The 490000-nt window shown below is 41.0% G+C and overlaps 14 protein-coding genes and 2 long non-coding RNA genes across 84 annotated transcripts in view; 7 read left to right on the plus strand and 9 right to left on the minus strand.

Annotated features, from left to right (window-relative positions):
* The window catches only part of zcchc4 (zinc finger, CCHC domain containing 4), an 8770-nt gene extending 1490 nt beyond the window's left edge, over nucleotides 1-7280 (plus strand). Inside the window, exons 4-13 of the mRNA XM_074623391.1 lie at nucleotides 283-555; nucleotides 1485-1565; nucleotides 4612-4684; nucleotides 4764-4914; nucleotides 5446-5546; nucleotides 5762-5883; nucleotides 6423-6498; nucleotides 6583-6634; nucleotides 6791-6935; nucleotides 7038-7280. Of these exons, the coding sequence (XP_074479492.1) occupies nucleotides 283-555; nucleotides 1485-1565; nucleotides 4612-4684; nucleotides 4764-4914; nucleotides 5446-5546; nucleotides 5762-5883; nucleotides 6423-6498; nucleotides 6583-6634; nucleotides 6791-6935; nucleotides 7038-7161 (1198 nt within the window). The 3' untranslated portion in view covers nucleotides 7162-7280. The remainder of the gene's footprint in view (nucleotides 1-282; nucleotides 556-1484; nucleotides 1566-4611; nucleotides 4685-4763; nucleotides 4915-5445; nucleotides 5547-5761; nucleotides 5884-6422; nucleotides 6499-6582; nucleotides 6635-6790; nucleotides 6936-7037) is intronic.
* On the minus strand, nucleotides 1311-4384 carry LOC141760527 (E3 ubiquitin-protein ligase TRIM62). The gene is made up of 7 exons (XM_074623392.1): nucleotides 4327-4384; nucleotides 3666-3878; nucleotides 3063-3158; nucleotides 2725-2958; nucleotides 2612-2631; nucleotides 2397-2527; nucleotides 1311-2304 (listed from the first exon to the last, which is right to left on the minus strand). Exons 2-7 carry the CDS (start codon nucleotides 3867-3869, stop codon nucleotides 1706-1708), a joined length of 1284 nt encoding a protein of 427 aa, XP_074479493.1. The 5' UTR covers nucleotides 3870-3878; nucleotides 4327-4384; the 3' UTR covers nucleotides 1311-1705.
* Nucleotides 7281-13164: 5884 nt separating the features above from the next.
* Nucleotides 13165-67646, plus strand: pde5ab (phosphodiesterase 5A, cGMP-specific, b). 6 transcript variants are annotated; one of them, XM_074622974.1, is made up of 22 exons: nucleotides 13165-13432; nucleotides 33943-34459; nucleotides 34771-34944; nucleotides 38648-38737; nucleotides 39681-39752; nucleotides 40170-40259; nucleotides 40375-40512; nucleotides 46408-46475; nucleotides 50842-50950; nucleotides 51032-51116; nucleotides 51891-52066; nucleotides 54558-54617; nucleotides 57471-57617; nucleotides 59136-59261; nucleotides 60137-60231; nucleotides 60346-60433; nucleotides 62036-62136; nucleotides 62743-62820; nucleotides 63154-63217; nucleotides 64222-64296; nucleotides 65623-65706; nucleotides 65931-67646. In XM_074622974.1, the coding sequence occupies exons 1-22, from the start codon at nucleotides 13428-13430 to the stop codon at nucleotides 66048-66050; spliced, it is 2562 nt and encodes an 853-aa protein (XP_074479075.1). In that variant the 5' UTR covers nucleotides 13165-13427; the 3' UTR covers nucleotides 66051-67646. The 6 variants fall into 6 exon arrangements, with proteins under 6 accessions (XP_074479075.1, XP_074479078.1, XP_074479077.1 ...); XM_074622977.1 differs by having other exon boundaries at nucleotides 54558-54608; XM_074622976.1 differs by lacking the exon at nucleotides 13165-13432 and adding an exon at nucleotides 27030-27109.
* A 1528-nt stretch (nucleotides 67647-69174) lies between these two features.
* On the minus strand, nucleotides 69175-72671 carry mad2l1 (MAD2 mitotic arrest deficient-like 1 (yeast)). The gene is made up of 5 exons (XM_074622978.1): nucleotides 72506-72671; nucleotides 71281-71427; nucleotides 71003-71123; nucleotides 69850-69953; nucleotides 69175-69726 (listed from the first exon to the last, which is right to left on the minus strand). Exons 1-5 carry the CDS (start codon nucleotides 72567-72569, stop codon nucleotides 69554-69556), a joined length of 609 nt encoding a protein of 202 aa, XP_074479079.1. The 5' UTR covers nucleotides 72570-72671; the 3' UTR covers nucleotides 69175-69553.
* Nucleotides 72672-92821: 20150 nt separating this feature from the next.
* arsj (arylsulfatase family, member J) lies at nucleotides 92822-106494 on the plus strand. Its single transcript, XM_074623805.1, has 2 exons — nucleotides 92822-93357; nucleotides 104305-106494. Exons 1-2 carry the CDS (start codon nucleotides 93047-93049, stop codon nucleotides 105701-105703), a joined length of 1710 nt encoding a protein of 569 aa, XP_074479906.1. The 5' UTR covers nucleotides 92822-93046; the 3' UTR covers nucleotides 105704-106494.
* A 5369-nt stretch (nucleotides 106495-111863) lies between these two features.
* On the minus strand, nucleotides 111864-116286 carry LOC141760740 (uncharacterized). The gene is made up of 3 exons (XR_012592437.1): nucleotides 116150-116286; nucleotides 113767-113855; nucleotides 111864-112856 (listed from the first exon to the last, which is right to left on the minus strand). It is a non-coding gene; the product is annotated as an uncharacterized LOC141760740 (long non-coding RNA).
* Nucleotides 116287-120376: 4090 nt separating this feature from the next.
* camk2d1 (calcium/calmodulin-dependent protein kinase (CaM kinase) II delta 1) lies at nucleotides 120377-198346 on the plus strand. 24 transcript variants are annotated; one of them, XM_074623572.1, is made up of 21 exons: nucleotides 120377-120699; nucleotides 122598-122692; nucleotides 159016-159075; nucleotides 161643-161697; nucleotides 164288-164353; nucleotides 167349-167421; nucleotides 173841-173943; nucleotides 175069-175152; nucleotides 177164-177258; nucleotides 177764-177886; nucleotides 178032-178115; nucleotides 178243-178285; nucleotides 180340-180380; nucleotides 185007-185066; nucleotides 186833-186877; nucleotides 187829-187877; nucleotides 193872-193892; nucleotides 194148-194223; nucleotides 194339-194433; nucleotides 194834-195062; nucleotides 196705-198346. In XM_074623572.1, exons 1-21 carry the CDS (start codon nucleotides 120638-120640, stop codon nucleotides 196706-196708), a joined length of 1563 nt encoding a protein of 520 aa, XP_074479673.1. In that variant the 5' UTR covers nucleotides 120377-120637; the 3' UTR covers nucleotides 196709-198346. The 24 variants fall into 24 exon arrangements, with proteins under 24 accessions (XP_074479673.1, XP_074479676.1, XP_074479672.1 ...); XM_074623575.1 differs by having other exon boundaries at nucleotides 180343-180380; XM_074623571.1 differs by lacking the exon at nucleotides 167349-167421 and adding an exon at nucleotides 169188-169260.
* Nucleotides 198347-199776: 1430 nt separating this feature from the next.
* Nucleotides 199777-376096, minus strand: ank2b (ankyrin 2b, neuronal). 36 transcript variants are annotated; one of them, XM_074623615.1, is made up of 53 exons: nucleotides 278608-278933; nucleotides 272088-272189; nucleotides 265850-265948; nucleotides 264779-264877; nucleotides 264582-264680; nucleotides 263639-263824; nucleotides 260138-260161; nucleotides 257752-257850; nucleotides 255672-255770; nucleotides 254512-254610; nucleotides 254147-254344; nucleotides 253896-253994; nucleotides 253194-253292; nucleotides 252948-253046; nucleotides 252642-252839; nucleotides 250470-250568; nucleotides 249855-249953; nucleotides 248285-248482; nucleotides 248025-248123; nucleotides 247750-247848; nucleotides 246771-246869; nucleotides 246588-246686; nucleotides 245061-245133; nucleotides 243852-243896; nucleotides 242396-242537; nucleotides 241058-241145; nucleotides 239983-240086; nucleotides 237605-237643; nucleotides 234512-234736; nucleotides 232656-232754; nucleotides 231481-231635; nucleotides 231164-231375; nucleotides 230778-230982; nucleotides 230578-230674; nucleotides 230238-230466; nucleotides 229886-230011; nucleotides 229618-229740; nucleotides 228628-228660; nucleotides 228281-228302; nucleotides 227836-227874; nucleotides 223384-225837; nucleotides 221257-223269; nucleotides 220638-220715; nucleotides 220362-220493; nucleotides 220104-220253; nucleotides 219737-219971; nucleotides 219395-219455; nucleotides 206336-206428; nucleotides 205672-205755; nucleotides 205374-205538; nucleotides 204793-204981; nucleotides 204442-204533; nucleotides 199777-203119 (listed from the first exon to the last, which is right to left on the minus strand). In XM_074623615.1, the coding sequence occupies exons 1-53, from the start codon at nucleotides 278746-278748 to the stop codon at nucleotides 202876-202878; spliced, it is 10578 nt and encodes a 3525-aa protein (XP_074479716.1). In that variant the 5' UTR covers nucleotides 278749-278933; the 3' UTR covers nucleotides 199777-202875. The 36 variants fall into 36 exon arrangements, with proteins under 36 accessions (XP_074479716.1, XP_074479715.1, XP_074479721.1 ...); XM_074623614.1 differs by having other exon boundaries at nucleotides 221257-223272; XM_074623620.1 differs by having other exon boundaries at nucleotides 221257-223272; nucleotides 223711-225837; nucleotides 278608-278932.
* A 9089-nt stretch (nucleotides 376097-385185) lies between these two features.
* aco1 (aconitase 1, soluble) lies at nucleotides 385186-398247 on the plus strand. Its single transcript, XM_074624509.1, has 21 exons — nucleotides 385186-385249; nucleotides 387050-387182; nucleotides 387308-387476; nucleotides 388682-388819; nucleotides 389437-389506; nucleotides 389605-389788; nucleotides 389994-390133; nucleotides 390307-390478; nucleotides 390722-390822; nucleotides 391164-391280; nucleotides 391412-391571; nucleotides 391709-391844; nucleotides 392815-392899; nucleotides 393236-393392; nucleotides 395123-395247; nucleotides 395345-395449; nucleotides 395741-395883; nucleotides 396332-396479; nucleotides 396696-396818; nucleotides 397008-397193; nucleotides 397286-398247. The coding sequence occupies exons 2-21, from the start codon at nucleotides 387074-387076 to the stop codon at nucleotides 397400-397402; spliced, it is 2685 nt and encodes an 894-aa protein (XP_074480610.1). The 5' UTR covers nucleotides 385186-385249; nucleotides 387050-387073; the 3' UTR covers nucleotides 397403-398247.
* Nucleotides 398248-404327: 6080 nt separating this feature from the next.
* Nucleotides 404328-406953, minus strand: paqr9 (progestin and adipoQ receptor family member 9). Its single transcript, XM_074624510.1, has one exon. The coding sequence runs from the start codon at nucleotides 406168-406170 to the stop codon at nucleotides 404926-404928; it is 1245 nt and encodes a 414-aa protein (XP_074480611.1). The 5' UTR covers nucleotides 406171-406953; the 3' UTR covers nucleotides 404328-404925.
* Nucleotides 406954-409084: 2131 nt separating this feature from the next.
* On the minus strand, nucleotides 409085-412130 carry LOC141761050 (uncharacterized). Its single transcript, XR_012592516.1, has 3 exons — nucleotides 411777-412130; nucleotides 410928-411084; nucleotides 409085-409427 (listed from the first exon to the last, which is right to left on the minus strand). It is a non-coding gene; the product is annotated as an uncharacterized LOC141761050 (long non-coding RNA).
* A 2614-nt stretch (nucleotides 412131-414744) lies between these two features.
* Nucleotides 414745-417026, minus strand: LOC141760742 (leucine-rich melanocyte differentiation-associated protein). The gene is made up of 5 exons (XM_074623804.1): nucleotides 416896-417026; nucleotides 415955-416121; nucleotides 415528-415709; nucleotides 415361-415438; nucleotides 414745-415114 (listed from the first exon to the last, which is right to left on the minus strand). Exons 2-5 carry the CDS (start codon nucleotides 416108-416110, stop codon nucleotides 414922-414924), a joined length of 609 nt encoding a protein of 202 aa, XP_074479905.1. The 5' UTR covers nucleotides 416111-416121; nucleotides 416896-417026; the 3' UTR covers nucleotides 414745-414921.
* A 4576-nt stretch (nucleotides 417027-421602) lies between these two features.
* On the minus strand, nucleotides 421603-440928 carry frem1a (Fras1 related extracellular matrix 1a). 2 transcript variants are annotated; one of them, XM_074623364.1, is made up of 37 exons: nucleotides 440835-440928; nucleotides 440488-440775; nucleotides 439179-439273; nucleotides 438764-439074; nucleotides 437388-437584; nucleotides 436889-437212; nucleotides 436683-436791; nucleotides 435587-435718; nucleotides 434537-434881; nucleotides 434298-434440; nucleotides 433663-433859; nucleotides 433480-433570; nucleotides 433227-433394; nucleotides 432934-433142; nucleotides 431901-431994; nucleotides 431540-431792; nucleotides 430291-430494; nucleotides 429995-430180; nucleotides 429716-429912; nucleotides 429409-429619; nucleotides 429094-429238; nucleotides 428871-429012; nucleotides 427251-427446; nucleotides 426816-427080; nucleotides 426274-426691; nucleotides 425916-426117; nucleotides 425692-425836; nucleotides 425485-425614; nucleotides 425284-425356; nucleotides 424865-425014; nucleotides 424469-424677; nucleotides 424327-424374; nucleotides 424058-424243; nucleotides 423793-423924; nucleotides 422437-422552; nucleotides 422208-422293; nucleotides 421603-422094 (listed from the first exon to the last, which is right to left on the minus strand). In XM_074623364.1, exons 2-37 carry the CDS (start codon nucleotides 440728-440730, stop codon nucleotides 421892-421894), a joined length of 6555 nt encoding a protein of 2184 aa, XP_074479465.1. In that variant the 5' UTR covers nucleotides 440731-440775; nucleotides 440835-440928; the 3' UTR covers nucleotides 421603-421891. The 2 variants fall into 2 exon arrangements, 1 of the variants encoding a protein (XP_074479465.1); XR_012592384.1 differs by lacking the exons at nucleotides 421603-422094; nucleotides 422208-422293; nucleotides 422437-422552; ... (16 more) ...; nucleotides 429995-430180; nucleotides 430291-430494 and having other exon boundaries at nucleotides 431761-431792; nucleotides 432939-433142.
* Nucleotides 440929-450096: 9168 nt separating this feature from the next.
* On the plus strand, nucleotides 450097-451834 carry LOC141760509 (uncharacterized). The gene is made up of 2 exons (XM_074623365.1): nucleotides 450097-450518; nucleotides 451237-451834. Exons 1-2 carry the CDS (start codon nucleotides 450233-450235, stop codon nucleotides 451650-451652), a joined length of 702 nt encoding a protein of 233 aa, XP_074479466.1. The 5' UTR covers nucleotides 450097-450232; the 3' UTR covers nucleotides 451653-451834.
* Nucleotides 451835-453042: 1208 nt separating this feature from the next.
* On the plus strand, nucleotides 453043-461370 carry tspan5a (tetraspanin 5a). Of its 4 annotated transcripts, XR_012592385.1 has the most exons (11): nucleotides 453043-453419; nucleotides 455153-455203; nucleotides 455852-455998; nucleotides 456097-456267; nucleotides 456396-456521; nucleotides 456812-456859; nucleotides 457068-457184; nucleotides 457286-457347; nucleotides 457868-457985; nucleotides 458570-458610; nucleotides 458708-461370. XR_012592385.1 is itself a non-coding variant. In XM_074623370.1 (10 exons), exons 1-9 carry the CDS (start codon nucleotides 453339-453341, stop codon nucleotides 457938-457940), a joined length of 876 nt encoding a protein of 291 aa, XP_074479471.1. In that variant the 5' UTR covers nucleotides 453043-453338; the 3' UTR covers nucleotides 457941-457985; nucleotides 458708-461370. The 4 variants fall into 4 exon arrangements, 3 of the variants coding, with proteins under 3 accessions (XP_074479471.1, XP_074479473.1, XP_074479474.1); XM_074623370.1 differs by lacking the exon at nucleotides 458570-458610; XM_074623373.1 differs by lacking the exon at nucleotides 457868-457985 and having other exon boundaries at nucleotides 453044-453419.
* Nucleotides 461371-463317: 1947 nt separating this feature from the next.
* Nucleotides 463318-490000, minus strand: part of rap1gds1 (RAP1, GTP-GDP dissociation stimulator 1) — a 27807-nt gene continuing 1124 nt past the window's right edge. The window contains exons 2-15 of one of the 2 annotated variants that reach the window (XM_074623636.1): nucleotides 485753-485860; nucleotides 484273-484395; nucleotides 481763-481888; nucleotides 476141-476287; nucleotides 472057-472185; nucleotides 471727-471852; nucleotides 470163-470306; nucleotides 468555-468686; nucleotides 468042-468176; nucleotides 467355-467480; nucleotides 466814-466953; nucleotides 466214-466340; nucleotides 465817-465945; nucleotides 463318-465625 (exon numbers count right to left, since the gene is read on the minus strand). In XM_074623636.1, the coding sequence (XP_074479737.1) occupies nucleotides 465498-465625; nucleotides 465817-465945; nucleotides 466214-466340; nucleotides 466814-466953; nucleotides 467355-467480; nucleotides 468042-468176; nucleotides 468555-468686; nucleotides 470163-470306; nucleotides 471727-471852; nucleotides 472057-472185; nucleotides 476141-476287; nucleotides 481763-481888; nucleotides 484273-484395; nucleotides 485753-485860 (1820 nt within the window). In that variant the 3' untranslated portion in view covers nucleotides 463318-465497. The remainder of the gene's footprint in view (nucleotides 465626-465816; nucleotides 465946-466213; nucleotides 466341-466813; nucleotides 466954-467354; nucleotides 467481-468041; nucleotides 468177-468554; nucleotides 468687-470162; nucleotides 470307-471726; nucleotides 471853-472056; nucleotides 472186-476140; nucleotides 476288-481762; nucleotides 481889-484272; nucleotides 484396-485752; nucleotides 485861-490000) is intronic. The other variant, XM_074623637.1, reaches the window with a different exon arrangement.

A 490000-nucleotide genomic window follows, 5' to 3' on the forward strand; every position in this document is an offset into this window, starting at 1 on the left:
GTGTCAGTGTGCTGACTTGACTATGATTTAATATTTACGCTTTATTATCGCGTTAACAGCTAATATATTTACCTGTTATAAACAAGTAAACACAGATTATTTACATGGTTTGCTGTTATTGTCTCTGTTCACAACATCACAAGCTTTATTTACTGTAGGCTGACTTTTTAAGTGATTGTAATGTCAAATAGACATGACCAAATTCAGAACCCCCAGTACAAAAAGTGAGCATATTAATTATTAAATGACATTTTCTGAAAAGGTTTTTAATTTGTCCCTCAGGTCTAGAAAGTTTGCCGCCCTCCCGATGCATGAGAAGAAGTTCTGTCAGAATTGTCAGCTTTTGCTGCTGCCGGCGGAGTACGACGCCCACTCCTCCCACAGATGCACGGCCGTGTCCGCGGCTCATCTGAAGAGGCCCAGCGTGCTGCTGCGTCCTCTGGACAACAAGAAGAGCAACGCCCAGTACCTGTTCACCGACCGCAGCTCCCACTTCCTGCTGGACTCCCTGGCCGCTCTGGGATACACCAAGGTGCTGTGTGTGGGCACACCCAGGTGAGGGAGTTACTGAGTTTATTTATTTAAATTTTATGTCTTGAAATTCTCATTTTGCTTTTACTTTTGTGATTTTCCTTTTTTTAATTTACATATTTAATAAGCATTTGTTTAAGGGAACCTGAGACCTGAGATTTCTTTACTGCAAACCACTGCTTTGTTGTAATTGTTGTGCACCTGATAAGTAAAGAGTCATAATATTACGAGAATAAAGTCATAACTTTATGAAAAAAAAGTCTTAATATTACAAGAGTAAAGTCATAATATTACGAGAAAAAAGTCGTAATATTACGAGAATAAAGTCATAATATTACGAGAAAAAAGTCGTAATATTACGAGAATAAAGTCATAATATTACGAGAAAAAAGTCGTAATATTACGAGAATAAAGTCATAACTTTACGAGAAAAAAAGTCGTAATATTACGAGAATAAAGTTGTAATATTACGAGAATAAAGTCATAACTTTACGAGAAAAAAAGTCGTAATATTACGAGAATAAAGTCATAACTTTATGAAAAAAAAGAAAACACGTAAAAATTACTACTTCATAATATTATGACTTTATCAAATATATTATGACTTTTTATCTCGTAAACCTATGACTTTATTCGCGTAATATTATGACTTTATTCTATTCTATATCTCAGATTATTTATTGATTTTTTCCTCAATGTGGCCCTAATACTCCGTCGTACCGTAGATCTACAACAATGATAAATAAAAATGAAAATCTAAACAAAAAAAAGGTTATTCATTTCCATTTTTAAAAAGCCACAGGGAGCCAACTTTATGCATTATATACAGCGGAAATACACAGAAGTTTGGCCAATAGTAACAAAATGGTCAAATGACTGAGTTATAAAACATTGTTAGAAATCATTTTTTTATGAAGTTTTTAGTCAATACTGTTTGTTGTTGTTTGTGCCAGACTTCAGGAGCTGATCAAGCTGCGAAACCTGGAGCAGATTCATAAGCCGATGCAGAGTCTGCTGCTGGACATTGACTTCAGGTCAGTTTGTCTCATTTGTCATCACGTATCATGATGTGTTCTACTGTAACGGTGTATACGCAAGGACTGAAAAAGACTGCACACATCATCAATAGCAAGACATTCAGATGGAGTCTGATCTGTGGAGTGACACTGCAGTATCACGGAGTGTTGAGGTGACAGAGCTCCAGGTGATTTGGACACATCAGGTTCTCTGTTGGTTTCAGGAAGCGTACGGCCGGGTACAGCGGCTCGGTGAACTGGTGATGAGCCCTGTCGAACACCGGCGTCACGGCCGCCGAGAACCTCTGCAGTACCACCATGGTGTCCGCGTCGTAAAACATCAGCTGGCCCTTGTCGTAGCTCACCCACACTCCCACCTTACCCAGCGGCGCTTGCCCGACGCCCTGGCACGCCACGTGCCGGTCGTTGTGCCAAGCGGAGAGGCGGCCGTCCCGGAGCTCCACGCACCAGGAGTTCCTGTTCCGGCCCAGTTTGGCGCCCTTGTCCCGGCCCTTCCTGTCCAGGCGGGCGTAGGCCGCGCCCACGGCCCAGGAAGAGCAGCAGCGGACGTCCACCTCCCAGTAACTCTCGCCGGCCGTGACCGGAGACGAGCCCAGAGCGCAGGACACTTTGTCAAACTGGAGGGGATGCTCCGGAGCGGAACGGGCGGAGCCTGAGAAGAACATGCCCCGCCCCTCTGAGGTCACCGTGATCTGGCTATGGCAGGTCTGCCTGTCAATCACCACGGGGGACGAATCTGAAGTTAGACAGAGAATTCGGAGATTAAGAATGCTCCCTAAAACCTATATGAGTTAGCTATATATAATAAGAAATCAATGTCGTCAGTACCTAACAGTAGAGTCTTCCTCTGCAGCTGAGCTCTCAGGTGTCTGGAGACGGAGGATAATGTTTTTAGGAGCTTCTCAAATCTCTCTTCGTTCAGTCGGATTTCCTCCTCCGAGGCGTTCGGCTTCTTCGCGCTGCGGGAGCGATCACTGAGATTAGTAATGAGACAGAGAGGTGTGAAGTAGTAAACTCTTCATCTAACGGTGTAGTGTTTTTACCTCAGACTCTCAGACTGACCCTTGAGATGAGACAAAACAGAAACACCGATTTAAAACCAGCATGAAAAAACAGCTTCAGTTATTCTGAAACGGTGTTAGTTAGCAGCACAGACCTTCTCCTCTTCCGCGGCGCCGCTGCTGCTCAGCGCTCTCTGGATGCTGCCGATGCTCTTAGCGACCCGGTCCTGGTGGTGTTTCCAGTCCTTCAGAACCTGGTCCAGCCTGGTCCTGGTCTGTCTCAGGTCCACCTCCAGAGTGTCCTGGACGGCCTGCTCGTCCTGCTCCAAGACACGCCGCATGTTCTCGAAGCGCTCTCTGACCTGCTGCTTCATCACCTCTGTGCTCTTCTTCAGGGAGGAACATGGAGAGAGCATCAGGGCCGGATGACGAACACACACCAAAGGATTGTATATACGTCAGCTGTATATGTGAGCTTGTGGTTCATACTTACAGAGAGATCTGCCTTGCGTTTCTTCAGAGACTGGATGTGAGCCTCAGTCCTGGTCCTCTCTGCCTGCAGCTCCTCCAGATGTCTGGACAGCTGCTCCTGCACAGTTACAGACACTAGTATTGGCATAATTCAACTTAGGCAGCGACGTACACGAAAACCTGCCCTTGGCGGAGGTCTGCGCTCTCCGAGTGCACTTCTAGTTTTCTTATTTTATTCCCGTTTTACTTCCAGTGTTTTTTTTTCTAAATGCCATGCGTGTGTTGTCAAAGGGCTTTCTTCATTTGCTCGTGTTTTGTACATTTTTATGTGCAGTTTTGTTTGTTTTTGGCGCCATTTCATTGAGCAGCACTCAAAAAAAGAAGTCACACGGCTTTGATTTCAATTACTGTTAACACGGACACAGTCATTAAGAAGGCTCACTGTACATATTTGGACTTAGACCATCTTGCATGCACACCCAGCCTGTCAGAGTGCAGTGCACATATGGGTAAAGTACATGTCTGACTTCGAGTCCATGCAGGTGATACTGTATGTGAAATGATTCCCATCACTAAGCTATGCGTGTGTGAGTACTTCCATGCTTGCGTCATCACACATGTGTACCTGAGAGGGCCGTGCAGCGTTGGCGATCTTCCTCTGTAGTTTCGGAGAGCGGGGGAAAGGCTGGACAGCCCCGTCGTCTTTATAGTCCAGTGGAGTGAAGCTCAGTCCGTCCTGCAGCACGCTGTGGCTGCCTGCAGAGGGCGCCGCGAGTCCACTCTGTGCTGACCGACTGTTACCACCAGATGACGCCTCTTTTTCTGCCATTTCTGAAAACTGAAACGTATATTAAACCTCTACCTGACAGATGTTCTCCTTCGGCACTGTCCAAAGCATTTTCTGTATATTTGCTTTAGCTGTGTTTGCAGAGTAGACCAGTTCTTCAGGTTTCTGAAGAATCTGTTATAACCTGATCTGAGTCATGCAAAGCTTTTTGCAAAAACCCTGTCTAGGACATGGGCTCATTTTAATCTGCAGATTTATTAAAAACCAAAAAAGCAAAGTCATTCTCACATCTGTCTGTATGTTTAGCATTCAGTTTTGCTCATGTATATACAGTATATATACATACAGCTGCAAAACACCAAGTGTTCCCCTACTTACTAGGGAGTCAACCTTTAGACCTCTACATGCGGTAACAGGAATATGTCCATAATGCATATTCACAGACAGTCTAAATCGTGTTCTGTTTGCATTATTAAATCATATTTTTAGCGTTTCTTACCTGAGGTGTCTTTGCGCTGCGTCTCTGCTGATTGTCTCTGTAAAGAATGTGCAGGGTAGAAGCGCAGGCAGGGTGTGTTCATGCGAGCTTCAGCCTGCAACACGCGCTCACCGACACCTCGCTGTTACCTGGATACACACCTGGAGTGTGTTTGCTAACTTTGTGTGTGTACGTACGGTAGAGAAGTTCCCACTTTGCTCTGGTTTTTCAGACAAAGGAAACAGAACATGTGAAAGATGTCTAAATGCTGAATACACATTATGTCTTTTTCTCATAATGTTTCAGATACGCTCAGTTCTACAGCCAGGATGAATTCTGTCACTACAACATGTTCAACCATCACTTCTTTGATGGAGAGGTAAGAGTTTAAAACACTTGTGTGTTTCATAATCTTTTGATTTGCAGTTCAGTGTAATAAGAGCTTCTTCTCTTCTTAGACGTCCAGTGGCGTCCTGCAGGCCTTCCTCACAGAGAGCGACGGCCAGAAGGTGGTGATGGTGGCCGACCCTCCGTTCGGCGGCCTGGTGAAGCCTCTGGCCAACACGTTCTCTCTGATCTCACAGACGTGGAGGAAGCTGCAGAGTTCTGGTCAGTGTCACTGTGGAGCTCTTATCCGTTTACATTTCTCATTATATTTCTCAACAGACAGTTCAGCTCCGTGCTATATTTAGTTCTGATCTTTGTGGTTCCACAAGAGGATGTTTAGGCCGCTTAAAAACAGTAAAACACAGAGGACATTATAGTGAATACCACACACAAAATACAGACAGACCTGCTAAATGTTCACCAGCTCGTTTCCAGCTGTGTCTTTCTGCTGTTTGCTGCTGAGCAGGTAGTGAACAGTGGCTTCATCAGCTGCCTGCTGGAAACCAGACAGCAAACTGTCCGTAAAACCAAATCAATGAGCTAAAAGGGGCTAAAAGGTTCTGTAGTGATGAGGAAAAACTGCACAGTCGGGTAATAATACTCGGCTTTAACCTCTCGTACCAACAAATTGCATTAAAAAAAATGAAATCTTTGAATGGTTCTGCTACTTTTAGTCTGTTTTTAAATGAAGAGCTCGTGTTCCAGTGTTTGAAGCTAACATCCACGTGTTGTTGTTGTTGTTGTTGTGTGCAGACTGCAGTAACACCGACGTGCCCATGATGTGGATCTTCCCGTATTTCTTTGAGCCTCGCATCCTGGAGTGTCTCCCCTCACTCACCATGCTGGACTACCAGGTATACAGGCAGCGCGTCACTTGTAGCTGTTGATTAATACAGACGTCATTAATTATTCCTATATAGAGAGTTAGCTGTATAACTGTTAGGTGTAAATGTTATTAGACTCTTAAAGTAACTAACAGGCTGCTTCTTTAAAGCATACACTATCACTGGACTACCATGTTTCCTAGTGGACTCTAAACAGTGTAGTCAATATGTGGTTTGTTTTCCAGGTGGACTATGACAACCATCCTCTGTACAAACACGGGAAGACGGGCAGGAAGCAGTCTCCTGTCAGACTCTTCACTAATATTCCACCCAGCGATGTCGTCCTGCCCAAAGAGGAGGGCTACAGGTATCAACACGCCGACTGGGCGTTTTTTTTTTGTAAATACATCTGAGAACTAGATTTTAGAAAGTCGAATTTTCACTTGCATTTACTGATTTTCCAAGAGTGCATGAATGTAATTTTAGTAGCATATCCTTTTAATATTAAAATGATGTATCGTTGGTACTTTTTTTATTGCTGTGTTAGTTCAATACCAGTAGATTCAATCGCAATTCACCTTTTCCATTCCTTACTTTGAGGAATATAAACACTTTTTTTCGAGCTCTTCTTTTTTGTTTATGAAACAAAAGAGGAGTAAACCGTGTTAAAGGTTGTTATAACAAACTACAAGAACTTAAATGAAATAAGTAAGTTATGATGATTTACTGTAATTCAGGAGGTACGTCATCAAATAATCTATAAATAATCCTGACGGAGCATTCGATGCCAACTTTCACTACTCCATATTAGGAACACATTTCAGATGGAGCTACGTCCAGCTGTAAGAAGCATATCAGTCATTTTGAAGTTGTGTTAAAAGGTCTTTTTCTCTCTCCTCCTTTTAGATTTTGCTCCGTGTGTCAGCGATTCGTCGTGTCCCTCAACAAGCACTGTGCTAAATGCAACGTCTGCCCATCCAAGGTGTGAAACCACAACTACATCCATTCCATTTACTCTAATAAAGGCACGTGTTTCAACTTGTGCTTTCTCTCTCTGTGTCTCCAGGACGGCCGAGAATGGAGGCATTGTTCTACGTGTGAGAAATGTGTGAAACCATGTAAGTAAACGTCTGCACGATCACATCAGATACAGTAATAACATGTAAATGGGATATTGTTGCTACTTGTCGAGACTAGCAGAAGTCTTCACCTCACTACTTTACCTTTTGTCTCGTATTAATGTGCGTATTTATTGAATTGTCTTCCCTCTAAAGCTTGGAAACACTGCCAGCCCTGTGGTCGCTGTGCCCTCCCAGACCACCCGTGTGGACGTGGCGAAGGGAAAGAGGGCTGCTTCAACTGTGGCAGCGTGGAGCACAAACGCAAAGGGTGCCCTCTCAAAGACGCACACAGGATCAAGTGAGTTGACACAAAGTGTCCCCCTACATCACTGAGCCAATGAGATTCAATATTTGCACGTATTAACTTGTTCTTCTGCATCTGTGTTTCGCCCCCCTCCAGTCGTCGGTTCAATGCAAAGAGTGGAAGCAAAAATGTATCCCGTCGTCCCCTGTGGAAGCCTAAAGCTAAGAGGAAGTCTGGAGCAGCTCGCAGAGCCAAGAAGCTGACTGCCACGTCTAAGTGACTCAGCATTCATGCAGTCTCTTGTCAGCTATGCAAACACAAGCACAAAGAGTCATTTGATTTCAACTCACATGCTGTTAATAGTGTTTTAGTACAATAAAAAGTAACATAAAAAGAGAATTTGCCTTTTTTTTTTTTTTTATTGAAATGCATAAACACCCAAAATTGGTATTTATTCTGTAAATGGCAGCCTTTTTCATCTTAAATGTTCTAAATTAGATATCCAACGCATTAATATATCATCATCAACTATTGTCTATGTAAAGATGTAGAGGAGTAATGTCTACCTGAGTCTGATATCACAGCATTAATCTACATTGCTCAAAAAAACTAAGGGAACACTTCATCATCACAGTGTAACACCAAGTCAGTGAAACTTCAGGGATATCAATCTGTCCATTTAGGAAGCACAAGTGATTGTGAATCACTTTCACCTGCTTCGGTACAAATGCAAGTGATAACAGGTGCGATGGAGAGGCAACTGCAAGATAACCCCCAATCAGGTTGCACAGGTAATCCAGCTCCTCCAGGATGGCACATCCATATACGTGCGGTCGCAAGAAGGTTTGCTGTGTCTTCCAGCACAGTGTCAAGAGCACGGAGGAGATACCAGGAGACCGGCCGTTACACGAGGAGGGCTGGACGGAGCCGTAGAAGGGCATCAACCCAGCAGCAGGACCGGTATCTGCTCCTTTGTGTGAGGAGGAACAGGAGTAAGTTCTGTAATTTCCCAAATACAGTTTAAATGTTTGAGAGTGCTATATTAAAGGGAATATATCATGCTCATTTCCAGGTTTATATTTGTATTTTGGGTTTATACTAGAACATGTTTTGCTTTAATGTACTAAAAAAAACACTTTATTTTTCTCATGCTGTCTGTCTGAATATACCTGTATTCACCCTCTGTCTGAAACGCTCCGTTTTAGCGCCTGTCTCTTTAAGACCCCATCCTGAAAAAGCTTAGTCTGCTCTGATTGGCTTGAGAGAAAAATATGGTGCACCTTTGCAAAGGTAGTTCTTAAGCTGTGGATGGTATATTCTAACGAGCCAAATCTGAATGGCTTGTTGAATCACGTGTTCTGATATAGAAAGCCCACAAAACACCAACTGGGTCGTCTAATTTCACATTTTGTAGGCTGGTAGACACTCCAAATAACTAAATGTATGAGCACAAGCTCTGAAAAAGTGAGTTTTTCATGATATGTCCTCTTTAAGCAGTTGCCCTGGACAGATACTGTAGACTGGTTATTAATCAGCAGGCCGGTTTTATAGCCTTTTCCTTTCCTTGTCTCGTACGCTGTATTCCAGACGGCACTCAAAATGTCCTCAAGATTCATGTTTTTGAACTGAAACGTGACCCGACCACAAGACATGAGGCCAAAACCAGCATCCAGGGAGTTCAGCTTTGGCCACATGATGGCGGTATTACTCAGCTCTATACTCTGCTGGCTCATTATCTTGCCATATTGTTGTTTACAGGAGTCTGACAGATAACCTGTTTTACTGGGAGCCATGGGTACATGTTCAACAAATATGTCTCCGTGTACTATAGACATTCATTTCCTCCAAGTGTGACAGTCCCACGGTGTGTGACCACGCATACAAGCACACACTGTGTGTATGACAGCTTCCAGTGGAACAGGGGGTGTCTTATAAACTAGACAGATAGGTATACAGTACATCCTGCCAGAATCATGTTCTGTGTATGTTTATGGTGATGATGGTGAAAAAGACAGATTGATCCTGAGTCACACAGTCTGAGCGCTGAAGGCAACCAGACACAGGAACACTTCCCCCCCCTCACTATGGATGTATACACTGACTGATTTCGGAAGGTGACATGAGCTCTTGCTGGTACAGTATGTTGATGTCCAGCACTGCACAGTTTTCTCTGGTCTTTTTGTTTGGAGATTTCAACACACTTCTGGGTATGGAGGCTTACATATCGCAAGCCTCTTGGCCAAAACAGTGTACTTTTACATGTCAAGTTATTGTGTTTTAACAGGTTCAAATCTTGAATCTTAAGACTTTACAAGCAGGTTATTTTCAATGTCTAATGTGCTCAAAACTGGAAGCAACAATTTGTCCGAGATAATACTGCCCTTCTATCTGTATCCAAACTATTATCTGAATAACCCCTTTTTTAATTCAAATTTCTACTATTACTATTACTCATACTTATTGATACATTTGACAAGCTTTTAGTCAAATCTTGTGGACTTTGATGCAGCAGAAAGCTCTGGAAGAAATCTAGTAGGCTAGTATGTGGACATTGAGTTAAAGGGGACCTATTGTGCTTTTTTCCCTTTCTTTTAGTGTGTTTATATAGTTTTTGTACATATTAAAAATCTGCAAAGTTACCAAGTACACGCCAAAGGGGAGTCACTCTCCTCCACAGAAACACTGCTCCTGAACTGCCTGAAAAGCCTTGATTGAAGTCCTGCCTTTCGGTAACGTGATGATGTCACCAAGTAACACATTTGCTTAACAGCAAGGTTGGCACGTCCTCAAACAAAGCTAGTTAGAGCAGAGCTGAAACGGAGTTTGAACCAGCTGACCAGGACCAGAGGGTGAAAAAAGGGTGCTGCAGCACAGCTGGTATGAGAAAAGTAAAGCCTTTTTTGAACATTAAAGCATGGAAATATGTACGTAATAAGTATGCACCTGAGCATAATAGGTCCTCTTTAAGAACTTTTCCATATGGCCAACAAAGAACTCAGGCTCAGGGAAAAATAGATAATATAAAGGCTATAGTCAGGATGGAAATGAAAGAATTATTCATCTCTGAAGTGCGTAATGTTTTACTATATACCAAGGTTTTAACAGGCTACAGATTCATCAGCCCTCAGCGGTGAACCTGGCATGAACCGTCCACAGCAACAAATCAGTTTCCTCAATGTAGACTGACAACTGAACAGGTACAACTGTCATGGAAGAGGCCACATGACCACATGTGTTAACAACGCAGCTGTTAACATACAGATTGGCAGCTGCAGGGAACTACAGTATCAAGCTGCACACCGCCCTCATACCAATGATACACAGTGCATACAGAAAATATAAGGACGGTGGTATGTTTTCCATTGTTTTTGTTACTAAGGAAGTGAAGTTACCGAAGTCACTGGAGCAGCTTTACGTTTTTGGGAAATCACCAAATCAGAAATTCAGCAAATAACCAAGAGAAAAATAAGAAAGAACAAGTGAGAGAAAGAATAAGAAAAAGGAAGGAAACCAAAGCAGGATATTCAGGCAGAAAGGGGCGAGAGGCCAGCAGAGCTGAAAGAAGCTGAGCTCTGATGTGAGATGCAAATGCTGAGCAGGCAGAGAAAAGCTCCGGATGTGTCAGCCTTCCTCTCTCTATGAAATGGAAATGAGCACAGAGAGATGGAGAACAGGGAACAGTCTAATTAGATATAAGATCAAATGTGGAAGAATGGAGCTTTTTCTCTCTGTTCCAATGAATGTGATATTCACACATCAAAACACTAGACCACAGTGGGAAGGGTATGATGCAGGTGTATGGAAAGGGAAGAGAAAGGGCAGGTGGTGGTGTTTATAGAGATGAAAAGAGACCAACACACACTAAAAATGCAGCACAAGTGCCCTCTTGGATGCCCCTAGAGTAGATAACATTTAAACATGTCCTTTACGGTGGCCCATTGTGTCCTCTAGGGTGCCCTTCCAGTGGAGAAAACACAATGCACTGTCATATACAGTATGATGGTGATATATGCAGATGATGCCCTTTTATTTTTTCGCCGTTCACATGTATTTGTCGCTACAAAAATGTGCAGCAAGGGTTCCAAAGGTCATGTGACAAGAATTAACCAATCACCTCTACAGGTCTTGCTTGGAATGTTAAAGAACATTAACGTTGAACGTAATCCAGTTTTGCAGAATTGGCCGTTCTTGTCTGTCAAGAGATGTGACGGGGACACTTCAAATAGCACATCACACCTTCGGTGTTTGAAATGTGTCAATACAGGTTATTAAAGAGGATGGGTCAAAGAGACCAGCTGTTTTATCCCTGCTCAACTATAGCGGTGTTTTTGTAAAGGAGCTGAATGGAGCCGAGCTGAAAGAGATGGTTGTTGGTTCTATTCCCATCCTGTCTGAGCCTTCACTGACCTTTGAAGCAGCTTGTTTTCATCTGCTTTACTCTGCTGAGAACAAAGACAGAGTGTACCCACCCACCGCAGCAGGTGGCCACACACACACACACACACACAGACACACCTGCGGACACTTACGCACTTGAAAGCAGGAGTACATGGATGCACATCAGTAACACACATGCGTATAGCCCTGCCACTCCATTACACACGGAGAAAAAATGCAGATCCAAACACACACACACACGGTTGCTCTAAAGAGACAGAGACCTGAGCATGCTTTGTCCTGTTGGACTGTTTGGTGTCTGTCACAGGACCTATTCAGTCGGTAGGACGCTGCCAGCTGTTCTGTCGTCTCTGCAGCACTGTACAGAGAAGCTATAAAAGACATTTAGTCCAAAGCCCTTGTAACTCAATTGCAGTTTGACTCTACTTATAGTATTTATGGAGTGGAGTTAAAGGTCACATATTATAAAAAAGTGAGATTTTCATGTTTTTTTTATTATAAAGCAGTCTTAAGTCCTATATAAATACTGTGAAAGTATCGAAACGCTCAATCCACAGGGAAATCCACACAGCCCGTATTCAGAAACTGCATTTGAAACAAGCTGTCAGGATTTCTGTCCATTTGTGATGTCACAAATATACAATATTTAGACCCATTACACGGTTTTAAACATAAACATTCTAAATGTGTCCCAGTTTATTCCTGGTTGCAGTGTATGTGAATGTCATCAGCTGACAGGAAGTAAACATGGACCCAAGAAGTTGCCTAGCAACGCAATTCTGCAGCAATTTCATCGTAATTCCGTCGAAGTGCGCTAAAACGGGGCGTTTCAAACAGAGGGTAATTAATGGTATATTCAGGCAGACAGTATGGGGAAAATAAAGTTTTTTTTGGACATTAAAGCATGTAAACATGTTCTAGTAGAAACACAAAATACAAGTATGAACCTGAAAATGAGCATAATATGGGACCTTTAAGCTAACCTACAGCTCTGCCTTGGTTTCTCTCAATTCCTGAGAAAAATCTCTCGCTCTAGCTGCTAAATGCTCCACTGTGTTCACCAGGTAGTCTCTACAGTCTTGGTCATACTTGCGCGGAGAATGATGGTGCGGGCCTTGGTTCCTGTGAACTATACGAGCACACAGAGAGGCGTTTATGCTCAACATATTCTCTGAAACGCCAGAGGGCGTACAAACAAAACATTCTGCGAAGAAGCAAGAAGTCCTCGAGTGTTTCGCCGTGGATCAAACATACAACTCCTTAATGCCGAGGAGGAGTTGCAATTAACTGTAAGCTCATATTTCATATCAAATATTCATGGACATGCTTGTGAAGGACATGCAAATGTAGATTGAAAAGTTGAATATCCTGAAAACAATTTGATTTGGCTGCAAAATAAATGCAGATTTCTAAAATCTCCTGTATTAAAAGCGAATTGGCTGTCTTTCTGAAAAAGCTGTCAGTGTGCTGACTTGACTATGACTTGCCCCAAACTGCATGTGATTATCATAAAGTGGGCATGTCTGTAAAGGGGAGACTCGTGGGTACCCATAGAACCCATTTTCATTCACACATCTTGAGGTCAGAGGTCAAGGGACCCCTTTGAAAATGCTCATGACAGTTTTTCCTCACCAAAATTTCATCATCATTCTTGGAAAAATAAAGCAGTCAAAAGCTGATCTGCCAAAGTCATGCAAGTATCCAAAATCCTGTCATGTGAAATGAGGGAGAATGAAAGACAGTGAGGGGGAACAGGGGTTTCCCAGTCCAGACTGCCTCCCTTCAGGCCTGCACAGTCTGCTAGAGAAGAGGAGGAGGAAAAGGAGGGAGGGGAAAAAGGGGGATGATTGGAGAGAGAGTGGTGTATCACTCAAGGTCCCCAGTGTGGCACACAGGGAGCAATTACTATGAGCCCGTCTCTGCTTCCCGTACTCACTTTCTAACACTCACTTTTATTTTCTCTTTCCCCTCCAGTTCCAAAAAAGGATACGGCTAAATCCAGCAACAAGGGGGGGTAGGGAGGGTAAAAACAAGAGGGGAGAAGAAACCAGAAGAGGAAACCCCCTTGTTGGACTCCCATGTGCATGAGAGCGTATGTTGAAGCTCCAGAGGTTTGTCAGCTGAGCCAGAGGACTTCTTTCTAATGCAATGGGGTGAGTATGATACTAGAGGATGGGGTCTACCAAATAGACAGACCGCAACCACAACTATGCCTGATTGAGTTTCCCGTGTGTGTGTGAGAGAGAAAGTGATGAAGCCTGGAAAGTTTTTTTTTTGAAGGAGGAGGACGAGTTTGTGTGATGCTGGACAGTAACGAAGCTCAGACTGAGTGTGTGTGTGTTTTATTTGAGCAGACCTGTTACTATAATTGACTACATAATGGAAGAATTTGGATGTAATTCCTTCTGAGTGAGACTGTTACACTGCACTGAGAGAAAAGTGGTGCTGGCATGTGAAAAACAAACACACAACTTAAGAGGACTGCTGCCTCAAAGGAGGGGATTTGAAGTCCTGGCAGAAAAGTTCCAAGTCAGCCTTGTTTTTTCCCTCCATTTGTGTCCGAACTGTTTATCCTCCAGCTTCGTTAAAATAAATGTGAGACTGAGCGTGTCAACTCTCACACAACCTCAGAGGATTTTTTTTTTTTTTTTACAGTGTCATTGTTGCCGCCCACGGAGACATAAATAAACACATGCCGTCACTTTACAAAAAAAAAAAAAAAGTCGGCATAGATCCCACAGTCCGGCGTCGTGCGGCACCAGACCCACAGAGGTCATGGGACTTGTGGGCTGAATCTGAACCGGGGACGGAGTTTGAAAGCAGCCAGGAAATCTCACCTTTGACCCCCTTTTTGAGCGTGTATTTATTGTGATTGGGAAGCGGAGAACTTGGCTTGTCGACTGGTCAGTTTTTCATTTGGATTATGTGTGTTTTCTGTCTTCTGTCCCCTGTTTCCTTTTCACCTTTTCAAGATCAAATTCTCTCTCTCTTACACAACTACTCTCTCAAAAAAACAGCAGTTTTTCCCCACTGAGCTCGGGATTCTTGACATTTCTTTCCTCTTATCTTCTAAAACAGCTCATCAGTTCTCGTGGCTTATCAGCGAGAGGGTCAGCATCAGCTGTTTGGCTACCTGAGCCGAGGATGAGTTTGTTCTGACTATATAAGGCCTCATGTCTTCTCTCCTCTCTCTCTTTGGGCTCGCTCCTCGTTCTGCATTCTGGCCCTCCTTGACAGTGGAAATATCTCAAGGGGTCTTTCTGCTTTGTTTTTCACCACACAGCATCAGCGATGTTTATCCGCAGACTTTTTTAAATGATGTGGGAAGTGGATGGGGATGAAGCACGTACAGTAGGGGTGGTTTATCTCCGAGCATTGATGTGTGCACGGTGGAGGAATTAAAGGTTTGGTGGGAAATGAAGCAAAGTGGAAACTGTCTTAGCTGCTAAACCCTGTGGAACGTGTTATTAGTACATACTTCATTAGGACATCAAGAGGTCAACAGCTTAGTTGGAATTTTTGCTTTTTAAGGTTGACTGAAAGCTCTGCAATTAGTGACAAAACCACACCTTAACTCCATGCTTATGGCTTAAAACTGCAAACCCACAGAGAATTATCGCCCAACTCTTTAGGATCTTTCAGCTCATTATTTTGGGAACTGCAGAGTTTGTGATAATTCTCTGTGGGTTCATCACACAAACACACACGATTGTGATTTTTAGGTTGTAGCGGGCTCAGTTTTAAAGCTAGAGTGAAGATACTGGTATCATATGAAACTAGAAAACCATGTCATACTAGTGACACTCTAGTAATAACGCTCCAAACTTACGCTAAATATTGGCGAGGAAAAACTGGCTATTTTCAAAGGGGTCCCTTGACCTCTGACCTCAAGATATGTGAATGTAAATGTGTTCTATGGGTACCCACGAGTCTCCCCTTTACAGACATGCCTACTTTATGATAATCACATGCAGTTTGGCGGAAGTCATAGTCAAGTCAGCACACTGACACACTGACAGTTGTTGTTGCCTGTTGGGCTGCCATGTTATGATTTGAGCATTGTTTTTTATGCTAAATGCAGTACCTGTGAGGGTTTCTGGACAATATTTGTCATTGTTTTGTGTTGTTAATTGTTTTTCAGTAATAAATATATACATGCATTTGCATAAAACAGCATATTTGCCCACTCCCATGTCGATAACAGTATTAAATACTTGACAAATCTCCCTTTAATGTACATTTTGAACAGATAAAAAATGTTATTAATTTGCGATTAATCACGATTAAATATTTGAATCAATTGACAACCCTAATATATATATATATATATATACACTATATACTTCTTGCCTAAAAGTAGTCAACTTCCCTTATGTTGCTAGACGCACCAAATACCTGTATTAAATACAGAGGAACCGGCTTCATTGTTCCAAATGGTAGCTATGGCCCTGGTTTTGTATTGTGTTTGATGTGAAATAAATCTGTTTGCCACAACGTCAGCCATAACAACTTTATAAGCTGATAAAGTCGGACAAATCAATGAATGCAGCTTTAAACTAGTAGCAAGTTTTTTGATAAAACGATACCTTTGGCATTTCAAACATTCGTCCATTCCAAACACACTGGTCTGTTGTTGCAGCGACTGAGCTACATTTCTAACCCTGATTGGATATAAACACTGTGGACGGTCATGTCTGTTTATAGTGAGATATATTTGCTCTAGCTGAGAGAGAGAAAACCCTTTTGGGTGTAACGGTTTGATTAATGGCCCTGCTCTTCGGCTGGATTTGGATTAGGGCCCGCGAGTCCCGCTTGGAAGTTATTACTTTATAATGAGAACATGTAAGCAAAGGCCATGTGCTTTTCATCACTCCAGGAACGACAATTGCATAACGAAAAAAAGTAAGATCAAAGATGAACATACGCTGTGTGATGTTTGGAAGATGAGCAAGTGTCGGTGTAAATCAGAGTTTTTTGTTGTTTGGTCCACATCCCTCTCACCCCCACATGCTCTTCTTTTGGTGTGGCTGCAGTCATTTCTGTTGACGTTACGTGAGTCACTTATTCCCTCTGGGGTTGACAGTGATGGAGCCAAGTTCCCATTGTGTTCATCCCAAATTTCCATTTGAGGATGTGAGCTATTCCAAGCCATACTTGGTTAAAAATAAACCTCAAAAAATGAGATGAGACGTAGGAGAAAAACAGCGATCCAGGGGGAGAGGGCGGAATGAGGTGAACAGATGTGGACAAGCTGTTCTACGCTTCGTTTAAACTCATTTAGATATCTGCCCGACGTGGCAGGCTGGACTAGAAACCACACAGAAAGTACTGATTTTGTGTCGTGAGATCAATACTCAGATGGACAAAGATTCCCGTTTTCATGCCTCTGTTTTCACACCTTAACACCTCTGGCAAGTTCTGACATTGAGTCTCACACGTTCTTACACTGAACAGACCGTGGTACCTATCAGGAGCTAGAATAGCAGGACAGATCCTGACCAGCTGGCGATGTTGTAGAATCTAGGACACGTTTCCGCCGCAGAGGTGAAGTGTCAGTGTACGTGAAATGTTTTCAACAAAACTGTGAATGGAGTGAGAATAAACAGAATCAGGTCCACAAGAGGAAGGTGAATCATGTCATTGCTTATTAAGGCCGTGACCAGAGCTGTCTCTTAAATGTTGGAAGATTTACAGTCACACCTGCTGTATACCGTTGATAATAAGGGAGCTCCAGACATGTGCTCAGAAATTCAAAAAGATAATGCAGGGCTTATATAGCAACACAGTCTCACAGCAGTTTGTGAAATAGTCACAACATTTATTTTTTTTATTTGATTCGTGCACATAAGTTCTTTTCTCTTTTTTTTTCGTGGCGCTCAGCATGACTTTCAACAACGTATTTTTCATGCTTTTTCCTACGAATGTCCAACAACACGTGACACATATGTCAATTTCCGCTCCAGTCTTTTCAAAATAAAACTAGTCATTTAGGTTTAGGGAAAGATTTACTTGGTTAGGGTGAGGCAACAAACTACTTTTGCAGTTTGGTACGTAAATACGGTTTGGTAAGTACGGAAGTTACGTGACAAATAAATCAACTTTGACTTGTAGTTTCACACGAGACATGAACAGCGCTCTTCTGGGCGAAAGTTCAATTTGTTTTTTGACCCACCCATCCACCCCGACATCCTCCTTGTGTGGTGTTCGTTATACTTCTCGATTCACAATTACGTGGATTACATACGAATTGATTTCGTGCTGACCATCACGAAAAAGATGTGACATGAGACATTCTCATTTATGACTATTTCACGAACTGCTGCATCTCTTGGTATGTTCTTACATTGTCATGTTTATGCCCAGCAGAGATTCGGTCCGCTTCGTGTGTGCATAGTTTGATTTGTAGAGTAACCTACCCTTTATCTTATTCATTCTTATTCATAAATTCTTCAATACAAATTGCCCAAATAGTTACATGATACCAAAACAGCCAAGTGTTTGAGAGCCCTTGAGACTCAAAATTCTCAAAATTACCATTTTGAACAGAATATTATTAATGAAAACAGAATTTCCCCAGAAATCTGGACACCCCTTTGGAAAGGTATAGAGCCGCAGCAGGCGATGAGTGTAGCAGCGGAGTGTCAGCATCCAGAGCAGACCTCCCCGGCAGGTGATGATTATGACGGATACCCAGGACCAGCTCTCCCCCGACACGTTACCCAACACCTACTGCTGGCTATTCATCAGCAGGCTGTTGCATTGCGGCTAACCCAGTTAGCAGAGCAGACCTGGAGCACAGGAGCCCGCCGAGGGAATAGAGCGCACGGGTGTATATTTTCATCTAATAGAATGCTACAGAAATGTGGCTCATAGTGATTTATTCTCTTTCTCATGGAAAGCAACATCTTTTCACTTGTTTATGGAGGCGAGAGTGTGCCACTGAAATAATTACAGGCTTCTACAGAGTTTAATTATAGTCAGTTAATAAATGTGTCAACTAAAAAGGCTTTTATGAATTGATTAATTACAGAACAAGCAGCAATGAGACATCTTTTAAAGTTGTCATAATGAATATGCTACCAAACAGTTTCCTATTTATTGCTTGGATCGTTGTACCATACCACATCTATCAGGGAGGACGACATATGAAAATTACCTGAAATGATCTAACTATCACCAAATCGGTGGTTCTTGATTTAATTTGCTATTATTATTATTATTATTATTATTATTATTTAATACACCATGGTTAAACATGCAGTGCAGACCTGTACCTACGCCTTCTAGCGGTGAGAGTCATTACAAAAACACTGTTGACGTGCTTTTTTTACGCCACACATGGCCAGCAGCTCCTCACAGCTCCAAAAAACGTGGGTGTAACTTTCCAAATAGACGTATTTGGATAAACTGATCACATATTGGGAATCTAAATGGTTACTGTCTCACCTGTTTTTTTTGGCTAGTAAAGGATGATAAATTCGACGATGCTAAGCAAAGTAACTTCCACTCTAAGGTGAATAACACTTAATGCTTAAATTCATAGCAAACTAACAGACTCACATCTAACAAACTAATTACAAGTTCTTACTATACATCCGTGCTCCTACTCAACATCTTCCTGTGATTGGCACTCTTCAGCCTCCATACAACAACAAGTAGAAAATCAGCCGACTGATAGAGCATATTAGTGTGACTCCTGCGCTGATTAGTAATCAGCGGCTCTGTCAGAGGTGTGTTCTCGCTCTCTGCTTCGCAGACTGAAGTTCAGTTCAGTTCCTCTCACAGTGAACTGACACATCATCTGCTTCTTTCAGCATTTATTAGTAGATGGAATTTATAATTGCTATATAAGCAAGATAGACGGTTTAATTTAGGCCATCCCTTTTAGGCATCTAGACTTTTAGTCGGCACTGGGTGTACACGCAGTGATTGTGTCACCGTTTACACACACTGCGAGTGATCAATATTAGTTAATGAGTAATGTAATGACATGGAGATAATCCAGGTATGTGTGGAGATGATGGACTTGAACTGAACACTTATTTCACATTTTTGAGTTAGTAAATTATATCAGGCCTACAGTTAATTTATTATTATATAACTGGTTCTCAACTGATCCTTCACTAACTTTGATCTATTAGCAACTTTTGATGCCTCCGCACCTGCGACAGCATTCTGTTTTCAGGTTGTCCGTACGTACGCATGTCTGTCCGGTCCATTCTCGTGAACGCGATATCTAAACTGATTAGATTTTGGAGGTCAAAGGTCAAGGGGACCTTATGTCCGTCCCATTCTCTTGATATCTCGGAGCGAATTTCTTCAAATCTGGTACAAATGTCCACTCGGACTCAAGGATGAACTGATTAGATTTTGGAGGTCAAAGATCAAGGTCACTGTGACCATAACTCAAGAATTCATGTGCTTGATTAATTATGATAATTTCACATAATGGATAAAATGATGAAGTGATGACATTTACAAACATGGATGTAAACTGTAGCTTGACTGGTTGGAAGAGGCATACAACCGAAAGGTGGTAATTGTAGTTTGGTTGTTTTGTATATGAAGTAGTATTTTAAAGTAGAATATTTAGTTAGTTTGTTGTAGGATGGGTGAAGGCCATTCACAGTATGATAGGCAAGTGCTAGTGTATTGAATCAGATTCAAGCAGCCACTAGTAGCAATAGCAGGGTGTGGAGGAGCCAGGTATAGAGAACTTGGGTATATAGATGTAGCACTGTATAGGGCCAGTTTATATCTCCCTGTATATTCCCTAGAGGTTCCTTTAGCAGTCCTCAGATTATCATTCCATCAGGGTCTACTTGAAACACTGATGAAGAGGGGTTATGCTCTCCAGTCAACACTTCTCCCCTGTTTCTAAGCAACTAATGATCCTCTGATGGTTTTTAATCCAGCTTGTGCTGGGGGGGAATTCAGCTTCCACGGAGAGTATTGATCATTCAAAGTTTATGTGAGGACTGACACATTTTTCTGTTGGCTGTGAATATGTCTCATCATTTTGGTTATAACAATTGCGCAGTGCTCGAAGTGGGCCGTACCGGCACATCTACGTTTTACTCCTTGGCGTACCGTGACTTTTTCTTGCGTACCGGCACTCCTCACAAGCTGACGGTACTCCTCTCTGCCCTCTCCATATCAGGTTCTCTGGGAGATTCATAATCATACGTATTGGAGTATTATTGACTTATAATGCTTAGAGAATTATATAATACATAAATTAATAGGAGCAAGAGATTGCTGTTACGTTCTCATTTTACAGATAAACAGTACACTACAAGATGTTTCTGAAAACATTTGAGTAGATAAAAGGTTAAGGTTCTAGGACGAAAACACAGACAACTCCCAGACCGGACAACGCCGTGGTAGCCTCCTGTCAATCACAAGGTAGCCACGCCCTAAAGCATCCCCTGCTTTATGGTCTATTTGACTCTTAAGGGGACCATAATTTACTAAATGAACATCATGCTGTATTGAAGAAGACTTGAAACTAGCGATTGAGACCATAAACTCATGTTTACAATGTTTACTGAGGTAATAAATCAGGTGAGAAGTAGGCTCATTTTCTCATAGACTTCTATACAATCAGAGTCGCCCCCTGTTGGCCATTAGAAAGAATGCAGGTTTATGGCACTTCAGCATTGGCTTCACTTTTCAGACCCCGGAGGTAGCCGACTGATCATGCCTGTGTTGACACAAGTGCATCATGGGATGGACACAGTGTGTGTGCAGTATGTGTGTGTAGATTAGTAACCAAACACCATCTGAGCACAACCCTGGGGCATCACACTCTCTCTCTCACACACACGCACACACACACACACACACATACACACATACATACACACGCACACACAGATTTAATGAGTGTGTTTCCACTTGGCACAAATTTTTTTCCCCATAGTGTTTCCGCAGGGTGATTTTTCCATATACATGCACACACACACATACACACAAACACCTGAGATCGCCAGGTCGAAGGAATAGAGAAGGTACAAAACAAATCTTATGTTTTTTACAGTACTATACTACAATAATCACATACAATTCTGCACATATAGTAACTTCAATTGAATGGTTATATAAAATAAATATACAAATAGCTACAGTCTGTGTTCAGTGCCAACAATACCTATAGGGTTGGGGTTTCCGTCGTATTTTTATCAAATCCGAATCCAGTACTGAATCCGCTTATGGAATCCAGTTCCTTTCACATCCTTTATTGGTATTATCTAAGGTTTAGAAACATTTGCATAAAGGAAATGTTGATTGACACATTGAAATAACAGATGTAGACTATTTACCATGTTGATAAGTTTAACGTATTGATATGATATGACGTTCAGTTTCTTTTCCATCATCTCTGGCTGAGGCTGGCTAACATTACACTGTAAAAAAACAAACATTTTTTTACAGTTTTTTTCAAGAAATTTTACATTTTTTGTCTGTATTTCAAAATGACAGAAAGAAAATGTAAAAATGACATGTTTCATTTGTGATTTATATGTAAATGGTTTTAGATTTACAGTATTTTTTTGTAATCACAATCGTAATTATCTGTATTTAAGCTTTTCTTGATCATTTTTAAAGATAATTATTCTGTTTTTTAGAGGTTTATGACTCTATTTTAACAATTAATGTATGTTAGAAGAAAAGGATTTCATGGAACTCTACAAATATTTCTTGTAAAAATACAGATTTTTTTTGCAAAACTTCTCAGAGTTAATGTAAAATTTGGGCTTTTGCAACGTAAAATTACATGTTTCATTTGTGATTTATATGTAAATGGTCTTAGATTTATGGTGTATGACTATTCTAACAATAAATATATGTTAAAAGTAAAATATTTCTTGTAAAATCACAGTAATAAAGGCTAATTATATAAAGATAATTACTGATTTTTTTTTTTACAGTTTATTTATGTTAATTAACGGACAGTATTTTTCAGTTTTTTAACAGACATGTTCTGGCACCCCTACCTAGATGTTTTCTACACGCCACATGTTTTTAATATTATCACTTTAACTTTGCCTGCCAGTAGTAAATGCTGTTTCAGCTTTATTTTGGGTGGAAGTCTGTCATTGTGTGTGTACGTTTCTAAGGACTACAGCCATAGCACACACGTCAACCTCTTAAAGGTACCTCCAGTACATGCTCGCTCTAATAACCACAGCTGCCAAGATGAATCATGGATCTTGGTTCCCTCCCTGGTTTTTCTCCCAGGACGTTTACACCACCGCTTTGCTACATTATCCACCGAAAACAAGCCATCATACGAGTATCCTCCGGCCAAATTAGGAGAGGAGTCGAGTGTGACAGTTCCTTCTCCACGATTACCTAACTAAATGCAACGTTCAGAATGAGCTCACTGACAAACAATCTGGTAAAATATGAGGGAAAATCTACACACATTACCTTGCAAATTGATAGATGCGTTCCAGATGGGAACATATATACTGTAAGGCTATCTTTGCTGAGTTATGGAGCCCATTATGACTATGGAAACTGCCATAAATCTGGAAGGTAATCGAAGTATCTTTCATACGAGATATAGATGAACGGGGAAGCATTCCCAGGCGTGAAGCAAAAAGTCTTCTGGGAGACAAACAATACAGAAGGAGGGCATTGTTGCTCCATGGTGAAAACTCAAATATGTATACTTTGAGGTTCAAACTGTATATTAGGCTCAAAGCCCAGGAATCCAAAGGAGAAAATTACTGCTTTTTTGGCAAACAATGCTTTTCATCAACTTCAAAATTGAATGGTTCAAGCCAAAATGTATCTCAAAAGAAACCAACACATGTTTATGTGACAAAAAGCATTAAGGTTTTAAAATTGGAGAAAGAAAAACTGCTGGTCAGAAAAAAAGTGAAACCCAGCTGCCTGAGCGATCCTGACCAGATTCCACCCGAGATGACCAAAATGTTTGTTCTCTCTTTCGCTCCAGGAACACTCTGACCCTTTTACCTGATTTCAAAGTAATGAAAAGTGCTGTGTGTGTTTCTCCGCGCTGGGATCTCACATCATTACCATTTCAAGTTTTCAAGGTGACGCAAACTTTCTTTTCCAGCTGGAGCACAGAATGTATTTTTATTTTTTTTGTTTTCATTGCCTTGTCTGATTTTTCCAGAGAGGACGTTGGCAATGTACTGGTTCTCAAACAATATGCTTGAAACGCAGGCTGCGGCTTGCTTTTTCTCTTTGGTTACTGAGAGTTAGAAATGCGTCTGAATGCGAGACTGAATGCTTATAGCAAAGGTGTCACTTTGGATCAGACTGATGATAAATCAGCTCTCTTAGCAATCACTCCTCTCTCCTCGATAACGAAAGTCTACGAAAGACTTGTATAAATGTATCTTCGGTAACACATCCCACTGCTGAGACACGTGTCAGTCTTACAATATGGAGCAGCTGAGATGGCAATCATTCAATTCAACCCCCATCACTAACACTCTTCAAGAAGCTAAGAGGCCACGTAAATGGATAATAACTCAGCCGGGTGCCATCGTGCACCGTTTATCTTCTGTGGGGGTGGAGAGACAATCAATTATGGCATCATTGAAGAACTCTGTTGACTGATGGATAACCAGTTGATTCCTGAATCTATCTTATTGGAGGCTCAACATCGATATAAGGGTTCCCTTTCCTTTTTGGTAGAAGCTAGAGGCTGCCTCCACCGCCAAGTCTTTCTCCACTGAATACACAAAGACAAAACTGATATTATACCTCTCGTCCAACTCCTGGTAACACAAACAAGCCGACCCGCCAAATGTCTTGTTTATATTTTCACTGTCTGATATTCCCCCATAGAGGGGATAAAAATATGCCTCTATGAAAAAGAGCCACTACAGACAACAAAATAACTGATATATAAACACATTAAATCCAACACATAAGGGATTAAATCAAATATATATTATAAACTACAAATCATCCAGAGAAAACATTAAACTATTATATAGAAAAACACATAAAAAATGGGCCAAAATCATATTACTTGCCCAAATTTGTTGGTAATATAGGCATGTTCAGACTAGCAGTATAGGCCAGAAATGAATTCATATTGATTGACATATGAGAGGAAAACATTTGATCCAGTCCAGCATGTCTTCAAACCAGTTTATTATTCTAATTGTAATATAAAAGCACCCCCCATAACATCATTTATAAATGTATTTTTTGGCACACATAAAGCAGCTGGGACGTCTCTGTAAGGACAACTTCTCTAAACTGAAATTGCTTTAGAAATAAGGGTTCTCCGTCATCTTGATCTCCATCTATTTTCGCTCCACTCTGTCACACTTTGAGCTGCCAAAGCAGAGTCACAGTGGGAGAATGATTTATATATTTCCATACAAACAGATTTACTTTCTCTTGTCTTCATTCAGCCTCTCAGGAAATTATATTTTTGTTAAGGCCTTGGAGCATCAGCGCTGACCCGTATACATTCATCTTTGGTGCTCAAACTCTCCCAGGCTGGTGTGTGTGTGTGTGTGTTTGGGAAAGTAAGTCATTGTAATTCAAGTCAAGTCGGTTGGTGCAAATTATACTTCCACCACAGATTGAAGGCTTAAGGATGGATTACGGCAGTCACTTTGCTGCTATCGAAGGCATTCCAGCGATTTCCTCAATTCAATTTATTTTTATATCTCAGACTTCCATTTGAGAGCTGGAAGGGAGCGGCTCCGTGTCGCTCTCGCTCTCCTCTCGGAGAGATTTATTCCCGTTGTCCCCCTGCTCTGTGCTGACACTGTGCAGAACCCACATCTGTGTTTTCTCAAACATTTGCTGGATGGAGGGAAGCCATTAAACATAAGCTCTGCTCACAAACAGCACCGGTTTCAGGACAGGAATCGCCAGTTGATGCTGAAAAGAAGGCTTTTATCTCCTCAGCTGAATGTTTTTGTGGCATAATGTCTCTGGCAGGAACCCGCTTATTACTGTTTCGTGCTGCAGAACAGACAGACGTTTAGGTCTTGGCTGCAGCTTGAATGTAAAAAGTGCAACAAAGATGTGCGTCGACTAAAGGTGTTGGTTTTATAAAGGTTTCATCAGCACGGAGGAATCCTTCAGTCAGATGTTGAAACAGAAGTAATGGGTTTCCTCTGACAACATCATTATCCGAGCTGATGTGTGAGCTGATGTGTGAGCAGAGTCTTGTTCAGGTGTGTCCGATGGCCACTCAGGTCTTCGTTTCCTTCCTTCGTGTTTCAGACTTGTTTACTGAGCGGCTCCATATGGAAAAGCCTCAGAGCAAAGTCCACCGACACACAGCGAAGAATGACAAGAAATATGCCCCCCCTTTATTTCTGTTCACTGTGTGTGTGTGTGTGTGTGTGTGTGTAGGGTACTTGTGAGTACTCCTGATTTATACATGTGTGCATTCCTATTTGCATTTCATACAGCACCTTAGGCACATTATTGTGTTACATAATGCATGAATTACGTGTGAGCACTTACTGTACACTGTCTGCACTTGTGTGTGTGCGTGTGTGTGTTAATGTTTGTGTCTATTGTGTGCATTTGGTATATTTTATGCTGAATTTTGTGGATTTAAATAACATGTTTATGAAGTATGATATTTTTGTTGCTGCAATATAACAGTACAAAAAGACAAGACAAGTACAAAACAGTTTGTATTGAACTGGGAGGTTGAGTTTGAGCCTGTGTTTGTGACGAGACATGTAAGATTAGGTAAGGTGTGTTTGTATCGAGGATGGCTATTGGCTGATTAGTAAATATAAAGAAAAGAGGGAAAGAGACAAGGTAGGGAGGATAATGATTATGATAATTAATTATAGTAATAATGATGAAATGCTGGACAGCAGGGTCCTCCAGTTCAGAAAACAAAGTTCACCAAAGAAGTTGAAGATGTTGAACTATGAGGAAGCACCACACAGACTTCCTTCACCACCACGAGCAAATCTGCTGATCCCCGTAGTTCCATTGAATAGAAGTGATGCAAACATGCATCTAGACTGGACTCACTCTTTCTCATACACACCCTGACCATTCACGCTGACCAGTCTGCTGGCCTTTCCATTATGTCAGCTCTGATCTGACCACAGAGGACGGACAAAGAGAAGTGCAAAGGAGTGTGGGAGAGTTTCCTTTTAGATGTTGCATTCTGGTTTTTGTGCAGCACCTGTGGGCGCTATGTCTGTTGCAATTCCAGTTCTGTATATTCCACACATTTACAGGTTTACTATGATAGTACTGTTGTACTTTATCTTTGTGGTCAGTGTTTGGACAGAGGTGGAAGTGCACAGCTACAGAGGGGAAAATCTGAGTGGTACAGACAAGTTGTGACCAGCTCAGCTCAGAAACACATTAAAAAGGAACCTCAGGAGTCAAAGAGCCTCAGGGACTTTAGTGTCTGTTACAGGAGTACAGACACTTTTTTATTCATAGAAGATAATGTTTCCCATCCTAAATCTATGTTAGGGACCAAGCAGTGAGGCAACGAGGAAACAGGAGTTGTTGAAGTAACATTATAAACCAAGAATTTAATAACTAGGTCTATAAAAGAGGTTAAAGCAACATAACTATATTTATTACAGTACTACAACTAAACAAGGTGTTGACTGAACAAAAGACTGACCTCCACGGTGACACATGAGGGCACAAAGGGGTAACCAAGAGGGACACTAACTATTACTAAATACAAAGCAGAACTAACTAAACCCAAATCTCCCCCCATGACATGGCAGCAAATGGTTTGGCCCAACGAATTGGCTCCAGGATTTAACAGTCCTCAGCCTTCAGCCACGCCTTTTTCTCCACCTGGAAGACAGCTCCTCCCAACAGCCAAGGTAACGCAAAACAAAGAAACAAATGATTAATATAACGAATAATAGTACGTGTGACCATACAGCGTTAATGTGTGCATCTAAACAACGTAAGGTTAAACGCAAATAAACAAATCGAAAACAACTATGTGATGTTAATTGTTCAGGTGTGGTTGATTGCAAATTAAATGCACCTGTGTAGGTAGCAAACTAACGAGGTGAGAGAGTGTGAACTGGAAGGATGTCACCCTGTGTGGCTGACTGTGACCATCACAATCTGTAAATATAAAATATGTAAGATGTGAATTCAGAATTTACAGTACGTCACTCCAGCTCAGTCTAAACTGATAATCTGGAGGTTATTGGAAATAAATCCAGAGAAATATTGAATGGCTTGCCATGGAATTTGGTACACACGTTCATGGGCTTCAGAGGATGACTCTTGGTGATCCCCTGACTAGGTTTTCACCTATCCAGTGAAATCTACTAGATCAGGGTCAAGTCAAGTACATTTTATTTATATAACCCAATAACACAAATCACAAATTTTGCCTTAGGGGCTTTAAAATCTGTACATGGCCTCGTGACCATGGATGTATAACGCTTGTGCCTCGGTATCGGAGGCCGATGGGCGTGACAAAGTGACGGTATTTGATGACCTGAACGGCCTGCACACCCTGTTACACCCCGAAAGGCTGTTTGCTGACGCCCAGAAACTTCCTTAGTAAAGCAAAATAAGAAGAAAAGAGCAAATCCAGGCAGAGGGCTGCAGGGTCAAACTGCTATTGGGGCTTAAGTGATGATTGAGAGAGGTTATTTTTGTCTGAGTGTAAACATTGTTTGTTTTTTTCTTAGAAAATTCCAACATATTACTCCTTTAAACACCAGCCTGTTAACATTTTCATTGTAAGCACTTTCACATGCCGATGTTAGTGTTTAACTCAAAGCAACACGTGCCTATAAGTCCAGCCTCACAGAGCTGCTACAGTAGCATGGCTGTAAACGCTTTTCTTGTTATTGAATTGTTTGGTCATTGAAAAAGTGAAAGTTGCCTTTGACGACTTTAGTGAGTCTGCTAAACCTAAATTAGTGCATATCTTGTTGGCTGTGCTTGACATCTTTCTTCTTCCATTTGTGCAGACTTTGCATGAGAACATTTGCAAGAGATGTAGGAGGGTATTAGGGGCTGGACAGCATACGTACCAGGAAAGTAGAGTAGAAGACAAACATGCACAAGAGATGAATGATCTAAAAAGTGACACAATGGTCGGGGTGTCATCCCTCATAAGTGTCAAAGAGGAGTTTCATCAGAAAGGCTGGTATAGACAGGTCATAAGCAGCATTGGCTCTCTGTTCTGTGGGGGTGATGGGAGGCTCGGAGGGGGTTGGGATGCTACTGGTGGGTATCCCCCGCCCCCCGGGACAACCAGCCACCATCTGCCGGTAAGGTAACACCACCGACGGGGGCCGAGTGTCCAGCTGGGGGGGGACACTGGAGACCAAGGACAGACTCAGAGGCTGAAAGCCATTACACTTCATCAATAACAGCCTGCACTCCATGGGATTCATAGGATCATTGAAAAGTGAATCACTGCTAGGGTTTATTATATATTTTGTTTATTTTGAATCAGCAGCTTAATCACAGTGTAGAAGCTAAATAAGGTCAACAGAGATGATTAATGAATGTTTTGGGGTGGATTTGCTCTCGCACAGGAATTCTTTCACTTTACTTTGTTTATTTCACCTCTAAATTTCAACCACTGTCAGCTGCTGAATACTGATATTTAAGTAAGAAAGGTATTCAGTGTTTCTCCAATTAGTCGTCTCTAAAACCACTGTGACACTTTTCTCACAGTTAATATTTGCTTTGTTTGTGTGAGTTTGAGAAAAACGGAGCCATCGGCATCTTACTGGGGAATTCATTAGTGCAGACGAAGGTCTTCTTTTGAGCCGCTATAAATCAGCATTGTTTAAACCAAGTATCTGAACAGAAATGAATGAAAAACCTCCGTGCGGCTTATTCGCTGGAGATGATAAATGTGCATCATGGTGTAAAAGCCAAGGTAAATCAGTATATACTGTATACAAACTCTGTCTGTGGTGCTCAGCAGTGAGTTTATCATTCCTTAGGGCTGGTATGTTCCTATCAGAATCTTTTCTGCTACATACTGTATAGTATATTTGTAAAGAGACTTCAGTGTATGTGTGGTACTCTGACTTTAATTTCCTGTAATACCACGCCAGGGTTCAGGTGTTTGTGGTTGCTTGGTAGAAAGATTATAGTGATTTTACTCTATATCTTGAGCTCATTTTGAACCCCTTCACATCCTGTTTTCCCTTTTTTTGGGAAAATGAATTATTTGCTTTCAATCAGGTTCAGGTTGCAGCCAACTAGCTAACAGTAGTAGTTAAAAAAAATGTGCAACTACTATGCAATTATCTTATTAAATGCATATTATATTATTATCGCGATTATATATGGACAATTTTGAGAATAATCGCGATTAAATATTTTAATCGATTGACAGCCCTCATAATTAAATATCATTACAGTAAAGTACATTGAATTATAAAAAATAAATTACATTTTTTTTTTAAATTTTATTTGTCATCAGTGCATTCCCATATGGACCACACCATGCGTCTTTAATTTTAAATAGTATGTGTATAATGCCCAATAATGTCAGATATTTCAATAACATTCGTAGGAACATAGGTGTTTAGTGTCCTTTATGATAAAGGTGAGAGACACTGGGTAGCCTCTCTCTCTCTCTCTCTCTCTCTCTCTCTCTCTCTCTCTCTCTCTCTCTCTCTCTCTCTCTCTCTCTCTCTCTGTCTACATTTTTTTCAATTCAATTCAATATGCTTTATTGGCATGACCAATATTGCCAAAGCATCAATTCAATAATAAAACAAAATAAAAAATAAAACATACATATACATACTGTATATCGTCTGATTAAGCAAATTACAATATATAGATATTTAAAAAAACAACATGAAAATGTTTGAAAACAATACAGAAATAATTTGTATTATTTATTTATTTATGAATGCTATTATTATATTATTATTATATATATATACATATATATATATATATATGTATATATATATACATATATACAATTCATTAAGCAAATTACAATATATAAATATTTAAAAAAAAACATGAAAATGGTAGAAAACAATACAGAAATAATTTGTATTATTTATTTATTATTATTATTATTATTATTATTAATAATAATAATAATAATAATAATAATAATAATAATAATTGTGTTGTGTCAATAAAAAAAAACAAAAAACAAAAAAAAACGATTAGGTGTCTCCCAACTCTCTCTCTCTCTCTCTCTCTCTCTCTCTCTCTCTCTCTCTCTCTCTCTCTCTCTCTCTCTCTCTCTCTCTCTCTCTCCACCAACACTAGGAAGCGCACAGTCACCGCTTTTATGTCCGGTGCCCTGGAGCAGCTCTCTCTCTCCCTCTCTCTCTCTCCCTCTCTCTCTCTCTCTCTCTCTGTTCCTCCTCTGTTTCTACATTATTCGGTAGTGTACCGGCTCGTCGGTGTGTACAGTAGATGTAGTCGGTAACACAGTTGGGAGCTGCACAGTTGGGAGTCTTCTTTTTGCGCCATGGAGGACTGCTACTCCCCAGAAAGCGAGAGGATGGAAGCGTGGCTGGACGACCACCTGGAGTTCACCCACTGCTACTTTATCAGGAAGGCTTCAAGGTAACAGAGGAGAGGAGTAGATCTGGTTTACTTTAGTTTCTGTGCAGTTTGCAGAATAGGACTCTAGAATAAAACTCTATGCTTTTGTGTGTTCAGCCTGCCAGTTATTTGCAATAGAGTTTATTATAAGGAATCACTTTACCTCATATATAATCATCACATCTAACAGTAAACATCTTCTCCAGCAGCAGTGAGTGATTGTGGGTCATTGTGACCCTGCTCAGGTGCTGGTGTTGGGTCTATACCTGCAGAAGCTGCTGTAATTAATGCTCTCTGATTCACAGCTCAGCAGCTTTTTTCATTTCACCATCCAAGCTCACAATCAGTAACAGCTCTGAAGGGTTGCACAGGGCTCTTAAATCATTAACTTTTACTGCTGCCAATGATCCTGTTTAATTCTCAGCCCTGTACTGTTGAATAGGTCAGGTCCATTGGTGATAACTATATACAACCCTTCCACATGTATTGCCTGTGCCATTTAAACCTGCAGTAGGCAGAATATTTTTGGCATCATTGGGCAAAAATTCCATAATAACCTTTCAGCATATTGTAATTCAAGTGTTCTTAGAGAAAACTAGACTTCTGCACCTCCTCACGGCTCTGTTTTCAGGCTTTAAAAGATCCAACCCGTGACGGGAGACTTTGGCCAATCACAGGTCATTTCAGAGAGAGAGAGCGTTCCTATTGGCTGTTTATTCAACGGACGCAGCTGTCAATCACTCACAAACTCCGATCAAACGGTCAAACTAGGCAGCGCTGATCAAATATGAATCAATATTCTGTTACTGTAATGCCTATTTCTCTCCTCAAATGTTTTCAGAAACATCTTGTAGTGTACCGTTTAGCTGTAAAATGAGAAAGTTTGTTCCGGCTGTTGGGTGGTGCTTGGTATTTCCTCAACTGATCTCAACATGGACAATGAGACAAACCGTCTCATATTACAGCTAAACAGTACACTACAAGATGTTTCTAACAGAATATTGATTCATATTTGATCAGCGCTGCCTAGTTTGATTGGAGTTCGAGAATGATTGACAGCTGCTCAGAGACGTCAGGCTCCAGCTCGGCTCTGATTGGTTGTTTTCCTCCAGTCTGAAATCTTGCAGATGCCATTAGGAGCACTGAAGGACACAGAAGAACTTGCTTTTTTTACCTGTGTCATGCACTACTGTCAGAATATAGTGACCGTTTTGTAAAAATAACTTTTTTAAAATCCCATTTCCTCCAATCTGCCTACTGCTGCTTTAATTTCTAACGCAAACACAGATTCCAAATCAGTCTTTCTCCGGCAGTAGCAGCTATATAAGGCATTTTTTTTGCAGCAGCGGTCATATCTGGGCAGTACTCATCAGGTCATTAGGGTCTGTTTGTTTTAGTGACAAACCCCCTTCAGACCCACTTATCCACTTAAAACACTATGGCAACTTCACTTTAGTTTTCTTTTCATCCAGTAAATGCAACACACACATTATCTCAAAGCCAAAACACAAAAAAGTGTGTGTGCACATCAGCCGTTGAGATGCTTTTCTTCAAGAAGTATTGATTGAGCCACACCTCCCGTGGATACATTAGGGTCGGCTCTGTGGGGAGGCAGTCGGCTCAGTGGAGGAGTCATCACTGCAAGTCAGATAACAGCTCCTTCTCTGTGGCTCCTCAACTTTTATTTGCCTGGCTCGAGGGCCCGAGATGGCTAATTTCATGGGCAGCCCCTGTTACCTTCTTCTCTTACGCTCAGCGTGTTTGAAAATTAGAGCCAAAGCAGAGAGTGTGTGTGTGTGTGTGTGAGAGAGAGTGTGTTGTAGAAGTTGATTAAACAATGGTTGGTTGATTAGAGAGCTTCCCTGTAATCACATCCAATTAACTGTTCATACACAAACATGGACTACTCCCTGTCTGACACACACACGCACACTCACACACACACACACACACACACGCTTGTGCACATTAGATTTGTTCCAGCAAATATCCACATTAGTCACTTCAGCGTTCACAGGCTAAATGAAAACACTTCATCAACTGTGCCTGCATTCACTTTTATTATCCACGCTCACTTATAATTTATCTACTCAATGTGTTATCATCAGCGGCCACATTCACTGTATTATTACTGAACTTCACCTCACTCTTATGCAGGGGATTTGCCTCCTGCTCTCTCTTACAGTGGTTACTGAGCTTGTTACCCACGTCTCTCCATCCACCATCTCACCCAAATTTGGCATTTTCCTCTGTTTGGTGCAAATTGCCACCCGATTCAACTGTTATCAGGCCATTAAATAGGCGTTATCAGTCGCTTTAAGCACCATAGATGTGGTTCATTAGGGGCCTACTACGCCCACTACGTTGTAAAAGTGAAAGTGAAACTTAAAGGCAACACGTTCTAACATGTAAAACTGAATGAAACGTCTCGTTTTGAACACAAACAAAAAGGCTTCATTAGGTTTAGGCAACAAAACTACAACTTTTTAGGTTTAGGCAATAAAACTACAACTTTTTAGGTTTAGGCAATAAAACTACAACTTTTTAGGTTTAGGCAATAAAACTACAACTTTTTAGGTTTAGGCAATAAAACTACAGCTTCTTTAGGTTTAGGTAACAAAACTATAACGTCTTTAGGTTTAGGTAATAAAACTACAACTTCTTTAGGTTTAGGTAACAAAACTATAACGTCTTTAGGTTTAGGTAATAAAACTACAACGTCTTAAGGTTTAGGTAATAAAACTACAACATCTTTAGGTTTAGGCAATAAAACTACAACTTCTTTAGGTTTAGGTAACAAAATTACAACTTCTTTAGGTTTAGGTAACAAAACTATAACGTCTTAAGGTTTAGGCAACAAAACTACAACTTCTTAAGATTTAGGCAACAAAACTACAACTAAGTTTTGGGAAAAACATAGTGTTTTCATTTAAAATAACTATTATAAAAGGTCTGCGTATGCTGGTGTGAATAGTCATTATCTAAGTTGTCTTAAATAATATGGTCTGTTAGTCATGAACTACATGTATTTATATTCCAGGTGGTATCATCATGTTAGTCATGGTAGTAACTGTAACAGCTGTACAGATAGTACAGTACCTTCTGTTACAAAGAGTCTAATATAGTTTGTTCTCTCTTTCGACAGGGAGATGGTGAATGCCTGGTTCGCTGAGCGCGTCCACCCCATCCAGCCATCTGCCTCCAAAGACAATCCTCCACAGCAGCGGGCCCACCAGTCCTCCACAGACTCCGCCCCCACCTCTGCCTCCACCATCCTTCCACCCACCCTCAGCCTCCTGGACAACCGCTGCCCGTCCCCGGCAACGGTCCCCAGCCCGGCCCCCGGCACCCCGACTCGCAAAATCTCAGCATCTGAGTTCGACCGCCCACTCAGACCCATCGTGGTCAAAGACTCTGAGGGTTCTCTGACATTTCTGAGCGACGCCGACCGCGAAACGGTCCCTTTCCGGGGCTCGGTGATGGGCGAAGGTGGCGTCGGTGGAAGCGGCGGGGCAGGTCGTGGCATCGGGGGGGACCGCTGCGCCAGGCTGCTGGAGCTGGTGAAGGACGTGTCGAGTCATCTGGATGTGACAGCACTCTGCCACAAGATCTTTCTCCACATCAATGAGCTGATCGCTGCGGACCGCTACTCACTGTTCCTGGTAGGAACGGAAGGGCTGTGGGTCAAACTGTCATTCTAACTGCTTTACCTGGAGCACTGGGATCAGCCAGAGCAACAGGAAGGGAGACATAGGCCACTCACACCTTTCTAGTTTACTTTGTACAACACAAATCCTCTAGTTATACATTCATTAGATTTGTTGGTGTGAATATTACTATTCTTACAAGAGATGAGATTCTTTTGTTTTGCTTTCTTTGCTGTGTTTGTGGTGTAAGCCAACAGAAAGATGCACTATCATCTATTTTCTTGTTTTAAATCAGTATGACCACATCCTGCTATGCTTGGTCCCAGGTTTGCGAGGACAGCTCCAACAAGAAGTTCTTGGTCAGCCGCTTGTTCGACGTCGCCGAGGGATCCACGCTGGAGGAGTCATCCAGTAACTGCATCCGTCTGGAGTGGAACAAGGGCATTGTGGGACACGTCGCCGCCACGGGACAGCCGCTCAATATCAAGAACGCTTACGAGGTGAGGATTCAGGCTGCGTTTGTCTCCTTTTTGATAACACGCCGGGGTCGGCGTGGACGCTTGGGAAGCCTGCGGCGACGTGCTTTTTGTGTGTGTGTGTTGAACCAGGTTTTATGTTTGCTTCGTGGGTATCTGATGGCCGGTGCTGACGGAGCACTTGACTTGAGGGGGGAGAGGGCGGACACAGAAGGGCAAGTAGGTCCTCTGGAGGATTGGTCTTCACCACACAAACACACATGCGCATTTGACCCCTGACTGTCAGTGTACTGACCTTTGTGATGTGATCAGGTTTCAACACAATATCACTTTCCCACTTTAATCAATGATCAAACCAACCTGCCTGTCAATCTGTCACCAACGACTGCTTTATCCTCCTCTTTTACGTGGGACTTGTGTGCCAGAACTGTTTCTGGCAAATTCTTGTTCATCAAGAATTAGTTCCAGCACATAAGTTCCCCCTAAAACCACAAATTGTGCATTTTTACAAATTTGTTTTATGCATATTTTAAACAAACGAGAGCTTTGCTGTGGTGCGGTGTTGCTAGGTATATATTTTTTTAGTGGTGATGGGAATCTGATAGTGAGAGACGTGTGTATTTGTAAGGATGGCGTAGATGGGACAGGAATGTCTGTAGTGCATGCAGTGTACACGTACACGTGTGTTTCTGGCTGCACACTGAGTACGATCTTCCCTCTGGAAGAGTTATGAGTGTCTTCAAAAAGAAGCAGATGTGTGCGTAATGTTGTGTGTGTGTGTGTGAAGGAGAAAGAGAGAGAGGGAGGTTGAGAGAGGTACGGGGATGTGATTAAATTCATGTGTTTAGTGTGTGGTCATGTGTCTGACTTCAGTGTGTGTGTGTGCTTGCCTGAGTGACTTCATCTGAACTGTCAAATATGTCTTTCTCTACACTCCCTCTACACGCTCTACACTACAGCTGGTGATAAATGATGGATTTAACCTGTTGGTGTATCGGCTTATCGTTGCAGCATGGGCAGCTTGTTAATCGTTTAATCTTTGCCAGTTAACGGTTAATAATCGGTGAACAATGGTCGGTTATCGGTTAAAAAAAAATTCAAAATTAACATCCCTAGCTCTTGTTATTACTAAATACTAATTAATACATTTTAACACAATGTTTTCTTGTTGTTAAAACAGTAATTTAATCTCTAAGTAACTTTATCATATTACACAATGCATTTCGGTAAAATAAAATTATTGTTATAATATGATAACTTGGTATGTTGTAACAAAAAACTACTGTTATAGAGAGAGAGAGAAAGGAACAGTGAGTAGTCCCCCCCCCACACACACACACACACAGCAAACTGGTGTTATTATTTTCATATTGTTGCTGATATCCATCAGTTGTGTTCAGCTTCCTGTTCTTGCTATTTGCATCACATAATATGGTTGACATGGTTTTTGCATCATAATGTTATAATGTTTTATTGTTTGCATAATCTTTACCCCGTTCATACCACCCTGTACAATGAGCTTTGGCAATACGGTGTTTCAGTATGGTCATGATAATATATGAGAGAGAGAGAGAGAGAGAGAGAGAGAGATTTCCTGCTGTGTGCCTTCCTCTTTTGATAGCTCTTTATCTGGTTGCCTGCCAACCACGAGAGGATGATGATGATGATGATGAGAGAGATGCGTGAGAGGAGACACGCTGAGAAAATGACAAATAAAGAACAAGAGTGGCTGATGGGATGGTCCACCTGCATCCAATTAGCTTGCTGTGTTTGTGCGTGTGTGCGTGTGTGTGTGTGTGTGTGTGTGTGTGTGTGTGTGGGCGCTCGTCCTCTGAGTGAGTGCCCTTGAGGGTAAGTGTGGTTTTCAGAGTGTGTGTCTTTGTGCATGAATGTGTGCAATTAATGCCTGTAAGCACATATGCAAATAATATGAAATAAAAGTGTGTGTGTGTGCGTGTGTGCATATAAAAATGTGTGTGTGTAATACAATATTAGTGTGTGTATAAGTGCGTTTTGATGTGCACTAACCAACTCAGTCCATGCACTCTGTTCCTCTCGATCAGGGGTCGGCAACCTTTTTGTTATGAAGTGCCATTTTTTAATTTTCTCGTTAATCAGTGTGTCATATCAACATTAAAGTCAACATTACGTTTAATTATGACACCACATCAAAATGCAAATCTCCGACAGACCTGTAATTTTATCACATACATATAGGCAACGTGCAGAGCAACATAAAAAAAAAATAATTCTCCCATAAACAGGACATTGAAATTATACATGAGAACACTAAACAAGAAGGCTGCCATCCTTTTGAAGACATCTTCATCTGAGCTGTAAACATGAACCCTATACCAACCTTCCACTAATCTTGTTCATCAGCAATACACTTGAATTATGCAAAGAATGCAACGAGCACCAGCTAATCAGATGCAGAGTAGGTCTGAAAGAGGCAATTTGGCACATGGATGAGAGGCACTTCATCATTTCCAAAAAGTCTCTTGCACACTTATTGCTAGTGTGCCATCGGTTAATCTGCCACCACCTGCCAAGGTTGCCTATACCCCTGCTCTAGATAATCTGAGTGTACACTGCAGGCTGTATTTATGCAAGAGTGTATACACTGTATGTGTGTGAGTGTGTATGCAGAACCTGATACTGCTTCCTGGAAGTTCATCTGCATCATCTTTGGGTCTCCCCATGGCTCTCTGATTGGATCTTTAACTTCCCATTAGTCTGCTCAGGATTACATTGATTTCAGCAGCGTGATGAGAATCCTCTGTCTGTTTACATTAGTTCAGCCGTCCTTGGGCTGGACTAATTATGAGTATGGCAACAGCTTGGGCCAAACCAAACTACAATGTCCTTATCAATGCCTGCACTGTGCTCGATCCAAAATGTAAAATATATTGCAGGACTTATCTCTCATTTGCTGAGTTTTGTTTTGATTTCAGTTGATCCTTCCACGTATTACTTGGATTTTAAAAGGTAATTATGTTGTAAACTTTGTGGGCAGATAGCTTTCTTGCTCTGGAGAGGAGCTCTGCTGTAGTGAAAGGCTGTTATATGTGAGTTATGAGTGTTGAAAAAGGCAGTGGTTTGGTCACTAGGTGTATGTTGGAGTTTTGATGGGGCATTTTGCTATAGTTAAAAACTGACTCCAGGAAGAATTTGGTGTTCCTCCTCTGTTCATGGTTCTATACAGACATCCATACGTCCCCTTGAGTTTAGAGGCTCATGGTTTGGACAAAGAGAAGCTGAGTATTTAAAGATCAGCCGGTGAGCGGGAGAGTATAATAGTCCCCTAAATAAAACATGTCTCCATCCCCCTGGTCCTTAACATGCCTTCAGAAGCCACTTCTCTCTCTCTCTCTCTTGAACTCCACATCTACACACCAAAGAAGGTTTCTTCTTCCTCCTTGTGATTGATACCAAGCACTAACAACACTACGTATGTGAGGCTTTTGTTTTCGGAGAAGAGTGGAATTTTTGTGTTGCATAATGCTGACGGCTGCATGCGTGCAACTTCTACAGAATACTTTATGCAAATTGTTACTGTAGTTCTCGTAAGTGTAGGTGGTTGAGCTGCGTGTTTGGATTCATGAGGCTTTTGAATGCAGATATGACGTATTGAAGCTGCTGATGGATAATACTTTTGTCCGATGTCCACCCTACTGTTTTATTGCTTTAAAGAAGGGGTTGAATTCTACGTGCTTTGTCTCCTCAGGACCCCCGGTTCAATGCTGAGGTGGACCTGATCACAGGTTACAAAACCCAGAGTATCCTTTGCCTTCCCATCAAGAACCACAGAGACGAGGTAAGACAGGACACACTGGAGCCGTATACTGCACGGCCTACAGTACAGCTGCTGTTGTTTGACTGCTGTTATAGAAGATAACCATGAACCAGAAAGTCTCAAGGGATACCTGTGGCTTTTTGTTTGTCAAGCCCAATTTGATATCAACAGTCAAAGAAGACTGATGTTTATAAAGCCATCTTTAGAAAAATTATGGGACTCTGTATGACTAGTTTTGACCAAAGACAAACCCATCTCATGGTTGTCTTTAGCAGATGGAGTTTGCTTGGTTGTGATGGAGATGGCTCAGTTGTCATTATGTACATATAGTATGTAAATACCGAACTTCATGTGGTGACAACTCCGCCATCTCCATGACAACTGAGAAAACTCCATCCGCGGGGGAAGACCATAAGATGCAGCTGAAAGTTCTGGTAAAAGCTACTAAGTAGACCTTGAGTTATGATTTTTGTTTTGGTCAAACTAAATGCTCAATTATATTTTTAAATTTTTATATTTTGTTTTTTTCAGTTTGTGGAAAGCCAGCTATACAGGTTGTTTATGCTGTATGGTGTTTACATTTGAAATTATTTAAAAAATGTGCCTAAGTGCCCGTTGAGCCATTTAGACATGTAGCTGACATTCTTGCAGTAGCTGTTTGAACCTGAATCTCTCTGGCCAATTAGGTCTTTAAATCAATTTCACTAAGGAATTGCATCCTTTTTTCCAATAAACAGCTTTAGCAACTCAAGCCTTGAAACCTTATCAACACTTGTGTGCATTATTTCAAAGAAAATGTTTTATTTTCCATATTTCCATTCACATTGTGTACATAATACAAATCAAGACATGATATTTACCATTCAGTTATAACCAGAGCTGTGTACCAAGATCTGTGTACAGGAGCTAATTCTCATTTTGATCAACTTGTTCTGTTGTGTTTTCTCCCTCCTGTCCATCACAGGTCGTCGGAGTGGCTCAGGCTATTAATAAAAAATGTGGGGAGGACAGTGCCTTCAGTGAACAGGATGAAAAGGTTAGTAAAGGTCACCGGTTCACAGTGGTGGGGAGAGTAGACAAAAACTGCAACAAAAAAAAAGGTACTCAAGTAGAAGTAAAAGTAGGCATCAAAATATCTACTTGAGTTAGAGTACAAAAGTATTTACTAGGGCTGTGAGGGTTTCTGGACAATATTTGTCATTTTTTTTGTGTTATTAATTGATTTCCAATAATAAATATATACATACATTTGCATAAAGCAGCGTATTTGCTCACTCCCATGTTGATAAGTGTATTAAATACTTGACAAATCTCCCTTTAAGGTACATTTTGAACAGTCATTTCTTCTTTTATTTAGCTTTTTTCCATACAACGGTCTGTCTTGTTTCCTGTAATTCCTTCCTCACTGTTCTTTGTGCGTGGTGCTCAGATGTGTTGTGTTCCTCTCCAACAGGACTTCTCAGCCTATTTGGCCTTTTCAGGCATCGTCCTGCACAACGCTCAGCTCTACGAGACATCGCAGCTGGAAAACAGACGCAATCAGGTGGGTCGGTGTGAACGTTTGTCTCTGTAGGTGTGTGTACGGCGCATATACACACAACTCTGAAACATGATGTGTGTTCTTCTGTGTGTGAATACGTGTGTGTATTTGTGTGCAGGTGCTGTTGGACCTGGCCAGTCTGATCTTTGAGGAGCAGCAGTGTCTGGAGGTTTTACTGAGGAAGATCGCAGGAACCATCCTGTCCTTTATGCAGGCCCAGGCTTGTACCGTCTTCACCGCTGACGACGACTCCATGGTCAGCACACACACACACACACACACACATGCTCACAACATGTTCATGCAAGTGTCGTGAATCCGTGTGCAATTATCTTGTGCGCACAGTAAGAACATTTCTACGCACGTATTAGTGAATGAGGCCCAATGAATACATCAGAATTCCACAGGAAAATGACATGAAGCAGTTGATACCAAAGGGAACCATCATCATGTCATCTGCTCAAAGTACCTTCAGAGCAAAAATGGATACAAGGCTTTTTTGTTTCCCTTGAAATGAAATGGAGTTTAATGAACTTTTAAAATGAATAGCCGCTTTCATGAGCATAATGAGTTATGTGACCTCCGACACTTCTGACAGCGAGTGGTTTCTGTTCTGCAAATCAAGAAGCAGAGGCAGACAGAAACAGTAGCTGGCCGTGTTTTTTACTTTAAAGACGGTCTCTTTCACTTTACTGACTCACACACACACACACACACACGCATACGGAGACTGTTAGAGTCCTCTGTGGGCATTAACATTTGTTTTGGCTGCGTCCTCCTCAGGGGCGTCTCGTGCCTGAAACACACACACACCGACACACTTCAGAAACCAAGCACACAAGAAAAGGAAGCAAATGAAGTGTCATACGTCGAGGGAGATCGATAGACGAGCTTGGTTGCAGTATTCCCGCAGCTTCATAGGTGCAAGGCTTCTAAAAATCTACTTATGCCTGCAGTTCCAATTTTACAATTCATATTGAACCAGTATTTTGATTCAGACAGGAGGGCTGTTGCCTCACAGCAAGAGGGTCGCAGGTTCAAATCCAGCCCTGTGATAGTCTGGTGACCTGTCCAGAGAGTGCCCTGCAGGAAACATTGAAATACCGCTGCAAATGTACATGCTTTTATCAATAAGCATTCCAAGACTTCGGTATATTGCAACAGTGTGTCTCAGGGAGCTCTCTAGCTTCTGCTTCTGGCCTGTGTTGGTTGTGGTCAGTGATACAGCTCCTTCTGGTTTTCAGAGCTCTCGGTTTTTCCATGCCTGGACAGGCCACATGAGCAAAACATCACATAACGCTTTTGGTAGCAGCAGATTTTTAACTTTCTCCATTTTCTGCAATTTATAATCTGTCTTTAAGTACTAGAGCGAGTGTAGCCCACATTGCAGTTATTTAGGGGAAGCTTGAGCTCATTTTTGAGCAATAGGTCTTTTTTGTGTGTGTGTTTTTGGCCCATCCCATTGCCGAATATTGTAGGTGGTAGCACATAGGAACCTGATCTGGAGGATTTATACTTCTGCGGTAAAGCTTCCTTTTTCCGCCTTTTTATGTATTAGTGCAGTGCCCGTTCGACGCGTGTGGCCGTTCGAAGCGGGCCAAATGCTGCTTGCAGCGTTCTCATGAACAGCTCATCACGCGTTGTAACACACCCAGGATGCAGTTACTCAGGGTCAGAAACATCGGTGAAATTCGTTCGCACACACATCCGGTCATTTGGGGTCAGCGCCATTGTTGTTTGAGGTGCAAACACTGGAGGCGGAGGTGCATGATATGCAGTGTAACGGGTGGCGGCGTTGGTAGAGCTTGACGTCATTGTGTGTAAGAGAATACACTTAGCAGAGGTATAAATTTCCAAATAGGCATGATATTAGTCGCTTGCGTTGACATAACCACCGCGGTTATAAAGTAGAGCATGGGCTTAATTAGTGGAGGTATTTTGCCGGTGGCAAAGTTACAAGTTAGAATTCCAAAAATGTGAAGTTGGAATGGCAGAGTGGCGCTGTTCCTCTAAGCTATCCGCTCATGCTCGTTGACTCAAGGGATGTGAAGAAAGGTTAGCGGGCTGTATCTAGGATCCAGCAGTGAACTGAGTCTGCAGTCAACATGCTTGTCTCAGTCTGCAGAACCCTGAAGCCCCGCCCCTCACTGCTGCATAGAGCGTTGTGTGCTTGTTTATTGAACATTTATTCATATTGAACGTGTCCAAATTGCACCAAATTTGACGAAGCACTCCGCGGGGTCCCAGCAATACACCCGCCAAGTGTGAAGTTGATCGGAACAACGGTTCTCGAGATATTACAAAGGACAACCGGAAAGACAGAGATTCCTCACTTTACATTTAGATAATTTTCGATATAATATGACAGTTTTAAATAAACTTTTCCTCCACTAAATGTCTAAAAGTCCCACTTTATCATAGTGAAAGTCACAGAAGAGAAACAGTCTGGTTGTCTGTCTCTGCTTGCTATATTTAGCCTTATGGAGCGAGTGGAGTGGAAGTGCAGGGCGGTCAAGATGACGACAGCAATTAAAGAGCTTTGCCATAGTTTCGGACCACAAACAGCAGCGCTTTAGAGGGAAGGTGGAGATTCAGGGTGATTTCGAGAGGAGAAAATGACGGTAGCTAATGCAGCAAGACTATCCACCCCGAAAATGGAGGGTTCCACAAGGCTTCGTTGGTTAGAGGTAATCACCTCTGGTTGGGCATTTAGCATCTTTGGGCTAAGTTGGTGCTTCATACAATAGCAGCATTTATCCTCTCAGACCTTTCTTGGTCATGCCGCCCATCGATGGGTCCTTGAGACAAACAGCAAAAGACCCACCGCTCGGTCAAAGTACATGCTTGAACATGACAATAAGCCACTCTTAATGATTGTTTCAACACGTTTATTACCCATAACCATGAGCCTTTCAACAAAACACGATGCATGTGACAGGCCTGATGTTCTGACGGTCAAGTTACTGCAAATACATTTAGTGAATGGTATGTTAATGTATGTACTGATGCTACAAAATATCAACTTCAATGCACATCATTGCCCATTTAGCCGCTGATATGGGTGTTGGGTGGACATGCTATGTTGTTGAATGAAGTATTTTTTTTCAACTTTATCAATCTTTTCCTCGGTAAAGATCCAAACATGCAGGATGTCTTACTTCTCTGGCATCAGTACTATTTTCCAATAAACATTTCAAGTCAACCACCACCACCAATTTTCAGTTTTTATAAAGCATTCCGCTGGGCTGATGCCTGACTGTACTGAATGTCAAGTTATTCTAAATACTGGTTTCACAAAGTACCAACTACATGGCCAATTCACCATTCAATATTTGTGTTTAGGTCCGGGGTTAACTGGATGGGCAATGAAAAGCCACTGAAGTGGTTTGTATTAGGTTACAAAACATCGGTGTTTAACTTTCTCTGGGTTTTTATTATAACCAGGTTAGACCCGCTGAGATGAAGGGTTCTGGTTTTAAACATTGCGTAACAAACTGGCATACAGAAAATAGAAATACTGGTTGGTTCTGAGGCACATTGGACAAACTCAGTAGGGGCCCACAGCTTGTTTTCACCCCTTGGCTCCCTAGCGGGCTAATCGGGCCTTACTGTTGATTGTGTCCTCTGTGGATCATCCAGTGTACAACCCACTATATTATACATTGTGTGTGTGTGTGTGTTTGTCCCTCTCGTGACCTCAGCATTGCCAGACCAGCTGTCTCCCTTTCTTTTATATCCCCTCCCCTACTTCTCTCTCTCTTGTCTCTTTCCTTACTAAACATTTACTCTGAGATTAGGGACTTTTTACTGGCCTTATCTGCCAGACGGCCCTCTGTATACAGGTGTCAGCGTTAAATGTCTGCAGTTTCTCAAGCGGGACCCACGGGTCTTTGGATTTTAAACGTAACTTTTCCTCTAGGAAAGGAGCTTTTCCTGTAGGAAGTCTAATAAATGACAGTGCTGGTCTTTTAACACTCGACCGTACCAACAATAACACAGGAGTTTTCGACATGTTTGGCCTGCGTTGGCTCACTTCATTTTACTGCGGCGTGTGGCATCTGTTTAGAAACAGTCGTGTGTGTGTGTGTGTGTGATATTTGTATTGTACTCTATGGGCATATCTATAAGTGTGTGTACATGAAATGATAATGCGTTTTGCTCGTGCATCCATACACATGGATGCACGATGTTAATAGCCCGATTGCATGCCAATGTGCTGTGTGTTTTGTTAGTATGTGTTTGCATATGTGCATAATGCATTATGTCTGAGCGTGCTAATATGGTGTGCGAGGGTGAATGTGTGGTGTTTTGACATGTGACAGGGTTTGGCATCTGGCTCATCACTGCATGAGAGCGTTTTGTTCTTCTCAGATGCTTAACTGTCCCCAATAGAAACCGGAATTACAGGTACAGGTGTCCTGAACATATTAGGGAGTGTGTTTTAAGTGTGGGTACATGTTGTACCAATCTCTCTACAGTTGTTAAATCTATTGTTTTCTGTTCTCGCTGTATTTCTTCCTGTCTGTCTTTCCTTTCCTCCTACCTAAACGATAAATTAAACCAAAGCATGATGATTCCTATTCGGTTTTCTGATCTGAAACTTCTCTGAATAAGGTTTGCTACAACTTTTACTACAAATATATCGTGAGACCAACACAATAATCGACCTTGGAGCACACACCTTGGAACTGTGAATGTCTGGACCAAATTTGTACCAAATCATCTTGTAGATGATTTCACTGGATAAGTGAAAAATTTGACCTGCTGGTGCCACTAGATGAAAAGTCTGTGAATAACAAACTTCATTAGGATTCATCCCCTGTGGACCATGAATGGCTGTACCAAATTTCATGGCAATCCATCCAATAGTTCTCAAGATATTTCTTTTTTTCTGCTTATCTGGGGCTGAGTCGTGGGGCAGCAGGCTTAGCAGGGAATTCCAGCTTTGTTGACCCGCACTTGTGCCTCAACTTCTCCTTTTAAATGATCTTTTAATGGTCTAACAATGTCATGCTACTTCCACTTTTACTTGGAGAAGACCATACTTATATGTATATCTGCAAGAGGTCACTTGCTAGAAAAGCATTTGAACAACCAATGCGGTCAGTTTTCTACTTAGGATGGTCTCAGATTTCTTTCCTTTTCCTTTCTCGAGTGCTCGGCTCCACTATTAAACACGTAAATCACACAGCGTGTTGTGTTGTGTTAGGGATTGAGAAAATGTCTGGAGGTCCATGATATAACATGAGCAGACTGCATGAGATTTATCCATCTACCACTCATGCTGATAACTGCGTGTGAAAACCCCTCAAAGACGTGACCATGGAACCATTCCTTGACATGTAAAACATTGACTGATGCTTCCGAGGAATATGAGAAGACCAGCCTGATTTATTTCAATATTCCTACATGCAGGGGGAAAAAAAATCCATTATCCTGTGTCATCCTGTTATAAACTTTCCCGCTCGCCAGAGACCCCAATAAATGTCATAACATCGCCAGGTCCTTTTTCTGTTTAAAACAGTTTTATTACTCTCACCTAGATAGATGGAGGTGAACTAATGCCATAGAGTGAAGGTGTGTGTGTGTGTGTGTGTGCGCGCAAGGGTAGGGGGGGCACATTTTTCCAAAAGCAAGAAGCCTTGTCCATCATTAACATCCTGTCTCCACCTCTTAAAAATGGAAAAAAAGGATCCTTTGCGAGGGTTTGGGAGTGCAGGTTGAGAGAAAACAAGTCCCTATAAGGTGGGGGAAAGGCAAAAGGAGTGCTGGAATGTCGAAATAAACTCTCCTTCTGGCAAGGCTTGATGGGTATTAGATCAACGTCCCTTTTTTTTTCATCCCTGGAGATGTTATTTAGGCAGTGTGCTGCAGCACCACGGCTTAACCTACGGTATTTAGTTGTTGGGTTTAGCCCGTAATGGCTTAATTGGAGGAAATGAGGAAGTCGATATGGCCAGAAAACACACACAGGGTGGACCTGCAGAAAAGCACGCAAGATCTTTGTTTTGAGGTTGGAATCTAGACTAAACCAAGACCCTGTATGTATTCATATGTTGACACCTGATTCTAATGACATTACGCCGAGCATCCGTCGCCCCCAGCAAGTCCTATAACCACATCACTCAACGTATTTTTCTTCTTTTTGCAGACCTCCTTCTCCAGTGTCTTTCACATGGAATACGAGGAGTTGGGTGAAGTCCTAGATGCCCCCAAAAGGTAAGGTGATCGCCCGTTATTTAATTAAAAAGTCCCGCAGATTGGCCTTGAGGCGTACTCACAGCTGTTTCCACCAGTTATGAGCGCTAATGTTTCCTTGAATTTGCAAACTACCCATTTCCTCATCCTCAGAGACCCCTCAGGTGATGTTTGTGTAACAGGCACTTGGATTCAATATCATCATATATACATTCACAGAAGGAAAAGTAGAAAAAAGAGGGATGCAAAGGCAGTAGTGAAAGTCTCTTAATTTGCCCCAATCAGTCCCTTTTGAATTGAAAAGAGAAAAGACAAGCCAGAGAAGCTCAGTCCAATACTCATAAGTTTTGCAGAGCTGATTTTACAGCCCCGTGGGATCGTCTGGAGGTAATCCGCCTTCTACACCTTGCCAAATAAGCAGACATTTGATCGCCAGCTTTCGGCCTCAAAGCTCTTGTACTCATTAGCCGGGGCTCTTTTGGCTCGATGCGCCATCTTCAGGTTTGATTTGACAGCTCCTCAATCACAACCTGTTTCATCATGATGAAGTGGGCCCTTTTTTACTGTCTTGGAGGCGGTCCGAGACCGAGAGGGTTCGAACAATCGTCCGTCACGCGTACAGACGCGGCGGTTATGAGGAAAACGTGCATTCTTATTACACGTGACAGCTATATTAGTAGCATATGTGGAGCGGTTCTACTACAGTGGATGGAGATGTGATGCCAAAAGAAATGGTACCTGTGTGTGTGTTTGTAAGATACACACAGGTAACATGTTGCTATCTTTGTGCAGCACTTACTACAATCAGAGGCCCATCGGAGAACCAAAGGGTTGAACAGTTTGCAGGCAGGATGAGTAGAGGGGGTCAGGATGAGGAGACAATGATTGCAGGAGGCTACAGCTGCACAGCTTCCTGACATCAACATGGTGCTCCAGCCAGGAGGAGCGAATGAGCCGTAATCTGATTTAAGATGCAATGAGATAGAAATCCCCGCCCCCTGTCTCCAGGGTGGCCAGTCCTCCCCAGTTGTTGCTACGCAGCATCGAAAATTCAATCTTAATCTCCCGTCCAAGCAATACAATTGGACCGTGTGTGTACACATGTGTGTACAGTTGGGTTTGCTGTACTGTAACTCACCAATATACAGGGCCCATGTTAGTCTCTTATGAGGTTTTGGCCATCAGTAGGGTCTACCTGAAATAACAGATATGCTACAGTTTGATGGATTACATAACTATTGTAGATTTTATGAATAATACGCCAGGTATGTGAGAACCCCTCAACCTGATTGGATGAGACCAGATCACATGTCACTTAAGTATGCATGTGTTTATGTTATGTAGTTATGTTATGTAGTTTCCCCATAATGAATAAGAAGCTTCTCCATCCTGACGAGAATAACAAATCTTGGGGGATACACTGAAACTTGGAATTTTCTCAAATTAATATTTGTATATATGTCAAATATTGGGACAAAATCTCAGCTCACTGCAGCATCAGTCCAGTCCTTCCTGTGTTCGCCTGTGATTCTATTAATGAGGATATTTAAAGAAGCAAGTGAGGATTATTATGAGAGAACAAAACAAGATACAGGAACTTGACTTGGGTCTTGAGGAGTTGTATAATTTTTTCACCGACAAATAAACTGTACGCACACACTGCACTGCTACGTTCACAGCTATAATAAGGTTGCTGATAACTTCACACTCACCATCACACACGGTCTGTCGGACATTCGCTAACATTAAGCCGGGCTGACAGAGTTAAGCCAGGCAGATACAGTGCTGACAACCTCGCAGCTAAACGAAAATGATGCGGTGGAGACTTTTACTGGGAAAGTGTCTGCATGTGTCCACGACAATACACGCAGCATCGTTTGCTGCTACAGTAACTGTCCCGGACGGGTGAACTGGGGACGCAATTGTCTGTTATGCTCACACACTGCAGCTGGTGATAAATGATGAGTTTAACCTTTTTGTGCATATAGGCTTATCGTTGCAGCTGTGCGGCTTGTTAGGCACTAAAACCACAGCATATATATATATATATATATACATATATGTGTGTGTGTGCAAACACAGCTCAGTATGACCAAGCAAAAGAAAGGGAAAATGGTCAGTCGAGAAAATCCCAACACAGTCAGGGATGACGCAAACCAGATGTCTTATCTTGTCTCGTCCGCCATAACGTCTCTGTTTTTTTCTACCGCTTGCTCTCATGGCCGTCTCTCTCCTCTAGTTTACATCTAATAACTGTCTTTAAATACGGCTGTGTGTTTGTGCTTTGCGATTTCCTCCGGGAGGACTGCGATATGGCAAAAAACGTGCAGCTCCAACTGGGCCAAACGCGGGACGGGACGGGAGGGGCCTCTTGCAGGATGTTAGCTTTGACCGGGCTGGAACCACAGGATGCCTTTTTATAGTGACATTAACCCGTAAAGCTGCAGCTTTACAGTGTCACGGCGTCTTGTTTCGCCGAAGCAGGAAGTTCAGTCGAGCTGAACCGATGTTGATCCGGCTTGCATTAAAATGACAAGCAGAGCATTTCAAGTTGACAAAGTAGGGCAATTTAGGAGTTTTTTTCTGGATCTAAAGTTTGATTGTGGCCCTGAATTGAAAGCCAACGTAGCGCTGTCATGGTTTTCAGTGATGCCGGTATATAGCTACTCTGTGGCCTCATTTGAGTCAATCACAGAGAGAGGGAAAGGAAATGTGGAGTTTAGTCTGTTTGGGTAATTAAACTCGAGCACAGACGCGTGTACTGTGCTGCATGTCCATTTGAAGGGTGTGTGTGTGTGACAGAGAGAGAGAGAGAGAGAGAGTTGAGGCCAGTCTGGATAGAACGCATTGTTATTATTAGCCTGAAGCCGTAAAGTCAGCCAAAGTAGTGAAGTAGAAGTAGCAGCATTGAATAAAAATACTAAAGTAAAGTCAAAGTACTTTAAAATTGTACTTACAATACTTGAGGAAATGTACATTATTCATTCCACCACTGCTTTTCTGTTTCTCCCCTTTCTTTTACCTAACACACACCAAGCGAAACACACGTTTTCGTTCTTTCTCTCATCCACTAACACACTCTCATATTCCCTCCAGCCAAAATCCACTGGCTTTCGCCTCAAACCTCATGTTATGTTTACATATCCATTTTCCATCATTTATCCTGCAGTATTATAGCCGACTCTGCGGTTGAACTTGGAGCGACTAAAGACAACAAACAGGCTTATTAAGCGCTGACAGGCGTGACTGACGGCTGCAGCTCTCTAGACCTGAAGCCGGGGCGGTGTGGTGGGGCTGGACTCAGGTGCAGCTTCACAGCTGCAGTTCTCTCATTAACCAGCAGATGTGTATTCATTATTCAGTGCTGTTAGCCTGGAGGTTAAAACTAGAGTTTGTAAGCTTCTTCAAAAAGATAATTTGTAGGGCTTTCAAAGTTAACAAACGCGATAATAACGCGTTAACACAAATTCGCTTTAATGCCATTCTTTTCTTAAACACATTAACGCAACGATTTTTAGGTTCTAGCTGGCTCAGTTTTAAAGCTCATCATCATATGAAACTACAAAACCTAAGGAATCCATTGGTACTGACATACTAGCACAAGAAGGAAGCTAAATAACGCTCCAAACTTACACCAAATTTTGTCGAGGAAAAACTGTCATGGCCATTTTCAAAGGGGTTTCTTGACCTCTGACCTCCAGATATGTGAATGAAAATGGGTTTTATGGGTACCCACGAGTCTCCCCTTTACAGACATGCCCATTTTATGATAATCACATGTAGTTTGGGGCAAGTCATAGTCAAGTCAGCACACTGACACACTGACAGCTGTTGTTGCCTGTTGGGCTGCAGTTTGCCATGTTATGATTTGAGCATATTTGTTATGCTAAATGCAGTACCTGTGAGGGTTTCTGGACATTTTTTGTCATTGTTTTGTGTTATTAATTGACCTCCAATCATAAATATATACATACATTTGCATGAAGCAGCATATTTTCCCACTCCCATGTTGATAAGAGTATTAAATACTTGACAAATCTCCCTTTAAGGTACATTTTGAACAGATAAAAAAGTGCGATTAATTTGCGATTAATTGCAATTAAATATTTTGAATGGATCGACAGCCCTATTTTTTTGTTTTATTTGTTGAAATTCTCATTACATTCAGACAGCAATCAATAAATAAAAAGTAAAGAATACAGTATCTGTGGAGGTGTATGATGCATCCCTCCAAACGACAACAACTAACAGTGTGCTCTAGTAGCCTAAAGTCCAAACCCCCACTGGTCCCGCAGGGTTAAAGAGGTTAATCCAGGCAGATTGGGTGTTCCATCTCATTATGCATGGTTAGTTATGAAGTTGTTATTGTTGTTGTGTGTCTCCTCAGGGGCTGTGACGTCAGTCAGATTAACTACATGTACGGCCAGTATGTTAAAAACACCATGCAGCCTCTCAACATCGCAGACGTCACCAAGGACCAACGCTTCCCTTGGACAGTCAGTATATGTTTACTTTGCTTTTCTTACTTTCTTTTCTTTTCCCAAATTGAGTAATTAACCCCTCTTGTCTTCTGACAGAGGGAAAACCCAGATCACACCAGCAACCAGATAAAGAGTTTGCTCTGCACTCCCATCAGGAATGGCAAGAAGGACAAAGTCATAGGTGGGATCTCTCTCTTTCTCTCTTTATCTTTCTCTCTCTCACAGACAAGACGTATGTGCAGTTAGTGCTGACACGTTCCTTTAAGTGTATTTTTATTACATGACAAGGCCGGTGTCAACCTCACATATCAGCAGAAGCCAGAGAGAGATGATCGCTGTGAACATTACTCCCAGATTGCTTCAGTACTTAAACTGTCTCTGTGGTTTTTCCTGATGTAACATCACCACTAGATGCTTTAACAACCTTAAATCCTAGGTCTGAGAACACATTAAGCCAGCGTATAGCATTACCACTTTTATGATCCATCCATGAATAGTCCCGCCACTCCACCCATCATTGTGATTATCATCAGCATAATTAGCTGATAGCAGCTCCATTAGTCGGCCATGAAGATGATTAATGACCGTGGATGTCCCTCGGTGATCAAACGGGTCCTCGGAAGCCTCTCCTCCGACCTTTAAGAGTCCTGATCAAAACAACTCAGTGTATTACAACGAAATACGTCCGTCCCCCATGAATACATTAGAGATGCAATATTCTGTTCTGTGTCCTTATAAGGTGCAAGTTTGTGTCCAGGTGTCAACAAAAACTGGTAATTGTATCTCACTCTAAGTTGTATGTTACGTTACTGCAGCGCTGGCTTGCGGCGCTGAAAGAGCCCTCCGACAGGCTCTGAGTCCAGCTGCAACATTGAACTGGAAGCATAATGTGTACTGAACTTCCCATGTCAAAAATAGGACCTATATATTTGTGTTTCTGTGTGTGTCTGTGCAGGTGTGTGTCAGTTGGTGAACAAGATGGACGAAGCATCAGGCAGCGTGAAGGCCTTCAACAGGAACGACGAGCAGTTCCTGGAGGCATTTGCCATCTTCTGCGGTCTCGGCATCCAGAACACACAGATGTACGAAACAGTGGAGAGAGCCATGGCCAAACAAGAGGTCACTCTGGAGGTCAGCCTCACACACACAGACTGGATACTGAGACCCAGGTCATAGTTTCAAATAATGCTTGGAGCTTGAGGAGTGGCATTTATTGCATTATGGGCGGGAGTGGTGAAGAGGTAGAGCCCACTAATCGGAAGGTTCGGCGGTTTGATCCCCAGCTCCTTTAGTCTGCATGTCGAAATGTCCTTGAGCAAGACACTTAACCCTAAATAGCTCCTGAAGGCTGAACCATCGGTGTGTGAATGAGTATTTATATTAGATCCTGATGGGCAGGTTGACACCTTGCATGACAGTCATCAGCGTATGAATGTGCATGTGAATGGGTGAGTGCTGACATGTAGTGTAAAGCGCTTTGAGCGGTCGGAAGACTAGAAAAGCACTATATAAATGCAAGTCCATTTATCACATATTTCTTTATTCAGATAAGTGGGATGTCAGAAAAATTCTCAAATTGACTTTTATTTGCCTCAAATGAAAAGAGAGACCTTTGTTTTATAAGTAGGTTTTGTCATATTTTAGGCCGCTGACATTTCCGATCTAATAAACATCATGCCCAGTCGAGGGAATTCTTAAGCACAACATGTAACAAACTTATTTTTAGAGATATGCGAAACTGATTATTTATTCTTTTTATAGGGCAAAGCCATCATAACTAACACAGAAAATGTACAGTATGACCTAAAAAGATCCAGCATGATAAAATTAAACCTGAAAACCTAATTACAGTGACTGAGCTCCCTAACTAAAAATAATTTCCAATGATTCCAAAAATACATATATATATATATAAATTTGCATAAAGCAGCATATTTGTCCACTCCCATGTTGATAAGAGTATTAAATACTTGACAAACCTCCCTTTAAGGTACATTTTGAACAGATAAAAAATGTGTGATTAATTTGAGATTAATTAAATATTCTAGTCGATTGACAGTAATGTAATTTCTCCTTAGAATTTGTTACGTTGTATGATTTAATGTTGACAGTAAATTACTGTTCAATAATAAATATGTAACAAATACTGATTATATGTAATAAATCACTATACCAGAGGTAATACCCAGTAACAAAGAGGTAAAGATTAAAACCAAAAATATATAATTTCAGAACTCAGTGTGTTTATGGCGTTAAGTTGTGATGGTTAAGATTAGATACAAGGGATTGAATTATGGTAGTGAGGGTCCTCATGAATATAAAAGCATTGAAAAGTACAATGTGTGTGTGTGTGCATCGCTAATAGAGCTATCTGTGGGTGTGTGAGTGACAGTGATGAGACTATGTAGGCGGATTCTTCAAGCTGACACTTTCCTGCCTTCAGCCTTTGTTCACAGCTGGCACAAAAGCACAAAGTCATTAAAACCAAGCCCACACACACACACACACACACACACACACACAATTGACTCAGTCTCGTGTACTTCTCCTCTCCAACGTTCGGTCACACATGGTGCATGCACACCGTCCACACTTTCTGTTGTCAGTAGTGGAGCTGTCAGCTTCAGGGTTTCAGAGGTGACGTCTCCTTTCGGTTGCAGCTGACGCCCGCCTCCTCTGCCACCCAGCAGCCTCTACTTTACCCAGTTCAACCAGGCCTTACTCCAACTGGTCTGGACCATTCTTCTTCTCTTCTCTTCTCTTCTCTCTGCCACTGTGTCTAACTACAGCTTTATGTCGCTGATGTAACCTAAAAACTAGACAGGATTCATGAAGATAGCGGAAGGTGTTGTATGGGGTAAAACTAATAATGCGGCCGAAGCCAACCGAGCGAGAGCGTGGTGCCGAATAGAAGGAGAGAGAGAGACTGCAACACCCAGATTTTAAGCACCCTTGGGAGCCTGGCCAGGTGCTCCTAGTTGCACTAATGGGCTCTGCTCACCAGGGACCTGCAAGGCAACACAGACACTTGAGATTTGTGAAAAGGTCTTTCGTGAAAAGGACCTGTTGATGCCAAATTTAGGTGGTAGTAAGAAAAAATACTGCGGAAAGTAGTGACAAAAAGAGGATGTAATTATTATTATTATATTATGATTAATAGTTATTATCAAGAACATGATCTGTGTTTCTTTTCACTCATTATTTTCTCTTTTCTTATTACTTGCTGTTCCGAAAATGAAACTCCCATAATGCCACTGCCTTGTTCTCTATAGCTCTCTTGCTGTATTGACAATGAACTGAAGAGCATGATGGCTTCTTCATATTTTTCTCTCAACTGACATGTTTGATTGTTTTATTTCTTTTCTTTCCTGTCAAAAGCTTGTTTATGTTGAGCTTTGCATGTCATTTTGACAGCATCACAGCATCAGAGCGCTCTTGTTTCTTTACTGTTCCCAAATGAGTCAGATTCATACTGTAGATCTTTTTCAGCCTATAACTCTGTGTTTGGTGCAGCAGCTACCGCGATGCCATGCCGCATATAATAATGTTCTTAGTTGCACCTGTCTTTGATAAGTCAACATATGTGTTTTTATATGTGTGTGTGTGTTTCTGTGTGTTCCAGGTCTTGTCGTATCACGCCTCCGCCGCAGAGGAAGAATCGCGGGAACTCCAGGTAACCGCGGTAAATAAAAATTTATTAATTTCACAATATACACTTACATGCTCTACATGAACAATAGTTCCCACTTTTGCATGGATTATTCAGCCATAAACGCACATAGTGACACATTGCGGACACACAGGGTCAGAGGCAGCAGAGTTTGTGCAGATGAGAAGCAGTCATGTAACACAACACCGCACTGCTGAATTAGCAAGCAAGCGCCAGTATAGCAACTCTAAATGGCTGAATGGACTGGCTGAAATGAGATTAGGTGTTCAGGCACTTATTATTTAGAGCAAATAAAGATATATTGAAGCCTTTAGAAAAATCAGTGTTTCCTAGTCATAGTTATGACTCAGATATGATCGGTATTTACAAGTGGAAAATGAAAATGACGTAAGTGAGGCATTACCAGTGTGCATCTAATGAGCTCCAAGTTTTGAGAGAAGCAAATTTATCCCATTCCTAAAAGACAAACGGTGGCTTGAGGTGCAAAACACAACATTTCAGGAAACGTATTTAGCAAAGTTGACATCTCAGAAAACAAATTAACAAAAAAAAGAAATTCAGAAAAGATGTTTTAGGTTTTTTTTTAAGATGAAGAAAAAGAAAACTAAGTTACAAATTGATAAAACAATATTTCAGAAAACACAATTTTTCAGAAAATATCTTTCAGAAAACTTAAATAAGAAAACTTGACATTTCAGGAAAAAAAACACATTTTAGTTTTTTCAGTTTTCTGAAATGTACTTCAGGACCTCCAAAGCTCACAACATTTTTCAGAGATAAAGAAGAGTACTTTAAAAATCACTGAGGCACATTCTGCGAGTTTGCAGTGGCAGAATGTGGATAAAATTACACACGTCACATCTTTCACTGATGTTTGCAAAGTTTCAAAGAGAGACCAAGCTGTGTTGCATTTTATCTCTGGGTTTGGAGGCCACTTGTAGGTGTGTTCTTTTCAAAGTGTTTCAAAGCCGTCCTCGTGCACAAACACTTTCCTGTGAATAGAACACAGCTGGGTGGAGGCATGGCAGCGTTTGTAATATGCAGAAAACCAGACTAACAAGGTCATAGGATCTTTGTAGCCAGCAGCTCAGTGATGCTGTGCTGTTGAGCAGACGGTCTTGTAGAGAAGTGGTTGATAACAAAGTGGTTATTTTAGATTTTATCTCGCCATATTTCAATCAAAGCTTTTTGATGTATTCATCATCTAGTTGTCCCTCAAGTCTCTACAAGGTTGTCTCCTCCACAGTTCAGACCTCTCTGCAGCTGTGACTCTATTGAGGCAAAAGCACTGTCTCCTTAGTTTCATTTAACCCCCGGGTTCTTTCTAATAACGTAGTCTTGCAAAACAGACTCTTTTTTCCATTTAAGAGCAACTTAACATTCTGATTTAGTATATTAAATAAAAAAAAAAATAGGTCCAATGGTACAAGAAAAAACTAGCGATCAGATGATTATACCAGTTGTAAACAAGCAAACAACAGTTGTAGTTTATCCAGATTAGCCATCGCTTTATTCAGAGGTTACAAAGTCTAAGACCAAACAGGTAGAGCCAGAGCAACACAACCTCCTCTCCATGCCAGATAGATAGAGCCAGAGCAACACAACCTCCTCTCTACGTCAGATAGATAGGGCCAGAGCAACACAACCTCCTCTCTATGCCAGATAGATAGAGCCAGAGCAACACGACCCCCTTTCCACGCCAAACATATAGAGCCAGAGTAACACGACCTCCTCTCCACGCCAGATAGATAGAGCCAGAGCAACACGACCTCCTCTCCATGCCAGATAGATAGAGCCAGAGCAACACGACCTCCTCTCCATGCCAGATAGATAGAGCCAGAGCAACACAACCTCCTCTCCACGCCAGATAGATAGAGCCAGAGCAACATGACCTCCTCTCCATGCCAGATAGATAGAGCCAGAGCAACACAACCTCCTCTCCACCATGGAACCTTGAGAGAGGACCAGATTTTTTTTTATTTTTTTTTTTTTTTCCAGTTAAGGTTGATCCACCTGTTGGTTTGTTTATAAGCTGTCTGATCATCTGACCACTCATGTTTCTGGTCTCATTGGATCTATTTTTAGATCTATTTTTAGTGAATATCTAGAATAACATCTCGTTGATGCATGTTAATAGACTAGATATAATAGAAGGTAATAGAAGTTAAAATGATCATCACATTATATTATCAGCCTACAAGCAGTAATTAGAGGGAACTCACTCTCTCGAACTCTCTCGCATGATTAGCCCTCCGGCTTTATGCACAAATTACACTAAACATTATATCCCCGCAGCCAGACTGTCTTATCATGTGTTAATTACAAAATCATCCCATACTGGTTTTCAGCACTCCGGGGCTTCAGTTCTCCAAATATCAACCAATCAGTGCAGCCCATCTTTTCACAGCTATAACCTTAACAGTGACAGCAACATGAGCGCACATCTCACAAGGTGCTGTTCTGTCCTCCTCTCCTTGTGGTGGTGAAGTGGCTCAACTAACAGCCTCGACCTGATTAAGTGGCCTCCCTCAGGTGCCAGAGAGACCATGTGTCACTCGGTATCTAGGACACGGGCTCAAATTTTTCGGGTACATTCTACCCAAGAGACTGCCACGTACTGTACAGTATGTGTTACACATCATGGGATGAAAGCTCCTCATACTTGCGCAAGTTAAAGCTGCTACTGTAACTGCAGCAGCTCTTTTTATGTCAGTTTTGCCGTATAAATCTAAATAAGAATTAAATTAAGAATCTGGGAAATGATTACCAGTGATAAGTCCAACTAAATAATACAGACACTTTTATATTCATGCTTGTATATCATTGAAGCCTCCTTGAATTCTGTGTGTGTGTGTGTGTTTGAAGGTAGCCACAGTGCCGTCAGCCCAGTCGTTGCGTCTCCTGGACTTCAGCTTCAGTGACTTTGACCTGTCGGACACGGAAACCACGCTGGCTACTGTTCGTATGTTTGTCGACCTCAACCTGGTCCAAAACTTCCAGATGAAGTACACGGTAAGAACTCACCCGGGATGATATTAAAGTAGATTATTACACGGCTGTGTTGAAGGTGATCTACCCGGGTTAAAAGTGAGCCGTGATAAGCCCATATAGCTGGAAAACACACTATTGTGGTTTTGCAGTACGCGCCCCTGGACTCCTTATGTTTGCAACAACAAGAATAAAAGCTGAACTACATACACACATCATAAATATAAATGAACCAAATGGTCGTGCCTGCATTACATTACAATAATATACAAAGGCTTTATTATTATTATTATGAAGGGGTATCATGAGAACCACAAAACCACGTTGTCCTGACATGACTTTTGTTGTTGTTGTTGTTCTCAGTACATGTCATGGAAAAAAGACAAGAGCAGCTTCCTGTTTTATTCATTGCAGAAAACAATGTGCTTCTCATTATCAGCAGCATTAGACCATTAGAACATGAGTGTGTGTGTGTGTGTGTGTGTGTGTGTGTGTGTGTGTGTGTGTGTGTGTGTGTGTTGGATGATGAGTGAGTGCATTTAGTGAGTGAGTTGATATTTGTGTATTTGCTGCATCCTTAACTCAGAGACCACACAGACACAACGCCATCACACACCTAAAAACACTTTTCCCTCCAAAAATCACTCACACATTCGGCCTCCGTTGCCGCCGTCCGTCAGACTCACCGCTCTCCTCGTCCGGTGCCAGCACCGCCCGGTTCGCTGGCGGGGTTTGGCTTATGTCCTCAGCACGCTCTCCTACGTGAAGAGGTCCTTGTCTGTTTGGTGGCTGACCTCCGGAGTGCCTGCGGAAAGAGAGGCCTCATAAAGAGAGCCTTTGATTGGAGGAGATTATGGCTCTCCAGCAAGCGCCCAGCTGTCAGTTTGACGTTCACACCGGGAGCCGACACACTGACCACCCCAGAGCATTACACAGCCTGGGGGGTTAAACTATACAACATGTTTTATTACTATCCTAACATATTTAATGTTGAGAGTCATTCATTATAATCTAAGATCAACATGTAAAGAAAATGAAACATCATTTTGGTGTGTTCGGGAAGAACATGTAGTGTAGCAAAGACTAACAAAGCACAGAGCATTGATTTGCTGGCAGCGTGCTGCGTCTTCAATTTCAGAAACGGCAAACATCCTTGACAGTAAAATCCCTTTGCTCATCACTTTTTCTTTCTACTGCTGTTATTTTGCGCACCGCTTATAATGTAGGTTTTGTAGTTTTTTCTTTAGTCATACAGTTCATCTCGCAGCTAAATGAGTCTGACTGATTAAAAAAAAACATTGACTTCCAGACGAGGGAACAGGAAGTGCTAACTCATTTCCAGGTTTTAGGACTCATTCCAATAGCACTCTATAATAAAGCTCTTAGAACTAGATTCTGTGACAGGGGCCATACCTGTCTTACTCAATATTGTACTTTAGTGGTGAAAAATTACTGATGAATTAGTCAAATTACCAAAACCAGTTGACATGCAGTGAAGCTTGGGGATAAATCTTTTTTTCCTGGTCTTTCTCTTTTCTTCAGAATTTATGCCACTGGGTTCTGAGCGTGAAGAAGAACTACAGGAAGAATGTGGCTTATCACAACTGGAGACACGCCTTCAACACCGCTCAGAGCATGTTCACCCTCCTCAAGTCAGGACGCTTACAGGTCGGTGTCGCCAATCACTGCTTTCAGACGAGATGATTTGTTAAAGGCAATATGTTTTACTATTATGTTCGCTTTAAAGGACCACTTACTTTGCATCATTAAGTTTATTATCTACAAATGTCACACGCTTCACTGCAACTCATTTTCAAAGCATATCAATGATTCCCTACCTTCAAGACAGCCAGAGGTTTCAGTTGGAGAACTGAACTTGCTGATAATAATAATAATAAAAAAATGCATTGCATTGAACAATTTATCGCCTTTTTGATAATGCATCCAAGAATTAATAGTTTGCTATTGAAAAGCATTGAATTCAACATAGATAAACAAGACAGTATCACATCCCAAATGGCTTCCCTGAATGCATCACAATTCTCGCTTACATCTGCATTACCATGCAATGTAGAAAATCAACCTAAAAGCCTATAGTGTGTTTTAGTTGGCAGTAATGTTAATTTACATGATTTGTACCTATAATGGATGGTTAAAAATCTCCTACATCACTAAGAATACCCTAAGAACCCTGAATACTAGTGGTTCCTGTGACACAAAAACATAATTTTTTGCATAAAATATTGGCAGCTATCAGCAGCTGCAGTCTGGAAATATCAGTGTCGACTACGCTCCGGTGTAAAAGCTGTTGTGCCATATGCAGAAACGTCTGTGTTGTCCATTCCAGGCGCCGTGCTGAGCGCCCACACTGCCAGCAATGTGTGGAGAGTTACAACAGCACTAAGTGTACACAGCTATGAGGCTTTTGTTTGGTTTGATTGTCATCTGTTAACCAGCTGCCATTATGTGGATGTAATGTGTGTGTGTGTGTTTTCACTCCCACCCTTTCCTTTCACTTAATCCATTCGTTTGTCTCCTGACAGAATAACCTGAGTGATCTGGAGGTCCTCGCTCTGATGATTGCAACTCTGTGCCACGATCTGGACCACAGAGGAGTCAACAACTCCTACATACAGAGGTACAATAGGAGAGCAAAAGCAATATGTATGATTGTATATGCATGTGTGGGAGCACACTGTATCTACTCATAGTGTGTTTCATACATCTTGTTTGTGTGTGTGTGTGTGTCCAGGAGCGACCACCCACTGGCCCAGCTCTACTGCCACTCCACCATGGAGCATCACCACTTCGACCAGTGCCTCATGATCCTCAACAGCTCTGTAGGTGCACTCACTCACAGATATACATAGGAAGCTTTCCAGTCAACCCATCATTCCCGAATTACGAAATACTTACTATAGCTGATAATAGAAATAACATCGTGCTGCTGCTTCAAAGGACCAGCTGTCTGAGTTACAGTTACATGTGAGTGTAGCAAAAGGAAGAGCTGTCACTATCATCATGGATATGAGTGTAGTAGCAGGAAGACAGAGGGAACAAAAGCATCAGGCAAATGTCTTTTCACATCCGGATTTCATCCTCATCACAGCTATGCAAAACGTGACATTAGTTGACCTTTCACCGCTTGCAGCTGATTCTGTATACAGACGCTTTCAAGACGCTTCATCTCCCTCTCCTCTCCTGGTGTCCCTACACGGCTCCCTGCCAGCCTTTAGAAATTATTTCAACATCTGCACAGTGTTGTTTTTCACAGATCTGCCGTGATCCTACAACAGCAACTACTAGACGTTCTGTTTATGTTCCGGTTTCCAGTTAAAAGTTGGTCACGCCTTTTCTATTGCAGAAGCCAGAATCCATTGCCAATACCTAAATGTACGAGACGTATTGATATTTTTGTATCGATCCGCCCGACCCCACACGCTGTCAACTGTTTTAATAGGCTTTTATTCTCGTAGAAGGTAGTTCCAAAGACAAGTGTTCACTCTTTAAATGGAAAATTGCAATTCTGTTAGCACCACAAACATACAACTGCATTGGTGGAGGCAGAAATCTCTAAACCCAGTTAGATAAAAGCAATTTTATTGCATTTTTGTAATTTATAATCTCGTAAAAAGCCTCATAACAGAGGCTTTACAGGGTAAGCCTTTATATAAACAATGTTATCTGTGATGTGTATGTCACATAAAACTGTAATCAGGCTGAAAGCACTTCAGCACATCTCAAACTGGGTTGCAGTTCAAATCATTTCAACCTGAAGTTGCTAGTGGGTTCTGCACGGGGAAAACGATGGTCGTGGTAGCGGATGTTCACTGCAGGCCTTAATATTGTTGCCGTCTTGCTGCAGGATACCGGATCTCTCCGTCTTATTTATTAAGCCTCTTCTGCTCATTTTCCAGCTGCGAGCCTACCAGAGAACACTCTGATGGCCCAATAAAATGTATTGCTCTCATCTTTATGGCCTCAAAACAAACTCTAAATACACTCCCAACTCCACAGCACCACTTAACCCCACCGCTGCTGGACGCATTCAGACATATTCACATGCAAACACACACACACACACTGTTGCAAACCATGTCACACGCAGGCTGAAAGGCATTCATGCATGCACACACTCTTAAAAGCACTTGAAATGGAAGGGATATGGAATAACGTGTCTAACTAATATGCTTATAAACACTCAACACTGGATTTAATTGTTTGACTGTGTGTGTGTGTGTTGTCATGGCAACCCCTCGGTGGTCTATCGCAGAACAAACTGCGGTCAACACTATCAGTACATAGTATCTATTCCTTAGAGGGCTGCTATCTCACTCTGTGTACACACACAGTCAAACTTCCATGTATGAACTCTACTGTATGTGTGTGTAAATCATTAAATAACATACAGAGCTGTTTCCTGCTGTTTCTCTAATCTCCAGGGAAACCAGATCCTGAGCGGTCTCTCTCTGGACGAGTACAAGGCCACTCTGAAGATGATCGAGAGGGCTATTCTGGCCACTGACCTGGCGCTGTACATGAAGTAGGTACCAAACGTCAAGCCCAGATGGAAATCTGACGGGGAGAGGGGTAGAGAGCGGGAAGACAGAGGACGAAAAGTACATTTGGGCAAAGGGAAGAGAAGGGAGGATACTTAGGAGTATTTTGAGGGGTGGGTTATGTGTTCAAACTGTATTTTTTGTAAGTCTTTCAGTTTGGTGCATTGGACTAGAAAGTTGAATAACATGCAACATCCACAGTTATGTTTTGGTGGACTTTGGAAAAGAAAAATGTTGGTGTAAGGTAAGGTGGCAGGAAAAAGTACCAAGCAATAATAGATTTTAACAGGTCAAAGATAAGCACAGTTCATAGTATATTTGTGTAGGTATATAGAGCCTATATTGGATACCCTTTTCCTGCCTTTTAGTAAGAGATGTTGTGAATGAGGAAATGGAGTGATTTAATATGACATTTGTGCAGATGTCTACACGCTTACCTCTTCCTTCTTTCACTCTTTTTTTTCACATGCATCTACCTCAGTGATTGCAGCTCTTATCTAATCCCTCTGTCAGTCTAGACAGTGGGTGGTAGAGGAGATAAGTAGTTTACATACGGTATGAGGATAATTATCTGCTGTGTGTGTTGTCAGGAGGCGTGGCGAGTTCTTTGAGCTCACCAAGAACAGCCAGTTCGTTTGGGAGGACGAACAGCACAAAGAATTACTGAGGTGAGTACAGCACCAGTCCTCCAAAACTCGAAACATGTGCCTCTAAACTAAGTGACTTTCTGGTCAAATCTAGCAGAAAAGTCACTAAGAGATTTAGATTGAGATTGATATCAATCTTCTCATTCTTGGAAAGAAAGCAAATAAGTGTATTTCCCAAAATGTAAAACATATTAATTTAAGAATATACTCCTGTTTGACTTCCAGCACCATGAAGTCACTGACAATGATTAGATGTGCCCTCATGCTATGAGGAGCTACTGTTGACTGTTATCTATAGCCTATATGGTGTGGAGGAGTGAATATCAATGTGTGTCAATGTATCTCCCCCTTCAGGTCAATGCTGATGACTGCATGTGACATCTCAGCCATCACAAAGCCCTGGCCAGTGCAAAAAAGGGTAAACCATCCCACACGTCCCTCTTGTGTGTTATATTGTATGTGTTGGTTGAACTTCCGTTTTTGGTCTTCACTAGTGTACAGTTTCCCCTGTTCTCTTCTTCTTTCATTGGCTAAGTCTCTATTGAATGACAGATGATAGAAAGCTGCTGATCTGATGTCTGTTGGCTGAGAATTGCCAGCATGTTGCACTTCAGGTTCCACCCTATTCAGTGATTTCACAGCAGATGTTTTGCCCTTTGGAAAACTAATGAGGAACACCTGCTGTGACATCACTGATTGGGGCGCGGCCTGAAGTGCAACATGCTTAAAGGTTTCTACTGTGCAGCACTTCATATCTTTGTCTCTCTTTCGTGTTTCATATTACCATTTCTCACTCGATTTACTTATTAGCACTCTCCCTCTGTCTTTCACTCACAAACATCTTCGTCCTCCTTGCTCATCTCAGAGCTGTTGCTTCATCTCCCCGCTGACCTCCATTAGTCTGCACCTCGTTAGGAACCACACACACACACACACACACTCTATGTATGTGTGTGTATGTGGTTGTGTGTGTTGACAAGTGAGTGCTCATTAATAAAAACAGCTGTGTCCCTGTCCTCAGGTGACACCTTAAAAAAAACATTCAGGGAAGTAAACATGCAAATATGTTCTCTCATTAAACACGCACTCTCATCTGCCAAAACGAAAGGGGAGATTATTTCCTCTTTAGTTGAACGTAGGAGTTCCCGTTTAGTTGTCAGATGCAATTTGAACCATTAGTTTAAGAATGGTTTAACTCAACCATAATCAGTCATGACACTTCATGTTCTTTTTAAATTTAGTGTATTGGATACCGTACCTTAAAATTGTTAATATTGTTAAGTGTATATAAGTCCTTGATGTGTTCTCTTTTTGTCATGTTCTTTGTATTTTCATCACCTGAGTGTCCATTGAATTTTCTAATCGACATGCTTTAGGTTAAAGATTTGATTTGAACTCATCAGTGTCTTCTCTCTGACGCAGATTGCGGAGCTGGTAGCCACGGAGTTCTTCGAACAGGGGGATAAGGAGAGACGAGAGCTAAACATCGAGCCCAGTGTAAGTGCAGTGTGTCTCTTCAGGGGTTATTCTGTGTGACAAAAACCTCTCTAAGGGTGCTTTCACACCTGTAGTTCAGTTCATTTGGTTCAGCCCTGCCTCCTAAAAATTACATTCCCATACAATGAAACTGCAGGGAGGGAGGGAAACATATTTTTGTTGCTGATTATGTATGTTTTTGACGTGGTGGATGACGGAGACAGCCGTTTTGTGTCCCGTGTGAACTTATTTTAATTTACGTCGGTAACTTAATAACGTAACAAACGTAGTGATTTTAAGCCAAACCATGATGTTTTGGACTAAACCTAACCAAGTAGTTTTGTTGCCCAAACAAAACAAAATAGTTTGGTTGCGTTTTTTGTTTTGTTTCAATTTACAATGTTAACTATGTGTTAACAACGGTATAAAACTGCGACCGTAATCCGGGAGAAAATACGTTTTCCTTGAAACATAATTGAGAATGCAGTTTAGTTATATGGACACTAGGATTGTTTGGTCCGGACCAAGGAAAAACATTTTACATTGCTGCATTTTAGTTCTGGTCCAGTTCTTGTTCACGCTGACTTTTTACAAACGAACCAGAGGACAGGTAACTCACTGATTGGACAGTTTTTGGGAAATGAGATTCTGGTGACTGACAGAAGTTTAAGCAGGACTTTAATGCTTCTGTGTATATTTACAGTATGTTCTTTGATTAATAACGGATTATTGCTAAAATCACATCTGCCATCAGAAAATCCTGTGGTTGGTTCGTTTGCTTTCACACCACAAATGAACCGCACCAGAATCCAATTTGCACCCAGACTCAACTTTTCAGTTGCTCTCTACCTTATATCATTCTCAAAATCAGTCTCCTGCCAATTTGTCTGTGCCTCTCCCACAAATTACCTAGCGGGAGAGGCACTATGTAATTGGTGTGAATTGCTTGCGCGCTGATTGGTGTGATGATTGCGTTACTGCTGGCTGTGCAACAAATTGCCCCTCTGGGATGATAAACATGACCTTACCTTACCCTTGTCCATGCAGAGAAACTAACCAGTTATCAGTTATCATGATTAATAGATGATGAAACCAGACCTATCTCCAATCTGGTTTAAAATCATGAGATGTCTGGAATCATGTGGGAGCGTCCTATTCGTTTAGAAACTTGGAAAAGCTGCTGTCAGTAGCTGTGGCTCCTTGAAATAGCTTACCAGAGGAACTTCATCAAGAGACTGAATGAAATGGAAAATTGTTGTCATTTCAAACAATTGAAAGCAAACCTTTTTTGCAGTCTTCATTTGGTTTACATTTATTTTATTTTTATTTTTTATCCTTTCACTTTAGGACCTGATGAATCGTGAGAAAAGAGATAAGATTCCCAGCATGCAGGTGTCCTTCATTGATGCCATCTGCACTCAGTTATATGAGGTAAATTAACTAATTTAACTTGCTGTGACTACTGTTTTTGTCTCTGGAAAACCACTGCACCCAATGAATAGCTGGAAAGGGCATTCTGCCACGGTCAATGGTGGACATTCATCCTATTATTTCCCGCTTGCTGGAAAGATTCATTCATTCCCTTGAATGATCCATTCATGATTCATTCAGTCCCATAACATGCCCTTGTTAAAATGTCTTTGTCACCGCCACAGACCTTGGCTGGCATGTCGGAGTGCTGCTCCCCGTTGTTGGAAGGATGTCAGAAAAACCGGCAGAATTGGAAGCGTTTGGCCGAGGAGTGTGAGAAGGGGCTGGTTAACGGCTTGGTGTGATTCCAACAACCGTTTGGTTTTTTCAACCAACACACATTTTCAGGGTTCGCCCTGTCTGACATGGTCTCTCAAAATGTTTTGAAATTAGCATGATAACTAAAAGGAGAAATAAGATGCTTCGTGAATGGAAGGTGGCCAAGAAAAGATTATCTGGTGGAAAAAAAGCACTAGATTTGGTTTACATTTGGATACACTTGCCTTCAACTTTACCAACCTTTGAGCAGGTTCAGGTCCCAACTTATGTCAAGAGTTTTTCTAACACAATCAGAATAATTACAGTTTCCTACAACTTTGGTCTTATTTGTATAGGTTTGTCCATCCTTCCTATCTCTAATAATAACTCACCAAGTTAATTACTCAGATCTGGGAATGTGGCAGCATCACTGAACAAGACCAAAAGACTATGAAAATAAGACCCAAGTTATCATATCCCTTAACATAAAACCTTAAAGGGATTGTTACGTTATCTTAAAGCAACAGTGTGCAACATTTCGGGGGATCTATTTGCAGAAATTGACAATAATATCCATAACTGTGTTTTCATTAGTTCACATGAAACTAAGAATCGTTGTGTTTTTGTGAGCCAGGAATGAGCCATTTATATCTACGTAGGGAGCGGGTCCTTTTCACGATGTCTGCCATGTTCCTAAAGTAGCCCAGAACAAACAAACCAATCACTGGCTCTAGTGAGAGCCTTTCACGTTTTTACGTTACCCGAAGGCCACCGTGGTTCTCCAACACACTTGTGAAACTTTGGTAACGTGAGTCGCAGAGTGCAAAACCGTGCTACCGCCAGCCGCCAGCTGACTTCCATTGCTCCTAAAGTAGTAGTAGTAGTTGGTTGCAATCTGCAACCACACCACTAGATACCACCAAATCCTACACACTGCACCTTTAAGTTAACTGTTAGCTAAAACTCCCCACTGTCCCCTCATGACACATAATCCTTGTTTCAGAGGTCATGCTCATTTCGCTAAACTTTATGAGACCTGTCTCCCTATCGTCACCATTCTTTCATGGCTGTCGCTCACCAGAGAGAATCAGTCAGAGTCAGCACTAAGCTATATTTATTACAATAGCCATTTTTTATTTTTGCACAGAGTGACTTCTTGAAGTCTCACTTAACATTATCTCTCACAGGTAGTGAACTTTAGGGCAACACTGAATGGTGAGACGTAGATCCCTGGGGATCAGCACCAGTACAGTGGGGATACAGATAATGTACTTACTATATATACTGTCACAATAATCTTAATAAGCTTGTCAAATGTCTTCGTTCACAGAACACACACTATAAGGGTTTAAGTCTTTTGTAAGATTTTTTCTCACTCATTGTCTTAACTATTGTATATTTATTTTTGTTTTATATATTTATTAGAGTTTCTATATTGTACGGTCATCCTTTTTGTCAAGAGCACACAATTCTTTATATAGGAAATGTAGTTTTCATACTTTGAAAAAATGCTATCTCTGCTTTTTTGAAGGACCTTTCTTAGGAACAACTTTCAGATGACATTTGGAAATGTATTGTTTTGTGTTGTTTGAAACTTTTTTTTTGGGTCTACATGTTTCCACTGCCTTGTGATAAAATAGGACCAATTCACAATTAAAAGAAAGAAAAAAAAGTTTGTATTTGTCCACATCTCTCTGCACCCATTAATGCTTCCCCACTATAAGAGGGTGTTAGTTTTACTTTTTTTTTTTTTTTTTTTTTATAAATGGAAATCTGATTATGGAATGAAATTTGGTGAGAAGTTATTTCCATTTAAAATGATTCAGAATATATCAGGGCTGTCTTAGTTTAAAGTCACACTCAATCACATGGAGCAAAAAAAACACTGCTGAAACAGTTAAAACTTTCTAATACAGTGCATTCAGAGCCACTTTTTCACATTTTATTATGTTATGCTAAAATCGTTTACATTAATTTTTCCCTCATCAATCTACACCCAATACCCCAAAATGACAAAGCAATACAATTTTCGAATTTTTGCTAACTTAAAAGAAAAAACTGAGATATCACTGACACTTTGAATTCAGCTCAGGTGCCTCCAATTTCTCTTGATCATCCTTGAGATGTTTCTACACCTTTGATTGGAGTCCACCTGTGGTAAATACAACTGATTGGACTTGATTACGAAAGGCACACACCTGGCTGTCTGTCTATATAAGGTCTCACAGCTTAGACAGGGCATATCAGAGCCAAGAGGTGGAAGGAACTGCCTGCCTGAGACAGCATTGTGTCGAGATCTGGAGAAAGCTACAGAAACATATATGCTGCATTGAAGGTTCCCCGAGAGCACAGTGTTCTCCATGATTCTTACATGGGAGAAGAGGCATAAATATGCTTCTAGGGACGGTCAAAGCTCCACCAGACTCCGTGTTGCGTTGCACACTACAGCCTATGTTTAAATGTCCTGGGAGGGAGTTGACATGTAGTTACCCTTTAAGCTCACTTTGGACAAAGTTGCCTTACTGAAGCTCAGATGAACAGCAACATTTCAAGTTTCATTACAAGGTCAAGCCGGGTCCTGCCTTAAGTGCAACAAGTTTGCCCACGCGGTTATACGATGTAAACTGTATAACAGTTTAGAAATCAGTACACACACACACAGGTGCATTTTAGTAACAGCAACAAACAGGCTTGACAGCCCTGTCTTAACTTTGTAGACGCACATGCTCAGAAGGCTCATTTTTGTAATCGCTGGTTGTGTTTTGTACCTTGAAGTCTCTGGACTGTAATACATGTGCCTGTTGCCTAACCTCTGTGCTTCTTAAAAAAAAACTAAATATCTTATTTCCTTATTGTTTTGTTGCATGTACATGAAGGCATTACACCAGTATAAGTTTTTTTTATTTTTTAGATAAGAGACTTGCAATGTAATATATATGATGATATGGTACCATTATGAGGGAGGTGTTCCACATCTGCAACTGTCGACACCACTGAACACTGTGAGCCAAGTAAATGTTTTGTTTTCTCATTAAAGAATAATACTTATTGTCTATGTGTTCGGTGTATTGTTCTATAACTTCTTGATGCTGTGCAGAATCACCTGGAAGCAACCAATGTGGTGCGCTGCCACCTTCTGGTCAAAAGCAGTAAAACCACACAAAAAAAAACTTTGTGAAAGACATTTATTTATGATATTTTATAAAAGTTTAACATATAAACCACTAGCTTCTAAAAGAGGGTGACAACTAGAAGACAAAAGGGGGGAAATTATAGTAAAGAAAAGAGACAGTTGTTTTCTAATAGACAGATAACTGCTTATGAGAAATATTTACATCAGCGTAGACAGAGCAGGTAGCTGTCACGTCCTTCTCAAACAGACCAGCGAGACAGAGTGAAGACGACAGCAGGAGAACAACTGGGTTCTCTGTGTACAGGGTACTGGACAGTGAGGTAGGACAGGGCACTGTAACGTCTACTGCTTTCTATCAGAGGGCAGTGGTTGCAGCTCATAGGGTGGAGGGGGCGGGGGGGACCACGGTTCAGAGGTCTAAGCTGAGTCGGTCCTCTTGTACGCCACCATGCTGTTCACCTTGTGGATGGAGGTGGTGAAGGAGCGTAAACGCACCTCCTCCGATTGGTCGATGATCTGCGGCCCGGACTCTTCCCACTTCTCGGGAACTATCAGGTCTTTGTCTGTGTAGACCAGGAGGTCAAATGCACCTGGAGGAGGAGGGGGGCAAAGGATTAGTCCACTGACAATTTTAGTCAACTGCCCATAATCCAGAACTGAAACCGAGACAAACGTGAGTTTGTTGGTAGAAAGCCAGGGTTCTGATTACTCACATGGCGTCTCCAGCAGCGGCAGGAACGTAACCGTGGCGGTTACCTGCCTGATAACTGAGCGGATCTCCTCCTGAATGGTCTTAATGGACATCTCTCTGGGAGCACTGGGTGACACATGAGACGTGAGTTAACATGCGTGGTCTAAGTACTGTGTACACACTGAAGGGAGGCGGTGTGCCAGTGAGAACGGTCAGGCCATGAACATGTGTACAATGGTATCAATGTTACTAGTCAGCTGAGCATGAATGGAAACATCTCATCAACCAGATACCAGGGGGACTTTAGTGCTCCGTCTGAACTAAGGCAACAGGATTCTGCCTAAGTACAGTGTACAAGCTCGTATTGTTATGATCAGCTGCCTGCATCCCACAGTCAACTTTAGTACTGCTTAACTCACAACAGGCTTTATTACAACCACTGCTTTTAACTTTTCATTATGAATACCCCTAACAAATGCAAACGGCTGCTTATGATAAGGCTGGCAATATTCCTTGTGTGTGTGTAACTAACAATGTGTTAATCCATCCCTCACAACTTTCTGACTTCCTACACTGTCAGTGTCACTCAGACCAAAGCCCATTGGTTCCTACTTAAGAAATACATCTTTAAAAACCAGGTCACAAATATATGGTTTCATTTTCAAAAACCGCCAAATAATTCCCCTACAACAGCTGGCCACTGTGAGGAAACAGTGCATTTGTCGGGGACTATTTTCAGCGGCGGATGAATACACGTTTGGTGCTGTAGTGAGTATCTGTGGCAGCAGTATCGTGTATGTGCGATTGAGTCAGAATGAACTACAGTGTGTGTGTGTGTTCATGGTAATGAAGGATCATGTGACACAGTGTGGCTCATTGATGTGTTTTTAACAACAATGGAGCTCTATGAGGAGGAAGAAGAGATATCAGGCTTTGATACACACACTGTAACACTCATATGGGGAAATTCACCAGACTTAAACTGAGAAAGTGTGTGTGGCCCTGGCAGATGAGTCATGACTGCCATCTGCTGGTATCTGATTGGATCTTTATTTCTTTCATCACCTAAACTCAAGAGTAATCTGAAAATACTATTAAACTATGTGAAAGAATGCTGCTTATTTAATAATAACTAATAACGTATTGTAACTCAAGTAGACCGTAGAGGAGCTGACCTGTTCTCCTTGGCTGATTTGTCACACTCGATGTCAAACTGCCATCTCTCCAGCACCTCGTTGGTTTCCAGACATGTGATCACCAACACCAACTTCTGCACCGTGCACTCAAACAGCCAATCTGCAACACAGAGAATAAACACATTCACTGACTTGTACACCGAGCACTTTCCCCATTGTTATGACGCCACCTATAGTGAAAATCCCCTGGGGGGACTATGGAAAAAGCCCTAATGTGAGTCATTCAAGGTATAAAGAAGCAACCTGCTGAGGGCTACCTTTGAGCTGAGCCACCACGTTGGTCAGGTAGGTCTTCAGTTTGGTATCAGTGGTCAGTTGAAGGCTCATGTTGTAGTTTGTGACTCTGGTGAATGTCTCTGGAGGATATATGCCCCGCTGGTACAGGATGCTGTTGATGCCAAATGCTGTCGTGGAAAAGAAGGAATCAAATGGATCAGGCAAAGATGAAAACTCAGAGTGAGACTCACACTTAAACAGGATTCAAAGTGGAGGTATAGGAAAAGAACACAATCAAATTAGATAATTCACCAAAACATACCACATCTGGTAAAACTAACGCACATTAAAGTGTCAATCTCAAAGATTCTTATTTAAACAAATGTCTGTTAAGTCACTATCTATAGCCTAATGAGGTAAAACAACGCTGACTGAGCCTATGGTCCACTGATGAAAGCAATATATATATATTTGCAGTATTGTGAATGGGTGTCTGTGATGACATTCCTGGTAAAGGAATGTCACCGAGGAATATGACCAAGACAATTCCAATATCAATAGTCTGCACTTGCCAATGCATACCCAAATATGTTTTTAAGTAGGCATCTGTGTTTCATGTTACACCCATTTAGCTACCAGTCTACACACCAAGCACCCAGACACATCACATAAATGACAAAACTTGAAGATCATGTACATAGAAATATTAAAAAAGGTATGTAGGAGCATTGGTTGAAAAAAAACAAATATAGATAGATAGTAACTTTATTAATCCAGAGGGGAATTTAAGTTTCCAGCATCACAGTTCCATAGTGCAAAACATGGTAGTAAAAAAGTTAGTAGTGCAAAGTACATATACCAGATATAAAAATACAATATAGTGCAGGGTAGCTTAGTCTATGAAAGTGCACTGTTTGCATGATCATCTGTCCTGCAGACCGTGCATATGCACTGTGAAAACATGTAATAGCATTGGAAACACAGTGATCTAACAGTATAGTGGTAGTAGTTTCTACTTTCACTTCTACATTTTCACCAAGATGATCATGTGAATGTGTGAACATGTTTCTAGCCTCATATTAAAACACATAATAACTAAACTAGTGGAGTTTAGTTGTCTGTATGATCAGATAAAGAGTGGATGACTGCCATGTGGAGTGTTAAACCAACGTTACACTAACAGGCCCAGTAGCATAGCAGCATGTTTGCGTGTCAAAACGTGCTCAAAACGAGCTGAAAAATTAATATTAATACATCAATACTTACAGAAGAACTCGGCCACCAGCTCGGCGCTTCCTTTCAGAGTAATCCCCTTCAACGTGCTGGTCATTTTCTCTCTCTTTAAGGTTAAACTCTTCAGAGTGAATCTTTGTTGTGTTTGTTTTACCCGCCGTCCAGTTTGAAATCTGTCAGCTCCGCTATAGTGCGCATGCTTGAACGTGATTACGTAATTACGTCGTTGGTGACGTGTCAATTTTACGCTGACGGTCTTTTGACACTAGAGGGCAGCAGTGCATAATTCAAGATTCAAGATTCAAGATTCAAGATGTTTATTGTCATGCTGGTTATTATACAGGTACAATCGTGTTAAATGCTTTTTTGCTGGGAAGCTCTATTAAAATAATAAGTTATATTACAATTATAAAAGCAAATACTTTGTAGAAGGGCTTATTAAGAACATATACATTAAGAACATATGCAGTATATATAGTATAAGATATATTTTTGTGTGAGAAGGTGTCGTATGAATTATATTTAAATGTCCAGATAAGAAAAAAGAAAAGAAAACAACAATACATTACATATAATGCATTACAATACAGGAAGCACTATAAAAAGTCATGATTAAAAGATATTAAAAACATGTAATTATTAAAAGATATTAAAAACATGTAATTATTGAAAGATATTAAAAACATGTCATAATTAAAAGATATTAAAAACATGTCATTATTAAAAGATATTAAAAACATGTCATAATTAAAAGATATTAAAAACATGTCATTATTAAAAGATATTAAAAACATGTCATAATTAAAAGATATTAAAAACATGTAATTATTAAAAGATATTAAAAACATGTAAGTATTAAAAGATATTAAAAACATGTCATAATTAAAAGATATTAAAAACATGTAATTATTAAAAGATATTAAAAACATGTCATAATTAAAAGATATTAAAAACATGTAATTATTAAAAGATATTAAAAACATGTCATAATTAAAAGATATTAAAAACATGTAATTATTAAAAGATATTAAAAACATGTCATGATTGAAAGATATTAAAAACACAACAAGCATGATAACTCAACAAGGTTTATGTCACCAAGAAATTCAGATTTTATTCTTTTTTCATTATTACTTTCCTTTTTGTAATTTTGTTGGGTGTAAACTCACTGTGAAATCTCACTGTACAATTCAAACAGTTTATTTCCCTGGGCCTTACGGACACTGAACAAACTGTGATTTATTGATTACTGTCGGGATGTAATGAGAATTTCCACTAATATAACACAAATGTTTCAAAAATCTTCACCAACCCTGCCTTCAAGTTGAATAATTAAGATACGTGGAAATTGCCAGTCGTCAAAGATGCATTAAGTTTGTGTGAAATTTCACCCACTGCTTACTACTGAAAGTTTCTTTATCGTTTTTGCTTATATGCTCTGTGTATTTCTTGTTAATTACATTACTAATGAGGATTACTCTCTCATTGGATTCTGGGGTCTGATATTCGTAGAACTGTTCTACTCCAATATCCTAAATGCGTGCAGACTTGTCAGCTGGTCCAGCAATTTCTCAAACTCACATTTGCTTCATGTGCATATTTGGCTTAACTCTCTCACACTATAACGTGCAAACCAATCTTCCAGTCCTCACTCATACTGTAGCCTGAGGAGGTGTGTCTGAAGCATTGCTAATTACATATCGACAGCACAGAATATGATTAAGTTCCGTCTCTATACGGTGTAATGAGGTGTTTGCCGCACATTCCTGTCCTATATAGGTGCTATGTTTGTCCTACTTGGAGCTGATGATAGTGATGGGCGTGCGGCGCTCAGCTGGTTGGACCCGTGCCTCGTGTTCCCTGGCGCTCCGTATATGCAACAGCTGGAGCTCTGCAAATGACTTTTCATCTCATTCACACGCAAGCACATAGACATTCCTGCATTCTTGTAGATACACAAACCAAATGTGAGCATATTATATACACACACACACACACACAGTATACAGGATGTTATTGTTGAGGATATGACCTTTTACTTTGAGTGCAAGTGTGTTTCTGTCCATCCACAGCCTATAGCGCTTACATCAGTTTGTATCATCTTGTTAAACAAATGATGTTGTCTTTCAATTAAAACCTCTCTGCCACGTGTAGCCATGGCATGTGTATTTATTGTAACCACCTCAAGTTCATCAGTTTGGACCTATAAAACGAATCCCCTTGTAAAGACCCAGAGTTCCTTCCTTTTACTAGTGAGTTTATATGACAGCCTACAGCCACATTACAGCCTATCTAAACATGCAGGCCCCAACCTCGGACAGATAGCCGTCCAGAGTAAACAAGGTCTAACTGATGGTGGGTGGGATGAGAGCATTATACAGTTACTCCGTCATTGTCAAGCCACCTGCACTATATCCAAACGTTATAACTCCTCCCTGCACATGTAGAGATCTCTACAAGGATTGTTGTTGGAGACTTAAAGCTGCACTATGCATCTTTTCAATAGTCAGTTAAAGCTGAAGTAGGGAAGACTGGAGCAAATATGATTTAAAAAAGTTATTTTTTTATAAAACAGTCGTTGTATCGTGACAGTAGTACATGAAACAGGTAACCTGGAAAAAAAACATGTGCCTCTGTGTCCTCCAGTGCTCCTAACGGCATCTGCAAGATTTCACAGGCCGGAGGAAAACAAGCAGTAAGAGCCGATCCGAGGTCTGCTGTTCAGCTGCCGTCTATGAGAGCCGGCTGTCAATCACTCGCAAACTCCGATCAAACAGTCAAACTAGGCAGCGCTGATCAAATATGAATCAATATTCTGTTACGTTAATGCCTATTTCTCTCCTCAATGTTTTCAGAATCATCTTGTAGTGCACGGTTTAAATGTAAAATGAGAAAGTTTGTTGTGAGCACAGCCAATAGGAACACTCTCTCTCTCTGAAATCACCTGTGATTGGTCAAAGTCTTCCATCACAGATTTTTTAAAGCCTGAAAACAGAGCCATGAGGAGGTGAAGAAGTCTAGTTATCACTCAGAACACTTGAAATACAATATGTTGAAAGCTTATTATGGAATTTTTTATGGGAAAAAATTGTTGCCTATTGAAGCTTTAAAGGTAGGCCTAGATCAAAATATCAGAAAAACCACGTACCGGGAAACTGCACAGTGTGCTTATATTTATGATGCTTCAGGTAGACTCATTTGTGACCTTAATACTCTATTTAGTGCTCTGCCTATGATAAAACATGTTTGCCTAGAGTGAAACCAACATTTAACTTCCACATTTTATCATTCTGGGCAGACAGTAGACATTTATGGGATCACAAAATGCTTTTGATGCAACCTGCTGCTTGCTGCTTGAAGCCTACCCAAACCCACCGGGCGTAAAGTCATTTCCAGAAAAGGAAGGCTCGTTGAAGCCACAAGAGTTTCAAACCGTGTCCTAACTGGTCGTGAACAACGCGGCGCGACGTGGCACGACGCAGCGCAGCTTTTTGAGCTTTTAGAGCTTTTAGTCGGGCGCCCTGTGCCTATTTTTTCCTGTTGCTCGTGTTGAGAGCGCTGCAGCGTGGACGAGGAACAAATGAGCCATTAGAGCCGCCGACAGCGGGAGAAAACCGGGTCAATCGTCCACAAAACACTTTTAAGAGAATGTAACCAGTGAAGCAAATATTGTAGACTTTACAATTGACCAATCCAGTCAGTCTTTAGTCCAACTTAGGCTGATATGAAAGGTGCATTTTTACAGCCTATAAATCTAAATCCTAATGTAGCAAGTATTGTTTTCAACCATGCATATTTATACAGGAAGTCAGCTGGGCATCATTTGCGCCTACAGACTTGATTGGAAATAGGACTTTCATGATGTAGAGAGTGTCTATTCAATATTTGCACTAAGACTTCTCTATTCCCCATCGGCACCTTCCCCCCACCTTAGCCCCACACCGTCTCCATCTCTCCCTGCAACATGATCCCTCCACTGCAAGGTTCCAGGTCGACTCGTCCTCAGCCACGTAGTGTCTTGACCTCGCCTTTCCTGTCCGCCTGCACTGCTCTCTTTTGGCAATTGGTAGCCGATACCTTGCAGATTCATCCGACAGCTGTCCTGTGTGTGTGCTCCGTTCTTCCATACAAGGACCAAATGTACAAAACGATTGAAGGTTCCTCCAAAATGAAGACAATTCTGCTAATTAAAACTAAAAATAGTTTTGGAATCCAACTGAACATTTTACAGCGTGTTTTACACCCAAACAAGGACTGAAGTATGATACTAGATGGCAGGAAATATTTAGTTCTTTAGGTTAAGTTTAGGAACAGCATCCGATTTAGATTAGGTCAAAGGTTAAGGGCTAGCGTTAGGGTTAGGGGTTAAGGGTTTAGTATGCTTGAAACAAACTACTTCGTACGACGTGTCACCCGATCACATCTAAAAGTGATAGGCAAAAAGTGTTTATAAATGGCCAAACTCAAAGGCGGCATGAAAAGCCATACGCTACCATCATTAAGTCTTTTCCTTCCACCTTTATGTGTATTTTCAATTGTGGAAATGCTGTAAATAAAAAAATATTTGCAGCTGCTATTTGTCTTTGATTTTATGCTTTTTCGAAGAGTTTGCTAGGTATATTACTACACAGTCTCACGACAGTTCGTGAAATAGTCACGAAATTTAATGATTTGTGTACATGGACACAAATTTCCCCTTTTTTTCGTGGCGTTCAGCACGACTTTCAACAACGTATTTTTCTTGCTTTTTCCTACGAATGTCTAGCAGCACTTGACGCATGTGTTAATTTCCGTTCCAATCTTTTCAAAATAAAACTACTTTGTTAGGTTTAGGCAACAAATGCGCTTAGTTACGTTTAGGAAAAGATTGCGTTTTGGGTTAAAATAACACCGGAAGTGTCGTAACTTAAGTACAGAAGTTACGTTACAAAAACTACTTGGACAGCTTTAGGAAAAGATTGTGGTTTGAGTTAAAATAACTCCGAAAGTGGCGTGACTTAAGTACGGAAGTTACGTGACAAGTAAATCAACTTTGACTTCTGCTTTCACACGGGACATGAACACCGGTCTCCTGGTTGAAATTCATGTGTTTTTTTTATTCACCTCGATCTCCTCCCTACATGGCATTCACCACTCTTTATACTTTTTGGGTTCACAATTACGTGGATTACATACAAATTAATTTCGTGCTGACCATCATGAAAAAAATTTGGAATTCGTGCACGAATCAATACATTAAATTTCGTGACTATTCCACGATCTGCTGTGCGACTGGGCTGTATATTATCAAGGGCCCTGTAGGCTACTGCTGCAAGAGGGTGATCCTTATACTTTTTCTTTACTCACTCATCTCTCTTACTGTGTTATTATATCTTTTTCGTAGTTTGTCTTAATGTGCAAGAGAATCCGCTTCGATACATATTGTGTTTTTTTGTAGGAATATTTTCCCTCTTCCTCTCCTCCTTCAGAATGGTGCTATTCATTTGTACATCTTGGCTTTAGAGGACTTTTCCACCAGCCCTGGTAGTCATATTTCCCATGCATGGTCATACTTTTATATGTGCAGCTTCCTGGGGCTAACAAAACTGATTTATACATGCAGACCTCGTTTCTGTTGACGACCCCGATAAATGTTTCATGACAAACACATCTGCCGAGCTCTGAAGGTATGGATCGACGGACAGAGACGGATTAATGGATGGGCTAAAGCAGGACGGACGGAGGGGGGGGGAGGAACATGAGGAAAGGAGGCGGGACTTGGGACTTTGGAGACCGGAGTTTCTCAGCTCCTCTGGCACATCTGTCCTTCTTCCGTCCCTGCAGCGCTGACGCAATCACAAGGGCACACAAACACGCACTCACTAAAACACATTCAGCTGGCTCTGTTTAGCCACGCTGCCTACATGTGGATTACTGGATCTCCCATTGTGCTGCCTTTATTTAATAGCAGCTTTGGTGCAATAGAGTGATGTTTATGTGGCCAAGCTTCACACAGCCAAAAGTGGCCCTTAACAGCAGTCGGTGAAATATTGCATTGAAAAATCCAAAGCTTGCTCTAACTCATACAGGATCTACTCTACTGTGGGTAATACTCTCCTCCAATCACGCGATGAAGGGATCGCTGCGTAGTGATGCTCTGCTGTAATGATAGTGACCCCGCTCCAGCCACCAAAGTTCAGTTGGCGAATGAGTGCACATGATTGGAGGAGAGTATCACCCACAGAGTCCAGTAGAAGGCTCCGCCTGTGTTTCTAGAACTAGGGTTACAATATCGTAACCTTCCTTATAGTATGAAGTATGAAGTATGAAAGTACCAATATAAGTCAAACTAATCAACTGTCATATTAATTGTTATTTTCACATTCTTTGATGTTTTGATGTGATGATGACTCAATAGTCATATTTAAGTCAGTCCCCAGTTTTTAGCACTACATCACTGGACATAATGCGCAACATCTGGTTCCACACACATTTTAAGGATTAGCTGCCCGAAGAGGAATTAAACCGCTAACTCTCGTAGACCATTAAGGCCATCTGAGCTACGACTATGAGTTTGTCTTGGTATTAATAAAGTCATATGAGGCATTTTAACATCGCTAAACCACCACAATCAGAGGCATGAGTATAATTACCCAACATCACTGGAAGCCTGGCCTGCATCCTGCAATGTGTACTGTATGACATTGGTTTAGATTTGGTGGCTGATTTGCATTTTCTGGTACAATATGACATGTTTTAGCACATATTCTGTGGCAAAGTATCAAAAGTTTTCTCATAATACTGCTGATATATATATATATATACACACACACACACACACACACACCAAATGCAGTGCAGTTCACACATGACAAGCAGTTTGTAAATGCAGGTTCAACAGTTTGTATATAAATGTAACAACATCCAAATATGTTTTGATGAAAGTTGCAAATACTTTTAAATACATATATTTATTATATATATAACATTTATTTAAAACAATACATTTTTTGTGTGCATCAGATATATATTTATGAACCTTATTTTTTAAATATTTATATACAATGTTAACTATTTTTGTGTGCATTGAAAGTCAATTATATATAAATCACTAAACATTTGTGAATCCTTCTGAGTGCATTCATTAATACTCAGACTGATCTGACTTCATAGGAATTGGTCCAAAAGCAATATCCTCAGCAACGTGGAGAATTTGTTGGACTGTTAAGATCTGGACCAAATTAATGTTGAAATATCTGAATACATGTGGCAAATAAACCACAAGAAACAACATTTAGGGGATTCTCTTCACAGAAACACACGACATATTATTATTACTGATATGAAGCAAACTGACTTCCGGTCTACAGAATAAGTTTTCCATGTGTGTGTTTGTTCACATCTAGTGCTCTGTGTGTTTTCAGTGATATGTCACACTAATGTCCATAGATCCATCATAGGTGCACACACAGAGCCATGTTATCATTGCAGTGTTGTGTATCCAATGTGAGCGAGTGTGCGGCGGTGAAAAAGACCTTTTAACACAGTTCATGTATGGTGAAAGAAAGTCAGTGTGCCTCACAGACACACACACACATTTATATATATGTATATACACTGACTGCAGCCTGAAGCCCACCTCACACACCTCCAACCTGGACCAGCATGCACTGGGGTGGCTAAAAATAGCTCAGCAAGGGCCACTGTGGGCTTCCTTTGTGTGAGGTTGGTTGGGACGTTATTAAAAAGAGGGGAGGTGTAATTACAACCCCAACCCCGCACCCCCCTACACCAAGACTGTCAGTCAGCTGCACCAGTATGGCTTTAGTGACCCACTTTTATTCATATCACACAGAAAAATCACATCTATGGAAACATAAAAATTGCAGAGGTCGACTGTAATTTAAATTTTTTTAACCCGCTGTTTTTTTTCATTCTGTATTCTTTCATTTGTATTGTATTATACGGCTAAAATTAAAATATATTAACTTATTATGCACCGAAAAAATAACTTCCATAACTTCCACCATTTCTGTCAACATAAAAAAAACACGTCACAAGTCGTGAACTTGGAAATTTCAAAAACGTTCCACTTCCGAGGGGGCGTTCACATGGGCCCAGCTCGTAAACCCGGTAAACACGACCCCATTTGAAGGCATCACGAGTCAGACTGCAGCAGCAAAACACCTGAGTGTGTTTGAAATAATCAAGAGTGAGTGTTTTATTGCTTATGTATTTCACTTTTCATTTATAAGAGGAAGAGTGCAATATTTCTTCTCTCAAAAGTTACACAGTCCATCTTTAGATGATGTAAACAGCAGACGTTATACTCTCCTCTCTTTACCCAAATTCAGCTTTCTATGTATTTCTGTCCTCTCACCTCTCTCCACTGTTGGAGCTGCTGGCTTGTTTTGGTGTGATACAACAGAGTCTCTGTGCTGCTCTGGCAGGAGTGGAGGAGGAGGAGGAGGAGGAGGAGGAGGAGGAGGAGGAGGAGGAGGAGGAGGAGGTGAAATGGATGCTTCCCGGGGGAACAAGCCGCTGCTCTGGACACCATGATCTCTAATGTCCAGAGGAGAGATTCACCAGGCTGATCGGCACTGAGGCAGTTCAACAGTTTATGGCAACAGATAATGTGAAGTATGAGTGATGAGCGTTAACCTCTCTAATCTGTTTTCAGAGTGGTACAGTTGCAATTACTGATTTGCATGGTTGCAAAACATAAACTGCAGCACAAAGGTAGATATTTGTATTAAAGGTATCCAGGTATTAATGATAGTAGCAGGCATTGCAAAGAAATAACCATGGAAAACTCTAATTCTGATGTTTCAGCATTTAGAAAATGCATAAAGGTACAGCGTTGAGAGGCTAGAAGCAAACACATGCAAATTTGCTCTTTGCTCACAAATTGAGGCAAAGAGGCATCTGCTTGGATTAAATAATGCTCAGCTTTGGCAATAAATATCAAGCTGTGTGTCGCGTGTTGCAGTTATTCTGAGTCACTGCACTTCGCTTAGCTTTATTTGATGTAGGCTGCCAACACAGGAGCGGATTGGACGGGGTTCTGGTGGTGAGCTGTTTTATACACACAGGCAAACTCCATAGAGAGATGTAAACATCTGCAGTCGGGGAACTGGTACACTGACTGTGGCTAATTAACATGGTCTACAAAAAGAATCCTGCACTCAGTGTTGCACGAATAAAATCAAATGTAAGTTGACTTTTCACTGCGTCTGTAGTGGACCATAAAACGTCAACCTTAAAGGGAGGGTCGGCAGAAATGAGGGTTCATCTCTGAACATCTGTACTACTGAGGAATGTTTGTATAAGGGATGTCAATCAATTAAAATATTTAATCGCAATTAAACGCATGATTGTTCGTGATTTATCGTGATTAATGACAAATTAATCACACATTTTTTATCAAAAATGTACCTTAAAGGGAGAATAGTCAAGTATTTAATACTCTTATCAATATGGCAGTGGGCAAATATACTGCTTTATGCAAATGTATGTATATATTTATTACTGGAAATCAATTCAACCAACACAAAACAATGACAAATGCATTATTATCGGGTTAACTTCGACAGCCCTGTTTCAAATGTGTTGTTGTTTTTCAGTCTTTTACTCATTTGTTCTTACAACTTGTTCTAATTAAAAACATTTAACTGTCACTTCATGTTTGGTGTTAAAACAGTCTCCTAAGTATTAACAAACAAATGTCAAATTACACAACTCGTAAAACATTATGCATAATTAAATGCAGAGTGATTTGTACAGTGTCTGTAAATCTGTATCTGTGCCTCTAATTTACAATTTATAGGCTAAATCATCATTTGTGAATGAACACAAACAGTTGTGCAAATACATTGTCATATTTTTGGGTGCCTTCTCCTTGATATTGTTAACTGAATAATGAAATAAACATGTGTAATGACGACTACACAAGCACAAGATGGTTTATCAACTCACGTCATGCCTCCTGGTTCTTGCTCGCCCATGTGGTGGCCATTGTTTTGCAACGGTGTAAACTAATCTATGAGCAAATGTCATACGCGTGACAGAAAGCACCCTTACGGTATTTATACTGCAATTTGTGGTCCTCACTGTGGTCGACAAAATATATTTTCACCGGTAAATATTTTAGTTACAACAAGATTGTGCAAGCAAATCAGTTTGGTCCCAACAACAACGGAGTCTGAGAAGTTTATTCAACATTTCGGTCGACAAAATATACTAAAAGGCATCTGAGCTACTGGAGCACAGCTGTATGGTCGAGCTTCTCATGCAGTCCTAAATAATCTCATAGGGTTTTGATGTAAACTGTGGTTTTCTTCCTCCCTCGTTTTCCATCTGCAGCATGATTTCGTCCCCCGCTGTGAGACCAAGAGAAGGTTTATGTTTAGGCTCACTGACAGCTCGGAGGACGAGATGAATTGTATAAGAAAGTGCGGAAGGAATTTGTGTGTGTGATCAACATCTGTCCAAGGGCGTGACCTTTAACCTGCAGAGGGCACTGTGGGTCACTGACAGGAAGTGTGTGGAGGTCAGCAGTGTGCAACACATCTGTAGCTACCTGGGATGAGAGACAGAGAGACTTGTGTTATCCAGTGCAAAAGTAGATTTAAAATCCTAAAACCACAAAAAGGACAAGTAAGAAATCATGGAATGAAATTTCAAAAGAAACAGAGAGGAAAGGAGGGAAAATGAGGAGCTGTAAAAAAAAAAAAAAAGTATCCCCCACAGCTCATACATCTCAATGCCGTCAACAAGAGTGACATCTGATGACAGCCTCGAAGTACCATTTGCAGCCATGCATTACAGTAGAGCTGCACAGCTTAGCGACTTCTCGCTGGGCCACAGGAATGATCCAAATTTATAATGTGGTTACACCGTTTACACAAGCAAACACCAACGGGCCTATATTTTTGCAAGGTTGGATACGTGGGCCCCCCTGGAAGATTGGAGTTTTCGGTCAGACAAACTTTTCTCGGAAGCAGAGCAGAAATAATCTCACTGGTCGAGTAAAACCTCAGTGGGCGAAGCTCTTAGAAGCTAATATTATTAGCTTTATTTATTTATTTATTATTGTTTCTTTTATTATTATTATTATTATTATTATTATTATTATTATTATTATTATTATTATTATTATTTATTTATTTTTTAAATTGTATACTTGTTTTCTGTATGTGGGGTTGGTATGTTTGTGAGTCTGTCTGTAGATGTTACTTTTTTTGTTTGTGATGAAAATTTAAAAAATAAATATGAAAAAAGGAGCTAATATTATCTTGTTTTCTACGGATACAATCAGCATGACAATAAATGATATGACGTTAAGTTTAGATTATTCAAATATGATAAATTTGACAAGTCACCTGCTCAACAGGATGCAACTTGAGAGAGACCAAAGGCCTCAGTATGCTTCACACTAACTAATGTGTTACTGAATTGTAACACATAACAATCTTCTATACTAAACCGCAAAAGCTTTAAATGCCCCGAAAACTTAGTTTCTCACATCTATATAAGAGATGCGGTGAGAATGTGTGTTTGTGTTTTTCTCACTGGTTTGAGGGTGGGCAGGGGATCAGTGGGGAAAAGGTGATGTCACCAATCACAGTTAACCAACATATGAATCCACACATGATGACAGCGGAGGGGTTGTTTGCTTGTGTTGCCAGTAGTGTCAATCAAATCTGATCACACCACACCCACACAGTGCTTATTAAATTACATTACATTACATTACATGCATTCAGCTGACGCTTTTATTCAAACAAACTTACAATAACTGCATTCAGGAATAACTTTTGTACGATATCATACGACCCATTGAATGAGGATACGTTAAATTGTTACGCTTGTTACGTAACGTTACATAAGAAAGTCCGCTAAGGGCGTTGTTATGTATTTACGTTGTTGCGTTACATTGTTGCATTACGTTGTTGCCATAGGTTGTTGCGTTACGTTGTTGTTGTTGCGTAACATTGTCGCGTTACGTCGGCGCGTCACATTGGCGCGTCACGTCGACGCGTTGCGTTATGTTGTTGCGTTGCGTTGTTGCGTATTAAGTAATCTCTGTGCAACTTCCAAACCTGGAGCTGCAGCAGGTGTCCCAACCCCAGAACGAATCCAGCGCCCTGCTCCTGTTTTGTCCTTTAGCGTTCACTTTCTCTCAGGTTTATTGTTCGTCAGGATCAAAAGAAAGACATAAAGCTTTCAGGTCTGCTGAAGAGGCCACCAGAATGTGGCTTTAAAACCAAAGGAAAACACTGACCTGATGCCAGAATCATCACTCAAGCCTCCAGTGAACATTTTAGCCTGACAATTCATGTCATGCTTTTATTCTGCTGGTGGACGTTAAAATTATATAATGCCGTACGGACATCAACTATCCACCGAGGTACACTTCAGCTCCCGGCTCGGGGACTCTCTCCGATGGCTTTCCCGTGTGCTGGAGGGACCTGTTTTGGTGAAAGGATGGGGGGGGGGGGTTACGCCAACTGAAAGTGCGCCGAGCAAAAACAGGTCTTGTTGATACAGTCATCGGAGCCAACTGGATAACACATTAAGCAGCGGCTACGCTAACTGGGGCTGCGCTGGGGACCAGCTGTGCACGTGGCCAACAGAAACCACAGTGGAACAACAGAAGCTAACACTAATAGATATTACTTTGCCTCGGTGGAAGTGATTTACCTGACCGAGCCACTAACTTATTCATTATCCAGTCATCTTAGATTAAAATGATCAGCGCTGCGCAACAGGTCAGCGGTTCAGGCCGGTGTTGAGTTGCAGCTGCTTCGGTTATGACATAATGTAGCCATGAAAAGTTGTTTGCTGTGAATGTTAGCTCACCTGTGTTTTTCTTTTTGACACAAGAGGACTATTCTCTGTGAATGTCTGGGCAGACATATTGGGGTCAAAGGTTAGATTTAGGCTGGTCCCTGAATCGGAACCCTGTTGACTTCTGGTGTTGGTGTCTGTGCCTCGTTCCACATGTTGGATCTGGATCTCCGTCGTCCATGAGATTCAGCCTCCCCTCTTGGAATGATGTGCGTCAGTTTTTCCTCTTATGTCTTTGTGTATAGGTCCTCTTTCTAGGTTACATGGTGGTACCTCCAATCCTCAGAACCCCACATGCTAACCTTGTGATCTTGTAACCTCCCATGTTTAGATGAACGTCAGCGATGCTCCATCTTCCATCTCCATCTGTTTTGTCTGCCTTTGCCTTTGGCCTCGTTGCCCTCTGTTGCAGGCTCTCTCGCGCCAGCTGTGTTGTGTATTGGAAAGTCGAGGATGAAGCGAGAGTGTCCACTTAGCACGCATACCTTTGCTTCAACACTTGCTTACTAGTTTATCTGGATACTGCTTTTTTTCCTCAACACTTTGTCCTTATCTTCCTCTCATCTGCACTCAGGCAGGGTGTCATCTTCATGTTCATCTCTGTGGCTGCTTTAGTGGCTTGGAGTTTCTCTTTATTGTTAGGTTTTTCGAGGGATGTGGGTGCAGGTAGTCGAGGCCACAGATCTTCATCCTGCTTGTGATGGCACTGATTGGACTTAGGGACCGTATGAAAGTTATCGGCATGAGGAGGAGCCCTTCACTTCAGGTCATTAAAAAAAAAAAAAGACTTTCTCCAGAGTTATTAATAACCAAAATTTTGCGTACATTTGTAGCGTAATTTAGTTTCCTTCGTGCGAAGCTAGTATGACACGGTCGGTACCAATGGATTCCTTAGGTTATCTCGTTTCATATGATACTAGTATCTGGTAAAACTGTGCCCACTACAACCTCTGAAAGATTGATTACATACATTTTTTAAAGAAATTAGTGGCGTTAAAACAAATTTGCGTTAACTTTGGCAGCCCTAGTATTTATATTAAAACAATAAAACCGTGCTCTCCAAAAACATTTCGACTACTCTCCCTTCAGTATTTGATTAAATGCACAACCTTTCCTCTATTCTGACCCCTTAATAATTTTCACACAGTCCCTTCTACTTCCAGTTTGCTCCGTGAAAGCCGTTAAACTGTGTCTGTACATATTGAAGCTGTCCCAAAACCCTTGCTTTTTGTTAAAAGCATCAACTCTGTGGTGACAGGTGAGAATGCTTGTTCTTGTTCACCTCAGCAGCATAACCGAAGCCAAACAGACAGTGATTCTATCTGGAGAGAATAGCATGCTTGAACTCAGCCCAACAGGAACAAACAGGGTCTATTCTGTCAGCCGGTGAGGTCTCTGTGCCGGGGCATGTCTGACATGTAGACAAAGCAGTCGGTTTGGATTGCGGGCCAGAGATGGAGATGATAAAGCGTATATAATTTGAAGATTGTGTTACAACCATCCACACCAAGCATCAGCCTCTGAATTGCTGATGTTACTCTATCAAGTTAATAAAAATATCATATTCAAGACCTGCTCAGAAGAGGTAACTCTCTGCACAATGCCATGCTTTGTCTAAAAGTGTGCAAGTTATTGTTGAACTGAAATGACTGCTAGACATGAAATGCTGGCAAAACAGCTTGTTTCTGCCCCGTCAGGCCTATAAAACCCAGGAGCCGGCTGCTAATTTGTTGTGAAGCGCTCTGCTGTTGTTTTTCCTAATCGCTCTTCATTGGTAGTGCCTGCTGCTCACTATTACCTTTAATTAACACCCACCAGACATTTTATTTGGAGCGGATTTGCTGAAAGGTCAAAAGATCACATAGCCTTCGGTTAGGGGAGATCAGCTGACTCATTAGATTGGAGGAAGTTGTTTCCACATGGTTCCGCTTGACTGGACGTGTTTCTGGATGAGATGGTGTTTTGGAGAAAAGACACAGTGAAGGTAGACTAACAGTGTTAGAGCTGAATCTGTCTTTCCTGAATGATGAGAATGATGTATTAACAATAAAAAACAATAACTATGTCTAATGTGAAAGGAAGGAATGTGAAAACCTGACTGACTGACTCCCCTCAGCAGAGCTTTTTAGCGTCCTTTGACCTGATGATTTGTCCTAAAGACCTGCATATTGTCTAAGGAGTTGGTGCAGACCAAAACAGAGCTAAAAGGAGAGTGAATATTGGACATCCATTCGTCTGGTGGCCAGAGACGCCCCCCAAAATGAATGTAAATGTTGCTTCAGTCTGCTGGATGTGTAAATAGGCTACTGTGCTGTGTAAAATTTATTGTTGGATCATCTAACAGCATCCAAAACCCTCTGCCAACAACAGCATCAGGTTGCTGCTTCCAACAATCACGCCCTCCTTACGCTGGCATTGGCAGTTGCACATTGGCACAAGCTCTCTTTTTTCATTCTTAACACGATGACTTCAATCACTTTTCACATGTGCAACTGAGTAGAACACCATGAATGCACGTAAGGAGACTGTCAGAAAGTCTCTCCTGCATTGTGCGAAGTAGTTTGTTTCAAGCATACGGAATCCCGTAGTGCTTCCTGCCATGCCATGTAGAGTACTAGATGGCATGGCAGGAAGTAGCAACCAGCAAACTCCATATATCAAGCTGTTAGTTTTAAGTATTAGATTCAGAGTCTTGATTAATCTAAAAATCATGGAATGGAGGAGCTTGATCCAAGCGATAAACAGCAGGGCAATCGCCGACTTAGAAGACAAGTTCAAGGAACACAAAATAGTCTAAGAAATGTTTAAGATCTCAAATATAGCAGCGTTTCTTGTGGTCTCAAAAATCGCAAATTCCTGGAGAGACTGATAAGGATAAAAGTGGGTGTTTTCTGACCAACCTCTTTGGATCTTTTTGTTGAGACTAATAAATCTCAACATAGCTGACATTCCCTTTCTATCCGCTGATCAAAGTTATCTGCACTGACTGACTGACTGCAGCTATGTAGGCTCCACCTGCCCCACGGTCAACTCCCTCTGGAATGTCTGACACAATAATAGAGGCCGGGGTGAGTGCCACAGATCATGTGGGCAATCTGTAATCTCCACGTCAACACTCTTCTTACACTCGAGGGTCATTCAACTGTATTGGTTTAAACTTTAGGAGTGTATGGAAATGTTGACATACTCGAGTATAATGCCGCCAAAAGGGTTACAACATTTTCACACTGGCAGGAAGTTCTTTGTATGAGTGGAAATGTTGTTGCTGTTCACACTGAACAGAACGTTCTACAGTAGCTCATAAAAGGAAGGATGACTGCTGCTGTTGATGAAACACAAATAACAAACAAAGTCAAACTAAAATTTGAATTCTCAGGACATATAATCTATAATGATAGTGCAACTGTTTTGCATTTTTTGGCTGGACCGCAGAGAGTCAGCCCTACCAACGTAAAAGTCTGTCACTGACTGACTGAGTGAGTGATGAAGTTACACGATTGGTCGACCGAGTGTTGGAGTTTCCTCATTGGCCATTGCTCTTTCAAAATGAAAAGGCAGGAACAGTCTGTTCCGCAAATGAGCCTGTCCAGAATGAAGCGTCCGGCTCACGAAACTTGGACCAACATGTCAAACTAGGCGATCTAGTTCTAAAATGAAACCAGATTGGCATCGCCTATTTCTCTCTTAAAATGTTTCCAGAAGTAGATTTTGGTGGATTGTTTAGACGGAATAACAGAAAGTTTACAAGCAGGCCGCCGTGTTGTTTCCTGTTCGGAACGGCGAGCAGAAAACCAATCAGGTGCATTCTACGATAGGGTACGTCATCGCTAGAACTGCCAGGTGAGTGGAGCAACGCGTCCACTAGTGTCCTCGCCGGAACTTTTGGACATGTACCGCTAGATTTAACATTATAGACATGACCGCTGACTATTTGTATAACAATTTAGCCACAAATTCACAGACAATAATCAGTTTTGACCAAGTTTACAGAGTCCCTTCACGGCTACCTAGTAGTACGGAGTATCATACAGAGTTAAAGTATAAGTAACATTGGTAGCGCTCAATGTCAGCCCCACAGTTAATCATCTGCTTGTGGAATTAAAGTAATATTGCAAACTATTTTAGTGCATCACTGCAGACTAGAGACTAGAAACCCTGTAGAACTGAAGAAGTCTTTGTAGTCTTTGTTCTACCACTGCAGTAACCTAAGCCAGTGCAACATAGCATTAAAGACATTCCTAGACTATCCATAACTATGCAATAAGCTATCAGGTACAGTATGTACCAAGAGGCCAGATCATTACCTCTTAAGAGTGTCTTGGAGCATGGGTGGAGGGTGGGGACTTGGCAGCAGTCTGTGTGGGCACGTTCCCGCTGAGCAAATCTTAGAAACAAGGGGGCCTGGTATCTGTTGGGTCCGAGCGCCTCAGGGATTTTAATGCTTAATGGCACACACTCACATAAAACCAGCTCAGCCCAGCTCTTCATATCCTGTGCCACTGCATCGTAATAGAGGCGATGAGTGGTGACTTAGGATGAGGTCATGCTGCTGCTCAGAGGATGTCAGAGAGCCTGAGGTCACGTTTTGGATTGTTTCTGAGTAATATCCTCCCCTCTGTAATAGCATGACTAAGGAATTACCTCTCCTACGATGCTGAGAACTCATTTTGTGAATTGCTTTTGACTCAATTACTCTCCCACAGAACTAGGAAGAACTGAATACATTTCATTCCAACATGCACTGTAATGATTCATAAATGTATTCTCATTCTGGTAAACATGTGTAGACATGCTGGAGACACACTCCCGCTTGCTGTTTGCTCTGGACGCTCCAGTCTGTCAACTTTGTTTTTCGACAAGAAAATGTATTCATGTCTGAATACCACTGGGTGTGTTTGCGCATGTGTGTTCTGCATGCATGCATTTCCAGAACCCTTCAGAGTTATTGCATGTGAGAGGTACACTGTAGGCCCCCCGGACACCTCCTGGCCAATTCAGTGGCTCACAGCAGGCCTCTTTATAGCAGCCCAGGGTCATACTAATACGGCCAGTTAGAGAGCAGCACCAGGTAGAGGCTGCTACTGCATCACCTGAGTCAACAACAAACAAACTCGTTGAATGACATAAATAAGGATATATTAACCAATAGGGTTAATAGTTAAAGTGCTTTTCTGTACAATTTGTAGCCTGTAGTAGGGTATCATTCAGGTTTTAGGAGCAGTGAACCAGTCAGGATGCTCCTACAGTACATATTATACAGAGACCCATTCTGAACTTCTACAGTGAATAAAAGACACTAGGAGATATTGGGTTTGGTTGGGTTTGAAAATTTGAGGGATTTTGACTTAAAGCTATGCAATTTTACATCATTTTGGACCATTATTGATACTATTTAAATGGTTATTATATTATTTAACGCAGCCTTCGTCCGAACATTTAATTCTGTTTGCCCTGTAAAATCATATTCTGTAAATCAAAAGAGCAGATTCAGGAAACTTTTTTAAAATAATGTTACATTAATTATATTTGTTCACATATCAAAAAAAAAAAGTTCACTAATTATTTTACAAAAAGGACGTGTTTTCTTTATTTGCTTGTGTTTTACCATTTGCATGTGTTTGCTTAATTTGCAGTGTGTTGAATGTCGTGTCTAGAAGGTAACATGCAAATTGTGAAACTTTAATTAAGGTTTGGCATTGACCTTGATTGGATAAGTTTAGAACAGGTTGTCAGGCAACGTTTTCAAATTTTTGCAAGTTTTCACAATTTGAGGGTTACCCTCTAGACACAACCTGCGTTCAGCTCTTGAGCTTGTACGTCAGCAGCCAGGCTGGCTTGGTTACTGACCGTTGGAATAGAGTTGCAACCAAGGTATTTCAGATGATGGGATATAAATGATTTTAAAAACCATTAATTGATGCTTGCTTGTGCAGCACATTCACATCTGTCACGTGATGCCATTGGGCCCAAAATTACTTTTTCCCATAGACTTACATTGGGAACAATTTCTTGTTCACTACAGCTTTTACTTCAAAAGCCTGAGAGTAATGTCTCAAAGGCTACATTATGTTGGCATAATGGTTGTCCTTGCAACCTTACCTCTACACGTCACTCATCCCCTGTGTAGCCTATACCTTTATTTCAACAAGGAGGATGTGAAATATATCTCTCCTGCTCTGTTTTTCTAATTTATGTGCCTTTTCTCCAGGGCCAACACATAAATCAAATGCCCTGTTCCATGAGTGTAAATCCAGAAAAGAAAAACAAACTGCTCTACTCACCCAGGAGCTACAATGAAAACAGGTCAACTCTGTGGAGATGAGATTTGAGTGATGTGGTCGTGCACACCTGATCTGTTTGCTCCCCTCCAGTCAAGTTGTAAAAATGACTTATATTAAAAAACTAACAACATGGTAAAAATTAAAAACTAAATAATAGATATTCTAAGGGCTGATTACAATATTTTAGACTCATTTTTATTTGAATTCTTACTCGTAAATGCAGCTTAGAGGGGAGTGTTTTGGTGGGCTTGGACTCATGACCTATATATAAAATCCTGGCTACTGCCCTGTGACTTTTCACCCAATATGCTGTCATACGACTCCATGTCCTCCATGTATTCCCATTTCGGGAATACATATTTCAGTCGACAACGATAAAGTAAAAGACGGCTATTGTGTTAAATGCATTCAAACGGCCTCGATGGAGCTGACCATGGATGTATAAAGAGAACGGAGCTATAAAACATTACATGTCCCTTATACATTTTAAAGAAAATACCATTAATTTGTGAGGGAAATGTCTTTATTCTTTGATTTTTGGGTTGCTGCAAAAAATGCAATAAATAATTCTATATATATATTTGACTTCAGGACATCTCTGACTGAAAATCAAACATTCTTACTGAATTAATTTAGATATTTTCCAAAGTAAAAGTCCCTACAAGTGTATGATTCAACTTTTTCCCATGGTCTAGTGTTAAAAAACGTAACAAAAATCGCAATAAATCACAATATAAAATCGCAATACTTAAAAATCACAATATATATTGACTTGGGTATATCAAACATCAAACATTAAACATTCTTACTGTATTAATTTAGATATTTTCCAAAGTAAAAGTCCCTACAAGTATATGATTCAACTTTTTCCCATGGTCTAGTGTTAAAAAAGTTAACAAAAATATATAACAATATCAAATCGCAATACTTGTTGAATCTCAATACTTAAAAATCACAATACATATTGAATCGGCACCCAAGTATCGTGATCGTACCGAATCGGGAGATAGGTGAATCGTTCCATCCCTAGTAGATATTTTGCATTTAGCTCCTTTAATGTAGAATAGTTGTATTTTATAAATCAATATGACTTTTACTGTAAATATAAAAGGGAAAAACATCTGCTGAACAACAGCAACCAGCTGTGTGCAGCCTTACCTCCAACTAAACCCCTGGAACTAGAGCTTTTCGAGCTGCTCCTGAACGCACCATAGTGTAGTGCTGCTGTGGCTGCAGAGAGAGAGAGAGAGAGAGAGGACGTCCACATGGACCTGCCTCCTCCTCCTCTAAACACATCCAGACTTTCCTTCACTCCTCTCAGCTCAGTGTGCTCTCCTTCTCCTGTAGGAAGGAGCTCTGCAAATGTGACACACCAGGATGGAGGAGATCAGCTGTGAGCCCTCTGCAGCAGCAGCTGGTTGGAGTGTGGTTGGAGAAAAGGACTGAACACACTTGAACAACCAACATGTTCATCTTGTGGGTCCCGGTGACTTTATCTCTGTTCCTCAGCCTCATCATCTCTCAGACGTGGAGCGTTCAGATGTCGTGGGAGAACCGAGGAGGCAACGACTTCTTTGATAACAAACCGATCAGCAGCTCTCAGCCGCACATCGTGTTCATCCTGGTGGACGATCAAGGTTTCCGGGATGTCGGGTATCACGGATCCGAGATCAAAACCCCGACTCTGGACCGGCTGGCTGCTCAGGGAGTCAAACTGGAGAACTACTATGTGCAGCCTCTCTGCAGCCCGTCCAGGAGCCAGCTCATGACCGGCAGGTTAGTAGTGTGCACTGCTAGAGATCACTAAAACTCTGCTTCATGGAGTTTACTGCAGAAAATATGTGAGGCAGTGTGCCATGCATCTGTCAGAGCAGAGAGGGAAGAAAAAGCTTGGAAAGCCTTTTAGTCAGCTGGCAGCAGAGTCTACAGGTGATCATCCACCTGACTGAGCCAGTTGAAGTGAAGTCTTCTTATGTGATAATCAGACTTAAAGGGACTGTTTGTAACTTTCAGAAATACTTGTTAACAGCGACACCTGTGGCCATTAAGTCAACGAAAGTCAGCGTCGTGCTCGCGCTACGTAGACATGAACGAGCATCGCTCAAAACAGCGAGGCGACACACGTCAGCTAAAACCACAATATCACTCTATATTTCACCTGCGTGGCAGTAATGTTAGCTGACCAGACGGAGGTCTCTCCATGAATCAATGCTGATCCTAGTGTTGGCTTTTCCTGCTTCAGCCCCGCTGCTTCAGCCTCCGGGGCTGAAGCAGGAAGAGAAACGTTATCGTCTCCGATAGGGAGGGAGACATCGGCAACCGGTTGGAGACGATAAGGCAGAGGAGCAGAGGCTCCGGCCACACGCGAGCGCGCATATGCGAGCGCGACCCGGTAGATTTATACCTGTAAAAACTTACAAACAGTCCCTTTAAACTCTGCTTCAAACTAACAATAACCTGATATTTTCAGGTGGAATTTCATTCATTCATTCATTCATTCTCATTGTGCAATATAATTTTCCACTTGTGCAATTTTGTTAATAGTCTGTTTATTGTCAATACTGTACATACTGCTCCTATTTTTATACTTCCTTCTATTTAAATGGTTCATATTTTGTTACACTTTGTTTAGCTCTTTTTTACTGTGTTAGCTGATGCATCTTGTTTTTTTGCACTATCCCCTTTGCTGCTGGACACTGCAAATGTCCCCACTGCAGGACTAGTAAATGAATATCTTATCTTATCTTATCTTCATGGAGTTTACTGCATAAAATATGTGATCAGTCCAGGCAGGGTGCCATGCATGCATCTGTCAGAGCAGAAAGGGAAGAAAAAACTTGGAAAGCCCGTCAGTCAGCTGGCAGCAGAGTCTGCAGGTTATCATCCACCTGACTGAGCCAGTTGAAGTGAAGTCTTTATATGGTAATCAGGATGAAATCATGCATTCCAGATGTCTTATTATTAATTGTCAAAAGAGACAGTTCTGGCATGGTTTGATTAGATCTCTGTGGTGGTGCATCAGTAAACATGTGCATGGTGCATGAGGTGACCACATGGATGAGGTTGAGCATAAAATCTTCATTCTCATTTTTAAAGGTCCCATATTGTGGAAAGTGAAATTGTGATATCTGTTATATTATAAAGCAGGTTTAAGCGCTATATAAATACTGTGAAAGTATTGAAACGTTCAATATACGGAGAAATACGCACAGCCCGTACTCAGAAATTGTGTATTTGAAACAAGCCGTTAGGATTTCTGTCCATTTGTGATGTCACAAATATACAATATTTAGACCATTACACGGTTTTAAACGTAAACATTCTAAATGTGTCCCAGTTTATATCCGGTTGCAGTGTATGTGAATAACATCAGCTGACAGGAAAACATGAACCCAAAATGTTGCCTAGCAACATAATTCCATTGAAATGAGCTTAAATAGAGCGTTTCAGAAAGAGGATAAGTACAGGCGTATTCAGGCAGACAGTATGAGGAAAATAAAGTTTTTTTTAAAACATTACAGCATGTAAACATGTTCTAGTAGAAACACAAAATACAAGTATGAACCTGACAATGAGCATAATATGGGACCTTTAAAGCTTTCCCCTTTATAACAAGACAAACATTTAAGATGCACGTCAGTGTCAGGAAGGTGAGGTCAACAACTGGATGCGTTTCATTCAGTATTTTTGTTTTTGTAGTAAAACAAATTAGAAATAAGATAGGCCTATATGATAATGCCATAATTAAATAACGCCTCACACAATGTTAGCTGGGATAAGCAGCTACAGATTAAGAATGGATGGATGGATGTTTCCTGAGAGTTGTATCTCAGTTCATCCAGTATTTTGTCTGTCTGCAGTCAAAGGTTATAAGACATCATTACTATTGGGCGTAGTTCAAAGAAAATTATGCTTTATTAGAACCTGGATTTATAGCTCAGGCGATCAATTCCATTGGTTATGATGACATTGGGTTTCCCCTGGGAAACTGGTCTTAACTTCTCCCAACTTTGAACTCTGAAGGTTTCTTTTTTTCCCAACATTGCAATGTGCTACTCATGATGAATTAGTACAAACTAACATACATAACATGTGGTCGATTAATCAATCAGCTGCTGAGATGCATCAGACACATCCTGATGCATCTCTTATTATAGAAGCCTTGTATTATATTTCATAAGAAGTGTAGCCACTCTGTTTTGACCAATGTTCGCTCGTGTCTACGTAGTGCGATCACAAGCGCGAGCAACAGGACGCTGACTGTCGTTGACTCAACGGCCACAGGTGTCACTGTTAACAAGGAATTTCTGATTTCTTCAGAAAGAGTCCCTTTCAGATTTTTTTTTGTCAAACACATTTTTAAGTGTTTCCAAATGAAGGAGCAGCAGCGTTGCCTTAGTGATTGCCTCAGTGGGGGCAGAATGAAGCTGTAAAGAGATATTAGAAGGCGGCTGGTTAAGGTATACAGTATCATGGGGTGAATTGTGGTCTGGCTTTGTAGTTTGCTTACAGTATGTTTCGCATCAGCAGTTTTTCCTCTTTGTACATGAAGCTCTGCTGGGCTTCTCCTCCACCGCCTCCACCAGCTGTTCCAAAAAAGGAGGAGGCCTGCTGGGCATCGGGGGTTTTTTTGGCAGGTGTCCGAGAAAATAATGAGAAAAGTGTAGCCAGTTCCACGTTCCTCTGCTCCCTGTAAGACTCAGCTAACATCCATGTGGACTGTACATACAGTATAGCTGCAGATACAGTTATGATTCCGGGCTTGTGTGTGTGTGTGTGTGTGTGTGTGTGTGTGTGTGTGTGTGTGTGTGTGTGTGTGTGTGTGTGTGCGTGTGCGTGTGCTTTCTGTGTCAGCTGGACACTAAAACTAAAGCTCTGAGAACAAAGTTACTGAAAGTCTTTCTGGCACACTTGTGTAGACTTGTCAAGACAAATATCAGACTGAGTAAAGGATTGGATCCAAAAACATGAGCTCTTCATGAGAACCTGATTAAGTTTTCACAGGCTGTGTCAACAGGTTACCACGGCAACCGCCTGTTTCTGAACCCCAGCTGCATGCTCACCGAATACATTCATGTTTTATTATGGACTTTATCTCTTTTTCTATTCTTGCTGAAGATCTTTGCTATAGACCATTCAGTCACCATTTTTCTCAACTGTCACCCAAATGGACAGTCAATCTGACACTGCCCAGCCCTAGTACTGTATGACACAGTGAACGCAGGATAGTGGCTATACAGTGTTTACAAAAGGTTAAATAGAAACCTATAGTCTAGGGGTGGAACAGTACGTGTATTCGTCCCGAAGAGTTCGGTACAGGACGTTCGGTTCGGTCGGCAACATCCTTTCGGTACGTCCTGTAACAGCTGTTTATTCTACTACTCAAACAGAAATTCTGGAGTGCAACTTTTACCTGTAAAATTTTAGGCAGCGCACCCATTGTTGTCAGCTCCAAGTGAAGAGCGCCGGGCTTTGGAGCAAATTTTCGTAGCGGCCAAACGATGGAATTACAACTTCTGTGTCCGTCACGTGATCCCATTGGACCCAAAAAGACTTTTTCCCATAGACTTACATTGGGAAAGAGACGTCTGTAACTCAGCGGATAATTTTTTTGAGGTATACCAACTTCCCAGTATGAGCACTCTAATAGCCCTTATTTAAAACATTAGGTCCTAAAAGTTGTAAAATGCATAATAACAGTCGAATCCAGAGTTATTTCCCTTCCTCCGTTCATGTGAATGAAGGCGGAGTTAAAGGAAAACGCTACTGCACCTGCTCTATGGGCCCAATGGATGCGGAATATCGCAGGATGATCCAAGGACTTTATCGCTCGGCAGTCGAGCCATTTTGGCTTCATGAGGCTGCATCAGAGCCAGAGTAGTGAATTTAAAATTCAATAACTTGTCAGCAATTGGATAAAAAAAATGTACGATTTGGAAAATTATATAAATGCTGGATATCGGAGCCGATAATTGGCCAGGTCACTACATCCTTTTTTTCAGAGACGGAGGCCATGTCTGCCAGTCCTCTTAACTATAAATGGCAGTCTTCTGGATCGCTATATTTGAAAGGGATTGTAGAGCAAAAGTTGTAGCACAAAGGAGACCAAATGAAAGAATCTTTAACCACGAATCCTCAATATACAATAGCATTACAGCAATCTCTTACACCGGTGTGTTATGTTAAACTAATGCATAAATACACCTTTTACACCTGTTTTCCCATTCAGAGTGGAAGCAATCCCATAATGCAGAGAGGCAGGTCACCAGTCTGTCACGAGAGATAGTTATACTAGGTCTTGTAAGCCTTAATTGAGTGGTTTTGCAGTGATTAGTATGGATATGCAGTTATGGAACCATGACTAATAGTCTCTGTAAGGGTTTGGTGAAAAGAAGTCTCAAGGTTCTGAATCTAAATTTGGTTGAAACGTGAAACTTAGTATATGTCTAGTACAGTAGTTCCCAACCCTTCTGCCTTATGACACTTAAAAGCAAGGCCGTTCATCACCCTTTGGCCTTGTCACAGGTTGCATATGTCTGTGAGTTGTGAACAGCTCAACCAAAGAGTGATGTTCCCTTCACAGATTTTTGATTTTAATAGTTTTTAGAAGCATGAAGAGAGAAGAAGCAACATTTTTGCTATACAGAATATGTTTATTTTCTCATTTTCTGTCTTCTTTTTATTACACCTGGTTGGGAACTACTGGTTTAGGACATGTATAACCATTGTTTATTTCAATGTCTAGTTAGGACCTGTTTCCCCTTGGAATATAGTTATTTAAATGCTTTGGAAAACCACAGTAACAGTATAACCCAGAAGTATATACCATATGAGAAAATAGGGGTCCATGTTAAAAAGGGCTAGAGCTCCTTTGGGACTTGGCAGATTTAATAGAAGCAGTTGTGTACAGCTGCTGTTGGAACCGTAGCAAAGCACTTTAACCTCCCAGTAACAGGAGCTTGAGAAAAGAATTCCACGTTGTCAGCCCCCTGGGAAACTCACAGCATCAGGAAAAATTCAACCTGTCTGTTTTTTCTTTAAGCTGCACTGATGAGATTAGAGGCTTAAAGTCAGTCCTTCAAGTCCTGAATCGTTGTGCTCTTCAACCACATCATGCTCCCGCTGATCTTAACTGATCTAGAGAGGCGGATTGCCAAAGGCGAGGGCAGAGGTTGCTCCTTCGGGGCAGCCCCTAAAATTGAAAAATTATGAGGAATGTGAACATGAGATGGCGAACCAGTATTTCTAAAAACCTTTCTACTTATTTTGGGTCCTTTGTAATTAAGCTGGAGTGCCAAAGACGAATGTTCCAAAGCTTGAGAGCCATTTCAACGTACCTGTCCAGACAAATCCAGCATGTGGACTTTCTGGTGCGTTCCATACATGATAAACACACCTTTTCAGCTCTTGTATGAGTCGCTGAATATCTAACCCTTTGCACTTCTTTTCTCGACTCTTGGTCAGTTACACACCTGCAGGTAAGATTGCAGTAAATACCAGCAAATTATAGCTGGTTTAACATTTCCATTTCCATTCCAGACAAGGCAAACTGTACCGTACAGATTTTCTTAATCTTGTCTGCATAGTCACCCCCGCCCACCTTCTCCATTGGCCACAGGTGTTTAAGCTGCTGTCAGGAAAAAATATATTTAAAACAAAATTAAATTTCATTACCAGTCTCCTCCATCACTAAATGAGCTACCGTCCATCAACAAACAAAGATGAAGAATGCGCTCCGAGGTCTCGGGGAAATAAAGAGCAGACCTCAAGCAAGGGATTTCAGAAAGCTCTTCTGTCATCCTTGAACACTGTACTCTTATATTATAGCCCTCTGGACGCGAATCTGGTCTAAACCACAAGGAGAGTGGGATCATTTATTTGCTCAAAGCAGCTCTTTTTCACTCTGCTCACCCTGCTACAACTCAATCTCCTACTTATTCACACACTTCCCATCTGTCCACACTTATCTCAAACTCGTCTTAGCCTCTCGCTCACCCTTTTCTTGTTGTTTCAGTGATCTGTCACTCTTTCGCTTCCCTTCCTCAACCCCGCACCAGTCTGTCCTAGAACTCTGAGTCGAGTTGTGCAAAGATCACACGAGCAGTTTGGGGTGGAGATTTCTGAAGAACTTTGGATTTGTTGAAAAGGAAGTCCTGAAAAGAAAGAACCCTCATTACCTATAAGAGTCTGTAAAATAAAGGCCAAGGCAGGAGCAAAACGGAAAGGAAGATATTCAGAGATAGAAAGAAAGCAAATGAAGAGTACGCTGAAAGGAAGAGCAGAGCAAGACAAACTACTCTGGGGCTGACTGTGATTAAATGCAGAGAGCGCAGAGTTGAGGCCGCTTATTTGAACCATATGTGAGGAGGACGTGGAGCAGGAATACAAGAGAAGGCCCCAAGCCTGGGCAGCAGGTCAGCTCGGGAACCTCCACAACCTCAGTGGCTGGAGTGGTGGCCAATGCACTTGTCTTGTGGGACTTGAGCGATCGCTTGCGTTCAGTGATTTCGTGGTTAATGGCGTGTGTGATTTGTTGGCCTTGTGGCTCAGCGCTTGTGTAAATAAACCAGTGAGATAGCGTGATTGTAGCAGCGTTTGAGAACATAACTCAGCTTTTTTACTCAAGGAATGCAACAGCACGATAAGATGGGGAATGGAGCCGCTGTCTGCTAATAATGTTTCCGTGGCTTGAAGCCATGCTGGGTAAAGGATGCAGAGATGCTGCCTATTCGTGCCCTGCTTTGTTTCAAAAAGAACCCATAAATCAGTCGCATTGGACACATGGAAGGACTGCTGGGCAGCAGGGAAGATCCCCAGAGGGCAGTAGGTACTGCAGTCATTATTTTAAGGCCTCATAAATACTAACCTGCAAACCTGCAAAGTCAAGACCTCGTACGTCAAAGAGAAACAACACAGGTACCTTGAAAACCTTTGCGCTCCACCTTCTACCGTTCTCGGTCAAGACCTCAGGCTGGTTTGACTGATTTGTGGAGGAATCACAGGCTGCACTTAGCATGACATTCTCATTACACGGCTGTAACCTTTCGGTATGTGAACACCACCAAACCTGCAGGAGCTGCAAAAGCAGGGGTTGGGGCTCGTAAGGGGTCGAATGCGTACACGTCTTAATACATTTGCACACGTATGCGCTCTCCATTCTTTTTCACTTCAAGTTCTGCAAGGGCTTTTTTTTTCTCAGTCCTATTGCTCTCTCGGCATTGATGCAAAAGTGCTTGACAAAGAAAAATAAATGAAGTGAAGGGCAGAAGTAGGGAAAATAATCCTTGTATAAACGGAATGAAAACAAAAAGCGATTGAATATAATGAGCATGCTACATCCAAAAATCCTTTTATAGACATTTACGGGCTATAGTACAAGACTAAATTTGCCTACTATGCTTGTGGAAAGTTTGGAAAAAGTAGGAGAACAAGGTTTTACAAGTACTCACTCTTAATCAAGTTAATTATATAGTATGTGGATTTTTTCAACACAATAGTGGAGTAAACAAGTATTTTTCTTTTAAAGAAACACATTCTCATGCCAGGCCTGGTTGACTTGTTGATGATGTCATCTTACCCACAAACCCATGTTGCCTTCACTGCTTCCCCTTCATTCCCATCCCTTTCTTAGTTCATTGCATTCAAATGCCGTCGCCTAATGACAGAGCAACAATGCCTCCTCTATCCCCCAGCGTGCATGTCTGTCGTTGGGTTTCAAATCTCCCACTGCCTAGACCACCAAGTGACGAGGAAATTCTTCTCATCGCCATATGAAACCAAGACTCTCTCTTGGCTCCCACCAGGGACATTGTGGTCTCATTTTGAATTCACCAACCTGACCTCAAAGACAAGGCAATGAATAGAGGTATCGGATTCGAAATTGGGTCGGATTATTATCCTGAAGAGTTAATGCTTTAAAGATCCTGGGAACCCGCTTTGAAATCTGTGGGAATTATTGTTTCCAAGTTGTAAACATTACTGTTTCCTAACTTGATTTCCAAAAGATTTGGAGGCATCAAACCCAGATGGCATTTTGGGTTGGTAAAACACAGTACAGAACAGACCAGTGTCATTCTCCCAAGAGAACAAACAGCTCTGCCACCAGGTTCGTCCAGAATGTCTCAGCCAACTGCAGCTGGAATTGAAACACAGTGGTGATGTCAGTGGTCAGGGTTTCGCAAAATAAATTGGTTAGTGGAGGTGTTAAGGGCCAAGCTTTGACACGATTGCATACATAATCACTCAACACAGTGCATTGCTGCCTAGCTACAGCTAACATCTGTACAGTCGGTACGTTGGCTGCTTAATAACTTACTGTGCCAGATGCGGAGGTGGCCTACCATCGTTACCTGTGTCGTTAAAGGAGCAGTGTGTAGGATTTGGTGGAATCTAGTGTAGGGATGTTAATAATTAATTGGTTAAAAGAAATATTAATAATGAATTAAAAAGCTGAGCTAAACTCAGAGGAGCGGCTCGTCACTTTAAGGAGAAAAGCTGGTCCACCTTAAGAGCCCACTTTAAGAGAGTCTGAGCCGGCGTTGCAGATACAGGAAGTTAGCTCCGGTCTTGAGGAGTTGTAGCCTTATAGCATTTATTCACCGACAAATAAACTGTGCACACACACTGTCTGCTGCACCTACGTTCACAGCTATAACGCCACCAACAACCCCATATTCATCGCCGCTAAACACATGGTCTGTTGGAAACTCGCAAAAGTTACATTCTCCCTCAATACTGGACCAGTTTCAAAAAGTTTTGTCCCCATTAGTCACAAAAAAACCCATGAGAGAATAGGATCCAGGTTGAAAAATACCAAAGTTATCCTTTTAAGGTTAATTGGTCTGGAGAGAAACCAATTAAGGCAGTGTTCCAGACATTCATTGGTCAAAAATTTAGATTTCAATGTTTAGATGGTGACACCAAAACCAGGCTGTTGCTGCGAATCTTTTCTGCAGTGAGAAATGTATGAATAACAACATTTTTATTGCTGATGATTTATGATGACAGATCACAGATCTCCCCACCTGAGGTTGAGTAAACAGAAGCATCTATAAGCTTGCAGGCCTAGCCTGCTGTGCTACATGTAGGGTAGTGTTCACTGTATTGTTTTGGTTGAGTAGGATCTGAGTTGTAAATCATATGTTTATAGCTATGTTTGGAACGGTGCACATACCACACGGCGGTGTAACCATTGAAACTTTTGCATTCTCAAGGGGCAGCGGCGGTTTGCTCGGCCTGACCACCTTCTAAATCCTCCTCTCTGGAAACCTAAACTAGACACTTCTTTTCACGCCCTTTCCCTGGTGACAGCTTGACTGTACACCGCAAAACCTCAGGGGGAGAGCAAGGGAGGGTCAACGGAGTGAAGAAGGTAAAGAGAGCCATCTAGCTACATCAGCATCCTGGGTGTTTTACTCAAAGCAGACGTGGGGAGACAAGACAGAAATGAAGTCAGAGTTCACCGTCCTCGTCTTAATAGAGAGCTGCTTCCAAAGCCAGCTGGGTTGCCTCACTGTGGGCCATGAACACAGTCTCAATCAGAGTCAGTCACAGTCTCTGATGATGATGAAGTTGACTTGGCTTCTTTCTAAAGTCAGACCACTAATCCCACAGCTTGTAGTTTTAAGTGATTTCACTTGCAGCATGTAGTCAACTCAGTGCTAGGACTGGATGTCCTTTGAAAAAAAAAAAAAAAGGATTTCAGGGCTAATTAGAAGTCTTCACGTCTCTGTCTTTGTCTCAAACCTCAGCGCTGACAATTGTGTCACTATAATGCATGAAGTTGGCGGTTTGTGGTTCGGGTTTGGGTGGTGCAGATATATATATTTCTGTAGTGTCTTTAAGCTTTTCCTGTGGTCCTCCTCCCAGTTGAAATCTAGCAGACATATCTACTTCAGAGGTAGTATTTTACAGTATAGAACACCGTAAGAAGAGTTTTCATTTGCTTTCGCCCAGCTTATCAAGGGAGCTCTCACGTCACTTTGGAAACTTCTTTTCCGAAGCTGGTCATCGGTGACGTTCACAATCATTGGGTAATTGATGATTTGGTGGTGTGGGAATGGGAGAGTCTTGAAACTCCAATGGGTGGAAAGTGTTTGTTCTGGGTTAGATTTCCTTTAAACAAATCTTTGTACACTGATTATACGCTTGCAGATTTACTGTAATGTAGTCATTTTGTGCTAAGTGGTAATAAAAAGTTGAATAAATGACCCCATATTTTGGCAATTGTGCACAAACACACTTGAGAGTTGCAGTGAAGGAGTTAGAAAAGACTTGATATCAACATTTCTCAATATATAGTGTGTGTCCTTCACTCCTCAATACTGCTGTGTTAGCTGGATGGCTGCCACAGCATCATTAACTCCAGGTCACAACTCTGTTTCCTGTCTGGTCTTGAGTGACAGGTGTCGTGTTTTTTTGCTCTGCCCCCTAACTACCAATACCCATCCACCTCCTTTCACTGCACTGTTAGACGTCGGTTGGACATTACCTTGCTCTTGGCTTGCCAGCATATAAGCACTCTTCTGTTTGGACTGGCTCCATTGATGGATTGAATAACATATCAGTGTGTAATTTCAAAAACAAAGATTCTCTCTGTGACTAGACAACATATTGCCTTCAAATGGTCTGTGAGAGGACTGATGACCAGCTTTCATCAAAGTTGCATATTTCATTGAAGCTGTTAATGTCTCTGATGGGCTGATGTGTGTTTTTATTTTGTAGGTATCAGATCCACACTGGCCTTCAACACTCCATCATCCGAGCTACCCAGCCCAACTGCCTGCCCCTGGAAAATGTCACCCTGCCCCAGAAGCTCAAGCAAGCGGGCTACTCCACCCACATGGTGGGCAAGTGGCACCTGGGCTTCTACAAGCGCGGCTGCATGCCCACCCAGCGTGGCTTCGACACTTTCTTCGGCTCCTTGCTGGGAAGCGGGGACTACTACAGCCACTACAAATGTGAAGGGCCCGGTATGTGTGGCTATGATCTGTATGAAGGTGAAGAGGCGGCTTGGGAACAGGACCGCGGCATGTACTCGACCGTGATGTTCACTCGAAAGGCCATCAGCATCTTGGCCAACCACGACCCTCGCAGACAACCCTTGTTTCTCTACTTAGCCTATCAGGCGGTTCATTCCCCGCTGCAGGTTCCCGCCCGCTACCTCGAGCGCTACAAGGGCATTCCGAACTTGCATCGTCGCAAATATGCCGCCATGGTGTCCTGCCTTGATGAAGCCATCCACAACCTCACGGTAGCGCTGAAACGCTACGGTTATTATGACAACACAGTTATAGTGTACTCCTCAGATAACGGAGGCCAGCCGTTAGCAGGTGGAAGCAACTGGCCCTTGAGGGGGAGTAAAGCCACCTACTGGGAAGGGGGGATCCGGGCGGTGGGCTTTGTTCACAGTCCCCTGTTGCTAAACAAAGGGACAAAATGTCGATCTTTGGTCCACATCACTGACTGGTTCCCTACACTGGTGACCCTGGGTGAAGGGACTTTAGATGAAGATCTAAATCTGGACGGGTATGATGTCTGGGAGGCGATCAGTGAAGGTCGCCGATCTCCTCGCCAGGACATTCTTCACAACATTGACCCAATCTACGTTAAAGCCAAGAATGGTTCGTGGAAGGCCGGGTATGGCTTATGGAACACGGCCATCCGTGCTGCGCTCCGGGTGGGCCACTGGAAGCTCCTTACCGGTGTCCCTGGCTACAGTGACTGGGTGCCCCCGCAGACCTTCTCCAACCAGCGGCTAACCAATCGCTGGCACAATGAGCGTGTCCGTTGGGACCGGGGCAAGTCCATCTGGCTGTTCAACATCACAGCCGACCCTTACGAGAGAGTGGACTTGTCCCAGCGCTACCCTCACATAGTGAAGAAGATGCTGATACGGCTTGCGCAGTACAACAGGACCGCTGTGCCGGTGCGCTACCCGGCTAAAGACCTGCGCTCTAACCCTCAGTACAATGGGGGCGTATGGGGACCTTGGTACAAAGACACGAGGGAGGAGCAAGAGGAGGATGAGAGCTACAATAACTTGTTCACCAACCATCTTGGGAAAAAAAGGTGGAATAAGAAATCAAAGAACAGAAAGTTGAAAAGGAAGGTAGAAGAGTAGCATAACCCATTTGTGAAAGACTTCAGTTGCCTTTTCTCAGGGATGGACACTTCCTGTTTCAGGATTGTCCTCTTTAGACGTTCTGACTCCAGTTAGTTTTTGACTTGACTCCACTCGATACTGTATGAAAAAACAATGTGGATGAACCTTTTGAAATGCCTCAAGAGAATAAGAAAAAAAGATCCTCTCATTCAAACACTGTTGTCGTGCCCAGACACAACTTAAGACCTCATTGTTAATGTTAGGGGGCATTTAAAGAATGTTATCTAGATTGTGTTGCATGCTTGAACTGTTGTCACCTTTTGGATTGTTCTGTGGATTCATGTTTCACTTAGAGTAGAAAATAAATCTTTCCTAGACAGTTGCCATAAATTTTGGTGACAGAAATAAAGTAAGACATAGTTCTATTATGTTGTTGATTGCAACGACACAGTATGGTGGATGTAGGATTTATGTCAATGTGTGAGTTGATGTACGTTGGTTTTATAAGCACAGTCTGTCTTTTAGAATAATAGATTTTGTTCCCTCTTTTTTAGATGATGTCTGGTCTGGCACCAGGCCAACCCGAATGTAAGACAAGCTAACAAAATAAAAGCCCCCAGACACAAACCTCTTTGTTTCCAGCAATCTTTCAACTTCTGTCTGGTTTGCATTTCGTTACAGCCATATATCCTTTATTCTGATGACAATAATACTCTTGTAACTGGAAAGTTTTAACATTTCAAACTGGCCACTAAGTACATTTATTCATGGAAACTACAGTAAAGTAGGATGTGACCGGTTGATAAAGACCTAATTGCTTTCTTTCAGTCCTCAAAAAATGGAACATGGAGTGAACACAACTTACAATCTGTAAAACTATATTTCTCATATGCCTATGTTGCTCAGCAGTCCCCAAACTCCCAAGCTCAAAATGTTGATGGCTGTTCATGAGTCATGCAAGTAGATGCTTTGGGGTACTTTGCAGGCCAATTAGCCATTTTAATGACACCGAATGACTCCTAAATGTACCGTATAGCTATAAGATTTATAGTCGCCTGAAACGGAACATGTTCTGTTCTGTTTTTATTAGCTTCCCCCAGCTTGTGTATTTGTCTTTTTAATTAGCAAACCAAGTACCAGTCTGTGGCTCTGGTACAATCGGAGAGCTTTAAATTATTTTGAACACATGAAACAACAGGAGCTCCAGAGAGAGGGGCTTTCCTGTGGCTGCGCTGCACATCCCCTCCCGTTCACGCTAACTTGGATCCCCCTGCATCTGCACTGTACTTAGAGCCAAGTTATGACCTCAGCCCATTCAGGCACCGACTCAACTTTCACAGCGGCATTTGTGTTAACAGTCTATGCTGATATGAAGATGGGTCTTTCGATCCTTAACCTCTTTAAATCCGAAGCAGGTGAAGTGAATTTGGGTTAATCCGACTGGTTCTCCTCAACTCCTTTACATTGATTCGTGTCTACAGGCCAGATTGTACCCATGGGAACCAGAATTTTCACCTGGCTAAGCTTGTATTCGCTCTTGACCATAAAACCCCAAGGGATGCCCTCCATATTATGAGCTACAGCTGAGACTTATAGAAGATCAGATTCTTATTTCGTTGCGTCGTGCTGTATTTCCTCTCCCATGGGCCATAGGAACAGTTAAACCCTGGATTCTGTGGGAATTCACATTTGCTTTCAGTTATGGGCATTAGCATCCCTCTTGTGGGAAAAGGCGAGGGTACTTTTTTCCCTGTAACTGAGCTGTAAGGCAATACATCAACCTCCCTCACCCTGCCGCCTCACATTAAGAATGCTCATTAGCGCTCATTGGGTATGATATGAGAAAATAAACCTGACGGATGGCAGAGTAAGAAGGCTTTGATCAAAGTGAAGTGTACTTATTTTGCCGGATTGTGTTGGGTTTTCCTTCAGCTGTGGCACCGTGTGAAACATATAGTTTAAGTTCTCGCATGATCAAGGTGCAAATTAGCCGAATTATGTGCAGCCAACTGGAAAGAGCCGACCACCTCGCTGCCAAGAGCTACATGGCGAAACACCCGTGACTCAGCCACAGGCTTGGGATCTAAAGTATCTCTCCCAAAGTCAAAGTGATGAAAAACGAGAGGAATATCAAGCAGCTGTTGCCCAAGAGAATCAGAATTAATACAGAGCCTATGAAATATCTTGTGAACACCACCCCAAAATGCCAAAACACATTTAACGCTTGCGGTGTAGAGCATAACACACTGCGAGGGCTGTGCTTTCCAGCGACTTGGCAAAAAGTGTGACATTCCAATCGTAAGAGGTAGTTTTTCAAGTGGTTGTACGAGTGTAAGAAGCCGCTCTCATGTTTGACGGTGACGTCATAGGATGTCTTGCCTGGGAAGTGGTCTAAAAAGTATGTGTCAAAATGATAAAGATGATACTTCCTTTTTTTTCTGCAGGAGTTCACATGCACAGCAAATACAAAACATACTGTACTATTGTAATTACAGACCCACCTACATGAGTTAGAGCGACTCTGACATTTATTGAAGCCCATGAGAAGAGTCTGTGAGAGAAGACAGAACAGTGAATTAGCTTGACGGACACTCTGTTGGCTGGTAGTCTCTCTCCAGACATGGGGATTTCCTGTAATGAGCAATTTCACCCATGCACAACTGTAACTTATGTTGGCCTTCGTCAGAGGTTCAGCACTCCCACTTCATCTACTTGATGGCATACTGTATGGCCCCATTTTCTGTTTCCTGGGACCACTCCCTTTATATTTTAATATTTCCTCTTCCTTTCATTAATCTTGTTAGGTAATTGCCCGTCTTCTCTTCTCCTTTCCATTTCAGCCATTTCAGACTGTTTCCTTTTCTTTTTATCCTTGTCATCATTCTTGTGATGCTGTTTCCATGCTCTCTTCATCCTCTTGTCTGTCTTCCCTCGCTCCCTGCTTTGCTAAGCGGAGGTTTTGCTCAAGTTCAGACCTGTGTGGGTTGGTTTTTTTTGTCGGTGAGCCAGCTGTCTCGCAAGGAAAGACTGGATCTTACACACGAACACAGTGTCGTCCATCTCTCAGCAGCAGTTAGCCTCCAGGCCTGTTGTCCACTTGCCTCCACCTCCGAAAACTCAAAAAATCTTCTGTCTTCCGCCACTCTTCCTCCTGATTTCTCCTGTAAAGCACAACACATTTTCCCCTTCACTCTCACTCCGAGTCAATCAGCTGTAGAGGATAATCTGTGCGGTACAACAGCCAAAACGTGTCACTTGTCGACACTTCCAAATCCAACCAGTTCGAAACAGGAGTGTGACTTTTCTCCATGTTGCACGCAACACTTCAATGTATCACTGTCAAAGTCATTTTAACACGTAAGTATAATTATAAACTAAAGGCTGCTGGAGACAATTGGCAGGCTTTTTTCTCTACACCTGTGATAATATTTCTCAAAATTAAAACCATGTTAGCCATATTTAACATACAGTAGATGTTAAAATACTGTGTCATAGTTTGAATGAAGTGTTTTACGATGCTCCGCCACTATACAGCTGATCTCAACAGAAACAAATACACGTGGATGATGACGCAAGTGTTCTCTGGTACGGAACAACTTTACCAATTCGGGGGGCAATCGTATTCGGGCACGGTACGGATCAATCGTACTTAATATGAAAATGCCCTTAATGTGTCTGGGTAGCGTTTATCGGGACTTTTTTGCTGCAAACTTAAACTGTAAATTTGCGGGCCAGAAAATTGAAACAATAAGCTAAAAAAAACTGCTAATTCTCTATGGGCTCATCACTATGATTGACCCCTCTCATAATACACATAGTTGTTACTCCATAAAAAAAAATCTTAGTGGTGCTTTAAATAAAAAGTTCCATTTTGTCTGTTATTTGCTGTTTCAATAATATTTTTTTGACGATGAATCAAAATTAGTTGTGTTTTGATTAATTGAATTTAACATAACCACTGGGAAATAACACATTTTTACGACTTAAGACCAAGACGCCCTCACAATGAGTAGTGCTCTGACTCAGGATTATGGCCACATCTGTGACAACCAACAACACACACAGTTTCCCACATTGCGTGAACAGCGAGAGAACATTGTTTTCTCCACTAATTGAGCTCTGATGTAATCTTGCTCATCTCATCATCATTATTCAAATACACACAGTCACATCCTTGTTTGATTAATGCTTATACAATAAGCATGAGAGCGGAAACATGAGGTCACACACCACCACCTGCTGAGTGGACTGTGTTGTATTGAATTTCCAAACTTGCTGTTTCGCTCGATTACTTTGATTTAGTTCATCAATGACGTGATCCAAATGAGGTGTTGGATACCAATGGGGTTAATAAGAAGCTGATGTCATTAGCTGTGTGCAATGACATCCAGAATAACAGTCTTTTTTCTTCTTACTTTCTGAATATGCTGTTGTTGTATTTACAATTTGTACAATCAATCTTCAAACTCTCTGCTTTGTCATTTCCAGATTATTCCCGTGCCCAACACTCGTCCTCAACAAGCGTTTGGCCAACAGTGTGTGGCCTTCACCTACCTGTCTGTTGCTGGTTGTGCCTTTCAAACCTTCTCTGTCTGTCGTCTGCTATGCTTTTGCTGATTTAGGACCTACACTTTGTCAACCTGAACAGTGACTATATAATTTTTATTACAAAAGCAACTCTGACTTCCTTTTATACAGTGAGCTTTAGTCTCGGATATCACTTAAAGGAACAGTGTGCAGCATTTAGGGTTATCTATTGGCAGAAATGGAATATGATGTTTTCTTTAGTGTATAATCTCCTCCGTTACGTTAGAATGAGCCGTTTATATCTACAGAGAGGGCGGGTCCTCTTCACGGAGCCGGATGCCATGTTTCTACGGTAGCCCAGAACGGACAAACCAAACTCTGGATCTAGATAGAGCCATTTATATTTTCGCGTCGGCCATCGTAGTTCTCCTATACGCACTTAGCATATGGGAGAAGTTTCAGTCGGTTGCAATCTGCAACCTTACTGCTAGATGCTGCCAGATCCACACTGCACCTTTAAATCATGTCTTCTCATGTTTGTTAGTTGTTTTGTTTTGTTGAACCTCACTTTCTTGTTCATTTTTGTGGGATAATTCTGGTTTATTATAACTTACTGTCATTGTTTCTATCAGTTTTAATAACGTGCTCATAAAAGTACATGATGAAATTGCTACAACAAAGTCAGATGGAGAAAGAAGCAAACAAAAAAACACAGACATGGACAGGTTGTACACAGCCGGGTGCAGTTATTGTCATCACAGTGAGGTTGCCAGGTTTGATACCATCGTCCCTGTACAGAGACAAAAACCTGTGGTCACTGACTGTATCTGGCTCTAGCTGAAATTTATACTGATCTTTTCATCTCACTTTGGGAAAGAATGTGTATTAGGCGTATTAGGTGGGTTGAATTATTCCTACAGGGGGTTTGTTCGCAACCTGTCTGATCATCTGACTGCTCGTTTCTTCATCTTTTTAGTGATGTCCAGAACCATATAGATAAGACCCAACGTACCATACCAGTCATATTGGATTGAATTTGGCTTCATAGCATCAGCTGCCAGGTCAGCAGAGCAGCAGGGTAAGTAAGAGTTGAAGCCCATCCTCCCTCCTTCCCTCTCTCAGTGTGTCTGCCCCGGGGGGACGTGCATGTCAGATCCAGTTGGAGTTGATGTACCACAGCTGGACCTTCACCTCCTCTTCAGCGTGGTTTAAACTGTGTGGGTCGCGTCACCAGAGCGTGATTGATCGATGCGTAAACTCTAGTGCTTTTGCAATACCCAAGAAACACACGGAGAAGAACCCACATAGCTCGAGGCAGACATGTGCAGGAAAAAGAACAATATACAGTACGCTCAGACGTGCATTTTAATGGCTGTTATAATCCGGTTTATTTATACAGTGGTTATCTAAAATCTCTCATGAAGTGCTGCACTAAAGGTTTAAGAATGAAGCTGTAGAAAATGTAAGAGAAATATTACAAAGGATGAAACATTAAAGATCCCCACATGTTTCAAATGTGCAAAATACGGGATTGGGAGCATTTCTATTGCCTCTCAACGGCTCTCAACATGGTGAAGGCAGGTCGGCGGCTCACAGCTAACAGTTCAGAAAACAGTGAAAGTGCTGACAGAGATAAAAGTGTTCAGTCAGGACGGCGTTATCAGCTGTAACCGCCGTATGTGAGCAGTACAGAGCAGCAGCCCTGAGCTAGCCAGTGGGGCACGCTCAAATGCACAAAAAGCATGTAATGGCCGGCCCGGCTATGTCAACAAAGCACAGAGAAGCTCTGATTCCAACACACACAGAGGGAGAGAGACTTCATTCTCTGCTCAGGTAGACATTACTCCTCTATATCTTTACATAGACAATAGTTGTTGATGATATGTTAATGCTGATATCATAGACTCAGGTAGACATTACTCCTCTTTATTACACGGCTGGGTTGAATACTTGATTCTGATTGGTTAATCATGGCGTTCTGCGGTCTGTAATTTCTTTATAGCAGACCGTTGCTATGGGCGCAGCTCTGATGTCGGACTCTGGCAGATCATTTTCGTGTTGAATTTTTGAGGAAAATGGGACCCTGATTTCAATAAACTTCTTCTCAGGCTGCATCTCAAGTCTCTTAAACTGCATCCACGTTTCCCTCACTGCAACTTTTCCTTGCGTCTCATCCCTGGTGGGAGGGATGCGAGGGAAACATGGATGCAATTAAGAACTTTGGATGCACCCGTAAAGAGTAGGGCCGCCTGTATGTAGCCTGAAAGGCAAAACCCAGGGCCAAAAAGGCTGGCAAATACTCAATGCAGCAATTCCATCATCTGAGACTTTAAATGTGTTATAACTGATAGAAGTTATTCTTTAAGTCTCTACAACAAAATAATACTCTACATTTCAGATCAGACTGAGGAGCGGGTGAAATGGGGAATGCGAAAAAAAGGCAGAAGAAGACAGTAGAAGAAAAAAAAGTGAAATGCAGTAAGAGGAAGAGGAGGAGACTGACATGGCCACCATCCAACGATCCTCAGTGTAAGTGCACGGAGGTCCTCCTCCCGATCCTCCCATATGGCATCACAGCAGACCTCTCAGCTGTTCACTGTATACTGGCACAATCCCAGTCCTCCACATCTCCTCCTTTCTTCTTCTCTGCCAGTAATGGAGAAAAAACACTGGATAGATTTCAGCTGCAAGGACTCTAAAGCTCTCCACCTGCCACATGCCAGGGTGCGTGAGGGGGAATCAGAGGCAATGGAAGGTTGGACAATACTGGACTACAGTTTAATGATGTCATGACTTCAGGATCACCTTTCCATTTATTTCCTCCTGGAGGAATGTGGAAGGTGTGTGTGTGTATAGCCAGAGCTGCATTGTGTGGTTCACCTGCAGATATGATGCCATTTGATTGATTCTACAGTATTTTACAGATGTTGTTTTTTTTATTTTAGTGCAATATTTTTATCAGCCGACACATTCTCACTCCCAACTCCAAGACCGACGCACGGGGCACCCGTCTTGCGTTACTTTTGGACGGACTAGGGACGTTACATGCATAGTGTCCTTTCAAAATAAGCTTCCGTTTTCACAGGAAGTTAGGTTTAGGCAACACAACCACTTAGGTAGGGTTAGGAAACATCATATAACGGACCTGTAACCGCTTATCCAGGATCGCCCTGAACAGGTCGCCAGACTACCACATGGCTATTGTTCTTTAATATCATTTTAAATGATTGCTCATTTGTATATTGGATCCAAAAATATTGGTAACCAGTAAAACTTTTCCTTCTACCTTTCTTTTACCTGCATTTTGGGGAAGAAATGTATAGAAATAAAGCATATAAATCACAGAGATGAGCGGCAGCTTCAGTCTTTAAATACTAATATCAGCTTCCTGAGTGTGGAACCAAAACATTGAGTTTAAACATCATCGTTATTGGCCTTCAAAAAACCCATATGTGTCAACCTCTAGCTGTGTGTTATATAACTGCAGCATATGGACCAGTGAGCAGAGTTTTACCACAGCAGTAAAGGCTCCCTGTCCTCCCGGGTCTTCACACTGACCTTCTCTCTCCGTGCCTCTCCCCTCCACCAGACGGGAAGGTTGGACCGTCTCAACTCCGCATGCTGTCTGCAGCTCACGCCAACACTAAGTGAGGAAAAAATGTAACGCTGTACTGGATGTTGCAATATATAAATCTCTGTCTTTAAAAATATGATTCCACAGTGTATTTAATGACACTGAGTAATATGAGACCACCTGCAAGCTGGAGGGAGAGCTGACGGAGGGAAGTTTATGTTGCCAAAGTGTCACTCAACCTACTGCGTGAACTGTTGTTTCTTTGTGTTGGAGGGATATCATGCAGTAAATATAGAACGGTGTCATTTTTGTCAAAAACATGGAAGGGATGTTCCCAAAGAATGTAAATCAAGATGGTAGGGTTTATACTCAAACCGGCAATACATCATCCAGAGTAGGCTCTTATAACCATCCCCCCTTTTGGGGGAAACCAATCCGTCATTGACGGTAACAGAGTAAACAGAAGAAGTTGAAACATGTCTCCAAACTTCTACTTTAAACAAACCGGTAATAGTAATAACGCTATGCCATGCCCCTGCCATGTCCTAAAAAAGATCTAATAGAGGGGCTTCATGGCTCCAAGCTATAGACCAGACCAGCATGCCGTCATCGCCGAGGCTGCGCTTCTTTTTGGGGGAAAGAAACTCGCTGTCACATGAGCGAAAATTTTATAAAGTTGTTGTGTAGCGGGTTAACCAAGGCTTTCACATTGATATTTGAGGCACACAACAAATAGCCTAACGGGATTCAATCAAATCTGTAGAGATGTTTGGATAAGCAATATCCAGCCACTGTGTTGGACAGGGGAAGACTGAAGGGACGTGGCGGCGATCAACCTTCATTTATTAAGTAGTCGCCAACGCTCAGGTTCAGGCAAAGTCGCAAAATAATTATTAGACATGTGTATAGAACAAACGTTTGTCTAACAAGAGATGAATGAATACGAATTTGTCAAAATTACAATCCAAACATGCGTCAAATTGCATTGAAGTCAATGAGATCATCTGTTTTCTTTCCCCCAAAAGGGGGCGCGGCCTTGACTTTTTGTGAAGTACCCGTATATGCCGGTCTGATGTATACACTATTTTACATTTTTCTACACTGCAAAAAATCACAATTTTATCAAGATGTTTTGTTTAAAGTGAGTCTTAACATTATTTTCTTAAGAAAAGTCTTTCAAGCTGTTTCCAGTGAAAATCAAGTGAATGAGTCAGAGAAACAACAAAGGTTGCTGCTCTTTCAGATTTTATTGACTCCATGAAAAACATAAATGACTTAAGAATTTAGATTTTGTTAATCGTGTTTTATCTATATTGTTTATATCCTTTCCTGCAGTGGTTTTGCATGTTTTAGCCCATTAACTACTTACATGTAAACTTCACTGCATTTACCAATACTTGTTGAACCTCCCAACAACAAGGTCAAGAATGTACAGTCCTTAGAGACTGAGTCATAACGGGTCAACAAGGCTTGGTCCATTCCAAAGCCTCCTACTAATACAGCTGAGGACTGCAGCATTTCATTGTCTGCAGGATGCAGCCAACATAGATAAGACCAGGATTTAAGGCCTTCTCTGGCATCTTTGTCTTTACTCAAGAAGGAAATGACATATTGTGTTTTTATTTCCTTCCTCCCTCCAGCTTTTCTCTCTTTTCATCATCTGCCATGGCCACAACTACAGAGCTTTAGTTTAGTTCACCTGAACTGGAACAACAGCGCTCTCTGGCTGTTGTGTACCATAAAGCATACCAGCAGCTTTCTTGATAAAGACTTCTTCTACTCGCATTCATTTCATTTATTTACAATTAATCATATAATATCTCATAATTCTGATGGTTTTAATGTACAAACCATCATCATTATGAGGTAACAATGAGTAAAATGACGACATTAAATTATTGTCATTGCAGTTGCTGGACCCATGGCCAGATGTGCTATCGATGTACATACAGCAAAGAACACTCCCTCTGGTACAACATTTAAAAATGAAGGCAGATGATATTGGCCTTATGAAGAGCAGATGGCCATTTGGATCGTTTTACACAAAAATAAAGTAAATCAAAAAAGATTTCCTGGGAGAAAAATGAGCTGTGGTGACTCAGTTTGCGGTAATTTAGTAATATGCATCATTTGACACAGTAGATAAGACGGTTAATGACGCATGTGAATGCATATTTCTAAACCAATTTGCAATGAATTAATCAAAGCCAACCGACCATGTGAACATGGGTCCTTCGGCGGATGCTTGCTTTGCATGGTATGTTCTTGGTCTATAGGACCTGAGGAACTCTATGGATGTCTATAACAATGTCTTGTCAGTGGAGGGCAGCAGAGGGCAGGAGAATCCATTGCTTTGGACTCACCTTCACTCCGCCCTATAAATAGCTCATCGTCATGGTGATGGTGTGAATGCACACAGATTTTACATCCAGTCATTCCTCCTTGAGATGCTATAATGAGCAGCTGCTGAGGTGATCGTCTCTCTAATGGTGGAGTTGATGGTCAGCACACACACACAGTCCATGACACACAATGGACGGGAAGCGGTAACACCACTTCCTCATTGCTGGATTACATCAGATTATAGGATAAATGGGGATTAATGCAGATTAACAGTAGGTGTACAAGGTGAATCTGATCGGGCTCTAATGACATTTTTTTAACTGCTTCTGTAATGGAACATTTTGGATTTCTTGAGGGTTTCTTTTTTAAATTGTATTTTTTATTTGCTCAGTTAAATTAGTGTATTTGCCAAAGGACATAAAAAATGACAGCAGTTATAGAAACGCCTCGATCTAATTACTTTGATTAGCCATTAGCTTCCTGGTTATATCTGACCTGATATATTACAATAAGTGTGTCCCCAAGAGCTACTGTGGTGCCTTTAATGTCTCCAGTAAATGTGTCATTAGCTGAGCTCATTCTTGACCCTGGAAACAATAGTTTGACAAGTGGTTGGAGAAGTTGTGCTCGTGTCTGGTCAGTTGGAACATGTAAAGCCGATATCTATAAAAGCAGACCAAAACCACTCACAGAATCGAATGGTAAGAGTGAAAGTTACAAATTGCATTTCAAACTAAGATTTTACATAAAAACAACACATGATAATCGTACAATAAAAAAAGCAGTGTCTACTTGAGGCCCCTGTCACAAGTTCCACATGTCTATGAGTTGTTAACAGTTCTACCGGTCCGGTGTTGTCCTCTGGTGTCCTCTGGTGCTTCAGGCAATATTCTGCCTACTGCAGGTTTAAGTAAACTTTTGAATGCAATACTTTTACTTGTATCTGAATACCTCTTCAACAAAACTGATGGGTCCTAAAGCCATACTACTGTACTACCCATACTACTGTACATACTAATTATTGCAGTACTGCATACTATTTGGTATAGTATACTGTTTTAGCAGTTAGTATATTGGTGTATATTTACTGTTTTATATTAACAGGAACTAATACACTTCATGCAATGTCAGGTGTTAAACAAACTGCTACTCTGTCAATTCAATTTCACAAGATTTAATACTTATTTTTGTTTGTTTTCCAAGATCTTTCTGGAGCTGTCTTGCAATTTATTTATTCTTTCACACCTGTGAGCAGCTCCAAAAACAGACTCAAAACTGTTTTAGCATTAGTATGGAGTTATCTCCATAACAACTCAGCCTCCTGATGAAGAATGTAGGGAAGACGACATTTAACTCAGATCACACTATATGCTAAATGTTAAATTTCATCACATGCATGTTAAAACTCTATACAGGTTATAGCAAATAAACAAATGTTTGTTCTGTGATCTAACAAGGTGATCGCTGCATGCATGCATGCACACAACAGCAGCAGGCGAGCAGAGTGTTAATGTACCCAGACCATGATCTAACATGAGAAGATATTGCAATACAGTGGTGCTCAAACTGTAGGTCAGGCCCCTCTTGGGGGGAGCATATAGCCAGTTGTGTCATGGTTGTTGATGAGGTGGGTGTATAGGGAGCGTGCATGACCAGAGAGGGAAATGTTTATTGAAAATAAAGCTGAATGAATATGAATAATGTTGGAATAACAATAACAAACAAGGGAGCTCTGATACCAACAACATTCACATACCAGAACACCATGCAAAGCACAAGATGGGATGGGAGATTGGGTCAATGTCAGTGGGTGAAAAGGAAAAATACAGGTCATGAGAAGATTCAAGATTCAAGATTCAAGATGTTTATTGTCACACCGGTTATACAAGTACAGTCGTGTGATTGCTGGGAAGCTCCGTTAAGAAAACAGTAAGTTAAGAATAAGTTAAAAATTAAAACAACAGTGTATTTAATAATAATATACAGTATAATAATAAAGGAAGTACTTGGTATATGGTCACTAGAGAAGCTAAATATATAAATATATATGGGAGCAGTAGAGGTTGCATACTATAAAAATATTGCACAGGCATTTTTATTTTATTTTTTATTTTTTTATATTGCACATATTGCATTGATTGAAGATAGAAGAGAAGGATCAGAGGAGAGTGCAGTTTGATACCTCATATTGCAATGGTTTCTGGGTAATTAAGTTATACAAACAGAATAGTTTTAATTTACCAATGGTTGTTTGTGATGGTTGAAAAATGGTTGAACATTTCCATGATAGTTTTTGCAGGAAAAAAAAATAAGACTAGAGTTTCTGTGTCATTTAGATATGTCTAACTGTATTATGTGGATCACATCAACAAAACCAAAAATAGCATCAGTGTGGAGGAGGGACCTTGTTTTTGTGGGTTTTTAGGTGACTTTGCATTTGCAGTTCCAGTTCCTCTCAGCCGATGTGTGGTAGTAGCATGGATGTATTAGGGTAGTAGGTCAAACCTGCTGCCTCCAGATGGAGCCCCTGTGTCGCCTCTTCAACAAGGAAGCGTTGAGACGAAATTCAGCTTCATCAAGGTAGACACTGCAGACCAAGAACAAAACGGATGTTAAGTTATTTTACCTCCAAAATAAAGTAAAAGATTAAAATTTGCCAGATTGAAAAAATAAATAAAATAAATAAAATAAATAAAATAAATAAAATAAATAAAATAAATAAAATAAATAAAATAAATAAAATAAATAAAATAAATAAAATAAATAAAATAAATAAAATAAATAAAATAAATAAAATAAATAAACATTGTGGTGTGCAAGTTCAAGGTGCACTTACACAATATAAAACTAAATAAAAAAGGGAGTTTAAACAATTTTACTTAACTTTGTCGTCCTCTTGATCATACCCCTTCGATGAAGTCATATTTTTCTTCTGCCTTTTTTAATGCTTTTAAAAAAAAAATTCCACCTTGAAAACTGTAAGAAAAAATAATAAATATGGAACACATGCATTTTCTTAAATATTTACATAAGAGCAAGACAATTTTTTTAATATTTGAATTTGTTTTATTATACATACATGTATACCTGATTGTTTGCACACTGGCAATATTTGCACTATCTGTTTATATATATCTGTTTATTTTTGCTTATATTGTATATTGTTAGAATTTTTTTTTTTTATTATTCTTACTTTATTCTAACATTTTTATTTATTCTTTGTTATTATACTGCTTATTTGCACCAACAAAACCAAAGCAAATTCCTAATGTATACCTCTTACACCTGGCAATAAACTCGATTCTGATTCTGATTCTGATACCAAGAAGGAAAGGAAAAATAAATAACTAAAGAAAAAGAAAAGAAAAGAAAAAATAGAGCAAGACAATTAAAGGGACTGTTTGTAACTTTTTAAGTGTATAAATGTACCGGGTCGGGATCCCATGCGCGCTCGCGTGTGGCCGGAGTCTCTGCTCCTCTGCCTGCTTGCCTTCACTCACACAACGCGCATTCTCGCTGTCTCGCTGTGTCGCTCCACCTCTAGGCGTGCATGCGCGCTCACTACACACTGCAGAAGAGTTAGTAGCTCTGAGAATATCTAGTAAACGTTTGTTCAGAAATAAATGCTGCAGCTCCTCCAGACCAACAGAGGTTTCCCGTGTCTTGTGAAGTGACGGGGCTCCGCAGCGAGAAAGGTTATCGTCTCCGACCGGGTGCCGTTGTCTTCACTGTCTCCCACTGGCCGCGGTCAGGAGGCTGAAGCAGGAAAAGCCAACACTAGGATCAGCATTGATTCATGGAGAGACCTTCGTCTGGTCAGCTAACATTACTGCCAAGCAGCTGAAATACAGAGTGATATTGTGCTTTTAGCTGACGTGTGTCGCCTCACTGTTTTGAGCGATGCTCGTTCATGTCTATGTAGAGCGAGCACAAGCGCGAGCAACAGAACGCTGACTTTCGTTGACTTAAAGGCCACAGTTGTCGCTGTTAACAAGCATTTCTGATTCTTACAAACAGTCCCTTTAAATCCAAAATCTAACCCAAATCTAAATTGGGTTTAGAATGACTGGAAAACAGGACTAAACAATGTGTTGAAAATATATTCAACAAATAATCTCTTAAAATACAGGCTATCCCCAAATATTTACAAAAGAACAAGACAATTAAAATGTGTGTTAATTGGTGGTTTTATTTTGAAAGTCCACCACCGGATACCAGGTGTTCTATATGGTCTCTCTTGACTGCAGGTCAACTAATCAGTGCTGAGACACAACAGCAGGTAGCGACGTCCTGTCAACTCCAGGAGAAGAACTGGGATATCTGTTCAGCAGGAGAAACACCGAGCTTTTACTGCTTTCACCTCTCACTTCTGTCAACTATATTCCTCCTTTTTACTCTTTATTTTCTACCTCCTAAAGGGCGACAAGTGGCCCTGTTGGAAACGGAGGAGGAGCGGATCTGTGGAGTGAATTAAAGCGACTCAGTTTCTCAACTTAACTCACCTGAACATGGCTTCAACGACCTGCACCAGGTTCACCGACGAGTACCAGCTGTACGAGGAGCTGGGCAAGTAAGTCCTCCTCTTTTTTATTCATGTTTTTAATACCAAAAGTTAAAATAAAGCTTATCTGAGCTGGATGCATTGAAACTTTCCGCCTTTTACCTGTTCCTACCTTGATGTTCAGTTAGTACGTGTGTGCAGCGCGTCACGCCAAACTCCATTCACATTTCTCTCGATTTTACTTAAACCTTGATTATCAACTAAAATCACCAGTGTTAACATTATTAATGATTCCGTATTGAATCATGACCTCTTAATGTTTAATTCGGCCTCCTCTCTCTCATGTTTATCTCAACTTTTTGAGTCGTTTTGTCGCTTGCTCGTTAACGCCCATCAGCGTGTTTTTATGTATGTCTTATAATAATGCCTGGCGCACCAAATGGAAAAAGTTATATTTAAAAAAAACAAAAAACACCACCGAGTGCTTTGCAACGCATGCCGAATATAAAAGTGGCACATCATGATTAGTTAGTAAACTTTAAAAGTGCTCAAACAGGCATGTGCATCTGGTGACATGCCAGGCAAGTTAAAACAAGCAGAAATGTGGATGGAATTTGGTGTTGGTGTCATTATAGCAGCTCAGGTCACCTGTGACGCTCTCAGCACGCCTTAATGACACTCTGATGGCAACCTCGTGTACTGTATACAATAACCTCAATGTGTTTCTCAGTAATTTGTGCACGTTTCCTCCCTTTTGCAAAATGTGAAGTGTTGAAATTCCTCAGTGGTGCCACACATACACACACACACACACACACAACAGGGTGTTCAAACTTAGAGCAATTTTGTTTCTCCTCCAATATCAATATGTTTTCTGCAAAATCAAAAAAAAAAGTCTTTAATGATGGAAAGGTGTGGCTCTCCTTTTAGACCTGGCTTCAGGTTAGATCATGTAGGCTGGTTTGTTTTTATAATGAAGTTGTTAGAGGACCAGTTAAAGCTGCGGTGGGTAGAAATGGAGAAAATATGATTTAAAAAAAAAAAAAAAAAAATTATTTTTATTAAACAGTCAGGTAATCTGAAAAAAATCATGTGTCCTCCGGTGCTCCTAATGGCATCTGCAAGATTTCACAGACCGGAGGAAAACAACCAATCAGAGCCGAGCTGGAGCCTTTCCGTCTCTGAGCAGCTGTCAATCACTCGCAAACTCTGATCAAACGGTCAAACTAAGCAGCGCTGATCAAATATGAATCAATATTCTGTTACTGTAATGCCTATTTCTCCACTCAAATGTTTTCAGAAACATCTTGTAGTGTACTGTTTAGCTGTAAAATAAGAACATTTGTGACCCGGCAGCTATGTTGAGATCAGTTGAGGAAATACCAAGCACCGCCCACCAGAGTGAGCAAACTGTCTCATTTTACAGCTACAAGATGTTTCTGAGAACCTTTCAGGAGAGAAATAGGCATTACAGTAACAGAATATTGATTCATATTTGATCAGCCCTGCCTAGTTTGACCGTTTGATCGGAGTTCGCGAGTGATCGACAGCTGCTTCCGTTGAATGAACAGCCAATAGGAACTCTGAAATGACCTGTGATTGGCCGAAGTCTGCCGTCACGGTCTGAAACCAGAGCCATGATGAGGGGCAGAAGTCTAGTTATCTCTCAGAACACTTGAATTAAAATATGCTGAAAGATTATTATGGAATTTCTTTGCCCAATGATGCCAAAAACATTCCTCCTACTGCAGGTTGAAGTGCAACAGATACATAAAAAAACTGTCATAAAATGTAAGGAGCCAGAGGAGCGATGATGATGATGATCTGTACATTAAAACAATGATTACGAGAGTCTTTGAGTAGTGTCTTGTTGTAATCCAAGAGTTAATGTATGGCTCGCTCTACCTGCATGTTTTTTGAAACTCTGTCCATATAGTGACTGACTTGTGACCTTAACTCTTGCCTAGGGGTGCTTTCTCTGTGGTGAGACGGTGCATGAAGATTTCCACGGGACAGGAATACGCCGCCAAAATAATCAATACCAAGAAGTTGTCTGCCAGGGGTGAGTACAGGATGCCCTGTAAAGTGGCTGTCGACATACGACAAGGTTGCTGTGGTAACTGTTGGCGAGACACATGAGGCTGTTGCAGCAGCTTATACTCTGGGACTGTAGATTCCTTTTTTAGCCCCCTCAAAACCAACTTCCTCTTATTTTTGACTGTACGTGTTTTCTCACCGACTGTCGTTGTCTACTTCTGTCTGTGGGAGCGGACGGCGGTCAGGTTTCACATGGTACTAGCTTTTAAATTCACTTTCACGCTTTCCATCGCTGTCCATCAAAGAGACTCCCTACATGAATGAGGCCAGCAGCTCCTATTGTAACTCATTCTCTGATATCAACCACAGCATCCGATTTGTGACGAGCGCTATATGACTCACAGCGCTAGTCTTTCACATGAAAGCACATGCCAGCGAAGGCAACGTGGTGGCAGAATTGATAAAAAAAAAACCTCTTCTTTTGTTCTCTCCTCCCGTTGACCTTTTTGTCACAGGAAGTGGAGGCATGGATTCTTTTTATTTTTATTCTCTCCATCATTATTTTGTGCGGCGTGGGCCTCGGCCCCCGCCGACTGGGTGTTGCATCGCTGATTGATCCCCGCGGAAGACAGTGATGCACAAACAAGAGGAGATGGGCTTGAAAAGGCACACAGATGTAGCGTGTCTCATGGGAAAGCAAGGGGGGTTTCCTCACAGCTGCATGGAGAAAAAAGCAAAATGGGGGAGTACAAAACAGTTAAAAGGAGAATATCCATTCCTCTTCTCTCGATGGCTCAGTCATACAGCAAGATGAGTCGAGATTTGATTCATAGCAGGTCGTCCAGTGTGGTGAGAAATTGTAAGCTTGAATGAGAAAGCTTGTGGTTTCCAGAGGTGAGGGGGAGAACATGAGCGATGAAAGAGACGAGGGCAGATGTTTATAGAAAAGGAGATTGATTCCATGCTCGGATTGCTTTGGCCGAGTGCCTTCGCTGAGCCTGAGCCTCTCTCACCTGAAGGGGAAAAGGAGAGTGAAAAGGAAAGACGAGAGGAGGTGGTGTGTGTATGTGTGTGTAAGACGCCATGAGAGTGGTCGTCGACATCGTTGCTCCGCCGTTTGTACGAGGTGAAACCTTTTTCAGGAAGCAAGAAAAAGGAGATCTAATTAGCACTTTGTTATTTTTGCGTCTATCCAGTGGGACTTTTAATCCACAGGTACATTCAAAGATATTCCTGGTTTATTATAATTCAGGTGTTCCTTTCATAGTTTTGCCCATCGTTCGTTCCAATTGGTGAGATTATCATTGTCCATTTAAACAAAAAGCCTCAGTTTGGACGAACCTATTTGAAAAAGAAAACAAAGGCAGAGCCGCACTGTCCGTTGTAAACATTCATCACAGTTTACAGACCAACTTCATGGTTCTACTCTGACCTGCAGTACTTAATGTAGTTCTGACACATCCAAAGTGCAAAGAGGGATTATTAGCTGCATTTCAGGTGTGCTCACTTTGTTTCGATCATCTCGCTAAACTGTCGGCTTGTTTATGACTTGTCCGATTGTGATTCTTTCCCTGTCTTGACTTTGTTCTAGCGATGTCGCTGTGTTCTCAGGTCTCAGTAGTGAACCTGGTGAGTCAAGGCTGTTGTTGTGAACACAATTTTAGTCAAGTCTGAGATGAGTACAAATTGAGATTGAGTCCAAGTCTTTGGGTTTTGTGAAAGTGTCACCTTGGGCTCTGGGAAACTGTCATTAGTTGCAGCCATAATCATCTTTGGTATATGTTCAATCTGTCATTACAGACCTGTGGGTTTAGAAAATGTTGAAATGTGAAACAGGAAACAACGTAAATCTGCCTTAAGTTGCATTATTTGATCGAGTTGTTCCGAATCCAATACAGATACCAGTATTGGAAATGCTTCCGATACTGCCCAAAATTCGTTATCGGCGAGTACGCCAGTCGATGCACCGATCCGATACCATAACGTAACTACCATAACTTTCGTTTCGGGGGGTGGCAGTACCCTAGTAGGGTGTGTGTGTGTGAATATTGCATCCTGCTGGACAAATTAGCACACAGCCTGTCCACTGTGGAGACAGCTAAGAGAATACATTCAAGCATTCCTTCTCTATATTTGTTCATGTTTTACAAAGGGGTTAACCTGAGCCAGGCCATACAACAAAGATAGTAATCCTATCACATCCATACATGGTCAGTAGTAAACAGCATCGGAACATCTCTAATCGTAACTACAACTCTGATAACACAGTATAAATATATTCACACATGTTTTTTCCAATATCTTTTAAACTATGAAAGTATAACATCATTCCACACATTTGTCCATCACTATTAGAAACGATGGTCAAAACTATGAAAATGAGGCCGGATCATTGTTGAAGTCAGCGCTTGTATATTCTAACTACTTTGCATTATTGGTGTCAGTATCATGACTTCCCTGCTCTGTGGCCGCTATACTTTCCATTTGATAACCACATGGCCACAACCCAGCTCACCATTGGTTACGATGACAAACCACTATATGGTCAAAAGCATCGTGACATCACCGTCACCGAAAGACAAAATTCAGGGGAACAGATGGGTCACAGACTGAGCACATACAAGATTTATAGCTATATCTGTTGGTTGGAAAACAAAAGCACATTTTAGCCTCAAATCATGAAAACCACCATAATCTGGTTTACGGGGGCAGCAGTGGAGTTCAGAAGAGGAAACACAGCACTGAACAGATACAGTAGTGTACTCTAGTGACTACAGGCAGGCTGAACTGAGGGTCACGTTCAATGAGGGGAAACCCCAGACTTGTTGCCAACGCTGCCGCTGCTGTTGCTTTTGCTGCTGCTGTTGCTGCTGCTGTGTGATGAGAAATCTCAAACAGGAAGCTCCATCTATTTGGAGAGGCTTTATGTGGCTGTAAACTCTGGCTTCACACCAAAACGCACTGCTTTCTGGTGCAGTGAACTTCCAAGGAATACCGACGCGGCTGTGCAACAGCTGGACTTTTTAAGCAGCAACATCAGGCAGACTTTTGGACAGTCCTTATCACACCCTCATCTGTTTGTGGGTTCATCTGCTTCGACAGTGAGAAATGAGAATACATATTTGCCGTACATCTTTTCAATTTCTTCAATATTTATGAAAGACATTTAGCATTGAATAGTTGCATCCTGTGAGAAAGTGTGTGTGCCATCACTTGAAGTCAGAATATTTGATAGGAAAAGCAGAGAGCAAGGTCAGCCCTCCCCTACCGGGGGAATCAGGAAGTGGGCCGTTGATACGTAGGTAGGACACAGCTTGGATTGAGAGCAGCATTGGTGTGACTCCTTAAGGTGCAGCCTCCACTCTGATTGGATCCTTCCTGAGTGTAAAACATGTCAGATTCTCTCAGGAAACGAGCACGATTCAATAGTTGTTGCTCGCGTGTCATTTTGTTAACGATTGAAGTCATTGATTCTTTTTTTTTTTTAAGTTGAAGTGGCCTTGTTTGCACACTGTGTTACTTTTGTTAAATCTTTTTGTGGTATCAGCTAGGCAAGCTAATGGTAAAGGTCTTGGCTTTCAATATCAGGGCTGCGCATATCACTTGTTGGTCTTGTTTTACCTATTTAGCCTGGCGAGCTAATGACCATTAAGGAATGAAATACAGCAAAACTATAGCATTGGTCTCAGGTTGAGTTGGGTTGGTCTTGTTCACTTACTTTTTGATGAAATATGTTCTGATCTTGAATCATAACTTGATGAATGTTGAATTTAGATTGCATTTAAATTTTAAACACGGATGCACTGAGAGGTGTGATATGTTTTATGTAGGGCTTCCGATCAATTACAATATTTCATCGCGATTAATCACATGATTGTCCACAGTTAATGGACATTAATCACACATTTTTCATCTGTTCAAAATGTACCTTAAAGGGACATTTGTCCAGTATTTAATACTCTTATCAACATGGGAGTGGGCAAATATGCTGCTTTATGCAAATGTATGTATATATTTATTATTGGAAATCAATTACCAACACAAAACAATGACAAATATTGTCCAGAAACCCTCACAGGTACTTAATTTAGCATACAAAATATGCTCAAATCATAACATGGTAATCTGCAGCCCAACAGGCAACAACAGCTGTCAGTGTGTCAGTGTGCTGACTTGACTATGACTTGCCCCAAACTGCATGTGATTATCATAAAGTGTGCATGTCTGTAAAGGGGAGACTCGTGGGTACCCATAGAACTCATTTTCATTCACATATCTTGAGGTCAGAGGTCAAGGGACCCCTTTTGAAAATTTGGCCTAAGTGTAAGACAGCCCTAGTTTTAAGTATCCAACATTTTGAAACATCACTCTCACATTCTTTATATCTCCTCATTGTACTTGCTGTAAACCGATGTGGCAGTGGATGACATTAATAGTTCTGTAGTGTCACTATAAAAAGACTACATTTGACAGAAACCCTTTTTTTCTTGGCTGTTTTGGAAGAGTATGAACATGTTGGCAATGATTTCTTTCCTATTCGCCTTTTGCTTTTTCCACCGCTGGCCACTGACGAATAATATGATAGCATATCTTCTGTTTGTACTCCAGGCTCTCCTCTTGTCCTGTGCCGTAAAGTGCAGGCCAGGTTTTCTTACTCTTTTGAGTGTTCTTTGACAAGGTCTTATCTACCTGCTTTTTTATTGTTTACCTTAAAAAAAATTAAGTTAAACAATACAAATCTGTACAAACTTCATGTGTATCACTTATCCTAAAACCCCCTCCCTTCAAAATAAAAGCCCTATTACTGAGACAAGCACAGAATGTGTAACTAAAACATAATCCAGATGTACTGAACTGGAAGCCTGTCTTCAACTGACAGCACAGGCTTGTTGTATGAGGGGGGAAAACTAGGGCAGTGGTTAAACACAGACCTAGTGATGCTTGGACCCAGCGGAGTGGAAATGATCACTTGACAAACCCACCAGGCTGTGGAAAAGCTAGCTATGGTTCAGGAGCGAAAGCCTTTTCTGTCCTTTTTGCTTCTGGAAAATACCCGAGGCCCCCCAGCCGCTCGCCGTGAACTCTTCATTCCCATGGAAACAAAAGAGATGGGGAGCTAAAAATAGTCCGTGGGGTAATATAGGCGTTGAAGTATATTACAGTCTTTGTGCTGTTAATTATGCAAGTGCGTGATGCTGTCAGCGGTCTATGAATCACTCGACTCAGGCACATTTAGCTAAACAATGAACAATAATGCAATTTTTTTTTTGTCTTGCCTCATTTAACAGCAATGAGCCCTGTAAGTTGTTCCTAAATCACACACACACACACACACACACACACACGCATACATACACACACACACACACACACACACGCATACATACAAAGTGTAGTTTAAAGGTCACCTATTATGCAAAATGCACTTTTCCATGTCTTTTAAACATCAATATCTGTCCCCAGTGTGTCTACAGGCCACCATAGTATCATAAAAGACCATCCTCTCTCTTTTTCTCCTCCTCCGTTTGTGGGTGCAGAAAAAAAATTCGCTTTTTTCCTTCTCTTCTGACGTCATTAGGCAGAAATGCAAGCCATGTAAGGGTTTCCTGGTCGAACCAGAGAGAACCTTCAGTAGCTGACCCCGCCCCACAGCGCGTCACTGTCTCTCCTCCTCAACCTAACTTGAGCAAAGTCTGCAAGAACCAGCAGAACAGGCTTCATGTACTCCCATCATCTAAATATAACATGTTCTTTCACAAAGGCTTTATGTAATTACACTGTTTAAACAGATGATATTTATATATTATATATATTTGATGTCATGCATGTAGCAGAGTACAGGTAGTAAATAGTGACTTGTAAGCAACACAACACATTTCTGTTTCACAGTCAAACTTTATTTGAGTTGACAGATGACAATATTAATTATTCACAGCATTTGTAATCATCTCACCTGTTAGTTAGTTATGTTAACATGGTACAGGAGAAAGTCTTTCAGCTCTGGTAAACTATGGTAAGCTAAGCTCCGGTGGTCTGTAGTCATGGTAACACAGAGACAGCTACTACTGTAAATAATATACCATTACTCTGATCTTCCATACATTTATCTTTTAGCAGAAATAATGAACTGACTACTGTTTCACATCTTCTATTTTCCACCCTGATGGTCGCTGTGTTTACACACCGTGTCATAGCGGTAGCATGTAGCTAACCCGTTAGCATGTAGCTACATGCTAACGGGTTAGCTCTGTATCTCCCATCTGCTTTCAGCTGTCTGCTCTCCTCTGGGATGATTCTGTCGGTCATTTCTCACAGATGGATCTGTAAAGACAGACGTAAAACAGAGTGTATGTTCACGGTTTACAGAGTTGATGCATGAGGTAAACACTGAGTTAACTAACAGAGATATAAATAGTATTATTTACCTGAGAGAAACCGTCAGGAAAACCTGGAATCTGGACCGCAGATGTTCATCATGTGTCGCCGATTTCTGATCAGATTCCTCCGGTAACGTGCGTTGGGTGAAGTTTCTGGTTTATAAACTTTAAAGTGGTTTATAAGCTCTATTCTAGCTGCTATCTCTCCACTCCTCTCTCCAGAGCTTCTCCGGGAGGGAGGGGGAGGGTGACGCTGTTGTTGTTGAGGAAGTTTGCTCTGATTGGTCAGCGTTTTCTGTCAATCAGAGTGGGAGGAGACAGGCTGTGAATCAGTGGTTTTCAGACAGAGGCTGAATTAGGCTCTGAGGCAGGCAGACTCAGGCTGCAGTATGAGAAGAATAAAGGGTTTTTTGAACATTGCAGCATGTAAACATGTTCTAGTGCAACATTAAAATACATCTATGAACCTGGAAATGAGCATAATATGTGACCTTTAACATGCGGGAGCAAACTCATTTTTTACGTCGGCTTCAAGCCCAGCACCAGAGGTGATGACCCGATCCCTCTGTGGTTTATATTGAGACTGGGTCAGCGGTGCCTAAATCCTTCCTGCCACACTCCCTTGTACACACACGTGTGTAGAGAGTGTCTAAATAAAGTGCTCCATTAGAGCGCACACCACTGGTCGGTGTATGTGCAGTGCCAGCGGTTGGCTTAGCAGCTAATGTCAGGGGCTCAGCATGCCATTTACACTGCACCCTGCTAAGACCAGACATGAAAGAGATGGATCAAGGGAGATATATTGTGTGTGTGTGTGTCATAAAGGGAAAAAAGAGACCTAACACAAAGCTACAGTCTAAATGGTATTTGAGTGTGTCGTGTCATTGTATCCGCAGCTCATCCCTCAGGTTCTGGCTGACCCACATGGCCTATGACTTAGATGACCAGCGAGCTGTTTCATGCAGCCCTGTCGACACAAGCATAAAGTGATGACTCAGAAAACCCCCTCCAGAGAATGTCCTTGTGTCTCCATCGCCATTTAAATAGCCTGTCTCTCAAGCCTAAAGTGTGTCCTCCGACCCTAATTGCTTCCATCGAAACACTGAAAGCTGACTGCACTTAATGTTTTACACCATTTCAGCATCATTCATCCATTAAGAAAATCCCGCCATGACATTTTCTGCTGAGCGTTCCTCCTCCTTGGGTGAAATAGTGCAAAAAATGGAGGTGTCCATCCAAACAGATTCAAGTTAAAAAGAACAAGATGACATTAATTAAAAGTTTACAAATGGAACTTCTACATTTGTGGGTCATGCCACATCTAGTGTACTCGTGTTGTTTCTGCCGGTGTTTCTGAAGGATATTAGCACCCACCACCCGCCAAAATGCGGGTAAATTGTTGCCAGGCCGCCTGCCACTTTGGCAGGAAAGGAAAACGCTAGGGATGGGAATACAGAACCGGTTCATAGTTGTACGATTCCTTGGCATCTCATGCATCCGTGACTGTCGATTCCTCTGTATCGATGCTTCCCGACAGTCACACATGCACAATAACGCAACGGCATATACATGCTGTATCATGTTTCAGTTTGTTTGGGACCGGAGTCAAGACCCTGTCCCCATTGACTTGTCTTTTATTGTGAATATTTGTAGAGCGTTCCTCTACAACGTAGAGTAGAAGCTACAAACAGAAGTACACATTTACTGCTTTAACTCAGCCTATCCAATAGGGCTGGGCAATATATCGATATAATATCGATATCGTGATATGAGACTAGATGTCATCCTAGATTTTGGATATCGAAATATGGTGAAATGGCGTGTATAAGTGTTGTCTTTTCCTGGTTTTAAAGGATGCATTACAGTAACGTGATGTTATTTTCTGAACTTACCAGACCGTTCTAGCTGTTCTAGTACTTGTCCTTACCCACTTAGTCATTATAATCCACATTACTGATGATTATTTATCAAAAAATTTTATTGTGCAAATATTCTGTAAAAGCTCCAATGGTCAACCCCACAATATCGTTGCAATATCGATCGTGATATTTGATCTTCTCCATACCGCCCAGCCTTACTATCCAACAGCATTACTTTTTTGGGTACAGACCAAGTACTGTAACTGTCAAATACCAAAATCATAATTTTGACAATTTTAGGAAGTAATTTATTCAGGCAAAGTTCTTGTACGTCAGCTTGTGTCAGGACAACATTTAACATTTGACAACTTTGGTGTTAGTACTAAAAAAAGTTGTTTTGGTATCAATATCGAAACTCTGATATCGTATTGACTCTAGTACTGAACAATTTGAAACCCAGACTTACTACTATTCTGTTGTTGATGTCAACATTCATGTTCACTGAAAATTCCGACACTGCTAAGAGCCTCTTGTTTTGAGTCTGCTCTGAGAGCGTTTCACCGGGGGGAAAACAGATGGAGTTTCGTCTCATCTTCTTGCATTTAGTTTTTTCCATGAGCATAAATCCTCGCTGTGTTTAACCTCCAATTATTGAACCAACTGAGACAGAAGGCTCTTTACTTTCTTTTACTGTTTGAACTGGGTTTTGTGTCCATATATCAATCCATCCAACGAGGGGACCAACCGTGAAGCGTAACGGTAGTGCAATAACAGAAGTGTGTATAGACCTATTTGTAATAATTCACCCCAGACTCCCTCTTCTCTTAAGTGATGCACAGCTGCTCGCGGCAGGCTAAAAATATCTCATTAGAACGACGCGAGGGAGCATGAAAAACAGAAATCAGGCTGCCATGTTATAGAGCAACTGTCAGTGGGAGTGGAGGACTCCCCGGTCCTTGGCAAAAAGGTATTTTCATCTCAACCTCCCTAATTTCCCCATCAATCAACTGGCAAGAGAAGGACTTCTCATTCCAGCCTCGCTGTTTTTTTTTTTTTTAAATAGTAATTCATGTTATTTCCACTTCAGCTCTGGCTCTAGTGTTCAAGCCGAAGAGGAGATGAATAAGTGAAAGAAAGGGGTGGGGGATCAACATCATGAAATATGTATGATAAGATAAACACCTGCTGTAGAATGGCTTCCATCATAAAAAGTGACTCAAGGAAACGGGATCTTATTATTTAGATCGTAACGTTAGTATTTATTATCACGCTGCATCCCCTCTCTGCTCAGTGTCGGGGCTGTGAAGGAGTTCTCCACTCACACAGACATTCAAAGCCAATACTTTATACACCTGTTCAACAAGCATAAATATGATGTAAACATATAGAAAAGCAGATATTTGAATCTGCTCTTCATCCACCGAATCACAAAAGGAGTGAAGCGGTGATGCGCTGTTGTTGACAAGGTCTTGCCGTCTTGGTTTAGACTACGGAGCCTCCATGTTATTATCATAAAGCATAGGACCAACGTAACCCTCGGCTACACAAGCTAATTCATTGTCTATGTAAGCAGCCGTGCAATGCATTCTGGTAGCGTGGCAGCGGGGCGAGACGGTGCGTTCTGGTAGCCGCTCCTCATTTGCATAAAGTTGAGGTCTAGGCTACTTTATGCAAGTCAGGGGCGCCGACGTGTCTCGCAGCCTCTGGAAACTCCCTAGAAACTTTAAAACTAACCGTTGTCGATGCAAAATAAAGACAGATTCAGCAACCGCATGGCTGATTTCTCATCAAATGTTTTCAGGAACACATTTCAGTGAACTATTTCGAGAGAAAAGTTTCCGAACGAGCCACAATTTTGGTTCCGGTTTGAAAGCTGCAGGAGCAGCAGCCCACGAGGAAAAGCGTTCGTCCAATCAGGTGTCTAGTGGCAGCCCATCAAGCGTCCAATGCTGGGAAGCGAGGCGATCCCTCGCGATAAAAACACCCCTGTGGACATGACTGTTTAGCTTAGTTTGCCACGTATCTTAAAATTCATGTAAACGTAACATTATGTGGTAGAAAATCTATGTTAAATTACCTCAGCTTACCAGATATTAATTTTAATGTAGTAAGAATGATCAACCTCATATGAACCAGGGCTTGTTATTTCCGATGATGACTGTGAGTAAATACAGACATGGGACTGTCTAACCACCCTGAGCTCATTGAGTAAATACAGGCTTGGGAGATGTGGCACTGGAGGATCAGGAGGTGTACGCTCAGGGTCTGCTATAATTGGTGCGTGGCATTCAAGTCCCCTATGAAACTGTGTATAAATCTGCTGTATACATGAGTGAGATCAGTTGCTCTGATAGACTAACTCCTGGTCTTTGTTAGTTTAATAAAGACTTACATTCCTCTGAAGACTTCGCTTTGAGGAAGGACTGATACTGACTGATGTCTGTGTTCTTCATTTTTTTTTAAGCATCACTCAGTATTTCGATGTCGGGAATATTATGAATTGTATTATCATGTTTCCTGTGAGATGTTATTATCGCAAGTCATATTGTCATTGCAATATTGAACAATGTTATCCCACATCACAGATTTTCTTTATTCGACATCGTGCAGGCCTTTATTGAATTCTTCAAAGTCCTTTTGTAATGCTGAGTTGGCAGCAGCAGATGGCAGGTATTGACTGATGATAAGATGCATCGGGGGGAGTGCTAAGCTGATTTGTCTGCTATCAGCCAATCAATCAAAGGCCGCAGGAGGCTTCTCATCAGTTCTGATGAGCTGCATTGTCTCTTCTCTTGTGGAATAATAACACCGAATGGATTTCTGCGGATTACAATCTCAGTCTCTCTGAAGCCGAGCTTTGTTTGATGAACCGACCTCGAAGAAGAAAAGGGGGCCACTTTTTGTTTCTGTTGGCTAAAATCAGCTTGAGAGCAAGTAGATGTTTGAAAGCTGATGGCGATATTGTAGAATTGAAAAGTAGTGTGCTATTATTGTTCAAATATGCCAGAAATGATGGTGAGGTGATAGACAGAAAATTTATGTCAACAACTTTAATAATTTATTGTCATTTATTTAAAAAAAAAAAGCCACATATTCTGGCCTCTCAAATGTGAGGATTTACTACTTTTCTCCGCTTTATAGTTTTGTAATTTGAATATGTTTAGGCTGTGTACTGTTAGTTGAACATAATTGAGTCAAATTGGGTAATTGTGCTGGGCATTTTTCCCTAATAATGGCCATTTTATAAATTAAACTTTTAATTGATTGTTGGGCGTCTACTACTGTGTGTGAAGCCGCTGAAACAGCATTTATACGTTTACTTATACTTGGGGATTTATTATTGATCCCTGATGATCCGCCTCAGGTTTCTCACCAAAAACAAAATTTTACAAAATAACATTTGAACACATCATAACGTTATAATTAACCTTCGCCCAATACTATTTTTACTGAATAGAGCTTGAAGGCATCATAATGTAATTCTGCCATGCTTCACCGTCGGGGAGGTGAAGCATGAGTGCGTGCGATAGGACCCGAAAGATGGTGACGAGAGGTTAACGTCACGCTGCCGTAAAGTGGTATCGGTGCCATTTTGCGAGTAGGAGTACATGAGCACAGTACTCGGACCCGATACCCGATACTGGTATCGGTGCATCCCTAGTTTATGCGTTTCTTGTCCTGCTTAGTCTATTTGCCTTTTTGTATCATCTGTCATAGTCACAGTAGGTAAGCCTGAGGCCCCACCCAACTTCATTGGTGTCATCAGTCACTCAGGTGCTGCCTCTCCCCGTCTCTCCTTGAAACATAGGGATAAACTGGAGTATTCCCTCTGGGCTTTATTCTAAATCCTCATTTAGCCAAGTAGGGCAGCCACTTGAGGGACAGGCTGCCTGCTTTAATTAGGGCTTCTTTGTCCGTCAGACAGAGACCGGGTGCTCTCCTCCGCCTTAATAAACCACTCCACTGACTCTGTGAGAGCACAAGGTCTGTCCCTCTGAAGCTTTGTGGCTCTTTGGAAACGCAAGCCTTTCCTTCTTATCTCTGTCCTCTGCCCCGCTGCTGTGAATGGAAGAGGGCACGCCATTATTCTTCATGGCATTGATCTCTGAACTTTGGATCTTTGTGTTCATCCCTTGTTCCCTGTAGAGATTATTAGGATAGGTGTGAGTGTGTTGATGACCTGTGGGAGATGAGCTCCCAGAACTAGAGCGACAGTCGCCACAGTCCAGGTAACAAATGGGAAACACAGGGTCTTCTTCATAGGATTGGTTGATAATAACAATGTAGAATATGACCTTTTACAAGTCGTAGCTGTGTTAGTTAAACTGGCCTTCGTGGATCGTATTGCATCATCTTTGTGGAACCTTAAAAAACACATCCCCACCAGTGCAATAAATGTGATAATTGCACTGTGCAACACTAACAACATGATTTATGTAGACCATTAACAGTCACTGTGTTAATAATGTTAAACTTCTTGAGGCAGACAGTAAAAAATGGCCACGGAGCTTTTTCTTCTTTATGAGAACCCAGCACCGCCCTGGGGTTTCCCCTGTAGTAATTAATGATTACTATATCACTAATGCAGTTTGCTGGAGTTGACTCATAACTCAGAGGGACACTCTCGGGACTGTGTATGTAACACGGCTTTCCTAATGTTTGGACAACCCACATATTGTGCACCAACAGCAGAGGTTGAAAAGCTGCCAGAACCATGCCAAGGGTGGTGATCCCTCCAGGGACACTCTTGTCAAAGCTCTTGTTCTGTCTCTCGGCTCTGTATGTTTTCTCTCTGTCGTACTCAATAGATGAAATCAGGGATTGCATCATTCACTAGAGATGATCTGAGTCATGTTTTTAAGGGCAGCAAGAGCAAGAGCTTTTTTTTTTTTTTACTGGCTTGGAAAGAGGCTTAGGTGGTGCATCGGGGCAGACAGTGGATTTGTCATCCCAGAAAAAGTGGAACCTAAAACCCTGTCGGCATTCCTCCGCTGTTTATATCCGGGGGAAGATCAGCGAGTGATGCTGTCATGACGGTGTTCTGGTTTCCTCATCAAAACCTGGAAGTCCAGCGCAACACCAGAGCTCGAATCTAACGAAAAGAAATTGTCAAAATCATTTTTTTTTAATGTCATTTTATGGTTAACATTCAGGTTGATAATTGGCAAAGTGTTGTCTAAACCTGAAGAAGTTGTAGTTTTACTACCTAAACCTAAAGAAGCCTTTTTCTTATGTTCAAAAAGTGACGTTTCATTCAGTTTTACAACGTTAGAACGTGTTACTTTTTAGTTTCACTTTCACTTTTACAACATAGTAGGCCTCTAATGACCCACATCTCTGGTGCTTATAGCGACTGATAACACCTATGTAATGGCCTGATAACAGTTGAATTGGTTGACATCTAGCCTAGTCTTACTGAGTTCCCTTTTTTAAGTGCACGTCGGTCTCTTAACATGAATATTTACAGAAGTCGAATGTGTCAGTCTTATCTAATTCCTGTCTTTAGAATTGATTGAAAATGATCTGGGCTGGTCACTCATTAACTTTGGTAGATTTAGAAATAGCCACCTAACAATGGAGGTGCATTTTTGACATATCTGTAACTTCGACAGCTGATAGCGTAAGAATGACATTGAATGTTTTCCTTTTTCACAACACAGATGTTAATGTTATGTTTGGTTGTGAGGTGAACATGTTGCTGTGGGAACACTCTCGAGGGTAGAAGTCTGTGTAAACCCTTATAATAGAGCTGGTGTTCTGCCAATTTGAGCCAGATAAAACATGAAGTCAACATTTCTAATCGTGAGTTTAGAGTTTTCTAAACACTATACCTCGTAACTTTGTCTTCAATTGCTCTTGTGTAGTTCATATTTTAACTTCTCTATTTATATGTACTTACTTCCCCTCTGAGGCTCAATAAAGGATTATCTTATTGTATCTTATTTTACGTGCCTCGGCTTGTTCTGCATGACCAGATCGAGAACTCTTAAATTATTGACTGACTCGATTTTATATTCGCTGCCAAAACAGCTATTAACTTGATGTCAGTTACATTCCAACCATCTCTCTCATTCACACATCACTCACCAATCACTTTCACCTCATTTACAGAGGCATGGTTTAAACAACCTACTCCCTCTTTCATCCAACCTTATTTCTCTCTCTCTCTCTTTTCTCTTTCGGGCTGCACCTCTGACGTTTGCTTCCAGTCTTTGGCTCCAGAACATTCTTGGCTTTCTTTTTTATTTCCGTCTAAAACATATTGTGGCTGGACTGGGCTTGGAGACCAGTGGAAATCTCCCCCAAACGGATGGTCGCTTTGCTCGGTGGTGCCGAAAAAGCAGCCTCACGCAGCAGTTCCAGTGAAATTCAGGGATTCAACTGACATTTCTGCTTTTAGTGCATCGATTTTTCTTCCAGGAAAATGTTTGGCAATCTCGTCTCTTAATCAGTTCAGTTCATAGACAACAGCCGAAACTATTGACTTTATGTATTTTACTGTGTGAAATAGATCTTTTCTTGTCTTGTTGCCACAAATCAACAAGTCGGTCCTACATTTCTGAGCTCCGTCTTACTGCTACTTTATGCTTTGCATTTTGCATTAGCTCATGCATCACCCGCGGTGGTTGTCCATCTGCTTCAGTCAGCTTGGTTCCCTATTGGCTATCGTTCTTTCCCAGCATCATCGGCTGTCCTCTGGGTTCCCCACACACAACAGGATATCCCATCGTAAATATTGAGCATGTTTAATATTAACGATTTGAAATCGGTGCATCCAGGATGGACTTCAGAGCCGATCGGGGGATGTAAAAAACACTCTTAACATACCTCCCACCACAGGATTATCTGGAAAGGTAATCTTCAGAACCATCAAAAGCAACAGGAGCATCAGGAGCATAATGAAAAGTTACACAAAGCTGTGAAATAACATCTCTGCTATAAACAGTGTCAATGCTTGGGATGCTTGGCCTCAATAGCTGTTGCTTTTTATATACTAAGCCTTTTAGGATCGCAGTAAACGCCGCTTGACTATCGTTTCATTCACCATTAATTTCATACCAATAACAGTTGGCGCATTACTCCAGGAAACATCAACAGCAAAAGCTTTATCATTCAAAGATAAGCCACCGTCGGTGGTCGTTTTCTCGAGTGAAACCCAGCCTGATTAGATCTCCGTCAGATGTGAGGCCGGGAATGATCACAGCAGCTGCAGGGAAAGATAATTGAGGTTGTGGTGGCACACCGCTGTCGACATTAAACGCCTCCACTTGAGGGTGACTCACTTCTATAAATTGACTCAATGAGCTGCAGGAGAGGGACAAATATGCATGTGTGTCCGTGTTCTCTGGTGTGACGGGTTTCTCGGTGCATGACAACAGGTCAGAACATTTGTTTGACAGCTTTAATTGTCTCCTTTTTTCTACGTTTTGCAGTCAAATGCAAATTGGTGCCACAGGTGACACTATGTTAAACAAATGAGATCAGAGAAGAGCTTCAGAGACACGGCAGACAGCGGTGAATACGAGCTTATTAAGACCTACTTGTCACTTGACAGTACTCGAGCATGACAAGTTTAGTACTGAAATTAAACTTTAAAAGTAGTCTGGTAGAACCAAATTAAAGCAAAAGGCTTGTTTAACTTAACATCATATGTACTAGTCAAACGTATCTCTGTGTGATTTCCATTATTCGATGTCTTTCCAAGTTGCTGGCTAATGATGAACTACTGATAAAGTAGCCTGAACAGGCCATAGTATGGTCTCACACTCTCCCTTTCTTTTCTAATAGTGTGAGATGTGTTTGAGTGGGAGTGAAGGCCTCTCATTATTTCAACATGGGGACTATTGGTTGATCCTGCAGCTCGTAAATGGAGTAATGTGTGTTTGGTTACACCTCAATACCAATTAATGGCAATTTGATCAAATATTTTCTTTCAAACACAAAGGATGTGATGTTAAAATCCGAAGTGCCACCCAACCATTTGTTTTTTTTTAACGGCTAATATGGCCTCTGTAATTGTCTCAGTCCAAAAGTCAAACTTTATTGAAGAAACAATGATGGAATCATTATTTTATATCATCATTGTAGTGGCTTGATCCGAGCCACTTTGTTTGTTTCACATTTACACAGTCTGCTGGTTGTGTATGAACACTGGCTCTTTTTTTTTTTTCAGCGCACACACACACAGAACAGAGAGCCAGCGGACTGTGAGGAGATATTCACTGAATTTGACAAAGAGTGTGTTATTGGATTAGAAGCACAGCGGAGCGGAGGCATTTAAACTGTTGTACTAGTTTATATTGAAGTTGTCTTGGCAACATATCTTACAATATCAGGCTATTTAATGCTATTAATTAATTTATTTGGCATATTTCCCGACAGAAAAATTTGGTCGTTGATAATTTAATCTGCCGGACAACCACGCGTGATAAAATAAAAACAAAATAATAATCTGGAGGTGTGGAGTTAGAAAGAAGTGATGTTACCAGACCTCTGTAGAAGCTCATTTCTGCTGCAGGCCAGAGGCTCCAGGCTACGTCAGCTGCTTCTAGCATAACACACCTGTAGTCGAGTTGCATTGTGGTGTAATATAATAGATAATGTAGGTGTCGGATTTTGACAAGGAAAAAGAATGCATGCAATAAAAACAATAGATCTGCAGCATCAATTTAGTTTGATCCTTTTTTATTTTTTTTAAATCTGCCCACTGAGTTCTGTTGAAAGTATTATATGAGTGCAATGCCAAGCACTGCTCCTTAAGTGTATCTTACGTTAATACCTTTGCAGAGCCCAACAAAGCTGTAATATATGGTTCATTGTGTGTGAGATGTCTGAAATGCAGCTCCTATGGCAGAAGTGTCCTTCAGTATACTGCTTAAATACAACAAATTGCTTGTTGACTTAAAAAATATATATATATTTCCAACATTCTATTATTGAACAAATTGAACTGATACTCTCTTTCAACTATCTCAAAATCCCTGAGTGCAATATCGCAGTCTTTCGCGTTGTTTTTCGCGCAAGTTGACATAGCGATAATGACCTTACCAGATAGCTGTATAATATTCTATTCTATCGCCCAGCCCTAGCTGTCGTCATGTATGACACAGCAATGACATGAGATGATGATGAGCCTCTGCATGCCGGAGGTTTCATCAGGACAAGATGAGTGAAAGCAGGTCTCGGGGCCAAATCCCAACAGTGGATTTGTGTTTTGGTGCGCTTGCATGTGTAATTCATAGTTTATAATCCCAGTCTCGTGCTGCTGCTGCTGCTGCATCGCAGCCACAGACTCACACACCTCCTCCGCGCTCTCAGCCACTCTGGATTATATCCTCTCCTGCCTTTGTTTCCTCTCACAGTCATACATCTGTCAAAAAGCCCTCCAGGGCAAGAGTGGCTTTAGACGGATGACAGCTGGGGAGTTTGGAGGAGGAAGCGGGAGCTCTCGGTGAGTGTTTAGATCACATTTCAAACTCCGTGCCATCACTAAAGGTCCTCTACGCGGCTTCGCATTTTTCCATTCGGTTTGTAGCAGATAAGACGGATGGGCATCGTCACTACTTTGGTAAGGTCCCAGGTATATTCTTCACATGAGGGATGGAGTTTCAGCTGTATATGAATGTAAGTCTTGAGTTCCAAATTCAGTGTGCTGAGCTCAGGGCGCGCTGAGTAAACAGAACAGCATGGTCCTGGTTCAGCCAGCGCCACCTCCCTGCACATATGTTGCTGACTAATCATTTTACAGAAAATAAAAGACACTTCCAGGATTTTTTTTCCTTTTCCACATATGTCTGTGACACATATACACCCCTTTTCCCTCAGTGTGATCACATTCCACTTTAATCCCATAGACTGAATCAGATTCGAGTGCTCCTGTAAAATTTGGCATCAGAGCACGTTTCCTGCTGTGTGTTCTGCAGCCTGCATCAAACATGAACCCTCACTGAGAGGACAGAGCCTTCAGTTAATCTCTATATGTCTAAACTCAACTTGAATTTGTTTAGAGGAAGTGCAAACATTTTAAACCCCACAAAACAAGTGATTTCTTTGCATCATTTGTGAGAAATTTGTATAACACACACACAGCTCGAGTATTTAAAGACGGCGTAATGACTCGTAAAGCCTTGAACAATTAGGGCAGGTTAGACGGGGGTTAAATTTAATGGAAATCTGTGACAGAGTCCCCATTCTGTGCGGCAGAGCGTGTGAGCCAACAAGTTGACTCATTAAACAAACTGTTTTCCCTGCTGTCAGTGACTCATGCAAAAACCTCTGGAGCTGATGAGAGAGATGGTGGAAAAAAAATGTGGCAGATCATACCCAGTTAAGGACGCTCAATTTGTTGTACGAGATTCAATCTGACCCTCTGATCCTGCTGCTTTCAAGCCTCATTTATTAAAATTTGCGTATCAAAAGTTCTCTATTTGCATACGTAATGAGCAGCTTGTGTACTATCCTGGCCCATGCATTCACAGGCTCATTTACATAAAGAAACACCACCAAATCGCTACTTACAGTATGGTAAATATTCCTTTTTAAAGGCTAAGTAGCCTACGCTTTATGCATTGAACAAATGGGGAAATAAAAAGAAGATAAAGGTTCTGCTAAAACCAAAATGTTTTTGGAGCAGGTGACAAATGCTGAAGACATAACGGTTTGACCTCGGGAAGAAAGGGAGCGCTCACAAAAGCGAGACCAGAGGAAAGGGGCAGACATGACGTGACGAAATAGCCCGCAATTAGTAGTGAAACATCTGTAAAAGACATCATCGCTGGTGGTGACTAAGAGCTACCAGCCACAGAGGAAGCGGTGAGCAATTTGCTTTTAATTGTAGCATTATGTTATTTTAACAGTTGCACTGTTGAAAATGTCCATGAAAGGGGTCAGTTTGATAAGCAATCATGGTTTGATAAAAACAGACCAGCTCTGTATGGAGCTGCCAGGAGCTCAGTGATGTAGGACTGGAGAAAAAAATGATAAAATAGAGGCAGAGCAAATGTTGAAATATTGAATTCCATTCTTTCTCAGAGGTGGATCGATCAATATTTTAATACTATGAAACGACTGTGTAATATGGAAAGAATAATTTGGTGCGAGACAGACAGAGAGTGCGTGTGACAGAGTGACGGTGAGATGTAGTCAGCTGTAACTAGCTGTGAGCGTAGCAGTGCAGTGTGTGTACAGTTTAGGCTGTTGGTGAAGAAATGCTACAACTCCTCAAGACACAAGCCAAGTTCCTGTGTTTTGTAGGGTTTTTCCAATACATGACTCGGCTTGTCAGTCCAGCGGATTCACGTCTCCATTACAACAGAGCCACCTGCTTGAGGGTGTGTAACCACGGCTGTGACTAGTGGTCAAAGAAGCGGTTGTAAAATGACGATAAACACATTTCATTTCCTAAATTCTTCACAATAAAAGCCCGCCCTGTTATTTTGTTGCAGCAACTTAACACGACCCCCTTTACAGCTGAAAGTGAAACAGTAAAATAAAGCAGATATGGGAAAGTAGAAACAGGGAAGCAGGAGATTCAGTTAGAAGCTACAAAAGTACTGAGATGAACACACAGCGTCTTTATCTCTGGTCTACTGCACGCTTGTTTGAACAACCCCCCTCTCACCCCTCAAATAACCCCCCCGCCGCCAGCCCTGACAACTTTCTCTTTGTGTACGCTTTGATAGTTTGTTTACTGGATTAAATCTAATGTGGCAGATACAAGAAAACGACTCACAATGCCGGCATTGATAAAAGGAATTGATAAACTCCGAGGCATACAATTCCGATGGATCGGACAATTTGTAACCAGTTCTCAAATGGAACCTGTTCTCGACTCCTGTCTTTAGTTCTGTTGTGGTTCTGTTGTACTTTTTCATAAAGACTTGGACATAAATGAACCCATGGCGCAAGACAGGAACGATAAATGACGATACAAAATGCCATACATTCACATTCAGCAGATGCTCCCATCTTATGTTGCGTTCTGCTTACCTGTTGGATGTTTTGGAGGAGATGTTATATGCTGTCAGATGTTATTAGTGAGGTGATAGATACAGGGAGGGACTGAGATGAAATAGAAAAAGGTGACGAAAGCTTGAAAATTATGAAAGCAGAAAAAGAAAAGGATAAAGATGGAGCAAAACGATGAAAGTGAGAGATGTGAGAGTGCGTAGGTGGCGGTAAATAAAGGTCGCCGGCGGGGGTTGTTGACAGACCCGGTCATGTGTTTGCCCTGCATACCCAGTATACTCAACAGGCAGAATCAGTGCAAACCTTACCTAACTGACCAGCTTTCATAGGACAACACAGGTGGTATCTGCCTCCATGATGTTGAATAGGTGCATTTATTATACATGCCATTGCAAAAATGAGTTTAAAAGCTTATAAAGCTCTATTAGGAGGGTGAATTCTTGTTCTTTCCTTTTGGTGGCAACCTGAATTTCTTAAAGCCTGAATGAGTGCATGAGTTTTTTTTTCTGTTTTGTAAGAGTTCCTGAAGGAATACACTGGAATGTGGTGTCACACCCAGTTGTTTGCATTTTTGAGGTTAATTATCCCGCCTGCTGTTGTTAAAGCAGGTACTGGACAGACCTGCAGAGACTCGGATAACATCCAGGAATGTGTCATTCTCTGATGGGTTGGCAGCACAGATTTTGGTACAGATTTGCTGCCATCGTGTGAAACATCTTTCAGTTACTGTACTCCAAATAAATCAAAAAACGCTTTCAGTGGGGATTGGCTGTTGGTTCTAATGGGCATATAATGGACAGGCCTAATCATAGGATTTAGTCTCTATTAAGACATGATAATTATGAATAGTATTTTTATGTAATGAACATCTCTGTTGAATAAATTAGAAGCCATACAAACGGTTTGAAAATACAGGCCTACATGTACAGAAGCCTATTCACATGCTGATAGTTGTTATATTTATTTACCATGCGGGGCATTTTAGTGGCTCAGCTTTCATCAGTTTCTGTGATTGCTTGCCAGTCTATAACAAATAGTGTGGTTGGTTGGTATGTAAATCTATAAACGAATAAACAAATATTTCTGTGGTGTGATCACGTTCATCTGTGGCGTTAGTACGTCGGTTTGGGGATGTGTGAGCGCATTTCTAATGAGATCGACCACAAACATCATCCCTGCTCGATCTAATCCATAGCGCTTCATTGACTCATGTCAATCAGCGTTTGGAGAATATTTCTCCTTCCTCTTTGTCTTTCTGCCAATTTCTCCTCTGCTTAAGAAACTCTTTTAAGTCACCCTCCCTACTCCTAACAGTTTTTCACCTTAGGAGCTGTCTTAAGGGCTAAGACGCTTTGTAAAAAAATATATTTTTACCAGAATCTAGTTTAACTGTAAAGGACATTTTTGGGAATGTCATAATTATAAGAATTTTCTCAGAACTTCATCACTTGGAACAAGTGTTTGTACTAGAAAGCATTATGATAATGGAGTTTCGCCCACATTTTTTTTAATGTTAAATAAATCAAATCAAAGTATGACGGAGAAGAGCAGAAAATTCTCACATTTGAGTAGGTGGAACCAGAGGATATTTGGCATTGTGCTTGACAAATTAACTTCAAAGATTGCTTATTGCTTAATAGGTGCAGATTTTTTTAATAGTTTCGCTGTCACGATGATGATTACATCGAGTTAATTGATGCACCTCACCGCTTCACCGTGGCATTCTCAGCCTCGCGTTGATTTTCTGCTGTTGGAATGTTCACACTGAAAATAGCCCTGCTTTAAAAAACACACTCAAGGGCTGTGTTGATGTGGGCAAGTGGTAGGATGAAATATGAAGCAGGGAGTCCCGTTTGAGTAACGCATCCATGAATTACAAATTACAAAACACTGCACAGGATGTTACTGTGGAAAATGATCACGTCAGTAGCCCTTTTTTTCCCCTCAGTCACAAACAATAGAATTAACATGATGTACACTACTCTGGGAATTGCTCTCTGATACTGGGAATTGAGATCCTGGTATTTTCCCAGTTCAATGTCAATGCTTTAAACAAATAAACCAGAGATTTTGAATAAATCCCATGTTATGATTTATTTCCTGCAGTTTTAAATTTAAAATCATCGATGACAAGAAAACCCAGGAATCATGATATATTCTTAAATATAATGATAATATTCCTTGTTTGGTTGTGATATTTGTGTAGTAATTATACCCCCGCGACAACAACGTTGTCGGGGGTATATAGCGTCCGTGTGTCCCTCCTTCCATCCTTCTGTCCATCCTTCTATCCGTTCGCATATCACACTTTCGTTTCCGGAGATGTACTCGGAAACTATTTAACTTAGGAACTTCAAATAGAAGTCCAGGGTGCCCAACATTTTTGAGATTTTTCCAAAAGGGCAAAACTTTTGGCCCTACTTAAGCAGGAGTCAGGCAGTAACGGGGTATGTGAGCCATGCTCACTTTTGCCTTGTTGTTTTTGTTAGACCTTCACCATTGATGGTGCCATTGCTTGCTTGACTCATTGTCAGGCTTAGTTCTGAACTTTGGTGTCAGGAGATGAATTCTCCTCAGATATATTTTATTTCTTGCTCTTTTCCAGCTCCAGCTAAGAGGAAGGTCAGGGGATTTAAGGGTTGGTCCTCTTCAGTGGGCACTCAGCCTGAGGGGAAGGAGCGAGGGATTTTCCGAGCCCCCTCCATTTTTATGCTCCACTGTCAACACAGCAAACTGCAGACAGGCTGTCAATGAAGTGACTTTTTCGTGCAGATATGTTACTGTTCAACACAGCAAATGTTTATTTGATACAAGAGATGCAATGTGAAACATATCTTTTATATTTTTGTGATTTATATTCTTTTGTTTTTGAGGCAAACAAGCTGACAATTTCACCCCCGAGGGCCTCTGCAGAAACAGATGTGATGATGTAACACAATTTAATCTTCAGCCACTTAACATGCTTTAAATGTCTTCCATATTTTCTTTTAGCCTTCCCAATATACTTCGCTGGCTGTCAATACCTTTCTTGGGACGTGATGCCCAATAGGAATCTGTATGTTGGATTGTGCATCATACAGTGTGCATTATTATTCATACTATCTGTAAAGGTTGCATTGGCCGTCAAACCTCAGCACTTTTCTGTTAACAACCAGAATGTTTGTGAGTCTCTGTTTTTTTAAAGCTGTGAAATACATAAAGTTAGCATCAAATCAAATGTGTAAACTTGTTCATTTATTCATTAATCCTAATCGAAGTTAATGTGTTGCTAATTTTAGACTATTTTTATTGAGACAAAATTATTATAAAGTGGTAAAACAAGGGTTTTGTAGAATTTTTTTTTATTGAAAATTAAGTGTCATATTTGCCCACCTGAACCTGAACCCTGGCTCCTATTTGAATTAGCCTGCTAATGAGCATATGAGGGGGCCAAAAATAGATGTACGTATAAACCAAAGTCCTATGGTTTGTGGTAAAGGCGTAAAGCTGATGATCTTGTCCAGAATAACTTATGGTATTTTCAAAACTCTGTTTTATCTTAACTGGTGCATGTCTTTTTACAGCTTGTAAATTACCATTTGAACATCAATAGCTATGCAGATGACATCCCGCTATTAATCCCCTCATCTCCAGATGGCTTTAGCTCCATTAATATGGTAGTAAAACCCAATTATGTTAAATCCAGGATCATAAAACTTATCATAGCTAAATCAAGGTGATACTCATATTCTAGTTTGATCAGAGAGAAAAAAAAATCTCCACATTTCCATTTAATACTTCATGCCAAGTTAAAAAGTAATTTGACGTCAACTTTAAGGGCCACATTAAACATGTGGAAATACAAATGGTAAGTCACAAATGCCAAAAATAATTGGGTTGAAAAAGATCACAGGACTCACATTTCGTGCTGAACCATTTGGGTGTATTTGTCCTTCATTCTTGGCACTTCCGACGCGGCCGGATCCGACCGAAAGAAATTCAACATCCACCGCTTCTTCTTATTTACACTGTGTGAAATTTTCCAAGCACACAATTACAGCCAGAATCCTATGTTTTCCGATCTAAAAGATTATGTCATATTTGTGTGACGAAGGTTCGGCCACATAGCGGTGCTGTTGTTTGGCTTTTCAACTAGACCTAGTTGCTCATTTCAATGTCGGCTCATTTTAATGATGTGATTATTGGAAAAGGAGCGTCAATCTTCAAATAGTTTGTCGAAAAATATTGTACCTCTGGTCTTTGCAAAGAGAAATGATGTACTTGTTTGCATGCATATAGAGCGGGGAAGTGAGATTGAATCACAAGTAGTCACTTGTGACGCATTTTAAGACGCATTTTAATGCCGGGTGTGAACTGACGTACTCAGAGCTGCCAACTAGTGATCGGATCACCCTGTTAGTGCCAGGTCTGAGCAGGACCAGAGATGAGCTGTAAGCCACCCGGAGGTGAAAGTCATTTTGAAGAGCTGTTAAAACAGTTTGACACCTCATCTCAATCAGCCTGAGGCTCAGCCAAAGGCAGTACCCTCTAAATATACTGTGGGCAGCAGGCCTGCACATCTGCACTGAACACTGTGAAAAAGCTGTTGAGAAAGAAAACGGCATCAGGCCTTAAAAGTGTCTTTGCTGGTCCACACTACAGAGCGTAAAATCAACTCAGAACACAAGCAATGAATGACAGGATGTTAAGTTGGCATTCTCGCTTAACTAGCTATTTGCTCACATGCTGTCTATAAAGCTTTTCCTGGATTTTCAACTATATATCCACACAGTTGACATGAAGGAACGTTGGAAATATGTGAAGAGACTGTTGGTCAGATTATCATTGTGAAGGAGTTTTTGAGCCTCTTTTGTTCAGGTCAAACCGCGAGAGGTAAATAGTTTTTATAGACTGATATATGAGAAGACTGATCCTCTCATCGCCTTAAAATAGTGTTTCCTAATTTATTCAACTGATTTTGTACATAAGAGCTCTCTCAGCTCTCTCCATCCCTCCCTCCCTCTCTGAGCTGTGACCAACTGCACTTGCTGTAGATCGGCTCCAACATCTACGTTGGCAAAAACAAGTCTACGATAGCACACCTTAGATGAGATACAGCAGATAACGGTGTTACATCACATCAAGCAAGATAAAGATCATTTTCTGCAACGTTAATTCCCAGAGGACACTTTCTTTCTATGGCTTTTTCATAGACCCATTTTAGTCTTTTTTTAGGGGGGTACAGGAGGTCTTTAGTGGGAGATAGCAGGTCAGCAAGAGATGTCACATAGAAGTGGTGCAACATCATCTGAAAGCTGGGAACCTGAAGATTAATTTGAGATGCAGCTCAGCATTATGTGACGAGTTGTTCTAGTCATTAATCAGAAATAAAAGAAATAATTGATTAATTAATTAAAATAAATTGTGAAAGTGTATAAGGGCTTAGAACATTATGATAGAAGTATATGAATGCCATCCATCCTCTGAATGCTCTAGGTCTCTAGTTTGTGGCTGTAAAGTTTCATGAGGCTGTGATTATCCTAGAGGTCACCACAGGTCATTTTATACAGTGAGGTCAAGTTTAAAAAATAATGGTCTCGCCATAATGTAATGGTTGCTATGGGGACTAACATCATCACACATGAAAACAGTTTGGCTCATTGGATCCACAAGAGTCTCAGCTTTACAGTCATACCCAAGGGACCCCTTTTGAAAATCGACATGCAAGTTTTACCTCTCAAAGATTTAGTGTAACTTCGTAGTGTTATTTAGTGTTCTTCGTGACATGGTTACCATATGGTTTCATATGATCCCAGTATCTCTCACTCTAGCTCTAAAACTGAACCTGCTACAGCCTCTGAGAGACAGTAAAGTCGGCCCCTCAAGGAGTGGAAGAGGTTAACTTCTCTCTCTGGGTCTAACAGCTGGTCCTGTCCTCTTCCTGTTTACGCTACATCAGCTTCATCACATGAGCAGTCTAAGCCATTAGCACAAATGTTGTAACTGAAATCTGGCTATTAAAACCTGCAAGCTTCAAGGCACACAGAAAACCATTGGCTTATATGAATTTTAAGAAATCCTAATAATAATGACGGTCTCTGCACTTAATCATTCACTCAGTCATTACTTAACCTTAAGCGCCTTTTCATCTGACGCATATCTGCTATACACTTCAGTTCATCCAAACTGAGCGATGGATGTGAGGAGTGTGTAACGTACGTCAGAAGGCTGGATGTGTCAGATGTGGATTATGATGGATGTCACACTTACTGCTCATGACGGCGTCTGGATGTCTGGCTGGCGGTGATAGCAGGCCGCACGCTGACAGCAGTTTCCCCTTGGCAGTACCACCTGCCTGCCCCACACGCTGACTTGTCATATCGCCTCCTTCCACAGCTTGAACGGGTCGGATGGAAAGTGTGCCTGAGGTGCCATACAGTGAAAGTGGCTTGGATGTGGAACATGGAGCTTAGCGTTCTGTAGTCTAACACTGGTCTGACAGGGTGTTTCTGCTAACGGGGCTTTATGTCCGCTGACGGGGGCTCCTTTCTGCGTGACAGCGCTGTAATCACAAACTGGATTGTCATAACTGTCAAAATGAGTAATACTGTACTTACTTTCATATAAATTCAGTGTTAACAGGCAGACATGGCAGGGGAATGTGAAAGATGAGGCTTAAATAGATGATGTCTCCCACACTAACCTACAGCACAGGGTTGCCATTCACAGAACGCTTCCTTCTGCTTTTGAATGTGTGTTTTTTTATTAGATTTTGAGTCATTTTTTAGTGTTTTATTGAATTACTTCTCCGGCTCCGTTTACCCCCGTGTTACCATAAAGCTGTGTCAGAGTTTAGTGTGTGGGTTGGACTTCTTTGTGTGGTCTCTGAGCTGATGCAGCGGCTCAGTCCAAGGCTCTGGATGGAATATCCTCTGTGGCTTAAAGTGGGCCGGAGAGATTGGTGCTACAAACTGAGCCATAGACATACAGTAGTTGATATATGCTCGAGGAAGTATGTGTGTGTGTGTAAGTGTTTATTACTGTACAGCTGGATTTGGCTGGGGGAAGCCCAGGACTGAGACGTGGAGCAGAATGTGATCTGAATTCTAAGCAGGACAGATGACACACTGGGGATAGACGAGAGCTCTGGGTGGTTAGAGTCCTAGACAGTAGTTGGGGCGGATAGACAGGTGACTACAGCACATATCAATAACATCTTTCATATATTCCTTTGGTGCAAAGTTAAGGGGTGGACGGGTGAAGCTGGCACGCATCATTTTAACATATTTAGCATGAAATCTGCTAGCAGGAAAAGACCTTTGAAAAGCAAAACAAAAAGAGCGTTTTGTGTTTTACCAAGAGAATGCATCCTCCGTCGTTAGAGAAGATGACCGGTGAGAACATCTAAAGGCAAAAGTTTAACGTGGGGTGAAAAGCCCATCACGGCATCCTCCTGTTTGCATCCCCAATGCTTCTCCGACCTTTCTCCCAAGAACTCGAGTCTTTTGTGTGCCTTGTTATAGTCTCAACATGTAGTCTAGACATTGAGACTCAAAGGCATTCTTGGCATTTCACTTTTTTTTGTACACACAGAAAAGTAGTGAAGAATGAGTTCAAACCCTTTCCTTCTGTCCCCCTTGAAGTTTTTGAAAATGATTTTCACCCAAAGGCTTCTTCTGCTATATTCCAGTTACTGAGTCAGATTCATGTTGAAATATATCGTATATCATGACCAGAGATGCCAGCGGCATATGCTTGGGTTTCCTTAATGCTATACTGAACAGCTGGCACCAGGATTAATGAAAAGAAATGGATGAGGTGAATGAACAAGTTAGACATTAGACAAAGCTAATCGCTGACTCAAAGCCTTTCAATGAGGATCAACGTAGCAGTGACTCAATGTGCTTCCAGCTAAATATACGATACAGCTCTTTCTCCGTGTTATGAACATACAGTTGAAGCGTCTGGTAAGTGTTCTCTCTCTTTGACCTCCGCTTGACTCCTCTCCCACTCTCCATCGGCGTATATACACACATGAAGATGCATGCACACTAAGAATCCTACAGCTAATTGCATTTGGACAGAGGGGCCCTCTTATTACAGTGCCTCCAATTACACCCACAGCCGCAGAGTCTCTCTCTCTCCAGCAGCAACCGCAGCTCCACCAGTGAATAAAAGCCGCGATGATTATGATTGCTAATGATCATTGTCCGTTCAAGCATCAGAATAGAACTGTGAAAAGAGACCCACTAGCCCTCAGCGGGGCTGCACAATGAGGATTGGCACACCGTCGGTGAAAAAAAGCTTGTTTACATCCCTCAAGTTGTTATGGTATTCATGAGCCGGTGTGCTCAGGTTTGTCTAAGGATGTTGCGTTTTGGGCTCCCTGCCAGTCTCAAGAGGAAATGAGAATCGGCGCATAAAGGCCACGTTAATGCACGAGGCGTTTAGCCTGCAATAAGTCCGCCTTTCTTGATTTCCGCGTGTCATTTGTACACCGTGTATCCTGTACTGACTGCAATGTAAATACATCCGTGTCTAAATGCTACAGAGTTAGTGACGTAGTGTAAAAAGCGAGAAAGACCGTTATTTTTTTGTTGACCAGTGTTTTGTTTTGAAAGTGATGTTTGATTTCCGTAGTTGTTTCCGTACGCGTTTTACTTAAACTTACTTATTTTAAGCCAAACCATGACGTTTTCCCTTACCCTTACTACGTGGTTTTCTTGCCTGAACCTAACTGCGGACGTTTGCGTAAAAAAGCGGTGTACAAATGACACGCGAAAATGTGTACTTGTGACATGCAGAATGTCCGTGTAATGAGGTGTTTGTGGTACTTCCGGTGAGATCAGGTTGGGTTGCCCCTAAACCCTGTGCCGTGTAGTCCAGATAACTTGTTAACATGTAGGCTATCTATGCAAAACTATAATTCCAGCATCATCTTTATTTATATAGTACTTTCCAGTGTTTCAGAGTTTAGAGGCCACATTTGTAAAAAGCACTGTCGCCTTTAGATTTGAGTTTCCTGAGTTGAAAGGATGGATCTAATCTTGCAGCTCTTCTGAGCTTAACTAAACCAGTTTTGTGATTTGGCTGTTAAAACATAAATCAAAATTGAATCCTAATAGAGCCCGAACGATACAGGATTATTTGGGCCGATGCCGTGTTTGTTTCTCGGAGTATAGGACCAAGTATGGCGCCTTGGGGGTACCCCGACAAATCAGTGCGTGGACCGAAGAGGAATGTATTTGCCAGAAAATGTCTTGTTAGAGATGTTCTGGTCCACAGTGTCAACAACAGCACTTTACTTTTCATGCGTTTTCTTCATTCCTCTTGACTCGATGCTGTGCTTGCTGGCGTCACCTGAGAAATACTGGCTCGGTCTGCTGGAGTGAGCATTTATAGGTGAGAGCCAGGAAATGAGAAGAGAGATGTTGCCAGGGGGAATAAGCAAAGAAAAAGCATTAGGATGTGTGTGTGTGTGTGTGTGTGTGTAGGCAGTGTGGTGGTGCGCCGGGGGGTGCTTTCTGTTCTTTCTTTTTTTGTATCGCAGTCACTCTCTCGGTCTCCTGGCACCAAACTCCATTACTCACCTATTACTTTAATAACATCAGGTGAAAATGGTGAGGAATGACGGATCTTTTCTTCTACTTACTTAGTGCTCAAAGGTCAGCAGCTTGAAAGAAGGCTTCTTTACTCTTCCTCTAAATGAGGTAATGTTAGGATAGCCCGATAATGTGTCTACTCTGAGATGAGTAATGTATGTGTGGGCACATTGGGGGATTGTTTGTTGAGTAACTGAACCTGCAGGAGTTGGATATGGACCCAGATGTGCTGCCTTACAGTACCGCGGAGGCACCTCGTTTGATCAGTCGGGCTGCATTGGAAATAGCCGCTGTCCTCGTTTTCGTCGTCCTGATGGCGATGTTCTGGAGCTCATCTGGGTTTTATAAATGGGCCAGCTCTAGTGTGAATCACACCGAGGACTTGTGTTTACGACTGAGGAACATCAGGGGGTTGAAAGGTGCATCAAGCTCCATCTTTGCTTTCAGTGCTGTGGTGAATTGGAGTGGTCAGTGGGAAGACACCGTGGTCTTGACTAGAAGCTTGGTTTTTGCCTGATGTTTGAGGGCTTAGACTGAATATTGACAATAAAATGTAAATGTAATGCTTTAATGACTTTCTTCAGAATGTAATATGGTCCGTCTACAACCTTAAACAGGTGACCACTGAAGGCAGCAGATTTTTAATTATCAATTCATAAAATCTGAGTGCCATTACATATAATACATAGCTGATTTAGTTTGCAGTACTAGAGGAACTACAGATAGAGAAGTCTGAGTTATTTAAGTACTAAGAAACTGAAACAAATCCAAGTTTCGGTCTCGAACCTATTTTTAGTCAACTTGCTACTTGACTTTTTTTTTTTTTGGTTAAGTTTTTCCTTATCCAAATCGAGGATCGTATGACCGAGGGTGTCGTGTACTGTACAGATTGTAAAACCTCTTGAGGCAAATTTGTGATTTGTTTTTTGGCTATATAAATAAAACTGACTTGACTTATAGTACGATAATTCTAAACAAAACTTAATTATTTTTGGACTCAAAAAGCATTTATACTGAACACCATCAATGGAAAAACATGTACCAAATGCGTGAACCCTGAATATTAAGCACATTTATCAGGGGTGGGGAAAAAAAGCCATTCACCTATGTATCATAATTTCCTTTTTTACGATTTTGAAATAGATTTTTTTTAATGCCAGAATCAATATTTGCTTCATTTGAGTCTATGCAGAGGTAGAAGGAAGTTACCGCTTTTATTGTTGTAGTCTGAGTAATGTGACGCAATTTGTTTTGGCAGGAAAAGCAAAGCTAGTCATCATGACTAAAGCTGCATGGTAACTCCGTCATGGACAGGAAACGTTCGTGTGATGGAATTTTCTATTAATTCCTCTCTCCTTGGTCGGGACGTCAAAGTGTTTCTCAGTGTCCCTCTGTTGACATTATTGGTTTGGAGTCCTGTCTAGGGGAGCCGCCGTTATCTGTACAGCTGTGTCTGTAGTGGGAACCATAGAGCCAGTCGCCGGGGCAACCAGGGTCAGAGATGCCAGAGGAACCGAGCAAGTCAAAACATGATAAGGGTAAAACACTGAGCACCATGGGGGAAGGGCAGAGTTGTGAGGCCTTCATGCAGAGAGCACCTCAATGGTGGAGACCTGCAATTGCTCCTTGATCAAGCTTCCATAAACCTTCTTTATAAGACATCAACAGCTCCGGGGCCTCTTCCTTCCTATTGAGTAGGAAAATTCCACAACAGTTCGTGTTGTATTGCGATAAACGTGCGGTCAAGCCGGCCGTCACTCTCATCTCCGTGGTCGAATGGGCCGACACTACAACTGTAGAGCACCCATATACTGACATTTATGTTAAATGCATTCAAACGGCCCCGATGGAGCTGACCATGGATGTATAAAGAGAACGGAGCTGACGGGAGAGCTAGAGACGCACTTGGCGAAGCTAGAGGCTCATGTGACTACGTCCGGTTTTCAAAATAAGGTGTTAATAAAGGGAATTGTATATACAAAATACATATATGGAAATAAGATTGATTGGATAATATTCACCAGAAGTATAAAACATTACATGTCCCTTATAAATTAAAAAGAAAATACCATTAATTTGTGAGTGAAATGTCTTTATTCTTTGATTTTTGGGTTGCTGGAAAGAAATTTAATAAATAATTCCTGACAATGACTGACATATTTGACTTCAGGACATCTCTGACTACATACATGCTGAATATTAAACATTTTTACTGTTTTAATTTTGATATTTTCCAAAGTAAAAGTCCCTAGAAGTGTATGATTCAACTTTTTAGTGTCAAAAAAGTTCACAAAAACCACAATAAATGGCAATACATATCGAATCAGCACCCAAGTATTGTGATAGCATTGAACCAGGAGAGAGGTGTATCATCCCAGCCCTAACATTTATGCTGCTCGCATCTCATCATATTTGCTTCAACACCCAGTCACCCACTGTGGAAGCAAATTGTGAAAAAAACATTTTGCTCCTGTGGCACCGTTGATTGGAGTGATGCCTGGATTGGCTTCATAAATAAAAATGAAGCTTGTTATGTTCACGCTGCTGGAATGAAACTCATCGAGGCTCAATCGGATTTATATTTAATTCCCCTGTATAGAAAAGAGATTAACTTTTTATTGCATATATAATTATTAATAAACTTAAGGTATTGAGTTTTGACACCCAGCTCTGTGTAAATCTGTTCACTTTCAACTCATATTTATATACATATCATAGATGTAACTCTGCTTATAATAGTAGAGGACACATTTAATTCTCTGTCAAGTAGCTCTAAATCTTCCATGAACATAATATACAGCAGCCTGACGGTGATGGACAGTGAAGCAAAGGAAGGAAATGAAAGGAGCAGGGCAGGAAAAGACCAGTGATCTGTGGTTTGCAGTGAGGCTGGAGATGGTGAGTGAGCACCGCTCATGCTGTAAATCCTGTTATGTCACAGATTAGCAGCGTGCCATGCGACGGAAGGAGAGGAAGCTGTGGAGAAAGAGAGCGGAGTCAATGTTCACCTAGTGACCAGGAGGATTACAGCTCCTGTAAAAAAGCACATCCCATTGGTCGGAGTAGGATTAGAGACTTGTAAACCGAGGTGCTATTGGAGACGGTGTGATCACATCTGGTTGGAACTATAAATGAGATTACAAGTGAGCGGAAGTCCCATTGGTGCTAGTTTGAGATTACACTCATTGCTAATTGGAGAACCAAACATTTATATAGCATTTAATTCCATTCACAGTTTACAGACAAGGATAATCTCAATGTAGTTTAGAAATAGCCTACATTATATTTGACTGTGGACAACTTTGCATAGACAACAGGAGCTACACCCATTTGAACAGTTTCAAACCTAGAGGAAATAAAACCAGTGAAGTGATGTGTGTCTGCCGCCCCACCCGGTCCCTCCAGTTCCACATGTACACATAAACACACTCCGTCTTCCTCCCCTCTTCCTTCCCTCCCTTCTCTTCTCTCTCTCAGTCTGTCTGCACCCGTCATCTGCACAGCTCCCCCTGGTTGATGCACTGCAGCACTACAGACCTCAATGAACTCTCTGGTCTCTGAAAGCACTTTGTTAAAGTTACAAAGTGCTTAACAGGGGAAAGAACATAGAAAGCAAACAAGTAGAAGCAAATGCAAAACAAACAGAAACACACAATGTGCACCATTCAGCAAACAAAATACAAGCAAACAGGATAAACCACAAATACAATTTAAATTTCAACCACCAGCTCTGCGTCTGTGGCAGCTGCTAATCTGGTGGGATTATTGGACAGAACACAACAGCTGCTGATGTATTAAAGTACATTTATTTGCTAATTTATTTAATTACCAAGTAGAGTCCTACAAGAAATTGAATGGAGTTTGAGTTATTGACATTAAAACTAATTCCTTTAGTTACCACATCTGATGTTTTGATTAATGCAGTGCACTTTGAGGACCATTCCAGTAGCAATAAAACAGTTGACTGTGGTGTAGGGGTGTGCTTAATCATATCATTCACAATATGTCATGTTTAATATGATAACACTTAAAGTATGCAGTCATGCTTGTAGTTCCCTTCGGCTGTACTAATCCACCGCTCCACAGTTCATGTTTACCATCCTTACCACAGGCTAGCAATTTAGCACAAAACCCCCCCCCAAAAAAAACAAGAGTCTGGTTTAATACCAAATACTTGCAGAACTCTAGTGGGATTGGATTTGAAAATAATTTGGACAAATTTTGACTTGATGATGGCACTAGATGAAAAGTTAAGGGATCATTACCTCCGCCAAGGCTTGAAGGCCTAGGAAGGAGGTTATGTTTTCACCCGCGTTGGTTTGTTTGTCCGTTAGCAGGGTTACTCCAAAAGTCTGCGATGGATTTGAATGACATTTTTTGGAGGGCTGGCGGGTGGTACAATGAACAATCCATCAGATTTTGGTGGTGATCCGGATTCAGGAATATGTTTAAGGATTCCGATCAGCCTAAGCATTAAAACCACAGGGTATAACACAACAACACGCAGTGTAACTGATGATGCGTTGATGATGCGTGACCCCGCCTTCTTCCTCCTTCTGAGAGCAGAGAGATACGTGTGTACAGAAGCTGCTGGCCGTTCGCGGTGAGAGAGAACAAAGCTGTAGATGACGGGATGAGAGACAACGTAGTGTAACGTTATACAGACATAACAAGGCTGCTGAATGAGAGAGGCATCCGCCGATACGTTACACGGAAACACACCGTGTTAATAATAAGCCGACGACCTCACGTAACCGCCAGCTGTGAGCTGTGATCTGTTTTTAGAGTCACGCGTAGGCGGAGGTCTGCGCTCCAAGTGCAATTCTAGTTACAATTTGTCCTGATGGCAGGGACGTGAATATTTCTAGGGAATTTCATGTTGCGATTTTTCACTTGAACTGATAATGTTCAACCTCATGGTGGTGCAAGAGGAAAAGTCAGTGCATCATGAAAATCATTGAAGTTCATCCTCTGGGGACCATGAATGTCAAAAATATTTCATGGCAATCTTTTCAGCAGTGGTTGCGTTAGACTTTCTCGTTGTCTGACTAAAAATGCCATCATAATCTATTATTACCCAATTTTCCTATTCAATTCCTTCAACAATTCATAGCCATACTCTTACTCATACTCATACTCATACTCATAGTCATTCACAGTCCGCTATCTGTTCTGCATGTGGCATATTGTACTCTGTTGGACACAAGGCGGCGGCGGCGGCGTTCGCTGTGTGTCACTGCATGTGTGTGTTTTTGTTCTTTTAAATAATTGATATACAGAACAAGCTCATAGATTATGTATTTAAGGGCATGGAGAGAAAAGATGAACAGAGACACGACACCGACCGTGCGGTCTCACAAACGAGCAGATAAAAAGATTTGTTTTCCCGTAGTCTTTTCCTCGGACAGACAACTTCTCACGGCCGTCGTCATTTTGTCCTGAAGGCTGAACCCACGCTCTGCTGCCACACTGGAGACTGAATCACCATCAAAATGACGGACGGTCTTCAAATTGTTCCGTCATAGTTAGAAAATTTTTTTAAACTTTCTCAATAAACAAACTGATAAAAAAAAAAGCTTTCTGGGTCAACATAGCACACACTCAGGAATTTAGTGCTTCAGTTGACGACATTCACCGTCAACACTGAATGAACATTCATGGCCATGTCAAGCCCACTTATGACCCACAATGGTGAATAATACAATACTTTTAACATGAGCAGTATTAAATATTCAACAGTCTTTTGGGTAACGTAGTCTCCATAAATGCAGCATCCTCCAAGCCTCTTTGTTTGAATAGCAAATCAGCTGAATTGAGGATGACCCCAGTGGTGTTATTATTGCCATATAGTGTCTAAGTGATTTTTGTTAAACCGACCTGTCTGCTGCATTCATTTGTCAATACTTTTACCAACCTTTTAACTGAGAGATGCCGCTGTAACCTTGATGCTTCTAAGGGTTTTATCAAATGTGGGAAAAGTGAAAAGTTTTAATATGAAAGTGCCAGTGAAAAGCATTGGATTAGATTTAGTCTCAAGCATGCATAGGGACATGTTGTCCTCCTTGTTGATTTAGTTCTTCCACATGTTAAATCGCTTTTGCCTCGATGGAGAATTGGCAAAGATCAGTTCCTTTTACCAGCCATGTTTTGGAGTTACGGTGTTAATGTTTAGAGCTACTAAATTCATAATGATGAGCTTTGAGTTGCTGTTCTTCTTTGTCAGAACTTTGTCATTGTTTAATTGAATATACGCTGCATTGTAGATATGTTAAAAGCTTAAAAAGAACAGTTAATTGGCTTATATTGCAACCTCGCCATACAGGTTTGACCAGCTTACACATACTTGTATTAAGCAGTAATACTCAAGATGTGCCAGGGTTGTCCTCAAATTCATCTCTTGGCTACGGTACCGCAGTAATGAATTATGACTGTTAGTTTTACCGCGCACTTGTTCCCAGGGACACGGTGGAGTGTGTTTAATATGAGGAATCTCTGTAGAGAGGATTGGAGAATCTTAAAGGAGGGCTCAGATGTGACAGATATCTTGTCTTTTTGTCTCCACAGATCACCAGAAGTTGGAGCGAGAGGCCAGGATCTGCCGCCTGCTCAAGCACGCCAACATCGGTAACTAGTTCTCCTGTTATATTGACTGTATCTCTTCATCTCCTGATGTCATGAGCAGAGTTATGTTTGTATCCATTTGTTCCAAAAACATACAAAGGTTAGCCCTTGAGATGGTTTCATAGATGTATAGAACATCTATTAAATATTTATGCACCTACGCTGGAGTCACATATTCTTCCTGAGTGCTTTTGACAACATACTATATCTGCAAGGAAGCTACAGTGTATGAAAAATATGGCATGATGCTGCGTTGGCCAGTTAAATACTTTGATAATGTGAACCCTATATTTTCTACTGTTTACCTGGCGACGAAAGATGAAAATCAATATTGTTGCCATGATCATTTTAGTAGTTGTAGAGATGTAAAATCTGTCACTGGAGATCCTCATTACTCGCCCGCTCAGACACGAGCATGAGACGGACCTGTCTCCCCGTCAGATAGTCATTACTATTCCATTCACACTCTGGGATAGCCCCTCATCACTTTAAAGGTCGTCATGGTGATAGAGCTCTCAGATGTCAATCAGGAGAATCTCTCTACAGGCGGATCTTTTCAGCCATCATCTCATGCTCTGGCCTGTTTGTCTCAAACGTTTCTCGAGCACTAAAACTGGAATGAGCTTTCTCGAGAAGCAAACTACTTCACATTCTCACACATTCACAGTGCAATCAGTCTCTCGCTCTTGGTTGAATTACCAACGGAGTCTGTAGATGCTGACGTGATAAGAGGCCAAACACAAATCAGTCACTGTGTGTTATTGAAGCTTAGAGCCAAAATCGATCGTAGCCGAGCTTTCCATTGTGCCTGTTAAAGCTGCATTATGGTGGCTTTAAATGGAAACTGATCATGTTTACTAACCTGACTGGTCTACGATCGTGTTTCAATAACATTTTACTAAGGATTTAACCAGTATCAAATCCAGGCACCAAATCTAAATCCTTTCGAGTCCCTTATCAAATCCTGTTTCAATATGCTAAATCAGCCAAACAACCTCCGTCACAGGCAGACTAGAGCCGACAAAAACTCAGAAATACTGACATTTGTATAGATATTGAAAATATCAGACTGGTGTAACCTCAATCTAATCAAGATTTCACTTTAAAACAGATATATTGAAAGACATAACTGATACCTGAGTTTTGATCAAAGACCAGTATTGGTCATGCATATTGGCAAATCAGTATGTTTTAAGAGTCCACAGAAATAGACACTAGTGCTTTTATTGATGAGCGTTTGTGTTGCTGCACTGACTATATCCATTGAAACACCTTGGTTTGGTTGGAGGAACTGCATTCGTCTATGACGTGGTTGGATCTCCGGCTGCTCCAGTCACGTGTCGATGTGTCCTTGAGCAAGACACTTAACCCCAAATTGCTCCCGAAGGCATAGCCATCGGTGTGTGAACGAGTATTTAGATTAGATCCTGATAGGCAAAGTTGGCACCTTGCATGGCAGCCTCTGCCATCAGTGTATGAATGTGTGACTGCTGACATGTAGCGTAAAGCACTTTGAGTGGTCGGAAGACTAGAAAAGTGCTATATAAATGCAAGTCAGTTTACCGTTACCATTTAAAATAAAACGTGTATTTTAAAGCTTTTCTCTGTGATAATGTTGCAACAACAAAAATCAAAACACAGACACCTCTGGGCTAAAAGAAATTGGTGGAATAAGTAGAGACTCAGTCAATAAGTCGGTTGGTATTCCCGAGTTGTCGTTCACATTTTTGTAAGTTGTGACAATACACTGTAATAATGCAGGAACAGGCTGGAGTGCGGAGGAATTTCATGAGGTGGATGACTTTTATCCATTCAGAAAATCCTCCAACACAGAAATGCAGACAAATCCTGTGATCTTTGGCTCGGCGCCCAGGTTGAGGACCTCTGGGCTACACTATTAGTATTATACTATTTGTAGAATTAGATTCCAGTAAGATTGTTTCAGACTTGTGTGTCCATATATTTCCAATAACTCCAGAGCGCTGCAAAGTCAAAATTTAATTGAAAAAAGATAGATGTAATCATTTCCAAAATTGACATAATGTTTTTATCTAATGAAATATTCTGCTTCAATCCATTTTTATTGGCGTTTAGCCTTTCAAAAACATAATTTTCACTGAAGCAAACTGCTCATTTTAAATTATAATGCGCCAGGCTTTTAAAGGGAATGGGAGATGGCACTTTTATTGGTTTAATTGGTACCTCTTTGCCCATTGCGCCCATATTATGTGCCGTTTAACTAGCAAATGTGGAGTTGGACTCGCCCTAAATGCATTTGCGCCATGCACTTTAGACCATGCGCTATAGATTGTTTCAAACTGATTGAATTGTTTTACAACTGTACATGAAAAACATGGACCACCAAAAATGTGTCTGAAACGTCAACAGGCACTTTAATCCAGAGAAAATTACATGACGTCTAAAGCTCTTCATCACACTTCACACTGAGACAACAGTTCACTGTGTTCATCATTCACACGGTTACCTACTGCTGCTAACGTGGCAGGTCGCCCGGTGCAGTGGAGTAGTATGTAACATAATTGAATAACTGTCTCTTCTCTCCCTCACAGTGCGACTCCATGAAAGCATATCAGAGGAAGGATTCCACTATCTGGTCTTTGACTTGTAAGTGCAGGATTTTTTTATTTTGCATATCACATTTATGCACATTTTTAGACGCTTAACGGGACACTCCACATGGTTAAATGCATTCACATCTCACTCAGGAGAGGTAGAACCTGACAGCTGCCAATCAGATGTCCCGTCACTGAGGCACCACGGGAGATTTAGACGTGACGCGTTCGCCTCCTGCGTTCGTTCGCCTCCTGCGTTCGTTCGCCTCCTCTTTGCTCCATCTGTTTGAGCAGCGCTGTGTGCTCAGTCATCACACATCCTCACCATGTTCACACGCTGCACACAGACATCGCAAGAGACACTTGAGCACATGATAATCTGACAGTATTGTATCATGTCTCACACACACACAGACTGAGACAATACAAGCTGGCATCACGTATGATCATACAGTATACTTCAGCTTCAAGAAACATGCTTTTCGTACTGTGACATGTCAACATGTCTGCTATTTAAAGAGCTTTAAACAACAAATAAAAAGACATTAAAGTCCAACGGAAATGAATTCCAGGTTTTTTTAGATCATAGTTCATTTTGGCCAGATGGCTTCTACAGGAATGTGATCATTCTCAGTGGACTTTAAAGGGGACACATTTTACTCATTTTCAGATTCATGCTTGTTGTTTTGAGTTTCTACTAGAACATGTTTATGTGCTTTAATGTTCAAAAAAACCTTATTCACATTATTTTTTCTCATCCTGTCTGTCTGAATGTACCTCTACTGATCCTCTGTCTGCAAAGGCTCCGTTTTAGCGCCTTCGTTATATGAAATTAATGTGAAATATACGTCGCCCGACCCGACATTTCAGTGACAAAGTCAAGCTAGTTAGTCAACATGACCAGGGCTGCGACTAACGACTATTTTGATAATCAATTAATCTGTTGATTTATTATTAATGTGTTATTAGGAAGCAGAAAATGTGAGCTCCGGCATGAAACATTACACTGGATAAAACTTAAATATGAAATAGACTACTGGTATTTTATTTTGTCTTCAGGTCCTTATCTGTTTTTATGCATGCATATCTGCGTGTGAATGTGCTTTTTATTTAATTCATCAACCAATTTATTAATGAAGCAATCACTATGGTTTTCTCATTGTAACCTCTAACATCCTGGGCTTTCTCTGTCACTTCCTTCTTTCCTTCACATCTCTCCCTCCTCCCATTCACCCTCCATAACTTACCATCTCCTCCATTCCTCCGTTCTCCTGTATATTGTCAGCTGTTGTTTGCAGTCTAACCTGGCAGTCAGAAAGGAATTTGCATCAAATGTATATTAAACGCTGTGTTTAATTTGATTAAGGGTAATAAAAAAGAACAGCGGGTTTTCCTTTCTTGGCTAAAGACCAACACACAGATAGAAATCATTCCTCTGTTTTTCCTAAAGAGGAAACCTGCCACGAGGGATAACAACACTGCCGCGTGGTAATGCAAATTGACCATGAATATATTATATCTCTATTGGCAGCTTTAAACCCTGATTTTTAACCTTATTTATTGAGAAAGTGAAAGAATTGTAACAGATTTTGAACATGCTGGATGAGAGAAAATCATAATACACCACATGTTTGAGTCACATGGCTCCCGAATGAAGGCCTGTTGTCCTAACAGTAAAAGTTACATGGAACTTTAATATGAAAATCACTGAAGACTCGTCAGAGTTGTAATGTTTTCCACAGGTCCTGGAAAGGGAAAAGGCTTTGCCTTTTAAATATCCTTCAAGTCATTCTCCAAGTTTTGAGCACATTGACCCACTGGCCCACTTTTTAAAAGTGTTTAAACTAGGGCTGTCAATTGATTCAAATATTTAATCGCGATTAATCGCAAATGAATCGCACATTTGTCAAGTATTTAATACTCTTATCAACATGGGAGTGGGCAAATATGCTTGCTTTATGCAAATGTATGTATATATTTATTATTGGAAATCAATTAACAACACAAAACAATGACTAATATTGTCCAGAAACCCTCACAGGTACTGCATTTAGCATAAAAATATGCTGAAATCATAACATGGCGAACTCTTTAGGTCAGAAGTCAAGGGTAAGTTTGGAGCGTTATTTAGCCTCCTTCGCAACAAGCTAGTATGACATGGTTGGTACCGATGGATTCCTTTAGGTTTTCAAGTTTCATATGATGTACATTAACTTCTTTGAGGTGTAATGTGCTCTATTATTACTGCACCTCCATTCTAATATAGATATTCCAATTGGCATTGCTTACTAGGAAAAGCTCCCTGGCTTAAGCCGTAACCTCACGGAAAGACATGGAAACTTCGTCCAGCTGAATAAACAATGTCCACATACCGTATGACCATATCTGCTGAAATATATTATTGTAGTGATTTCACCATCCAGGCACCAAAACACAACATCCTTCTTTTGACCCAGTTGGTCTGGATGAGATTTGCTAGTGTGCAACTTTATCAAACCATTTTTTCTCCCCCTCTCCAGAGGCATAAATTAACATCTGTGATTTGACACTTCACTTCTTTTCCAGATATACAGTTATTTTCTTTCCAACTTTCTCTTTCTCATTCTGTTTTTTGTCTGTCACTTCATTTCTCTCTCCTCCAGAGTTACCGGCGGTGAGTTGTTTGAGGACATTGTTGCCAGGGAGTACTACAGCGAAGCCGACGCCAGGTCAGTGTATTTTGCTCTGCTGTATTGATATTTCTGAATTTACTGTATAAATGTGATGTGAAACCCATTTAGTCGACTTTGGCATCAAAGGCATATTCAAGCAGATACGCACTATAGAACAAAATGATATCCATGCTTTGCATATTACCAGTGTGTATGTATATTTTAACATACACAACTCCAGAAAACTGAAAACAAAACTCCTGGAGAGGGGCTAGACTCTCGTCTTTTCCAGAGTTGCCAAGGGTGAGAGGCGCCATGCGGGTGTGGGGATACTCACGAGCCCTTGGCTGAGCGCCGCTGTGTTGGAGTTCTCTCCAGAGAACGAGAGGGTCACCTCTATACGACAGCAAGTCGCTAAGAGAAATTCTTTTACTGTTGCTTTTGGTTATGCCCCAAACAGCAGCTCAGAGTGCCCGGCCCTCTTGGAGTCGCTGATCGGGGACTCTATAGTTCCACTGGGGGACTTCAACAATCACGACGATGAAGAACCCTGGTTTGGGAGAAACAGCCTGCCCGATCTGAACCCGAGTGATGCTCTGTAATTGGACTTATGTGCCAGTTATGGATTGGCCTTAACAAACACTATGTTCGAGCAAAGGGCGGTTCATAAGTGTATTTGGTACCAGGACACCCTAAGCCAAAGATCAATTATTGACTTTGTGGTCGTATCATCAGATCTGCACCTGGTGGTGAAGTGGATTGGATCAGATGGCGGGGGAGGCTGCTGGACAGAACTGGAAAACCCATACGTGTGGTGAGGGTGAACAGGGGACGTCTGGCTGAGGCCCCTGTCTGCGAGTTCTTCAACTCCCAACTCCGGAAGAATTTTTTTCGCACATCCCAGGGGAGGGTGGGGACATGGATCCAGAAGGTCGTTGGTGACTGTCGTGGCGGCAACCTAAGAACCCGTTGATGGATACCAACGTTGAAGGAGGCCGCCAAGCTAAAGAAGGAGGGCTTTCAGGCTTGGTTGGCCCAGGGGCCTCCAGAAACAGCAGATAGGTACCGGTTGGGAATAAGGGCTGAAGCTGCGGTGGTTATTAAGGGGAAAAAAAAGGTTTCGGGAGGAGTTCGGGGAGACCATGGAGAAGGATGGGGGTGTCCGGTTTGGGGACCTCAGAATCCCCTCTCTGCTCTTTGCAGATGATATGGTTCTTTGGTGGAGTGAGTCACTGCCCCAAGTGAGGGAGTTCAAGTTTGGGTAAAATGGAGTGGGAGATGGACAGGTAGTTCAGTGCGACATCAGCAGATATGCAGGCGTTTTACCGGACCGTTGTGATGAAGAAGGAGCTGAGCCGGAAGGCAAAGCTCTCGGTTTACCGGTCCATCTACATTCCAACCCTCACCTATATGGTCATGAGCTTTGGGTAGTGACCGAAAGAATGAGATCGCGGATTCAAGCGACCAAAATGAGCTTCCTTCGTAGGGTGTCTGGGCTCAGCCTTAGAGAGATAGGGTGAGGAGCTCAGACATCCGTAGGGAGCTCGGAGTAGAGACGCTGCTCCTTCACGTTGAAAGGGGCCAGCTGAGGTGGTTCGGGCATCTGATCAGGATGCCTCCTGGACGCCTCCTTTTTAGGGGTTTTCCGGGCACGTCCAACTGGTAAGAGGCCTCGGGGTAGACCCTGAACACGCTGGAGAGATTAAATATCTCGTGTGGCCTGAGAACTCCTCTGGGTGCCCCAGGAAGACCTGGAAAACGCTGCTAAGCTTGCTGTCATGCAACCCGGCCCCGGATAAGCGGAAGTAAATGGATTGATGGACAAAAATACAACCCATCCTCATTAGGCACTGCAGTGCATACGTGTTTCCTGTTGTGCTGCCTTTGATATGCCTTTGATTGCCAAAATCGCTCTTTCTGCATTTCTTGTTCTACCTTTGTCCCTTTGATTATGGATCTACTTTTTCCAATTTAACCTTCTGAACGAACAGCTTTTAAAAAATCCATTCAAAAAAGAACCAGTAAAGCAGCTTTATCCCAGAGCATTTCCATTAAAGGTTCATTTAAGATTTAGTTTTATATAATTTTGAAGATTTTCAACTTTTTAGTCAGCTGGATTAAAGTTGAACTTTCACTTGACGGAGCGGCGGCAAGATTTGTCATCAAGACAGCTTTAGATGTAAAAAGGTCTGGATTCTGTTTTGTAGTGGATTTTATTGATTTGTACAAGATGACATCTGAAAGAGTTTTATAGATGAAAAAAAAACATCAGCATGTGTCCTTTGTATTTTTCTCTACTTGTTTACTTAAATTGCTTAAAGAAACAGTTCGACAATGCGCTTTCTTTCCAAGAACGACGGGAAGATCAATATCAATCTCATGTCTGTGTGATAAGCACTGATGTGGTTTGCTTAGCATAAAGACAGGAAGCAGGGGGAAACAGCTAGCCTGGCTCTGTCAAAAATACATATACTAACACCTCTAAAGATCACTGATTATGTCATTTTACATTTGTGTTTTTGTACAAATTAAATATATGGTTTTAGGGTGAGTTATGTGTAGGACGTATTTCTTCTTCTTCTAACAGCTGGGTGCAGTGACTGTGTGCAGAATCTCAAAATCTTGTCGCTGCAAGGTTGCCAGGTTTGGTACGATTGTGCCCGCACAGAGACCTCTACCAAAACGTATCGACTGTATTTAGCAACCTGTGTTATAGCTGGAGATGCAGCACCTAAATCGACAGACTGGCTGTTGCCCCCTACTTCTAGTCTTAATGCTAAGCCAGGCTAACTGCATCCGACTCCGAGACATGAGATTGATATCGACCTTCTCGCTATTGAAAAGAAAAAAAGAAAGAAAAGCAAATAATCGTATTTCCCCGAATGTTGAACTATTCCTTTAAAACGTTCCCTTTGTCAATCAGGTGTTGTTATTTCATGTGTTTGGTGTGTTCTGTCATCCTGTTCTTGTTACTTTGTTTTCCTGACGTTTACCTGTTCTCCCTCTTCCTCTCCTCTTTGCTTCTGGCCTGGTTCTCTCTCTCCCTCCACAGTCACTGCATACAGCAGATTCTAGAAAGTGTAAATCATTGCCACGTAAATGGCATAGTGCACAGGGACCTTAAGGTTAGTAAGTGATGACAGTAACACAGCTAAAAAAGACAAAAGGCCTGCCCACCTGCGGCACCTTGCCTCGCTCCTCCGCTGCCTGATCAATCGACCAATTAACCTTTCACTTGAGTGCCGCCTCCTCCAAAAAACCACACCCCCTCCTCCGCCAGTCACCCTCACACACCGCCACTTGACAGGAGTGTGTTTTAGACCCCACCTGCTGCAGGGCATCATGGGAAGGGTTGACTGGAGAGGAGGCGGTAGGGCGTGTAGTGTCGAGGGGGGGGCGGTAGATCTCATCATGGCCTGCCCCTCCTGTATGCCAGGGCACAAAGTGCATGTAGCATCTGTCCAAAACCATGCTCTGACACAGCCACTGAGAGGTTGTCAATCTGAGAGACGAGGAAGAGGAGGAGGAAGAACTTGTGGCTTTAGATACCTGTAGAAATTGATGTTTTAGTGTTCCAAATTATGACACTAAAGTTTTCCTAGTACCACATTTTTATTCTCAAAACACTGATCTGTACTGTGTTTCAATCTACAGAACCTCCACTGTCAGTAAGCACCAGTACGTCCACATAATGTACCCCAGTTATTAAAATAAATCAAATGCATACTGTAAGAAGATGTGGCTCCATCTACCTTAGGGCTATTTAAGGGAAATATTAAATATCAATGTCTTCAACCAATATTGCAATTGTGATTTTAAATTAGATTCTTTCATTTATGATGGTCTATATAGGACTACTTTAAAACAAGATGCTTATGTCAAGCATAATCACAAACCTACAGACCAACAGCAGGTTTCATGGAGATTAAAATTGATTTTTTAAATTGTGCGCACAACTTTACAAGTCATGTTCTTGATATATTAAATTGTGCACAAATTGTTAATTTGTATTAATTTTAATATTATAAATATTGTATTATGTATTATAAATTAATCTTGAAATTTGGGGAGGTGAAAAAATACAATCACAACTTGACATTGCACACAAAAATGGAGCGATTCATGGAATAATTTGAGAGTATTTAAATGCGCATGGGTAACAAACTAAAGAAAGCAAAATGCAAAAGGTCAAATTCATTGTATGGGCTTGGGATCTTGCGATTGGTGCACTTTTCTACACTGTAGCGACAACATAAACCAATGTTGTGTAAATGATGATGAAGATGATTGTACTCAGGTACTGAACAAGATACTAGTGTGAAAGCTGAGGTCAGAGGGGGTGACATTCATTGATAACATCAAAATAGTTTCAAAATTTCAGTTTCAGTAATTTTGACAGTATAAAGGAGGAACAAAACGTGCAAACTCTTCAACACTGTTGGGTTATTCCAGTAACAGAGCCACAGAACACCTTCCTCCAGCTCCTGTGTCTCCCTCCTCAGTCTCTCAGGGTCCGGCCTCCAGTCGGCCAGGGGCTAACACCACTTCTGTTTTGAGACTCGGGAAGAGAACTGGCCGTGTTGACACAGTAGCAGACGATTACAACATTATGGCTAAGTTTTTCTTTTCTGGGCCTGTGACAGCAAAAACATCAGTTGGTGACCGTGGCAACACACACAAAAAAAAAACATTTTGAAAATTGAGTAAATGGTCCATTTAGCCAAAGTGCCCCTCATTATGGCTGTCGGGTGGGTCCAGTTGCCACATTGCTGCACAGTTTCCCCGCTAACACATGGCCAGCGGCTCTCCCGAGTGTCAAAGCGAGCTCACAGCCACAGACAGTGAGTGGTAGCTTGTCACTAACCCATGGCCCCCTGGTGTTTGCATGCAGTCATTGCATTCAGCAGATCCTAGAGGCTGTGCTCCACTGCCACCAGATGGGCGTGGTCCACCGCGACCTCAAGGTAAGTGGACTCGCCATGAAGATGTTTTCCTTCTTGTCCTGTGGCCTCACCCTCCCAACACGGCTTAACCTGTCCTCCGTCTTCGTCTTATTCTTTTCCACACCTACGCCGATCTAACTCTACTCTTGTCAGTTCATGTTTAAAAAAACATATTACACCATTACTTTCACACTTGGAAATGTTGGCTTATATCTTCCAGGGTTCATGTATTGATAAAATATCGGCTTCACACTTCCACTGAGCAGGCGGTCCACTTGTCCTCACAGTGGCTGTAGAAAAGTGTTAATGAGCCTGAAAATGACTGGCAGACCTCCAGTTACTCCGCAGCTAGAAACAGCAGTGGCCTTGTTAAAAAGGTGCATGTGTCTGGAGAACATGTACCATGGTCTGTAAAGTTTAGAGCTCAATCTTTTATGATTTTATGTTAAAGGAACATTTTTGAAATTCAGCTTTATTATTTGTGTATCTGGTTTTTAATGTTCAGTGTTTTCTATAGATAAAACAATGTTGAAAATGCATTAATGCACCAAAAAAGATAATAATAGTCAGTCCTCTAATGGGCATTTATAATTTTTACACATAGATATGACATTTATCATCAGATTATTTTGAGAGAATCCCAACAATATTCAACAAACAGATTTTACAAAGATCATCAGTTCATATATAGAGGGAACACGGCAAATAAACCACCCGATTTTACTGTTATCAGGACATTAAATAGGCGTTATCAGTCGGTATATACACCATAGATGTGGGTCATTGGGGGCCTACTATGCCTACTATGTTGTAAAAGTGAAAATACAGCTTCAACTGTTTCCCATAGTGGTTTTGGGTGGTTTTGAGTGATGTACCTCCATAAAAACTGCCCACCTTCTAGTCATAAAAGAGTCGGTTGATGTACTCAAACACCATCTTTTAACTGGGTCATAAAACTGTTTGCTATTTAAGGATATAGATGTAATATAGGGCCATTGTCACTTACTGACATGGACTATTTGAATGTGTTTAAGTGAGGTCAGATGTTTCATCGTGATGGAATGTTATGTGGACATTAGTGATCATTCAAGTCCACAGTTGTCTCCATCTCTCATGCTGCCCTTTTCTCACTGTGGGTTTGCTCCCAGAGCTCTGGTTTGCTAATCAAATGAAGCAGGTGTGTCTGAGGTTTCGGTTTATACGCAGCAATAATAAGCCCCGATTTTTGCATTCGTCGACTGCCACTCTCCGCGCGCTCTGATTGGCTGTTGCCAGGCAGCAGCCACGGTTCACTGCAGAAACACAAAGACAAAACCAAATACAACCAAAACAAATAAGCAGGGCTGCAGAGCAGAGCCACTATGGAAAACACTGTTTGCCACATTGTGTGTGTTCGTGTGATTTTCATTTCTCAAGATAATGATTTTGGGGGGAAACACACACACACACACATAAACAAACATCCGCCCAGGAAAGTAATACACAGCGGTCTTAATAAAAGTTCTTTTAAAGCGTTTATGGGAACAGTCTAGACGCATGGATTTATTGCATGCTGTCGTCAAGTGTCACTTTTTGTGGAGCAGTAATGGCACATTAACGCCTGCTTTTGAACTGCTACAGTAAAACTGCTTTTCCTATGGCACCACCAGGAAATGCCTCCCCTGTAGCTCTTCTTTCTTGAGCGTGGCAGTTTGTTTTTAATCAGTATGTGTGACACTAGTCTCAATTTAAGAGTTATCCACCAATTTAGCAATGCGGTGCTATGACATATCACAAAATAAAAGCATAAAAGCAGCAGGAGAACATACAATATGAAGGTGTGTTAAGCGAGTTGCGGCCAATGTAGCCTTGATCTGCTAGCCTTAAGCTGAGATGAGGAGATACAGAAGTCTGGTAAGACCACTTCTTCCAAACTCCACACACACATTTTTTTTTATTATTTTCAAACACTTCAGCCCCGGCGCTTGAGGCAATTTATTAGACCTCGCACAGCTCCCTCTGGAGCCACAAAAGGATTTACACAAGAGCTCTAAAACACACTTTGATGTGTAAATTCTGTGGAGTCAGAGCGTTTAACCAGAGGAAACCCCCTCATACAGACTCTGACCATCACTTGAACATGAAAGAATGAAGTGAACTGAACTGTACTTTTCTTATTTCCTTATCTATCTATCTATCGTCTGGAAGAAATCCCCCGTAATGTGCCGAGTAACTTCTCAGATATTCTCCTTTTGAGATGGAGAAGTTAAAACCCTGGGGGGAAGATGTTTGTTTGCAACATTTTGCCAGCGAGAGCAGCGTGTGGCTTTTGTCAGTAATGGTAGTAGTCCTCCAGGCTAAAGCAGAACCCCAGCCTGGTTTAGTAATTCTATGATGACTCTCAGTATTAGACAGAATCCAATTACAGCTATTACACACCAGCAGCAAGGAGGGGAGCATAAATCCTGATCAATCTGATATGAACTGCACGTTGCAGAAAGCCAGTCGTGTATTCGTGTGTACCCAGCAAACATTTTCAAGGTGAATACACAGTGCAGTACACTGATATGAAAGCCTCAGTAATGTATTTTCACTTAACTCCATTATGTATGTAGGAATACATTATATGTATGTAAAAGAAGGACAAGAAACACACGTACACGTGCTTTTTGTCTGGTCATTTTATAAAGGCCTCCAATGTATTGGAGACAAAATAGCAGCGAGCACGTCTCCAAATCTTGAACAGTATCGGGTGTATATATATAGTCTATATATTCATTTATTCATTGGTGCATCCCTAGAATGAATATATGTGAGAGGCTCAGAATGAATTACAGCTTGAGTCATAATGTATAGCCAGGGTGACCAGTGTTTTTAAGATAACTGGGTATAATTGTTGCAAAAGCAGCTTCCCCTTTTGTTATTATATTATAGCTTAGTCATTTTAAATCATTTCCCATTTTGGCTCCATTAAAAGAAACCGCTTTGAAAATGTCAGCAAATCCATTATTCATCCTCTCCGAAACCTTTTCCTGAAGCTCCTCCTGCTGGAGTTTGAGTCACTGTCCGCCTCTCTCACCCGGCCCGTCTCCGCCAGCCGGGCTCTCGCACGCCCAATTTGACAGCAGCCCGCCAGCATCTTGTTGAATGACATCCAGCCGTGCTGCTGGGCTGAGGTCAGCCTTGGCTGCAGACTGACTCGTGTTGAGCCTGATAACGTTGAGGTTCAGTCGTGACTTTGTGTGTGTGTGTGTGTGTGTGTGTGTGTGTGTGTGTGTGTGTGGGTTGAGGCTGAGGCTGGACTCCAGCAGGCAGACTGGACAGCTGCTACAGTTGGCCTCTAGCTCAGCTACTAGTGCTAACTGCTGAACGCTCAAACTCGCTGTATGACATCAGTCCTTAATGTTATTACTCTGTGAACTAATAGCCCTTCCCGCTGCTTACAAGCCTGTGAGCTGCCCGTAACAAAAACACAATAAAATCTTTAAAGGGGACATATCGTGCTCATTTTCAGGTTCATACTTGTATTTTGGGTTTCTACTAGAACATGTTTACACGATTTAAGAAAACACATTCTCACTTTCAACTCGTCAAAACCACCGCTTGGTCAGTGCCCCTTGGCATCAGAGACCGATGCACGTGGTACCTCTCTAGCGTAACTTTTGGACGGACCAGGGACGGCGTGTCAATATACACTCGTTACATGCATAGTGTCCTTTCAAAATAAACTTCTGTTTTCACAGGAAGTTAGATTTAGGCAACACCACTTAGGTACGGTTAGGAAACGTTCGTGGTTGACGTTAACTTCACTGACTGGCGACTCACCTGACCCACAGGACTGACGTGACAAAACAAGTCAACGTTACTTTTAGTTTCTCCTGGTTTAAAGTCTTGTGTTTGTTTGACCTGCCCACCCTAAGCGGACTCTCACTCTATTAACACTACGTCACTTGCTCTGACCGTCGAATAACGCCGCGGGTGGGTTTACATTGGAGTTAGTTGAAAGCCCGGTTCGTCACATACTGTTGTTAAAGGGTGCCTCCGTACGGCGGTTGCCGATGCAGAGGGGCACTTGCCAAACGGCTAGTATTTAACGAGTTGGGAGTGAGAACGGGTTGGTATTAATTTTCAAAAAACACATTATATTTCTCATCCTGTCTGTCTGAATATCCCTGCATTCACCTTCTGTCTGAAACGCTCCGTTTTAGCGCCTGTCTCTTTAAGACCCCCTCTTGAAAAAGCCCAGTCTGCTCTTATTGGCTAGAGAGAAAAAATATGGTGCACCTTTACAAAGGTAGTTCTCAAGCTGTGGGTGGTATATTCTAATGAGCCTGCATGTGACATAGGAAGGGGAGCCAAATCTGATTGGCTTGTTGAATCACATGTTTTCTGATCCAGACAGCCCAGAAAACAACTGACTGGGTTGTCTTATTTCACAGTTTGTGGGCTGGTAGACGCTCCAGATAACTAAATGTATGAGCACAAACACTGAAAAAGTGAGTTTTTCACGATATGTCCCCTTTAAGGCTTTACCTCAGTCATGTTTTGTTTCATTTTACAATGATATCACTGTATTTATTGCAAGGTACTGACAGTTTGTATCTGTGTCTCTTCCCTCCAAGCCAGAGAATTTACTGTTAGCCAGCAAGTTGAAGGGGGCAGCGGTTAAACTGGCAGATTTTGGCCTGGCTATTGAAGTGCAGGGAGAGCAGCAGGCATGGTTCGGTGAGTACACACACCACTTTCTGAATGAGCTTTTCATAAATGTTATTAACCCCTTGGTTGTGTTTGCTCAGTTTTCACTGCTTTTATCAGCTAGAGTTTTGTCAAAAAGCATATGATGTAAAACAACAAAGCTCATTTGAATGGATCCTATTGTTTTTCTTTTTCTTCAGGCGTAATTATTATTATTACGATTTAAGATTTCCCCAACTGGTTTTCCATCATATAGACGGGCTTAAGGGGTTTAATGAACTCTAAACAGGCTGTTTTTTGTTAGTGAGTGCGGAAAATGTCATCAGTGTGCTTCATATTCATACAGTAGTTGTACAAATAGGAAACACAACACCTGTAAACATATTTATTCATAAATACATATGTACATACTGAATAAAAAAAATTCTGATTCTCCAGGATTTTGCCGATGCACGAATCCAATTTCAGACATCTCTAAATGTTTAATCTTCTCTCAGACGACAACATTTGTGTACTTTTTCTCAAGAAAGGTCTTAATGAGCTTATTGAAGAAAACGGATCAATGGAGACTTTTGTCCTAGTTCTGTATTTCATTTTAATGGCACAATCCAAATGAACATTTTCAACTATGCCATTTTACCATCAAAGCGTCACGTACCTATCTAGAGGGACTAGGTGTGCCACTGCTCTCGGCTCTTATATCAACTTTGAATTGGATATATTTCAGGCCTATTTCTTCTCCCTATTCCCTGCAGAGCAGAGACATAATTGGTCTATTCCCCCAGCGCCAGCCTCCATCTGGAACCAGTTCACTGTGTGTTCTGACTTTAGTGTTAGTCGTTCTACGTCTCTGCTGCCACTTTAAGGCTTTTTTTTAAAAGTAGGCTGCATGTTGCTGGTAAAGAGTCAAACTACACATCCACAAATGTTTTCCTTGGAGCTTGTTAACCTCGGCTCATAAACTGTACTTTATGGTACCAATGATCCTTAGCTACTGTGTGAAATGTTTTGTTTTTAGGAGATGGTCCTAACAAGCTTTTGATAGACTTTCGACATACAGCACCTGGTGAATTCTGTGTCGGGCTAAACAAATTAGAATTAATGAGGCGTTGTTCAAGCTTTTCTTAAAATAGAGGTGTGGTTCGTGTGTTCCAGGTTTTGCCGGTACACCGGGGTACCTGTCTCCAGAGGTGCTGAGGAAAGATCCGTACGGCAAGCCAGTGGACATGTGGGCCTGTGGTAAGACTCTGGGTTAACTGTTGGTTTGTTTAGTTGGGGGAAGCCTTGTGGAGCTACAACTTCTGTGTCCGTCACGTGACGCCATTGGGCCCAAAAATACTTTTTCCCATAGACTTATATTGGGAAAGAGACGTCTGTAACTCGGAAGATAATTTTTTTTTTAGGTAAATCAACTTCCGAGTACGAACATTCTAATAGCCCTTATTTAAATCATTAGGTCCTAAAAGTTGTAAAATGCACTAAAGAAGAAGATCGCTGGATGATCCGGGTACTTTACATTTACGCTTCAAGCGCCACTGAGCAACTCCCATAGGAATGAACGGGATCCCGCCTCCCAACGCTGTATCCGGTTCTCTTTATACATCCATGGGAGCAGCTATACTTATCATGTATACAAACGCCCTGGCTCGAAACCACCAATCAGAGGCCTTCCCTGGGGATTATCAAAGGCACCGCCTCTACTTCAAAAGAACACACTACACCAAAAGACAGAGCCGCTGGCACCGGTGCTATCAGGTTTTTCTTTTTAAGTTTATTTTAGATAAGATAAAACTGTATTTATCCCCGAGGGAAATTGTTGTGCAGCAGTTGCAGGAAAAAAGTAGGAAGAGTGCAAATATAAAGTATACACAATGCCAAAATGATAACTCTGTTTAACGAGAAGGATCATAGAATTATGAGAAGTGGCATATATATATATATATATATAGTGTGTATACAATATCAAATCTGAAGTACAGCTAAGTGTATATGGTTAACTCTGAATGCTCATCATTATCCACTATATCGCACACAATGTCTCATTATGGCTCATTGTGTTCCATAAATCAGAGAGTTGTAATTAAGGAGAGACAGAGAGAGATCCTGAATACCTGCTGATACTGAGTCAGATTTATTCTAAATAATACAACTGCTCAGTGCACCGTTACTATAGTGACCTAAAGTAAAATGAATAAACCACTGAAACCAACTGAAAAGCTCTGCTTTAAGAAAACAATACCAGTTTTTCTTTTGTTATCTTGTTTTGTCATTGTAGATCTGTTGTGGCAGCAAGGCTTAGATATGATTTAGATTTAATTTGGCACCATAACCGGAGACACTGAAGTACTGGGCGGATGGATAAGCTTTAATTTGTCAAGTAATATTTCCACACATACAGTAACTCACGCTAAAATCACAAATTGGTGTTTTGTCATATTATACACATACCACAGAGGAGTACATAGAGCTCCAACCTCTAATCATTGCAGATGCTCATTACACGCACCTGAGATGGACCTGAGATGTCAAACAAACACACACACACACATATAAATGCTCCTTTCAACACACCTGTGCTGACTCACCGAGTCCACAGGAACAATCGCTGGTGTTGTGTTTGTGGTCAGCCTGTCTCGTCGTTATATAGAGGCCCTTTCATCTGTTCCTGGCAACTGGCGAGCCAATCAGAAACCACCTTTTCTGGTAACACCAGCAAACACAAGCAGTCAGTGTGCGTCTCTCACCACACCGTTCTTTATTTAGACATCATATTTGTTCTTCGATTCTCACCTTATTACGGGCGACCCTTAGAGCTCAACGCACTGCAAAGTCAGAAAACATCTTCACGTATTTGACACCACTTGCGCAGCATTTAGAAAAAAAGAAAAATAACGCTTTAACTAGAGAAAACACAACCAAATACAGAAACACACTGCAGATACTAATCGTAATTAGTAACTAATATTAATCACAAATTAATTGCACATTTTTTATCTGTTCTGAATGTACCTTAAAGGGAGATTTGTCAAGTATTTAATACTCGTATCAACATGGAAGTGGGCAAATATGCTTGCTTTATGCAAATGTTTGTATATATTTATTATTGGAAGTCAATTAACAACACAAAGTATGCTCAAATCATAGACTATTTGATGTGATAAGTGACTCATTAACATTGCTGTTATGTTCCTAGACAGTCGGCCTTGACATGTATTTATGGATGACAATGATTGTGTGTGTGTGTGTGTAGGCGTGATCCTCTACATCCTCCTGGTGGGATATCCTCCATTCTGGGACGAGGACCAGCACAGACTCTACCAGCAGATTAAAGCAGGGGCTTATGATGTGAGTTCCACACACACACACACACACACACACACACACACACACACACTTTCGCTCGCAGTCAGTCTTAAGGGACTCTGGTGGTCGGAAACACTGCCGTTTTGTCCACAGGGTCCGCTGAAAATAACACAAAATGAAAGCTCCCTGTAGTAGCTTTAAGTACCTGACACTTGAAAACTCAATGACGCATTTGGTTGGTCTCTAAAGTTATGGAGGTTCAATACCCGGCCCCCGCCCCCAAAGCACCTCCAACATGGATTGTTGCAGATTGGTTGATACTTCCACTGACCTTTTATAAGGGGACAGACCACACCTCAACTTACTTGTTTCTGTACAAGTGAATGAAGGGCATGGCAGTTTCAACAAAAAGCATTTTATAACTTCTGAACCACTAGTCTTGCTAAATCATATGTAGACATAATCCAGGTATTAGATTAATATTAACACTGGAAGTGGTTGTTTTGGACATTATAATTGTTTTTTTGTGATGTCATTCTTGGAACAGTTTCCTTCTCCTGAGTGGGACACAGTGACTCCAGAAGCCAAAGACCTGATCAACAAGATGCTGACCATAAATCCAGCCAAGAGAGTGACCGCCACAGATGCACTCAAACACCCCTGGATCTGCGTAGGTGTCACACAAACACACACACTCGCACTTTCACATCTGCTTTTTCAGTCATCACTAAATGCAATCAACTCAGGTCTTCTTCTAACAAACAAAAACACCTGCCTGTGAACACACCTTATACTGTCTCTCTCTCTGTTTACAGCAACGCTCCACTGTGGCGTCCATGATGCACAGACAGGAGACTGTGGAGTGCCTGAAGAAGTTCAACGCTAGGAGGAAACTGAAGGTGAGCGACGAACAGGAGCTACTAAACGAGATGGGGCAAATCCACTCAGAAGATCTGATGTTCAGATGATGTATTCAACTTTGATGTGACAGTTAATAGATCTCAGTGTCCATATGTCTCTCCTTAGGGTGCTATCCTGACTACTATGCTGGCCACTCGCAACTTCTCAGGTAGGACTGAACCAATGAGGATTGATGATCTTACCACTTACAGTACAGTGCTACATGCTGTCCTTCTAGGCACTGATGATGACACCTCCTTAACTCTGTCTTTATCATGTATTTAGGTATCGTTTTAAATGCTGCTTTTGAGTGCAGCTTTTTTTTTTTTCAATTTCCCTGGCCTTTGAGCCCATTAAGCTTTTTCAGTTGTTACCATCAGAGACAGAATGACCAGACAGATCAATGCAGTCCAATCTTCAGCTCCCCCTTTAAAGGGCAAGATGAACGTTATTGATGTTTCTCTTGATGACAAACGACCGTCAAGATTACATTTGTTTTGTTCACATTTTATTTGTGTAAATTCTAAAATGTCAGTTGGCCGTATTGTGTCAGTAAACCTTAGTGTTGACTTTTGTTTTCCTTCCTTTTCCCTCTTGTGTGGTTACTCATGCGTAAGGTAAGAGTTCTTCGTCACAGTGTCAAACTAAACTGCAGCTTTTTAGTACTGAGGCATGTCATGTCTACTACAGCATCAGTCAGGGCTCTCTGCCTACACAATGCATCCATTGGTGGCCATATTGGAGGAAAAGAAAACATTTTATATTTAAAAATGACTAAATCGCTTACAGAACATGTAAATGATCAGAAAGTGGTGGTGCTATAAAAGCATACTCAGCATGGCGTATAGTAGTTTGTGCCATTAGCCTCTATTGGCACAGTACCTTGGCTGTTAATTTCTTTTATATGGGATATGAATACTACATATTTCAATTGATACAATATTAGAAATTACAATGTAATACTTTGTATAATTATTATCATTATTATTTGTATTTTTTTTGTTAGTGTTATATTTATAGCCGTGTATAACAATTAATTATGAGTTAGTTTAATAAGATCCTAAGCTATTCTTCCTGTGTGTATATAACCATGACAATACATTGATGAATATACGCCCAAGATTTATATTATAAATTATATAATTATATTATATATATATATAGTGAAAACCCGTCTCATCTCGTCACGCCAAAAAACACATGAACTTCCTAGTAAACAAACATAACATGCGCCGCACGCCTCTACTGAAATGTGATCTCCATGTTGGCGGCCTCGCCTCGGCAGTAAATTGGGCGTGGAGATGATATGCGGGTGGTGGTGGCGGCAGACTGGCAGTTGAATAAAAACATGTGGCTATAAACTGCTTTTATAATCGGAGGAAGACTAAACCCAACACACTGACTGTTACAACATTGACTCCGACTTCTGGTGGCGTGCTGTGCACTACAATACATCACATCAATGCAGCATCACAGAAAGCGCGCGTCTGTATTATGACGGAATACCTTGGCATACCATAATACCGCCCAAGCCGAATGGCTATGGCTTAACACAAAACAACTCCACCTGTTGGGATTATTTAGTTTGAGCTGGATATTACAGTTTATTGCCTTTTTTTAATTTTCCTCCAAAACTATTCCTCCAGTATGGTTGCAAAAAAGACATTTGATTTTTATTACAAATCACTCCTGCCAAATAAAAAAACCCAGACTGTCTCAGAGGATGCACAGAGCCCCCGTGCTGCTCTCCCTGCCGCTACCTATCACCTGTTTGTGTCTCAGACTGTCTTTGCATGTTAGCTGAAAAGCAGGTGGTCTTCATTTGCCACCAAAACTCCAAATAACACTCGCATGATTTTAGCTCAGTCCTTACAAATCATGAGTGTTTCTGTAGCATGTTTGAGATGAAACAAGCAAATCCTTGAGAAAAGACAAGCTGAACAGCTCAGACCTCTGCTCACCGCTGCTCAGTGTCTCCTACAGCCTGTCTGATGGATCTAATTGCACGTTCCAGGCTAATGATTCACTAAGTTTGATTTCATCTCCTGACTTCATTTGCATTTTTTCTCGTCTTCCAGTCGTAGCAGGGCCTTCTTTGAGGTTGCTAGTAATTTGGCCAGCCTTGAATAGACATAGTGCACGTGTGTGGCTGTGTGTGTGGGTGTTACGTGTTAATTCCAGCTGGCCACTGACTTCCTTTCATTGTTATCTTTTTCTCAACAGCAGCCAAGAGCCTGCTGAACAAAAAAGCGGATGGCGTCAAAGTAAGTTCAGCTCCCCTCTCGCTCTTCACACGTCTCTGTTGTCATTCACACTGCACCTCGGCAGGCTGTTCTTTGAATACTGTAACATTGTAGTCAATGAATGAAGTCAAGCAACGCTACTGCTTCTGGTAAAAATAGGACCCCCAAGTTGCCTCAGTGAATTCTTCTTCCCCAAGTGGGTGTGACACATATTTTCCAGTCATTATCCCCCCCGCTGTATTGTCAATCTGTGGGAGAGAAGGAGGAACATCTGTTGTCAGAGCTGAGGAAATCATTGGAAACTAATAACTGATGATTACATTATGATTGGAGGGTGGGGAGATAGGCTCCATCTCTCTGCTATTCTCCTCTCAGCTGTCATATGATGACAATAGTCCATTGACACCAGCAAGGAAAGCACCCTCTGCCTCTAAATCTGTCACTCAATTTCACCCTTGTTTAGGATGTTGATGAGCCAGACTCTGTCTATCTTTTCTGTCTATCCCCAACACTATCATCTCTTGAGTTTTTTTTTTTTTTCCCTTTTAAAGGGTTGCTTCACCCAAATCACAGAAAAGGCAATTCCCCATGGTCTCTACAGATGTGGAGAGTTTCAGTTTTGTGGCAAAAGTATTTGTGCTGTAGAAAGACTTTACTTAATGTGACTTAAGGACACATTGTCTGCACAGTTGTTGAACTACTTTTATTTTGGGGTCGAGCCATCGCGCCCTGAAACGACGGCGTATTTGAGCGCGCAAGACGCAGCATGTCTACGGACCATTACACATCTAGCCCCCATGAAGCAACATTACAACAACACCTGATGAGTCCAATATTCACCCCTTTTAGCTCTGTTTTGGTCTCCACCCACCCCATGAGAAACATATGTCTTCTTTAGTTGCTAAATGCTCCACTATGTTCACCAGCTGGTCTCTAACTGTGTCTGTCTGCTGTCTGCTGCTGAGCAGGTTATCAGAGCGTTTTCACTGACAGCAGTTGCTGCTGCTGGAGACCCGGTTGATGAGAGCAGTGAGACTGAACTATTCAGTCAATATGCTGTAAAACTAAAATAATGAGCCCAGCAGAGCTGCAGATTTGTGGGTTATACCAGGTCCTAATCATTCTATTGGACATTTTTAGTCCTCTGAATCCCGCTGCCTCATCTTGAAGTGCTTCTTTTTTCGAAGGCTGATGCTCATTTTAGAGATATTTCCCTTTTAATCAAGCCTGCCTGAATGATTAATGTGTTTCTTTTTCTGTGGCTGAAGCTCGCATTGGTGGTCGTCTTTTATTTGTCTTTTCAGTCACTATAATGAATTGCTCTCATGCGGATTCCTATCATCATGTTTCTTAATCCAAACAAACTACTGAGAAGTTTTCCATCCCACACCAGCTCTTAAAGGGAAAATCCGCCACGTTTTATGTGGAAGTCCAATCAGTGTTGATGGTAAATGTAGTCGATTTAAAGCAATACATTCCTCAGTGCTGCTGTATTGACCCGGAAAGCTGAGTTCTCAGCTGCAAAATCTGTTGTTCTTCCTGCATCCAGGGCCGCCGTTGTTGCGCCAGCTGTGGCTCAGGGGTTAGAGCGGGTCATCCTTTAATCAGAAGTTCCATTGTGTAAATAAAGTTTCTTTGTTCTCTTCACTTGTATTGCAAACTGTGAAAATGGCATCCCAAAATATGAGAGCTGAGAATGCACTGAGGAATTTACTGCTTGAGTCACTACATTTACTATCAACACTGATTGGACATCCACAAATGTACATTGAAATGTGTGTGAGAGTTTGGGTCGCACAGTCAGGCACAGGTTAATTGTTCTCTCTTGTTGTGTTGTGACTGCTCAACGCAGAAAAGGAAGACGGACGGTGTCGAACACTTGATGGTAGGCCTGAGCTTGCTGCTGATTGTTATCCAGACTGACTCCTGCAGTGGCTAGATAGTCAGTTAGCAGTAGAAAACCCCCTCATGTTTACATTCCACCTCAGTGCTGCATCAGGCTGCTGGAGGCTGGGGAGGCACTGCATGACTGAACAGACAGTGCAGGGAGCGGGTGTAGCACTACTTCCAGGTTACCCGCTGTTTAACAATGGACGTGGACACATGACCGTAGTATTTTCTAAAATCCTGGCGACAGCCCTGCATCTGATATTGTAAATGAGCATGTCAGTTGACCAGCTTGTTTCCCTGCTAGTGAACTCAACAGCCATTGGAGCACATGTAAGCATACAGTAAGAGGTCGATTATTAATCCAACCATATTATTCCAACCACAAGACCAACAGTATGTCACTGTGCACACATTGATGTTGAGCAGATCACTGAAAAGTCTTTGATTCAATCTTCCATCAGTGCACATAGAGGAGATGGGACAGTAATAACTGTTCTTTCAGTGCCAGAGTCAGTTAAAAGATGAAACTCTTACCAAAGTCCAGTAGGAATAACACCAGTCTGTCCCTTTGATAACGCCACTGAATGGGATCTATTGGCAGAAATGGAATATAATATTAATAAGTATCTTTTCTTTAGTGTATAATCACCTGAAACCAAGAATCATTGCGTTTTAGTTTTCTTAGAATGAGCCGTTTATATCTACATAGGGAGCAGGTCCTCTCCAGAGTCCACCATGTTGCACTGCCATGTTTCTACAGTACCCTAGAACGGACAAACCAAACTCTGCTAACTTTTTCTGCTTGTGTCGGAGACGATAACGTTACTCGCTGCCTCCGTCGCCGCAGCTCTCTCTCTCTTGCTTCACCACTCACTTCACTCTGGCTCTGCTATAATCCAAATGACCTACGCTACTCTTACAACAACTGGCCCTAGATAAGGCCATTCATGTTTTCACATCGGCCACCGTAGCTCTCCAACAAGGCTTAAGTTGGTTGCAATCGGCTCACCTCACTGCTAGGTATCGTCAGATCCTACACACTGGATCTTTTAAAACAAGTTCCAGTGCAGCATCTGTATCATCCTCAGAGTCCCTTTATGGTTTTCAGATAAGGAGATATTTGTGTATTTAATCTTGATTGAGACATACCAGTGGCAATGCCTATACTTAGTAAGTGTACGGCACCATATTATTAGAACCAGTGCAGGAGGCCAATTCAGACCATGACTCGCTGACTAATTCCTGTTCCTTCTGAGGCCATGAAGTCACACTACGCTACGCTGTATGCACAGGAAAAACAACTGACATTAAAAATTGTGTCTCCAGTAAGAGTCATGTTGTGTGTCCCCAGCATAAAAAAATCTGTCTGTAGCTGTAGTTTTTCAGGACTATTTCCACATCTCTAGAATCCAATCTACTGGCAACAGTCCAACGTTTGTTTTTACAAGACACTGATTCATTTCCTTTTTCCTGCTTTGTTGAGTCTGTGGCCACGTCTTACCCCTGATGCCGGTTCATCACAGGATGTGATGTTTACATGGAACAAAGAGTAACCTGATAATTCAGATTCCTGTGTAAATGATTTTGTCATTGACAAGGTTCTCTGTACATAGCGTACTCCGTGACTACACAGTGTTCTAGGTACTATCTCACACCTCTGTGTGGAAGGGCCTTCTCCAAATACCCAACAATACATGTACCCACTCAATAAAACCAATGTGAATGTATCTTTAGTTGGTGGAGTCAACTCTAAAAGGGTACCCACGAGTCTCCCCTTTACAGACATGCCCACTTTATGATAATCACATGCAGTTTGGAGACAAGTCATAGTCAAGTCAGCACACTGACACACTGACAGCTGTTGTTGCCTGTTGGACTTCAGTTTGCCATGTTATGATTTGAGCATATTTTTTATGCTAAATGCAGTACCTGTGAGGGTTTCTGGACAATATTTGTCATTGTTTTGTGTTAATTGATTTCCAGTAATAAATATATACATAAATTTGCATAAAGTAGCATATTTGCCCACTCCCATGTTGATAAGAGTATTAAATACTTGACAAATCTCCCTTTAAGGTACATTTTGAACAGATAAAAAATGTGCGATTAACTATTTTAAACGATTGACAGCCCTAAAAAAACATATAATAACATTTTTGGCCATATCATCCTATAAAATATGACATAATATACATTTGTGGTAGACAGGTGTACAGAATTAAATGAGTCAATTGAGCATATTATAATGCTGAAATAAGCAGCTCAAATCCCCATCGTGATAATAGTATAGCCTCACAAAGCTGCTATAGGCTAACATATCCATTTAATATTGTATATTATCCCCTCAATTTTCTGCCATGATTCTTTGTTATATATACACTGAAACCCATCCAATCCAATGAGACATTTGGTGTGATTTTCTTGTGCGAAGATAGAAGCATCGTTATGCCGGAGAATACTGTATCATCTCAGGTGTCCTATCCAGGTCTCAGACACGAGGACAGCTTATCAGAGATATGGCAGTCAGTTCTGACGTTTTACGGTATACTGTTGGGGTTTTAATGACCTGTTCGAAGCTGGAGTCATCCCTGCTGGATGAGTCACAGTGACGGGCTGACGCTCCCAACCCTTGAACACAACGTTCCACTTTTCCCTCCACAGCAGCAGCAGCGTGAAGAGCGATTGTTTGAACACTAAGGCTTGTCACTTCTGCCCTGTCTCGTCTGTCTACCTGTCTGTCCACTTCTGTCACTCCAGATCAACAACAAGGCCAATGTGGTCACCAGTCCCAAAGAGCCTGCCCTCACTCCTTCTCTGGTACACTGTCTCCCCTGCCTTGCTGCCTGCATGTTTGCATGACTTGTCTGTCTTCAGTGGCATCTGTCCCGACTACACTAGCTCTGTCGAACTCCGTGTCTTTCTCACTTTATTGTCCATGGTGATTGTTTTGTTTTTCCATGAAGCTTAAGAAGCACAGATGTCTTTTAGTGGTTGTGTGACAACCATGAGCTGTCCACACGCACTTCTGGATTTGCTTTATTGCATCGCCACATTGCTGTACATGGGCTACATTTTCCTTTTGTTGTTGATGCTGGCTGTAATGGCAACCCTGGAGCCATTGTGTGTCAACTGTGTATAATGTGCTGTTGCCACAGGTTTCAAGCCAAACTGGAGACAGCAGCGGTTTACTATTGCTGTTGGGTTGATTTTTAGATGTGCGTAGTTGGAGGAGTCACTTTCTCCTCAAGTATCTCTTACCATTGTAAATAACCTTAATATTCTTTTAAAATGGAAATGCTGAGTCTCCTGGATATTATAGGTTTATGTTATGCTTCATTTCTGAGAAGTCTGTTGGTTTGGTATCCCAAATAGTTCTGAAAACTATAGTACCAATGAGCCAGACAGAGACTTGAATCAGAGCATCGTTGCTAATGGGAACAAAGAAAACACCACACTGTACTTTCTTCATCCAAAATTGACCCAGAACCCCAAATTGAATAGTTTATCAGGTTTCTAAAGAGTGTAATCTTAAGTTTCTGCTCATTGTTCGTGTTGCACAGAACAGAATTTGATGGTCACCTCCAGAGACTGTGTTGGATAATACTACTACTACTACTACTGTTAATACTGATAGTTCAACCGGGAGAGTTCCACAGCCATCGCAAACTTAGCGATGCCCCTCACCTAACACTGTCTATGCAAAAAAACTATTAGATTTTTAACCCAAATAAATCCTTCACTTGTATATAGAATAATACATGTACTGTAGCCATGCACACCTACAGCACAGATAACAAATCTCTCTCTCCTGAGGTGGACTAGGGACCATGTAGTTCTGTCAGGAAACATGATCCTCACTGTCACAGAGTTCACCTACAGACAGCCCAGCCTCTTTAGGGATTTTACTCAACGTGAATCATGTTACACATGTCAGCTGGGACACACAGTACTACAGCACCAGTGTACAGCAAACCTTTTTTTGCAATAGCATGTACAGTACTGTAGGTGTGTGAGTGGGGAAATCCATCCTGACAATTGGCTTGTGTTACCTCCGTCGTCTCCGGTGTCGATGGTTTCTTTCGTCTTTTTAGAGTCATTCAGGTAGATGTTTGATGTATCTGTTAAGTTGTGTGTAAGTGGTCAAATGCCTGCCTTTTTTACACATTCATGTAAACCTTTTCATGGATATTTTAGCAGTAGTAAAAGAGAAGTTTGTATTTTACGGCTGTTTGCCAGGAAGCCACATAGACGTCTCATCTCCATGGTGTCTGTGTTTATCATCACATATTGTCATGTTGTCATCAGTGTTGGTAACACTTGATCATCTGTGGTGAAAGACTTGATATACTTGATGTTCCGGGAATATAGTCACAACTTCCATTGCCATAACATCCCATGTATCTATAGTATGCTGTAGAGATTCTGTTTCTAGTACCGACTTTCTCTCCCCTTAATAGCAGTTATGTCAATCTGCCCTTCTTCCTTCACCTTTTCTCTTTTCCTTTCTTGCAAAATACGTTTCTTCCTAACTCACTTTGGTTCTGCACCGACCTCTCTTCCTACTGTTGGTCCTCTCAAATCAGGAGCCCCAAACCACTGTTATCCACAACCCTGCTGATGGAAACAAGGTATACGGCTGATCAGATGCTGGTCTGAAGCTGTAGTCTGCTGCTGATGTGTAGAGTAGAGTCTTAATGTTGCTGCTGGTGATGTTTGTGTGCCATTGGATGTTATTGACACTAAAACATAAAAGCAAGGATCTATGGTATTTCTGTGGAATATTGCATGCCGTTAAACTGTTGCATGTAATTCTTTAACATTCGTCATCTATGTGTACAATTGTGTTTATTTCTTACTTTGTTATCATGTCAGATCTGAACATGGGAAATGAGTTTGTCATCTTCCATGCCGTGTTTTAAACCTTTTTATAAAACGAAAGCATGTACTGTCATTGTGAAATGATGGTGGGTTTTGTAGTTGCGCGACAAAGGGGGATTATGCATGCGGTTGGAGCAAAGTAAAGACCATGCAATACCATGGATACCAAAGCTGTTCCAAGCCTAAACAGAATACCCTGGAGTCCATCTACCATGTCTGTGCAGGTCTACGTTATCATGTTTAGTCCATCAGATAAACCGTGTGGGAACACGTGCATGCTCGTATCTTTTTGCTTTGTGCAGTGACATGATGGTGTAGCTCATAGTGTAGCGTACAGTATGTGTCCTTGTGCATAGTAAGTGTTGTGTAGTATCATACATGAAGAGAGTTTAATTAGAGAGTTTTTTATTCACTTGTACCAATGCAATATTGTACTTTTTTTTTTTTTTAAATGAAACAATAATCCAGGGATGTTGATACTCTCAAAAGTTACTGTCAGTACCTCTATTATCTCAGCATAGTGTCTGCATTGTTTCCTCTCACCATCTATTGGGTAACAGTGAGACTGTGATTAGTGAAGTAGATGATGATAAAATGAGTTGTTGTGATCTCAGTTGAACTCAAACGTCTGTCCTCAGTTTGTTTGTGCTTTTATGTCAGTCTGGTTGTACTCATGTGTCTCTTATTTGTCATTTCCACAGGAGTCCAGCGAGAGCGCCAACACGACCATCGAGGACGAGGACGTGAGAGGTAGGCAGGTTCACACTAACCGAACACAAACCAGCCTTCTTCTGTTAGCAGGACGACTCCCAGGCACCTCATTAAAACTCTCTCCTCTAAACTCTTTAACAAAGTGCTGCGTCTTGACGTTTTTTAACCTCACAGTTTAAGGTCACCTCTCGTTTCCCCTCTTTGGGTGCACCGGCTCACTTTATCATTAGGTTTGGACAGCACCCTGTTACTGGTCGTGTCTATTGCATGAATTTGTTGCATGTTATTTATTGTCTTTATGTTTCAACTTGTCCATAGTGCTTCATTTTGCATGTCATTGCTGGCCCAGTACCATGTACTTGAACCATGAAGGATTGACCTTCTATTTACCCCCCAGTTCAAATGCAATAACCAGAGTTCTGGTAGTCTGTGGCCACTTGAATAATATCCATCAACTATGGGACAGGTGTTCTGTTCTGTATGAGCAGACAGACACTTGATACCTGCCACTTCAAAGGCTGTAGTATAACAAACAAGTATAGGGGGAAGGACTGGATATTTGAGATATTTGCTCTAGTGGAATTGATTTGTAATTGTGTGACATTCTGTCTGTGTTTTCTCATTGTTAGTGACCTTTGCTAGAACGGAGAATCTGTCAGACGAATGAGATTTTAATCTCTCCACAGCTTTTACATTTAGTAAACCTGTTTATCTTTTGTCATATGAGCATTTTCTGATTTCCTGAGGCTCCTCACATTCACATTTTACCCTGCAGTATGTGTGCGTGTGAATGCATAGGTGCTTCCATACTTTCAGTACATGCACAGGCCTACTTAAGGGGCTATATGTAAGAATCACCTGTGGCCGTTAAGTCAACGACAGTCAGCGTCCTGTTGCTCGCGCTTCTGCTTGCACTACGTAGACGCGAGCGAGCATCGGCCAAACAGTGAGACGACACACACACGAGACTGAAAGTGATTGACAGTTAAAACCACAATATCACTGTACATTTCACATACTAATGTTGACTTACCTGTCCAGTAGGAATTTTGAAATCTCTGGGTCCGTTTTGATTCCCAAAACCAAACGAAGGTCCCTCCATGAATCGAAGGCCCGGCCAATGATCCTAGTTTCCCCCCCCGACGTCGGTCATTTAACTGTTTTGCAAGACCGGCCTCACTAGAAATAACTTTCCGTTTGTTGGCTTTAGTGGACATTAGCTATGGTTGCACATTGTTAGCCCTGAAGCGGAGCTGAAGAGAGTAAAGGCACTTGTGAGCGCGCAGGATGTCACATACCGTGGATTTTCCCGTACAAAAACGTCCCACATTCTTCACATTAAAAGCAGTCTACAGGCTGATATAGGATGCCCAGAAAGTCACGGAAGGTGTTATGTTTTAGGTTAGGATACAACCAAATTAAAACACGTTTATACGTGTAAAAACTTACATACAGTCCCTTTAAGGGACATGGCATTGTCCTTTATATTGTCCTCCACTGTTATTCATGGCTGATTGGATTGAAACTGCTTTACTCTGCTCTACTTATGATAATGTTCAGTAGCATGTCTTCAGTTTCTTTCCAAGGAAGACATTATCCCCTCATCAGGTCTTTCTGCTATTATTCTTTTACATCAGCCATTTCTCTGTCTGGTATTCATGTATTCAAAGACGCTTAGAAATCTAGAAATTAGCAGAGGATTTTTAATCTTGACATCTTTTGTGATTTCGGCAGTAAGCCCTTTGTGGAGAGCTGTCTGCGACAGAGAGAGGGAAGATACAAGTTCAGTCCAGGAATTTCAATGAGGGCAACTAGTAGTTTCTTATTTCTTGGAAGGGACTCATTTGCACCGATGTGAATGATGGATGGTCGATGGCTTCCTGTTAGAGTGTCTAATGTCCTCTGCATTAAATGGATTTAATAAAGTGGCCAGTATTTGTTTTGTTTGGTGGCTTGGTTGAAAAATGGCGGGAAAAAATGTACTTAGGAGGTATTTTAATGGGAAAAGGTACGTTAAATCTTTATTAATTGTTTTCTTTGAGGGGCTTCTTGGGGGCGAATGAACTCCACAGCAAGCTGAAAATACAACATCTGTCGTATTGTTGGAGTTGTTAAAGCGAACGTGTCTATTTACTCATCCACAGACCATTAGCATTTAACTGGTTCAACTGGTTACATAGATGAAACTGATCTTGATCTTTTCATCTGACTGACCAAAACTGTTTCTTTAGTTGTTACTGCGATGCTCCTGCATCACCTCCAACATTTTCCATATTCACATCCCTGGACATTTCATTTGTTTACAGCTGGTGGGAGAGTTGGGGGGGCTTTGAACAAACTGTCATTTCCTGCATGCTTTTCATTCATTCTCCATTTCATGTCTTCCTGTCATTCCTGCTTCGTCCACATTTCTTTCCATCCATCCATCCATTGTCCCTGTGTTTCATCTCAGCACACTCTCCATCCTCCAGTCCCCAGATCTATCACCTTAAGCACTTAGACCACTCCACCTCTCACAGGGGTTCCTTCTCCTCATTGTCTTCCTCATCCTCCTCCTCCTCCTCATCCTCCTCCTCCTCCGCCTCCTCCTCCTCCTGCTCCTGCTGGTACTCTCCTAGTGTTTGGCCCAGTGGCGAGGAGTGCTGCCAGTACATCCCATTGGCTCTGGTGGCTGTCTACCTGCTTCTCTTCTTCACATCTTCCTTTCTGGTCTTTACCTCTTACCATCCCACCACATGCCACTGCGGCCCCCATCACACCCTCACGCAGGGGCCCGGCCCCCAGCACAGTGTGCCCCTGCCCGGCCAGGGCCCCACCGACTCCCAATGTAAGTCCATTTCCCAGTGTGTAGACAGTGCTGGTGTCAACAGTAAGACAGATATACATCATGTTGTCTGTTACAGGTAGAGAGCAGTTTTTAATTAGATTAGGTCATTTACAAAAAAACCTAAGCCACAGCCTATTTGTAGTTCTTCAACTGTAGGGTTTAGGTTTTGTAGTACTGTACCTAGGATATAATCAAAAAGGCAGAATTGTATGGTGTTCAGGACAGTCATCGCTCAGTAATCATCATAGTTCTAATACATTTCTTTTTAGTTATTACAGCATCAAAGGAACATGACAGGCTTTTACAATTTGGATTTATCTCCAGACTCAGATCAGGGTCACCTTAACTCAGCTCCTAACTTTAAGTGCTTCAGCTCATCATGTTCCATTTTAAAATGTCCCGTGCTCTGAAAAAAAATGTGGCTCTTAGATAAAACAAATAAATGCATTAAAAAGACCTCTGTGGGACTAATGAACATGAAACGGAACCACACCTCGTCCACTGAGTCTTAGTGCAGAGCTGCTGTGTCATAGCACCCCTCACAGGTCAGAAGCTGTCACAGCACCCTACCTTCTCTGGAGAGAGTTGGTGGTTTCTGACCTGACCCCTCCGCACAGGTTGTGGCCTTAGTTTGGGAATGAGAATGATTTTTCCATCTTAGAGTGTTTCATTATTTTCACTAAAAAGCATGGCTTTAACACAGGCTTTGTAAAAACTGAGAAACCTTCTATAGACAAGTATTTGCAATTATCTTACTGGTGGGGTTGTGACACAGACTCTCAGGTATTTTGTCCTTTTAGTTCATTATACTGTACTAGCACTTTTTTATTTTTTTTCAACATACTATACTATGACTTTTTTAATTTTTTCATCATACTTTACTGTGACTTATTTGATTTTTCGACATGCTATACTATGAGTTTTTTTCGACATACTATACTATGACCTTTTTTTTTCCCGACATATAGTTCATTATTGCTGGTGAGGATCGTAACGGCTGTGTGTGTGCATTCTGTGCTTTAATTGAGCAGCTTATCGAGGCTTGTACTTGTTGAGGAACTTTTATCTAGAATCAAAGATTTTATTTTCATGGCAGGATGTGTAGACTGAACTGTAACACTTTGCTTCATGTGATATGGCATATATAGACTCCTGGTAGTCAAGTCAAACATGGCCTTGGGCTGTTACGAGTTACAGTTTTGGTAAAGCTGATGTAGAAGAAATGTGCTCAGGTTCCTAATTGAATAAAAGATTACTCAAGCTTCATTTGTTATGTAAAAGAAGTGATGTGTAGGAGAACTAAGTAAGGAATCGAAAAAAAAATTACTGGCAATAGTATCAGTGTGGTCTGCACAGAAACCAACATTAATGCATTCTAAGATTCAGACCGTGTCTAGTATTTTATAGTCCGTATTGTGTGTTTGTGTCCTCATGTGAACATCAGCTCTTCCTACAGTTACAGTAAAAGACTCTGTACTTTATTGCTTTTGGCTGAACAGTCCTGCTCCTGCCAAGGATCACTTTATCTGCTCCATTTCTTTGTGTTTATCACCATCTGCTACATGTGTGTGTGTTTCTATCCATTAGAGTGTATGCGTGCCAACCATCTTTCTGTCCTTGCTCTAATAAGAGATCCCAGAGGAAAAGACTATTTATCATACAGCTGACAGAAGCTCAAAGGACATTATTTCCACTCCACAGATACTGTGGAGCCTGACGGTATTCTACTGACAGAGGCTAAGCTCTTCATACTGCTAGTACTACAACTCCGATTTCATACTGAGTGACTCTGATGAATACCATCAAAAACCTGTTTTAGATTGTGTTTCTTTTCTTCTCACTGAGTGTTTTCAGAGAGACAGGAGGAGTGAAGCACTCTGACAAAAAAAGGATTTGCCACGTCTTCCTCTGCTTTGTTAACATTATGTGGGTTTCTGCAGTACAATACACACGTTTTGGGTTTAAGTTGATATTTGATATACTGCTGCTGCTGCGTACAGTAGTGGAACAATTACTCAAACTAAACTATTTGATTTGACTAATGAGCTGCTCTTTCCAAGTTAAAGAATGAACTGTCGAGCTAAGTCTTATATTATATAAGAAATATAATTATTCCTTATAGTCCAAAGTTGATTAATATGTTAATGTGTTTTACGATGCATATTCTTGGTGCGTTATACCTCATATTCACTACATACTTTGGTGCCCCGTGTGAGGCGTACTAATTATCGTTACATATGTTGGTACCCTTTAATTCATTCATGCTACAGCATCAACAACAAATTAAAACAAGCAAATCAGGGAACAATATGATTTTATATATATATATATATATATTATTTTTTTTTTAAAGTTGAGAATATTTTTACTTTTGTGTGCATCTAAAAAAAAAAATGCTAGAAAAACGTGGCACCAGAGAGGAGCGCACGGCAGTCGCGCCTTATCATAGGCGTTTCCTCTATCTCGCCAAACAAACAGGCTGGATTCAGGTTAAAGCTTCTTATAATATACAGTACTAGCAATTCAAAGTCAAGCAGCTGTAGTGGTGGTAGAGCAGTAGTCCATTAAACACAAGCTTGGTCTACACGGCATCTACACATCAAGATGCATAAACACTAATTGTTCCTGATGTGTGTGAATGTGTGAATAATATAAATTACAATTCGGACAAATCATCTGCCAAATTATTGTGCAGTTTCGTAAAAAGTAAAAAGCCGTGGGGCCCCTTTAGAAAACTGATAGTGTCTCTGCAAATAGAAACTTAGTACTGACTGGTGTTTACAAAGTAAAGTCCACAACATTATTTCTGCTGTGTCAGGATTTCAATGAAAACAGCCAATCAGAGGAGGGTATTCTGGATGTATCCAGCCTGTCTGAGGCTGCAGCTGCTAGTTTTAGTCTCGAACCAACAAAGCAAAGTGTACTAGAGAACATGTCTCACCTTTCTGCAGTTAGTTCTTTTTTGCTTTTATTGTCACTTGAGGGAATCAGTGCACAGCTCAGTCTGAAGACTGTAAGTGTTCAGTTAGCTGGGAACAACAGTGGACTTCAAGCTGTTGAAGGTAAAAATGGATTTACAGTATTGGTCTGTGTGTGTGTGTGTGTTTGACTCCATTATGTCATCTCCATAGTGTAATGTCAGTGGTGGGTGTACTTTTAGCAAGCCGCAACAAAAGCACTTATTCTCTCCATTCATTGTTTCCTAGCTTACCTACTTAGCATGAAAGGTAATTTTGATGTTGTTCTATGTCGAACCATGCTGACTAACTTCCTACCAGTCTTTTCCTTTATTCATTTCTATGTGACTGTGTTTCTGCGTGAACCTCAGTCCCTGGATGTTGTGATTTTGGGTCGATGTTGTCCTGATGTTACACATTGGTCCATTCTTAACCTTAATTTGTGCTTCTTTTCATATTGATCAGGGGTTTGTGTATTCCATCTAATCTAACATGCCTTTGTTTCTCTTTGTCTCTGTGTCTCAGCTCGTAAGCAGGAGATCATTAAAGTCACTGAGCAGCTCATTGAGGCCATCAACAACGGCGACTTTGAAGCCTACACGTTAGTTCAACTAGTTTAATTTACTTACGACTCAAAATATCTGACAGACTTCTACCTGTTAAACCAAATATTTCCCTGACTCTAATATAGCTGTCTGTCTATTATTATATTTCAGGAAGATATGTGACCCTGGCCTCACGTCCTTTGAGCCGGAGGCTTTGGGCAACTTGGTGGAGGGCACCGACTTCCACCGCTTCTACTTTGAGAATGGTAAAGAATGAGTGTTTGAAACACAGCGTTTATGTTTGGGGATTGTAACAATGATAAAAGCATTACTTCTTAGGTTGAGCACGATAGTACAAGCACAAAGTGTACGATTTAACTCTAGTGGTATCCATCCATGCAGATTGTTTTGCATTTATTTGTCCAGCTTTTGAGAAATCTGAGATTTTTGCTTCCCCCTCGATATATTGAGGGCGTGGAATTTCATTTTGAGGAGCTCACAGTGTTGAAAAATTACATTAAAGGACTCAAAGTAGAGAAGGAAACTGGTAAATGTAGAGTTGATTCGCGCAGTGTTCAGTTGCACCTCAGACGTAGTCGTCTAAAGAGCTGTCATATTAAGTCTTATCCTCCTCGTCTCCTTCATCCGTGCTCTTCTCCTCTGCAGCTCTATCCAAGGTGAAGCAGCCCATCCACACCATCCTGCTCAACCCCCACGTCCACCTGATTGGGGACGAGGCTGCCTGCATCGCCTACATCCGCCTCACCCAGTACATCGACAGCAACGGCATGCCTCGCACCATGCAGTCAGAGGAGACCCGCATCTGGCACCGCCGCGACAGCAAGTGGCAGAACATCCACTTCCACCGCTCCGGCTCGCCCACCGTGCCCACCAAGTAAGGCCAACACCTCCTCCCTTGTCATCCTCTCTGTCTTTCACCTCCGATGCTTTCTTGTCTTGCTGCAGATTTTTCTACAAAACAATCTAATATTTTTTTATGGATATTTTATCATATTTATATTTTTTATTCAAATCGTTCTCTGATCTGCTTGTTTTGATTTGCTGTTGATGCTGTAGCATGAATGCCTTAAAGGGTACCAACATATTTAACGATAATTAATAAGCCTCACACGGGACACCAAAAGTATGTAGTGAATATGAGGTATAACGCATCAAGAATATGCACCGTAAACACATTAACAAAATAATGAACTTTGGACTTTAAGAAAAAAGTATTTATAAATGTTGAAAAAAGTCATAATATAGTATGTCAAAAAAAAAGTCATAGTATAGTATGTCCAAAATTTCATGGAAAGAAATGTCAGACTAGTATGTCAAAAATTTTATGAAAAAAAGGTCATAGTATAGTATGTTGAAAAAAAGTCATAGTATAGCATGTTGTAAATTTCATGAAAAAAAGTAATATTATAGTATGTCGTAAATTTCATGAAAAGAAGTCATAGTATAGCATGTTGAAAATTTCATGTTAAGTCATAGTATAGAATGTCGAAAATGTTATGAAAAATAAGTCTTTGTATATCCATCCATCCATCCATCTGCAACCGCTTATCCCATTAGAGGTCGCGGGGGGGCTGGAGCCGATCCCAGCCGACATTGGGCGAAGGCAGGGTACACCCTGGACAGGTCGCCAGTCCATCGCAGGGCTGACACATAGAGACAGACAACCATTCACGCTCACATTCACACCTACGGGCAATTTTAGAGTCCACAATTAAATTTCTTAAAAAAAAAGTCAAAGTGTAGTATGTCGAAAAAAAGTCGTAGTATTGCATGTTGAAAATTTCATGAAGAAAAGTCATAGTATAGTGTCGAAAAAATAAAAAATCATAATATAGTCTGTCGAAAAAATAACACTCATATTATAGTATGTCAAAAAAAGTCATAGTATAGTATGTCAGAAAAATTGAGGTCATAGTTTAGTATTATGGAAAAAAAAGTCATAGCATAGTATGTTGAAAAAAAGTCAGTGATATATGTAAAAAAAAAGTCCTAGTATAGTAAATGAAGAAAATTTAAAAAAGTCTTTGTATAGTTTGTCAAAAAATAAAAAGAAGTCATAGTAAAGTATGTCGAAAAAAAGTCATAGTATAATATGTCGAAAAAATCTCATAGTGCAGTATGTCGAAAAAATATCAAGAAGTCATAGTATCGTATGTCAAAAAAGTCATAATACATAAGTCGAAAAAATAAAAAGTCAAAGTTTTTTCAAAAAAAGTCATAGTATAGTATGTTGAAAAAATAAAAGTCAATGTATAGTATGTCGAAATTGTTTTAACAAGTCGTAGTATAGTATGTTAAAAAAAAATTCATAGTAGAGTTTAATTCCAACTCAATGGTTCCCATTGGGGAAAAATTAGATATTCTATTTTCAAAAAAAGAATATCAAGCAAAAGGAAAAGTAAAGAAAATATTTGACATTGAAAACAAACTACAGGACAAAATGAAGTGAGATGTCATGATTGAAATGTATAGGGCTTTTTATCTCGTAATTAATCCACATGTGATTTGTGTTTCAGTTGAGAGGACCATCTTTGACCACAAACACCCTCCAGCCTACAACAGTCAGCTAAACAGACCCCGCCTACCAAGTGTCTATCAGATTCCTCAGCCAATCCCTGCCCACGATAGCTAGAGCTCTGCCCTCTCAGTGTGTTGTTTACATATTGTCGCTGCTGGACTGAAGATTATTGAACATGTTAAAAAAAAAAAACTAAACGAGGGTAAAACTTCAAGTCTTGACAATATCATTTTGTAGTGAGAGTGTGTGGTGTTCCTTATGGGAGTGTTTTTTAGATCAATAGAAGAGGTTTTCAGAGGAACAAGTTGTTCCAGTTGATTCATTTTTAATGGGCTGGTTGAAATATGTGAAACTTCCAGTCATGTAGTGACAGTTTATCATTTAAATATTGCACATATTGAAGATTCATGAGCTGTTGTGATGTTTTCGCCTTTTGGGCACGACGACCAATATATCACATATCTGCTTTTTACTCATGTATCTTTTCAGAATTTGCCGAGGTCAGGCACGAGCTTGCTTTTGTTTTGGTGATGTATAAGTTTTGGTAATTGATGTAAATCGCTCTCTCTTTGCTTCATTTTTAGCAGTATCCAATATGGCTAATTTTACAAAATGTGTTTTCTGGTTTGCCACTGGCACCAAGTATGTTTACTAGGAATTTTAACTACATGTTTAAAAGGGAAAGTCAATTGAAACATATGTTTTATTTTGTCTGTTCGGACTTCCATCATCGCGGTCTCTTATGATAGAATGCATAGACATGCATAGAATTCTTAAAGGCCATTCTGTGACTCTTTCCGCTCAATTTTCCACACAATAAGGAGCTAATTATGTGAATTTTATCAGCTATTTTGTTGTGTTTACTTTTGGTATTGTGATGTTGAAGCCTGTTCCTCCAACCCGTCATTATTAGTGCTTTCCTTTAAGCCCTTTCAACCTTGATCGAGTCCCACCTTTATTCTGTGCTACTCTACGTCCAACTGGTGTATGCCAATGTTTTTACAGCACCAATGTTTTTACAGCACCAATGTTTTTACACTGGACAAGAATAAAGTAGAATCATGATGTTGATACTGACAGGGAAAGACAAATTCAGCTCAAACTTTTGGTTCTGGAAGTAAGTTAGCCATTAGTTAGTTCATTTTTGTCACGAGGGAATTGGATTTTTTTTAGCCAGAATTACGGAGCAGTAAATCACCATTATAGTTCTTGTTGTGTTACTCTATTGTTATTTTCATATCACTGTAAAATGAAAGGGATTTTTTGGCATCACTTGCAGATTCATATCTAAAGGTTCATAATTTAAAACACTGAAGATTAGGATGGAGGAAAAAAACAACGAATGGGAATTTAAATTCCAGAATCAAAAGCACAGGGAACAGTTTGAAGATAAAGTCACAGGGTGTCCACTGATGATTACGTTGGTGTTAAGGGTATTGAGATTTTTTTTTTTTGCTTGGAAAACAGTTTGCATTCTTTTTGTTGAATCACATTTGTCCCTCACACACCACACTTTGTTTTTATCTTTTTAAGATGCATTGAAATTCCTGACGGGACACTGGTATATAATGTTACCATGATGGGACAAGCCTGATCTATGTTTTAGTAATATCGAATAAAATGTGAGATTTATGCCAAATGACTTGGTTTGTACTTGTTTAATTTTGTCTTCTTTTCCCACACACACACATACACACACATACATACCGTATATGTGTACATATATATGGATCATACCTAGATCATGGTTGTGTCTGCTGTCGTGGCCCTGCTTGACAATCAATGCTACTATTATTATTACGTGCTGAAGACCCTGTGGAACCTCAAGAGAACAGCGTGGAAGAACAAGTGCATCCCTTCGGAGTGGCTGTCTTCATCCCAAAGGAGCAGAATTCCAGCCAACTAAGCCAGTTCAGGAGCTTTGCAATGCTTAACGTAGAGGGAAAGATCTTCTTCTCAGTGGTAGCCAAGAGGATGACCAACTACCTCATTGGCAATGGAAACATTGACACCAGCGTTCAGAAGGCACTACACAATGATATGGGAACAGATCCAGAGAGCCAAGCGAGAGAAAGGCGACCCGCATGTCGTGTTGGCTAGATCTCGCCAACGCCTATGGATCCGTTCCCCACCAGCTCATTGAGTTTGCCATGGAGTTTATCTACATTCCTGAACCAAGCTGCCAACACATACATCCGGAAATGGCTAGGGCTGCCTCGATGCCTCTCCGACACTGGCCTCTTTGGGAGGAATGCACTGCAGCTCCCGCTCCAGTCCATCAGTCTGGGTTACAAACAGGAAAAGGCAAGATTGGTCCTGGAGCTAAGGGAGTCTACTGACCCGCTGGTGAGAAGTGCGAATGCCGGCGTCCAGGGCGGAAAGGGCGGTGCAACATACGACACCCTGGCCTGCCCTCGAAAACCTCCACCAGTGGTTCAGCAAAGAGGAGAGCTGCTCCCTGTGCAGTACCATCAATGCAAGCCTACAACACATCCTGTCAGGATGCAAGACTGCACTGACCCAAAGGCGCTACAGATGGCGGCACAACCAGGTCCTGAGGAAGCTGGCCGAGATTCTGGAAACCTGCAGGCAAATATCACCAAATATGGTCACTTCTGGCTCCAAAAAAACAAAGTAGCGTCATCCAAATGACAACTTGAGGCTTCAGAATGGTATTCCACAAACCAATGGTGACTACGTCCACTTCAGTTTATGGTTATAACAAACAATAATGCCTCTTAATATAACTGCGCAGCCTACTAATTCATTTTAATATAGCCTAAAAACCTGTATTAAGCCATTGTTGTGTCTTCAGTCTATTGGCCCAGGATCACCTTACTGCCATCAGATGATGAGTTTCCTCAGAGTAGAGTCAATGTTGTTTTGTATCCAGTTCTGCTGAAATTCAGGCTGCACACACAACTTGGAATAACTGTGGAAAAATGAAACAAATGTTGAAGTCTCTCCATTATTAGTTATGCACTGTCCAAAAGTCTGGCCGTCACCCGTCAACACCAGTTAGCTTGAACTCCTTCCAGGCTGCCGTTAGAAAGAACGACATCACTTCACATTTGACACATGTACAGTTTTATTGTTCTGCCATGTACACACTGCAGCTGCTATGCCTTGTTAGCGTTTCAGGTTTATTTTTTAGTAATAATTTGATAGTCATACATGCCCGCATAGATATTTGCACTGTTAATATGTATATATTCTCATCACCATGGAAACAAGATGCTCATTTATCAAATCAGTGGTCTCTTTTTTTGGACATTTCTTTTATTCTTCCATTGGATCACGCACAAAAGTAAACGGCAACGTGAGGATCGTATTGTTACACAGATAAAGTCTCAACTGTAGATGAACACCAAACATACTTTATCAGCCTGTACACAATTCAACCAGCTTTCAAATCCAATCCTGTTTTTTCCTATGATGGCAAATTTGTCTTGACTTTTAGCTTCAGAACACATTCAAACACACACAGCCAAACACACACACACACACACACACACATCACTCTCAGCTTCAACTGCTGGAGTATACAGGGATCACAAAAAGGACGGCAATAAATAAATAAGGAAGTATGTGTCTGATGACGGAAGTCACATTTTAAGTTGATGTGTCGATCCTTTGATAGCAGTGATAAGAACAAGTCAAATCAACAATTAAAGCATGTGTAGTGTCTAAAACATAAAAGGATAAGTCTGGTGTTATTCCATATTTCATTATCGTCAACAAACCCCATGAAAAGACCAAAACCAACAATGTGTTAGACCGTCTCTTAATGCGTTCTGACTTCCTACCCTGTCAGTGCCTCTCAGCTCCAAACCCATTGGTTTCTACTGAAGATGTAAATCTTTAAAAATGACTCACAAATATTAAAGTTTCATAATTTAAAAAGACTCAGTAATTTCCTAAAACAGCTGGTCACCGTGGTTACTCAAACAGGAGGAAATAGGACATTTGTTGGGGACTATTTTCAGTAATAAATGACATTGTCAATTCCCTTAATTGCATTAATTACTGAGGATGTGAGGAACCAACGAAATGCAATTTTGTGATTTCGGATGTCCTCCCTCTCTAGCATCAGCTAAAGCAATATCACTTTCTGATGACAGCGGTTGTTTGTTTCATTATAGAATAACACGATTAGGATGACAAAGCTTTGTAATTTGCAGTAATAATTAAGTAGCCTAAATGCTTCAGGGAAAAAATTATGGAAATTATGTAAATCAAAGCTCACATCAAAACATAGTTTCTGCCTGACGAAGCGATTTTCAGCATCACACACGATTGAATAGAAACTAAGCTGACAGACAATTAAAATGTGTTAATTGGCAAAAGACAACATTCAGCACTGACGAGCTGAATCTAAATACAGACTCAGGGAAACTGTAAATTATGAAAACTGATGATGAGACGCAAGAAGGGAACGTTTTACGACCTTAAAGGATGGACATTAAAAAGTGATTTTAGACTGCACTTTCATAAAGTTCATAAAGCAGAGGCAGAGATATCCTGACTGTTAGGCCCTAGTATGAGCTCCTACATTTCCCATAATGCATTTTTTCCATTAGACCCTTCCTGCCTGATAAAGCACCTACATTTTTCAAACACATCTCCAGCTTGTAACGCAGGTTTTTCAGTTAACAATGTGTAGGCTACAAGCCCAAACTGAGGTTACCCTGATGACATCACTATGACATCGTCAGGGTTATAATGTCAGTTAAAGACATTATACAACCGGCTGAGTAAACATGTTAAAACACGTCCACTAATTTTAATTAGAGCTGTCAAAGTTAACACGATGATAACACGTTAACGCAAATTTGTTTTAACGCCACTCATTTTTTTAACGCAACTTTGGAACTTTAACGCTCCAAACTTGCGCTAAATTTTGGCCATTTTCAAAGGGGTCCCTTGACCTCTGACGTCAAGATATGTGGTTTCTGGACAATATTTGTCATTGTTTTGTGTTGTTAATTGATCTCCAATAATAAATATATACCGTACATTTGCATAAAGCAGCATATTTATCCACTCCCGTGTTGATAAGAGTATTAAATACTTGTCAAATCTCCCTTTAAGGTACATTTTCATACATTGACGTGTTTTAATTGGACAACAATGGAGCTCTATGGCACGGAGGAAGAAGATCTATCAGGTACACACACACAATACTTATTAGTAGGTCAGTTCATTGTTGGTCTGGCTCTGCACATGAAACTTGTTGACAAGAAGAAAAAATAAAGCCAGCCTGTTCCTTTAAAAGGCTTGATAGAGGACAGTCATATGAGCACGGCTGCGGCATGAGGTGAGGAGAAGCAGCGTGTGAAGGTGGACGGTGAAACACAGACGACGGGAGCTATACGAGAACAGCGGGGTAAGTGCTCAATCTGCATCGAAAACATTCCTCATCACTACTTTCTTTCTCAATAGACACACTGTATATATATATATATACACACACAGAAGAAGTGGCAGCTCTGTGACAGATAAAATGTGAATGCACAACACACATTAGAAAGACACATGAACAAAAAAAGGTCATCATGGGAAGACAAAAGGTGTGATCACACAGCCTTTGTAAACAGATCAGCAGGGTGATGTTTGGCTGTATATAGAGTCCATGGTGATACACACATTCACTCCTCCCAATGTATTCTCTACCAGACATTAATCTCATCTGTACGGTGGCCATTCTCCAGCTGAATCGGTGCATGTACAGCAGGTTTACGTGGGCTAATGTATTAAATGCTTTCAATTTTTTTTGAATTTTTCCCCAGTCCAAGCATGATTTTTTTTCATCTCCTCTATATATACAAATGTTTACAAGAGTTTTCAAGAAGAGGCCTGTGCGTGAGGCGAAACATCCAAGATGCCCACTTTTTGACTTCGCTCCACCTTTGGTGCGTCGTACCGAAAACCGCACCACAGCAGCCCGAAAGGTAAAAGCAAAAAAATCAGGGTCAAGGGTGCCATCTTTGGTCACAAAAAGAGCAAAGGAAACACAACGTGAAGGAAGGAAGAGTGTTAAAGCGTGGAAATACTGTCCCAGTATTCGACAAAAAAGAAGACGAAGAAGAAAGAAAAAGTAGAATCCCGTGATCGGCGAGGACAACAAGAGGGGGGGGGACCTGACCTGAAGATCAGTGGAAGCAGCTGCTCAGTCAAAGAATTCCTCCTCCTCCTCCTCCTCCTCCTCCTCTTCCTTCTCTTCCTTCTCCTCCTCCTCCTCCCTCTCCTGGTCGTCCTCACAGTAGCGTTGGAGCAGTCGGTGCAGGTGCTGCTGCAGTGCGTCGGGCTGCAGGGCGTCCGGGTTGTCGTCCAGACGCTCCAGGTGCACGTGCTTCCCCTGGCCATCCCTCACCACAGTCCTCTTCTGGGTTCGCGACTTACGCATCTGGCTTCTGCAGGAACAGAAAAGAAGAGTTACACCACATCCAAGCTGACTCTGATGGAGCAGCAGTCACTGGACATAGGCTACTGGTCATCAACCAAATACACTCTATAGGGGTTAAACGGGCCACAGCGCAGTAGTCACTATCTCTGAATATGGAAATCCAGGGCTGCCAATATTAATGTTAAATAATTTAATCAAATAGAGATTTCATTCCATTCATGTTAATGAAATTTAAATTCAAAATTAAAATAGAAAAATCCCATTATTATTTCCATGTATGAAATTTCATGGTTCAATAATTACACAACAAATTACAGTGCATAATTACTGCTGGAGTGAAATAAAAACTCCACTGACAAATAATTTGACAAAATAATACTGTTAAAATCTTTAACTGTGAAATTGTTAAATGCATTTTAAAACTAAGCATATTGTTGTGAAATGTTCATTTAGCTTGGTCATTTTCACAATAAAAAAATATTTTAGATAATTTGCATTTTATTCCAGCATTGTGTTTCTGTTTTTATTTTGCAATTCAATTTTCCCAAAATACCTGTTTTATTTCATGACACCACTTTCATTAATCAAGACAGACAGGGAAGAGAGAGAAAGACACTGTAATGAAAAGTACAATTATGATTGTGATGATTGTCTTATTGGAAAAAATGGATTTATAAAATAAAAGCTGACTGGATTGATCATAATTCAACATAATTCCTTATGGAATTTAACTGAAAATCACCTTTTTTAATTTTAAACATTAAAATGCAAATGGAATTTTTGATTTTCCAAATTTAAATTTCGTAGATCATGTGCATTCAAATACATAATGAATTTTCAGTTTGATTAAATAATTACATTTTAATATTGGCATCTGTAGATTCCCATATTTGCCCTCTTCTCTTTGAAAATGTAACTCCTCACCCACTGGTATGTTTCCATGCCACAGTAACCTAAAAAGCGGTTAGGTTTTCTAGTTTCGCATGATGCCAGTATCTTCACTCTAGCTTTAAAGCCGGCTACAACCTAAAAATCAATGCGTTAATGCATTAAAGTAATTAGTGGCGTTAAAACGAATTTGCGTTATTATCACGTTAACTTTGACAACCCTAGTCTAAAAGTGTTGCTGCATTCCAGATCTCAGCAAAAAGGCTGGTGAGTAAAACTTAATCTGCAAAGTCAAAAACAAAGTTGGGACTGTAACATTACAGGTGAGAAGATAAGAGTGCAATCACACCATGCTTCCATGTTAACCTCTGCCAACTGCCCTCTTAGTAAACACCAGTTTCTTTGCGGTCAGTTCTACACATTCCCATGCGGCTGTCCAACCTTTTAACCACAGAACCGTCGTCCTGCACAATCTCTTTCTCTACTACATGAGGCACGAGCACTTTCCCAAAGCCTCCAGCATAACTCAATGCCTGGAGGGGAAAGAACGAGGGAGGAGAGAGGGATCAGAAGGAGGGTAGAGGAATCTGACATAAAGATCTGCTTAAGTTATATTTAAAAAAAACACATATCAGCATTACACTGTGATTTTGGTATCAAAACCAACAGCAACTCCACACTTTTTTTTATTTCTTCTCATGACCAAGAGCTAATCTCAATAGAATACCTGGTAAATGTGTGAAATCAGCTCTTCATAGAATCATTTTTTTAGTAATCTCTGGACACACTGACCTTCTCAAAGTCCTGTCTGGCTGAGGGGAGATCTGCAGCCAGCGAGGGGTCTCCCGTCTGCTTCTCCATCCTCTCACCTCTCACCACCGTTGTCTTGACAACCTTGCTGACCTTTCGACCTTTCACTGGCTCCACCTCAAACTCTGATGATCTGGCGGCGCCCAGGGCCAGGGGCTCCGAGAAGGTCAACTGTGAGAGAAGACGACGAGATGTTATGTACTATGTAGAATATACTATGTATATGTATGTCTTCCATTCATTCATTGCTTATGGAGCAGCTCCACACATCCTATGACCTCACAAGTTTAAGTTTTAGCACTCTGGTTTTTGGATTTGGGAGAGTTGTTCATATTTACTAATATTTTTTGGACTGTCTTAGACCATAGGAATAACATGTATGAATTTATAAAATGGGCGTAGTTCCCCTTTAAACACCTGAATAAAGATGAGGTACTGATTTGCACACATTATAAATAGCAAAGTTTACTGTTTGATGAATGCCAAGTAGGCTAATGTACAGTAGTTATGATTAAAGTAACGCTGCCATGAAATCACGAGAGTAGCTGGTAGATGACACTGACCTCTTTCTGATCTCCCTCACTGTGAAGCACAGTCCTCTTCACCACTCTGGAGACGGTGTCTCCCTCCTCGATCTGCACTGTCTCCTGGTGAGAGCCCTCAATGGTCACTTCCTGTGTCTCCATGCCGTCTGCCGACACGTATTTACGAATCACCTTCCGTGTGATCTGGTGGACAAAACAAGAAGTGAATAACTTTGCTGTAAAACATTTAAGCTGGTTAACATGTTTTTCATCATACAGGCCAAGGAGTAGTGCTGTGGTTTTAAGTACAAATTCTGGATATTTTGATGATACTTACTTTCTTAACTACCATGTTGCCATGCTCATCTGTGTACTTCTCCTCTGTGACAGTGTGTGGTGGGATGTCTGGTAGGTTATCGGCCTGTAAAAAGACAAAACATAATATCAGTTCACAGGTAACTGCACAGAGGACAATAACAAACAGCAAGCTATTAGCATCAGAGAAAGTATTTCAAGCAACATATGATATAAATTACCCGTACATGACCAACACCACCAAATCTACAGTCTATTTTAAAGCCCATATGTGTAGAATTTTAATGCAAGTATAGAATCTTTCAAATCATCTTGATGATATTTGATGCATTTTTTTTGTAAAAACTAAAAAATTGGGGGCGCCAAAGTCAGTTTAAGTTTCTACACATTGTGGCTTCAATTTCTATAACAGAAAAAAGAAAATGATGTAGACATGAACAAATTAAAAGCAAGTGAGCGTGCAGAAACAAATTAACAATTACAAAAAAATAACAGAAAATGAATGTTTAAAAGTCCTTTTCCACCGTTAGAAATTTTCCTTTTTGTGCAAAGCAAGTAAGGGACGTTCTGTATATTATGATTAATCCGGTAAGTCAAGTCCAGCGAAAATAAAAAAACACCAAGGAGCACTAAACCGCTGCTACCCACAAAAGCTGCACCACTCCACAGATGATGCTGCTGTTTACCTGAATGATAACTCTGCGTCGAACCACCCTGGTGGTCAGCACCTCCTCCTCTGAGCTATCAGAGGACAGCGACCCTAGCTCCTCTGCTATCTCCTGGGAGAGACCAGCATGGGTCAATGTATCAGGTCAGTGTTACAGCGTGTTACTACAGCACACTCGTGCAGACAGCAGCTGTTCCTTCTTTTCTCTGAACCTCACTTTTATGTTCGCTTGCCAAAAAGGTTTGTGTACAGACAAATGGAATAAGGGACTACAATGAATAAAAAAATGCATGGCTGTACACAATAGTGATGTGAGATGAAGAGAAGGCACAGTTATACAAAAACTTTCAACTGAAATAAACGTGCAAGGATGGGAACCAGTGTGCGAAAAACAAGTACACATACATACAGATAAACAATTCCACATGCAAAATAGGTTTGGAGATTTGCTAGTCGGCCACTATCTAAAAATAATCTGGAAAGCTGTAGGAGGCTTGCTCATACGTTGTTTTGTTTGAGTTCTCGTTTCCCCAAATCTCTACAATGGAGTTGGCAAGTGCAAAATTAGCACGACCCATAGAGTCACAATGATCACATTTATGGGAAATACGCCAGGTTGAAATAAACCGTGATATTACTTTAATGTGTGGCTGAAGTACGCCTACTCTATTTTTCAAATAGTATGGGACAGTCCGATTGTCAAATAATATTTCGCACACTGATGGGAACAACAGCAATCAAAGGATGCAAACAGGTGCGAACAAAGAGTTACATGTTATAGTTTTTTACAGCAGCTTGTAAATCAATCTTCAAAAGTGAAACTGCAAACACATCACACCACCAATGGCAATGCCTTTTTCAGCCACTGCTGACACAGCAAATCATCATAGCTGTTACATTTTTATAAATTCCTTGAAAGTTTAGGCACCCATGCACACCAAAGCAGTCATCAGCCCCATTTAGGTAAAGTGCAAACTTAGTGTGTTTATCTTCTGGGTTTGAGTCTTAAATACAGCACCACATCAACCAGTCTGGCCAGGCAGGAAAAAAGCCAGTGCAGCACTGTGCTCATGCTCAACCCCTTACCCTTCCCAGGAAGTCATCATCATCGCAATACCCTGCCTGATCTCTGGAAGGCAGCTCCTCACACAACGGGAGGTCGCCCTCTGTTCGACCCTCCCGTGATCCTTCTGAATCATACGCTAATTCACTGAAACATTCACTGCCAGAAGAGAAGCGCTTGTAGTCGTCCACTTGGAGGAAAGGGTGAGCAGTGTACTGCGGGCTCCCTTTCAGGAAGCCAACATCAGGGCTACTACCAGGCATTGGGGACGGGGGTTCAGAGATATGATAGGTAATCTCATGCTCCAGTTTCACTTCTTCTGGTTCAGAGAAATCCGAGAGGGTTTGACTGCAGTCGAAGAATTCCACATCTGAATCAGAGAGCTGTGGAGATTCCGATCCCTTACTGACTTCCTTTGGTATGACCTTTAGATCTTCTGATTCAAATTCAGAGACTGTTTTCTCAAAGTCTGAGAGGACTCTGTTAAAGTCTGGGGAAAACTCAAAGTTTTCAGCATTTTCAGAGTCTCCCTTGTTGGCGGCCTCAGCCATAACCTGAGCTGAAATTGAATCACTGAACACTGGAGACACTGGACTCAAATCATTCAAAGAGGCTTGGCTGCATTCAGAAACTCTCAGGGTTTGATGTCCTGAAAATACTGCTTCATAATCTGGTGGTACCAAAAACTGAGTTGACATGGGTGAAAAAAGCTCACTGGACTGTAATTCCTCAGGGGACAACTCCCACTCTGAGTGCCCTTGCGATGTGTCCAACTTTAAACATGATGTCTTCTCAGTTCTGTGGGTTGTGTATGAGTTCTGGTCATACACATCATCGTCTGTTTGAAACTGTGTTTCCTCTGGTGTCTGAGGAGGAGCCTGTAAGTGAATATCAATATGATCTAAATAAGTTTACAAAAATAAAAAATTCAACATACAGATTGGTATGCACCATTAAACTCACCTCAACATTTCACCAGGTTAGCATCACTGTGCAATGATTATTTTCCATTCAGCCAATATCTCATTTAGGTTTAGAACAATATATGTGAAGCCACAACATGCAACTTCAAAGGGAGCTTAGCGTCAGAAAAATAAAAAGGAACTGCACTCCATTTTGTTATTAGTTCATCAAGGCAGTTATTTCCTCCAAGTGACATGTTAATGAATCCATCCAAAACAAAAGTGAGTCTTTGCTTGATTGTCATGCTCTCAGTCTTACCCTTTGTGAGGCTGTCTTGTTCTTTAATTCTCCAGCACTGATGGGTAAGATCTTCTTTTCATTTCTTTTTGCATCTTGAACTGGTGATGGTCTCACAGGAACGTCTTTTTGGAAGTCTTCCTCACAAACAGTGGTTTGTAATGTTGAGATACGTTCAGCTTCTGGTCCATGCTGGATCCATTCGTATGACAAATCTTCTGATTGCAGTCCTGTCATTTTTATGTCAGGATTGACAAGTCCTTTCTCAGACTTTGTCTCACTAGTTTGAATTAGTAATGATGACACAGCCAATGGCCTTTTGTTAGGTGATGATGAAGACTGGCCAGGTAATAAAGGAGATGTCACATGACTCAAAAGTTCAGTACCCTCACAACAAAAGTCTAATTCCTCCTCTGACTCCGCAGTTTGAGGGCTCAGTGGCCTTGGGCTATCATCAATCCAACAATCAATAGGTAAAGCAACAAACTCAGAGTCTGATGAAATAGACACTGGTGAAGATGATCTATCAATGTGGATACCATCCATAAAATAAGAAGACAATATTCTCATAAAATCAGGTACTGGTGAATCAGGCAATAGTTTTCTGAACTCATTGACTGATGATATGGATTCACATGAGGATGGTCTGTCGGTCTCAGCGTCTCTTGATGATGTGACCATAAGCTCGCACTCTGAATCTGAACCCATTGATTCAGGTGATGATGACCTATATGTAGGGGTGTACTCCAGTGATACTGTAAACTGAGGGATGGGAGAGTCTGGAGACAGTGACCTGTTCTCATTGAACTCAGGCATCGATTCTGGAGACGATGCTCTTTTGTCAACCATTTGCATGGCTGATTCAAGGGACATGGGTCTGTATTCAGGCAGTGAGTCAGGTGACAATGACCTTTCTCTCTCATTCTGATCCTCTGACAGTGCAGATTCTGGAGATGATGGCCTGCTTTCCGCAAACTGAGATTCCAAATTTCCAAATAGCACATAATCTATATCTGATGCTATAGATTCAGGTGAAGATGATGCTGATCTCAGGAACGTTACATACTCTGGCATTGCCATTGCAAATTCAGGTAAAGGGGAATCTGGTGAGAGTGGTCTAAACTCATTGATTGATGTGACAGATTCTGGTGATGATGCTCTTGCTTCTATCACCATGACAGAATTAGGGGATATGGGTCTATAGTCTATCAAGGATTCTGGTGAATAGCATAGATCATCATCCTCTATGTCAGATACTGATACAACCACCCAATCATCATCAGACTCTGTTTGTGCCTCAAGGGCAGGTATTTCAAATATGTATTTAGCCTGTCTGTATGGAACTGCTCCTGAGGACAAAACGTGTTCAACCACTGGTGGAGGTGACTCTGAAACAGGTATGTCAGATATAACTTGTGCACTTGTCGTGCAGAAAAAGCCATCATCAGTGTCTGCTGAAGTAAATGGATGTGTCCCCTCTGAAGGTGGTACTGTGGCAATGGCATCATGCTCATTTTTATCTTGTTCATCATCGGGAACACCCCTTTCATATTCTATTGTGCTGCCTACAAATTGCATAAACCCTGTTTTACTGCTGAAAGTTTCTCCCACATACTGAGGATCATGTACTTGAGAAATCAGCTTCCACAGCTCTGCATCATAAATTAGATTATACTCAGCTTCTTTGATGGCTGATTCCTCAGGTGAGTTAGGTGCCATTGTTGTTGATAAAACAGTGCTATCGATGGTTGCTCCATTGGCAGTTGGGTCTTTTAATTCGGGTGTTGATGATTTGGGTGGCAAAAGTAATTCTTCCTTATCTGATTCAAAAGACTCTGGTGATGTTGACCTCTCTTCTGTACAAAACAGGTCTAAAGTTTGTGACAAATCATCTGAACCAGAAAATTCAGTGGGTGATATGTCTCTCGCAGTCATGATATTTTCTACAAATGTCTTTGTAAAATCAGGTATTGGTGACTCAGATGGCAAGGGTTTACATTCATAATCAGATCCCTCTGACTGAGGTGATCGTGGTCTCATGTCAGTGACTTCTGAGTCGTATGAAGTCAAAGCATATTCCATATCTGACAATATTGATTCTGGGGACGAACACCGGTAGTGTGCTTCTGCTGCTGTAATCTCAAGGACATTTTGAGTAAACCAAGGAAGAGGTGAGTCTGGTGACAACCTCTTGTGTTCATCAAGTGATTGAGTAGATTCTGAAGATACTGATCGGATGTCTCCAAGTAACATCAATTCCACATGTGACAAGGGTTTGTATTCTGGTATGGATTCAACTGATAGTGGTCTCTCTTCCACTTCGGATCCTACTGATTCAGGGGAATCTGGTCTATCCTCTACTTCATAATTCATGGACATCAAAAACTCACTCAAAGCATACTCAATATCTGATTCAGTGGATTCGGGGGAGGTTGATCTAAATCCAATATTCACAATAACACGTTCAGGCATTGCTGGTCTATATTCAGGTATGGGTGAGTCTGGTGACAGAGCCTGGTATTCATCTCCAGATGCCCCTGAGCCAGGTGAAGAGGGTCTATTGTCATAAACTAGCGATCCTACGCTTAGAACATTGTATTCTATATCTGAACAGATTGACTCAGGGGATGCTGACCCACTTCCACAGATAGTTTCAGGTAATCCAAACCATGGTTGCATAAAATCAGGTAAAGGTGAATCAGGTGAAAGTCTGAACTCATCTTTGGATGTGGCTGAACCAGGAGATGCTGCTCTGCCCTCAAAAAGCCATGGGATACACAAATCAGTCTCCAAATCCTCATCTGAATATACTGACTCAGGTGATGTGGATCTGTATCTTACTCCTAACATAGTGGGTTCACTCATGGCATACTGTGGTAGTGGGGAGTCAGGAGACAAACATCTAAGATCAGGGTCAGACACCCCTGATTGACGGGATTCTGCTCTGTCCTCCAAGTCAAACATCTGTGAAATCAAAGGAGCATATTCTATTTCTGAAGCCTCTGATTCTGGTGACAATGACCTGTAAGCATTAAACTCAGGATATGTCTCTAGCAAAGCCTGTCTGAAGTCAGGTACAGGGGAATCAGGAGAAAGTCTTCTGTATTTACTCAGAGATGCTAAGGACTCAGGAGAAGATCGGTCTTCTATGGCCATTGGGAAAGATAACTCAATGTCCTCATCAAAATCGGACAACACTGATTCAGGTGAAGAAGACCTCCAGTCCATATGTGATATGGAGGACTCTTGTAGTGCCTGTGTAAATTCAGGAATGGGTGAGTCTGGCGAAAGAGCTCTAAATTCATTCAGAGAGCCAATTGATTCAGGAGAGGATGATCTCAAATTTGACATCAACATCAGTGATGCAGGTGAGAAAGGCCTATACTCTGAATCAGAATCAGGTGACAGAGGTCTCTCGTCAACTTCTAGTTCTATTGACTCTGGAGAATCTGGTCTATCTTCAGCATCAGGTGGGAAATCAATCAAAGCTGAATACTCAACATCTGATGTATCTGATTCAGGTGACGATGACCTGTAAGCATTAAACTCAGGATATGTCTCTAGCAAAGCCTGTCTGAAGTCAGGTACAGGGGAATCAGGAGAAAGTCTTCTGTATTTACTCAGAGATGCTAGGGACTCAGGAGAAGATCGGTCTTCTATGACCATTGGGAAAGATAACTCAATATCCTCATCAAAATCGGACAACACTGATTCAGGTGAAGAAGACCTCAAGTCTCTATGTGCTATAGAGGACTCTAGTAGTGCCTGTGTAAATTCAGGAATGGGTGAGTCTGGCGAAAGAGGCCTAAATTCATCTTTGGATGCAGCTGAGCCAGGAGATGCTGCTCTGTCCTCAAAAAGCCAAGGAAAACACAAATCAATCTCCAAATCCTCATCTGAATATACTGACTCAGGTGATGTGGATTTGTATCTTACTCCTAACATAGTGGGTGCACTCATGGCATACTGTGGTAGTGGGGAGTCAGGAGACAAACATCTAAGATCAGAGTCAGACACCCCTGATTGACGGGATTCTGCTCTGTCCTCCAAGTCAAACATCTGTGAAATCAAAGGAGCATATTCTATTTCTGAAGCGTCTGATTCAGGTGACGATGATCTGTAAGCATTAAACTCATGATATGTCTCTAGCAAAGCCTGTCTGAAGTCAGGTACAGGGGAATCAGGAGAAAGTCTTCTGTATTTACTCAGAGATGTTAAGGACTCAGGAGAAGATCGGTCTTCTATGAGCATTGGGAAAGATAACTCAATGTCCTCATCAAAATCGGACAACACTGATTCAGGTGAAGAAGACCTCGAGTCCATAAGTGATATTGAGGACTCTTGTAGTGCCTGTGTAAATTCAGGAATGGGCGAGTCTGGTGAAAGAGCTCTAAATTCATTCAGAGAGCCAATTGATTCAGGAGAGGATGATCTCAAATTTGACATCAACATCAGTGATGCAGGTGAGAAAGGCCTATACTCTGAATCAGAATCAGGTGACAGAGGTCTCTCGTCAACCTCTGGTTCTATTGACTCTGGAGAATCTGGTCTATCGTCAGCATCAGGTGGGGAATCAAACAAAGCTGAATACTCAACATCTGATGCATCTGATTCAGGTGACGATGACCTGTAGGCATTAAACTCAGGATATGTCTCTAGCAAAGCCTGTCTGAAGTCAGGTACAGGGGAATCAGGAGAAAGTCTTCTGTATTTACTCAGAGATGCTAAGGACTCAGGAGAAGATCTGTCTTCTATGAGCATTGGGAAAGATAACTCAATGTCCTCATCAAAATCGGACAACACTGATTCAGGTGAAGAAGACCTCAAGTCTCTATGTGATATGGAGGACTCTAGTAGTGCCTGTGTAAATTCAGGAATGGGTGAGTCTGGTGAAAGAGGCCTAAATTCATCTTTGGATGCAGCTGAGCCAGGAGATGCTGCTCTGTCCTCAAAAAGCCAAGGGATACACAAATCAATCTCCAAGTCCTCATCTGAATATACTGACTCAGGTGATGTGGATCTGTATCTTACTCCTAACATAGTAGGTGCACTCATGGCATACTGTGGTAGCGGGGAGTCAGGAGACAAACATCTAAGATCAGAGTCAGACACCCCTGATTGACGGGATTCTGCTCTGTCCTCCAAGTCAAACATCTGTGAAATCAAAGGAGCATATTCTATTTCTGAAGCTTCTGATTCAGGTGACGATGACCTATAAGCATTAAACTCATGATATGTCTCTTGCAAAGCCAGTCTGAAGTCAGGTACAGGGGAATCAGGAGAAAGTCTTCTGTATTTACTCAGAGATGTTAAGGACTCAGGAGAAGATCGGTCCTCAATGGCCATTGGGAAAGATAACTCAATGTCCTCATCAAAATCGGACAACACTGATTCAGGTGAAGAAGACCTCAAGTCCATATGTGATATGGAGGACTCTTGTAGTGCCTGTGTAAATTCAGGAATGGGTGAGTCTGGTGAAAGAGCTCTAAATTCATTCAGAGAGCCAATTGATTCAGGAGAGGATGATCTCAAATTTGACATCAACATCAGTGATGCAGGTGAGAAAGGCCTATACTCTGAATCAGAATCAGGTGACAGAGGTCTCTCGTCAACCTCTAGTTCTATTGACTCTGGAGAATCTGGTCTATCTTCAGCATCAGGTGGGGAATCAATCAAAGCTGAATACTCAACATCTGATGTATCTGATTCAGGTGATGATGACCTAAACCCAATAAACAAGGGAAAACATTTCACCACGTTTGCTATGAATTGAGGTACAGGTGAATCCGGTGACAGGGCCCGGTGCTCATCTCCGGATGCCACTGAATCAGGTGATGGCGGTCGATGATCATCAGATATTGATAAAAATAACCCATCTTCATTCTCTATGTCTGAATTACAAACAGAGCCAGGTGATGTAGATCTGTATCCAGCAGTTGAAATAGTTGGATGAAGTATAGCCTGTCTGAATTCAGGTATAGGTGAATCAGGTGAAAGTGCCCTGAACTCATTTTCAGAATCTGATGTGAAGGATCTCCCTTCCACCTCAATAAATGGCATGTCCAGAACATCCGTTTCAGTGTCCGACATTACAGATAAAGATGATGATGACCTGCTCCCTGAAACTAACATGGCTGATTCTATATGTTGCCTAAACTGTGGTAGAGGAGAATCTGGCGATAAAGTCCTAAACTCATTAACTGATGTTGTTGAATCAGGAGATGATCTTAATTCAGTTGTTATCATCAGTGACTGAGGTGACATAGGCCTATATTCTGTCAGTGATTCTGGTGAGAGAGGCCTCGTGTTCATTTCTGATGTCACTGAATCAAGGGAATCTGGTTTGTCTTGAGTGCAAAATTCGGAAAGAAAGAACTCTGATGAATCCTCGAGATCTGATGCACCTGATTCAGGTGAGGAGCTCTGTAACACTTCTCCCACATAATGGGGGTCATACAGTTGACATATTAGCTGGTTTGCTCTAAATGTTGCACCAGCCTCAGCTGATGCCCCAGGTGATAATGGCCTGTATTCTGACACTGGGCTCTCTTCCCTCTCAATCTTTGTTTGCGTTGCTTGTAGACTATCTGCATTAGATGAATCTGCAATGTCCAACTTCACACCACCCTCTAACTCTCCCTCTTCCACACCTGAATCCTCCTGAACATACTCAATTCTTGTTCCAGCATACTCAAAAACACCTGTTTTACTGCAAAAAGTCTCCCCAACATAGTGAGGATCGTGTATTTGAGAAATTAGCTTCCAGAGTTCAGCATCATAAACAAGTCTATATACTGGTACCCTTATTGCCTTTAGAGGTAAAGTTTGACTACTACCACCCAATGGTCTCTCTGTGGTTTCCAATACTAGTGATTCTGGTGAGTCAGGTCTCTGCTCGCAAATATTTATGTCTACACTTGATTGTGTATATTCGACATCAGAAACCACTGACTCAGGAGAAGATGATCTATGACCAATAACTGAAACTGATTCAGTCAGCCCTATTTTGAATTCTGGTATTGGTGAGTCACATCTGTAGTCATCTCCAGAAACTACTGAATCAGGTGATGTTGGTCTAATTTCAGAAGACAGTTGTGACAGAGACATAGCCCCATACTCTGAACCCGAACAAACTGAAACCGTTGACAGGGATCTTGCCAGTGTAGTCCAAGCAGCAAATTCTGGTAAAGCAGGTCTAAAGTCAGGAATAGGTGAGTCAGGCGATAGTGCCCTGTATATGTCTATAGACGCTACTGAATCAGGAGATGATGGTCTGGCATCAAAAATGAATGCAATGTTTAAATCTGTCTCCAGATCCAGATCTGACAATACTGACTCTGTTGACACCGATCTGTGATACACTTGAGAGGGTTCAGAGAAAGAGGCAAAGTACTGAGGAATAGGGGAATCTAGCATTAAAGCTTGTTGACTATCTACAGATCTCCATGAGTGGGAGGAATCTGGTCTAAGTGCATCCAGCTCCAACAGCGACTGTGGTGACATGGGTCTATATTCTGCTTCAGAATCAGGCGAAAGTGATCTTTGGTAGATTTCGGATTGCAAAGCAGCAGCCTCTTCATCAACTGTTACATCTGACTTTGTCTGATAAGACTTCTCAAACCGAAACACTGCTGTTTTACTCATGAAGGTTTCTCCTACATACTGTGGGTCACGAATTTGAGAGATGAGCTTCCAAAGTTCTGCATCATATGCTAGACTGTAAACAGGCACTGAATATTCTGTTAAGGATAAAGGTATATGATGCTGAGGTACAGAAACTGAAGATTCTCCAGGTAATTGCTGATCTTCAGGGACATTTGTAGTAAATGCCAATGGGAATGGTAGATCATCAGATGCAGTTTCTGGAGACAAAGGAGGTGACAGAGCTTTAACAGATCCTTGTGTATCTCCATATGTAGCTATAGACTCAGATGATTCTTTTTGATGTTTTGTAACATTCTGCACAGGTGCATTATCAGTTTTGATTGATTTCTTCGATTTTTTCTTTCTAGAAGATTTTGTCTTCCTAGTTACGGGATTGCACATTTCCTCCTTTGAGTTTTCTTCATCGAACAACTCATGAGATAATTCTTCTGTAATTATAGTTGACAAGACCTCAACTCCTGCTGGTGGTTTGACAATGTTTTGGTCAGTCTGACTGCCATCAGGTACAACTGATTGTATCTTGGGAGCTTCAGTTTTATTATGTTTTTTAAGATTTTTTGGAGATTCTGACAAAATAAAGGTTGAGTATCTTTCCTGAGTTTTTGATTTTTCTAGATCAACAATTATGTTTGTTTTTGTTTCAAACTGCTTTTCAGCACATGCTTCTACAACAATTGCAGCGTGTGTTGGTTCAAGTGTCATGTCTTCCTCAAGCGGTAGGTCAGTTACAGGATTGGGCCCATAATCATTTAGAGAGCCACTTGAATCAGGAGACAAAGGCCTATTCTCAAAACATGATAGCAGTGGCATGGCCTCACACTCTGTATCTGACAACACAGATTCTGGTGATGATGAATGGTCATTTATAGTAACAGCATGATGCACAGATGTCATATATTGTGGTATGGGAGAATCCGGGGACAGGCACTTATTGGATGTTTCTGATTCAGGTGAGGATGCTCTAATGTCTAACATTGCTGACTGTGGAGACATTGGTCTGTACTCAGGCACTGACTCTGGTGAAAGTGGTCTTTCCTCAACATCAGACACAAATATAACTACCCAATCATCATCATCATCCTCAGATACTGATTCCACTGGTGTTGGTGGTTTGTTCTCTGTATCAGATACTAATGGTTCAGGTGATTTTTTTCTATAATCAGCATGTATGGGATCACACATAACCTCTACAGATTCAATTGATTCAGGGGAGGGTGATCTATGTCCAGCGGCAGGTAAAATGGATTCAGATTCATCTCCAGAGACAGCTGCATCAGGTGATGACGCTCTATCTTCAGTATTAACTAATGCTGGAGACATGGAGCCATATTCTACATCTGAGCATACTGATTCAGGTGAAGTTGATCTCTCCCCAATCAGTACAATAGCTGAGTCAGGCCAGTTGTGACTGAAGTCAGGTATAGGTGAATCAGGTGACAGTGCTTTATGTTCATTTACAGATGTTACAGATTCTGGGGATGATAGTCTGTTTTCAAGAGGCTTTGATAACAAAATTGCTGTTTCAAATTCCAAATTTGATGACACTGACTCTGGTGATGATGATCTACAATGACCAGTTTCATGGAAATCAGGAGACAAAGTCACATGCTTAGAGGATGTAAAAGAATATTGCATCGTGTCCAAAATGGGAGACTCAGGTGACCATGCTCTGTCTTCTATGTCAAAAGTTAATGATTGAGGGGAAATGGATCTCTCACCACTATAATCACTGCTTAGTGATAGTGGCCTTCCAAATGGTCTTTTGTTTGAAACCATTGGTGTTAATGGCCTTTCCTCTGCTTCTGATGTTAACATCATAGAAGTGTTTCCTGGCGCACTCAGTAATGATTGCCCCTGGGCACAAGCCCCAACATCACCAGTTTCCCATGGAAAAACAGTAGGTGGAAGGGGAGACAAGGGCCTAAACTGAGGTATTGGAGAATCGGGTGCAAGAAAATTCAGCTCATTTACTGACGACGCTGATTCAGGTGATGAGGTCCTACTTTCTGTCAGTAATATTGCTGGATCAGTCACACATTCAAGTGAAGATGATCTATCATGAACTAAGCTATGAAGTTCACAAATGGTTTCATATGTGAATTCTGGTAAACTTGATCTAAATCTGGATTCTTCAATCTCAGGTGTAAACTCTACAGGGACCACAACCTCATTTTCATTCTGCCTGAATGACAGTGTTTCCTCAAAGCTGTACTCAGCTCCTGGCATAACTGACAAAGCATTATCTACTGAATGAACATCTATCTGCTCAGAAGTTGAGTCATGTGACACTTGAATGAAACCAGTTGAGCTTAAGAGTTCTGGTTTTTGAGACATTAAACCTGGAATGGTACCACTTACATCAGAGGGACCTGCTAATGCCTGAGTGGCAGTGTCTGTTTCATTCATGTCATGAAGGGATTTGACATCAAGGTCACCTGAAATTAAGACTCGGTGAACATCAATGTCAAGCACAGAGTTTGAAACATCTTCATCAATGTTTGTGTGTCTAGCCGCTCCTTCAACCTCATCTTTTCTGACTCCAGCTTGAATTGAGTCTTCAGTGGATGCATCCAAAGACACATCCTCTCTATCAGAATCCATCAACTCGAAATCATGTCCATACAAGACTTGATAGAGTCGATGTGAAACTTCATCCAAGTGTGTTCTGGCCATTTGTTTGGTCAGCGTGGATTCTGTCATTGCAACAGCAGAACCAGAAGGAGGAACAGAAGTAGGTTGAGTTTGTTCACTTGTAGGTTGTTGTGTAAAGCACATCTTTTCATCGGTTTCCGTAAGCTCCATAGATAGTTTCCTAAAGTCTTGCTCAGCTTGATCACACTCAATCAAGCTATCTCCAAAATCGGTCAGAGACAACGGTCGACTCTCGCACACACCTGTTCGTGAACTATTTGCTGACTCTCGCCATGGTGACAAATACTGGCTGGTTTGTAGACACTCCAAGCTCCACTCCTCTCCCCCCTCTGCCCCCTCATATCCAGCAGCCCCCTCATCATCACATGGTTCAACAGTGGGGTAAGGAGGTGGGCTACTCTGGGTGCCTAACTTGGGTCCCCCTTTGTACACAGGGTCTATCACATTGGATCGAAGGTTGTAGGGAGAGGTGCGGTACAATGTGAAGAAAGGACTTACTTGTTTAAAACTGCCTGTGTGTACCGTGTCTGTCAATTCCTCATATACTCTTTGTGATGAGCTGTGAAAAAAAATGTAATATTCAGTCACGGGATAGCTGATCAATTAAAAAATAAATAAAATAGAAGCTGATAAGTCTTTCATTTAATCTGTATTCCTTCATATCGTCATAATGTATATATATTAAACTTAAGCAGTAATGATTACACAGTAAGTATAAGTCCAACTAGAATCTCATCATTCCTTTTTGAGGTCCGAAATCTATGTCAAAATGAATTTTAAAAAAAGCTAGAAAGCTAATGTGGGTGTGGTCACATGCATTAAACTTTCTAGACAACTTACTATGTTGTCTCCATCTCTTTTTGTAGTTTCTCCTTCTGGGAATTTCTAAGAAAGCCTGTTGCTGTGGAATCTGTCTCTGGTCGTCCACTTGTGTCGTGAAGCGATGACAAACTGGAGGATAGGTCCTCTGCTGACACCAAGGGTACTTCTTGTCCCGAGCCTGGACTCCTACGTGAGGCCTCTGTACGCCTTCCCGGCCTGGGGCTGTCAATGTCTTCATGAAGGGCAGAGAAACCTGACAAAGCATACAGTGCAGGCATACAGAAAGAGTTGATATAACTGTTTGGTACATAACTCTGATTGTTTAGTATAGACCAAAATACAACCTAATCATCAGTGTGCTTCAAGTAAAAATTGGCTTGTGTACCTTCACTATGATCCAATGCTATGGTCCGCTCTATTTCTGCATAGGTATGTGATGATGTCTCCTCCTGAGTGGACTTGATTATCTTGGTTTCAATGAGGTGAACGATATCCATTCGGTTGATCTTAGTCAGTCTTCCGATCAGTGTTGTTTCTGTTGAAACAGAAAACAGACTTAAAAGTTGAATAACAGCTTTTACTTTTTTCTTGTTTTAAAAGCAATAATTATGAAAATACAGTATGTACCCTACTTATCACTAACCTGCTGATTGCTTTCCCTCCCTCTCTGCCCAGAGTCTCAAAAGGGCATGGCTTTGGTCTTGCAGTGAGTTAGGGTTTTCAATCCTTATCAGGTTGATCCTCTCCTCACTGAAGTCCAGTTCTCGTGCCAACTCTGTGGAGAAAAAGAAGATATAATTATGATTATGATGATTGAAAGATATATTTGAAATGTCTGAAATTGTGTTTCTTGAAGGCCTACCAAAAATGAACAAATAATGTATATTTGATCGATCACTGCTACTAAGGTGTGACTCACCCGTCCAGCTGAAGCCCAGGTGGTCGGCTATAATGGCCAACCGTTGCTCTTTTCTTTCTGCTTCATCCTGTGGATCTACTGCAAATACCACCAGACAGCCATGAGCGGCCAGAGCCATAAGGTATACCAAATCAAGTCACATTCACAAATGGTATCCGAAAATATCTTCACTGGCTTTCTTGTTCTTGTAGTACTGATAGTTTGTTTGGATAATTCATGATATCAAATAATTAAGTACATAATAGTCCTGTAAATAATGGTTGTGATAGATCTTGTAGTGGCACTATAACTAAGAAACTTAAATTTCAATAATTACAAAATAAATGACATTTAATAGTTTAAATAATTATTTCCTCTTTAATATTTAAAAAGATTTAGTCACTAAGTTGTTTTCACAAGTTCCATAAAGCCTTTAAGTCAATCTTGAGATTTGCAGCACACATAGAGGGAAAGAGAGACGTCATTACACACACAAACACAGCTCAAACCACACAGCCACATAGATTCTTCAACTACAATGGGACTTAACTACAAGAGACAGAGAGGCAGCATCTTTACAGCTACAGTGTAGTAATGAGGCACAAGAGATAGAGAATAGCCCCTTAAACTGGGGGGATACCTTGACTTTGGACTTTATCATCTGGGATTCGCTGCATCTGTGTCTCAACAGGGTCGTCCCACATTGGTCTAATGGGAAAGACGTCTCCTGAGGGAGGGAACTGCATCTCAGGGAAACTTTCTCTTTCTATGATTGATGGATCAATGAGACTGCTCTCATCGTCTGAGTTGGCGTCTGCAGCCTCTTGTTCTTTCTCGGTCTCTGCCTGTGCCAACCTTGCCACAAGTTTTGCTGCTTCATCGCTTATCTCTTCAAAGAACTCAATGGATGTTATGTGTGACTCACTTTTCTCTTTAGTGGGCGTTGATGAATGAGATGACTGACTACTTTTGCCTCGGACTGGCAATCTGGACTGGAAACCTTTAGATTTTGCTGTCTCGGCACTCAATGGGCGACGTGTTTGTTTTTTTGGAGATGGCGTGGTAGACTCCTCCTCACAGAAGCTCTTGGCTTTGAAAGATGGTTTCTTGGTTTTGATATCCATAGAGGGACCTGCGTCTGTCTCAGATTTTCTCCTTGAATCCTTTTTTACAGGGACCTTAAGCTTTTTGTCTTGGGTAGATTCAGCACGTTTGACAGTAGAATCAGACTTGGGAGTGCTAGCCTTGATGGGAATTCTAGATTTAGATTCAGAAATGAAGGAGGCCTCTTTTTTAACAGTGGTTGAAGAGGAGGTTGCATGAGATGGAGAGGGAATGGTGGATTTACCCCGACCTTGTGGAGAAGACTTAGCTTGTGTTTTCACTGGAGTCTTTTTAACACTACTGGAAGCACTTTGTTTGGACTTGCCTGTTGGTTTGGGTGCTTCGATCACTGACTGTGGTTCTTCTGGAGATGAATCAGAGGACTCTTGGTCCTGCTCAGAGTAAACTGATCTAGTGACTGTAGTTTCTGCTGTCTGGACAGTTGTTATCATTTGGTCAGGGGAGTTTTTGTCTAAATCTATGCATCCTTCATTCACATTTTTGTCTAGACCTTCAGGGGACTTCTGATCTTTCTTTGTAGGTTTGGCTGAAGCGGAAACGCCCATTTTAGGGATTTTAGATTTGGAGGCATCAGCTTTAGAGGCTGGCTGACCACCTTCAGGTGGGGACTGAAGCTGAGAATCAGTTGCTTCTTCTGATTTCTCGGTCTCCTCAGTCTTGACCTCTAGTGTTAGATTGAGGCCAACTTCAGCTTCTGCTGCTGATCTCATACCTTCTTGCCTGGCTTCTTCTAAGAGAGGCTCGTCCAAAGGCTGTTCACCTATCTGGAAAAAGGCAAAGCCACCCCCCTCTTCCTCATAGCTCCTCTTAGTCATGTCAATTGCACCACTTCGGGTCATCTCAAAGAGCTTCCCTTCTTGGAATAGAAAAGGGTTGGGTTCACTGGTAGGAGTGCTCTCTTCTGTTGGGGTTCTACCAGGTGTTGTGTCCGGAGTTGCTTGCAGAGACTGACGGTCCACCACCAGATTCAGTATCTTCTGTTCCTCCTCTTTGACACGAGCTGCAAAAGTGGCATCATCCTCCCGCATGGCAGACCATGAGTCAGTGTCTACCCTTGCAGTGACACCTTTTGACTCAGTTCTGGGAGGTTCCAGTGCCTCATCATCATCCTCCTCTGTGTCATCATATATACAGACCTCCGGTTGGAATGTTTCCTTCGTTTGACCCGTGGAAACAGATGCACTGTATCCAGCCTCTGGTGCACTTGTATGCTCCTTATGATCTCCTTTCACTTCATCTGTTATATTGCTAACTTGTTTTAGTGTTCCAGTCTGTAGCGTGCTCACACCTAACTCTTGACCATCCTTAGCATCTGCCTCCTTTTGCTCATCAGTCCTGTTTTCAGTGAATGATTCAGCCTTGTTGGCAGTACTATCTTTAACAGATGGGACTCTTTGTTGCTGGGAAGTTTCCAGGTTGGATTTTGAATGATGCTGGTCTGAGACAGAGTGAGGTCCCTCTGAAGTGACAGTGGCTGTTGTTCTTGCTGTGTTCTTGACCTCTTTGCTGTGGGATCCGTCATGCAAACCTGCTGAAAAAGGAGAGGGAGGTTGTACTTTAATATGGGGATCAACAAAATGAGCTAACTTTGAATCTTCAGCGGGTCTATCAAGCCCACATTCACTTTGTGAAAGCTTCTCACTTGTGGGCTCTATTGTTTCATAGCTGTCATCCCCTATTTTGGCACCTGCAGAGGGAAACAAATCTTTTCTAGAGTTCTTTTTGCTCCTCTCGTCTTGTTCCATTTCATCAAATGTTTTTATTTTGGCTGCCATCTTAAACATCTCCTCCTCTGGAGTGATTTTTCTCTTAGCTTCATAGCTTTCTGATGTATCCTCTTCTTCTGGGTTTTCAGGGATTAGAGCCGGTTTGGATGGAACAGAGAGGAATGTATGGTCAGGGGGTTTGGGGTTCACCTCATAACTTACCTCTTCAGAACTAGGAGTATCAGGAGAGAGGGGACTCTTACCGGAACTTGTCATCTGAGATGTCTGCTCGCAACTGTCATCATCAGCACTAGCCTCACGGTCTCGAAGCAGCCTACCACGCAAAGCATCTTGGGGGAATTCTGTAGCTTTGGAGGGCTCTGGATGGCTAGAGGATTTACTAGGTGGACCAAGAGATGATGGGAAGGATAGGTGGCTTTTTTCCTCTACAGGACTGCTCTCTAAGGAGTCATGAGGGGGTGATTCCTTGGTTGGGCTAGGTTCAATGGAATCTGGGGACTTATGGGAGGAGTTTTCTTCCATGAGAGGACTATCGTCTAGAGAGTCTCTGTGGCTTATTGTCAAAGAGTCATCAGCTAATGGACTGAGAGCATCTGAGTCAAGCTTTAAAGGCAGCTCTAAGCTTTCATGACGCTGGGAAGAGGATCTAGAAGCCGGAGAACCAACTAAAGACAATTCTAGCTGACGATCAGGGCTCTCGTCATCGCTAAGAAAAGTTTCTACAGTCTCTGAAATTCTCTTTGTAAGCTTTTGCGGTTTAGAAGGCTTACACTCGATCCTCCTAACCGATATGGACTCACTTTTAGTGTGATCCTCTGCAGCCTCGCTGGAAGAAACAGGGAGAGTCAATTCTGTAGACAGTTGGTCACCAGTGGTCCCTACACCAGAGTCTCCAGACTTCTCTGTGTCTTTAGTTTCTTTTTTGACTGTAGTGTCAGTTGCTGCCAAAGTTGTAGAGGTCTGCTGTCCATTTTTGGGAGAAAGACACGGACTCTCTGGACTTGTGGATGGAGTGGCAAGACCCTCGTGTTTGTAACTGTCCTCAGAGCTCAGATGAGGGGTTCCATCTCCAGAACTGGCACTTAGTGAGTCTGCCACACCTTCATGTTTTAAACTGTCAGAGCTATCATCAAGGCCACCATTTCCAAAGTCAACAGTTTCAGTTAGCTCTGAATGAGTGGCAGCAACTGACTTGGTTTCTATCTCTTTTTGTTGCTGAATGGTCTCTTTCTTGCGAGGTTTGGAATCCAAAGATACTTCTCGTTCTTGAGAGACGCGTGAGGTTATTGCTTTGGTCATGGATTTTGACTGGATGGTCTCGGATTTTGTGGTTTTCTCCAATCTTGACGTAGAGGATGTTTTGACCTCAAATAGCCCAGACTTTCTCTTTGAGGGGTCCTGCCCTGTTTGGAATGCTTGCATTATCTCTTTAACTGACATTGTCTCCTCGAGTTTTTCAGATTCAGCTTTGGGGGATTTAGGGGGACCCTGTTTTGATTTTGGGCTTTCTTTGGCTTTCGGAGAGGGTTTGCTCACAGGCAATTGTGAAGGCTTGCTTCCAGTGACCTTTTTGCTCTTTTGCTCTGCCTCTACTTTCTGTTGTAAGGCTTTGACTTTGTCCTTTATTGACCCAATGGGAGTTTCTTCAACCACTGGGGATACAGGTGATGCTGGGGAAGGGGCTGTAGGCACACGTAGAAGAGCTGCTGCCTCTGTTGATTCCTCTGCCTGCCGTTGGTCTTTCCCCTTCCTTCTGACTGGCTTAGCAGCTGTTTTGTCATGCACTTTGGTTGGAGTAGTTGGCTTTGCACTTTTGCGTAGTACAACGTCAGTGAATTTCTCTTGGACGACTGGCTCTTTTTTAACTTTTGTTTTGGAGCTTACTGGTGCGTCCAGGAGGTATTCTTTAAGGTCACCACTGTTCTTTATTCCTTTAGGTCTGGGAGCCCCCCTGTTAGCTCTAGTTTCGCGCAAGACAGGCTCTTGAGATTCTAAGGCTGCCATCTGTTTGGCCTCCTCTACCTCACTGTCTGAGAGGAGAACCCACTCCTCGGCCATTCTAGCTGCTGTTGCTGCCTCCTCTGCTGCCTCACCCTCATATGTTCCACTCCTCAGTATCTCACTGACTTTCTCTAGGTCCTCTTTGACTTTCTCTAAGTCCTTCTCCATTATTTCTAATGGCTCTCCAGAAACATCCTCAGTCCCTTTCTCTAGACCACACCTTCCTAAGGAAGGGGATTTCTCTGTGGAGTCTGCAGTCAAGATGGCAGTCATTTTGATCAAATCTTGTTTCATCTCTGACACGTCGGATAGGAGGTCTGGTTCTCGAATCAGCTCTGATTTCAGGACTGATGTCGCCGTCTCTTCATCTTCCATATGGAAGAAGAACAAGTAAGGAGTAAAGAAAATCAAAAATTCAAATGAAAGGAGACAGACATTGGAGAATGTGGTCAGGACAAGATTGGAGCACATTGCAGGGATCATAGGACAACAAATTCACAAAGGGTTCTACATCAGGGCATCAGAGGAATTGGGCTTATACTTTCATATGTCTCTGGGAAACTGTGGTAAATCAAAGGCTAAATAATACCAATGGAAAAGGATATGAGCAGGAAATAACTTGCTTATACACTCAGCGCACCCACACTCACACAAGACAAAACTATAGAACAAAAGTACATAAAAAACAGGTAACCAAGAAACCAACAAGTACAATGGAAAAAGGGAAAACAAAGGAAACAAAGAAACATCAAGACATCTCAAGATTGCTCGGATGTATGACAAATGTCAATGTGATAAAAGGCAAACATGGCTTGAAAACAACTCAGACTGCTAGTTGCATCTATCAAAGAAAGCCAGTGATACAAAACATGATGATTTGCCATGCTTTTCATTCTCGACAAAACAGATAATTTATAAGGAGGAAGGAGGATCTTTGGAATACTAGTAAAAAAAACATCCTTTCAGGGCGGGAAAATATTTGAATACCATTTTCCCTCCATTCAGTTATGTTTAACTTTCCTTATGTTTAACTAAACATTAAAACATTGACATGAAAACTGAAATAAACAAAACTGCACAAAACCATAAGCAAATGGTGTTGTGAGGGAACATTCCAAAATCAGCACACCAGCAAAGGAAGAAGTTAACTCTCATAAACAAGACATTACGTCGAATCATACAGACATACAAGCACACGCATACACATTTATGTAAGGCAAGTTATTTCCATGCAAAGCAAAGGGAAGTGCTGATGGAAAGGTCTTGATGAAGAGTGAATGGAGTGAGTGGAGAGTTCAGTGTACTGATTAAATCTGCAATTAGTGGATAAGAGGTGCTCACGATCAACAGCTGCTTGTTAATATGCCTTCATTCAGTTATGCGGTGAGTTCTTGATCCATTTGCACAACTACTCCTGTGGCGTACAGTATCATCTATATTAATCAGTAACATGTCATCCATGTATGTTTCAATTATAACATGGGTTGTTTTATTATGAGGTCAATTCAATTTTTGCTCAAGTATATTGTTTCTATTTTAGTAATTTTCTCATTACTACATGGACTACACAAGGAGGGTTAAAAGGGGAAGGACTCAGAGTTGGTGAGGAGGTTGACTACTTTTTGCTTTACCATTAGAGGACTAAAACTGTGAGGAATACTAATGTTCTGGCCTCTAATCTCCTGGAAGTGGGGGCTTGTGCAATCACTAGCGTGCAGTTTCAGGAACTCGAATTTGGATGGCCAGGTGCTAGGTGCTAGCACAACCCTGTCACAGCATGGCACACGAGAGGCTGCAACAGGAAGGCATTTAAAAAGCTGCTCTCATCCCCTCCTTGCAGCCATATGATGGTTTAACTAACTGCAAGGGATTGGAAGTCATACATCCCACAAGCAGTAGTGAACTGCATTATTGGTAAGTGTCTCTTATTGATCAAACCAGTACAGAGTATGCCTTAATGCCATTAAAAGTTGCATTTTGATGTGCATTTAAATTTGTACTTTGATATATATCAAAGTGAAAGATGCAGAAATCAATACACCTAAAAGTTGTTTTTTTTGTGATTTTGCAGAGGTCTGATTGCGTACTAAACCACGAAATTTTAACTGATTTTTGTTGTCTGTGCAGGTAAAATGCAGTAGCCAAATTACAATGCGCTGCATAAACAAAACCACAGTTGTGTCTCTCCACCCACCTCAACACAAGCAGGTTTGTTTGGAGTCACTAAATGACCAAACAGGCGCAAGCACAAAGAAAACGGCACAATGAATATGGCACCGTGACTGCGTTAGCCAGCACAAAATTAGAGGCCATTGTCAAAATAAACATCACTACAATATGATTGCGTTTGATTTTCATGTACATACGTAGATGGCAGTGTTTAACTCTTTCTCCAAATGTCCGATCTCAAATTGTGAAGGGGAAAGAGTTAAATTGAAGACATTCAGGCAAGTGTGAAATCAGAAAGAAAAAAAAAAAAAAAAAAAGGAAAGTTAAAAGTGAAGTTAAGCCTCAGGAGGAACATAACATTGACATGGGGAGTTTGAGTGACAGGACAAAAATACATGGAGCTTAAAAGGCTTTGAAAAGATGTATGTGGTCTACGATTAAGCTAAGGGCTAGGCTGGGGGTGTCAATCTATTAGTCTGGTTATTCCTCTGCACACTGTTTAACTACATTAGACTATACACCCATACAATATCAGTGTTATTGTCATATTAGTTTGATTAATAAAGACATGCAGTATTATTATAGATAGCAACTATTTTAGTACAGGTTATAGAGGAAAATGAAATGGATAAAATGTCTTACCTTTCTCTATCGTTCTGTTGGTCTGGGAAAAAACATGGAGAATTGATCACAGTTAGTTTCGTTTCATTCACTGTATGTGCCGAATATAAACTAAAACTACTACTGCTACCATTACAACTGCTACTAGGAAAAGAACGCAAAGGACACACATAACATAAGAGCAAAAATGAGCTATACCGCTGACAAATCACAATCTACAACAATAAACTAAATACATCTAAAATATAACATTTGACTACTTGTGAACATGTCCTTTATTTAGTCCTGATGACAAGACAGTGGACAGGATAGATGAGCAGAGCTAGTTAGTAGAAGGAGGGGGGGGGGGGAGCGGTGGCTGCTTTTACCTCTTCCTCTTGCTCTTGGTCTGAATCGGACTCCTTTTGGGAGCAAGAAGCAGCGAGAAGCAGAAAGATGTACAGATAGAAACAACAGCAACATTAAAGGGAGGAAAAGACAGGGGGCAATGTATGGTTACCATAGCAACGAAGACAACCAGTCAGTGTGATTTTTAGGGAAAGCTAGAGAGGTCTTCAAAAACTGCGTTACACAAAGGATGTAAAATCTGTTTTTAACTTGATAGCCTCAATGATACATTGATCTTTTTTTTGGCGCTTCAGCATGAAGCATCAAAGAGTCGCCATCACTTTGCATGACTTCTGGGCCTTTAGGCCGATTATATTTAGTTATCTTCTGATCTGATTAAAGGCCACCAGCTTGTACTGTTGCCTATTACAGGCTTGAAGATGGCTTACTGGGTGGAAACTGGCAGTTTTTACGAACATTATAAAGCAATAATGTTGGCTGTAGGGCTGGCTTAAGGCATAGGCCATATAGGCAGTTGCCTAGGGCACAACCTTCTAGGGGTGCTGGTCGCCCTCTAAAAAAAATAAATTAATTAATATAACAAAATGTTTTTAAAAAATGACAGTGGGTGTCATTCCTCATTTTCTGCATTGAGGTAACAAATGAACAAATAAATGAACAAACAAACAAACGAACAAACAAATAAACAAATAAATAAATAAATACACTTTTCACCTGCTCCATGTCCGAATTCTGCCTTTACTACTTGGGATGTCAAAACACTGATATATGCAATAAGAACTTGTACTTCGGAATATCAAATAAGAAAATAATTGGGGTTATGTTTTGGAATAGCGTAGTAATTGATGAAGGGGGAGATTAGCATGTATTACAGCGGTTACAGGGGAAATAGGCTCAAGATTGCAGTGTGGTCCAGCTTGCAAACAACTTGAGTATTTAATTAAAGTGTTTTTCAGAAACGCAACTTAAAGCATCCTCTGTTGAGTCAAACAACAGTGTAGTGCCCTTACCTTGCAGTATGATGGGAGGGTGATGTTGAGGTTGCATATGGCATTTTGGGTGAGTGACCTGTAGTTCCTGGGCTCTTTCATAAAGGACAGGCGGCCACACGGCTCCTGAGTGTTATCTCTGATCTGCAAGCAGTTCAGCATTACTCAGTCAGCAGTTATATGGGATATTATATGCACTTAGAACAATTCCATACGGTGAATTATTGTTGACACTTGCTTAAAAACCTCTGTGGTTGTTTCTTTGTTTCGAATAACGAATAGTGCTCACCTTGATGAAGAGTGCTAGTCTGTTCTCCTTAAAGGCAAAGAAGCTGAAGAGATGGTGCTGGCCACTTTTGGTGAGTGGAACAAGATTTCCAAAGCAGTCTGCATAGATAGGTTTGCCTTCCAGGACCTGATAAATAAAACAATAGGCAGATGAATAGCAGGATTGAATAACAACATACAACCTACAAAAACACTCAACCGTCAATTCCTTTTTTGGTTTAAACGATGGTGTTCCACAAACTCAATCTTATGCCTGGTAGGCGTAGACAGCTGGTAGGCTTTTAAAAATGAAGTGAGCTACACCTTCCATCAGCTGCGGTTGGTGAGACATTCCTTCCACTCTACTTCCTCACCTCGACGTCTCGGCTGCGGGCCACCTCGCAGAAGTTCTCCTGCTGCTCCAGGGTTTTGTCGATCTTGTCGTCCGTCATGCAGAAGCACCGCAGTCGGGCCTCAATGGGATCGTGGGTCTTGGCAAAGATGACAAACTTGGCCATGTAAGGGACGCAGATGATCTCTCGGTACACCTGAGTGGAGAAATTGACGGATTCCTGGACTTGTCGACAATCTATCAGCCAGAATCTAGAAAGCAGAAGGGGATTGGAAACAACCAGTGAAGTTAAAGGTCTTTGTTGGCTGCAGCACTTTAAATCAGTGACATTTAGTTGTGCAACAAATAATGTTTGGTGTTACCTCGCAGACACATTGGTGGTGAAGGAGACACAGTCATTGATGAATGTTAACGGAGTGGTTCCTGTTATATCCTCCCACTGAGCAGGTGTTGTTCCACCTGCACGAGCACAAAACACAACATTGACTTATTCGAATATTAGAGTGTGTGTTTGGTTGGTCTATTCACAGCTTTGTGTTTATATTTGAATGTGTTCTCTAACCGGTGATACTACAGAGTAGTCGTAAGGTTGGGGTGTCCCCTCCGAAGCCGTTGAGGACCAGGTCGGAGTTGCTCTTGGGGACAGGGATGGTCATGGTGATGGGTTTATGGAACTTCCTCCTGCGGGGCTCCAGGGTGACGATGGGGCTGAAGGTGGCCTTGTTCCCCAGGATCTTCCTCACTACATCCAGAATGACTGGCTGGGACTGAGAGAGTAGACAGAGTATACGGCGACCTTACTTTGTGTTGTCGATAAATCCTACACGGGGGTACTGCCTGAGCTAAGGCCGTGCACTGAGGATGAAATCTGACCTTGTATGCTATGATAAGACAAATACAACACAACAGGTAAATGTACAGTATATATATCAAAGAGTACCACACTACCTGCAGTCCGACCCTGATCCTCTTGGTGAGGGCCCCCTCGGGAAAAACTGCCTGTACTTGAGGCACAACAGTGCTGCTAAGGATGCCTCCTTCAGGACCAATCAGATTACTGTCTTGCTTGGTGCGCGACACCACCGCAAAGTATTGCGGGAAATCTCTAGTGATGATACGGCAAATGCGCTTCCTCTCCAGCTCCTCTGGCGTGTCCAGCTCTGGAGGAGGGGGGGGGGGCAGAAAGGAACATGTGTCAGGGATAATCAAGTCTTTAGGTCTGCTTTCCTGATGTCATGGTGCAGTCTACTGCATCAGAGACTGACCCTCGTCCATGCCGTTGAGTATCTGGTTGAGTTCCTCTTGGGTGTGTTCACAGTGATGCTCCTTCCAGCTCTCTCCAGTCTCACTCCTCAGAATCACCAGCTCCCTCTCTTTCCCCCGCAGGGCGGCAAAGTGGGGGATCTCCACAATCACAGGACTGGAGGGGTAGAGGTCAGGTAGCGTGAGTAAGTACAGAATGTCATGGATGATAACAGTGTGTGTGTAAGTACCTCTGGGTATGTGTGTGTGTGTGTGTGTGTGTGTGTGTGTGTGTGTGTGTTGGCAGGGCTGCATACATGCTACTCTTGGTCGAGACCATTATTCGGTGTCCACTTTAGATTTTTCTGTCTTTCAAATTTTGTATATAAGTTGTTCTTTACAACGTTCAGCTTTGTTTCTATTCCCTTCAGTACTACACACAATAGAGACAAAAAGACACTATAGTAACTATGGTAACCACTATCATTGTCAGATTACCCAGAGGGGATGAGAGCAGTGTTCTTGTAGATTGACTTTGTTTAATATTTAAGTATTGCACTTCAATACTTACCTGATATATTATGCATAATCACAACAAGCTAGCTACAACACAACATATCTATAAGAGGCATGCTACAGGTACAATCAAATATGAGACAAACACAGCTATGAAGCACAACTGCTGATATTTTCATGTGATATTTTAGGGTTCTTTGGCCTGACAGTAGATGATGATATTTATTTCTTTTGTTGCCATTTTTGATAATAAACACAGCATTTTCAAATGTGCTATTATAAATATATAGTTTGTCAAGTTTCACCTGGTTCCCTAGCTACTCACAGGCCACACAACCATTTAAAATTCACACAAAAATATAAAAAATAAATATTCTAACACACATGTATCAATAAAACAGGAAGCAAGAAAACATGGACACCAAAATGGAAAAGGCTAAGCAAGCAGAAGAACGGGATTAAGGGAAATTAGAAACAGCAAAGTAATGCCACAGCGATGTGATGTCTGGAGGGTAATAAGTACGAGATGAGTGGGGGTACAAGAAACCAGCGAAAGCACAACAATACAGTAATCTACGGACAAAATAACATTAAATGGAAGGGATGGTAAAATAAAACACTGAGACATCAGTGGCATCCATGGATTGTTTCATATGCAAAATCGTTTTTTTTTTCAGCCTACCCGAGGAATTTGGTGCCCGGCGGGCCGAGCTGGAGGATTCTGCTAACCAAACTCTCTCCCTCATTAAGAGGTGGAGGGGCAGTGGGGAGGTGGAGTTTACTATGTGATAGACCAAGCATCCATACGCAGCAGGGAGGAAGAAAGAGCACACACAATGTTTTGGTTGGGTGCAAAATAGAAACCTTTGGAACTGATTTACAACAGTTGTGAATGAGATTATTAACACGGTGGTCATTTTTAGCTGCGTGTCTATGGAGACCAAAAGTGTTCGAAATTAACAATATGAATAAATACAAAATGAAATTGTGAAATAATTCAATGTTTTTAAAACTTTTTTTCATCCTACTTCATTTCATTATTACTGTTAGTTTAATTTTTTTCCCAGCAGTTTTTATTTGTTTTATTTAATATAACTTTTCCAAAATCTGTTTTTAATCCACAATTTATTTATTTTTCATCGCAAAGTGTTTGTCTGTCAATCAAGACAAACAGGGCAGTGCCTGGAATGTGATTGGTTGTTTCTTTGGTCGGAATGAGCGACAAGGCAATGGTGTTGTGAAAAAAAATTAAATCAAAGATGTTGTTTTAAATAAAACAGCTGGAATTAAAAAAAAAATGCTGCAATAAACTCTGTTATTGTGTTGGATTATTTCACAATTGCATGGTTATATATTTATTTTTCTGCATTTTATTATTTAATAAATAAGTATATAGTACATTACTAAAACATAATATTTCATATCTATTTAAAATATAATAACAATAGTATTTAAATAACTTTGAACGCTTTGGGTCTCCGTATATGTCTACATTTGTATAGGCCAATAAAGACATTTTTGCAGTTTCAAATATGCTGTAAAAAATGTTTCAAATGTTACCACTTTCATGCCAAAAAAAATGTATAATTTACATTCATAATGGGACCAATTTTATGGTAAGGTGAGGCAGGTTTCACTGCAGAGTTAAATACTCACATACTATTATATTCATTTCAACATAATAATAAGAACAACATATTTCAGTAGTTTTGATCAGGGAGAAGCTCTGTCATGTCAGCAGTGGATAGCTTATGGAGTTACATATTGTACCATATATATTATTATATTGGGAAATCATAGACGTAGTATGAATGCTTTTATACTAGACTATCTCAAACATTCCCAGCAGAGGGCAGAATTTGAGGCCACATATCAAACCAATCATGGTGCAATATACTGGAGGCGGGGTTAATAAGAAAAGCTTTTTCATTAAGGGTTAGGGAGAAGGTTAGAAAGAGCTGGACTGCAGCTGTTATGAAAGAAAACAGGGCATGCTGAAGAGCAAAGATTAACACATCCCTGGTGCTGGGAGGAAAGCGAGAGCAGATACAGAAACAGTTTTAGTAATGCAGAGGCAGAGGTTAAATTAAGCTGAAAGAAAAAGGGCAGCACGTCGTGAGATTCTCATTAAAAAGGGATACACATCAGAGAGACATAGTGGACTTATGATTTCAACGTCCCACTTCTCTTCCTTCTTACACTACAGATGCATCTTTAAGAGATATTAAACTCTTTTTAAATTCAATTTTTAAAATTAATTTCAAAGGTTATTGGCGTGGAATATCCAAACCTGCATAAAAAATTGTAAAAAGTGAAAAAGTACTGGTACCAGCACACTCATTTTTCTGAACTTCCACTAACTAACAATGAAATTATCTTCATGTAGTCAACTAATTTGCCTGCTGGTTTCTGCATTTTTTGATATTTGCCCTTTTCTGCTGCCTCTCCATTGTCCTTCTCTCTTAGTCCTGTACACCTACTAACTTCCAAGACATTCATTCCATCATCATCCATCATCATCCATCCCCGCAGCCTTACCCGAGGAACTGGGCTCCAGAGGGCCCCACCTCGATGATCCTGCTGGCCAGGCCCTCGCCCTCAACCATCGGGGGCATGGTGGCCAGACGGTGCCTCTTCACCAGCCGGCACGTCACCCGTGTGGGCGCGCTGCACTTCCTGGGCGGGATGATGATGCGTAGGCCGTTGTGCCGGCAACCGCGCATGGCTCCGCCTCTGGCATCCACCATGAAGCTGACCAGGAAGCTGAGATGGAACAAGGACATATTTCCACAAATGAAAAACAATTTCTCATTGATCCCCATTAAGTGAGGAGAATATAGACACCAAGCTACCTGGTAGATTGTTTGCCCCAAGTGTGCTAATACTAGCAGTACCTCAAAAGTAGAAAATTAATAACTATAGTAGCTGCCTGAATCCAAAATGATATACACATACTGCTAATGTGGATGTTTTGATTTGTCAAATTATAAGATTTACACGTTTTAAACTATTAAGGACTTAAAAAAGTGACAAAACAGTTTTCACACATGGTCCATTTACTTACTTTTTCTGGAGCTTTTGACCAAATAAAACAGTCTTCATCAGCAAACAGCAGTGGAATAGAGATTGTTTGCTGATGAAGACTGTATTATTATAGGCTATTTTTTCATTCAAAAGATTTATTTTTATGTCAATTTTAGTTTAAAATGACCATAAATTAACAGGTTATACAGTGATAAACAAAAGTCAGTCTTCTTACTGTCATGCAGACACTGACTGGGGCCATTTAGCTGACTTTGGTGTCTCTCTTCTCAACACTGAATGGTCACCATGATCAAGGGCTCCTCTCTAAGTTGCATCAAACGTTTTGACTTCATAGCTTGAGACTCTTTGACCTCACTCCTCATGCAAAGTGGATGCACATGGATCACACATCTGAATGAGCGGGAGTATGTATGACTGTGATGATGTATGTGACAGTTCTAATGGGATCTCGCCCTGGCTTCAGTATAAAAGCAGACAACACAGTTTTTAAACAAACACACAGAGACATAAAAACATGAGTTATTGAGTTCACAAGCTGTAAAACTGTTAGAAGACAACGATTTCTTTCCCCCATTGCTGAAACTTACCTGGTCAGTGTATCTCTTGGTCATTTGATTTTCCTTTCACAAAAGGAAACGGGGCGTTTTTTTCATTTCTGTCTCCTAGTGATTTTATTTTTTGTTTTTTTAAATAGAAAATGAAAATCAACCTGTTTTTTTAAGTTTAGTTCATCCCCTTTTTGACCCCGATAAAGAAAAACATCTTGTATATTTCAATATTAATCTTTGTATTTTAAAATGAAAATCAAATAACCACTCATTTTTTGTTTTTTTAGTATCCATTTGTGTAAGGAAAATCAAATGACCAAAAGATACACTGACCCTTACCTCAGTGGTTTAGTTCAATATGGTCAGAAAATAAAGCTTTTTCTGATTGACAGACAGTATAACTGCTGTAGTAGGAGAGATTGGAGCAAATATGATTAAAAAAAAGTTATTTTTATAAATTGGTCGCTATATTGTGACAGTAGTACATGAAACAGGTAACCTCAGAAAAAACCATGTGCCTCTGTGTGCAAGATTTCACAGACCGGAAGTAAACAACCAGCTGATCTGAGGTCCGCTGCCTAGCAACCGTCTATGAGAGCCGGCTGTCAATCACTCGCAAACTTCGACCAAAACGGGTCAAACTAGGCAGCGCTGATCAAATATTAATCAATATTATGTTACGTTAACGCCTATCTCTCACCTCAAATGTTGTCAGAATCATCTTGTAGTGCACGGTTTAGCTGTAAAATGAGAAAGTTTGTGACGCCGCTGCCGTTATGAAAATCTGTTGAAGGGAACGCCAAGTTCTGGTCACATGACCAGAGCTCAGCCAATAGGAACGCTCTGAAAATGAACTGACCTGTGATTGGTCAAAAGTCTCCCCGTCACGGGCTAGATGTTTTTAAAGCCTGCAAGCAGAGTAGTGATGGGAATTCAGGCTCTTTTTGGTGATCCAGATCATTTGGCTCAGCTCTCCAAGAAGAAGAGCCGGCTCTTTCGGCTCACAAACGGCTCTTTATTTTTACCACTTCTGCCTTTTTATAATTCAGCCAAATTTAGCTTTCGCTGTTTTGACCTATGATTAGTATGTATGCACATATATCACTTAAATTATTCAATATAATTATACTAAACCTTATAATTTCCAGAATACCATAATTTTACATGCTGCTTCGTTTCCGATTGTCACTCATCTTGTCTGCTATTTGTGCAACGCACCTAAGTGCACCGCACCGCACTGCAACGCACCATAACGCACCGTAACGCACCTCAACTTACCGCAACGCACCGCACCGCAACGCAACGCACCGCAGTCAGTCACAGTCAGTGCATGGAGTGCCCGTGGCGCGGAGAAGATCGTTCTATCATTCTGCCTTGAATTAATACAAAATTTGTTTTTAAAAACGGCTCTCGGACGGGAGCCGGCTCTTATCGTTCACTTAAAAGAGCCGGCTCTTAGAGCCGACTCGTTTGTGACCGACACATCACTAATGAGGAGGTGCAGAAGTCTAGTTTTCTCTCAGAACACTTGAATTACAATATGCTGAAAGGTTATGATGGAATTTTATGCCCAATGATGCCTAAAATATACTGCCTACTGCCACTGGAGATCCTAGGTCATTTTTTCCTGTATATGGCATAGAATAATACTTATTTTAAATAATAATACTTATCTTATGCCAACATATTTCCGTATGTTAGTGGAAATGCACAATTCACAAGACATTGTATGAAATCCACAAATATGTCCTCAACTTACACCGCCTCCTTTTGACCATAATTGAAGGTTTGTTTTCCCTTAACGTCTGTATCACATGACCTGTCCATGTGGAGACATCAACTGGGAATAGTGGACCAAGGTGTCACATTTTGATTAAAATGATTCGACACATTGTAAAAACCACAGAAAAAAGTCTATGAGGCAATGTCTGTTGAGGACAGTGACACATACACCTCTCCACCAGGAGAGCACACTGTGAGGGGAGGAAGAGACTGATGAAGATGAGGAGGTGATTTAACCAAAGGTGCAGAAGGTCACCTGCTGTGGTCTCCATGATCAGGGCACGGAGAGGAATGGCTAAAAATAACAACCACATCAGACAGAAAGGAATCAAAAGTCAAGCAGGAACAACTTAGAGAGAGATATAAACCAGATCAGACACAAGGCGGTCAGAGTAAGGAGAATAGACACAGAGCAGATACACAGATCTAACACATTCAACAAGCACTGACAGGATAACGTCAAGTATTTACAGTACTTTCACCACATATGGTTAGCAAGAACCACAAAAACATAATTGCAAAATTGTGGATTCATTACTCAGAAGTGTCATCGATGTTGCTTCTGGGTAACACTTTATAATAATCATCATTTATAAATGGTGAATTAATAGTTAATTAAACTTAGTTAATAGTTATTTTACCGTTAAAAAACAATGAAATGATAATTAATAATGTTTACTAATTACTAGTAATGCTAAAATAAGTTATTTTAACAGTTTATTGTTGCACACATTTAAACCTTTTATATACTGTATTATGAGTATTTGTTCATGATTACAATGTTTTTTTGTAAACCTTTAAGAAATTGTTTGTAAAACATATATAAACATTGTATAGACAGATATTTGTAACACTTTGTTAATGGTTGATAATCCGTCTATAAACATTATTTGAATGGTAATTATGAAGTTGCAACTGATGATTATAATATCTTGTTAAATGGTTAATAAATAATTTGTAAAGGATATATTCATTTGTAAAGGATATATAAACATTATTGACAAAGATAGGTAATGGTTAATAATTGCTTTCTGGTCCATCTATCTATGTAATGTTTATAGAATTTTTTTTTTTTAAAGGTTTACAAATCATTTAGTAATAACTAACAAATACTTAATATAGTATATAAAATGGTAAAATGTGTGCAACAATAAACTGATAATAAATAGTTTACTAATGTAATCAGAATGTAATTGTTATTGTCTCTTATCAGCTATGATACAATATAGAATTTATAATAATTAATTAATTAATTAATTAATTATTTCATATTACACACACTAATGAAAACATAACATAAAGTATTTATTTACTAATACATATACATAGTAAACTTTATTAATGATCATTTCATTGTTTTTTAACAGTAAAATAACTATTAGCATTATAATAACATTCACCATAAATGATGGTCATTATTAAGGGTAAATTACAGAGCTGTAGTCAGGACACTGTTAACTGAGCTTAGCATAAAGACTGGAAGCAGGGGAAAACAGCTAGCCTGGCTCTGTCCAGAGTTACAATAACACACCTAGCACCACCTCAAAAAGCTCACTGATTAACATGTTGTATCTCATTAGTTTAATCTGTTCACAAACACACAAACAAACATGTAAAAATAATATTAATTTGTGGTTTTAGGGGGACGTACATGCTGTAAATGTTTCTTGACAGTGTGTTTTGTTTGTGTAGAGATTAAACAAAATGCATTGTTAATCAGTGAGTTTTAGATGTGTTGGTAGTTGTATATTTGAACTTTAGATGAAGCCAGAATATGTTTTCCCCCTGTCTTTATGCTAAGCCAGACTAACCTCATCCTGACTTCTGTTTCCTACTTAACACACAGACATGAGATTGATATGAATTTTCACATCTCAATGTCAGAAAGAAAGCAAATGAGTGCATTTCCCCAAAATATTTAACTATTGTCTATTTTTTTTACTCCAGATATCAAGAAGATACATTTGTATAAACACCAGGTGACCCGGACTGATGCTCCAAAATTAACCCAAGCATGCTTTTCTTGAGCCTGGCCACATTTCACACTTCTTCCAGGGATGAACTTCTCAATTGACCCAATTGTGTAGAATTTATAACTAAATTGATATTTTTGTGGTAATGGAAATCAAATGGAAAGAAAAACACATATGCATTCATACACAAGCCATAAAACTTTCACCAAATAAAAGCCAAAATAAATTACATCACGCTTTTTTCATTTTGAGATGAGCCTGGCAAACCCCTCGATAAATTCTATTTCAAAAAACATTTCTTGAGAATCATTGTGCTAATTATTTAATTGTTTTGCTGCCTATAATATATTACATTTCATCATGTTCCTACTGATATAATTATATTTTATCATATACAATATATTCCCAGTAACAGCTGCCAAGTGCCAAGTGAGAGAAAGCACTCCACTTCGAGCACTCGGGATAACTTTGAAACGAAAGTTAATTCACTAATTAAGAAATGCTAAGAGGTACTTGAAAGTACTTGAAACATAATAGCAGCCATCAGGACCTTGATGAGATTGTTAATGCATATTCATGAATTTACCACATGTTTCACTACTCCAAGCTATTTATAAATCCTGTGCCAACATCAGTGTTCGTACAATGTGACGGTACCTACCCAGAGTGAATGGGGCTGGAGGATAAAGCCACATTGTCCAGGTTCTCCGTGCCCCAACTCAGACGATAGGAATCCCTCTCATTCTCTCTGCCAAGTGACGAAACCTGCAATCGAACAAAGAACCTCTTATTAGACATATACCAGCAATTATTGAAAGTAGCAATACCAACAGAGCATAATACATATTAATATCATTTCCCTACCAAAAGAATTCTCATGTGATCTCACTCATGTGATAGTATATCTAAGTACTAAGTCATGGGCAGCCGGACTTGTTCGTTGTTGTTAAATTATAGAGTACAGTCTAGACCGGCTCTATATGAAAAGCGTCTTGAGATGACTACTGTTATGATTTGATGCTATATATAAATAAATTGAATTAAAGGAACATCCCAACTTATCCAAAATTAGTTTTATTGATTGGTGGTGAAATCGTCCAAGCATGTCTAAATCTATAGTGAACTGGCTCATTGGGCAAGAGAGGGTCTATTCAAACATGTTTCATTATGCAAAAGTAAAGTATCCAGTGTCTGTCATAGTCTTTATTATGGAGCTTCAGCTACTGTATACTAGGGAGTAAAAGTCAGGATATCTTGAACTCTGCTGCTTCGATTTCTGTCTCTCACAAATCCCCCAAATTTATGGAAGTTCAATACTAAATCCCTGAAGTTCCCCTTTAACTACAATCAATATAGAGTAGTTAACAAGTCATGCATAATGAAAATGTCTAACAGAATTAAAAGACCTTCCCATTGACAACAAGTGCAGGTCTTTTTAAAGATATAATACATTCATTTAATCTTTAACTGTTGATTGTATTTGATTTGTATAAATGTAAAATCTATTGCAGCCAGGTAAATGTAGTATATGATGTAATATATATTTCCCTCTGAAATGTAGAGAAGTATAAGTAACAGTAATTTGAAATATTCCAGTAAAGTACAAGTACATCAAAGTGGTGCTTAAGTACAGCACTTAGTTAAATGCACTTTCCCTCACTGATACAAATGACATCATATCAGAGATGACTGTTAAAGCTTAGAGGTCCAGTGACTACATCTCCCATGAACCTTACCTGCTGAGCGGTGATCATGTCATCTATAATGCCTTCATGTTTAGGGGAGTAGTAGCTGTGGTGGGTCGGTGTGAAGGACCGGTCTGAACTATAGCAGAGAAGAAGAAAAGCACCGAAGTCAGTGAAGCTCAGAGATCACAGCGGGTGGGAGATTAATGAGGACTACAGGGGATACAGGGATAAACGTTCAGAGGAAAAACTGTCAGAATCAGTTCATGTGTGCAAGAGTTAGTTCATTTTCCTGCCCTGGAACTCAGGACTTGTATCAATGTCAATTAGGGAAAATTATACTATATTTATACTCATAATACTTATTAAATGAATGGTCTCATTACACACACATTGAGTTTAAATGTGGATGGTAAAACAACACCTATGTTTCACATTAGTGTTGTCTGAACACCAACAGGAACATAAAAGATTAACAGCATCTAGGCTCACACCCTTTTCACATTTTACTAGCTTAACAGAGAAATATAACACATTTACAAAGACTAAGAGTCTACAGTCACACTAGCAGGTGTGTACTACTAGGGCTGGGCAATATTTATTAGACGTGTATAAAACAAACATTTGTATAACAAGAGATGAATGCATATGATCAAAATTGGCCTTGACTTTTTGTGAAGTACGCGTACTGTATGTGCCGGTCTGATGTATCACCAAAGTCATTTGTATTCATCCTCTGGGGACCATGAATGTCTGTACAAAATGTCATGTCTGGGCTAAAGTGGTGGACAGAGTACAAACCAACACTGCCAAAAAAAATCAGGAACTAACTAATTTCTAAAAGACAGTTCACTACCCAGTCCCCAGCTAGACTGTTAAACTGGTTATTTCAGCACATACCTTTGCATTCGACTATGAAGGCATGACAAGGAAGACCGACGATGAAGTATGAGCAGGAGAGTTTGCAAAACACACACACAAATACACACACATATACAAATACAGGCAGTTAGTTGCTGAGTTTATTGTCCTTGACAGGAAAGGTGATGATAAAGTTAGAACAACCACACACAGCAAATATCACTAATTAGACTGGAACAGATCATCGTAGAAGAAGTGGGTTACAGATTTTATAAAAATGTTAAAATGGGAACAACAGCTTCAATTACTCCACGCTTTAAAATGTGTTTACAGAGCACAAGGAACAATTGTTTGCTCCATTGAGCAGATGAGCTTTTTTGTTAGTGCAGGAAACAGCTGAGTCAGATACAACCCATGCAAAGAAAAGGAGTTTTAGTGAGTTGGTTTACCAAAGTCACACTGACCCCTGATCAAACTGCTGTAGTTGCTTTGTTCGCTAAGTCAAACATGTGACAGAGTTTGGTGTACCTGTCAGTTCGTCCCCCCTCCAGGCTGAAGCGGAGGTAGTTCATTCCATCTAGATACTGTCCTGGCAGGGAGTCATCTCCCAGCTCCCTGAGGTCCTCAGCCCTCAGATACTCCCCTCCGTCACCGGTCATCGTGTCATCACCTTGAGAGAGAGAAAAGAGAACGGTGGAGGTGAATTCACAAATAAAAACAAAACACGGTGGTGCAGTGGTTAGCACAGCAAGAGGGTCGCAGGTTCAAACCCGGCTTGTGGCCCTTCTGTGTGGAGTTTGCATGTTCTCCCCGTGTTAGCGTGAGGTTTCTCCGGGTTCTCAGGTTTTCACAGTCCAAAGACATGCAGGTTAGGTTAATTGTTGACTCTAAATTGCCCGTATGTGTGAATGTGCGCGTGAATGGTTGTCTGTCTCTATGTGTCAGCACTGTGATAGTCTGGCGACCTGTCCAGGGTGTACTCCGCCTTCACCCAATGTCAGCTGGGATCAGCTACCAATGATAATATAATAATGCTACTGCATTATTATATTATATTCACACATTTAGATTCTAGTCTGTGCAGTTATTTAACAACAGTGATGAATGCCATGGCCACACGTGTTATAAAGCTCTACTGCTGTTCCACTAACTGTTTCTGTCCAGCAGGGGGAAGCATCACTACTGGCTGCTGAAGGTTCACCTGGGCCAAAATGTTCTGCCGCATATTCAGAGGACTATGTATTGGCCTATAGCACATTAACACTTCCACTCTCAGGCCTGTGTGTGTTATTTTGATGACCTTAAGTTACCATTCAAGAATCTGTTTTGCAAATGTTTTGGAAAGATGTAACTTCAACTGTAATGTTGATGATGTGAGGAAAATGTGTTATGACAGTACCACTTTTTAATACCAGAGCAACAGACAGACCGATCCATGAACCGGAAGCAGTAACGTTACTGAACCGTTTTTCAGCAAACGTTTTTTTTTGTGGGGAGAAATGATCTTACAGTGCTCCATGTAGATTAGAAACGCTTGAATATAAAAACGACTCATTGAAATCGGTTGAGAAATGTAAACGTTATAGTGCTTTTTATCCAGAAACACTGCAGCTCCCTCATTCACTTGTAGGCCTATGTATTTACAGGCCAGTCCTGACCTCCCCAATGTGGCGGCGACGTTGGACGTACGATCCAAAGGCCAATGCAACATCTCTGTATCTATGGTCACAGTGTCATGACTTACTGGGACACTTGAACTATGACCACTATGATAAGTCTGTAGACACTATGACAAAAAACTACTGCTAATTGTGTTTGTACATTGCATAAGCAGCAGAGCAGCAGATGGTGGGGCCTGAGAGTGCAGTGTGTGTGACGCTTCATCCATGTGATATTGAGCTAAATGCAGCAGCTCTAGTTGACTTTGGCCCAGGTATGAACAGAAAGCATTATGCTTCGCCAGCATAACAAGTGAAAGACATACTGTAGTTAGACAGAGATGTCCTGGTGCCATTAGTATACTGGCTACCTGGAGAAGGGAGAAGAGTGTAAGGAGGAGATAAAGCACATTTTAAAATAAAAAAATATCATCCAGTGAGCTTCTTCTTCTTCAACTACTTTCTCCGGCATCTAAATATCATCCTACAGTTAGTACGGTAGCAGCTGGTACAGGCTCATTCCTCATGCTTAACACACTAGCCCACTCCTCACACACACACAAAGCACCGTGCTGAGTACCTTCCTCATCCATGGGGTCGTCTGACATTACATCATCATCATCAATGGGTTTCAATGCTGTGGGTTGACAGCACAGTCACTCTCTACTCCCTAAAATCTACTAGCGGCACAAAAGACACCTGAACTCTTCTCAACAGGGAGACAGATGTGTGCAACACAATATGGGCTTTAAATAGAATTGGGCTGAATGTTATGTAGATTGAAGTCTGATACCAATAGCAGATATTCAGTATTGACATTTTTCCTGCTAAAAAATGACATGAAATTAACGTTTCAGGGTGGAAAATAATGTATAACAGTATTTAAATGTCTTGTTACTCAGTCTGCATTATGAGCCAATGAAAGTTACAGTACTAGTTAGGTTAGCAATCTCCTTTTTCCCGCTTTGGGTCAGCTGTGAACACAATATCTGCTTGCTTCCATCAACTACTGGGGGTAAATGTCTGGCTCTTTAGCTGCTACATGTTCCACTTTCTCCTACAGCTACTAACTAAATGTCTGTTTGGTGCTGGCAGGTAGTGTACGGCGGGTTTATCAGAGCGTTATGGCTGTCAACAGCTGCCTGCTGCTGCTGTCAACAGAGCTGGGTAGTAGTAGAAGGAAATGTGCAGGGCATTAAACCAAACTGCAGAGTCTGGTTCTCTATTTGTCACTATGTGTATTTCATATTTCACATAGTCATTGTTAATCTAAAATGATTGATTAGTGCAGCTTTAAAGCAGGGTGACGCAGATTTTATTGTGATGTGTAAACGTTCCCCACTAGCAGTAATGGATGACCAGAATCAATGACACTAACCAGTAAGCTCATTTGGGCTCAACCACTGAGTCAAACACACAAACAGAGCTTCGTTGATGTACTTCATCTAACTCGTCCACATGGTTCGAATACCAGTGAGAGATCTCGTTCCATTCGAGGGGGTCTACTGTGGGCTAATGTTGACAGGCTGACTCACCCTCTTCATCCGACACATCCAGCACTTCAGTCATGGTCTCTGGCACGTTCAGCTTGTGTTTCTCTGTCACCGTCTGTCAGCAGGGGAGGAAAGGGATCCCATTAACCGTGCACTTCACACCATAAACTCCGTTCCCTGTTTGTTAGGTACACTGAAACCAATGTAGTGTGACACAACAGTCCTGCAATAAATCCTCTGGAAGGTTACAATGTTCAGTGTTTGTTGCAGTTATTTTAGAGAGGTGTTGATTCAACTGTATCGTCAATTTGGAGGCTGTGTTTTGTGCTGGTGTTGAATTATACTGCGTTATGCTGAGAGCTGTTTCTAACATTTACCCTCAGTGATATACATAGGGTGGACTAAATATTTAAAACAGCAAATCATAAAAAAGGGGGAGAACATATATACATACATAAAAGGTCAAAAGACAGCTACATTTCTACATTAAAATTGGACTAACAATTGAAGTTGAAGCACTTTAAATGTCTGGATTTATTAGGACTATGCCAGTCTTGCTACTGTTCATTTTCTGAAAGCTTTTAAAAATCAGTTACAGTTGAAATGGAGGCTATAAATTCTGTCAAGTTGAGTCCAAATTCAATTTGAATAAAATCTCCTTCTGTTTAAAATTATATAAGTGATATTAAAGTAATATCTCATCTTATCTTAACATGAATCAAATTGAAATGTGTTTCTGTTTATCACTATCAAACAGGTCTGAAGTTTGAAAAAGTTTAACAATAAAAATAGTTCTAATGGCATCTAAGAGTACAAAGGTTAGTAAGCATGTTTAATCTGTGTCACGGTAAGGAGGGGGTCTTGTTTATGAATTATATACATATGATCATTGCTTAAATTGTATTTCAGTGACAGTAATGTTTCTGTTTCTCATAAAATGTAGTCTTTTAAATACTGTTACAATACAGAAACAATGATTATAGACGTACATACGAAACTAGACGTCTAAAAAACGTTGGATTTTGTGTCAGTTGCTTTAAAGACATCCTGATAAGATGACCTGATTGAGGTTTAGTGAAATGGGACCACTAGCAGGAAACAAACATGTCTCTTGGTGAGGTAACAGTGTGTTTACTTTGTAACCTTTGTGAAGTTTGCCAGCATCAGCTAACATCAGCTACTATAATGGTCACACCACAACAAGTAAAGCTGTAGCAACAACATTTCAGAGATTATTTAATTAAGAAAGGGTGTGTTTTATTACTTATGAATTACATTTGTAAGAGGAAGAATGTGTTGTTTTTCTTTCACAGCATACATAGTGTTGCTTTAAAATTGATTGACATATCTGGGCTCACTGGGCTCTATTTCTATGTTTTGTAACCTACGAGCAATAATCAATCACATAATATCTTGTCAGTCATTTGATGGTTCATTATGTTAACTTACTTTGTCATATCTTAGGGTTTGTTGTCCACCAGTGCATATTTCCATTCCGGTACATATTATTGCTGTCTATAATATAACCTTGACCTAGATTATAATGTTGTATGATGTGGTGAGACGTACCGTTGTCGTGGTGATGATCTCCTCAGTGACGACCCTCAGCGTATCCACCACAGAGATGTAGCCCAGCCTCCGAGCAATACCCAGGGCAGTGTTACCGTTCTGGACAAGAGAGCACAGTGGATGACATGTGTGTCTATGGACTGTAAAGTGTGTGTGTGTGTGTGTGTGTGTTTGTTTACGTACCACAGTGATAGCGTTGGGCTTGGCACCGTTCTGCAGCAGGACATTAATGACGTGTGTGTTTCCCTGCTGAGCTGCCTGGTGAAGGGGAGTATATCCATTCTGGAAAGGAAAGAATACAGAAGATAAAACTGTAAATACATTGATTATTCGTTTTGATTCTAATAGATCTTTAACATTCAGGCAGCTGATGTAAAATGAGTCGTGTGTTAAATAAAATGAACCTGGCTAAATTTGGGATACTGGTCTCTGATATGTGCAGCGTAATGCTTCCATCATTATAACAAGAACAAGTTGTCTCTCTATGTACCAACTCCAAACTAGAATAACAAATATAGTTCAACGGAAAAAGTTGGTACAATGTTAAAATCAAAAGTTACCCATTAGGGCTGCACAGTTAATCCACATTTGATTGAAATCGCAATGTGGCCTACTGCAATTTTCAAATAGCAGGAAAGGCAATATTTGTTAAAGGTGAAATGTGTCAAAACACCATTTTAAATTAAATATTGTTGTGCAGCAGAGATGTCCTGGCCTACACATCATATTTTACAGACTTAAGAAAATATCTTTGATTGGTACGGATCCCTGCAAAAATCACACAATAATCATTTTGATATGTTTTTCCAATGAAAATGAGAATAATGATGTAAAAATCATCATTCCCTCTAATATCACAAATCATATTGCTATTGCAATATCAGTCAAAATGATCGCAATTATATATTTTACTAAATTGCTCAGCCCTATTTCCCATTTTCACAAGATACATTGGTGTTGTGTAATAATAATACGATATCTTATTTTAACAAAATAAAATAAAATGTTGTCACAATAAGAAATATAGCAATATATAACATGAAATATCTTGTTATAATGAGAACACTTTACAATACAATACAATGATAGCATAAATGTTAAATAATGAATGTTAAGCTGAGATAATGATGACTAAATGAGAGCTTTAGTTTAGTTTCAGTACCTTGGTCTTGGCGTTGACACTGGCTCCATTCTGCAGCAGGAAGGTGACCATCTTGGCGTTACCGTAGTGACATGCCACAATTAGCGGGGTGTATCCCAACTGCAAAACAACAGCAAATCTGTTCTACTTCTCCAATCAACAATAACACACTTTACATTTATGGAGAATACTGTTATTGAAGATGATGATTTCAGCAGAACGGGAGCTGACTCTGACTCGTTTAACCAGACAGAAGGTGTGAAGACGAATGCAGAGAATGAAAAGATTGTTCATACTTTAGTCTGCTGGTCGAGGTTGGCTTCGTTTCTGGCCAGAATCTCGCCAACAGCCACTTTATCCTCCTGGGCTGCCAGATGGAGGGCAGTCAGGCCGCTCTGCATGAGGAACACACACACAGAACAGTTACTGTGTTCCAACAGACACATCCACAACACATTCTGTCCAATAAGCTAATGGAGCTAAACTGACACTGTAAAGAAGATATACTTTGTCCTTTGTTCTACTTGTGATGTGGTTGGATTGGTTTCTACAGTACCTTAGTTTGGATATTAAGCTGGGCTCCCTTGCTGATGAGCAGGGCAGCCAAGTCTGCGTGGCCCTCCTGGGAGGCCAGATGGAGCGGAGTGACGCCCTGCTTGGTCAGGATGTTGGTCTCGGCTCCGTACTGCAGCAGCACTGTGGCGATTTCCATCTGGTTCTTCTTCGCCGCGATGTGGAGAGGAGTGTAGCCGTTCTGATTCATGAGAGAAACGGGTGTCACTGCTGAGTGCTAACGGAGGACGGCTTGTTGCTAAAAACCTCATATGCCAAAACGCTTTTTGGGAACTAACATGGAACAGCCTTGGTGTCACTTTAGGTTATCCAATAGTGTTGGAAAATAATCTTATGAGCACCAAATGTTGAGTATAGTCTTATTTATGAAAGCCTGATATCTCCTCTTCCTCTGTGCCATAATGCTACATTAAAACCACATCAATGAGCCACACTGTTGCACTGGGTGACATGTTCCTTCATCACCACGAACACACACTCAGTGGTGCAGTGGTTGTTGATGAGGTGGGTGTACTACTAGGTAGAGATGGGTAGGTTACAGAGGAGGAAGTGGGTATACTCTCCTGTATATTCCAATGGCTTTCCGGCTGATAGGTGGTTAAACTGCCAGAAAAAGAGGAGGGCATACCCATATACCTACGTATACCCTCTACTACACCACTACATACTGTTTATTTGGACTCAACCCCACATACACCGCCCTGCTGCCACAAATACTCACTACAGCACCAAATGTGTGTTAATCCTTAGCTCAAAATAGTCCCCCAAAAATGCATTTTTTCCTCCCGTTTGAGTAACGTTTGGTAAAAACTACAGTAACCAGCTGTTTAAGGATATAAACCTTATTAAAAAAATGGAACTACAGTATATTTGAAGATCAAAAAAGTTCATTCTTGAACTTGGAACCAGTAGTTTCACACACACAAAAAAAAATACTATCTTTTTCCAGATCTTTCTGTCTACTGTCAAGTCGCACAAAACTCAAAGCTTCAGTATCATGAGGTAAAAAAAAAAATCAATGCAATGTCAGTCAAGCTTTTTTAAAGCAGTGGTGGAGGCCTAAAGGTTAGAGACCTTTCTTATTGGATTCCATCTTTTCCACTGCTGCCACTGGAGAGAGTTTTTTGTGTTGTGTCTATTTTCAGCCATTTGACTCTTCGTCTCCAATGTGAAACCTAAACTGAGATGTGGAAATAGCACACCGCTAACGTTATATATATCGCATTGCTTACAGTATCTCAATATATTGAACCCCTGTATCATGATACGTATCGTATCACCGGATTCTTGCCAATACACAGCACTAGATTTTCCCTTGTGAGTCTGTGTGTGAGTCATCCTAGCAAAATGTGATCCTCGAGACACCTACTGTAGCAGTAACTACCACAGAGGAGGTTCTGAGTAGCATTGTCAGTGCAAGATGTTCTCTAGAAAGAACTATAATGTGTTCCTTCTGGCTAAACTGTCCACCACTTGTAACATCTTACACTTGACAACTAACTTTCCTGTCAGCCTCCATTATCTCCAGCACAGTGTCTACAGTGGACTCTCACCTTGGCCATGGTGTGGGGGGACGCTCCTTTGTCCAAAAGCAGGAGCGCCACCTTCTGGTTATCGTAATGTGCTGCGACATGGAGCGGGGTGAGGCCGTTCTGTGAGGGATGGATGGTGAGCGCACATGGATTAAACAGCAGTTAGTGCAGGACCAAGCCATTAATACCACACACACAAAGAAACACACAGTTAATACAAGGTGTTAAAGGGCATGAGACTGCAGGTTGACATGAATTAGAGTTATATTAGACAGCAAAAGCTGGAAGGATCACTGACTGGCTCCTTGTTATGATGCAAAGAAGAAAATATTCAAAGAAAAAAAGGAATCTGGATGTAAAAAGGCGTCTGTTATATGTTTTTTTTTAATAAATCATAGTTAATCCAGATGAAGGAATGGCTTTATTGAAACTAGGCTTACCGCTGCTCTTGCAGTCAACTTAACCTCAACACAGAACAATAACAACACGTTTCACATTAAAATTACATTTACATGCAAGAAAAAGGGTTCACCGAAACATTTAGAGTGATTTTAATCATTCGCAACATCTCACAGATTCTACAGTAAAATCTATACAGCTATACAGTTAGAAGGTTTTTTATTTTTGGATGCATACCTTCCCAGCATAATCAGGTGGAGCGTGACGCTGCAGCAGAAGTTTGGCTACATCCAGGCTTCCGTACTTGGAGGCCACATGCAGGGGAGTGAAACCTTTCTGTGGAGACAAAGAGCCGGAGAGGGGAGATTAAGAAATGGGTTTGAAGTCAGTAAATACAGGATACTAACTCAGAATGTTTTTGGCATCATTGGGCAAAAAATCCATAATAACCTTTCAGCATATTGTAATTCAAGTGTTCTGAGAGAAAACTAGACTTCCGCACCTCATATGGCTCTGTTTTCAGGCTTTAAAACATCTAAATCTAATCATGATAGGAGACTTTGACCAATCACAGGTCATTTCAGAGAGAGAGAGATAGGATTCCCTGATGTCTGATGGGTGTCTGTTGTGTTAGTGACATAAAGAACTCCCAGCCGGCTGACATGCTGATGCAATTCTATGTAACCTTAAACCACAACTATTTAATAGAGTCCATTAACTTCCACAATAAAACCAGCAGAGGGAGCACTTTAACTGTCTTTTGACATACAGCACTAGACTGGAGCTGACAGAAACCACATGACCAGCGTGTTTATGACCCAGCCCTTCCACGGATGGAGCAATCCTTTGTTTGTTAAACCAGGATTATATCTGATGTAATAGGTGATCGGACACAACAGAAAACAGAGAATGGAGAGGAGAGGGATGGAGGAGAGGGGAGAGGGTTTCCTTAGACTTGAGATGTGGAGCAAATCAAGGATAAGGACTATTATGATGCTGGGATGGAGCGCTACCCTTGCATGACAACAACTTTTCCTGATTTTGGTTTCCGTAGCGACAGCCACACCCTTCCTCCCCGGGGAGAAACCAAGGAGAGAGACATCAAGGGTGGGAGAGAGGAGAACCACTGAACCCTGACGGACACACTGCCTCACAATGTGCCTTAACAGTGTATGAATACATTAATCTGTCTCAGACTGGATGCACAGCGCTTGTATAAACACCTCCACAGTGATGATGATGATGAATCACTTGACTGCGTTCAGGCTTCATACACATTTCAGATTCACAGCTTCATCAATCTTTCATCAAAAGTGGGTCAAACAGAGACAGACCTGCACATGCAGTACAGTAATGCTGTAACCTCTTCATCTGAGGGCACCATGGGATCAACACTTAAGAGCGCCATGTTTGTTCCAACCCGCTAAGACATTAGGATGTGCATTAGTGGTGTTATTTTCCACAGATTTGGATGTTTTGCTGAAGAAATTATTTGTTTTTATAATATCCATCATTTCCCCTACTCTTATCTGCTATGATATATAATGTATATCCCATTTATTACTGCTGTGGGAACCAGATTTTTCATATTTCAACTTTGGTTGGCATTAAATCATCACACTAAGAAGCAGTACAGATGTTTTTTTGGGGGAGGATTAGCAGATGTTGACATGCATGTAACTCTCCCTAAACCTACAAATTGTTATTTGTACATTTCTGTGTGTTTGTGTGCAGATTAAACAAATGAAATACAACATGAATCAGTGAGCTTTAGAGGTGTGAGAAGGTGTATTTTTGAGCCAGGCTAGCTGTTTCCCCCTGCTCCCAGTCTTTATGCTGAGCTATGCTAACAATGTCCTGACTCCAGCTAGATTGATATTGATTTTCTCATCATAAATGCATTCCCCGCATGGCTGGGAGGCATTACTGCACTTGATCCTTGACGTCATTCAATGAAACAATGAAATCCTGAATGCTGCATATTCAGCCCGTTCTTGAGGCAACCTTTAGCGCTGGCATGAAACACAACGGGCGTTCCATTAACAGTAATGGGTTTACATTATGTACATTATGTTAACCCATCCGTAGCAACAGTAAACGCTCCGAGAAAGTGCAACGAGGGAGCGTTTTGTGTTCATTCGTGTCTCATTTTATAACGTTCGGTGTCATTTTCACTGTACAAACATAGTAGTTTTAAGCCAGTTTTTTCCTAAACCTAACTAGAGTGGTTTTATTGCCTAATCGTAAAGTTATGCCAAGTGTAACCATAGTGGTTTTGATGCCAAAAATAAAGTGACGCCAAGGGGCGTGACAAAGCCGCAGTACATGACGAGTTGGGATGAGAATGTGTTGGAGTCCTATATAGAGTAGTAGTGAAATTTAAAGTCAAAACATGTCTCCTCAACCCACCTTGGTGGCCAGCGAGTGTGACGCCCCGGCCTCCAGCAGCACAGAGGCTGTCTCCACCTGTCCCTCCCTGGCCGAGATGTGGAGGGGGGTGTAGCCGTTGGTTGTGGCGGCATCGGGGTGGGCCATGTGTTGCAGCAGCAACTGAACAATCTCTGTTTTTCCCAGACGGGACGCAATGTGGAGGGGAGTCTGGTCCTCCTGAAGACAGCACAGAGGAATAACAATGAACTCTTATTCTGCAATGTGGCGAAACACTAAAGTACAAAGTGTTCTTTGGTGTGACACTATAGATAACAGCTGTCTCACCCGTGCCCTGGCGTCCACCATCGCTCCGTTCCTCAGCAGACATCTGACCACCTCCACCTGCCCTGCCCTGGCTGCCATGTGCAACGCTGTCTCACCACGCTGTACACACAACATACATACAGCAGAGTCAATACACACAGATTTAAATACATTTAAAGCAGCCTGACTGCTCACTGTAATATTTTCGAACACTTTTCTCAAATGACTTTCCCCTCTCTGTGATTGGCTTGTTTTCCCATCACTCACAATATTGCTGACGTCAGGTGAGGCTCCGTTCTGCAGCAGCAGCAGCACGATGTTCAGGTGACCCATGAAGGCTGCTACGTGGATGGGAGTCAAACCAGACTGGAGACAGGAAGGGCAGCAAGAGAGGAACAATAGGATAACATGTCAGTCAGGTTGAACATTAATTTGTTACTCAAGGACTTATTAATATGCAAATAGTACATGATGTCATCTGGTAAATTCTAGCGATTTCTGACCAGCCAATAGCTACTTTCCCCTGAGCAGAGCTGGTAGGAAACACTATTCAAAAACCAACATAGAAAATAAAGGAACTGACTAACATTTTAGATATGTACCTAAACAATTGAGTTCTCAAGGTAATTTCCAGTTGCTTACACTGTGCTTTTTCTTTCATTCTTGCAATATTATACATGTTTTTGCAATAAAAAAGGAAGAACAAAAAAAGAATACATACAAAAAGGTTTGAAAAAAAAAGATATTAAGCATGCTCAATTTGATATTTAATTTGTAGGTCTGTCAATCAATTAAAATATTTTATATTACATTTTTTTATCTGTTCAAAATGTACCTTAAAGGGAGATTTGTCAAATATTTAATACTCTTATCAACATGGGTGGGGACAAATGTGCTGCTTTATGCAAAATGTATGTATATATGTATCATTGGAAATCAATTAACAACACAAAACAATGACAAATATACCTCTGTGATGGCCTGGATCGAGGCTCCATATTTGACCAGCAGCTCCATCACTTTCACTCGGTTCTTCTTACAGGCTATGTGCAGCGGAGTGAAGCCGTTCTGTCAGACACACACACAGCAAAGGATGAACCCACACAATATTTAACATAGCTGAATGTTCATCAGAGCCCCCTCAGTCTATATTTATAGCTTGACTAAATCAACCTTTTGACCTGTATTGTACCACAAGAGGACTGTTAAAGTGATCATACCAGTGCCCTGGCATTGGGGTTGGCCCTCTTGTCCAGCAGCAGTTTGGTGACTCTGTAGTGACCGCAGTGAGCTGCCACGTGTAACGCCGTCAGGTAGTCCAACGTGACGTCGTCAACAGGAGCCTTGTGCTGCAGAAGGTGTTTGACACAATCGACGTGGTCGCCTTGTGCCGCCATGTGAAGAGGAGACAGCCCGTTCTAAGACGTGAAAGAGAGCTCATTTAGTTACATGGTAGGAGGGGATCCTGAGGAATAACTGTGTCTGTGTACTGGAAATAAAACACTGCTTCAGAGATCATTGTTACACATCAAAAAGGAACTGTCTGTTCCTTTAACTGTAAAAGGTGAATGGTCATGTGACACACCTTGGTCCTGGCCAGTAAAGGTGCTCCTCTCTCCAGCAGCAGCTCCACAGCTGTGTCATGTCCACTACGGGCCGCACAGTGTAGGGGAGTCAGACCATCCTACACAACACATAAACACATAAATAGTCATTCAATACATACTGACACTGACTTGGCTGAAGGCTAAAGAACATTTTTTTCTTTCTTATTTTAACCAAGTTAGTCTCATCAGTTGAGGTCAATAGCTTAACCTGAGAAAAACCTCCGTGGTTGCTAATATAACACGGCCAAGTTAGTCCCGACATGCAAGTGTAGCCACTAACCCAGGCTGGTATTGGTTACAATCAAATATAGGTATTAACTAGGGATGTCAAAGTTAACATGATAATAATATTGTTAGTAATGCTATAATTTCTGTTATTTTATCATCAGTTTGTGTAATGAAATAATAATAATGTATGAAATAATTAGTTTATAAATTCTATATTATATCATAGCTGATAGGAGACAATAACAATTACATTCTGATTAAATTAGTAAACTATTTATTATCAGGTTATTGCTGTACACATACCATTATATAGTATATTAAGTATTTGTTAATGATTACCAATGATTTGTAAAGACATTGTTTGTAAAACATCTATAAACATAACATAGATAGATGGACCAGAAACCAATTATTAACCATTGACAAACTATTAACTATCTATCTAAATAATGTTTACTAATGCTTTACAAAGTATTTATTAACCATTTAACAAGGTATTATAATCATCAGTTGCAACTTTATAATAGTCATCCAAATAATGTTTATAGACGTTTACAAACCAATTATTAACCATTAACAAAGTGTTACAAATATTTGGTACAGAAGATGTTTTACAAACGATACAATTCATTTTACAAATACAAATAATATTGTAATCATTAAATACTTATATGTGTAAAATGTTATAATGTGTGCAACAATAAACTGTTAAAATAATATAGATTATATCATTACTTCTATTATTAACATTTAAATAACTATTAACTACGTTTAATTAATTATCAATTTACCATTTATAAATGACGGCTATTATAAAGTGTTGCCAAATTCCCTTTTAATCAGGATGGTCAGTCTACACATCACAACTAGGAGAACATTACCATATAGTCCAGCTTCTCATAGTACTCACCCTTGTTTTAGCATCGATCTGAGAGCCCCGGTCCAGCAACAGGCCGACCATGTTAGTGTTGCCACGCTTGGACGCCACATGTAGAGGAGTAATCCCATTCTACAGGGAGAGGAAAATGACTTTTAGAGAAATGCATTTTGTCTTAGTTAGACACATTAAAAATATTCATTAAAAGGTTACTGATAGTGAAATTAAATCCACACTCTGCTAAAGTGAGTACTCCTTCTTGGAACGATTAACTAATCAACTAACTCTCTTAAATATTTAATTTCAAAATATAATATATTTGCATTTGAATGTTATCTTGTGCTTTTCAATTCAATGTTGAGGGCTCTTTTTTTATGCCTTTAATTGAGAGAGACAGAGATGGTTGTGAAAAGGAGAGAGAGAGGGGATGACATGCAGTAAAGAGCCACGAATCGGATTCAAACCTCCACCAGATGAGCTACCGGGGCGCCCACGATGAGGCTCTTAAGTTAAAAGTAGGTTTGGTTGTTTCCTTAAAAAGCTGTTCAACACTAAAATATGTTTTGTTACGCAACACTTGAACCAGTCATGTGAAAAAGTGTCTCAGACTGGAGGATGTATGCCTCATACAGAGGGAGGATGAGTGCATTCGCTCAAATCTCTGCAACCTCCCTGTCAGCCACACAAGCAATCCCTCGAGGCTTAGGGGAGAGCAAGGTGATAAAAAAAAAAAGCTATTTTTATCCACACTGCTCGCACGGCTAAAAATAGGACATCTGAATTTGTTTTCTGGATGATTTAACGGGACACATCTGAAAGGCCAGAAATTAACACTGTACTGCTGAGGGATTTGGGGGCTGCTTGCACTACACCTCCTCACAGGAGGTGTAGTGCAAGCAGCATTGCTTTAGGTCACTGTTACGTGGCCTGTGTAGGCAGGAGAGACTTTAGACTTTAGACTCGACTTGACAAATTCCAACAATACTTGGACTTTAACACCAATGACTTGTGACTTCACTTGGACTTGAGTCTTTTGACCTGAAAATACTCGATACCTTCCCCTAAGCCCAAAGATTAAAAAGTATGTTCCATGAATCAATTCATTTCCTAACGTTAACAGCACTATTCATTCCCAGCAAATCGACACTTAATTCCCCAGATCTTTTTTTATCATTAAGTTCAGTCGCACTTGTTTTAACAAACTTGTTTTTAATGAATAAATACAAATTTAAAAAAGCATTCATGATTTTTCTAAGTTTAATATATTGTTACTCTGTTGTTAAAATAGCATTACATTTGGTGAAGAGCTCATTATGACTTTTTTATGACTCGAAACTCAAAGTTTAGGACTCAGGCAGTCTTGACTTGGGACTTGAGTGCAAAGACTGGAGACTCAGCCTACATGTGACTTGCAAAACAATGGCTTGGTCCAAATTCTGGGAGACAGATGACTGATTGAAAATAGAAGCGTATCTGGAAATTGAAAATGTGTCTGAAACGTCTCCTGTGTAGACACGCCATTCAACACATTCTCATTTCCAACTCGTCAAATACTGCCGCTTGGTCAGTGCCCCTCGGCGTCAGAGACCGATGCACGGGGTAACCCTCTTGCGTTACTTTTGGACGAACCAGGGTCGGTGTGTCAGTACACGCTCGTTACTTACATAGTGTCCTCTCAAAAAAAACTTCCGTTCTCACAGGAAGTTAGGTTTAGACAACACAACCACTTAGTTAGGGTTAGGAAACGGCCATGGTTGACGTTAACTTTACTGACTAACGACTCATATGACTCACAGGACTGACGATACCGACGAGTCACGTGACTAAAGACTGATGTGACAAAATAAGTCAACGGGACACGAACAGCGGTCTCCTGGTTGAAAGTCTGGTGTTTGTTTGATCGCCGCTGGTGGGTTTACATTGGAGTTAGTTGAAAGCCCGGTTCATCACACACTGTCGCTAAAGGTTGCCTCCGTGTGTCTGTTTCCGATGCCGAGGGGCACTTACCAAACGGCGGAATTTGACGAGTTGGGAGTGCGATCGGGTTGATTATAGTGTCTTTCAATGCCCTCATCAGACCCAAATAACAGTGCTTATTAGCGTGGAATCTTACCCTTGCCGTGAAGTCAACTGCTGCCCCTCGGTTCAGCAGGAGTGTGGCCACATTGACGTTGCCATAGTGGGCAGCGATATGCAGGGGGGTGAATCCACTCTGGAAGACAGACGAGGAAAGAGACGGGACACACAGAGAGGAGGACAGAGGTTAGACATTAGCCTTTACTTCATGTCCTTTAACTCTGAATCGTGTCTCTTGATCTTTAGTCTTCCCAGCATGCATCATCAAGCATCACAGGTGAACAAAAACTTAACTGAAAGCAAAGAAAATGAAAAACAAAGTCCCAGAAAAAAATCAATTCTTTTGAAAATATTAGACAGAATATTTATCTTATAAAAGCACCCATACACACAACCCCCAAAACACACTCAGAAACGTCACTTCCATGCAGTTTATCAACCACAGAACCAAAAGTAAAAGAAGGCCTCCCAAACCAATTAGAAATGAAAACTGAAGCAGAACAAATAGATGTACAGTATACACAGATAGTCATCAAGATTAACATGAAGATGGACAAACAATATTAGCTTCCCAAACAACACCAAATGATAGTAAACTCATAAAGAGGAAGTAACATTTGTGATCAACACCAAAGTGCACTATGTTAACTGTACGTCATAGAAGTATTAGAGTTAGCAATGAGTACTATATGAGAAAAGTTAGAGATTGCAGAGCAGGTTGGAGTAGTTGTGAGATTCTTGCCTTACCTTGCCATTCTGTAAGTGTGGTCCGATTTAATGTGAAAAAGTTGTTTACAAAAGTGTGAAGAATACAGTGACTAACGTGATGGTTTAAAAACTTTATACAGTCAAAAGCTTAGAATGGTGCAAATTAAGGTATAGCGTGGATGCAACATGCTATTCAATGCCAAGTGTTTGGCCAAGCAAGTAATACCTTTAAAGCATGTCATTATTATTTATTAGCATTGTTGTAGTAGTAAAAGAGTAAAAGTCAAATACCAGTTATTTGAAAATCTATATAAAAACGTGCATTTGAAATACTTGATAAGGAAGTTTCATGTATAGAAGACCAGGATTGCCAATATTAAAAGAAAATAATTTAATCTCAAATTTCAATTTATGTGTGCATATTTACATAACATGTTTAAAATGCATAATTACTGCCAAAATTAAAATTCTATTTACAAATAAGTTTCACTTTACTACAAAGCAAACGCTGCCATATTGACCTAACATGAAATGGAACATTAATTTTCAATTTGGCAGACAATGTCCAATCTACATGTAAAGCGTCTTGAGATAACTTCTGTTGTGATTTGACGCAATACAAAAATAAATTGAATTGAATTGAATTGAATGTAAAGTTTAAGTTGAATTATGTCCTAATTTTAGCTAATATCCTCTGAAAATGTAATGACAATTTCTGTTTTTATGGACACTGTTATTATGGAAGGATCCTTCCAGGTGTCCTTTGTGAAATTTGTCAAAGTAAACGAAATGGAACCATTTCATTTTCTACGGTTTCTGGACAGATTTTTAACAAAATGTCCAGTTTGCATTTTCTAGACTTATGTAGGTTGCACATTGTGTGCCGATTTGAAAATGAAAAACAAAAGTTAATTTTGAATTTCAATATCATCGTGGCAGTACTATGCTTTAGAGTACAAATTGGAAATTATTGGTCAATAAAGTTTTTGCTTTGACAATATTTATGCATTTTGAACATGAAAATACAAATCAGATTTTTCATAAAATAACATTTCAATTTGATTAAATTATTTCGTTTTTATGTCGGCAGCACTGGACTTCCATACTTAAGGTAAGTATATTGTATGTTTTAATTTAACCTTAACTGTTATAAACTAAGCAGTTCATAGTGCATCTCTAGAAATCATGCAACACGACATAAACAGACAAAATTACACGACAGACTAGTGGACAATATACATTCATAACTGTTCCAAAAAAATGCATCAGCACAGTATTCATCACATCAAAATAAATCAATAAAGCTTACAGCTCAATAATGATGTTGTTTAGAGAGATTTCTAAATGTATTGAGGTTAAATATGACAGAAACAAAAAGGGGCTTCCTGAGCTGGTGACAAAATTAGTATAAAAACAATGAAAATGCATACAAACACAGTATGAATAAACCAAATCTAAAGCCAAAAACTACAGATAAGTGTGCAGTGCCTGAGCGCAGGACACGCGGCAGCAGCTTGGCCATTCGTGTCAGCCGTGCATGTTGACCTCTTATTATACCAAACCAAATAGAAACTGTGAAATGAACCAAATGAATCTTCATTTACACCATGCAGTGCTGTGGACGTGACATAAATAAATGGTGGGAAAGAAAAGTGAAGTAACGGAATGGGACTGTATAGTGAATCTGTGGAGAATCAAAAGGAGCGTGTGTATACCTCAGTAGTCCTATTGACCATCATCTGAAGCGGGAGGAAATGAGGGAGGGAAACATCAATTCAGTTAAAACTTGTTTAACACATTACTGCACTGCAGTCAGATGCACAGCAGCTCAGCTGTGCTGTCAGACGCTAAACTGGCAGCGACGTGGCTGGTGTGGCTCACTTCCCTTTAATCGGTGCAGCTGATGTCCAGCTCACACTGAGGTGCCGGATGTCAAAGCTTAAGGTCTTGTGGAAATGCAACTAATGATTGTTTTTTATTATCAATTAAACTGTCATTTGTGATTAATTCTTTGGTCCAAAATTGTAAGGAATAGTGGGAAATGCTTGTTGCAATCTCCCAGAGTCCAAAGTAACATCTTTAAATTATTATTTTTTGTTTCAGCCAACAATCCAAAATCCACAGATATTGAAGTTACAGAGATATAATGTCGTAAATCATCACACCTAAGAAGCTGGAACATTTTAGATGTATAATCTGAAGTTTGAAGTCTCTCTCTTGCAATAGACAATGAGAATGTGTATATTACATCAGGAAAGTGGGTATTTGGTGCTTTGTATTTGTCAAACTAGCTCCCACAGAACTTCATTATAATGAACCCATAATAAATAATAAAACCACAGCCTGGTCTGATATGACCAGTAGCTAATTGTGGCTAATGTTATCTGTAACTTTAGACAGGAGAGGGTGTAACCGAGCCATTGAGGTAGTTTCTACTTGTGCTACTGTTATGTCACAGATACACATTTTAATTGTTTTATTACCAAAGTAAAACAAGTAGTAAAGGGAAAGTCAATGTGCCACTGTCCTGTAGTTGCCACTTTAGTTTAGCAAAACTTGCATATCTTTAAAGGATTTCTCTTTGGCTTACAACCTGTGTGAATATGCGTCTGCCTGTGTCTTCCATTCCATTGGTAACACTAACAGTGTTGCAAAGATCTCAGTAATTAACATGGTGAGTAAAGTGTTGTTATTACCGATAGGATAGGTAGCCAACACTAAGATAAGACCTGAGTAGTTATAAGTTATTGTTATCCCTTAAAGGGTTTCATTTTATTTACCAGTGTCTTAGGACACCTTCACAAGCCAACATTTTTAATTTATTCGTACTCTGGTGCGGACCAAAACAATCACCTCTCCAAAGTGGTCCTCCAAGTGAACTCTAGTGCAATTTGATTGCAGTGAGAACATAATTGGACTCAATCGCAGGAAGTGAAACAAAATGCAGGGGATTACAGGCTGCCTGCGAGGGCATTTGTTGGGACGCACACAGGTAAACAATAGCAGATTGGTGCCGAGTGGAAAAGTGAAAAAACTTTGGCCGTGCTCCTTCGTACAAGCAACTCAGCAAATTATTATTTTTTTTTATTTGGTCCACTTTAATTTGTACACTGTGAAACCAAACCAGACTAAACAGAAAACGAACCAAAAGTATAATTTTAACTCTGATTTGGACGAGCCAAATGGCTTGTGAAAGCACCCAGCTTTTCTATTAAGCAGACCATTTCAGATAGCGACTAGTGGACTGTTTTTCCCAGGTATTTTAACATAACCATGCCCTATAGGTGTGACAGCAATATGTGTTCTATGTGTACATGTGTGTGTTTGATTTGTGACTGTTCATGCTGCTGTTTATAGCCCTTCTTCTCTGGGCTTTTCTTATGAGTCACATTGAGCAGGGCTGCATCACAACAGCTGGACCCCATATGGCATTATACTAAAAGCATGCATATATTCTGAGCTGCCTCCACAAGGACTTGCAATCAACATTATTGGTGCCTTGTTGAAATATACTGTAGTTTACTGTAGAAGGAAGATGGATAGTGCAGTAAATCATCTTTACAAGCCACGTCACTTAAAACCACTATCCGGTATCAGAGGAACAGTAAAATAAATCATCAGGTAACAGTGAATTCCCGCCAATACCGGATTGACTCTCCCATCCCTTACTGATGGTCAAGAAGCAATCAAAACCTCCACCCCTCCCCCCTTTGGTTGCATGCAGCCTTGTATATAACCACCATACAACCTGCAGACAGTGGCACACTCCATGCAGCGGACACTTAAGACACCGGTGCAGCGAGGAAGGAGGGGGTGATGGAGGGGGTAGTATGTGAGAGGAAGCATTTAAAGAGAGGAAGGAAAAAAAGAGGGAGAGACCCAGTTAGTGGCAGGATCAGGAGTGACGTGGCAGGCACAGAGGCACTGAATGAGAGAGAAATAGAGAGATGCATAGACACACAGATGGAAACACAGACACACTGTACATACACGGGTTAACAGCAAGTACATCACGACAAGTTAGTGCTCTTCTCTCATACACAAAATCATAGTCGTCGTAAATCTGGGCGACATTGTTTACACCTGCTGTGATTGTTATCTGGATATTTTATCCCTAGTTTGAACATGACATGCAATGTACTTTGTGTCCAAATTGTGAAAAAAAAGACAATGTTGAGTATTGCTGTACTGATCTAGTGCTAAATTGTCAACAATGACATGTCAAATGTTGACAGGTGTAAATTCGGACTTCTAAGTCTTGGTTTTCCTGTTCCATCTCAATCCTGATGACACATTGGGACCCATAGGATTTCCATTCAGACGTCTAGTGCCAACTGGGTATAACAGTATGATGCACAGTCACTGTGAGTAGAAATAATGTCTATGGGGACAGAAACATCATGCCACCAAGTAGAAACTTTAACATTTCAGATAGAAACATCTTTGTAATGAGCGTAAATATCACCAGTGGACAGAAAAATCATCCCTGTGGGCCAGAACAGCTTTGCCTTACATAGAAACATCCTCACTGTGGTTAGAACGATCACAACCATAGGTAGAAACACACAGTACATTTGTGTATAGAAATGCTAGTGTAGGTAGGAATGTCATCGCTATGGGCTGAGAGATCACCACTGTGGGTAGAATCCTCATCGCTGAGGCTTCTAACATCATCATCATAAGCAGCAATATCATTACAACAACTACAGCTCAGCCCACACACGAGAAGTCCACACTACTGGACTGTAACATCACCTTCCTTCTAATTACATGTTGCCAGCTTTCCACCTACTCGACTACTTTATATAATGAACAGGAAAAAATGAGATCCTGCTATTATGAAGACAGGATGCAATGAGAACGGTGTGATCAGATTGTTGATAACCTATCCAGATTACATTTTAATAGCAGATGTAAACAAGGTCTTTCCATCTAAAGACTCTATAGTAGGACCCATGGGGTGAACCCCAGTGTTAGTATGCTAAAACCACTGACATTTAACAGAGGCTTTCAATGCTTTACCTTCTACATTCTGTACCTCCAATATCACCAGATCCTATTTAGCCAAATCCACTACAGCCTCATACAATTCATATGCTTCATTAAAGTCCTCTTGACCACAGTACGGACACATTGGCACAAACAAATAGCACCACATTAGCTTGACTTCTGCACATGCCAAACCCCCCCCACCTCAAAGCGTGCTATGGGCGTACCTTCGACTGGACATCAGCATTGTGGTCGTTCTGGAGGAGCAGGGCGGCTGACTTGGTGTCGTCCTTGCGGGCAGCAATGTGCAAGGCAGGCAGGCGGACCTTGCCTTTAGTATCATTCTCCAGTAGGACAGAAACCACCTGGTTGTGGCCCTGCTGGAGGGCGATGGCCAGAGGGGTGAAGCCATCCTGGGAGAACGAAGACAAGTTAAGATAATTGGCTAAATCGTTTTCAAGAATCCTTCATTTGGGAAGTCTTTAAAGTATCGTTTCCAAACGTCTGACTTGTTTGGATGAAAGACCTGCACTAAAACTATTGATATGGTAAATTCAGAATAATGTTCCGCAGCATTGATTCCATCAGTACAGCATGTCATATTCACCACTCTGCAGCTCTAGCTTTAAAACTCAACACTTCCTGCATATGCTTCAAACTGAAAGCCTACCAGGACAGGAAGGGACTATGCTGTTTGAGCTCAATATGAAACCCCAATGCAGGAAGTCTCACTTATGGTAGGAGCAGCGAGGCTCGAGGAATGTCAACGTTCGTCAGACGTTGACTCAAATTGACTTAAATGTCTCGACGAATAGTGGATGGATCACCATGACATTTTGTACAGATGTTCATGATCCCCAGATGATGAATTCTAATGACTTCGGTGATCCCCTGATGATGGTGGTGATTCGACCTACCACTGTGTGGTCATGTGCCATGAAATTTTGTCATTTGTCATCATGACTCCCAGATGATGTCCTATAATGACTTGGTGGTCCCATAAGTTTTCCCCTAGCTCTACTAGCATGTTGACATTTTTCAGAGTGGAATGTCTCAACATCTCTAGGATTGATTGCCATGAAATTTAAAATTGTCAAATACTTTGATTTATGGCCAAATATCTGCAAAATGAGGGCATTTACACAATGGCGTTGTAGCTGCTCCTCTCACCTCAGTAGCAGTGCTCTGGTTGCCTCCATTCTCCAGCAGGTATCGCACCACATCCATGTGATTCTCCTGGGCGGCCATGTACAGAGGAGTGAATCCATTCTACAGCACACAGGCAAATACAAGAGGTTACCAATAAACTACAGGTCATAAACATGTACTGCCAAATAAAATCACATAGCATTAAAATAAAGGCTCACCTGAGACTGTGAATTGATGTCAGCTCCTCGTTTGACCAGGATCTTCACTACTTCAGCCTGACCAGCTAGAGAGGCTATGTGAAGGGCTGTGTTTCCTTTCTGGATTCATAGAAAGCAAAAAGGACAATGAGAATTAGCATTTCCTCATAAAAAAATAACGATTACCAACACAAGGTGCAATACTTCATATCAGTATTTTTCTTCATGACCTAACCTTATTGAAAGATGGTATCAGTGAATTTGAAACAGTCCAGCTGTCTGTCAGGGTAGTATTAGAGCTACACAGACTGTGCCTGTCTTAAATCATTGGTCTTTGCAATAACTGTCATTGGATGTTTTGGTATGGACTAGGGAAGCAAAACTGAACGGTAAAAAATCGGTCCGACCGTGGGCTTGTTGAACCATTGCACCTAGTGGGCAACTCCTGGGTCTGAGAAGTGAAGCTAATGCAGAAGTGCCTTAAACTTGCATTTTTTTTCCAATAGCCATCAGAAGTCTATGAGAAAACTTTTTGAAAAAATTGGAAAAATGACCTCAGTAAACATTGTAAACATGAGTTTATGGTCTCAATCGCTAGTTTCAAGTCTTCTTCAATACAGCATGATGTTCATTTAGTAAATTATGGTCCCATTTAGAGTCAAATAGACCATAAAGCAGGGGATGCTTTAGGGAGTGGCTACCTTTAAGTAGCCTGCCTTATTCTTGTATAAAATGGTTGAGTGGAATTGTAAAGTGTTATGGTTTCATATAATATAGAAATATCATTAATTACTACCAATCAATCTACAGTAGGCTATCTATTTATATGTTTTGGAGTTCAAACCCATTGGAAATGATTATGTTTTTTGCAGTCATTATTTGCTTTCTTAATAAACTAGTCTGATATATGATGAACTTTAAAAATGAAATATTGGGTCATGTTCAGCACTTGGGAATGACAGTAATACAGATACACTGTAAGCTAGCTGCCCTGCAACTCGACTACATCACCAAACTTCTGGCAGCACCTATTTTATATGATGAATCCTGCTTTTCAGGAAGTCCGCTCAGTTTGAAGCAGAGATAACTTACCTTTGTGGCTGAATCCACCGACGCACCCCTCTCCAACAGCTCCTGGACCAGATCCACATGGCCCTCCTTGGCTGCCAGGTGCAAAGCATTAAGACCATTCTAGGAAAAGACAAGGGACGAAAGGTCAGGCCCAAAGTCCAACAACCCAACGTCAACAAAGAATAAAGACGGGTCCAAATGGAAAGAGAAGGGATTACCTCCTCAACCACGTCCATAACTAACTAAGCCTGCCATACTTTCTCAGTTTCCATCTTTTGAACACTCTTCCATGTGGAGGGACAGACTGAAATATCAAAGCTATAGCTATCAAAGTTGGGTCTGATGTTGTGCCATGCTATGCTGGCGTTGAGCAGAGCCAGTCCTGGGTATGAAGATATAAATAGTTGTGTGTGAGTGTGTCTGTGTTGTTCAAGCAAAACATCCTCTTATTTTTCATGTTGATCCCTTCTACTAAAATATCATTGGTATTGATTGGTGATGGCAGAGACAATAAACAAATATGGGAGGTTAATTATAAAATACCAAATGAACCAGAAACACATCTCGATAAAAGTTTAAAAGAGCTTGTCATCTCATTAAAGAGTTGGTTTATTTCAAATGACAGATGATACTGACGAATGAAAGTTGACGCACGGTAGTTCAGAGCAGTGATGTTTAAAGTTTCAACTTATAAATTGTCACTCATGACCTTTATTAATATCTGTATTGGGCTCTTCGGAGTCATGTGCTGCTTGGTTGGCAGGGAGGAGGTGGGACGGGCTAACCTTCTCGCGATGTCACGAGATCATGTGAGAGACGTGGATCAAATGTCACACGAAAATCCATCTTGTCAGGCCTCAAGTAATGTGTTTGTGTCCGGATCACCAGACAACGGACCAATCAGCGTCCTGTGGGGAGCTACTGGAGCTACGAGCGTGGTTTAGGTGTGTGAGACCCAGTGAGACCCGATGAGACTATAGTATGAGGCGACAGTATTTCTTCGTTGAAAGAAGAGCAAAGAACGGCACTGAACATGGACTGAACATTAGCAGACTCATCCAGCAACACTGTTTTTAATTGGGATGGTTTCCAATTTCATCCCTAGCTAGTTTTTGTCTGCCTGGCGTTTGGTTCTGGACAGGTAATGAACAGCTTTTTTTTGCCTCTAACAGCTCCCTGCATCTGCTATAACCAGTTTATTTTATTGAGAGTGGCGTTTAAAAGCGGTAAAAATGATGAGCAATGAGCTAAACGAGGCTAAAGAGCTCTGTAGAGCTTGGAGGAATCATTTCCTGTAAGGTTTTCACTATGAGCAACACATTTTTCCATTACAGTCCTTTGATCCATTGTTAATAAAATAATATTAAGTGCAGCTTTAAATGAAAATGAAGACATTTCAAGCCAGTTAAACAGCCAAACCAACCGTCGCACCATTAACAGCCTTCCGTTTTCTTTCACGTTTTTAGGCAAAGAAATGGAGATGAATGCAAGGTTGTTCCCTAGTTTATCCCTCTGCTCATATAAGTGACCCATTCAATAACCCTTTCAGCAGCACGAGCATCAGGCTGCAGCATAAAAAGAGCCGCTGAGTCGATAAGTCATTTCCTCCGTGACTGCAAAACAAATCCTCATCACACAGGCCCCTGAGGCTGATGGTCCCACTGGACTCCTCTAGAGTCCCCGCAGAGGCTCCCTGTGGGATACCGGGAGAGGGAATGCATCTCACTATGCTTCGGTGTTGTTTGCCCTAGAGGTATTCCACAGCTGGCAGGAGGCATCTGTTCAGTAACAGAGCAGAATATGTATTTCAGCCAAGTCCTGCTGTTTTTGGATCAGTTGACATGTCCATGCCTTCTGCTGGCCTCACATCACCCTGCATTTAGCCAGTTTGTTGCTACAACTGTTGTATCTGAAATACTAGTTCAGAGTACAGAGAACTCTATATCGTGCTTATTGATGGTGCTCTGTGTTTGGGATTTTTTTATTTATAATGGAACTGTTTCCAGGCTTTACAGCATGTCTATACCACTGTGTTCTGGCCTTGTTGTGTTTTAATTATGTTTTCGCAGCCACGTATGAATTATGTTGAAATTGGACAATTGCACCTCACAATTTATGTCCAATGCCAACGCTCAGTGCAAACGCAGGAAGTAGTGTGCCCTTTGTGTAGCGAGGCAGGGTGTGAAGATCTGGGTGATGGATGGGCATGCACTGTGCCTGACTATAACCCCATGTTTCAATGGTCGTGCTTGGCCTTGGACACTTGATAGCCCTGTTCCACACCTACCAATCACCGCCAACATCTCCAATTCGTTAAGTGATTTATTATCTGATGTTGTCTCCAATTGCTGTGTTCCCCTGTGTTGGAAAAACAGTTGTCCAGGCAGAGCTTTGTAGGCTGGACTCAAAATGGGGACGTCATCTTCCTAGGGATGAACCAATCCGACTTTTTCAGTCCAGATACCGATAGCGATACCTGGGCTTTGGGTATCGACCAATACCGAGTGCCGATCCGATACCAGTGTTTAATTAATAAGCTTAATGCCTCACTGTGTGGAAGTGACTGGTATCATTCTGTTATGTGTAAGGCAGCATCAGGCTGGACTTTAACAATGCTTTCTTAACTTTGTAAAATAAAATAATATATCATACACCAGCAACTTGGCAAAAAATCTTCAAAAGTAACAGGAATTACAATTCAAGTGTAAACCTTTTTAATGCAGCAACAAATTGGTCAAAACTTAAACAGGAAATTCAAATTCCAGTATATCATTTATATAGTTTATAAACATAGAATTGAGTTGAATGGATCGGCCCCGTTGTCACCGATACCCGATCCAGCTATTTGAGTCATTATATATCCGATATATATCCGATCCGGTATCAGTGCATCCCTAGTCCCAACCCCCACTCCGTGGTTTCTGTTCAGTCCTTCATCTGAGAACAAGCATCCAACATCTGTTTGAAGTAACACCTGTCACTGTTCTCCTATAAAAGACCAGATTTACAGCTGTGACTACTGCAGAGATGAACTAGCTCCTGTGTCTTTTGTCCCACAGGACAACAACAGTCAGAGGGAGCTGGATAATACAGTGAACTACTTTTTAATCACCCTCATATAGAATATCTATCTATAAGTATATCCCATATTAGATGAACTGCATGTTGATTACTCACAATTTCTAATTAATGGATTCTCTGTATGTAAAACCATGATGCCTTTTCTGTTTTTCTGTCTTTAATAAGGAACACTCCAGTTCTGCCATTACTTTCAAAGGGCCCTATTAATCTTAGTACATCTTCCCCCCACCCCCATGCCCTCCATTCACCTCCAGGAAGCCACTAACCCCTTTATCATCCTCCATGCCCTGTACGCCCACTCCTCCATCCATAAAACCTCATTCTGTCAGCCCACATGAACACAATCACTTAGGAGACCATTCCCAATCATCCGTTCCATCTATTCCACCAGCGATTTTAAAGCAATGCAAATGTGATGTGGTGAAAATCTAATTTAGCCGCGCTGGAGTCGTCTCGGGGGAGGGAGGCGCTTATAATCAGAGTAAATACCACCTCATCAGTGCAGTATGTTACTGAGCTATAAACAGCGTCAGAGAACAGTAGAACACTGATGCCCATTACTCACTCAGGGGGAAGATCTCTCACAAGACTTTTCAGGGAAATGGTAAAGATTATCAACTATTAACGTGGTGCTAAACATTTTCTGCTCAAAACGCACAGCCGAGCTAATTAAAAAAATAAAATAATGAACTGCTCCTTTGTAACTTAATGTGGTCTATACTCTAACTGATCAGCTTCCTTCTTTTCTGGCATGCTTTTATGTGAGAACAGTCTGTGCATACAGTCCGCAAGGTCATACATTTAGAGTGGTGCGCAGTTCCTAAATGATCTGTGAACCCCTGCAGATATGAGCAGCCCTTGTTGACGCAGAAAGTATATATTTCAAACTTCAGATCTGCTGATGAAGATGTCTAAAGTCGGTTACGAAAAGATGCATCTTAACCCTCAGCACCAAACTTTTGAGAGAGGATTTGTCACTGATGTGCGTTATTAATAAATGTCCATTATTAATATATAAATACAAACACACATATACAAATATATAATATAAACAACCAAGTATCTGTCTGGACCGTGCACGGTCAGTCGGTTGATTTGTGGCTAAATTGTTACACTAATAGTCAGTTGTCATATTGTTAATATTGTTAATTTGTCTATAATGTTAAATCCAGCGGTACATGTCCACCAGGTCCGGCGAGGACACTAGAGGACGTGCTGCTCCGCTCAACTGGCCATTCAAGCGGTGACTTATCCTATCTTGGAATGTACCTGATTGGTTTTCTGCTCGCCGTTTCAAACATCATGGTGGCCTGCTCGTAAACTTTCTGTGATTCCGTCTAAACAATCCACCAAAATCTACTTCTGAACAGACAGAAATAGGCGATGCCACTGCTGAATCTGGTTTCATTTTAGAACTAGATCGCCTAGTTTGGTCCAAGTTTCATGAGCCGGATGTGCTCGCTTGACGGGCTAATTTGCATAAAGGAGTGTCCCCACCTTTTCATTTTGAAAGAGAAATGACCAATAAGGAAACTCCAACACTCGGCCAACCAATCGTGTAGTCAGTCAGTGACAGAGTTTTGCGTTTGTAGGGCTGGCCCTCTGCAGTCCAGCCAAAAAGGCCTCAATAACTAACTAAAAGGTTTGTATTTTCTTTTGACATGATACTTTAATATGTGACCTTTACTATGATTCATTTTTAAAGCCGTTCACTCAGCTGAGATACAGTGGGACAGAAACAGGGCTTGAAGAGAAACACATGCAAACACAGACAGGAGCTCAACATATCTGGGTGGTGCCAACATCAGTTGATAACAACAAAGGCTGAGCCTGACACACCACTGAGCCTCCACGAAATCTTAAATTTCCACTCCATGTGACTTTAGTTTACTGGGCTGGTCATTACGGCTGTTGCCAGGACAGGACTGTTTACCTCCTATCAGGTTTCATTACCCCCGTCCAAGCCTCCATGGCTGGAATGCTAATGGGCTTAGAGGAGACTAGATAACTAGGCCTAAATAAAGAACCTCTCTCTGATCAAACACAGCCCTCTCCCCTACTGGAATCTAAAGCCATTTTTATGTAATGCAAAGATTAGTGGAGGACAACAGGAGCACATTACCACTTAGAGAAATATATTTTTTCGATTGTATGCTAAATAGGTAGCAAGCACCTTTGGACTCACTTAACAGGCAAAACTATATCAAATGACGTGTAAGTGTAATGTGAAACCCAGAAAGAATTATCATCAACTCTGCAGTTCCCCTTCAGCTCTGCAGAGCATTTTAACCTCTTTCAGCTCACTGTTTTGGTGCATCGGCCTGTAAACGCTCTCATCAACCAGCAGCAGACAGATGTTTTCAGTTATAAAGCTCTGATAAACCCACTGTACACTACCTGCTCACCAGCAGACAGAGACACAGTTAGAGACTAGCTGGTGAACATAGTGGAGCATTTAGCAGCTAAAGAGATGTTTATCTCAGGAGTTGGTGGAGACCAAAACGGAGCTAAAGCAGAGTGAATATTGGACACAAACACAACTCCAAATGAATGATGATGTTGCTCTGTGTCTGCTGGATGTGTAAATAGGCAACTGTTAGCTAACATGCTCGCTATAACAACTTTATAAGTGGCCAAAAATCACTTAATGCAGCTTCAAGGAAATAACAACCTAACTGCCAAAAACTGTTTAAATTTCAGAAACTGAAGTTGGCAGCTTTAGCTGTTATACTGTCTTTCTGAACCTGTTATGTTGTTTATCCACGTGACATTTTGTAATTCCGACATAGAACTAAATGAAATGCAGCCATTATGAATCATAATAATAATACCTGTGCTTCTTCTGCTATAATTCAGAATTATTCAGTAGACTAAACTTTTTAATGTTAGAGTTTGACCAATGTATCTATACATTATTAGTCGGATTAAATCAAGCTGGCGGTTCTTCTTGTTCTAGTAGTAGTAGTTTGTATGACTTTATATTGTAGCATCCTGAGATAGGCTTGTAGGGGAGCCTCCCAGCAGATGTTAATGTGTTTTATATATGTATTCCCACACTTCCATCAAAATATACCATGTATCAGAAAATGTTTTGTGTATACTCTGCTGCTGTAGGGAGTGTGTAGGTGTGTGCGTGTGAATGGATGTTGTGAATGATGTCATGTGATCTGTCTCCTACCTGATTGCAGGTGCCGATGTCCACTCCCCCTTTCAGATATTCCAAAACCTTGTCGATGTTCCCTGCTCTCGCTGCTCGCAGGAAACTGGTGTTACTGTCCGACTGGAAGAGACACAGGAGAAATACATTTTAAAAAAAATAATCTACTAATGTCCCAACCACATTTACATTTCGTCATTGGCTGTCAACGATGATTGATAATCACATAATTAAGCCTCTCCGGCTGAATGAGTCACATTCTTTCTCAAGTAACGGATACAAAATCCAACTCACAATCTTGCACCACAATCTAAAAATCAATCATAAAAAATCAGGAAGGAATACACTCAATAAATGTGTTAGAGCTCACAGATACGCACAATGTGTTTTGGTGAGTAACACTGAATAAAACATTTTGCTTGTTTACAAGAGAACACCACAGAGCCCCTTTGACTGCATTTCATGGTAGTTACTGTGTGACATGACAATGATGTTGAATCTAATCTAATGTATGCTTGTAACTCTATAAAGTAGTTTATATTGCTTTTGTATGAGATTGTATGTAATTGAAAATTATCTATGTATGCACACTTATGCAATTAACATGTTTTAATTGCATTAGAATCTCGCAAATAAATCATTATCAACAACAATACTGCAGTCATAATTAGTCATGCTGTTTCCTTAGTGCACCATAATGTGTATGTGTGTGTGTTTGGGAAGGACATGTCCCCTGTTTGTCGTTGGATGCTGAGTGAGCAGCGGTTGGAAACAGACCAGGACTGTAAGGGGGCAGAATGATTCAGCACTTTTCCCTCTCGGTGCCTTCACTAAAGCTAAATCCTGGCTCACACACAGCTTGTTCAAAGCTCCTGGCTCTCTGCTCCTCCGGTGGAAAAACACCGTGTGATGCTTATTTTTTACTGCATTCAAACTGCGTTACTCCTTCCAACGGGAGGTCAGAGGTCAGATTCAGAAATAGTGGAGGATGGTAGGGACTCACTGTCTTACTCATGGACACTTCAGCGGATGTTCTGTTTGTTTCTGTAGCTGAGGAATTTGTCTCTCATTGGCTGTAAAGGTCAACCGAAAATTTTCATTAGCAAGCCCTTTCAGTGTTGACAGTTATTAGAGTTATGCGTCTTTGTGTGTGTCCTTTCCTATAGTCTGTCACGCAGTCACCTACAGCCGCAGCCCTGACGATGTATAGAATGAGCAGTGACACTGCAGCACTGATGACTACTTCATACACATACAGATAGTCCTGGTCTTGTGTTTCTGGCTGACCTGCAGTCAGCTGCTGCCTGGCTGCTGCAGAGAACTGCATTGCATCACTCAGGCTCACGACTACTACAGCTTTCAGCAACACCGCCACAATCACCTCAAAGGACCATGCTAATGTTTCTCCATGTTTTAGTCCACAATCGACCCGTAACACTACAGACAGCTTATAATTCATGCCAGTACACTACAAAAGTCAACTTGCAGAGACTTGAAGTATGTTCGAGATAGATGGTGCAGTTGTATACAGTATATGCAGTGGACCCAAGAGGTCCCTGCATCATGTTTTCTCCACTGGAAGGGCACCCTAGAGGTCCCAGCATCACGTTGTCATCACATTTTCTCCACTGGAAGGGCACCCTAGAGGTCCCTGCATCACGTTGTCATCACATTTTCTCCACTGGAAGGGCACCCTAGAGGTTCCCGCATCACATTGGCATCACGTTTTCTCCACTGGAAGGGCACCCTAGAGGTCACTGCATCACGTTGTCATCACGTTTTCTCCACTGGACAGGAACCCTAGAGGTCCCTGCATCATGTTTTCATAACGTTTTCTCCGCTGGAAGGGCACCCTAGAGGTCCCCGCATCACATTGTCATCACATTTTCTCCACTGGAACGGCACCCTAGAGGTCCCTGCATCATGTTTTCTCCACTGGAAGGGTACCCTAGAGGTTCCCGTATCATGTTGTCATCACATTTTCTCCACTGGAAGGGCACCCTAGGGGTTCCCGCATCACGTTGTCATCACGTTTTCTCCACTGGAAGGGCACCCTAGAGTTCCCTGCATCATATTTTCATCACGTTTTCTCCACTGGAAGGGCACCCTAGAGGTCCCTGCATCCTATTTTCATCACGTTTTCTCCACTGGAAGGGCACCCTAGAGTTCCCTGCATCATATTTTCATCACGTTTTCTCCACTGGAAGGGCATCCTAGAGGTCCCTGCATCTCGTTGTAATCAAGTTTTCTCCACTGGAAGGTCACCCTAGAGGTCCCTTTAATCGTCGTCATCACACTTTCTCTACTGGAGGTGCTACCTAGAGGTCCCTTCATCTTGTTGTCATCAAGTTTTCTCCACTGGAAGGGCACCTTAGAGGTCCCTGCATCATGCACTTTATGTTTATCTACCATATAGGACATCGAAGAGGGCACCAGGGGGGGTGATTGCCCCCCCTGAGTCCACCAGTTTATATATGGAATGTACTGAAGTCCGGAAAGTCTTGTTCATACAGCCTCATACATGTTCTTACAGGGTTAGCATTGTTTTCTATAGCAGCACTGCACAAAGCAGCCATTACAAAAATCAAGCCTGTCTTATAACATCCTCGCATTCGCTCCAGAGCTGCAGAGTCACATTATGCAAGACCTTGCCCTCATCATCGTTCTGCCAGTGGCGGGTTGCTATAGTGACACTTAGACCAACATGACTGTCAGACAAGTGGGGCTTTTGAATGGACAACGCTTAACATTGGAGAGAAAGGGAGGATTGTGGCAGCCAGCTTCCTACAGAAATTGTTTCATAACTCCTGGTTATAAGGAGCTTAGTCAGTTTGTCACTCTCTTTGATGGCAAAATGGTTTGAATGTGCTGAGTATATAAGAAAAAAAACCACTTTAAAATGCCTACAGTTACATGAAGGTCATTTTTGGGGTGAGTCTGCAATAAAGGAACCTTAGTCAGACATGAAGGACATTGCTTTTCTGCCTCTTTCACAGCAATTTAGAATGGAGTTAGGTAGTTAGTGAAATAAAATGTCCCCAATAACACTGATGGCATCAAATCTTTTATATTGTGTCATGTGTCCTTTCTAGAACAATCTGTTCCTGCTTATGTTTCAGCTTGTGTCTAGACACAACTTCATGACTTAATCAAACCTGCCAAGCATGACAAAGCCCAGCCCCTAAATCTCCTCCTCCATCACATTACATCAAACATTCATTTACAGAGTCACCGTCTTTATCTGTGGAGCGCGAGGAGCTTTATCAATAATGCAAACCAAATCCACCACACCCCTGCACACACACTATGCTATGAGAGAGACCGGTGCCCAGGCTGGGGGCATCCTTGCCCCTCCCAGTTACCACGGAGACAAGCACTGCCCTCTCTGGAGGTAACCATGACAACAAGGCTCTGTCTGTCAGAAGGGCTAGCAAAGTAAGCACAGAAAAACATGAAGGGCATTGCTTCCTTTAGGACTGTCTATCAACACAGCCGTACGTCGTGGCATCTTTCACATGTGAGGCATACTGGATCTTAAGGTGCGTGTATCCACACACAAGCAAGCATGCACACAGGCACGCACACACACACTACTCTGGTGTTAACATGTAAATCAAGCCTATGTTGAGTGATAGTAGCTCCCAAGTTTCTCACTTGTAGAGGCCTATCACTCTCATCACATCCACCAAAAACAAAATGCATTACCATTAAACTGGCCTTTACAATAATATAATTCCTTTAACATAAACCTTTTAAACATTTCTACCCTTAAGATTAATTAAAAGAGGACGTTTAACCCACATAAAAACAAGAATAGGAACATACACACACATGAATTGCAACTGTGCCCTTGTTTATTTGATTGAAGAAGCTCATTCTATTCCTAGCTGTCCAGACGGGATAACAGTATCTGTGTTTACTAGCAACTGCACTTCTCCCGTTGGTGCCGGCTCTGTTTGTGTGTGTGTATATCTGATATTAAAAGCTCCTCTGGGTTGCCTTGCACACATTAGTCCATATGAACACACCCATGGTTTTGAGATAACAACCGCACTTCAATCAGTGCAACTAATAATATTCATTACAACCACAAAAACCCCACATTTAGCCAAATAAAAAGCTGCTTTTCTTTTATACTTTTCACCCCACAGCGATATTAATTATATAGTCATTCATGCAGAGTATTAATAACCTGTTCTAATTCATTATCCTCAAGCTGATATAACTGGAACTACATTAGGTCCTGATATATATACACCACATTCACCTTCCCTGTTTCCATCCCCTTCATTACCATTATGATCAACTGGAAGACAACTTGGAAATGTCCCAGCCAATCAGAGCTGTCCCTGTGGACCTATTAGCATACAGTAGCATACATCAGTGCAGGACCTGGAGGATTATTTATTTCAGATGAAATTTGATATCAATGCATAAGGTATATAACAGCTAGTTTAAATAATGATTGATGAATAAATTAATTGCTTTATGCATTCTTGATTACCTCACTTTGTGATGCTTGACTAATATATCACTACAGCTGCAGGACTGTATAATAATTTACCACTAAACGTATGCATAATTGCTAAAACCCATAATTAGAAGAGGATATAACTTAAGATGCACATGATACATCAGTGTGAGGGGGTCTAGGGTCATGGGTCAAGACTCTCCAGAATAGAATATGTCTAAAAACCGATGGCAAAGGGTCAATATGTCTGACATGCAAACGTGAAGGTGAGCTCTAATTGTCCCACTGCGTTGCTGTCTCACTGTCTTCCCTCACTGTGTTCCTCCGCTCATCCTCTCTCTTCATCCTATCAGATAATAGAAGCTCAGCTGGAAGCTGTGCAGCCTGGGGTCACTGCAGGCCTCCTCCTCCTCCTACACAGGCCAATTACAGCCGTCTGGACCCTCCTGTGTCAGGCACTGGGTTACAATTACAACTTTTTAGGTGCTACAAGTTGGAGGCATGAGATATGAGAACATTTTGACAGTTTGAGTAAATGTAAAAGGGAAAGCAAAGCAAGTCTGATATTTTACTAGATTAGTTCAAGAGCTAAAACCTTGGGTTTACTACTGTATTTAGTCTGCATGGAACTTTATTGTTTTTAAAATGTAAATCATTGATATGTGATAAAGCAGCAAAAATCTTTTGGTGGTTGTTGGAAGCTCTGACATCCAAAGTGCCAAAAAGCTTTAACATGCTTTGCTTTTGGAAAGGTAAACTCACAAGATGATAAAGCAACACAGGAGCCATCAGAAGGTTCATGTGAATTAGTTGTGTGCATTAAAAGACTACAGAGGTTAGTTTTGAGACACCAGAGTTTTCCTCCAGCACTTGAATGCACCAGCAATGACAACTTGTAAAATAGTCTCTACTCATAACTGCATTACTACAAGACAACTATGTTGATTTGAGTCTCTGCAAGTTGATTTTCATGCTAACTTTCAAAAGCTTTTTGCTTTACACAAAAATGTTGGGCATTTAAAAAAGAGTCGGATGACTTAAAACATGCAAAGCCACCAGTATGATCCTGTCAGACACTTATGAAGCCCTGCAAACAATTTTAGGTGGCCTTGTGTGCATGATTTGTGTATGTGTGTGTCCTGGTCATCCTGCCACTATTAATACAATATATCCAAACTGCTGATGCCCTTTGATGCACTGAAATATGTTTAAAACCTACAATTTCATCTCATACAGCTGACCAAGCTTTGTGTTCAGCAAAAACTGACCCTACTTATGTGAAGGTTTAAAACACTTTTTTTCAATTAGGTTACTGCCAAATAGTTCTTTTACAGCTTTACAACCCGGGGATAAGGCAGGTCAAAAACTAAAATATCACTTAACTCAAGAAACCTCTTTTAGAAGCAAACAAAATACTGTCACCCCACTGACATATATTTTTAAAATTTGCTCTGGGAATAGCCACACATTATGACCCAGCACCAGACTAAGTGAGCGATATTTTTTGTCTTGTATTCCCAGCAGCAGCAGCAGCAGCAGCGGCATGCTGCTAAAGTCATTACATTGCTTTTCAAATTAGCCACACGAGTCCACATGCTGCTGTGCAGGGATACTTTAGGAGCAAAAATGTCACACTGGCCTTTAAAAGGGTGAGGAGAGGTAACAACACCCCCCTCCCCATCCCACACACACTTACACACACTAATGCACACACAAGCTCCTCAACCACCTAAAGCATGTATCTATTCCTGTTAACACCTATTGGAAGACACCAGTCAGTATTGATTCTGAAGTCAGAACAATAAGTCAGATTACACATCCCTTCATTGCAAACAGAAAAATGTATCAGCTGCATGCAAGTTGAGCAGCTTTTCAGTGACAGTCCTGTCAACAAAATAGTGCCCAAAATAAAAATAACTGAGGATTTAAAAGCGAGAGCTGACACCGACTTCAAAGTTCCTGCTTTAAAAAAGTGAATCAAAACCTTCTTATCTGTAAACATCTCCTAAAAAAAGAGCAGTTCAGGGGCGCCCCAGTTGCCTGCTGCACCTGCCAAGTGTGAGCTCTTACCAGTGTCAGAGGAGGCTGCACAGGAAAATGCTCCACACAGTAGTAGTCTGGCAAAGCATTCTGGTCCAGGTTAGACAGACTACCTGCAGTCCTCAGGCCCTTGTCCGAGCCACACACCTTACACATGGCCGCGTTGCCCATGCTGCAAGGTTTACAAGTCTATCCCATCAGAACGTAAAGGAATCTAAGTGAGTGCATTTAATCACTCTGATAATCCACTCCCTGTCTCTGCTCCCCTTCCCCCTCCCGTTAAACAACTTTACGGGCTAACATCCATGGGGGACGACCCCCTCAGTCCAGACCGAAACTCACTTCCCTTTGGCCTGGTCCCTGTCACTGTTGCTCCGCTACTGCCAGCACAGTGCTAGCTCTTCCAACTCTCTGACCATTGACCAACACCCCCCTAACCCGGCTATTTTTACACCCACCAGCCCAGCTATGCATGTAGAGAGAGAGAGAGCAGAGGGTGGTCAGCATGCCAAAACAGGAGGGGGCATCACAGACAGCACTAAGCATGGACTGATATGACGCCTATGTGCCAATAGTTTGTGATAATATGCAGTCTTTGTCAAGTCAAGCACTTTATATTCCAAAAGAGACACTAAAACTCTCCATTGGTCTGGCAAACAGAGGTGCATTTATGCTGCTAAGAGATCATGAAAGGGTATTAAATTGCATAATATCCAGATATTACAGATTCAACGGGCGTTAATAAAACCAAATTTGCAATCTGTAGATTTCCACAGGTTCAAAGATGATGGGGCTTCATGTCTTGCATTTGTGCAAATGTAAATTGGTTAAGTTAAGTTTGTTGATTACTGACTAAATATCAGTCTAACCCTACTACATCTACACATGCACATACCGTTAAATAATACTACCTATGTGTGTGGCTCCTTGAAGGTTACATATACAACCAGTGTAACCTGCTCTGATGACATGCAACCTTTTCCTAAATGCCTTCACCCACACTGAAACTAAGCCATGCTTTACACTTGCTTAACACCTGCTAAAGCGCAGTTCTATCTCCAAGAGGAACCGTTTGGAACTCTTTGTCCTTTACTGAGAAAATGATGGAAGGAAATATTGAATACTTGTCACTATCTGGCATTAAAGTCTTGGATTTTGGCACAACAGTTTGGCTATAGACTGATTAAGTACGAATACCGGTGGTCATCATAGTTGACCCTTGCTGGTGCCTGGTGTTCAACAGCAGCATACCAGGCTTTTGGTACTAAGTGACTTTTCTTTAGCTAGAGCTCATGTCATGGACTGTTTAATGGAAGCAGGCGTGGTGATTTACTAATGCAGATCTGTGTCAGACTGTAGCCCGGAGCACAGCTGTATTGATTCAGCTGGACTGAATGCAAATGACAAGTCACACAGACCTTTTCATGGCAATTGATTGGTTCACAGAATTAATGGTATGCTGCTTAATAGAAGCTTCAGACGTCCCTGCTGTCTCTACATGTCAGTGTATGTCTTATCCACTGTCAGTTTGTATTCAGCTCCTGTGCATGTTACGTGTCCTTGTCTGATGACATCAGGGAGGTAAATGTCCCCATTCTCTTTGCTCTATTCTAGGTCATGACTCACACAATATGCTTACTGTTGAAAATATCAGCCAAGTAATTCTCATTCAGTGAATATGTTAGCCATAAGGGAGAAAGACTCCTCATTGTTGAGAGTCACAGAAACCACATGAGAAGGAGTTTTCTATGAATGAATGAATATAAACTGAGGAAGCAAGCACATGATCATCACATTTAACATATCGGACAAAATCACAAGCTATTTAGGTAATAGGTTCCTTCAGATTGTCTTTTTTCCACAGTTTTAGGTTTGTTTTTTTAGCTCATTTAATTCCAAATAGTTGTCATACATCCAAATTGGGATAGTTCTTAAGTAGTCTGTTTACATTTTAGTTGGGGGTGTTGGTGGTCATTGGGTTCTTGCAAATGAACAGTTGTATGTCGTCTGCATAGCTATGAAATCCTACATTGTGTGAATATATAATTTGGCTGAACAGAAGTATGAGTATGGTTGGGTTATGAGAGCTGGCGCAATTTTGGATGCAGTTCCAAGTTGGTAAAATGCGGCTTGTGTGATACAGGCTGACACCTCTGAGCTGGACTAATCTAATCTAACTATTATTATCATTATAATGCAGATGGGTTGCATTAACTGAATATTTTCTGGCATTTACTACATTTTACAGGCATTAATGGAAAATTCCAAAAATGGCAACCATCATAATGCTTGATTAAGCCACAAAATTGCTGGTGGTAACATGGTTAGTAATTTAGTTGGACTTCAAAAAATTGGGATAATGGTCAAAGAAAAACATCCAGTGAATGAGCAGACATACTGTACGTCTTCAGAACATTTTAACTGGTCAGCCTGATGGTGAATAGAGCAACCAGTCAAAGGCTTGATGTGACAAAACACATGACCAAGGCCTGACAGGTCATGTGGCCTGGTGTATATGACCTCCAGCTAAACTGGTTCTCTGCTGCAGATGTAAGGTGAGAAGGACCTGCTTCTCTTATGAAATTATGAGGCCCTCTGAGCAGTGGTGGGGTCGAGGCAGCTGGTCATGTTTCATAGCAGCATCATATATGCACATAAGCACCCACACAGGTCATTGAGTTGCAGTGTCTGAGAGATTTGAATTAGTATTAAGTGTAAACATGTAAACTCTTCATGGAGAAACAAAGGAACAGATGAATACCAAATGATCTTGATGCAGAATGATTCAAATTGCTGCTCTGACATTCAAAAAACAAGTTGCTTTGTTAGGTGTTATTCTATCGAACCACAATGCCTTTTGTTCCAAAGGCAAGATGTTTGCCGCTGTGTACAAGTTGACCCAATATCAGAATTGTCATTATACTCCATCTTCAGTCTGACATTGCTTCCACTCTAACTAATTTCCGAGGGGGAATCTAACATCATTTTAAGTCAACACTGATGCGTAGTCATGCCAACATACTGGTTTGGCCGGGGTTTTAAAAAGTGGAGCGGAGTGAAATAAAAACAAACTAGGATGTCGGGGGATAATGAAAACACATGCTTTCTACGGCGCACAGCTCGACAACTGCGTTAGTCCCCCCCATGGCCCTCATTGGCTCGATTGTTTTTGAACCAAGGCAACCAAACCATGGCACATTATATTTTCCCAATTTCTCAAGATTCCCCAACTGAAAGCGAAGTGCAATGGGGAGACATTGTGGACAGAGTAAGTGCGAGCCATTTTGCTGGCCAACAGACCCATGACATTCCCGGGAAAAAATCACAAGCGGTGCACAGAAGGGAAGAGAGATCCAAAATCACATCTGCAATAACCGCTTATCACCATAGGTGCCACAAAAGAGAACAAAACAGAGATCTTTGAGATTGTACCTTTAACTTTTAACGATTTGCACACACACATTCATGCTAAATGCAAACACAATCATAATTTCGCAAATACTCCCATACACACACTTCAGTTCAGTTTAGCTCCATAAACTGCACACAATTAGGCATGGCCCACCCCTGCTTTTGTCACCTAATAGGCCTTTTTTAGTTTCATTAACCTTCTCCGGGGTGTAATTTAGTTAATGTCTCCTTGCATCTCCTCTCCAAACAGCCATCATCTGCCAAAACACTCATCCAATTAGTGGAGCCAACGAATGAGGCCATGGGTGGTGTTTGTGTGTGTGATTTAAAGAGACAAAGGTCAAACGTGGCCTTGTACGGGGTAGGCAATATCATTTATTCACCTCATCACAAGTTTAAACAATGTCTCCACAATGCCAACAGAAATCTCCTCCTCCTCCTCCTCACATCCCACCCCACCCCCCCCACTCCCTATGTGGTTCGGTAATCCACTGGGCGGGGCCGGTGTAATCTGTGATCGACCATATGGCTCACTGGCTGCGGGAGGGAGGAGGGGCGTTGGTAAAGCCACTTGTACTGCTTTATGTTCTCGCTGTGGAGGGAAATGTGATGATGTGTGTGTGTGTGTGTGTGTGTTTACAGTAGTTGAACGGAAGGGTTTACTAGCAGGGGAAAGGGAGGAGAGATGTTTTAGTTTGAAAATCCAGGGGGTTGTACGGCAGCAGCCAAATGCTGTTTCCATTTATCTCTAAATTTTGGCTACAAATCACGAAAGAAATCACTTCTTTATCCTTTATTTTCTTGGTTTAAACTAGAATTAGTCCATAAGTCAGTGGAGGGCCTTTTCAATGCTAACATGAGAATACGAGCTAAAAGGCAAACACTTATCTCAAATTGAATATTTAACATATTGAGCACATTACTTCCACATGTAGCAATATGTATTCATCACTATTCAGCAGGGTATATCCACAAAGAACAGGCTATGAAATAAAGAAAACATGAATTATAGAAGTTGGAGGCCAGGTTGCTATGGAAACACAGATTTGGAAAAAAAGGTTTATGCATGGATTCTTCTTTTGCTACAAGATAAGAGACCTTCAGAAAATGGCTTTTATCTGTGTCAAACCTTATTGAGACTGACATATCTGACTGCTGTAAACCGGAGCGTGACAGCAGAGCGACGGCTTGGATGTCTCTATTATATAGGACTGACAGGTTGAACTGAGAAGTGGATTGAACAGATAGGTTAACACCATGAATAGGCTACAGATCTGGTTAAAAAGATTCGTAAGACCCCGTTTCCACTTGGTATCAAAATGCAATCTGGAAACATTATGGTGACATCTGATCATTGGCCTTTGTATTTACAGCTGGTGAGAATTCTCTCAATTCTGCCTGTATTGTGAAGCAAATTAACGGGCCAACATGTCAACAAGCGAGAACCAGGTCAAGGGAAGGGATGTAGGTAGGGTGACCAGCACTTTACGAGGGACTGCACAGCATTTTCCAAGTCCAAGTCAAACCATAAGCAAACGGAAAGTTGGCAGTTGTGATATTTGTGTTTTTTACATAGTCCTTTCAATGCAAAGGTGTGATAATGAACATTTCCAGCTGAGCAGCCATGCAAGGCCTGTCTGACACGGTCTTATTTTTATTATTACAGAATTCTTTCGTGGCAAAACCTGAGACTTAAAGTTTTAAGTCAAATCTCAAGACTGAGACACAGTTGAGACAAAGTCTAAAGTTTCAAGTCTGGGTATTGGGTATACTTTGTTCAAAACTCAACAACTCACACTAACTACATGGAGGGACAGCATCCTCAAATAATGTTGTACTCTATGAAATACTGATGGCTTTGACTGACTCCACGAGTTAATGCTAGCCTGCAGAATTTAGCCACACTCACCTCAGATTACGATGGATATCTGACAAATTTCTAACTGATGACCATACCGTAACCTTTTATGTTATAATATAAAGAAATCTCCAGAAATTTTGGGTTGAATTGAGCATTAAAGTAAAATTCCAAGCAAGTCTTTACAACGTGGAAGTTTCTACACCCAAGTGTAGAAAACACCACTGACTTTGACCACTGAGTGCAAGATTCAAACCACACTAGACTGGTGCTACTATATTTGTCTGGTGCTGGCTGGGTATGACTGGCCAGATGTTGTAGAGTTAAGCAGTAGTTGTAGTCCTGCAGCCTGTGTAAAGCCTGTCTGTGTAATCAGAAATGAGTGGTGGGGACTCCCTGCTGCGGAACAACCAGCTGCTCTACTATAACACTGACTTCAGCTACAAACACACCATGCACACAGGTACACATACACATACTGTACATATGTAGCATAGATTAGCATAGTAACCCGGTGAATGAGATCGTTGACCTCATATTACCCAGGTTCAAGCCTCGGGGCCTGTTGAGGAGTCACTGTTCTCCAGTGGAGTCTGACCTCTGACCTCCAAGCAGCCTTTTATTTCCATATGCTTCATAATGGTATACGGTCACAACTTTAAATGTTTTCTCTGCCTTGATATGTGCTGGTACTGCTGTTGTTATTTATCTTACTTTTTGTTGTATCCTTTTTTCCCCCCAGTTTCTCCAGATGATTAAACTTTCATCATATCGTAAAAATAACAGTGGAACAAAATTACCCATGGTAATCCCGAAACACCAAGAGAAGAAGAAAGAAGGAATTAATTGTATCCTATAGGGTATAGGGTTAAAAAAAAAAAAACACTTTCAAATATCTCTAAACAAAACTCCCGGCACATATCTCAAAATGAACTTGTAAAACTAATTTTCGAAACTGTTGAAGTGATAAAAAGTTAAGTCATCTATGTTTTTATTTGATAGCCGACAGTAGAGAGATGACAGGAAATTAGGGGAGAGGGAGATGGGGAAAGACATGCAACAAAAGTCAGCGTTTCTTTTATGTTGAGTTGATGATATTAAATTCAATCCACGAAATCATCTACGAAATATCAGTTTAAAAACTGGGAATACGTTCAGACAAACCACATCTTTAAAATTCTTTTACAACTAGTTAATTTGCATTACAAACATGAAAGGGAGAATATTGTTCACTTCAAAAAACAATCTGAATGTTAGCTTGCTAAAGTTACACCAAGCTCCAATCTACTGCTTCTAAATGTCATTCCAGTTTGGTTTTAAGAGACTCTGATACCCTGAAGGACAAGCTGTGAGTAAACAGAAAACACACACTCACACATACACACTTGTAGGTAGCGATGTCGGTGCCTGGACTGGATCCAGTGGGGCAAATTAATCTCAGTGAGCCTCTACCAGCTCTGTTTAATTTAATTGGTGTGACTATAGCATTCTTACAAGCCCTGCAACCTTAGCATAGCATCTCAAAGACACACAAAGAAACTGTTGTGTGGAGGGATGATGAACCTGCCTAAAATAGCCGACCAAACACCCACACAGCTGAACGAGAGATGAGAAGAAGAATGGCTCTGATAGGAGAAGACAGAAAGAGAGAGAGGAAGATAAAAGGAGCCTGGTGAGTATGCAGAAGGGAGAATAGCTGCACGGAGGAATGATGGGAATGAATGTGAAAAGTAAAACACACACACACAGTCTCCAGGTAGTAACACTAATATAACACCTCTTGGCACCACCTCGCTCTTCCTGGAGTTCAGACGCTGTGCTCTTCTGTCTTGACACTGAATCGGAATTATCGCGTCTATTTCCACCGCTCCACTATCTCTACTGCGTTTTCTGCACTTAACTGCTTCACTCCAACCATTCTGTCATAACACTGTACAATCTGCTTTACTGACAGCAGGGTCCACACTGTGGCCATTATGTACAATTCCATAACACTTGTGAGACTTTCTATAATTAAAGCCGCATGTGCTAATATGCAAGCACCACAACAGTTTGCATCAGGATGGCTAACTCTGCGCACCTGTGGCGCATTTGAGCACGGACTATGATCAGAAAGAAGGCATTATTATAGGTGGGTGCATTAGAGGCTGTGACAAAAATCACACTTATCACTACTTTCACCCCCTTTAATCGCAGACTATCCCCCTCATGATTTACTAACAGTTTGGGAGTCCCGTAGAGAGTTTTCCTCAGAGGAAACATATTGTTGTCTGGGCCTTGGTACGGAAATTCATTTTCAACTTTAGTTTAAACCCCTAAAAATATCACATCATGTTGCTCGCCACAGCCACAGGCTATTATAATTAAAATTGTGGAGCTCAGGCGACATTTTGGCCAGAATGGAGACACCGGGTGATAGACTGACAGGAACGGACGGTCCTAAGGGAGTTATAAGCGGAGCGAAATGCCTGTTGATGCGCAGAAGAAACTGTGTAGAATAATTAATCTGATCAAGAGAGACTATAAACCTTCTTGTGAGCACTATAAACTTTCTCATAACATAAGAAACCTCTTTTCTGCAACTATCCTTAGGGGCTCCCTACCCACCCATTCAATGGCCGGATTCCACTAGAGGTAGGTGAGAAAATGTGATTGTGTATACCAAGCAGAGCTATCTATGGCACTGTTCTGTAGCCAGAGATGGTTTGATGCCAAATCTTTGAGGTCCAAATTCCCAAAAAGTGAGTGTTGTCCATTAAGACCTAAAGTAGCTAAATCTCGACTTCTCCGAAAAGGCGCTGCGGCAGATAGCTCTCAGGCTAAGCTCCTTTGGACGATCTTTCCCCCTTGCATAACTAAGCCACACCATCATCTGCTATACTGCACTGCACATCACATCACTGTGGCGACAGTGTCCGACACAGCCGCTGGTTTTATGTGCATCTATTTCACATCGAGAAATCATCAGATTGACAGATTCAAACTTTCAGACTGAATATGTCAAGATCTCACAGAGACCCGGATGTCCAACAACCACCAGCTCCATTGATAAACTAAAGCCAAGAATAAGGGAATTTAATTTACTGTAGAAAACCCAAGATGCAGATCCTGCCAATACACTGCCATAATCCAGTACTATCAACTAGTGTGTCTCTGCACTTCAAGGTTAGACCCTGCTGTTACTCTCTATAGTGGATTTTCCATCTTTTGGTTGCCATGGTGATAGCATTGGTGTCTCTCCTGAGATGCAGTGTCCCATAGCGCCACAGCAACCAGATTATAAATGCTCTAATCCAGGATTTTGCCAATCCCAGTTCAGCATCAAACAGTGGTGCATGCTCAACATCAATGTCTGAAATACCATCAGTGTGTGGGGGGGAGGAGGTGGCTTAAGTGAAGATTTCGTTCGTGGTGGAGGGCATCATGGAGCCATTATGAGTAAAGAGGACATTTTCTGATTCAGAGTACGAGCAATTATGTGTTTGGAAAAAATTTAAATCCAGAACAATATGCCACCTGTTCCTTTTTCTGCAGCACCAAACTGAGTAAACCTTTCTTCACTTCTTCTACACATACAATCACATAAATTAGTTGTTTTTTGGGACAAGCAAACGTTTTTAGGTTCCAGTGGAAGTTTCCAGTTTAACAAACAAGGGAAAGGCTGCAGAAATAAATTAAACCATTACCAGAAAAGATTACTGTAGTTGAATGATTGAAATACAGTTACCCACTGTGAACATAGACTTAGAGTGTACAAACAGTCTAAATCTGCAGCAGATCAGAAGATAGATCCATACAGCAGATAGATGTTATGGAGGTGAGAGGGGGGGTTGGTGGAAGCAGTGATTAACATCTCTGCCACAAACATTTCCCACTAAATTGCATCAGTTGAGCACCCAGCTGTGGCCTGAGATTAGATGTAAAAACAGACAGGAGAGTGTCTTTGCCAGCAGGACAGCTAAATAATGTAATGCTCTGGAGGGGGGTTGGACTGTCAGAGGAACATCCAAATCAACCCAGATGGAAAAAAAGCCTTGATGGAAAAAGAAAGCATACTTTTTGCCAACATTTTTACATACATTTTACATGTCCATTGGACGCCGTTAATCCAAACTCACTCTGATGGGATTTTTGATCAGATTCTATGCAAGGCTGCGTGGTATCGTGCCATACCATGATTTTCTGAAAGGTTTTGTGGCCAAAGTTCAACTAATTTGAGCTTTGAAACCAAATACGCTGACCTCCATAGCTCACATCTATAGGGGCATTCTGGCATTGAGAGGAGGCAGAAGTTATACTCACTTCACTGTAGAAAATAATGGAGGAAAAGTTCATTCTGTGTCTCTCTTTTACCAGGATTATGTAACTTTAATGCCGCAGTATGCTTCAAATGAACTATAGGCAGTACAACATGTTGACCAAGCCCCCCACGAACACTGCTGATCTGTGAGCCAATTTCGGCACAGTATCACGTGACACACTGGCCAAAAAAGACTTTTCCCCACAACTTAATGGGAATGAATTGGGCGCCAATGCCATCTTGGAAAATGTCATCCAGTTTTTCTTAATACATCCATATTGTCGACCATATCTAAAAGCAAAAATAATCCAACTCGGTTACACTCAAAGTTGGGTCAAAAAAAGCCTGCTGTTGTATCCTCGCTGCATCCTACTGCCTGCCAAACCTCTCTCCAAGAATTCTGTATCTTTTGGGTGTCTTTGTTGTCTTGACACAATGAATCATACAAATGTGGCAATCAGCTGTACACATAAAAAGTGATGAAAGCAGTTGTGTGAAGACTGACAAAAGAGAGTTTGAGAGCGTAAAGTGGGTTTGATTGTTGGATTGTCTGTTTTGGAAAGTTACAGAAATTGTCGAACCGGTTCCCCAAAAAAACAAAGACACTGTTAGACGATCCAACGAGCGCTTTGTTTGGCACATACTGAGGCCTTTAACAATCTCAAGCATGGCAGAAATTGTCGGGGATACCAGGAAAAATTGTGATTGTTTACATTCCAATGTAGCCCATAGCATCCTAGTTAGCTGCTTCGTAGGACGGGCAATGCTTTACAACAAGGCTTGTGCTTCATCCCACCAAATTGGAGATATAGGCGTTGATTCAAAGGTCTGGATTAAAGCTGTACAGGAAATTTTCCAAAATATATCTGTCTTAGTTTGTGCCTGGATATTTCTCCAGATGCTGCAGACAGCAACTGTGGGTCAAAAGAACAAATAGGCTAGTGGTCACTAACCCATAAAACCTAAGTAAGACGTGCATTCATTGGCTACCTTGGAAGATACGTTCATCCAGACATGTGAGTAGACATTTTCATCCAGCACTCCAGGCTACGGGAAGTGGATAACTACTGTACAGTAATACTAAAAGTATAACTTTTGCTTTTTTTTAACACTTCAATCAGTCAACGTTTCTGTTCATGTTCCTCTCAGTGCTGCCCACCTACTAGAAAGCTCTAGAAAGGTGTGTAGAGACAGAGTGCCCACTTGGACAATCACAGCTGTTCTAATGAGTCACACATACAGTAATGCTGCACCTGGCAAACCATTTCAACAGGATTATTGTCCATTTCTGTCCCTCTCCATGCTTTCCCTACAGCTTTAAGCATTAAGAATCACTCTTATATTTCAATTTGCATCAAGTCTGCGAACGGTATATCAAGCCTCTTATCAGAAAAGCTAAATAATGTTCCAGCTGAGGTCCATTTACTCAACAACTAATACTTTGAAAAGGTTTAGACTGAAATGCCCTGTGTCAAACACAAATGGCCATAAAAACAACCATGGCGAAAATGGCAAATGGATTACTACTGCACTGGGGCCCTACAGCGGATTAGTATTACACCATCAATCTCCTCTTATATTTTAGAGATAAGAGACAGAAAAAGAAAGAAAGAGCCAGAGAACAGAACGACCAGGCAGGGGAAGATTAAGGAGGAATTATGTAATTGTTCAATTCATTTCAATCAGTCTCTGGAAGGAGATTCATAACAACTCCTCTGGGTGAGTCGATCAAGTAATTAAGTATGAAATGTGAGAGCCAAACAAGTTTGTCAGAGAAGTTTTCAGTTGGAACAGCTGGCACTGTAGTCAAGGCAACAGCCTCTGAGAGGTTTCATGTCTCTGCAGTCATACTGATGTAGATATTCTCGCTCACACAAGAGTAAGCAGCAGAATTTAGCACTGAATGACACGATAGTGGAACAATCGTGTCATTATCTTGCACATACACAAAAATACTTTTTGTCAATGTTACCATAATGTTTTTCTTCCATTTATTACATAGAGTTCATCTGCTAAACATTCACAGATAGAAGGCATTGTGCCCTTAACATGCGATATAAAGGCCTCCAACCAGAACCAAACCGGGGCGCTGACGTCACAAAGTGTGTCACAACCACTATAGGCCAGCATCGACGGCCCGCAGCCAGCATTTTGAACAGATACCCCTTCTTTATCCATGTATCACAACTACAATATACTCAAAGTATGGTTAAGGATAGATAACAAACAACACATGGTGAATATAAAGGAAAGACGATAATTGTGGTTATGTAATAAAAGTGTCAATACTGACTTGTCCCAAGTGTTTAAAAGGTAGAATGAATAGAATTGTCCAAAAAAAAAAAAAAATATGTATAGATTTAAGACTAAACATGGTTTGGAGACCTCATCAGGGATTCCTCCTGGTGAAAGATCTTGTAGTGTGTGACCTCCTGTCTCCAGTCAGTCATGTAATGGGAAAACAACAACGACTTCAAGACTCCCGATTACAAGACAGCAGGTTGTGTAGTGTGAACAGTACAGAGATCTGACCACTTTGACAGTCTTGGAGTGTGAACTAGGCATAAGACAAATACTTCCATGCAACCTTCCATCCCAATCACACCATCGCAATATTGGACCAGGTGCATTGGCAAGAAGGCAAAAACAATATCCAAAAACAATGCTGTTCCAATACTTAATATTACCTTAGTAAAGGTATCAAATTGTACTGTATTAGAGTCCAACTAAAAGCAAAACGTTTGTATTGGCATATATTCACAATCTAGTGACCAGATTTCTTCTTCAGACAGTGTAGACAAGCCACTGGATCATATCATCACGAGATACAAACTCTTCACTCTTTAAGAGCAGATAGTCGGTAGGCTGGTTGAGTAAGCATTGGGATATATTACTGTTAAAGTGGAACTACGTAATTTCTGAACAGTGGCCATCATGGGTATAAGTGACAATTACAGGATGATGACGCTCTGAATTTCCCTACATTTCCCACCATCCTTCTGAGTCAGTTGCTTTCAGACATCGTCATTAGAGCGTCCTGACTCAGAGCTGGGTTTCTTCTTGTTTTACAATTACAGTAAAGCCGCTGAAGTGTTAATGTCATTACACGTTAAAACATAGCGTAAGAGTTGCTCATAAAGTCAGCAAACTCACTCAGTCATGACCATTACACCACAGTAGAGTGTTCCAGGGATAACGTATTGTTGTATGCCAGTTTTACAAGTTTGTAGCTGTCATCAGTATGGAGACAAACTCTTATATCTACTACAGGTACCTTACATAGGCAAAGGGAAAGAGACAGAGACACTGTCTTGGACACATTTGCTTTGGTCGACTTTAGGACAGACAAAAGGTGAATGCGCATTTCACAGCTGAGCAGCATCCTGCTGTACTGCAGATGTAGACAGCAGAGAGAGAGAGAACAAGGTGGGAGAGGGGGAGGAAAGGTATACTGAGGGAGGAGGTGTGACGGGGAACATGATCGAGAGAAAGAGATAACAATCGGACGGAGGTGAAGGGTTGCCTCCATGCAGCCTTCTCTGGATGTATTAAATATACCTGCAGAGGAGACCGCATGTGTCAGGATTGCACTGCAGTGCTTGAGCAAGTGCAAGAGGAGACAAAGCAGTGTGTGAGAGAGACACACACGGAACAAACTGTGTGTTAAGGTTGAATTGAAATGCATGAAGAGTCCTACAGTTCTTGTTAGATAATGAGAAGAAGTGTGAGGTGAATAATAATAAAAGGAGAGACAGACGGTTTGGAGAACAGACGGGTATATCATCTCAATCAGCAATGACTGCGTAGATCACAATGTGAAAGATACACACCAGGCTAAAAAAGGCCTGTTAACTTATTGTGTCCTCCACCACGTGTCAGCATGGGCATCATTTTAGGAGTCTACTGCAGTATGGGGTATCAGCTGTTTCCGTTTGGTTTGAGCGTCCCTCCCGGCCAAAACACACAGATGGGAGACGGGAAGCTGCTCAGCGAATCGTTTTCTCCATCGATTACGTAAACGGTGTCGAGTCATGCTGCACTCGATTCTACCAGGACAGAAATGACTACAGGAATCTTTACAAATGTCACCGGAAAAATATTAGTCACTAGGAAAACTACAAAAAAAAAAAAAGTGAGATTACACATTCTATATGTGTCTGAGGATACACCGACAGCTGTGCTAAAGTGTTAACTAAATGAAACGACCAGCATACTAAAAGAGTTAGAGTACATACTGTAATTGCCCTTACAGAGTACGTACTGTTATATGCAGTATACATACAATTGGGACATACTACTCCCAATTAGCTGCTGTGCAGAATGCTGATGCCATGCTGGTCTGGTCTGTAGCTTGGAGCCATAAAGCCATGCTGGTCTGGTCTATTAGTGTGAGATACGCGGCCAGTGGCAGACTGATATCCACAGTCCACATCCGGTGAGTCAGCCAAAAAATGATTCAATATTTAGGATGGACATGGCATCCAAACATAACGTAACATTTGTTGCAATTTTTCTGTAATGGTTGGAGCCTGGTTTTCGATTTTGCTTTGAGCATCCTAAACACAGCCAGCATTTACTGAATTTCAAAATAAACTGCAGTTTTTTGTGAAACAGTTGTATTTTGTGCATTGTAATTTTGCAAATTATCAAATAATGGTCACGTCTCAAACAATGGCTGGATGTCAGCAGAAACAAATAAAGGCCTGTCGCTAACAGGCTGGGTAAAAAACAGTGATGAGGGTGGAATTACCTTCACAAGACGTGTATGACTACAGATTCATGTTTCTCTTTTCCAACAGGAATACTGTTCGCTTCGACTTTGCTTCTTCTTTGCAGTTGTTTTGTGTTATTAAATGAAATGCATCAGGAACATCAGGAATGTGCGAAATGCGTATCAGGAACAGGGCTATGCTCTTTGAGCTGCTGAAAGGCTTTTAGTGAGATAATGAAATAATTAGTGAATGAAAACAGTATTTCTATAAAACAAAACTAAGAGCAGCAGAGTGGTGAATACATGACTCTGTTGTACTGGTGGAATTAGTGCTGTGTTAATGTACGTTGAACTGATTCATCAGGACAACAGGTAAACATGGAGGAAGTGTTGAGTTTCCATTAACAACAAGCAGCATCAACAGTGAACTAAACACGAGGAGACAATAAAACAGGGGGGTCTTCTCACTAAATGATGAAATACACTTATGAAAGCATCACTGTACAACAGAGATAAAGCTGCAGATGAAGCAGTCAGACCGTGCCCGGGTCACCATATGATCCCTCAGCATGTAACGGATGTTTGCTGCATCCACACTACCGGACCATGTTTACAGGATGCTGTTTACTTGCTCTGTTATATAAGTGGTGATGCTAGCACTCGAACTGTGCATCCATGATGACGTATTTGAGAGGAAATCCAATAGTACGTCCACAATGTGTTTCAGCATTTCATAACAACATGCTTTATCCATGCATTGTCCATGCCAAGCCCTCTGATACCCACTAAGCACCATTTACATGCTTAATGGACTCCAGCAGGACCGACCACTGGTGATAAAAGTGTGATTTGATAGCAGTGTGCGTGATGTAAATGACTGCCCTCTGGCATTTGGTGGACAATCCACCAAGTTGCATCTATTAATCACTTTTAGGTGTGTGTGTGTGTGTGTGTGTGTTGAGGCAGAGAGAGAGAGAGCACTCCGATAATCCCATGTGATAATCTCTTGTACAGTGCAGTGAAGGGGGACGAGACAGAGAAAACATTAAAACAACATAACAGCTCTTCATCCAAACACGTACAAAGGTCACGACTGGGCCTCAGTGTTGTTTTGATGCCAAGTGATGGTCTGTATCAGAACCATTATCACTAGGAGGAAAAGGTCAGCTTTTTCAGTTAGACACATCATGATAACAGATTGAAGATTGGATAATGTTCCTATTATATGCTCCCTAATGGCATCCTCTATTTCCCTTTCATGCTAACATGAACTATATCAAGCTGACACTCCTTTACAAATCTGTTATTTTTCTTTATACCATGGCCACTGGAAATTCTACATTTTGATTGGTTGTAAGGTGTGGGTTAACTTTTAGTAACTGACTCCTATGATGTATGTATTTGTTTGCCGTTCCAAATGAATGTGCTGGTATTAAACTGTAGGTATTGACATTATATAAATAGCGGAGAATGCAGCGTAGGAAGGATGTCGGGGTGGATGGGTGGGTCAAAAAATTCCAGACTTTCACCCAGGAGACTGGCGTTCATGTCCCGTGTAAAACCAGGAGTCAACGTTGATTTATTTGTCACGCAAGTTACTATACGTACTTCAGTAACACCACTTCCGGAGTTATTTTGAGCCAAACTTATCGAATTAAGTAGTTTTCTTGCCTAAACCTAACTGAGAAGTTTTGTTGAAGTTTATTCTGAAGACTGTATGCATGTAATGAGCGGAAATTAAACACGTTACTGGACATTCGTAAGAAAACGAACGAAAACAACACATTCTCACTCCCAACTCTTCAAATACCACCTTTTTGGCGCACGGAGACACCCTTTAGCAACAGTATGTGACGATCCGGGCTTTCAACTAACTCCAGTGTAAACCCACCCGCGGCGTTATTCGATGGTCGGAGCAAGTGAGGTAGTATAAATAGCATTAGAGTCAGTTCTGGGCAGATGGGCGTGGTGGTGGTGGATGGGTTAAACACAAGAGGCCGGTGTTCGTATCCCATGTGAAACGAAAAGTATCGTTGATTCATTTTGTCATGTCAGTCTTTAGTCACATGACTCGCCAGGATCGTCAGTACAGTAAGTCATAGGAGTCATTGGTCAGGGAAGTTAACATCAACCACGACCGTTTCCTAACCCTATCTAAGTGGTTGTTTTGCTTAAACCTAACTTCCTCTGAAAACGGAAGTTTATTTTGAAAGGACACTATGCATGTAACGAGCGTACATTGACACGCCGTCCCCGGTCCGTCCAAAAGTAATGCAAGAGGGGTAACCCGTGCGTCGGTCTCCGATGCCGAGGGGCACTGACCAACCAGTATTTGATGAGTTGAAAGGGAGAACGGGTTGACGAAAAATGAGAAATAACTTTTTCATAAGATATCATACAAACTGTTGTATGAGAATACGCTGCCTTATGCCTTCCTCCATTTCCATTTCATTCAACAGTTGCATGCAGTGATCCAAGCTAACACCTCCTAATGGTTAATTGCCAGGTATGTCTCTAATTTTTCTATCAAAATTACGTTCTCATAAAACTAAACTGCATGCTAAATTAGGTTTCAAGGGAAAGGAAACTGGGCTGGTTTTACTGGCATCAAAATAAATTCACATAACTTTCCTCACAGTGCATCACAAACCTCTATGTGTATCCGGTGCCTGTATGCTGGCATGCCATCTGCTGTGCTGCCAAAAAAGCCAGAACAGTAATCCTGCACAGAATCATGTGCCCAAACACACTCCCCTAAAATGGCTTGTTAGAGTAAAGCCTTCACTATAGAATCACTTACCACACAGACAGAGCATAACTCAGCAGTACACCGTACCAATAAAACCACAGGAGTTACTGTTTGCATGAGAGGATGTGTCTATCCGTGAGCAAACACAATGAACATACACTGCGCAGCCTAGCAATGCACCAGAGAGTGATCTGCGTAGGTGTATCTACGGGGAGACGAGCAGAGGTATTTGTAGGAATTTGACTGTATGAGGAGGAGTGGTGCCCACATTGGGAAACGTTTGAGCTGGGGAGACAGCAACACTGATGGAGTGATTGATGACTTGTACAGAGGTCATTTATAATATTATGTGCAGGCAGGCAGGTGATGACAGAATGAGGAGTGGAATGAAGGATGGATTGAGGAAGATCCTTCAGCGGTGCACATGATGAGATGAGGATGAGCACTGACAGCAGCAGGGATCAAGCGGAGTGTAATCATTATGGCCATGTCCTGCTGGAATCACAGCTTACTGTGATTTGTGTTTCTGGTGGCTTGGCGGATGACAATGGGCCGATGATCACAGAACACAGTTCAATGCTTTAGATCCTCAGAATTCATTCCATCTAAACAAGAGTGTTTCCATAAATGAGTCCCTTTACACTCTACTGAATAGATGATAATGCAGGTGGAGGTAGAGATAGTACAGATAAGGACATTGGTAGTCTTTGATCAGGATGATCAGAACTCTTCCGCAGTGCTCGATAATGAACCCGGATGAAGTCTTCTTCATTCGGTAAAGGTGAAGTGACACTCTGACGATGATGAGGTGGAGGGATGACTGGTAGTGGGATGACTGGAAGTGGGATGAAGTAACCAGTTAAACACTGATTGGGAGGGGAAGATGAATAGGTGGGTGATTCCAGTGAGACTGCCCGGTACCTTGCGCTTGCGTTCGGCCCGTTCCCGGGAACGCTTCCTCCTCTCTTTGGCTTTCTCCAGAGCCTTCAGGTCCGGAGGTTGATCCATCTCGGACCTGGCCTTCTTAATGTGAGCCGCGGCGTGAGCCATGGCTGCCCTCTCTCACCGCTCACCACACGAAGAAAACTAAATGACTTTCACAAGTCCTCTCAGAACGCTCCTCTCGTCGGCAAAGACGCCGGTCGTCCGAGGAAACAAGCCCCCCAACCTCACCGGGTGACTTTCTTTTTACGCCAAATCGCCACAAGTAGATGAAAGAGGGAAGAGGATAGAGCTGATATCCTCTAGTCCTCTAACCCACCCGCTCTCCTCACCCATGCAGAGAGTGTGAGTGTCTGTAAAGCCTCCCTCCCTGCTGCCTGGGTAACTGCATCTGAGACAGGAATAGAGAGAGAGAGGAGGGGTGGGCCAGTACACACCAACAAGAGGTGAGACAGCAGACCAATAGGAAGGCAGAGAGGCAAGAAAGAGAGACAGAGCTCCTCCCTCCCTTTACCACTCGGGCTGCAGAGGTAGCAGCAGACGCTACAGGAACCTGGGAAGCCTCTGATATGGTCTCTCTAAATACACGACTTCCCCACTCACCGTGAACCAGAAGGGGGAGGTAGGGGTAGTGGTGTGTGGGGATTAGGGAAAGCGGGGTGAGGGAGGAGTTAGAGGAAACCATGTGTGGGAGGGGAGACAGAATACGGAAGCATCAGTGGCTGTCCGTTTGGAAAAACAGCAAGGCAGGTACCACTGTTATTGGAGTCAAAGGGGGGGAAACGTGGACTCAGTGTGTCTTCAACCTTCCCTATTGGCAGGTCTGAAATGGTACAGTCTGCGTCAGCGACTGGGAGAATTCACAGCTCCAGAGCAAACAGAAATACACACAGAAAAAAAAGTATTTTTTTCTTGAGCAGTTTTTGAGTCATGAAAATAGTAAAATTGCATGAAAGTGGAAATTTAGGACGAGAAAGGAATTGAATTTGTACCTGACTGCAGCAAAAACATATCTAAACGTGCTAACCATTGCTGTTTGCACGTAGATTCCAGCTTTTTGGGCATATCTGCATGTACATCAGCTAGATTTCATGACCTGAAATCAAATGTACCATCATGTACTACAAGGCAGAGACACAAGCAATGACAGAAGCAGTACTGAATGCTACTGTGCATCAGCCCACACAATCCCTGTCCATGGTGCTGAAACTACAATGGTGTATTTTCAGCACCACTGAAAGGCAGCAAAGGATACCTGTCCAGTGTTACTACTCAGGATTTCTAAAGCACTACTAGCATGGTCAAGAGGCACTACAGAGGAATACAGTAGAGATGTATTCACTGGCAATATTAGCTCAATATCTTAGTTCAGACAGCCTTTAATAAAAAAATATACCCAGCCAACCAACATCTATTATATTCACACTACATGCTACCATCGGTATCCACGCTTAACACTCTATGAAGACATCGACTGAAATGTTGATCTTTTCCAAGGCCTCACCCATTTTGCTTTTTAATACCATGGCGCCACCTCATGGTCTGACACAACATTACAATACAAACAAAACAGGTGTAGAATATCCAACACCAGCTGGTATATGTTCAGGACAAAGGACGAGGAGAAGTAGTCCACATACTGAATACTGGAAGCTCAAATAAACAATAATGAAGCGACATTTCAACCTTCATCAGGCAAGCATGTGCAGAAAATGACGGCTCAACCTAGATCTTGTAATACATAATAACACCAATCATCCTAAAATCACATTTCAAACAAGTCTGGCCATGCAGTCAGCTGAGGAAGTGGTTTGCAGCCTTTTGACCCCTTCAAATGACATAATGCCTTCTTATGACCCCTCATTACAGGCTGTGGACATGAGTTTTCCTTCTCAGACTGTTTCATTTGAAGCTTTGTTCATGCCTGAAGAGGTAACAGTATACAATATTTCACAAGAAAGAGTAAAAACATGAGAAACATAAGGGGAATAAAGTATTTGTGTTAATAAATGTTAATTATTATTATGTTAAAATGGTTATAATAATTTGTGCAAATGTGTTTTCTTTCTTATTCCTTTACTCATTTGGTGATCCTGCTTACATTGAGAAAATCTCTTGTGTATAATCACACCATTCAACATATTTTCCCCACTATTTTTTTAATTTGTATTATAAAAATGTGTATTACATAAATCCTGTATTGACTAGAGGCCATTTTAAGCCATTTTATGGACATAATAAATCTTTTTCCGATGAACAGTGTTGTTTTGTATCATGTATTCTTTGTTATTTTTCTGTATATAATCTGCTTTTTGCTCATACTTGTCTGATCAAAAGGCTACATCCATACATTTATTGTGAGCTTGCCATCAATACCACTACTCAACATAACCCAGGACCATCCATATTTACATATCCTTCCATAATAAAAGGTCTCTCATTTGTAGTAGGTGTTTGAATACGAGTGTGTTTACGATGAAGCGAATGCGCCTGGCTTTGCATCTCAACACTGAGATTCTACATTAACATATAAAGCCTGTAGAAGCATTTCTCTATCAACCCATTGAGACTCACTATATGGCGATATAAACAATGATTTACAACAAGTACTGCTGGAGCATGAAGCCAAACACGCTGCATGAATGTGAATGAGATGGATTATAGAAATAGAAATAGAACCTAGCTGCTTTAATGCCGGTCAAATGATATGAAACACTTGCAATTCCAAGTAGAAACATGAGTGAACTTCTCTTACAACTCACAGAACAAAGCTTCAGTTAAAAGCCTCCAGAATTTATATAAATATATATGAGTGATCTGTCAGTCTACCTGCAGTCGAGGTAGAAACACAGCCTGCCTGGTTGCCTAATCTAGTCCAGATTTTCCCTCACAGAGAGGTTGTGTATTATATCAGTAATCTGCTGAGGGTCTCAGAGATTAAAAGGACCTCCAGCTGCTTCTACCTTCCTAGCAGTCCTCAATACTGGAGCTTACAACGCCCTATACACACAATGCAAACACTCCTCACGTACTGAGGAGTGTGACCCACAGAGCCGCGACCTCTGAACCCTGTGGGCTCATGGGTAGTTGGCTCAGGTAATTGGTTAAGAGAAGGCTAGAGTGAAGGATAGCCAATTAGGGAGGAAACATGTCACCATGTTAGCATGACATTTGTGCTGCAGTTTCCAGGAGATCTTTCTAAAAGCAAAGCACAAAAATCATGAATTTGGGTCAGAAGCTGTGTAATACATGATTTTGATAACTGCTAACGTGAGAATAAGCACGTTGACAGGTGGGATTATGTGTATATGATGACGGTAGAAGTGGATTAGCCCTGGGTGGGGGGGCATGTGGTTGTCTCAACTAGAACTGTGCAGCACACACATACATGCACACAGTTTTACTGCTCAGCTGAAGATGTGCTTATCCAAGTGTTGAAATCAATAGAACAATGAGGAGCAGGTGCAGCTGTGTCCTGTAGCCGTGATGCTGAGCTCAACAATACCCAGAACAAAGCCCCCGGTCTCAGCGTCCCCCTCTCTCTCTCCCCCGTCCATTCAACTCACCTAGAAGACAAAACACACAAAAAGATTTAGTTAGTATGATTTGTGATATGTTCATTGATAAAAAAGTGATGATATCGTTAAAACATGCAATTTCTCAACATAACCATTGCAATATAATCATGTATGACTGTTTAACGACTACATTTCTCAGCAGAAAAATATTCTTATTGCTCATAAAAAGCACAGATTGCCATCTCCGATCACCAAAACAGAGTATTACTGCAGGTTAAATAATGGGTAAACACCACTAAAACAGAGTTAAAAAATGCTTTAACATGATGTCTAAGTATCATAAATGTGTGTTTGCCACAGTGTCTATTTTCTGAAATAATCCCAAACCCATTGGAACAATCCCTTCCTGGTTGGCCTACAAAAATACGTCATCCCTGGAGCACTCTATTTTTCGTTCCATTGCAAAGTCAGCGCCCAGCAGCAGGGCTACGCTCAGGCCATTTTTGGACTGAAAGCAACTTCCGGACACCAGTAAAACATTCGACTACAAAGTGCCGTACAAAAGTAAAACAGAATTATTTCTATTCTATTGTCATATTGTACCGAAATGGCCTGTGTGCCTAATGGCCTGTGTGCCAAGGATAAAATTGTCTGCTCCCACTGAATGAGCACTAGACGACATCAGCTGTCTGTGAACACCAGACCAAAATGCTGCTCGTGTTTCTTGTCCAATTGGACTTATTTTCTTATGTGATTTATGTTCTCGTAACCAATAAAACCCTTGGCCAAAATTATGAAAATAAAACCAATTTTAGTCATAAACTGCAGTTTAATTTAAATTAGATTCTGAAAAGTGCATGTGGAATTTAAGATATGCAATGAATGGAGTTCTTTTCATCTCATCTGTATTTCAGAATGGAGTTCTTTCAGTCAAAAATCACAGTAAAACACAAACACAGTGATTTTTCTCCAGCTGCAATTCTTCATTAGTGTTGCAAATCCATGTACCAAAGATATAATAAAACATGTTTACACCTTAAGGTGTTCACTTATTTGAGACAAACTCACACACCAGACAGACAGACGCCTCCAGCAGCACAAACATCCCTCCGACCTCCCAGAGGACCTTGCTTCCCAAGGTATGGGTGTCCTTTAGGGGGGGTGTCCCCTGGGTGCAGAGCAGACAAAGAGACACCACTAACCTGGCCACGCCTTAACCTCTCCAACACCAGCCCACACCATTATTAACACATCCATTACTACAGACGGAGCTGAGCTTCTGTCTCTATCAAAATCTGCATTTTAAAGTGATTACCAACATATGTCACATGTAGAGTGTTATCTATTCCCACCGTGTCTGTCTGTGTAATGTATGGTTCCTCAAAGCCATTTAAACACAATCCCTCACCTCTGACATGCTCCATCCCTAACCATGGGGGTTGTGTGTGTATTAATTTAGTATGCATATGTGGATGTCTTGTTCAGAGGCCCTGGGAGAGTCTTTAATTTCTCCAGCCAGATGAGTGCGCTGCTGCTCAGACTGAGCTGCGATGTGTGTCAGTGAACTGTTATGCCAGATAGCATCGACACACAACAATGGACCCATTTAGCGCTTTAAAACGTTTCAGTTCCTTCCAGTTGTCTGATGAAACCCGAGGGACAAATCTGACCAGGCATCATGTTACAGCTCTAACTGCAGTATCACTTAACGTGTCAGTGATTATATTACTAAACGATCCTCTTGTATATTGTTGCTGTTGTTGACACAGATGTTTATTATGGTGATATTGCAGCTGTTGTGATTTCCACTGGTTCCAACTGGGGACAGAAATTATACTCTAAAATACTCTACTTTATTACCACCTTAGAAATCTCACGATCAATTGCAAATTAATTAGTACCTTAAAGGTAGATTTGTCAAGTATTTAATACTCTTATCAACATGAGAGTGGACAAATATGCTGCTTTATGCAAATGTGTGTATATATTTATTATTTTGAATCAATTAACAACACAAAACAATGACAGATATTGTCCAGAAACCCTCACGGGTACTGCATTTAGCATAAATAATATGCTCAAATCATAACATGGCAAACTGCAGCCCAACAGGCAACAACAGCTGTCAGTGTGTCAGTGTGCTGACTTGACTATGACTTGCCCCAAACTGCATGTGATTATCATAAAGTGGGCATCATGTCTGTAAAGGGGAGACTCGTGGGTACCCATAGAACCCATTTTCATTCACATATCTGGAGGTCAGAGGTCAAGGGACCCCTTTGAAAATGGTCATGACAGTTTTTCCCTGCCAAAATTTAGTGTTATTTAACCTCCTTCGCGACAAGCTAGTATGACATGGTTGGTACCAATGTATTGGATGGACAATCTTACGTTAACGAGTTATTATCGCATTAACTTTGACAGCCCTACTTTTTACACAATTGAGGAAGTTCTATCGAAAAGCTTCCATAAAGCTTTTCTAAAGCGCTGCTTCAAAATATGCATAAAAATATATGAATGGAAACACGGCTAATGAGTCACGACTCTCTGTGGTTTGTCGCTTCCAGTGACACCTTTTGTGTTACACGTAGTTATTTGAGCCAGAAAATAAAAAAGCAAATGGAAAAATACTGGTTAGTACATCTTTAAGATTCTAGAAAAGAGGTAGGAAAATGTATTGCCAATGTGTTTGTTATGATTATCCAGAGTAATTTTATAGAAGGAGCCAACTCAGAAAATCCCAGAGGACAAGCAATCAATAAGGTGTCAGTGTCAATGAAATGACAAGGCTAGTCTGAGGTCAGAGAGAAACCCTGGTGTGTGGATCCAGTAGAGACGGCTCATCTCACCCTGTCTGGTCATCTCAACCTTCTCAACCAAAGACAGTAATGATACAAATGCATCATCATTCCTGATCAGGCCTTTATCCCAGAAGCTGTGTGATTTTAAATTGGGGTAAATGCATTAACAATACAGCAGTTTACATTGCCTTTTCAATTCTTTTGTTAGACTAGCATTACCATGCTTGATAACCATTGGCATCATAATGGGTTTAAATCCAAGCACAGCCTCATAGAACACAGCGGCTGCTCTCCATCGCCCATTGCCTAGCAACAAGGGTGTGGGGCGTAGTCACCAGCGACAGTGAGGCAAAGGAAGATAGAGATAAGGCTCTCCATGGGGTTAGTGTGTTGGCTAAGCAAGTCCCTTGGGTTTCATTAGTGCCTCACGTAATGAGCTCACCTACTAACACACACTCTGAAAACCGAGAGCTTGTATTTGTGTGTGATGGAGAAGGTACATGTTATGAATTGAACAATCAGGTGTTCCCATCTCTACTGATAGTGGACACAAAAGGGCGAGCGAGCACAACAGACACAGGGAGGGGAAGAGAGAGCGGGTGTGGTAGGGGGGGAGTCAATTCATCAGCGCTCCGCCCCACCCCATCGGGCCAAATGAGCCGTCCCAGAATTCCCCAGAGGCCTTGATGACATCATCCATCGTTGCTCCAGGAATTATTCATCTTTACACACACACAAACACACACACACATCTTTAGCACGTCCTAGTTTCTGATATTAGAGGGCTGTGTTAGTAAATAGCCTACAACTCCATTAAATTATGTTGATGTCGTGCTACTAGTGCTACTAGCTACTGGCCGATAGCCGGTTGTTTGGGAACAAAGACGTTAATACATCCACCACGGTACAGGCTTTACAGCATACAGCCCATGGGTGTTTTTTAAGATAAGATTTACAGACGTCTCTTTATACGTCCATGGACACAGACTCATTGACTTTTTCAGTCCAAAATGGCAGCAGCGTTACCGCAGCGCCATCTAGCGGCTGAAGAAAGCACTACTTTCGCCTCTTTGCTTCTATACTCTTTGTTACTACTTCTGAAAGAGGTCTGTGCTCAATAATCCAAAATGATAAAACTGTACACCTGTAGACCTGCTGAGTGCTAGAACATTCTACAATCATACAAACATTTTTATATGGAGATATAACTATTTTTCTTTTTTCACATATTTTTCTTACAGTTTTCAAAAAAAATTCGGACATTTATCAAGTATTTTTCCACATATTTTTAAAACATTTTTATATATTTTTTAGACATATAACTATTGTTGTTTTTGATATCATTAAATAAGCATTTTTAGGAAATTATAAAATCATAAGACGATAAATATGATCCTCAAGAAAGTCTTCTAGATGCATATGTATCCTCTTAAAAAAATGAAATGATGACTTTAAGATGTGATGTGCTCAAAAGTACTGCAGAATTCTGACTGTTGTTATTCATAAGCATTACCTGTCGGTCCGTAATTGCCTGCTACTTAGCAAGAAGGAACGGTGCACAGATGGTTAACGCTAGACAGACTTCAGCACCCATTCCACTAGCTCTCTTCAAATTTCCAAACAATATAGAGCCGCGCTCCTCTCAGTCAAGTATGCACACATCAACAGCAATATTTTGCAAATGTCTGATCGGATTATAATAATTACTGTACTGTCACATTGCGGGCTTATGATGTCTTATGAGCACCACTTTAAGTCAAGTGCTGCACACTGATGCAAAAACCTGCTTAACTAGCTTTTGTCTGGCTAATGAGTCGCTCAGATTTTAATCCAGTGGGAATCATGGTTATGGAGGGATTAGGGGTTAAAAATCCAGGAAGTACAGAGTGGTTTCCCTCAGAGAGAGAGAGAGAGCGGGGAGAAACCACAGCAAGTAGTCATCACACTCACAACTGACAGCTTTAATTAGGAGGCCGGGTCACCCACACAAACATGGAGAGGAACTTTCAGCTCCGAAGATGCAAACAAAAGACCGAAAACCTCAGTGAAAATACTTAAACCAACGACGGATTAACAGCTGGGAGTGACAGTGACAAGGTCTGAGGAACAGAAGTCTCTTTTGTTGTACATGCAGCAAATACTGATATGCAAAGAGCCAACATTACCACCAAGCAAGCCATTTGCTTTTACACCAAACTATGCTGAATTGGCGTTGCCTTTTTTTTTTTTGGTTTACACCAATGCACAATACAATTCAAATTAGTTTCGCACTAACTTCCAAAATGTTTCACCCCAATTTTTACACCAAATTTCAATTCCATTTACACCAAATTATACAAAAAAAAAGAAAATAGTTCACCCCAAACTTGCACCCATTTCTTTCACACAGAACTGTACACGTAATGTGCACTCTTTTACACCACATTTTTCACTTGCAGTCCGGTTTCATGACATAACAACATCATAACAGAGCCCACAGAGCTCAGGAGAGACCGATAAAGTAAGTTGTTGATAGCGCTGTTGATAGAGCTGCCAGTCAAAGCTTACCTGGCCTGTTGCTCCAACCACCATGCCTGTGCTCATGGGTGCTCCCAAAGAGGCCACGACACCCCAGGGCGAAATATATCCAATGCGTGTATGACTCGGCGTGACTGAGCCAAGATGGAAGCGTGCGTACTGTGCGTAATGTGTGTGTATGTGTGTGTATGTGTGTGTGACATGGGTAAAAGGTGGGGGGGGGGAAGAGGCGCAAGTGCAGGACAGTCTTTCCGACTGTGAGTGGATTAGTGTGTAACGTGCTGGAGGTATTAACACAGTGCCACCGACACACACACACGCACACACACAGACATGGATGCGTGCACAATGAGGGGTGTGTGCATTCTTAGAGGGGATTATGTGGACAAAAATAGAGGAGTCTTTTCTACTGACCTAGAATCAGAATGGTGCAGTAAAGAGACAATAGCGGGCGGGCGAGCCAGAGTGTGTGTACACACACGCACACACACACACACACACACAGGTAATGTAGAAATACCACCTGCTGCATTCTCACTTAGTCTACTCACACAGTTCAGGTGTTGTTGCCCGTTACATTTTACTATGTTGACTGATATAGTGGTAAATGGACTTGCATTTATATAGCTCCTTTCTAGTCTTCTGACCACTCAAAGTGCTTAACACTACATGTCAACATTCACCCATTCACACACACATTCATTCATACACTGATGTGCAGAGGCTGCCATGCAAGGTGCCAACCTGCCCATCAGGATCTAATCTAAATACTCATTCACACACTGATGGCTCAGCCTTCAGGAGCAGTGTAGGGTTCAGTATCTTGCTCAAGGACAGTTCGACAGGTGGACTAGCGGTGCCGGGGATTAAACCGCCGACCTTTCGATTGGCGGACGACACGCTCTTCCTCTGAGCCACTGCTATATAATCACAGCCTCACATTGTGAACACAGAACAGAGGTCCAGGAGGGAAATCTCTCAACTGTGATTTGCTACAAAATGTCTGCAAAGATGTCTAAATCTAAACAGAGCTCTTAGACATGATGAACTTGTTGTTGATGATGATGAGGGTGAGGATGATTAGGATGATAATGAAACACCCTTTGCATCAGTTTTTCTGAACTTTATGAAACAGACATTATACCAACTTTACACCTCCATGCTCTACAGGTGGATGAAGGTGTGACAGTACTCTTTTCTTTCATTGTTTCTCACAGCTCCATCACTTTTCATGTACAACCGAGTGCAACACCGTGAATGCCTTTTAGGAGAGTCTGTCTGAAAATATGCATTGTTATTCACATTTGTACAATACATTGCCTCTGTATCACAGTGTCCTGTTCACACCACCTTCAACTAGAGTCGTTCCGCTACAGATACCAGTATCGGAAATGCGTCTGATACTGCCAAACATTCGGTATCGGGTATCGGGAAGAACTGAATTGCTAACAGGTGGATAAATGAGACTACTAAAGGTCATCACGCCGACTCATCCTCCTTTACAGACTCGTTGTGTGTACTCACGCTCATGACCGTGGTGTAGTTCGTTTATAGCCTAACGTTAGCTTTTTACTCCTGGCGATAGCATTCACATTTCAAAAATCATAAATTGGCGTTCATTTGTGAAGATTATCTTGCTGAACAAAACTTGTAAGTATCATAAATGTGTGTTTGCCAAAGACCATTTTTTTCTGCAATAATCCAAAACCCAGTGGAACAATCCCGTTGGGTTTTAGTCTAGGGAACCAGACTAAAACTTCCTGGTTGGCCTTCAAAAATGCATCCTCCTTGGAGCACTCTATTGTCTCAGAGTACCTCTTTAAAATTCACAACACTGACAGCGATTGTACTGGATATTATTTATTCATATGTACGGATGTATGCACCATATGTTTTATGTATCTTGTAAATACTACAAGATATAATACTACAAATAATACTGTGATTAAATTATATTACTTCAATAATGTCATATAAACCGTTGTTGTATAGAAGCAGTGAAATAGTGAAAATAATAGCTCTTCCAGTCTACTGCTGGTGCTCCGTTCCAAGTTCCAGTAAGAAACGCGTGTAGAAACTGAACTATCTTCCATATCTCAGGAAAAGATTAGTGTTCAGCCAACCTGTTAATCAAAAAGCACCGTCCTGCCACAGAGGATTTATAGGGCTTATAAGGCATCATCTGCTGCTTATGGCTGCATCTGGGGTTACACCGGGGACAAAGATGTTTACTTTTTGTTAGAGATATCATTTATTGTGATGAATATAGTGCAGCTTGATTTATTACATATTTGTTGTTGAGCTGGGACACGGGCAATTTTTTTGAGTCAGAAACACTGGAATGCTGAACCGGGCAAATAGTGTATGTAATTGCTCATAAAACGCTGTATCTCAATGCCCAAATGCAATATTCAACAAAATAAAACAACATAAAACTGACATTAATATACAAGTTTGGCATATTATTTTGTCAATTTAATTTAGTTTTTACTCATGTATGGCTAAAATAGGAAGAAACAGATCTACTGTGCCCCTGATTTTCTACTGCTATGAAGATAATTGTGTTAACTGTTCCATGAACCAGCTCACATCCTCTGTATATCAGTGGACTCTGGTACTGGACACACAGAGATCAAATCTGATTCAAATTGATCGTCTCATCTGAGCCTGAGTTAAGAAAATCATTTATCTCCTGTCATGTTTTGGAAATCCTATATTTTTCTTCATGTACTTACTGTACATGCAGATTTTAAGCGATCCCCATGAATAAATAAATGACTTGATAAATAAATATGTCATTAAATATTGCAAAAATAATATAAATAAATATATATTTATTTAATTGATAAAATTACATTAATTGATGTTTCTATTTTGATTTGCTTATTTATTTATTTATGTTTTTATTAATTCCCTTATTCTGTTTAATTATCCTTTTAATTTTTTATGTATTTATTTTATTAAATTTAAATATTACAATTTTAAATATTTATTTCTGTATTCTTTCCTTTATACATGTCTTTACACATTTCTTTTTATTAAATAATGGCTGAGGAAAAGGGTGGAAATCGTGCATAAATAAACAAATGCATAAATACAAACATTTAAAAATAAATACAAAATGAATGCAAAAATAAATAAATAAAAAATAAATGTAAATAAATTAATAAATTCATTTAAAAAAATAATAAAAATAAATAAATAAATAAAAGGGAAAATTAAACAGAAGAGTAAATAGATAAGGGAATTAATACAAAGATAAATAAATAAAGAAGCAAATTAAAACACAAATATCAATTTATGTCACATTTTATCAATTAATTAATGGCTACATTTGTTTAATATTATTTTTGCTACATTTATTAAGTAATCAAGTCATTTAATTATCTATTCATTTATTTTTGGTTTTGACAGATTCCGTCCCCCATATGAGATATTAATACATATCAAAATAATAGGTACATACTGTATGGATTCTTTGTCTTATCACTTATCACTTATCACTATAATGACCTTTTCAACTCACAATAATACTACTATACTATTGCCTTAGTGTCTGTGCTGTAGAGGAGTCATGTAGTAAGGGGTCTCTGTCAGCAGGGGCCGCCACAGCTGAAGCAGAATCCCTATAAATATTAACAAGCCTCAGAGACTCCTCATGTTATTGTTGCTTGGTGACTTTTTAGGATGTCAAATCACAAAATCAGTGAACTGTAAAAGTCACAGAATAAATGTGCAAACCCCTCCTTACTGTATATTAAACAAACTGCTCTTTACTGTAATGACAGAAACTAAAGACATCTCCACTATACTGTAACGTTTACAGACGGAGGCTGACATTTGGCCCCACCACCCCCCTACATACACACGCACACACACGCTTTCCCTTATACAAATGCAACAGCATGCACATCCAGCACATATACATTAAACAGACAACACTTAGAGCATACGAAGATGATGCTCAGGTACATGTATGCGCACACATACACACCGTATACCCTCCGTAGGGTCTTGAATAATGGATGGAGGCTAAGGGGGGAGGTAGGAAGGGGCTCCGGGGGGGTGGGATGATGATTATTCACCGGAGCCTCAGGACACTAGAGGTGGGGGTGGGGGCTGCTGGAGGGTTGGGGTGCAGAGGAGCACGGGCTCATTACACATCATGAGGACACATTTCCATATGCTGTGTTGAGGGTTTGGATTAGCATCTCCTGTAAAACACACTCCATTCTCTTTCTTTAGACGTCCCGTGAAGAGCTGGAGCAGCACCGGAAGGGTTAAAACTACCATCGTGTGTCAATCAGGGACACTGATGGCAGGTGAAGGATGCATGAGGGAGGTAGGGCTTGTGTGTGTGTGTGTGTGTGTGTGTCAGACCAAGGTAAATATGTTGCATTTGATAGTAGGAGGGGTCGAAGGTGACTGATTGAGATTCAGTGGGTAGAAGAAGAACCAAAGGATGACAACCAGTGAGATTACTTCTGCATCCAATTCCCATTGGCTATTACCTGCCACCCATTTGTGAATTATTGCACCGGTGCAGAACAAGGCCTTGATTAAAAAAATTCCTATACTGCAGGTTATTCTGATTAAGGTGGATTTATGTGATGGGACATTTTGAGCACATATAAAAAAAAAATTGCACACAAATAAGCTTATTTGTAGAGAAGTTATTATTATGCAAAGAATAATGACATTTTAACAAACAACATTCTATTCTATGGAGGACGGAAACTGCCAAAATAAAAAATAAAAATTACTTGATAAATAAATCAGTAAATAAATAAATAAATAAATAAATAAATAAATATATAAATATATAGATATGTCATTAAATGTAGTTTTTAGCATTTTTCATTTTTATTTTTTCACCCGTCCGAGAGAAGGACACCATTCGTGAATGATTAACTAGTGGACCAATAGCAGCAGAACGCCGCTGGGGAGTGGATGAAGAGCACCATTCTGCTGGTGCGTCTTCGGGCCTCGCTGCCTCAGCTGTCGGGTTCGAAGCCGATCACAAATAACCAACACAACATTTGCAAAATTGATGCAACATAACAGATAAACATCGGCCACTGCCATCGGCGAATGTCATCATATTTGCCAATGGCAGTCAACAAGGCGAATATCAGCCGACACCAATGTTTGGCTGATAAATCTGTGCATCTTTAATAATTATGATAATTTGCGTGCTTCAATGATAAAGGCTTATCTTTTCTTATTTATCTTAATTTATGTGCTCCCAAAACAACTTCCAACTACCATCGCACACTTACAATTTAGGCACAAATATGCCTCCATACATTGTACCCACCTACCTACCTTTTACAAGGAAGCTCTACTGTATGTAACGTTCACCTCAATAAATAAAGTCTGAATTTAAAATCTAATTTGGGCTGGAAGCTCTAACTCCCACTGGTATAATACACACTAATGAGACAGAATTGAAGAGACTAGCTCGGAATATAAATCAGGCAGTTAATGTGGAAAATAAGATGTGCTTCCAATTGACCGTGTCAGTCTGACCAATTAGCCAGTCTGTAACCTCCAGCTGCGGAGAACACTCCACACCAGAGCTCTTATCCTCTGACCCTTCTATTGTATTTGATTACATTCTCATCCGATTCCTTCATCTGAACGCTGACGCTAACCAAAACATCAACAAAGATCTCCAAGATACAGATGACAGCGCTGCCTTGTCTTCCTTTTCCTCTGTGTCACTTCTGAGAAGCGAGCGGTGGAAGAACGCGAGGTGCAGTGGAAGGTCTTGCGTAACAAGGCAATCTTTCTGTGCCGATGAATAGACTGGCCTTTCAGCATTTGGCTCTGGCTGCTCAGTGAGCTGTCACGTCTCCAGCGCTGCTCTCACATGTATGACGGGCCTTGTCATTTCAAATGGGCTTTAATTCATCCTCGGCCGGGCGCGTCCAATGAATTTAACCCTGTGACACGCAGAAACTCTGGAATGTGAACCGAACGTCCAATAACATGACTCGAAACACATACACACACACAAACTGCTGACAATATTATGGACTGTCAAGTCCTTAGATACCCTACTGATCAACTTAATGAGCCAGGGTTGAAGCTGCATGTTTAGAACCGGATAGCCATTATGACTTGTCTTGATAAGACTTAAGTGGGCATTCTTTCATAATTACAAATGAAAAGAAAAATTAAATTTCACGGCAGGTTCATTCCACTCTCCATATATCATGCTTGCTGCTCTATATGGGATGAAATATAGGTGCTTGAGAAGACTTCCCATGCATGGCATCCGACTTTCATCCGAGCTGAAACTATAGTGTCTAAATGAGATAAGATTATTCTTCAAATCATGTCTAGAGAAACTTTCCAGATAGATGAAGAATGTTCTTTAAGAAAAATACAGTCGAAAACTTTGGTTTTATTTTCATTAGGGCTATCAAAGTTAACGCACTAATAATGTGTTAACGCAAATTTGTTTTAACGCCACTAATTTCTTTAAAGCATTAACCGAACTTGCAATTTTATTCGCGTGCAATTTTAAAGCTAGAGTGAAGATACTGGCATCATATGAAACTAGAAAACCTAAAAAATCCATTGGTACCAACCACGTCATAGTAGCTTGAACGAGTAAATAACGCTCCAAACTTACACTAAATTTTGGCGAGGAAAAACTGTCATGGTCATTTTCAAAGGGGTCCTTTGACCTCTGACCTCAAGATATGTGAATGAAAATGGTTCTATGGGTACCCACGAGTCTCCCCTTTACAGACATGCCCACTTTATGATAATCACATGCAGTTTGGGTCAAGTCATAGTCATTCAGTTTGTAGACAAGCCCCCAGAAAGTGAAAGTTAGTTTGGAAACGACAGTGAATGGTAAAACTAACTATCCAGTGTAAACATTCAGAGACTTCCTGGTTCAATTTTGTGCCATACTTGGCGTCGTTGTACAAACTCATGGTTTTCCTGTGCAATAAGGATAACTAGCGATGCTCACTTTTGTTTTTTGCTTCCAAATAGCTTGTTTACAACCTGTATGATTTTCCGACTGCTCATCTTTCTTGCCCCATTACACCTATTTATTAATGATGTCATCGATCTCAGCAATTATTTTGGTGAATACAGTGTTACCATAATGACCAGAACTATGAAATTAAACCCAAATAATCATAAAATTGTATTTATCCCTTAAGCACGTGCATGTTCATATTTATATGAGCCACCCTCATACTTCAGTTTGTCCACTGCCTATCATTTGCAACACTGCGTTTCTATCTAAGGCTAGTGTCTCTACCTCAGTGCACTCTGGGACATAACAGTTAACTAAATACTGATCACAGGACAGGCATTGTGGTGTTCCCCGGGGCTCCAATTGAGGTCCTCTTCCCTTTCAGTGAGTGGAAAAGCATGTTCTGCCATAAAGCCCTCAGGGACAGCTCAGCTATTAGTTTCACACTGTCTGTGTAGCTAACAACATGTTTAGAGCCGGGGCAGAGCCTGAACACCATGAAGGGATGGCTTCTTTAAGTCGATCAGTCACTGGACTTGTGCTTCTTGAGAAAATGATGAAGAATGAAAGACTTTAACTTGCCTTGCTTAATATATTATGATAGAAATAAGTCTCCATCTACCCTATATGTGTGAGAAATATATCTTCATCTATCTTGAATCTGAATTGCTGCAATTTAAAGCGACGCACTATATAGAGACCTCTATGGAACTGATATCAGGTATTTGTTCTGCCAAGAATTTATTATTTTCTGATCACAAGGATAGCAATTCTGAGGATTTTCAACCAATCCTCACATTTTTTTATCTTTCATCAAATGGCCATATTGACATACATAGGTGATCGGTAAAGAAGTGCAAGGTGGTAAGGCGTTCACCATTTCACCAACACGTTCTCACTCCCAATTTGTCCGTCTGCGCTGGAAACAAATGCACGCAGGCACCCTTTAGCAAACACCGGGCTTTCAACTAACTCCAACGTAAAGCCACCCGCAGCGTTAATAGACGGTCGGAGAAAGTGACGTAGTGTTAATAGCGTGAGAGTCCGCTAAGATGGGAGGGACTTTCAACCAGGACACCGCTGTTGGTGTCCTGTGTGAAACTAAAAGTAACGTTGACTTATTTTGTCACGTCAGTCATGAGTCACGTATGTCGCTAGTCAGTGAGGTTTACGTCAACCACAACCATTTCCTAACCCTAACTAAGTGGTTGTGTTGCCTAAACCTAACTTCCTGTGAAAACGGAAGTTTATTTTGAAAGGACACAATGCATGTAATGAGCGTATTTTGAAACGCCATCCTTGGTCCGTCCAAAAGTAACGCTAGATGCCGAGGGGCACTGACCGAGCGGTGGTATTTGATGAGTTGGGAGTGAGAACGGGTTGGTGACAGCACCAACATCAGCCTGGCTCCTCTTGGTCACTGAACAAGTTGTAGACGTGCTGGGTAAGAAAAGGTCAAAACATTCTGAAATTACCCTTTGTTAAGACGTTGCGAGGTGTCCCAGTTGCTTCCACTATGACACACAACCAGCGCTCGAGGCTCATTTTCGTTACCGACCACAACTGCTGGGTTTGGCCATTATCGGGCTGATCCTGTTATTAACAATTCAAAGTGGTCTGGCACGGTCTGGCAGTAAGCGCTAATGAAAAGCTTTATTCATGGCAAGGAAATCCTCCAAATGGTAAATAGTAAATGGACTTGTATTTATACAGCGCCTTTCTAGTCTTCCGACCACTCAAAGCACTTTACACTACATCCAAATGGTTCCATTTTGGATCTAATTTGACTTTGGTATAAGCATACTCAATATGGAGTCCAATTTTCAGTCCTGACAATGAGACGCTTTCTCTCAACGCCAGCGTGACGAGTAAATCTGCCGTGGACACCACCGACTGATGGCTGACTGACAGGGTGTGACAAAAAAACGACAAGAAAATCATACAAATGCTTTTGGTATTTTGAATGTTACTCATCCCCCCGTCACACTACTGCTTTATCATGTTACACAGCAAAAGGTGCCACTCAAGCATTCCTAATCCATAGGGGGGGGATTCAGGTTTTACTCCAAAGCAACAGATTTAGCAGGATGTCCTGTCTCACTCTGTGTGTGTGACTGTTCATCTGTATGTGAACGGCCAGAATAATATTGAGGTGCATCTGTGTGAGTGTGTAGCGTGTGGCGAGGCAGTGCCAATGGGATTAGCGGAAACAAAAGCTGATGTTGGTGGTGAGGCACGGTGAATGGGCCCCGCTACAGAGCTGAGCTAACTGGATTAGCCCAACCACTGTGGGCTAGACTATCATTAAGGCTTCATGGCTTCATGCCTCCGAAACACACAGATGGACTGCGAGGGGAGGAGGCGGGGAAAAAGAGAAAGTGCAGAGAGGGATGTTGAAAAGACAGTCGAATGGAGACGAGGAGGCAGATTAATCAAATGATTAAGGGAAAAGAAAGACTAGACAGAAAGTAAACATGTTGCCGTCACAACTGCAACCACTTCTGGATGAATAATTCACAAATACGTCAACATGGATCTCAACATGGCCTCATTGGGCCTGTCAATGTAACTGTTATTTCCCGTATTCTTCAGGTTTATTGCATCTTAGTGTTCAACAGCAGGTACAAAGCAGAGCACTTAAAGCAAGGAAACTGCTACTGCCAGTAATAATCTAACTTGACGCACCAGATGGTCTGTTACACCATCTGAGAAGCCATCATTGGAAACTGTTTGAAAGAAATACTTGGCAGGCAATTGGATGAATCATCTGTCAATCAAACTCTTACCGAAGCCAGTCAGGAGAAGAGAAGAAGCAATTTTTTTCCATCTAGAAAAGCCTTCAGTGCCGTTCTTTGCTCTTCTTTCAATGAAGAAATACTCTCCAGTTCTGATAGATCTAATGCTATAAACTTTCTTCTACCCAATATGCATGCCTTGGGGTCAAGATAAAAGGGTCCAACCAATCCAATTATAACAGCTCCCTCCTAATTTTACTGCAAGAACACGCTGTACCTTCCATTTTTATCAAAACTCGGAGGGACAATGATGTTTATCTCTGCACCTGAGCTCTCAGCCCCGAGCCAACAAGACGAGGCCTTTGAATGTAGCGGCCTAGGCTTCGGTTGGTAAAGAGACACACACAGGCACACAAGTACACACCTGCTGCGTCAGAGCTTCAGACAGAAGCCAGAGGTTTCTGATTCAGTTCAAAACACTGCAAATAAAAGCAGAAAATGAAAAGATATGGGCTCTATCAAAACACAATGGCTCTTTAAAGGCCTCCTCCAGCCCTCCAGTCCTATAAAAGAAACAGTTTCTCACAGCACAGCAAATCTCCCCAAATCCCCCGTGAAGCCCTCAGCCTCAACAGAAAGGTCAATCTTCAATCAGGAAGTCGGTGGGAGGCGAGGAGCTGGAGAGGTCGCAGCCACTAAATGAAAGCCTTTTGATGCAGCCTGCAGACTGTGGCAAGGCCGAGGTCAAACACTAGCATCCGTAAGCACGGTCAGAGGCTGATCGTGCATGAGAGGTTACATCATGTAGCCTCTACAGCACAGGGGGCTGCTGGGTAACAACTCTCTTTTATTCTCTGCTCCTGGGTGTCTTTATTCATGGATTATACCCCATACACTGGACGAACTACAAATTAGAAATACTTGTGTGTATTTTTTTCTGCTGTTCAAGGCAGCAGTTGGTTTGCAGTCATCAACGCTGAATAGTGAAGTGCCAGCTTTTCAAATCAATCTGCAATTAAATTGCATTACCAAGCAACAATAATGTAGTTTGACAGAAAAATTCTCTTCACTCAAGGTCCACTCACTGGATTATGTCAGCTGTCGTTCACCTATTATCACGTTCCACGCTGAGCTACAGCAAGGTCAGGTGTTAAAACCTGAACCATCTCTTTGACAACTGAGCAAACTCCATCTACCGATGAAGGCCAGGAGTGAAAGCACATCTTAAACTTCATTTCAAATCATTACTTTTGTGTTTTTTTATAATTCATGTTGTTTACATTGGAGGCATTATATCATTTTATTCTTTATTGTGAAGCATTTTGTAAATCAGTTTCAATGCATACTAAATTAAACATGACTTTTCTAACGTTTGATGAAAATGATGATGGAGATATTACTGCAGAGGAATTAATGATGCGGGCGCTATAAAATCTCATAAATGTGCATAATCGTTGAATCATGTTTTTTTGGGGGGTTTTTTGCTCATTGACTGACGCTGTTTGTTGTGTGTAGCTACGGAGTTGTCCGCTGTACTGGAACAGAGAGGAGGAGATGATAGACAGACAGACAGACAGACAGACATGGTTTTTTAGCCTGTTTGCTTTTCGTGGTTTCTGCCTTAATTCCATTTCCCCCCCATTGTAGCAATCCAGACAGAAGGGAAAGACAAGAGAAAGAAAGAAAGAGAGAGACAGAGATGTAAGCCACAAACAGCTGTTTCTACGTGCCTCCTCCTGCTGACTCGACAGATAAATCTTCATGAATTCAAAATATATTTAGCCCTCTGATAGTGCTACATTCTTATGTGAGTGCTCTGATGAATAAATGTATTCTTTGATTTTGAAACAGTAACCATGTTGTTGTTGTTTAGCTTTTCGCAAGCGTTCCCAAGAGCCTATTTTATCGCACCGCATGTCATTTGACAAGGAACGACCAATCACAGCCGGCAGACATCTTTTCTTTCTTCCGGACATATCTGTCTATATGGTAAATATATGGAGGAGAAGTAAATCATTTTGGCTACCAAGAGCTTTATGACCTGTCCCACGGACTATTTTACTGCTTCACCCTCTCCGTCCAATAACGTCACAACATCCTGTTGAAAGGTGAGCCAGACTGACACAGAGAAAAGTGCAAGTGTAGGCTGAAGCTATACGGTGAGGGATTTATGGTGCTGGAACTCCATTTACCTTTGTTTTGATTGTGTTTAGTTTAGTCAGAGAGGCTTTTACTGCGAAATATACCACAACTTCATCATTGTCATCACAGCACGCAGGTTTTGATTGGTTAGTAACGGCATGTGCGACAGTAGCGCAACCTCCCAAGCCCGTTGGAAAGAAAAGAAAGCGGCACAGCTGGCATTTTCAATGTGTTTTTTTAGACGCTGAATGTGGTAATTAATTAATCTATGTGGTGATTAATACATGCACACTAAGGAGATTGATTGAAAACAAGTTATTTTATTAACGGTATTATTGATAGGCTGATATTTATACCAAAATATGCTATATATCATGATTTATTGGGAGAAACCAAGCAATTCTATGTAAAATCAGACACCCCTATATAGCCCAAATGGAATGATCCATTGTTTCATAACCACAATTTCCCGCAACTGCAATGATTCGACTATGAGATTGGCAGTCGAATCAGGCTCCTTAGATTGAACCGTCGAATCGTAAATAGTCGACGATTCGTGGTCACCCCTAGAAATACATGAAATAACTATTGTGTCTATACCGTCAAACCTTCCTTGGGATGTAGAATCAGCCTTTTAGTGAAGTAATCTTGATCATGTCCTAGATGCAACACCCCAAACCTCAGTTAAGTCATCCGAGAAATAGGAGATTTCTCATCTGTAAACAGAGGACAGATGGTATGTTAGCAGCCTGCCATATGTATAGACTGAGGCATTCTGGGAAATTATTCTGATTGGGTGCATTCGGTCTGACAGGCCTTATTAATGTCAAGCCCACTGGGTTCAAAAAGTACTGAGCGTTTTCTGCACTTTGCATCTTGTTCCTGCTGTCGGTGATGTGATGTATTCACAGAGCAGGATGACTGAAGGGTTCTCTCCACAGCAGAGGATGATTAAGTGTCCAATGTGTTATTTGACACTGTACAGAACTGCTGAACAGTGACAGTCGCTATCATCAAGATCGTCTGTGTGTCAAGGTAATCTGAGACACACAGTCTTTTGTCTTTTGCTGAGCTGTCAGAAAAATCAAATGACTGTAGAGGCAACAGACATTTCAGGCTCGATGACCTCCTTCAGTCTGGACTGCTATTTTTGAAAAAGGGCATCTGGTCTGACACTTCTCTGTGGTTCAGCTGCAGCCAAACCAAACATGCTTCCTAAACACAGAAATAAACACACTGACAAGACATACTAAACAGTTAATCAACAACTGATTAGTGTTGGTCAGCGGACAGCACTTGGTCAGATTCCAATCTACTGTTATCTCCCAATTGTGGTCGCACATGCATTTACAAATCATTACCCAGGGGCCCAAGACCAGCAGGAACCTTGTCTTCATGAGGCTCCCGTGGTCGGTGGGCACTTGTCCCATTGATCCACTCAGTAATCCATCTCTGGTTAAACAAGGCTTGGAGAGAAAGTTTAAATAAACGATGTAACTTCTGTGATTTATATGCTCATCTGTGACTGACATGAACGCAGTCTTGCCAGAAGGAGATTATCTAAGTGATCGCTATACTTAATCAATTCCCTGCCCGCTACCAGAGATGTTATTGAGTCTTCTGGAGCAAGTAAAAGTCCAGTCTCAAGTCATTCAGAGCAAGTCTCAAGTCAAGTCTCAAGTATTTCAGAGCAAGTTCTTAAGTCAAGTCAGAAGTCGGTCAAAACAAGTCTCAAGTCAGGTCACAAGTCTTTCAAGCAAGTATCAAGTTTTTCAGAGTAAGTCTCATGTCATTTGAAGACAAGTCAAGGTCAAGTCTGACATCTGTCTGGGAAAGACTCTAGTCAATATAGACAAGTGAAATCTCAAATCTTTCAGAACAAGTCTCAAGTCATTCAAGACAAGTCTCAAGTCAAGTCTCAGAGCTGTTTTTGAAGTTTTTGGGGCAAGTCCAAGTTAAGTCTTGAGCTATTTGAAGCAAGCCCTAGTCAAGTCTCAAGTCTTTCAGAGCAAGTCTCAAGTCGTTTGAGATAAGTCCAAGTCTAAAGTCAGTAAGAGCAAGTCTCAAGTCAGGTCTCAAGTCTTTCAGAGCAAGTATCAAGCTTTCAGAGTAAGTCTCAAGTCATTTGAGATAAGCCCAAGTCTCAAGTCAGTCAGAGCAATTCTCAATTCAATAGAGACAAGTCCAACTCAAGTCTCAAATCAAGTGTTATGTCCAAGTCTCAAGTCATTCAAGACAAATCTCAAGTTTTTTGGGCAAGTCCAAGTTAAGTCTTGAGTCATTTGAAGAAAGCCTTGATTGTGTCTTAAGTTATTCGAGACAAGTCTCAAGTCAAGTCTCTAGTGCTTGAGGGCCATTCCAAATTAAGTTAAATCATGACTCAAGTAAGTAAAGTCAAGCATTCAAGCTCAAGTCAAGTCTTAAGTCTCCAGTTGTGCTCTCTAGTCATTGTTGTTAATGTATAAAGGCAAGGCAAGGTGCAACATATCTTGTCAGGAAGCAACTGTCAAGAGTGTCTAGTGGTCAAGCACAAATCAAGCTTTATAGCACTGCAGCCCAAATAGCATTTCTGATGGATTGGCTTGTGGACTATTCAAAGCCATTTATCTAATGAACTGCTAAAGAGGTGCTAATCCATTTAGTGTGAAAACATTCTATGTTTAAGTCTATCTCTAGATAAATGCTCTCCAACTTTCAGCTTGTTGCCATTTTCTCATCGACCATCCAGGCAGCATGTATGTATGAGCACATAGGAACTCCTCAGGGGAATGACACAGACTGCTGTAGTCTGTCAAATACCAATATCAAGTCTATCGGTCTCCTCCTCCTTCCCTTTCCTCTGCCTGCTCCTTCACACTCGGCTGAATTGAAAGCTTCCCCCAGTCACCAATCTCCAATCCCTGTCTATCCACCTCCCCTACCCCCTTCTTTCTACTGTTCCAGCAGCTATAACACACCCAAATCAAGTCAAGCACACCAATATTAAGTGGATATATGGTTAAAAAAAGGGGTTTTAATTACTTGCTTTTTGATTTCCAATTGCTGTTGGTGTCAATTGGATATATTTAATTGATTTTATTCGACTACCTGCCCGTCGAACCCCTTTCAAAGGCTTCTGCACTGACCTACCTGCACACACATATTCATGATTATAAATCATGTATCAGATTTACAGTTGCCAACAATGTTTTATTCAAAGTCCGGCTTTATGGGAAGAAAATGCACAAACCAGCCATCATAAATTGAATGTCGGCATAGTTTGAACTTGGGCAGTTCTATCTGGCACAACGCACTGCAGCAGCTAGTCAGCAAAATGGTAATAAAACATAAAGCCAAAAGCAATGTAATGCACATTTAAGTTAATGCCAAAACAACACAATGCATATGTAAAGGAGGGTCTGAACAATTTAATGCCAATGGAATACAGCAGCTCTGATGTCTTTGAAAGCATTCCCTCCATAACTGAAATCTGTTTTGACGATTGGGGAAAAAAGGTCTATGTGACCCGTCTTGCTTCAACTCAGCATTGGCTTTTCCCATTTTAAAACAAAACCACAATCTTTCCCAAACCTTAGCAAAGTGTTTTAAGTTGCCTAAACGTAACCATATGAACCGCAATCATGCTTACACAATGGAAAAGGCCCCATGGATTGGGTAGAGGAAGGAATGGGATAAAGCCTGAACTACTAGGCTTTGCTATAATTCTTATTAGGTCTGTCAAAGTTAACGCAATAATAACCTGTCAACACAAATTAGTTTTAATACCATGAATTTTTTTAATGCATTAACACAACTTGAGTCCATTCCTGATCAGCAGACTCTACAATAGACTTGCATCTCATTAGAAGACACAACTTCTAATGTATTAACTATTAAACCTGTGCTCAGTTCAACAACTGCGCCTCCCAAATCCACACAGGACATTTCAGTCTTTCAAAGAAGCGTTGGAGCTTGTCCAGTAATTCCTCCCCGTCATGTAGTCGGCTAAATAAGGGATTAGAGGGAAGAGCTAGAGTGAGGGAGAGAGAGAATGGGCGATAAAGAGAAAAACAGAACAGATTGTGTGACTTTGTATTTCTCCCTCTTAATGCTTTCAAGTCATCTTGTGTTGGCCGTTATTATTCCTCTAATCTCTATGATGTTTTGTTTTGTTTCTTACCAACAGTATCAGAATGAATTATGTGGAGTCATGGCCTTGAAATTGCATTAGATGGAGACAAGTTAATACCGTAAATCTAATAAAAATCTGCTGCATTTCTACAGCATGAGGTGTATATTAGGATGACATGAGGCCTGGGAGATTGATATACACACACACCTGTCTGCACTTTGAAAGGCAAAGGTTATACACTATGCTTTTTAATCAAGTTGGATCAAGGCCATCTCTGGCACGGTGTCATTGAATGTTTTCTTCGGGTTAAGATCACACCGACATGCACACACACCCTGTTGTAACCTGGTAACCTTCCCTTTCTAATTACTTTGTGTGACACCTGTACACCTCCCGGTCCCAACAGTGTTATCCGCTGGGCCAAGTGTGGCATCTCAAGTGTTGAGGCCTGGAGAATAAAACATGAGGTTACCAATAGAAAACTAACCTTTTATAAGATTGATCCGGAAATTTTGTTCTTTCTTTTTCTATTCAGTTCAGGTTAGAATTCCTACTGAAGCTGATGTATGGTTGAAATCAAAAGGAAAACACACACCAATAACAGAGATTGGCGTCAGGTCAACAGCTCCCCAGTTGCATCATACACCAGAGGCTGTAGAGGAAGCTAAGTCATCTTCCTCTCTGCATTAAAATACCACATTCAGCATAAACTCTGTCCATTAACAATGTGTACAGTCAGAAAATCGAACGTCCAGCTATTAGACTCCCACTCAATTCATATGAGCCAGAGGAAGCAGAATTAGAGAAGCTATTCACATCAATTCCAACGTATTTCCTCAATATTAAAAGCTACAACATCATCTTAAACCAAAATCGAAAACTTTTGAAATAAGAACGCAATCTCCGCAAGAGACGTTTTGCAGGAACAAGCTTTCTTGGTCTGGTATGACCATTAGATCATGGTAGCTGAGGTTAGATCATGTTAGCAAACTTTATATAGATGTTGCTGTATATGTTTGCTAACTTTATGACTCTTCTCTACTCATGTTACTGTTTACCATCATCCCATACAGCGAGCCAAAGTGCCAAATGCCACCTCCTGGCTAGCTGCTGTTCTTGTTAACTTCTGTGACTCAGTGCAACCTCGCATCAATTTTTCACTCTTTAAAAAGTAGAATATGTTCTTGGGGTTTACCATTCAAATTCTAAGATAAACGATTATCTACTACTAGCCCTTAATATTATAAGTTGAACTCTGTAATGTTAACAAAGTTAAACATACCAAAAAACAAAACAGCTACTCTAAAAATTGGAAATGGTTTCTTCCATTTCCATATCTACCAACGCTCTTTACCGCCGCGAAAGCAACACTGGTATTGTTTTCACCTTGTGAGTCTGTGTGTATATTTTTCTCATGTGTAAAAAGCTCTACACCAATCTGCCCACCCTGTCCTACTATCACTCCAGATATGCCAGAACAAGTTGCGGACATTCGATTCACCCATTCTGTCAGGCTGGTGACGTTTAAACATCTACGGTCAAGGGCTTTTGGGAAATGGTATTTGTTGAAGGCAGTTAACAGTTAACAGAAATATTCAATAAACAACAATATTTCATCAATTAAAAGAAAATACCACCCCTGCCTGACCAATTGGATATACCAATACCAATGGAATACCAATACTGTAATGACTTGTGCACTTTCCCATCAAGCTGGAATTACACCCATACACTGTTAGATCAACCCCCATCTCAATAGGAGCCTATAGTTGAGCCTGTAGTTGCCCTAATCTTGATTCTGTGACACAAGAAAGGCAAAGGAAACAAACCTGCGTGTAGTGTTACAGTGTCAGTTTATGCTTGGATGCTCAGTGATCACAGTTAATCATTGTCTCCAACCTCACCAGGTTCAGTTTCACTCCTGTTTAAGGGCGAACGAGGAGATCAAAGCCCAGAGGAGCAATATCACATTCCAGTAGACGTTTGTTTTCTGGGGCTGATTGCTGGGTCTGATGAATGTGTTGCTCCCACCACTGCAGCTAAGGTTGAACTTTTCATTAAATATCAGATTTCAGACCAGTCTTAAACTCTGATTACTACTGTATATGGGCTGCAATGGAGTGTTTTAGTGTCCAATGACAGTATAACGAATATAGTTTTAAGAAAAACACTGTAAATGTGCTTTTTGTTTTGGCAGAAAAAAAATATGGACCATTAGTTTATCGACAGCTCCATTCAAGAAATGTCTTTCTGTGCCAAAAAGGAAATGGATATCAATCAAAATACTGTTTGCCTTGCTAACTCATTTCACTCATCACATTTTGCAAAGAAAAGATGGAAAGTTTTCAATTTTTTTATATCTGTGTTCCCAATTCCAGTCGTAAAAATGGCAAGCAACTTTCAACATCACACGCTGCATTATTTTATCTCCAGATGGTCAACATCAACTGACCCCACACCAAAATCCTAACTATTATTGGCCACATGTTGTAATGTATGCCTTATTGGAGAACAGCTTTAATTTGTAGGATTTTGTCCCCTCTCAGTATTGGATATACGCAACAAAACACCTTTATCCTACTGACAGGCAAAGGAGTAGAGTCTAGTATTTTCATTTCTTTTGATATATTCAATATAGAGTATGAAGACAGGATGTAGGCCACAGTGCCATGGAAACAAACCAGAGATAAAAATAAGCTGAAAAAAACTGGAGGAAAATGAGGAAACCTGAAAGGAAAAAGAGGGGCTGGCGAGGAGAAGCCCGGTCTCACCAAATGGCGTATGAATGAATGTAATTTGTAAGTCATTTGGCATGCAATAACAACGTCATTGTTGCTTTTGCCGTGTGATTTGTATGCCGTGTAGTCTGTACTGACTGCAATGCAAACGCATCCATGTGAATATGCTACGCTCAGAGCTAGTGACGTAAAATAGAAAGTGAGAAAGACTGCTTACGTTGGGCAGCAGGGGAGGTGGATGGGTCCAACAAACACAGGACTGTCAAGCAGGAGACCAATGTTTGTGTCCCAAAGTGTTGTTGAGTTATTTTGAAGTGACGTTAGTGACGTGTTTTCCGTACTTATGTTATGTTGTTTCTGTACGCATTTTACTTAGTTTACGTACATATTCTAAGACCAACCATGATGTTTTTCCTAAACTTAACAAAGTGGATTTGTTGCCTAAACATAACCGCGACTGTTTCACGGCAACAATGTGGCGTTAAATGACACGCAAAAAACATAAAATATGTTATCATGACATGCAGAATGTCTTTAAAATGCCGTGCTATTCATACGCCTTCCCATGAGATCAGGTTGTGATGGGAGTAATATCAACAAAACTGCAAGAAATGGTGAAATAAAATGTACATCTACTGTACGTACAACAATGTAGCACACATGCCTTCATGCTCTAATATATTCATGACCTTGGAGCGTTGCTTTATTCTTGAAAGATTTTGTTGTGGAACCTTTCTGGGTTAAGTTTCAAAAAGGCATTTAGAGTACACCAGCTGGGATTCTCAATGTCTCAGAACTGCACCCCACCAGACGATCAAGTTCAGGGAACTGTCTGGAAAGTGAATCCACAAACCTCTGTGGCCACGTGGTCTGCAGCACTGTGACCTGTTGCCAAGGCTAAAACCCTCTGACTTGCCCAAACACCTTGCATCATCTGAAACAGAGAAGCTCCATTGATCCACGAGCCACCCCAGAATCCCCAGGCATCACTAATGGATAGATCTCCTCATCAATAAATAATCCCTGGCCATCCATAAATGAGATGGGAGACGCCTAAGCACTCCCACTTCAGCCCAGAGCTAGCTTTCAAATCTGTCCCAACACATATATACGTATATAGGGCTAATGTAGGCCTGACTGGGTTTGGCAGATCATCAGGGGAAATAGTCCCTTTGGTTGAATCCATCAGTGAGGTGTTTCTGCAGAACCATTGGGCTAATGAGCTTAATTAGAGTTATCTTGATAGCTGGTCCAGCATTGAAATCACTAGAAAAGATCCCAACTTTGAGAATATGCAAGAAGACAGAAGATGATAGAAACGATATCTCAATTCCACACAGCCTGAATGTATAACAAGTCCATCAACTATTCGCTATCCATTTTCAGATTGAAAATTGGAACTTTCTGGAAAGAAGATCTTGGTTTAAGGGTCTCAATACTTAATGAGGTAGCCCTGTATAATTGCCATGCCTCCACTGTGTTCAGTTATCATCTGTTATGGCAGCAGGAGTCTGAGCCGAGAGACCGATTCAAGTTATATCCTGATACGAGCAGCGCACGTCTATCCCATCAGCCACCACGCCATATTGAGATCAAACGCTCATTAAACACATTTTTCTTTCTTCTCACTCATCCTCATATCTATCCTTTCCTTTCTCCGTTATGATATGGTTGTTCTTGGAGTGAAAGAGGAGAACATCAAGAAGCTTTACCTCCTTTAAACCTAATCTTTTAAACAACCTGGATCACACAGCAACATAACAACACCATCATGGCTGTCAAGGGAATAGCCACACCCTGGCCTTGTATCAAGGGAGCCCATTACAGACAGTTCTATTCTTGAAAGCACACATATATAGTCCTATCAGAGTACTGCTACTTGTCAAATATTAGACAAAGTCAACTGAATTATCACTTTTCAGACAAAAGCCAGATGTGGACATCAGAGAATTTGCTGCCAGAGCCTGACATGTTGCCTCAGATGTTTTCAGCTAAAGATTTTCTTTTGGCGCCAAGGCTCTTGGTCGCCATAGCGACGTCTGGGTGTCATCCTCAGAGACCATCTGTGTTGTTGTTTGCCGTCCAAAAAAAAAAAGAGGCAGCATGGAAGGGTCAAACACACACTAACATACACTTATCAAAGCAGACTTGAAAACACACTATGAGAATAGAAAAGAATTCTCACATATACGCTCATTGATATTCATAATAACATCAATACAGGAATCTTTGCTGGCACAGAGATACACACATGAAACCACACATACAGGCACACACAAGTACACACACACGTCCAGCTGCTGCTTCCTTACCCACTAAAAAACAGCTGATGATTTAAGAAATCAGCCTCCAGTCAAAATGATGGCCTACAGCATCTCAGCAGCAGACACACACACACACACCACTGCTTAATCTCTATCAGGACTATAACCTAGAGTAAACCTAATCCTAATTATCCCTTTAACCCTTACCTCAGCATTAAAATTGCTAAGACTCAAAATTTGGATAAAGTGTACCAACACATAAAATGAACAGTAAACTGGCAGATTTTAAACTTGATTCTTTTTTCCCCTGATGAGCTGAGTCAGAGTCACTGGATCAGCCAGACACACTGGGTACTTCCTCTTTATCCTTCGAGTTATTTCTAGACAAATCAGACCAGACAGCAGAGAAGTAACCCAGTAATTTTGTCACGGCGGTCGATAGCAGTCCTCGTATTAGAGTTGACTTCCTGTGTCTCTGCCTCCTCTGACCAAGATCTCCTCTTTTACAAGACTACAAGTCTAAACCATTGCTCCAGCCTCAAAAGGCTTCAATGTTAATGAAAGTGCTTAAGTACTGGACAGAACAAACAACATATTTATGAGTTTGCTATCCGTAGATCAGTAGTGGGCATATGTAAATATTAAGCTGAAGGTGGTGCTAGAACAAAGGCATAGGGGGTCATGAAAATCAAAGGGGTTCATCCTCTAGGGAGCATGAACATACTCAGTAAATGTCAAACTGCCCACTAAACTTCTCAGACCTCACCAGGAAATTGATAGAATTCATCATTTGTGGTCATTGTTGTTATCTGTGGATAGTCCAAGGCAATTTCATACTTCCCACATCCACATGTCCGCAAGGGTCCACTTTGGTCTGTGTGACTTAAATGTCATCATCCGCCCATGTCCGCATAGACCCTGTGGACGTCTGCGTGCAGTCCAAAATTTGTGACCGCATGGACTGTACGCATAGCAAACGTGCCGACTGCTCTTGCTCCAGTTTTGTTCCACACTCCAGTCCAGCTGGTTTGCCAAGAAGAAGAAGAAGATAACAAAGTGGATGCTTGGTTTGAAGAGAGGTTATGTGAGGAGATCCACCGTTACCCACATTTATAGAATTTGAATGCAAAGAGAGCCAAATGGCATTGAACTCTTGGCAAACAACGGTTATGGTGAATTACCGCTACCAACTGGAATGGAGTATGGAAAAATGTTCACGGAAAGTATGTCTGAGGCTTAGGGAAGTAAAGTTGACTTTGACAACAGATACTGCTGTTCACATTTCATCTCCTACCAAGAGTCAACATTGGTTTCTTTTAACCATGACCATGATCTCCCTCCGACCTTAAACCAAGAGCGAGAAAGTTCATTCCAAAGTTCAGGAGCTTCATCGGCTGCAGGAGACTGTGAGATGGGTTGAAAGTTCCAGAAAAAGCAAAGAAGTGGCCTTTGACTTCAGATTTCTGTTTCTACTATTCAATATATCACTCAATATATCATGCTTTTGACATACGTGTGAAAGACAAACTGACAGACACTGCCAACCACTGTTAATACGGCAATGATGCTCACTGTTTCTTTATATACTAACACAGGAAGTGATGCTATTCATGCTCCTGGATTGTTTAGAATAGAAAGGATATCTTGGTGGGTGGCAAGCGTGAAATATGCAGCAAACAAATTCCGATTATTTCTGTGTTGGACATGTGATGTGTGATAACAGCTTTTCTCTTGTTTTGTCTTTTTTATTTGAGCAATCCCTCATGAGGTGGTTCACGGTTCTACTGTGTGCTGTGAAAGGGTTTCGAGTTTGAAAATGTGCCCATCCTGGTGGGCGGACGGTCTACCATGTAGACGACAGAGGAAATTGGCCTTCATTAGCTAACTGATCAGCTATGAGTCATGAGCCATTTATAGTCCTACATCTGAGAGTGGGTCCAATCTGAAGTTACTGAAAGGAACATAAGATTATCTTACATATTTAAGAAGACAGGATGAATTACAAACACTGTAAATGTAGATTAAGGTTCTTTAAAGACTGATAGTGGGAACTATTTGAGTTCTAAATACTCAAAATACTCCCACCAGAATTGTATTCCGGAGGGAAATTCTTATTATTATGGCTGGGTACTGAGCCTCAACATTACTTCAATATCAACATCAATGTGTATGGCTGCTTGTGTTTACACAACATTTAACTTTGTTAAGTTTGTCTTCTCTTCTTACATCAGTCTTACATTTCTCAAAGTCAGGCATTGATCGGACAATTCTGTAAAACTCTGGATTACATCCAGTGACAAAGCTTTTTTTAAGCACTCAATTCAATTCAGTTCAATTCACTTTATTTTTACATAGCGTCAAATCATAACAGAAGTTATCTCAAGACGTTTTTCAAATAGAGAAGGTCTAGACCATACTCTATAACATTCAATAGCAAAATAATTTTTTTAATATTCAATGCCAACGTTTTTTTACCGTCTAATGTAAACGTTTTTTAATATCAATGACAACATTTTTTTTTTATTTTCAATGCCAATGTTTTTTAACATTCAGTGGCAACCTTTTTTTTTTAATTTTCAATACCAGCATTCTTTTTATATTCAATGCAGACGTTTTTTTAACATCTAATGCAAAAAGAATTTTAACATTCATTTCTTATGTATTTTAATATTCAATGCCAATGTTTTTTATAGTCTAATGCCAATGTTTTTTTTTTTATATTCAATGCCAATGTTTGTTGTCCAGTGCCAACGCTTTTTTTTAACATTCATTGCTGATGTTTTTCGGACACCCAACACCAATGTTTTTTGGTTTTTTTTTACAGCCAGTAACAACGATTTGAAACATTCAATGCTAATGTTCTCAAATGTCCAGTGACAATGTTTTTAGAACCCAATGTCAACGCTTTCAACAGTCAATGCCGGCATTATTTACCATTCTCTGATTTTTAGAATTATTTCTTTTAAAATGACAAGTAGTAATGGCAGCTGTGACAGGATGCAAACTCTGGTCTTCCGCATGAAAGTCAGACATGCTACATGCCCACCACCCCAACCTCCACACCCCTATTTCCCACTGCGCAACATAAAGGACACTCTAGTTCCTGCACTTACACTGAACACTACCACTGGACACAAAATTGTCCAATATGAACGGAATGCCTAGGATACTGGCCCTACTTCAGTTCATATCAAAGTGTCATTTAAGGTTAAAGGCTTCTCATATGCAGCACTATACATACTATACAAATGCTTTCTTATATTGACTGGACTAGATCACATCATAAATAAACTGCAAACATAAGCATGAAGCAAATCTAATGTAGTCGTTTTTATTCCTAGATAACTGTGGCTCAGTTTAAAAGCCAATATAAGAGACGAGCAGGGCAACAAATCCTGATGATTCTCTGTTATTTGACTGAATGTGTCTTTTTTCCAAAAGAGAAACTGCTGAGTCACAGAAACAAACGGGTTGAAAATCCCTGAACTCTCCGTCTGTTGAAACAAAACACCAGTCTGACTTTTCCAAACTGTCCTTGCCCTGCAGGACAGAAAGTAACGAACCTGAAACCTTCCTGCAGTCATCAGAAAATGAAACCTGCATCTTCATCACGGCAGCGGTCTTCCTCACCTTGACAGAAACTATAGAATGACCAAGCATAGACTGTATGGGTACAGTGGGGCTGTAATTCACACCCCCTTTGGATCAGTGGGAGGGGGGTGAGGTTTAATTGAGGCAGTGGAAGATTAAAGTACTTAAGGCTTTAATGACAGAGCCAAGAGCACACTGTATTAAACTGAGGCTTTCAACTGAAAACATCATCTCTACTGTGTCCAAATATGAAGGATTGCAACAGCAGACAGAAGCAGAGCACCTCACTGAGAGTCAATTGCCCTGCACACAGTACAGATCAGCTCCCATAGGTCACCAGATGGGTGTGTATTTGTGTTTGTGTGTTCCTCTAAGCATGGGGGGGAGGGAGCGTATCAATAATTCATCCATTGATTCAGAATGGCCCCCTGCTGCCAAACGCTTAGCTTCTGCTTCCACCAACAATTTACTTTTGTAGATTCAGCATTACTGACTGGCAACACCTGCCTTCTACTGAGCCTTTCCCTCTTTCCCTATCTCACTCTCTCGTTCTGCTATATAGAAATGTGGAAGCACAGGTACAGTTAAAAAACAGTGACATCTATGTCGTGGTGTGGCATCCGTTATCGCTACTTTTTCTGGTTTGTCACAGTGGGCAACACTCATTCATGACATTTTTAATGGACTGACCAATCACAGAAGAGGAGGCAAGAGTTTAAACAAAGAGTATAGAAGCAAAGAAACGTAACTCTGGTGTTTTCATTTGAAACTCAGCAAACGTGGCTGCTGATAACGCCTCACAATTCATGTCTCTATTGTTAACAATCACAGAAACGGAGGGAAAATTCACACTGAGCAGACCTTGAATCTTTCAGGTAATTTGCATGTGTATATTTTTTTTATTTTTACCCCGTGTTAATGATGTGTTGTCTACACAAGCAGCTAGTTAACATTAGCATATCCTCAGCTTGTTTTTTGACGCACTTGTTTCTGGCACTGCTCAGTGCTTCCTCAGCCCATTAAAGGAGCAGACCGCCCTCAGGCAGCAGGCATTCTGGTCTATGAATGGAGGCGTGGCTACACGCTAATTGCTGTGGTGTTCTGTTTTCTATTATTTTGGCTTAGTCTTTGGGGGTAAGTAGTCATTATTCCTGCATTTGTCCCTGAAAGGATGCTTGGCGTTCATCAGACTGAACTAATTACAGTTCGTGGTGGTGAAATGGTAGAAGGAGCCATGTCGCTAAACACTACTGTCTGTCATTTCAAGATTCTCACACACTTTCTATCCAATGGGAGCAAAGATCTACAAAATCAACTTTACAGAAACGTCAGTACTGTCATGCCAAATGAGCACGACAGCATTGAATCTGACTCTACGCATACATCACTATTTTTGGTTAAAGAAAAGACAATAAATGTAACAAGGTTGGGTTTGTCTTTCTGTGTCCTTCTAGCCTGAGGAGAAAGACCGGATTGTCATATATATGAGAGAGAAGGATAGAGAGGAATGGAGGGAGAAATATAGTCAGCAGAAAAAAAGCACAAAACCAGTCATAAAAATCAGCACAGACAGAAATCCAGATACAGACTGAGGCCAAACACTGTTGTATGATGGTCAACATTCACATATATCATCAAGTATTTCAGTGTAGCAGCAACATCAAGAAGCCAATCTTTCTATCTATTTGTTCCTTCTATCAAAATGGATTGGCCTTCAGGTAAAAGGTGGATGGTTGGGCATACAAAAAGGGTGACTTTCAGTCTGCTACCAACATTAAATATTGGTTTCTTATGACCATGATCATAATCTCCCCCAAACCAGTAGTTACCTAAACTTAATCAACCTTAACCACTGAGGTGGCAGATCAGAAAAAAATTGTTTGGGAAGGCAATGACGAACAATTATATCATCTGCAAGATTTCACAGACTGGAGGAAAACAACCAATCAGAGCCGAGCTGGAGCCTTGCCGTCTCTGAGCAGCTGTCAATCACTCGCAAACTCCAATCAAACGGTCAAACTAGGCAGCGCTGATCAAATATTAATCAATATTCTGTTACTGTAATGCCTATTTCTCGCCTAAAATGTTTTCAGAAACATCTTGTAGTGTACTGTAAAATGAGAAAGGTTGTGACCCGGCAGCCATGTCGAGATCAGTTGAGGAAATACCAAGCACCGCCCACCAGTCGGAGCACAGCCAATAGCAACGCTCTCTCTCTGAAATGACCTGTGATTGGCCAAAGTCTTCCGTCACAGGCTAGATTTTTTAAAGCCTGAAAACAGAGCCATGAGGAGGTGCAGAAGTCTAGTTATCTCTCAGAACACTTGAATTACAATATGCTGAAAGGTTATTATGGAATATTTGCCCAATGATGCCAAAAACTGGGAAACTGTGATGAGTAATTTGAAGATGTCACTGTGAGTTTCCAGGATATCGTTCACAGTTTTTTGACATTTTGTAAACCAAACAATTCATCGAGAACATAATAGTTACAGCCTTAAAAAATAGAATGTATATAATCAAATATCATAAAATATAATGTAATAATGATCATAATAATACAAATAATAATTTAATTATTGTATTAAACTTGTATAGATAATGTCAGGTCGTAATATTCACAGAGGATGATGATGATGGTGGTGTATGTGCGTGCTCATGATGGTGGTTGGAGAAACAAAACAATGAACAGCAGTAATGTGTCATGGATGTCTAAAAGACCTCCTCCTCTAATGAGGATGAGAGCTGCTATCTGTAAACGCCATCCACAACAACAGGCACACAAAGAGTGAGCGGAGCAGGGACCCACCCTGTCAGCATGTGAGAGGAGCCTCCTCCTCCTACTACTCACCACCCAGAGGTGTTCACAACAACAACAACACACAGCGAGGAGAATGGATATGAAGGGGAGCGGCGGAGGAGTAATTCATCAAGGGGGGAAAAAAAAGGTGGAATCAGCAGAGATGGAGAGCAGACCTCCTCTCTGGGGAACTGGCTTTACTCCAGGATGGAGGTGGAGATGGAGAGCAAAATAGAGTCAGTATTAAGCTTCAATACAACCTGAAGACCACTCCCTGACACAACAAAACACACCTCTGGCCAGAAAAAGAAAAAAAATCACACTCCACTATTCTCCCCCTCCACCACCCCCAGCTCCTGCTCTCTCTCTCTCTGGGAGGAATCAGGCTCAGCACTCCTCCTCTACTCCTCTACTACTCTTGGTACCATGTGGCTCTCCATCTATTCATTTACCTTCTTGGGTCTCTTTCTCCTCTGTCCCAGCCCATTGAGGCGATCGCTGGGGTCCAGCCTGTAGTGGGAGTGATTGTCCTCACTCATTCTCTCCCCCAAAAACAACCACTTTTTCACTCCACTTTATTCCTCCACTTCTGCTTCTTCTCCTCTCTCTATCCACTCGTCTGGTCTCTTTCCCCCTCCTCAGTGAAACGAAGCGAGCCGACCTCTCTCCTCTCTGGTCCTCACTCTGTTGTGGAGCACCCGAGCCAGGCGGATGGGAGGGGAGAGGAGGGTGGGTTGGGGGGGGAGTGGTCGGGGAGGGGGAGGAGAGACGAGGGAGGAGAGGGGAGGGAGCACAATGGTGTTGCTATGGCAGCAGCTGCCACCAGTGTTTATCTGGAAACCTCGCTGGCGAACCAAAATAGTCGCCACACGCGCATGAACTCACACATACACACACGCCAGATGCACACACATTTTTGAATTATTCCTTTTAAAAAACCAGACCAGCACAGTGAAAGGAAATAATACAAATCATAACTGACAGCTCAATATGACACTAACTGAGTGATAATACATGAATCAAAAGCCAGATAAAATAGTCATCTCACTGTTATGAGGGCATTCAAATTAACAATAGTGAATAAAACCAAAGACAAAAAATATGAAGACCTACATGAAAGCAAAACTGTGTGTAGATAAGAACCCCTGAGAGTCCCCTGTGCAAAATGGTTTGTCCCTGTTGCCATAAAATATCTTAATTAGTAAGGAAAGCTCATTTCTGAAGCCAGCCTGCTACCTCAGCACACAGCATTATATCTATTTATTTAACCTAGATTCAGTCCTCACCATCAAGCACCTGCTGCTCCTTTTAATGTAGCTTCTGTTGTGTATTCTGTTTTTATGTTAATTTATGAATCGCAAATTAATCGCACATTTTTGATCTGTTCAAACACAAAACAATGACAGATATTATCCAGAAACCCTCACAGGTGCTGCATTTAGCATAAAAAATATGCTCAAATCATAACATGGCAAACTGCAGCCCAACAGGGAACAACAGCTGTCAGTGTGTCAGTGTGCTGACTTGACTATGACTTGCCCCAAACTGCATGTGATTATCATAAAGTGGGCATGTCTGTAAAGGGGAGACTCGTGGGTACCCACAGAACCCATTTTCATTCACATATCTTGAGGTCAGAGATCAAGGGGGGTCCCTTTGAAAATGGCCATGACAGTTTTTCCTCGCCAAAATTTAGCGCAAGTTTCGAGCGTAATTTATCTTCCTTTACGACAAGCTAGTGTGACATGTTTGTTACCAATGGATTCCTTAGGTTTTTTCTAGTTTCATTTGACCATTTAGCTTTAAAACTGAGCTTGCTACAACCTAAAAAGGTTACAAACTATTCTATTCGATACTACTTATAGATACAGATGGCATATTTATAGCTAAATCACGTAGTGCTGATACTATATGACTGATAGATTAGTCAATCAACAAAAACAATGCCAAGCCTTTGCTGTTTCCGCTTCTCAAATGTGATGATTTACTGCTACCTAAGATATTTCATGTACAGTGATATAAACCAGAATGCTGCTTTTTATAATTGCATTGCATCGTTACAAATTGAACACAACTCTGGTGAATGTGGTTTCTTAAATTCATTGTTTTTTTTCTAAATGCAAAAGTGTTTCTATGCAAGTGTTGTCAAAGTGGTGAAGATGTTTTCTCTATCTGCTTGTGTTTTCTTTGTGTGTTGAGCTCTTTCAGCCACGATACTTTTTACTAGATTCAGACACTTCCTAGAATAAACAATTGAATGGATAATGACATTTCAGTTTTGCGGTTTTAGTAAATACTGTGGTAAAAACATACTGATGGTAACAACACCAACAAAATTTCCATCACAGTTAAAATGTGTCAAAATAGAAACAGACTCCCAGTCAACTGAGCCAAACGTTTAACAAACCAACCTGCTCGTATTCATGCGGTTTTTAAGTGTATTTGATGTTAATGGTTTGCAGAGTCTAATAAAGTTGCATTATGTGGTTCACTGATCAGTGTTTGTTAGGTCTGATCAAATCAAAGGCAGGTCTCCAGATGCAGCCTTAATGCAAAGATTTTCCATATTTGCATTATCAGCTGTTCACCTCAAAACTCATAAAATGTGACAATGTGCAATGAGGCATGCACAAAAAGATATCTAAAATGTTTCCATTTAAAAAAATAATGCCGCCACAAATTGAGTTTGAAGCTACATAATGCAAGCAGCATAAAGATTAAATTGTAAACAAGAAGAGACATAATATTTTATGTGATTTTAACGCTAAAATTATAACTAATCCCTGTGAATCTGGCAGCATGTGACTGGATTTCAATAACTAGAGATATGAGGTGACAAAGCTTCAAACAGCAGAGCCTCGTGTTACACGTTTCCCTTCTCAAATGTGAAACAGAAGCCGGCGTGTTTGGATTCCTCCTCTATAGATTCAGTCAATAAACTTCCACCCAGTGAGGATTACACACCCAGACACACACAGCAAATCCACAGCACCTTGTCAGTCTTTGTTGTCTGAAGGCAGCCAGGTCTTAAATCCATGTGTACCCCTCCACCCCCACCCCCACACCAAGTCAGCTTTATGAGTTCCTTTGAAAGAGCATTGATTGGCTGTATCTTAATAATGGCCCCTGGCTACGGGCTACAGCAGGTTGAAGCAGCATCTCTTGAATGGTGAAGAAAAATGTGATGATGTAATGAAAAAGTATTTGTTAAAAGTATTTGTTCATAGAACCTTTTCCTTTGTGTAAAGATATTTCTTGTCCTTTGTTTCGGCTCTCATAACCTTAAAATGTCCACCTCTCTCTGTCTTACTCTTGCATCAGTCAAACACACACACACACCCTAACCTAAACCTTAAAACCGAGTCTGAACCCTCAAACAGGCCTTTAAAGGTCTGTCTGAAGGTGAGGATCGGTAAAAATGTCCTCACTTTCCAATAATGTCCTCACTCTGAAGGTCTAAAACTGTAACTGGTCCTCACAAGGGTAGCTGTACAAGAACACACACACACACACACATTCGCACCTGCTCCTGTCAGCTGCTCTGACAGCTCCCGGTGTGTGTGAGGTGAGTTAAGGTGACTATAAGGGACGGCTAGACACTCTTTCCTCCTGGAGGACAGCCAGTCTATAATGGAAATCAGCTCTATATGAAGTCCAAGTCCCCCCGGCAGTGCACACTCACTCACCTCCATGCCAAACGTTTAACTAGACATAAGAAATTAAGTCTATAATAACTAAAGAAATACAGCCAAATAACGTTTTTTATTTAATGTCGTATTTCATTTATATTAGGTGTAACTTTTTATCTTCCACCATGGTCTAAGTGTTGTTCCAAAGCCTTACACACACTGCCAGGAATACAATTCTAGTGAGGAAATTGTTGCTAAAGCCCTGCCATGAAGCATTGTGCAGCATATTGCCTCCTTATGGGATCCAATAAAAATGCCTCATGTTTGTAATGTAGCTTTTGCAGCATAGTTTGTTCATCCAACACTTCGGTTCGGAGAAACTAATCAACACATTCTCGTCAAGTACCGCCACTTGGTCAGTGCTCCAAGGCATCAGAGACCGACGCATGAGTTACTCAATCAATCATGACATCTCACCCCCTTTTATAGCATCAAATCACTAACTAAAACCAAACGTATCAGAAAAATGAACACTTGAGCATAAATCAGCGTGATAAGAACTACCTAAAATGACAGGAACCATCTTTGGAAAAAAATTATTTGACGTGTACTTTGACTTTTTAGTTTGGCCCATGTCCCATCCACTATACTGCAGCCAGCCACCAGGGGGCGATCAGGATAGTTTGGCATCACTTTTGGGGAGCTGTCATGTCGTCCATCTTTATTATACAGTCTCTGGTTACAACCTGTTACTGGCAGAAGTCTTGCCAATGCCAGAGGGCACACCTGTGTGTTGGCAGCTCCCGGTGGTGAGGAGCGAAGGATGGATCCAGGAGCAGATGGAGGAGGAAGACAGAAAGTGTGATGTATGCATGGTGGGGGTTCTGCCCAGGTTCATGTGCCAGCTAGCATCAAATCAACTCTCCTGTCCAGACCAGACCGGACCAGACTTAACAAGCTAGGACTACTTCATTATCATCAAACACAGGCAGATATGTTAATTGCACACCTTATTAGCCCGACACCATCTGTTGCATTTCTGTGCAGCAGACTTCACATGTATACATCTTCTTGGAGTCTTACAGAGGGCGACATTCAGTCACTCCTCATCCACTCATCTTCTACAGATCAAGTCTGCTCTTTATTAGAGCAGTCACTAATTAATAGTAATGCATTAGAGGGTGTTACCAAAAGTTCAACCAATGAAGTCGTCGCAAATGTTTCAACAATGCTGCTTTTCTGCCACAAAACCACCAGGAATTTAGCATCGCCCTGGTTCCCTCCTCAAAAAGCCAATGAGATTCTTCCATTGGGTTCTGCATTTTTTGTTCAGCTAGATAATCTCCACAAATGAACACCACTTTTATGATTTCTGAAGAGTGAATGCAATCACCAGAAAGTAAAAAGCTAACGTTATAACGGCTATAAACTAACTAGTGACTTCACGTCACCACCACTAAACTAAAGGCGGACTAGTGTTCGGTGTGACGACGTTAAGTAGTCTCATTTAGCCACTTGTTAGCAACCGCCGAGTAGTATATTTACTGACGTATTTTATATCGTAGAACAAAACGTTTAAATCTTTTAAGCTTGTGTCAACCACAGACCTTGAACCCATTCAAAAAAAACATTGAATTCCAGATGAGGGAACAGGAAGTGATAAAATGCTGACTCATTTCCATGTTTTAGGATATCTAATGTACTTAAACAGAACTATTCTGGGATTTTAGTTTATATGGACTTCTGCCATATTGTAAGGTGACATACAATATGTTACATATGTAGTGAATTCCTTGTCTTGCACATAATAAATCACACTGTAGTTATCTATGTGTTTTTTGCGTTGATTATGTGTTTATTGCTTTAAAGAGTCTTATATGTATCAGCTTCAAATCAATTGCCCGGAAGGTACAGCTAATTAAATTTAATTTGATTACTGTGTTTTCCATGTGGGGGAGATGAATGTGATGACCAACAAGGGAGCCAGGGAGATTGGATCACACAAATCATAATTAAACAATAAGAAATGTCTCATTCTTAAGCCCAACAATATGTTTCCGATTTCCGATTCTGCCGATTCCGATTTACGATTCTGCTACTCTTGTCTTGGAAGGTCACAACCACATTTTGTCACATTAACAATGTACTCTTTATCAATGAGAGCACCTGATCAGATGGTGATGTAACTAGGACAATATTACCACTGACAAGAAGGCAAAACACTCCAGCAGGCATGCGGTCACTGTAGATGAAGAGCTCCTTCTGAGCTCATCACCCATGAAATCAGAGGCTTTTTCCATCCTGCATGTCACAGAGGACACTTTTAGAGCATTCTTCATGCAAGATATTTCTCTCTGTATTCTGCATCAAAAGCAGAAGCCAACTACTGAAGTATAAAAAAAAACAGCATTGTGGACCAGCACATTTTTTTTGCCTACAAAACTCATGACACCGTGACACATGACAGAATACATACAGTATGTACTCACAACCTGGACATTTATGTGCAATTCCTTGAAAGACGTAATAGGTTTTTATTGCAAACACAGCCGGTCATTAAAATTTAACAACAGCAATAGGTTGGTGCAAGCAATGCAATTACTTTCTAATGAGACAGTCAGCAATTATTCTCCCCTCTGGCTGATGTATGCCAACAGAACAAGACATTCCAAGTAGCAGTACCGTGAACTCACACACACACAGTCATGTGACTTGTTCTATCAAATAAAAGAACACAGTCAATACTTAGCAGTAAACAAATCTCCATTCTCTGTTGTGTTACTTCCCCTTGTCATTGTTGCTGTAATTGCTTCCCCACCTTTCATTTTGACTGTATGAGATTAGATACAGTAGAGTAAGAAGAGTAAGAAGCTGACTGACACTGTCTATTGCCATTGGCTGAACTGTTGACTTTCCATTCACTGTGGGAAGTCAGTCACAGAAGCAGCTCAAAAACAACAACAAAAAAGTATAAGGGACTAAATTTCAATCCACAATTTAAGCCGTAACACAGAAGGATAACATGAGAATGTCCTCGGCAGAGACTGCTAATTTGTTTAAATAAGTGCGGTTATGTTTTCCTGACAACCTCTTGTGGTCATGCAAAGGTGGAAGTAGACGTTAGACTGGTAACAAACCTGCATCTCCAAACAGGTGAGGTACTGCTGTATTGTGCATCATAGCAATTATGTTTTTGATACGACTGTGTGATGTGTATGTGTGGGTTCGTCTCTCTCTCTTCCCCTTCAAGAGGTCGTCCATTTGTACAACAAAGTGAAACAGTGTGTAAGCAGTACTGGAGCACTGAGTGTGGTTCTGCTAGCGATAATAATCAGTTCATACACACACACGGATTTTCTAGTGATCCGGCTATGTGGATGCTGAGACCCAGCTTAACCAAGTCATCGCACGTCAGCTGGAGTGGGTGTGTGTGTGTGTGTGTGTGTGCGCATGAGAACAGTGTAGGCTACTGAAGCCAAAACAAGGGGATCCTCTGTTCTACTCCTATTAAATTAAAACACAAAGACGAAACCAAGATTCTTCACTTTATGACCCGAAGAAGAAAACGTTCTTTCAAAGCGTTTCCCGACCAACTCTCTGTGCCTCAGTGACATTGACCTGGCCTGACACCACCTCCATTAAGATGGAACACACACACACACACACACACACACACACACACACACAAAGACAAAAGGAACTCCCACATTCCACAGAGCCACTGAACGCCTCACATCACACACACACAGACGGAAATGCACGTAATAAACGCTTCCCAGTGCAATCAAAGTGATTTAGCAGCAAACGGTCCTAAGCAGTGACTTTGAGGGACGCTATTGTGGACGCGTCTGTCACACTTTAACAAGAGCTAGAGACAAATATGCACCGACATGCAGGGAAGAGAGAGGAGCAGAGAGAGAGAGACAGAGAAACAGCAACAACATGAAAGTCAAATAAAGTCAGAAGTCAGAAGAAGACATGAGAGAAAAACCCCAAATATGCTTTTTCTAGTAACATCAGTGCATCTGGATTTAGTTTCAAAGCTGTTGGTTTTTAGGTGAGACCGAGTCCATTCTCACTGTGTCTAAGCTTCTGTTCCTCTCCTTCAGTAATACTTGGAGTATTCTTCAAGATTCAACAGAGGGATTAGCTTTCAGGACAGACCATGATTATGCACAAGTGTGGATTACCCAAAGAGCGAGTCGGGCAAGTGCCCCAGGGCCTCAAACCATAAAGGGCCCTGGTAATCCACTGTTCGACACAGACCGGGCTCAACGGGAGTTACACTCATATTGGACAATTCTGCAGGTCTAATACCAAGTATAGTGCCAACACAGGAAGAAGCATGGTGTTTATGTAGCATGGCAAATGAAAGGGTGTTCTGAGAAGGGCCCACACCAGCCCAGAACCCTCTCGCTGTCTAACTACTGTCCACTATAATCATCCAAATGAATTACAACAACGATACAGCAACACCTCTCTGTATAATGTAATAACAGTACCATAAACTACATCCTCTAGAAGATCATACAGTTGAAACATCATCTCCAACAACACAAATTGAACTTTATAACATGAATGAATGGCAACTGAGTGTATTCGTACCTATACGTTCTCACTCCCACCTCTTGAAATACGGCAGCTTGGTCAGCGGCCCTATACACGCTTCAAACTATGACGCTCTACGTGGGCCTCTAGCGTCCGTTTTGCATGTTTCAATTTCTGCCCGTTACATGCATACACTGTCTTTTCAAAATAAAGTACCGTATTCACAGGAAACAACATGGTTAGGGTTAGGCAACAAAACTACTTGGTTAGGTTTAGGTTAAAGGTTTAAGTCACATACATAACTTTAAATACGTCAACGTTGACTTTTGGTTTCACACAGGACACAAACAGCCTCCTGGGTGAAAGTCCTGTGTTTTTTTGACCCATCCATCCATCCATCCACCCTGACTTCCTCCCTATGCAGCCTCCTTTACTCCCACTATAAGCGTCATAGTTTGCGGCATATAGGGCCACTGACCAAGCTGCCGTATTTGATGACTTGAGAGTGAGAGGGAAATGGAAAAATACTGACACTAAACATTACAAAGCACTGCCTTTGAGCGTAATCCAGGCTTTTAAAAAATACATTGTTCTGGCAAGATCTTTGTACGTTCAAACTGAATATTGTATATATAGATAATTAATTCTCTGTTGTGAAGGAGTGACACTTGAGAAAATGTTTTATAATCCACAACCACCAGGTTTGTAGTTGGTGAAGGATAGAAGGTGGCGTATCAGTAAAAACTGGGTTCATTATAATCAGGCAAACATGATGAGAATCTCTGTGCATTTCAAAGCTCAAACTGCTCTTTGTATCCCCGCCCTTTGTAGCCCTCAGTGAGCCACGTGCCCTGTCAGCTGGCTGCTGCATGGCAAAAAAAAAAAAAAGGAGGGGTGGGCATCTGGCCAAGCGCCAGGCTCTCTGAATATTTCATGAAGGGGGTATCGAGGGAGGGGTGAACGAGGGGTAAAATGAAACGGAGGGAGGTTATTGGGCAGTAATGGGACGGTAAATAAGAAACAATAACCTTGTGTCTGTATTCTTCAGATAACCTGCTGTATACGTGTGGCACTACTACGATACGATGAAGATTAAAAACTTCATTCATGAGGATATCTGTACAAACTCTCCTCTCAGGAATGAATGGAGCTATTCAAGAACATCTTTATACTGTCCTGAGGTGAGCTCCTGCTTCTGTGCTCTAAAAATGTGCTCAACAAATCCTCTTCAATTCCATCTCCACGAGCAAATTGTTTAATATATAAACCGTTAAATGCAATTTAAAAAGCATTTTAACTAGAGACCATCTTGTAATGGGATCAACTACACACCTGTAAAGTTTCGTGACTGCATCTTGCACAGTTGTGACAGACAGAAATATAAACACCTGGCAAAGTACTACTCTTCCGTAGATATTATAACCCAAACATTGACTATTTGTTACTTAACTTCCGTATTTAATTAACGCCACTTCTTTTGTTATTTTAACCCAGAAAACTTTGTTTTCCTAACCCTATAACCAAGTAATTTTGTTGCTTAACAGTTACTGCACTGCACCGGCTTGGGCAGGAGCACTGATTGCTCATGTTGCTGGACATTCGTATAGAAAAACACAAAATAACTTTTGTAAGATACCATACGAGGATACGTTACACCTACACAGCCTCTCCCACTCTAAGTGAATGAGACAGAGAATAACATGATGAGCTTCAGGATCTAATGAGGCTATTGGCAGCTGCTGATGACCTGGACAGGACGGTGGCTAAAAAAAGCAGTGATGAGGGATCGATAGGGCTAACAGGCTGATCCATAGCGTGACCATGTTACATCTGAACTGGCCGACCACGCAGCTGCGACTGATGACGCGGGGTCATATCAGCCATCTATTGATCTGTCTCAGAGAACATAAAGGAGACGGTTATGATAAGGATACCTGTATCTGTAATTCATATTTAAAGGTTTTGATTAAGAGGGTTGCAAATAACATCACGGCATAGACAGCAAAGTCAGTACTGAGTCACTCTGAACTGATGTTGTTCAAAGTCTGCACATATTGTGTTCACAAAATCAGGAACATGTGTTATATTACCCATTGATTCAAAATGTTAAATCTCCTGGGTCAAAGTTTCCGCACAAGTGCGCACACTTTGTCGACAAGGTTGTTTCTATAAATACAATCTTTCCATGGGAAGTGGCACACGCATCTGTCGAACCCAGCTTTGTGTGTAAGCCAGGGTTAGAAATGAGTCCCCCCCTTTTCATCACGGTGAGGTTGCCAGGTTTGGTACCATCTTCCATGTACAGAGACCAAACCAAAAGCTGTGCTCACTGGCACACCAACATGAAGCTGTGCTGTGTGTTTCGTGCGTCTCCACCTGGACTCCCGCTGAGCCACTTCCTCCCAGGCGCCCGGAAACAGCGTTGCTATGGTAATTGTATCTAAGTGAATAACCATAGCAACCATAGAGATGCTTTTGATGGCACAGTGGTAGCTGCTGGTTGGGATCAAACAGGCCTGATGTTGTTAGAGGAGGACGAGGAATAAGGGAACAGAAGAAAGCAGGGAATGGAGAGGGAGGAGAGGAAGATGAAAGGACAAAAACAGGGAAAGAAGAGAGGACGAGGAGAGGAGGAGATTGGAAATAACAAGTGAAGGAAAAGGCAAAGGGGAAATGAACAAAAAAGAAGGTATTCCCTGAAGGCACCGCCACCCTTTCCAAACCCCTCTCGTCTACTGATTACCTACCTGTCTGGGGTATACTGTGTAAGTAGAGCAGCACCTGGAATAAGAGCAGGTGGTGATAAGTAGCTGTTTCATCCACGCTGTGTTAAATTTAATACAGAGCCTAATTAGAGCCAATGGCTTCCAGAGGAGGTAATTCTCTTTCAAGTGACTCTGAGAGAGTTCGAGCTGTGCCTTTAGCCGGCCAGTACAGGTCGACATGATCACTGGGTTTAATTAGGGTGGAGACCCCACCAGGCAAAACAGCATTTTTCATTAATTAACTGATACATTTTGAGACTTTGGGCTATTTTGACACAAAAAAGGCACATGAAAGTGTTTATTTTTACTACACTTTGACTATTTGCATCTGTGGATTTGGTTAGAATTAGATAATGCCTCATTTGCAAATTTAAACCTTGAAAACTTGTAATAGAAAAAATATCTTAAAGGGACTGTATGTAAGTTTTTACACATATAATTGTTTTTTATTGCCAATGTGTGAACAGGTTGTAACCTATAACCTAAAAAAATTAGACCTTCCACGACTTTCTGGGTTTCCTCTATCATTTTCTTTTTTCGTTTTCATATCATGTGATGTGATTCAGAAATGTGTGGATTTCCTAAAGAGGTTCTTTTACTTGCTTACTAGCTTCATTCTTCTCTACAGCAGTATGCTTTGTCTTGATACCACCGGATGGCTCCAAAGTCAAACATTTGGTTGCTTTATGTTTTAATATATTACGATTTACTATTTCCTTGTTAGATCTTTGTTATCCCTCTAAACAGTTATTGTGCCACATCTGGTATAGTCAATTTCAAAAGTGAAAAGTTTGTGTTCTCAGATCCAGAGATTGGACTGACAGCTTGTGGCCCCTTCATGTGATTTACTTAAGGATTCTTAATCCTCACTGCCCCCACCATCCACTTCCTGAAATCCACAATCTGCCATACAGCCATGCGTTACTGTGTCCACAAACACTCCCACTCAGGAAGCCAGAACAATTGGACCTTGAGCCATAGCTGCACTACAACTCCCCAGAGCTCTCATAAAGTAGGACCGGTTTATCTTAATGCTGAGGAGGGGGGGAAAAAAGCCTCTGGTTTGTATTTATCATCTAAATCAGGTGGTGCTGTCAGACCAGACAGGGGGAGGGGGGGAACCCTCATCTGTCCCGTCTCCAAGGAAACACTCGCCTAGGTGTCTGTCTGTTGTCAGGGCAACAGGGCAAAGGGGAAAGATGGAGGAAAATACCGATATGGCCGGGGCGAGGCGAAGGGGCCGGAGGAGGCTGATGTGGAGACGACAAAGACGGGCGTGGCTGCAGACGTTCCGTCAGCTGACACCTTCAGGATTTTAACATCATTAAAAATGTACAGTACATGCTCAGACTGAAAGAGCAGTTATGTAGCAGCTGAATATGATACTGGTTCCACTAATGTGTTTTAATACTACTACTGCGTTCTTGTTTCTCTGCTATAAGACAGAACAAAACTGGCATCATTCACTGGAGATCTTATTAAAATGTACGATTCCATTTAAATAGATTTCTTGTACTGTCCTCGTTGATCTCCTTCCTCCCCACTTCCATCCCCACACATGTGTAGAACTACTTCAGAATGAGCCTACGCTGGCCTAGTTTCACAGAGCCGAAGGGGCAAAGAGTGAAGAACGGAAAGAGATTATTTTTCTGTGTTAATTCATCAGGCGAGTATCTGGCAAATAAATATGTTCTTACCATCTTCTATATATCATAATTACAGTATATCATATAACCCTATATAGTGGTGTGCATTACTGTCTTTGCATACATAGTGACTTTAAAGTTATAATCCTTAGAGTCCAATATTATCATATTAAAAGGCAATCAATATTTCCAACCACACTTTTGATACTAATAATGACCAGCAATATCCATTCAGCAATATGCATTCTGTAATTGCCTCTCTACACTAGGGTTTATATCGGCTAACAGCGATTGTCTAACTACATCTGATGATTGGGCTGATGATGGTCGGATGGAAATTTTAACATATCGCCCAACCCTACTCTCTATCAGTGACCAGAGAGATCAGGCAGTAAAAACACATCATGTGAAATGATCTGCAGAGATATGAGGTGCTGTTGAGTTTGGTTGGGATGAAAAACAAAGAACCGGGTGGTTAAAGACATCCTATCACCTGAAATTCTCAGGTTCACCAATCAACAGGCAATTTCATCACTTAACACCCCCTAGTGGATGTAAAGGCACACATGAAGATTTGTATCGGGTATATGAGGTCAGTAAGTACAGATACATTGATGAAATGTATTTTGGGTTCTTATGTTTACATGTTTAAACAAAAATATTGGTGTTGTATTTTTAAATATTTGTTCCTGCTCTCAATAATGTCTATTTTAGGTGTCTCTTTTTTCTACTTTTATTTTCTCAGCCTTTACTCTCAACCTCCACCAGATATGGAGGACAAAAAAAATGAATAACTAAATAAATGACTCAATAAATAAATAAATATCATACACCCTGACCCCATGGTGACAACCCCCCTCATTAACATAATGTAAAATGTAAATGTAAAAAGAAATATGTAAAGAAATGTAGAAATAAAAGAATACAGAAATAAAAAAGTTTGGGGAAATAGATAAGGGGTGAAATGCAAAGGGAAAACCATGCAGAAATGAATGAATAAATTAATACATAAATAAAAAAAACATTTAAAATGCATATAAAATTAATAAACAATAAATGCAAAAAATGAATATATAAATAAAAAATAAATGCAAAAATAAATAAATAAATTTAAAAAGTAATAAAAATAGATACGTAAATAAATAAAAGGGAACATTAAACAGAAGAGTAAATATATAAGGGAATTAATTCAAAGGTAAATAAATAAAGAAGAAAATTAAAATAGAAATATCAATTTATGTCACATTTTATCAGCTACTTAATTGCTACATTTATTTTTAATATTATTTTTGCTACATTTAATGATATTTTTATTTATTCACGAGTCATTTAATTATTTATTCTTTTATTATTGACTTGCAGGTTCCGTCGTCCATAGTCAGAAAGTGAAATGATGAAATTGGAAGAATCTGTGTCGGGGGTTTTGTTCATAATTTCTTATTAATTTATTTTAATATGAAAAAACTGCTCCCAAATCTGTGCAACTCTCATTCCCACCATGTTTTACTTATCCAAGTCTCTTCACCTTCTAATTTCAGTTGGTGAATGGCGCCCTCTTGTTGATGCTTACCAACATTACATGACCACAATTCCTTTGAATGTGACTAAAGCCACTGAAAGAGCCTCGACACGAAGTACTTCATGTTAGAAATTAAGCTTCCATTAAATATAATATGGCTGATCTGTAACCAAGTATACACGACTCCCAGTCTGGGGTTGATCCACTGGGAGGTCATACTGAGTGTTCAGTGAGACGACTGAACATGTGTCCTCTCCCTCTCCTGACCTTCTCCACAGCACTCACCTATTGTGACTGTACAGTGTTATTCCTGGCAGCAGCTCACATGACACACTAATTAAAGACACACACACACACAAGAGGGACGGGGAGACAGGAGAGACATTTACTGTCCCTGTCAAAAATAACACAGCTGACAGTTTGCCATAAATAAAAGTGTGCAGCAGAAATCAGATCAGTGTTTGGAGCGGCAGCGCGTGACTGGCATCAGCTGGCACTGATCTGGAGTCAGGTTACTGCAGCACCGTCTGAGTGTTTAGACAAGGTTAAGAGTTGACTTAGTTGTTCAGGAAGTCAAAGGCTGTGATATGTGTAAATAATAAAATAATTATTCTACTATACTATACTATATATATAGTCATTTTGTCTTGTCTTTTGGCTTTTTTTGAGTTATCTAAAGTAATAATACTGGCTTATATATAATGCTTAAATGCTTAAATGCTTAGATAAATGCTTAAACGCTTAAATAAATAAATAAATAAATAGGTAACTTTGGTCTTACACTGTTGTCTTCCAGGCAGTGAAGACCTGAGCAGCTACTAGAGGCCCACTACTGAATCAGACTTTCAGTCTTGTTAAATATTGGCACCATATATGATCTATTATACTGCATATCATCTACATTAATAACATAGACGTGTCCGTCTATCAACTGTAAACAAACATGTAATCTCTCTCACTCTACTTCCTCCTGTCACTTCAGCACAATTTCAAAATGACGTTATGAATTATGAAACCTTGAGAGGCAATCTGACTGAGCAAATGAATGAGGCGATGGAGACGACGTCTCCGTTCAAGGCCAATCCATCAGTAGTTAAACACATTGTTATATCAATATTAATACAATATGTTTGAGTGACCTATAAGGCTCCAATCACAGCGTAGGAACAAGAGATGTGTCAGTATCCTGTTGTTATTATTACCTCAGTAGGATATTTATTATCATACACACATACTGTACATAGAGACATTATGATGGCTCTCTGAGGGCATCTTCATTAAAAATGAATGCATCTGCTTAGCAGCTTTACTCAAGAGGAACTGAGCACAAAACACATTGATTTTTTTTTTTAACAAAAAGGCAGACAGTCACAATTGTTTATTATTAGAGAGCAGGAGGTTCTACATAGACTTGACATAGGCCAGAGGTCAGCAACCTTTACTATCAAAAAAAAAAATCTGTCTGGAGCCACAAAACATTTGAGCATTGTGATGAAGGTAACACAGTTTATAGTCTAAGTATATAGTATTTAAGTCTAATGCAGTGAGGGCCAAAGAGCAAATGTACTACGGAGTATTAGGGCCACATTGAGGGAAAAAACATCTGAGATTTCCTGAATTAAGTCAGAATATTACGAGAATAAAGTCATAACTTTATGAGAAAAAAAGTCGTAATATTACAAGAACAAAGTCATAACTTTACAGGAAAAAAAGAAAATAACACGTAAAATTACTACTTTATAATTATGACTTTATTCTCATAATACTACGACTTTTTTAAAAATAGTTATTCATTTCCAATATTTTTTTTTTAAATCCACAGGGAGCCACTGGAGAGGGGCTAAAGAGCCGCATATGGCTCCAGAGCCGCAGGTTGCAGACCCCTGACATAGGCAAACAGGATCTGTCATGGTTCCCTGGTTTCATAGTCTTGTGTTCCTGTCCCCGATGCCTCTCAGGCAGGATCTGGTCAAGGTCACTGTCTCTGAACCAGGCCAAACTAAAGTTATTCCCTTCTATGGAAACAGAGGTATGTAGTGGAATAGAAGTACAGAATATAGCAGCACAAAATGAAAATACTCAAGTATGTGCCTCTTTGGTGTCACTTTGAGTTTAGGCAACAAAACCACTTAGTTAGGTTTAGTGGGGAAAAAATACAAGGTTGGGCTTAAAACTACTACGTTTGTAAAGTAAAAATGAAACACGGGACACGAACAAACAGCTGATTGTAACGTGAAAGTGAAACTTAACACATGGGACACAAACAGCGGTCTCCTGGATGAAAGCCTAGTGTTTGTTGGACCCATCAACCTCCTGTCCCGCCTGCCCGGCGTGTGACTTTTTGCTCTTTAAACTACATCACCACGGTCACTCCTGGTGCACTTTCTCTGTGCATTTACCTTTGCCGTGGATGGGTTTACATTGTAGTTAATAGAAAGCCTAGGATGTCTCATACTTGAGCGGCGGTAACAAACGCCAAAGGCCATGACAAAGTCTTGGTATTTGACGCCCTGGGCTGCGTATGTCTACAACAGCATGGATGTGAATGTCGCATACAGTATGAGCAGTGATGTCGCTGAGGCAGAGCACCTCAAGATGGCAGTCTGGCGTAAAATAACTACAGCAATTACAAGATAATATCACTGGAGAGTGTGTGTGCTGTCCAAGGAGAGGCTTTAATAGCATTTGTGCGCAACACACAAATCATCTTTCAGGGAATTCAACTAGTGTAGAGCTGGAGAGCGTGAGTTAGACAGCAGTGAGCTGGTTATTGCACTAAGTGTCTGCAGCGCCACTGCTTTAAAGGAAATCATGATACTGGATGATAGAATTATACAGTAGACACGGAGGGAACATGAGAACTTGCAGAAGAGAAGAAAATGCATCTTATCAAGTCATATATTTGATTATAGGGTCTTAGCGTACCAGGAATTTTTTATCATATAAAAGTGGACTGCGAGTGATTGAAATGATCTCATACCGGCAGTCTCATTATTATTTAGAGGTTGAGAAAAAAGTGAATTTTTCATACTGACTTCTCTTACCAAAGCCCTCATTAAATGTGTCTTATCAGACTTTAAAGTGCTCCTTTGCTTCCTCAGATCATTGGTGCAGTTACAAAAATGCAAATGTTCCGAACATCTCCACTGCTGTTATACAGGCCAGATAGAAATGTCACAAAATATCAGCTGTCTGTCAACTAAACTCTGACACAGACGGAGCTGTCGGTACCAAACTGCATCAGGCAGATCTTCAATCAAACAATACTCACATCCTATCAGTTTAAATCACAGTCGACCTGCTACATGGAACATTCAATTCTGGTGTTCAGTATGGAAGAAAACTCTCTCTGTAATGTCAGAGAATGTCATAAGGTGTTAATGTGTAATGCAAGGGAGACTAGAAAGGAATCCTTTAATTTAAACCTCTATTGCTTCAGCAATTAATCCAATAAAGCCATGGAGCTACTGAAGCAAACACAATAGATTACTGCATGTGCTGAGAGTTGTGATTAACCGCATGTTTGTGTGGTGATCACACATTTCCTTGTCATTTAAAGCTTCGCCGTATGTAAATTGTTGTAGGTAAATTACAGAACACTCGACTAGACATTCAAGTAAAACAGCTCATTTAGAATCTGTGAACGGGAGGAACAATGACATTTACTGTATGTAACTATGGCTACTGAGTGAGCAGGCGACGCATGCTATCACAACACAAACCACACACACACAGTTACACACACTGAGAGAAGACAGCGGCGGCATCAGCACACAGGTCAAAGGACACAGTGTTTCTTTGCTGCCTTTGTCTCTCTCAGCTTTTGCTTCCCTGACGTGATAGATGGACTCCTGCTGCAGAGAGCTCCCACACTGTTGAGAAAGACTGTTTGTGCAAAACAAAAAGTTATTTAGTCAAGCTGAGAGGGAATCTGGTTCCTTTGTAACTTGGTCACTGAAAGAAACATCAATAGATGGAGCTGTTCTTTCTTGGTTTCCTCACATCCTTTCCTTTTTTCTTTCTGTTCAAAAACTGAGCTGAAGCTGTAGCTTTTAAACACTTCTATACCTTACACACACAACTTTACTGCACTGGACTTGGCATATCATATATTTCCTCTGTTGGAAGAAGAAAGGAAGGAGGATCGGATTTCTTTTTAAATGCCAGTCTTTGATTTCCTTTTACAACCTGTCCTATCGTCTGACTGCTTGTGTTTCTTGCCAGATCTCAGCAATTGCTTTTTAAAAACAGTCTCACAAATGATAGAAACGACAGCCAAAATTACACAAATACTATATAAATGCTAATTTAGATTTTTTTTTGTTTTCTGACCGATAGCCACACACTGCTCTCCCTGGTGAACCTAAATGAAAAGTCCAGTATTTGAGAGCTCCTAGGCTCTTACAAACCTAGGTGGTGTTGTCAGACAACTGGCAGTAGCCGTGCCACACTTCAATAAGGCAAAATAACAGCATTATCTGGCATTAAATACAGATCGCACCATCATAAAATCATCATATACGCAGACGATATCCTGTTTTATTTGACTTCTTCCCCAACATCCCTCCAGTCAGTCCACAGTCTAACAGCTTTAGTAGGTGATTAATAAGTGTCTGGCTTCAAACATTTATTATGCTTTGGAAATTCTACAACAGGTGCAAGTCTCTTATTTGTAAGTTCATCATTTACATTGTAAAAACCCATTGTTTATGTCACATGATAAATGCCTCATAATCAACATTTTATTAATAGACTGAGCCTTCGATGAGCCAGAAAACAGTGATGACTCAAGTGTGGTGAGGAGAGAGGAGGTTACTAAAAATGTGACAAAATAGTGTGAAAGAAAATAACAGAGCCAACAACTGAGAAGGAGGGAGGGCTGGGGAAAAAAAGGAGAAAAGGATGTGAAAGAGCCTTAAAGGAAAGACAATTGAGATATCCTATACTCCTATAAAACACTGTCCCCCACAAAGTGACATCCATCCAACTGTATCGCTCTCAAACAGCAGCTTCACACACTGGAAAATATCAGGAGTCTGGCAACATGGTGGAGTATACAGTGGTGCTGGGATATTAATAACACATTTTCATCATCTTTTTTCATGGTGCAATTATTTGGACATGCACTGCATCAATGACCTACATTTAACTACACAAAGTAGAGCAATAAAGGCAACAAAGCTGACTGTGAGTTTTCTTTCTTTTTTTTTGTAGCGGGCAAGAATCTAAAAGCCAATGAACTGTGGGATCATGCAGAGCCAAGATAGGGCATTAATAGGTCACTAGAGACTGACCAAGGCCACTTTTAGGACTGTTTGACATCTGTAACAGTCCAATACTGTTTCAGTTTCTCCTAAATTGGCCAGTGATCGGCTACTCTTGGACCGAAGAAGTTTAAAAAAATCAAAGAACAGAACGATCTACTTCAGATCAGGAGATTCTGAATACCATCTCTAAAAGCTCACCTGTCAATGATGCAGAGCCACATCTCAACTATACAGCAATCCACAAAGGGAAGTGAGGCAAAGACCCGCTGTCACACAGTCTGTATTTTTAGAGTTTTGGGTTCTTTTCGACATGACAAAAACAAGGACACCTTCCTCTAGGGAGAAGATGTCTCCTGCAGATATAAAAAGCAAAGGCTTCTGGAAATCTTACAAGAAATGTGGAAATTGATACAGCGAGAGGCAAAGCAATCTGTGACCTTCCAACAGTGATGCACATTTTCCAAACTTAAGGAAAGACATGGCTCCTCTCTGTGGGTTACAAATAGATATTTTGGAGATACAATGTTTTCAGCAGCAATCATTTGAATTATTTTGGAATTATGAATGACAAGCTCTTAATTTTCTTTTTAAATGTTACAACAAGAGTGTCACAGTGCTCTGCTGAGTCAGTTCTGACACTGTACCAACCAACCAGCTTCATCTATATTGACTACTATAATGACTGGGGAAGCAAAACAGGACGCTGATGGATGAGGCTGTGTTAAGAAGGCATTAGGGGAACACCAGACTGATCTTTCATATTGATCTGAAGTGTAGTGGCAACTGTAAACCACCATATGGGACCCATATGGGCTTTAAAAGCTCCACAGCAAACAAGATATGAGAGAATGTGAATACATGGCAGAAAAAATATAGATAAATTATATATGTAAATATATATTAAATATATATGCATTCATTTTATATTAATTATATATTATATATTACCTCGCCTTCGCCCAATGTCAGCTGGGATCGGCTCTAGCCCCCCCGCGACCCTGAATAGGATAAGCGGTTACAGATAATGGATGGATGGATAATACCCTTATCAACATGGGAGTGGGCAAATATGCTTGCTTTATGCAAATGTATGTATATATTTATTATTGGAAATCAATTAACAACACAAAACAATGACAAATATCGTCCAAAAACCCTCACAGGTACTGCATTTAGCATAAAAAAATATGCTCAAATCATAACATGGCAAACTCAAGCCCAAGAACAGCTGCATGCACATGTCCCTTTCACCTCACACAGCATCTCTACCTCTCTACTTTGCATCTTTAATACCTGACCCGACTTAATGCGAGGCTAACGCACCACATTGAGAACACTCTGGAGAACGTGATCTACATGCAATACAGAACATACATAGAATCAAATGGTTGCCAGGCCGCAGAATTTGTTCTTAATTGACTTGCCTGGTTAAATAAAGGTTAAATACATTTAAGAGTCAGAGAGAGAACATTTGAAAATAACCATGCCCAAACCTGACTGGACAGTTTTATGGATTCTAAGTGTATCTAAGTGAGCAAAATGCAGCTGTAAGTGTTCTGCTATCTTTTCCTTTCATTTCTGTTTTATTTGTTCTGACTGAATTGTCATCTACATGTAAGAATCCTGCTGTCAAAAACAAGAGAACAAGGGAAAAGGGAAAGGGGGGAAAACAGTAGCCTTTCTGTCGGCCCACATCTGATGGGATGAAGTTTTAGTCTACGCAAATACTGCAGACAGACGAGGGTAATATAATTCCTTTAGTCATCACGGAAACGATGGGAGCTTTGCAAGACTAAAAATAAAGCTGTGGAGGAGCAAACAGAATGCACAATTTCTCTGACAGGAGAGGATCAGAGAGAAGAAAGAAAGAGGCTGCAGTAAGTATAATATGACCAGCTGACAACATCACGCAATCCGGTACGAACCACCACAGATTCACGCCTCAACAGGGACACGTGAAAAGAAATGATTTTTTAACTATGCTAGTGGTGTGATGGAAATATCTGAACAGCTATTAAAGATTACGATGAAATTTTACACAGACATTCATGATCCTAAATCCTACTGACTTTGGGTTTCTCCTGACTTTATCTCTATCGCTACCAGCAGGTTGACATTTCTGTTTTTTAGGGTGTCAGACATACTCTAGGTCTTACTGAGTACCATTTAAAGCATGCACAGATGTGTCCCTCAGAGCTCCTTGTTTCATGAGCCTGCTGCTGGATGACTAGTAACATGTTTCCACTCATTTCAGATGTAGACACTAGTGGGATATACACCTTCTCCACAACCATTCACTATTGTAGTTCTTCAGTATATGAAAGGTTTCCATATCTTCAGGAAAAATCATTCGTAAATCGTCATCATTTGTCTGTCTGCCCGTCTATCTGTCTGTCTTCAACAAGTCAGTGGTAAATGTGGTAATAATCCCGTGCATTCGACATTCCTTGACTCGTTGCCCTGTCTGCCAGCTCTGGTGCTTTAATGACTTCCTTCAAACTGCACCACAGCGGCAACACTTTCACCAGCAACTCCACCATCATTATTTCCATCTTCACAGCCCAGTAAAACTTGGAGAGAATCTTTTTCCACATGGAAAATACCAAAACAGAACAGCTCTAAGAGCTCTACATTAGCAGCTCTGCGTGATAAACACGTCTCCCAATCATTCATTCATTTATCATATAGGCATTACAGTAACAGAATATTGATTAATATTTGATCAGCGCTGCCTAGTTTGACCGTTTGCTCAGAGACGGCAGGCTCCAGCTCGCCTCTGATTGGTTGTTTTCCTCCGGTATGTGAAATCTTGCAGATGCCGTTAGGAGCACTGGACTGGTATGTTGAGTCTGGATTAGAGCATACTGATTAGATGAGGGCAACACCTACAGCTCTGTTACCTCATTCAACTTCATACCCAAACAGAGCTGCTACTGAACTCCCTAAGGTCACAGAAGGTCAGACAGAAACACACCTGCAGTCTAAACACCATCAAGGGGTAAAACAGTGTTCTCACATCCACGCACTGATGGTTCAGATGTAACAATGGTCACACTATAGATCAGCCTGTTAGCCCAATCAATCCCTCATCACTGCTTTTTTTTAGCCACCATCCAGTCCAGGTCATCAGCAGCTGCCAATAGCCTCATTAAACCCTGCAGCTGATAGTGTTATTCTCCTTCTCATTCACTATGGGAGTGGGTGTGTTGGTGATGTACAATATACTGTATATAAAACTACAGTACTGTACATACAGTTCAAATAAATAATGTTCAAATGACTATATGGATATTTACTCTTTTGGTGGAGTTTTACTGCTCTTATCAACCCTGTTTCCAGGCCGGAAAATAGTAGTTACTAGATGTAACTCCAGTTCTATGAGTATGTGCATAGCCCTATAATGGGCTCCGCTATTGGTAAACCCCATCGAGCTCCGCCTCAGCGACCAGAGACAGATCTTTGCGCTCACCGCCCAATCAGTAGGTAGCAAACCACACACTCTGAAACCACAGTGCACCCGCTGCTCATCTCCCTTTGAAACACAGCAGAGGGAACAGAACAGGAGCGAGCTGGGCCTGGAGTTAGAGGGCGTAGCATGTACTCATAGAACTGGAGTTACATCCAGTAACTACTATTTCTATTTTGTATGTGCTACACCCTCTAATGAGCTTTGCTACTGAATATGGAGCGTGTGGTTAGGTTGTGGGACCCTTAGGTGGGTGGTGCTCAATGGCCTGACCACTTGACCTCTTTTGCCCAGTCAGCGGATGTTTGAATATCAGCATTGGAACAACCAATCATCCGGCCATTAGTCCTCTAAGGCCACAATCATAGGCTGCATGCTGTGTGTTTTAACATTTTCCAACCAAGCTTAGACCTTTGTCGCTGCATGCAAATAATAAATCTAACAGACGGAATTCAGTCTGGGTCCACGTCCAGTTTCCTAAATCTCCCTTGCTGTTGTATGTGACAGGCTGCTTCCACCCATGTAAGGCCAGAACAGAGACACATTCCTGGCAGAGGAAACTCTGCTGTTTCAGCTTCAGGACTACTGCAGCTGTATTCATTTAAAGACCTAAAGGATAAAGGTATAGGCTCATGCATGGAAATGAGGGAGGATCACTCTTTGCTTCTCTACCTCGACAACTCTCATCCTGTCTTAAGGCCTTTGCACACCAAGTCCGTATATTTGTCATGAAAAAAATGAATGAATACAATTTAAAATGATTTGATTTGATTTGATGTGATAGACAATACGTCATTCTCACTTTTTCTTATTTTATTATCATTTCCTTTCATTTCAGTTAGACTTGAAAGGATAAATCTACCGGAGATTTGATTCCTTCCGTTGCAGCAGAGGCAAAGTCAGACTTTAATTTGTTGTTTTCCCGCGACCTCAGACGTGTTGATCATACTGAAATGGTGAATTAATGTGGCTGTCAGGGCTAACTGGAGGTGTTGACACATAACAGGACTGAGGTCATTACTGGTCCAGAGATCAGAGAGCAGCAGACTGAGGCTGACAGTCTCTACTCCAACATCCCCTTGACCTGGTAGATAGAGGTCGTCTGCTATTGTTTTTCGAGGCTAATACTGAGATTTATGGAATGAACTAATGGCTGATATGTTGAAGTAATATTACAAAGGATTCATTCAAACTGTGGTGTGAAGTGTGCAGTGAATCGAAACTAGAATGGACCTTTTTCATTACAAACATGTTGACATGTCAAACAGCATTGTATTGTATTGTAACTGCAGTCACACCTGAACTTTTCCTGCTACAACTCGGTCTCATGGGAAGGCGTATAAATACCATGACATTACACGGACATGAGTACGCATGTCAGCCTTCTTGCATGACATTTGTATGCCACGCAAATGTCCACAATAAGGTTTAGGCAAGAAATCCACTTAGTTAGGTTGAGGAAAAACGTCATGATTGGGCTTAAAATAAGTATGTAAACTAAGTAAAATACGTACGAAAACAACGTTACATAAGTACAGAAAACACGTCACAAACGTCACTAAAAAACATATGACAATCGTCACGTGACAAACGTCACTAACTTCCAAAACAAAACAACGGTCAACAACGGTCTCCAACACTGGCCTCCTGGTTAAAAGTCTGGTGTTATTTGGACCCGCCCACCATAAGTAGTCTTTCTTCCTTTATATACTACGTCACTAATTAAATTCAGTCCAAAGGTTAACGTCCAAGTTGAGTTGCAAGTTGAGTTAGTTGTTACGTTTGAGGATTATTTGGTGAGGATATAACTTAGCTACTGACCCAACCACTATCATCATCATCTACTTCTGCATCATCATTGCTATGAAATGCATCTAAAGTATCATCATCTACAGACCCAGTCGTGCACTGTTTTATGCCACACTCTCAGACTGTTGCAATAACTCAGCTGAGAGGCTGAAACATAATAAAAATGTTCTCTCTCTGCAGCTCTACCCGTTCACAGTCTGACTGAGAATGGCAACACAGAGTCAGACCAAGGAAATGTCAAGTATGAGAGAAAGAAAGGAAGAAAAATAGGTTCCAATTTCCGACTTAGTGAGAAGTGAAAACCTGATAATAAATAGACGCATTCTCCCTAAAAATTTAGTCATTTGTAATGCTGTCACGTTCAAACAAACGAAGACAAATTGCTTCCATCCCAGTATGAAAACACCGACAATCAGGAGAACGATGAGGAGAAGAGACAGCAGACAGGGTGGGACAGCAACGTTTGTCCATTTCTTCAACAATCTGTCGCTTTGGGCAAAGATCCAAACTCCAAAGATCACAATTATCAGGTATTTTAAAAAGCTGTCAACACAAATGTGAGGTCAGTCATAATGAAAAACCCTCCAACCAACACTAAAGAGTCCACATACGCACTGATGACACCACGTACACTATCACAAGAGAATAAACCGCAGGGTGGAGTCAGTGCTGCTCACACACTGCAAAGCATGAGACAGATAAACAGCCAGGAGTCACACAGGTAAGGAAGCATTGTTGTTTTGAACACACAAGCATACACTCATGTCCACATAGACATGTGAAACACACACACACACACATACAATCTGTGCTAGGTGAGAGAGATGAATGGATTAGGGCCCCCTGCTATAGAAATGCTGAAGCAGCCGGCCCACCTATGTGCGCTCTACTACTGCCAGACTGGAAGTCTGAGTGTGTGTCTTTTAGAGGTCATGTGATAGCATACAAACACACAGAGTAGAAGAAGAAGAGGTTGCGAACCGGAAACAAAACAAGTCTCCTTCCTTGGTCATCTAACCATCTACGAGAGAAAAAATGGAGAGAGGTCTTCAGGATTGTGTTTCAGTTGTTCTTTCATGTCAGCTAGTATTGGTCATGTTTCATGTTGTCCAGAGACAAAGACAAGCATTCACACATATCTGAGAAGATGCCATCAGCAGAAACAGCTGATTGGTCATGTGAGTGGAATGTTGGCTATATCAGAATTTTTTCGGCAAAGGCGTTTCCATATCCCAGGCAAAAACCACCTCAAGCGAGTATAAACACTTTTTTACACACACTGTGTTTTGTTGAAGAAAAAAAAGTCATCAGTCCCCGATCCTTTGAATTTCAACCAATCATATTTCCCCAAACCTGTACGCTGAAAACATGTGATTGGTTTGTTATTGGCATTCCATACAAGACGAGACAAACAAAACAAAACACACTCGTGCATTTTACATATGTTAACATGCATGCAGACGTTTTACCAGGTTAAGTAATCTATTTTTTATAACAGGGATGAAGGAAATTGGCAACCTCTAACACACACACACACACACATAAACAGCGAATTGTAGTCAGTCAAGTGTATTGAGAACTAATTAGCTTTTGGAGAGAGGTCTAAACCATTACATCAGTTTGACCAAACTCACACAACAGCTGCAACCACAGAGAGCCGGCAGCAACATGAAGAACCAGAGCTGCACACAGAGGAGGAGATTTAACAGGATATGAAGAGTGGCAACAAACACACACACACACACACACACACACACACACACACAACAAGGCCTCCAGGAACACCAACAGCTTCTAATCAGCATGTGAGTCTGTGAGGAGGGAAGGACGAGAGAGAGCCAGGGATGGGAAACAGAGGGACTTTTAAAGAAATCTACAGTTGTAAGAGGAAATGTTAGACAGTTGCAAACATACAGTATGTCCCGATGTGGAAATGGATGTAAAGTCAGCACTTGGTCAGCATGTAACCGCTGAGGAGCACAGTTGTTGATGTTAATCCATTAGTCATGACCTGAGGACATTCAAGTGTTTTGAATCGTGTGTGAATCAGCTTTGTATGTGTGTTTTACATTACTGAGCTTCCAAAGATAGACATCTCCTGAGTTGTTATTCTGTGGAAAAGAAACTGATGTTCATGTTGTTATTTTTGATTTTGTGTGTGTGTGGGTGTGTTTTGCTTTCTTAGATAGTTATATTCAGAGCTCGTTTGAAAATGTTCCATCCTAGTACCGAAACAATATCAATACCAAAGGATGCCATGCTTTTTTAAATACCTTACTTTACTAAAGATAAATGTTTTTCACCAAAACCCTTTTTTGATTGAACAAAAAAAGACAGAAGTTCTCAAATATTAAACAATTAATTAATTAAAAACCTTTGCCAACTTTAATTACAGACTACAATTGGAAAAGTTATGATTTAAAGTAGGGCTGTCAATCGATTCAAATAGTTAATTGCGATTACTCGCAAATTAATCGCACATTTATCACATTTTTCATCTGTTCTCTGTTATCTTTTCTCAAATCCTAACATGGCAAACTGCAGCCATGACTTGACCTAAACTGCATGTGATTATCATAAAGTGGGCATGTCTGTAAAGAGGAGACTCGTTGGTACCCATAGAACCCATTTTCATTCACATATCTTGAGGTCAGAGGTCAAGGGACCCCTTTGAAAATGGCTATGCCAAATTTTCCTCGCCAAAATTTAGTATACGTTTCCAGCATTATTTAGCCTCTTTCCCAACAAGCTAGTATGACATGGTTGGTACCAATGAATTCCTTAGATTTTCTAGTTTCATATGATGCAGTATCTTCACTCTAGCTTTAAAACTGAGCCCGCTACAACCTAAACATCACACGTTGCTTCATTCATATTTTAGTCAGTTCTGATAAAGTGTTTTCTACCAGCCCTATGTAGCCTTTACTAGTCTGAAAAAATACACAGAAGATCCTAAAACAAAAACAAAAAGGCAAAGCCACCATGTGTATGAAATCAAAGCATCGGTATGAAAGCACACAGTTACCAGTTACCACTCCTACGCTTTAGGGATCCAAATGACGCAACAGATTGTTGCACAGCGCACACTTTAGGGTGGACACATTAAAAACCGTGAGTAAAGAAAAAGAGCCAGCGCAGGCCTGATGAATCCCAGAACCTCAGTCATCTTGTCAGCATTTGAAGCATGTGGCCACAACCCAACTGTTAATCACTGAGTGTTTGAGCGTGAGTCATCTGCATCCCAACTATACCATACATCTGGCAGCGCACCCAAGCTAAACCTTGAGCTAAACCCAGCCTGGTTTAGCACTACTAAAATTCTAATCTAATTTCTCCTCAGAATATTCCATCATGGGATTAGAGCAGCCAGCGGCGTGTTGGGAGTGCCAAGCCTGAGACATTTTATCAAGAGAAACTGCAATAGGGAGTCCCCACCCTGGGATGTTAGTGCGCAACCAAGAATAATTGATTTCACATTGCAAGCACAATTTGACACAGAACATGCAACGCAGAGTAATGGAAGAATGAAAGTGGATTCAATTAAAGTTTCTTTAACAGTCCAGGGCAGTCCACCTGCTGGGGGAAGGATCACCCAGCCGCACCCATACACTCTCTGGGGTCACATGTGTTACGTGTTATACCTACTGTCAGATGACATCATGGAAATTCATTATAACAAATTGTTCTGTAAACAAAATGTTGCAAATGTTCCGAGCGAGTTCTTACGGAAATTTGATTTGCTGACTGTACAACTGAACGTCTTTACTAGTCTCCCAGAGTTTATCACAAAGCCTCTACAATCTAAAAGGCTAAGAATGAAATACATTTTAGCAGATGCAAAACAGTTTTTATGAAGTAGCACAATAAGATTTTTCTTTGGTTCTTTCACAACACCCAAAAGAAATACGAACATGAAAACATGAATGGATGCAGAGAATCTCAGAGACACTGAAGCTGCATTTAAAGTTGTTTCCAGTCAACCGTCTTAAACTTTAAACAACGAGCCTGCTTTAGTTTATTGTGTTTATAGTGTAGTAGAAGTTGGTTCACTTTCAGAGTCCAACAAAGTTGCAATATAACTGTTCTGTTCATAGTAATATTTGATGATTATCGTGATAATACAATTTACTGGGATCGTTTTGGCCACAATCTCTATGAGGGACTGTGTGGAAATTAATTGGAAGGAAGGACACAGAACCATAGGTTTTACTTTTTGCCACTAATTTCTTTAACGCATTAACGCAACTTGCAATTTTTTAGGTTGTAGCGGGCCCAGTTTTAAATCTAGAGAAGATACTGGCATCATATGAAACTAGAAAACCTAAGGAATCCATAGGTACCAATCATGTCATACTAAATGGGTCCCTTGACCTCTGACCTCATGATATGTGAGGGGAAAGTCATAGTCATATGTCAGCACACTGACACACTGACAGCTGCTGTTGGGCTTGAGTTTGCCATGTTATGATTTGAGCATATTTTTTATGTTAAATGCAGTACCTGTGAGGGTTTATGGACAATATTTGTCATTGTTTTGTGTTGTTAATTGACCCTCAAGTAATAACATACATTTGCATAAAGCAGCATATTTGTTTACAAAATTACATTTCGAACAGATAAAAAATGTGTGATTAATTTGCGACAATCAGGCGATTAATCACCATTAAATATAATATCATATTAATATATATTAAATAAATATAAATTAAATAATAGATGCAGATTTAGGGAAGAGCATTTGTTGGCTAAAGAGCTCTTTGGAGACATTCACTCACTAATAACTGTAAAAAATCTGCATGTAGTGTGTTTCTCAAACTGACATGAACTGACATAAGAAGAAATAGAAAGCCCTCCCGAAACAGTCAGACTGCCCTCCCCTCTTCAAAAAGAAATGTTAGAGTACACTCACCCCTTTTCTGACCAGCTCCCCCAAATCATTTTCATACAGCCCCTAACATTTCCAGAATGATTTACTATATTTAGCTGTTGAGTCGTAACACTCGCATTCCTAAAATACCTTCTGCAAGTGAAACAATATTGAGGAGAAGAGCATGAAATCCTCAAAGAAATTCTTTCATGCATCCACTCTGCAGAAATTTCCAACATTTCCTGCCAAGCAATCTTGCCTGCACACACACACACACACACACACACACATACATAACTCAATACACACTCTGTTCCACTGGCTGATGTCCACGTGCAGCTACAAGGCAAAGCCATGCTGCCATGTGTGTGATGAAGAGTGTTCATGAGGCTAGAGAGAAGCTGATGGAATTGACAGGGTGTCATCACTGTGCTCATGAAGCACCCTTCAGACAGCCCCCCCACATCCCACCCCACATCTGTGCTATTGATCCACTGCGTGGTGGCTGGCATACTGAGTATCCTCATGCTATAATGGGGTTCAAACCAACTAGCTGCTGGGCCATAACAACCTTCACCTCAAGGTCTGCTGAACGTCAATCCCCCTTCACTGACAGCAGAGAGTGGCAGGCGGGCGGGGAGGGTTGACTAGCTCTGACAGATGGGACAGCAGGGACAAATGAGAGGGGACAGTGGGTGGTAATTGTGTGTGCATGTGCTTATATGCAGTCAAACAGGTCCTTCATATTGCTAGCAGCACGAAACGGAACCAATTCACCAAAGGCCAGCAAATTGAGCTGCAGAAATGCAGTGAAAATACAATATACAGTATATACAATATAAAAAACTACATTAATTTGAGACATAATTCAAATTACATTAAAGCTACACCGAGAAACTTTTGTGTTGATTCTGGCGGTCCCTGTGGACAAAAGTGGTAGTGTTTCCGAGCACCAGATTCCCTTTGGAAAACCTCTCATTTTACTGCTGCAGAAGTCTAACAGTGTGTTCGGCTCAATCCCGGTTCTGGTTCTCTCGTGCATCCCTTAACCTCCAGCGGGCTCGGCGATCCGGCCTAGATCTCCAGGCGTGAATGAATCAGATTCTTCCACTATCAGCCAAAACTCAACAGGCTGTGTGAGATTACACTATATGACCTTTAAATGATGCCAACAAGAGTGGGGCTTGGAACTCTCACTTTGTATTCACAGACACCCAGGAGGCCCTGTTATTGCTGGTATATTCACAAGCTCAGACTATAAATGTAGAACACATGCCATGTGCTGAAGGACACTAATTTGTTTTCTTCACGAGACAAGCTGCTCCAGAACATCTCTGGATAACATCAATACTCTGGCCTCTCATTAAAGCCCACACAAGCCCACAGTGACACTCGCTTTCTTCCGGGAAACTGCATAGACAATACAACGCACAGCAAGGTTTCACATTTGACAACTGTAACAAAGAGAATATTGACTAATCATTACAGCTCTAGACTTAATACTTCTTTAGGAAAACTGTCATAGTATAAAGAACACACCAGAAATACAACATTTTAGAATAGGCAAAAATAATATTATATAAACTGCATGTTTTTTTGCCCCAAACTGCATGTGATTATCATAAAGTGGGTATGTCTGTAAAGGGGAGACTCGTGGGTACCCATAGAACCCATTTTCATTCACATATCTGGAGGTCAAAGGTCAAGAAACCCCTTTGAAAATGGCCAATGACAGTTTTTCTTCGCCAAAATGTACCATAAGTTTGGAGCGTTATTTGGCGACAAGCTTATAAGACATGGTTGGTACCAATAGAATCCTTATGTTTTATAGTTTAATGTGATGCCAGTGCCTTCACTCTATCTGTAAAGCTGAGCCCGCTACAACCTCTGAAATATCCAATCGGATTTTTAAGAAGTTAATTAAAAATCTATATAGTGTTTTGGAGAATCGATACAGTATCACAGCACACACCGGAGGAAGCCAGATCTGGGTCTGTGCTGGGTCTGGGAGTGCCGGAGTTGCTAGAGCTGGAGCTGAAGGACTGTCTGGTGAACCTGCATGATTTCATCTGATTTCACTGGAATCCGACCCGTGGTACAGATGACAAGCTTTAAAAATAACTATATAGAAATAGCCAATCTACCCGCTGATGGTCTTATTTACTTATATAGGTCATATAGAGGCATCAGTATTAAACTGAGACTGCTTCATAACTAGTTAAAGATCCTCACAGTAACTTTGTAAAAGAATAAAACTGAATTTATTGCTTTTGGTGTCATCTCAATTACAAAATCCGCCTATGATCATCTTAGAAAAATAGCAAGAATTAAAGGACTGATGTCTCAGCGAGACTTTTGTTTATTTGGAGTAGACTATACTGTGATGTTGTCTTTACATGTCTTTCTAACAGCCCATCAAACAGCTGCATCTTTAGCTGTCCCCGGGGTCAAAACTGAACACTGAGAAGCAGCATTCTGCGGCTATGCACCACACATCCATCGTATCAGAGGAGGAGAATAATGATTGAAGATTGAACTATAATTGTGACAATATACGCAACATACTGGTCTAACTGCTTCTTGAAATTCCAGTGTCAAATACACAACAGTAAAGGCAAATATAGCTATTCCTGTACATATATCACGTTTGCTGCATGTGCTGTTTCCTGAGCTCATGCGTCGGATAAAGGAAGCAGAAATGGACGGTCACTTCCACTGACCTCTCTGATTGCTGCAGGTCAGATGATAAAACAGCCTTAATTTAGATACTGTTTTTAAATAGACCTGTTTATCAGGAAAGAGAGAGAGCATGCTGAATCTGTTGGATGATTTTATGCATGTCGAGACTTTAATTACATTCTTTAATCAAAACCAGAACCAGAACCATTAATCTAGACTGAATAAAAGGATGTTTTGAAGACTTGGAAAAGGCTTATAAGCACATCATGGGCTGAGCTTTTGAAGAAGTAACAAAACAAAGTATCCATTCCGGTTGAGATCAAAAAGGAAATGCATGCTAAATAATCAGTTTTTTACTACCTACCAATTACTGACAATAGATCTGCACAATATATACATTTTTGTATTGTTATCGCGATGTCAACTTGTGCAATAAAAGTCGTGAAAGACTATGATATTGCACTTTTGTTCAGTAACTTCAACAAAATAGAGCATAAATTGAACTAAAATAAGTAAATTGTGGAAGTAAAATGTATTTAAAGTAACTTCTGCAAAAAGTCATAGTTGGTTTTGGACAAACTGTAAATACAACATTGGCACAGTATTTTCTTATAAACATGTAAAAATGGTAGCAAAAAGTTTTCTATTTAAACATCCAGCAGACAGAGAGACACATTAGCATTCATTTAGAGTTGCAGGCCACCTGATGAAAGTAAGTCTCTCTTCTTTTAGCTCTGTTTTGGTCTCCACCAACTCCTGAGAAAAAACATCTGTCTCTTTAGCTGCTAAATGCTCCACTGTGTTCACCAGCTAGTCTCTAACTGTGTCTGTCTGCTGTTTGCTGCTGAGCAGATATAGTGGCTTTATCAGAACCTTCACTTGTCACTGAAAACCAACCAAGTAAAGACGCCAGAACAATGAGCTATACGAGAAGCTAAAAGGCTCAGTAGAGCTGAGGGGAACTGCAGAGATGGTGATAACTCTCTGTGGGTTTGTCACCAATTCATATTACACATCATCATTTGTTCCATTGTTGATTAGTGCAGCTTTAACAATGCATGGGAGTACATTTAGTTTTCACTTTTTATAACCCTTAAACATGTATTTTTTACTCAAATGAATATTTGTTCCATTAAACCTGTAGCAGACAAGTTGTCAGAACTCTGGCTGAAGCTGTCAGCCCTCCACAGGATCTCATTTTAGACATATAAGAACCTGAAAGAAGTAAAAAAGCACTTTCTGATAAAATGTCCAATTGTGTTTTTTTTGGGAAACAAACAGCTCCCTAAAATGCGCCTCCTTCTGTGGCAGACACAAGCTTTCTTTGTCCTCTGGAGGCTGTTGACCGTCTCTGGACACACAGACTGCTATTCAGACTGCTTACACACACACACACACACACACACACTCATACGAAACAAGAAGAGCCTCCAGTTTGCTCTTGATTCTATCAATGCGGCGTACCGCGCTGCTCTTCACATGTCCTGCTTGTCCTCATGCACACAGCAGACACACACGCGGTGACTTTATGTAGCACTCCAGGAGGCCCAGCGAAAGGCATGCCATCAATGTGACACATGCCCACAGACCCAGCGCCTGGAGGGCTGTCTAAATAGTCTCTATGAGCCCACACCAGTGCAAGTATGCTGTCAGCGCCTTCATATTCAGATCAGAGTGTGAGTCAGTCGGTGGCTGAGGAAGTGGAAGAGGTAGTGAATGAGCCTCAAAGGAAAAGGACTGATGCACATCCTCAGCTTGCACATCTTTTGTGGCTTATTGCTAAATCTCTGAAAAGTGTTTTTGTTTTTGTTTTTTTATTGAACTCTGGTCTCTTCATTTCCGGTGAATGTTATTGGGACTTGCAATTGATTATCTTATCTAACTCCCAAGATCCACTTTGTTTGAACCAATCCAACAGCATCCAATACAGTTTCAGGAGAAAACAGTGAAGAACTGATGTTATGTTACTGAGCACCAGTTGGATCCATTTACTCTGCTGTTCAAATGACGTTACATTTGGTGAAGAGCACATATGGCTTGTTTAGGATTCGAAACCTGAATTGAGGACTGGGACTGGGACTTGAGTCACAGACTTGAGACTTAATTGTGACTTGCAAAACAATGACTTGGTCCCACCTCTGGTAGCCTATACCATGTCAGTGAATTTAAACTACTGCTTGCAATCTGAGGATATACATTTATATGGACACATGTACACATTACATGGGATTTATTGTTTTTTGGGGGGGGTTTTACCGTGGTATCGAATTTGGTATCGAGAATCGTGGAAATTCACTGGTATTGGTATCGACTACTAGATTTCTTGTATCGTGACATCCCTACAAGATACTTCAGTCTGAACTGAAGTGGTCGACCGACCGACCGACCAACTTCAGTTGAAAAACTAGGTACCAAAATTTAGGATTATACAATATTTTCAAAATCAGTGGGTGTATTGCCTGCGGAGCACGGCTGTGCTTAGTGAGTTACACATTTTTCCGTTAGATTTTCATAATTCTTGTGTACACATGGACACTTTGGTGGTGCTAGTAAAAAGATCAGTGGGGTCAACCAAACAGATTAGGATTCATCCTCTAGGGACGACAAATATCCTCAGCAAATTTCCAGCCCTTAGTTTCTGAGAAAGATTGTCACTGAAAAACATATTGGTCAGGTCCAAAATTTGATTTGATGGTGGCACAAAAAGAATGGTCTAGAGCTCACCGAGAAAGGTTGGATTTATCCTCTGTGGACCATGAACATCCGAACCAAAACGTATGGCAATCTGGACCGTAGTTGTAGATTATCAAAGTGTCAGTTGGACAGACAGGCTGACCAATCAACTTTATCGGCCTTAGGCCTTGTCACTAATTGGGTCAGTCGCTGAAATGCTCCAGAAATCAAATGATCTTTGTTTCCTCTACTCTTGGCTCTGAGCTCACATGCATCTTAGAATAGAAATGCTTATCTAATACTTTAGACTCTTATTCAGTCATAGTTGAGTTACAGGCAGTGAATGTACAGATGGTGTAGCAGTGTTACACATGAAAACCTGACCTCATCTCTCTACTGACACTGAATAAAAGATTGAGATTGTATTTGTTTGTTTGATGCTTCCTCTCTGCTTAATTCAGCTGTCCTCGGGCCTCCATCACAGCTCCTGGTTGGTTTGTCATCAGCTGATGTGTCCGCAGGACAACCATGTAATAGGAATTGTGGTGGATAAAGTAATGGAAAGAAGAGAAAGAGAGAGAGACATAATGTTGGCTAATGAAAGGAGTCGGTGAACTACAGGAAGAGAGAGTGCGAGATCAAAGCAGAAAAACAACAAAGAACATGTGAGGTGAAGGAGGGAGGAAATTAACTATAATTCAAAGATATAAAGAGATAAATATCTCGGAGGAGAATGAGTCAGATCTGGGAGAGCAGTCTCACTGGACAGATCGACAGCTACGGATTTGCTAAACACCAGCATGACACAGCAAACTGAGCTGGGTACATCTGTGTACTGCCAGCTGAGTGACACATCTGTCTGGTATGATACCCTACCCTCCCCCCCCACACACACACACACACACATACTACAGCCAGCAGAAAGACAGGCTGGGCTCTGCTCTGATTACTGAGTAATTACTGATAAGGCCAGAGAGCAAACACACTGTTTAGAATTAAGACTGCAAATTATAAAATCATTTTACCTATAGTGTAAGGTCAAGGAAACATACAAAAGCAACTTATGGTCTAGAAGTGGAGATGTTTCAGTTTGGACCGAAGTGGTCACCTGACCCGCCAGATGGTTTGTTACACAGAACCATCTGAGAAGCCGTCATTGAGAAAAAAAAAAAAAGGTAAGGTGATTGGATGAACCATCTGTCAATCAAACTCTTGCCGAAGCCAGTCGGGAGAAGAGTGAAAACATCTTTTCCATCTAGAAAAGCCTTTAGTGTCATTCTTCTTCTTTTAATGAAGAAATACTCTTCAGCTCTGATAGAACTCATGTCATTGAAGCTACGCTAACCTCTTCAGGAGACGCCATTGTTGTTTAGAACACGCACACCTGAGCCAGGTAGCCCGTAGCTGCAGTAGCTCCTCGCAGGATGCTGATTGGTCCGTGTTGTGGCTGTCCGGACACAAACGCAACGTACTTGAAGCCTGACAAGATGGATTTTTGTGTGAGATGTGATCCCATGATTCTCGCGGGAACTCGTGACATTGCGAGAATCCAGCTGCCGTGCAAGGTTACTAAATAAATAAGGTAACTGTTCTCTGTCACCAGCAGTGGAAAATCCATAGATGTCAACCCAAACATTTTAGCCATGACTTCCCTGAGATATACGACATGTCAAATGCGCTGGACCGGGACTTATCCCCTGTTATCCTTCACTAATTAAATGACAAGTCGAGTTTACATATACAGAATGTACCATCACTACTGCAATGATGATGTTGTTGTTGATGATGTGCTCATTGACAGATGCTTCCCCTGGTTGGAGAAACAATTAACCAGTCACATCTTTGTAGGCGGGATTAAGAATAGTGATGTCAAATGACACAAAAATGTCACGTAAATGAGATGCTTAAATCTTTTTCCAGGTGTGAATGTGAACATTAAACATCAACAACATTCAAATTGGCTAGTCACGTCCAGTTTATATTAATATGGTGGCAGGTTTTCCACTGTAACGGCTAAAACTTGATAGTTTTGACATTTGATTTGACTTTAGAAAACTTCCTCATCTGTGCAGCCATGCCTGAAGAAAAGAAAGCTGAGATCCCCAGCACCTCTATATCCCCCCCTCTGTTGCAGTGTATGTGTGGGATATTGACTGAGGCATACGGGCTGAATAGCTGGGTTTGTCAGAGCTGGAGGGCAGGATGATGAATGAGATTTTACAGACATCTGTTGATTTCTGCCAGCCAGAGTTCATAGGTGGATGTGCTGGTTGCCAAAAGAGAAAATATAATGATGAATCAGGATGAAATGGCTCAATTCTTACACGTTTGTCGACATGATACAGATGTCACATTCAGTACATCATTGAAAGTATAGGCCTGTTTTACTGCGGTGATTCATTGACACACGTGTAATGCATATCATTTTTTGTAATCCCTCCATTACTTAATGGAGAGAAACTACAGATAAAATGGGTTTCTTATATAAAGCATGTTCCTATATTGAGGAATGACTGTACAGTCAACCATCATGTCTGTGCTTGACTATGGAGATGCATTATACTCTCATGCAGATAGCTCGACCTTTGGACAATTTGATGCGGTTTGTGCTTTGCTTTTTCATTACAGGACATAATGTGTCACATAGTGTGACATGATTTTTGACTGCAAAAAGGGATCATTAATCATGATTTCTGTTGGTTTAGGGGATATTTGAGGCTTCAAGGGGATAAAAAAACAAAATACTGTGAATAACAACATGTAAAAATAATGACATCGTAGATCGTAAGAACCTTTATTCTATATTTGTGGTGCACTATGACTATGCAACATGCATTGCATTATTATCTAGGTTGACAACAGTCTGAACAACCTTGGGAGAAGGGAATGGGAAGAGGCTTTGGCTAATGTTCTTTTCTTTGCAAATAAACAACAAACAGTTTATGGGAAATGAAGTTCTGATTTTGAGAAAGCATTAAAGATACCACTGGTGTGAGAGAGGTTATTAAGAATCTATACTATGGTCTCATTTAAGTATTACAAGTATTACAGTTAATTTGGTAATAATAAGATGACTAAAACTTAAAAAAAATATCTAAGAATAATTCTTATATGAATCTCCATGTTTCTATACGTAAAGACATTAACCATGTGTACTGTACCGAACATATTCTATCACATAGTATCTGCTCTGCTGGGAAAATGCTTAGTCACGTCCTCCAAGGTGGAGACAGAGACAGAGGCGGATGCTGCAGGAGGAGACGACGTACCCTTGAGCACAACTGTGACCCAGCTACTGCTCCTGAGCCCAACCATCCTCAAGCCACCTGCACTTTATACAATCAAATCTAAATACACACCAAAGATGTGATAGAGAATCGCTGAGAATGTAGAATCTCTGTTTCACAGCAGCAGTGTGAGATCTCAGTGACATCACTTCAGGTGATGGATGAGGGTCTGACAGCACCAGAGAGCACACACAGACAGTACACACTCCTTACCTCTCACACCACCTATCACCTTTTTTTCAGAAATCAATATGTATACAATATATTTGGTGTGTTTTTTTTGTTTTTGATTTTTAAAAATCATAATTTAAAAAAGAAATCTGAATTTAATTAATGTTAATTATACAGTATATATTCCATATATTATATATCTATATGAATTGTTTTGCAGTGATATTATCCCCCCTGTATTGGTGTTATCCAGAGGGCATGAATGTGTGTCACTGACTGGATATTCAGCACTAAATATAGACTGAACTAGTTGCTAGACCCCATCTGCGACCTCGCCACTCCATACATTACTCCAGGATTCAAGTCACTGAGTAACACACTGAGGTTGACGTGAGTTTTGACAGTCTGGTCTAGACCACCAGGTGTGAAGGAGCTGTCAGCAGCAAAAGGTCTACTGGGAATCAGTGCTAATGTTAACAAGCTGGGAGAACTAGCCTCCACTTTCCGAGTATAAACATAGAAAACTTGAAAGCTTGAAGTTCAGACAGTTTTCTTTTGGTTGAAAAATTGGAATTTTGCTGCTCATTTTTCATCCTGTCTGACTTAATTTTAACAATGACACTGCGTTTCCAGATCTCAACAATTACTTTGATGAGTACAATGTTATTATTAGGAATGATGGGAAACAATACAAAAATAAAACCCAGAATTATCCTTTCAATCTCACTTTCACTTTCAGACATCTAAACCGTTGTGGGATTTGAACCGGCTAACTCAATCTCCCCTCCCCATCGATCCATATTTCTCACTGAGCTGCAAAGACGTAAACTGAAGCCTGATGTGCTGCCTTAGTGACTATCACATTAACACCCTTTAATTGATCACTACCACTGCACTGCATTCTCTTCTCCCCTCTCTCTCTCTCTGTTTACATCCATGTTAAGAATCACACTGCCGGCGTTACCTCCGTCACAATGTGACCTTGGCTGAGACAGAAAAATCGAGTGGCAGATGTCCTCCTCTACAGGAGCAGAACTGGTGGCGAACCACACGTCCACCCCCCTCTAACCGCCATGTCCCTCATCACAGCCTCAATGTTAATCACTCCACTTTTAATATCCTGAAGCCTGCGATGGCTACAAACAGGAACTGGCCTCTGTTTTACTTCTGAGCTTCTGAGGTGAAACGAAATGGAAGAAGTTAATTTGTTCTTCATGGCAGCGTAGCCTAGAGGAAGTCATACGCTTCCTGAGCGGCTCCTGAGTTCATAATGTGAATGTGTATGAAAAGCTCAAAGCTCCTATCTGCAGGGATTTAATGCAATTATAGCATTTCTCAAAGTGTAGCAGCGTAAGTGTGGGAAAATAGACAATCTTGTTGAAAACTGGTGCAGTCTTTGTGTTGCTTTCAGCTTATTCATCATCTCACAGAGACCAATCTGTGTCTTTTTTAAACTAGCACTAGCGTAGGTGCCATAGTGGGAAATTCGCAAATTCACATCACTGACACACCTACCCGACATCGGAGAACTAGCGGCGACGAAGGCCACTAATTTGCACTTGAACACACCGCAAAGAGTACAGCCGACGGCCAACTGCCACATACGTTCTGCGCCTGCGTGAGAGGAAATAACTCTCCACACCAGCAGGCAGCGGTTGTCTGTATTCATCATTCAAAAAGGGAAACAGGAAGACAGAGGATGGCGGATATACAAGCCGTTGTTGTGATACGTACATGAAACAAAGCGGCGTTTGCCCACCATTTTCACACCACTCTCACTCACCACTTAGCTTCATTCCAGATGGCCATGTCGCTGTGATAATATCCGTGTACTGGAATGATCAGGTGAGATATGAATAAGCCTTCTGTGTTTTTCCTCTTGACTTTCCTCGTTGGCTTGCTTTCCGCACTTCTATTTCTCTTCCCGTTCACTGATTGGTTTAAGCTGCAATCAGAGTGATTTCTCTCAACGACGAGCTTCGCCGGCGATTAAATATGCTGAATCACCCGAAAAAACTCTGACACAGGCAGACAAGAGCCAACTCGGCCGACAGACGCTCACCGACTGTCAGCTGGGTGTGTCAGGGCCTTTAAACGTGATTTAAGCCAGATAATAATTATACTAATTATAAGACAAAATGACAAAACAATCTGCCTTGCTGACCACTGAGGTCATTATTCTCTTGTGTGTCCTTCTGTTTCAAGAGTTAAGGCAGTTGCACTTCTATAATAAGGCTACAGGAATAAATATTCATATCATTTAGTGCATATTTAGAGTGTTTGTTTTGCACCTGTCATTTCCTCAGAGCTCTGACTGGACTTGATCATCATGAAGGTCGTTAGCATTGAGTAACTGACTGCATATGCACGTGACATCTCTCTCTCTGAAGCTACGATACCTGTGTGTGTTTCCTACTGGGATGAACTCAAACCAACAATGGGTCTGATCCTTCTTTCTCTTCCCGGCTGATAAAAAGACCAGCTCTCAAGATCACTTTGATTTGACCATTTAATATTGCCTAGTCACTTGCCTACTAGTGTGTGTACATGTGCACGAGAGACACAAACAAAACAGGGAAACAATCATAAAAACACTAACAGTGGCCAAAAACTACACACAGCATCTTTAAATCACTAAAATGAGGACTTGAGACTAAACTTGCACAGGACTGCTCTGAGAATGTATTCACTTAAGACGTAACTGTCTGAAAACTTCACTTGATTTGAGCAAAAACTTGATCAGATGTAAAGTTTTGACATGGTAAAATACAATACCAAAAAAAAAAAACAGCATCAGGCAGGCCTTGCGTGGCCATACACCTTAAATATTTCATTATTAGGCCTATGCACTAAAAGGATTTGGTCTCAGTTCTGTACAAGCTCTATTAACACAGACTACAAGGGAAACGTTGTAATGCTGCGTCATTTTAATATATATAATGGTCAGCATTCAACGATTCGAAAGGCCATTCACTCACTAAGATTTGTGTCTTGACTCGGACTTAAAGATAGGGTAATCTGAAAAAACCAACTCATTGTTGCCATCTCTTTTCCAATGAAAGACGCTGGCAGCACTAGCTCCAAAAGTCCCGAAATCTAGAGAGAAAGTCACCAAGTCATCGTCCCTTCAGGCCTCCCTTCAAAGACACTCCCCCAAAATTATCATATGAACGTAAACAAATCAGACATGCAGACATGATGAACCTGAACATGCTACATGCATATTATCACTATTACAGGATTTCTGGGTATTGAAATCATCATAACCCCAAATTGCAGCCTCAGATCATTCTCACAGACTCTCTGATGTCTCCCCTGGCACTGACTTTGCATTCCTGTCACTCCAGCCGTGTGTGTACACATTAGGACATCAGTGCCGCCAGGCCGGTGACACTGATACCACCACACACCTGTTGGTTGAAAGGCATCGACGTGGAAAAAGGGCCGTAAACAGATTCACCTTTTACAAAAGACAACATGCTGCATTTGAGTGTCGGAGCACTCTTGTGTTTAATGCTATCTGACAGAAGCACATGTTGGCTCTCTCCTATGTAGGCTGTGACTCATTCACAAGCACACTGTGACCTGCAGTTTGGCAGGCTGATGAAAAGGAAAGAAAAAGAGATGGCATCTATTTCAACATGCTCAGGACATGCAAGTGCATTTGCAACACTGAGGGGGCAACATACTGCAAATAGTAGCTTTGGTATTATCAACAGTGCACAGGAAGAAATCATCTTCATATATAATAAATAATAATAAATAATAATGATAATAATAATAAATAATAAATAACAATAATAATAAATTAATAAATAACAATAATAATAATAAATTAATAAATAATAATACAAATAAATAATAATAAATAATAATAATAATTAAATAATCATCTTCACACCCTCACTACCACCCCTGCTCTGGAAAAACAACATAATTAGCAGCAGGACAGCTTCATGACTCTCCATCTCCATGTTAAGTGTCACATTCAGGAAAACGCCTTCCCAACTAGAAGACATCTCTTCATGGGACAAACTATCCAGCAGCACTTCAGTATCTGCGACGTGCAGTATGTCAGCAGCGACAATACGTCACACACCAAACCCCATTCCAAAATCTAATCAGGTTTATGCATACATGACATCCAATGACGTAGACAGCAAATATGCATACATGACATCCAATGACGTAGACTCTCACATATGTGTTTGGGTATTATGTTAAATTCGGCGTGCACTGGATTTACCATGCAGCACTTATTTCCATGAAATGTGAACTTTTACAGCAGATCATAGAAAAAAAAATCATTGTTTATTTTTTTTGACGCACCTATTGATTTTTAAATTCAGATTTTATTTCAACTTATATCCATGGTTAAGGTATTAAATGCACGCCGAATTAAAGAGTAGTTTCTGCTAACTCAGATTGCATCTGAAATCATGCTTTTGCACGCAGGTGCCCTTGCAAGATGACCGAGTAAGTGTCAAATTGATGTATTTTTAAATGAAGTTTGGTATGTTTGTAAAAATAGATTGTTTTCGTGCATGCACAGACCTGTCGGTTTGTAGTGGGCTCCTCGTTGGGTGAAGGTGTCCCTCCTTCGAGCGATGCTTGGGTGACTGGAGAAGAAGCCATGTCCACCCTGTCAGTCAGTCACTAACAACCGCTCCTGGTGCCACTTTCCTCGGCGTCCTGCAGCATTCAGCCCCGCTGCACGCTGCTGCTGCTGCGAGAGGACCGGTACAGGCAATGGTTCTCCTGTCCGAGCACAGTGACTCTCTGTCCGGCTACACAGTGGGAGCCACTGTCCCTCCTCCGGACGGTGCTCGTATGTTTGTAGTCCAGTCCAGACAGATGACGTTTACTCACTCTCACTCTTCATCCACACACACACTCACTCTCTCCCTCTGTCACACACTCCTTCTCTCTGTCTCTGACTTCATTAGTTCACTGTGCTGTGGAAACACAGAGAAGATTCTTATTATACATCTCCTTCCTCTCTTCTATGCATCAGTGTGCGTGTGAATCTGTGTTGCAGCACCAGTCTCATTCATTTTAGCTCAGTGCAACATTTCATTGGCATGACAGGGCATGTCAACACAATATGTTGATTATAGACAATAATGCATGTGGTTAATGCAACTTAGATGTGCCTAATTTAGTGCATTTAGGATGAACCCCAGGGGTAAATACGTATTATACACTGTGGTCTGACTTCATTAGTTCACTGTGCTGTGGCTTATTTTACATCTTCCTCTCTTTTATGCATCAGTGTGCATGTGAATCTGTGTTGCAGCACCACTCTTTAACCAGTCTCATTCATTTTAGCTCAGTGCAACATCTCATTGGCATGACAGGACATGTTGTCAACACAATATGTTGATTATAGACAATAATGCATGTGGATAATGCAACTTAAATGTGCCTGATTTAGTGCATTGAGGATGAACACCAGGGGTAAATACGTATTATACACTGTGGTTAGATGACAGCAGTAAAATCCCTGCCTCCCACACACACCTCACACGTTTCTAGCAGTAAGATGTGTCATGATATTGCATGTCATCGCAGCATCGTCAACCCCCTGCTTCTGTTTTGTACTTCCACTTGTGATGATCTTCTATGCCTGAATACTGACGCATGTTAGGCTGAGACTGGGACTTTCAAATAAACAAAAAAGCCAGGTGTTACCCACCATATCATACACACCTGCCTATCATCACCATGCAGGGTGTTATGGGGGGGGATGGTGGTCTGTGTTATGGGGGGTTGGGGTACCAAGAGGGAGACCCTCAGCCATCCGATTTGTCACAGGGGATGCTCTGGGGGGAGTGCGGTGCTGGGATGAAGAAGATGGACGATGGGGGGGTGGGAGTCTGGTTCTAGATGATTGGTTAAACTGGTTAAGGGCGGTGACATTGGACTGCCCCTCTGGGTGACCCCAGAACAGAGGCTGAACAGAAGAATGGGAGAGGGGCTCGCTTATATCCTAAATCAAGGATTGTTGAAAAGACACAGAATCACATTGAATCTGGCTCAGACATTTGAGAGCCAGTCGTGATGTTGACTGATTCCAGTTGAATATCAATTAGTCCAGCGGTTTCAATCTTTTTGGCTTGTAACCCAATTTTAAACAAAACAATCTTTACCTGCGACCCCTTCAACCAAAGACAGTTTTCCCCTTTTATTAGAATATTAAAGTCCCAAACACGTAAAAGGGTTCAGTAATGTACAAAAAAACAAATATTATAGGAAAGACTAAATAAATAAGCAAGTTTGTGTGTCATACATGTGTTTTTTTTCTGCTTTCCTCTTCAGTTAATAATCTCGTAAACCCTCAGAGCCTTGTGGGGGTCATGACCTCCAGTTTGGGAACAACTGAATTAGTCAATTGTCAATTAGTTCAAACCAATTATTATAAGAAAAGGATGAGTCAGCATGCCTGAAAGACAACTTCAGCAGTCTGTTGTGCTGAGCTGGATTCAAACATTGTGCTGTAAGTGAGTTTATTGTGTCTTTTTATCTGAAAGGTATGTTTGACTTTATCCCTTATTGTCCATCAGCGTTAGATACTTCCTAATGACACTGACCTAACCTTCCATTACAGGGATGTGTTCAGACAGAAAAACAGTACTGCGTGAAAAAATACAGCCCTCTAATTAGCACAGCGGGTGTGCAAACACAGAGGGCTCCAGCAAAATGATGCGTCATCCGGCAAAAATGGTGAACCTGGCACCGCAACACAACGCAAGGTCATCCTGCAAGGCACCGTGTTGGCCAATCAAACACGTGCAAGTGCACATTCCTGGTAGATTATACTTTGTAACGTGCATATTTCTATTGTTTACCTCACCATTGTCACAAGGGAGGATAAAATGAGTATCAATGTGAGAACTATCCAGAGTTGTAAAATCCCTCCTCATAGTATTATGAACTGCTGTGTGTCATCGTGTTTCATCATGTCACCGGTGCCCCCAACAATGCAACCCCTTGCATTTTTAAATGTTTTTCATCCGAACAACCAGACTTCTAATAAAACTTTGCCGCCTTGAGTAAGATTATGTAACTTTGTAAATAATAAATAACTCAGTCTTTTTCTTAAAAAATTAATGAATGTGAATTTCAAAGCATTTAATCACATCCTTGCTCAATTTAATAAACTCAGTGGTTTTACCACTGCAACTGTACTTGGTCTGGTATGACCAGTAGTTTATGGTGGCTATGTTGCTACAGTTAAAGCTGCATTAGTGTGTTGTGTATTTACACATCCAGCAGACATTCATTTGGAGTCACCAGCTGATTAATGTCCAATAAATCCCTCTCTTTTAGCTCTGTTTTGGTCTCCACCAACTCTAACCCTAACCATATCTGTCTCTTTAGCTGCTTAATGCTCCACTATGTTCACCAGTTGGTCTCTAACTGTGTTTGTCTGCTGTTTGCTGCTGAGTAGGTAGTGCACAGTGGCTTTATCAGAGCTTTATCACTGAAAACAGCTGCTGGAAACCAGGCTGATGAGAGCTGTGAGAGTGAACTAAAACAATAAAGTTGAGCTTAAAGATGCTAAACACTTTGTATAACTGAGGGGTGCAGTCTGTGGGTTTTCATCACAAGCAACCCCTTTCACATTACACAGTGATCACATCCACATTCACCCACTGTTACTGTAAATATATTGATTACTGCAGCAACTCTTGTGGATCCAATGAGCCCAACTGTATTCATGTGTGATGATGTTAGTCCCCATAGGAGCCATTTCATTGTAGTGAGTTTTGAAACTTGACCTCACTGTATAAAATGACCTGTGGTGACCTCTAGGATAATCACAGTCTCATGAAACTTTACAGTCACAAACTAGAGACCTAGAGCATTCAGAGGATGTATGGCTTTCCTAGGTATACTGACAATAAGGGGTTTTCTGAGCAGTTTACACAACAGAAGTGCTCGCCATCCAATCGCTGAAAAATGTAATTCTTGCAGAAATCTCCAAATGTCAAAATGTTTTGGTACCAAATCACAGCATGTTTTTTTCTAAGATGTTCTTCTAGGTCTTAGTATCTTAATGTGTGCTTTTTTAGAGGGATTATTGGTCATTTTTGTATCAATTCTTGAGTGGTAAAAAATGGATAAATTTAGCACCAAATCTTTGTAACAAATGGTATCAACCCAAAAATTCCTGCAACAAATTATCAGACATAATAGAGTACTATGGGGATGGCTATCATATACTTCCATCATAATGTTCTTAAACCCATATACACTTTCACTATTTATTAATTATTTAATTCATGTTTGTTCCTGATTCATGACTAGATCAACTTGGCACACAGTGCTGAACAGCATCTCAAATTAATCTTCAGGTTCCCAGCTTTCAGATGATGTACACCACTTATATGTGACATCTACTGTTGACCTGCTATCTCCCCCTAAAGATCCCCCTGTACCCCTTTAAAAAAAGACAAAAACAGGTCTATTGTGGGTCTCAGAGGGTGGAAGTAGGTGTTGCCTTTAATCCATAACTGTAGCTAGAGTAGCCACTAGACAGTAAAAGTTGTAAAATAGATGACATATGTCAAATTTAACAGATTTGTGCTTGTCAACATGTAATGTTCTCAGTCATCTGCCTACTGTGAGTATGTTGCACTGAAAAAGATCAATACCTGTGTTGCAATTATTAAAATCCATGTAAAACAAATCATCCCTTGAGATAACCTTTAAACCATCAGAGCCCAGAAACACATCTGACCTTGAAGCAGGTTAGAGCGCCTTTTTTCTTCTGCACTTCAACATACATACACATAGTGACCCAGTGGACTTACAGGCAGAAGAGGAGAGCTGCCTGTGGTAATCAAAAGAAAGATAGATGACGCAATATTTCTGAGTGGAGGAGGAACTGGGACCCAAAGGTTGCAAACCTTGTTAATCAGAGACAGACGGATAGGATCAAGACTTCTCCTGGACAGCTCCAGTATTATCTAGACAGATCAGAGCTCCAAAGGTTAAGTTCATCTCAGGATTTCCATGTCTCTCGGTGTGCATGCACGAGGCTGAGAGCAGGCAAAGGGTTATTTTAGCATTGGGCAGGAATGACTCAGTTCACCTGTCAAAGAATATCACAGCTGGGTGAAAACCCCAAGCATTAGTGAACAAGGACTGCTGTGGCTCCAAGGGAGCAACGACTTCACTGCTGTGTTTATGTGCATTAATGTTTTATGGATATACACCGCTATATTGGTTTGGATTGATACACTGTAAAACACATTCAGCGGAATCAACTCATCTTTTATAAAGTAAACTGATTTCAAGTTAAATCAACTTATTGTTTTTATTCTAAGACCATTTCAGAACTTATGAATGATTGAAGTCATTTGACATGAAATTATGAGCTGAATGAACGTACTGCTCACTAAACACATTCAATTAAGTCTCTAAAGGAACAGGATTAGCATACTAATAGACTTCCCAGCATGCATTGTTTGAGGATTTAAACCCTCCACGGACCCATACATGCATATATGTGCCCACATGTGTCCAGATGCTATGGATAAATGCAGACAGAGGTGACACAGAGTGTCTGAATCAATGACATGTTTATCTCCGCATGATCAAGTCTGGTGTGGCACGATGCCCTGAGTTCTGAAGATGTCTGGACATGTCTGCTACGAAAAGGGACTGAAGCATGTTTCTGTGAGTCTCAGGCCGTCCTGACTTGAGTCCAGTGTGGGGTTTAATATTTCATTTTAATTTCACTTGTAAATCTTGCCTCATGTGGCTCTTCTGCGCGTGTCTGCAGGGAAAGGGAGTAATGTGTGACGTCATCCTCTATCTGAGTCACAGCGTCTGATAGACTGAGGGCTGAGAGCCTGCAGCCTGCTATCTCCTTCTGATCTGCTAATGTTTTGTTTGTGATTTTGATGTTTTTTAAATGTTGGATAAAATATTCGGTAAATCAAATCATGAAAAGAAGAAACAAAAAATTAAATTAATCATGAATAGCCCTCACAGCCTGTCTGTGCCAGATGTACTAGGAGAGGTCCGAATGATCCGGACATATCGAGTCAATCATCTTGATATCTCTGATGTCAAAGTTACATCATCACAGACCTGTCAGAATTCACTCATATTCCTTAAACCACACCTACAATCTTTAGGCAGCCAATCACAACCTGCTGCAAGAACAAGCCCCTTGTGAAGTCATAGCCGGTGTGTGTGTGTGTGTGTGTGTGTGTGTGTGTGTGTGTGTGTGTGTGTGTGTGTGTGTGTGTGTGTGTGTGTGTGTGTGTGTGTGTGTGTGTGTGTGTGTGCGTTGGCAGTGGAAGCTGCCTGGCTGAATGGAAAATGTCTCAGTCACGGGAACAGACTGAGCTGTCAATCACTGTGTCACCTTCCTGCCTGGAGTGGCTCTAACATTGACACAAAGGACAACTGCTTTGAAGTACACCACACACACACATACATACACACACACACCCACACTTAAGCCTCCACATGCAGTTATTATTATGATGTGAATATTTGTATTGATTTTCCGATGAATGCTGTAACAAATTCTTTACACAGTGTGTACAGTCAGATGAACTACAAGCTGCTTTGAGACACCATTAGTCCAGTAAAATGACAGTTAACAGACAAACAATAGAGAGAAATGCAAATCCAATTGTCACACATTGTACACAGCACAGTACACAGTGAAATGTAGATGCTGCATTTAACCCATCCCAGTATATCAGGAGCAGTGGGCGGCTACAGCACCTGGGGCTACAGCACTTTCCAGCTACCAGTCCACACTCCGTATTTGTCCGTGCGGGGGACGTGAACCAGCAACCCTACGGTTCCCAAGCCAAGTCTCCACGGACTGAGCAACTGATTTATCATTCACACGTCATTGGTCAAAATCCCTGATATGTGCCCCGGTAGGATGTAGCTGTGTATGTGGTGCCTTTTCAGGTTTGGTGAAACATTTAAACACTTTTTGTGTTCAAATGTTTGACCAACATGCTGACACTGATGTGAAGCCTGATGTGGCAGGTGAACACATCTGCAGTGCAGGAGGTACCACATTTGACAGAAGAGGGAATAAAACCACTGGAACTTACTGTATCTGGTTGTTGCATATGTTCCCATATTGGACACAATAACGATCCAGAACTGACTGGCACCTACAGCAGATTAAAAGAAATCATCAATTTTTGGGGGAAGAAAATATGGCAGTTCAGCTTTTTGATGATAATTTTGAAAAACCCTAACAAGGGTCTACAGTAATTATGTGTGATAAACACTATATTTTACATGGAGACGTACCAAAATGAAAAGTTTTGGTTATTCAGTTCAGAATGAAACATAACCACATTCGCTATCATAGTTTATTTGGAGTCATTTGGGGATATTGCTGTCATTTCTGTCCGCGTGAGCTAGATTGCTGTGAAGATGATCCTGATGATTTACTAAAAACAGTAAAGCAGTGAACACTAAATGCTACTGTCTGATTATACACTGCTGAACTTCAGCTGAAATAACATGAATAAGATTTGAATAGAAAATCCAGTATGCATTACATGTTTGTGGACTCATCTTTGGTCCTCCTCCCAGCAGCACCATCTGGTCAAAAGGTCAAAAGCTCTTGAATGACTATTTATCATGGAGGAGAAGGTGACAGCAGCTGTGATGGCTGCAGCAGCAGCACCACCTACTGGACAATATCCTGAGCTGCACAGCATCCAATCTACAGTTTATATTCTTTCTTAATGAACAATTTCATATAAACAGAATTAACTTTCTGACTGAGATGATTCAGAGGCTTAAAGTATTAATTTGGTCCAAAAAGGAGCATGAAAGATATTAAATTAAAGTTCGAAAGAGGGGAAGGGTCTAGGTATCATCGGATATTCCGTTTTTCCTTTGGAATTCAGAAAGGAAAAAACGTTTTTTTATTTTTTCGTTTTAAACCAAACCGTTTCTGAATCAAAAAATGAAAAACGAACCCAAACCGGGCCGTTTGTTTGTTTTTGCGAATTCCTTTTCTCATTATTCGTTTTTAATTGAAGAACGGAAGTCACGTGGGTTTTTCGTTTTTTCGTTTTAAACCACAAACGAAAAACGGAATCACGTGGTGCTCTGTTTGTTTTTTGTTTCCAAACGAAAAACGAAAAAAACAAATTAAAAAAATTATCCGATTTAGTTTCTTCAAGTTTCTTTCTGTCATTTTCTCTTCTGAATCGAGGAGCGGAGAACGGCAGTCACGTGACCCGGAAGTGAAGGCAAACATGTCAAAATAAAAGCCAAGAAGATAGTGTGGTCATTCTATAAAAGTGTAACATTATTTAAGCACATGATCAAAGTAACAGTAGAAGATAAATAGGCTAAATAAATACACAAATAAGTACATACATAGATATTTTTTTGTTTTGTTCTTTTCATTAACACATGAATGTCTTTTATCCAAAAAGTGTGTGATAAATTACAGGGAGGGTCTCTACAGATGTTATACAACAGAGAGGGTCTCTACAGATGTTATACAGAACTCTCACATAATTGACACTTTTCTCTCTCACACCCTCACTATGGGCTGTTTCTTTATGTCGGCAGGTGAGAAGCACTATGTGGCTAATCCTTTCAACACACCTGACACTTCCACCTGATCCCCTGCACTCCATTAGGAAGACTGTAGCCGAGTAGTTCTACATCATGATAATGATGATTTTTCAACCAGCGATTATGACATTAATGCCAGCTAGACAGAATAAAGCTCTGTCTGTCATGACAATACTGTACTGGACTGAAGGCCACTCCATCACTCTAGATACTGTAGATTTAACAGATACCTGCTGTCTTCAGACGGCTGTAAAGAGTCACCCGAGTAAAGGAAAGGCTTTCAGTACAGTTCTATTGTCATGACAGACAGAGCTTTATTCTGTCTAGCTGGCATTAATGTCATAACCACTGGTTGAAAAATCAGCCTTATCATGATGTCGAACAAATTAACTAAATTACATATACTAACAAACAGACTAGAAATGATTGAAAAGCATCATAAACTACCAAACAGGCTAGAAATTATTGAAAAGCATCATAAACCACCAAACAGAATACAGAAAGTTAGTGATTTCAGTTTTTTAGTGAATGGATGGCTGCAATATGGGATCTGATGATACTATGTGGCAATATGGGCGACTAAGAGGTCACCAGAAGATTTAAAGGACAAGAAAGGCAAGAAAAAAATCACTGTCACGTTCTGCCATGCATGAGGATTTTTTTTATTTCTTTATTACAATCCTAAACATTGTAGGAGCAGTGAGCTGCTGTCAAATTCAGTGTTTCGCTCAAGGACACGTCAACATGCAGAAAGAAGGAGCTGGGGATCAAACTGCCAACCTTGCAGTTAATGGACAACCCACTGAGCAGCTGCCCCTTCTGTAGCTATGTGCTGCCGAGATTAGGTAAATCTCTGTATTTGTAGCCCCAGAGGTAAACAAAGGGAGGTGTTGTCCCAAATTAAATTTCTGATTAGGCCCCCCCTGGGTATGGGACACTTTTAAGCACTTTTATTTTGAAAGCCACATTTATTATTGTTGCAGTATACTGTAACTTTCAGCAATTTCTCCATCTAAAGATAGAAAGTGACCTTCATGAAACAGATATATATATATATATACACACATATATACATATACATATATATATATATATACACACATATATACATATATACATACATACATATATACATACATATATACATACATACATAGATATATACATATATATACATATATATACACATATAGATATACATATATGTACATATATATATACACACATATATACATATACATATATATACATATATATACACATATACATATATACACATATATATACATATACACATATATACATATGTGTGTGTATATATATATATATATATATCATTTTTATGTAATTTTTCTTCTTGTGCAGTTTGTGGTGTTTAGCCAGTGCTGTATTTACACTAGAGGAGATACTTTTATTCTGGAAAAAAAAACTCTGACCGGAAGTCCGACTGTTGTTGCTGCTGGCAACGGAACCGGAACGAGTATGAGGTTAGAGGGTTAGCTTAGCACTACTGACTGACTGACTGAATAACACGGTCGTGTCTCTGTGGTCTCTCCTCTGCTGCACACAAGTAAGATCTTAAAATCCTACCAGGTTTAATGAACTGTATCATAAACTGTCTTCCAGTAACGTTATTATGGATTAATAATAGAGTAAAGAATAGAATAGAGTAGGATAGTTGAGCTGTTAGCTGGCTAACTTGAGCTGTTTATCTTATTCCATGTCATACTAATAGGGGAAATAGCCACTAGTAATGTTTCTAAAACTGTCTATTTCCATTTGTGTATTCATACTAAACTTAACTTATGTGTCTATAAATGTTAAGTATGTTAAAAGTATGTTTGTTAATGTTAATTGACGTTTGAGGGCCAAGTTAAGAAGCCCAAAAGAGCAAGGTAAGAGACATTAAAAAAGCAAAGACTGAAATAAAGATGTCTTTTTAGCCTTTCTGTTCATTTTTAACATACATTTGAGCGACTTAAATTAGTTGGCAAAATCATACATGAGCACAGTGAAAGAGGGAGTACTGCACTTACAAATATGATATTTATAATATGATATCATCCAGCTTTTCATTTTCAGGTTCATCTTTATATCAATCCTTTATATGCATTTTACATTTTCACATATATTTTTCATTTTGATATTGTTCCTTACATACAATGTAGAGGCATTAATATTAATAATAATAATAATACATTTATTTATATAGCACTTCTCAAAACAGATGTTACAAAGTGCTTCACAAGACAATAAAAACAGATAAATAAAGTAAAAGATATGGTTACTTTTAAAACAGAACATCACAGAACATATATATTTTTTTTACTCTTGATTTTCTTTTGTTAAGTTGAATGTTTGGAATGTAAATATGAATGAACTAACTTTATGTAGGACAGGATTAGTTTCCCAACAGAAGGTAATCCTAATCTTTTAAAACCATTTTACCATTTTTAATAGTAATTTACAGGCTGGTTTGTTAAAAATCTTATCCATAATAATAGTGATACTTTAATTTAAGGAATGTAAACATATCTTTTGTAAGTCTCACATGTTAAAAGTTAACCTAAACATAGCCACACAAGAACAGTCTTAATCTGGTCAAATTCAGATTTAAAATCAGGAGCTATGTGGCGGGTTATTACATAAACAAGACTACAAATCTGAACAGCTTTTGGCACACATTTAGGGTTGGAACCAAAAAAGATATAGAGCTTCAATACCCAGCACTAGTCATTATTAATTCATTTAGAAATAGATTTCAAAGTTAAGCCCCGGTGCTGGTTGCTCTAGGTGTGTTACGTCACACCGTAATGTCAAGTGTCATAAATGGACTTTGCACTTTGCAGCAGATCTTGCTCTTCCACTAACCAGCCAGATCTGTGGACATTCATCATAGGAAGGCCGCCGAGTCAAGAGCTCTTTATATCAGTTCACCTCTCACACAGATAACGTCTCTCTAGGAAACTTGTAGTAGAACCAGTTTCTGTATTCTTATTCAGTTTATGTTAATTTACAACAAGTAAAACTGGTTGAACATTCAGTTGCACATTTCCATTTAAAGTTTTTTTTTTTTAAAGATTGTTAAAGTTTTATCAGCTTGCTGAAGAGATTTAGTTATGTAAGGTTTGTAAAACATGGAGCAAGAGGTCAGTAACCCTCAGGCTAATCCATTTCCACACCGAGTATCGAAAGACCTCAGATTGTAGACATGGCCTTGTAATTAACCCTCTTTATGCTCTGTAAAGAAACACTACATCCGTATTTAAATAATCTGGTCTTCATGTGCAGTAAGCATGTTTCAAAGGTTGAAGAAAAAAAACATAAAGTAAGACTAATGAGAGTATTTGTTGCTTCTCTCTTCTCTTAGATTTGTACTGACACACAGAGGAGGATGTCTGCGACGATGAAAAATCCTTTCCAACATATAGTTGAGCCTCTGGACCCCAAGGACCCAAAGCAGCAGTTTTACAATCTTTCCAAACTTGGAGATCCCAGATATGGTAACAGCAATTCTTTATTGTTTATATTATCATTATAATATTCTTTATTTACTGAAATTTACTAGTAATTGAATAGTTTTAGTGACATATGTGACGTAGAGTTTCACTGTCCATCTGTTCCTCAGACCGTCTGCCGTTCTCCATCCGGGTCCTCCTGGAGTCTGCTGTCAGGAACTGTGATGGGTTTCTGGTGAAGAGCTCAGATGTGGAAAGCATCCTCAACTGGAAGCAGACCCAGACCCAAACCGTGGAGGTACCATTCAGACCGGCTCGTGTCATCCTCCAGGACTTCACGTATGTGGACGCTATTCATTTGCATTAGAATATCAGTGAGCGGATGGAACCTTTTACAAAGTACTGTTGTGTGGAACAGCGTTTTTTTTCAGACAGAACTCCCTCAATTTTACACATATAGGTCACAGTCACAGGGACCTACTACTCATTCTGTGAACACAGTTGATAATGTCTTCTGTTGCCCTGCAGGAGTCTGAGAAAATAACCCTGCTGATGTCATAGTGATATCATCAGGGTAATCTCAGTTTGAGCTTGACCACTACAAATTCATATCAGAAAGCCTGCGTTACAAACTGGCAACTTGGGGTATGAAAAACATGGTAATTTATCAGACGGAGAGTGAAATATGCCTAAAATGATGCACAACTTAAAGGATAAGTCTGGCAATATTCCATTCTATATTTGTATTATTGTCAACAAATCTCATGTGCAGAGCCAAACGAACAATGAACTGACCTACTAACAAGTATTGTGTGTGTATCAAAGCCTGATATCTCCTCTTCCTCTGAGCCATAGAGCTCCATTGTTGTTAAAACACATCAATGAGCTACACTGTGTCACTGGGTGACATGATCCTTCATCACCATGAACACACACACTGTAGTTTATTCTGACTCAATCCCACATACACTGTCCTGCTGCATCAAATGTGGATTCTTCCGCTGCTGAAAATAGTCCCCAACAAATGGGCTATCCTCCTGTTTGAGTAATGTTTGATGAAAGCTACAGTGAGCAGCTGTTTTATGGAATTGAGCTTTTTAAAAAAAAAAAAAAAACAGAAGTCAGAAAGTGTTGAGCAATGGACTAATTTTTTGTTTTGTCGTTTAGAAAAATAAAAAATATTGTCAACCTTATCATTTACAATATCTATAATATTTGCATTTGATGGAATGGTGCAGCCATGAAAACATGGCATCAAACAAAAGCCTCAAAGGCTTATTAACTACTGAATATGACACATACTGTATGTTACGCATAGTCATAATCCATGTTTTTCCTGTTTATTGTTCAGTACAAAGCATTAATAACATGCCCACTGCGAGGACAAAGAACCTTATTCAGGTGTATTTAAGATGACATTGTTAATTGTGATATTGATTTCAGGTGATATCACCTAAGCCTGATTTCCAAGATACATTATCCTTAGTTAAGTGATGATCAATGAAGTCTAATGATGATGATGATGATGTAAACTGTCCTTGCAGTGGTGTCCCTGCTGTGGTGGACTTTGCTGCAATGCGTGATGCGGTGATGAAACTAGGCGGTGACCCAGAGAAGATTAATCCTGTTTGCCCTGCTGACCTCGTCATCGATCATTCCATCCAAGTGGACTTTAACAGGAAGTAAGAGCAGCTTCATCAAGCACTTTCCCCCATCAGTTCATAAATACTGTATTATGCTTCATATAGATACAATATGATCATTATCTCAAGCCCCTTTCCCACTGGACAAAAATTGACGGGCAGCGCCAGCGTCATGCTGAATCGGCCAAAAAACTCCCGACACGGGCAAAAACTAGGCCGACAGACGCTCACTGACGGCCCCCAAACTGTCCAACGGCCGACCGTCAGCTTGGTGTGTCAGGGCCTTAACATCTGGTTTTTGTCTTTAGTGGGAAAGGTTACAATCGGCAGTCATTCCCGGGACAAATGACTCTATAGTGGCAGATATAAAAAAAGATGTAACCACTGTAACATTTTGTGTTTACTAACTCTGTTTTACGGTGCTGGCTGGTGCGTCTGTGACGTTGAACGTGACACAGCAGGAAAAAAAGAGGCCAGTGCAACGGCGGGGCATACTGGCAGTGGGAATAGAGTCTATGGCCTATCTTTAGTGGGTTTCCCGTGTTTAAAAAAGCTGCATATACATGCTAATTTCGGTATCAGTTTGCTGAGGCTTTAACTACTGTGTAATACAATTTGTATTTTTCCCCACAATGTAAACACTCTTTTTCCTTTAGGTCCGATAGTGTTCAGAAAAACCAGGACTTGGAGTTTGACCGCAACAAAGAGAGATTTCAGTTCTTAAAGGTATGAAAAGTGGACAAACCCACTGTGAGGTGTCTGATATATAGGTAACTGTAAAGATGTATAATATATGTATGAATATGTTGCCTGTCCTTCCCCAGTGGGGCTCTAAAGCCTTCAGGAACATGCGAATCATTCCTCCTGGTTCAGGGATCGTTCACCAGGTCAACCTGGAGTACCTGGCTAGAGTGGTGTTTAACTACGATGGGTACTTCTACCCCGACAGCCTGGTGGGCACCGACTCCCACACCACAATGATCGATGGACTGGGAGTCCTGGGCTGGGGTAAGACAATATCTCGTCTATCTCTGCTGCCCAACATTGTATAATCAGTTGTGAGTTATACATGCTGGTGGAGTTCATGCCATCCTAAAACCTAGCATGGGCAGTGTGCTTCTAGTTAATGATAACATGTCAATACCAAAACAATTTCACTTCAATGGATGATTGATCATGAAGTTCTTAATAAGATTTGTCATCAAACCCTCAGGTGTGGGTGGGATTGAGGCGGAGGCTGTTATGCTGGGTCAGCCAATCAGCATGGTGCTGCCTGAGGTGGTAGGATACAAGCTGTCCGGGACCCCAGACAAGTTCATTACCTCCACTGACATCGTCCTCACAGTCACTAAGGTAAATTACACAATGGAACGATTCACTAATGTAACATTCAAAGTAGAGTAATGAATGAGAGGTGTGCAGAGATGTGTTTGATTCTTTTGGGGTAAGCTCTCTGGCAGCATTTCCACTTCTGTTGTATTTCGCATCACAATCTGACATCGTCTCTTTCCCCCCTGTGCTCTCAGCACCTCCGTCAGGTTGGTGTCGTGGGGAAGTTTGTGGAGTTTTTTGGCCCGGGGGTTGCTCAGCTGTCCATCGCTGACAGAGCCACCATCGCCAACATGTGTCCAGAGTACGGAGCCACCGCAGCTTTCTTCCCCGTGGACCACGTCAGCATTCAGTACCTGGAGCAGACCGGTGAGCGCCACACTGTTTAGAAACAAACTGTTTTATACAAATACGCTGGCCTGAGGAAAAAAAACGCTTTGGTGGACACAGCCCCTTACAGACAGTGCAGTATTGATACACAGTTAACATGCATTGTTCAATAACTTAATTGAGATTTTGACTTAAAGAGATACCTAATTTATCAAAGAGACCTCTCTGATTCATCACAAGAAATCATTTTCAAGGTTTGTTTCCATTTTTTTGTGTATTCAGGGAGAGAAGCAGAAAGACTGGCCTACATTACAAAGTACCTGAAGGCAGTGGGCATGTTCAGAGACTACAACAACGTCTCTCAGGATCCGGATTTCACTCAGGTCAGTCTCGTCGTCATTTTGAAGTTTTAGTTATAGATTGTTGAGCCCATCAAAGAAATGTGGAAGGTAAAATGGGGTTTGCAACTTGCTGACACACATCCTAATTCTAACAACAACAAAATCATACCAGGGGGTCAAGATTTTCTTTCCTTTTTAGCAGCAAGTTGTAACATGATATCAAACACAAAAACATAATAAGAATAACATTAATGTGTTGTTAAACATAAGATAAATGTATATAAATGTGTAAGCAGAAAAGTATGAATTGCCAAGATGACACAGGCAGCCACCACTACTAGTACATCCTGAGCTCTCTCTCTCTCTCTCTCTCTCTCTGTCAGGTTGTAGGGCTGGATCTGAGTACAGTGGTTCCATGCTGCAGCGGCCCCAAAAGACCTCAGGACAGAATTGCTGTGTCCGACATGAAAACAGACTTGGAAGCCTGCCTCGGAGCAAAGGTAGGTACCAGTACGCTCTCAGATTCAGGGATTCAAAGGTGTATTTGTCACAGACACAAACATTATATGTATTGAAATTAGGGCTGACCTGTCAAAGTAACTAATTTCTTGTTGGTTTGTGACATTTCCAGCAAGGTTTCAAGGGTTTCCAGGTGGCTCCTGATCGTCACAACGCCGTGGTCCCCTTCCAGTTCAATGGAAAAGAGTATGCGTTAAGCCACGGCTCCGTGGTCATCGCTGCTATCACCAGCTGCACCAACACTAGCAACCCATCTGTCATGCTCGGAGCAGGTGGGCATACACTTCTTCTCTTAATGGAATTTCTGGAATATCGTGGGATTTTGAGAGCTGTATCCTAGTCAGGGTGGAGATGTTGACTCCTGACCGTTCTTTGACACAGTTATTAAAGATGAATGCTCTTCTTTTAGGGATGCTTGCAAAAAAAGCAATAGAGTGTGGTTTGAGCGTGAAGCCGTACATAAAGACCAGCCTGTCGCCTGGCAGTGGAGTGGTCACCTACTACCTAAAGGAGAGTGGTGTTATGGACTACCTCTCTCAGCTGGGGTAAGCTACTCAAATTCCTCACTCACTCAGTTGGCTTTATGTATGAATGATGAGGATGATGAAGAAGCAAAAATTGGCTTATGTTAATATTTTTAAGTTGCATCTCAGAAAATTAGGGCTGTCGAATAATAACGAGTTAACTTAAATTTGTTTTAGCGCTACAAATGTCTTTAATGTTTTAACGCAACTTGCGATTTTTAGGTATTTAGCGGGCTGAGTTTTAAAGCTAGATTGAAGATACTGGTACCATATGAAACTACAAAACCGTAGTAATCCATTTGGTACCAACCATGTCATACTATGGCTATTTACAAAGGGGTCCCTTGACCTCTGACCTCCAGATATGTCAATGTAAATGGGTTCTATGGGTACCCACGAGTCTCCCCTTTACAGACATGCCCACTTTATGATAATCACATGCAGTTTGGGGCAAGTCAGCACACTGACACACTGACAGCTGTTGTTGCCTGTTGGGCTGCAGTTTGCCATGTTATGATTTGAGCATATTTGTTATGCTAAATGCAGTACCTGTGAGGGTTTCTGGACAATATGTGTCATTGTTTTGTGTTGGTAATTGATTTCCAATAATAAATATATTCATAAATTTGTATAAAGCAGCATTTCAGCACTTCAATACTCTGAATTGAATCTTAACATACGGACATTTACACAATTGTATTAGATTTCTTCAGGGAATAGCACAGTAGTAGTAGTAGTAGTAGTAGCAGCATAGAACAACCCCCCATGACAGTGTTAGGGTGGACCTATAGATGGCGATATTTCCCCAGTAATAGAACTTTTGCTTCATTCATTTTTGTCCAACACAATCCCTATGATGAAGTGTGACATCACACGGCCTCCTCGCTCATGGTGGTCATGTGATTTCTGGCAGAGTCAACTGAAGTTAGTATGAAGCTCTCTGGAGATTATGTGCTTACCATGTAAACAATCCTTTTGTCTCTCCTGTTAGCTTTGAGGTTGTAGGCTATGGTTGCATGACCTGTATAGGCAACAGTGGGCCGCTCCCAGAGCCGGTGGTGGAGGCCATAACCCAGGTACCAACAGGCTTCTTTCCACATACTCCCTACTCTTTTCATCATTTCACATCTTCAGGCACTCCGTAGCTCTTTTTCTTCCTCATTTCTATATTTGTTTTCCTCTTCCCATCATGCCTCACTCTTACATGTTCTGTGGTGTGTGTGTGATATTGTAGGCACTAAACCCGCCTTTGCTCTCTTTATTTTTGTTTGCTTCTACTTTTCTCCTCTCTCATTTTACAAGCTATGTAGATGAACAGTAATACATTTCAAAAATATAAATGCATACAGTATTTTCTATCGTGCAGTACTCCTCTTCATCATCTGAGGTGTCTACATTGATTTGTGTTTCAGGGAGATCTGGTTGCTGCAGGTATCCTGTCTGGAAACAGAAACTTTGAAGGGAGAGTCCACCCCAACACCAGAGCTAACTACCTGGCTTCCCCACCTCTCGTCATCGCCTACGCAATAGCCGGCACTGTGAGGATAGACTTTGACCAAGAACCCATTGGTGAGTCGTTTTATTTTGAGAGTAAACTACACAGAGGGAAAAAAAAATGTAGTTGTAAACTTCCCTTTATTACTCGTCACGCATTGACACAAAGATGGCTGAGAAATGGTAAATCTGAATATCTTTATAAACTGTTTGCTCTATATCTAACCATGTGGGTTCATCCAGTGTTTGAGGTCGGGTGGATTTTGGTATATATCAGACGCTTCATCAGGTGGGCATCTCCCTTCATAGAGGTTTCATCTATTTAAGTACGCTTCATCTCCAGAGGGCTTGACTGTGCATCCTGGCGTCCCTGTCTGCTTCGTTCGGCTGTCTGCGAGACTTCTTGTAATGCTTAGTTAGCATTGTGACTGGCCTCAGACTCCCAACCCTTTCAGTAGACTTACTGTGGATGCAGCCATGAATCCTCTGCAGCCACAACCTCCACTGGCAGGATCAGCACTTTCCACACACCTTGTTTGGTATCCATGGCCAGCTCTGTGTAATTTGGCTGTTTCCGCTTATATTCACAAACGGCGTCTTCCCAGGGGCACGGTCAGTTCATTGATGGTTGTGCTCATTGGACTGCTGAGAGTATATGTCTGGTCTGAGAGTGGTTGTGGCTATTTTCAGGTGGGATTACATACCATCCTCCAATCTGGAGCTGAACCCAGCATGCGTGACCATATTGCTGAGGGTGTTGCTGTCTGTCTCCGTACAAAGGGAATGATAGTTCTTCCACTTTAGAGAGGAAAAGAGTTGTGTTTCACCCTCTCCTTCTTTACATTGGATGCCAAACAAGAGGACTTGGGTGTGCCTCAATGTGTATCTTCCTTTACTCATGCTTGTTTTGCAGGATGAGAGGATGTGTGAAGTGGACAAACTGGGTCTTCAGCAATCTGCTGGTTCAAGGTTTTGGGAGTTTGGGAGCACATCATAGACAGCTCTCGCAAGGAAGCTAATCTCATTTCTTTCCTTTTCCCGTAGCTCTGTACAACTGATTTTCCTCTTCTTAATATTTTCCCACCTTCTCCACATTGTCCCTGTTTGACCGCTTTGGCATTTCTCACCATCTCTTCTTTTTCGCTGCAGTTCCTCCACCACTAATACTCGCCTTTACCCACAGAGTTGTCACTTTGTGCAAAAAAATCCTGTTTGACCCTGTGTCAAGAAGACCCTCTTGTCTATACGGCACCTTCCCAACAATGTCAGCATGTATGAGTGTAGCATTTGCATGCTGAACAGCCTCAGCTGGGTACCACTTTCTTCCTGGATAACCTTGCCCTGGGATTACGAAAGAGTCCCCCCCCCCCCCCCCCCCACCCCCCAAAGTCTCCCTTTAGCCCATTTGAATTCTTCAGTCGTTCCTGAGCGAGGCAGTCCCAGGACTCCTTTGTTTTACAAGTAGATGCTGCTTGGAAATACTGGCAGTCCAAGCCAGTTGTGTAACCTGAGTGATGGGGAGCTCGTTTACAGTCAGTGGTCACAACAACTGAACTGTAGACACCAGAGTTTGAGGTTTCCCTGGCAGGGAGGTTTTGTCAATGGTCTTAAAGGAATACTTCGCCCCCAAAATGACCATCTGTATATCAATTACTCACCCCGTGTTTACAAACTCTCTCACAACTCATGCAGTATAATCCAAGTCTCATTTATCCAGTCGGATGCTCACTACTTCACAAACGCATTGCATTTTAGCGAAAACAACAAAACTAATTCTGCCCTCCTGTCCTCTGTCTCCTCTGTAGCCGTTAACGCTGAAGGCAAAGAGATTTTCCTGAGGGATATCTGGCCCACGCGGGAGGAGATCCAGGCTGTGGAGAGAACCTTTGTCATCCCGTCAATGTTCAAAGAAGTTTATGAGAAGATTGAGGTAGTGTAACCTTTAAGTCTGTCGGCTTGCTGCAGTGTAATGTAGATGTGTGATTGACGTGAACCTTCTGGGATCTTACGGTGTTGTGTCGTTGCAGAGAGTGAATGAACGCTGGAACTCTCTGGTTGCTCCCTCTGACAAGCTGTACGCCTGGGACCCCAAATCCACCTACATCAAGTCCCCGCCGTTCTTCGATGGCTTGGTAAATATACTAGGACTGTCAATTGATTAAAATATTTAATTACACATTTTTTATCTGTTCAAAATGTACCTTAAAGGGAGATGTGTCAAGTATTTAATACTCTTGTACGCAGCCCTACTGACTACCAATTCTACTATTTCTACTAGAAAGGCTACTACTGTGTATGACCATTATTCAATATGTATATTTCTACTACTGTACTACTAGTGCCCATACGATTATTCAGACAATATTGTACCCATATTTTGGCCCTGGCTATACCGTATGTTGTATCATGTTGTCTTTATCCAGACCAGGAAGCTGCAGCCACCCAAGTCCATACATGACGCCTACGTGCTGCTCAACTTCGGAGACTCGGTCACCACCGACCACATTTCTCCTGCAGGGAACATCGCCAGGAACAGCCCTGCAGCACGCTACCTCACCAGCAGAGGGTGAGTCACCTCACTGTTCTCCACTGTTGAGAGCAGGCTTTCATAGATGTGAGCTTTAAATGGAGTAGAACTGAAAGGCAACAAGCAGTCATTGTTGAAACTATGAAACGTATCTAAAGACAAATCTGCAGTGAAAATACACTACAGTCAGACTTTAAATACACCCTGATTTAGATTGAAACGCTCACATCTGTACGTTTAATTCTAATCCACTGGACAGAAAGTGTTGAAATCTAGTTTGTAATTGTCCTGTCTGAGATCACACAAATTATGTGGTGTGTCGACAGTAAAGAATCTATTCATTAATCTAACTAAAGCAATCAATCCTCCTCCAAGAGAAAGACCTACAGTAGGCTGAATGTAACTGGGATGAGCCTTTATCTAAATCAATGTCCAAACTGTCCATTAAAGCTTTCTGCTTCACAATTTTCGTTTTTTTTTTTGACAGATTGAGCGCTCGTGACTACAACTCCTACGGCTCACGTCGAGGTAACGACGCCGTCATGGCCAGAGGGACGTTTGCCAACATCCGCCTCTTTAACAAGTTCATCAACAAGCAGGCGCCACAAACCCTTCACCTGCCAACTGGAGAAACGGTCAGCACCTCTAGAACTGTGTAACCGTTACCATGCAGATGCTGTTTGACTCAAGTCATTCACTCAACAAAATGCTTTTTTGCATCAGTTGTCTTTGTGTCAGCGAAGCAGGGAAACTATTATTCTTGTGTTTTAGCTTCAAGCAGAGACATCATGTAGGCTAAACGGACTACTCCTCGTGGACTAACTCTTGCATATTTCACCCTGTTTGTCCAGCTGGATGTGTTTGATGCTGCAGAGAGGTACCTACAGTCCGGTGTCCCTCTGATGATTCTGGCAGGGAAGGAGTACGGCTCGGGCAGCTCCAGAGACTGGGCGGCAAAGGGCCCCTTCCTACTGGTGAGGATCACTTCCTTTTCTTCTAACCAGTCAAAGTGACGTTTGGAAAACTGGAGTAAATATAGTTGTCATGGGGATAGTTGGGTGACTGTAACTTTGGTCATGTGATGAGTTGTTCTGCTGCAGAAAGCTGAGGGAAAAAGTGTTTTTAATGGGTGAAGAATGAACTTTGTGCTTTTGTTTTTTCAGGGTATTAAGGCCGTTATAGCAGAGAGCTATGAGCGGATCCACCGCAGTAACCTGGTTGGAATGGGAGTGATCCCTCTGGAGTATCTAGCAGGAGAAACTGCTGACACCCTGGGACTGACCGGCCGAGAGCGCTACACCATCATCATGCCCGAGCAGCTCACACCCAGGATGATAGTGGACGTAAAGGTTCGTTAGAGACACTCTCTTGTAAAACAGTAACATAGATGCACTGTTGGGGGTAATGCGATACTTGACGCTGTCTGTCTCTGCCCTCACAGCTGGACACAGGGAAAACCTTCCAAGTGAGGATGAGGTTCGACACCGACGTGGAGCTGACGTACTTCCACCACGGAGGCATCCTCAACTACATGATCCGCAAGATGTCCGAAAACTAACATGCCAAGCACAGCGACACGTGTCATTTTCTAACCGTCAGCTAACAGTCCAACATGTGAGTTCATGTAAGGGTTGACGTAGAAGAATAGCGTCCAAAAATAATCTAGTTATTGTCCATGTTTGGTGCAAAGGAGCCATTTACAGAGCGCTGATTTACAGCCTGAAATCATTTATCACAATGTTCTCATTGTTGAGAATGCTGCTACTTCTTTTAATTATTTAGACCGGGGGGGATATATATATATGAGATGTGTATAAATATATATATATATAGTATGCAAGGTAAGAGGATGTTGATTTAAAGAGTTAAAATGATAGCTCAGCCAAGTGTCTGAGGGGTTTTAGGGCTGTGTCAGGGTTTCAGCTGAGCCAAGGAAAAGAGTTATTCCGCTTTATTACAACGTTGGTCTGAAGTTGCTTCTCCAGCTGAACACACTGGTGAAATACTGTATTACAGATTACAGTAATGGTTATCTGATGCTGCACATGGGTTCAGCTGTTTCCATCTGATCTGCCCTTCTTCAGGTTGTCCGTTTTATTCACAAACAGTATCATGATTTCTCTTCGTTTTTATCCTGCTGTCCGTCTCAGATCACTTTTAAAAGAAAACACGCCTGTTTTGTTCTTCAGACATTCCAAACGTCGATGTAAATCTTGCTTTTGCTAATGTTATTAACTGCCTTAATAACTGCTTATGTGGGATGTTTGTGTCTTCTTCTTGCACCTTTTATCCTAAAACACTGATCATTTTGATTAAGAACACTGACAAAATCTTGATCCATGTGCATTACTCTCTGCCACTGATTTACTGAAAAACAATAAAATGTCATTTTGTTTTTTGGTATTTTTCATGTCATTAATTTGCTTCAGCATTCTTAGATTTTAGTTTCTATTTTAATTATATTTATTTGTGGATATGACCATCGTAATTGTGCCATTGTCAGCTTGAAGCTATTCTGCAGCTCTAAACTTCAAACACTATTAAGAGACTATATTAGAATGCTTTTTTTAATACACTGGAGAATAGGAGCCTTAAATAGTCCCCAAAGATCTGAAAGTCTATAAATATGCTGCAGGCTGTTTGTAAATCTGCTGTCACTGATCCTGGTTCCGTTCAAAGAGTTATTAAAAGTTTGTAGAAGAAAGTGAGTTTCTAAACCGCTCTCTATCTATAGAACAAATGTTCAAACACTTGACAGGAGTAGGAGAGATGTGAGCTGTGGATGGCTGAGTTGTCTCGGATGGACCTTCACAACTGCTCACTCATCAGGATCAGCTAGAGGGAGCACTGAGATGGAACAGATCTGTACTGAGATGCTGATAATATGACCAGCGAGTTAACATCTACTGCTTTAACACACAGTACCAGGACTTTGAATGGAGCTACACGATAAGTGTTGACGTTCTGCACTATGAATATAGTTCCAGGTGTGCATTTAAACCAAACATTACAAAATAATATTTGTTGTTTTATCTCGCACCATTAAATTCTAAGTTACAATTAATTTTTATAGTCAATATCAATATTGATATTTGAGTTTTGAGATACAGTATCAGCTGAAATTCCTTTTTTTTTTGTTAATAATTTGATGAAAATCCCTTGAATAAAAATGTAAAATAAATTGTAAATGTAAAAATGAAATTCTGTCATTAAAGAAAAAGTATAAAAATAAAACGCATCTTCTGATCAATCTAAAAATCAGACAAATTTGCAGCTTTGTACAGTAATAACATCTTATCTTTTGGGGGGATTCTCCTCTTTTCTTGCCTGCTAAACATGCTCCAAATTTCAAATAACTTCACCTAAAGCTAAAACAGTGCTGCTTTATGATACCTAAAAAAAAAAATACTACATTACATTTTAGAATATAAAAATGTAAAACTTTCATTAGCCCCCCAAAAACATCTAAGCAAAGAATAATAATAGGAGTTAGAAAAGCCATAATGTGTAGATGAGGGGTGTCTGAGAAGGCCCACAGTGTCAGACTTTAACAACCTCTGGTCTAGTCTAAATGCGGTTTGAAAGGGGAGTATCAAAAATATACTGAGTTTAAAAATAGAGGAGAGGGCTTATAAAATACCACTGTGTTCATGCCCAGATTCCCAGAAGAAATACATGCTGCCCTGCTGCTATGGCTGCACCCTTTCACCAAATGGAAACATCATTTTCTACATTCATTAAATAAAACCTCAGCCTAGTATAGTGCACTGCTCAGATTATGATGAAACAGCTGGAGGAAACTCTGAGAGCAGAGTGTTTTTACAACCATCATAAAAACAAAGTGATACTACTGAATGGGGGGAGAGGATGAGTTCTGTGTGGCAGGCTACAACAGTAAAAGCAGAGATGATATCTGACACCTTCATACTCCTCTTCCTCCTCCTCCCTTCTCATTCATTCTTAATCAGTGACCACTCTGGGCTCAGTTACATTTACTCTTGTTGATGGATTATGACCAGATTGACTGTTTTGTGTCCAACACGGAAGCATTTCCTGGCGTTATTCAGCAGCCTCCTCTCTGTGAGAGATGACGAAGGCTCATTGATTTAGCAGCAGCTCTCCTCCAGGTCTCCTCTCTCTCTCTGTGGTTCATGTTTCACCAGCCGTTTGTTGGTGACTCAGGACGGCGTAGTGAAAACAGACAGAGGGGTGTGGGGGAGGAGTGGAGTGTGACATAAAAAGCCAGCTGCACGTGTTGCTCACACACATGACCCTGCCAAGGTCCAGCACACGTACAGCGTGTGCACACACTCGCACAGAAATAACACACACACACTGGACTTGCAAATGGACACAACTCATTTGGAAACATTTGAATTATTCAAACCTTTGAAAACCAGTTCACTTAAAAGGGCACTGCAGCTCTGAGAGGCTGCTGCTCATCACACACTAGAAAACAATACAGAGGCCATGTTAGGACATCTGATACTCAGCATGTCAGGCTCAACTCGGATGAAATAATACCCTTATGAAGGGGTAAAGAGAGGACGTATTTTTGTACCAGGAAGTTAGCATCGCCCTGGTTCCCTCGATTAAAAGCCAAAGGGATTGTTCCATTGGGTTTTGGATTATTACAGAAAATAAGCTCTGTGGAAAACACACGTTTATGATACTCCAGCAAGGTAATCTTCACAAATGAACACCGCTTTATAATTTTTAAAGTGTGAATGCAATCACCAGAAGTAAAAAGATAATGTTAGGCGAACTACACCACAGTCACATGACCGTGAGTATACACAACGAGGCTGTAAAGGAGAACGAGTCGGCGTGATGACGTTTAGTAGTCTCATTTAGCCACGTGTTAGCTACTGCCTTTTTTAAAGACACATAAAAGTTGTCAAAGTTAACGCGATAATAAGGCGTTAACGCTAATTCCTTTTAACACCACTAATTCCTTTAATGCATTAAACCAATTTGTGATTTTTAGGGTTGTAGCGGGCTCAACGCTCCAAACTTGCGCTAAATTTCGTCGAGGAAAAACTGGCATGTCCATTTTCAAAGGGGTCCCTTGACCTCTGACCTCAAGACATGTGAATGAAAATGGTTCTATGGGTACCCACGAGTCTCCCCTTTACAGACATGCCCACTTTATGATAATCACATGCAGTTTGGGGCAAGTCATAGTCAAGTCAGCACACTGACACACTGACAGCTGTTGTTGCCTGTTGGGCTGCAGTTTGCCATGTTATGATTTGAGCATATGTTTTTATGCTAAATGCAGTACCTGTGAGGGTTTCTGGACAAATTGTGTCATTGTTTTGTGTTGTTAATTGATTTCCAATAATAAATATATACATACAGTCGCATAAAGCAAGCATATTTTCCCACTCCCATGTTGATAAGAGTATTTAATACTAGAACAGATAAAAAATGTGTGATTAATTTGCCATTAATCACGATTAAATATTTTAATTGATTGACAGCCCTAGTGCAAACGTCGATTTTATCACTGCTATAAATAATTACAGTTTCCCTAGAAACTGGCTAGAATCTAAAACCATACCCATGATAAACTTCTACACAGTAAAATGAATAAATTGCCACAATGATAACAATTCTCTGTATAATTTATTCAATAAAACTCTAATCATCCACATTAGTGATATTCAATACATTAATTAACATAATGGAGGAGGGTTGTCACATTTTATTTTTTAGTATTAACAGACACAGATTCTATGATTATCCTCCAGTGATTCTCATTTAAACGCATGATGTGTGAATAATGTGTTAGTGTGGTTCCTCAGTCAGCCAATCAGAGTGCTTGACTGGGTAACATACAGTACAGCAGTGTGTGAGTCTAACATTCACATACTGAACTTTAACATAGATAGATTCAAGTCTGCTTCAACGATGGTTCTCTCATTGCCGGAGTGACACAAATGCTCTATTGAGGTAGAAACATCGCTGCAACACTGAATGCATCATTACCTGATGAGTCTCTTGAATATTCATTAGAAAGCACAACCTAAATCTAAGATGTGCTGAAATAATACAGTACTGCAGGGTTGACCCTTAAAGGAACATTTTGAGGAGCTTTAAAGTGCACCATAAACAGCATGATTATCACAACCACTCAGTAGGATCCTTATGTACTCATTCCAGTGTCGTACATAACGAACAACTCAGCTTCAGTCTCTAAACATTAGCTCTTGTGCAAGTGAACGCATCGAAACACAAGTGTGCAGATACGATAAAACTAATACAGTGGTAATCATTATATATCTGAAATTAGTCAGTGACCGACTTGAGTTAGTTACATGTAAATGTGACAGGACGAAATCACTGAGGACGTGACACAAAACACATTAACCTTCATACTGATAGTCATGGTCCATTTTCAGTGTGCAAATTAACTCAGAACAAAGAAATTACTTTTTATAATTCTCTACTGAAATCTCCTCTTCCCTCATCAGGGAGGTTAAGTTTGAGCACACAGCAGTACTAAGTGGCTGGCTCGTGGACGCTTCAGCAGGTGGGGGTCTTGAACGCAACACATTGATTTTGCTGAAGACAGAAAAACACAATTTATCGAGTAGGATTGAAGCTCCTACTAAATGTGAAATAGCAGAAAAGAAAATGCAAAAAAAAAACTGTCAGCCAGCAGAACAAGTGTTTTGTCAGATTTAAAAGGGGGGCTGTTACGCTTAGTTTCAGGTTCATACCTGTATTTTGTGTTTCTACTAGAACATGTTTAGAATTCTATAAAAAAAACAAGAAAGGCAGTAAAGCGGACGTCTACATGGGTATTTCAACAAGGGGTGATATAGCTAACATTTGGATATGACCCTACAGCACAGAAAAACCTGCTAGCAATAAGGCGTTCATGCAGTTGAAAGTTGAATAAAGAGATGGTAAAGCATTTAATTTACATGGTGAACCCAGTTTGTGCCTTTGTGTCTTTGAAAAGCCAGAAGGTCCTCAGCAACATAGCTTTGTGACTTGACTGTAATGATAATACATGAAAGGTACAAACTGCTATAGGTGCTAACTATTAACCTGATCTATCTGTCAAAAATGCAAATGGATCCAGGAAGTTCCTGGTGATAACAGTACAATGATGTCATTATTTCAACGATCGCTTTTCACAAAGTATGGCTTTTGCTCAGAGAAGAGCTTAGGAATGTTAATAATTAACCGTTTAACCGTTAACCGACATTAAGCATTTTAACCGATTAACGTTATCGGTTAAAACGGTTAAAAGAAATGTTAATAATTCATTAAAAAGCTGAGAAAAACTCGTCACTTAAAGGAGAAAAAGCTGGTCCACCTTAAGAGCCCACCTTAAGAGAGTCTGAGCCGGCGTTACAGATACAGGAAGTTCTGAGAACTGTACACACACTGTCTGCTACACCTACATCTGTAACGCCACCGACAACACACACACGGTCTGTCGGATGCTGACGTAGCACAAACACAACGCGCTGTTTTGTCGGACAATCGCTATCGTTAATCCGGGCAGACAGAGTGTCGTTACGCCGGGCAGACACACAGCTGACAACCTTCTAAATGTGCGGTGGAGACTTTTATTGGGAAAGTGGCTGCATGTCCGCGACACTACAAGAAGCACCGTGGCTGCTAAGTTAACGCTCCCGGACGGGTGAACTGCGGACTCAGTTGTCTGTTATGCTCATACACTGCAGCTGGCGCACCGCTGCATGCGAGACACAAATCTTGTCGGTTAACGGTTAATAATCGGTTAACGAGGGTCGGTTATCGGTTAAGAAACTTTTTAAAATTTAACATCCCTACTGGCGACCTTGTCCAGGGTGTACCCCGCCTTCGCCCAATGTCAGCTGGGATCGGTAAGCGGTTACAGATAATGGATGGATGGTTGTTGTCGTACATCACATGACATAAAAAGCAGCCTCTGGTTTCATCGTCCTCATTTCATCTATGTTCACAAAACAATAACTTTAAACTGGAGCTGCTGCTCGGACATTTTTTTTTTTTTTACATGAGCTGTCACCGAAAAAGATAAGCATGTACAGAGGGTGTAGCAAGGTCCAGTATGCTTTCATACTGATTAGAAAACATCAGATTTACATGACATTTAATCTGAGCTAGAGCTCTTTAAGTAGTGTGAACATAATCTATGGGGAACTAGTCATCAGTGTAATGAGAACCATACTTACAGCAGATTGATTCCCTGCACTGTGTATACACTTCACATCTAAAATAACCCCAACACAACAATATCAGCAGGACATCATTATATGCTTCAGTAATGATACACGTCCTTTAAGGGTTAAAAAAAAGCGAGCATGGCTTCTTAATGACAGGGGTGAGTTGGACCGGCCCCTGAAAGTGCTTTACTGTGCGTCTGATATGAGCTCTCAGCTATTTCTGTTGCGTCGTCAAGGCCACCGCACTTCCTGCTGCAAGGGTCACTTAAAAAGAGAGGAAATGAGAGTGCGTGTGAGCGTTCTTGTAAGTCAGAGGGAGAGGTGTGGTTAACAAAAGCCAGAAACGGATTTCTTAAATGTGAAACAACACGTTCAACCATAGCAGAGACTTTTCAAGAGATGCTGTTTGAGGTGAGAGGAAGAGGAAGTGCAGCAGGAAGTAACAACAGAGTACACATTTCTGTAAATGGTCACACCGCCACATTACCAAAAACGTTATAATGAACATGTTCCCCTGTGTACCAACACCTTTTCCTGTGTCCTCAAGTGTACAGTCCCTGGAGGTAGTTATTATCACATTTGCTCGGACATCCTGTTGGAACATGCCGGAGCAGCTCAAGGGAAAGAACTGGCAAGGTCTTTCAATATCCACTCAACCAGGCAGCCACCCTGTGGTGAGCTCAGAATATAATCCTCTCATCTCACGTTGCCCCCGATTTCCGCTCATGCAAGCTTGAAAAACGCTCTCGAAGGGGGTTGGAACATACGAGGGACTTGAAATTTAGGAAGGAAATATTGGTTTTATTTGTGCGCTTTCTCTTTGTGGCATGGCTTTTGTACGCATGTGCAAAATCTTCCTTCACAGTTGGGATGATTACAAAAAAAATCGTTGCGATCAGTGGCATTTCAGGTGTTTCTTCGGGTGCTCCTTTGCTAGCTGGTCCCTCTGGGGTCCGTGGATACTGTTGGCATGCCAGGAAAACCACACGATGATGGAGATGATGGTGGTCTGGAGGAGGAGCATCACCCCATAGGTGGAGGTTACGGTAGGTCCAGGTAGGCGGGAGAGGGTTTGCGGGGGCAGCAGCAAAGTCGGGCTGAGTAGGATGGCCCTCACTTCAGTCTTGATCATGTGGAGTTCGTCGAGGATGGACAAAAAGGTGCAACAGTGGAACCACTGGTGGCTGTGACCCCAGATGTCAAAGCGACCCGGGGCCAGCCGCTCGGGGAACTTGCTGATGTTGAAGACGGCCGACACCACCAGCCAGAGGCAGTGGCGATAGAAGAAAGTGGCCGTGGAGCTGGAAGCCGCAAAAGACGAGGAGGTGGCGGAATAAGGCGATCTGGTGAGGAGGCGGTAGAAGATCGGCGTGGAAGAGATGACGAACGGGAGGAGGAAAACAAAGGTTCGGATGACGTATCGATACCGCCTCCATCTCTGGCGAGTGTTGCAGCAAGATAAGACGCAAATGATCGCTACGACGCACGCGGTCGGGATGTAGAAAGTCTCAAAGAACACGCAGAAATCTGGGATTGCATAGGAGGATGTAAGAGATTCATGTTTCAAGTCCACATTGGAGCCATTGTGGCCTCCCGTCTCCACTATCCCCGCCCGAGGGTGGATGTAGTAGTAGTACGCCAACGATGAGCCAACCGTGTAGGAACTGATTGTGCCGTAATCCACGAAGAAGCACACTTCTCTCACCACTATAGACATCGAGTTGAGCAGGTGGGCCAAGCTGCTCGTCATTAACAGACAGAACACCCCGATAAAGTAGTTCCACAACGGATAGAAGAACGTGGCGTCAGCGTGCGGCGCGCCTTCCCAACCGAACACCTCCACGAAATAGTATGAAAAAATAAAAACTGGCAGGAAGTGTGTCCAGAAGTTGCCGGTTTCATTGGTGGGCCTGAACGCGGATAGTAAGCAATCCTTCAGGCTGTAGTTCGGGAAGCGGTAGCCGGTCAGGATGAAGTTCTCTATGACCCGAGACGGCACATCCGTATGCCTCAGAAGAGGTAACGGCTGAGCACAGTTCAGAAGCATAATGTTGCTGATAAGACGTTTTCCTACACAGCACTTAATTGCTTTGGGTTGTTGACTTTTATTGCCGATCACAGCACAATGAGTGATCACCATAAAATCCTCTTCAGTGGATAAGGCATCTATCTGCAGGCCGCTCTCCTCTCCGGCTTGAAAAGACCTTTCAGCTCTGCCTCTTATTATAGGACCTTTGAACCCGGCTCCGCTGTGGAAACTCGTGAGCTGTAAAGGCTAATCCTGGTGTACAATCCAGCAGTATACTGAGAGAAAATGGCAGAGGAGAGTATCCAAAAATCCTCAGAGCAACCTGCTTGATTTATTTCTCCTTTTGGTTTCCAGCAAAAACATCCAGCATGCAAATTTATTTTGTTCCCTTATACATGATCTGCATGCATGATCCTCTTTGTTCAGTCATATGCACATTCACATGTCCTGTTATAGACAATTCTGCAGCAGCACCAGCAAATAAAAAATGAAGGTCACTTATTACAGTGTTACAAGGTTGAATCAGTTACTGTGTGTAATGCATCCATCCATAGAGCAGCAGGGGATGTCCATTAAAGCTCTGCAGTATATAGGTCATGCTCCACTATATCAGGCTGCAGCTCAGGCTTTCTGTTGTCCATCAGCCTGTATATCCACGTCCCACTTCCAATGCATTCAATGTTGCAATGCAGGGCGCTGCAGAAGAGAAGAAGAAGAAGATGAAGAAATCCTCCTGAAGAAGAAGAGCAGTCCTTTAACACATGAAGGTCATGTTTCAGTCTGATGTCCAGGGTGGAAGAACAGGAGGACACAGCAGAGAGTCTTTAAGCCCTGAGAGGCTGAAGCTAACCGGCATTTCTGCGAAACAGCAGAGGAGACGGTTTGACAGGTACCAGCATCAAGCTGCACACATGGGCTATAATACCGGAGGTTCCGGTTGGGAGTTTCAAAATAAAACTCAGAGGTTGTGATGTAATACCTTTTAGAGGTCATGTTGCTAGTTTACAGTATCATATCAGCTAAATGGATGTGATTGATATCTCTGTCATTTACACAAGACCTTTAGGTGTAATTCAAATTTGCTTTACTGTCATGACCTATGACCCTTACATTTTCATTTTTATTTATCATTGTTGTAAGTCTAAAAATAAATCTGAGATTTCGAGAATAAAGTCATAAATTTACGAGAAAGAAAGTCGTCATATTATGAGAATAAAGTCATAATGTTATAAAGTAGTAATTTTACGTGTTATTTTCTTTTTTCTCGTAAAGTTACAATTTTTTTTACTCATTAAGTTCTGACTTTATTCTCGTAATATTACGCCTTATTTTCTCGTAAAGTTATGACTTTATTCTCGTAATATTACGCCTTATTTTCTCGTAAAGTTATGACTTTATTCTCGTAATATTACGCCTTATTTTCTCGTAAAGTTATGACTTTATTCTCGTAATATTACGCCTTATTTTCTCGTAAAGTTATGACTTTATTCTCGTAATATTACGCCTTATTTTCTCGTAAAGTTATGACTTTATTCTCGTAATATTACGCCTTATTTTCTCGTAAAGTTATGACTTTATTCTCGTAATATTACGCCTTATTTTCTCGTAAAGTTATGACTTTATTCTCGTAATATTACGCCTTATTTTCCCGTAAAGTAATGACTTTATTCTCGTAATATTACGCCTTATTTTCTCGTAAAGTAATGACTTTATTCTCGTAATATTACGCCTTATTTCCTCGTTAAGTTATGACTTTGTTCTCGGAATATTACGACTTTTTTTCTCTTTAAGTTATGACTTTTTTCTCGTAATATTCCTACTATAAAAAGACGTAATATTATGACTTTATTCTGGAAATCTCCAATTTTTTTCCCCTCAATGTGGCCCTAATACTCCGTAGTACATTTGCACTTGGGTCGTCACTGCATTAGACATATATACTATATACTTAGACTATAAGCTGTGTTACCTTCATCACAATGATCAAATGTTTTGCGGCTCCAGACAGATTTTGTATTTATTTTTTTTGCCTAAAATGGCTCTTTTGATAGTAAAGGTTGCTGAGCCCAGCTTTAGACTAATGTCCAGACACTCTTTTTTCATTCTTAATCATTACACTGACATTATAAACATGCTATGGAAATACTGTGCTTGATTATGGTCTGGCAAATACAGAGCATTTGAATTTGAACATAAAGACAGAAAAACCTGACCCTTTTATTTTGAAGGCAAATTTATTTAGTTTCCGGTCTGGTTCTGACTAACTGTGTTCCTGCAGGCACTTCAACTGAGAGTACCCAACTACTTCAAAGCTCTGCTTTTTCTGCCCTTTTCCCACTTGGTGTTCCCGTTATCTGATTAAAATGCACAGTCTGTCTCTGTTGAGTAATCCAGTTGGAGCTCCTCCACCTCTCCTGTGTGCTTCTGAATACCTCAACCTTTACAAAGTGCCTTAACACTGGACAGACAGTAGGGGAGACCGGGGGCAGTTGTAACATTTGTTGGTTTTGATGCCATCACTCATAAACCTCATGAGATATTCGGATGCAATTGTTATGTAGATAACTTCATCAGTTAAAGTCATCAACAGTGTCAGAGTCACAATATTGATTGAAACACTAAGTCAAATGTTACATCTACCCCCACGTGCAGGGGCGATAGTAACAGCATATAAGGGGCAATTGAAACAATACAAGTAATACCAATATCAAATATATATCAATATCAAATACCAAGGATCACAATAAACTACCAAGAATATAGATATAGTTAAAACTATTTATTATCATTTGAACAATTAAAGCTGAAGTAGGCGAGATTGGAGCAAATATGATTTAAAAAAAAGTTATTTTTATAAAACGGTCGCTATATCGTGACAGTAGTACATGAAACAGGTAACCTGAAAAAAAGCTTGTGCCTCTGTGTCCACCGGTGTCCTCCGGTGCTCCTAACGGTATCTGCAAGATTTCACATACCGGAGGAAAACAAGCAGTCAGAGCTGATCTGAGGTCTGCTGATCTGAAAGAGGAGGGGCTGCTGTGAGATGCACTACCACTTTATGGTCGTAGTCAGATAATTGAAACAGCGCCGACTGCTATTCACTGGATGATCCAGCAAAAAAAAAAGGAAGCCTTCTGATTGGGTGGACCTGAGTGCCAAGTGGGTGGACCCAGGCCCACCTAGGCCGACCCACAGCTACGCAGCTGCCTCTATTATGTCCATCAGTCAGCCGGGACCACAGGCAGTAACCCTGTTCATCCGTCTTCCCATTCACCCTCCGGCAATGACTGCTGCGGCCAGATGACAGGAAGTCTTTGAACCAGCAATTCCAGCAGAAAGGGGGTGGATTGGCCACTTTCCAAATTCCCCTGAAGAATAAAAAAGCAGGCCACATTTTAGTGCTCGGCAGACTGGGAGAGAACATGCCTTTTTAATTAGCGATTGACATGAACGGAAGATTTAATGGATGTGGAGCCACGCCTGTAGTTATTATGATGAAATAGACATAACTGGCTGGGTAGATTTGGTACAGGACACATCTGAACTGAAAGACTAAACTCAGTAGAACGTTGTAAACATCTTGATTACATTCTAGTCCAACTGGGATCAATTTCATGAAAGGAATTTATGATTTAAACTATGTTTTATTTTGCTATTTTGCCATGATATTCTCTCAGAAACCATGAGCATCTTTGTGTCCCGTTAAGATTCCTGGTGTCTCTGTACACTCTTTAGTGCCGGTTCTGCCTTCAGCACGTTGCCTGACTAACCCGACTGTGAAAAGCCTGGCCTCTCTTTGAAGAACCACAGTCATGTGTTAGTCTGCAAGTGTAAACAAGACAAAGATTTGACACAGCTGCAACAAAAATGCAGCACGTCAGTCACTTGACTGGTCATGTTTTGCAGAGGGGAAAATGCTAATTTACATATTTATGTCCCCCAGCTATAACTTCTTACTTTTTTTACACATTTAATGATAGTAGCACATTTTTCTTTCTGTCCATATTTACCAGTTTGTGTCTGCAGTGCTGCTCTAGTGTGGCGGCTCCAGGGAGGATGGTGTGTGCTCATCAGGCTGCACACTGGACTTAATGGCTGCTACCGGGTGCTGGACATTTGCTAAAGGCTTATAGGCCTGCATGAGGTGGAAGATGAAGTCATTGGAATACATGGGAAGCAAATAAAGAGCGGTATAGAGTTACACAATTAAAATCTAACTAAGTAACAAGAATGATAAATAGAGATGAATCCAAACTTTTTATAACTGAGAGCATTCGTGGACTGATAACTGCAGAGCTGCAATAACATGCAACAACATGCCCAAGTTAGGAGGAACTGTTCAGCTGAGTCTCTGGCCCCCAGGGAGAGCACCAGGGTTTGGAGCACATTTTCAAGCGGCAACCTCCAGGGGTCTGAAAAGTGAAGACAATGAGGAAGTGCCTTAAACTTGCATTCTTTCTAATGGCCATCAGGGGGCGACTCCTCTGGTTTCTCTTACTGTAGCTCCACTCTCTCGTGTCACTTCTAGTTTGAAAAAAGATGTGACACGGCGATGGCCAAACACCAAGAACGCGATGGCTATAAATGAGAACATCAAATCCAGAGTGACGGAATCTGCGTTGCTAGCAGAGCACAATGGAGGACAACGTGGACGAGAACAACAGTCCGTGGACATACGCCAAAATAAATCACCATGACTGCAGCTCACTTATAAAACACTTGTTCACAGACAAAGACGGACTGTCGAAGGGAAGGAAACTGACTTCCCTCCATTCAAAAGCAGACAATACACTACACACAACAAACAAGCATCTAGTACTGTATACATTATGTCCTTTGAAAGTCGACACAAATACACAAACACTCACCGATGACCAGGTCAGGCTCCGTCTCTTGCAGCATGTGGTACAGTAGAGTCTGTGCTAAGGTTGAACTCTGATGCTCCTCTTGTCAGCGATCTGATGTGGCATCAAGCTGGGGTCAGTGACGATCACACTGCTATTCTGACAGAGGACAGATGTAGTCCTGCGGGATAGATTTGTAATTAATTGTCCACAGTTTTTCTCCACACGGTATTCAGTGCATGTGAGGCTGAGACATTGTCCACACTTGTCATTTTTAAAACGTACATTCACAGAACCATTTCCAAGTTGTTTTCATTAAAAAGATAGTTGGATTATTTATTATTATTATCATTTATTATATAGCAGATTTTGCTTTTATGTGTATATGTTACTGCATTCTACATTTTGTCCGAATCAGTATGTAGCTACTACTAGTATAGTATGCAGTTTTGAATACAGCCTGTGTGTTTGTTTGTTTCAGTTTACAGTAAACGTTTTTCAGACAGACACACATTCATCTAGTAGATGTTAACAAGACTAAGCAGCTCTGTGAGGCTGTACTGTACTACACGTCGGTGCTTGGAGCTAAATGCAAATGTTAACATGCAAACAATGAAATCTAACTATTAAAGTCATCAACGGCTCTGACATGCAAATGTTAACATTTGCATTCAACACAAGGGTTGTTATTATTGTTGACTTGTATTTTTAGCACACAGACACATACAGTATAACCTGCTGTATGAATCTACTACATGAAAACTGCAGATAATATTATTGAATTCTGTAACTGGGACTTCTAATTACATTATAATGATGGAATTGCCAGTATACAAGATACAAGACAAAGTGAAGATATGTTTCTGCCTCTACCTGCTGCATAGCTGAACAGCAGGTCTGCCAGCTGGACCTCATGCTCCATGAAACTGGTCAGTTTGGCACACCAGTGCTCATGCTCGGCATGTATTAGGAAACACCTTTCACAGTAACAGACTGCCTTACACCAGGGGCTGCAGAGAGATACAGACAGGCCTTTAGAGACAGAGGAAGCAGGGGCAAAGAAAGAACACCCAGTACCACAGCAGGAGGACTCAGATAAGATAAAAAAAAAAACGAGGTGAGAGGAGATATGAAAACACTGAGGCGCTGCAAAGCACGTAGGAGAAAAGAGGTAAGAAGTCAGCATGTGTCAACAGGAGGGAAACAGTGTGTGGAACAATGAGCCAAGATTTCACAAGAAAGACAGACTTTTATCTCTCATTTGGCCTGCGTTACCTAACTGCTGAACATGTGGTTTCCCAAAGTTTATACCTTCAAGCAGTCAACTTTAACACTGAAGTTAAAGTTGAAATTCTGGTAATGTAAATCTGTTATCTCCCACATCTGTTAAGTAAGAACACAGAACCCTACCTGCACTACTTCTGTATAAAGTCATGGGTTATATTTAGCATCACGTCAACTATTGTAAAATTAAAGGACCAGTGTGTGACTATTAGAAGGATCTATTGGCAGAAATGGAATACAATATTATAATAAGTATGTTTTCTTTAGTGTATAATCACCTGATTATAAGAATAGTTGTGTTTTAGTTACCTTGGGATGAGCCGTTTATATCTACAAAGGGAACTGGTCCCAAGCCCCCAGGAAGTGCGCCGGGCATTGAAGTAAATTGTCGTAGTGGCCAAACGGTGGTACTACATCTTCTGTGTCAGTCACGTGATACCATTGGGCCCAAAAGTAATTTTTCCCATAAACTTATGTCACACTAGAGCAGTGTTGAAGTGCGGCCTGCAGCTAGCTGCCATGCAATGTCAATGAAAAGCTGCGTCGGCTGCTTCCAAACTCGGCGAGCTGCAGCCGTTTGATTCGAAGTGCGGTCAAACAAAACTTGGGAAAAGTTTAACTTTTAGCAACCAAGTGTTAAACTCCAATAAGTAACACTTTGCTGGACCAAAAATACATGTTTTTGCTGATATTAACATACAGGATTTGTGGGTAATGAAGTCCAGTTAACTGATTCTTTCATCAGGCCCACCTTAGTGCCAGGTTGCCAGGTGATACATGAATGCTATCTGGCTGCTCCACAGCAAAGTAACCAGTTAAGCCGCAGTGAAAGCTTGCCAACAGTTTGGAGAGGCCTGCAAGAGGTTTAAGAAACGGCTCTGTACCACAGTAAACAGAAGCTTTCGGTGCAGTGCTGAGCCGAGCAGCCACATTAGAGCAGCTCCGTTCTGCAGGGAAAATGAAGTGAATACACTTGATCTGCAGTGCCTGTTGGTGGAAACACCTTAGCCATCTGTTCACATGATCCACCGCCTCTGGCATGGTTGGAATCACAACATGTGGCTATAACTGACCAAAATGCTGATAATGTGGAACTGAATGTTGTGTGTTGCAGAACTGAAAGTGCTGATCTACAGTAAATTTGTGCACAACAAACAACACTAAAAGTCTGGATATCTTGGCCTCAGCTGCTTCGATTTTTTTACCATTTATTTTTTATTCTGTCTTTCGCGAGTCCTCCAACTTTGTGGAAATGTAAACTAAGATGGTGGAGTAAAGGCTTTAAGACAGTGAACACTTGTAGGCTCCATTGTTTTCACTGTAAACACAGTGGACGATCCACCGCGGATGGTGGCAGAAGCAAGGAGAGGGATGCTGGCTGCTGCTCTCAGGAGATGATAGTCTACTAATTATGTAAATTGTGTCATATTACTAACCTCTATTTTAAGCTGCAGCCTGCTCTAATAATAATGAATTATTACTCTACTGGTAAGTTACTCCATTACTTTAAATATGTATGAACATTATTTCACAAACTCAAAATTGAGCCTTGTTTGTGCCTGTTCATCATGGATGTATACAGTATGCTATACATTAGCAGGAATTGTTGTATACAAGAAAACATAGCACCCAATGGTGCTTTCTGTTGGACTTTGGCTCCCTCTAGTGGTAGCACCAATGACGACACTTGCAATGCATGCAGCTCCAGCTCCATTCCTCCTCAGAATCCAACCCAGGGACACTGAGCCAAATTTATAAATAAATTAATAAATAAATAAATGACTCGATAAATAAATAAATGTCATTAAATATAGAAAAAATAATATTGAAAATATATGTAGCCATTTAATTACATTAATAAAATGTGACATAAATTGATATTTCTGTTTTAATTTGTTTCTTTATTTATTTATCTTTGTATTAATTCCCATACATATTTACTCTTCTGTTTAATATTCCCTATTATGTATTTATTTTTATGGAATTTAAATGTATTTATTTATTTTTGCATTTATTTTTAAATGTATGTATTTATTTATATATTTATGCATTTATTTATTTATGCACGATTTTCACTTTGCATTTCACCCTTTATTTATTTCCCTAAACTTTATCAAATTTATTTCTATATTCTTTTTTTTTATATATTTCTTTCAGGGAATTAATACAAAAATAAATAAATAAATAAAACAGAAATATCAATTTATGTCACATTTTATCAATTAATTAATGGCTAATATTATTTTTGCTACATTTAATTAGATACTTATTATTTTATCAAGTCATTTATTTATTTATTCATTTTTTATTTTGACATTTTGGTGAATGGGCTGAAAACTACACATAGACTGATCCAACATTAACAAGGACTGTGTGTCTACAAACAAAAAACATCTGAATAATTTGACAGACATATAAAATATTGCCTGTTGCAACTTTAACTTTGATGACCAAGCATTGTTCAAACCCACAGAATTTAAGATTAACTGTAGACAACATCCCTTTCCAAAGCTGTCAAATATAGCAGGCTGAATGTTGGGTAAGGTGTAGAAAATGATGCACGAGACACATGTAGAATATTTCCTTTTTTTAATTTGATAGTGCAGCTATAGTAAACATCCTGCAGCTTCAAACACATGTTGAAACAAGCAGATACAGGATGTGTATCATAATGTTGACAGAGTAACATTAAAGGTGTGGTTTTAAGGGGAAGGGTTTAATAACGTAGTAGATCCTATTGGCTGATGACAGCATTTGTCTTCTTCTGCATGTGTGTGTGTCTCCTTGATGAGTCCTCCCTCCACTTCCTGCTGCTGTGGCTGCTCTGCTGCAGCCGGTAGGTCTTTCTAGCCTGGACTCTCTCCTTCTCCAGGACCTCAGTGTCATCCAGAATCTCCAGTCCCGGGATCTGACTGATGACATACTGTCTGAGGAGGCAAAGACAATCAAGAAACACTCAACAAAATCTGAGAGGCTCGATTTCAACAAGTACATATAAATGTTTTCTATTGAATTTTATAATTAGAAGTTTTAAAAATGAGCCGACTGGACGCTGCTTCTGCTGACTGCAATGCTCTGGGAACAGCATAGAGAGATTTCTTGATTTTGGTTCTATAGTCAGAGACCACATCCGTGCATTGAGCAGGAAGTTAAGAAAAGAGCTGGATGCTCACCTGTAGTCTTCATACTGGGTCAGACTTCCTCCATTGAAATAGCTAGGTGCTGCCTCGTTGTTCATCATACTGAGGATCCTATATTAGAAAGCAATATAGAAGCATTAAATTAAATCATGGTTATATGCACTATTATAATAATAATAATAACACATTCCCAGGCTCACTTTATGTTGGGGAACTTTCGCCTGATTTCTTCCACAAACACAGGCAGGTTGTTGATCTTGTTCTTGTTGATACACACGGTGGTGACGCTCAGCATGTAGGGGAACTTGATGTGAGACGTGTAGTTGTTGCAGTCCAGGATCAGAGTGCTGAGCTTCTCCAGCTGATCCAACAGAGCCGGGTTCCAATAAAGACTCAATGAAGGACCCAAACACACCAAACTCAACATTCACACTTTTCTTCCACAAACTACTGGCCCTGTCAGTTTCTTCCTACATACATGGAAAGTGTCTTTAGCCACCTGATTTGACTATGTGCTGCTGTAAAAGGCATACCTGTGTCTAACTTATGCAGTACTTAGCAGTTGCAGTTGGTGAGGCCATGGGAAGCAGGAAGACACAAACGCTTCTGGTTATTAAGAAAAGGATACTCATCCAGCACATTGTAACTCAGGTCCAGCACCTCCAGTGACTCTGTCTGTGTTAGGATGGTTTCATAGGGGATTTCTGTCAGGCCCTGGTAAGCAAAAGAAAGCCACTGAAAGCTCGAGGTGTGGCTGGGTTGGCCTGAGGTAGGATGATCCATGAATAATCTCTCTGAAAGAAAGTGAATAAACTCATTTTCGAAAATGATGAAATCTCATTTTAAAGTTGATTAAAAACTGTCAACTGGTCCATTTAATGATAATATGGATACAATAACTACAGTACAAATCATATTACTCAGAGACAGTAGAGTGATGGTTACCTATGGTTAGCTACCGGACATAGTGACATCATCTTAACACAAAAATGCTGAGATATATAAAAAATGAAAGGAATAAAAACATCTCAGCACAGACAGTAATGAGCTCATTATAGTCACTAAACATGTTGACCTAAAAACACCACACATGGTGTGTTAAGTCACCTGAAAGCCCTCTTTATTCTAAAACCAATTATGGATTATATTATGGAGAAAATGCTGAAAGAGACCAATATTAAAGTTAAGAATATTCAAAATAGGTCTGCTCTTTGTTTTGAATTATCAGTCTTTTTCATAGCAGCTGCTAATGCACTTTAGATAAGATAAGATAAGATATATTTTTATTGCACTTTACTTTACTTTTTTTAATGCACTTTACACGTTATCAGTTACATTAAACACTGGTGGTGAATTCTCAAACCTTCCTCCAGACTAATTGGTGTTCTAAATGCTACCATCACAAACTTTGCAGAGAATATGTTTTATCATTTACAGTAGTAACCAACCATAAAAACATGTCATCTCAAACTGCACAAACAGATTCCAGGTTGTCCTGCTACTTTGTGAAACACTAGAATCAAACACATGGATCTAGATGCAGCATAGATAGTGTTAGCTGGACTTACCGAGCCGAGGAGCATCTGGTGTATCTGCATGCGAACCTCTGAGAAACTGCTTCCAGCTCCTATAAAAGGCGCTCTTTCATACCCGGCTGTAGATCACATGATGGGGATAATCACATTGCTGCTGAACCTTGTGGTTCAGGAACCACTGGACCACACATTAATACCATGGATACTGTTGAAGTCTCAAAAACGGGACAAAAACAACACCGGGGTTATCAGCAGTGAAGAAATATCAACATTAAATATTGTTTTACTGTAGTGGATTGCTGATCAGAGACAATATTATTGGACTGATAACATCTTGAAATTTATTTAAAAAAAATTCTGTTGACAGTGCCAAATAAACTCGTCTAAGAATAGAAATCATGAGGTTTGAAGAATTTGTTTTGATGGAACGAAGCATTATTCTAATTGTCACAGAAACATGTTGAAACAAAGTTGTGACTTGTGAATGAACAAGTTAACAAAGTGGAAGCAGATGTTCAGTCCGCGGCTGGATTATATTTTATGGGTTCCTCCGGCAAAAATGTACTGTTGGGCCTCCATAGCTCCCCCGACCCTCGCCACAGCTCCACCACTGTCTGAGCATTGTGCATGCTCCCTTTTACCCCCGAACTCCCATCAAGAACAGCAGAATACACATGACATTTTCATCATATTTAACCTGTAGCCACGGAAACCAAGCAGTACTCCTCTTACTGTGTGTTAATTAGGTTGTGGTAATCTGATTGAAAACAAATTAATTTAAGGATATGGACGATGTAAACACAATATAAATCTAAATAATAAAAGCCTTAACACTAGATTTGGACACAGGGTGCCTTAGGAAAATTGCAGGGCCTGTAGGAAATTATTAACAATATCAACAAACAGATTTACTAAATTATCATAAACCACTGAGACACAGTGAATCTGGGGTTGGGGTTCGAAGCGCCCAGTTGGTAATCCAACCTTGGTTCTGTCTGAAATAAGGAAAATAGACTAAATACTGTACACTTAAAAAAAAAAAAAAATCTCGTGAGCTGTACATATATAACTACAGAAGCCCTGAGAGGCAAGTGAGAAAAAACAATTCTGCAACTTGGCCAGATGGTGGCGCTATAACAATGAACTTTACATTTTGACCTGTAACTTTTGAACCCTAAGCCTAAGAAACAAAATTATTTTCCCCTGGATTTTGTGGGTCCAGATGAATCTATCCATATTAACCGTGCCCATTTGGCTCTTTTCCGCCATTCCGAATTTTGTCCAAATCAAATTTTGAGCTACTACTCTGACAAATTTTGAGCAATCGTCGCCAAACTTGGTACGGAACATCTCTGGACCAAGCCGGAAAAAGAGACTTTTGGGATTTTTCTATACAGTTTTGCTCTAGTTGGCCCTCAAATGTAGCTTAAATGTTGTAGGCAGGACTTATATTACAAAGAATGTCATATCTCCTGAACGCTTTGTGCTATTTCGACCACATTTGGTGGACATGTGTAACGTATATGATGTCTGAGTGACTATGGCAAATTTGGTGCCATTTGGCCAACAGGGGGCGCTGTAGCAGCATCATGTACTTATAAAGGAAGGAATCTCTGTCTATCTGCGTATGTATGACTGCCCTTCGTATATCTCGAGAGCAGTTCATCCAATCAACTTCACACTCGGTGGGAATGAGCAGCCATACCGCGGTTCTCAACAACGCATCAAGCAGCACTTCTGGGTGCCGAGCAATCGGCCCGTTGCGGACGGGCACTGCACTAGTGTTCTAAATGGGACTAAAAGCATTCATGTTTTAATCCAGGTGAGTTTTAATTTCACTCTAAACACAAGGTACATATATTGTGTGTTGGCAAGTTATTAAATTAAAACTCACCTAGAACAAAACATGAATGCTTTTAGTCCTATTTAGAACACAGGGTAGTGGTGCACTACAGCCTCTTGTGGTCAAAATGAGTATTACAACAACAAACACCTACAAAAATGACCTGGCAACAACAACAACTTTTTTCACCTGTATCCACATATGAAAAAAAGTGACATTATTAAAAAAAAAAAAATTATCCTGGCAAAACTTTTTTTAACCACTTGTCCTTTAGACTGGGCAGAGGGCAGGGAAACATGATGTGGCCTGACAAGCATATCACATGTAGACTATTTGATCCCAACCTATGTCTAATGAAAAATTTCAGAGTGAATTCCAGTACCTTTTTCTAGATCTTTGACAGAGATGTGGAAGTGCTGCGGGGGTGATCGATTCTTTCCATCCAACAAGTGGAAGACAAAGAAGTCCTGTGTTTTAGCAGCGTGCAGGCCTGTGTGCACGTAGCGCAGAAGGCTCATGTCCACCATCTCGAACAGCTGATCTACCTGTTGGAACTACGAGGGGCGCGCACACACACACCTCTGCTGGGACGAATAGTTGCATAAACTATTTGATTTTTTATAATTTAACAACTATTCAAAAAATCTAAAATCATGACCCATCCATAGTGTGAATGCGTTGGTGGACTTTAAGGTAATTAGACTGAGAAAAAGTTTCACCACATTGGTTACAGCAGAAAAGGTTTTCCCACGTTGGTCACACCAGTAAGGTTTCTCTCCACTGTGAATGCGTTGGTGGGATTTAAGGTGAGTACTAGTAGAAAAAGTTTTACTACATTGGTCACACAAGTATGGTTTCCCTCCAGTGTGAAAGCGTTGGTGGGATTTCAGTAAACTATGCAGAGAAAAAGTTTTCCCACATTGGTCACACCAGTAAGGTTTCTCTCCAGTGTGAATGCATTGATGCTTTTTCAGGTAAGATGATACAGTGAACGCTGCCCCACATTCATCACAGCTGTAGGGTTTCTCTCCAGTGTGATGGCGTTGATGCTTTTTCAGGTAATATGATTTAGCTAATACTGCCCCACATTCATCACAGCTGTAGGGTTTCTCTCCAGTGTGAAGGCGTTGATGTGTGTTTAGGGCACCTAATTGAGTGAAAGATGCCCCACATTCATTACAGCTGTAGGGTTTCTCTCCAGTGTGAAGGCGTTGATGTGTGTTTAGGGCACCTAATTGAGTGAAAAAATGCCCCACATTCATTACAGCTGTAGGGTTTCTCTCTCGTGTGACTGTGTTGGTGGACTTTGAGGGCTCTCTGAAAAGTGAAAGTTTTCTCACATTGGTCACAGCTGTGTAGTTTCTCTCCAGTGTGAACTCTCTGATGAATCAATCCCTTTCTCACTTTCTGTTTCTATAGCAACAGACATAGAGAGAGAGAGAGAGAGAGAGAGAGAGAGAGAGACTCAGTGGAGCAACCTATCTAGAACCATAAATCACATTTAGAGCATGTCTATGGAACATAACCCAAAATGTTCCAGTTTGACTAATGCACTATACTATATTTTTTAATAATATAATATATATATATATATATGAATAATATATATGAATAATATGTAATATATATATATAATAACCAATATTGTACTTTTTACTCCACTACATTTATCTGACAGCTTTAGTTACTTTACAGATGACAGTTTTTCATCCGCGTGCTGTCCAGTGAAAACCACGTATCTCCAGATGTGTTGAATGTTTGTGGTAAATCTGTTCTATAGGACTAGTTGTTTGGTATCCCTTAAAGACTCTTAAGGTGTATGACATCAAAACGTTCATTACCTGTAACATTGCTTTTGTTGTGTACTTTTGTATCCTGTGCCTTTTGTTGTTTTAAAATAGGCCGGACAAAGAGACGATTGAAAGATAGAGTCTCTGAGCATTAAGTATGCAAACCGATTTGATTCTTCCTGTAAATACTGTAAGAATAATTTATACAAATTATTAAATTAGACCCTTTTTAAATGGAATTTAACACATTCTATAAATGAAAAAAATAAATGAACTGATTGTACAAAATATTCCATTCGAGTTAACACAAATCGACTATGACTTCAACTTGAAATGTATTTATTTTTTTCTGTTTACAGTGCCAAATAAACATGTCTATGAATAGAAATCATGAGGTTTTAAGACATTTTTGAAGGAATGAAGCGTTATCCTTATGTTGAACCAAAGACTTGTGAATGAACAATTAAACAAAGTGGAAGCAGATGTTCTGTCCATGGCCGGATTATATTTTATGGGTTCCTCCGGCAAAAATTTACTGTTGGTCCCCCATTGCTCCACCACTGTCTGAGCATTGTGTATGCTCCCTCCCTTTTACCCTCACATTCCCATCAAGAACAGCAGAATACACATGACATTTTCATTATATTCAACCTGTAGCCACGGAAACCAAGCAGTACTCCTCTGCTGTGTGTCATTTAGGTTGTGGTAATCTGAATAAACACAAATTAATTTAGGGATATGGACAATGTAAACACAATATAAATCAAAATAATAAAAGCCGTAACATTAGAATTGAACACAGGGTGCCTGAGGTAATGTTGCCGGGCCTGTAGGAAATTATTAACAATATCAACAAACAGATTTACTAAATTATCATAAACCACTGAGACACAGTGAATCTGGGGCTGGTGGTCGAAGCGCCTTGTTGGTAATCCAACCTTGGTTCTGTCTGAAATAAGGAAAATAGACTAAATACTGTACATTAAAAAAAATCTCTTGTGAGCTTTACATATACAACTACAGAAGCCCCGAGAGGTAAGTGAGAAAAAAAATTCTGGTTATCCGTTTTCTACCGGATAGCAGATGAAAAAAAACAGATGAAAAAAAGTAACTTGCCCCTCAGGGCTTCCGTATAGACCTATAACGACACTTTCAGTGGTTAATAATTAGAATAAATGCAGTGTAAACAACGTCACTTAGTGTAGCAAGTTAACTTTTTAGACACAATAATTGTCACTCATAATAAATGATATGAACAGTTCCAGCAAAGTTCCCTTTGATCCGTATTGGAAAGTTGTCTGGTGTATTGCAGTTTAAATGTCCCGAGGATCAGTCCTTTCCTCCTTCTCGAACAACACAGTGGCTCATGGCTGTGATGCTGTAAACGCTGTTCAATTCAAGTTCTTATTGAACACACGAAGCGATGACCTCTGCTCTTCTTGCAGTCCCTGATTTGCCACTTTGCCCTTTTCCACACCAGGACGCACTTTTTGCTTCCCTTCGTTTTGGAGCGAGGAGGAGTCTTTCTCCAGTTAGTGTAGCTGACCGGCTCACCGCCTGCCCACTCCCAGCGTCCACGACCATCCCTGTCATTCAGACCTTAAACAGTAGGAGAAAAATACATCAGTTAGAGTAAAGAAGTTGTACTCGACAATGGAAAAATATATTTAAAAACAGAATGGTGTTGCAACAAATGATTCAAAGATACCCACCTATCCAAAATGGTTTTCTTCCGCTGAAGTCCCACAGCCAGTCCATGTCAACTTTAGAGAGAACACTTGCTAGTGTACCTTTATATCTGAAATAAACAAGACGACAAGGAGAGTTGTGTATTCTATAGTGCATATCATTCAGATTATATAGTTCTTATGCATGAAAGACATCTAATCAGAAGCATGCTTTCTGTGTTTATCCTTTAACACACAGGCTGTTAAGCTGTACCTCTCCCTGCAGGCCCTGTTAGCTGTGCTCCATGTGACCTTGTGCTCAGTGCTGAGGGTGTAACAGTGGCCACCATGGAAGGTCCAGCCTTGAGGACACATCTGAGCACTCACCAGCTGTGATTCAGGAGGAGATGGAGCAGATGTGTTGACATTTACGAGGTGAACATGAATCATTTCAAATCAGTTTTTAAGTAATTAGTTCAGATGTCTATCAATGTTTTGTCAGGCGAAGAGAATAATTCACAACAAAAGTATCATCTACAAACATGTCTATATATGGAGATACGCGAGGTTATATCCTAGATCCACTACTTTTCAGTGTTATGTTAACATTTGCAGGCATCATTTATAAGGACAGCATTGACTTTCATCACTATGCTGACGACTGTGGAGGATAGAACCTGCCAAAATAAAAAATAAATGAGACAATAAATAGATAAATGTCATTAAATGTAGCAGAAATAATATTAAAAATAAATGTAGCCATTAATTAATTGACAAAATATGACATAAATTTATATTTCTGTTTTAATTTACTTTTTTATTTATTTATCTTTGTATTAATTCACTTATTTATTTACTCTTCTATTTAATGTTTCCTTTTATTTATGTAATTATTTTTTCATTTATTTTTGCACTAATTAATACATTTTATTCATTTATTTATTTATGCACGATTTTCCCTTTGCATTTCACCCCATATTTATTTCCCCAAACTTATTTATTTCTGTATTCTTTTCTTTATTTTGGCAGGTTTATTTATTTTGGCAGGTTCCGTCCTCAAAAGACGACACCCATTTCTGTTATAATCGACTACGATAGAATTTTTCAGCTGTATTTAAGGAACATAAGTAATACTAAGACCGCGTATTAGGGCCATTGGAGGTAAAATAAAAAATACGGAGGCGGGTAATATATCCAGAATTTTTTTTTCAATATTCAAATTGTAAATTCATGAGGAAAAAAACACAGATTTTCTATGAGATTAATGTGGCAAATTTCCGAGAAAAAAACTCACAAATTTACAAGAAAAAAAATGTAATATTCCCTGAGATTATAAAGTTATAAATTTGCAAGAAAAAACTCAGAAATTGGGCAAAACCGTGGTAACGCCAGTCGCTGTCTGAAGTTTGTTGCGCCTAAAGTAGCATTATCAGTAGTAGAGTGAGGCGAAGGTCCTGTAAGATGCATATATGTGTTTTCTTTTATGTTCTTTCTGTGTTATTTCATGAACATAATACTGACATCGGTATACATTGTACTTTATCGTATTTATTTACTTTATCGTAATTTATCTGTATTAATGTATGCTTATTATTAGGTAGTAGGTTCCTTTGTTGTGCAGCTGGAATACCTGATCAGTTGGTGCCCAGGGTTTCCAGGAGACACCGTTGCAGTGAAAGAGCTGATTGGTGGTTTGGTTGAAATGCAGGAGTCCCATCAGTTCTGGCACACAGGGCTTGGGTATGGAGTCATCAGCTGGAGCCTATAATGGACCATACAAATTAATTTAGTGTTGCTTTAACTGGAATGCAAAAAGAGTAAAGTTCCCCTCCAGACATGTTTTAAAGTATGTAAAAATAGACTACATGATAGATAAAAAGTAGAACGGTGCTCACATGTCCTTTAGCCGGAGCTGTTTTTTGAGGTTTTGAGATCTTTCTCTGATGATCTGACTTTGACTTAGTAAACGCAGCTGACCCCTGCTGCTGTGCTCCCCTGCTAACCACACGGATGTTAGCCTTTCTGCCCTTCCTCGATGGAGAGGTGTCGTCCTCTACTTGCATTTGCATGATGCCGTGATACTGGAATTAAAGAGACAACAGAAATGAGGACTTTTCTAACTTTGAAAAGGTCAGGTCAGATAATATCAGCTGCTGCTGCTTACCGTGTAAACGACGTCTGTACCGTTGTGAAAAACTGACGAAGGAGCAATCTGAAACATGAAACAGGAGCAGTTTATAGATAGTTTCAACCTTCAAAAAGGAAAATGTCAAATCCAGCGCTGTTCTTTAAGAACAGGAACTTACAGACTTTGGGTTGCCCGTCACTTTGAGTTTCTTTTTTGGGACATCTGCTGCAGGCCTGGGGATGCTGTCTCCACGGGTCCAGATGACTGATTCTGTGCCGAGGGGCAGTTTCTCTAGTTGGATGGATCCATGCTGGGGGTACGTGTCAGACCGAATCTCTTCTCCTCCAAGAACAGGAGCCTCCCGATCCTGTGTCAGACTTTGCTGTCCTGTGGTGTTTAAGTTTTAACAGTCATGTTAGTGTCTTTGGGCAAATATCGAGTTTTTAATCAGAATGACTGGCACTATCTTGTTACAGAAATATTATACTGCTGGTAAGGTTATACAGGACATTCAATACAAATACAAATTATCTTATAAGATCTTAAAAACACACAGCTGGGGGTTTATTTGTACCTCGTCCTGAGTCCCTGATGGTGACTTGAGCCTTGTTGATGCTGCCGATCACTGAGCCTTCAGGAGAGACCAGCAGCACTTCAAACACCTCCTCAGCCTCCTCAAGGTCATCCTGAATGACGTCAGTGTGCCAGCTCCTCTTTGACACTCCTACGCAGACAGAGACATCACAAGCTTTTACAGGAGTTGGTGCTTTGTCTGTTTTGTACCTTTTATTTTGCAACACACTGTAAAGAACTGAAATGAATTATGGTTGTTTTAGTTGTAGCTGTAGTGACACAATAGTAGCAACAGTGTTGTTACACTTTCTCATTGAGACATTTTAACAATAAGACTTCTTAAATGTAAAGTATGTCTCTATTTCTGCTGCTTGGGATCCTACACTCCCCATAATGCAACTCAATAGTGTCTTTTGATACCTGGATCAAACTGAATGAGGGAAGAAGGGCTGATGAGGAAGTCTTTTCCAGCTGTTGCAGTCACCTCCTTCACCTACCATAAAGAAATGATGACACAGAAACACAGGAAAAGGCCGAGCGTCAGGTGACTGATGAGTTAAATGTGCTTATAAATGGAGTTAAGAGCAGTTTCCCAGTTTGAATAACAGATGACTTGCAGACCTTGACAGTGATATATGAAGACTCTGCCAGGTTTCCTTTCCGGATGATGTCCAGCGAGACAGTCCCCTGCTCCTCACACACAGAGTACTCTGGCTGAGACAGCTGCACGGTGGACCAGCTGAATTCAAGTCTGCAGAGGCAAAGGTCAGACACAGTGAAGACTAAACTGTAAATTCAAGACGTCACAGAAATCAGTGTTTTTCTTACATGTGAGGCGGCCCAGTGTTCCCTAAAGGATCCGACACTGTGAACTCCAGGCTGTCTGACAGAGACTCCCTGTCTGCGTTGATGATGTAGGCGATCGTCCTCTTGTTCAGCTCCATCTGAGAGAAGCGCTGTGGAACAAAACCACCTGCAAGAGCCAACACAAAGACTTGTTTTCATTCTAAGCTAAGCTGTGATTGAGATGGAAATCAAATGTATATCCTGACCTGTAGTGATGTTTTCTAGGTAACCAAAGTAAGGTGGTCGAACGATGCAGAACATCAGCTCTTCTTCTCTGCTGTCGCTGTCCTGGGCCTTCAGCTCGCGAGATGACACGAAGATCCCGTGACGTCCGTCGACTAGAAGCTCTGCTTTCCAGAGAGGAAGCAGCTTCACAACCTCAGGACACGACTTATCCAGAGGCTTGATCTGAAGTCATATAAAAAAAGGCAGCTAAAGGAAGTGGTGCATCACACCTGGGTATCGTACTCTCTTCCCATTGGCTCACAGAGGATGCTGAGGGTACAGTAACCCATCCTCTATATGAGCCATGTTGGAAGAACAACTCCATCCTTTCTCACCTACCTGAATAGTGAAGAACACAGGCTCCGTATGTAACTGCCCGTCCAGCAGGAAACCCCGGTTGGTGCTGTCGGAAGCAGTGAAGGCGAATCTGTCGATCTGCGACGGCCCTCCGTCGTGGTTATATGTTACCTCCAGCTCCTGTATGTCTCTCTGGGTGAAGTTTGAGCCAGCAGTTAGTGTGGTACCGGCTATAAGCAGCCTGCCGTACTGTGGAGGCTGGAGGAGGGCAAAGGTCAGGGCGCTGGGTGGCGTGTCGGGGTCAGACAGGACCAGGCGGTCTGGACTCAGGATCATGGAGGAGCCTTGTGGAACTGAGAGGCCTCTGTTGGAGGTCAGAGACGGCAGGATGCGATCCACCATCTCCACTGTGATCTCAAAGCTTCCATTACGGCTGGTTTTACCGTTACTCACCACAAACCTGCCAAAACATACATGTAAATGTAATAGTAACATAACAAGGTTAATGTAAATTCATAATCTCAAGTTGTACAATGGCTTCTAATCTAGACTCACTGAAAGGTTTCTGCCTAATCTAGACTCACTGAAAGGTTTCTGCGGGTGTGGTGGCTCGGTTGTCGTGCACGTAAGCCACGAGGTTGGCTGCTACGTCCATCTGGCTGAAGGTGGAGATGGCCAGTCCGGGATGTTTGATGTACTCTATGTGTCCGTGAGCAGGAGGGATGGTGATGATGTACAGAAGCTCCTCTGGCTTTTCTGTGCCGTCCGTGGCTAACAGCACATCTGTGGTGAGAACCACGCGATCTCCACGGCTGACGTTCAGCGGCTTCACAAACATGGCAATACTTCCTGGAAATAATGGTGGAGGAGACATTTAGAGGCTACGTTAAGACAGATCAGTTTGAACCTAGACTGGGAAGAGGGCAGGGAAACATGATGTGGCCTGACAAGCACATCACAAGTAGACTATTTGATGCCAACCGATGTCTAATTAAGAATTTCAGAGTGAATTCCAGTACCTTTTTCTAGATCTTTGACGGAGATGTGGAAGTGCTGCGGGGGCGATCGATTCTTTCCATCCAACAAGTGGAAGACAAAGAAGTCCTGTGTTTTAGCAGCGTGCAGGCCTGTGTGCACGTAGCGCAGAAGGTTCATGTCCACCGTCTCCTGGGAGCAGTTTCTCCCCACTGTCAGCGTCAGCCAGTCCTGACCTTCCTGAGACAGGAGCACAACACCTCCCAGTGTCATCCCAATGGTTACAGTGACAGCTACTATTCAGCAGCATATCCCAAAGGAATGGCAATTGGGACTGAATTTAACAAACTGAAATTTCCCTTAGGACATTTAAGTGAAGAAAACATGACACAAACATGATGATAGGACATGGACATTTCCATGTGCAATTCAATCCCTCAGTTCCATCATTCTGATTATTCATAACCAAAACAAATAATGCCAAAGCATTGGTCAATGAACTAAAAGAGACTAAAAGCTCAATAGAGCTCAGGTATGGAGGACGGAACCTGCCAAAATAAAAAAATGACTTAATGAATAAATATGTCATTAAATGTAGCAAGAATAATATTAAAAATAAGTGTAGCCATTAATTAATTGATCAAATGTGACATAAATTGATATTCCTTTTTTAATTTGCGTCTTTATTAATTTATCTTTGTATCAATTCCCTTATTTACTTTATTTTTATTAATTTCAATTTATTTTTATTTACCTTTTTATTCATGCATTTATTTATTTATTTTTCAAAGTTATTTTTTTGGGGGCATTTTTCCATTTTTTTTTATTGAGGACAGTGGATAGAGTCTTGGAAAGGGGGGAGAGAGAGAGTGGATGCGGAAAGGGCCACAGGCCGGATTCGAACCCGGGCCGCCGCGGTCAGGACCAAGCCTTGATACATGGACGCCCGCTCTACCAACTGAGCTAACCCAGGCGCCCGATGCATTTATTTTTTATTTTATATTTATTTTAAATGTGTGTATTTATTTAGGATTTATGCATTTTTCCCTTTGCATTTCACCCCTTATTTATTTCCCCAAACTTATTTATTTCTGTATTCTTTTCTTTACACATTTCTTTATATTAACATATATTTTATGTATACTTATATGTATTTTTTTTCACATTTATTTATATTTACATATATTAAATGACATATTTATTCATTTATTAATTAATAAATGTATTTATTTTATTTAAATTTTGATTTAACCCTAACCCTAATATCAGTAAGATAGAATCTATGGCCCCGACCATGGCTCAGAAATATCAGTAACCTAAATGTGCTGTGTGTTGATAAATAGATGGCGCTGTCCGTGGTGCTGAAGTAGCAGACAGATTTATAACCAAAAGAGTCATTCATAGGGTGGTTAGCTAGACACGGGTGAATGACACAAACCAGGTCAAATTAACAAATCACCTACTGCTTATAAGGTTGTTTTCTATCATACAGGGAGTATATTCATCACTATGAAATATCTTAAACTGTGTCAGTGGTGCAGTAAGCTTTATTTTTGCAATGATTGTAGATGAGATTAATCCAAACTGCCAGAATTTGCTGTAAATCATTAAAGATCATTCATCAATATTTGGTGTGTCTCTTTAAAATGTTGCACTGCACCAACCTTCAGCTGAATCAGTCCTTGGGTAGGAACACTCTCAAATATGTACATGACCTCTGAAGAAGGAGTATCACTGTCCTGTGCAAACAGCGTAACACTGGAAATAAGCCTGGCTTCCCCCGGCTCCACCTCCAGTCCATTGTTCCTGAAGGACAGCAAGGCTCAGTTAATATCCCACAATGATGTGACGACTCCCTTTCAACAGGAACTGTAGTGAAGATGTTACCTGATGACACGAGGCTCCTCGTCATTGACTGGCAGCACTTTAACCATCACTTGTCTTTGGAGTTGGTGCCTGCCATCAGTCAACTGGATGGTAAAACTGTCCTCCGTATTCTCGGAGTCATCGTGCATGTACATCAGATCCATACCTAAACGCACATGATCATACACATTTATTTGACTTATAGAAAGGTGCAATAGTGAGTTTAAACTATTCTACAAATGCATTTCCTGCCATTATGATGCCATTGATTTCTTCATATCAGTCCTATGAGTGAAATGAAATGCTTGAAGCGCTGACGTGTAAAAAGTAGCGTACCATTTGACAGATCTGTCATTGTAAAGTCGACCACTGAGAGTTGAGGACTGGCCTCTCGTCTCTTGTAGTCTGTCTCTTCACTGCTGTGGGTGATGATGCTGCCGTGCTGCGGGGCTCTGACCACGCTGAAGAGCAGGCCGTTCTTGGGGACGTCCAGATCCATCGCATGTAAAACTGATGAGTCCAGCTGCTTCATTTCTCCTTCTCGTACCTCATCACAGAAGGGACATCAATGAACATCAGACCATAATCTGATGGGAATGTCTCATTTTGGTCTTCAGACGTGAGACTGACTATAAAAACTTACTGTGATGTTCCGAGCCACAAACTGTGGGATCTCATCATTTGTGGGGTTTATGATAATGTAGAAGGGGACGTGGGCAGAGCTGTGTTTGCCGTCTGATACACAGAGCATGAACTGGTCGGCTGTGGGCTCCATCCTCTGGTGTCTGGACTGTACGTAGTTCACATGACCATCAATGATGTCTTTGTATGAAAAGGAAGCTGGGGAGAAGGAGGTTACAGAATAACACATGAAATATTGCTTTGAGTCTGATGATAATATACAGAATATCATAATGCTTACCTATGCTTATGCCTGTGTTGCTTTTCTCAAAGCCAGGACTGGGCAGGACATTTTCAATGTAGCCAAACTGAGGCGGAGAAATCAGACTGACCACCAGGTTGTCCACAACCGTGTCCACATCAGAAGCCTTCAAATGGGACGCAGTTATCGGGGCAGACCCACCTTCGTCCACCATAAAGATGTCTCCTAAAAAATAAAAGGGGACAAATCATGCTCAAACATCATGCTTTGAAAATAAAATGAAAAGTTAGCGCAATAATAACACGTTGATGTAAATTTGTTTTAACATCAGGGACCTGTTGTTAGAGAAGGAGGTTGGCTGTCGACTGGAAACACTGTGACCTGGAGGTCATACACAGGCAGACTGTGTCGTAGCTGAGTCACGCCTCTGGTCCTGCTGGGATTTTCTCCACCGCAGCATAAAGCAGAGTTTTCTGTTTCTCCGTCAGAAATAACGAAGGTGATGGTGTCATGGCGAGGAGTGAGTCCAATCTCCAGTCCTAAAACCAAAAGCATATAAAGTACATTTAGAGACGGGTCCTACTGTACTGGATTGTTATACCTGTTCATCTCTCCAACATATTTATTATATATGTTACATATCCTGGTGCTTTGTAAAACAAAAAAAATGATGTACAGCTATGAATGTTGAAAATGATAATGAAAAGGATGGAGCAACTACCCCACTTTTAGAGGTCTAGTTTAACATTGTGGAACATACGCTTAGTCTAACAGCTGAGACCCAAATGCTTGCACTAAGTCAGGGCTGGCTTAAGGCACAGGCCATATAGGCGGTCGCATAGGGCGCCACCTTGTGGGGGGCACTGGTCACCCTCTGAAATAAATAAATAAATAAATAAATAAATGAAATAAAAATATATAAAAGTAAATTAAATAATAAATAAAAAAATATAAATCTTAATTTTTGTCTTAAAACTAGGGCTGTCAAAGTTAACATGATAATAACACGTTAACACAAATTCGTTTTAACGCCACTAATTTCTTAAATGCATTAACGCAACTTGCGATTTCAGTTTCAGTTTTAAAGCTAGAGTGAAGATACTGGCATCATATGAAACTAGAAAAACCTAATGAATTCAGTGGTACCAACCATGTCATACTAACTTGTTGTGAAAGAGATTAAATAACACTCCAACCTTACTCTAAATTTTGGCGAGGAAAAACTGACATGGCCATTTTCAAAGGGGTCCCTTGACCTCTGACCTCAAGATATGTGAATGAAAATGAGTTTTATGGGTACCCACGAGTCTCCCCTTTACAGACATGCCCACTTTATGATAATCAAATGCAGTTTGGGGCAAGTCATAGTCAAGTCAACACACTGACACACTGACAGCTGTTGTTGTCTGTTGGGCTGCAGTTTGCCATGTTATGATTTGAGCATATTTGCATAAAGCAGCATATTTGTCCACACCCATGTTGATAAGAGTCTTTAGGCTCAGGTATTCAGCAATACCTGAGCCTAAAGACAGTATAGTAGTATTAATAAACCCTTTGGCCTGAGGCCCACTGTCTGCTGCCCACCTGTGTGTTTGTAGGTGATGATCCCTGCAGTGATGTCTGCCTGGATGAAGCGATCGATCACAACGGAGTTTCGGAGAACCACACCATGATAGGGCTGGCGGGCGATCAGGAAGGCCAGGCTGCTGTTGTCACTGTCTGCATCAGTAGCGTAGATGTACTCAGCTGTGATGACTATTTCCTGTCCCTCTGCACAGCTGAGAACTGGTTTCAAACCAGCAACCAACACTGGGACCTCATCGTTGATGGGCATCACCTGGAGATGGCATGCCAAGTCACTTTAGTAAAACAATTCATGGTTCTACTTTAATTTTTCTGACTGCACAGAAGGACCAAGAATGTAAAGGTTGTCCAGTTCTGTTACCTTTACTTGCAGCATAAAACTGACTGAATTGGTGCCATCTGTCGCAGTGAATTCGATGTAGTCCTCTACGGTCTCTGAGCTGTCGTGATTATACCTGATTGACAAACGACAAGATAAAAAATTTGCTGAGTGATGAAATAAACACAACATTTGACATGTGAGTCAGAGAATCAAAATAAATGAATCTGTTCTAAACAGCTTTGGTATTTGATTACTTAGTGGCCTCCCACCATCTAGTCTGAAAATGACTTGCAGCTGGAGGATTTGGCAAGAATCCTGTTTATCTATTGGCTTACAGTGTTCTTAGGAACACACAGTGATAAACTGATACTGTTCTTTTCCTCCTGCTTTACGAGAGTTGGTTACTTTAAAGCTATACTAATAGCACAAAACTTGGATGAACTTTATAATTAGTACTTTCATTGATTTAATTATTGATTTTAGTTTGAAGCAGCACTAATCTTTTTCATATGTAATCCATGTAATTGTGAAACAGAAAGTATAGAGAGTGGCGAACGCCGCGTAGGGTGGAGGTTGGGTCTAAAAACACCCGTTCGGGTCACGTGTGAAACCAGAAGTCAAAGTTAATTTATTTATCACATAACAAAAAATACGTTGTTGAAAGTCCCAAAAGAAAAAAAGGGAAATTCGAGTCTATGTACACGAATCAAGTAAATTCAATTTCGTCACTATTTCATAAACTGCCTTGAGACTGTGTTGCAACATCGTGATATGAGACTAGATAACGTCTTTTCATCATCGACCTTTTCCTGGTTTTAAAGGCTGCGTTACAGTAAAGTGATGTATCGATATCGAGGTATTTGGTATAAAAAAATATTGTGATATTTGATTTTCTCCATATCCATATTGAACTGCATTCTAAAGGTGTTTCCATGTCTCTTACATCACACTTATTATACTTTTTATTGCTTTATAAGTTGATTATTTCCCCTCGTTCATATTTAGAGAGAATGTTTTAGACATAAATAATCCCCACATGAAATGAAGAAACAAATGCAGCAGGATGTCTGACCGAACTTTAAGGCTTTTCAGGTCTTGCACGGTGAGAGCGTGTCCTGGTTTTAGTGGGAGGCCGCCGAGCTGCAGCGCTCCGTGCTGTGGTTCCCTCTGAAGCGCCACCTGCAGGGCTTCTTCCATGGAGTCCACGTCCGACAGCAGCAAATGTTCAGGGCCGAGCCAGCACTCTCCTCCCTCATCTACAGTCAGAGGGTTGGTAATAACCTGAAACACAACGGATCCACACTTTTTAACATATCCACACCCTAAAATGAGAAAACAATACAATACAATACAATTTTCTTGCACCTGTGGTGGCTGGTTGTCCACTGGCACCACAGTGATGTTAAAGCAGATCCCAGTGACTGTTTTGCCCAGGTGGTTGGTTACAGAGAGAACAAACTGGATATACTGGGGGTAAGGGCCGATGTCCAGGACGGGAGGCATGTAGGCTACTTTCATGAAGTTCACTGCATGCTGGAAACAAACGTTTGGGTACATTTTGGATGAGATAGATTCACTGCATGTAGGTTATTTCTGAATAAATAATGAAAAGGATTACCTGTGTGAAGAGCCTCAGCACTGGTGCGTTGGAGTCTTTGGTGAATTTGGGTATGCTGTCGACTAAGAACAACCTCCCAGCATCTGGACCGCTGCTCATGAAAACAACAGCACATGATTCAGACAGAACATTTTCCCACAGTTTGGTGTCCACTGTGTTTCCTGAAGGTGAGGACATACTAACCCGCGTGGACCAGAGTAGAAGGGTGGGGTGGTGACCGTATATGTGAGCTCGCTGTCGGGGGACTCCTGGTCTACAAAGTGAAGCTGTTGCCGTGTTATATGGACCACTTCTGTTTCTTTGATGAGAAGACAGCGGCTGGAACCAGGAACCTCTTTAGGTGGCTGGTCTGGAACCGGCTCTATGTGCACCATCACCACCTGCACCACAAGGGCACCATTATAGATCACTGGATCAGATATCAAGTTCAGAGGCTCTAGCAGGTTCAGTTTTAGAGCTAGAGTGACGGTACAGACATCATATGAAACTAGAAGAACCGAAGGAATAACGCTCCAAAGTTGGGCTAAATTTTGGCGAGGAAAAACTGGCATGGCCATTTTCAAAGCGGTCCCTTGACCACAGAGTATAGAAGCAAACAGACGAAACTCTGGTGCTTTTTTGACAACAGCCGTAAATCAACTTGCCAGTAGGAACACTTAAATAGCCCTCATTTAAATCATTATGTCCTAAATGATGTAAACTTGTACTGTTTTGGATGTATTAACGTCTGTTCCCAAACAACCGGCTATCGGCCAGTAGCTAGCAGTCGTTTTTTTTTTATGTGTTGTTTAGATTTTAGATATGTTGCTGTTACCCACTTGAGGCTCTGACAGGTTGGGGGGGTCATGGAAATCTGACAGCACCACCTCAAAGGAGTCATAAAACACCTCGTTTCCTAGGTGTCGATAGTAAACCATGGACTGAGACAGGTCTTTCTGCAGGAAGTGGCTGACAGGATAACCTGGATAACAACCAACGGAAACATGATTTGATTAAAAATGAAAACAACAATCCATGTAGGTAAAAATAATAATAAAATAAAATCCGTCCGTCTGACCTGTGAGCCCTGACGTTGGCATTTTCATGACCTCTCCTGCCTGTGGTGGGCGGGTGATGTTGAAGAGGACGTAGTCGTCACTGGAGTCCATGTCTGAGGCCTGGAGGGTGGAGCCTCTCAGTAGAGCCGTCTGGCCCTCAGACACCTCCAGCAGCATGTTGGTGATGAGGAACGGAGGGCTGTCGTCCTTCGGCAGGATCTTGATGGGGAACTTGTGTCGGGTCTGATGGTGGCCGTCGGTGATGCGGAAGATGACGAAGTCTTTGGTGGAGTCGCTGTCGTCGTGGTGATAGCGAACCACGCCCGCTTTGATGTCTTTGACGGTGAACATGAAGCCCTTTCCTCCTGGATTTTACATGAAACAATTAAATAAAAACAGAATAAAAAAATATGTTGGATATGTGTTGATATCAATAATATCAATATTATATTACTGAGAAATGTAAGTAAATAGACCAGATTATTGCAGGTTGTCATTTTCACTTTTAAGGTGTTCAGTACTACGGACAGCGCCGCACCTACACACAACAAACTGCGCTGTCCATGGTTCCGAAACAACAGCAAGCAATAGTCATATGTATCAGTGGTGTAACACAGCTGAGAAGCTATGACAGCTTCCTCTGTTTAGGACGCTTTCCATTCCCTCAAAGGTCAGCACTGTCATTGTTTGCTATTGGTGAATGGCATAAACTTGCATGTCAAAGTTCTGTAAAGTTGAACTCAATGGGCATCTTTGGCTGATTTAGCTCTGAGATTTTAAATGCTGGTGTGACTGGACCATTAGAGTGAAACCTGACTTCCAACCTCAGCTTGATGTGACAGGTTGTTAATGAGCAATTTAATCAAGACACTCTTCAGCCCTATAGTCACTGTTGCCTTATGGTTTGATAATGGGAACAGCCAAAGGTATACCTTCGCCTGATGATGCAACAGCTCATAATGGATCAACATGATTTTTAGCATTAATGAGCTTATAAAGTTTAATTGAGATAGAAGTGATGAGAAGTCGTTTTGTCTGCATCCACTGGCAGTCGTGGTGTCCGTCCGTACCTCTGACAGTGAGCCGTCCATGCTGTAGGCCGTCCACAGTGATGATACGAACAGCATTCAGGTTGTCGTTGTCCACAATCTGGAGCTGCTCCCACATTATTGGCCGAGACTGACCCTCTAAGAGACTGAGGCCTATGAGACAAATTGTAGAAAAATGACTTAGTTAAGTATACTGTACATGCCGAGCCTTATTCTGAAGGATAGCAAAAAGAGCCTTTAAGCTGCATTCCTTATTTTTTTTTACCACTTTGGAAAACTTGCATGGAATAGCTAACAATTAACAGACACACAAAAATAATAGCATTTATTAGCATTCGTTTGGGTTGTATTTCTGTCCACAACTTCAATATTCACTCTTCTTTTTGCTCTGTTTTTGGTCTCCACCAACTCCTGAGATAAATATCTGGCTCTTTAGCTGCTAAATGTTGCTAACTTTGTTTGTTTGTTTGTTTGTCAGTGCTCTGCAGGTAGTGTACAGTGGGTTTTTCAAAGCTTTCTTTCTGAAAACTGCTGCAACTGAAAGCAAAAAAGCCGTAGTATTATGAGAATAAAGTCAGAAGTTTAAGAGAAAAAAGTCGTAATATTATGAGAATGAAGTCATAAGTTTAAGAAAAAAAAGTCGTAATATTATGAGAATAAAGTCAGAATTTTACGAGAAAAAAAGTTGTAATATTATGAGAATGAAGTCAGAAGTTTAAGAAAAAAAAGTCGTAATATTATGAGAATAAAGTCAGAATTTTACGAGAAAAAAAGTTGTAATATTATGAGAATAAAGTCAGAAGTTTAAGAGAAAAAAGTCGTAGTATTATGAGAATGAAGTCAGAAGTTTAAGAGAAAAAAGTCGTAATATTATGAAAATAAAGTCAGAAGTTTACAAGAAAAAAAGTTGTAATATTATGAGAATGAAGTCAGAAGTTTAAGAGAAAAAAGTCGTAATATTATGAGAATAAAATCTGAAGTTTAGGAGAATAAAGTCATAGTATTATAAAGTGATAATTTTACGTGTTATTTTAGAGGGGAAATAGAGCAGCGTGCCGCCTGTGTGAAAATGAGGAACGTGGAGCATCTTGTGAAGTTATACTTGTGGTTAACATACCCATGTTCCATGACACTCTGGGTGCATTCGTGTCTGCATTCCTTACAGACACGTGAACAGTCATTGATGGGCTCTTCTCAAAGAAAAAATCATGAACCTCAAATTCCACCTGTAAGGGAAGATTACAAAGATTTTTCAGAAACCATTCACAACACCAAACTAACTGTTTTACACACTGCACAAAGTACAAGAAAGGGAAGTGTTACCTCGTAATTCCTGCGTTGGGTGTGTGAGGAGTTTGGAGGTTGATACCCAATGAGCATGTCATTGAGATCGAGCCAGGTAAAGGAGGAGATTGGGCGAGTATGATCTGACATATGGGTGATGAAGCCGTCCACGGGCGGTTTGGTGATGTTGAAGACCAAAAGCTGTTTGGGAGTTTCCTCGTCCTCGGTGTCGAGTGTCGCAGTGGAGAGCGGAGTAAGGATGAACTGGTCCACTTCCAGGATAAACATGGACATGAAGGACGGTTTGGGAGGCTGGTTGGGCATTGCACCGAGTATCTGCACTGGAATCCAGGCCTGTTCAGACTACACAAAGAAAACACAATGACCAGGACTTCAAATGGGATCTATCCATCTATCTGTGTGCAAAATAGAAACGTAGATGAAATAAAGAAACAACAACAAGTTAAACTCTCCTAAACTCATTTAATACATTAAATAATGAAATACAAAATTGTAAGTATTAAAATAGCCAAATGACCTGATATATGCTGCCACTCCTGGTGTCCTTGAGATCCAGTCTGATGGCGATGTAGTCTACGTCTGGAGACGGAGGGTCTATGTGCTGATACCTCAGCCCCATCATCAGGAAGTCATCACAGGGAATTTTGGTGAACTTCACCAGCTTCAGACCCTTCAGGCAGTCTTCAGATTTACACATTGCTCTGGCTTTATTATCTGGATAATTACACAAGCATAGAGAGATATTACATCACTTTTTGTGTTCTTGTTTTACCTATTGAGTGTGACGACTAGATAATGGCAGACTAAATTAATTAAACTTAGTTAATAGTTATTTAACTGTTAACAAACTACAAAATGATAAATACTAATGTTAACTAATTATTAGAAATGCTATAATTCTGTTATTTCATCATTAGTTTGTGTATTGTATAATAGCTGATAAGAGATGATAACAATAAAATTATAGCCATCCAAATAATGTTTATAGATGTTTTACAAACAACTTCTTTAAAGGTCCCATATTGTAAAAAATGAGATTTTCATGTCTTTTATATCATAAAACAGGTTTAAGTGATATATAAATACTGTGAAAGTATCAAAACACAGTTAAATACACACATCCCGTATTCAGAAACTGTGCGTTTGAAACAAGCCGTTAGGATTTCTGTACATTTGTGATGTCACAAATCTACAATATTTAGACCATTCCACAGTTTTAAACATACTAAATGTGTCCCAGTTTATTTTCTGTTGCAGTGTATGTGAATGACATCAGCTGACAGGAAGTAAACATGGGCCCAAGCTGTTTCCTAGCAACGCACTTCCGCTGAAATGCGCTAAAACGGAGCATTTCAGACACAGCATGAATACAGGTGTATTCAGACAGACATCCATCCATCCATCCATCCATCTGCAACCGCTTATCCCGTTAGGGGTCGCGGGGGGGCTGGAGCCGATCCCAGCCGACATTGGGCGAAGGCAGGGTACACCCTGGACAGGTCGCCAGTCCATCGCAGGGCTGACACATAGAGACAGACAACCATTCACGCTCACACTCACACCTACGGGCAATTTAGAGTCCACAATTAACCTAACCTGCATGTCTTTGGACTGTGGGAGGAAACCGGAGTACCCGGAGAAAACCCACGCTAACACGGGGAGAACATGCAAACTCCACACAGAAGGGTCCCAAGCCGGATTCGAACCTGCAACCCTCTAGCATCAGAAAAATAATGTGTTGTTTGAACATTAAAGCATGTAAACATGTTCTAGTAGAAACCCAAAATACAAGTATGAACCTGAAAATGAGCACGATATGGGACCTTTAAGGTTTACAAATAATTTCTTAATCATTAGCAAATTCTTTGGCTATTGTTACAAATCCTAGGTTACCTAGCTGCTGGCGTAGGTGGATGAAGCTCTCTGGCTCGTCCCCTCTTGTTGTGGCTTTCTCTGGGTCTCCGGTGACCAGTTGGCCGTGGGCTGGCAGGTGGGTGTCATGGCTACTCAAATGGATGCTGCACTCAAGGCTAGACCTCCGCTCATAGTGGAAGGACACCACATTGCCATCCACGGCATCGGAGAGGCCGTAGAATTCAGGAACCTCCAAGGATTTGGGCCCCAGCTTTATGATGCTGCAATCAGGGTCTAAAATGTCCACATGGAGAGAAAACACCTCCATGTGTGTCTCCGTCTCTGTGAACCTGGTTAAAAAGAAACACAAGATGATCATAATGCCACATCAGCAAGAACAGGAAAGAAAGAGAATAATCAAATTTCCCATTTGAAGGATATCCAGGTGTTGTACCTGTAAAGCCGAAGCATGACAGTGTCCTCCTTTAACAATGGACAGCCGTTATGGACGTACTTTACCTCGTCAGCCAGATAGTGGCAATCAAATACCTGCACAAATAAAGGCAGAAATCTTAATTATCAAATGCATGCTGTTATGTTAAAAAAAAACTTTATTTTCCTGATAGTCTGCCCGAATATACCTGTATTTACCCTCTGCCTGAAGCGCTCCGTTTCAGTGAATTTCAACGGAATTGCAACGGAAGTGCGTTGCTAGGCAACAGTTTGGGTCCATGTTTACTTCCTGTCAGCTGATGTTATTTACATACACTGCAACAGGAAATAAACTGGGACACACTGAGAATGTTTATGTTTAAAACTGTGTAATGGTGTAAATATGTATATTTGTGACATCACAAATGGACAGAAATCCTAACGGCTTGTTTCAAACGCACAATTTCTGAATACGAGCTGTGTGTATTTCTCCGTATATTGAGCGCTTCGATAGTTTAACAGTATTTATATAGCACTTGAACTTGCTTTATAATATAAAAGACATGATAATCTCACTTTTTACAATATGGCACCTTTAAGGTAAATTGCAAAATTAATTGAATTGAACAACATAAAAGGCTTGATTGTCACCAACTCATATGTAACTAAACTCATAACTCATGTGAAAGACTTAAATGTTTCAAGTTGAAACTCTAGTTTTTCTACTTTTAAGCATGAAAAACAACTCATTCTGGAAGTTCAACAGATGAGTGTGTCTGTCAGCACAGAGTCATTAGAGAGGAGACGGCCTGTCAGCCTGGAAAACAAAGGAAGAAGTATGGAGGGGTGCCTCCACCCTCTCCTCCCCAAAATACCTCTCCTTCCTCTAGGCTGCTCCAGACATGGGAATATATCTCCGAGCCAGGTGTGTATATATAGGATGAAGGGCAGACATAAAGGTCCTTAACAAAGCTTTCACACAGACTTGACCTAACCTAAACCCGAGTGGACAGAAAGCCTAAACCTATAGCTTAAACCATAGGGTTTACACTTGGGAGTCGAAGCCCTGGGGCAACATTTTCAGATTGCTGAAAATGCTGTTGTGTCAATAAAATTAGTTTTTGAAAGATTGCATGTGCTTTTATAGTGCCAAAGCCTTACAACCCAGCACTGGGCTCTTGTCTTCATTACCACAACACTAATAATATATTGCATGTTTTCCTACATGTTCGCTGTCAAACGGTGCTCTGGAAGCGTAACGCATGCCTGCAGCTTTGTTGTACTACACATGGTAAATTGCCTGGAACATTGTAAAAAGGTTTTTCCATCACCTGAGGTATGACTTTTCCCACTCGTTGAGTTATGGGCTCATTTAACACCACCTCCAGCTTGCATGCATCCTTCTGACGGGGAATATGGAACTGCAGGTCACCGTCCTGGAGGTAGGCCGACTGACCCCGTTTCACCTTTAAACCCTTATTGACTTTCACAAGGGAACCGTGTGACGAGCAGGTCATTCCCAGCAGAAGCACTGGAAGCAAGGTCCAGGCCAGTGTTTGACCCCGTGAACCCATCACTGTCAGTCACAAGCCGGCGTCCTGTAGGGTCTTCAAGGACTGGCTTACAAACTGAAGCTTTCAAAAACACACTTCAGTAAGAGACTTAAGTAAACCAAGGTGTCTCTCTCTTCAGAAGAAGCTTCATTTTCCTCTGGTTTTATGATGTTATTGTGGCAAGTCTGATCTGCTTTTTACCGCTTCACATGATCGGTCAGGAGCTGTAAAGAAATTAAACAAGTTTCAGTGTGTGGCAGAATGTTTATTTTACTTCTCTTTATCACTAATTTCTGTAACACATATAATTGGGTGACTTGAAAGGAAGTGCAAAACCAAACATTTCAGAAATTAAATAAACAAAACCAATAAAACTACAACTTCTTTTAGGTTAAGGCAACAAAACTACAACATCTTTAGGTTTAGGCAGAAAAAAAACAGTTAGGTTTAGGTAACAAAACTACAACTTCTTTAGGTTTAGGTAACAAAACTACAACTTCTTTAGGTTTAGGCAACAAAACTACAACTTCTTTAGGTTTAGGCAACAAAACTACAACTTCTTTAGGTTTAGGCAGAAAAAACAGCTAGGTTTAGGTAACAAAACTACAACTTCTTTAGGTTTAGGCAACAACATTACAACATCTTTAGGTTTAGGCAGAAAAAACAGCTAGGTTTAGGTAACAAAACTACAACTTCTTTAGGTTTAGGCAACAAAACTACAACTTCTTTAGGTTTAGGTAACAAAACTACAACATCTTTAGGTTTAGGCAGAAAAAACAGTTAGGTTTAGGTAACAAAACTACAACTTCTTTAGGTTTAGGCAACAAAACTACAACTTCTTTAGGTTTAGGTAACAAAACTACAACTTCTTTAGGTTTAGGCAACAACATTACAACATCTTTAGGTTTAGGCAGAAAAAACAGTTAGGTTTAGGTAACAAAACTACAACTTCTTTAGGTTTAGGCAACAAAACTACAACTTCTTTAGGTTTAGGTAACAAAACTACAACTTCTTTAGGTTTAGGCAACAAAACTACAACTTCTTTAGGTTTAGGCAACAAAACTACAACTTCTTTAGGTTTAGGCATATAAAATCACTTAGTTAAGTTTAAGGAAAAACATTGTGTTTTGGGTCAAAATAACTTTGAACACAAAGAAAAATACACATCGTTGGTGTGATGAGAGTTTATGGGCCTGAAAACAAAACAACGAGTAAAAGAGGCTAAAAGCTCTGTCGAGATGAGGGGAACTGCAGAGTCGGGGATAATTCTCCGTCTGGCCAGGCTAGCTGTTTCTTCTGCTTCCCGTCTTTACGCTATGCTAGGCTAACCGTGTCCTGACTTGATCTTGAACTTTTGATCTTAAATGCTTTGTTCTATACGAGGGAGTAACCTCTATCATCAGTTCTCCATCATACTGCAACTCCAAAGTTTAATTTCTGTTAAGCAGCAGCCAATTCCCCAAGAAACGATATCATTGGACAAACCTACTGTCTACAAGCAGGAGGATGAATGAGCACCAATATAAGCACACCCAGGTATACAGGAATACATTAACACTGCTGGTTTATGACAACAAGCCGGAATGAAAAAGTTGTTGCTCATTGTTTTTGAAGAGAAATTATCTTTCAACCAGCTTCAGGCGTGTTCCACATCTCTATTAGGAGACTGTGCGGCTTGTTCTGCTCTCAGCTTGCCAGGAAATATCTTCATTGCTAACAAATGTTGTCTTTTCCCCGAGGCTAAACAGGCTCTCTCTACTAATGATGTGATGTTTTTCAGTGACCTTTGACCTTTACATAGAGCCACCCCCCAAACATCCTATAAAACCATGTTTTAAATATAACCTAAGGGTGCCTTAAATTGCTCCTCTTCTTTTGCAACCATAGCCTGTTTTCATTCTATTTCGTGTTTTGCTGATGGCTCTTAGTACCTAATTTCTCCTTGATCAATAAAGTTTAATTTGATCTCAGCCTAGATCCCACTGACGATGTGTGGTGTAGCTGTTTAGTATTTAAAAACAGGCTTCAGATGTCATCCTGCCACATTCCTTCCACACTTGTCTAGGACACCTACCCAGACCTCACACAGAAAGCACCTTGAACAGAAGAGCACCTTGTAATCAGCCTCTGCATCGAGGGAACAAGTTATAGCTTGTCCCCATGAACAATGCTTGTGTTTAGAGAGCTGGAAAGATCATGTTCAAGGAGCTGAGTGCAAAAACAGGATTTCCAACGGTCACAATCCTCTTTCACATGGTAGCAGATAGATGCCTATTTACACATCCAACCAACAGAGAGCAACATTAGCGGTCATTTGGAGTCATGTTTGTGTCCTCCTGATGAACATATGTTCAATATTCACTCTCTCTCTTTTAGCTCTGGTTTGGTCTCCACCAACTCCTGAGAAAAATATCTGTCTCTTAGCTGCTAAATGCTCCACTATGTTCACCAGGCGGTGTGCAGTGGGTTTATCAGAGCTTTATAACTGAACTAACTGCTGCTGAAAACCAGGTTGATGAGAGCGGTGAACAAAAAGAGTCAAGTTGTGGGTCGAAAGACTGAAACAATGAGCTAAAAGAGGCTAAAATGCTCCATAGAACTGAGGGGAACTGCAGAGTTTGGTGATAATTCTCACTGTGATTGACCTCTTTCACATTACACATAGTACATAGTTATGGTTAGGATAGGTCGTTGGGCAGTGAGTCTCGCGAGAGTTTTTGCAAGTTTTACAAGTTTTCGCAATTTGTGGGTTACCTTCTAGACACAACCCTAACGATACTAACAAGTCATGTGATAAACGACTGATGCAACCCGTTCTCACTCCCAACTCATCAAATACCGTCGTTTGGTATCGTCAGTCCCGTGAGTCATGCGTGTCGCTAGTCAGTGAAGTTAACGTCAACCACCACCGTTTCCTAACCCTAATTAAGTGGTTGTGTTACCTAAACCTAACTTCCTGTGAGAACGCAAGTTTATTTTGAAAGGACACTATGCATGTAACAAGTGTATATTGACATGCCGTCCCTGGTCCGTCCAAAAGTAACGTAAGAGTGGTAACCCATGCGTCGGTCTCCGATGCTGAGGGGCACTGACCAAGCGGCGGTATTTGACGAGTTGGGAGTGAGAATGTGTTGGACGAAAAGAAAAAAGGTCAACGTTGACTTTTTCACACGGGACACAAACAATGGTCTTCTGGGTGAAAGTCCTGTGTTTGACCCATCACCACTCCCACCACCATAAAGGGAAAATCGCGCTTTATTAGCATCGGTATCAGACGCTGAGGAGCACTGACCAAGCCGCAGTATTTGACGCGTTGGGAGTGAGAACGGGTTGTACTTACAGATGTTAACAGTTGGCATTCACTATATTGCCAAAAGTATGTGGACATTGGTCTCTGGGCCTGTTTTTCATGGCTTGGCCCTGTAGTTCCAGTGTAAGGTCAACAGTTTGGGTTTCCTATTTCAACATGACAATGCCCCCCTATACAGCTCCATAAAGACATGATTTTCAGTTTGGTGTCGAAGAACTTGACTGGTCTGCACTGAGCCCTGACCTCATCCCCATCCATCACCTTTAGGGTCATCTGGAACATCAACTAAAACCCTCAGCAGCCAACATCAGTGCTGGACCTCCCTGATGCTCTTGTAGTTGAATGGAGTGTGTTTTCATGTTACAATGAAAGCACATTTGAAAGGCAGTCAGATGAAGGAAACATGATGAGCAGCATCTTCCCTCCTAGTCTACATGAGCACACACTACTAAACCACGCAGCTTTGTGAGGAATGAGACGTAGAGCAAACCAAAGTCCAACTGCATGGCAGAGCTGAGTGAAGATTAGAGCAGATAACAGCCTGTCCAGCATTGTGTCACTCTAAATTACTGCATGTCACTGATATGAACTGTCAGTGTAACGGCACAAAGGACTCACTAATCTGTCCTGGTAAAGATTTGACTGATGTGAGTCCCAGAGGGGAGGCTGTAGACGGGAGGTGGGAGTGCTGGGAAAGGTCCTAATGTTAAGCTGCCTGGAGCACTCTGAGGGTCCTGTCCTTGTTTTGCAGTTGATCCTTTTCCTGTTTTGGCAGAGCGTCATGTTACAGTCACTCTACAATGTAAAGTCAACAAATTGCATCCAGGGAAGCCGTGCTATTTCCTGACATGTTGGATGCTGTGGATCTAGATCCTAGACAGATAGGTGAAGACCACCAACTTCCCCTTAAATTAACCTCACATGTCAGGAGTGAATTGTTTTCTTCACTCACATTCAGGAGGAGGCTGAGTGTCAGAGCCAGCAGGTCTAATGACAGACTACATTGACATTCCCATAAGCTTGTGGTAGTACAACATGCACTCCCTAATCCAAACATCAGTGTTGGATGGCATGGCACCACTCTCTCCAGCTCATTTACACCCTCTTAAACGGGCACTTCACAGATTTTACACATGAAGGTCGTTTTTCATGACGAGTACTCTACTCATCCTGTGAAAACAGTTGCATAATGTCATCTGTGGCCCAGCAGGGAGCCCTCCAAGGTCACACCAGCATTTAAAAACAGCAAGACTTCAAAGCCAAATTAAAGCTGCAAGCAGCGATGAACGGGCCCTCGCACATTCACACGCTTCGGGGATACTGGCGGGACGCCCGGGCTCAATGAAACAGGAACTATGCTGAGTGCAATGATGCCTCCCTCTACCATGTATGACAAACGGTTCATGGGTTATGAAAGGGCGTGTGGCTAAATGTTATGGCCCTACGAGTCAGTATTGGCATGTAAATATCCTCAGGCTTGGACCGTCATCGTGGCTGAAAAATGTGGAGCAAATTTGACAAAGTACGTAGAGGTTACAACAACTTCCTGTTTTATGGCAAAAGGCCGTGGCTGACTTCCTGTTGGGTTTCGGGTATACCTCCAAGAGGTTTTTTTTGTGCGTCTCCACATGTTACATCTGCTTCCAAATTTCATACATGTAGGTGAAACCTGAATGAGGAGCTACATTTTTTCAACTTTCAAGGGTGAGCCAGCGAGCCATTTTGCCACACCCAAGCCCGAGAACCTTAAAATAACAAACTTTTCAGTGTGCAAAGTTTAACAACTTTCTGAGCACCGTAAGGCCCTCAAAAATACGATTCATTTCAATAATAATAATAATTCCTTCAGTGAAGATCGGTTCACAGAGGCTATTTAAATCCATGAGTCTGGACAGTTCTAATCTCAATAGATTAGAAACAGTGTGCATAATACTCAAAGTTCTTTACAAAGAGCACTAGCCATCAGTTATGTATATGAAAAGAAACAAAATTTCCCAAACACTTCTGCACCAATCTCCTTCAAATTGAAAAACGTACTACACACATAATGAATTCTACGTGTTACGACTCTGTTTTCTTTGGATCCAGTGTAGTTCTGAGATACCAAGATTAAAGATTAGACATATACCAGCTGTGGAAACCAAGAACATGTGTTTTCTGTCTTGTTTGCTCCACACATCGCAAGCATAACATAATAATCAACAGTCATGAAGGTCAAATAACATGTCATAATTCCATCCTCGTAATGAGTCACCTTCACGTAACCCGGCAGAACTTCATCCGGCCTTTCCCAAAACATAAACTTCAGTGGTGATGATCACAAAACACACAGCTGTGAGGGAATGTGATGTGTCATGTAACAAGTGGCTTCGTCCCACAGCTGTCTGTTCCATCCATTCACAGCTTCTTCTTCTAATCTTAATAATGACAGGGTCCTTAGCAGCCAGCAATTTTCTAAGAAGACGAGCCATCGGGGAAGAAGAAGGCATTCTGCTGAAAACATGAACGGGGAACATTTTGGCTGCCGTCCAGCAGCGTAGTCCAGAGTGTGCAACAAAAAAGCCTTAAAAAAAGCTTCCTTAAAAGACTCCCTAACTGGCAGAAACCAGAGCTGAGTATGGGAGAAATGGGTGAAAGTGCAGTTTTGTGCACCGGTGCATGTTGCAGTGCTGTACCGTTACAGAAAGAAGAGCATGTTTTAAAATGATACCCCCTTTAAACGCACCATCACTGATGATGAAAAGCAGATTTCATTAAATGTATATCTGGCTGTGTTAATTAAATACTTACATTTAGACTACAGGAGATTACTGTGATGATAAAAGGCAGATTTATCCTTAAGATTATAGTTTGTGAGGAGACAGAGGGGAGAGAACCAAAGACAGATAGTGCATAAATCAAAGTCATTAAGAAGAAAATTACCCAAAAAAGGAGAAGGAAGAAGAAAAAGACATCCAAGGAAACATCTGATTATGTTCCAGATCAATAGTAGTCTCCAGCAGAGATAGATTTAGACATGTCCTTACCTGATCTGCTAACATCTGGCACCTCTTCTTCTTCTTCCCTACCTGTCTGCTCTCCTCTGCTTTCGACTGCAACTCCCTCATTGACAGAATCTTGCTCACTCCTCAGTAACAAACTCCACCCACCAGAGAGTGAGATGATTAGGGAGAGGGACGGGAGGGAGGGACAGAGGCTGAGGACGGCTTCCTCCTCTTGTTGCTGCTGCTGCTGCTGCTGTGGGATCAGTAATCGGAGCAGAACAACCCAAAGACAAACACCGGGCTGCGAGATCAAAGTCTGTCCAAAATGCCTGGTGGTTTACGGAGCAGCTTTGTCATTACTGAACAGAAAAGAGGCAGAGATAAAAGGCTTAACAGCACACACTAATGTCAGGACCACACCAAAGGAGAGAAAATGGACCTCATGTACTCTATAAAAGAATACAAACCCTGTAAAGCCACAGACAGGGGTGTAAATCTGAGGGGGGGAAAAAGGAGAGTTGGACCAGATGATGTGAAAAAACACAACGAGTTTTTGAAATCAAATCTAAATCCTGGTCTTCAACTTATACAAAAACTGTAGTTACTCATATTGGATTTCCCTTTTATGTTCTGGATGTATCAAATGACTATAAGTGTCAAAAGTTGTCGTTCGTGGTGACAAACCAACAGAGAATTATCACCAACTCTGCAGGTCCTCTCAGCTCTCCAGAACCTTTTAGCTTCTTTTAGCTCATTGCTTTGATTATATACACAGGCCTTTAGTGGTGTGTGTGTGTGTGTGTATATAGGGCTGTCAAAGTTAACAAGATTGATAATTCAGAGGTTGTAGCGGGCTCAGTTTTAAAGCTAGAGTGAAGATACTTGTATCATATGAAACTAGAAAACTGTGTCATACTAAGTTGTCGGCAAGGAGGTTAAATAACGCTCCAAATTTATGCTACATTTTGTTGAGGAAAAACTGGCATGACCATTTTCAAAGGTATCCTTTGACCTCTGACCTCCAGATATGTGAATGAAAATGGGTTCTATGGGTACCCACGAGTCTCCCCTTTACAGACATGCCCACTTTATGATAATCACATGCAGTTTGGGGGCAAGTCATAGTCAAGTCAGCACACTGACACACTGACAGCTGTTGTTGTCTATTGGGCTGCAGTTTGCCATGTTATGATTTGAGCATGTTTTTTATGCTAAATTCAGTACCTGTGAGGGTTTCTGGACAATATTTGTCATTGTTTTTTGTTGTTAATGCTCAATTCTAGTGTTTTTTAAGATTAAGTATTAAAGCTGAAGTAGGCGAGATTAGAGCAAATATGATTAAAAAAAGTTATTTTTATAAAACGATGTGACAGTAGTACATGAAACAGGTAACCTGGAAAAAAACATGTTCCTCTGTGTCCTCCGGTGTCCTTCGGTGTCCTCCGGTGCTACTAATGGCATCTGCAAGATTTCACAGACCGGGGGAAAACAAACAGTAGGGGCTGACCTGGGGTCCACTTTCCAGCAACCGTCTATGAGAGCCGGCTGTCAATCACTCGCAAACTCCGATCAAACGGTCAAACTAGGCAGCGCTGATCAAATATGAATCAATATTCTGTTACTGTAATGCCTATTTCTCACCTCAAATGTTTTCAGAATCATCTTGTAGTGCACGGTTTAGCTGTAAAATGAGAAAGTTTGTGACCCGGCAGCTTCCTACTTATCTCCCATACCTGCCATAAACCTCCTATAGCCTCTTAGCTGTGTAAACGGTGTACCAGAACAACATTTATTAAAGCCTTTTTAAAGTGAGTGAAGAGAAATTCCTCCAAATATCATTTTAACACTGCTCTACTAATATATAAAGGACTGTAGTTCTGCAGGAAGCCAGTAGGGGTCAGTATTAGCCTGAGAACATAATGTGACCACTACAAACACATGGTATTCCATCTAGCTGCCTTAGTGAACCACTGTTAAAGCAAGTTAAAATGATTTTTCATTATGTAGTACCAGTTTTATGAAAATCACATAACCATTAAAACACATAAAACCACCCTGTCACCCAGAAATGATGTAGATGCCATCAGAATCATCATTCTAATGTTGTTAGTAATATGTATATGTATATCAAGATTCAAGATTCAAGATGTTTATTGTCACGCCGGTTATACAGGTACAATCGTGTGAAATTCTTTTGCTTGGAAGCTCCATTGAAATAATAAGTTATTTTTTTTAATAAAACAAGTTTTAAAGTTATTTTATTTTAATACTTGATCAACCGTTTATTTTATTTTTATACAACTTTTTTAATAAAACTTCTTTAATAAAACTTTTTTAATAATACAAGTTTTAAAGTTATTTTTCTCATATTATATGTTTATTTAAATAAAATACTGACTGTGTACCAGAATAGAGAATATCTAGCGAATGTACAGTGGCAATTGTGAAGAAATAACTGCTGCAGCTCCTCCAGACCAACAGAGGTTTCCCGTGTCTTGTGAAGTGACGGGGCTCCGCAGCGAGAAACGTTATCGTCTCCGACCAAAACTCTGGTGTATCCCCTGTTCCCTCCGGCTGCGGTCGGGAGGCTGAAGCAGGAAAAGCCAACACTAGGATCAGCAGTGATTCATGGAGAGACCTTCGTCTGGTCAGCTAACATTACTGTCAAGCAGGTGAAATATAGAGTGATATTGTGGTTTTAGCTGACGTGTGTCGCCTCACTGTTTTGAGCGATGCTCGTTCATGTCTATGTAGAGCACAAGCGCGAACCCGACGCTGACTTTCATTGACTTATCGGCCACAGGTGTCGCTGTTAACAAGCATTTCTGATTCTTACAAACAGTCCCTTTAAAAAAGAAAAAAAGTGGAGTAGCAAAACTATAACTTTGCTCCCCCTTATTGAATAATGGGGATGCATTTGCTCCACTGGCTCCATTGCTCTGGTGCATGTGCATCAGCCCAGTGTTGGCTTGTTGTTGAGAGCGGTGCAGCACTGTGGCTCAGTACAGTCCACGGTGGAGTGTTTGTCAAAAGAAAGCAGCATTCCTCAGCTTCAGAATGGGATTGCTTCACTAAGTCCTGACAGCCCCTGTGGTTCCTGCATACCTATTAGTGCACAGACTGGTACAGTTCCGCCTGCCAGGTGGAAATACCAGCAGCACTTTGACAGAAAAAGAAAGTGCAGATACAGGATCATATCAGACTGGTTGGGAAATCATTTGAGCTCAGAATGATGCGAGGAGTCTGCTTGGGATTTTTAGACGTACCGCTGGTCTTCCTCCTGCTGGGCTCCGTCACAGGCCTGCTGCAGACGGATCACCGCAGAGATGCAGAGGATGACCAGGATCGTAACAAGGCCATTTTGGAAATGCTGCATATCAATAAAGTATCTGCGAGCCATCAGGCTAAGCCACATCCCTACATGAGAGGGATCTATCAGCGTCTGGACTCACTGGAGGCTCAAGACTTTGGGACTTCAGATGGAACGCTGGTGCAGAGTTTTCGGAGTGTTGTTGGTATGTGAAATTAATTACCATCTTGTTTTAAAGGTCCCATATTATAAAAAAGTTATGCATTTTTATTATAAAGCAGGCTTAAGTCCTATATAAATACTGTGAAAGTATCGAAACACTCAATCCACAGGGAAAAACACACAGCCCGTATTCAGAAACTCTGCATTTGAAACAAGCTGTCAGGATTTCTGCCCATTTGTGATGTCACTAATATACAATATTTAGACCCTTGACACAATTTGAAACGTAAACATTCTAAATGTGTCCCAGTTTATTCCTGGTTGCAGTGTATGTGAATGTCATCAACTGACAGGAAGTACACATGGACCCAAGCTGTTGCCTAGCAACGCAATTCCGTCAAAATGCGCTAAAACGGAGCGTTTCAGACAGAGGGTAAATACAGGTATATTCAGGCCGACAGTATGAGGAAAATAAAGGTTTATTATTAACATTACAGCATGTATACATGTTCTAGTAGAAACACAAAATACAAGTACGAACCTGAAAATGAGCATGATATGGGACCTTTAAATTTGCTACTTTCTTCTAATCACGGAAAGTGATGTTTTACATTTATCTGTATGAATGAAAAATGGTCAGCAAAATGTGTAAGTATACATGATTGTTAGTTAAGGAGCAAAAACACATTGGTATGTTTCTGCAGAAAACCTTGTACTGCAGACTTCCTTCCCTTCTCTTTTTATTTTCTTTGGATCACCAGGTCCACATCAGGCCCCTGCAGGATGGATCTGGTTCAATGTCAGCAGCCTGAACCCCTCCATGCTGGGTGCAGAGCTGGTTCTGTTCAGGAAAACCCTGCACCCCCGTCCCATCAGCGTGACCGTCACCCTGCACAGTGTCACAGCTTCACAGGGAGCTCTGAAGGAAAGTCCTGCCCTGGAGGAGAGACTGCTGACCCTGGACCAGCGATCCTCATCTGGATATGATGTGTTTGATGTGTCAGCTGTTCTACCTGTGAAGCCTCTGGAGGTGCTGGGTTTCCAGCTGCGTTACACAGACGAGAGTGGGAGTCTGGTCCTTCATGAAGCCCTGACACAGAGTCTTTACGGTCTGAACATAGGCTCCCTGAGTGAACCCTTACTGGTGCTGTACCAGTCACACCCCCTCCACATCTAACTCTGGGACCACTATTAGTGGGAAGATGATCACATGTTGTTTTTTTATTAAAACTAATCCACCTCTGATATGGTGGATATATTATACACAATGTTTCAGCACAGAATTGACAAGCAGGTGAGGACATGATGTAATAATGTCACGGTTAAAGTGTTGTAACTTTGAGATGCACAAAACCATAACATAACAAAACCATAGAAATAACCTTTCTTTTTTTATATGTATATATCTATATTTTTCTTTCATGTATAGTCAAGGCATGTATTCATATCCTTCAGAAAATGTAGCCAGTAATAAACAGTAAGAGTGATGCACTTTTATTATTCTGATCATTATTTTGGAAAAAAAACTAAACTGTACTAGAACTTCATAGTTACCATCTTTTATTTTGAAGGTTTCCACCGGAAGTGTCAGTGCTGTTGTGTCTAACTTGATTGAGATGTCAGTGTGTTGCTCATGGGAGTTCACTGACCTCCAGTGGACACAGTGAGTAACTGTAACACCACATTGAGCTGATATTACAACTCTTTTTCTCTAATATTATGACTTAAAGGAGCAGAGTGTAGGATATGGTGGCAAAGATTTAAAGATATTGCATATATTCATTGTTTTCATTGCTTTTTTTTGTAAGGAATAAATTGTTGACATATATAGATCCATTTCTTTCATAAATACAAAGAAGTTAAGCTTTTTTGGGGGTAAATTTACACTTTAATTTAAATTTACACTGCACAGAATTAAAATTAAATTAATAAGAAAAAATGCATTACTGTCTTTGTCACTGTAATCATAGCAACCAAATATAATATTTCTATAGTACAGTGCAAAATCTGAGAAAATGTTAACAAGTATAAAATTATTGACATCTTTTTAGAAATATCTTTATTATTATTAGTAGGCTACATGACGTCATTCAGGACACAGGAAATGCCCCTCAAAACAGTGTTTGGAATTATTATTATTATTATTATTATTATTATATAAATAATAAATATATAATATAAAACATTTATATAAATATAATATAATATTTCTGGAAATTTAGGGGGTTTATTATTATCATTATTATTATAATTATTATTATGAGTAGTATTTGTATTATTATTATATCATAACATAAATAATAAATTAATATAATATAATATATTTATATAAATATAATATAATATTTATGGAAATGTAGGGGTTTTATTATTATTATTATTATTATTATTATTATTATTATTATTATTATTATTATTATTATTATTATTATTATTTAATAGAAATGTCTCTAGTATAATTAGTTAGATACATGACATCATCCAGGACACAGGAAATGACCCCCATCCTTCCTCTGATGTGATTGGCTGCATCCTCAGTCTTTCAAGTGTTTCTCCAGCCAATCAGTGACGACCACCCTCAGCAGCTTGTTCCCGCCTCCTGTAGGCGCAATTTGCCCAGAAAACGGAGGACCGTTTCTTTATATTCTTGCGGGTTTCTGCAGCTTCATATCTCCGGTCCTGGGACTCCTCCACCACCATGCTGAAGCTGCTCTCTGAGGACATCTGAAGTGAAATGCATCCTCCTCCTGCAGCAGCTGAACCTGTTCCTGTTCTTCCATCCTGCAGCACACAAAGCCTGTGAGAGCAGGCCGTGTTTGTCCTTTCACCAACACAGAGAAGAGCCAGCTGATGATGCTCAAACATGTCGGGCAATCTCTACAAAGGCAACGAAGTCAGCTGCTGCATCAAATACTTCATCTTCGGATTCAACATCCTGTTCTGGGTGAGAAGCTTTATTATGGGTTTATTATGACGTTATGTGCGTCTCTATTTCTAGTAGCTTACAGCTCGGTTATAATAAGGGAGGAAGGCCCTGATCATCATCTCCATCTTATCATGATTATCATTCAAGTTCATTATTCAGAGTCAGATCAATGCATGCAGTGTTTTATTATTGTGGTTTTATTATGGTACAGTGATGTCTGTAAAGTAAACACTTCACTACACAGAGCTAATCGGCTTTTACTAGTGAACTAATGACAGCTCAGACTGCAGTGTCTCAGGCTGCAGGCTTATCATTCATATCACACATTATATACAGGAGCCTAATGCACAATCAAATGTGTTACTTTATGATGGAGTATTAGGGACATATTGAGGAGAAATAAAAAATCTGAGATTTCGAGAATAAAGTTGTAAATTTATAAGAAAAAAAGTCGTAAAATTAAGAGAATAAAGTCGTTATTTTACGAGAAAAAAAATCATATTATTACGAGAATAAAGTCATAACTTTACAAGAAAAAAGTCGTAATATTACGAGAATAAAGTCGTAAATTTACATTAAAAAAGTCGTAAAATTACAAGAATAAAGTCGTAAATTTAGGAGAAATTTTTTTTTAAATTTTCAAGAAAAAAAGTAGTAAAATTACAAGAATAAAGCTGTAATTGTACAAGAAAAGAAATCGTATTATTACGAGAATTAAGTCATAACTTTACAAGAAAAAAGTCGTAAATTTACAAGAAAAAAAGTCATAAAATGACAAGAATAAAGTCGTAAATTTAGGAGAAAAAAGTCGTAATATTACGAGAATAAAGTCATAACGCTATGAGAAAAAAATCGTAAAATGATGAGAATAAAGTCGTAAACTTAGGAGAAAAAAGTCGTAATATTTCGAGAATAAGGTTGTAAATTTATAAGAAAAAAGTTGTAAAATTAAGAGAATAAAATCCTAATTTTACGAGGAAAAAAATCATATTATTACGAGAATAAAGTCATAACTTTACGAGAAAAAAGTCGTAAATTTAGGAGAAAAAAAATCATATTATTACGAGAATAAAGTCATAACTTTACGAGAATAAAGTCATAAATCTACAAGAAAAAAGTCGTAAAAGTCTATAAAACATCAGGAAAGAGTTAAAATATCCCAGAGCCCACGTTAATGTCATCAGATGTCTTGTTTTGCCCGACCAATAGTCCAAGTCATCAAACTTATTCAATGTAATATCATAGAAACCAAGAAAAGCAGTACATTTTCACTTCTTGAAAACCTGGAACATCACATTTTTGCCATTTCAGGCCTTATTTTAATGGTACAGTTGATAACATTGATAACATTCAGCCACTAGATGTCACATTCTCCCTCCCCCCGTTCCATTGCATTTACTTCACAACAAGTCGTTGCCAGTTGGTACCGTCAGTCTCGGCCATTTATCCGTTTTTTTCCACACTATCTGACGACCCAGAGATACGTAGATACCACCTGATATAAGAAGCCCCATCTGTGACGTTACTGTGAGGGTAAACATACTATGAAACATGTACACTAGAGCTCTGATGTCGTACTGAGAGAGAGAAATAAAAGACAATATGGGATTGACTGAGGGCAGAGCAGAACCAGCTGGGTCACAGCGGCCTCAGAGGAAATGTGTGTGAATAACAATGTGACAGACTGCCATCATGTCATTCTGCATCAACACATCTGTCCAGTGGTTTGACATGAGTGTGTTTTTTTACAGCTGCTGGGCATGGCCTTAGTTGGAATCGGACTGTGGGCATGGAGTGAGAAGGTAAGTGGCGACACTTCAGTTATTAGTTATACAACTACAAAATACAGAGTTGTTAATGCATTTTTTTATTCCTACATTTCCAAATATTTTCTGACATGCTGACAGATTTCTTTTATCAAAGGCCAATGTGATATTAATATCTTCTTGTTTTCATGCCAATACTTTTGGCAATTTAAAGCTGCACCTTTTTAAAGATAAAGACAAACAGACGGAGCAAATGATAAACTCACTTTACACTAACAGTAAGGCCGGGCAATATATTAATATTATATCAATATCGTGATATAAGACTAGATATCGTCTTAGATTTTCTATATCGTTATATAATAATATGGAATAAGTGTTGTCTTTTCCTGGTTTTAAAGGCTGCATTACAGTAAAGTGATGTATTTTTCTGAATTTACCAGACTCTTCTAGCTGTTCTATTATTTGCCTTTACACACTTAGTCATTATATCCACATTACTGGTGATTATCTAAAGATGTAATGAATCAAAGTGCACCATATCAAAGGATAAACCATCTATTGTAGTATTATTTGTGGCTGCAGCAGCATTATTTGAGATCATCCATCTTATTGTATGTGACTGTTGGTCCTGAAGGAGACCCAGCTGCCTGGCTCAGACTCACACTGTCTCTCCTCCTCCAGGGGGTTCTGTCCAACATCTCGTCCATCACAGACCTGGGGGGGCTGGACCCAGTCTGGCTCTTCATGGTGGTCGGGGCGATCATGTTCATTCTGGGCTTTGCAGGATGCATCGGAGCGCTGAGGGAAAACACGTTTCTACTCAAGTTTGTATGTTCCAATGATGAGAAGACCTCCCAATATTATGCACACTGCAGTGATGAATGATGGAGAAACTGACAGTATCATTGTGTGTCTTCCTGCCGTAGTTCTCGGTGTTTCTTGGTATCATCTTTTTCTTGGAGCTGACGACAGGAGTCCTGGCGTTCGTCTTTAAGGACTGGATTAAAGACCAGCTCAACCTGTTCATCAACAACAACATCCGGGCGTACCGGGACGACATCGATCTGCAGAACCTCATCGACTTCACTCAGGAATACGTACGTTTGAAAAACAAAACAGCATGTTCATTATGTCCTGTGATGGGTCTGAAACTACCCTGTATCTTTTCTGTCTCTGATCCTCTAACTGTTCTCTCCTCTCCGTGTGCTTCACCTTCTCCTTTCAGTGGGATTGCTGCGGTGCGTTCGGAGCAGACGACTGGAACCTGAACATCTATTTTAACTGTACCGACGCCAATCCCAGTCGGGAAAAGTGCGGCGTTCCCTTCTCCTGCTGCACCAAGGACCCAGCGGTACGACTTCCCTCACTCTGCATGAGGCTCACATTTCCACAGTCCTCCATGCACACATGTAGCAGGGCCAGAGCACTGTAAACGCTGAGGTAGCACATGATGCCTGGCTAATTCCAAATACTTTCCTTTTTGCATTTTTAACCTTGTTCAAATCTTTTAAAATAAACATTAGCATGTTAGTGTTATGTCATAGTGAGCATGCTGACATCAGAAATACTGCCACACACATCATAACGCTGCTTTTAAACAGGTTAGACTCTATAAAGTGTATTCTTCTCTTGTGTCTCTAGGAGGATGTAATAAACACTCAGTGTGGATACGACATCCGGGCTAAACCAGTAAGTAACATTTATCTACTGGACTCACTCACTCATCATGTCATTTCTTCATTTTGATGCTCCCACAACTGCCCTTCTGTTTTTATTCATTTAATAAATGTAATATTTCATCTCTTCTAATTGACATGACAGAGTGATTTAGTGCTAGTGATATTACAGACAGGTAGGTCAAAGGTGGATTAAAGCTGAGGTGTGTTGTGTTCATCAGGACGCGGAGCAGAAGGACTACATCAACGTGAAAGGCTGCGTGCCGCAGTTTGAGAAGTGGCTACAGGACAACCTAACGCTAGTGGCCGGGATCTTTATCGGAGTTGCTCTACTGCAGGTCAGTTCATTCACGCGTTCGACCGTCAGAATGATCCAGAAAAAAATATTTCCTTTTTTGTAAATGTTATTTTACGCTGTTTTTTTTCCTTTCATCCACAGATTTTTGGGATTTGTTTGGCCCAAAACTTAGTGAGCGACATCGAAGCAGTGCGGGCGAGCTGGTGAGAAAATGATCTTTACTTCTAATATCCTTCAGTTCAGGATCTCATGTGTCCTCCTCATACAGACGGACACACTTCCCTTGATTTGCACCCATCTCTTTCTATTTTCCATTTCACAACATGAGGCTTTTCAGCTCTCATAGTAGAAACGCGCTCAGGCCTATGTTATGTACATACAGTATGGCCAGATTTTAGATTTTTGCAAGAAAGTTCCAAATGCACAGTTTGTTTTTATACATAAAAACAAAAAATCTGTGGATTAGATGAGGATTTGGTATTTTCAAGATTTGCTAATTTAATTTGGATTCCACTAGTCGGTCACAATTAGCAATGCTCCGGATAATGTGAAGTATTTTGGCACCTCCCCTTAGAGGACATCCCGCATGTCATTTCATAACAACATAATAACAACATTTAACAGATAAATAGCTAAAGAACATATTCTTATTATTAAGAGCTGAGCTTTATACCATCACAATGTCAACACTCACCTCATTCTTCCTCCTCCATGCTTCGTCAGGGTGCCCCCCCCTCTCTCCATTCGCCGACTCCCACCTCACCCGATCAAGAAAGCAGCGGCTTACTACTCATGAGACACGCACACGCACACACGTGCTGTATGTGTGTGTTTGTAGCCGGTGGGTGTGACGGATCATTTGGTCATTGTTTTGTCTTGAGCTCTGCTGTGATTGTGTCTGGCTGATCTGTGTTTGCTGTCGTGTCGTATTGTGTTGTGTTCCCCTTTAACGGAGCAAAATGTGTAAACCCAGAGCGGCTGGCTGTTCATTCTAACAGTACAGTGTGCTTTAATAACTCAAAGTAAAAATACATACCCCTGCTTTAAAGCCCGTAGGCCAGAGACAAATCAGAACAAATCTGTTCCAGTTGTGAGAGCATGTTGATGACCTTCCTACATGTTCCCACTGAGCCGTAGAGTCGGGGTGGTTTGGAGTCATGTGACTTAGACGACAATCCTTTCTTTCTTCCACTGTGACTGTGTCCAACTCAACTGCTTCAATATGTCTTCTCTCTCTCCAGCTTTTAGTCTAGACCGCTGATCCTTTACAGAAAGCACTCTCAACCTAACTCCTTAACTTTTTCTGCCTTCTGTTGTGCCCTCAGCTTTTATTTTGAAATTCTTGAACCACACACGCTTTGTTAACAAGCAGATGATTTAAAGGCTTTCTAATGAATTCAGCTTTCTATCTCCTCTCTTTTCCAGTTTCTTTACCTGATGCTGAAGCAGCATTTTACAACTAACAGGTAACCTTTTCTGAAATTAAATCCGGTGTTTTAAATCAGGATCACATCAAAATGTAAAATAATGTTAATTCGTTGTTGTCTCATGTTGTGTCGCCAGCTGCCGGTCTTTGAAGGCGCCTCCTTGAACACATCGTCAGAGGACCTTCACCGATCGCCGGCACCATTTTGTTCACTGAACCAGCACCTTTTTTTCGAGGCACTAATACGTGAAATGCTCTGTATATAACACTGTGTGAGTTTGTTGGGGGAGGGTGGTTTAAACATGCACTACATGCAGGATCGTCACAATGCTCAGTTTTGATAGCTACGCGTAGAGAAGACGTAGGAGTTTTGATACATCTTTTTGATATTAGATCGGTATTTTTCACTGTGGACTTAACGCTCCATTGCTAAAACCCATCATGTAGGACTGGAATAGTTGTGTACAAGAAAACTGAGGATCTGCTTCTGTTAAAGTTGAGTGCTTGCTTTATGTACCTTTCCACCACTGGTCTAGGACTGAGGCTCTGTAAATGTTCCGAAACTATAAACAGGATGTCCTTTTTTTTTAATGCTTCAGCTACATGCATTCCATTTCAACCAATCACAACGAGCGTTTCTGCTCACTGAATAATCTGCTTTAGCTAAACAGAATTCTTGTCGTCGCACGAACAGTGAATTTGGATTCCTGTTCTAGTGACAGACAGGATATGTGTGCGTGCTGTCATGGTGTCCGAGATGAGCCCAAACATTCTCCACATAGACAGCTTTAAAAGAGGAAATGACTACAAATTACTCCGGTTATTTACTGTAGCGTAATGACTTACTACTCAACTAGTCTATAAACAGATATACCTGCATCTGAATGCAGAATCTGTGAGAAGATTTTGGCATCGGAAGCGTTCTGGTTTCCGTTTGTAGTCCCGAGTAGTATCGACCAATCCCATTTGAGCAGGTTGAATGCAGGTAATAGTCTCTGTGGAGAGCAAAAGAGGCGGAACGCATCGGCCGAAATGCATTCTTGGAACCCACCGGCTATCGTCTGAAGATGATTTAGCTTTTTATTGGTTTAAAATTAGCACGTACACGTCATCTCTCAACTCCCAACTCCAGTCTCGGACTGTGAGGAAGTCTTGGCCCAGATATCCGTTATCTGGATATCCGCTGGCTACACTGGAATTCCAGAAATATAGATCCCCAGAGGCTTATCGTCATCAAACCGATAGCCGATGGGTTCAGAGATCGCTACTCAACTAATGGAGTTTAGTGATGAGTATACTGCTTTTCACATTTAGGTCCGGGTATCGTACAACAATACTTTTTTTTGGTATTGACTGAAATCAAGTACCGAACCCTGGCGCTGCATGTCAGATGATTCAATTAACTTCTCTTTTTTTCTTCCAATTTTAGAGGATTTTATTCGGGTAAAGTTCTTGTATAGCAGCTTGTGTTTAGACAACATTTAAAATAATAATAATAATAATAACTTTGGCTTCTTTTATTGATGGATATTTTTTTTCAAGTCTATCTCTAGACAATACAGTTAAAAAAATACAATGCTGTCTGTAGGGTTGAAACAATTATCGGATGCTATAATCACTCCGTCTCTCAATACTGACCCATGAAATGATCCGTAGCGCCGTGTAAAAATGCCATCCAGAGGTGGAAGCTGAAGCTTTAACAGTCAGAGTTAGCCCGAATCATCTAGGTAGCTGTCCTGGTAACTTAACGTCCACGTTGTGTGTGGGTATTAAGATTGGCTTGAAGAAACAGAACTAACCCTTTTAATGAAAAATGTGTCAAAAACATATTTGTATTTCTCAAATTAATTAATCAAAAAAAGTTAAGTTTTGGCATCTGTACCGAAAATCAAACACTAGCCCAGTCCCATCACACTGTATCCCCTTTTTAAAACATTTATTCAGACGTTAAACAGTCTGGATAATTCTGAAACTGAACCTACGTAGCTGTAACCCCACTGTCATTTCACTGTCATATTTTGGTTGTAACCATCGCCAAGGAGATTATGTTTTACTTTACAGTTTGGTGGATAGAACATGAACCAAGGATCAAGTCATTTTTCCATTTTTCAGATAGCGAGATGGGCGTTTTGGAACATTTTCAATATCGTCTTATACATTTTCTGCCCTTACTTGAATGAAAACAAACCATCCAGCGATTGTCTTTCACTACGCACATCCGATCAGTGTATACAAGTTTGAGTGAACAAAATCTTTAAATCCATTCTGGTATTGAAACAAATGGAAAGTGTTAAAGATGTGGATTTTTCTCTCCGTGTTTCTTTTGATGGTTTAAAAGCGATTATTTGCTCAGAGCATGCATCACTTGTTTTTGTTTTGCGAAGTATTTACAGTATTTTTTCAGTAAAGTATGTTCGGATTGATATTGTGGAACTCGTACACTGTTACAAGTGTTAAGCTACGTTAAAAAAAGGGATCGATAGTGTTTTTTGATACTAAATATTTATTGTACATTTGATTTGGCTTCATGACTTCCCCCGGTGTATTGGACGGCAACGCATTCGTTACTGCTGAAGCCGATTGGTCGCTCTACAGATGGAGCTATGTGAGGTTGTAAATGCTCTAATGTGGTGTGCTAGAGTCTGTCACTCATCACTACCTGTACCACTTCTACTGATTGTTTCACAGTATGTCCCACAAACACTGTAATGTAACTACCTCCTCTAATTTCCTGTCTCATGTCCTGTTGAAATTGGACTGATTTTAATATCAAGTAAAATTAATTAAGGTGACAAAAAAATGTTTTGTTTTTTTTGCATTCTTGAGTGATGTATTTTTTTGTGCAGATTTTTGGCACCAATAGCTCACTGATTTATTTATGCATTGCACTTCCCACACATCATCTGTCACAGTGTTCCTGGACATCTTCAGTGTCTGTCGCTGCTGATAGAAACTAGTCTCAATTCGGTTTATTCCAAACTACTGGATTGACTGATGAGTAAGGCTGTCACTGTCTATTTGAAATATATATTTATATATATATATATATAAATATATATACATATTTATATATATATATATATAAATATATATATATATACATATTTATATATATATATATATAAATATATATTTATATATATATATATATATAAATATATTTATATATATATCTATATATAAATATTTTAACGCTGTGATTGCACTATTGTCTACAAAAAGATGCCAGTTGACACCAACTTGCTCTAGGCGGTACGAACTGAGGTAAAGTAGAGGTGCAGCGGTTGCATCCAAGTCAATGGAAAGATGCAAGTAGACACAAATTCACCTGAGGTGGCATGATGATGTGTTAGATGAAAATGTTTCAACTTAGAGCGAAAAGAATCCTGCGTATCCCCGGGCTTTATGTCTCTGCTTCATAAACGTACAGAGACTGCAGGGAAAAAAAACAGGAAGCAGTTTGTGCTGAGCTCAGATCAGTCAGAGACTGACACTCCCACAGATGTGGTCTGTTACTATCACATGATAAGTAGAATAAATTTGATGGAATCATGTGTTACTTTACGCATTGTTGACTACTGCAACTCCCTACTGGCAGGCCTCCCTGCATGCACATTCAAACCTCTGCAGATGATCCAGAACGCAGCAGCGCGATTGGTCTTCAACCAACCCAAAACAGCACACGTCACTCTGCTGTTCATTTCCCTCCACTGGTTCCAAGTTGCTGCTCGCATCAAATTCAAAAACCCTGTTGCTCGCTTACAAAACACAACTCCATTCGACCCGCAGAGTCCCTTTACACCTTTAAGGAAAAGCTAGAAGAGCCAGCTCTTTCATGAACACCTCCGCACCTAATGACATTGATGCAATTGATGATGACGATATTGATGGTGATGATATTGCTGATGTTGATTGGGATATTCATGATGATGATATTGATGGGGTTGTTGATATTGTTAATGTCAAAAAACAGTCATTCTACTATTAGTTCATTTCATATTTGGTTAGAAATAAAGACATCAGCCGTCATCAGTTATCTTTTTTTTATTATCTGCTGAGTTACAATCCTCCAAATGTACAACTCATGACATTTACAACAAACACTTAAGTTTATAGTATTTTTACGCAGTTACTATGGATACATCTCCACAGGCATGTGTCTTTAAGAAGAGCACAAATCTGATAAATAACCATTCATACCTTTTAAAAAAAAAAAAGAAAGCATGGGGCCCAGACCAGGAAACACACCGTGGCATGTTAACAGTGTCGGTACAGTGTCGGACATGCTGACTGAAATCCCTTTGACTAGAAGAACCAGCTGTCATACGCTGTCATACATAGAGAGACCTGTGGTGGTGGTGTGTCTGCATTCAGTTAACCTGTTCTCACAAGAGCCCAGACTTTGCTCCTACACACACATACAGTACTAACTGTACACACACGGGGGGAATGGTGGCTGCTTTAATTCATACTGAAGAATTACACTCCCTGGTTTGTCTTACAGCGCACAGTAGTGCCCCAATTTCATGATTGGTTTTGGGGCACTATCATGTGTTTTGAACCGTATCATACAGAGTGAATGTTGAACCTAGGCTGTAGTTCTCCAGCCTACTTTGGGAATTCTTAGTCTCATGCCTACTTTGACTTGAACTTGTCTTGTTCGTGGCCGCTCTTCATATCATTCTCCACCATCCATCATGCCCATCCAAAAATATTTAAAAATCTTCTTCTATAGATCTTTTATTGAGAGTTTGTCCACGGTGCTACAAAGACTTTATCTGTAGAAATCTGGGAATGCAAAGCGTCAAACTGTTTAGGCAAACTGCCGTGCACTGGTTGGATACGCAACCTATAAGATGGGGAAATTACCAGGTGGGTGCAGAGTAACAAAACATGAGCAAAAACAGTCCAAACCATGTGAAATCAAAGATTTTGCGGAAAAGACATCCTGCGCTATCTTTGATTTTACAGGTTTGCACTGACTTTTAATGGAAGAGACTTTGTTAAACTAAATTGCATTTTTGGCTGGACCGCAGAGAGCCAGCCCTACAAACTGTCACTGACCGAGTGATGAAGTTACATGATTGGTCGGCCGAGTGTTGAGTTTCCTCATTGGCTGTTGCTTTTTCAAAATGAAAAGGGCGGGAAGAGTCCTTTGTGCAAATGAGCCCGTCCAGCACGACGCGTCCGGCTCACGAAACTTGGACCAACACGCCAATCTAGTTCTAAAATGAAACCAGATTAGCGTAGCCTATTTGTCACACAACATTTTTTCAGAAGTAGATTTTGGTGGATTGTTTAGACGGAAAAGCCGGCATGTTGTTTCCTGTTTGAAACGGCGAGCAGAAAACCAGGGACCAATCAGGTGCATTCCACGTAGGGTATGTCACCGCTTGAACGTCCAGTTGAGTGGAGCAGCGCGTCCACTAGTGTCCTCGCCGGACCTGGTGGACATGTAGGGATGGATTTAACATTATAGACATGACCGCTGACTATTTGTGTATATATACACTCGGCTTGGATCGAGTCTTGTTTTGTTACTTTACACCCACCTGACATTGCTTTTCTCACCTTATGGGTCGCCAAGAAGATTGGTGAGATTTGTATTTAAAACATCTTCTAAAATGTCCAACTTTGGACTGTGATACGTAGTGTGACGGAGATCAGGGCCGACAGCTCCTGCACAAATTGTACATCTCTGTTGATGGTTAAGCGTTGCAGTATATTTCACACTATCGATTCCCTATTTTGGTCTCGACTTCACCTTGTGCTGCTGAACTGGACTAACACGGGTAGACTTGACTACAGCTCTGTCCCTCCACTATGTTTGCTTCGCCTGGTTCTTACATGATCCTCTTTCGGCGATGGGGGTGGAGACGTGAGGAGCCTCTAACTTCACTGTACAACTGTTGGAGCAGAGGGGAATGCGTTTTGTGGAATTAAAAATCTGATAAAATCTCTAGATCCAAGTTCAGAAAAAAGGAGTGTACGAGACTGGAGGTGTCAGCGGAGGAGGGCAGGCTGTACTGCGGACTAGCGGCGGAGAGGTAAAATGAAAACTATCACACCGTCAACAGGACTAAAACATGCACAGTTTCTAGTCAATTTATACTCGAGCTACATGGGACACGACTGGGCACATCATGGATGGCTGCTTTTCTTAAAAATGAAAGAAAAAATCACAACAGGAAGTATTTTTTTGTTCTTTTGTGCACATTTTTCACTGGTGGGTTACCGGCGGATGGCATCACAGCTATGGTCGTAAAAGAGTGTCGTCTCTTATCTATTGCGTTAGGCTGTTTATGGCGCCTCAGCTCCTGTGGAGCTACTTGTAGCAGAAGATGCATGCACAAGTAGAGGTGGGGAACCAGGGTTAGACTGATGGAGATAGACCAGGAAGTCAAAAGGTGTCCACTAGACTAATCACTCCGTTGATCGTCTAAGGGCTGTCTGATTGTAAAGCCTGAAATGAAAGCTGCCTCACCCTGCCTTAAGGACCTGCTAACCCACTTACAGTTAATAAATCTCATTATTATGGCTTTCAAAGGAGTGTTGGTGTCCCACGGAAGTCTAAAACAGTTTCAGAGGCTGTTCCACCCGAACAAACATTCAATTCTGGGCAAATTCTCTTAATTCAAAATACAAATGAAATTAGAAAAATGCTCAGATTTTATGATTTGTATACGAGCACAAACGTGTTGGCGTTCCAGATGGACATCAGTCTAACCCTAGTGGAGGTGGGCGGGGGCAGAGGGGTCGGGGGTAGAGACGTGACTATGTCTGGCTGGCAGTTAACGCGACATGGTACCTTGGCACATGACGATGGGGCACAGGGGGAGAGAGCAGTCATGAGGTGTCACTGGGTGATCAGGTGGTCAGGCAGGCATTAGGGTGGATGGATGTGGGTGGGGGGTCGGACACAGTCATTTAGCTCTGGGCAGTTAACCGCTGCTCCGTGAGCGACGCCTGGTGCGAGACCGTTTTGTTTTCGTGGGCCCTCAGCTTGGACACCACGTCGATGAACGCCAGGCTCTGGACCTCTTTGTGGAGAGGCTCTAAAGAGAGAGGAGAGGGGGGAGAAGCACCGTGAGTTCTCAAATGAAAGCCCCAAAGTGAGCACTTGTGTGTCATTTTACGAGACAAGTCAGATGTCTACTCTTAGGAAAAGTGTAATTCAATCAGAGTTCAACCACATCCATAATAATAATGATAATTTGTATATGGTTAAAGCATGTTTAAGTCTCACCTGATCCCATGACGGCACAGATGAGGATCATAGAGTTGTACTTGATCTCCGGTGCGCTCCTCTCATCTGACAGCAGCTTGTGAAGCACTGACACCAGGCTGGATCCAACAAAGTCCTTCTCAGCTGCAACTGAAGTCCAGAAAAAGAGTCTCAGTGTGTTACCATGATTGAATATGATCACATGTATGTACTATAGAGTAAATGAGCAGGATAGCATAAATAATGCACGCCCAAATGCATTCTGCTTGCATTCTCAGAAGAAAATGTTAGATGTAAAAAAAACAAATAGGCTATGTATGAATAAAAAACATATGTATAATTCAGACTTTAGTGTTCAAACTCTAAAAAATAACCAATAACTGAATTACTTTTTGGATTCATTCATCGTTTCTCTTACCCAAATCCAGCGCCGCTATGAGCCCCAAAGCCACCAGTGCTTCGTTCTGCATAATCATATGCTCACTAGTTGCCATGGTAACTAAGTGCTTGACTCCTCCGCCCTGGATGACAGTTCTGACAACTTCCTGAAAAACAAAAGAAGAGAAAAACCTTCAATAACAGCAATCCTACAACCTATGGATGTACAGACAACTATCACTTGATTACTTTGATACTGAAGAAAAGAAGAAGAAGAAGTTTATTTGTGGTGGACGTCTGAGATATCCTTGTAAAGTCTCATTGAATCCAAAAATGTGTATCATATCTGTGTGTTCAGCTGTGACAGAGTTATGATTCCAAGAAGGAGTGCGGATTTTGAAGCAAATTGTGGCAATCTGTTTGTTTTTTTAAAGCAGCTGTAACTGCTGACCGCGTTGGTGAGCGGCCAAATCAGTGGCCGAACTGCAATAACTGACATCCTGTTATCTTTAGAGCGCCAGCACGCACCTGTCCCTTCCACCTCACGTGTCTCCCGGCCTCCACACCTCCCCTGCTCTAAACCAAATGCAGGCATCACAGGATTAATTGCTAAAGACATAAAGAGCGTTCTGTGTCTGACCTTGGACTTGCTGTGTCGAATGAGGGCCGACAGGAGCCTGTTGGACTCGCCCATCACTCCTGCGTGATCTTTGGCTTCACACCACTCCACTAGCCTCTCCACCAGTTTCCCATTGGTTCCCAGCTGGTCGGCGGCTTCAGCTGAAACGACACACACAAGTTACTGTCAATCATCCTGGCAGGGTTTTACCGGCCCCAAGTTGAATGGAAGATGGAGTTTTGGATTTGAAGCAAATGCTCTTTTTTTTCTCTCTTGACTGAAACACATTTTTATTTCACTCCGATTATGAAGACTTTCTTTATATGAAACCATCTGTCCGGTGTCAAGACTTGAGCAGCAGTTACCATATTTGCGTGTCTTCATCACTCAGAATTGAGGCTTGCTAAGAATCTCTTGATCATCATACCAAAGGTGTGTGTAGCATGACTACTGAGCATGTTTTGCTTCACAGTCTATAATGTGTTGTCAGAGCGGATAGATTTGCTGTGATGATTTTCATGGATTTTGGTGCAAAGATAAAAGAAGTGATAGAATGTCTTACCTTGTGTATCGATGAGCATACGTAACGTCCCCAGGAGTTTAAACTGGACAGGAGGCATCTCTGATTGCAAAAACTTCAACACCACATCTGCTACTCCAGCTGACAGCATCTTGGATTTGTTCACCACTGGAGAGAGGAAACACGGCACATTAAAACACGGCTAGTTTATTGAACAACTGTCAGAATTTTCATTAAAACATGCTCTACAAATAGGTAGCAATGTCTTTTAATGGTAAAATTTGTGTTGCTAACAATACAAATACAAACAATATGATAAATCTTATGTTATTTCATTGGATATTTATTGGAATTAATACATCGCTTTGACTTTTTTTTACCACAAAACTGAGAATCCACTGCCAAAAAAAACCTGTTGTGCTCAAAAAGTCTGATCTAGTTCTAGATGATTTAGTTTTATATGACTATTAGGCCATTTTCTATTTCATTTAAGAAATGTTTCATGTTTATACTATATGTAAATTTTTTCCCTCAAGTTTGACATCTTGATTTTGTCCATAAAATTAGATGTGTAACTAAAAATTGATTTTATTTCACTTTAAACACTTAAACATAAGTAGTGCATCTACTAGTACATATTCTACGATGTCGTCAAAAAATGTATTTCAAATATACTTAAAGGGATAGTTTGGATTTTTTGTTTGAAGTTAGTGTGATGTAGCGGCTCACCAGGTATGGCCAGGTTGCGCAGGGCGCTCAGCGCTGCGTGTTGAACCGTGACGTTTCCTTCCTCAACGTGCCGATCCAACAGCTCCAGAAGCTTCTGCACAATCCCAGTGTCCACCATGTGGATGCAGTTCCCATCTACAACAAGAAGTAGATGCCTTGATGTTGAGTCAGACACTCACCAGTTCTGGGTCTTACAGTTCAATTACTGTTTCCTCTAATTAATACTCTAACATAATATTATATCAATAGCAGTAATGGTAACAGTAAGTCCTTGATTTTACAATTTTTTTTTTTTTTTAAACATCCCGAATGAGGTTTAATTCTCCAATCTCTATCGACAGATTCATTTTTGCCACAACACATCACTCGCTCAGCTGATAAAAAGGGAGATAAAGACCACTTCAACTAGTCTATGACTAAATGTATATCAATATTTGTCTTTGTTGTTCCCTAACAGGGATGATAAACGTTTTGGTCGGACCTAATGTCGCCACAATGTGAAGTCAAACTTACCGTTGCGAGCAAAATTAGCGATGGCCAGAGCCCCAGCGAGTTGCAGCTGATGGTTATGAGACGGTATCCAGGACAGGACCCTCTGGAAGACGCTGCCCTTCCCTCCCTCAAACAGCTTCTGCATGGACTCATCTACACAACAGAAGGAAGACACATAAGACATAACTTTTGGTTATTTGGTGTCATAAGGCAGCAAGGTTGTTATTTCCACTGGGGGTGGGCGGGACATGTCTCCCTCACTTTTATAGGTTTCAAGTTGTCTTACTCAAGTGTCTGTGAACATTGTCCTCCGGCTGTCCTGCCACCATAATCCACATAAGACAAGAGAGTGTTGATACACTCATCTGAGTCACTAATGGAGTCAAGTGAGTCAATAATTACAGTGTGCTCACAGTCAGAAGCTTGTCCAGCAGCAGCAGCAGCAGCAATGAGTGCTTAGTGGACTTTTTTCCGCCCTGTGTTTAGCCTTTCAGGCTACATTGAGGCCGCCATATCCTCTTGCTAATTCAGCCTGAGATGAAAACTGCAGGCAATAATCACCCAATCTGACACAGTGATCATCTCAAAAGACAAAACTATCATGTAACCTAATCCTGGCATTAGATGATGGCCAACAATCTGTTACAAGCTGCACACTACATACAGTGTCTGCAGAGGAATAAAGAAGACAGAAAGAATGTTGTCGACCATCTTTTCCAGCACTCGTGGAACATCTGGACGAATTATTGCGTAATCGCTCATTAGTCGTCTAAACTGTGGCATAGCGCTGCTTTAAAAGGAGATATATCATGCTCATTTCCAGGGTCATACTCTGCCTGAATACACCCTCTGTCTGAAACGAGCCGTCATGTGACATAGGAAGGGGAGACAAATCTGATTGGCTTGTTGAATCACATGTTTTCTGACCTAGACAGCTCACAAAAAAACTGACTGGGTTGTCTTATTTCACAGTTTGTAGGTTAGTAGATACTCCAGATACCCAGATGGATGAGCACGAGCACTGAAAAAGTGAGTTTTTCATGATACGTCCCCTTTAACATAAAAGAGTCAGGAGCATGAACACCGTCATGTGAACTGGGTCAGATAAGACTAGCGGCAGAGTCCAGTATGTATATTTATAACACACCATGTTCAGGTTTATTCCACTGCAATACAATATTTACATAGAGGTTGAATTATTAATACTCAACATCAGCGCTGGACAGAAGTCTGAATGCGTTTATATTTATGGTCACATATTTTCTGTCCATACATTCACTAAGGGGATACTAAGGAGCAGGATCTGTGCTGCAACAGTAATCTAACAGTTTGAAGTATGCATTTTTAATGACTGTTACACAAGGTTTTGTTTAAGTTCAGATCTGGAGGGAATTTATATATGGTTGCCTGTGCATACAGGATGCTCTGGAACTGGGTTAATAGTTTTTTTTTTAACCCTAATCCATCCATCCATCCATCTATGTAGCTAAATATACATTTTACTGTTAAATATCTTATGACAGAATGCATCAACCCAAGCATGTTTGTGGTATAATTGATGATAGTGCACCAGTTATTAGGAGTTAACATTGGCACCATGTATGACTGGACAAGCCCTGAGGTGTTTACCTCCCAGCAGCAGGAGAACCATGAGGTCTGAGGCCGTCTTGAGCTGGGCGATGTCCTCCTCCCTCTCTCCGTCCACAGTCTGAGCCACCACCTGCAGGAGGCACTCCACCAAGCCTGCGTCCACCAGCTGGAGCTTTATCACATCTGGCAGGGGAAGGAGAAGGAGACATTGAGAGTGGACCTCAGTGAGCAGTTCAGACTGAAACACACCGCTGCTGCTGCTGCTGCTGCTGCAATGCAATGCAGTGGTGCATCATATATGCATTATATGACGCAGTTAGCACACATGGGACTCTCATTACGGCCCAGCATACCAACCTGACCTTACAGCATATGAAATGTAGCGGAAATGTTAACCAAATCTACAAAAAAAATGCTGAAGAAACTGAAACGGTGAGCGTCTCTATCCACTACAGTTATGTGAATATTATATAGCTTGGTATCTATGGAGACAAGCTCCTCCTCCTCTCCGGCGCGTCTAGCATGAATGGACACAAATGATACCGGCGGTGCACCCACTGCAGAATTTTGAAAAATCCTAAAAAGTGGGCAAGTGGCTGTGAGACAAAACCACGCCCACTTCCGTATGGCGAATGACGCAGTGTTGACAAATACAGCTACAGTAGCTTGGAAAATAGCGATATGGGGCACTGAATTTGAGGGATTTACTGTTTATCAGACCACAAATGACACAACAATTAGCTAGCTACCACACCCTGCAGTCCTCCGTCTCACTCCCCGCTGCTAGGAGACTACTTCTTGCCTGAAGGAAAGCGAGCACTAGCTCCGGAGACATCATTATTTTAAGGCATTTTTTAAAACCAAAGCAAAAATTCTGTGGTTACACCTACGATTTGTGAACGATTCATTGAAAAAATAATCTCTAGATGAATTGATAGCAAAGTTGCAGTCCTATACCAGAGTTTAGAAACCCATTGTCCCCTTTATTTATGTCTGCCTGCACTTTTTAAAATGATTTTGCTATTGTCCTTTGATGTAAGGACAATATAGTGAATTACTCAAAAGTTAAAAAACTAAAATCTTTTCATTTGTCACTATTACACTTCTATATCATCCTTGTCTTACCATCATAACTGACTTTTTTACAGACATATTCAACTGTTTTCTCTCTAGAAATCTAATGAACAAGATGCAGTGTGACAAATGAAAGCGATGGAGAGGTAGAGAGCGAGTTTCTCTAGAGTGGAGTTAAGTAGGACGTTGTCCTGGAGACTGACAATGTAGGAGCTCAAAGTGTGCCTGGAATGGTGATAACAACAGTAAGTAAGATGCTCTCTCTGCTGTTGAAACACACACACACACACACACAGAAATGTTTGGAAAAGAGCAGCTGAGCAAATGCAGGAGCTGTCTGCCATGACTGTGCAGTTAGCAGCTAGCCTGGAAAGCATGACTCACACTGAGAGGATAATTTACGACAGAGTAGGTGGACAGGATTTTCATCTTAAGGCACGAGAGAAGACTGCAGTCTCTCACTAGTTTATGTTGAAATCTCTACACTTCCCATACAGTGGATGTGGTAAAAAAAAAAAAATCACATTACCATTTTCTGCAAGTGGAGCCAGAACCTCAAAAATCATTTCCTTCTTCTCATGCTCCGACTGCTTCTGGAACAGACGCACCAGCTCCTCGGCGATATTGGTGGAGGCAAACTGCTCTTTGCTGGACTCTGAAAATACCAGAGGAGTAAAACAAGCATGTCTCAGACCATTGTGAGCAGATTCTGGCTGACCAAAATGATAAAAAATGACAGTAATTAACAGTATATAAAGTTTAAGAGATCTACGAGAGATGTTAATGATACTTTACCATTTTGGAATGGTTGGTAGATTTGTTAGCCTGGGTAAACAAACATGTATTTAGGTCTACTCACCGAGCTCAGCCAAATTCCCAAAGGCAATTAGACACATTTCTGTCAGGGCTGTGTTGTGGGAATGGATGCCTAGCAGCTTCACCAGAGTGGGGATCACACCCATATTGATCAGCTGAGCTTGTAAGGAATCTGAAAAAACAAAGATACAGAATGAAAGGTAGTGGATCGGTTGTTTTAAACATGATGTAGCCTAAAGCTGAGGAGGTCAAGAGAAAAACTTTTGCTTGAAAGCTGATTTGATCTACTTAATTAAACAGAGGTTATTTGTTTTAATCTGATTTTAAAAGATGATTTGTAAACTTAAAACACTGTGACCTTCTTCCATGGAAAGTAGATGATACCATTAAGGGACCTTAAAGCCAGACTCGGGCACTTTTGAAAGGAGAAACACATACTTCGGTATGTTAGTTGCTAGCGGGACACTAAGTTCAGTTTATTCAAAAGATGTATTTGTGCTATTGATTCCTGTCTCATAACTGCAAACCATTCCGCTTATGTGGAGAAGTTTATACTATGACAGAGGAGGTTAAATAACTGAATGGTGACGTGCAGCTAACGAGCTACGATAGACTTTGAACTCTCCGTCTCCTCAAAGGTCAGCATGGTCAAGAAGACCACGCCAACGTTGAACGTGATGCTAAAAATTTGCACAGATTTACTTTACCCTCACAAGCAAATCCACTAATCACAGCGATTCCACTGGAATGAACTGAAATCAATTACGACTACATTTAAACCCCTTGAAATGGTGAATTATTATTTAATGCATTGAATAATCTGCATTAATTTGTAATCTACCCACAACCCGGTGTCAAAGCCCTCTACACAACACAAGAAGTGGAGATGCATTGCCATTTGATGGCAAGAAGTGGTAGAGATATTAGACGTGCCTGGAGAGCAAAAAGAAAGTATTTAGATTTAGTTGAAACCAGAGTGAATGAATCAATGGTGAAGGAAGACAAGAGAATGTAGATGAGCAGAAGAGAGAATGAAAAAGTCCAGTTAAAGTCTCAAGATCAATACTCAAAAAGATCCTTACTGAATGTCAATCAGATCTTATAGTAGCATGACGAGCTAAACCTTAAAGCAATGTATAGGTAAGAAGTAGAAAAGACACTAAAACAGATCGTACGTGTGTTGTTTGTACATCAATAAATGAGGGACATTAATTCAGCCTCTACAGAGGACTTTTGGAGGACAGGTGGTGAAAAGACAGAAAACTAAAAAGCCATCATGAGGCCACGACATTTTCTTATTATTAAATCCTATTTCATTGCTCTTCTTGTCCTTATCCGTTTGGTTATAATCCCACTGCTGATCCTTGTATTTCTACTAACTGTTACAACCGTTTCCTGTTCGATGAGCCTTGAGATACTGTATATGCTCTCGGGTTATACAAAAACACTTGACTTGAGTAGACCACAAAAACGGGGTGGGGGGAGGGCAAGAAGCATGAGCATTCTGAGAAATGCAGTTCAGGCAGAGAAAGGTATTGCAGTACGGGAGACGGCGAGAAGCTTCCTAAACAAAAACCCACAAAATGATGATAAATTCAGATGAAGTTCTGTGAGAAGTAGATGAGGGGAAAAGCTGCTAAAATCAGGAAGACACCACAGTTACTGTAGAAAAACGCTGTGTTGTGTCCAAGTAGTGTTTGTGGAAGAGAATCACTCCATCCATTTCACGTTACTTAGACACACGGTAAAAGAATATGTGCTCTATGGTGGATTGCGTGTTTGCCGAATTACAGGAAATGCTTGGGCGGATTCACAAAAGATGGTGAATCTAATTTTTATCGGTACATTTCATCAGTAATTAGAGCCGCGATGCTTTAATCTCTCAACTACATTTGTTGACTCCATCCTTCTGGTTGTCACTAGTTTATTTTTTGACCGCTTACTCCCGTCATGAGCAAAGTTATAACCGCCCGCTCCCCCGGGATCCCAGTCCCAATGCCATCCTTAATGAGAGCGCTGCACGCATACATACACACACACACACACACACACACACACACACACACACACACACACACACACACACTGTCCCACAATGACGCAACTCATAAGAAATAGCCTACGGCTCTTATGAAACACTATCATTTTTAAAGTACCGGTATTAATAAAATGGGATCTGTACCGCGTTTAACAGCAGATCGTATACCGTGCAACACTACTGGCACAGAGGAGCTCTGATTTCAACACACACAGAGAGGGAGAGAGACTTCATTCTCTGCTCAGGTAGACATTACACCTCTATATCTTCTCTACCAGTAATCATCGAGAATCAAGAAACATTGCCCTCATCGAGGATAAAGGTCAGAACATTACACACAGAGCTTGTACCACGGTTGTCACACGTCTTTTAACTGATGCGGTTGATTCAGTATTAGTAAGTGGGGAGTTGTCTCACCAATAGCCAGATATGAAGAGTCAGCTAGATGCTGAAAGCTGCTGAAAGCCACCAAAACCCTCCAATGCATTCTGTTAGTGTAACCCGAAACCTTGCATCGCCCAGCCAAACAGATCCGACCATCATCCAGTGCCAAAAGACAGTTGGCAGGAGATCTGAATACGTCAGATCACATACATGCTTCGGTCAACAAGCCTTGTTGTCACAAGCACACAAACTGTAGCACAGTGCAGTAAGAAGATGTATGCAGAGATACAGTGAAGGTGAAATTCACCTTTTTTAAACTGGCAAAAAGCTGATCATGTAAATTAATAGTTAATATCACAGTAAGCCCATTGATAGAGATTAATGCAGATACATTATGAAGATAGAGACGTATGGAAGAGAAAGCAGCAAGCTGTATGTAAACTGCAAGATGAACTGCAATCGTTTTAAGCATTGGGAACATATAATCTAGGTAAAATGACTGATTTATACTCTTCTTTCTTAAATTAGAATTACCGCCTCACGGTTGTATGCCTATCCCAAACCAGTAAAGTTGTAGTTTACATCCATGTCTGTCCAAAATGTCAATCACTTCATCATTTTATCCTGTTACACATTTGTGTGAAGCTGTCATAATTAGCATATAAATTCTCGAGTTAAGGCCGAAAACGTGTTTTGTGAGGTCACAGTGACCTTTGACTACAAATTCTAATCGTTCATTCTTGAGTCCAGGTGGACGTTTGTGCCAAATTTGAAGAAATTCCCTTAAGGCGTTCCTGAGATATCGCATTCACAAGAATGGTACGAACGCACGGACAACCCGGGCCTACAGCCATACAAGCGCTGCTTTGAGCTAAAGCTAATGTCATTATGCTTACATTCTCACAATGACAATGCGAAAATGTTGATGTTGATGTTTAGCAGATGTTTACTATGGTCACCACCACATTTGCTAATTAGCACCAAACACAAAGAAGAGCTGAGGCTGATGGGAATGTCATCAGTTCTGCAGGTATTTGGTCATAAACCAAAGTCTTGGACAAACTGAAATGTTGATGGCGATAGATGAAAAGTCAGAGGATCACCAAAGGTTATTGCAATTCATCATGAAGGGAGCAATGGATGTGTGAGCCGGATTTCATAGCAATCTATCCAATAGTGATAGCTTTAAACCACGAATGTCAACCTCATGGCGGCGCTATAGGAAAAGCCAGTAGAATTCATCCTCTGGGGACCAGGAATGTCTGTACAACAATTCATAGCAATCTACCCTATAGTTGTTGAGATAGTGGTGGACCAACAGACCGGCGTTGCCATTCCTAGAGAGCCAAAAAGCAGGGAGAGGAACTAGCTACTGAATATGTTCTACCTGCTCTATGAGTCTATATTTACAATATAACCTTACAGGAGCGAGGGAGAGGAGCTACCGCTACTATGAAAGCTGACTCTCAGCAAATATTAATAACTGCAGATTACCTCAGAGGTGAAGTTGGAAAAGCAACAGACAGCATGGTAGACAGATCAGAAGAGAGGTCAGTCCAATGTAGGAAAGCATAGAATGGTCAGTTCAACCGTACGGTCTTATGACAAAAACAATGATGTGACATCGTCTGTGTGTAAGAAAGAGAACATCCGCTGATTAGTTGAGATTAGTTAACAGAAGTTCCTGGTGGAAGATGGTCATTACCATTATCATTGCTATAGTTCATCAGCATGCCACAAAAGACAGTCAAGAGCTTCTCATTTTCCGGCTCAGTATTTTGGGAGAGGGATTTAATGTGTTCAGCTACTATCTGAGCCCCTCCTGCCAGGTCAACTGCACTCCTGCCCTCATCTGCAAAACAAAGAGGCCAGGACACAAATCAACCACAAAGCAAAAGGATAAAAGTAAAGAAAAGAAAAAAATAACCACAACCTGAAACATACATATCAAAGCAATGTTAAGTAAGCAGTACAAAAATATACAAATCAATGCAAACTAAGGCTGGAAAACAGTCAAAATGCTGAGTAAAATAAGCGTAAAGGAAATAATTATGACCACAATTATATGACATAAAGCGTACCCCAGTTTAGAAATCACATGAGGATCATAGTCCATCTGATAAATTCAAATCCACGCTAGAACGTACGTAACTAGTGGCCATAATTCTTCCCTTTTCTTATAGTATTTCTTTATATGTACAGAATAAAGCTCTCCCTACACACGTTACTAATTATTATTATTTTGTTGTAGCCAAGAATTAAAAATCAACACAATCCACAAACATAAAATCAAAGAACTGCAACTATAAAAAAAAAGAAAAGAAGCTTGAAAAATAGACTATTAGCAATGGATACGTTTGGCGTAATCAAGCCTTTGTGCGTCGCGTCCATTTCCAGATCATGCTCCTTTGAAGGCCAGTACACTTTACCTTTGATATCCATTACAAATTACTTTATTGACTTTCATTTCTTTAGAGAAACAGTAAATGTGCAGTAGTGAAGGAGGGCTTTGTGTGGAAGAATAGCTGCCAAAGGGAGCGTTACACGAGTCAGCCCTCTCGGTGTCACAGCTGCTTTCATTCACTGGCGGAGGCATGAACTATCAGCAATGCAGCAAATATCGTACAGAGCATAATATACCCTTTCTGTTCTGTTCTGAAATGTGTCACATGTAAAAGCAGTGGTAGGACTGTGAAATATGAATAAACAGATACTCACAGAGCTCAAGAGGCGCCCAGTAGGAACTTAAGAGTGACTGGTGCTAGGATGTAGCTTTCCAGGGGTTAGAATGTAGCTATGGTTAATCCTTAGCTATCACAAAGGTATTAGCCTGCGTGACACAGCTACAAGGACGGGAAGTTGTATTAATCAATATTACTTCTGCTTAACTTCTGTTATTTATGTGCATGGCATATAGACCTTTTCATATCCATTCTGTTGCTAGGGCTCTGGTCCATGTTTACTTCCTGTCAGCTACTGCATTAACAAACATTGCAACAGGAACATGTTGTCAAGTCTGAAAAGGTCTAGAAGACACTGGAGAAATAGAACAACAGGATTATGTGTTCGGCGGGTGTATAAAGGGTTTAAGACTCTGAGCCAGTTATCTTGTTTCGGTTTATTTTGAACACTTGATCTGTTCGATGTTTGAGGGTGTGAGAGTTTGAACCCAAGGAGGAAATAAGGCAGGCTGAGTCAGTGGCTTCTTTTGAATCTAAAAGAAAAACGTACTTCCCTGATTTCACCTGATTCTAGTTTTAGTTTTACTAATTTAATTTGCTCTTTTAGTAACTTTATTTTGTTTTTGCTGTGCTTTTTGTTTTTATGTGAATCACTTTGTAGCAGCTTTGTAACTAAAGCAAGTCCAACAGCTTGGGTGGATACCTCTAAAGCTCATTTTAGTTCATGGGCCACATACATCCCAATTTGATCTCAAGTGGGCTGGACCAGTAAAACCATTGCATAATAACGTATAACAACACCTCCGCATTTTTGCCATTCTTTTAGTGTAAAGAAGTGCATGTGCGTTCTGAAAACGTTCACAATTAATGAACAATCCATTTACAAAACAGATGACGAACAGCCTGAGATGTCTAAAAATAGAACAGAACCAACAATTTGTTTATCTTTTCTGTTCCCAGTTGTCCTCGCAAGTTCTCGTATTTTTTGCCATGATGAGTCCGATAGTGGCGCCGAATATTATATTAGTGAGCAGTGAAAGGTGCTCTGAACACACCAAGCACTCTGCCTTCCCACAAATAGGAGCTGGTGCATTTTTCTTGGAAAACATGACAGTCTGTGTCCACTTTTCTCCTTTTTGACAAAACAGTTTTCCACCAGTGGCTCCTGCATGAACAGTAGTCTACGCTTGACAGTGTTGTAGTACCACGTAGCCTGTACGTAAGCATGTGGGATCTATAATAACGTATCCAGCATAGGGCCAGTAACTCTTATAAGGACAGCGTGACCCCCAGTGAGCAAATAGTGGTCAAATCCAGTGGGCCGGATTGGACCCTTTGATGGGCCGATTCTGGCCTTCGGGCCTTATGTTTGCCAACCCCACTCTAAAAGCTTGAGCTTTTAAAGCTACAGCATGGTACATAATATCCATAAATAAACTGTGTATATATTTATGTAGTTTTCTAACACATTTTTTGCTCTTTGGAGTGAATTTGCTGATGGCTGTTCTTTCTTTAAGAAGCACTTAAAAACACTACTCTGGTTATTCCATCAGTTAATTGCATTAATGCAGCTGTATTGTCATAAAACCCCAGGTAGAGCTGATAATGCTCCTCTGAGAATGTCTACGTCAGGGTGCTGGTAAAGGAGGCTTGAAGAAGGTTTATGACTGTGTCTCCCGGGGTGGCTTATGGGGGATTCTGCGGGATTGTGGGGTGCCGGTGGGGCTGTTGATATGAACCAGTCCTTGTATAACCAGTGAAAGAGTTGGTTTCAAGTGTATGTCGAGCAGTCTGGGGGTTGTTAGTGCCCCTCCAAGTCTGAAGCCATGGTACTCCAGGTTAGGAGCAAGTTGAAGTGAAGAAGTTCAAGTATCTTGGGGGTAAAATGGAGCGTGGGATCGACAGGCGCATCCGTGCAGCACTGGCAGTAATGAAGGCATGGCACTGGTACTGGACCATCGTGGTGAAGAGTGAGCTGAGCATGAAGGCAAAGCTCTAGATTCACCTCACCTATGGTCATGGGGTTGCGTCCAACAATTTTTGTAACTTTATGAAAGAGACAACCGGACAATCGTACAAATACTGCCATCCATTTTAATGTGTACAACCGAATGCAACACCGCTTTCAAAGAGAACATGCCCAAAACTGTACGCTGTTATCTACATGTATACGATTTATCACGTCCAGGCTACAAAAGACATAAAGCTGAACTGAACTGAGACATGCGAAAGAATTCTTGGAGGGAGATCAGTGTGGAGGCTATGATGGCAGGCTCAGACATCTGGAAGGAGCTCGGACTACAACCGCTGCTCCTTCACATTGAAAGGGGTCACCTGGCAGTGGTTCAGGCATCTGAGTGTTCCCTTACCGTCATTCCCTTTACCCTCATTAATAAAGATGTACTGCAAAAGTGTGTCTGAATATATCCAGACATAAACATAACTTGATTTTTGCTTTGTTTTGATATTTTTCATGTCATCAAATGTAAAAAAATGTTTTAATGTAAAGCCCTATGAAAAATTAAAAAGTCATAATTTCTATTTTGTTGTATTATTGTACCTATTTTGTGTTGTTAATTGATTTCCAATAACAACTATATACATATATTTGAATAAAGCAAGCATTTTTGCCCACTCCCATGTTAATTAGAGTATAAAATACTTTACTAATACTATTAAAATCTCCCTTTAAGGTACATTTTGAACAAATAAAAAATGTGTGATTAATTGTAATTAAACATTTTACAGCCCTAAAAGAAATGTGATGTGTTACAACTTTTACAAACGACCTGTAGTGATCCCATTTATCTATCTTACTAAAACAACTGAGGCAACGTCTCCCATATTACAATGTGTGTTTCTTCAAGGTAGCAGGCAGCTGCTTCTCCTCACTCTCCCGGTGCGTCTATCATAAAACCATGCCAGCTTACTGAGACCCCCCTACACTCAAACAAATGTCACATCCCACCAGATTCCACAGATACCCAGCTTTTCAACAAGAGGAGAAACTATGCACCACGACTGACAGCTGTGATTAAAGCCTCTACAGCTGGCTGTAAAATCAGGCTTAAACCCCGTTGCTCTTCCCTAGGGGTCAATACTCAAATGCTCCACTGGTACATTCACTAATGAAATATCTTAGTGGCAAGTTTCAGTTTAAGAACAAAGTAAAGACACTGAAATGTCACATTTTAACTGTAGTTTAGTGAAGATTGCTTTGAAATCTTCATTTGCCGAGGGAAGTCGTAACGCATGTGAAGTGGGACTGTTGTTTGAAAGTACAGTTAAACCTAATCTACATCAAATTCTTCTGCCTGGACAATTTAATCATGGTAAGAACATCTGGCTCAGATTTGCAGCTTCTCCACAGTGAATCACCTATGACCTTAGAGGAGCATTTCACCACGAATGGCCAAGCCGATATGTCATATATGTCAATATTAGCTTATTACAGATACAGACATATCAGTATCAGTTTATATGTCGGTTTATAAGAAAACAACAAATTGCAGAACAAAAACGTCAAACTAGGTTTAAGGTAACAACAATTAAAAAAATCTAAGGGATCCAATTCAAGTTTATTTTTTATGCAGGCTTTTTGGATTAATTACAATCAGCTGATATACCAGATCATTTTAGACTCCCAAACGTTGATATATCAAAAATCCAGTATCTGCAGGGTGATAGTATATATCGTCCAAAACTAGAACAAACTCATTTCAACATACTAACATATATCAAGCAACGTATGAATGGAATTCACTCCCTCGACAACAGATTACTAAAAAAAGAGTGTGTCTAGTTTTTTTCATTTTCAAAAGATACTGTATGTAAGTTTACTTTTTACACAAAGAAACGTCAATGTGTGAACAGGTTGTAACCTAACAAATAAGACCTTCCGCAACTTTCTGGGTTTCCTCTATCAGCCTGTAGACTGTCATTATTGTGAAGAATGCGAGACGTTTTTTTCCTGAGAAAATCCGACGAATGTGGCGTCATGCACGTTCCGCGAGTGCCTTTACTCTCTTCAGCTCCGCTACAGGGCTCAGAGTCTGCTAATGCCAACAAACAACCAGCCCCCACCTCAACTCAGCTTTACAGATTACAACACAAACTACACGGAGGTACAAAAAACACAAAGTTATATCTGGTGAAGCCCGTCTTGCAAGCACGTCAGGGGGAAAACTAGGATCAATATCGTCCGGGCCTTCAATTCATTGAAGGGACCTTCGTGTATTGTCATTGTCAAAATGTAATCGTGGGTTGTGTGTAAGTTGTGTTGATTTGTATAGTCATATTGTATATTTTCATATGGACTAATAGGTAATACAGCAGCTAACAAATGGTTCCAAGTAAACAAACAATTTGCCTCAATATTCAAACCTAACAAACAGCAAGGCAGCAACGGTGGTGCCCTCTATGCAAATGCAGTAAACGGGGTCTGGTTAATCAGAGCTGAACAAAATGTCCCTGCATGCAACGCTATAACCCTGTTAAAGGTTTGTGGGGCTTAAACATCAAAGCTTTGTCTACTGGAGCCCAAAAGCAGAATCATTGTAGGACTTCTTTTCTATTAGCTGTGTGATGGTGATGACAAGGCTCATGAGGGATTCAGTGTTCCCTGAGCAAAGCAAACTCCTACTTACGGCTGTCATAACAGATGTTGCCAAGAGCTCGGCCGGTCTGCAGTAACACCTCCTGGTCGGCGGAGTTTAACAGCTGAATTAGAGGAGGGATGAGGCCGGCTTCAACGCAGGGGCTCCGCATGAACTCTGAGAGAGGGAAAAGGTGTTGGAAAACAGGTCAGTATTAAACGGTCTCAAGTTAAACTTGCTCGAGGAAGTTAAGGGCATCAAACTGCTATATTACTCACATGTTTCCTACAACTTTACTGATAGTATCTGTAGTACATGTAGTGATCACATGATCAAGATATGCAGTGCCTTGAACAAAGAAAGGTAAAATGTCATGGAAAATTTACACTGATCCAAAACTCAAGAAGTCTCAATTAGAGTTGTTCCGATACAGATACCAGTATCAGAAATGCGTCCGATACTACCCAAAATTCAGTCTGCCAGTCTATGCACCGATCCGATACCACAATTTATCAACCAGAAACTTATTTAACCAGAAATGAATTCTTCTTTGCCGCTCCAAAACAGTAGTCTTCACTGTGCTGTTGCCCTGGAGGTATCATAGCTGCCACTGGCAACTACTGTTTTAGAGCAGCAAAGAAGAACAGATTGCAGGTAGTTTCTCATGTGACGATAGCAAACAACAACAGTGTGTTGCTAGTCGAGAGTGTTACTGTAGTCAGAGCCAGGAAAATAATGTCAGCCATTTGGCAACATTTCACAGTGGAAAATCCAACAAGTAAAACTGTGATATGTTCAGTATTGAAGGCTTCCGTTTGGAGGGGTGGCAGCACCCCCGTACGGTGTGTGGATATTGCACCCTGCAGGACAAATTGGCACACAGGCTGTCCACTGAGGAGACAGCTAAGAGAAAACTGAATTTGTATTTATCCCTAGCTTCATTTATTTATCTTCTTTGTAACTGACAAACTGAATAATAAGATAAAGTTCTATTGTATTCATTCTCTGTATGTATTTGTTTATGTTTTACAGGGTTTAACCTGAGCCAGGCCGTACAACAAAGATAGTAATCATATCACATCCATACATGGTCAGTAGTGAACAGCTGTTAAACAATAATAATAACTATATCTTTTTTATCACGCTGGTATCGGATCGGTACTTGGTATCGTCCCAGGTATCGTATCGGAACATAGTTCAACAACTCTAGTCTCAATCAAAGCATAAATACAAATGTATTAAAAATTGTGTTCATCCTCATCGATGAGATGATGAAACTGGCGTTTGGGTGGTTCTGGTAACAACTGCAGTCACGAGACATGAGTCAAGTTTTTATTTTTTATTTTGTCAAATCTAAAAAAGGCACCAGATTTATGACTCAAGCCATATGACTCGAGTCCACACCTCTGATACCGGCTATCTGCGGTTGACTGAATCCTTGAATCACCAAAATAAGAGCCTTTTAAAGTTCCTCGTTTGCATGATCAATACAATGCAATAAATAACAGCAATATGTGGGTTGATTCACTGCGAAGCTCCCAACTCACCCATAACCATATAGGGCTTGTTAATGGGGTGACAGTGACCCATAAGATACTTCTCACCTGACCCTAGCATCCTGATAGTTACGGTACCTACACAGCTAATCTGTGATGCTTTATAACAAAAGGTTACGTGAGGGATGAGAGAGACAGAGAATGAGGTGATAACTGACTTGATTCACTAACAAAGAGACCCACAGAGGCACCGTGTTCTGTATGTGAAGAGGATTTGTCACCCGTCACCATACTGTGATCAGATTTTCATTTGGGAAATCTTGTTGGATGAGACGCTATTCTGTGTGTTGCGGTGGTGTTTTGTGCTAATTAGTCAAGATAGGTTTTTACATTAAATCTTGCCCGGTGCAGCTTGAAACAATCACGTCAGTTCACACTGTCAGACAGCAAGGGAGTTGTCTTTAGCCCAGCAGTCACTTGGCTGCTTGCAGACATTTCCGGAAGCAGTGACAGCTAAATGCCAGCGGGTTGTTGCCAAGCTTGGCAAACTGCTGGGGAGTGATCATTAGCTGCCGTCTTGCAAGCTGCTAAAAACCCATTCATTATCCTAACCCTTTCTAGCCCCAAGTTCTATTCACGTCTGCCTTTTTTATGCTTTAAAAGCTTCTCCTGTGCTCACACAGAGGCATTATGGAAAACTGAAGCTCTCTGACACAGCCGTTATGCAACGTTTGAGTCCTTACACGACAATCTCTCAGTCAGTGACAGCTTCGCTCTGAAATGCCAAGGAGAGCTGCTAAAACTAGCCCTGTCTGAAAATGACCTGTCAATCAAACACGCTACTGTTTGATTCTTCCGATATTTGTAAACCATAGAAACGTTCTAAAATATCCATGACTAACACGGTTGCTCCACTATCCCACCAAATGATGCATTCATGAACAAAACATGGAAGAACAAAAAAGGAATGAGAGCTAGAGAAAATGTAAAAATTGAATACTGACGAATGGAGGAACAGAAAGTCAGGATGTTCCTGGATGGATGGACTTGGAAACCGAACCTCACCATTTTTGGCCACCTCAGCTATGATGTTGGCTACTTTAGGGGTGCAGGAGGACTGGGGGATCAGCAGGGTGGGGAGCAGGGGAAGGACGCCCATCTCCTGGACCTTCACACTGGCCTCGGTGTCTGCAGGACAAACAAAAGGGGATTCATTTCAATCACATTGAAGGGATAGTTCAGATTATTTGAAGTGGGGTTGTATGAGGTACTTCTCAATAGTCAGTACAGTAGACCTTGAGGAACACCATAGAAAAAGCCATGCTGTGATTTGGAATCAAAAACCTTTGACATTTGGAGATTTCTGCAAGAATTGCATTTTTTGATGATTGGATGGCGAGCACTTCTGTTGTGTAAACTGCTCAGAAACCCCCTTATTGTCAGTATACCTAGGAAAGCCATCCATCCTCTGAATGCTCTAGGTCTCTAGTTTGTGGCTGTAAAGTTTCATGAGGCTGTGATTATCCTAGAGGTCACCACAGGTCATTTTATACAGTGAGATCAAGTTTTAAAAAATGGTCTCACTACAATGAAATGGCTAATATGGGGCCTAACATCATCACACATGAATAGAATTGGGCTCATTGGATCCACAAGAGTCTCAGCTTTACAGTGATACCCAATATATGTAATTCCATGACTGTTTAGGGACCCCAGTATGCAGAAATATTCAAATACAACATTTTAGAATATAAGCGAAAATAACACATTTATACTGCATTCATGCATGGAGCGTTATTTAGACTCCTTCGCGACAAACTAGTCTGACATGGTTGGTACCAATGGATTCATTGGGTTTCTATGATATCTGTAGCTTCACTCTATCTCTAAAACGGAATCTACTACAGCCTCTGAAAGACAATAAAGTCGTTTGGGATCGCAGGTCTCGTAGGGTTAAACTGATATAGATTTTTCTTACGGTGTCTATAATACGTTTTGCTGCTGCCCCCGTCCACAGCAGTACTTTGCTTTGCTCTGATTCCAGCTTCTTAAAATGTGAGTATTTTGTGGTTTCTTTTCTCCTCTATGACAGTAAACTGAATATCTTTGAGTTGCGGACAAAGCAAGACATTTGAGGACATGATATGTAAGAAAAAATGACTGGACTGCTATACAGTCAGCTAGGGAAGAATTGCTCATTCAACAGCAAGATGTCATTACTCAGCTGTCTGGCAAAAGACTGTCACACTGCCCAAAGATATGGATTCAGGTAGACGCAGTCAGACACAGCTGTCAATGGCTGATTTACAATACACATTTCTTATCAGAGTGCAATTTAGATATTGTTTATAAAATTAACAGCTGGCCACATTAATCAGAGTGTTTAAATCACATGACTGCTTGTATTCACATTTGATTAATATAGAAAATATTACAGAAATGTTACTAGATCATGAGTAAACATGTTGTCAGAGACTCTGATGGGAAAGAAGGAGGTATTGGACTTAGAACACACTACTGTAGGTGTAAATTGGGCTCTACTCACTGTTGTTGGCGAGTGCTTTCAGCAGGCAGTCCAGACAGCTCTCCACGCTGTCAGTGGCGCTGTCTGTGGACGCTAGCTTCAGCTTCTCCAGGGCATCACTTAGGTTGTCTGAAAACACAAACGTTTAATGAACAAAAGTTGGGAGAGAGAGAGAGACATGAGAAATGACTGGTATTTAGGCTGCAAAACACAATTGGCTTTGGAGCAGACACTTCAGCCTAGATCCACTGCATTATTACAGGAGAATTCTACTGAGATAGGGAGGAACCAAACAGATGTTTTAAGGTTGATCACACTTGAGTTTGAAAGCCGTTTTCAAACCTCAGTAAATATACCAACTTGTGGGAAAAAAACTAGTTTGGAAAAACCTCTCCAACTGACTCAGGTGTGAAAGAGGTGTGTCATACTGGCAATATTCCAGGAGCTTCTGTAGCCCTGTGATGGACTGGTTTACAATGTGGTGGACATCTGGCAAAGAATTCTGTTGGATGTTAGTCATTCAATGATTCCTCACTGACCTCTTTACCTTCACTCTGCTAACTGCTGGAGCTAGCTCTTGAGAATTATCAGTTTTTTGTAACAGTGAGGAGATAAGTGCAGCGATAGCTTTTTATATTCTGGTCATATTTTCACATTTTGAATATGCTTAAACCATCATGTACTGCACCTGCATAAAAATCTGTCCAATTCAAAGTGTTTAAGTAAGTAATTACTGCAGGCGCTGAATGTATTTTATTGTGAAACAGCTGCAGGCACACGGTGCACACAGGGATTATAAGCAACCAACTAATGGCTGTCTTGTTACATGATAGAGGTTCATTCATTCCTGCTTCTTTTCCCGTCTTTGAATCCTTCAGAAACTCATAGAGCATGCTGACATAGATACTGTGTCATCACATACACATGATGACATATCACTCAATCTTATTGTAACACTCAGTGTGCCACACACAGGCTGACATTCTGCATGCTGAAATACCAACTGGTACGAATTGGCCTTTATACAATCCGTATAAGGAAAGTAGTATTAGTAGTAGGAAAGTATTTGGGGAAAAAACAGATGTATTCTAGTTGAAATGAATATAATCAAACAATTTGATTCGGCTGGCAAAATATTATTCATTCAAACTCATTCATTCATTCACGTTATTTGCTTTAGCAGTATTTGTGTCAGTCATGTTCTCCGTTGTATTGTAATGAACTAAATGTCACGCTCTACAGATGCCTGTTTGAACTTATGTATTCAACAAAGCGAGAGAACAAAAAGAACCGTTGAACTCGTTCACCCTTTAATGAAAAACCTACGCATTGGCACGATGACGCCACTTTTGGTGGGCGCACCCTCGTGCCGGGGACACGGCGTCAAGCATATAGAAAGTCTTTTTTTTACAGCGAGGCACAGGCGGCCCCTCATACATCCTCAGGAGCACACTGACCATACACGATCCAGCCATACACTAGACCTATAGTCTTTTACTCCCCATCATGAGGACTATACAAGTCATCAATCTGCTACACTGCCAGCCATGTTAACCACAGCAATTTAATCAATTATTAATATCTCGCTAAACATCAATCACATGCCAAGACAAACAATAAGGATATCTCTTCTTGTTATTCTTATTAATCAGTGAAATAAACAAATTACAGACTGTCCGTTTCCTGATTACATCATATAGTAGTGACTAAAAACGGTGCTCTTCTCAGAAATGTTTAATAGAGCTGCATGTTTTAGATATTTGACAGTTGCTCCACATCTCCAGTAAACAGTGATACCTAAATAACTAAATAATGAATTCCTATAAAGCAAGTGCCTTACATACAGTACATGTTATGTGAGCTACAGTGATGCGTATTCCCTGAGTCTACACAGCTCCGTTTCTGGATGCATATTTACTCGCAGCCTTCAGGCTACATTCTCAGCAAAAGATCTGATTAGGACTGACCCGTCGTGTTTGCTCCAGAATGCACTCTAATTACTCTAAAAGGCTGACACACTACTTTCTCGTCTGGAGAATAAGATTTATTTTAATTATCTTAAAATGCCTTGAATTGTTGCAATAACAGTGGGAATTTTCTCAAAATGCCATTCCCAGCCATTGTGCCGACAAACCAGGTAATGCATAAGTTGCATAAGGATTGCAGACACCGTTGCAGTGACCTGGTTGTTTCTGTCAGCTGCTTGTGCACTGCACAGCCCACACACACATCCACCCCCCATCATCATAGATGCCTTATATCAAATGACAGCACAAGAGATCCACCCTGGGATTGTGAAATACCTCATAAACTGTCAAACAAATACTGCTCTAGATGCCATTCAAGGCCGGCACTGCCTCGTGTGGGAGCATGGTTTTCAAATGTTATAGATAGAGAGGTAATATAATGTAATGTATAATGTATTAAATTCCATTCAGAGATATGTCTACTACAGTAGTCACAGGCCTGTGCTCACAAGTAACCAGTAAACCAGTGTGTGTGTCCAACATCAATAACCAGTGTACAAATTGAAACTGCAGTGTGTTGCTGAGTGCTGTTGTCGAATTTTTTTGTTCTTCTTCTTCTTTGAGGTATTTATTTGTTTTGTCTTATCTTTTATTTTATTTGTTTTCTTTGTTAGACATGTGAAATACATGAAATGTCATGTCTCTCTTTCTTTGATTACTGTGGAAATTTTGACTAAATGTTTCATCGTATAATTTAATTATTAATATTGTTAGTCCTGTTTGTATGTATATATATGTTTAAGATAAAATAAGATATTCCTTTATTAGTCCCGCAGTGGGGAAATGTGCAGTGTACAGCAGCAAAGGGGATAGTGCGAAAAACAAGATGCATCAGCTGACACAGTAAAAAAAAAAGAGCTAAACAAAGTGTAACAAAATATGAACCATTTAAATAGAAGGATGTATAAAAATAGGAGCAGTATATACATTATTGACAATAAACAGACTATTAACAAAATTGTGGAAAATGATATTGCACAGTGAGAATGAATGAATGAATGAAATGTCATGTCTTTCTTTGATTACTGTGGAAATTCTGACTAAACATTTCAATGTATAATTTAATTATTAATATCGTTAGTCCTGTCTGTATGTGTATATATGTTTATATGTAAAATTCAATAAAAAATATTGTTTAAAAACAAAAAATAACCAGTATAAACAGTAACATTAATAGATCAGTGCAGTATAAATGTCTCCCTGATTTGTGTGCCTTAAGGTGTTGTTTTGTTTTAATTTTTGTTTTCCTTTATCTATTTATGTTCTTTGTATTTGCTTGTCCTCATTTTGCCCTTAGTTCCTAGTATTGTCTGTTTTTGTTGGTATATATATATATATATATATATATATATATATATATATATATATATAAAAAAATGAGGCATGATACACACGCCAGAGAAGTCTGTATCACTGACATGCACATGGTTCCTAATAAAAAATATTTGACACGAGATCAGTGCAGCAGAAAACAGCAACACGAAGTGGGGCTGCTGCTGGATCCTATTGCATAACAGCTGTGGAGATGGAGGAGTGCCATCTACACCATCATCAACAGCACAGCACTGCCATTTCAGGGGGGATGTACTGTACATTCATTTTTAGCAGCTGGGGACCTATACGAGCCATTTCTAGTCCCCGCTGAATCACATCGAGAGGATGAACGAAGGCAGTGCCATTACATCATCTTTACAGAAGCTAAAATATATATATATTAAAAAAAAATCACGACCACTAAGAGTGGATTGAGGATGGAGGATGGAGAGTAGTGATGTGTCGGTCACGAACGAGCCAGCTCTTTGAGCCGGCTCTTTTAAATGAACGATAAGAGCCGGCTTCTGTCCGAGAGACGTTTTTTTTTTCTTTCTTTAATTAATTCAAGGCAGAATGATAGGATGATCCTCTCCGCGCCACAGGCACTTCATGCACTGACTGTGACTGAATGTTGTGTTAATGACGTCTGTGCGACCAATCAGGGTATGACAGACAAGGATCATACCGTCAAGCAGGGAGGGGAGGGGTTGGGGTGTGCGGTACGCTGACGGTCTACAGGTACAGAGCAGGAGGAAGAGGAGGAGAGGAAGAGAGAGGAGTGTGGTGCGGTGCGTTGCGGTGCGGTGCGTTGCGGTGCGGTGCGTTGCGGTGCAGTGCGCTGACGTTGTTGCAGTGCGCTGAGGTGCGTTGCGGTCTACAGGTAGAGAGCAGGAGGGAGAGGAGGAGAGAAAGAGAGAGGAGTGCGGTG

The sequence above is a fragment of the Sebastes fasciatus genome, chromosome 22, assembly GCF_043250625.1.
Source record: "Sebastes fasciatus isolate fSebFas1 chromosome 22, fSebFas1.pri, whole genome shotgun sequence".
In the NCBI taxonomy this organism is placed as follows: domain Eukaryota; kingdom Metazoa; phylum Chordata; class Actinopteri; order Perciformes; family Sebastidae; genus Sebastes; species Sebastes fasciatus.

What these genes read in the sequence shown, in the direction of transcription:
- LOC141760527 (XM_074623392.1), bottom strand. Translation starts at nt 3,869, where the DNA reads ATGGCAGAAAAAGAGGCGTCATCTGGTGGTAACAGTCGGTCAGCACAG. An exon ending in GGTCAGTCTGAGAGTCTGAG is followed by an intron (nt 2,528 to 2,611) that starts GTAAAAACACTA and finishes TCGCTCCCGCAG; the next exon opens with CGCGAAGAAGCCGAACGCCT. An exon ending in GAGGAAGACTCTACTGTTAG is followed by an intron (nt 2,305 to 2,396) that starts GTACTGACGACA and finishes GTCTAACTTCAG; the next exon opens with ATTCGTCCCCCGTGGTGATT.
- pde5ab (XM_074622972.1), top strand. Translation starts at nt 30,721, where the DNA reads ATGGAGGACTGCTACTCCCCAGAAAGCGAGAGGATGGAAGCGTGGCTG. An exon ending in CAAGAAGGACAAAGTCATAG is followed by an intron (nt 51,117 to 51,890) that starts GTGGGATCTCTC and finishes GTGTCTGTGCAG; the next exon opens with GTGTGTGTCAGTTGGTGAAC. An exon ending in GACCTGGCGCTGTACATGAA is followed by an intron (nt 62,137 to 62,742) that starts GTAGGTACCAAA and finishes GTGTGTTGTCAG; the next exon opens with GAGGCGTGGCGAGTTCTTTG.
- mad2l1 (XM_074622978.1), bottom strand. Translation starts at nt 72,569, where the DNA reads ATGACCAGCACGTTGAAGGGGATTACTCTGAAAGGAAGCGCCGAGCTG. An exon ending in CGTGGTGGCTCAGCTCAAAG is followed by an intron (nt 71,124 to 71,280) that starts GTAGCCCTCAGC and finishes TCTGTGTTGCAG; the next exon opens with ATTGGCTGTTTGAGTGCACG. An exon ending in GCCGCTGCTGGAGACGCCAT is followed by an intron (nt 69,727 to 69,849) that starts GTGAGTAATCAG and finishes CTCCTCCTCCAG; the next exon opens with GTGCATTTGACCTCCTGGTC.
- arsj (XM_074623805.1), top strand. Translation starts at nt 93,047, where the DNA reads ATGTTCATCTTGTGGGTCCCGGTGACTTTATCTCTGTTCCTCAGCCTC. An exon ending in AGCCAGCTCATGACCGGCAG is followed by an intron (nt 93,358 to 104,304) that starts GTTAGTAGTGTG and finishes TTTATTTTGTAG; the next exon opens with GTATCAGATCCACACTGGCC.
- camk2d1 (XM_074623572.1), top strand. Translation starts at nt 120,638, where the DNA reads ATGGCTTCAACGACCTGCACCAGGTTCACCGACGAGTACCAGCTGTAC. An exon ending in CTGTACGAGGAGCTGGGCAA is followed by an intron (nt 120,700 to 122,597) that starts GTAAGTCCTCCT and finishes ACTCTTGCCTAG; the next exon opens with GGGTGCTTTCTCTGTGGTGA. An exon ending in ACGCTAGGAGGAAACTGAAG is followed by an intron (nt 178,116 to 178,242) that starts GTGAGCGACGAA and finishes GTCTCTCCTTAG; the next exon opens with GGTGCTATCCTGACTACTAT.
- ank2b (XM_074623599.1), bottom strand. Translation starts at nt 278,748, where the DNA reads ATGGGCAACGCGGCCATGTGTAAGGTGTGTGGCTCGGACAAGGGCCTG. An exon ending in CTTTACTGGCCAGGACCAAG is followed by an intron (nt 254,345 to 254,511) that starts GTGTGTCACATG and finishes TTCACGTCTTAG; the next exon opens with AACGGGCTGTCTCCTCTTCA. An exon ending in ACTACTCTGTAGTATCACCG is followed by an intron (nt 230,675 to 230,777) that starts GTTAGAGAACAC and finishes GTGCTCGTGCAG; the next exon opens with GTGGAACAACACCTGCTCAG.
- aco1 (XM_074624509.1), top strand. Translation starts at nt 387,074, where the DNA reads ATGTCTGCGACGATGAAAAATCCTTTCCAACATATAGTTGAGCCTCTG. An exon ending in AAGTTTATGAGAAGATTGAG is followed by an intron (nt 395,248 to 395,344) that starts GTAGTGTAACCT and finishes GTGTCGTTGCAG; the next exon opens with AGAGTGAATGAACGCTGGAA. An exon ending in CGCTACCTCACCAGCAGAGG is followed by an intron (nt 395,884 to 396,331) that starts GTGAGTCACCTC and finishes TTTTTTTGACAG; the next exon opens with ATTGAGCGCTCGTGACTACA.
- paqr9 (XM_074624510.1), bottom strand. Translation starts at nt 406,170, where the DNA reads ATGGTGATCACTCATTGTGCTGTGATCGGCAATAAAAGTCAACAACCC.
- LOC141760742 (XM_074623804.1), bottom strand. Translation starts at nt 416,110, where the DNA reads ATGGATCATCCTACCTCAGGCCAACCCAGCCACACCTCGAGCTTTCAG. An exon ending in GTTACAATGTGCTGGATGAG is followed by an intron (nt 415,710 to 415,954) that starts TATCCTTTTCTT and finishes AGTCTTTATTGG; the next exon opens with AACCCGGCTCTGTTGGATCA. An exon ending in CGAAAGTTCCCCAACATAAA is followed by an intron (nt 415,439 to 415,527) that starts GTGAGCCTGGGA and finishes TTTCTAATATAG; the next exon opens with GATCCTCAGTATGATGAACA.
- frem1a (XM_074623364.1), bottom strand. Translation starts at nt 440,730, where the DNA reads ATGGGTTCACGGGGTCAAACACTGGCCTGGACCTTGCTTCCAGTGCTT. An exon ending in CCAACCTGTCAGAGCCTCAA is followed by an intron (nt 433,860 to 434,297) that starts GTGGGTAACAGC and finishes CTTGTGGTGCAG; the next exon opens with GTGGTGATGGTGCACATAGA. An exon ending in GTTTTATGCTGCAAGTAAAG is followed by an intron (nt 431,793 to 431,900) that starts GTAACAGAACTG and finishes TGCCATCTCCAG; the next exon opens with GTGATGCCCATCAACGATGA.
- LOC141760509 (XM_074623365.1), top strand. Translation starts at nt 450,233, where the DNA reads ATGATGCGAGGAGTCTGCTTGGGATTTTTAGACGTACCGCTGGTCTTC. An exon ending in GAGTTTTCGGAGTGTTGTTG is followed by an intron (nt 450,519 to 451,236) that starts GTATGTGAAATT and finishes TTGGATCACCAG; the next exon opens with GTCCACATCAGGCCCCTGCA.
- tspan5a (XM_074623370.1), top strand. Translation starts at nt 453,339, where the DNA reads ATGTCGGGCAATCTCTACAAAGGCAACGAAGTCAGCTGCTGCATCAAA. An exon ending in ACACGTTTCTACTCAAGTTT is followed by an intron (nt 455,999 to 456,096) that starts GTATGTTCCAAT and finishes TTCCTGCCGTAG; the next exon opens with TTCTCGGTGTTTCTTGGTAT. An exon ending in TCGGAGTTGCTCTACTGCAG is followed by an intron (nt 457,185 to 457,285) that starts GTCAGTTCATTC and finishes TTTCATCCACAG; the next exon opens with ATTTTTGGGATTTGTTTGGC.